Source organism: Trachypithecus francoisi, unplaced genomic scaffold, assembly GCF_009764315.1.
Source record: "Trachypithecus francoisi isolate TF-2019V2 unplaced genomic scaffold, Tfra_2.0 Lachesis_group2, whole genome shotgun sequence".
Classification (NCBI taxonomy): domain Eukaryota; kingdom Metazoa; phylum Chordata; class Mammalia; order Primates; family Cercopithecidae; genus Trachypithecus; species Trachypithecus francoisi.
Window position 1 is genome coordinate 27036626 of NW_022681465.1, and position 576716 is coordinate 27613341.

The window sequence follows — 576716 nt, forward strand, 5'->3', positions numbered from 1 at the left end:
TAGCTTTATAGTAAATTAGATATTATAAGTCTTCTTTCTTTTTCAAAATTTTTGACTATTTTTTTTTTTTTTGAGACGGAGTCTCGCTCTGTCGCCCGGGCTGGAGTGCAGTGGCCGGATCTCAGCTCACTGCAAGCTCCGCCTTCCGGGTTCACGCCATTCTCCTGCCTCAGCCTCCCGAGGAGCTGGGACTACAGGCGCCCGCCACGTCGCCCGGCTAGTTTTTTGTATTTTTTAGTAGAGACGGGGTTTCACCGTGTTAGCCAGGATGGTCTCGATCTCCTGACCTCGTGATCCGCCCGTCTCGGCCTCCCAAAGTACTGGGATTACAGGACTATTTTTGGTCAGTTGCCTTTACACATACATTATAGAATCAACTTGACCATATCTAAAAGTGACCTTCTGGAATTTTGATTGGGATTGCATTGAATCTATGGATCATACGGGGGTAACTGCTATCTTAATCTTGAGTCTTTCAATCTATGACCATGACATCTCTCTTCGTTAATTGCTCTCGGCAACTTGTATGTTTTAGTGTACAGTTCTTACATACGTCTTGTTAAATTTATGCTTAAATATTTCATGTTTTTGATGCAGTTGTAAATGGTTTTTGTGAAATTTGTTTCCAATGTTCATTTCTAGCACATAGAATCAGATTGATTTTGTATGTTGACCTTTCATCCTGCAACCTTGCTTAATTCTCTGAATAGTTCTAGCAGCTTTTTTTTTTTTTTTTGTAATTTCTTAGGATATTTTATATGGGTGATCATTTTAATGCAAATAAAGATGATTTTACTTTTTTTCTTTTCAGAATTTTTTTTTTTTTTTTTTAAGTCAGGGTCTTGATCTGTTGCCCAGGCTGGAATGCAGTGGCACAATCTTGGCTCACTGCAGCCTCAGCCTTCTGGGCTGAAGCGATTGCCCCACCTCAGCCCCCGCAAGTATTAATATCTGGGACTACAGGCACGTGCCACCATGCCTGGCTAATTTTTGTATTTATTGGAGAGATGGGGCTTTCCCATGTTGGCCCAGGCAGGTCTCAAACTCCTGGACTCAAGGAATCTGCCCACCTCGGCCTCCCAAAGTGCTGGGATTACAGGTGTGAGCCACTGTGCCCAGCCTATTTCTTTTTCTTACATTAGTATACTGATTATGACCTCCAGGAAAATTATAAATAAAAATGGTGAGAGTAGACATCCTTGGTTTGTTCTTGATCTTAGGGGAAAATACTTTTTTTAGCATTAATTATTATATTACCTGTAGCCTTTTCATAGATACCCTTTATCAATTGAAGATATTTCTATTCCTAGTTTAAGCATTTTTATCATTAGAGGATATTGAACTTGTCAAATGTTTTTTCCTCAATTAATGAGCTAATCATATGGGTTTTCTTTTTTGGTCTGTTGATGTGGTTAATTCCTTTTTAAAACAAATTTTGTTTTTGTTTGTTGAACCAACCTTGAAGTTCTGGGACAAAATTCATTTGTTCATGATTTATTATCTTTTTTACATATTGGTAGATTTTATATGCTAATAATTTGTTAATTTTATATCTATATTCCTGAGTGATATTGGTCTGCAGTTTTCTTGAAATATCCTTCTATGGTTTTGGTATCTGTGTAATGCTGGCCTCTTAAAATGATTTAAGAAGCATTTCTTCCTTTTCTAGATTCTAGAAGAGTTTGTGTAATAATACTATTTCTTCCTTTAGTGTTTGGTAGATTTCGTCAGTGAAATCATCTGGCCTAGAATTTTCTTGGGGGGAAGATTTTTAACTATAAATTCATTTTATTTAATAAAGAGCTATTTGGGATTATCACTTCTTGACTGAGCTTTTGTAGTTTGTATCTTTTAAGAAATTTGTTACTATGTAAGTTGGCAAATTTATTGGCATCAAGTTATTAATATATTAATATTATATTATTGTTTCCTTATATTCCTTTCAAGCTGTATAGAGTTGGGGGCTTGTCCCATTATTACTGATATTGGTAATCTTTGTTTCCCTCCTTTTCTCCTTGATCAGTCTGGTAGGCCTTTGTTGTTTTCATTGATTCTCTCCCCCAACCAAGGAATGAGCGTTACTTTCATTTATTTTTCTCTTGATTTTCTATTTGTTTTATTGAGTTCTACTCTTATCTTATTTCCTTCCATCTGCTTACTTTGGCTTTAATTCTCTTTGCCTTCTCATTTGTCTAGGTCATTGATTTGAAGCCTTTCTTCTTTTTAGTGTAAGCATTGAATGCTATAAATTTCCCTCTAGGTGCTGCTTTAGCTACATTCCACACATTATTTTATGTTTCCATTTTCATTGAGTTCAAGGATGAAGTCTTTCAGCATTCCTATCCCCACCCTGATGGGAGACCACTTCTCCTTCCCCCTACTCAATGTGGGACTAGCACACAAGGGAGTTTCCTGCCTCAGAGGCAAATTTTTTTTTTTTTTTTTAATCACAGAAATGAATAATGTTTAGGGGATGGCCAAGTTCCTGCCTGTTCTTTAGCAGCAACCGATTATAATCTTGTATTTCCACTGGGTTAAGATTGTAGACGCTCATCATCACTCGCCATCAGAGAAATGCAAATCAAAACCACGATGAGATACCATCTCACACCAGTTAGAATGGCAATCATTAAGAAGTCAGGAAACAACAGGTGTTGGAGAGGATGTGGAGAAATAGGAACACTTTTACACTGTTGGTGGGATTGTAAACTAGTTCAACCATTATGGAAAACAGTATGGCAATTCCTCAAGGATCTAGAACTAGATGTACCATATGACCCAGCCATCCCACTACTGGGCATATACCCAAAGGATTATAAATTATTCTACTACAAAGACACATGCACACGTATGTTTATTGCGGCACTATTCACAATAGCAAAGACTTGGAATCCACCCAAATGTCCATCTGTGACAGACTGGATTAAGAAAATGTGGCACATATACACCATGGAATACTATGCAGCCATAAAAAAGGATGAGTTTGCGTCCTTTGTAGGGACATGGATGCAGCTGGAAACCATCATTCTTAGCAAACTATCACAAGAAGAGAAAACCAAACACCGCATGTTCTCACTCATAGGTGGGAACTGAACAATGAGATCACTTGGACTCGGAAAGGGGAACATCACACACTGGGGCCTATCATGGGGAGGGGGGAGGAGGGAGGGATTGTATTGGGGAGTTATACCTGATATAAATGATGAATTGATGGATGCTGACGAGTTGATGGGTGCAGCACACCAACGTGGCATAAGTATACATATGTAACAAGCCTGTACGTTATGCACATGTACCCTAGAACTTAAAGTATAATAAAATAAATAAAAAGAAAGAAAGAAAGAAAAAAAAAAGATTGTAGACGGCTTTCTCCTAGTACCTCTGTTCTACTCTCAAATCTTGGCAGTCTCTCATGCCACCAAGAAGGGCTTTCTCAGGTCTCCCACTCTCATGAGCACCTGGTGGACACACATGGAAAAGAGATGGCAAGTGGGTGCAGATGCCCTTTGAGGCTGGAGCTCCAAGACTGCCACATAATTTCATACTTTACCTTTAAGTGCTTGTTATTATTTCAGTTGCTTTCTATTTAACTGCAAATATGACTGTCTCTTCTTCCTGTGCTCTGCCAAAAGTGAAATAGTTTGTGTGTCTCATGTCTTCTCCAAGGACGTGTCATTCTTTGCAATTTAATTGACTTGGTTATATTACAACATTAGTTCTCTGAGGGGTCTACAAAAATTTATGCTTTTGTGGATTTTTCAGGTTTTTTTTTCATTGTTTATGGTGAGAGTGACATTTTCTTTTTTTTTTTTTTTTTCATCACCTCCCACCTTTTTATTTATTATTATTTTTGCAATAAGAACACTTAACATAAGATATGCTCTCTCAGCAGATTTCGAGAGTGACATTTTCTTGTGGCTTCTATGTCCTAAGAAAAAGTAGAAGCCTCCAAAATTTTATTTTTGAGATTTATTCATGTTGATTCTGCTAAACACAGCTCATTAATTTTGATTGCTGTACAGTATTTCACCATAAGAATATGTCACACTTTATTTTTCCATTCTCCTGTTAATGACCATTTCAGGTTTTTTGTCTGTTTCTATTTCTTTCTATTTTATTTTCACAGAACAAAGTTACTATGAACTTTTATTTTCTATTTATTTATTTTTTGAGACAGGGTCCTGCTTCGTGGTGTAGGCTGGAGGACAGTGGTGCAAAAATGGTTCCCTGCAGCTTCAACCTCCTGGGCTCAAGCAGTTCTCCCACCTTGGTCTCTCGAAGTTCTGAGATTACAGGTGTGAGACACTACACCCAGCCTGAACTGTGTGTTTAAGTGTCTGTTGAAACACTTGTGCAAGTATTTCTCTCAGGCATATACCTAGGAAAGGATTTTCTGAGTTACAGGCACAACCCATCACTCTCTAAGAATTACTCTTTGTTCCATATCTTCATCTACACGTGATATTACCCACATTTTAAATTTTGCCAACCTTGTAGGAATCAAATTTTATATGCTTGTAGTTTCAATTTGCATTTCCCTGATTACTACAGAGGTTGAGTTTTTTTTTTTTCCCTCATGTGTTTATGGGTCGTTCATCTTTCTGTGAAATGGGTTTCATTTTTCTCTTGGGTGGTTTGTCATTTCTTATTGATCTGTAGGAGTCTTTTATATATTACTGATTATTCTTTGTCAGTTGCATGTATTGTAAATATTGTCTAACAGTTTATGGTTTGTCTTCACCTTTTCATGATTCCTCTGCATTTACATGTTTTATTTTAATGTAATTGTATTCAGCAATCTTTTCCTTTTGTGTCTTAAGAATCATTTCTCTGCTCCAAAGTTGTAAAGATATCTATATTTTCTTCTAAAAGTTTCAATGTTTTGCTTTTTATATTTAAGCTTTTAATCTATTCAGCATTTTTTTTTTAAAGTATGTAGAGTATGAGGTAAGAGTTTAAGCTCATTTCCCCCCCATATGGATAAGCTAATCTCCCTGTACCGTTTTTTCCCACTGATCTGCAGTGCTATCTTTGCAATGTATTAAATGTTTGTATTTGTTTGGGTTTATTTTCGGTTTCTCTATTCTGGTGCATCTTCCTGCTTGTTCATTTCTGTGCTAATACCATACTCTAGCTTTATGATAAGTCTCATCTCTTTAGGAGTCTCATTGCTATTCTTGATCCTTTGTTCTTCCATATAAATTTTAGAATCATCTTGATTTATATAAGGAATTCTAGACATTAAGAATTACATTTTATTTGTAGCCAATTGGAAGAGAATTGATATTTTTAATAAAATCTGGTAAAAATGCACAATATTTTTATAGTATCTGGGTATTCCTAGCCATGAAAAGATACATCTCTCCATTTATCTAATGGTCATCTTTAATGTTTTGAAAACTTTCTCCATAAAGGGCTTACATATCTTTCATTAGTTTATTCCAGAGTGTTTTGTAGCTTTGGTTGCTATTGCAACCAAATTTTAAAATTTTAATTGTAAATAAAAATAGTATCTTAAAAATACCATGTATCTTATCCTTTGGTAAACAGAAAAATATTTTTTTCATGTTGATCTTGTATCTAGAAATTTAGCTAAACTCTTATTCACTCTAATAATGTATTAGCTTTCTGAGGTTCAAAATGTAAGCAATCATATCATTGATGAATAAGAATTTTTCTTTGCAATTATTATACCTTATTCAGAATTTATTTTTCTTGTCATTCTGTACTGGATGGAGTTTCTAATACAAGAGTGGATAGAAATGGTGGTTAATATTCCCTTTTCTTGTCCCTGATTTGTGTGTGTGTGTCGGGGGTGGGGGGGGATGGGGGGTAGAGATGGGATTTCACTATGTTGCCCAGGCTGGTGGTCTCCAACTCGTGGCCTCAAGCAATCCTCCTGCCTCAGCCTCCTGAGTAGCTGGGGTTATAGGAACAAGCGATCATGTGTGGCTCTTGGCCCTAATTTTAAAAGGGATGCTTCTAATGTTTCACTGTCGTGTCCAATGTTTGCTGTAGACTTTTGTAGATCTTTTTATAATTTTAAAGAAGTTACATTTCTCCCCTAGTTTTCTAAGGTTTTTGATTGCCTGGCAGAATTTTATGTGTTTTATTCCTTGTTCTGTTAATGTGCTAATTTATATTAATAACTCATAAAAATCATCCTTTTATTCTTAGAATAAATCTAATTCAAAATTGATATTTTATATATTTTATTCATTTTGAGTTAACTTTGCCTTTACTTTGGGAGAAGTTCTTCTATATTCATGATTGAGATTGGCTTGTAATTTTTTTGTATTTTCCTTGTACTTTGTTTTCAAACTTATCTCTTTAGATAGATTGAAGAGTCATTGTCATCTTTTGTTTTCTTTTTTCTGGAAGAGTTTGCAAGAATTATCCATTCCTGGAAGCATGGTGGATCACCTCCAAATCCTATACCTCTTGGTCTAGTATTGTTTTTGTGGGAAGATTCTTGTTTCTTTATATACTTTTTTAAACTTTTCACTTTGAAATAATTATATATTTGCAAGAGGCTGCAAAGGAATGCACAGGGAAATCTATGTGTTTCTCCTGGCCGCCTCCAAGAATTTGACATGGGTACAACCCATAGAGGTTATTTAAATTTCATTGGTTATACATGTACCCATTGATGTGTTTGTGTGCATGTAGCTCTGTGAAGTTTTATCACATGTAGCCTTGTGAAACCAGCACTGTATTACAATACTGAACTGTACCATCAGCACAAGACTCTTTCATGTTACTCATTTATAGACACTCTCATCCCTTCCCCATTTCTAGCTCCTGGCATTTGCTAATGTGTTTTCTATCTCTGTTGTTATTTCATCAATATTACATAAATTATGCAGTATTTATCCCTTTAAGATTGGCTTTTTTTTTCTTAGCATAGTTTTCTTGAGGTTCGACTTGTGAGTATCAATAGTTTATTGCTTTTTATTACTGAGTAGTATCTCATGGATATGCCACAGTTAATGATTCACCTACTGAAGAACATTTGGGTAGTTTCAAGTTTTTGGCTGTTTTGAAGCATGCTTCTATGAACATTTGTGTACAACTTTATGCATAAAAATAAATCTTGAATTTCCTGAAATAAGTGCTGTGGGAAGATTTTAGACTACTGATTTCAGTTCTTTCATGGTTAAAGAACTACTCTGAATGTCTATCTCTTCTTGAGTTTGCTTTGGTAAACTATATTTTTTCCTAGGAATATGTCAGTTATTTTTAAGTTTTCAGATTTATTAGCATAAAGTTCATAGTATTCATTTATTATCTTTTTAATCACTGTTGTTTCTGTAGTTCTTTATACCTGTTTTTTTTTTTTTAATTCCTAGTATGATTTTTTTTTTCTTGGTAAATCTCATCAGAGGATGGTCTTAAAGAACTAAGTCTTGGTTTTGTTAATCCTCTAGATTGTTTCTCTGTGTAACCAATACATCAAATATGCTAACTTACGGGAAATACATTTTAAAACATTCTGCTTTTTTTCTTCTGCTGTTCCTTTAAAGTTTGTCCAGTTAAAGCCTTCCCCTGCTTCTGGATAGAAATTCTGATAGGCCCCATGACTCAAGGTTTCTCAGTAATGGCACTACTGACATTTTAGGTCAGATAATTCTTTGATGTAGGGTCTGATCTGTGCATTGGAGAATGTTAAGTGGCGTCCCTGTCTTCTGTCTACTAGATGCCAGTAGTACTCCCAGTTGTGACAAGTCGTCAGATGTCCCCTGGGGGACAGAATGGCTCCCAGCTAAGGACCATTGCCATGACTTATGTTCAATCTTAGAAAACATAAGGTCCTAAAATAACTTTTTTTCTGACCTTTTAAGTTAAATGCTTAATTCATTTTTTAGCCTTTCTCATTTTCTAAAATATTCTTTCTTGTTTGTTTTAGTTGTCAAGAGATCCAGTACCATTTATTGCCTAATTGCATTAATTAACAAATTCCAGATACTTTTTTTCCCCTGCTCTTTACAGTTAGACTTTAATTCTAATTCTCCTCTTTTACCTTATGCTTAATCTTGTCAATGATCTCTGGTCTTCCCAATATAGACCAATGATTATATTCACGGAACATCTGCTTTGGGGTAAGAAACTGTGGCGTATACTGATAGAGGATTCATTTCAGACCAGGAGAAAGGGTGTGTCTGAGAGAGAAGAAAAGGAAGAATGGGAGGGAGCTGTGAAGCAAAGAGGAGAAATGATGGTGCTGGAAGTCAGTTGGTCTCCTAGTTTTAAGTTTCTATATGCATTAGACCTGCACAGGGGAGCGGCTGGTATTAGTCTGACATCAAAAGAAATTTAGGGGTTAACCTGGCTGGAGCAGACAGCTGCTCCTTCACTTTACTTGGTCGAGATGAAAAGTAATGCCAAACAGGTAAGATGTCCCCATCGCTGGTATTTCCTGGAAGACTAATGAAGTGTGCAATCCTGGAGGAGAAAATAAAAGCCGGCTTCTTACATTTTTGGTAGGCTGTGACAAGGTCTTCACTATTCTTCACAGGCTGTAAGACTGTGAACCTGGATGGGTCACCAGTGAGCAAATCCTTCACCTGCCCTACTGACTTCCTTTCATCAGCCTCATGCATCCTAAGTACCTTCCTCAGAGACCTGCTGTGCTGCATCGCTGTGTCAGAATCATTCCTTGACATGTGGCAGGAGGACAAGAAGTGAGTGGCAGGCAGAGGGAAGGACTCCAGGGGCTACTTAGGAAATCAGCTTGGGATGAAATATCAACAGGCTTGTTTATTGGCTTTTACTCAGGTTTCGAAGGAAACATTTTGTGAGTTTTTTGTTTTCAGGAGAGGGAAAGGCCCTTCTGAATGTGGAGTAAGAAGACTAAGCCCTGCTGAAAGCTAGGAGACCTTAAGAGAGGAGTTTCTAAGGCTGTCAATATCTCAGCTTCCTATGACATTTGTTTTTCTATTAATTTTTGGCATTTATATTGCTGTGATAGATCAATTAGCCCCTCACAATGTCTAGTCCATTGACCTTATCATTTAACTATCCTATGGTACCACTGGTTACCACAGGGAGACTGCAAAAGAAACATTTATAATTTTGAATTACTTAAGTCCAGAGCTGGGGAAACATTAAAAAGCTTAGTTTGGATAATCAGCAGCACATTAGGTGAGGGAAACTTTAGGGAATTTTCCTTTTTCCCATCACTCTTGAATTTCAACAGCCACGTTGTGTAAGGAAAGGAACAGAACCCACCCCATATAGCGTTGGTGTTTGGATATCTGAAATGACTCAAGAATCTCAAAGCTCGAAGGTGTCTTAGAGATCATCGTATTGGTCCGGCTCCTTGGCTGCAGGAAACAGAAATGAACTATGGATGACTTAGGTTTTTTTTTTTTTTAAAAAGGGAATTTGCTACAAGGCTGTCATGGGCTCCAAAGTCAACAGGGAGGCTAGAGAATGAGGTTTGGGAATGGAAAAAACTAAGGGTGTCCTGGAGAGCTGGGTAGCAGGAATTACAGTGACACTTTCCTAGGGAGAATGGACTCTGCTTCAGTGAATACTCTCAGGCTGTTCTTTCTGTCCTTCAAGTGTCAGCCCTGGGAGAAAGGATCCAATTGGATAAGTTTACAAAGTAGTGACAGTCCAACCAGGAATGAGATCCTGAGTTTCCCACCTTCCAGCTTGGTACTCATTTCAACACTAGACAGCTTTGGAACCCAGTACCATCAGCCTTGGGCATAATCACAAGTTTGACCTAAGTGTGTGGGCCAGTTCACACCGACCACCACCTTTGGGGAGTTTGAAAAAGCATTTCATTTAGACTCAGTTTTTAATTGAAGGGGCAACCATTGATGCTGTTAATAGAAGCTAGTTCTTACATTTATGTATGTGTGTGTGTGTGTGTGTGTGTGTGTGTGTTGTTTTTTTTAAACAAGCAACATCACCATTTGCCTGAAGAAATCGGCTAGAAGGGGGAGTGTGAAAGGAGGTGTAGGACTTCAAACACCAAAAGAACTCCAGGATTTCAGAGATGCTATTCATTCACCTTGGGGAATGGGATTTCAGTCTGATAGCCAACCTTCTTTGGTGATGAATCCCCCTGGTCCTAATTAATTGAAGTCAGTGAAAGCACAGGTTGTCTAGGAGACTGTGCCAGATACCAAACCTGCTGGAGCAGAGGATGCAACTCCAGACAGACAATTAAGAGCTATGGTGAAAATGAATTCACCAAGGGCCCAGAAGCACACACCTCTGGGTAGGGTGCTGTGGAAGCAGGAGGGTCAAGAGGATTGTATGGATTCACTTTGTCTATCCTAAGCAGCTTGTGGCCTACCCCTCAAACAGTGAACACATGTGTTTTTGAGAAGCAGTGGAGGTTGACTCTTCTAATCCAAGCTCAGGGATGAGGAGGGGGCTTGCTTTAATGCAAGGGAAGTGTATGCTGCCCAAAATCCATGTAAACAACAGCAGGCAGTTTCAGGAAGGTTACTGATTTGCCGACTGATGGGTACCTAGAAGTTGAGTGATGGCTCTGTGACCAGCTAGTCCTGTACGGGACGGGCAAGGATACACATCTGAACTGCTCTAGGGTAGCAGGTTTCAGCCTCTGTTTCCAAAGAGCCATCAGCCATCTTTCTCCCTCAACGCCTTGTGTTATGTCAAATCTTGTTATGAAAAGGAAAAAAAAAACACACACAAACCCCCAAAAGTAAAACACACAAATCCAGGCAAACAGCCAATCCACCCAGAGAACCAGGACTTGAGCTACATTACAGTTTTGATTTCTAAACAGGAAGCAGTGATTGGACTGTAAACAACACACACCCATTATCATCAGAACTCATAAGCTTAATTACAGAGAAACTGAAAGATAATAATTTTTATGCACTGTTACATCCCTAGGAGGCCAGTTACCATGGAAATCTTGCCTGCCTTTTCTTCCACTTGGAGCATATTTATATGGACAAGGAAGAGAAATATAAACATGATGGAAAGATTAAATAAGGCAGTTTGCTACAAATATTTTACATTTATTATAAGAATACAATGAAGAGGTTCTGCAGACACGAGTGGTAATTGGTCTATTGGAAAAGAAAAGGCAATTCAAAAATGATCTAAGTTTACAAAAAGATGAAATCATGCTTTAAAAATGTAGAAACAATTAAAAAATATCCTACAATGTTAGCCAAAGTTCAAAGTGTATTTCTTTTGAATGTAAAAACAAATAAATAAGTGTTAAATACAGATCTGAGTTAAAATGATAGACAACCAACTGCTTTATATATTTAGCTTTCATCCATTTTTCAGACTTGTTTATAAAGCCAGATAAACCCGCCAAAGCCTTGTTTGTGTTTTCCACTGACCTTCCCAGAAGAAGCACCCTATTTCCAGTGTTTATCCACTTCACAAATATATTCTCTTAAAACAACAAAAATGATTAAAGGTGCTTTAGCCTGACATTAAATGGACCATAAATTGGCAAACCACAGCAGTGCTTTGCTCAAAATGCTGCTTGCAGGTGGAATGTCTTTACCAGAAGTGCCTTAGGGCCTCACTCCTACGCCATTATCTCAAACTCATCTATCAAAGGGAAAAGGGAGAAACTTAGAAAAATCATATTTCCACAACCAGTCACTATGAGAGCCCTAGACTAGCGGGTCACCCACAGTCAAATGGCATGGGCACCATTTGTACATTTTGTCCTGGCTTTCAGTTTGCTTGGGTTCCAGAAGAAGTCAGGGGTGTTGCTGGCATGTTGACAACCTGATTTTATTCTTCCATGTTTTTCCTCTGGGCTTTCCCATATGGTTCTATGTCTACGACTTTATATAGTGTTCCAATCTTTTAGGGCCCTTGTCAGAAGCAGCTAGACAAAATCAAGAAAAAAACCAAAACCATAACATAAAGCCAGCAGAATCTGCACCACCACCAACCCCCATTCGGATGCTCAATTAGGCCATCTAACTTAATACATTTAAATGTAAATTTATGTAAAATCTATAGGCATCTGACTAAAGAAACTGTTTCAGTGGGAAACCTCAGTGCTCTGTAAAGAATGATGAACAGAAATGGCCCATAAATATGCTCCTGGCCACTGGTCCACACTGACAGTCTGATCACATCACAGGATGGAACTGGGTAGCTGACATTTTGTATAGTCAAAGTGAAATGCTCAGCAGGTGTAAGAGTTTCATGTCTTTGGCCCCTTTGGTCATGGATTTGAAATAAGTGAGACCCCTCTCGACCAGTTCCCCTTTATCTTTGATTTTGATTTGATGCTTAGAATCTATATTGGGGATTGAATTTAGAGTCATAGGATTATAAAATTTACTTGTTATGGGAAATCAGATGAACCCTGTAGAACCAATCTCTTTGACACTAAAGCCAAAAATAGTGAATTCCATTGGAACATGTACATATTCTGTATACTGTACACTGCAGGTACGAGAGGTCTAGAATCTAAGGTGGAATTATGACAAGTTCTCTTCTGTTGGACTGGTCTTCTGATTGTTCTTGGAGCAAAGCAATTCACACTGGCATGGCATGAGACAGACCTCCGTAGCGTCTTATAGTGTAAATACAAGCAACGTACTTTAGGTAAGGAGAAAATATTCAAAGTCCTATCAAGCTTGGCTCTGGGCACCTTTCCCTGTGCATTTGCTTGCAACAGTCTGGCATTTAAGAGCAGGTGGGCAAGTTTATTCCTACCAAGTCAAATTACTTGTAAAAGGGAAATTCCTACATAAAAGGGTGTGTTTCTTTATTTCTTTTGGGTTTAAAAATAAAAGCACGGACTGGTGAGCTGGGAAAGATTGCCAGGCTGGTTCTTTTACCTAGGATATGAGTGATACCAGATTCCCGATTCCCTCTCGGCCTCTAAGGCTTTGAATCCAGGTTAGAGACCTGAACCCCCCTCCCCAAATGGGGGCATTTAGCTGTTTCATGAATATTATCCGGGCAATTCAAAGAAGACCCAAAGGTTATACTATTTGACAAGAGCTATATGAAAAATGACTTTGGACTCTCAGTTTTCTCTCCTGCTCAGTTTTTTGCTGCTCCAATGTATGAATTGAGATTTATTTTTTAAGGCCCTCTTAGATTTATCCTGTGTTGCTCAGAACGCTGACATTTCCCATTGATCTCTGTCCTACGCTTTCAAAAGAAGGTCTGATCTTCTGGGATCAGATGAATTGCTTAAGTGGTTACAGTTTTTGCAAGGGTATTCTAACTGATGACAAGGGGGTAAAGTGATATTTCTATTGTCTACTTTGGTTACAGTTTGAATCTGACTTCTTACTATGTCATTTTAGAATCCGGTTTGGATAGTATTTAGAATGTGCTTATTCTGACTCTTAGCAAATAGGAAAATAGGTGTGGTGTTTGGCTTTTCAGAAAGAATACTGCTTTGGGGAACTGCAGGGTACAGATATTTTCAGGTAATGGTGCTCTGGGGTCTGTATATCTAGGTAGAATGGCTTATTTTGAACTTAAGGCTTCATATTTGCTGCCCTCTTTTCTGAAGCCTTGGAAAAAACCCTTTAACATTACACAATTGAAATACTTTCAGACATTTGCTGACAAGAGGAGTGTGAAGAAAACAACAAAAGGTATTGGCAATAGAACAGTGGGATGGAAGACCTGAGTATCTCCAGGAGTTTCAGATAAAGCAATTATTGGTAGTGTTTACACATTTCTTTAGTGGGTAGAGGAGGCCACCTGATCAGCTTACTTGGTCAATAGGCTGCCTCCAGGATACCTCCACTCACAGAAATCTTGTTGCGTTAGGAAAATCTTTCAGGAGCTTCTACCGACAGTGTTACTCATCTAACAAGTGCCACCTGATCATCATGTCTCCACATCTGGGACTCCAACCAGTCTTTGAATTCTAACCTGCACCTATCATGGGGCTTCCCACATACTGAGTGTGTAGCTGGCCTTGTTAAGCAGGTGCCTGGGAGTTCCTTAGAAGGCTAGAGGCCCCGAAGCACCTGAGGAGAAACTCTTTGGTTGAGGCCAGTTACAGCATTATTCAATATAAGCTGATGATAAAGGCTTTACTATTTTGGTAAAGCAAAATCTTGAAAAGTGAAAGATGAGAAAAGGAAATAGTAATCAGAAGTCAAATACGGGAAAACCTAGCACCTGGTAGTATTCTGTGCCTCTCATATGGTAGATGTTCAAGAAAAACTTTCTGAATGAATACAGCGGAGGGAAAACATAACATTCCACTTCCAGCATCAACACTATCACTTAGAACAGTTTACTTTGCAGAACACTTGCATCTTGCTGGCCTCAATAATAATTGCCTCAATACTATTTGAGAAGATAGTTAGAAATTCAGGATTTGTATCTCTTAGAGTGAATTCCAAACGTTCAGTTGTTTTGAGGTTCTTACAAATTTGCTGACAAGAGGGAAGCTAAATCTGTCTTCATGTCACAAACCTGAGGTAAAGAAAAAGACATTTTTTTCTCTACTAAAATAAAAAACAGGAGGTTTATAGCAATTTTCCTGAATGCTGGCTATCCTAGACATATATGTGCCATTACTTGGCTTGCTACTGCTTAGGGAGGGGGCTGAACCACTGCTATGTCTGAGGCCTCACAGAAAAACAGAGCAAGGGTAATTCTGGTTAAACAGTGGTTACCTCCTGAGATTATAGGGAGCATAGGGAAAATTAAACCAATGTCCAATTCGATGCCCTTGAAACAAGTGTTGTAGAGACTTAAGAGGCATGCACTGTTTAAGGACACATAGCAGGAAGCTCCTCAAACCCTTTGTGAGGGTTAGTTTCCCTCATTGTTGTTGCCTTTATTGTTGGCTTTGGGTCATTTTACATTGGTGCTTTGTTACTGCCCTTCCTTTCCTTTCAACCTTCCTTTCTGGATGTCTCTTTCTTTTTGTGTCTTACCTTAGGCACCATGACTAGCTTTAGGGTTTCTAGATTCCTTTCCCTCAAATGTTATTGAAGACAAGGAGCACTGCTACTTGTATTCTTCCATTTCTCTGTTGAATACTATGTTTCCCCACAGTAGCTCTCATCATAGTAAGCTCCCTCTGTGGATAACTCTAGGAGCCATTTAGTCAACGTTAGTCCAAAGGTGAAATAGGGCTGATCTAAGTGTAGTCTCATTTCGGAGACTTTAGCTTCACTGTAACCAAAGATTTCTAATAATGTGTGGATAATCAGTGATCTTAGCTTAAGAAATATTAAATATAACCAGTGCAAATGTAAAGAGGCTTTGGGTAATGTCTTTGAAAAACTGGAATACATATGACCAAATGCATTAGTTGGGAAAATAATAAGCATTGCCCCGCACACAATCATCTCTGAGCTGGGAATATAACACCGCTCCTCACACAATGAGAGGTATTTGGTTTACTCTCGCTAAGGCCCACACACTGGAGATGACTGCTTTTGTTTTAGTTCTGCTGATCTTTTTTATTTTCCACAGGACAGGATCTGGCCTTGTAGCATGTTCTCCTCAGGCTTCCTAATGCCATTGTCCAAATCTCTGTTTCACTTTAATTTTTCTACACTCTGTGCGGGGGGTGCATCATCCTGCCTTGGAATAACTGGTTCCTCCCTCTTTTGCATTTGAATCTGCTGCCTCAGCACCTTATTAAATATACTGAAGCCTATGCTCATTACTTCTATGCAGTTTAAAGTGACTAAGAATCTAGCATACCAGGATTTTTTCTACCACCCAAGAATCTGAGTCCTTATTAGGTGGCTAAGTGATTCCTAATGCCTACACTAAAAGTTCAGCATATAATCTCTGAATTGGTATGAGGCAGGAGGATGGTTTTTAATGGGGTAGTATTTCATTAAATTGAATTATGACTAAGGTATAGTTTATACACCTTCTATAGGACAGCATTTTTTTAAAAGGGGAATTTTTGGGACTCTAAGAGTGTAGCAAAATCTCCTTCAAGTAGGTCATTCTTGGTATATGAAATCCTGACTTTTAAAATCAGAGTATCTTCATATGTGGTTTTGGATTCTTCCAAAATATACAGTATTCAGACTTGATGTGAAACTAATCAAAACGTAGGAAAATAAATGAAATTAAAACATTTAAGGAACATTCTGATATGTATAAGCAAATCAGAGTCATAAAAGAAGTAACACTATTTTGATGGTAAACTTTCACACTAACAACAGTATAATGGAAATGTAATATAAACTCATTTTCATATAAAATCTGATTCCATTTAATTAAGATATTAATACCTAAAGAAAACATGTCTTTTCCAATTGTCTGTCTCTCCGCTGCTTATTTTGCACTGTTCTGTTTTGTAGGAGGGTCTGGCTTCCGAAATGCAAAAGCAAGTCTTGCCAGGACTCATAGTACTAACCACAGGCAGCCAATTTTGTTAATAAGAAACATCTAAAATATCAATAATAAAGGGAGTATATGTAAAAAGAAGAGGGCTGAGGCAAAGAACCCTTTTTCAGAAAATATCAACCTTGAAAACATGCATGGCCATTAAACAGTGTACACAGAGTATACTAAGTAAGGTTTTCAGGTACATTCTTCCATCTGATGACTCACAAGAATTATAAAGTGTGACTGAAGTGACTTATGATTCAGATATTTGTACTGTTACCTTATAATTTATTTGGATTATTGCATTTTAATTTTTGTTTATCCCACTACAAGGTCCTCAGTGGGTAGTGTATATTGTAACTAAAACACTTGCTTCTTGACATAATCTAACACTAGTATTGTGAAGCCATAGTTATTTTGTGGTACTAGCCAATCTTCAGAAAAGTTCTATGGGAAAACGGAATTGAATATAATATAGATACAAAAACCAAATTATGGTTTAAAGGAAATTAAAACTATTTCAATGACAAAATATTTTGTTTTCTTCTCAAAACAATCCTAAAATGAAAAACAATTGTGAAATGTGCACTGAAAATACCCAAAACAATTAGGCTCCTGGTCTACACTTATCTGCTAATAAGATGTTTCAATAATATTGTATTTGTAATAAAACAGTGAGTTGTGGAAGGAGAATTTTATTGCCTACATTACATTTGGGAGATAAAAGAGAAACAATCACATGAGATCTTTCACTGGTGGTCTCGTGGCAGGATGGGCGGAATAAAGCTTCAGTTTCTGAAAGTTTAAATAAAACCTGTCCATTTTATTTTCCTGGAAGAGAAAGAATATGTTGGCTTTGGCCTTAGATTACATGGGATACAAAATTAATTTTAGGTTTCACATGTTGGTAATAAATGTTAATTTAACAGTGAAAAATGTCTTTCCTTGTAAAATGATGGACAACCTAAACTTTCTCATAAAGGCCCGTTAGTGATTCAAGGTAGAAAGACACCAGCGAGAGACAGACTGCTCGTGTTTACCTCCCCTTATTTTAATAAATTTAAGGACTTAGGAGAGGAATTATGCAGTAGTGATATATAATATATAACTCTTGAATAATCCATTAACACAAAGATTTGTGACTGGACTAATTACATCCAGACCAGAAGAAATTTTGGTTACAACTCTTTTCTTACTAAACAAATCACAGGATTTTGTACATTTCTGAAGCTTCCTTTCCCTACATCAACTTGCACATTCTGAACAGTATGTGTGTGCTTCTTGGGCATGGATTAGCCTCCTAAAGCACATAATTCCAATAATTACCAGTGACAGAAGGGATGAATAAATTATGCTTCAAGCACAACAAAACTAATTGAAAAATTGTTTGCATTAGTTCTTCTTACTGCATGTGCCTATATTAAATTTAATATTCTATATGACTGAGAGACTCCCAATAAGTTATTAATCTTGAACTATACCACTGTCTGTTTTAGGACAAAGAATAAAATGGAATTTAAATGCTACACATGTCACGATGTTTTGAAAAGCTTTTTAAATTTAAGCACAGAGTAATGATGTGAACTGCAAATTGTAACAGCCTGGATGAGTGAAATATCAATGCTGTGCTCCTTCTTTACACCAGAATGCCAGGATTAAGCTTTTGATCTTGTTCATAAAACTAAAGCCAAAAACATCATTTTCTCTTCTTGCTAGGAGCTTAGCATGAAGCCACTATGTGATGGGAGGCTGTTTTCTTTAAACAGACAAAGAATATTACAGAGAGTCACTTAGAAATACTAAAAAGAAAAAAAAAAGGGTAGGAATATCCTATTTTACTCTTACTTTTGAAGGCTGGTAAGCACTTCTGAGTCTGTGCTTTATCATAGTATGTGCCATCAAAAGAAAGTTCCCTTTAGTCTGAATGTACTAATCATTAAATATGTATGAAATTCGCAAGGAGATTGAAATGACAGATACAAGTCACTTTTCTCTTCAGTATTATCTTTCATAATCTAAATTTAAAGTACTGGTGTGAGTTCTGTGCGATGGTACAGGCAGCAAACAGCTGGAGAGGGCAGGAGGAATTTTCTATCCCTAAGCTCTTCCAATGAATGCAGACCAAATAATCACTAAGGTGATGTTTACCAGGACACAGGCCTGAGAACTTATAAAAGGCTTCCAGAACATATTTAGCCCTGAGCATGACCATCTTCTATATATGTATTATTATCCTGAGAGGCGACTATATACACATCGTGCAGTTAGTTCCCTAGATAAGAGTTAAGATACAGAATCCTACTTTCAACTGAGTTAGATTTTATCCACATGAGACATCTTCAGCACTATGCTCGTATACCTGCCAGCTAATGGTAAGAATGTCCAGGGGGCAGTATAAGGGTCATTGAAGGTGGAAGTAGAAATGGGAGGGCTGTCCCTATGTCATCTTTCTCATTAATATTCACCTGACTTCTAGACTGCCTACTTCATTCACACCTGTCTTGCACCTTGGTAGTGTGTGTGCGCACATGTACACACGTGAATGTATTGGTGAACTAGAACCATGAAATTCTGACAGCTCTAAAAACTGGTAGAAATAAAGGAAATTACATTTTGGAATGCCCCCTCTAAGGTGAAGATGCTTGACCGAAAGTATGCTGTTATTTCTGTGGATTTGTGCTTTGCAGTTTCTCTCAAAATTTTTGTTGCCATTAAGAGGACTTTATGAATTCCTGAAACTTTTCTCAGGACCTTTTTGGTAAATTTAGACCATAAAATAGAATACGTATTATGTGTTTTTAGAATAGAATATGTGAGTGTGTGTTTATAAAGCCATAACTCTGATAAGGTGGTTTTATATTTTCACTTTCTTCTTTACTTTTGATAATCATTCTAGCTGCTCTTTTCTCCAGCCCACCCTCCTGTTCAAACCTGTTTCTTGCTTCACAGTTCTCTATAACATCCTTGAAAGGCAACTGCCTCAACTCTAACTTTAACGATGTTTCATGCATTGTGGTGTGTGTGTGTGTTTTTTTAGTAGAGACAGGGTTTCACCATGTAAGCCAGGCTGGTCTTGAACTCCTGACCTCAGGTGATCTGCCCACCTTGGCCTCCCAAAGTAGGGAGGGGGCTGGGCACTGTGGCTCACGCCTGTAATCCCAGACATGTAATCCTCGTGCCTGGGATTACAGGGGTGAGCCACAGTGCCCGGCCGATGTGCATTGTTTTCTGATGCCCAGACAGAGGAGGAGGAAAATGACAACCTTACAAATAATGTAGGAGCATGATGATTCTTACATTGGGCTTATACCTGTCAAGAAAGAAAAGAAAAACCTCAGGAGGTCCAAATAATTCCCAATATAAAAATCTGTTTACAAATATAAGCTTGCTTTGGCAGAGGAGAAAGCCAGCTGTGGTTGGAATATGTACTGCAAACATGGCATTACCAATACTGTTTATAGCACCAACTGAGTAGGGTCTGTGGCATAGGGTGGCAGCCCACAAACTGTGCCTGAAGTAGAAACAAGGTGTGAAAAGGATAGATCTTTTATCCTTCACACACTTAGAAGCCTGTGCTTTTCCACTGGCAATGGCCTGAAATGGTAGGATTGCTATGGTTAGCTAAGAAAGCCCTTGGTAGGACTGCCTATTTCTTTAACAAATTTGCATTTGACTTTTTACAAGTGGAACATACTTTTAAAACACCCAGTTAATAAAAAAAAAAATGGTAGAAGACTGTCAAAGGTAATGTGGTATAAATTCATTGTTAATGAGGACAATAACGTTACTCTGCTGGAGGACAGAGTCCTGAAGGCTGGGTTTGGCGCCATTCTGTCACTATGTGACTTTTTTCTTGATGATAGTGAGCTCTTTCTGAAGTTCACTGAACTTAGGGCGATTTTCAGGTTTATAATCCCAACACTTCATCATGATTTTAGAAATATCCTCTGGGCAGTTCTGGGGAGCTGACATCCGGTATCCTGAAGACCCAAGAGAAGGAGAACAGAGAATTTAGAATGGACATAAGATACAGATGTTCACACAGGGCATTATGCAGTTATTAACTTTTAGTACCTTATGTTGTAGTTATATGGAAACAAAACATCCATTTCTGGGGAAGTTAATTTTTTATTTTCTACAGGTGATGCAGAATTCAGTATTACAGAGTTGTAGACTTCTAATTCAAAGAACATTTTTTATTTGTTCATTTCTCAGAAAGTCTGATGTAAGATACATACAAATGCATATTTTAGTTGCTCTAAGTATTCACTTTCAGAACTAGATGCTGTGAGCAGTTTTAAAAAATCATCTCTACAACCTATGTTTTTCAAGATGAAGAGAAGATGAGGATTTTGTAAATGTGAATTCAATAGGGAAATAAAAACGAATATGAGTCATATCCTTTTACAGTCTGTTGCTTGGCAGTATTTCAGCAGTGCACTGGGTAGTGTGTGAGAGGTAAGAGAAGATAGGAAGTTAGAAAGGCATCTTCCTACACCCACGCCCCTCACTGGGGCCCAGACATTAGGGCATTGTATTTTATCATGAGCTTCTTTTTGTTGAGACTGTACACAACACAAGCGCATGCAAGCATGTCACCATTACTTAGTTATTCCCATCCGCGGTCTAGGAACCCCAAAGGGTTTCTTCAGAAGTGCTACAATGTTGTCACATTCTCAAAAACTTCCTGAAGACTAACTACATTTCAATTTGGAATATTATTTAAAAGGAGGTTTATCTGGCATAGAATACCAGAGTTTGAGAAACACCACCCTATTTCTCTTAACGACAGTGAACAGCACAATCCTGCCAGACAGGGAAAGGGTGGAAGAAAAGCCTATATACCTCTCTCTTGTATTGGAATCCTTTAAAGGGTTTGGATATATAAGTAAAGAGCAGAGATGTTAGATAAATCTGCTTCTGAACCCCAGAGATGGTCTCATAACACAGCCGAACAGTATTTAACACCCCTCTCCTCAAGCAGACACACTGTAAGCACCGCCTACCCCTGGGGCTGGGCATGAACACTAACAATGAATGTATTTGGCTCACCTCTTTCTACTTGCTCTCTTGCTTGTTGATTGGTCATTCCAGGGTACGGACAAACCCCTAAGCTGAAGGTCTCCCAGAGAAGGATGCCAAAGCTCCACACGTCACTCTCTGAACTGTATCTCCCTGGAAGGGGAACAACAACCACAACCCTAGTGAGGCACAGTAGACAAGTAGGCGACCCTTCCTGTTATGTATGTCTGTGTCAGTCACGTACCACATAATGTTTGGTCAATGATGGAGCACATATATTACAATGGTCCTATTATAATGGAGCTGAAAAACTCCTATTGCCTAGTGATGTGGTAACCATGGTAATGTCATATAACACATTACTTTTTCTATGTCTAGATACACAAAAACTTACCATTGTGTTAAAATGACGTGTAGTATTCAATACAGTAACATGCTATACAGGTTTGTAGCCTAGATGTGTAGTAGGCTATATCATCTAGGTTTCTGTAAGTATACCCTATGATCATGGAATGATGAAACTGCCTAATGACGCATTTCTCAGAGTGTATCCCTGTCACTAAGCGATACATGACTGTATTTAAACTTACCAAAGGAGTTCGATATGCAGTCTTCCTATTCTCTTTACTGGTTTTATATTCCAGGTCTAGTAATATTACTAATTAAATAAATATTCTTCAGGCTGCTAGTTTAATCAAACCAGCTTCCAAATCACTCTCCCTCCCCCTAAGAATTAATATTCAGCCAGTGTGCAAGCTTACTTTCCCTGTGGTATCTGAATATCTGAATGAGATAGATGGTTTATATAAAAAAGATATACGCTTTTACATATCAATCCTAGGAGATTAACCAAGTTGGATTCCTGCAATTTTGTCTTACGCTGCCTCGTTTTCTTTCCATTAAAATTACAAACAAACGTAAAGCAATGAGGCAAGTTTCTTCATTTCTCACTCATTGCTGTTTACAGAGGTTCTCACACGCTTAAAGGCCTCATTTTCTCCACTGATAGTTTCATTGACAAAAAATATTTTTGTGTGTTTTAAACAGTGGAAATTAACATAGCTGGCCAATAAAAACGTCTTTAAATTACATGGTGCCTTGTTTTGTTGAAATATCTGGGTGCGCCTGTTTTACTGAGCTACATGAGCTAAGCTCTTAGAATGTTTTTGGTAGTCTCCTAGAGAAGCACAGGGATACAAACCAGCACAAGGTATCTTCTAACCAACGAGGGGAAGTAGATCAGTCTTTGCCAATCTCCAGCCTCTCCAAGAAGCTGAGTTTCCAAGATGTTCCCAACATATTTGTATTTTTCACTTACTTTTACATATACTATCATAACTAAACTCCATTGACAGTGGTGTTAAAGATTTCTTAAATTATTTCATTTTCTATCCTTCAGGTAGTTTCCTGTCTTAACTCTGCCACTGCAGGATTTATAAATGCTCCTCCTCCAAAACTGTCAAGTTACTTTAAAATAGGATGGCCTTTCTTAAAAAAAAAAAAAAAAAAAAAAAAAAAAAAGTACTTAGTGAAAACAAGAGTATGCCTGCCATAATAACTGCTCTGACATCAGAGTGGGGTTGTACTAACTAACTGATTATCAGCTCCAGCTGTGTGAATTAGCTTCCTTCTTCGTAGACAGCAATTATGGACATTCTTGGGAGGAAGATTAATTTTCTTGTCTGCCTATCAACTCATTTCATGCTTGGCATTCAGTAATTTAATACTTTTCATGAAAGTCATTCTATGGCTACAAGTTAAGACTAATTCTTTAAGAAAACGTAGGTTATACAGACTCGTATCTTATTTTGTAAGGTATCTGGGCAGAGATCAATAAAGACATATATTACATATAAATCAAGATCATACTTCAGATGTGAAAGCTTATAACCTAGCTCTTAAACTTGGATCTTTGAACCTGGTTTTGTTGGGTAATTTTAACAGACCAAGAGTAACTTACAATTGTATAGAATTTTGCTACTTTTCTATGTCTCATTTGATCTTCACAATACTCTATAGGGAAAAGGTCCTATCATTCTTATCTTCCAAGTGAGGAAATTACATAGAGTAGTAGATGGCTTGCCAGGGTCATGCAGCTAATGGCATAACTGGTTGGGAAATCTGCTCACCAAAAATTCTGCCTCCCTCCCATTTCACAGTACTTAGTTACATCATGCTAATATAACTAATTAGAGGATATATCAGCTCCAAATACCCAGGTGACAAAAGGAAAATTTCTGTTCAATAATTGATGATAAATAGATGATTTCTTAGTTGGAGATCAGTATTCTATTTTCCCTTTATAAAAACAGTACCTTTGGTGACAACTGTCAATAAGGATGGTAGCAATACATGCCAAACAGGCTTTGAGTATTCTACCATTTTGTATTTTTTTTAAAAAAGTATATGAGAGAGACATATACAAAAAGATTTCTCAGCCGTTTATGAGAAAAGTATGAGACTGTATCAAGAGTATTTTCATCTAGGAAGGAGAATGATCTGGCTAGCAATAGGGCTGGGAAGGCCCTTTAGTATTGCTTTTTTTTTTTTTTAAGCCAAATATACAAAAACAACACTTATGATAAAGCAGTGACAACAGGTTTAATTCTATGTCCCACCCCCCACTTTTCTTGAGACAGGGTCTCACTCTGTTGCCCAGGCTGGAGTATAGTGGCATGATCATGGCTCTATGGCCCTAAGACAGTTTCAGAGAGGTTCCTTGGACTGGAGGTTTCGTTCATCTACCCCAACCCCATACTACATGGGAGACTTGAGTGTTTCACCCATTCTGAGACAAGAGTGAAGAAAGAGTATATACTACTTTCACATATGAAAGAAGTATTGGATTGGGCACGGTGGCTCACGCCTGTAATCCCAGCACCTTGGGAGGCTGAGGCGGGTGGATCACTTGAGGTCAGGAGTTTGAGACCAGCCTGACCAATATAGTGAAACCCTGTCCCTACTAAAAGTACAAAAATTAGCTGGGCGTGGTGGTGGGCACCTGTAGTCCCAGCTACTGGAGAGGCTGAGACAGGAGAATTGCTTGAACCCAGAAGGCAGAGGTTGCAGTGAGCTTAGATAGCACTGCTGCGCTCCAGCCTGGGAGACAGCAAAACCCCATCTCAGAAAAAAAAAAAAAACAAAAAAACAAAAAAACCCACACTAGGATTTAGAGTCAATCTTCAGTAATTTTAGTCTGCGGAAAGTAAACTTCTCTGGGTTGCTAGGAGAAGGCCTGTAGAGTCAGGAACTCTCTCATTGGACTGGGTAATAAATACTACAAACGTCTCCTATATCAAAATCTCTCCTTCCTTGTCATCTAAATTGTTCTATGTTTTATAAAATTTACTAAAGGCTACTAAAAAAAGTCCCTCACTATAGATCAAGGATCTTCAGAGACTGGGTGCAGTGGCTCATGCCTGCAGTCCCAGCTACTCCAGAGGCTGAGGTGGGAGGATCGCTTGAGCCCTAGAGGTTGAGGCTGCAGTGAGCCATGATTATGCCATCGCACTCCAGCCTGGGTGACAAAGTAAGACCCTGTCTCAATTTAAAAAACTCTTTAGACTTGTCCTTATTACTTAAAATGCTTTAGGTCTGGCTGTTAGATATATCCAGAATTGAAACTTTAATTTGTAAATACAACACTTTAGTCAGCTTGAAATTCAAAAAGTACACTGTGATCAAGAGGCAGAATTTTACTTGGCAAAACTGTTTAAGAGTAAGAGGACTTTTAAAGGCTATATAACACAGAAAATCTGGCAAACAGAGTTGACAGCAAATTCTAGAGTTGGATTTTACTGGTAAGACTTTAAGGACTCCCAAACCCAGTTACAGCTTCCTTAGTGCTTGAAAATGTTTTGTCATCTAACAAAAACCTTTGTGTAAATATGAGTATTATAATCTTTTATTCTGTGATCATTCCCCTTAGTAATATAATCTGACCCTAGGGTTAATAATAAAAATCACCGCAGAGAGGAATCACTATGGAAAACAGCAGGTCTGCCAGTTTCTCTAGATTCTAAGGAATAGTGGAACTGGCTTGCAGTCACTAGCAAGCTCGTAAGAACCTCTCTTGCGGACATACTGAAAGACAAACTAAGGGTGAGGGTTAGTATCTGTGGTAGCTGGGTCAGCCCCAATCAACTTCTAAACCAATTCCATTCAAAACTTTATCTGGAAAACATTTGGTGGTTCCTCAAAAAGTTAAAGGTAAAATTACCATGACTTCTAGTAAATACCCAGAATAACTGAAAACTGCCCAAATATACAAAAATGGATAAATAAATGGTTGTATATCCATACAGTGAATTATTCAGTCCTAAAAAGGAACGAAGTACTGATACATGATATGACATGGATGAACCTCAAAAATCTTATGCTAAGTAAAATAAGCCAAGACACAAGATATTACATATTGTATAATTCCACTTGTATGAAATTCCCAGAAGAGGTAAATCCACAGAAATAAAAGGCAGATTGGTGGCTACTAGGGGGCGAGGGGGTGGAAGAATGCGGGGGAGAATGCTTACTGGGGACAGGGTTTTATTTTGGAATGATGAAAATGTTTTGAAACTAGAGGTACTGGTTATACAACATTGTCAATTGTACTAAATGCCAATGATTGTTCACTTTAAAGTAATTAATTTTACGGTATGTGAATTTCACCTCAATTTTTAAAAAAAGCTTTCTCTAATTTACGAATTAAATTAAGGCATTTATAAATGCTTTACAAATTAGTTCCCATAATGAGGTAATATTTCATTTTAAATCAACAAAGAATCATTTTACGTTTTTATTCAAAACATACCATACCCACTCACCAAGCCATGGCTCATATGCTGCTTCCCTTAATGAAAATGTAATTTCTAATTTCACTTAAAGCACACTTTTTTTTTTTCCTCTTAAATTCTTGAGTTGTCATTCATCTTGTTATGGCCCATTTCATCCCAACCACAGATAATGCAAGTTATATTTATTTCCAGTTACAATGACACATAAAAATTCAAGTGAAAAAAATCCCTGCTGTTTTAAAATATAATTCCCATTTCCTTCTTTGCTCAAGATTTATATCAGTTCCACAGACCGAGATGCTAAGAAACCACGTCGATTTCAGAGTGAGAAACTACAGAACTGATTGACTTAATATTTTAGGAACCTAACATTAGATGAGGTTATTGGACCAATTATAAGACATTTGAAAGAAATGGTCTAGAGCCACAGCAACACTTACTCTGTGTATAATCTATTACAAAGTCATTTTTTGGTATTAAAAACCCTCTCAGATGTATAGTCATATTTAAAAGTACTTATATCTACCTTTTTAATATAGCAATGTTACATATAGAAATCTAATCAATAATTTCAACAAATTAAAAGGTATGAAATTCACTCATTTGTGTTGATCCTTAAATCACTCTAACTTGCATTCTGTGCTACCCCTGTAAATTTTGCTTGTGAATGTTTTGTGCTGATGCCGTTCATTTTTACCACCAAGAAAAAAAAAGTGGTCTATTCTTACCGTAATTAAGAGCTTCTGGTGCTGTCCATTTAATGGGAATCTGCTTTAAGCCAGAAGATGAATACACTCCACCATCCTCTTGACGAGACATTCCAAAGTCACTGATTTTCAGAACATTATTTTCACCCACCAGGCAGTTTCTTGCAGCAAGGTCCCTAGGTTACAATAAGACATAGAAAATGCCTATTAAAATAAACTGAAAGCCACTTTCACATTCATGATTTCCGCACTTTGCATTTTTACATTTGCAATGTATTTATAATGAGGTTAAGAATGCTTGTGATTTACCAGTCCTCCTCATCTTTTCTGTCATAGGTAAAAAACATCCATGAGAACATATGCATATGGAATAGGCCACATGCTAGTTTTCTAGGTACCACATATATTTCCATTTAAATAGAAAAACACTGATTCTAGCTTTAAAAGAGAAAATTACAGAGGAGAGGCTAAGCAAACTTGGCATTACTTCTCCTTTGGCTTTCCTAGAGCAGCACGGTCCAATAAAGTAGCCATCTGCCACATGTGCTACTGGACACCTGCAATGTGGTTAGTGTGACCAAGAAACTGAATTTTTCCTTTTATATACTTTTAGTTAGTTACATTTAAATAGCTGCATGTGCCTAGCAGATACTGAGTAGACTCTGGTAGACAATTCTTAGGGCTTCCCAAAGGTTGGAAAGTGGCTGAGGTACCAGAGAGGTTGGCAACTCTTTTTCTGCTGCATCTGGCCCTCTCTCTCACCCACCTCATCTTGTCCAGTCTCCCTATCACTTACTATATCCCAGCCATACTGGGCTTCTTTTTGTCCCCAAATGCAGGACGAGTCCCCTAAATGAGGCAAGCTTGTTTGTACTGTATACCCTTTGCACTCTAGTGTTCCCCTTTGCCTCCAGTGTTCTTCCAGTTTTGCATAGCTGGCTCCTCTTCATTCATTCTTAGCCCAAATATTCTCTCTTCAAAGAGTTCTTTCCTGACCACTCTAATCTTCCAAAGTCTTTCTTTGGGGAGGACATTCAATAACTAAATTCATATACAGCCATCCCTTGGGATCCATGATTGGTTCCAGGACCCCCCTCAGATACCAAAATCCAAGGATGCTCAAATCCCTGATATAAAATGGTGTAGATTTGCCATATGCACATGCTCCTGTATACTTGAAATCTCCTGTATACTTTAGATCATCTCTAGATTACTTATAATACATAATACATTGTAAATGCTATGTAATAGTTGTTGGAAGTCTATATATGTTTAGTACAGACACAACCATCTATTTAAAAAAAAAACTCTCTCTGGACGGTTGAATCCACAGATGTGGAACTTACAGTTACGGTCATATATAAAAAGAATAACATATAACCAAGTGGAGCTTGTCCTAGTAACACAAGGTTGGTTTAATATTTTAAAAGTAATCAATGTTATTCACTAGAGTAACAGAATATTGGAGGGAAAAACTTGATAATTCCAACTGATGCAGAAAAAGCATTGGACAAAAATTCAAACCCAATGATAAAACTCAACAATCTAGAAATATTAAGGAATTTATTTAACCTGACAAAGGGCATATACAAACAGTTAAATCCCTAACATTACACACTTAAATGGTGAAAGGCTAAATTGTTTTCTATTGAGGTCAAAGCAAGGATACCTGTTTTTCACCAATTCTAGTCAAAGGGATCTCTTGGAAATAATTTTACTTCTTTTCTGATACCTGCCTCTCAGTTTTTCGTGTGTTCTCTTATGTCTTTTTCAATTTGAAAATCTGATGTTTTTTACATAGAAAATCTTTGGGAATGTTTATAACAAGAACTAGAATTAATGAATTTTACAAGGTTGCAAAAATACACAAAGTATTCTTGTAAGCAGCAAACAGTTGGAAAATAAATTCCATTTACAGTAGTACCAGTAAGGCAAATACCTAAAAAAAATCTAACAAAAGACAAGTCCTTTATACTTCAAACTACAAAACTTGACTGAAAAAAATCATAAATATGTGAATATTAATATGGCAATTCTTCCCAAATTAATATATAGATTTAATGCACTCACAACCAAAAATTCTGGCTGATGTGCTGTAGAACTAGATAAATGGAGTCTAAAACGTATATGGAAATGAAGGGTTCTACAATAAAGTAATTTTAAGAAAGGTGTACAAAGTTGTAGGACTTACCTAACCTGATTTCAAATTCCACTAGAAAGCTATAGTTCTCAATACAGTTTAGCATTGGTAGAAATGTTTATAGCTCAATTGAATAGAACAGAGAGGATCTACAAACACACCCATATATGTATAATCAACTAATTTTTTTGGCAGAGGTACAATGGCAAGGTAGTATGCACCTCCCAACTCTAGTCAGTGGGCCAAATGCCATCACCCTTGGTCAGAATGAATTTTTAGTCACTGCAATGCTTTAGTCATGTATAGGATTTCATTGTTAGTACTTTCTTTAGAGTAATATCTATGTTTTATAGCTACATACACTTCTGTTGTCATAACTATCTTCATTGCACCACCAGTTTAGAGATCTGTTCTCTGAAATGAAGATTACACTTCTATGAGAGGCCAAACTAAAACTAATTTAGAGATATGTCAATTCAGTGTAAATCAAATTTCAATAACATTTACAGAAAATGCTACTTCCTTTGGGCTGCATTTAGTTCAAAAGAATGGAAATGGGATCTTTTTGAGATAATCTATGCATTAAATAAAACCTTAGGCCTTTATGCCACAAGCATGCACTGCATACTCAGTTTGCCAAATATTCTAATAAGTATTAAAGGAGATAGAAAAAAGGATATGGTGTCTGGGATAAGAAGCCAACAATCTAATTTGGGAGATAAGGTAATCACACACCTTTCTTCCTCCTTTCCTCTCTATTCTCTTCTTTATTAAGCCTACTCTTGCCCAGTACTGAGTCACACTTTGGGAGACACACTAGTACTCCCAGCCTCTTCACACATAAAACTGCTAGAGAACAATCAGTGTGAACCTGTGTGTTACAGACTGCAAATCCTACAGGAATTCAGAGGTGAGAAATCTCATAATAGGCTGGTGTTGTCATTCACCCGAGGTATCAGAGATAGCTATATCTCACCACACGCAGAGGGATATAACAGCAAATGCTGCTCACTGCCAAAAGGAGATGGAAATGTTCCACTTGTGTGTGTTGAGTAATCTTATTTGAAGATTCAAACTTCTGAGTGTGTACCAGAGGTGTCCTCCAAGTCATACATAATATGAGACAGGCTAATTAAGGATTAAATAAGAACAGAGAGCAGTTACAGGAATGCCAAGGCCAGCAGGCAATGGAGATGAGTAAATTTTCTTCACTGTCTAGAAAGCACAGTGGTGCACATCTTGTTCTGTGGCTATGTTCACTCTTAGAGCATGCCCTACAGTAAGCCAGGAATCACCATGAGGCTAAGCCAGTGTTCTCCTTTGCAATGCTATTTTGCCCCAAGCATTGTTTACTCGCCACTATGATTCTACAAAGTCGGGATTTATTCCTCATGTAAAAAACGAGTTAGAGAAATATTTGCTTTTTTTTTGTATAAAAACTATTCCCACTGGGTCTGGATAATACTGAGCCACAAATAACTACTAGCACTTATGAAGAGAAAACCTCTTTAAGGCCCTGGAGTTTCCTGATTCTGGCTGAAACATGGCATAAAACCAACAACCCAGGGAGTGAGGAATAAATGAAGCATACTTCATTTGCTCTACTATATTCTGACAAAAAGGGGAGAATTATCTTATTATACAAAATGCATTTAGATAGTTAGCTGCAAGCATATTTGGGGGACATTGCAATAGTTAAATGCACCAACTTTTAAAAATATATGAATTACATTATTTTCTAATTTTTGTATCACTTATACACAGATACATGTTCTTTAAAAATTTAAACAAAAAAATGTGACCAACCGTTTCCCATCAGACTTTGCCAATGCCATTTGACTCATTGTTATAAATTTAGATACATTCTTATTATATAAACTTTGTACCACATGTATATATTTGTTTACAAACCTGACTAATTGTACATTTCTTTTTCTGACATTTATTCTAATATCATTTGATGTCCTTCAGAAAATGTTAATAATTTCCTCCATACAGGCCAAGTGTACTGCTTGGCAGATTTGTTTACTTTTTTTTGTTGTTGACAATTGCGAGTACATGGTTCTGTTACTTCTTTCCCCTATTATTCTTAGTTGACATATAATAATTGTATATATTTATGGGACAGTGATATTTTGATATATGTAATGATCAAATCCGGGTAATTAGCATATCTACAATCTCAAACATTTATCATTTGTGTCACGAACAGTGAAATCTTCCCTTCTGGCTTCTTGAGAATATAGAATAAATTAACCTTATCCATTCTACACTGCTGCAGAACACCAGAACTCTTTCTATCTAGCTATAATTTTGGTATCTACTAACCCAATCTCTTTCCATCCTCCCCACCTCTCTACCCTTCCCAGTCTCCTGTACCTTACAATTCTACTCTCTTCCTCCACAAGCTTGATTTTTTTTTTTAGCTCCCACATGAGTGAGAACATGCAGTATTTATCTTTCTGTGCCTGACTTATTTTGCTTAACATGATGTACTCCAGGCTCGTCCATGTTGCTGCAAATGACAGGATTTCATTCTTTTAAAACAGGTAAACAGTATTCCATCGTGTATGTATACACACCACATTTTCTTTGTTGATGGATATTTAGGTTGATTCCTTATCTTCACTATTGTGAAGAGTGCTTTAATAAACATACATATCCCTTTGATATACTGAGTCTCTTTCCTTTGGACAAATCTGCTGGATCATATGTTCTACTCTTAGTTTTTTTTAAGAAACTTCCCCACTGTTTTCCATAATATGTATATTAATTTACATTCTCAGCAACAGTGTATAAGAGCTTCCTTTTCTCTGCATCCTTGCCAGCATTTGATATTTGTCTTTTTTTTTTTTTTTTTTGAGATGGAATCTTGCTCTGTCCCTCGGGCTGGAGCGCAGTGGCACGATGTCGGCTCACTGCAGCCTCCATCTCCCACATTCATGTGATTCTCCTGCCTCAGCCTCCCGAAGTGCTGGAATTGCAGGCATGAGATGCTGCACCTGGTGTTATCTGTCTTTTGATGATAGCCATTTTAACTGGGGTGAAATGATATCTCACTGTGGTTTTCATTTGCCTTTCCCTAATGATTAGTGTTGAGCTGTTTGAGTTTCTTGGATATTCTAGATTTTAGTCCCTTGTCAGATGAATAGTTTGCAAATATTTTCTCCCACTCTACAGGTTGTCTCTTCACTATGCTGATTGTTTCCTTTGCTGTGCAGAAGCTTTTTAATTTAATATAGTCCCATTTGTCTATTTTTGTTTTAGTTGCCGGTGCTTTTGAAGTCATGTTAGCTATAAAACCTTTGCCTAGACCAGTGTCCTGAAGCACTTCTCCTATGTTTTCTGAAGTAGTTTTGTAGTTTCAGGTCTTATGTTAAGTCTTCAGTCCATTTTTATACATGGTAAAAGCATCAACTTTAAATATTATATCACTTATTAGCTCTTGGAGGTTTGGAAATTTACTTACTCTTAGCTTTAGTTTTCTCCTTTGTGAAATGGGGATAATAATTGTACCTACAACATGAGGTTTTCGTGAGAATTAAATATGTAAACCACTTAAACAGAAAGTAGTCAGTGTCAATAAATGTTAGTCACACACAGATATAAAACTGTACGTTCATCATAGGAAGACTTGAATTTAGCCTCAGAAACAATGCATCAGGAAATCTGCCTCCTTCCAGTTTCTGATTAGATTCAACTATTTGACAATTTTCTCATCATATGAATATAAAAGACAGTCAGTTTAGTTCTCCTAAAACCAACGTAAATAGTATTTTTACTGTATGCTGGGTACTATTTGAAGCACTTTTCATATGTTAAGTCACTAAGAAATTGCTGTACTTATGATCTCCATTCCTATAGATGATAAAACTGAAGCCCAGGAAGTTAATCAACTTGCCCAAGGTCACAAAGCTAGTAAGTGGAGGAAAGCAGACATTGAATCCCAGCAACACAGCTCCAGAGTTTGTAATTTTAGCCACCTACTATAATGCTTCTCAATATAGCTAATAATTCTCTTTGAGAATGTAATCAAATGACACACACCTTAACCCATGGCCAATGGCCATACTTCTGAATTTTAAGTAAGAGGCAAATGGATGACCTTTAGGAAACGAGGTGACATTTCAAACTCCCTCCCTGTCCCCCCAAAAAACAACAAACAGCCTATATGATACACATATAAAAATCTGTTTTCTAACAAGCAGCCAAATGTCACCAACTGCTTTGAAACAATATATGAGTGTCCTGATGAAGGAGAGTAGGACTGCCTGTTTCTTGCAAAATTTTGCACACAGTAACAGAAGTGGAACCATAAACTGTCTCTTAGAGCACACCAGGAAACTGAGGTTGGGCAAGGTGGGGTGTCTTTGGCAACAGGGGTGGTATGTTGAGTGCTTTTTTAAAAAACAAAAACAAGGCAATACCATAGCCACTATTTAGCTGAAAGTAATGGGATCAGAGATTGACCAAAAAATAAATGGCCACCCAGCTTCTGCGTGTCAGAGGTTGCTTATTTCCATTTCAGAATCTACATTATTTCTTTTGAACAAAATACATATATATGAAATCTCCCTACAATTCTCATTTTCAGTGCACTGCTGATTTCACTCTGTTTTCCATTCATCATACTGTTCCTCATCTCTTCTCTTCTCTTTGCAACCTTCTTTACCACACTTCATCCCTCTCTCTGGTAACTTCTGTGCCCATTACTAATGGGGCACTTATTTCTAAAAGAGGCCCCAAAGGAAGCCTGCAGCTGTAAAACTGTGAAAATTAGTACCATTATTAAAATGTGTCTGTTCTCTTTCTTTGAAGAATTGTTCCAGTGCCACAGACTTCTGGGAGGATGAAAACAGAAGTCCCGCCTCTTTGAATGCAGCTTTCAACTGATGTAGAGTGAGAACATAATTTGTGCTTTTTTGTTCAGGGTTGGTTCAATGCCCTACAGATATTTATTGTGAGAGTAAATGACTGCTTATTCTTGAAGGATCTCTCCTGCTACCTGTCAGGACACTCAGAATACACAGTATTTGAGTCTTCTCATTTACTTAAAGCCACTGTTAAAATGCAAATATGTTCCTTGTGGGGAGTACTCATATTTTAGCATAAATATACCACTTACTCATATTTTAGCATAAATTATTTGAATAGATAATCGAATAGACATCAAAGTCTTAAGGGATTAGGAGGACAGGGCTGATATGTTCTGACAGTGGGAAATAATAAGGGAAAACTGGTTGAGCAGAGTAGGCTTGGGTGAGGCATGAAGCAGGCTTTTAAGGAATAGTCAGTTTGGGCACTGGGTGAATTCTGAAGGGTATGACAGAGCACTGGGTGGGGGCAACAATGCAGACGTAACTAACAAAAAATGTGTATAGGGCTAGGCCCTGATGTATTTATTCTATACCAGGTTATTTCTTCTCAATAGCAGAGGAAGATCCCACTGGTGGCTTGGATGCCTCAACCACTGAGTCCATTTACTATAGTGGAGGAAGGTTTCTCTCTCTGGAGAAACAGAGGCCTGTGGTGATTCCCTTCAATGAGGTTGCTGCCTGATGGCTGGAACACAAAACAACCAAGTTGTTGCCTGATACAGCTGACTGAATGGGAATCAATTATGGAAAATACTGTTAGTCATCTGGCTTTCTTTAAAATGGCCATGCTCAGCACAGAGAAGTGCTTGCCGCTTTTGGATCTTTTATCTCATTTCCTTGGGCGACTTCCCTGTAAGAGAATTCTGGTTGGACACGTACAAGTGCAAATTCCACATATTCTTTTCTTTAGCTTAGAAATCATATTCCTAAATAAAGCAAGGGAACTCATACTAAATATGAATGTTGAAGATAACTCGGAACCAAACACACAGTGATAAAACTTGTCTTAAATTTACCCAAAAAACCCAAGGGGACCTTTCTTTGCATTTGATCATTGTGATTAATCTGGATGGTTTACAGTTTATGAAATAGGTACTAAATTTGTATATTCAGATATAAATCTCTCTCAATGTTGTCCGCTCCCTATCACCTGTGGGGCACATTGTGAAATGAGATATCAAATCTCCAGGCACAAATTTTAAATAAATATTGATCTATTGTTAAACCTCTTAATAAAGATTCTGGTCTAGAGGAACTTGGTGGGGTGCAGATTAAAAACATTTAAGTAAATGTTTTCATCTCTTCAGTTCACAGAAACATATCAAATTTTACTGGGCAATTTAATAACAAAACTGAGCTTTGTCTTAAACAAATTAAAGGCCACTAGCTGTCTGAGGCTACAATAAAATGCACTACAAGGACCTGGCTCAGAAGTTAGCCTTAGTATTGATGGCGATAGCCTCTACTCCTAAAAGACTTCTGGAAGAGAGATTTAAAAAATATACACCCACTCCCATTCTGAGACTATGAAGTGAAAATAGAAGTACTTGCCTGAGTGACAAAAAACATAACTTAAAATGTTATACTTGGATGCAATACGTTACCTGAGCAACAGACAGAAAAAAGTGACAAAACCACTCCTTACTGAATAGTCATCATGATAATGGCTATCATTTATTGAGTGCTTTATATGTGCCAGATACCATTTTAAATGTCTTTCATATATAACCCATGCTCTTTCAATACTCAACTTCATGCATAACAATCTGTACACTACATACTTCCACAGATTTTTTCCATAAGCAATGATGCAAACATTTGCATTGTTGGAAGTTCTGGACTAGGGATTAGTAGAGTTTTCACCCAGTTTTTTCTTAAAGCTATATAAGCTTATATGTTCCACATTTTCCTGGACCTTGGAAATGAGAGCACCAGTTCTTGATTTTCTGAGCATGAGGGCTGCTGAATAATGTCAAACAATTTTATGATCCTTTGCACCACACATCAACCCAGATGTCATGTTTTTAAATGGCTGACAGCAAAAATACAACATGACAAAAAGCTACTAAGAATTTGATAATGTTTTGAAGTGAATTTACACTCTACCAATCATACCAATAAAAGAATAGTGCATATAGATAGATATATGCAGACATTATTCTGTATCAGATGATGCTGGATAGACACTTGGAACACTTGCAGTAATTTGGAGGAACCAGGGGTCCATGGTGCACCAGCTGGTGGCCAGCATATGACCCTTTCAACTCTAACATTCTCTACACTCCAGGTTAAAGGCATTGTCTTTCTGTAAGTAGCCAGATGAATCTAGCCTCACAGAGGTGGTAGATGGCCCTGACAAAGAGCTTTCCATGTTGCCAGTACAACAGTGGGTGTCAGCAGCTAATGAATGCAAGTCACACTCAGAGGGTAAGTTAGAAGAGTTCCACTACCCAGGAGCTCTACTATAACAATGCATGTATCCTCTGGTTTGCCTTTGCTGAATAACTGTGGGTTACAACCAAGAAATCACACTTCCCAACCCTGTAAGAATATTGGCAACCATTGATTGACACCTATTATGTGTTAGGCACAATACTAGGAACTTAACCTATTATCCCTAATCCTAACAATCACACTCACAGGCACAGATGTCTTTGTATATGGTTATAGAAACAGGCTCAGAGATTAAATAACTTGCCCAACATCACATAGCTGGTGAATGAGTATGGAATCTGTCTTGCTCCAAAGCCCTAGTTCTTTGTTTTCCACAGTGTTGAGTGTTCTTTTGGTTTCTTTGAAATACTATTCATTTTATCTTGATAAAAGTTATACTGTTTAATCCCTGAGTAGATAGATTTCTGCCATTTTGTTCCTGGGAACTATTTTCTTTCCCATTTAAGATTAGTGAAATAAAGCCCCTGACTTGGTACTTAGGCTATGGAATAAGAATATATTGGGAGGACTAAAATATGCATTTTTTCTATTCTATTTTCTATAAGGGCATATAACAATTCCTCTATAATCATTTGTTATCGTTTATAATTTCATGAAGTGATATACATAGTCACACTAAGACCTAAATTAAGATATAAAAGGCACATAAAGATACAGAGCAACTGCGTAATCTGTGATGCACAAGGTGCCATAATGAGCCTCAGGAACATTTAAATTTTTATAGTCTGCAAAATGTTCAGCTACTAATGAACAAATACGCCCTAATTATAGTGGAATGCACCTAGATTTAGATACTGAATCATCTGCAGTGGTTAACTCTTTGCAGGATTTTCTTCTTTGTACAAGGGATGCCACTGACTTTGTACTTTAATAAGAGTGTCAATAATGGACTGTGTCCCCTAAATTCTCCCAACCAGACAGCTTTATGGTCAGCTTGCACATTTACCTCTGGTTTGGGGATGTCTGACTCCTAGGCCACACTCCTGGGTGGCAGATGGCAAACTCCTCATCTGGCATATCATCACAAAAAGCATTTTTAGAATAGTTTTGGTCCCTACATACAAGGGGGAAATATATTTATTGTAGCACCAGTATTCTGTTAATGGAAAACAGTTTTCAGTATTTATAGGAATTCAAAAGAAGTAATGACTTTCTTTTATGTATCTCAACAGTTCCTTCTTTGCCTCCCATTTACATTCTTTTAAAATGAAAGTTTCATTATTCCCATTTCAATTTCTAATATTGCTTTCTATGTTTATGAAGTAATATCCCAGGTGACTTTATAATAAATTTCCCTTCAGTCCTATGATTGCTTGCAGTGTACAAAACTGAAATAGAGTCTAAGTTATGAATACAGGTCTATTTTACAATAATTCATTTTTATCTTGAAACAAAGATCTAAAATTCAATTTCTTTTCTGTCTCTGTATATTTTCTTTCCATAGTCAGGAAAGCTTGCTTTCTCTTTGTTCAATTTTAATTCTGCATTATGTTTGATAAGACTTTATGGTATTAAGACTTGATTTCATATGCATAGCTACTTTTCTTGTAGTTCTACAAGATAAAGGTTTTTAAAAATATTTACCTAAAATATTCACCAAATGTCCTTCTATGATGAGTTGTTATTCATTTTGTGATTCTTTGATGTAATTCATAAAAAATGTGCATTGTGCATTCATGAAGGATTACTTGTCTGAGCAAATATTAACTTTGCATATACATGTGTCCTTTTGGTCTCTTAATGAAATTTACTTTTACTAAGTTGCAGACCACAGTTACATAAAAGTGTCTGGTGGACAAAATAATTTATATAAATGTAAAATTTATAATGCCTGAAGGGTTTGGAAGAATTCTGGCAAATTTATAGCAATTTCCAAATTATAAGAAGAAAAATGTGACAGCTGCTTAATGGCATTCGGCAACAGTGTACAGCAATGGAGGCAAGTGGGTATCATAGGATCTTGGTGAAATTCAGTGAATTACTTTTGTAAGAACTAGGACATAGGATTTTAGAATTCTATGAAATATCAAATGGTCATTTTAGTGCTATTAGGTAGTAGGCCTTTTAGATTATTCAAAATATTTTTTAAACATGCCAGTTTATGATAAATAATACAAATGAAGAGGTACGGGGGAAGGGGCTTCCATGCCCTCTCTGGGTGTGCTGCCCTCCAGAACCTGCCTCATCTTTAGCTATCTGGAAGCTCTGGAAACACTGTCCTTTTGGGTTTTTATGCAGGCTTCAATACACAGGCATAATTGATTAAACTACTGGTGACCAATTTACCTTCAGCCCTCCTTCCCTCCCCAGAGATTGGGGGATGGAGACAAAAGTCCCAACCCTCCAGTCATGCCTTGGTCTTTCTGGTGACCAGGCCCCATCCTGAAGCTCCCGAGGGGTTGCCAGCTGTCAGTCAACTCATTAGCATATAAAAATACATCATTTATGCCAGGGAAAGGGGACAAAGACCAAATATATGTTTCACAATATCACAGTCAACTCCCAGTCTTCTAACGGGATCTGTTACATCCAAAGGATATATAACTTAAAAGATACTGGGACATTACTAGAATTCATTTAGTCATTAATACTGTAATTTGTCCAGTTCATCATATTGTTATGAATATACTCCCAGAGTGAGGCCGCTCAGGTTTGCAGGCTTCCAAAGCAGGAGTAGTCTCAGAAAATATACAGGTTCACTCTTTCAGGCATTTGGTATAATTAAGTTAAAAGACAATGTCATCTCTTGCTCTGAGCCTCTTTTAAGGTAATATTGGATTTCTCTCATATAACCCATTTGTTCATTTCTTTACCCTCAGCTACTGTTTTTCCTTCTGTTCATTCATACTGAAACTTTTCTGCCTTTGGAAGGGACATTAGGTTTGGCTATCCTGCTTGTCTAGACTACAGGCAACAATCCTAGTCCAGCAAGTACCTCCCCCTCAGACCACTCCCATTCAGATAGGGTAAGGTTACACTGGGGCAGAACTAGTAGGCTATTTTTACTATCAGGCAATATAGTTGCATTCATTGTTAACTCCAATTCTGGCAGAAGGCCCTCAGGAAATCTGACATAAGGTTTAAGAACTGTAGTTACAAAGTAATTAGGGTCTATATTTGCAACCACTTTTAAGACCTTGTTATTTTGGCACAAATGGTAATGAATCTGACCTTAAATACATGCCAAAGACAAAATGTAACTTGGACTACAAAATGTCCAAAATGTTTGACAATGATGGTGGAGAAAAGAGACAATCATTTCTGGTTATTTGATCTGGGAACTGAATCAGGAAACATTATTAAGTCTCTATTATGCAGATGAATTTGTATGTTCTAGGAACACAGCAATCTATGGTTATTGGCTGACAGATACACAAAAACCCTTACTATTTTAAAATGGAATAGACATACTTCCAGTTTACTTTGGAGTTTTTGCAAAGTACCATTTCTGTTATCTTGTAATCACACAGAATTTAGCCATGTAAAACAGGATATTCATTCATGTATGTACATATCAACCAGCTGGCACACCATTCATTTATTGAGATCTTACTCATAGCAAGTCCTCTGCTATATACTGCAGATACAGATAAACTAATTCCTTTCCTCAAAGAGTTCAATTCCATAAGAAGAGACAGTTATGCAAACCCATAAATTGCAATATTGAAAATTTCAAGTTTGAAGGTAATGCTCAGAGGTAGGCTCTCAGAGACAGTTGTGGTATGAAAAATGAAGCCATAACATTTTGTATTTCTCCACCCTTTTGTATCTAGGCTAACCTAGCAGAATGTGGTGGAACTGATGGTATGAAGTTTGGAGTGTAGGCCACAAGATACCTTGCAGATTCCAACTTTTGTCTTTCTGGAACATTCTTAATACCACGTAAAGAAGCCCAGGTGAAAAACCATGTCAGATAAGAGGGACTCAACCTACAGCCAGCATAAAGACCCCAGACATGTAAGTGTGAGGGCATGTTATACTCTCCAGCACTGGTAAGGTTACTGATGACTGAAGCCACAAAAAAAGATTCCTGGGTAGAACACTGGAAAACCATTCAGCTGAGCCCAGCACAAACTGTTAACCGAAACTGACAGAACAATAAGAAAATAAACAGTTGTGTGTTAAGACATTATACTTTGAGACACTATACTATAAGACAAAATACTTTGGGGTGGTATTTTATGAATCAATAGGTAACTGATACAACAGATTTATTAATAGTGCAAATGATAGCTCAACAGTAAGAATGGGCAGAGTTGGGGTTAGAGATGGAAGAAAAATGATCACTGTTCGGGAGGGAACGAAGCTAATTACCTGCTTCTTTCTCATTCACACCTGATAGAAAGCTGTTGCAGGTGCCTTCTCACTGGTGTAATACTGTCTTCTGTCTTGGCTTCTCCAACTTTGAATTCATTTTAACTGGTTTGTTATGAGTTACAAACCTAAATTTTCCCTCTTCCAAGCTTTGCTGCACCAACATCTGCCAGGCTATTAAGTCATCTCTCTGTTAAAATATACCCCAACAGACAGACAAGATGGAAACCCTGTGGCTAACATGAGAAAATGAAAAAAAAGAAAAAAATCTCATGGCTAGTAGGATGAGGGGTTGGTCCCAATGTTATGCCATAAGTTTTCCTGTAATCAAGCAGAAACCAGCTCCTGAGAAGCATTGCTGAAACAACTATAGCTGGAAATTTTCCCAACCAACCCTGACAGACCGCTGGATGCCAGCTGACAACCCCTTTCCCCTGCCTTGCGGTCCTGCCATTACTCAAATTGGAAGAGGACCTGTTTTATAAACATTGTTTATTGATAGACAGCCAGTTTCAGTCAGCTGAAGGCTGCACACAAATTGTCTTTATGTCAAAAAAGGTGAACTATAGGGCACGAAGAGCCAAGTCCCACCTTACTTTAATACTAAAATGCCACCATAGAGTGAACATGGGATGTATGTTACATATGTTTACCATCCACTATGCAAGTGCCTGATTGCCCTCATGAATAGTCACAGATTTTCTCCAAGTCTGCTCAACATGTACATAACACTGAGTCTGTTGTTCCCTCCTCCCACCTGTGTGGTGTGCACTTTATTTCCCTGAAAGTGGTCCTTCCCTGATCTGAGGATAGTTTCTCCCTCCGAAATTCATGTTGTCTCCTTTTCTTCCTCTATGGATCTGATGGCCTTTTGTTAACATCTTCTAGGCACTGCTTCTTGGAATACCTCTGGTGCCAGCAAATGCCATGCCCCAAGGATTCTATCCTGTCCCAAGTTTCTGTACTACCGCTTTTAGTCTGATATAAAGAGAAGAAAAATTTAAACCTGGCATATTGAAATTATTTAATTTAGAGGTACTCGAATTAGAGCAATATAGAGCTAATGATGACCCTGAGTCATCAATAAAGGTCACATGTAAGTGTGAGGAATATACCTGGTGTCAGAAAGTAGTAACATGTGACAGACAATTTATAATTGTTTCCATAAAAAATTTATTCATTCAAAAAATATATATGTAGCACTTACTACTTGCCAGGCACTGTTCCAGGCAAGGCAGGGAACAACAAAAGACAAGAATTCATGTCCTCATGGAACTTTTATGCTCTTCTGATAGGACCTAGTTAAATAATACATCATCAAATAGTACACATAAAAAAGAATTACTCAAGGATCTATTCCTTACAATGTAAAAAGGGAATCTACAAAAGGGGAAGAAGTGGGGAGCAAAAAACAGAAGCAAAGAAGTAAGACAATTATCACTACATAATTGTTGATTCATCTGTTTAAAAAATGGAGACAACATTTTAGATGGCGTCAACATGCCAAGTGGAAGGAAGGAAGTAAAAAGTAAAAATATGCCAAAGTTGCTCTCCTGTTCACATACATGAAAATAAGGATTAGGATGTAAAAGGCAAGACTGGTAAGATGTATATGCTACCAAACAGAATATGTGACAATATTGCTATCAGGAAATGTAATTTGAGGAAAAGGCATCAATTAGAATAAAAAGAACCGTATTTCTAAAAGGTAGAATTCATGAAAAAGATATGTTAATGATACTAAATGGCAAATGCAGCAAATATAGTGAAAACAAGAATCAAGACACATTGTAAGAGCAAGAATAAAAGAAGCACAATTCAATACAGACATAGACATGATTCAGAAAGGAGCAATATATAAAACATGTAATAGGTGGAATGTCAGCAATATCAGCACAAATGGAGTAGGCAGCATTAGAAGTAAGTATCAAACAGGGACCAGAGGACCTCCTCCTAAGCAAAGAGCAACTTAGTTAACAATAGTAAAGGAAAATGGAGGCCACCTTGGACTATCTCAATACTATCACTAATGGAAGACAGGGTCATTCAAATTCCATCCATGTGAAAACAATCAGTAATTATTGAATAACACACTATACCAGTGTGTGGTCTAACTATTAAATAATTGGCACTGATGTCATTTTGGGGAAGTTGTGTCTGCTTCACTGCTCAGCTTATTTGAAGCAAGGCTGATGAAGGCCTCTGAAAATACCTTACTGTGTCTCTGAGAAAGAATGAGCCAATCTACTACGACTTTCCAGCTATAATCTCAAACATTATTTTTAAATGTTAACTGGTTTAGGTTTTATGCAGCTTAGGTATTTGGGTGACTGACTACTAATTCAACGATACGCAAAACAACCATTAGGCAATAAGGAATTCACTTTATTTTCTGAATGTTTTCATAATCTATTAGCTATAGAATAGACATATAAACCTCATCAAACTGCCATGAAGTTATTGTCTAAAACCCTATCAGACATTCAGAATAGTTTAAGGTTTTCCTTATATTCCAAGTCATATTTATGTTAGATGATCAAAGAATACACTAAGTTGCAGAAATGTTTTTTTAAAAATATGTTTAATATTTTATTCAAAAATTTTTAGGCCGGGTGCAGTAGCTCATGCCTGTAATCCCAGCACTATGGGAAGACGAGGCAGGGAGGATTGAGCACAGGAGTTCAAGACCAGCCTGGGCAACATAGTGGGATCCTGTCTCTAATTTAAAAAAATGTAAACCACAATGAGATATTACTGCATACCCACCAGAATGACAAACTCAAAAGTGTTGACAAAGACATGAAGAAATAGCAGCTGTCGTACATTGTTGGTGAGCACATAAAGTGGAACAACCATTTTGGAAAACAGTTTAGTAGTTTCTTACAAAGCTAAATGCAAATTTTTTCCATAGAACCCAGCCAGTCACCTAGATATTTTCTCAAGAAAAATAACACACTGACACAAAGACTTACATACGACTATTCAGAGCAGCTTTCTTTGTAATGGCCCTAAACTGGAAATAACCCACCTGTTTATCAGCTGGAGATTGGAAAACAAACTAATATATTCATACAATGAAATACTCTGAAATAAAAAAGCATAAACATACGCAATAACATGGATCGATCTGAAAAGCATTATAAGTTAAAAAAAAAAAAGCAAGGACAAAACATACTGCATAGCTCGATCTAAAAGAAATTTTAGAAACATCTAAGCTACAGTGACAGATGAGTGGTTCCCTAGGGCCAGAGATAGGTAAAGGGTACTGACTACAAAACAGTGCAAGGGAACTTTTGGGGATGATGGAAGTGTGGTAATGATTACATGACTATACATATTTGGCAAGACTCATCAAACTGTACCTTAAAATTGGTGCATTTTATATTTATAGAGAAATAAAAGTGATTTAAAAAATAGTAAGGCGACTTAAGATTCTTACAAATATATAATAGTCATAAGCAAGTCTTTGTGTGAATCTGTTATTTTTCCTCAGTAAATATCTATTTGTAACTATATAAAATTATAAAGTTAAGGGTGTTACTAATAAAGAACTTGAGATGGTATGTTACTGTGGATTTCTTTACATGAGATTGCAAAACAGGGGCCACACAGTCAAATTTAAGTTAAACTCCAGAAAATAAATATATTAAAATGCTTCTGAGGATAAGTTTTCTGCTTTCTAAAAATTATTTTGGTGGGATTTTTGTTCAATCATTTCCGTAAGACCAGCACCCTTGTGGACTGTATTTGTGAGAGAGAAAGGCTTGCTGGGGAGTGTGAGGCTCTAATGTAGCCTTTTCCAATACTAAACAGGATCTTGATGGCACTTACACTTTTCATTTTGGCCTTTTTTTTCAGTAAAACAGTACAAGTAAAATTCAATAAGCTATTTTTCTATTTTATTTTAAAGATACTATCCCATGGAAAAAAATGGCGTTTCTATTAATATCCAAATAAAGTAATGATATGACTGTCTTAAGGAATTATATTGACCAAGTCTTTGAAGAGAAAGAACTCTTATGAAACAGATTGAGTTATATTATGTTACTCATTTTTACACCCTATTTGAGTTTTAAAAGCTATTAACAGTAAAAAAATGACTTGAAAGTAAAGCATTCCTGAAAAAGTACATACATATTTTAGACCACTAAAAAACATTTACAAGAAAAAAAAAATCTGTTAAAAAGTAGGTAAAGGACATGAACAGACTTTTCAAAAGACAACATATATATGGCCAACAAGCATATGAAAAACTCAACATCGTTGATAATTAGAGAAACACAAATTAAAACCATAACGAGATACCATCTCATACCAGTCGGAATGGCTATTACTAAAAAGTCGGTAACAGATGCTAGTGAGGTTGTAGAGAGAAAGGAAGGTTTATACACTGTTGGTTGGAGTGTAAATAGTTCAATAATTGTGAAAGACAGTGTGGCGACTCCTCAAAGACCTAGAAACAGAGCTACCATTAGACCCAGCAATCACATTGGGGTCGCATTGGGGTCTAATATATGGGCATATACCCAAAGGAATAACGTCATTCTACCATAAATACACATGTATGCATAGATTCACTGCCTCACTATTCACAATAGCAAAGACATGGAATCAACCTAAATGCCCATTAATGGTAGACTGGATAAAGAAAATGTGGTACATATACATCACAGAATGCAGCTGAAAAAGGAATGAGATCATGTCCTTTGAAGGAACATCCTTAGCAAACTAACGCAGGAAGAGAAAACAAATTCCGCATGTTCTTGCTTATAAGTGGAAGCTAAATGATGAGAACACGTGGACACATAGAGGGGAACAACACACACTGGAGCTTATAAAGGGTGGGAGGAGGGAGAGGGTCAGGAAAAATAACCTACTAAGTCTAGTGAGTACTAGACTTAATACCTGGGTGACAAAATACTCTGTACAATTAAACTCCCATGACACAAGTTTACCAATCTAACAAACCTGCATATGTACCCCTGAACTTAAAATATTTCAAGATTTTTATGGCCTCATAATTTTAAATCTACAAATATTACTTACAAAAGCATCCTACAGACACTATTTGAAAAGGATATTTAAATAATGAACCTTTTATAAACAATGAAGCTGTAAGAGGAATATATTAACAACATTCAGCATCTTACTTTAAGCCATCTCTCCTATTTTTCCTATTTTTAATCTTACATATTACTTCCTCTTGATCTTTGCACTCAGTGTTTATGTATGACAAGTACTCAAAAGCTTTTAGTGCACCTTGGAGAGACAGTATTTGAAAAAGGTCATTATGCTAAGAATGGCAAAGAATAAGATAATATATCAAGGTGTGGCTTTTCCCCAACTCCCACATGTAGCATCCATCAGTCTTTCAGATTCCCAAGGGAAGGTTCAGGTATTAGAGGCCTGTTTTTATCTTAAATTCAGAATTTAGATAGAAAAATTCTCTAGGTGTTCTTATACAGCTACACAATTGGTCTGGTCCCAAAGGTTGGTTTGTTCCTTCTTCTATGACCCAGACAGTTGACATTCTGCTTACTAAAACAGACTCAGAGAAGAGCAGGCAGTGCTTCTCAAGGGCTGCCAAATTATGTCTACTTTGGCATTTTATAATTAGACAAAATTAAAGGCAACAGTAATGAAAACAATATCTAGACATAAGAAGGTTACTTGAACCATGATTGGATGAATTTATTTAGCACAGAGAACCGAAATTTAACAGCTCTAAGAATGAATTCCTAAAGTAGGGAAGACATTTTACGGGATGGGATAGTATTTTGCACAGCAAGCTATGACTGGATGCTTCCAGAACAGGATTTCTCTTCTTATGAAACACACTACCATTTGCAATCATGCGTATAATATTTCTTCAAGAAAAGTTATTGAGATACTAACATAGAAAGGAGTTGAGAGAAAATGAACTGAACCAGTTTGCATTTAGCACACAACAAGGTTTCCTGGTGGACAGGATGCCTCATGAATGTCTTCTCATCCCTGTCATTTGATTCATCACTTCCTATGAAGTCTGCAGACATGCCAATCAGTATCACTGAGTGTGAAATCTGACTGAATCTCTAAGAGTTACCTGTATAGTTCCATAGGCTAACTTTTAATTTTAGGGGAAGAAATCTATTTGGGATGCCTTGTTTTTGTTGTACTACATCTGAATGTAGTAAGCATAAATGACATTCCAATCTATCACTAAATATTTACTTGATTTGAGACAGAAAGATAGCTTTGGTTCACTTCTTTCCTCCCAGTAGATGCTCTTTACAAGGTTTAAGTTGGGATCCCCATCCCCACCAAATGTAGTCTTTCTCTTTGTCACTTTAATAACCATCACTAGGAAAACAAAAAAGGTAGGTAAATTAAAACTAGTCAATGGCTTTTTATCAGTGCAGATCATCTGCTTAGTAGATTACTGCTGCCACAGACTATTTTTGTGCAGAGCCTCTATGAGAGGCCTGGGGAGGGTGGATTGCGACTATTCACAGACTCTAGTCTGTGCCTCTGCATTCATAATTTTGACCTTCAAATGTTCCTGAAGTATATTTCCAAGTAAAACTGCTTCCTTTGGCACCTATCAGCATAATCCTGGAATCTCATTTTGTGAAACAGGATTCTACTGACAGTGTTTAAAGAAGTCCTTTAGTACTGACTGTGCTACACACCCCACATTTATATACTCCTTGACAATTACTGTCTTATAAATTAACATCTATTTTATATTTTTCTTGACATGTATTGTCTCTCTAATAAGGTTTTAAGCCTTTTAAAGAAAATAACTACTTCAAATTGCCATTAGCATGAATTCATTCATTCAACAGAATCATCCCTGTTCACAGTACCAGCTGGTTACTGTGGGAGTTATAGCATGTAATTAAAACATAACATAGAATGAGAGATGCTGCTATAAACACAAAAATATGTGATAGAAAAGGTAAAGATTATTTCTGATTGGTGAATGGCAGGAAAATCTGTGAAGGAAAGACTAAGTTGAGCCGCTTGAAAGAAGAGTAGGGTTTTTAGAACTATTTTAAAAGTTGAAAATAACATCTATTATTTTGTTTTCCTACTGTAAAAGCACAACAAGTTTCCTGATAAAATATAGAAAAGTCAAAAAAGGGGTGGGGGGAATAGCAGCTTTTACCCAAATGGCCAGAGATAATGACTGTTAATACCAGGTTGAATATGCCTAAAGTTTGTTCAGCAGTTAATTTTTTTTAATGTGATTAAACATACCATATTATATCCCTTTTGTTTTATCTAGCAATATGTCTTTTCATAATCCCACAAAATTCTTAATGACTGAATTTAAAATTATTTTAATAATTATTTTAAATGACTTTCATTATTGGTATTCTTGAACATACTAATAAGTATTTCGCTATTTTAGCTTCAAAGAATAGGTATGATTCTAAGATACGGCAGAAAAGGCAGAAAGAAAAGAAGAGCATTCTAGGCCGGGCGCGGTGGCTCAAGCCTGTAATCCCAGCACTTTGGGAGGCCGAGACGGGCGGATCACGAGGTCAGGAGATCGAGACCATCCTGGCTAACACAGTGAAACCCCGTCTCTACTAAAAAAATACAAAAAACTAGCCGGGCGTGGTGGTGGGCGCCTGTAGTCCCAGCTGCTCGGAGGCTGAGGCAGGAGAATGGCGTGAACCCGGGAGGCGGAGCTTGCAGTGAGCTGAGATCCGGCCACTGCACTCCAGCCTGGGGCCACAGAGCGAGACTCCGTCTCAAAAAAAAAAAAAAAAAAAAAAAAAAAAAAAAAAAAAAAAAAAAAGAAGAGCATTCTAAGGAGAAGGTATAACCTGAGCAGAGGTAGAGATGAGAAAGTGAGAAGTGACTTCAGGGAACAATGAGTACTTCTGTTTGTGAGAGGATCAGTAGGTCCTAAATTCATGAAGGCACTCAAGCTAGATTCTGGAGAGTCTCGAATGCTAGCTATCATCCGAAGGCAATGTTGAGTCACGAAAGATTTCTGAAGAGAGGTGTGATGAACAGAGCTGAGATTTAAAAGAATATTGAAGCAAAAGTAAATGGTAGATTTAATGACAAAATGGAGGCTATAATTCTAGGAGAGGACTGATATTCTTAAGTGAAGCATTCTCCCTGCCATCACTTTTTCCTAACTCATCCACAGACTCCCAGCTTCTTTATATAAAATATAGACTAATTTTGATTTTTATTATTTTTTGAGATAGGGTCTCAATCTGTCACCCAGGCGGGAGTGAAGTGGTCTGATTAGTGAAGTGATCACTGCAGCTTTGACTTCCAGGTTCAGGTGATTCATCTGCCTCAACTGCCCTAACCCCGACCTCTGACCCCCAGTATATGGGACCTACAGGCATGTGCCACCAAGCCTGGCTGTTTTTGGTATTTTTTTGTAGAGACAGGGTTTCATCATGTTGCCCAGGCTGGTCTCTAAGTCCTGGGCTCAAGCAGTCTTCCCACCTCGGCCTCCCAAAGTGCTGGGGTTACAGGTATGAGCCACTGTGTCCGGCCTATTTAAAAAACACACGCACACCTTTTTTTCTCTTTTTTTTCTTTTAGCTGTCTCCCTTCTTCATCTAGCTAAATCCTGCATTCTTCAAAACCTAACTCAAGCATTGTTGCTTTTGGAAAGGTTTTTCTGTGTTACCATGGCAATATTCATCATGTTTCTCATTGAACAGTAATCATAGCTTTGTCTGACTCTGTCTCAAATGTCAGCTTCGTGCAGAACTTCTTATGTGAGTTGGAACCTCAATACTGAGGTAGATGCTATACAGTAGTTCTCAATACATGTTTGCTGAATAAATGCATCAAAGTTCCCAAGTCCCCAGTATTCAAAATGCCACTTAAACTGTGAAATTAAATTTCTATCAGAGAAATTCTGGGTAGGTAAACTAAAATCCACACTTTCAGAAATAATGAAAATTCCATAAAAATGGAAAGCCATTAAGGAAAATAAGTCAATTATTTTTTGGAAGCGTGTCCTCACAATAGGAAATCTATCAAAGTTAACAGCACTGGAGCACAGCAGCAGACTCATTAGGGAACAGTTTGAAATGCTCAATATCAGAAAAAAAATAAGAACTCATCGCCAGCGATCAAATAAAACACTAGCAACAGCAATGTACACTCCAGCAGAAAATTCCAACAAGAAGATAATGCTTTACAAAAATTACAGTCCAGGCATGACAGAGCAAAGGGAGTAGTAGAATTTAGAATAGTGGAAATTTTACAGCCTCCCCCATTACTGATCACAGCAGTAAATTGCATTTTAAAGTATTTTCATAGAAATAGTCACTAAGAAAATCTGTGTAACACTGAACTGCCAGCAGATTTAAAAACACAAGTGTCTCTCAGAAGGTAATAAAGATCACTTAATTGTGTATATATTTTTGATTGATTGAAAAATAGTAAGTCCGCAGTTCTGATTGACTTGTGGAGAGAGTAAGGGGCTACACCAAGCTTCATCATGATGTAACAAGCATGAAATCCACATAGCTTAGCCATTTTCAAAAAATACTATGATATTCCTGTGATTTATGGCCTAGGAGAAATAACTGGCTGGGTCTCAGTTTAGCATAATTTCCTTACCAAGTGTGTTCTACCTCCTCTTCTCCATTGACTCCATTAACATCTGAGCATTAAAAAATCTTACCTCTGAGCCCCTCCAGGTATCACCCCATTCTCTGTTTCTATTATTTCACCTCCTTTCCTGGCCCTCCATAATATTAATATGATTTTGCCCCCGTTACTTTACTGAAACTGCTCTAGCTTCATTGTGGCTACACACTATGCATACTCAGGGCCTTATTTTCCTTGACTTTTCAGTAGCACTTTACATTACTGACCACTGCTTCTTTGAAACTATTCCTTTAGTTTCTAAGACACTAGACCACCTTTGACTACCCCTCTTGGTCTCTTCTGCCCATAAATTCCTTAAACATTGATGTTCCCCCAGGTTTGGTCCCAGGTGCTCTTTTCTTTTCAGTCTACAGGGTTTCTCTAGATCATCTCATATCCTTCTATGGCTCTTACTGTCATCTATATACTCATGACTCCTAGAGATCTAGACCTAGTTCTCTGCCCTAAATTACTCCTTTGTTCCAGGGCTTAACTAGGTGCCTCCAGATAGATAGCTCTAGTTTGCTATCTTACAGCTACCTAAAATTTATCATAATCCAAATCTGCTTTCTTTATCAGCCAATGGTACCACTATTCACTAATTTGCTCAAGTCATCTTCCTAAGTGTAGTGTTGGGTATTTCACTCTATTTCCACTCTGACATTCTATTAATGAAAAATCCTGTCCACCTTATGAACTTAAGGTCTTTCAAATCTATCAACCACTAATTATGCTGCAATTCGCTCAATTCCGTCCACTCACCTCTTACCTCCTAGCTTGTCTCTGATATTAGTTTCCTTTAAGCATTATCTACACTGCAGAAAAGTGTTATTTCTATAACGCAAATCTTATTTCTTAGCCTTAGTAACTACAGATTATAATTTTAAAAAGTCTAACTCCCTTAATATTGCTTATAAGGATTTTCATGACTTGGCTCTAGTTTATTTTTCTATTCTTACTTTTTTTTTAAAAAAAACTTTCTCTTATTTGCCACTTGTTACAAATCCACTTAGCTGTATTCTCAATTACAACCCCTTTTCTCATCTGGTCCTCAGAGATATCATGAGAAACTTTGCCAAAAACCTTAGTGAAATCCTGATATAACCACACTGTTTCCCTTATCTACCAGCATATAGGCTCTCTCAGGAAATGAAGAGAAAGAAATGTTTTTGAGTTCATGCTGGCTTCATTTGACCATTACTTTCCCTTCTATGAACTCAATCTATTTTATGATCCATTTTAGAATTGTGTAAGAGAGTATCATCAAGCTCTCTGGTATAAAGGTTTCAGAATCTATGTTTTCTTTTCTTTTCTTTTTTTTTATTATACTTTAAGTTCTAGGGTACATGTGCATAACGTGCAGGTTTGTTACATATGTATACTTGTGCCATGTTGGTGTGCTGCACCCATCAACTCGTCAGCACCCATTAATTCGTCATTTATATCAGGTATAACTCCCAATGCAATCCCTCCCCCCTACCCCCTCCCCATGATAGGCCCCAGTGTGTGATGTTCCCCTTCCCGAGTCCAAGTGATCTCATTGTTCAGTTCCCACCTATGAGTGAGAACATGCGGTGTTTGGTTTTCTCTTCTTGTGATAGTTTGCTAAGAATGATGGTTTCCAGCTGCATCCATGTCCCTACAAAGGATGCAAACTCATCCTTTTTTATGGCTGCATAGTATTCCATGGTGTATATGTGCCACATTTTCTTAATCCAGTCTGTCACAGATGGACATTTGGGTTGATTCCAAGTCTTTGCTATTGTGAATAGTGATGGAATAAACATACGTGTGCATGTGTCTTTACAGCAGCATGATTTGTAATCCTTTGGGTATATACCCAGTAGTGGGATGGCTGGGTCATATGGTCCATCTAGTTCTAGATCCTTGAGGAATCGCCATACTGTTTTCCATAATGGTTGAACTAGTTTACAATCCCACCAACAGTGTAAAAGTGTTCCTATTTCTCCACATCCTCTCCAACACCTGTTGCTTCCTGACTTTTGAATGATTGCCATTCTAACTGGTGTGAGCTGGTATCTCATTGTGGTTTTGATTTGCATTTCTCTGATGGCGAGTGATGATGAGCATTTTTTCATGTGTCTGTTGGCTGTATGAATGTCTTCTTTTGGGAAATGTCTGTTCATATCCTTTGCCCACTTTTTGATGGGGTCGTTTGTTTTTTTCTTGTATGTTTGTTTGAGTTCTTTGTAGATTCTGGATATTAGCCCCTTGTCAGATGAGTAGATTGCAAAAATTTTCTCCCATTCTGTAGGTTGCCTGTTCACTCTGATGGTAGTTTCTTTTGCTGTGCAGAAGCTCTTTAGTTTAATTAGATCCCATTTGTCAATTTTGGCTTTTGCTGCCATTGCTTTTGGTGTTTTAGACATGAAGTCCTTGCCCATGCCTATGTCCTGAATGGTATTACCTAGGTTTTCTTCTAGGGTTTTTATGGTATTAGGTCTAACATTTAAGTCTCTAATCTACATCTTGAGTTAATCTTCATATAAGGGGTAAGGAAAGGATCCAGTTTCAGCTTTCTACTTATGGCTAGCCAATTTTCCCAGCACCATTTATTAAATAGGGAATCCTTTCCCCATTTCTTGTTTCTCTCAGGTTTGTCAAAGATCAGATGGCTGTAGATGTGTGGTATTATTTCTGAGGACTCTGTTCCGTTCCATTGGTCTATAGCTCTGTTGTGGTACCAGTACCATGCTGTTTTGGTTACTGTAGCCTTGTAGTATAGTTTGAAGTCAGGTAGCGTGATGCCTCCAGCTTTGTCCTTTTGACTTAGGATTGTCTTGGCAATGCGGGCTCTTTTTGGTTCCATATGAACTTTAAAGCCATTTTTTCCAATTCTGTGAAGAAATTCATTGGTATCTTGATGGGGATGGCATTGAATCTATAAATCACCTTGGGCAGTATGGCCATTTTCACGATATTGATTCTTCCTATCCATGAGCATGGTATGTTCTTCCATTTGTTTGTGTCCTCTTTGATTTCACTGAGCAGTGGTTTGTAGTTCTCCTTGAAGAGGTCCTTGACATCCCTTGTAAGTTGGATTCCTAGGTATTTTATTCTCTTTGAAGCAATTGTGAATGGAAGTTCATTCCTGATTTGGCTCTCTGTTTGTCTGTTACTGGTGTATAAGAATGCTTGTGATTTTTGCACATTAATTTTGTATCCTGAGACTTTGCTGAAGTTGCTTATCAGCTTAAGGAGATTCTGGGCTGAGACAATGGGGTTTTCTAAATATACAATCATGTCATCTGCAAACAGGGACAATTTGACTTCTTTTCCTAACTGGATACCCTTGATTTCTTTCTCTTGCCTGATTGCCCTAGCCAGAACTTCCAACACTATGTTGAATAGGAGTGGTGAGAGAGGGCATCCCTGTTTTGTGCCAGTTTTCAAAGGGAATTTTTCCAGTTTTTGCCCATTCAGTATGATATTAGCTGTGGGTTTGTCAAAAATAGCTCTTATTATTTTGAGGTACGTTCCATCAATACTGAATTTATTGAGCGTTTTTAGCACGAAGGGCTGTTGAATTTTGTCAAAAGGCTTTTCTGCATCTACTGAGATAATCATGTGGTTCTTGTCTTTGGTTCTGTCTATATGCTGGATTACGTTTATTGATTTGCGAATGTTGAACCAGCCTTGCATCCCAGGGATGAAGCCCACTTGATCATGGTGGATAAGCTTTTTGATGTGCTGCTGAATCCGGTTTGCCAGTATTTTATTGAGGATTTTTGCATCGTTGTTCATCAGGGATATTGGTCTAAAATTCTCTTTTTTTGTTGGGTCTCTGCCAGGCTTTGGTATCAGGATGATGTTGGCCTCATAAAATGAGTTAGGGAGGATTCCCTCTTTTTCTATTGATTGGAATAGTTTCAGAAGGAATGGTACCAGCTCCTCCTTGTACCTCTGGTAGAATTCAGCTGTGAATCCATCTGGTCCTGGACTTTTTTTGGTGGGTAGGCTATTAATTATTGCCTCAATTTCAGAGCCTGCTATTGGTCTATTCAGGGATTCAGCTTCTTCCTGGTTTAGTCTTGGAAGAGTGTAAGTGTCCAGGAAATTATCCATTTCTTCTAGATTTTCTAGTTGATTTGCATAGAGGTGTTTATAGTATTATCTGATGGTAGTTTGTATTTCTGTGGGGTCGGTGGTGATATCCCTTTTGTCATTTTTTATTGCATCTATTTGATTCTTCTCTCTTTTCTTATTAGTCTTGCTAGCGGTCTGTCAATTTTGTTGATCTTTTCAAAAAACCAGCTCCTGGATTCACTGATTTTTTGGAGGGTTTTTTGTGTCTCTATGTCCTTCAGTTCTGCTCTGATCTTAGTCATTTCTTGCCTTCTGCTAGCTTTTGAATGTGTTTGCTCTTGCCTCTCTGTTCTTTTAATTGTGATGTTAGAGTGTCAATTTTAGATCTTTCCTGCTTTCTCTTGTGGGTATTTAGTGCTATAAATTTCCCTCTACACACTGCTTTAAATGTGTCCCAGACAGAATCTATGTTTTCACTCTTGTGAGAAATCAAGACAATATTTGCAGACTTTAGTGTTGTAGTTCCCTTTCTATTTTCCATGAGTGTTGAGATCACTATCAACAGTTTAGTGATCTCACTAGCAGGTTTTCTTTTACTTAGGGCTACGATTAATCTTAACCAGGAAACCCACTCCAAGCAATTAAACTTTTCTAGTCACTCTTGAATTACAAGTACCTCTACGTAATTTCTGTTCTCTCCTGATTCGCCCTATCTCTTGTTAAAATGATCACATCTTTTCTAAGTATTGACTCTATTCTTCCTAGTTTGAACACTAACCCCCAAAACGTTCATCTTACTTTTTAACTTGACTACTCTTCATATTTTTCAATGACCTCAGCTCATTAAAAATTTTGAAACCTGCTCATGCTATTCTCATAGAAAGTTTCTTGCCAGATAGGATCCTAGGCAGTAACACATCAGTTACTTAAGACACATAAATATTTGGTTCTTCATTCCTGAGCACATGGAAGACACTTCCTAGATTCCTTAGAGCTAGGTGGGCCATATCACAAGTGAATGTGAATGTGTCACATGTCACTTTTGAACTAGGGAGTAAAAAGCTTCCATGTAACTGTTTAGGGCTCCTCTTGCCATGGCAAATGTAGAGCACACATTGAGATGATAAGAGTTATAAGATGAACCCACACTAGTTTCTCAGAGTTCCTGCTTGAGATGGAGATGCTCTGCAGTTATAGGACCCATAATAGATCTTCCATGAGCAAGAAATACTGTTTTATACATCAAGCCATTGAGGTGTAGTATTTGTTATTATAGCGTATGTCTAACCTTTCTTAGCCAATATTGGATCTTTCACTATTATTTCAAAATTTCAGTTTTGAAGGGTCCCTATTCCAACTGAGTCATTTTTTCATTTTAAGGTCTTAAGACGATGTTATAGGTTGAATAAAATTTGTGGTAATTTGTTACAGCCACAATAGGAAAAGTGATATAGGTGGCGAATAGTACTTTTCCCTTCTCTGAACATTTTGAAAGTGGCTAAGGTGTAAGTAAATTATGTCTTAAACTAGATTCCTCTTTCCTTCCATCTTTATCTAAATGTTAATGGCTAAGGGCTATAGGATGTGTTTTTCCTTCCTGTATTCTTTAATCCACTCATTCTTCCATGTTCATCTTACAGGCATGGATTTTGTTTCCCTTTTACTTTCTATAAAAAAGTTTCCTACTTCCAGTTCTGAATTATTTATCCTATCTTTCCTAATAAACTGGAACACAGAAATCATTTCATCTTTCACCTTTTACATGGTAAAGATCAGCTTGCATTTAATATTCTCAAAGCTGGTGATACAATTCATCAAGGAAGATAAACATAGCACAGTCTTTGAAGGTTTCTTCCCTGTTCCTTCAGTTTTCATATTTCTGGTAAAGGTTCCTAACTGTTATAGCTATCCCTGACACCTGTTGTGAAGAAGTATAATGATAAAACATCTGTTACACTTGTTTTCTGGTTCCAATTATGAGACTTACCAGAACTAAACTCCTATGTAGGGTGGACCCGTTGTTTGAGCAGCACGGTTTTTTTTTTTTTTTTTTTTTTTGCACAAGTATGCACATTTTCTGGCTAGTTTCTGCAAACCTAGAGACCCTTAAACAAATATAAGACAATGACTTGAGAAAGATCCTGAGAAGAATATGATAATTCATTGCTCCCTGCCACTTGATTCTTTCTGTGTTTCCAGGCAAACTGTCTATAATAAAACATTCTGGAGCCAGTCGCTTTATTTTTGAGATGAGAAAACAGAGCTCTGATAACTGAAGTGACTTTCCCAACATGAGAGACAGCATGCTGCTAATGGTTAAATAGAAGGACTCTGGAGCCTGGGTTCAAATTCAGAGTCTGCCACTTATCACTACCTATATATCATTGGGCCTCATTTTCCTTATCTGTAAACTGGGGATAAAGATATCACTTGCCTCATAGTGAGGATAAAAGTAGTAAAATTTAGAGTAGATCCTGGCAAATAGTAAGCAATACATAAATGCTTACGACTACTGTGTTACGCAGTGAATAAACGATAGAGTTAGTATTAAGAAGTGATTCTGGTGCTCACTCTTCCCACTGCCCCACCCAAGATCTTTCAGTCAAATATGAAATACTGGAATTGTTAGCACGCTTTATTACTGAAAATACAACCATTAAACATTTTTTTCCCTAGTTTTAGAATGAATTTGGTTGCTTTTGTAAAATAAGGCATTTTAAAAATAAAACATCAAGCAATCGTAGAAAAGCACAAAGAAAAACAATCATATCAAATCCTGTCACTTGAAATATCTCCGTATATATATGTACAACCAGAAGATGTAACTATATCAATGGATAATGTTATTGACCATAACATAATGCTGCTTTTTAATAAAACCTCAAATGAGTGTCCAAATTGATTTTTTTTTTTTTTTACCATAAAATTCTGGTTTCATAGTTTGCTTGAAAAATAGCACCACCTTAGTATAATGAAATTTTCTCTGCTTCATGAGATCATAAAAAGGCTTCATGTTCATCTTCATTTTGACTCTGTGGCTAATGAATATATTTTCCTAATTCTAAAGACTAAATCACTTGAGTTTAGCTATATACATATACCACGTCTATAGCTATGGTATCTTCTTCCATAGTCTTTTGTGATACTCTCTAGTTCTGATCTATGTTTTGTTAATCCACTGTTAATCTATTTTTAAAAGACAACACGAATGTTTATTTAAAGTTCAATAAAATATCTCCAAAATGGCTTGTTCTTAACAGCTTATTTTACAATGAAAGTTTTATTATAATGGTGGTAATAAGACAGGTAGGCATAAAACTACAGGTTCCACACTTCCTTCCTTGACACAGTTTGAAAAGTCCCCTGAAAGGGCTTTGCTTTCCTGAACATGATAGCAAAACTGAAAATGTAGCCGTAAGTATAATACAAGCATGCATATACACATAATTTCACAGTGAAGTTATTCTATACTTGGAATTCAGTATGTATCTGATATTTGTTTTATATATTGTGTACCCACACATATAAATCAGACATATGTTGACCTTTTTTTTTCCCTGACAGCAATCATAATTCAATACTTTTCCAGAGGGCTGCACGAGTCCTAAACCTGACATTTATATTTATTAATGATTTATACACGGCCTAATTCTAATGGGTTTATGGTGTTGGCAATACTTCTAGCCTTATGTTGTCTTTTCGAAAATTAAAACTGGTCTCCCCTCTGGGTAGGCAAATGGATTGCAGGCTACATTTACTTCCCATGTACCCCTAATGCAGGGCACAAATTAGATAACTATATGATGAGTCTGGTAGGTTAAAACAAAGATTTGGGCCAGGCGTGGTGACTCATGCCTGTTATCCCAGCACTTTGGGAGGCTGAGGCAGGCGGATCATGAGGTCAGGAGATCGAGACCATCCTGGTTAACACAGTGAAACCCTGTCTCCACTAAAAATACAAAAACATTAGCTGGGTGTGGTGGTGGGTGCCTGTAGTCCCAGCTACTTGGGAGGCTGAGGCAGGAGAATGGCGTGAACCCAGGAGGCGGAGGTTGCAGTGAGCCGAGATTGCGCCACTGCACTCCAGCCTGGGCGACAGAGCGAGATTCCGTCTCAGAAAACAAACAAACAAACAAAACAAACAAAAAGATTTGGGATTAAAAAAAATCTAGACCATCTTAAACTAAGAAGAGAAGGTAGCTGATGATATAGCAGATTTTATAACATTCAGGAACTGACTTTGATTTTACATTTTCAGCAACTATGGCAGAAAGAGAAACATGTAGGGTTACATAGCCTTGTTTCCTCAAGTTCGTATAAATGTACAAAATCGTCTGTATAAATGTACAGGCAAATTTTCTCTGGAATTAAACTCAAATGGAGATATTATTTACCTCCTGGAATAAAATACCTTGACTATCTACAGCTATGGTTGCCTGAAAGTCTCAGAAATGCTGTACAAACTGAAAATTCTTGCATTGATCCTCACTAAGAACAGGAGGCACCACAGTAAACCATAACTCTATAAAGATGCATCTTCATGGAGCTAAAAATAATGTAGTCATTTGCTTTCTGATTTTGCAAGTTATGAGACAAAATGTGGAAAACCTTTTTCAAATTTTGTCTCGTAACTTGTCTGTAAACTTTGTCTCATAACTTGGTCTGTAAAAATGTCCATTGAACTGTTTCTAAAATATGAGAAAGATGAAATGCATTTTCAGTAGGTGTTGGGCTGCTGTCAGATTATGCTTTGACCACAGCTCTTGTGATGTTATTTTCCAGATCACTGTAGTTGTTGCTGTAATGACACCAATCTGTTTCTAAAAGTTTCTTTGCTGGAACAATCTCTTCTGGAGTCAAGTTCTCCGTAATTTCTACTACAGCAAATGCCTTACATGCCATTAGCAAAAGCAAAACAGAAATCACACACCCTGGTCATGTTCTCTAACTTTGTATGTCTGTAGCTTTTGTACCAGTTTGTAAATTTAGTAATCTCTGCATTTTCTTGAGTTTCTTGTTTTATGGCCTTTGGAGTGAAAATTTAATATACTGCATATAAGGCAGAAAACCTAATTTTTCATTTGAATTTAGTAGTCTTGCCACCAATTCAGTTTGTCTGAATTTAACCTTATGATTCCAGTTCTTGTGTCTCAAAGTAATGTGTAGAAAAATATTACCTCTAATACTCAAAAATGGATAAAACAAATACAGAAACAAAATGATATTTTTAAAAATCTGAAACCTCCATCAAAAAAGTATAGCACATCAGGAAGGCATCATTCAGTGAATTACAACAATTTTCTGTTCAGCAAACTCATTTTAGACTATTTTTCCACTTCCAAAGGGAAAGGAAACTAGCCAAAGATACAAATTCTTCAAAATACTTGGTCTATAATTCATTATTTTAGAGCCCATTACTTATTTCCAATACAATTTTGTTAAATGCTACTTTGATGAACTTAACATTATTTAGTCATAATTAAATTACAATGTATTCTGTTTTGATGGCTCACAGTTATATAAGATAAATTTGCAAAGGGCTCTAATCCAAGGTCAAACATTTAGAATGTCATGAATAAGTGACACATTGTTCTGATAACAATAATATAGCAAAGACACACGAAATTTCATTTTCAATAATGGCTCAGTAAATTTCTATGCAAGGAGAATGTTAATCACAGGGGAGAAACATAAACAACTATCACTTTAAAGATATATTGTCTTCTGGAACCCAAGAAGAGATAACTTATTGTTCTATTTCCTCTAGTAAGAGCTAGCCAGGCCAATGCCATGCTATTCTATGGCTGTGTTTGCTGACCACCTAGTTCCTAGTTAAGTTACTATTTTGTATTCCAGAGTAGTCTCAGAAAAGTCTACTGAGGGAGAGAGATAACTATGTAAACAATCATAATTAGTGCAGTAAGTGCTATGAGAGAGTAATAAAAGGGGCAGTTAAAGAAGATTTGGTAGAGAAATGGGGCTTGCTAAGGAAAATGAGGTCTAACTGGAACCTAAAGGAAGTAACAAGGTGAGATGGGTATAGGATGCTCCAGAGAAAGTGAAAGTATGTTTAAAGGTGATGGAGCAAGAGAGGTATACTGGGAAAGGTGGGTTCAAAGGAAGGAAGGAAGACTTAGAGAAAATGAGAGCCAGCTGATTAGACAGATGCTCAGTCTAAGGCAGTGGTCCCCAACGCTTCTGGCACCAGGGAGAGGTTTTGTAGAAGGCAATTTTTCCACGAATGGGGATGGTGATGGGGATATTCTGGGGATGAAACTGTTCCACCTCAGACCATCAGGCATTAGATTTCTGTAAGGAGTATGCAACCTAGATCCCTCACATGTGCAGTTCACAACAGGGTTCACACTCCTTTGAGAATCTAACGCCTTGCTGATTTGACAGGAGGCGGCAGTGATTTGACAGGGAGCTCAGGCGGTAATGCTCCCTGGCTTTCTGCTCACCTCCTGCTGGGCAGTCCAGTTTCTAAGTGGCAAGGAACCTGTACTGGTCTAAAGTAAATATTTTTCACTCCCGAGTTCTGTGAAGAAACGGAACTCAGTTCATGTTTACTACTGTTCCTGGAAATTTTATTCCCAGCCACATGGTTTTGTTGTTTTCCTATTTACCTTATAAGTGTGTTTCCATAGTCTCCTAAAACTAATTACCTACATTACTCCTTTTAAAAGTAATCCTTTAAAAGCTTGGTTTACTAGAATTTCCAACACCTGCCATTGTGAGGTCATACCACTGTGAGTTTCTTGACTGATATTGTTTGTTTCTCTATGGGTGTAGGTATACAAAACTAGATTTGTTGAGGTCCCTTCAGGATAATATGTTCTCTCCAAGCAGCACTTTGTAGTTCGAAATAAAGAAATTGAGAGCTCCTCATAAGATAAGATTTATAAAGACTCAAATAGAGCAGTTTTCTTCCATTAGAGGGGGTTGGGGACTCCTGGTCTAAAGGATAAGAATGTAGGCACTTAGAGAAGTTTAAGAGGTCTCATGCTCCAGATACTCTTTTCTCTCTTCTCCCTCCCATCCCTATTACAAGTGAACTACTCTTTGTCTCGTACTCTTTGTGGTAAGGGGAAGAAGAGAAGAGCCATTTGTCAGAGACCTTTTACATCTAAGAGAGGCCTCAAATTTACACTTTTAAATCATCATCTTTAAATAAGGTTACACATATGGACACAGAAACATTCACATAAGATTAGAGAATAAAAAGACGTCACAATTTTAAAACTTGGTTTTGCATTTTTTTTAATATATCAGAAAAAAGGAAAGTGACTTGACTATGATTTCAACCTTTTAGAGACCCTAATTGAACTAGGTTATGTGACAATTGATAGCAATGGGTAAGACAGATGTAGTTTGGTCATATTTTACTCTCTTAAGTAATATTATAACTTAGGTTGAAATGCAGGTCTCTACAAGATCTTTATTTGATGATCTTTCTAATCCTTAGCATCTCCAAGACCATCTTACACACTCATTGCTACTCTGGTACTTACAATGCCAAGCATCAAAGCCTATTGTTAGCCACTTGCTTGGTGAGAATACATACACACATACCCATACCAAAGCCCCATTTTGACTGTCTTGGTCAAGAAAAAAAGTATTTTACATACGGAAATTATCGAAGTAACTGAGGGGTAACCCTTTGAGGAAAACCTTTAAAAAATTTTAACCACTTGTAGTGAAAAACTTTCTAAAGTGTAGCACATACTTTCTTATACTCTTAAACAGAATGAAAATAGTATCCCACTGTCTCACACAACTCTAGGAAATCATTATGAATAGAATGACTAAACTTTGGTGTAAGAGTGGATATGTCAGACAACTTAAAAGCAGGGTTCGTGGCTCAAGCCTGTAATCCCAGCACTTTGGGAGGCCGAGACGGGTGGATCACGAGGTCAGGAGATTGAGACCATCCTGGCTAACACGGTGAAACCCCGTCTCTACTAAAAATACAAAAAACTAGCCGGGCGAGGTGGCGGGCGCCTGTAGTCCCAGCTACTTGGGAGGCTGAGGCAGGAGAATGGCGTGAACCCGGGAGGCAGAGCTTGCAGTGAGCTGAGATCCGGCCACTGCACCCCAGCCTGGGCGAAAGAGCAAGACTTCGTCTCAAAAAAAAAAAAAAAAGCAGGGTTCTTCTCACATACTATCTGATGCTTTAAGAATCTTGCCCCTTTCCTTTACTGTCTTGCCCATCTTTTTAAAAAGCATCTTTGTTTCTTTTCTCTCTGAACTGCACCTTCCCTGACAGTCTTTTTCTAATTTGCTGATTAAAATCTATGAGAACCTGAAAACCAAATTTATGAGACTTATGCTTAAAGTAAAAATAAAGATGCCTCCAAAGAATCTCCTATATCTAAACTGTCAGAGTTTCAATGCAGGGAACTGTATGGCATATATTTAGGCTTAAGCGATCTTTCATGGATTACTTCCCTTTTTTTTTTTTTTTTTTGAGACGTAGTCTCGCTCTGTCCCCCAGGCCGGAGTGCAGTGGCGCGATCTGGGCTCACTGCAACTTCTGCCTCCCGGGTTCACGCCATTCTCCTGCCTCAGCCTCCTGAGTAGCTGGGACTATAGGCGCCCGCCACCACACCCGGCTAGTTTTTTATATTTTTAGTAGAGACGGGGTTTCACCGTGTTAGCCAGGATGGTCTCAATATCCTGACCTCGTGATCCGCCTGCCTTGGCCTCCCAAAGTGCTGGGATTACAGGCGTGAGCCACCGCGCCCAGCCACTTTCCATTCTTAATTATTCACTGGAGAGTTGGAGTTGCAGGATAGTTATATCCCAGGTAAGTGAACTATTAAACAGATTCTAAAATCTACATGCACCCAGTTAAGACAGATGTCCCTACTACATACTTAACCATCTATATGTATGTACAACATTTAAAAAAACCTATTAAACAAATACTTAATTGAGGAAGGATTGACATGTAATTCAAAAATATTTTTGAGTATGGATGAAAAAAATTAATATTTCTCTAATTACGAAAGTGATTGGTCAATGGAAAAAAGAACAAACTTATTTGGAACCCAACTAAAGATACCACTCAATATTTTGGTGTGTTTCACTAAAATTTCTCTCTCTCTCTCTCTCTATGTGTGTGTGTGTGTTCTCTTTGTATAGAACATACATGTTTGCATGTTTGTGTGCACAGATACTTTTCAAAAAGTGACATCATAGATTCTGACATCTGGTCTGCCTTTTTCAGCTAGAAATATAGTGTGAACATTTTCTACCAACAAATTTTCTTATGGCACAGGATTTATAATGGCAGCATTTGTATTCTACAAATGGGCATACTATTGTTTATAGAACTAATACTTGATTGTTGGATTTTTTTTTTTCAGGTTTTAATTTTTTTCTTTTTTTGAAAACTATCATGAATGATGTTGCATGTCTATAGTCTTTCTGCATGTCTGTAGTTTCACAGAATATATTCCTAGACATAAAACAGCTGGGATAAAGTAAAGGCAAATTTGCATGGTTTTAGAAATATATTTCTAACTTACCGCCCAAAGGGGTTGTGCAAGTTTTACTTCTACTGCTGGCATATGCATGTCTGTTTTCCCACATCCTTATTCACATTGATTCACAGCATTCTTTTAAATTCTTGCCAATTTGCTGTACACAAATATATTTTTATTCTGTATTTCTTTAATGATTACTGAATTTTAGTATTTTTTAATATTAATTTTTTGTATATTAATATGTTAAATTCAATTTATTTTCAATTTTTTTGAGAAGTTTGTATAATCACTTTTCTGTGACTCGCCTTTCCTTTACCTATTTTTCCATTTAGTTGTTTAGTTTTTGTTTATTTATAATCTTTATGAATGGAAGTGGTCACTTATCATATATATTCTGTATTTCCTCAACATTTTTGTCTCAATTTATTAATGCTTTAAAAAATATATTGTCTTTTAAATGTTCCCTTATCACATTACTAAATCTTCTGATAGATTTCTAAGGCTCTTGTCCATTATTATTTTTTTAAATCTTCTTTGGACATTCTCCCAGTCCATCAGCTCTGAAGTAATGATGCATACAACATAGCAAAGTTAAGTCTTGCCAATGCCTTACTTGCCATATGGAGCAACATATTAACCTCTGTGGTTCATTCTGTCAGTACTGCATCTTTGGCATATGGATATTTAAATCATTCAAATCAATGTGTCACTTTGGGGAAGAACTTTGTCTTTGTAAGGCACACATACTTATACAATATATATGATGCCTTATAGGTACTTCATACATGTCATACATGTCATATATGTTCATAATTTAAAAATTTTGCCATACAAGGAAATGTTACTGCATGTAGAAATAAAAAACAAGCCAGCTAGAACAATTATAACAGAGTAAATGTGGCTAAATATGGCTAGAAGCATGTAAAAGATTAGTAGTTAATAATATTACTTAAGTCAGTAACTTTGGAATTTAGATATTTAACCTCTTTAATGCCAGCTGGATCAGGGGATTTCTACTTGTGCTCCCAAAGGAAGAAAGAGCTGGACCTGGTTCTCCACCTCATGGTAAGCAAACTGAAAAACATTAGAAAAGTGCTACCCAAGAGAGAGAAAGATATATATATATATATATTTTTTTTTTATTATACTTTAAGTTCTAGGGTACATGTGCATGACATTTATATCATGTATAACTCCCCCATGCAATCCCTCCCTCCTCCCCCCTCCCCATGATAGGCCCCAGTGTGTGATGTTCCCCTTCCCGAGTCCAAGTGATCTCATTGTTCAGTTCCCACCTATGAGTGAGAACATGCGGTGTTTGGTTTTCTCTTCTTGTGATAGTTTGCTAAGAATGATGGTTTCCAGCTGCATCCATGTCCCTACAAAGGATGCAAACTCATCCTTTTTTATGGCTGCATAGTATTCCATGGTGTATATGTGCCACATTTTCTTAATCCAGTCTGTCACAGATGGACATTTGGGTTGATTCCAAGTCTTTGCTATTGTGAATAGTGCCGCAATAAACATACGTGTGCATGTGTCTTTGTAGTAGAGTAATTTATAATCCTTTGGGTATATACCCAGTAGTGGGATGGCTGGGTCATATGGTACATCTAGTTCTAGATCCTTGAGGAACGCCATACTGTTTTCCATAATGGTTGAACTAGTTTACAATCCCACCAACAGTGTAAAAGTGTTCCTATTTCTCCACATCCTCTCCAACACCTGTTGTTTCCTGACTTCTTAATGATTGCCATTCTAACTGGTGTGAGATGGTATCTCATTGTAGTTTTGATTTGCATTTCTCTGATGGCGAGTGATGACCAGCATTTTTTCATGTGTCTGTTGGCTGTATGGATGTCTTCTTTTGAGAAATGTCTGTTCATATCCTTTCCCCACTTTTTGATGGGGTTGTTTGTTTTTTTCTTGTATATTTGTTTGAGTTCTTTGTAGATTCTGGATATTAGCCCTTTGTCAGATGAGTAGGTTGCAAAAATTTTTCCCATTCTGTAGGTTGCCTGTTCACTCTGATGGTAGTTTCTTTAGCTGTGCAAAAGCTCTTTAGTTTAATTAGATCCCATGTGTCAATTTTGGCTTTTGCTGCCGTTGCTTTTGGTGTTTTAGACATGAAGTCCTTGCCCATGCCTATGTCCTGAATGGTACTACCTAGATTTTCTTCTAGGGTTTTTATGGTATTAGGTCTAACATTTAAGTCTCTAATCCATCTTGAATTAATTTTCGTATAAGGGGTAAGGAAAGGATCCAGTTTCAGCTTTCTACTTATGGCTAGCCAATTTTCCCAGCACCATTTATTAAATAGGGAATCCTTTCCCCATTTCTTGTTTCTCTCAGGTTTGTCAAAGATCAGATGGCTGTAGATGTGTGGTATTATTTCTGAGGACTCTGTTCTGTTCCATTGGTCTATATCTCTGTTGTGGTACCAGTACCATGCTGTTTTGGTTACTGTAGCCTTGTAGTATAGTTTGAAGTCAGGTAGCGTGACGCCTCCAGCTTTGTCCTTTTGACTTAGGATTGTCTTGGCAATGCGGGCTCTTTTTTGGTTCCATATGAACTTTAAAGCAGTTTTTTCCAATTCTGTGAAGAAACTCATTGGTAGCTTGATGGGGATGGCATTAAATCTATAAATAACCTTGGGCAGTATGGCCATTTTCACGATATTGATTCTTCCTATCCATGAGCATGGTATGTTCTTCCATTTGTTTGTGTCCTCTTTGATTTCACTGAGCAGTGGTTTGTAGTTCTCCTTGAAGAGGTCCTTTACATCCCTTGTAAGCTGGATTCCTAGGTATTTTATTCTCTTTGAAGCAATTGTGAATGGAAGTTCATTCCTGATTTGGCTCTCTGCTTGTCTGTTACTGGTGTATAAGAATGCTTGTGATTTTTGCACATTAATTTTGTATCCTGAGACTTTGCTGAAGTTGCTTATCAGCTTAAGGAGATTTTGGGCTGAGACGATGGGGTTTTCTAAATATACAATCATGTCATCTGCAAACAGGGACAATTTGACTTCTTCTTTTCCTAACTGGATACCCTTGATTTCTTTCTCTTGCCTGATTGCCCTAGCCAGAACTTCCAACACTATGTTGAATAGGAGTGGTGAGAGAGGGCATCCCTGTCTTGTGCCAGTTTTCAAAGGGAATTTTTCCAGTTTTTGCCCATTCAGTATGATATTAGCTGTGGGTTTGTCATAAATAGCTCTTATTATTTTGAGGTACGTTCCATCAATACCAAATTTATTGAGCGTTTTTAGCATAAAGGGCTGTTGAATTTTGTCAAAAGCCTTTTCTGCATCTATTGAGATAATTATGTGGTTCTTGTCTTTGGTTCTGTTTATATGCTGGATTACGTTTATTGATTTGCGAATGTTGAACCAGCCTTGCATCCCAGGGATGAAGCCCACTTGATCATGGTGGATAAGCTTTTTGATGTGCTGCTGAATCCGGTTTGCCAGTATTTTATTGAGGATTTTTGCATCGATGTTCATCAGGGATATTGGTCTAAAATTCTCTTTTTTTGTTGTGTCTCTGCCAGGCTTTGGTATCAGGATGATGTTGGCCTCATAAAAAGAGTTAGGGAGGATTCCCTCTTTTTCTATTGATTGAAATAGTTTCAGAAGGAATGGTACCAGCTCCTCCTTGTACCTCTGGTAGAATTCAGCTGTGAATCCATCTGGTCCTGGACTTTTTTTGGTGGGTAGGCTATTAATTGTTGCCTCAATTTCAGAGCCTGCTATTGGTCTATTCAGGGATTCAACTTCTTCCTGGTTTAGTCTTGGGAGAGTGTAAGTGTCCAGGAATTATCCATTTCTTCTAGATTTTCTAGTTGATTTGCGTAGAGGCATTTATAGTATTCTCTGATGGTTGTTTGTATTTCTGTGGGGTCGGTGGTGATATCCCCTTTATCATTTTTTATTGCGTCTATTTGATTCTTCTCTCTTTTCTTCTTTATTAGTCTAGCTAGCGGTCTGTCAATTTTGTTGATCTTTTCAAAAAACCAACTCCTGGATTCATTGATTTTTTGGAGGGTTTTTTGTGTCTCTATCTCCTTCAGTTCTGCTCTGATCTTAGTTATTTCTTGCCTTCTGCTAGCTTTTGAATGTGTTTGCTCTTGCCTCTCTAGTTCTTTTAATTGTGATGTTAGAGTGTCAATTTTAGATCTCTCCTGCTTTCTCTTGTGGGCATTTAGTGCTATAAATTTCCCTCTACACACTGCTTTAAATGTGTCCCAGAGATTCTGGTATGTTGTATCTTTGTTCTCATTGGTTTCAAAGAACATCTTTATTTCTGCTTTCATTTCGTTATGTACCCAGTAGTCATTCAGGAGCAGGTTGTTCAGTTTCCATGTAGTTGAGCGGTTTTGATTGAGTTTCTTAGTCCTGAGTTCTAGTTTGATTGCACTGTGGTCTGAGAGACAGTTTGTTATAATTTCAGTTCTTGTACATTTGCTGAGGAGTGCTTTACTTCCAATTATGTGGTCAATTTTGGAATAAGTGCGATGTGGTGCTGAGAAGAATGTATATTCTGTTGATTTGGGGTGGAGAGTTCTATAGATGTCTATTAGGTCCGCTTGGTGCAGAGATGAGTTCAATTCCTGGATATCCTTGTTAACTTTCTGTCTGGTTGATCTGTCTAATGTTGACAGTGGAGTGTTGAAGTCTCCCATTATTATTGTATGGGAGTCTAAGTCTCTTTGTAGGTCTCTAAGGACTTGCTTTATGAATCTGGGTGCTCCTGTATTGGGTGCATATATATTTAGGAGAGTTAGCTCTTCCTGTTGAATTCATCCCTTTACCATTATGTAATGTCCTTCTTTGTCTCTTTTGATCTTTGATGGTTTAAAGTCTGTTTTATCAGAGACTAGGATTGCAACCCCTGCTTTTTTTTGTTCTCCATTTGCTTGGTAGATCTTCCTCCATCCCTTTATTTTGAGCCTATGTATGTCTCTGCATGTGAGATGGGTCTCCTGAATACAGCAGACTGATGGGTCTTGACTCTTATCCAGTTTGCCAGTCTGTGTCTTTTAATTGGAGCATTTAGTCCATTGACATTTAAGGTTAATATTGTTATGTGTGAACTTGATCCTGTCATTATGATATTAACTGGTTATTTTGCTCGTTAGTTGATGCAGTTTCTTCCTAGCCTCGATGGTCTTTACATTTTGGCATGTTTTTGCAATGGCTGGTACCGGTTGTTCCTTTCCATGTTTAGGGCTTCCTTCAGGGTCTCTTGTAAGGCAGGCCTGGTGGTGACAAAATCTCTAAGCATTTGCTTATCTGTAAAGGATTTTATTTCTCCTTCACTGATGAAGCTTAGTTTGGCTGGATATGAAATTCTGGGTTTAAAATTCTTTTCTTTAAGAACGTTGAATATTGGCCCCCACTCTCTTCTGGCTTGTAGAGTTTCTGCCGAGAGGTCTGCTGTTATTCTGATGGGCTTCCCTTTGTGGGTAACCTGACCTTTCTCTCTGGCTGCCCTTAAGATTTTTTCCTTCATTTCAACTTTGGTGAATCTGGCAATTATGTGTCTTGGAGTTGCTCTTCTGGAGGAGTATCTTTGTGGCGTTCTCTGTATTTCCTGAATTTGAATGTTGGCCTGCCCTACTAGGTTGGGGAAGTTCTCCTGGATGATATCCTGAAGAGTGTTTTCCAACTTGGTTCCATTTTCCCCCTCACTTTCAGGCACCCCAATCAGACGTAGATTTGGTCTTTTTACATAATCCCATACTTCTTGCAGGCTTTGTTCATTTCTTTTTCTTCTTTTTTCTTTTGGTTTCTCTTCTCGCTTCATTTCATTCATTTGATCCTCAATCGCTGATACTCTTTCCTCCAGTTGATCGAGTCGGTACCGAAGCTTGTGCATTTGTCACGTATTTCTCGTGTCATGGTTTTCATCTCTGTCATTTCGTTTATGATCTTCTCTGCATTAATTAGTCTAGCTGTCAATTCTTCCACTTTTTTTTCAAGATTTTTAGTTTCTTTGCGCTGGGTACGTAATTCCTCCTTTAGCTCTGAGAGGTTTGATGGACTGAAGCCTTCTTCTCTCATCTCGTCAAAGTCATTCTCTGACCAGCTTTGATCCGTTGCTGGCGATGGGCTGCGCTCCTTTGCAGGGGGAGATGCGCTCTTATTTTTTGAATTTCCAGCTTTTCTGCCCTGCTTCTTCCCCATCTTTGTGGTTTTATCTGTCTCTGGACTTTGATGATGGTGACGTACTGATGGGGTTTTGGTATAGGTGTCCTTCCTGTTTGATAGTTTTCCGTCTGACAGTCAGAAGGACTGTCTGTTGGTCTGTTAGAGATTGCTTGAGGTCCACTCCAGACCCTGTTTGCCTGGGTATCAGCAGCAGAGGTTGCCGAAGATAGAATATTGCTGAACAGCGAGTGTACCTGTCTGATTCTTTCTTTGGAAGTTTCCTCTCAGGGGTGACGCCACCCTGTGAGGTGTGGGGTATCAGACTGCCCCTAGTGGGGGATGTCTCCCAGCTAGGCTACTCAGGGGTCAGGGACCCACCTGAGCAGGCAGTCTGTCCGTTCTCAGATCTCAACCTCCGCGTTAGGAGATCCACGGCTCTCCCCAAAGCTGTCAGACAGAGTCGTTCGGGTCTGCAGCGGCCCCGCTCTTTCCCCTAATGGACTGCAGCTGTGCGCTGTCCGCAGAGGTAAGAGTCTACAGAGACAGGCAGGCTTCCTTGAGCTGCTGTGAGCTCCACCCAGTTCGAGCTTCCCAGCGGCTTTGTTTACCTACTTAAGCCTCAGCAATGGCGGGCGCCCCTCCCCCAGCCTCGCTGCTGCCTTGCGGATAGATCGCCGCAGACGGCTGTGTTAGCAGTGAGGGAGGCTCCGTGGGCGTGGGACCCTCCCGGCCAGGTGTGGGATATATTCTCCTGGTGTGCCTGTTTCCTTAAAGCGCAGTATTGGGGTGGGAGTTACCCGATTTTCCAGGTGTTGTGTGTCTCAGTTCCCCTGGCTAGGAAAAGGGATTTCCTTCCCCCTTGCGCTTCCAGGTGAGGCGATGCCTCGCCCTGCTTCAGCTCACGCTGGTCAGGCTGCAGCAGCTGACCCGCACCGATTGTCCGGCACTCCCTAGAGAGATGACCCCAGTACCTCAGTTGAAAATGCAGAAATCACCGGTCTTCTGTGTCGCTCGCGCTGGGAGTTGGAGACTGGAGCTGTTCCTATTCGGCCATCTTGCTCCGCCCTCCTTTTTTTTTTTTTTGCTGCAAAATTTTGTAATTCTATCAGTCCCCCTCTCTCTGTTGTTGAAATTCACACAATTAAAATGGAAAACTATATTTTATAAGTTATCTTAATTTTATTGAGAAATCTCTACATTATATTGTTCTTTATTGGTTGCCTGGTATGTCGTCTGTATATATCTTAAAAACTAAATACCACAAGACATAAATCACCTAAGTTTCTATCTCTATATTATTCCTGCAAAATTCTGTGAGATTATTGATTTTTTAAAAATAATAACATACAGCTTATAAATTGTAAGATATATTTTCTAGGCAGCCAAATAGCTTCAATATTCAGCACATCTACTCAAGGCCTTAAAAAAAGCAAGTAGAAACACATTAGCATATATTTCGTGAGAAATGTAACATCAATGTGACAATAATAAAGTTCCAATAATAACATTCTACATGCATACAGCCTCCTTTCCACAAATCTGAAGCTTCCTGAATGATCTCAGAAAATGTTTTACCACACTTGAATAAAGATCTTCTTTTTAAATAACATTTCTTTATTTTTGAATGTTAGATCTTCCTGGCAATCAAGATGCCTCCTAGTCTGCCTCCATCCAAATATACTGCTTGATGCCAAGCAATGCAAAGCACAGAGTAATTTAAACAGAGGGGAGAAAAGCTGCGGGGGTTGGGGGAGCAAATTATTTACAACTCAGGCAAGAAAAAAATTTTAATGAAAATATAAAGCACTGAAGCACATAATATGTAGGCAAATTTAACTTCATAAAATGATATGAGAAAGTGTCTGTAATCATCCTTTTCCTTCCTCGTATTGTTGTAAAGGTCAGCAAAGAAGAGGATTTTGCTATTTTTAAGTTTGGAGATTTCAAAGAGAGCATTTTCTTTGGGAAGAGAGTCACTTTCTCTGTTTTGGCTGTGCAAGTCCAAGTGAGAGTCCCTTGTTCTTCGAGACATACTGGGTGAAGTCAGTGACTTTATGCATGTACAACACTGGAGCTATCAGAAAGTTTACCAGGAAGGGAGAGAGGGAGCTTTGCTAGGCAAAGCTCTCTATAGCTGAGTTTGCCATGCATTATTAGCACAAAGGCATACTCTTAATTTGAAACATAACAATAAAGCTTAATTACATTTTCATAAAAAAAAAAAACTAAAGAAATGAAACAATCCTGGTCAGATTTTTTTGACCCTGAAAAACAGAGAAGGGAGATTTGAAGGAGAAAAGCAGCAGCACATATCTCTTCATAGCTTGAAGATTCTTCATAGATGGGAGGAGAAACTGTAACAAATTAAATACCACATTTATTCTCATGTTCTCCAATTTTCTTGATTTGGAATTAGAATCAATAGAAAAGATATTTGTATTTGTCCTCATATCTGCTATGCTTCCTTTCTTGCTCTGCAGATCCAAAAACCTCTTAAATGCTTTGTGTCCCAGGTCCGTCCAAACAACATTTGGTAACATCTCTCTGGCCCTTAGATACTCCAAGAATGGAGGGAAACTGGCTAGGTCCTGAAAAGGCCCTTGTGTTCTGGTTAGCTAAGTATAGGAAAATCAAACCAAACCAAGCAAAACCCCCAAACAAGCCAAACGCACATTTCAGATATTCTCACTGTTGAAGATAGGAATGAGAATCAGATCTAGGTATATGTAGATAATTGGAAAAGACCATCTAGATATATCTAGATAACTAGAATTAGCATGCTACAGAGTGCAAGGCTCTGAGAGGATGCACTGTAACCTTGATTTCCATAGGAAGACTCAGATCTCAAGGAAGCCAGAACTCCAAAGCTGGCCAGGGACATCACCAGTCCAGAATGCACATTCACTGACTCCCAGTTTGTACTTGTTAAATATCTCCCACACAGCCTCTGAGATATAAAGAGCGTCTCTGATATCCAATTTATAAAATTAATCAATTTCTTGTTTACTTTTAAATAAACCTATCGGCAAAAATGGTAACAGGAAGAATATGAAGGATAAAACAGAGCAGGGAAGTCAGGATTCAGAGTCCAGAGAGCCTCTACCTTCAGCTATCTGAAACACCTTCACCAGGAAAAATGATTCCAAATCATGCTTTTGTGGTGAGTAATGGATTTGACATTTACATTACTGAAACACAGCAATAAACAAAATAAATTCCTTTCCTCATGGAGCTTAGACATTGGTGGTAAGAGCCAGTGTGTTGCTGGCAATCAAGATGCCTCCCAGTCGGCCTTCATCCAAAGATACTGCTTGAAATTGAAAAACACTAGAAAAGTGCCGACCCAAGACAGATAGATAGATAGATAGATAGATGATAGATAGATAGATGATAAGACTTTGTTTTGTTTTGCTGCAAAATTCTGTAATTCTTAGAAATTACATCTCTAGTACCAGCTTGTAGGGAGACTGAGGGGAGGATAGCTTGAGCCTAGGAGTTCGAATCCTGCCTGGGCCACATAGCAAGACCTTTTTTTAAAAAAACAAAAACCAAAAAGATTGGTGGAAGACGCAAAAAATAAACAAGCAGGCCAGGCGCGGTGGCTCAAGCCTGTAATCCCAGCACTTTGGGAGGCCGAGACGGGCGGATCACAAGGTCAGGAGATTGAGACCATCCTGGCTAACATGGTGAAACCCCGTCTCTACTAAAAAATACAAAAAACTAGCCGGGTGAGGTGGCGGGCGCCTGTAGTCCCAGCTACTCGGGAGGCTGAGGCAGGAGAATGGTGTGAATCCGGGAGGCGGAGCTTGCAGTGAGCCGAGATCTGGCCACTGCACTCCAGCCTGGGCGACAGAGTGAGACTCCGTCTCAAAAAAAAAAAAAAAAAAAAAAAAAAAAAGTAAATAAGTAGTATAATTTCTGATAGTTATATCTGTTTTTAGAAAAAATAGAGGAGGTTTGGGGACAGAGTATAAGGGGTGGAGACTATTTTAATGGGGTTCATGGATAATGCCTCTGAGGAAGTGATGTCTGAACAAGGGAGGAGATCTCTGAATTCTGAAATGTAAGTTACAGTTAGGCTGGTAGAAAGGTCTGACATGAAAAACAGGTCGAGTTAAACAAAAACTTACTCACACTGGATCCTAGTTAGGCTTCTGTTTTCTCCCAAATGGTTTTGCTTGTCCTTTCTTTAACTCAATACTCAAAGGCTGATTAGACAATCTATCTCTTAGGTTGGCAAGAAGACAAGTAAATTTATGTGTCTAGAGTCAAGGACTTTATGGTATACAGTAAACTCTTTACTTTGTGTAAGTGGATTGGGCTAGAGTAGTGAAGTATCTTGTTCCCTGATATAACTCTTCCTGATACTCCCAAGATTGCTGCAAATGCTGACTCTGACTGTCCATGTTACTTAAAGGAATGACAGAGCTGCTAGCATTTTTCACTGATCCTGAACTCCTTCTTAATGAAACAGGAACATGTGACTCAACATAGATGGGTCTTTGCCTAAATTAAAGTGGCCAGAAATGGTGCAAGGTTGCTGCTTTTTCCATAAAATAATCACATCCCATCTTCAGTGACAGGATAAAAAAGCAAAGACCCATTTTTCACTGGCTGACCATCAATCTCCCTAACATTGAAGAGGTAAAAATTTTAGGCTTCCTCAGTATCATCTACTAGCTACAATCTACAATTCTAACACTCTGCATGCCTCACATTTTAATATAAAACACAACCTTTCACAGAAGAAGGAGGTCAAGGCTAAAATATATATTGACTTGTCACTGAGAGGTCTGCTGCTTCCATTTTTTCCATTTCTATGTCTTTTTTTCTGTTTTTTTGTTTGTCCTCTTCTGCTAGTCAAATTTGCCTTCGATGGCCTTGGCCAAATCTCCCTCCAGACTTCCTGCAAACCATACCATATGCCGTATATGCTCTCTCTAAATATTTACTTTCCTTTGGATCCGTGTTACCTAGCACAGAGTCTGTCATATAGTGGTTGCTTAATAAATGTTCCTCAAAAGTATGCCTTTCTTTTGCTTTCCCTCAAGCATGGCTCTTGTTATCTTAATTATAAAAATAAGTTTTATAGTCCCTAGAATCCTACCTCTTTGATGAAAATGTTTCAGATCAGAGCCTGCCTGTTTGTATAATTCCCACACCCGATCAGTGGCTCACCATCAAACAATACATCCATCCTTGTCATTTATATAATACAAACATTAGAGAAGGGAGTTAGGGTCAGATTATTAGAATTAAGCAAAGGAAGTGGAACTGAGTTTTCAAATGTTCTAATATTGACAACTTTATTATTATTTTTAAATCTCTTTGTAACTCACATTAAAAGCAATTCTCAGAAAATTCCCATTGTGTAAATAATAGAACACAAACAGGTTTTGATGGCAGTCTCTGTATCCTCCTCCTTCCCACTCTATCTTCACCCTCTTAAATGAGATTATGAATGCGTTTTCTTCCCGAGCCCAAAGTTACTATGTGAAGGGAGTTGATAATGCTCATGGAAAATTCAGTGGTACTAACAAACCAGGAAAAATGGACCTTAGAATTCACACTCTGGTGGCCACACTGGGAAGAACAGGCCATGAAGTCCAAGGCCTCTCCCACTTGATGTGTCTATAGACTTTTATGCTGGTGGTTTGAAAACCACAATAAACCAAGCAAACTGTTCTGAAACCTACACTCTATTGGCATAGCAGATAGAATTGGAAGTTTGGTAGTTATATTATTGGTTATAAATATACAGTACCTCTCTCTGCAGGAGGATTATATATCTCCACCACACTGAACGCAGGCATGACTGTGTAACTTGATTTAGTCAGTGAAATTTGAGCAGAAGTGATGGCTGTTACTTCTAGGAAGTAGCTTTAAGAGCCTGGGCACAGCTTGGCAAGTTCTCTGCCTCTATGATTGTGGAAGTAACTGACTCTCCATCTTCCAATGTCCCTAAGTCACTACTATGCCCAGAGCTCCTTTTCTGACTAATGGTAGCAAGAAATAAACTTTGCTGTGTTTAAGCTCCTAACATTTTAATGTTGTTTTTTTAATATATCTATCCATGTTAGCCTAACTGATAAAGAAGTCAAAACTTTTTTAGCTTCTGTGGTGGCTGGAATATGGGTGCCATTTGTAGTTAGTCTGCAGTACCACCTGTGGCTTTTCAGTTTAGTCAACCATCAATCAAGCCCAATGCAGAGGAAAAACAGAATGATGCCTTTATCTTCAAGTATTTTTTATCATAATTAAAGTTCTTGTGAGCTTTTCCTATTCCTAATATTTCAGATATTCATGATAAAATAAAATATTAACATGGCTTATAAAAAATTGAGACAGGAAGTTGAATTTATATTTTCAAAAAAGGAAATCTGTTTTCTCCTGAAAACGTCCTACCTAGTATTCTGCAGAATTCTTAACATTAGGTATACAAGGTAAGAGGGGCCACCTCTACGCCCTCTGAAGGCGCTGACCCTGGTTAAGCCTCCATTAAGTCTTATACTTGAATAAAGACCTCAGAGCTGCTCACATGTAGTCAACTAGTTCCTACAAGTTTTCTAAGTCTCTGAACATAGTATGCTCAAGATAAGGAAGAATAGGAGCTATTGTGGAATATAGGTCCAGGATTTTACCTTGGAAGACTTCTGAATGGACTCTGGTACTTTGTATATTGGGGGCAATAATGACTTATGAGGGGACTGTTCTTGCAACTTCACTTAGATAAATGATAAAGGATTTTTATGTCTGTCACATAACAATCTCTTCCCTCCCAATTTGTTACGATTTCAATTTACTCCACCCTATTATTAGATGGCTCAGACTATGAAAGGCATTTCTGTGTATTAATAATGTCTCCAGTTATAAGACATAAGGCTTAAAATTTTTCTGTCATTAGCAGCATTAAAGGAAAAAGCATTTGAAGTCCAAGACTTTCATAAGGGTGGCATAAAACACTGAAATCATTTTAACAGGCTTTTGTATTTAGTAATTTTTTTTCTTGCTTGCTTCCTTAAAAGTCATTAATAACTTTCTGATCACAATTTTTAAAAGCCACATTTTCTAGCTACATTGGTCTTTCCTAATGTCGTTTTTCTATTTCATGGGCTCATAGTAACATACCACTGACCATACTCTTGCAAATGATAGCCAAGCTTTTTTTCAATGGAATGTAGCTGAAAAACTTGGTCAATAAGAGCACGAGATGTATTGACCTTATAAGCAATGGCGTGGTTAGATACCAATTCAAGATGCTGTTAATGGTGCTTCAGAAAGGATATGTTTTGTACTGTTTCTTTATTTGTATTTTAAATATGATTTCAGTTTATTACAGGTGAAATTCTGTTATACTGGAATCTATTCTTTTCCATTTAAAGCTCTATTTGAATTAAGAGCCACTCAATCAATTTTTAATATAACAAGCCTATGTTTTTGGTGTGCATAGAATTTTAAAAAGGCTTAATTTGCTAGTAGCAAAAACTAAATACTTTGTTCACTGTAATATTTCACATTATACAAGGCAGAACTATTTGTTTACTAGGCAGTAAAGATATTTGCAATTGGAGCTTTTTTGGGAGTCACAGAAAAATGCTTTGGCCTTTACTTCTGATATAATTCAATCACATACTTGCCAGTCAGTCAGTAATTGATAGCAGTATACTGTGTTTAATTCAATTTTTTATTGCAATCCATCTAGCATGGTGTAGATCCTGTCAGCTAATTGGCTGCCCATCTTCCTAACCAATACTTACTTCAGCCATTGTAAAATTGAGACATTTTCAATCCATTCTTATTCCCAGATTGATTCATCAAAATATTAAGCATTAGAGCATGTCAGCAAAATGTGTGTTCCCATATTAACACATCATATCTGGGAGAAAACTGGGGGGTTTGCTTTCATAACAGGGGATATAGTAGCTACAATTTTTATGCTGACTTACAAGAAAACCTCTAAATCTTAATGGGCAAAAAAGTGAAATAAAAACCAGTCCTGACATCTGAAAAAGAAGTCATAGTCAAACAATATTTTCTTAAAAATACTCTCTTTTAGCATTTTCCTTAAAAAGTACTATAGCAATGTCCCTAGGTTATAAAGAAGGAGAAGTAGCAGGAGAATGGCATGAACCCAGGAGGCGGAGCTTGCAGTGAGCGGAGATCCCGCCACTGCACTCCAGCCTGGGTGATACAGCAAGACTCTCCCTCAAAAAATAAAAAAATAAAAAATAAAAAAAAATAAAGACATAGGCCCTGTCTTTTAGGGGTACAGGGTGGGGGTGGGAATCTTCTGCAGGGTTGACAGCAAGACAGATTCAGGAAGGAGTGTGTGGAAGACAAGGAAGTGATTTTGATAGACAATATTAAAGAAAAGACCTGAGATTCCTGTACACCATCCTTGATCCTTGAATCACTTAGCTCCGCTGTGTTCCTTTTGAGCCTCTCTCAATGTTATACCCTCCACCCCAGTATTTCAACTAGACTCTTCTGGATTTCTCTTCCTAGATGTCCTACAGGTACCTCAAATTCAACAAGTCCAAAAACAAATGTCAAATCTTTGTTCCCCCTGAAACCTGCTCTTAAACCAGTGCCCTATGTCTTATTTCATAGATTGCCATGGGACCTCTACTCCTGTTAGAAATCCACTCTCAATATCTTCTTTGATTCTCCCCTCCCTTTTACCCTGTCATATCAAGAATTTGTATTTATTCTATTTCTGAAAAAGCTTTTGAATTCAACTATTCAACCCCTTCCTTGGCACTCATACTGCACCTGACAGTTCAAACCCTTATCATCTCTTTCTGGAATAGCTGTAATAGTCTCCTAACTGCTTCGAGAGGGTAAGTGACTTCACAGCCCTCAATCTGTGAAATATCAGATGGAAATGCAAGGATAGCTGACTGATATTAAAATGGAGTGAGAGGAACTGGAGAAATCAAGAATTTTTGAGGCAATAACATTTCTTCAAACAAACAAAAAAACCCCAGAAGGGGTTGGGGAGAGTAACTAAGTCTAAGGCCTTTAGCTGACATTAAGGTTTTGAATTTTCCTTCTTTTATATTTTAAACTATTTAATTGACAAGGGTGAATTATTCAAGGTGTATAACATGATGATTAGATATATGTATATACTATGTAATGATTATCACAAATTAACACACACATCACCACCCATGCTATACCTTGGATTCCCAGAACCTGTTCATCTTATAACTCAAAGTTTGTGCCCTTTGACTAACATATTCCCATTTCCCCTACCCCTGAATTTCTCTTCTAGCATCTTTTTACTGTCTTTGATAATTCCTACTACAAGAAACTAAGATAATAATATGAATTATGAAACATCCTGAACACTGGCAAGTATCCCTTGGTAATCTGAAGAAATATTTTCCTTTATTGAATGGAGAGAGAGAGAGAGTAATTGTTCATCCTCTTTCTCGCACCCTTCCTTTCCTGTACATGCTTTGTTCCAGCCCTACTTATGGCATTCTGTCCTATACTTCCTGAAGCAGGAGTCTCTTTAGTTCCTTAGTGACAGAAAGACTTCAGGCTTGAGCTGGAATGCAGGAAACTGGGAAGACCAAACCAGTGCATTAGTTAGGGACTAGAGCTAGACAGTAGGCCCAGTACATCTTGCGTGGGAAAATAGGCCAGGACAGTGTTCCCAAGTTAAATCAAGACACCAGCTAATGGGTCTGGGTAAGTCCATAAGAAAAAGATTAGAATTAACCATGGCAGAAACCTCAAGCTCTGAAGACTGGAGTGGGATTGGAAATTAGTTTTGGTGTCTTTTATTGCTCCTTTTCTCCTTTGCTCATGGGGTTGAAGCCACAGGGGTACTACAAAAAAGTATCCATCGTTTATGGGCCTTTTGTCATATTCAGTCTCTTACTAACACCACACTGCCTGTCTTTCTATCTTTGTTTGTGGCTTCTTTCCATCAGATATGAGTTCTTTCTCTTTCTGGTGCCTGTGCATGGGAGCTTGTTAGATCACTTTGTAATTTATGAGCTAGATTTCACCTTGGACACTATCTTGAGTTTCCCTCTAGGACTTTATAACTGGAAGCCAGTCTTGCCTTACCTCTTATAGTTCCCCAAGTTTCTAAAATCCAGACCAAGATTAGTGCCTTAGCACAGTCTTTGGTGATATGTGAACAGAGAAAAACAGGCCTGTCAGGAAAGCTGGTTAGGAACAAACATGGCAGAACTATACAGCTTTAGTAACCCCTAAGGGAGAGTCAATGACTGCACGGTGTGTGGGCCCTCTGATTAGTACACAGTCTCTTGAGGAAGAGACAGAGCAGCCTCTTGTGCATCCCCTTTGCTTCTAGAAACCGAGGGTAAAGTCTTAAAGTAGGATCTGAGATTTTGTTGTTTAGAAAAAAATCCTTTCATGACTTACTCTAGGTTGGATGTTTCCTTCATCTCTGCTTTCCTTCACAGCCTAATGAACAGATGAGGTAACCAGTTGATAAAAGCCACTGACATCATCAAGAGACAATGAAAAATATTTCTTCAGTAAACTAAGAGACTTTGGGAAATGCTATTTTAAGGCACAGCACTAGTTTATACAGACAAGTTGCATAGCCGTATTATCTGAATATTACATTAGGATAAGGCTTCTTTGCTTCAAATTGATGATATCAAAATTACTTTTAACCCCATAAAAAATACTGCAGGTTACCTGAGTAATTATCACAGAGTTGGGAAGTTACTTGGTTTATTTATACAAATGCTATAGAGGTTAAAGCTTGGACTAGAGACTCATGCGTCCCCAGTATTAGCTAGCATTAATTAAATAAGATTTTGATTTATAAAATTTATAAATGTGAAGACGTTTTTGCATTGTAGTGAAAAAAAAGACTAGACCTGAAGGTAGAAAACCTTGAATGAAGCTCTCAAAACACATGTATCTTCACTAAATCTATGTTATTTAATCTATAAAATGGTGATAATTACCTCACTAGGCTACTGTGAAGATCAAATGAAAATCTGTATATGAAAGTAATTTGTAAGATATAACTAGCTAAAGAAATGTAGTTGCTATCTTTATTCTCAAGATTGTCTAAGGAGTACAGATTAAAGAATAACTGTGAGAAATCTGAAATTATTTTTATATGATATTTATGTGATACCCATACTTGGAGACATTTCTAAAACATAAAACCAGAAAGGACCTAATTAAAGCACTATTTTTTATATATGTATTCTAACTATTTAAAAATTATCTTCTGCTTGAAGTTATCTCTTGTTCAATCCTTTTTTATTGTTTTTATTTTATTTTTATTTTTTATTTTTAGACGGGGTCTAGTTCTGTCACCCAGGCTGGAGTACAGTGGCGTGATCTCAGTTCACTGCAACCTCTGCCTCCTGGCTTCAAGTGATTCTCCCACCTCAGCCTCCCAAGTAGGGTTCAAGTGATTCTCTCATCTCAGACTCCCAAGTGGCTGGGATTTACAGGCAAGTGCCACTACGCCCGACTAATTTTTGTATTTTTAGTAAAAACGGGGTTTCGCCATGTTGACCAGGCTGATCTCAAACTCATGACCTCAAGTGATCCACCTGCCTCAGCCTCCCAAAGTGCTGGGATTACAGGCATGAGCCACTGCGCCTGTTCAATCTTATAGCAATATGCTTTATCAGTAGACCTGGGATGGCCCAGGCCAAGCAGAAGGAAGCAAGGTCATACAGAAAAGCTTTACAAAGAGTTGCTTTGCTTTCTTTTCTATTTTTGAGCGCTGGTTATTAGAACTTCACCTTATAGTAGCAGAAATCACCAGAAACAGAGAGATGAGTGTCAGCCAAAGGCAACTGGACTGGTAAAGCCAAAGGAATAACGTCAAACGGTAAGGAATCAGGCCAATTTACAAAGAAATGGGAATAAGACAGGCTTAGCGTGAGAGTCCTGGATTACTGGAGAATAGTAGTCCTTGTTTTTAGAGAGTTTTGGTGAGTTTGGGAGGCTACAGTCCATTGCCTCCAAAAATCTTGTTTCCCTTGTTCAAATCCCTTCCAGGGTTCCATCTATATTTATAATATCCAAATTCTTCTGCATGACATTAGGTTGAACCATTTCAAATTACCAATATGTAACCATTCTGACTTGCAAAAATGTCAGTTACATATGTCTAATTAAATACAAAAAGCCCCACACTATTAAGAGCATAAACTTGGAGCCAGACTGCCTGGCTTCAAGAACTGGTTCTGCCCTAAGTCGATTATATGATCTGGAGCAAATCACTTAACCTCTCTGTACTTCAGTTTCCTCATCTGTAAAAATGGAATAATAATAATAGTATATCCTTCAAGGATTTTGTGAGCATTAAGTGAATGAATATAAATAAGGTGCCTAAAACTGTGTGGTACAGTAAATGTTGAATAAATATTACCTATCATTATTATCATCCCTCCAGCTTTACCTCCAACCATTTCCCCACCTGTCTTGACTTTGTGTTCCATAGGTACCAACAATGTATCACTTGTTGAACATCTAAAGTAGACAGTAACATTTCTGCTTAGTATGCTCCTTCCTATCTTTCTTTACCTGGGTCATTCAGCAATGCTTTTCTTGAGTATTGATTATTATACTAGGCTTTAAAGAAATAGTGGTGAACAAAATATACATGGTTTCTGCCCTTATGAAGATCACAATCTCATGGGAGAAACATATGCTGTTTAAAGACTGTTGGTTACTACCCATTTGGACAAAGACTCTTTCCCTTAGCCATGTCCCCTACAAAGCTATCCTAGGCAGAGTGAATCATTCTTCCTATGTATTAATCGTGTTTCTAGGAACATACTTTTATAGTATGAGTGTACTTGTTTCAGTGATGCATTTACATGTTGTTTCTCCTTCCAGAGCAGATTGTGAACTCATCCAGGAGAGAGACTATGTATCCCTCTTCTCAGTGGCTTTAGTGTTGAGCAGAGTTCCTTGGCCCAACTGCTCTTAATGGAAGCACCATCAGTCACTAGCTGGTTGTACTGGCCAACCAATTACCCAAGTTAAATCTGTGTGGGAGCCACCTTTCAAATTTAAAAGAACAAAAAATTGCTTGTTTAGGACAGGCCTCTAAGCAGCTGGGTGGAAAGGAGTATAATCATATCAGCATGTTATTTAAAAATAATTTTTAATAAATGACAAAGGAAAAATCTTAAGATTATAAAACCTCTTGATGTTACATTTTTATTTTACCCTTTTAATTTTGATAAATACTGTAAAGGAAATTAAATTTATCTTTAAAATTTGAATCTTTATGTTTTATATAAAACTCTAACATTGACTGGGATATTTCTTGTTCTGTGTTTAGTTTTTAAAGCACAGCAGACTAATCGAGTCACAAAATATTACACAGTATGGAACTTTTCTTTGGGTATTCGAGCTTTCATTATACCAACACAATGAAATATTTTTAATATTCATTTACTTTGTCATGCTTCAACCTCACAGGAAAATGAAATCAATACAGGAAACATTATTTTGTCCTTTCAAATGAGAGAAATGAGACTTAGGAACTAATGTATTTCTTTAAAAATAGAAAAATTATTTATCTATCATCACAACTCAGGAAGACAGAAAAATTATTCCTGATGTCTTAGTCAAACCCTTCAGCTATCATTAATAATTAAGGATACAATTATTAATCAGAGGTAAAAAAATTACATCTGTGATGAAAATGCTGGTCTTTAAGAACAAATTTCAGAGTTGAAATATATTTTTAATAACTATCAGCTACATTTAATGCAATCTTTTATACCAAATTTTGTTTATAGGCTTTACAAGAGTGCTGAAGATGGCAGACACTAAAGAGAAACTAGTTGACTGATGGGAAATATACAGAATACAATTTGTTACATAAATTTGGATTTAGGGAACAATCATCACACAAATGGAGAAGATACAGATAACATCAGTTTTTCTTGACATGGTCTTGCTTCAACTTACAATTTTTCAAATAGTCAAATGTGCTTTCTTTTTTATCTCAGAGATATAGGTAACTGTTTTTAAGACCTTGATAATATGCAGAACCTTATAAAATTTCTGCCATTTAAAACTGTGAATAAAATATTTTTAAAAATATTGTCTTTACTACCCTTTTTTAATTTTTCAAGTAAACCAGCCAAATTCATCATACTATTATCATTTATAAATATTTTGAAATAAGTCTTGAAATAGCTAACAGAGTAATTCTGGCTGTTGCTTTACTTGTTTTTGCTGCTGCTGCAAGTTGAATTTTAATAGTTAAGACAAAACTTCTCTGTTTTTCTGTAAGTCACATTATCAAATTTTCTAGCGTTGTTTGCGTATCTTCATGATTGTGTTTTTCTCCTCTAAAAGAAACACTTTCTGAAATGAAAGCCAGGAAATTATTGACTGATTTATCTCCTACAGTCACTTTCAAACTTATCAATTTATGATACGTGCTTTATCAAGCTAGATAACCCTTTGCCCAAGAACATAGTAATATTTACTTTCCAATAAAAATGAAAGTTACAGTATGACAAAAATCCCAACTTAAATACTATTAACATCTTCTACAATGACTTACACATGTTAGGAATCATTTTGGAAACTACATATGAGGACACATGTTTTGGTTATTTAGCAACAGGCTTCCCTCCACACGGCACCCTTTCTATCTGCCCACAGCTCTTCTCTCAACTGCTGTATATTCAGTCTCTGTTCCTGATTTGTTCTTTAATTCAGTTCTTTACTAAGAGGAGCCTGAAGTCTATCCTCAATTCCCATCAATTGGTTTGGGCTCAGATGACCTGACAGTCCCTTTTCACCAGGTGCTGCCATCTGGGCTATATTTCAAATTGTCAGCATTCTTTTTCAGTAAGTATACCACCCATCCTCCGAACCTCTACCCAGAGATCTGTATTCCCCATAGATTGTCTGAGGCCTCTTGGACATCAACATCAACTTGAAATGGACTAAAGAGTACCTGTTTCCCCAGACACTAGGCATTAGATTTTGGCCTGATGGTCTCCTGTCCTGGGATCTAGGCCTTTTAACAGTCAAAGTAGAGCTGACCTTCTTTCCCTGCCTCCACCTATTTAGCACACTCTTCTCCCACCCTCACAGCAGAACCTGCTGGGGTTAAAGTTATAAGTCTAAATTTCACTAGACAGACTACAATGAAGGAATTTTTGTTCTGTTCACTGATGCATCCTAAGTTCCTAGAATAGCTCCTGCCACATAGTAAGCACTCAATAGCTTAAATGAATAAATAAACTGAATGCCTTAGCTGTATTTTAATTTTAGTTGCCCCTTTTCAGGAATTTCCTCTTTCTTATATCTTTCTTATGGAAAAAGATTGAGAAGTCACAGCCCATAATATCAGATGTGATATTTGGCTTAGTACCAGTTGCCTATTTTGGTTTTATTTTTGGGAACTGGGCAATTTTTAAGTTTGTGAAGATGTCCAGCATTTAGATCCCAATGCTGACAACAAAGTATTTGGTTGTTTCTTTAGAAAAGACAACAATATTGATGATAGTAACTGCTTATTGCATATTTACTGTAGACACATATTTTAGGTATATTTATCTCATATAATTCTTGCAACAACTTTATGAGATGAGTAACATATAGATGAGATTGAGAAGATGCTGGACAAATAGCGAAGCCTGAATTTTAACTGGATCTGTCTGACAGCAAAGCTGTTTTAATTTACATGTCTGGCTACTTTAACAAGGAGTAGGCATGATACTAACATGGCTAAACAATGATTCCTAGGCCCCTAACCTAATAACAAAACTATTAGCTAAGAGCACATCAGAAAACAAATATAGATTATTTTCTGTTCTTAGCAACAAATACCATAATGGCACATGATGGCTAGTCAGTTATTATTACTGACAAACTAAAGGCACTCATCAGTATTATTTATATCATCAGTTATGTGGGGAAAAGATATCTCAAATGCCCAAAAAATAAATACATTATCGATCTCATCTTTCCTATTAGAAGAAAAATTGAAATATCCCATAATGTAAATGTTAAAATTAATGTTCTACATCTTAGATAAAGAACACTGAAGGTAATTATCATAACTAATATTACTAATGCTAAAGCTCATTATATGATTAATGTTAACCAACTATTGTCTGTCTCCACTGAAGATCACAGGGGAAAAAATCTTATGTTACAGTAAAGGATTATTAAGATTGACAGGGAAGAACTCAGTAGCTGTAAAATTTATTCAATACAGAACAAGGTTGTATTATGTAAGGTTGATAAATCTCTAACCCTTAGAGATCTTTAAAAATAAAATCAGCAATCAGCCATATTTGATGGCTTAATCTAAAGCCCAAATAAATGAACAGTTGAGGTATTTCAATTTCTACTGCTAAATCCTACAATTTTGAACTTGTGAGATTTAATGTGAAATATCTCAAGAGATGATTTGCCAGAAAAAAGTTCTTTGAAGTAAAAAATTAGTTTCTCTCTTCTCTAACTTCCTTGTGACAAACATATATTGAGTATCTTCTATGTCACAGATATAAAGCTGAATAAAACATGTTTACTATGCTGAAGAGCACACAATTTAAGAAATGAGCATATAAATGAAAAGTATAAAGCATAAAATAGCAAGTGATAGCACAGTTAGAAATTGCAAATAAACTTTGTTTGGGGAAGCAAATTATTAAATTCCAGGCACTGTATTAGGCGCTGGAGTAAAAAAGATTCCCTTGTCCTCAGAGAGCTTATAGTCTAAGGCTGTGCTGTTTGGTATGGCTGCCACTAGCCACATATGATTGCTGAACACCTGAAACATAGCTAGTCCAAACTGAGATGTGCATACGTAAAAAGTACACACTGGATTTTGAAAATTTCTATGACAAAAGAACGTAAAATATCAACAGGCAGCAGGTGGTCAGAAAAAAAAAACCGTAAAATACCTCATTAACAAATTTCACACTAACTGCGTGTTAAAATAAATTTTTCATGTATCTGTATTGAGTTACTATATTATTTAAACTAATTTCATCTGTTTCTTGTTATATCATTTTATTTTCTGTTCTGTTTGTATTTTTAATGTGGCTACTAAAAATTTTAAGATTACATATGTAGTTCATACTACACATCTTGGACAAGGCTAATAGGAAGTACAGACAAATTAACAGAGGACTATATACACTATGGCATCTTTAATAAGTGTTATGTGTAGTGTAGTAGAGGGGAGAAGGAAAATAGAGAAAAGCCTTCTCAGGGGGAAACTGGTTTCTCTTAAACATCAAAATGTGAGAAAAAAATCAATTAAAACTCAAATTATTATATGTCACATATTAAATGCCAAATTTTCTATTAAGCAGATGTATTTTCACTATAATATTTACTATGGGATAAAATCTCTAATCATTTTTTAAATCATTTTTAAAAAATGGGATAGGTTTTGTAAAACTATAAAGGTATTTCTACTCTGAATCACTTTGAAAGCAAGCATAAGCATAAATGTAAAAAAAACCCTACCCACAATTATTAATACATTGTCCTTCTAAAATATTCATGTATAAATATGAAAATGCAATTTATTTTTATAAAATAGAGCCTACTACAACTATTATTTGGTATTGTGATTATTTCTTAATAGTAAAAGTAAGATCTCATATATGTGAGATGTAGGATATTCCCCAAAATTTGTCATTATAAACAATAATATGATGGGCAAGTAAAAACACACATATTTGATGTTTTGGTTATTGCCTTAAGGCAAATTCTTAGGAGTTGAATTGCTGTGTAAAAGGGTATGCATTTTTAAAGATGTTTGACACATTTTAATAATTCCTATACAAAAACCTTGTACTAATTTATACATCTGCCTAGAGCATATGAGTATGTTCTAAATCAACTTCCTGTTCATGTCCTTTGCTCATTTTTATATTTGCTTTGTTTTGTAAGAGCTTTTTATGTTATGAAATATTAAAATTTAGTTTATCAAATATGTATCAAACCCTTTTATCCAGGTTTCTAGGTCATCATTTAAGAGTGACTGGTTGATTGTTATATGGAAGTAGAAAGCAGTGAAATAAAAGTACAAAGAGTCTTGGAAATTCGAGGAAGTTTTAACAAAATTACCATATGATACAAGACTTTAATATACCATTTTAGGATTCAGAACAAGTCAAAGGTAAACAAGTATATATAGATATGAAAAATTTTGGAATAATTAATGGGAAAATTCAGATGTATATTTGTAACATGAAACTCTTAAAGTATAACAAATCTTCCTTATTCTCCAATAACTATTATTCGAACAGAACAAACTGCTGAAAAAGTGGAATCATTTACTAAGATTTTCCACCTGGAATTCATTTTGTCATAAGATAGGGTATGAGTATCTGACTTTATTCCTCTGCCACCACCCCAGCTCTACCACTAATAGTCACATAATTGTTCCAACACCATTTATTTAAAATAATTGTTTTTCCACTGACTTAAAATATCATTTTTACTGTATTCTAAATCTTTACCTATATATTAGTCTATTCCTTAACAATATACTCTATTTCCACATACACTAAAAATAGTTCTCATTTTTACATATATCCATGTCTACCCACTATTGTTTTAATTACTATAGCTTTATAAAATGTTTTAACATATATGTGGGAAAGTTCTTTTTTTTTTTTCTTTTTTAATTTATTTTTTTTTTTGAGGCAGAGTCTTGCTCTGTCACCCAGGCTTGGAGTGCAGTGGCTGGATCTCAGCTCACTGCAAGCTCCGCCTCCCGGGTTCCCGCCATTCTCCTGCCTCAGCCTCCCAAGTAGCTGGGACTACAAGCGCCCGCCACCTCGCCCGGCTAGATTTTTGTATTTTTAGTAGAGACAGGGTTTCACTGTGTTCGCCAGGATGGTCTCGATCTCCTGACCTTGTGATCTGCCCATCTCAGCCTCCCAAAGTGCTGGGAAAGTTATTTTACATCCCTCTTTATTTTACAATGTTTTCTCAATTTTTGTGGCATATTTATTTTTCCAGACCCACTTTAGAATCATTTTGTAAAGTTTTCACACAAAAACTTTGTTTTGAAAATATATTAAATGTATGATCCATATATTAAAATAATAATTATAACGTTTAAATTGACAAAATATGTATATTTATTATGTTAGGTACATTGACACCTATATACTATAGAAATTTATGCTTGATTAACCTATGGGTATTGCTGAATAGCAGTGGGGACATATTAATACAATCCCCACTCTGCATTGCTACTCTGGGGCTTAAACACATGATGAGAAGTGCATGCTATAAGACAGTAAACACCAGAATGACAACAAGCTATCCTAACTCCTTTTTACTGATTTTTATTAGGTAACTCCCAATATGAAGTAGAAATATCATCATATTATTGAGACTAAAGGTACCCGTCTAAAATCACATATTGATAGTAAAAGTGTTTGTTGTGAACGACTTATTTAGAAGACTTATTTTAGGTTCCCAAAACTTACAATTGAAAGTTGTCATAAATATTTATATTATGCCAAAACTCATTATTACACATACAAATGTGAGAATCTGGGCACTGGAAGAATACTATTTCATGATTAAGAAATAGTTCTCAGTATGTCTCTCATAAAAAAATAACTTGTATATCTCACAAAGGTATGATGCTAATGACTTGTGTGATCAATAATTGGGTAAGGAAGGAGAGAGTGGGAAAATATATTTCTTGTCCACGGCTAGGATAAACTTAACCTTCAACACTGTAGCTGCTCAGTGCCACTTTTACATTTCACATCTCAATTTAAATGCTAAATCAAAGACTTATAAAATTTCTGATTAACAGTTTTCAATGGAACTGGTAAAAGTTAAAATCAAATATGGATAAAGCAGTACTGTAAAAAAAAAAAAAAGATAAAATAGTTGGTCTATAAACAGTGTTTATACTACCCAAACTAGCAAGAACACACATTAGAATTTCAATATTATGAAAAATAACTTTTAATTAGAGAACACATACACTGATTTTCAGGAGCCTACTTCTGAACATATGGCTGATTCTGGGTCCCTAGTAAAATGTAAAAATTAAGTTTGAACGTAAATATATTTTCATTTTTAATGACTCCTAATATAGTTAATTGGTAATATTTTTCTAATTTTTAAAAATAAAAATGGAGGCCAGGCATGGTGGCTCACACTGTAATCCCAGCACTTTGGGAAGCCACGGCAGACGGATCACAAGCTCAGGAGATCGAGACCATCCTGGCCAACATGGTGAAATCCCATCTCTAATAAAAATACAAAAAAAAATTAGCTGAGTGTGGTGGCACGTGCCTGTGATCCCAGCTACTCAGGAGGCTGAGGCAGGAGAATCTCTTGAACCTGGGAGGTGGAGACTGCAGTGAGCCGAGATCACGCCACTGCACTCCAGCCTGGCACTAGAGCGAGACTCTGTCTCAAAAAAATAAAAGTAAAAATGAAAACTAAAAATGGAAACACAGATGAGGTACGTATTATATGAACATTAATATAGTTATTTTAGGTAATACAGAGATACAATACAAACAGAGACACACTCTCAACTCTTTATTATATGTTCTAATGAAATAGTGTAAAAAATCCCCAAAGGTAGATAGTTTTAAAATAATGGATTTTTGTATTGGATATTGTATTGTATTGTACTGGATTCTGTATTGATTGTCACGTATCAATACAGATATGTGACAAAGCCCTTGTGTCCCCAAGGTAACTCTATAATGAAAGATATTCCATGATTAGTTAGATGGAGGTGCACACAATAAATGCCAATACTATTTATAACATGTGAGAAGTAGTCTTGGAACTTTCCCAACACAAGAATGTAGCAGTTAGGTTTCTTTGTATTGGAAATATGTGATTTCATGAAAGGCTAAGATAGAGTCTATTATAGCCTTTTCTGCTGGTTGGTAAATCTCTGAGTAACTTTTGAAACATAGCCTGGAAACTTGTTCTCCCTAATCTTCACATCGCTGACTCCCTCAGTGCTCATCAAAATGTAGACTCCTCAGAAGTCTTTCCTGACTTCCTATACTTCCATATAGTTTATTGTTTACACTTTACCTTGTTTGGTTCTATTACAGCATTTACCAAAGCTAGTGCATAAATACCTAATTATTTGTTTCTTTACCTGCTTTTTATCTGCCTCTCTTACCTAAGATGAGTTATATGATGACAAGGAGCAATTCAACCAGTACCTAGTGTGATGCTTGGCACAAAATAAACAATCCGGTATCTGCTAACTGAATGAAAAAAGAGAACAGACCTGAGAAGGCTTATCTCTATTCACTGTAAGTTCATACCCATGAGAGACAGAATTGACAATAAATTCTTATTCATTAATCAATCCCTTTCTTGAAAATTAAAATTTATTTTTTTAATTTACAAAATTTTCTTGTAACCATGCTTGGATTTTGACGGGCATATGCTTGGATTTTGATGGCCATAGCCCTGAAATCAAGATCCTAAATTCTTTTTCTTCCAAGAACTTTCTGTGTAGTGGCTCCATATATAATGGATAAGATGAATATGTAAACAGAGGAATATGTAAAAGATCCTAAATTCTTTTTCTTCCAAGAACTTTCTGTGTAGTGGCTCCATACATAATGGATAAGATGAATATGTAAACAAGAGTATTGCTCCTGTTGGTCTAGCCCTTTTAAGAGGAATGAAGGCTACAGTGCTTAAAGATACAGCAAGCATGCAAACTGCAGGGTTCTTACCTCCGTGTGCACTTAAAATGGGGCCAAGGAACTAGAAGAACAGGTGCAAGGAAGGGGGAAAGAAAGTGCCCTTTGCGCCTAAGCAGCTATCTCACCCTATACTGTGAGTGTTTAGAGTCTTTTTTCCGTGTTTTACAAGTAAGAACTACAATTATTTCCAAGCACATAATTCTGATTATCCACAGAGAATCCAAAAAAGATCAGGGAGTCTGACAGAAAGTATGGTTTCTGGAACTCAGCCAATTACTGGCTGTATCAGAAAAGAAAAAAAAACAGCTACAGATATGAAGTTCTGAGCACTAAGAAATGAATCAGCCATCTGTGGATATAGCAGTTTCAGCCTTCACTGTTTCATCCTTTCTGACAAAGGAGAAGAACAAAGAGTCCCGAAGAAGTCAGGTGATGCCTAAAAAGAATTTCCAGTTTAGGAAAAAGGATATTAGGAACAACCTGAGAATGTTCTTATTCTAAAACTATCTCTCAAAAGTCTTACATGAGATGATTTACAATATAAAACACTTGGGAATATCACGTTTTTAGAAAGACTATATGAAGAGAGAGAGAGAAAAAAAAATCCAGTTCTGTTACCTTAACATTTCCGAAACAATACTGCTACTACTAAGACCAGCTCACATTTATGGGATGATTAAAATGTTCTAAGCACTGTGCTAAACATATTACATTGAATCTTCGCCAAACTTCTATAAGTGCTATTATTATACTAATTTCATAGACTGTGTTATATGTGAGTTTGAGTAGGAAAAGATGGTCTGAAATTATATTATTTTAAAAATATGACTGCAGTAGGAAGAGACAGTGAACTTAGTCACAGATGTTTACAGGTTTGAATATACGACATTTTAAAGAAAAATTTAGTAAACTTATTTATGTAAAACCATTTACATAGATAAAATGTTTAAATCACAATTTTCACAGTGATTATGATTTTATGGTTATGTAATTATCCACATAATACTTCACAAAACGTTGGAACTTATCATAGTATGTAAAGGGTTCTAATGTATGTATATAAGAGGAAAAAACAGATAAAAATTCTAAATCTTTAATTCATGGGGTGTTAGAATCTTGAGAATAGCAAGTTTAGTGAAAGAATAAAAAGTCACTTGTTTTAAGACTTCTCCTACTGATTAGCAGTCAACTTCTATCTTAAAAGGAATGTTTGTTTCTGCTCTTGTATTTTCTTCCTTTTAAATGTCTTTCTTCTACAAGACGTTAAATAATTGGCCCAGAGTCACAGTTTTGAGATCTTGATTTAAGGCTGCTGTCAATCAGGAAGGGTAGGAAAAAAAACTATTGAAAAATGTCTGTCTTCTAAGAAATGACAAATAATTGTATGGCTGGCAGATGTTATGTTTCAGAGAACAACTGGTACCTTTCTGAATACAAAGGAAGAGAGGAGGTTCCACAAAGTCATTCTGAGCAATTTACATAGGGGTTTAATGAATAACTTCTTCCATCTCACAAGTACACAAAGAGTTCATAAGCCTTAAGAACCACCAGTCTAAGCGCAAGCCACTTAATGGAAATATTGCTAATAATTTCCCACAGCATTTAGTTAATGAAAGCCTTCCTTATAACAAAGGTAAAGAAAACTGCCAAGCACCTAGTTTTTTGTTCCTTTTAATACGTCTTTTTTGAGACAGGGTCTCGCTCTGTTGCCCAGGCTGGTGTGTAATGGCACGATCTTGGCACACTGCAGCCTCAACCTCCCAGGTTCAGTCAATTCTCCCACCTCAGCCTTTTGAAGCTGGGATTACAGGCACACACCATCATGCCCTGCTATTTTTTTTTTGTATTTTCTGTAGAGATAAGGTTTTGCCATGTTGCTCAGGTTAGTCTCAAACTCCTGGACTCGAGTGATCCACCTCGGTCTCCCAAAGTGCTGGGATTACAGACATGAGCCACTGTGCCATGCTCTTTTAATATTTCTTGCAGTATAAATGTAAACATAATGTAAACATACAAATGTAAACACAGAAAAATGTAAGCCCACAGTGTTACCACATACTAAGATGTTCAATAACAGGTTAAAATGTTCTCCAGACAAAAGGAGCAATGATGAAAATGTAAATTCAACTTCTTTTGCACAGCAGTCACTGATCACAGAATTAAATTTCAATCTGATTGATAAGAAGATAGAAATAATAAAAAGCAGGAGAAATGGAATCAAATATAGAATCTTTATTAGTTTCCTCTTGTTAGTTTATATAATCAGTGATAAGTTGACATCAGTTTAAATAAAATAATGAGTTATAAGATATTATTTGGAAGCCTCATAACATCAAATTCAAAAACATACAAAAGATATGCAAAAAATAAAAAAGCAAGAAATTAAAATACAGCACCAGAGAAAATCACCTTCACTTAAAAAAAAAAAAAAAAGACATGAAGGAAATAAGCAAGAGGGGACCACAAAACAACCAACAAGTAACAAATTGGCAGGAGTAAGGCCTTACTTATCAATAACATTGAATGTAAATGGACTAAACTCTCCAGTTAAAACAAATAGAGAGGCTGAATGGATTAAAAAAAAAGACCCAATGATCTATTGCCTACTTCACCTATAAAGACACACATATCTTGAAAATAAATGGATGAAAAAATATATTCCGTGCAAACAGAAACCAAAAACGAGCAAAGGTAGCTATACTTATATCACAACAAATAGGTTTCAAGACAAAAACTAAAACAGAGACAAAGGCCATTATATAATGAAAAAGGGGTCAATTCAGCAAGATATATAACAATTATAAATATATATGCAACCCAACACTTGAGCACTTAGATACATAAAGCAAATATTATTAGAGCTAAACAAAAAGTTAGACCCCAATACAACAACAGCCAGAGCTGTCAACACCCTACTTTCAGCATTGGACATATAATCCATACAGAAAATGAATGAAGACACATTGGACTTAATCGGCACTATATACCAAATGGACCTAATAGATATTTACAGAACGTTTCACCAAAGGCTGCAGAACATGCCTTTTTTTTTTTTTTTTTTCCCTCAGCGCATGGATCATTCTCAAGGACAGGTCACATATTAGGAAGCAAAATAAGTCTTAAGACAGTATTAAAAATTGAAATAAAGTACATCTTCTCTGACAACGCTTGAATAAAACTAGAAATCAAAAACCAAGAATAATTTTGGAAACTATACAAACACATGGAAATTAAACAATATGCTCCCAAATGACCAGTGAATCAATGAAGAAATTTAGAAGGACATTTAAAAATGTCCTGATACAATTGATAATGGAAACACAACATACCAAAACCTGTAAGATGTAGCAAAAGCAGTGCTAAGAGGGAAGTTTAGAGCTATAAGGGCCTATTATCAACAAAGTAGAAAAATTTCAAATAAAAAACTTGATGCATCTTAAAGAACTAGAAAAGAGCAAACTAAATCAAAATAAGAAGAAATATTAATGACCAGGGAAGATAAATGAAATTGAAATAAAGAAAATACAAAAGGCCAACAAAACAAAAAAGTGGTTTATTTAAAAGATAAAATGGATAAACCTTTAGCCAAACTAAGAAAAAAAGAGAAGACCTAAATAAACAAAATCAACAATGAAAAAGGAAACATTATAACTGTTACTGCCAAAATTCAAAGGATCATTAGCAGCTACTATGAGGAACTATAAGCCAATAAATTTAAAAACTTAGAAGAGATGGATAAATTCCTAGACACATAAAACCTACCAAGATTGAACCATGAAGAAATCCAAATTCTGAACAGACCAATAACAAGTAATCAGATTAAAGCCATTATAAAAAGTCTACCAGCAAAGAAAATCCTAGGACCTGACGCCTTCACTGCTGAATTTTGCCAAACATTTAAATAAAAATATTAATCCTACTCAAACTATTCTTGCCCCCCCCACACACCAAAAATACAGGAGTAAGGAATACTTCCAAATTCATTCTATGAGGCCACTATTAATCTGATACCAAAACCAGATAAAGACACATCAAAAAATAAAACTACAGGTCGATATCCCTGATGAACATTGATGCAAAAATCCTCAAAGTGGGGGGCAGAGCAAGATGGACGAATAGGAACAGCTCCAGTCTCCAGCTCCCAGGGTGAACGACACAGAAGACAGGTGATTTCTGCATTTTCAACTGAAGTACCGGGTTCATCTCACTAGGGAGTGCCGGACAATCTGTGCTGGTCAGCTGCTGCAGCCCGACCAGCGAGAGCTGAAGCAGGGCGAGGCATCGCCTCACGTGGTAAGCGCAAGGGGGAAGGGAATCTCTTTTCCTAGCCAGGGGAACTGAGACACCCAACACCTGGAAAATCGGGTAACTCCCACCCAATACTACACTTTACCAAGGGTCTTTGCAAAGGGCACACCAGGAGATTATATCCCACACCTGGCCGGGAGGGTACCATGCCCATGGAGCCTCCCTCATTGCTAGCACAGCAGTCTGTGATCTAACGGGAAGGCGGCAGCAAGGCTGGGGGAGGGGCGCCCACCATTGCTGAGGCTTAAGTAGGTAAACAAAGCCTCTGGGAAGCTTAAACTGGGTGGAGCTCGCCCACCGCAGCTCAAGGAGGCCTGGCTGTCTCTGTAGACACCACCTCTGGGGACAGGGCACAGCTAAACAAACAAACAAAAAGCAGCAGAAACCTCTGCAGACGCAAACGACCCTGTCTGACAGCTTTGAAGAGAGCAGTGGATCTCCCAACACGGAGGTTGAGATCTGAGAACGGACAGACTGCCTACTCGAGTGGGTCCCTGACCCCTGAGTAGCCTAACTCGGAGACATCCTCCACTAGGGGCAGACCGACACCCCACACCTCACACAGTGGGGTACACCCGAGAGGAAGCTTCCAAAGCAAGAATCAGGCAGGTATGCTCGCTGTTCAGCAATATTCTATCTTCTGCAGCCTCTGCTGCTGATACCCAGGCAAAAAGGGTCTGGAGTGGACCTCAAGCAATCTCCAACAGACCTACAGCTGAGGGTCCTGACTGTTAGAAGGAAAACTAACAAACAGGAAGGACACCCACACCAAAACCCGATCAGTACGTCACCATCATCAAAGACCAAAGGCCGATAAAACCACAAAGATGGGGAAAAAGCAGGGCAGAAAAGCTGGAAATTCAAAAAATAAGAGCACATCTCCCCCTCCAAAGGAATGTAGCTCATCACCAGCAATGGATCAAAGCTGGACAGAGAATGACTTTGAAAAGTTGAGAGAAGGCTTCAGTCCATCAAACTTCTCAGAGCTGAAGGAGGAATTACGTACCCAGCACAAAGAAACTAAAAATCTTGAAAAAAGAATGGAAGAATGGATAACTAGAATAATCAATGCAGAGAAGGCCATAAACGAACTGACAGAGATAAAAACCATGACATGAGAAATACGTGACAAATGCACAAGCTTCAGTAACCGACTCGATCAACTGGAAGAAAGAGTATCAGCGAATGAGGATCAAATGAATGAAATGAAGCGAGAAGAGAAGCCTAAAGAAAAAAGAGGAAAAAGAAATGAACAAAGCCTTCAAGAAGTATGGGATTATGTGAAAAGACCAAATCTACTTCTGACTGGGGTGCCTGAAAGTGAGGGGGAAAAATGGAACCAAGTTGGAAAACACTCTTCAGGATATCATCCAGGAGAACTTCCCCAACCTAGTAAGGCAGGCCAACATTCAAATTCAGGAAATACAGAGAACGCCACAAAGATACTACTCGAGAAGAGCAACTCCAACGCACATAATTGTCAGATTCACCAAAGTTGAAAGGAAGGAAAAAATGTTAAGGACAGTGAGATAAAGGTTGGGTTACCCACAAAGGGAAGCCCATCAGACTAACAGCAGATATCTCAACAGAAACTCTACAAGCCAGAAGAGACTGGGGGCCAATATTCAACATTCTTTTTTTTTTTTTTTTTTTTTTTTTTTGAGACGGAGTCTCGCGCTGTTGCTCAGGCTGGAGTGCTGTGGCCGGATCTCAGCTCACTGCAAGCTCCGCCTCCCGGGTTCACGCCATTCTCCTGCCTCAGCCTCCCGAGTAGCTGGGACTACAGGCGCCGCCACCTCGCCCGGCTAGTTTTTTGTAGTTTTTAGTAGAGACGGGGTTTCACCGTGTTAGTCAGGATGGTCTCGATCTCTTGACCTCGTGATCCGCCCGTCTCGGCCTCCCAAAGTGCTAGGATTACAGGCTTGAGCCACCGCGCCCGGCCAACATTCTTAAAGAAAATAATTTTCGGCCGGGCGCGGTGGCTCAAGCCTGTAATCCCAGCACTTTGGGAGGCCGAGATGGGTGGATCGCGAGGTCAGGAGATCGAGACCATCCTGGCTAACACGGCGAAACCCCGTCTCTACTAAAAAATAGAAAAAAAACTAGCCGGGCGAGTTGGCGGGCGCCTGTAGTCCCAGCTACTCGGGAGGCTGAGGCAGGAGAATGGCGTAAACCCGGGAGGCGGAGCTTGCAGTGAGCTGAGATCCGGCCACTGCACTCCAGCCTGGGCGACTGCGAGACTCCGTCTCAAAAAAAAAAAAAAAAAAAAAAAAAAAAAAAAAAAAAAAAGAAAATAATTTTCAACCCAGAATTTCATATCCATCCAAACTCAGTTTCATAAGTGAAGGAGAAATAAAATCCTTGACAGATAAGCAAATGCTTAGAGATTCTGTCACCACCAGGCCTGCCTTACAAGAGACCCTGAAGGAAGCACTAAACATGGAAAGGAACAACCAGTACCAGCCATTGCAAAAACATGCCAAAATGTAAAGACCATCGATGCTAGGAAGAAACTGCACCAACTAACGAGCAAAATAACCACTTAATATTATAATGACAGGATTAAGTTCACACATAACAATATTAACCTTAAATGTAAATGGACTAAATGGTCCAATTAAAAGACACAGAATGGCAAACTGGATAAAGAATCAAGACCCATCAGTTTGCTGTATTCAGGAGACCCATCTCACATGCAGAGACACACATAGGCTCAAAATAAAGGGATAGAGGAAGATCTACCAAGCAAATGGAGAACAAAAAAAGCAGGGGTTGCAATCCTAGTCTCTGATAAAACAGACTTTAAACCATCAAAGATCAAAAGAGACAAAGAAGGCCATTACATAATGGTAAAGGGATCAATTCAACAGGAAGAGCTAACTATCCTAAATATATGTGCACCCAATACAGGAGCACCCAGATTCATAAAGCAAGTCCTTAGAGACTTACAAAGAGACTTAGACTCCCATACAATAATAATGGGAGACTTCAACACTCCACTGTCAACATTAGACAGATCAACGAGACAGAAAGTTCACAAGGATATCCAGGAATTGAACTCATCTCTGCACCAAGCGAACCTAATAGACATCTACAGAACTCTCCACCCCAAATCAACAGAATAAACATTCTTCTCAGCACCACATTGCACTTATTCCAAAATTGACCACATAATTGGAAGTAAAGCACTCCTCAGCAAATGTCAAAGAACAGAAATTATAATAAACTGTCTCTTGGACCACAGTGCAATCAAAGTAGAACTCAGGACTAAGAAACTCAATCAAAACCACTCAACTACATGGAAACTGAACCACCTGCTCCTGAATGACTACTGGGTACATAAAGATATGAAGGCAGAAATAAAGATGTTCTTTGAAACCAATGAGAACAAAGATACAACATACAAGAATCTCTGGGAAACATTTAAAGCAGTGTGTAGAGGGAAATTTATAGCACTAAATGCCCACAAGAGAAAGCTGGAAAGATCTAAAATTGACACTCTAACATCACAATTAAAAGAACTACAGAAGCAAGAGCAAACACATTCAAAAGCTAGCAGAAGGCAAGAAATAACTAAGATCAGAGCAGAACTAAAGGAGATTGAGACACAAAAAACCCTCCAAAAAATCAATGAATCCAGGAGTTGGTTTTTTGAAAAGATCAACAAAATTGACAGACCACTAGCAAGACTAATAAAGAAGAAAAGAGAGAGGAATTAAATAGACGCAATAAAAAATGATAAAGGGGATATCACCACGGACCCCACAGAAATACAAACTATCATCAGAGAATACTATAAACACCTCTATGCAAATCAACTAGAAAATCTAGAAGAAATGGATAACTTCCTGGACACTTACACTCTTCCAAGACTAAACCAGGAAGAAGTTGAATCCCTGAATAGACCAATAGCAGGCTCTGAAATTGAGGCAACAATTAATAGCCTACCAACCAAAAAAAGTCCAGGACTAGATGGATTCACAGCTGAATTCTATCAGAGGTACAAAGAGGAGCTGGTACCATTCCTTCTGAAACTATTCCAATCAATAGAAAAAGAGGGAATCCTCCCTAACTCTTTTTATGAGGCCAACATCATCCTGATACCAAAGCCTGGCAGAGACACAACAAAAAAAGAGAATTTTAGACCAATATCCCTGATGAACACCGATGCAAAAATCCTCAGTCAAATACTGGCAAACCGGATTCAGCAGCACATCAAAAAGCTTATCCACCATGATCAAGTGGGCTTCATCCCTGGGATGCAAGGCTGGTTCAACATTCGCAAATCAATAAACGTAATCCAGCATATAAACAGAACCAAAGACAAGAACCACATGATTATCTCAATAGATGCAGAAAAGCCTTTTGACAAAATTCAACAGCCCTTCATGCTAAAAACGCTCAATAAATTCGGTATTGATGGAACGTACCTCAAAATAATAAGAGCTATTTTTCACAAACCCACAGCCAATATCATACTGAATGGGCAAAAACTGGAAAAATTCCCTTTGAAAACTGGCACAAGACAGGGATGCCCTCTCTCACCACTCCTATTCAACATAGTGTTGGAAGTTCTGGCTAGGGCAATCAGGCAAGAGAAAGAAATCAAGGGTATCCAGTTAGGAAAAGAAGAAGTCAAATTGTCCCTGTTTGCAGATGACATGATTGTATATTTAGAAAACCCCATTGTCTCAGCCCAAAATCTCCTTAAGCTGATAAGCAACTTCAGCAAAGTCTCAGGATACAAAATTAATGTGCAAAAATCACAAGCATTCTTATACACCAGTAATAGACAAACAGAGAGCCAAATCAGGAATGAACTTCCATTCACAATTGCTTCAAAGAGAATAAAATACCTAGGAATCCAACTTACAAGGGATGTCAAGGACCTCTTCGAGGAGAACTACAAACCACTGCTCAGTGAAATCAAAGAGGACACAAACAAATGGAAGAACATACCATGCTCATGGATAGGAAGAATCAATATCGTGAAAATGGCCATACTGCCCAAGGTAATTTATAGATTCAATGCCATCCTCATTAAGCTAACATTGACTTTCTTCACAGAATTGGAAAAAACGGCTTTAAAGTTCATATGGAACCAAAAAAGAGCCCGCATTGCCAAGACAATCCTAAGTCAAAAGGACAAAGCTGGAGGCATCACGCTACCTGACTTCAAACTATACTACAAGGCTACAGTAACCAAAACAGCATGGTACTGGTACCAAAACAGAGATATCGACCAATGGAACAGAACAGAGCCCTCAGAAATAATACTACACATCTACAGTCATCTGATCTTTGACAAACCTGAGAGAAACAAGAAATGGGGAAAGGATTCCCTATTTAATAAATGGTGCTGGGAAAATTGGCTAGCCATAAGTAGAAAGCTGAAACTGGATCCTTTCCTTACTCCTTATATGAAAATTAATTCAAGATGGATTTAGAGACTTAAATGTTAGACCTAATACCATAAAAACCCTAGAAGAAAACCTAGGTAATACCATTCACGACATAGGCATGGGCAAGGACTTCATGTCTAAAACACCAAAAGCAATGGCAACAAAAGCCAAAATCGACACATGGGATCTAATTAAACTAAAGAGTTTCTTTCTGCACAGCAAAAGAAACTACCATCAGAGTGAACAGGCAACCTACACAATGGGAGAACATTTTTGCAATCTACTTATCTGACAAAGGGCTAATATCCAGAATCTACAAAGAACTCAAACAAATTTACAAGAAAAAAACAAACAACCTCATCAAAAAGTGGGCAAGGGATATGAACAGACATTTCTCAAAAGAAGACATGCATACAGCCTACAGACACATGAAAAAATGCTCGTCATCACTGGCCATCAGAGAAATGCAAATCAAAACCACAATGAGATACCATCTCACACATGTTAGAATGGTGATCATTAAAAAGTCAGGAAACAACAGGTGCTGGAGAGGATGTGGAGAAATAGGAACACTTTTACACTGTTGGTGGGATTGTAAACTAGTTCAACCATTATGGAAAACAGTATGGCGATTCCTCAAGTATCTAGAACTAGAAGTACCATATGACCCAGCCATCCCTTTATTGGGTATATACCCAAAGGATTATAAATCATGCTGCTATAAAGACACATGCACGTATGTTCACTGCGGCACTATTCACAATAGCAAAGACTTGGAATCAACCCAAATGTCCATCAGTGACAGACTGGATTAAGAAAATGTGGTACATATACACCATGGAATACTATGCAGCCATAAAAAAGGATGAGTTTGTGTCCTTTGTAGGGACATGGATGCATCTGGAAACCACCATTGTCAGCAAACTATTGCAAGAACAGAAAACCAAACACCGCATGTTCTCACTCATAGGTGGGAACTGAACAGTGAGATCACTTGGACACAGGAAGGAGAACATCACACACTGGGGCCTATTATGGGGAGGGGGAGGGGGTGGGGGGAGGGGGGAGGGGGGAGGGATTGCATTGGGAGTTACACCTGATGTAAATGACAAGATGATGGGTGCTGACAAGTTGATGGGTGCAGCACACCAACATGGCACAAGTATACATATGTAACAAACCTGCACGTTATGCACATGTACCCTAGAACTTAAAGTATATTAATAAAAAAAAGAGAGAGAAAAGGAAAAAAAAAAACCAAAAACCAAAAAACAAAACAAACAAACAAACAAACAAACAAACAAAAAAAACAAGAGAAAACCTCAAAGTAAGAATAAACTAAATTCAACCACACATAAAAAGATCATTCATCATGACCAAGTGGGATTTAGCCCAGGGTGCAAAGATGGCCCAACATACACGCAACTCGATCAATGTGACATATCATATCAACAGAATGGAGGACAAAAACCATATTATCATTTCAATTGATGCTGAAAATGCATTTGACAAAAGTCAACATTTTCATGATAGAAACATACCTCAACATATTAAAAGTAATATGTGACAGACCCACTGCTAATATAATACTGAATGGGGAAAAACTGAAAACCTTTCCTCTAAGATCTAGAACATGACAAGGATGCCCACTTTCATTAGTGTTAGTCAACATAGTATGGAAGTCCTAGCTACCACTATTAGACAGGAGAAACAAAAAGCATCCAAACTGGAAAAGAAAAAGTCAAATTATCCTTGTGTGAAGATGATACACTCTCATATTTGAAAATACCTAAAGACTCCACCAAAAACTATGAGAACAAAACACATTCAGTAAAGTTATAGGATACAAAATCAACATGCACGAATTAGTAGCATTTCCATATGCAAACAGCAAACAAGTTGAAAAGAAATCAAGAAAGTAGTTTCATTTACAATAGCTACAGATAAAATTAAATAGCTAGGAATCAACTAATCAAATAAGCAAAAGACGTCTACAATGAAAACTATAAAACATTGATGAAAGAAATTGAACACAAAAAAATGAAAAAACATTCCATGTTCATGAATTGAAGGAGTCAATATTGTTAAAAAGTCCATACAACCCAAAGCAATCAACAAATTCACTGCAATTCCTATCTAAATACCAATGGCATTCTTCACAGAAATAGAAAAAACAAACCTAAAATTTAGATGGAACCACAAAAAGACCCAGAATAGTCAATGTTTTCCTCAGCAAAAAGAACAGAATTAGAGGAAACATATTACCAGACTTTAAAATATACTTTAAAATATACCATCCCAAAAAGCATGGTATTGGCATTGAAAATAGACATATAGACCAATGTAACAAAATAGAGAACACAGAAACAAATCCATACATCTACAGTGAACTCACTTTTGACAAGGAGAGCATACATTAGGAAAAGGACAGTCTCTTCAATAACTGGTCCTGAGAAAACTGGAGATCCACGTGCAGAAGAATGAAACTAAACTCCAATCTCTTGCCACATACAAAAATAAAATCAAAGTGGATTAAAGACTTAAATCTAAGACTTCAGTCTGTGAAACCACTAAAAGAAAACACTGGGGAAACTCCCCAGGACATTGGGCTGATCAAAGATTTCTTTAGTAATACCTCACAAGCACAGGCAACCAAAGCACAAACATGGATAAATGTGATCACACCAAGTTAAAAAGCTTCTGTACAGCAAAGGAAACAAAGTGAAGAGAACACAGAAGAAAATACTTGCTAACTATCCTTCTGACAAGGGGTTCATAACCAGAATACAGAATGAGCTCAGACAACTCTATAGGAAAGAAAAATCTAATGATCCAATTTAAAAATAGGCAAAAGATCTGAACAGGCATTTCTCAAAAGAAGACATAAAAATAGCAAACAGTCATATGAAAAGGTGCTCAAAGTCACTGAGCATCACAGAAATGCCAATCAAAACTAAAATGAGATATTATCTCACCCAAGTTAAAATGACTTTTATCTAAAAGACAGGCAATCACAAATGCTGGTGAAGATGTGGAGAAAAAGGAACTCTTGGTACACTATTTGTAGGAATGTAAATTAATACAACTACTAAGGAGAACAGTTTGTAGGTTCCTCAAAAAAAAAAAAAAAAAAAAAAAAGCTAAAAATAGAGCTAGTATATGATTCAGCAATCCCACCGCTAGGTATATATCCAAAAGAAAGGAAATCAGCGTAATAAAGAGGTATCCACTCTCCTACGTTTATTGCAGCACTGTTCACAATAGCCAAGATTTGGAAGCAATTTAAATGTCCATCAACAGAAGAACGGATAAAGAAAATGTAATAGAGAGACAGAGAGAGCTAGACAGATAAACAATAGAGTACTATTTAGCCACAAAAAAGAATAACATCCTGTCATTTGCAACAGCATGAATGGAACTAGAGATCACTATGTTAAGTGAAATACGCCAGGCACAAAAAAAACAAACTTCGTATGTTCTCACTTACTTGTGGGATCTAAAAATTAAAACAATTGAGCTCACAGAGAGAGGAGAAGGACGGCTACCAGAGGCTGGGAAGGGTAGTGAGGTGAGGGTTAGTAGGGGGGAAGCAGCAAGGAAGTGCGGATGGTTAACAGGCACAAAAAACAGAATGAATACGATCTCGTATCTGATAGCACAACAACATGACTATAGTCAATAATTTAATTGTACATTATAAAAAAGAATTATCCAAACGTATAATTGGATAGTTTATAAAACAAAAGAGAAGTATTTGAGTGGTAGATAACCCATTTACTCTGATGTGATTTTTTTTTTTTATTTTTTTTCGTTTTTTTTTTTTTTTTGAGGCGCCAAAACAAAAACGGTAATCTTGGGAAGGCTCCTAATCTACCTCCTCAATGGTGGGGCCTGACCCAGACCCTCCCTTCCCTTGGGGCCCTGAGCCCCGAAGCCGCCAGGCCCGGGACCACCCGCACCCTGGTACAGTCCGCTGATGGTGGGGTTACACACCTGCTCCAGCTCCTTCCTCTTGTGCTCAAACTCGTCCTTCTCGGCCAGGGTGTTGGCATCCAGCCACGAGATGACCTCTTGACACTTGTCCAGCACCTTCTTCTTGTCCGCCTCGCTGATCTTGCCCTTGAGCCCCTCATCCTCCACGGCGCTCTTCATGTTGAAGGCGTACGACTCCAGGGCGTTCTTGGCTGACACCCTCTCGCGCTGCACCTCGTCCTCCGCTTTGTACTTCTCTGCCTCCTGCACCATGCGCTCGATCTCCTCCTTGCTCAGGCGGCCCTTGTCGTTGGTGATGGTGATCTTGTTGGCCTTGCCGGTGCTCTTGTCCGTGGCCGTGACGTTGAGGATGCCGTTGGCATCTATGTCAAAGGCCACCTCGATCTGGGGCACGCCCCTGGGGGCCGGAGGGATACCGCTCAGCTCGAAGCGCCCCAAAAGATTGTTGTCCTTCGTCATGGCCCTCTCGCCCTCGTACACCTGGATCAGCACCCCGGGTTGGTTGTCCGAGTAGGTGGTGAAGATCTGCATCTGCTTGGTGGGGATGGTGGAGTTGCGCTTGATCAGGGCAGTCATCACGCCCCCGGCCGTCTCCAGCCCCAGCGACAGCGGAGCCACGTCCAGCAGCAGCAGGTCCTGCACGTTCTCGGACTTGTCCCCCATCAGGATGGCCGCCTGCACAGCCGCCCCGTAGGCCACAGCCTCGTCGGGGTTGATGCTCTTGTTCAGGTCGCGCCCGTTGAAGAAGTCCTGCAACAGCTTCTGCACCTTGGGGATGCGGGTAGAGCCACCGACCAGGACCAGGTCGTGGATTTGGGCCTTGTCCAGCTTGGCGTCGCGCAGAGCCTTCTCCACAGGCTCCAGGGTGCTTCGGAACAGGTCCGAGCACAGCTCCTCGAACCTCGCCCTGGTGATGGACGTGTAGAAGTCGATGCCCTCAAACAGGTAGTCGATCTCCAGGCTGGCCTGGGTGCTGGACGACAGGGTCCTCTTGGCCCTCTCGCAGGCAGTGCGCAGCCGCCTCACGGCTCGCTTGTTCTGGCTGATGTCCTTCTTGTGTTTTCTCTTGAACTCCTCCACGAAATGGTTCACCAGCCTGTTGTCAAAGTCCTCCCCACCCAGGTGGGTGTCCCCGGCCGTGGCTTTCACCTCGAAGATGCCGTCGTCGATCATCAGGATGGACACGTCGAAGGTGCCCCCGCCCAGGTCAAAGATGAGCACGTTGCGCTCCCCCTTGCCCGTTCTGTCCAGGCCGTAGGCGATGGCCGCCGCCGTGGGCTCGTTGATGATCCGCAGCACGTTGAGCCCCGCGATCACCCCTGCATCCTTGGTGGCCTGGCGCTGGGAGTCGTTGAAGTAGGCCGGCACGGTGATCACCCCGTTGGTCACCGGGTAGCCCAGGTAGGCCTTGGCGATCTCCTTCATCTTGGTCAGCACCATGGACGAGATCTCCTCGGGGTAGAATGCCTTGGTCTCCCCCTTGTAGCTGACCTGCACCTTGGGTTTGTCTCCGTCGTTGATCACCTGGAAAGGCCAGTGCTTCATGTCCGACTGCACCACCGGGTCGCCGAACTTGCGGCCGATCAGCCGCTTCGCGTCAAACACGGTGTTCTGCGGGTTCAGCGCCACCTGGTTCTTGGCCGCATCCCCGATGAGCCGCTCGGTGTCTGTGAAAGCCACGTAGCTGGGTGTGGTGCGGCTGCCCTGGTCGTTGGCGATGATCTCCACCTTGCCGTGCTGGAACACCCCCACACAGGAGTAGGTGGTGCCCAGGTCGATGCCGATCGCCGCGGTTTTGGCCATGCCGATGCCCTGCTGTCTGCTCCGCTCCGAGATTCGGGGCTGCGGGCTGGAAACGGCGGACGGGATCCGCAACAAGAGCTCAGTCCTCCGGAACGCAGGAAACTCAACGGCGCTGGTGCTGCAGCCGTACAGGTTTGCTCTGGAAAGGCAGCGATCTCTCGTAGCAGCTCCTGAGGCTGGCCGTTTGTGATGTGATTATTATACATTGTATGCTTGTATCAAAATATCTCACATAACCCATAAATATACATACCTACTATGTACCCACCAAAATTAAAAAGTAAAAAAATATCAGTCTGACATAGGCCAGAAAATAATTTTTCTGTGCTTTTAATTTGAAAGTGAATGTGAGTGCAATGATATTAAGAAAATAAGTAAAAATATGTAAAATATATTTTTCTTTCTTTTTTTTTTGAGACGGAGTCTCGCTCTGTCACCCAGGCTGGAGTGCTGTGGCCGGATCTCAGCTCACTGCAAGCTCCGCCTCCCGGGTTTACACCATTCTCCTGCCTCAGCCTCCCGGGTAGCTGGGACTACAGGCGCCGCCACCTCGCCCGGCTAGTTTTTTGTAGTTTTTAGTAGAGACGGGGTTTCACCGTGTTAGCCAGGATGGTCTCGATCTCCTGACCTCGTGATCCGCCCGTCTCGGCCTCCCAAAGTGCTGGGATTACAGGCTTGAGCCACCGCGCCCGGCCGTAAAATATATTTTTCATGGGTATAAAATCTATGTTAGCTACACTTGAGTATATTAGGATAAATATCTATCCCAGAAGGAGCACATAATTCTTTAATTTTCCATTTTTATTTTAACCAATTAGCTTCTAGATCTGATCCTATACAATTTAAGTAATAATTATTTGTATAGCTCACCATTTATCCATTATTTTTATTTATATTATCACATTATCATTCAGTCAGTAAACATTTGGTATAGTACCTCCTTATGAAAAATCCCTTGCTAAGTGGCTGAGAGGTAGAGCTATCATCAAATTCACTATCCAGGGAAGAGATCAAAATTATATACATGTAGTTATTATAAAAATTTAGGCATCTAAATCTTATTTGCAGAAGTTATTTTACATAAGAATGATATGAATTTATCACAAAATGATAGAAGTACACAACAATGTCCTTATGGTTTATAAGAGCTTGGTATTTCCCTGTTTCACATGAAATAGTGTAATTATACGGTATAGAGAATTACCAACACATGAATTATTATTTTGTAGTCACTATTTCTTCTGACCCACAGATTCTTTTACAATGATTTCATCCAGTGTACAGAGAAATAGACTTTAGTAGGCTAAACATTTAATGGAAAAGGTCATTAAATCTTTCTGGTTTGTCATTCTAGAATGTATTCCTGAAGGAAAAAGAAGCTTTCTGAATTGTAACATTATAAGTATAATGGAGTTAACATACTATATCTGAGAAAGAATATGTAGCGTCAACAAAGTCCCTTAAAATAAAGGTAAAATCTCATATGAAAGATGAAATGGAAAGCTAAAAGCATGGACAAATTGTCTCATGAAACATTCCCTTCCAAGAGTTCCGACATTTATGATGGCAAATAGCAAAATCATAAACTTAAAAATTATTCTGTTCTTTGGCCTTTTTAAAAAGCATAATCACAAAAATATGTATTTATTATTAATTTCACTTTAGTCCTTACTCTGAACTGCTGATAATTTTCATTCATACAGAAAGTGGAAAAAAACATTATGTTTAAAAATACCATTTGTCTTCAAACTATGTGTTTGTTTTTACTTACAAAGAGTGACATCCTGAAGGCAAAATGCAATGCAAATGTTTTATGTGTATGAAGCCAGGCTGCATCAGTAACAATTATCTTGAAATATGGTGGCAGCCTATAATCAATGACATCAGCACAAGCAACATGTAAACAGAATAAGGCAAAATAGCAACATTTTAGATGAATCACTTGATGCAGATTTAGTTTAATTCACCAGGTGGGCTTCAGAACTTAAAGAATCATTGATTCCTTAACATTTCAGATGACACACACATTGTCAAAATATACTTGCAAACAGAAATGAAACAATATATTGACACTGTTATTTTGTTTTGTTTTGTTTTGGATAATCTGACAGAACATTCTGCATAAAAAGGTTAAAGAGAAAATCTATGAAGCAACAGAAGCAAAGTTTTAAACAAAGGCTATAGATAAATAATTCTTTTATAACTGAAGTCTAGAGTCGGTACTACTACATTGCTTGTCAACATCTATCAGTAAAGAAAACTGGCAAAGATCATTCCACAAGTTTCCATCTCCTGGTATAGGTTACACATTTTTGGAAGCCTGATGACCTCTTTAAGACACTGCTACAATTAGACTCAGGTGGCCAAAGGAGGACAGATACTGTAACTCAAAAACCAGCACACTCCCTGTGCGTTCATGTATCCAATCTGTTGAAAGAAGTATTTCCCCAATTCAAGCCACTTTAATTTCTTTGGTATCTCATCATTTCATGTTATTATATATTCTGATAGAAAGTGTATGTCCCACATCTTCTTTTATATGAAAAACTTCTTGATGGAAGAGACATTTTTATTCATTACAGAATTCTCTGTTAGAACTAACATTACACCAACCATAGAGTAGATCAACAAGGCTTGAAAAAGGAAGGAGGGGTAAGAAGAAAAGGAAAGAGTTTACAGTACTATTTGTGTAAGTGATATTTTTATAATTTTGAATTATAAACAGAAAGGCATCTAACTACAAAATTTAAGAATAAAAATAACACAAACCACAAAACAACTGGAAGCTGAAAATTCTGATTTTTCTGAAAGAACAGAGGAATCTCGCCAAACAAACAAACAAAAACTGCACAAATCTGTCTGGCAGAGTACTAGCAGGAAGCATACTTATAGAGATGTCTAAAAATAACTTGAACTATTTACATAATTTTAGGTTGAAATAACTTGAGGATAAGATAACCATTATTATAATTGAACATGAAAAATCTCATAGGTATAGAGATAATTAGTTAAGATAAGGTACCACTTACTTTGCTATGCCCATGCAAGTCCTTTTCCAGTTAGAACTGCCTAGGCTGGTGAATAGGTATGGCAGTATTACTTGGAAAATACCTGGTTTCCATTTGGATCTGAGAAACCTAGGAGTCACCTTCGCCCACCATTGCCAACCTATCAATAAATCATGTTGATTCTACTTCCTAAATAGTCTTTAATTTTATCTCTCTTTTCTATTACTACTATAGTTTAGGCCTTTCTCATCTTTTGCCTAGCAAGTCTCCCTGGTCTTATATGTTTACAAATTTTCATGATAAAAATGTTAAACTCTTCATTAGCAACAAGCATTTAATGACTACTATTGTTGGGGTCTGAGGAATTTAAATAAAATACTTACTTTTATAATATATCCTATGAGGACAGTCAAGAATTAAAATAAATTCATTATTAGCAACAAAATATCTACTGGCTTCTCCATTAAGAACCAATGTGGAGGAGGAAGGGATGGTAGAATGGAGGGAGGAAAGGAGGGAAAGAAGGAAGAAGGCAATCTATACACTCAAATGGCTAACAAAAGTAGTTGGGGTAAAACAAGACCTTCATTTTAGAAGATAACAGGATATAATACAAACAATAGGGACAGAGAGAATGAGGGGAAGCTGACAAGAGGGGGAGTGGGATTTGAGCAGTCTTAAAGGAAAATTAAAGATAGATATGCTGAGAAGAAGGATGCTTTTAGTTCTCATTTTATAGTATGAGTCTGTAAAACATGATCCAAATCCAGTCTGCTGTTTTATTTTGGTAAATAAAATTTTATTGGATTAAGACATGTTTCTTTTACATACTTTCTGTAACTTCTTTCATAACGGCAGAGTTGAGTAGTTGTGATAGAAACCCTATGACCTAGAAAGCCTAAAATATTCAATACGGTATTTGGCCCTGAAGAAAAAGTTATAGAGCAAGGGTTCACCCATTTTTTTTCTCATCCATTTATTATTCTTAAAAGTTCCAAGTTTAAACCCTGCATGATTACAGCTAGCTTCATAAGCAATGAGGTCTTGATATTAGCATATAAAAATGAGAAAAGCAGTACCATTGACTTTAATATCTTTATTAAATATTATTTTAATAAAGTTTACTTCTTTCTACTCAAACATCTGCAGGGTTTCACAATTCAAAAGTGATAAATGAAAAAATAAATAATTGATAGCTACTGGGAAATGAATTACTCATATTAAATTTTAGTCCTGAATATGCTACAATCATCATTTGCATATACAGTAGTTACAAAAGACATGGCTTATTAAATGAAATTAATCAAGTCCTTTTACATTAGAGTGAGGGATTAGTGCAGTGAGTGGGGAAGTAAGTACCCATCACTTCCAATATACAGTTCACTGAGTGGACACACAGACTTTCAATTCTAAGAATGCCACTTTAGCACCAATCATCATTATCACATTTACTTAGAAAGCATAAGGGCAATAGCTTAGAAAAGCCATTCTTATGGCCTTGATTACATATTTTTGTATTTTTTAAATCTTGTTTCATCTGTTCTCTACTTCCCATGGCTTTTCTCTTGCATATTAAATGATTTAACATTAGATAATGTTTTCAGTATAAGCTCTTTGGAGCAAATTAGGGAAATTTAGTTTTTCCACTAAATATCATTATCAATGAGTAAGCATTTATAAAGGTAAAACATACTTTGTGCTGCAAAAAGTTAAGATTTCTTAACACTTAACCTAACTTTAATTCTTTTGTGCATGAGTTACTCAGCTGTACTATGCACCAGGCATTGTGCTAGGCAAGGGGGACAGTACCTCAACATGAATATAGTTCCACCCTTCAAGAGGTTCCTGGCTTGTGCTGTGCATGCATGTACACATAAAGCAACAATATTTAAAGAACTTCAGAAGAACTCAGTTGCTTGAAGAGTTTCCTATGAAAAATGTAAGTACATTTGTTGCTCCAAGAAGTGGAAAGAGAATGTCTTTCCACAGATACTGCTTAAAAGTAGTGGTTCTCAGACATTTTCATCTGGTAATATAAAACAATTCCTGAAATATCCTGTTTCCTTTGCTTCTTACTGTTTAAAACATTAGAAAAAGAAATATATTTGAGTAGGTATATATAGTCCACACCTTTTCTGTATCTTTTCCTGCTGTTTAATTTAGGACTTCTGATGTCCTCAAGTCATAGATATGTAAGCAGAGGTTCCCAGGGTAGATCAAGATCAGGCAGGAAAAACCCAGTTTTCACTTCAGCAAAGACTTAACAAGCCCTCCTCATATTATTAACCTGTTACTATTAACTGAGCAATTGTGGAAGATGAACTTTGTATTATTCTGACATCATCAGGCTGATTCTAGTTTCAGCAGTGATGGGAACCAATTCTTATCTTTTCTCAAAAGCTAGAGGATTGTAGACCATGGCCACATTTTCTTGCATTGAAAAAGACAGCTGGACAGGTAGATGGATTAGGAAAGACAGATGATTCAAGAGGGCATGGATATCTATGAAAATGTCAAAGGTTTCATACTACTGAGAAGAGGCTGTATATTTGATATATTAGATTAGAAAACTGTCTGTCTACTCTTTTTCAGTAGGATGCAGACTAACAGCATCACAAACAGGAAGTTAGAAGATGCACTGCTGGAAACTGCAGTGACCCTTCTGCATTAAACATTCATTTTTAAGCAGTTTTCAAATGTTTCATAATATGGGTTCAACTAAACTCTAAAACAGTGATTTAATAAAGATAACGGGAAAAAAGCTAATTCCCCTCTCTCCTCATAAAGACAAGAAAACTAAGGCCCAAACACACCAGCTAAAACTTTCTTAATGTTGCAGTGTTTTTCTTCCAAGTAAATAAAATGTTAAAGATGGAAATATGAAAAAGAAAGAGAGTGAGCGAGAGAGCTGCAGCCAAAACCTCTGGGCATCGTGATCTCTCTCAGAACCTGCTTTGAAGCAGTGGTCTACACCAGGGAAGGTCCACTGAGATGACCAGCACTGGATGCCAATAGTAAGTTTTACCTCAGCTACATTACAGTTGACACAGGGTTCCTTTGCAGTGGATACACAGAGAGGCTACATTCTTAATTAGAATAACGATCACCATCTGCATTTATCCCATTCAAACCTTTTTTAACTTGCACCTTCTTCAACCCATTTATTTCTTCATCTGTCTTTGTTTTCTTTTCATTTTCTAATATACCTTGGTGTCTAACTCCCTCTTCATCTACAACTGGATAGTAATTTAATACTATTATAATTTGAACACCATTTAGTTTTCTCAAAGGCTTATCTATGTCTTATTTTAATTTAACCTAAAAACAAACAAACAGTGACTGTGAGGTAGGTTACCATTATAACCCTGTTTTAACAGGTGACAGCTGGAAAAAACCTTCGGATATTAATTCATATACTTTTTCACAAGACAATTATTTTTGTTCTTAAATTTGTTTTTATCATAGAAAAGGCAGGAAAACGTCTCTATTTTAGGTGAACCAATATTCATGCCTTGAGATGTAAGAAAAAAAGTGAGAGACACTTTTGTAGTTGCCTTTGTTAAATTCTGGTCACTGGAGAACAGCAGTATCAAGCTGTATTCCCTGTTCACATATTTTACTGTTATATTATTTCAAATGTTACTAGAAGTTCTGTTAATCAGATAACAAGACTCTAAAGAAGAAAAAATCAGTTACTCTCCTGGTTTTCTTCTCTAAGAAAAATTTCCAAAAGAAATAGTCTTCTTTTTATGAACGGTACTTTTACACATTTCTTTTTCCTACTGGTCGTTTATTTGAACAGAACTAGATAAATTTCTGACAATGAAAATACATTTTTCACTTTCATTTTCTAGTTGCTGCTATAATTTGTGGAACTATAAAATTAGCAATGCTGATATAATTTAGAATTTTAAAGGAAACACTTAACCATCAGAGTGGTTACTAAAGTAAGCAAATAAATTAATTAAACATTATTCCAGAGTTACTTTTCTGTCAAACTGGATTAATGGTACTAGAAATAACAAATATTGGGTGTTACTATAATCAATTTTAAAATTTCTTCCTTTTAAAAATCTACAGGCAAAATTGTGAATTTTCAAATATATATGTAGAGTTCAGAAAACCAGATGTATTCTTCCATGTTCTTTTCTTAGCCTGAAATATTTCTTTCATTGATTTACTAATTCATTAAAAGCTTCACTCATCTATTCTTCTTTCATCACATTCACATTGCTATCTGTAGGTCAGTTTGCCTAAGTTCTAGGTCTAAATACTCACCTGTCTACTCAATAGCTTCATAAATATTTTCTAGGTACTTCAGAATCAACATTTCCCAAATTAAATTTTAAACTCATAATTTTCATTCACAGTGCCCCTCCACTCCCTCCACGGCGGGGGGGGGGGGGGAGAGGAAATCCTGCTCCAGTGTTTCCTCAGGTAATCCTCAGGGATTCCTCAGTGAATCCCTATTATCCAGGTGCACAAACCAGATACCTGGAAAATATTTTGATAACATCTCTGAAAATTTCTCTTCCCTGTATCTACTCTTCCATCAGTCTTGTCTCCATACTACAGCCAGAGTGATCTGCATGAAACATGAATCTGATGTCTTCTACTTAAAACCCTACAGTGGCTTCTCACTGCAACCAGAGCAGAGATGAGCCTCCTAAACCTGTTCTATTCTCACAGGGTTTGGTCCCTGCCACCTCCCTGGTTGCAACTCAAGTCAGTATTTAACCCAGTCAGTTTGATTTCCTTTCATGATCTTGAAATTCTCGGCCGGGCGCGGTGGCTCAAGCCTGTAATCCCAGCACTTTGGGAGGCCGAGACGGGCGGATCACGAGGTCAGGAGATCGAGACCATCCTGGCGAACACTGTGAAACTCCGTCTCTACTAAAAAATACAAAAAACTAGCCGGGCGAGGTGGCGGGCGTCTGTAGTCCCAGCTACTCGGGAGGCTGAGGCAGGAGAATGGCGTGAACCCGGGAGGCGGAGCTTGCAGTGAGCTGAGATCCGGCCACTGCACTCCAGCCCCGGCGACAGAGCAAGACTCCGTCTCAAAAAAAAAAAAAAAAATTCTCTCTTCCACCTCCATGCCTAAGTGATTATTTATCTCTTCTCTTCCACTGTCCTGTAGTTACTTCTTAACTTTCAATTCAAATGTCACCTCTTCAGGGATGCCTTCTGTGGCCTCATGATGGCATCAATCTCACTTTTAAATGCTCTCTGGGATGAATACTTGTTAACATGTATCACACATACTAGACTTTTCAGCACCAGAGGACACAGACTCCATCTTAAACGCCCAGCATTTTGTCCCCAGCACCTGTCATGTGCCTGATACATATAGGAAGTGTGCTTTAAGTACATTTTTAATGACTTTGATTGAACTAACATTTAAGAGGCACCGGCATGTGGCTGCTTTTCAACATTCAGATGCCTACAAAGTAAGTAAAGTATTTGTTAATAATTAAATGGGGTGGGGAGAATAACATATTAAGTTCTGCTAAAAGACTAATTAGAAAATCCCTTGGGAATTAAGTTTATTTTGAATGAAGTTGATCATATAAAAGAAATTCAATAAAGTATTCCAATATTTGTTGGTGGCTCTTACAACAAACTGATGTATGCTACTTTTTTCTTTCTACTATAAATGTCTTTCAGAAGTCCCATCATTGTGTCTTATTAACTTCCTTCTCCCAATGCACTGTTTATGAAGTTATCAAAATATCTTTATATCTGTATCTTACTTCTCTCATTTTCCTTGAGAGTAGGGAGCACGTCTAAACAAGGCCTTTTGCAAAGAAGGCATTCAAAACATGGGTCTTGATAGATTTAATCTGTGAGACACAAAGAGGCTTTACAAATTATAAATAAAATGAGAAATTTCACCAGGTGAGATATATCATTAAAGCAAAAATACAGAAATTAACACATAACACTTGTTTCTATTAGGATAGGTACATACGTTTGATATGAAAATCAAACTTTGAAATGAAAAATACTTTCCTTCACATAATAAATGTTTGAGAAAAAGTAAGTCTTAATTTATAATATGGCACCATGTAATTTTTTTAAAAGGGTAAATACCTAAATGACATGCCAAATATGTTTTCATTTGGTTATAAAGAGGTTTATAGATTACTTGTATATCATCTCATATAGTTATGTCCTGCCTGGGGTTTTTAAAGATCTTAAGTAACGAATATAATTATTTTAATGTTATTCCTTCAGTAATTTATATAGGTAAATAGAAGACTAATTTTAAAGAGGCAAATCAGAATTTTATGATCAAAGGGAGAAATATTACTCAGTGGGAATTAAAATTACTTATTGCATGCTTTCTATCTTAAATGTACAGAAACAAGTACCCTGGCACTGTTCTAGCCATGGCATTCACTTTCTTACAAGTTTATATAATGAATAGGCTGAGGGCAGATAAGAGAGAAAGGGGCTAAATGAAATATGTGCCTCCTGAGCACTCTAATAAATAATAATACATCTGTTGTTTACTGTCAATTATTTCAAAGAACACATTAAAAATTAATACTTTCTGGCATGTTATAAACTACTGCTGCTTTCTTAAGCCCTGACCACTGTCTGAGCTAGGGCAGAGTCAATATAATAAATAAATACTGTTAGATGAAAAATGAATTGAAATAGGATAGTATTTACCTTCTCTGACCCTTGGAGAATGACAGTATCCTGAAAAGAGCACTGATGCTGTCACATTATAAGCCTGGATGATCATATGCAAACAATTCAAAAAATGCCCAAAGTATTCCAAAGCCTTCACACTAACTTGTGACAGAAAAAGAACTTTGCACTGTATGCATAACGCGTATGGGTTTGTATGAGATACAATTATTTCTGTTTCCATTTGTGCATTATAAAGAAATCAATTGGTAAAAATTAAAAATGGAAAATTAACATTTATGGATGAAAGAACTTATTAACTACTATTCTATAAAGTCCTTAGTCATCTAACAGCAATCAATCAACACTTCAGAATTATTTGATTTATTCACAGATTTATCGATTCATTATGTTGATGTTTATTAAACCACTACTATATGAAAACTGCCCACTGAAAAACATTCACTGAAAATTTGCACTCCTCCTTTCCCCACAAAAAGCAAATCAAACTGTGTAAGAGAAGTTCAGCATTAAAAGGTTAATTTAAGAGCACATAAGCATATTATAAAACGTTTTTGTTCTATAATAAAAATATCTGTCCATAAGAAGTAAAAATAGGCACATCAGACCACAAACAGTAACCATTCTAAGTTATTTTATACAAGAATTTCTTATGGTATTGCTACGTTTCCCCACCCTAATCTCATGTTGAATTACATAATTCCCAATGTTGTGGGCATGGGGTGGGGGGACCTGGTGGGAGGTGATTGGATCACAGGGTGGTTTTCCCCATGCTGTTCTTGTTATAGTGAGTTCTCAAGAGATTTGATGGTTTAAAAGTATGTCTGTCTCTGTCTCTGTCTCTCTCTCTCCCTCTCCCTCTAAGTTGTAGTCCCCCGGAGATGCTGTGGGGAGTGAACAGCCTTCAGATACTCCTTTGCTACTTTAGTAGCCTTGCCTTCTCTAACTTGAATCAGGGTACTGGAGTGAATACTATCATCCTGATTTTATACTGGAAGAAACGAAGCACAGTAAGTAACTTCATTCACTCATTCAACAAACTTTTGTTGAGCACTGACTAGAAGCTCTGTATTGAGGACTAAGTAATGGACAAAATAAAGTCAATGTCCTCATGGAACTTACACTCTAGTTGGAGGAGAAAAGCAATAAAAAGGAAACCAGTTATTTTATATATGTATCTATATAAATATATGCATATGCATATATACACATGAATATATGTACATACATGTGTATGTTTATATAAATAAAATAAACATCAGGTGATAGTAAGGACTACCACAAAAAATAAAACAGGTTAAGGGTTACAGGGAATTCCCCGGTGGGGAGGAGAAGACGTCTAAAATCACACAGCTAAATTGTTGAAAACCTAGGATTCACGCACAAAGTATTCCAGTTTCAAATCAGTGGTCTTAGCCACTATGCTGAAGCTGCTAACTGCTCTGCAAATGCTTATACTTAATGGATATCAGGGTTGGCAATGTGGATGGAAACAGTCCAGTCTGGCACAGAACACTTTAAAAGAGAAGCCTGGGACTGAAAAGGATTTCTTGTAGTGCTTTTGTATCTAATAAAATGATGAACATACTTTAAAACAATAATTGTGCTAAGAACCCAGTAATTTTTAAAATTGAGAGTCAATGTCCAGCAAATGGTACAGGCTAGAGTTCTCTAGTTCTGCATGTTGACTGCTCCAATCCTGCCTTGGAGGCCAGGGAGTAGAAGACAATTTGCAAGCTAGAAGATCAAACTTGTTTCTGTGACATCTATGTTCTGATGAATTCCCCAGAATTTGATTAAGACTAACTAGGAAAAGTGAGTTACTTTATCATAATCAGGTTTGACTTGAGAACATGAAATTCTCAAATCAATAGCTGAACCAATGGTCTTGTACTGAGATTGATCTCCTGCCTGTTGGATGGACTTGGTATGAGCTATGATTTAAGGAGACTGAATGGACCAACTAGCAGTCCCTATAACATGAAATGTGAGGGAGTGAATCATCCCAGGAAAATACAGAGATAGGACGTATAAAAGATTCTCTTCTCCCTACAACAAGGCTTTCTCTAAATCAGTATTTATTAGTTTTAAGTTTTGCTTCATAAGAGAGATATCCATATGGCTGACCATCTTCACAAAAGGGAAGAAAATGATAAATATATCTAATACATAGTTTAATTCTTTTGCTTTACTTCACAGGTTTTGTCATCAGCTCAGAAGAGGCCTGAATCTTCCTCTTACTAGCTGTGTGACATTAGAAGAGTTACTTACCCTTTTGTGGCTTAATATCTATTCTATTATAAAATGTAGATTAAATAGTACCAATCCCGTAGAAATATAAGGATTAAATGAGAATATGAATATACTTGGCAAATTAGTGAGCACTCCATGAGTGCACAACAGCCATCTTTTGAAGGCTTTTAGTACATGCCCCATCATCTGAGAACTATCCCCTTGCACATAAGAGACTGTCTCCTCTAGCTCTAGGTAACAGTGACCCTGCAAACTCTTTCCTCCAAAACTGGTTTCAGAGCTAAAAATAAAAATACAGCTTAATATATTCAAAATTGTAAATCAAATGTTAGAATAAGAAAATTAGTCATAAATGCTTAGTCAACTGAGATGATCACATCTCTATTTTAATCCTGTGTGTTTAATTAACAGATAAAGCATAAGGGGGCATTCTAAACAACAGTTTATAAAAGTGAAAAAAATTTTCAAGCTTTTATTAAATAGAGAAGCAATAATAAAATGCTCCTGCATTTCAGCAACTGTTTATTAAATGATAAAAACATCTTGGTTTGTCTTTCTAAAATTATATTTCACAGCCTTCAGAACCCTCTTCTGTTTTTGCTCATGATCATTACAGAGTGCAGATGTTGAATATAAGCTTAGCCATTACACCAAATACCATTTGGCCTTCTGCCTTGATTTTCCTAGGTAATCGGAAGATACCTCTGTTGCGCAAGACAGTAGAGTAGATTCAGTGTGTGGGCTTAGAACCAGAGTACTGAGATTCACATTCTGAATCTACCAATTGTTTTTAATATGATCTTGGACACGATACTCAAACTCCCTAACTGTGAGTTTCCTCATGTGTAAAACGGGCCTAAACAATACTACTGCTATTGTTTTGAAGGTTCATTCATTTAGCTTCCATTGCTAGGCACTGTTCCAGGCTTTTGGAATCCAATAGTGAACAATATGAATAAAAACCACTGATCTCAGGAAGCTGACATTCTCAGACACTGCACCTAAAGCCCTTAGAACAGTGTCTAGTACTCAGTGAGCCCTTAATAAATGCCAGCTGTTAGGGTTACTAATACTTGAATGAGACAGAGCAAAAAACTGGAATGACAGGACATGTGTCAGAATGCAGTCAGCACATTTAAGACCTAGCAGTGGCCCGGTCACTAATTGTTTAGGTGACCTTCCTTTAATCTTTTTGGGCCTCCGTTACTTAAAGTGGTCTTACAGTGCCTTCAATTGAGTATATGGTAGATCACGAGTGACAGAAATGATGAAGGGTTCAAAAACGTCACAGAAAACATTTTATTTTTATAGTTATTTGTCTTTATTTTACCACTTAAATGATACGAAGGTGCACCAAAGACAAACTACTTTTTCAGTATATTCACAGTTTAGGAAAAGCTCAGACACTAGGTAATCATTTACAGTTTAAAAATAGAGAAAAAAAAACCCTCAAAGATCATCGGGAAAAATGTAAATGGTCAGCAGCGTACCAAATCTTTTACTTAATAAAATATGAAGTCTCAAACACACACACACACACACACACACACACACACAAATAAAAGCTGGAAGCAGCATCTTACATTTAACTTAAAAAGTACACATAAGTAATCCTTATTAGAAATCACTGGACAAGGCAATCTCTTCTAGAACATATAAATGAAATATAATATTATTCCCTTTCTGGCAATCTTAGCTTTCCTAAATTAGTTTTCCCAATGAAGCTTAAAAATAATATTGGTCTCATATACATTTTCATGAGATTATACATTTTTTAAGGGTTTTGTAAATTTTGTTCAAATTAGTTTTCTTTTTCCAGTTAAAATTCATACTCTTTCAACAAGATGTCCACAATTAAGTCACGCTTTCTCTTACAAAGCATTGTAACTTTGCTTTCAATTTTCCTTCAGCTGGAATCTTCTTTCTCCTTCTATTCAGTGACACACCTATCCACCAAGTCTCACTCAGAGGGTATTATCTGCAAAGTTTCCCTGATTATTCCCATCATAGTCCCCATACTGACAGGTCATATTAGACTCTCTTGATATTACTCCCAAAGAATTCTGTATATTTTATCACAAAATTGACTATCTCTTTGCATTATTGTTAACTTTTGTTATATCCATCTGAGGGCAGTGACTATAATCTTCATTTTGGTAGCCCCTGGCACAGAGTAGGCAACCACCCACATTTGTGAAACACTGGAAAATCAATGTTTTCAATGGATAAGCAAAACTCTGACTGATTAATAAAATAAATGTGGTCGAATATACTCTAATTTGTAAAGTTGTTAGCTTACTCCATGATGAAAAAAAATCACTGTGTTAGAAGAATCAAACATGAAGAGAATCAGTATAGAGCTGAAAATTAGAAAAAGAAATAATATTTTACTTAACCCCTCCAAAATATATCTTTTTTGATATTGACAATGACATATGAAATTAAGAAATGTTCCCCAAACTCCCCATTGATTACGGTCTTTCACTCAAGTATATGGCAATATAAAGTGTATCCTCCTTTTACTTTCTGTAGCTATCAAAGAACAATGGCACAAAGGCAACTTTTAGAAATAAACCCGAATAAAAACAAATCTGCCAGTAGGATTCATCAAGAATAAAACCATAAATGAATGCCATTACCATTTATATCAAGTATGTCAATCCTGAATCCCCTTAACTTCAAAATCAGAATATTCTTTACAGATGACATCTAACGATCTAGTAACATACCTTTGTAAGTAAACATACACAGACCACAAAGTTTATCAGTGTATTTCAAATAGTTAATAAAGTATACGTAGGAAAGAAAATTTCACACTGGCCTATAGAATAGTTTTAAATAAAATGTCATTGATTAAAACTAAACCAAAATTCCAACTATACTACAATCCTCAAGCTGTAAACAGAAACAGTTTCCACTAGAAACCTGTAGCAAGACAACTCTTCTGGAAGTTAAATGGAAATTACAACAAGAACATTTCCAAATGCAGGTCATTTCTTAATGCAGTAACCTCTTTCCATTTCATAGCTGTTGTAATTGTTTTCCTATAATGAAACACTGCTCTGCTCTTCTCATATCAAAACAATAAAACAAAGCTAAAGAAAGAATGTGTGTCCTTCAAAAGTTAAAAACACTATTTTGGGAAGAGACAATTGGAGATATTTTCAAGTGTGTACTGAGTTCCAGTGATCTCCAATCAGTGAACAGGATAAAATTTGTAAATTCATATAAAACTTAAAGCAGGTTTAAAATTTTTGCTTGGATTTGTTGGACACAGGCTTTGTAATTCATATACATGCACTTATTTTTGTTATGTTTTGGCATATCAAAAATGGGACTTAGAACCTTTGCTCATTACCTGAAAAACTAAAGGGAACTTTCAATCATGTGTTACATTATTTTAGTTCATTTTTGAAATACCTCATTAGAAATTTTTTCAGTGAGGAAAAAACTTTTCACTGTAGTAAATCCTATATTTTTTTCTGTCATATTTCTTAGGAGCAAAAACACATAATCTATGTCTTAACTTTACATCAAGTAAAATTATATTGCAACTACTACTATTTCCAAAGAAAGAGCTGCATAGGCTGGCACATAGGAACAGGGTTCTACAGCACAATTTACTATTATAAAAAAATTCAACATAAAGAATAATTTATTTTCTCAATACAATACTATGAATTGGTGAGGTACTAAAATGAAAAAAAATTTTTATCCAAAAGAGCATTTAATGAGTCTGAAGAGGAACAAAGGACCACTAGTTGGGAGATATCATAAAATTCATCTAGCACTAATGATTAACAAAGGAAATAAGAAAGCAAATAGTTTAGAAGAATTCAATGAAAGTGATTAAAGAAAAATATTATATCATTGCTATATTATGGCTAGTAAGGAAAAGTCATAAACATTTTTAAATGTCAGAAAAGTATTTATGAGAATAAAGACAAAAAGAAGATATTCTATGCCAAGGATGACAAATTTGGGTGTGTGTGTTAATACTAGTGAGTACCCTGGTAGATGCGACTAATTGATCACTGGACTCTTTACGGCTGTTCCTGGAATTCTTCTCAACGTATACAGGGAGAGCCCCTACCATTCACTAAAAGTTGGCGCTAGTGCTGAAACCTATTTGTCAAACTCGCTCTCACTGACATTGTTTAAGATGTTCAACTGGGAAACCTTCCCAGTAGGCAAATGGCATAGGTCTATGTACAACCTGCTAGGATATGTGGTCAAGAAAGGGTTGACTTTCAAAAATTTGTGAAGACATGAAAATTCTTAAAAAGCAAAGTGGGGGAAAATAACATTACAGCAGATAATATTATGATTTAGACAGGGAAATGAATTCAAAAAAGCTAACTGCCATCTACAATGTAGAATAGTTTCAATTCTCATGACATAGACATTTACACAGTGATTCATTTTTGAAGAAAATAACCACTATAAAAAGTAGCAAGAGATTGAAACAACGGTCCTCTCAAATGCAGTGTCCCAGAAATTAAAGAATAGTTGTAGTTATTTAAAAAAGTTTAACAAATTAAAAAATTTAACAAATTAAAAAAAGTTTAACAAATTTAAAAAAGTTTCAGGCCAGGCACGGTGGCTCATGCCTGTAATCCCAGCACTTTGGGAGGCCGAGGTGGGCGGATCACGAGGTCAGGAGATCGAGACCACCCTGGCTAACACGGTGAAACCCCATCTCTACTAAAAATACAAAAAATTAGCCGGGCGTGGTGGCGGGCGCCTGTTGTCCCAGCTACTCGGGAGGCTGAAGCAGGAGAATGGAGTGAACCCGGGAGGTGGAGGTTAGAGTGAGCCAAGATTGCGCCACTGCACTCTAGCCTGGGCAACAGAGTGAGACTCTGCCTCAAAAAAACAAAGTTTCAATAATGTGCATTTATTACAGTTTAAAGCCACAGGCAGTCTAATAGTATGAAATAAATCAGAGACAAAAGGAGTAATTACCAAAGAGAATTTGAAACACCTCAATACCTCAGCAATAAAAATTACACATTTTCTCCAAATGAAGAGCAAAACCTTTATGGTTACTTTTAACACAGTGTTGATCACTAGTGAAATTAACGATAGTACAATTTTTATCCAGAATCAAATGCTTTTTAAGTCAACTCTTATCATATGATTCAATCTATAGTCATAGAAAGTAAAACAGAAATACAATTATAATGTCTTATTTTTAGTTAATTTCCAAAAAAATACATCTCCATAGAAATGAATTTTAAAATATATGCAATTGTTGAACCATATTTAAAATACAGGTCGTAATTATAGTTTCAGAATAAAGCTGAACACTAAGTAAAATTTGCGGTGGGGGTGGGGAAATTTAAGTCAAAAATATCTATTGAGATCACATAAATGTATAGTTGAGATGATGGTAACTTTGCTTTCCTTTAATTATACATTATACAACCTCACTAGAGTGTTAAAGCAAAGCCTAGACAATGATATCCCTCAGAGAAAAGCATACTTCAGTAACAAAACCAGTTACATAAAGTGTATAACAGTTCAATCCAGCAATGAACTCTGCTCCACATTAAACAGTATTATGCACAGTTTCTGGTGCATAAAAACTGCATCAGTTCTTCACTTCATTGTGCTTATTTATACTTAGCCATATTTAGGATCTGACATGAATTCTGCAGCAGTTCGTAAGTTGTACTGACATTTAGCACTAAAAAACACTTCCTGCTACAAGCAACTAAAACCACAGTGTATAAAGCATTAAGACCAGGTCACTACATATAATCAGAACAAGTTTCATAAAATCTCCTTTGAAATAACTAGTATTTATTTTCTCAATACAATGCCATGAATTAGTAGGTACTAAAATGAAAAAAAAAATTAATTCGTCCAAAAGAGCATTAAATGAGTCTGAAAATCTTTTACTCTTGACCAAATTCACTGTCATGAATTGCTGTTTTACTATTATGCTTTACCATGACTTCATATGTAATTTCTTTGGAAAATGAGAACAGACAACACATGAAACAATCTTATCTGATTATAAGGCTGTAGTTTCTTACATTACTAAGTTGTAGCACATTCCATGTGACTGTTGTTCATGATTATAATAAAACAAATTCCAACTAGAAGGCAAATTACTATCTACTTAGGTACTCACTTCAAGTAAGAGGAAAAATGAGTGTTTGTATAAACTATATAAACAACAAGCAGAGGACACGTTCACACAAAATACAGAAAACAACAAGAAAAGCTGTAAGTTTCATGAAAGAAAATGACTTCTGTATTGTAGCAAATACATCAGCTTTCCAGCATTCTAGTAATAAAACCAAAAATTGCTTTAAAAATGTTCTCCTTACCTGTGTATACAGTTTTTACTCTCGAGATACAACATACCAGCAGCAGCGTCTAATGAAAATTTCACTAACTGTTTGAGTTTTAGTTCATCCTTCTTCCTTCTCAGAAAGGTGAGGAAATCACCTCCTAGAGGAATTGACAGATGAACAATGAGACAAAGTTACGATGAAAGTAACATTTATCATCTATTTGGATCTATTAGGAATATTTGACAGAGCAAAATGCATTACACATTGGTCATGCTTTTTGCCCAATTTGTTTGAGGTGAGGATAACAGAAAACATGAAAAGAACACATCATATTAGAAAACAGACACCATAATCTCTTCTAGATACAGTTTAAGTACTTTAAGTGTTTCATACTGTACATTATCCAGGTCATAATAACACTCAAAAATCATACTTTTTCCTTTATCACTATTTTTACCAATTTGCTTCATTAGTATCTATGGAATTTGATTTTCTCTAATACCACATGAAAACTATATTATTATGAGTCAAATATGAGTATGTAAAAAGTAAATTATATTGGATTAGCTATTAGATTCAGCAATTGCTTAAAAAATTAGACTATTAACACCAACATAACTGAAAGCAATGTCCAGAGAGAAAAAGAAAAATGCTATGATTTTGGCCTGATTTACTCACTGACCCAGATTGCATTTTTATGCATCAAACTAATTCCAGTGAAGTCTCAGAAAAACTTCTTAAACCTTTATGGTCCAAGACACACATAACATGAGCCAAGTAGTAATTTGAAGTTTACTAGTTGCTATATTTTTTTAAAGTTTTTTTTTTTAATGTGCAAATTATTTTAATAATATAGTTTTCTTGAATCTAACATATCCAAAACATATATAAAAATTATAGTTGAGATATTTTACATTTTAAAATCACAATCTTTGAAATATGATATTTACATTTATGGTACATCTCAGTTTAGATGTAAATTTCATCTGAAATAATTTGATCTATATTTAGATTTCATTACATTTACAGCTGAAAAGTAGATTCACATACCCAAGATGTTCCAAATATGCTTAAAATTTTCCAATAACTGAATCAATATCAGTATTTTAACTTAAATCAATTAAAATGAAATGAAATTTAAAATTCAGTTTTTTAGAAGCACTAGCCACATTTTAAGCACTCAAGAGCCTCATATGGTCAGTGACTACCATACTGAATAATGCAACCATAAAACTTTGTATTCATTCTTAATATAACATTAAAAGCTTAGGCTTATTTTTCTTTTTAGTTACTTTATAGTTTGTTGCACTACTAAAAAAGAGTTAAAGTATATTAAAATACATGTTCTCCAAAAACAATCTTTCCCACTTTCTCTATTAGGCCCCCAGATATTAAGCCAGAATTTTAAAAGAGGGATTAGCATTTTATTCGACATTTCTCGACTATTTTGTTCTTTTACTTTCTTCATCAGGGATCTATGCTTTCTTAACTAGAAAAGCTATAGAGGTGAAGACTTAATGGCTTTTTCCTTAATGAGAATACCTAGAAAATAAACATCTGCCTAACTGTCCTTTAAATATTCTCTTCTCTTCTAACCTTTTCTCTTATTCACAGTTTAAGTATTATACAAATTTAGGTGAGCCATTAACAAAATCAAATAAGCTATATGCTTTAAACATAAACTTAATGGTGTCAGACAATTTCTGTTATTTTTAAGTGAATACCAAATATATTAAATTACCAGGATGATGACTGAAATAGTTTCTATCAAGCTTTACTTAAAAATCAGAACAAAACCTGATTTCAATAGTGAAAAGTAAAATTCCACTAATTTATCAACTTTAATAGATACTAAAATGCTTATTAAAATAGACCTGAAATTAATATTTAGTTCAAGCTATTACTTGAACCAATATTCACATATTAATTATTTTGTTAGATATATGCACCTGTTTTAGAAAACGTGTACTCTTCTGGTTTTGAAACCACATAGTATTCTGTCTGAGCTATAGAATAACTTTTAAATGAAATAATCTTTTCTGCAATTTAATTTAAAAGCAGCATATGACATACATAACTGCAGTGCTGTTCTGTAGAATCCTGATACTTTTTTTCCAGTTAGCACTTTATCATCTGCCTCTTAAAAATGTACTTCTTTGTACTCCCAACCCACATTGGTTATTCCACAAATTATTTGACAAACTATTATTCAACAAATTATCAAACATTGTTTAATGCATACTATATTAATAAACAAAGAAAAACACTACACTTAAATAGCATTAAATAATGAATGAAAAGTGATGTCCAGCAAATAAAGTACTATGAAGGTAGAGCTTTCCAAATACAATACAACTCTTTCCAAATACTGTAACACAGTTAAAAATACAGAAGGGGTTTCTGATTGTTCTGTAGGTAATCCAACAATATTTCTGCCTTAGAACAATTTCTTGCTTAAAGTCATTAAATCTAGGAAAGGAAATTTTCAATTTATTTCCAATTTATAGTTATTTAAGCCACAGGCATAGTAATACATAGTAATATTTAAGCCACAGGCATAGTAATACAGTTTCACCACTCCACAAGCCTAGTCAGCTTCTTGCAGAAAACTAGAGGGAAACAAGGACCTCAATAAAAATTAAATAATTATGAATCATTATTGAAAGCCCAAGCCTTCTGCATGTGCAAGTATTAAGATCCCTGAAGCAAGAAATAAACTCCCCAGGAGGCAGAATATGGGACTAAAGTTAGGACACCCAGAAAATAACTCAGATGGGGCCAGAGATATTCCCTTAACCACAATACTCGATTATTACCATTAAGTGATAAACTGAAGGCTGATAACAGATGACATAGTCTTTAGTGTTCACTGTGAAGTTATTTTAGAGGGCAGAGCCTGTCCCTTTCAACTTGTTCTTTTGTCATTTTCATTAAGTGCCAATATAAAAACCTCTCTTAGAATCTATGATATATGCAATATTTATACATGCAGCACACAGGTATATATGCATATGGATACATATAGCATACAGTATCCTACCTGACCACTGCAATAAGGATCTTGGTTCTCAAAGTGGGCAAAAAAAGATAACTCACATCCCTTTTGTAATTCTGCTTATCAAGACTTTAATGTGGGTGTGCTGCACATTAAACCAAAATGGGATACATTATTTCCTAGAATTCTATAATAATGATAAATTTCTAAGACAATACTTACAATGTTTTTAATAGTCAGCTTATGGTTTACTGGGGAGATAGCATGACTTGCTGAAAAGACATGGACACTTAAGTCAGACTGACCTAGGTCTGATTAACCATGCGGCCTTGGATTAATTGTTTAATCTTTCTAAACTTCTAGAAAACAGATTTAATACCATTTATTTCTCAAGACAGCTTTGAAGACTAAAATGTATCTAAACTATCAAACATGTGCCTAGCACATAGTACACACAATAAACACTATTACTACTTATTATACTATTATACTTTATATATTAATTATATATTTATATTTATATATTACATATTTATATACTGTTATAAATACTATTTACTATTTATACTATTACTATTATTGTTGCTGTTAGTTTGTAAAAAACAAATGAGAAAGGGTTGTAGTAGGGACTCGGTGTTTGCTGTATAACATCGCTTTTCCCTGATTCATCCCAATTTCCCTCATGGGACTGCCCCTCTACCATTTTGGAGGGCATTAACCTGACCCTCAAAAATAAGGGTGGTCCTAGACTGGCCTAGCCCAATCGATGAAATCTCTTCCCCCACTCAAGTGATTGGTTCAGGAATAGGCACTAATGTTAAGAAGATTAAATAACACTGAGAGGCAAAGATGCTTCAAGAGTGAAAGAAAATTTTTTGAGAGAAGCACCAAGAAAGAAGTACAACTAGACATAAACATGACATCACATAATATCGTGAAGACTGGCAGCCTTAGGATGAAAGCATCCTAAGATGCATTCACAGAAAGCAGAAAAGAGTGAAGAAAAGATACTAGCCATTGGTGACATGCCTGAGCCACTGAATCACATACTGCCTGTAGTGTGACTTCCCTCTAAATTTGTCAATTAACTGAATAAAGCCTATAGAGTTTTTTAATACATCTTCTGTACTAGCAATTTGAAGATATCTAATGGATAAGATGACATCTGTATCAGAAGGTCACTTTGAGGATTAAAAAGATAATATATATTAAATGTCTGAAACAAGTAGGGAAAACAATACACAGAAGTGTTTATTGTTTGCAGCCAATCTTTAATGAGAGAATAGCTGGCTATTATTTTCAACAGCTGTTTCTCAAATATTTCTGTTACTCTGTGCTATGAAAATTTGATCTTACCTGTTCTTTCAGTATTTATGGGGCTCAGAGGAACTGATCACACTAAACAAACTCAGTGCGATTATTATGCAACAAGAATATTAATTTATAATTTGTAATTGGAGAAAAGGGATCATCAGGGCAATACCACTAACGACTTTTTGTCATTGAATCACAGGATCTTACTTTATCCTCAACGAACTTCAGAGTTTATTCAATTAAGATATATCAGTTCCCCAGTGATGTATAAAATGTATAATTAATTACCCTTGTTTTTAGGAAACCAATTTGTTTCCTGAGAAGTTTGTTTGGTTTAGCTACTTTAAATTATTCGTTAAAAAAATAGGCTAGTAACAAGGCAAATACTAAATCATAGAGAACTATTTTGGAGCTCCATTTATGTCATTATTCAGAATTCTTATTTTTAAAATGTTTTGCTTTTTAACCAAAAATGATGAGAATTATGGCTGTTAGCCAGCCCATCAGAAATGAGGAGGGTAAACTGATATGCCAAATATAAACAATGAATGCTGATGTAAACTGCACCCCATGAAACACAGAACAGATTTCATACACTAGGATATAAACCCAAATAAGTTCCTGAAAAGAAGAGGACCAATGCAAACACTAAAGCAGAGGATACTGGCTGCTACATATAGGGTATATTTATGAGAGATGGGCTGCACAGAAAGGAAGATTAGCCGGGAGAGGGCTCTAGTTGCTGAGTGGGGTGATGAGGGCTTGTACCAAGAACAAACCATAGTAACAAACTAAAACATTAGGTCTGAAAAGACTCGGTAATAAGCTAGAATTGGGTCAGTTTGTGGGGAAAGATGAGGAAGATTAAATACTAAAAAACAGAAAATGACTCCAAAAACATACTGGCTTTCCTGATTCCTTTTCCTTCTTAAAAAAGTACTTCCTGAACAGCTTGCTACCCGAGTAACAGAATTCAGCTAGACCAAATGCAGAGCTGAATGTGTGGGTTTCCTAATTTGGTCTAATAAATAGCATCAGTCTTTTCAGATGAGGTTCCTTGATGGTCATGTTCTGCTAACACTAGAATAGCACGAACCTTTTGCATTTTTCCTTGGCAGGTGATTTTTGAGAATATAACCCAATAGCAGTTATGGTAACAGTTCTGTAAAATAAAAGAGTACATTTCACTGTATTTTTAATTTGCCTGTTCAAGAAGCAACAGCTATACTCTTGCCAGACATGATGTAAACTGCCAGGAGAGATGCCATAGTCAACTTTGGCAAACACTCAGAATGTTTGCATTAGAAGGGACTTTGGAGATAATCTAATTCAGCCTCTGCATATTATAGATGAGGGAACTGAATTTATTTGACTTATATTTTTAAGGCGGTGATTTTAGCGATATTACTGAAATTCTAAGGCAGATGTCTGCAAACTATGGTCTTGAGCCAAATCCAGCCTATTGCCTGATTCTGTGAATAAAGTTTTATTGGAAAACAACCACACTAACTCCTTTACATATTGTCTATTGCTGCTTTCATGCTATAATGGCAGAGTTGTGATGGCCTGGAGCTGTGGGCCTGCCTGTATGGCCCACAAAACCTAAATATTTTACTATCTGGCCCTTTATCAAAAAAGTTTGTTAACCACTGTTCTAAGGTACAGATAGAGTAGTAACTCTTATATGAAATGACTTGGAACAGAAGTTTTTCAGATTTTGGAATATTTGCATTACAGTGATTGGTCGAGCATTCCAAATGTGAAAATCTGAAATGCTCCAGTGAGCATTTCCTTTGAGAATCATGTTGGCTCTCAAAAAGATTTAGGTTTTGAGGAGCATTTTGAATTTCAGATTTGGGGTGCTAAACCTATATTACTCCAGTATTCCATATAGCTAGCTGTAGTTTCTTTCACTGAAATGATGCTTATGATTGTTTTGTCTATTTTCAACCAATATTTTACTTTTCACTGTTTTTGTAGCACCAGAGTTCAATAGTACTGTTATTTTTTAATTCTCAAAAAAAAAGAAAACAAAGCTGGAAAGGTGGATTTATCAATTAATGTTTTATGTCTGGAGGCTGATACACAAATTTACACACAAATACACATGCACATTGAGACCATAAGTCCTCTGCCACCCTCCCCATCCACAACCCACTGTTTGTCCCCAAGGCAAAGAAGTTCGACTGTCTCTCTCCCTACTTTGATGCTAAATTACTCACTTTTGTATTTTTGGCTTCTTATCCCTCTCAAAGTTGACTTTGTTATACAGTGTAAAAGCAAGAATGAACAAAAAAGGAAAGTCAGATGTGTAAGATGTTGGCTCTAAACCCTCCAGGATACCCTTCAAACACTTACAATGGTATTTTTTTTAAACAAAAAGAAAAATCAATGGAATACTCATTTTGATACCTATCTGCTACAGGAAAACCTGCAGAGAAAAAAAGAAGACATCAATTCAAGCTTCCTTACATTTTTAAAAGAGATGTGAGATAAAATGACATCCACAAAGACATTCACATTTAATAAGGGTAAAATATTTACACATGTCAACAATATTTTCTGAAACTGAATGTATCATAACCTAGATATTTTAGGGATATTAAGGCCCCCAAAACAATGATATCAGTGGATGTCATACAGTCTTATTATTTAAATAATTAAAAACAGAAAATGGCATACAATCTTACTATTTAAATAATTAAAAAATAATTAAAATTTCATATTTATGAGAATTTGTTGGTCACAGTCAGAATTTACATGACGTAAAGGCTTTGATCAGAAATACATTCACCAATTATAAAACTGCTTCTATCAGATTACAAAAATATTACATTAAAATAATACTTGTAAAGAACGCATTGCAGCAAGAGTTGGGAATGTCTGTATTTTTAAAAAGGCTGAAAAAACAAGAGTCTTCTTTCTCACTTTTTTTTTTGGAGATGGAGTCTCGTCACTACCCAGGGAGGAGTGCAGTGGCGCAATCTCGGCTCACTGCAAGCTCCGCCTCCTGGGTTCACGCCATTCTCCAGCCTCAGCCTCCCCAGTAACTGGGACTACAGGTCCCACCACGCCCGGCTAATTTTTTGTATTTTTAGTAGAGATGGGGTTTCACCGTGTTAGCCAGGATGCAGGATGGTCTCGATCTCCAGACCTCATGATCCACCCTCCTCGACCTCCCAAAGTGCTGGGATTACAGGCGTGAGCCACCGCGCCTAGCTTCTTTCTCATTTTTTTTTTATTGTGGCAAAAACCACATAAATTTACAACATAAGTTTACTGTATTAACAATTTTTAAATGTACAGTACAATCTTGTTAACATATTGCATATTGTTATACAACACACCTCTAGAACTTTTGGTTTTACTTGACTGAAACTCTATACTCATTGAACAACAACTGTTTTCCCTTCCTTGCAACCCCCGGTAACTATCATTCTACTTTGTTTCTGTAAGTTTGACTACTTCACTACTTCAGATATCCCACATAAGTGGAATTATACAGTATTTGTCTTTCTGTGGCTGTCTTATTTCACTTAGCATAATGTTTTCAAGGTTTATCTATGTTGTAGCATTTGGCACAAATTTTCTTCTTTAGGGCTGAATAATATTCCATTTTATGTATATACCCCATTTTCTTTATCCATTCATCTGTCCCTGTCTATTACACTGCCTTTACTTCTTGGCTGTTGTGAATCACGCTGAAATGAACAGAAGTGTAAAAGTATCTTTTCAAAATCTTGTTTTCAATTCTTTGGAATATATATCCAGAAATGGGATGGCTGGATTATATGGTAGTTCCAGTTTTAATTTTTTGAGGAAGCTCCATACTGTTTGCCATCACAGTTGTACATTTTTACAATCACAACAATACACAGGATTCTGTTTTCTCCATATCCTCTCCAAAACTTTTTATCTTCTACTTTTTTTCTAGTGGTCATCCTAACACAGGTAAAGTGATACCTTACTGTATAGTTTTGATCACATTGTCCTGATACTTAGTTATATAGAAAATATTTCAATTTGCTTATCTCTGTGTTTATCTTCCTTGGAGAAAATGTCAATATAAGTCCTTTGCTCATTTTTTAATTGGGTTGTTTACTTTTTGTTGTTGAGCTGTTTTTCTTTTTACTCCTTGGATTTGGTAATTTCAAATGACATATCTTTGAGTTTCCCGATTCTTTCCTATATTTAGTCAAGCCTGTTGTTGAATTCCACTACTAAATCTTTCTATTCAGTTATGGTATTCTTTCACTCCAGAACTTCTGCTTAATTCTTTTTTATAGTTTCCCTCTTTGTATTCTCATTTTGTTCATTCATTGCTTTCCTGACTTTTTTATTTGTCTATGTTCCCATACAAAGCACTGAACTTCATATTGAATTGTCACGTAATTAATAAATCCCTGTTTTTTGGGGGTTGGCCTGCAAATTTTGCTCCTTTGATTGGGCCATGTTTCACTGTTTCTTCATGTGTCCAGTGATTTTTTGCTAAGTTTATGCATTTACAAAAACAGCCACCACTACAAATCTTTATGGATTGGCTTCATACAGAGGCATACATATACCATTTAGTCCAGCTAGATATTTGGGGAATCTCTGAACTCTTTGGGGGGATATGACTTGAGATTGTACACCTAGAGAAGTTTGCAGTTGTCTTTTTTAAGAGCTTGTAATCTCTCACTCCATTTGCTGTCTGCTGTACTACCGCAGGTTCTGTGGCATTGCCACAGCAAGTCACTCTGCTCTTCTTGGTTCTCAGTGCCCCCAGTGATCCAAACAATGTTGGCTCCTCACTAGTGGCGAGTAGGCAACACAGATACCAGTCCTTCAGACAGACCTCCAAAAGCCAGAATACTGGATGCACACTCCACTCATCTTCTTCCCTCCTGAAGAAGAAACTACACGTTGGGTGTTTCCTCCCAAAGGCACCAAGCCAAGCCAGACTTTCTCTGCAGCACAGTAGGTCCTTTGGTACCACAGGAAGCCACTTCTACTCTTCCTTGTTTTCAGTGGACTCAGGCATCTAATCTATGCTTGTTTCATCAGTGTTTGGGTTCAGATGAGACAGAAACCAGTTCTCTGGGGGAGATCTCTGAAAAGCTGCAATATTGGCTAAACATTTCATTATCTTCCTCAAACCCAGGAGAAATTGCAAGCTGAGAAATATGCTCCTGGCACTACGCTATGTCGGCTTGGTAAAGTCAAACTGCTTTTTAAACTCATTTCAAGACGGCTATTCCTGGCTTTGTACTTGCCTGGTGTACTGCAACTTCTTATTTGGCTTCTGGAGTTCTCAGGAAGTATTTTAATCCATACATTTCTATTAAGTCAGTGTCTCAGTAGAGGATCAAGGACTAGGACTTTCTACTCTGCCATCTTGCTGATTTTATCTTCTCCTTTCTCACTTTTGACTTACAAAATGTTGGCCAGTATGCTACAAGGTACTAGCACTTCACCATTTTCACATTTCTCACTGAGATGCTGCCCTCCTGAAAGTCAATGGTAAAAACTATTAGTCAGCCCTTTGTACTTCAGCATTTGTTTACAATGCTTCAAAAAATGCTAAAGGGGTAACAATTACATCTTAGTGGTATTTCACTTTTCACTATGTGTTTTCTGTACCAGGGTTCAACAGTACTATTTTAAAAAAATTATCAGAGAGGAAGCTGGAAAGGTGGCTTCACCAATTTCTAAAAAATGTGATGAAGCTGATAAACACATTTATTAACAAATACATACATACAATGAGATCATAGCTCTGCCACCTACCCTATGCACAGCCCACTGTCTGCAACTAAGGCAACAAACTCTCACTGTCTCCCTATTTCCATGCCAAAAACAAACTGCCATTTTCACTCTTCAGGGATTATATTCTACACATTTTAAAATAACTCCTCAGAAGTCTAGGGTAGCTTACTGCAGAATCTCTCTTAACTTTGTGAGTCACTATCCTTAATATCTTTTTCTTTAGATGAACCACATGTCTCAATGCAGGTATCTTCATGTAATAGTTTTCTCTATAAGAGGCTGTTCTTTTTAAGGAGCTCTTGATAACTTCATCCACCTGGGGTTATATGAATTGTCTATAATTCCCCTTGAATGATACTGGCTGACTCAAGGGATAGGGTACTACCTAATAGGTAATCCAGAAATAAACCAATTAGCCCTTTATATAACTTACTCTTAATTTTATAAAAGGATTTATTTAGCTTAATGATTTATGCATATGGAAGAGCATTAATAAGCTCAGAGCAATACAACTTTGACTTCCTCAATCACTGGCTATGTAAGAAAAACAATACTTTTCATCTTTGTATCTTTGCAATTAGCAAGTAATTCTCTTCCGTTTCTCACCTCAACCCCAATGCTCAACCACACCACATTTCTGGAATACTGTTCACCTAAAAATTTTTTGATGCTACTTAGATGATTCTATTTGTACCTAAGAGGGAGGAAAATGCCTACTTAAATATTTCTCATTACTGATTATCAGAAATGACATTCCATCTTTAAAAAATGATTAAATAATTTAGTACCTTAAATACAAAGACAGAGAAAACTACTGTGGAACCAAAAAGCAAACAAGAAAATTAGATTAGCAACTTACTGCCTGGTGCAAATGATAAGCCTAGGAGATATAACTGTTAAGTTCAGCCTAGGTTTTAAAAACAAAAGAATAAACAATGCAAATGGGAACCTACCAATTCAGAATCAAATGCTTTCTCTCTAGATCTGTGGCCATGACCTGTAATCCATAATACTTTTAACTATGATCTCAAGTGCAAATATTCCTGTGTGTATAAAACTGAAGAAATAGTAATAAAGAAAGATTTACTATGGCCAATATATTCTTATGTTTCCTACTGTGTTTGATTTATAAATGCATATGAAAACCACTAAATTAATTCCATTACCTATTAATGGGTAATGAGCCAATTACTAAAAAATATTGCTATAATACTTTATAAAATTAGATTTTGAAATATTCAGGGATTGTCCCTGGGACAGAAATTCAGATAATAGTTACTATATTCTGTAAAATCATGAACACCCTTAAGAACGTGATAAAAAATTATAGATATTCTAATCAAATGCTTACACATACATACAACATGTTGCATGAAATTTTTGAGGTTGATTAATATTTAAAGTCCATATACTGAGGCAAAAAAACCAAATAAATCCCCTCCCACTACCGAAACAAAAAACAAAAAAAAAGTGCACCGAGGATTGGAAATCCTCTTTGGCCTTCAAGCCAGAATTTTACTTAGGGGTTCTGTCATCTGCACTGATATGTGTTCTTTCTAAAACTAGAACAATATTAGTATGACTTCCAACTGTGCATATAGGGGAAGATATTTTATTAATGCTAGGAAAAAAATGAGGAAAAAGCTAAAATTATTATGTTTTACAATTCATTCACTCAGTCAATATGGTCTAATATTGCACCATACTTATGATGAAATAATAAATTCAGTCCACACTTCAGAGCACCAATCTGGAGTTACCAATGTCAAACAAGCCTTCAATTGCTTCCCAGTATCTCCACTTTCCAACACAGAGGAAGGTGTTTTCCCCGCCCCTCCCAATGAACATTGCCCCTTGTGAAAGTTTTCTCTCCACCTTTACGGACAGTTTCTTCTCTCTACCTTTCGCCCCAGGTGGAGCAGTGGTTAGGACACTTCCATAATCATAGCATCTTATAAAGTTGATTTTAACAGGATTTTTCTTTTCAACTAAGATAAAATAGGTCTGGCAAATATCTCTTTGTCTCAGTCTTGGAACATCACCACTAGAAAAAAATAAACAAGGAGAATTTACACAAATTCATCTTTAAATGTCTTCCATAATTCACTCAATCTGATATTCAACTATGTGGTATGGTTGTGGTAAGACTGAGGATCTCAAATATGGTCTGCAGATACTCAAGAACAAATGAAAGTGAATGCAATGTCATATGTTCTCTTCATTCCATCCAAGAGATCAGGTAAGAATTTTGGCAAAAGTATTTACCAGGTAGCTATATATTAAAACCCAATTACTAGTGATCTTCTCTCATGGACCTACTAAGTCATAAGGGGACCAACTCTGACAGTATTCAAAATATTAGAAAATAATGAAGACCTTCTATATAATCTGTTGGCAAATTTTTCAAGATACAAACTCACATAGGGTTTACAGTCCTTTATATTTCCAATGTGTGACTACACCCATCATTTGAGTAACTTGGTCAATATTTACTAAATGTGTAACTAGTTTTTACAACAGTTGTCTATTCTAAAGCAGTTTATCAACTTCTCATTGTGTGGATGACGTGAAAGAGGGAGAGTCAGTAAACAGACCCAATCAGAGGCATATTCCTCTTTCTTGAGGTAAACTCAAGAGAAAAAAAAAAATTAGCACAGCTGGCTCAATTCTCCAGATCTATCCAGGTTGACTGAGAAAGAAAAAGAAACTGGAATGTCTCCTAATTTTAAGACAGATGTAGAGATATCACCCAGAGAGGCGGCTACCTAAATAATGCAATATTAAATTAGGCACGCAGATTTTAATCATCTCATCAGTGGAGAAAATATATTTCTGGCTAGTAATAAACTAAAAAATTACCTGATTCTCCACAGCATTATTTTAAGATTAACACTGCTGTGATAGTTTGTAGATTCCATGGACATATCCTTGAGCCTTTAACTGCTGTATATAGGGAGTACAGAGGGAATGTCACTAGTGGCATATGTGTCTTTCATTTTGCTCCTTTTGTATTCTTATACTGTAGGTGTTCTTCACACAGATGTTGCTGAACCATTATGAAGCACTCCTGGATACTTCTTGGGCCCACCCTTGGACTTTTACAGTCCTTGAGGAACTGGTGATTGCTGACACTAGTACTACTTGATATTAGTTTATTTCAAAAACTTTTTTGATCTGCAAGTTTACAATAATCTTTTTGATCCATAATTTCCTCCTGTGTAAAGTGGAAATTATAATAATACTTAAGTACTATATAAGATGAAACAAATCAAATTATTTATGATTACAAAAAACCTAATCAGATGGGTTTGAAAGTTCTTTATAATGCTCCTTTCTCAAATTTAAAAACATTTTTAAAAAATCAGTAATAATATTAATTGTGTGATATCCACTCCTTTTTCATTGTTCCTTAATATGGTTGGCTGTTGTTAGTGAGACAAGTGATACACTAGCTATGGAAAAAGGAAAGTCAACAGGGCAGGAAACAAGGAGTATTGCCCTGATGGATGGTATCCAATACACGGTCTACTTCTGTTAGGTTTAATGACAGAGTTTACAAATGCAAATGCAATGCAATGCAAATGGACCATAACAAATTGATACAATGCTTTAAAATGAATGGTAACTGGGAAGAATCATTTTAAAAAGCTAAATTCCATAGTCTTCATTTTGTAGTAATTTCCATTAATAAGATATATTATTTTAAAAGATTCTGAATATAGAAATTATTGATATTTATTAACAATTATTTTACCTTAAGGTATTTTTTAAAGTCTTTTTGGTGAATTGTCCAGACCAAACTTGATTTAGCAGTTAATTCATATAATAAGGGAAAAATCAAGACTGATGTAAAAATCTAAGAAAACTTCATTACAGTTGCTCATGTACTCTAAATAGAATTTCTCTTGAAATAGCTCTTGATGACTCCTCACTGTCTGAAAGAGATTCACAAACATTTTTGCCCCACAGTGCCTCAACATTTTTCATTTTAGCTCTACTGTTAAAATTTGGCACTATGCAGTTTCATTATTGCTTTTAATAATATAGCTGATATTAAAGACAGTGTATAAAAGGCAGATGAGGTAGCTGACATTTATGATGGTATATAAAAGGCAGAAAAGTGTAAGAGATGTGAAGAAGATTGGCCTGATTCAGTGGCTCTCTGTGATAAATAACGTAGCGCTGCTTACCAGCTCTGGCCATAGGGCCTCAGGCTTATCATCATCCATAATGACGGCATGAAAATAAACACCTCACAGGGCTGAAGTGAAGATTCAAAAGTGATTAGCACAGTGTCTGAAATACATAAAGCTAAAAACTCAAGATATATTTGCTCTTACTGTTGCTGTTGTTACTATATGTTGTTATCGCTATTACAGGGAACTTAACCCAGACTTCCAGTTTGAAAACAACTTTACAGGCCAGGTGCAGTGGCTCACATCTGTAATCCCAACATTTTGGGAGGTCAAGGCAGGCGGATCGCATGAGCCCAGGAGTTCGAGACCAGCTTGGGCAACATAGCGAAATCCCATCTCTATTAAAAAATACAAAAATTAGGCAGCTGTGGTGGCATGCGCCTGTAGTCACAACTACTTGAGAGGCTGAGGTGGGAAGAATGGAGGATCACTTGAGCCAGGGAGGGAGAGGTTGCGGTGAGCCATGATTACACCACTGCACTCCAAGCCTGGTGACAGAGCAAGACCCTGTCTCAAAAAACAAAAAAAACCACAACAGCAGAATGCTATAAAAAAGTACATGAATCCACTAATTATCCAGTGGGCAAGGCAGTCATTCAGAATGACCACTAAGAGAAAATAATAACAGGGTAAAATTTACTTCAATGAAAGCATACTAATAAAGTTTTCTTTTAGTCTAATATTAATAATGTTGCTACATAATAATTTCTGTCACTGTTTTGTTACATGATAGAAGATAACTTTGAATGTCTTGTTTCTAAATTTTACTGATTTCACTTTCTCCTTATATATAATTTGGTTTTTTTTTTTGATGATATAAATTCTTAGAATAGCCATAAAAATGCTTCACATAATATAAAAACGTAGGTGGGTGTTATAAAGCTCCAACTGGAAAAACATAGACTGATAAAAACTGAGATAGTGTTAAAGAGTATGTGTTTCCTGAAATAGCTTCTAACTGATTTTCTTTTCTGAAGATACATTATAAAAATAATTGGTGTTTATATACTTTATTATGATTATGGATATACATGTCACTCCTATGTGGAGAATCCCAGATAATTATTTTTTAGAAGGGAAGAAACATTTCAAACTGAAAAAAGATAATATTCCTCATTACAAAATACATTTATAGCAAGCTCTAACTATGATTAGCTTCCAACCATGATTAATTTAGGTATGTTTTTAAGTGGCAGACAGGTACATATTAAAAATGCTAAGCAAAAGCCATTCCAAAGGTATTTCTAGCCAAGAAACAATCCAGAAAATAATATTCAAAAGTTATGTGCTTTCATATATTTGGTATTGATTTATAGATCAGTTTTACAACTAGATGTAATTAACATCCCATGCTTAGATAAAAATAGAAAAGTGGTAAACAATGGTATTAATGGAATAACTACATTTTTTACATTAATTTTTTTCTAAGTTGGAATCTTTGGAATTACTCTTTAAGAAAGAACAAGAAGAGAGAGAGGAGCGTAAACAAGAGATGAGAGAAGGGTTGAAGGATTTGCAAGGGGAAGTGTATAGAGGGGACACAAGAAAAGTTAGAAAGCTAATATATATACACACAGAATTTTGATGCTTAAAAACTGATTTTATTAAATTAGCAATACCTGGTTTAGATACAACTTCACCTTTGATATATTCCATACTGATATATAGAATACTATGAACAAGTCACCAATTCATTAGTATTTTTTTCTGTTTTTATTTCCAAAGAATCATTTGCTTTTTAACCACGTTGTATGTTAATATTATGAATACTTAGCACAGCAAACTAACATTTACTCAGGTTTTCACATCACTTACTGCACAACACACTGTATCTGAAAAATGATTCATGCCAAGGTGTATGACCCAAACTCTGCTTTTGCAAAAGTGAGCAAAGCCTTGGTTCCAAAACATGCAACTCTTCAAGTTCTATGAAGATTCTAAATGGTACTTCGATGCTTTTATGAAATCAGGTTTCCTGATCACCCTCTTTAATTTATTTTGAGCTTTGCTCCAAGAGATAGCTGTAAAATTCATTACTGTATTAACAGTACTGCAGAGTGGAACTCCAAGTATATGGAATTTCAGGCTTTAGGGCCAAGGACAGCTATGGGTCCAGGGAAAATTTAAATTAAATTTTGTAGTAACTACGAATGTGGTAGAGTTTATTGAATTTCTATCTTTGATTTACTTCTAAAGATGCTAGAAATTAATTTGAGACTCAACTCTAGCAATCCTGCATGATATTATGATGTGTCTTTTGATACAACAGCTCCACTCTGGTTTCACTATAGGGTTGTGATTCAGAGAACTGGCACTGGATTCTGGCTAGATGTGAATTCTGACAAGTAGCAACTGAAAAGTGTGGAATCTCGGACAGCTAATTACTTAGTCTCTCTTTGCTTCAGTTTCCTTATTTGTAAACTGATGATAATATTTTAAAGAACTATGGTGATATCAAACAAATTCCACATGTTAAGTGCTTAAACCAGTGTTTTGCACACAACATACTCTCTAGATATTATTTTGCCCTGCTAGCTTTTTATTTTTCCTTCACTATGATTTCTATTTTCTTTGCATTTTAGCCAACCTCAAGTTTCAAATTTGCTTTTGATTAAGACAAAATAAGTGTTTATAAAATGTGAAATAAAAAGTGTAAAATATTTGGGTAATGATTCTTTTACTCAATATTTAAAGCTTCATCCAAGTAAATACAAATTAATAAATTTTTTATTATTAAGAGTTTAACAATTTGTTACTTTTCCTTCCTAAGTGTAGTGTAATACAGTTGGCCCTTGAACAACTTCAGTTTGAACTGTGCAGGTACACTTATATGTGGATTTTCTTCGAAGGCCGACTTTTCATATAAGTGGGTTCTGCGGGCCCCACTGCAGGACCTGAGTATACACGAATTTTGGAATATATGGAAGGGGAGAGGGATTGATTTACAAAGGGACAAGTGTAATCATTATTTGGATATGAAAGTATCATATTCATAAAGGTTATGTGCTAAAGTTCACAAGTTCCTTAAATTCACAAACTCTTTACACAGTTTTCCCCATTAGATAATTACATAATGGTGAGATATAAACAACACAAAATAAAGACATGCTAAGGTGTAGATACTGGCCCTTTAGCTAGGATCAATTATGGTATAAATGATTCACAGCCTAACACCAGTCTCAGAGCTCATCTTATCCTTAAATAAATTATGACGGACTATACGGCACAAGCCATGAGGACAGAGATAGTCATCAATGCTCCGACCACCGGCCAAATTCAAGGTGTTTGAGTCCTGTTGGAAGCTGAGATTGGACAGTGTAGCTCCTCAAGTATCTCAAATAATCAGATGTATCATGGATTTAGCAGAACATAAACTATTGTTTTGTAACTATCTTCCAGTATAACATAACCCAATAAAAGACATAGATCTATTAATTAAAACAACTAACTGTGTGCACTAGGTTGAATATCGTGCCCTCGAAATTCATGTCTACCTGGAACTTCAGAATGTTACATTATTTGGGAATAAGATTTTTGCAGATGTAATTACTTATTATGTGGTCATATTAGGGTGGGCCCTTAAACCAATGATGTCTTTATAAAACAAAGAAAAGAGAGATTTGAATATAGAGACACAAAGACACACAGAGGGAAGAAGGTTATGTAACTGCAGACACAGAAACTGAATGATGTACGTGCAAATTAAGAAACACCAAGGATTGCTGGGAATTGCCAGAAGCTAGGAAGAGGCAGGAATAAATTATTCCTCAGAGCTTTTGGCAGAAGCATGGCCCTGGTAACACCTTGATTTTGAACTTTCTAACTTCCAGAATTGTGGGAGAATAAATTTCTGTTGTTTTAAATCACACAGTTTGTGATATTCTGTTACTTCAGTCCTAGCAAATCTCATCTTCGAGCAGATTTCATTATAGACCTTATATTTCCTTTGAGTCTGATAGCTGGATGTGGAAAGGGAAACACAGCTTTAACTCACTAGCACTAAAAAACTGAAATAAAGGGAAACACGACATCCTTGGGCTACTGCTTTTTCTGGGATCACTTGATTAAGGCATATGATTTCATTTATTTTTTGTTGTAACAACAGAAAATACCGCACAATCTGAGTTTTCAAAGTCCTGGGAACAAATCCAGAGGAATTAATGACTCTGAAAAATATCAGGTTGGTGCAGAAGTAGTCGCGGTTGTTGCCAATAAAAGTTTTTATTGTTACTTTTCATGGCAACAACAACTGCGATTACTTCTGCACCAACCTAACACGTTAGATAAGACTATCTTTTGAAATACATGCCAACTCACATCATTTACAGTTTTCATTCACTAGCATAGAATAGAAAGAGGTTTATTTTCTGTTATGTTTTTAATTGCACTCAGGTAGCAAAGGAAAAAATCAAGCCTGCTTGAAAGCAGAAATGTCGTAAGGGTAAACAATTTTCTTAAAAGATCTAATTAGTTATATCTAAATTATATCAAACAGTACAATGTATATACAATCTTGGTCTTATTTATATGAGAAAAATATGAACCTAAAATACCTTTCTGATTTATATTTCTGTATGAAGAATTAGGTTCGTAACATAACTCACATTCAAATTAGATATCCACCAAGACCACTGTCCAAAAATGCCATTATCACTAGCAAATATTCAGGAAGAAAAACTCCCTCATGAGGGCAGAATTATATAAACATTGCCACGTAAAGCTTTTCACAGTTAAAGGGTTTTTTCCAGTTTCTCTACTCATTAATTTGTTGCTTAATAAGAATGTTAGTTAAAAATTTCTGGACATACAACGTCCAGAATGTCGATTATATATGCTTTCTAAAATTATTTTGCATTATCAATGAAACATAATAAAAATTCCTTGTGTCTTCTTCTCACATACTACTTTTTTGAATTGGAACAAGGAAAAAAACCCAAAATTCTGTTAGCTTTTTAAAGATAAGACTGTATACTGTTATAGACTGATTTGTGGGAACACTATATCTTAAAAGGAATTGTCTGATTCCAGGATCTTTGTATATTTTCAAGCATAATAGGAACAATACATGAAAAAGATGATATATACACAGATAAAATTACAAGGCATTTATTTGTCACTATAAAATGGTTTCCTCAAGTGATGCAGGTTTCTATCACCAGTGATGTTATGTGGATATGATGTACCTACTGATATAATATAATGAGAAGGGCATTTTGCCTGTGTGGTATTTTTCCAAAATCCATAAGGTCAGTCTAACTATGCAGAGAAAAAATTCAGACAAACTTCGATTAGCAAAACATTTTCATGGACAGCTAGCTAATATTCTTCAAGACTGTCAAGATGACGAAAAACAAGGATAGACTGAGAAACTCTCATAGACTAGAGGAGACTGAGGAGAGATGACAACTAAATGCAACATAATGCCTTCTATTGTAACCTGGAAGCGAAAGAGGGCATTATAGAAAAACCAGTAAAATTTAATTATAGTGTAATATTTGGCTTAAGAAATGTTTTTACTGATATTCTCATTAATAGAATATAGACATACATAAATTTGGAACATTCACAATTTTAGAAAATACAATATAGAATTCATGGTATATATTATCCATAGCAAAGCTAACATATGATACTTAATATGTACCTGTTGGTTGAAAGATGGATGAATCATTTATTTTTTTAAAATGTCTATTTGCAGCAAAAGATACATGAAATAATGTTTGTATTATAAAACACTGCATTAATTATAATCAAACTATCTCTATTCCATTGCAAATAATCCTGAAATGTTTCTGAATTATGTTATTCGCGTTTCTAAATTTGTCCTTTTTTCTAAATAATATAGAAAAGCCTTATCTATACTGTGACTTATTTTTAACAGTATAGATCTTCTCTACTTTCTTTTCTCAAGTATTGAGTCTAAATTATACCGACTAGAGTCAAGAGTTAAATTCTTTTTCTACAATTTAACAACAGGTGCACCTTGTAATTCACTTAACCACTCAATGCATATTTTTCCATCAGTAAAATGGCATACAGTAAGTGTTATATTATTATGGAGCTAATGTTATTATCTTGCTCATCACAGGGAACACCTAAATTTCATAGGTTTTTCTTTCATTAGTATTACCAAAGTTGATTATCTTCTAAGGAAAGGTAGGTATACGAATCACCAAACATGGTGATGTTTAAAATACTCCCTTTCAAAATATACTGTTCCCTCAAATCAGTCTGTAAGGGTATCATTCCCCAACATATTATACTGAACTGGATAGATCTTAAGTCTAAAAACATGTGGCATGTCTTATGTTCTTTCATTTATATGACCAAGTGAAGTATGTTTTTACCTCCTTTACTCTCAATGTTTTTAATAATATTTTCCCAGCTTTATTTAAAAGCTATTTCTGGACTTACAGGGACATATGGTTGCAGAGCTGAAAAAAAAAAATCAACCTTTATTATTAAAAAGGTTATCATGTAATAATTACCCCCAAAAAAGCACATAAATGGACTGCCAATGAGTTTGATTTACACTCAACAAGGAGAACAGGCAAATCTCAACTTTTAAGATCGCTACTGTAAAAACTGATAAAATTACAATCTTAGAATTGTTCCATAGTCTAAACTTATGTGTGACTGTAGATTATATAAAACAACTTCATTGTCCATTCAACACTAAGAATTACAAACCTATAACTTATGTGTGACTGTAGATTATATAAAACTTATATAAAAATATAAACATGTGTGACTGTAGATTATATAAAACAACTTCATTGTCCATTCAACACTAAGAATTACAAACCTATAACAAATTAAGTAAAACAGACCAAATATTTTACTCATGATCCATTACATTAAGGTTTTTATTTCCTTAGCCACTTAAACAGAAAAAAAAAAATTCTATGGCTCATCCTTCTGAAGTAAATAACACAGGGATGTCAATGCTGAATTGGAAATAGAAGGACATTTTAAACAATCTTTGACATTCATATCTTTTCTTCTTTTGGCAACAACCTTGTCATTTTCTCTAGAATACTACCAGAACCTATCCTCACTAGGATTCAAAAGCTACTCTTCATACCACAATCATTTTCCACCTCAACTATTAAAATTAAACTCTTCATAAATCTATCTTCAATATACTCAGGGAGTGGAGACAATGCACCCAACTTATTTTATCATTTAACCCTGTCTTACATACTCTGGTTTCCTATGTGTCTCAGCACATTTCAGAAATGTTTCTTCTATTCATTCTTATCCATCTCTGACAGTTTTTAAACTCTCTAAAGATTTCTTGTCCTCTCAGCCACCTATTAACTATCCATGTGTTGTCTAACTTTGTCTATCTCTTACTATCTCTGAGTTTGTGATTTTGCTTAGCCAAACTGCCTTCCAAACTCTTGCCTATTACAAATAATCTTTTTTTTTTTAATATCTCACCTCAGAAACACATTCCTTTCTATATTTATGGCTGATTTTTATAACATGTTTGGTCTACTGAAAGCTGCTGTATTGTGTTTGTATGATTTTGCAAATATCAAGAAAAAGTTTACTGATCTACACATTAATAGCATTCTTTCTCTGAAATTAATTTTTTTATAATAGTCTAGTAGGAAGAGAAAAAAATTAAAGGCCCCAGATTCATTTTTTAATTAGTTAGTTAACATTTGGACTAAACAGTCTAAGCCAAAATGGGCGACTACTGCTGTGAAAATACTGAGTTTTCCAAAGACTGGATATCATTTATTCTGAAATATTTAGGCATTACAAGAACATGATAGCTCACTGAACTGAAAATCCAATCTTTACATAATGTTATTTCTCAGCTCAGATTAATTTACCAGCAGGTAATATTTACTAAGAACTCAGAATGAGTTAAGAACTGAGCCACACTCTTTACATATACTATTTCATTTAACCCTTTGAGCATTATATTCTTTCCCCATTTTATAAGTAAAAATGTTGAGGCTTAAAGAGATCAAGTAGCATGCTTAAAGTCACACAGATGATAGTAGAGCAATAATTTAAAATCATATGTGGTTCCAAAGCCACAGTGGTCATGTTTAGACCGGCAAAAGTCACCTCCAGGTATAACAGCATCTAAATAAGAATTACAGTGCATTTTGTACTCCACTGAGCATTTCTTTTTATAAGTGTTAAACTGGGTAATAACAGAGCAACACAAATGATGACTGAGTAGACCCAAACGCTTTGGGAACAGATATGTTTCCCACTGGGCTTTCTCAGTTTTCTAAAGAAATTCTGACTCCACAATCGAGTACTCTGGTATACAGTAAATTTGGTCTGAGGGGAAATTATACAGAGGGACCAGAAAAAAAAACCTTCTGATATTCTTATTCATAGAGAGAAAATTCCTTCTATGATCACGGCTCAATATGGGGTTTGCTTGACTATTTGTAAACTCATCTCCTATACATACCTGCTTTTATATAAAATATTATAAAGGCTTCTGGAAGCACAGGCTCCACCGGGAGCCACTATCTTTTCTAGAAATCTCTTAAGTTCAAATCAAATGCTGCCTAAACTGTGGATCTAGAGGTATAAATTTTTGGGAATGTTCATGAATCTTTCCTATACCATATCTATTTAGATATTCAAGAGAGTAAAATTTAACCCAAAATACGTATCTACAGGAAAGAAAACATAGATGTACAAAATTTTGACTGAAACACTCTGTATTACTATAGTAGCAGATGATTAGAAAACACAATTATCAAGGAGGCACAAACAGATACTACTGAGCCGCTGAAAGAATAAATTAAATCTACATATACTGATGTAAATAACTCCAAGATATTTTATCAAATAAAAAAAATAGGGTAGAACAGTGTACAAGCTATCATTCATGATAAAAAGGATGCATATGCATATATGTCTCCATTTGCATAAAAAAGCCCTGGAAGGATAAAAACAAAACTAAACAAACAAAAATAACAACAATAAAAATCCCACAAAAAGTAAGAGTAACTATCTCTAAGAAGAGAAACTAAGGAGAACAGGGGTCATGGACAGAAAGATGGTTTTGGTGTCCCCTATGTAATCTCTGAAAATTGAAAACAACAACAACAACAACAGCAACAACAACAAACCAGTCACTCCACTCCCTAACACACGATTGACTGTACGGCAAATAAATTCCAGTTGCTTACCCTGACGTGTAAGGTCCTACCTTTCCAATCTTATGCCAGTCTCTCTAAGGCTCACTGAGCTACAGTTACTCTAACCTTCTGTTCCCCAAACACAAAAGCCTTTTCCCACAACAGGTTTTTGCATTTGCTATTATCTGAGCCTTTTCCCAGCCCTTTGCAAAGGTTATTTTTATCTTTCAGATCTTAACACAAATGTCACCTCCAGATGATGTTTCCTAAGGCTGCTAAAACAAATCAGGTTCCACCTGCTACCATTTCTCTGATCACTTTTTTCATATCAAATTTGAAATAAATTTGATGTTAAACATATGTTTCTCCCATTACGCTGTGATTTCTTTGAGAAAAGAGATCACTGATGTGTTTTTGCCAGTGTATTTTGTATGGAACAAAGCTGGTGCTCAGTATTTAACAAATAATGTAATTAATCCAAATATCATAATAACAGGTTTATAAAGAACAGAAAGTCTTAAAGAAAAACAGGTGTATTTCTAAGTTTCAGTCACTTAAATACAGGATGACACATTTGTTTCGAACAAAAAATAAATTAATCATTGCATCTCCTGGGTTTATTTTTATCGGAACTGATGGGTTTCAACTATTTTTGAAATAATAAAGCTCCATCAAATTATAGCCTCATTAGTTTAGAAATTCTACTTAACTTAAAAATAATTTAGAAGTATAAATTTGACTCTTAAAAGCAAATAATTTCAATGGTATAATATTTATAAATTTTGTGCTATGTAATTCCCTATGTACAAACTCTTTTATTTTAAAAAAGCACATATAAACATGTAAAAAATTGTAAAACAATAGATATTTGAGTCTCTCATCCTGTTCAACAAATGGCATGAAATCATGATAGGTGTTAACTATAGAAAGGGTTTATTTCTTAATCTATAGCAGCCAAGATAGAAAATACAGAGATTCAAACACTTGCTGGTAGCAGGTATCACCTTATAAGACAAGACTTCATTTTGAAGTCTTTATCAATGATCTGCTAAAGACTCCTCATACTAACACAGACAAACACAGAAGAAGACGGTCTTAAAAAAACAGATTCTAACCTGAAAATATTTAATATATGTAATCTCTTAAAATAAAAAGTTAAAGACACCATAGAAAGTCACCTCTTTAATGACTCTCACTTTGCTGTATAAAAGCATTCATTTTGAATGTGGATATTGTCAAATGTGATCATGTTTTCTCAAGTTTGACCCAGAAGAATTTAGGCAAATTTACTCTTTCAAACAAAGGTTACATTTTGTAGGTATATTTATTAGGCTCTCAATCATATTATCTCTGGAACTGAAATACACACCTATAAATAGGTACCAATGACATCTAGTTTTACAAAAAAGGACAAATGAAAGCAATAAAGAATTAAAAAGTTCCAGGCCGGGCGCAGTGGCTCAAGCCTGTAATCCCAGCACTTTGGGAGGCCGAGACCGGCGGATCACGTCAGGAGATCAAGACCATCCTGGCTAACATGGTGAAACCCCGTCTCTACGAAAAAATACAAAAAACTAGCCGGGCGAGGTGGCGGGCGCCTGTAGTCCCAGCTACTCAGGAGGCTGAGGCAGGAGAATGGCGTGAACCTGGCAGGCGGAGCTTGCAGTGAGCTGAGATCCGGCCACTGCAGTCCAGCCTGGGAGACAGAGCGAGACTCCGTTTCAAAAAAAAAAAAAAAAGAATTAAAAAGTTTCAAATATACAAAACCTTGTTACGACAGTTTGCAATATTATTTTTACATCTCACTGACAAGAGGCTATACAATGCTTAATATAATATGCAATCCTTCAAAATGAATTTGTGAACCCCTGGGCTCAATGCTCTACCCTCCTTAGGCTCCCAAAGTGCTAGGATTACAGGATGAGCCACCAAGCCCAGCTGATTTACCTTCCTTAATATTAATGCATAAGGTTCATTGCTTCCACAAACTTGAGAAGAGTCCAGATATATTTTATCGTCATCATTTCTGAATACAGAGGCTAACTTATAATTAAAAAGGGATAAAATTTACAAATAAAAGAGTGGCATTACAGTATCTTTGGCTAATGCTGACAAGATCATGGCTTTTATTTGGTTTCTACATAATAGATTCTGAATATATATGGTACATCAGTGCAAGCAGGAAAAAATAAAACCATATTCAATAAATTTTTTTTTTTAATTTTGATTCAAATGATTTTCAGTTGTCTTTTAATCTTGGAAAAACAGTATTGGCTCCAAAGTGTTTTAATGAAATTATAGCTTGCCTTACAATTCTGATAAAATGAAAACTTCACACTGATACACACTGTTAGATTCATATATATTGGATAGGTTATTGGTAAAAATCTATTTGTAAAAACAAGCCATTTTACGTAAAATGTGGTTTTTATTTCAATTGAGTTCACCAGTTACACCAGTCCTGCTCATACTTCTAACATTTGCATCAAATATAAGTAGACTGCCAATAAAGTACATTTTCTTATTATTTAAAATATTACACTAACCTTTGTTCATCTTTTGGAATTTTAAGACTTTTCCATGTATAGTAACAAAAATATATAAATGGTCACCTACAAAGCCAAAAGTGAAACTCACAGTACCTTTAAAGAAATGTTCATTCATAACTCCTACACTTTCAATTGTGAAGGAGCTTCAAATACCAGAAAGTCATTTAAAAAACAGAATCTAAGAGCAAGAGTGATTCAGAACATGCTTTGTCCCGCTCACCATGCCACTTGCCTCTTTGCTGAAGGTACTTACTCATAGGTATAAATGCCATCAGAAGCTCAGAACGTAAAAAGCATATGAGTAATACTACTCAGACATACATAATGCATCTATCGCTCATATGTACCATGAAAACTTAATGTTTCTTAGAACATATCAACATTTCCTCATTAATAGAAAAAAATCGCTTGGCACTCTTTAAAACCACTCAAAGAGTTGACACAGTAATAGTTATAGATATTTTTCCTTTACAGGAGCAATCCTATTACCTGAAATAGTTATATTTTTATTTCATTTCTTATATTCTTCTTCTGGGTTAATGTCTTTATCATTTAGCTCAACCTCTGGGAAAGAATATATACTACTAGAATAGATGCCTACTAAAAAAAGAGTGGCCTACTAAGAGGGTATACCTAAAAAACAATAGGAAAAACGGTCAATATCACACACGTAGAATGCCAATAGGTTACCAACTTATGTCATATGTAAATTAAATAAAGTAACTCCAATTTACAAGGACATTAGTGACTTTAGTATCTGCAGGAATAGCCAGTTTAAACTATTCCATCTGTATTTGCTTTGGGATATTAAGTAGTAAGTGAAACACTAAAGTAATCCAAGGTATCACCGGGGTCAGAAAGAAATATCAATTTAAAGTTGCTATCTTTCTAAACATTGTTTTGAAAATGCATATATCAAACGTATTATGCATGATGTAAAATGACAACCAAGAGCACAATATTTTGACTTTTAGTAATGTAATACTCCTGAATTATAAAATAAAAATGGGAATGTCTAGATTTAGATAATATCAGTTACCATAAGAAAGAAAAAAGTACTCATTTCTCCCAAACTGAAACTTACTGTGCACTAATTTATAATTGCATGCATTTAGGCTCATATCAAAGTTGTTTTAAAGGAATATTCTACCATCATCTTCAAACAACACAAAATAATAAACTCCACAGTATTGGGTTTTCTTTAGTAATGTTTGCAACGTTAAAAAATTCAGCCACTGAGTTGCTATATCTTAAAATTTTTTGAATGAAATATTAATTAGAGAATTACTATGTTGTTCTTTTAATTGGCCTCAAAACTGATTACAGTGAAGTAAAATTGTAGTATAATTGGCAATGGATTAAACTATGTTAGGAAAGGCATCATTTCAGACTTTGAGGACTCTTTTAGTGAGTACAAGCCAGGAGTCACATTCCTTAATCCTTTGTTGGCACAATTTATCCTTTCTACATTTATCAAGAGTGAAAGACACAAATGCCAGGCAAGTATCCAGACTCCAAATGCTGGGATTTGTTACCAAAGCAGCTGAAACTGTCATTGCCAGTAAACTACCATAGTAACCTTCCATAGCTGTGAAGTCACATAACTGAAACTGACTATTAAAATCATGTGACCATATAAAATTTCACAGTAAATGGGAAGGGTGAAATGTTTATTTTTTAAAACAATTTAACTTTTTGGCAAAAATTAGTGAAATGTACTATAGAAATTACAAATGAAAATGAAAAATTGAAAGAAAAGGAATTTTGATAATTGAAAGATTTTTATGTAAATCTTAAAGACATTTATGAGAACAATGTAAATAATCATGTCTAGATTTCTAAGCCTAAAATTTCTAAGCCTAAAATAAACTGAATCAACTCAATTACTTTTTTTAAACCATAAATAAGATGTCATGTTACAGAGGTGAGAAAAATTTTGACAACATCTTAAGTCTGGTGAAAACTCTTCAGAAAAGTTTCAAAGTCATAAGTCATTTTAAAATTAAGATGAGTATGAGGATTGCCAAGGGCCATGCGTCTGTGTGAACTGAGCAATGTACCAGATAATTTAACATTTAATTACTTCCAGGAAGTTCTGAACTTAAAAAGAACATTCAGGTCAAAACGAAGGGGGTAGTTACTAATCCCTAGTGAAAGACAAAGTTGAGATTGACATCTTTTTTCAGGTTTTCTAAAATTAATCAGCTTTACCCAAATAAGCACAGGCATTATTGTACTTGGAGGTTAAGGTGCTAAGTTTCCTATTCATCATGGTATCTTATTGCAGTCTTAATTTTTTTTTTTTTTTTTTGAGACAATGTTTGCTCTCTTGTGGCACATCAGTTGTATGTGATTTTTTTTTTTTTTTTTTTTTTTTTTGAGACAAGGTTTCCCTCTGTTGTGGCACATCTGTTGTGATCAGTGGCACGATCACAGCTCACTGCAGACTCAACCTCCCTGCTTAAATGATACTTCCATCTCAGCCTCCTGAGTAGCTGGGACTACAGGCACATGTCACTGTATCTGGTTAATTAAAAAAAAATTCACAGAGACATGATCTCACTACGTTGCCCAGGCAGTCTGAACTCCTGATCTGGCAATCCTCCTGCCTCAGCCTCCCAAAGTGCTGGGATTATAAGTGTGAGCCACTGCATCCAGCCTCTTCTGCCCATCTTTAAACTGAGTTATTTGTTTTTCTACTATTGAGTTGTATGAGTTCTTTATACATTTTGGATAGTAACCCCTTATCAGGTATATGATTTCCAAGTAGTTTTCGCAATCTGTAGGTTGCTGTTTCATTGTACTGATTGTTTCCTTTGCTGTGCAGAAGCTTTTCAGTTTAATATAGTCCTATTTATTTATTTTTGCTTTTGTGGCCTGAGCTTTTGCTGTAATATCCAAAAAATCATCACCAAGGCCAATGTCCCAGAGTTTTCCCCCACGTTCTCTTCTAGGAGTTTCACAGTTTCTGGTTTTATTTTAGGTCTTTCATCCAATTTGAGATGATTTTTGTGTATGGTATAAATAAGGGTCCCATTTCATTCTTTTGCATGTGAAAATGCAGTTTTCCCAGCACTATCTGTCAGACAGACTATCCTTTCCCCTTTGTGCCTTCTTGTCAAAAATTAGTTGGTTGTATATGTTTGTATTTATTTCTGAGTCAAGACTTATTATAAAGCTACTGTCATCAAGACATTGTGGTATTGGCATGGAGACAAAAGGATTGAGAGAAAAGAACAGAGTCCAAAAATAAAGTCACATATAAGTATGGAAAAATGAATTTTATATGAAGGTAAAAAGTTAAGTCAAGAGAGAAAGAAGAGTCATTTAAAACAAGTGGTGCTGAAACAACTGGATATCTACATGCCAAAAATATAAACTTCTAACCATTTCTCACTCCATATACAAAAATTAACTTGAAATGGGTCCTACACTCAACTATAAATTTTAAAACGTTAAAACTTCTAAAAGTAAAATTAAGAAAAAAACTTTTAGGAACTTGGGTTCAACGAAGTTTTCTTAGATATACCATCAAAAGTATGATCCATACAAGAAAAAAATAGATAAATTAAACTTTATCAAAATAAAGATGTTTTTCAAAAGACACTGTTAAGAGAACGAAAAGACAAGACATAGACTGACGGAAAAAGGATTTGTATCCAGAATATGTAAAGAACCAAGACTCAATTGTAAGAAACCAACCAACTCAGTTTTTAAAATAGGCAAATGATTTGGACACTTGACCAATGAAGATATACAAACATCAAATAAGCACATGAAAACATGCATGACATCATTATTCAGTGGGAAAGGGCAAATTAAAATAACAATAAGGTATAGAAGTATTAGAAAGACTAACAATTAACCAGGCCAAATAAGTGCTGACGAGGATGTGGAGGAACTGAAACTATCACAGACTGCTGTTGAGAATGTAAACTAGAACAAAAACTTTAGAAAGTAATTTGGTAGTTTCTTAAAAAATTTGACATGCAAATGCCATATGATCCATTCATTCCACTACTAGGCAGTTTTCCCAGAGAATGAAAGCATTTGTCCAGATGAAGCTTGTACAGGAATGTTTACAGCAACTTCATTTAGAATAGCCCCAAACTGGAAATCATCCAAAAGTCTATCAACAGCTGAATAGATAAACTGCAGTATATTCATTAAATAGAACTCCACTCAGCAATAAAAAGAATGACCTATTGATACACATTACAATATGGATTAATCTTAAAATAATTATACTTAGTGAAAAAAAGTGCTTACTGCATGATTCCATTTTTTAAGAGTTCTGAGAAATGCTCATAGTGACAGAAAGCAGCTTAGTGGTTGGCTGTGACAGGGTAGTAAAAGGTAGAAGAAGGGAATTACAAAGAGGCATGAGAAAACTTGGGTGCTATAGATTTCTTCAAAACATGTATCTGCCACAATGAGCTTGATAGCCTCCATTACTTGTTTTTGTTTGTTTGTTTGTTTGTTTTGACAGAGTCTCACTCTTTCACTGAGGCTGGAGTGCAGTGACATGATCTTGGCTCACTGCAACCTCTACTTTCCGGGTTCAAGCAATTCTCCTCCTTCAGCCTCCCAAGTAGCTGGGATTACAGGCATGCACTACCACACTTGGCTAATTTTATTTTCAGTAGAGATGGGGTTTCACTATGTTGGCCAGGCTGGTCCGGAATGCCTGACTTCATGATCTAACCCCACTGGCCTCCCAAAGTGCTAAGAATACAGGAGTGAGCCACTGTTCCCAGCCGCCTCCATTACTTTTCTGATGAGACTTGTGACATTAATAAATGTGTGATATTACATAATGAGTTATATCATTATTTGAAATATCTGCATGACTTGGTGATCTGATATTTTCCGAATGACTGAAGCGTAATACTATAAAATCATTCACGGGTAAAAGATGCATTCAAACTGCAAGATCAACGAATGAACTTAATGTAACTGAATATGAAAAGTTCACTAGTAAGGTTTGAGATTGCACATTGCAAACAGCCTTTAGGAGAATTTAGCAAAATCTACTATGGTAGATAGAATTTGAATATGGCCTCCCAAAGATGTCCTACCTCTAATACCTGGATCCCTATGAGTGTAAGTACTACTCATAATATGTTCTATCATGTACAGTTGACCTTAAAATAAGATTATCCAGATGTGCCTGATCTAATCATACAAGCCCTTTTAAAAGTAGAGTATTCTTTACCTAGTAACATAAGAGAAAGTTAGAAAAATTCAAAACACTTGAAGGATTTAGCAGGCCCATGCTGGCTTTGAAGATAGAAAGACCGTGTGAAAAGGAATGTAGGCAACCTCAAGGAGCTAAGAGATGCCCCTCGCAGACAGCAGGCAAAGAAATGGGAACTTTAGACGTATAGCTGCAAGGGACATGATTCTGCCAGCAACTGAATGAGTTTGGTAGCCGATTCTTCCTCAGAGTCTCCAGATAACAGCTCAGCCTGACATCCTGATTTTGGCTTTGTAAGACCCTGAGCAAAGAACACAGTTAAGGCTGCCAGGACTTCTAACCTACAGACCCTGTCAGGTAAAAAAATGGGTGTCACTTTAAGCCCTTAGATTGTGATAATTACTTATGGAGAAATCAAAAGCTAATACATTTACGTAAATCAACATATAGAAATTCGGATCCAACAATCTCACTACTGAATTTTTACCTACAGATACACTTCCAAATGATTCTTACAGTTAGTCCAAGGATATTCATTGAACACTTTGTAAAAACAAATAATAAAAATGACCAAAGTATCCACAAATAAAGTTTGGTTGAATAAATTATATAAATCCACAAAATGGAATATTCTGTAGCCATTACCAGAAAAAGGTAGAATTGTATAGATAACTATGAAACAGTAAAACCACCACACATTATAGTAATAAGAAAAAAAAAGCAAGATCTGAAACACTGTTGGAGTATAATTTGTTTCATAATTTAAAGCATCTGCATTAAACATTTTTCTGGAAAAAAAATTTAAAAACTGTAAGCAGCAATTAGCTTTGAGATAGACTGAGTGGAAGGTTTCATTTTCAATTTTCTACCTTTCATTATATTTTCAATTTTCTAATAAAGTTTATTATTCTTATTCATTTAAAAAATATAAACAGAGGTTACTAGTCAGAGTCTAGATAAACACTTGCTTGGCTCCTGTACAAAACTGTCTTCTTTTGTTTTATTTAATTTGGACTTGCCATCTGGAATTTGCATCTATGGTCCTTTAATAATTACAGTAAGACCAAAATCACCTTTCCTCAAGTCCGTCCCATCTCCCAAATCTAAGTTTTTCAGTGGCATTCCTTATTATTCAGGGGCTTCATTTGCACCCATGTAAATGTTAGTATGTATTTATAATATTTACACATTTAAACTATTAAAACATTACAACGTACCTAACACAGACAATGCCATCCTGATGAGGATAAAGATGATAATGAGCTAGGTATTCTGCAGTTACATGGTAATATTGAGAAATATTTCAATAGCAAACAAAGTAGTATAACAAAACAGGACCAATAATTACAAATCATGAAAAATTAATTTCTGTAAGCAGAAATTAATGAGCTATCTACAATGTTTACTTAATATATTTTAATTAAAATTAGACATGTTTTTCATATTTCTTTAAATTTCTCCTAAAATGAGTAAATAATTTTTAAAAGTAAAGCAAATTCCTTTCACTTATTAAATACTCTATTTGTAAAGTTTATGAGATCAAATTTTACTTCTGATTGTATTTTCTACAACAGGACGTTGGACAATGAAAAAAACTTTAACACATACTATTAATATAGCACTTCAAAGTTTTCTTTGTCAAAAGTTGTTAACATAAAGGTGTTGAAAGTCACCAGAAATAAATACCAAGATATATTCATAGACTGATCACCTTTTTGTTTGTCCACATATGAAAGAAGTTCATAATTCAAAAGTGACTCAAAGCATTGTGAGATTATTACATATGACCATCAAAAAAGAGGTTGTGCAGGGTGCTGTGGCTCATGTCTGTAATCCCAGCACTTTGTGAGGCCAAGGCAGGAGAATCACATGACCCCAGAAGTTCAAGACTAGCCTGAGCAACATAGTGAGACTCCATTTCTACAAAAAAATTATTAAAAATTAATTCAAACATTTAGAAGAGAGGTTGTGTGGAGATGTACTTGGAAAATGATATACAATGAACTAATATAAGATAGTACTGTCACTGTTATAAAGTCTAAGTACACTATCTTTTTCTAGTGTTTTGCACATAAAGATTATATATAACTGACTTCCATATGTAACTATATTCTAATAATAAATTTGTCTTTTTAAAAAAGCAGTCGACATTTTCTAGAAAACAGCAAAGTGTTACAGCCTATAAAAATACTGACTATAGGTACAGACTCTTGTTATCTGGAAATGTAAAACAAAATCCTTGGAAACTTTACAAGGAGAAATCAAAGAGACTGAACATATAAAAACAACAAAACATGACATTAAAATGTCATCATGCAAAATTATCAGATCACATTACCTGAAACCAGTTCCATAATGATGTAGACAGGCTGTCTTTGTGTGCAAACTCCTATAAGTTTGACAATATTGGGATGATCATATTGCTTGAGAATTCTAGATGAGATGAAAATATAAGAATAGTTATCATTTGAATAATAAAGCATTAATTTGTGATCATACATAGTGTTTACAACTAGAATACTCTTGAATCATAATTCAATTTTTAAAATTTCGGTATGACCCTAAATTATGATAAATTAGATGTATACAAATTTATGAGTAAAGTCTTCCCTCAGTATCTGTAGGAGATTGGTTCCAGGACCCCCGTGGATACTGAAATTTATGCATGTTCAAGTCTCTTACACAAAATGGTGCAATATTTGCATATAATCTACACGCATCCTCTTAAGTATTCTAAACCATCTCCAGATTATTTATAAGACCTAATATAACATAAATGTTACATAAATAGTTGTTATACTGTATGGTTTATGGAATAATAAGAAAAAAATTCTGTACATGTTCAGTACAGATACAATCATCAACTTTTTTCCCCCTAATATTTTTGTTCTGTGGCTCATCAAATCCACAGATACAGAACCCACGGACACAGAGGCCCAACCATACTGGTACATATTGGCAACATAATATGGATGCAAATGAGTCAATTATCCTTAATTAAATATTCTTTTAAAAATTATTGTCTACTCTAAATGATTAACAACCATGTTAAATAGAAATGACCTAGTTAATCTAAAACATGTACAACTCCCTTCAAATTATAATATCTGGTTTTAGCCACTACCACAAAAGTATAGCTGAAAAGTACTAGTGGGCCAAAAATTGTGAGCTGCTGGGGCAGCATACATATATTTATTTTTAACACACATACTTTATTTTAAAATACAGAAAATAAGAAATCATTTTATACTGGTAAATGCTACATTTCATTGGATTTTGTAATAGTTAAATACTTTCTTGATCAGGATCAATTTCAAAATGGTAGAAACAAAAGTTCTGAAATAATAGAGTTTCAACAGATACTTCAGCTGAAGCAAAGTTGACTTTGTTTGGATAAGGGCAAAATTTCATCAGTGGGCTATGAAAGTAGGATAGACTTGAAATCATGTCCCTAAAGAGTTAAGAAAAAAATCGCAACACAGTAATGACTAACAAAAATTCTTGAGTTTGCAGGATAGCACATAAAAAAAGAAACAACTTGCTCTATCACTGAAACTCCTGTTGTTTATAAAAGAACTGTTGAAATTGGTTAGAAGAAATAGGGCTAACTGGCATCTATGCAGGAAAAAGCTTGCTAACATCACAGCCTGAATTTCCACTGCATGGTTTAGACTAACTCCCCCTGGATTTGCACATATGAACCATGAGATTGCATGAAGAGATAACCGTGTGTGGCCAAGGACTTTCCAGGCCTCCCATTTCCCCTTCTACCAATCACTTAGTAATTTCAGAATCTACCCCCTCAATCTTTTCTAATAAAAATATTGCTCTGAAATCATTAACAGTTGATGTTTAACAGTAAGTTTTTCTTTTCTCAAAAACCTGGTGTCACGGTATTGGCTTCTAGCACACTGGGCAGTGAGCCCCTTCTACTTGATAATGCACTCACCTATAGGACTCCAAACATGAGCTAAAAATAAACTAAATTCCCTCAGATGCCTGTCTGTCCCAATTATTTCTATTACCAAATCTTATTCTTTATTATCTTATCGACATAGTTATAAATTCACTCATATTTGAAAATTGCTGTATCCTTTCCTAAGAGAATGAAAAAGGTAACTTCGGAGAAAGACAAAAAATTTATGCATGTATTGGACATGTACAACTAAAGCAAGGAGAGCTATAAAAATGTTTTAGACAATATAAAAAGATAGAAATGAAAAGACAGACTGGGAAGAATTCTAAAGGAAATATTCTGCCAATAACTTTGGCCTTGCAACTTCTACTAGAAATTTAAAAGAAAGGTTTAATGATGTTTGACTTTAATACTTTAATTTCGCAGGTTAGAAACTGTTTAAGAAATCTGCACAATACAGCATGAACTCAGATAATATTAAATATCTAAATATATACTTCTAGTGTATACTAGACGACACTTGGAAGTTTCCATGAATGTAAGTTTCGTTTTTAACATAAAACTATAATTTCACCTTAAAAGAAGAAATTAAACTCTGCAATAAAAAAAAGTTAGAAAGCAAGAAATTTAAATATTTTTGAAAACATGTGAGGTGCAGTCTTTTACCTTAATACTTATGAACAACTGTAAAATAACGAGGCTGTGAATTTCAGTTGTGTTCACATGCCTTTTAATTCATCACAATTTCTTTTCTGACTTGCCAACAAGTCATGAAAAAGGTTTACTTCTTTACTCTGCAGATAACATTTCATAAATGCATCCAACTACTTTAGCCATTGCCATTATTCATTTTTAGATGAATTAGTATATATATTAGTATATATACATGGCTCTATGCCATGTAACTTATGAATAGTTCTCTTGTTGCCATGGCAATATTCTCCCATTGCACTTTCCTTTTAATACACAAAAACATATGGATCCATGTATCCTCTTCCTTCCCCATCCATCCATCCATCCATCTGTCCATCAATTCATCCATTTCCCACCCACATGTCCATCCAGGTTACTCTTTCCAAAGTGGCTTCTGGAAAGATGCATTTGTTTTGTGTTTTGTTGTATATACTCAATTTTACCACTAACATAAGAGTTTTAAGTATGTGCAACATAGCTAGCAGGTATTATTTTCTATTATTTAGCTAATAATAGCAAAAAAGAGAATCAATCATCTTAGAAGATTAGAAACAAAAAAATATGCACACTTTAGAAGAAATGCCAGATACTAAGCTGAAGAAATCTGAGGTTTTTCAGAAATGAAACCTAACAGCTGAGAAAAGAGAAGCAGTACTATCTAAGGAGGGTAGGACAGATATAATTATATATTTAAAAGTATATGTAAGCTGTACATTTGAAGAAGAAATCTAAGGTTCTCAGAAATGAAACCTAACGGTTGAGAAAACAGAACCAAGCAGTACTATCTAAGGAGGGTAGGAAAGATTTCATTATCTACTTAAACATATATGTAAGCTGTACAGTTCATGTACATAATAATTTTTTATCATAATAAGCACAGTACTGCATATATACATATATGTATATGTATGTGTGATGAAAGCAAAATAATGTAACATTTTAAGAACTTGAATAATACTGCTTTTTAACACCTGGTTTGACTATGATTGCTGAATTGATCTGCAGACTATCACAAAACGATCGACTTTTGGATTCCACATTGTAAAAGTGCTTACCCCTACTATTTCAGTAAATCACAATTTAAGATGCCTTCAAACTTACATTTTAATAAATCATTTACATAATAAATATATATTTTGATTAATTTAAATAACTCACTTGGCTTCTTGTAAAAATTTTATTTTCAATTCCTGAGGAAGATCTTCTTTACACGTTTTAACAGCAACAGAAGTTTTATCCTTTAATGTGCCCTTATATACTTCACCAAAATTTCCCTGAAAATAGAAATATATTCATTGTCTGGGGTAAATGACAGCATGTAAATCTTTACCAGATACAAGCAAAGGTACCAAGGAGGAGGAAGGTGCTTACCTACATGTCAATATCACCCGAGATTAACTAATTTCTATCAGATATAAGAACTTCTAACTTTACTCTATGGCTAGGACATATTATGGTATAAAATGTCTGATTTGGCTGGGCACGGTGGCTCACTCCTGCAATCCCAGCACTTTCGGAGGCCGAGGCGGGCGGATCACGAGGTCAGGAGATCGAGACCATCCTTGCTAACACAGTGAAACCCCATCTCTACCAAAAAAATTTAAAAAGTTAGCTGAATGTGGTGGCAGGTGCCTGTAGTCCAAGCTACTTGGGAGGCTGAGGCAGGAGAATGGCATGAACCCAGGAGGCAGGGCTTGCAGTGAGCGGAGACTGCACCACTGCACTCCAGCCTGTGCAACACAGTGAGACTCCGTCTTAAAAAAAAAAAAAGCTTGATTTATGGTGCGTTTATTTTAGAAGAGAAGAAATTTTGAAATCTATTTTTAAAAATTAAATTCAAAACATTACAGAGAAGAAAAATAAGGCTAACACACTAGCACAACAGCTATTCTTAAATATTCTCTTAGGTTTTTTTACACTGCATATGTATTTTTTACATAGCTATAATCATACGATGCAAACTTTTTTTTTTTTTTTGAGACAGAGGCTTACTCTGTCACCAGGCTGGAGTACAGCAGCATAGTCTCAGCTCACTGCAACCTCCGCCTTCCAGGTTCAAGCGATTCTCCTGCCTCAGCCTCCCGAGTGGCTGGGACTACAGGCGTGCATGACTATGTCCAGCTAATTTTTGTATTTTTAGTAGAGACAGGGTTTTAGCATATTGGCCAGGATGGTCTCGATCTCTTGACCTCGTGATCTGCCCGCCTCGGCCACCCAAACTGCTGGCATTACAGGCATGAGCCACCGCGCCCGGCGTATGCAAACATTTTATAATAAACTTTAATGCTATTGTTGAGCAAGAAGTAACTAAACTAGAAGTCTGCTATACTTACTGAGTTTTAGAGCACTAAGATGAATGTAACTATTAATGTTTAAAGTTCACAAAATTTATACCTTGAACTATTGCTTATTAATAAATAAAATTAAAATACTTTAAAATATTTTTAACAAGTCATATTCAATTTTTACTATTTAATAGCCAACTCAAATATTTATAAAACAATGGTAAATCATATTTTCATAAAAATAAACATACTTAAACAGTAAACATTCATGATAAATTTAAAAAAGGAAAATTTGAGCTTCGCATCTCTATTATTCTCAAGAGATTGTCTTTTACCCACAATTGTCAGATTACTTATTACATCAGAGGTAGAGCTGAGAGAAGATATTATTAATTTACATGGTTACTGCTGGGCCTCCACTTACCTAAAGCACTTACAATTCAGCTTGTCTAAAACTTACTGTTCTATTAATCAAAAGATTTTTCCTGGCTATATTACTTTTTTCAGTTACTAGAACCATCAATTGCCTTGTAAGCATTCAGACCCTACCTCCATAATACTTTTTGTCTTATCCCTTGCATCTCAGAAAGGTTACACTGATTCATGATCTCAATTCTGTTACCTAAGCTGATCTCATCTTCAGTCCCTCACCTCTCCAATCCACCTAGAACAGCACTGCCAGATTAATCTTTCCAGAGAAAACTTTGATTATACTACTGCTTTGCTCAATATCCATCCTTCAATTACTATCACTTTCTTGGCCTCTATATAGCTCCATATTATAACCCCCAACTGTTATATGTGTTCTGAACTCAAATACATAGTGATCCCTAAATACATGTCATGCCTTTTCTACATTTTTCCCTCTGTGGAAAACTCCCATCTCCAATCAGAAGCTGATACCTCATCTTTAAGTCCATTTCTTATGCCCCTCGTTCATGAACTTTCTTGATTTTCCCAAAATTATGTCTCCTGTCCCTGAATACACATCTCCCCATTGCCCTTTGTGTCTTTCTAATGGTTTCTGCCCTATTTTAAGAGGTACTGGCATGTACAAGGCATTTGAAAAATTTAAACATTAATTTAGCAATCATTATCCAGAGAATGTCAACTCTATCAATGGTGGTCAGGCAGACAATCTTCAGACACTGAGAAACGACTATGCTTTCCCAGACCACCTCTTCTCCATCCAAAGAGGTGAGGAGGAAGCCCAGGACACTCATCACTCTGTACCACTGAATCATTCAACGCAAACCTTTGCTTTAAAGGGGAGGTGGGGGGCTGAATATGAGATCAGCTTAGGTGACAGAATTGAGATCCTGAATCAGGTTAACCTTTCTAAGATGCAAAGGATGAGACGAAAAGTCATGAAGCATGACTTCATCTCTGCTGCTGCCCTTCAGTCCCTGAGGACAAATCTTATGCCCCTTGACTGTGTTTACATCAGTCAACATAAGATGACCGTGGTCCTAGGTTAATCTTCATCTCTCCCTCTCCAGCCCCCTCAGATTCAGCATACTTCTGTTTGATCCTCCTTTCTCATCTATCCCCAACTTGCATAGTGCCTTCTGGAATTCATGGTCCATCATCCTCAAAATTATATTTTCAATCTATTCTTTGATCATTTCCTTTAACTTCCTGTTCTAACAAAATAATGGCTCTTATTAGAGAAGACCCAAATGGTGGATGAACTTCCTTTTGCCATCTAAACTTAAGTAATGACTTATTTTCCCCACATATAATCCTACCATTGCCCTGCAGAAAGAACACAGTGTTCTATTACCTACTTATTATTGGTTTTAAACCATTATCTCTCCCACATTCCTGAAACTCTCAGCTTTGAAAATTTGTCACTCAATTGTATTACCCACTATTCCTCACTCCAGCTGTCATTTACTGAATTTGAAAACATTTTGTTTATTGACAATTTGAGCCCTTGGGTAACTGTCAGTCTACCCAGTGTCCTAATACTTTGTAATTTCAATAGACATTTAAAGGTCCTTCCAACAATTCAAACTTTCAGTTTCTTGATCATCTCTCCTCCAATTATCTTGCACTCCAATCTATTTTCTAGGGTCATATCTTAAACTGTGCCATACCTATAATGCAAATGCTCTATAACATCTATCTCATTTGTCTCATCTTCTGGTTGGTTTATATCTTTCTAGCTTACTTCCTCTTCTTTTTGGAATACTTATCCAGACTTCAAAACTCCTTTGACTTTATAGGAACTGACAGTCTTTAGGTTCTATCACCTTTTACATCACTCTCTTATTATATTCTCCTCCTCCTGTATTCCACCTTAAATTCCATGGTCAATAATTACAACTGCCTTCCCATACATTCTCAATTTATTTGCTCTTCTGTTAATTTGTAAAACTCCCTTGGCAAATCTACAAGTCTGATTAAATCCAAAACTCTGCCTACTCTGCACCTATAAAGCTAATATGGCTGGAGAAAAACCATAATCATGCTGACTGATTTAACTTTAAATTCATGAACACAAACCCTTAGGGGGCCCTTAACGTACTCAATAATCATATTATAATTTTTTAGACCACTCACACTCCCCGTTTTCTGGATGACTGCTTCTCTTCTATTCTCTTCTCAAATCTCCCATCCTCATTCTTTGCTGATGCTTTTGCTTCCTACTTCATTTCAAGAATCAAAGCAATGTAAAGAGAACTTTGGGCTCTTGTTGCTCTACTGACCCACCTACCAATCTTCCTCGCTGTTATAAAAAGTGAACTACTGTGTTTCTATTAAAGTCAATCCTTCATTGTGAACTAAACTGCATCCCCTCTTACCTACTCAAGGATGATGCTGTAGCAATTTCTCTCTCTCTCTCTTAAATGATTAATTTTCACTAGATTATTCCCAACTGCAAACTAGTATGCTATTATTTTTCTCAAGTTAAACAATAACAATTACAAAGCACAAATCATTCTCTTGAAACTATCACCCCACATCTCTGATTTCTTTTGCAGCAAAACTTTAAGGAATTACATCTTTGCTACCTCTAATTCTCTCCTCCCGTTCTTCTCAAATCCATTCCAAATTGGCTTTCACCTAAAGCATCCCAAGGAAACTGCTCAGGCAAGTCACCAGTGATCTTCTCATTGCTAAATCCCATCTCGTTTGGCTTTTCAGCATCATCTAACACAACTGATCACTGTCTTCCTTGGTATACACTTTCTCCTGTTGTCTTCCAAGGCATCATATCTCCTGGTTTTCTGCCTTCTTACTTGGCTGCTCTTTTCAACCTCCTTTGGGGACTGCTTCTCTTATTTCCACCTCTTAATGTTTCAGTGAGCAAGGCTCAATCCTTGATCTTCTTCTCTTCTTCATCTAGACTCACTCCATTGTTGAATTCATTTAATTGTATTAAGTACCAGCTATATACTAACACCTACCAGATTTGTACTTTTGACTCAGACCTCTTTTCTCTAACTCCAGACTTGATACCCAATAGTTTCCATCATCCCCACTTGGAAGTCTAATAGAAAAACTCAATACATCCAAAACTGAACACCTCTTCTCATTCCCTGAAATCTTTTACACTTAGGACTGAAATCTTTCTCTAATACCCCACGTACAGAGTGCATCAGGATATTCAACTGGTTCAATTTCAAAAATACATCCAGAACTCACTACTTCACACCACCTCAATTGCTATCATCTTAATCTAGCATCATCTTTTAGTCAGGTAAGTTCAACTGCCTCCTAACCTTTCCAAGTTGTCAGCCTATTTTCACAACTCCCAGAATAACTTTTTTAAAAAGATCATGCCATTCCTTCTCTCAAAATTGCCCACCAGCTCACCATTTCATTCATAATCAGAGCCAAACTAATTACAATGACTTACAAGGTCAATATAATTTATACCTCCTCACCTTACAGACTTCCTCTCCTATCATATTCCCTTTGCTTACTGTTATAACCAAAATGCCTCCCTTGTTCTTCAAACACAGTTTGCATTGGCTGTTTACTCTGCATAGATCCCTCTTCCCTCAGATGTCCATGTGGCTAAATTTCCCACCTCCTTCAAGTCTTTATTCAAAAGTAAACATAAGATAATAAGGTTTATCTGGATTTCCTACTAAAAACAGCAACTACAACTAGTAACGCTTCCAATCTCTCTATATTTTTCACGGGACTTAGCAGCCTCTGACATTACAAAATTTACCTATTTATTATGCTTATTGCTTATCTTCTCCTTCTAGAGAGATTATTAAGCTCCATAAGAGAAAGGATTTCTGACTACTTGCTCATTGATACTGTAAAATGTGCCCAGAAAAGTGCCTTGCACATAGTAGGCATTCAAAAAACACTGGATGACTGAATATTTACTGTATACCAACTATCGACTATAGCTGCACCTGATACTGTATATCAAGTACAGTCTACTAAAAATACAGTGCTGAATACAAAAAAAACTCAGCATTCCTGCCATTATCTTATATTACAACTTAACTCCAAAGTCTCTAACGACAGGAACCATGGCTAATTGTCTTAATTAGCCATGCACTCTTAAGCAGTATACTGTAAATGATTATTTAAAATAGGCAGTGAAAAATATTAAACAACCATTTTCTTGTACTTAAAAATACTGGATGAAATTAAGCTACACATTGCCTCAAAGTCTCAGTCTTTTATTTAAAATAAATTCATTGAGACTGACATATTACTTGTTGTTGAGAAAATAATTATTCTTTGAAATAGTCTAAGGAGATAAATTCCTCCTAATACTTTATAGCATAAACTAAACACAAAAATAGAAATATTTCTCTTTAACTAAAAATATTTTTTCCATAGTACTAAAAAGTCTGTCCTTCTCAACATATTCTGCTTTTATTTCAGTAAATGCTTTAGTTTTAAAATTTATTATTTAACTGTATCATGGAAATTAATCTTTGTAATATTTTTTGTTCTAGTCACTGCTACTGAGTTACCTAGAGCAAGAGAAATAAGAAATATTTCCTTAAGGACGAGGAAAGAAACCCAGAGGAAATAACATATGAGTCACTGCTTTTAGCTTGAAGTTCTTTAGAATTTACTTACTAAATATGCCAATAAAAATCTGCTTTCCAATAACAATCTGATGCTTCCATTTGGGAAAGGTATTTTAAAATAATAAATGATAAGAATCCTGCAAACTACATTATTTCAACAGACATTTACTTTCTCAGAAATTTTTTAAAAATGGGGAAAATAGTCAATTCATCAAATTTACATTTGAATTAAAAAAGTAATGAATAATCATTTCTTTATCTAAAATGTTGAGCCTTAATTAAGTTCAGTACTGATCACTCATATGTATATTAGCTTTTCCTAAATATATATTTTATACTATTTTTTGTATCACACCATGAAGATAAACTGAATTAGTATTTTTATATATTAATAGAAACATCGCTAATTAAGTCATTGACAAAAAAGTGAGTACTTATTCACTGGAACTCAATTATAAATAAACTATTATTAATAAATTTTCAAATAGTCCATTTGGTTAATTCTCAAGTATCCACCATTATTGTTAAATAACATATACTTGACTATGGCCTATGAGTTCAAAGAAACTTCCAACTATGTTGGAAGAAAAGGAACTTTTATTATATATAGTTGCTTTTTCTGATTAATAGAATTAGTTATAAAATTAATATTTATATTGAAACAAGTATCTTGTCCACATTTTTAGATTCAAATATGCCCAGTGTTCCAGTGTTGTTACATACTGTAATTCTATACACAATCCTGAAATCCCAAGAGGCTGTATGTCATTTTTTCCTGAACTATCACATGTAACCAGAAACAAAAAGAACAAGACTTTTGGGTATTTATTTAAACTTTTATTATCTCACTGTTTCTTTTCAAATCTCAGTTCACTAGTTTTGACTTTACTGCATACTGAAATAAAATCATTATGATTTTTAGTCCTTCCAGGGGAAAACACACACATAATATTCTTAAAAGTTAAGAATCATCCTTAAACCTTTCAAAGACTTTCACACATCTATTTCAGTGAGCATCAAAATATTGATAACAGATACAGTATTGCATTCTAGTTAATGTGTAATGTGCCTCGTGGCAATATAAGAAAAGCTTTGAAGAAAATGAAAAAATCTGCAGTCTTCAGAATCAATATAGAGACTTCTAGTTATTTAGCTCAGTTGATTACATACCTTGCCCAGTAATTCTCCCAATGTGACATCTTCATGACTGAGAATCCATTTCTTGTCCTACAGCAAAGAATAAGAACTGTTGTTTAGTACAAGCAAGGGTACGCTTCTTGAAGTTGCATTTGAGCCAGTGGAAAATAGACCTAAAGGGATATTTCATTCACACCATTCAATCAACAGCACACTAAGAAGTTATAACCCCAAGATGCTATAAAACAGATTTAAGAAACGATACTACACAATAGGATATTAAAGTCTACATTACAGCCAAATTCCATCAGAAATCTCAGGTTTGAAATGATAGTATCCCTGTAACTAGAACACAGCATGCACTTTCCACCAACCATAAAGTTTATGTTATGCTACTATTTGTCATTTCAAAAAGCTGTCATAAGGCCATGAGGGAGTTTGATTTTACAATGCAAAATTTTCAGTTCTCATTTAATCTTAGAAATTATTTTTCTACTCAAATCATATTACTAAGAGCTAATTTTTCCACATATAAATGGGCCATGAGTTATAGCTGTCTCTGACACTTCATACAGTCCCATATCTTCCCCAAGTAATTTCCTGTGGTATAATAAAGCAAGAAACACCAATTACAGTATCACTAGGGTGCATAAGGCCAGTGATGCAAACATATCGTTGGAAGAGAGCATCCCATTATCTGATCTCAAGAACCAATTACTAGAGGATATTTTATCATGTAAAAAAAGCTCAACTACGAAACCCCACAATACCACAAAGTAAGAAAAAATATGTTTTTTAATGGAGGAAGGAAACAGGGAAAAAGTAAGAGAAAAGGAGGGGAGGAATGAAAAGGAAAGAAAGAGAGGAAGGGAACAAAAAAAGGAGGGGAGTAGGAAGGAAGAGGTGGAGGAAGAGTATCCTGGCTGATATATTTTATTTATGAGTTAGGTTTCTTATTAATGTTAGAGTGTAGTTTTCTCCTCATTACAAAGATAGATTGAAATGTAATTATGATCTATGAGTTGTAACAAGTAATCAGACATCTTGAAGTAAAAATTCACCCTAACTATGACTTTAAAATGTCCTGGACAGTTATTTGAAGTGCTTTACCTTCTGAAATACCATGTGGCAAACACTCAACCAACACTCTCTGTTAGGTAAACAAAGGGACAACACTGATTTTTAAAATGCAATAGTTTTCATGCATAGTTTTTCCTCCTAAATATAAAGTTAATGCTATAAAGATCCTGGAAGAAAACTTAGGAGGATAACCTCATGATCAAGTGGGTAAGCAAAGGTTTCTCAGAGAAGCACAAAAAACACTAACTATAAAAAAGAAATGAAAACTGGACCTCATCAAAATTGAAAACATTTATTCAAAAGCATCATTTAAAAAATGAAAAGACAAACTATAACCTGGGAGAACATTTTTGCAATACTGAATTTCTATCTGATAAAGCATTTGTATGAAGAACATATACAAAAATGGTATCTCAACAACAAAACAAAGAACCCAGTTCAAGGAATTGTGTTAAAAAAGTTCAGAAAAGATGATGAACAAACAGCCAGTAAGAACATCAGAGAGACTTAACATCGTTAGTTACCAATGATATACAAATACAAATCACAGTAAGATGGTACTTCATTACTTCATAACCATTAAGACACTAAAATTAAAAAGATTAACAATATCAAGAGATTTTGAGGGTGTGGAGCAACTGTAATCCTTATGTATTGTTGGTGAAAATGCAAAAGCATTATTTTCCCAAACGCAAAAAAAGGATTTTTGCGTTTGGGAAAATAATTTGGAAGTTTCTCATAAAGTTGAACATACACATCCCATGACTCAAATTGCTCTCCTAGGAATTAACCAAAGATAAATGAAAACATACATCCACAAAAATATTCATCAAAAAATGTTGGAAGCAGCTCTATTTGTAATATCCAAAAACTAGAAACAACTCAGATGTCCATCAAAAAGAAAACTGATAAACACATTTTGGTACATTCAGGCAACTGACTACTATTCAGCAATAAAAAGGAACTTACTACGGATGCATATAACAGAGCACTTGCAAATCATTTTTGCTGAGCTAATAAATCTAGACAAACTTTACATACATAGACACTAATTCCATTTACATAAAATTCTAGAGAATGACAATCTATAATGCTAGATATCAGAGAAGTGGTTGCTTGGGGCAGGAGTTGAGAAAGAATGACTGCAAAAGAGAAAAAAGCAACTTTGTGGGGGCGTTATAAAAATGTTCAATTCCTGGCTAATACAGTGAAACCCCATCTCTACTAAAAATACAAAGATTAGCTGGGTGTGGTGGAGCACACCTGTAGTCCTAGCTACTCAGGAGGCTGAGGCAGGAGAATCACTTGAACCCGGGAAGTGGAGGTTGCAGTGAGCTAAGACTGCGCCACTGCAGTACAGCCTGGTGACAGAGCAAGACTCTGTCCAAAAAAAAAAAAAAAAAAAAGTTCAATTTATTGGTATTTCATTGAACTATATATTTAAAACCTGTGGAAAATTTTATTTTATATAAATTACACAACCATAAAGTTCATTTTTAAATAAAAAATAAAAGAGCTGTACTTTCCATTTGAGTAGCAGTTCTGGGGTTTAATTCTCCACCCCATACCCTATATACAGAAGCAAACGTTATTCTTCAAAGAGTGCCATCTGGCAGTCAGGAAAGTTATTTTAAAGTTGCAAATTGATTCTTGGACAGCTTTTCCACCTTAGACGATGATAACCTAGGCAGTTCAGCCCAATCCTTGTAGTGCAAACCACTGAAAAAACAGGATGAAATGTAGAAACAAAAACACAAAAAGAAAAAACCACTAAACAAAGAAAACCCCTAAACATTCATTTAAAGGCGCTGGAGAGCTACTAAAATAGTGAAGGATTGAGAGACTAAAGCTAGGTTAAGAAAAGAAGTCTTGTCAAGGATTTATAGGCTACTTTTACCCTTGAATGCACATGGTCATTGTGAAAGCAGAAGCCAATAGTTTAAAAAATACAGAGGAAGAGTTCACGGCCTGCAAGGAGAAAAGGCTCTGACAAAACACCCCAGGCTTTTAACAGACCCCAAACATACCACACTGTGGTAGAAAAAATAACCTGGAAATGAAAAGAAGTAAGCCTACCTTCTAAACATGTCCATCAGGGATTGAATTAAATTAGGGATTGGCAAACTAAGTCTGCAGACCAAACTGGTTCACTGTCTGTCATACGAAATTTGAATTTCAGTGTCCTTAGATAACTTATCAATAGATCTACAGAAATTATCCAGTCTAAGTTATAGACAGAAAAAAAAAAAAAAGAACAGTAGAGAACAGAATATTGGTCAGCAGAAACAGGAGGTGTGGGGGATTGAGGAATGGAGGTAAGTTGACCAAATGGTACAAAATCTCGGTTAGATGGGAGGAGTAAGTTTCCAAGATCTATTGCACAGCAAAGTGACCATGGTTAATAATAATGTATTTCTATTTCAAAATTGCTACAAAAAACTCCAGATTTTAAATGATCTCACTACCAAAAATAAGTTATGTGAAGTGACAGATATGTTAATTAGCTTGATATAATCATTCCACAATGTATATACAATTATTATTTGTTAATTAAAAGTAAAAATGTAAATAATAAAAAAAGACACGTGACTCAGTCTGTAAGAGGCAGGAATAAATGCCTGAGGAGAATTCAGTGGCTATTTTGATCAGAATTTGGTACCTGCCATTTCTGTGGATATTCTGCAGAAGTGTTGATAGAGGGGCAAACTCCCAATCTGTTAAATTGGATAAAGATGGGGTAGAACTACCAACCCTCTCACCCTTAGTTATTAAATGGAACATTCCTATGGAGGCTGCTAAGTGGTTGAGAAAGACATTCAATTCAGTTATACGATGATGCTAAAGCTTTACTTATGCCTCTGAAATGGTATCAGAGAACAAGTCAAAAGTAAATTAGGGAACATGGACATTGAATAATGCAGAGTTGGAGAATGGAGAGCTGCTGAAGAAGCCTGGAACTCTGCTTTTACCTTCATTTTTACTGACTTTTCTTCTCTCCCCTTCTATCCAAAGGAAAGAAAAGTCACACTCAGAAGACATGGCCAAAGACAGCTGCAGCTCGCTCCTTAACAACTGCCCCACAGCTGGTTTATCCTAAAGTGATTATACTACGTATTTCTGGTCTCTATCTTTGCTCTGTTTTCTGTAAAGGGACAAGGAGACTTTTTGCAATCTTCTCAGATGTAGAGAAAAAACAGAAGAAATGGAAGCAGACTGCCTCTTAGTCTCTTTCAAGAAATAGGAATAGTAGCTTTATCAGTCCACAGGTTAATGAATGAAAATAAAAGTTGTAATTAAGTATAAATCATCAATAGAAATAAGGCAAAGACATAAAAGATGTATTATAATAGGAATGAATAGAGTTGTCAGAGTTATATTTAACATTTCATTTGCTTGCAAGTGATCTGTGACCATACAGAAATATCTACAGAACTATGTTCAAAACTAATGCTTAAATTTCTGTGATCTTGAAGCTACAATAGATTGACTTAGACTCCTGACATGTTAATATTTGGATTCTATTCTTTATGTTAATTCATGAGTATTAATACATCATGATTACAGTAAAAGAAAAAATCCACTTTTCCTATTTATCAATTCTCTTATCTTAGAGATATTGTGGAGATATAAATTATGCGCTTTGGTAATCACTGTAAGATATGGGCCGCATACAAAGATTTTGGTGGCCTTATAAACCCATGAAATTACAGCGTACTTTCTAATTGCCTAAGCAAATAATACTTATTTTTATTAATTGATTTGTGAGTGAGACTGAGAAAAGGAAGAAATGAATGAGATGGACTAACTGCCCTTCTGGGAAGTTGGCTGACGCTACTGAATCTAGTTCTAATAACTTGTGGATGTGAGGTAGCTTACTGTCCCTGTCTTAGTTTGGGTTCTCTCGGAAGCAGACTCTGGGACGAGGATTCAAACGCAAGTAGTAGTTAATTTGAGAAGCGCAAGGAACAGAAGGAAAAAGAGATGTAATACAGGGAAGTGGGGGCAATCAATAAGGTAAGCTATTAAGGTAGCCACTTCACTGTTGCCAACTCTGGAAAATAAGACAAGCCAAAAGCCTCAGAATTAGCCCACCCAACAGGTATTTATTTATATGCAAATTCCTGAGTAGCATTGGTTGAGGGGTGCAGAAAAATAAGTGTTAATCCTTGGCAATTCTTGTGGCAGACATGGGCAGAGGACCCTTCTGTGGACCTACTAAACAGGCCAAAGATGAAAACACCTGCAACTGAAAGTTGTCCAGAGTATAATGAGAGGTATGATGGGTATAAGTAGGGCACTAACAGCATCTAGTCCATCCCCTTTATTATTGATGTATCCTGATCTTCCTGAAGATTTAGAATCCAAGTGGATTCTCCAGGCCTTCCTATAATTCCTGTTCTTACTAAATTCTTTTTCTTTTTTTTAAGAGTGAGGGTCTTGCCATCTTGTTCAAGCTGGTCTTGAACTCCTGGCCTCCAGCAATCCTCCCACCTCAGCCTCTGAGGAGGTGGGATTACAGACATGCACCATCACACCTTGCTCTCTGAAATCCTATCTTTACCGGAGTGCAAATCTCTCTCCTCTTTCTACCCTTATTCTAAGCCTCCTACATACATATTTGTAGGTAGAGTCCAAACTACTCACTGAATATAGAGAAAAATGTGTTTAAATTTCAGTATGTATAAAGTAGTTATACACACTTTAATAAAGAAGCAATGGGTAATTCTAATTTAACAATTAGGTAAGCTAAACAATAACCATGAGTTAGGTCGGTTAAACAAGTATTTAATATAATTTACAGATATTAACATTTGAGTTTTTAAAAATCATAGTTAATATTTGGTGTGAGTTTTCTTATTACTGACTTTGTCCTGAACCTCTTATGTAATATTTTATAGTATATACCTATCTTCCACCACCTCTAGTTATGTGACTTCTGACACATAAGTATGTGTCTGGAACTTACCCTCCCTTTTCATAGAGTTTCACTGCTTGGAAGAAGTACTCCAATATACTCTAGCAGTTACATTATCTTCCTTAATGTTCATATTCTTGAATTAAACTTAATACTACCAGCATAAAATAACTTTCCATTTTTTTCCAAAAATGCATGAGAATGCACCTAATATCTATTTCTAAATAGATACCTAAAGTTTTACCATATACAAAATAGAAATTATAATTATAAATAATGCTAGAAAACTGTTCCAATATCTCATAAAATATCTTCCAAAGGCAGTATTTTTATAAACAACAAATTGTGGAAATACTCAGGACACTTAAAAGTTGCCTACAAAGTGAAACTTATGAAGTAAAATTCAATATTCTAAAGTTATTTCTTAGAAATGATGAAATTTGGGGCCGGGTGTGGTGGCTCACCCTTGTAATCTCAGTATTCTGGGAGGCCTGGGGGGACAGATCGCTTGAGTTCAGGAGTTTGAGACCAGCCTGGGCAATATGGTGAAATCTTGTGTCTACAAAAAATACAAAAAAATTAGCCGGGCATGGTGGTGTGTGCCTGTAGTCTCAGATACTTAGAAGGCTGAGATGGGAGGATCACTTGAGCCTGGGAGGGGGAGGCTGCAGTGAGCCGAGACTGCACCACTGCAATCCAGCCTAGGTGACACAGTGAGACTGCATTTCAAAAAATAAAAAATGTATATATATAAAAAGCAGTATTGATTAATTCACAAAGTGAATTAAAGGAAAAGTATTTCTCAAACACACTTGAGATTAAACTTTGTAACTAAATCATCAGGTAATTTCCAAATTAATTCCTTAGAGTGAATTTTTACGTATCATTCTTCCTTACAGTTAAACACATCACGGTGAGTACCTTCACGGAGAAAGTGTATTTAACTCACAAAAACTGGTTTCATGGAAACTTGAAAGTTTATTCACTACATTCATTATAGCTGACAACTTCAAATTCCTTCCATTCTAGCTCTGGGACTGCAAATAAAATTAATTGACCTGAGATTTATCTCTTTTTTTCCTTTTCTGAAAAGGATGCAAGTCATTAACTGGTAAACAGAAGAATGAAAACTAGAAATACACACCTGAGATACTGTTCAAACTCAGCCTGCTCCTACGATAACAATGACAATGAAATATAATGGTAGTCTTTGGGAAGAAGGAGGACTCCTGAAGAGAACAGGCAAGAGGTTGGGTTCAGTACACATACCATACGCGAATGGGATCTCTATAGTCAAAGAAACTATCAGGAAAAGCTTTTTCCAGGACTCAATTTGAGATGCAATATAACATACAAAAAGATATAAAAAGTAGTCTGGAATATACCAGACAATGCCAACTTACTAAAAGATAGCCAAAACAGTGAAATAGCATGGTAGGCAAAGAATGGAAGCCTACAGATTAGCGCAGAGACTAGCTCCAAATACATTTTACTGTATATATGGTATATGCACATATATCACATGTACATGTGCATATTTCTGCACACTGTGCCAGAAATTTAAAGATATGTGAATTCAAAGTAAGTTAAACATGGTTCCTATTCTCAAGAGCTTTAATATAAGCATACGAAAAATTAAGAGGCTAAGAGAGAAGTATACACAGAATAGAGCTGGAACACTGAGATACAAGTGGTCACTATTATCAAGACGGTTAAAAAAGGCTATACTGAAGAGGTTGAAAGGTTTCCGAAATTTCTCAGAATACTTTTCTTTTGCTTCCTAAAAGCTACTCAACTAAGAAAACTCTAAAGTTCTTCTTTGGGTGTTGAGAAACACAATCTGGTGTCTGTGGAAAGAAAACATCTATTGCCATTCCTTGAGGAACTCGGAAGGAAAAAGAAATGATTAAACAGAAGCTGTGTTGAGTAAAAAAAAATGAGGCGCAGGGAGGAAATGTAAGTGTGGAGAGTGAAGGGTAGGAGTTGGGCAAGCATACCTGTGTAAAAGAAACATAGTTTCTTTTCTAACCTATGATTAGTGGTTGTCCAGGTTCCACCAACATTAACTCTCCTCTCTCTAACATCTCTAAAGAGTTTATTTTTTTGCTTCACTGCCAACAAACTTTCAGTCTACCATGCAGCAGTCTCTCTGGCATAGCCCACAGAAGCCACCACTTCTATGGGACTCACTATTACAATGCTGGTAGAGAAGGGGTGTAAGTCTAGGAATATGAACTTGGAATTTTAAGATAGAACTGTCAGTATATAAGGATATATTCCATTAGACTCATGTAAAATCATAGTTACGCTCCATACATTGGATATGTTATAGATACATTTAAGCATTGCTAGCACTGCTTCTCTAGGAAAGTTCATCTCCAAACAAATGAGTTAAAGATAGACGACACTCTGTTCAAAACGTCATTTCAAGTATCACATGAATAATATAAGTGATGACAAAGGATTTCAGAGGCAAAGGAAGCCATATTGTGCTAGAAAAGTCAGAAGAAGTCTCAAAGAATAGACAGTATTTGAGATAAGTCTTGAACATGGATATGATTCTGATATGCTAAAAGGAGAAAGTAACTCTGGCAAAAGCATAGAAGGAAGTAGAAATCTTCTAGATAGAGTAAATACACAAGAAGAGTGAAGGCAAAGAGTCCTTAAAGGGGAGCAATGCTCGGTGAAAAACTAGAAATGTACTTTCCAACCAGGCCATGGAGAGCAAGGAATCAAGCATACACTTAATCTTACAGACCAGAGGTCTCCAAATACTCTTTATTGTGTAACTCTTTACTTTTTTATAAAATGTGAGCATTTGTTTTACTATACAAATATATAATGTATATTATCCAGCATCCAAACAATTAAAATACTATGGTCATTGGACAAGTTCTAGAAGCATAATTCTCCCTGCTCCTTTCCACAGGAGAGTATTATAGCTATAAATCCTGGACATAATTCAAGAGGCAAACAAGGAACTCTGAAAGATGGTATGAGGAGGGTGAATTGGTTTGAACTCCTGGAATGGGAGAACAGAATAGTGGCAGGATGTCTTCCATCCTGCTGCCACAACAGAAGGCAGTTTGACTCCCAACATAGCCACAGAAGGCAGCTCAGGTAAGGCCTATTCCTCCCCTGGATTATATGAGAGTCCTCAAAACCATCAAATGAGCCCGGTACCACCTGCAAGGGGATTGACTGGGAATCTAGCTAACCCTAAGCAGCTAAGGGAAGACTCCCTTTCCCTGCTGGCCTAAGACTGCTCTGCCTCACCGAGAAATACTGGGATGGCCCAGAAGTAACAGGAAGACAGATCACAGCCCAATGAGCGACCAAGCCTAAGAGGCCTCTTTGTCTCTGTGAGCCTGTTATCTCACTCCCCAACTGAGAAATAACAAGGCAGCTCGGTTGCATTGGCAAGAAAAGCACTGCCACAAAATGAGAGCTATCCTGGGAAGTCTCTTTGTCTCCATGCACCAAGACTCCTATCACCCTTGCCAGAGACGACAGGGCAGCATGCCTAATGGGAGAAAGAATCCCACCATAATAAGGCCCCAGCCCAGGAAGTACTTTGTTTGCCACAGGCAGGAGAATTCTACCAAACAATCCCATAGGCCTAAGATGCCCTTCCCCAGTGAAACACCTGGCAGCCCAGACTTGAGGAATTCCTTATACTCCTAGAGGCAGCACTAAAATCAACAAGTTAGAAGGAAGCCCAGTGGCACCAGATAAACCAACAAAACAAAATAACATCAAAAAAACTCTAAAATTTGCACTGTCATTGAAACCACTGAAAGCAGGTCAGGCCCTACCTGTTAAACCTAAACAAGGTAACTACCTGCAAAAATGAAAGATTTAAATGGGACCCAAGATGTCCTAACATAGATTACATGTCTAGGGTACAATTAAAAATCATCCATCATATCAAGACTCAAGAAAATCATAATCTGAATGAAAAAAGATAAGTCACCCAACACTGGGATGGATCAGATGTTGGAATTATCTGACGAGGATTTTAAAGCTGCCAGAAAAATGCACAACAATCACTCACAAATTCCTTTGAAAAATACGAAAACACATAGATTATCTCAGCTATAGAAACAGAAGTTATTAAAAAAGAATGAAATAGAAAGTATATAACTAAAAATTACAAAGCAAATTTTAAAAACTCACCGAATGGGCTCAATAGTAAAGTGAAGATAAGAGAGGCTGATCACTGAACTTGAGGACAGATCAATAGATTACCCAGTTTGAACAACAAAGAGAAAATAGACTGGGTGAAAAAAAAAAATGAACAGAGCCTTAGGAACCTGTAAGACAAGCATCCCACATTTGTATGATCTGAGATAAAAGGAGAGGAGAAAGAGTAAGGCTGAAAGAGTACTTAAAGAAATAATGCCCGAAACTTCTCAAATTTGGCAAAAGACACAAATCTACAAACAAGAAGCTAACAGGACCTGAAATAGGATAAACACAAATAAATTCAAGCCAAGATTCATCATAATCAACTTCTGACAATGAAAGATAAGGAGTCTTGAAAGCAGCCAGAGAGAAATGACTTTACCTACAGGGGATACCAAATCACAGAAAGCATACTTCTCTTCTGAAACCACACAGTTCAGACAAAAGTAGCACAGTATCTTTCCAGTGTTGAAAGGAAATAACTTTCAACTGTAAATAGTAAATGTGGTAAAACTATCTTTCAAGAATGAATGGAAAATAAGGCTGGGCACAGTGGTTCACCCTAGCACTCTGGGAGGCCGAGGCAGGAGGACTGCTTGGGGCCAGGAGATCAAAACCAGCTTGGGAAACAAAGTGGGACTCTGTCTCTAATTAAAAAAAAAAAAAGAATGAAAAGAAAATAAACAGATTTTCAGATGAAGAAAGCCTAAAAGGATGTAGGTAAAACCAAAACTAAACAGAGTTGTACCTTGTTTAACTTTCACAATAACCCTGTGTGAGGAAAGTTTAACAAAGTAGGTCTGTTTCATTAAGTTTCTGCATATCTCTATACTGTTGACAACCCTTGGTGAAACTGAGAACTAAACTACTGGAATGTTCAAAAGTTACTGAGTAATGTTAGTCCATAATGACTGAAGTCATCACGGTAAAGAAGAACTAGATTGTTAGCATATTTAAAGCAAACATAAATATTCACTCTATATACATGGTGCCTGGTTTGGGGTCCTCACCATGGCTGGTCAAGTAACAGGTATGTGATCAGCCCCTGGTAAGAACTTTGGACTCCAAAACTCAAATGGAATTTCCTGAGCAATGGTATCACACATGGCCTTGCAGTTTGTAGACAGAAAGACTTATCCATAAAATTCCTGCTATAAATAGGGCAAGAAAGCCTCTTTTGACCTAGCTTTTGCTGTTCCTACATGAGTCCTTTGCGACAATAAATCCTAGCCTTGAGTACAACTTTATACTAACTTAGGTGAGCCTTTTTAGTGAATCACTGAACTTGGGGGTGTTAGTGGGACCATCAAGCCAAAACTCTGAGGTTCTGAGAGACAGGCTACTCTGACAGCAAATGGCAGAAACAAGGTTTGAACCCATATATGTCTGAATCTGAAGCTTATGTCCTTTCTAACAAATTACACTGTTACCCAAAATAGAGTAATTTATTTAAAGCAATGCATATGACTCTTTCAAGTTCAGAGATAATGATGCAATCAATTTTAATTAATTGAAACACAGTGGATTATAAATTCTATTTCAAGTTTCAGGTTCTAGTCCTATCAGATTTTTTTAACTTATGATTTACATACTTTGTTTCAAATTATTTCTATGCAAATCAATTATAGATTGCTCTTCATCCACTGCATTTATTAGATTACAATCTAAAGCTTTGCATTTTGCACATTCACAGTTTTTGTGTCAAAAAATAAAATCACAAAAAACTTTACAGTTGTAATCAAGTATGTCTTAACATAACTGGCAGAGTAATGAGTCAATTTTGTATAATCTTTATGTAATCTGTAACCTAAAAAAAAAATAACTGAACTTCGGTCTGTATACCACTTATTTCAACTAGATAAACGACAAATATTCCATTTTCCCACAATAACTCTGTACCAAATTTTCTATAAAATATAAAATCACTTAAAAATAAGGTTTCAACAAAATTAAGTCATTAATATAGTACTTTTAATGAAAACACTATGTTCTTGTAAATCCCACATCTTTATACAAGTAGATATAATAGTAAGCAAAAGCTATAAAAATAACTGAAAATAAAATCAAATTAGTTTTAAAATGTTAAAACCTAAATCTTAGAATTTTGCTTCACAAATGTAGTCATTTTAAATAAAGTGAACAAGTAGCAAATAAGCAACATCTCCTTTGTTCACCTGCTGAAGACAACCAGCAGTCTGCCCAGGCTGCAGGAAACTAATTGTGCTTCTTGATGGACTGCTACAGAGTACAGATGGTCATTATTTATTATGTCAATCAACCCCTGCCAAATCCCTTTGGATGGTTGTACCATTTCTTCCTAAAGTTATCCTTTAAGGGGCACAGGGACGTATTTGAAATTCGATCTCAAGTAGGTAAGTCAGAGTGATTAGAAGTGTGACTTAAATTAACACTTCCCTTTGATTCACAGTTCTCCAGAAAGAATGCCCACCAAAAGAAAATACTAATAGTAAAGAACAATCTTATTCTATTCCTGTATGTCTTCCCAACATTCAAAACTGAAATAGAAGTTCTTGCTTCCACATGACTGAAGTTATATTTTTAATTCAACATTTTCATTTTTAAACCATTGTTTTTGATAAATAATTCTACCTTAAATACAGGCCAATTCACCAATACAGTAATACAATCTATTTCTCAGCAACAGTCAATGTAGTGAAGGTTCAACATGAGGATTTAGTTACCAAAAATATTGGAAATATAAGCTTTGTCCATCCCCTGGTTAAAGGTACAGTAGTAATCATCTAGTGTAATAGTTTGAAAGAAAGGGAAAAAAGGCAAAATTTAAATACAGACTTTAAAAACTATCTCACTACAAAGACTTAATACCTGTAGCAGATGAATTTCTAAACATATTGACAACATGATATTTTGGAGCTAACACACAAAGACCAACATATCATCCCTAGAATAATTAACAAAATGTCACAATACATAAGATGATTCTCAGAGATTTTTCTACTATTCATACTGAAAAATATTTGCTATCTCTATTTTTCTTTTATATGCAAGTTTTCAGTCAGCCTGCTTCATTATCTTCCTAGCTGGCTCAGCACATTTATTTCACTCAAAGTCTCAGCCATAGAACCTTTTATTTTTTTTTTTTTTTATTTTTTTTAAACAGAGAACATGGCGGCCGCGCCTAGAGCCTCCGCCTCACTTTATTTATACTCCATAAATCCCACGTCAGCAAAAATAACACAATGCAAAACAAACTTTCTGCACCCAGATATAACCTTCTGCTTAGTTCCTTGTCTCTAAGTTCTTATTTTGTCTGCCTTCTTGGCGCCTACTAGAGTTCAAATCCAAGAATTATTCCGAATTTGATCAGCTTTGTCATTAAGGTTATCAGGGTTGCTTTAGAGGAAAAAAAAAAAAACTTATTGAAAAGTATGCAAAGTAGTTGCCCATCTGGAATCTATGAGAAGCTTTTAGTAACTGAGTATTTGTTTAAATGTTCTATAAATTCATTCTAAATAATCCAAAAGTACTTTCTTCCCAAATGGTTCCTATTTAGGAAACACATACATTATTACCTTAGAAAATATTTCATTATATTTGCAAGCTACATAAAATAGTTCTTGTATGTACGTAATTTATTTTATCCTATCATCCTAGAAACGATTTTTATTGTTCTTATTTTTAATGTATGTCTATGCAATTTCCCTACTTATGAAATAAACTCGTTTATTATAGGATAGTATTAATTTATTATAGGATAGTATTAATTAAACAAAAGGCTGTATAATTTTCTGTACATATATGAATATTTTCTAACTCATTTTCATTCATCTCAACTTTAGAATGTCTCATTTTTCTTGACTAAAAAACTCTCAGAGCCAACAGTTATGCCCTCCAAAGGAAGCAACTCAGGTGATAATAAGTGAAAAAATGCTGATACGGACCCTTTCCAGGTTCTAGCAACTGAGTGACTAAAAATAGGTAGCTAGAAAATATGTAGATTCAACACAGTCTATCAAATTCCTACAAGAAACATCTTACTATTCACCTCTAAATACTATGTCATAGATTTATCCCTTGTGCTGATGAATTATTTAACAAACATGATGTGAAAGGCACAGGGGCTCATTAAAATGAAAGCGAAATATAGTTTCTGCTCTCAGGAGTTTATTATCCAGCGAGAATAGGAAAAAGAAAGGGGGATTAGACAGTACCTCCACCTTCAAAGAGCAAAAAAGATGAGATTCCTGACTTTTTCCTTTCATTCTTTAGTATCTACCCACCGTCCTCCATACCTCACACACTGGTCATTATGAAGTAAGGGTCTCTATCAGATGGGCTTGGCACTGTCCCCAGTGGCTACTAGAAAAGAGACCTGCCTGTGAGTTAAAGTGAATCAGGATCTTGCTCCCAGGGACCTCTCTCCACTGCTTTCTTTCGTTCTCTTTCCATTCCACTCTGCATAGGGTGGCAGTCTTACGAGGAAGAGAGATGCAAGGAGTGACCCTTGTCCAGGCTTTAAGGAATACATAGTAGTGTCATTTTGTTGGGCTATTGGAACCTGACACTGGCAAGAGGTGTCTGAGGGGTATTATGTACTGTTCCACTGAGTTTATCAGAATCCTCTTCAATAGCATCAAAGGCTAAGGAAACTACAATGATCTACAGCACTGCAGAAATAGTCTTCTGTTCTACGTATTTGTTAAGAGACTAGGCTCTGGAGTCAAACTACTTGGGCTTTAAATATGGCTGTTCTGCACTAGCTGTGTAACTTTCAGCAACATGGCCTCTTTCAGTCTCAGCTTCCTTATCTGCAAAATAAAGATAAAACAAGAAGCTACTATATAAGGTGGCTCCAAATATTAAATGAGATCTTAATAAAGTACTCGGTCAGTGCCTAACATATAATACGTGCTTAATAAACATTAACCATTGTTCCTCTTACTCAAGAACCCTTAAATCTTTGAGGGAAAGGGGAGTTAATCATCTCTCATACTGGTCTACTCCTAGCACCTTGTCTTTCCTTTTAAGTAAACCACAACTGCTCGTTCATTCATCCATTCAACAAGTATTTACTGAATATCTATCAAGTGACAGGCAGTGTGCTAGGCACTGGCTAGATAGGGTGAGTGAAACAATGTCCCTCTTCATGAAGAGAAGAAAAAGCGAAAATGTTTGCAAATTAAAAAAAAAAAAAAAGTTATAGAAAAAAAAAAACCCACAAACAATGCTGAGATAAAGAATAAAAATGGAGATAAGAGAACCATTTAGATAGACTGGTAGTTAAGCTGAGACTGAAACCAGGCAGAGGTAGGAAAGAATACTGCCGACAAAAGGCACAGCTGGAACTAAGGCTCTGAGACATAAGAAGCATGTGGTATGTTCAAGAAACAAAAGGAGAGTCCACATTGTTCCCCCGAGTTCAACTTGGATGTATCCAAGTGCCTACTTGAAATCTCCACTCGATTGTCTAATAGTATCTCAAACTAACCATGTTCACAATAGAACTCTCAATTCCTATCTCCCTAAAAAATTGTGTTTTTCTCAAAGCATTCTCTATTTCAATAAATGTAACTACTATTCACCCAGGTTCTCAACCCAAAAATCTTAATCATTCTTGATTATTTTCCCTGCCTCATTCTCCACACACAATACATCAGGGAAAATGTTAGAACTACTTGCAAAACATCACTCAACACATACACTCTCTGTCTATCTCTACTCCTACAAGTTAAGACCAAGCAAACATCATTTCCTTCCATGGATTGCTATAATAGTCCTTTTACCTGATTTCAGGCTTCCATCCTCCCTTTACATACGTTTTACACATAAGAAAAGAGATGTGGTTTCTTTAAAAAGATGTAATTAAGAACCTGCTATTCTCATTAAATCCTTCCAATAGTGCCCCACTACTCTTAGATTAAAAACCAAGCTATTATCTACAGCATAATAGGGCATAGTCTAGTCCCTGCAGATCTCTATCCTTATGTTATTTCATTCCTTCCTCTGAGAATCTGTTTTGATTCTTTATGCAGATGAAGCATCTGGTTATTGATGATGTTGATCCTCTATACATTTGTATGACATAGTTACTCTAGCTTGAATATCCGCTAGTTAGAACTTACTTGTTTTCCTCTACAAGTTCATGTTTCAGGTCTTGACTCGAATTATATATCCTCAGAGAAACTTTATCTGACCATCCTATCTAAAGTGACCTTCACAAGATAATAATATATTTCTATATATTATGTCATTAGCCTTTGTGGGGCCCAATGTCACATGTCTAAATATGTAAAACTTACATATCAAGTTAACAAATTATTAAACGTGAAATGTTCTATTCCATTACTTTGACAAATATACCTCCCTAATAACCTGGAAAGTCAAATATTCACTTAAAGATTTCTGCACTGGAACATGGCAGTATAGGAGAAGTCTCCCCAGGTCCTACACTGCAAGCCTACTCATCTCTCTTCCCATTCCTGGTTCCTTTATGCTCCTCATGCAGCCTAGTATGTGGTATTTCTAGATTCTCCTTCCTACACGTCCAAGCTGCATCCATGTGTTCCTCAAATCTATCGGCCACCCTTCCTGTGGTCTACCCTTGAGACAATGGACTTGGGTCATTAGCTTGGGCAGGACACGGAAGTGGGCTCAGGGTTGCTGAACAGGAAATATGAAGATCTACAGACTCTGAGGTAGAATGCATGGACTGTGTATGGGCACATATTCTGGGTACTTTAGGGGGTGCAAGTCGTAGACTGCCAAAATGGAGCCAGAGATGTAGCCCTCCTTTTGGATCTAAGGACATTATTACTTTGCTTGTTTCCTTTTAAGCATGATGAACCTATGATTATCTTATAAATTATTTGTTTACCTTTCTCTTCTCCCTCTAAAAGGTAAGCTGCATACCTACAGGGGCTTTATCTGTCAAGAATGCTTAGTATACAGTAGGTATTTTTTAGATTTTACTTCTTATAGTAATGCAACATGAAAAAACAACAACTTTTAGGAACAAAATGCACACATTTCACAAGGTCATGTTTCATAAATACCTGTCAAATCTAAGAAAGCTTGTCTTTTTTGCTTTTCAATTAATCTTATTCATAAAAGACATATAGTTTAGTAGAAAATTACCTTATAGTAATGAGATGGGATATATGTTATTTATCCTAAAGCTTTAGTAATGTTATAAAGTATTAAGCACTAAGAATCCTTCATTATAAACTAAAAGTTAGTAGATAAGAAAAAAATTGGTGAAGAAAGCTTCCTTTTAGGAAAAACACTTTTATTCTAACAGATTCTAGGATTCAGAATATCCCTCTAGCAAATGTTGTTAGAATACTAAAAATGAAAAAAGCAATTCCCACTTGTGAGTTTACGATCCATTAAATGACTTGATAATTAAGTATACTCTTACATAATGCATATGCATTTTTAAAAATAATGTATGTAGAAGTTTGATTTCAACACTAAAAGAAGCATCCAGAAATACTTCACATAGGGAACTCAACATTATAGTCCCTGATCTCACTCTTATTCAGGTCAAATAAATCTTAACAGGCCTACAATTAGTAAAAATTTAAATTTTACTATGCTCCTGCACACCTGCTAAAATCTAAGTTCATTAATTAAAATGGTAGCAAGATAACACTGAGTACAGCAAATATATGTATTATATATATTAGCCTTTTTGGATCTGATCATGAGGTGGGTGTGAAGTTTTTTGGCATTTCTGATAACAGATGTGTAAAGTAGCTACGCTAAAATCACTCTACTTAATATGAAGCAAAACAATTAAAATAACTTGAATTTAAAGGAGAATAAAGGTAAAACGGTTCCTTAACTCCTGGTTATAAGTGTACCAACAACATGCTGGTCTTTATGTTTTGAGTGTTAAAAACAAACAAACAAACAAACAAACATTTCATTCAAATTAGTCACAAATCAAACAGGACCATTTAGAAAATTTCAAAATGATTGAGATAATTATTTCACTACAGTTCTTCAATAATTAAAATAAACAAAAATTCATCAGTACAAGGCCTTTTGTTTGGCAAAGTGGCTGAAAACCTATTTTGAGGTCTTTTGCCTTTTTTACAGTGTTGATAAAAGGCAGAGTGCTTCTGGATATAAAAACAAAGTCATAAGGCAAAGCTCGGCAGCAAAGTGTGTGCCAAAAGTTCACAAGAGGATATTTAATAGCTGGATAAAACATAATTAATCTTTGTCATCCATCAACTTCTCTAACTAGGAAAGATTTCCAACAAGCCAATTTTGTAACCAAAAAATTCCAAGTCATATAGAAGGAAATTGAGATCTAAATGTAGCTATAATAATACTGACTTATTTTCTTCCTCGATCTAACATGTTAATGATCTGAAGGAATATTTCTTTTTATTAAATAACAAAGAATGAAATAGATGTTATTTGTTCAGTTCTAAGTTGATTTTTGGAAGATTTAAAAAAGAGAGAAATTTTGGTCTTATTTCTAGAACTGTGGTAGAGACCAGTGAGATGGGCCAAATTTATGCTTTACTGTATATGACTAAAAAGTAATGTTACTGATTTGTTAAAAGCATAATTTCAAAGTATGCTTATTCTAAAAATGCTGATTTTGCTCAAGGCAAGATGTTTTAAGACTGATTTTAAAATTAATTTCCAAATGCAAGAAATTGGAAATTCATACTTAAAACTACCTTTAAATAATTTAGGAATATTTCTAATGTCTCCAGACTATCAATGTACATACAATTAATTTTCAGAAAGCCGATCATTAAGAGTCAAATCTGGTGGGCGTGTTAGAAGGTCAAACTTGGTGAAAAACAGTTGTACTGCAAAGCAGTAAGACACATTTTACTTTGGATTAAAAGTTACCTTGAAGTAAATTCTAAAAGAAACAAACTGCAATGTACATTAGGAAAAGGCAGCACTGTTACAATTTGTTTTTTTCCCCAAGGCGATTTTGGTGATAATGTTTGTATTGTTACCATCAGCATTTAAAAATCAGTCATAAAACATTTTTATATATAAATATATCTACAGATATATAAAGAAATACAGGTTAAATTTGGAAAGTAAAAGGTTTTCATCAGGTGTGTGATTCACTTCTTCCCTGGGGTTACAGGGAAGAATGCCAGAAGAAATGAATGACCTCCACCAGATCTCTTTATAAAGTTATTAAAATTGTTTTTCAAACTTTAGCCTGCATCAGAATCATCTGGTGAGCTTGTAAAACATGACTGCTGTCTCATTCTCAAAATTTCTGATTCAGTAGGCCTGGCATAGGGCCCAATAATTTGTATTTTTAATAAGTTCCCTCATGATATTGATACACTGGTCTGGTGATCACACTTTGACAATATTAATAATGATACTTTGACCAGATACTGGTTTAGTAATCATACTTAGTGCTAACAATGATACTAACAATGACCACACTTTGACAATACTAACAATGATACTTTTGTATTTACTTGAGAGAAAGTTATTAGGAAGGAGCTATCTATTACATAAAATGTTTTCAGCTGGATATATTAGTGGTCTTCTAGACTGCTATTGTAAATAAACCTACAATTTAAAATTTTATGAGGGCATGGCTAGTTACAGAATATGACATAATCACATAAGAATTTTTCTTTTAATGAAATTAATGGAGTATAAAACTAAAGAGTTCCAAAACCAAAATAGCATACACTGGAGCCCATCTGTTAATCCAAAACCAAAATCTAATCAAATGTGGATAAAGGGACATTTTTGAAGCGGTCTACGATACATTCAAACTTCTCTGGAAAGAAATATTATACTTGTGTCTGGTTTCTGCTTGTATCTTTTCAATTATTAGGACATTATGGTGTTAGATAATATCTATGATTCATATGAATCAGCTTTGACAATTCAATTTTTTTCGTTACATAAGTGAACTGTCAAAGTCATATGGCTCAACAGCAGTACTACCCACAGTAAATACGGTTTCCTATTCTGTTTTACATTTTCCTCTACTATTTGTCCAAACAAGGACTTGGGAAAAAATATCCAGAAAACAATGTGGGTGAAATCCAACTCTACTACTTAAGTCCCTTCTAAAGATTCAAATTTTGCTTACAGAACTTGATGAATTCTTAATGTTGTGGGAAATCATTATTATATCTATGCCATTTTAGATGGTTTTTATATGCCACTGTAATGTTTACATATATACAATTCAAAGGATTACATGATTCCATTAACATCTACACAAACCTATCATACAACCACAACTTACAGATAAGGAAATGGAAGCTCAGATTGATATAGTAATTTAACCATTCTACATATCCACTATTGTGGGACAAGTCTTTGATACTAAAAATCTGTATTCTTCACCACCAAACCATTCAGAAAATTGTGAAAAGGTAAATTAAAATGAAAATAAGGGTGTAAAAACCTTGCTTATCTAAGGTTCTCTACATGTGTAGTCCCAATGGTAGGATATCAATTATTTTAACTTCATATTAAAGCCATATTGAATTACTGATTGGTTATCAGTCATAAATCTTTATATAATCAATTATCAGAAGACAATCTATTTCTAAGTGCACAGGATAAAGCAAAACCACTTAATGACTATCACTGATATTCATACCTTCTAGTCAGTGTTAAGTAATTTTCATGGAAAATTTGTGGACTTTTAAAATTATTTCAGCCTGTTTGTCTCAGTCTCATTTTTTCGTTTTTACGTCTCCAATTCAATGAAAATGTATTAAGTAGAAGTAAAAAATCCAAACTATTAAGTCATTTGACTAGGCATTAAACTAAAACAGAGAGGAGACGATAGGTTGACCATACATACATGATGCTTTCTTTCCCTACTAAGTAAGATATCAGAAAATCGGGTTTTTAAAAAGAGAATCTATAGAGAAAACGAAAACAAAGGGTTACTATAAAGGTCCCAACAGTCAAGTATGTGATCACAGATGGAGGTTGCCAGGGAAAGAAAAGGGTAGTGACTCTCTACAATGCATTAGTTTTTATAGTTGAGGGAAAACTAGCAGGTTTTGTGAATTTCTTGGATAATGGTGATTTAAGTATTCACATTTCTAATCTGAGTTGTTGGATTTGGTCTCAAAGACTTACACTTTACCTTAAAACAAATAAATAAATTAAATAACTATAATAACATTTAAGACCAATGATGATATATATCCTCCAAAACTAGTCAACAAAATAAAAGCAAAATGAATTTTATTTTGGTTTGGACCCAAGCTTAAAGAATTAAAATTTATGATATGCAAGTAAGTTCTCTCTTATGAATTACATTATTTCAAGACAAAGGGTCCAACAATGAATAGCCAAGAGTGTAAATATACAAGACTTATTTATAAGGCATGAAAATCTTACTACGTCATTTGGGTATTTCTGCAGCAATCATGAACAGAGGACATCATATTCAACATTTTGCTTCAAAACAGTCCAAAGTAATTCTTAAAAAAAATATGCTTTGTATTTATAATGTATGAAATAAAATACTTTAAATTCTATAATAACTATCTTGTCTTTTCTAATAAGTTTTGATTTTTAAAATATGTAACATATCTTTTTGAAAAATTTGAACAAAGCTAGGGATATTTTTCTTTCTAAGCCGCTCATTGGCCCTGCAATCCCTCTCAAGCTCACATTTCAAAAGACAACATAAAATAACTGTCTCATTTCAGTAAAAAGCCTGTAATATTAAAATTCCTAAAATAACTATGCAATAGAAATAAGAAAACAGCATGTTTATTACATGGTGTATTGGTCAGCTTAGGCTGCCATAACAAAATATCAGATTGGGTGGCATAAACAACAGAATCTGATGAGGGCTTTCTCACTGGAATGCAAACTACCTTCTTCCCACTGTGTCCTCAATTGTCTTTCCTAGGCATATTCACAGGTAGATAGGTCTCTCTTCCTCTTCTAAGATCACAAAACCTATTAAATTGGGAAGCCATCCTTATAAACGTATTTAACCTTAATTACCTCCTAAAAGCCCTACCTGCAAATAAAGACATGTTGGTGGTTCAACATACAAATCTGGGAGGAACATAATTCTATGCATAGCACATAATAAAAATCTAGAATAATAGTATGGAAAAAACGTATATTCAAATAAAGAAAAGATTCTAAACACTGACTAAGTATACACATACACATTTCAAAGTTGTGCTATTGCTTTGCAACAAAAGCTTTTTGTCTGAGAAGCGACCTATGATTAAGTCATCTGATTTACATTTGCGGTCATGGCTTTACCAGTGATAAGAGAAAGCTGGTCTGATATCATCAGAGACACCAAAAAAGTACACAAGTGTGTAGGGATTACTGTTGTCCTTGGTTAAAGTGAAGCCAGTTTTCTACACACACTGCTTGCAACTTCACTTTGCTTCACAGGAATTGTTCAATCCTCTTGTCTTTATTCATATTCAACAAAAGTCCAAATCAGAGTGGCTGATACACAGTGAATTTTTAATCAACAAAGACAATCTTGAACTATTCAGAAACTAATCCTCCAATGTTCTGTCACCTGGTCTTGTCATCTTCAAGCTTATCATCAGCCTATAGAACTGGGATGGATAAAGTCCAAAATTAACAATGTATTGTATACTCCCCTACACAGGATGCCTGGGAATACACAAAGATCTCATAGAAACACATACTGACAGGGCTATTACATTAGCATGTAATTATCATCTCTGGATACTGAAGAAGTGCACAACTTAGGTCAGATAAAGAGGGAAAAAGTCACCCAGAAAAGGGCATTCTCAGCTCCTGGTGCCTTTATTCTCTTTGTTCACTAATAGTAATCCTTAAACTAAATGTGACCCAGTCCTCCTAGAGGAGCAAAGGAAATGCAAATAATCACCCCCATTCAGGAGCATCCAAAGCCACAGAAGGTAAATCTCAGATGCAATATGACATAGTGATTCAAACATTAAAGACATTCTTGGAAGTATGGAGGGGAACGAGGAGGCGGAAAAAGGCACATGATGCTGACAACACAGAAAAAAAGCCAATTTCTAAATGACAGCAACTCATTCAAAACTAAAATTTAAGTGAAAAAAAGGCTGAATTTATAGTAAGAAAATCATATTTCTGCTTTAAAATATAGGGTTGCTCATGATTCCATTTCATTTTGAATCACTATATATAATGCTGTCTCCTGCTTTCCCCAGGCATGATGTGCTGATACTGCTCTAGTGCTTCCACAGTTCTGTTCATGCTTATGTCACCTGTCAGCTTGGATTATACTGATCCGTTTACCTGTCAGGCTCCACTGGCAGACTAGAAGCTCTTTGAGGGAAAAGACTATGTCTCAGTCACCAGTATAGCTCCAGAGTCTATCAAGAAGCTGTCACATAATGGGCATTCAATTAATGTGGCATGAAGGAAGGAATGAATATATGCTCCCTCCAATTACTATTTTTTTTAAAAGTCAAACATTTGCTTCTCTGCATCTTAACCATTTTTAATTTATCTAAAAGTCAATTTTAAAAGAAAGTATTATTTGAAGTCAAGAACTGGTATTTCAACTTTTACTATAAAAGAAACCGATACAGCACAGTTTTAAAAAGTGCTGAACAGCAAAAACAAAATGGAATGATACCACTATGATAACTGCAAAGGGGCTAGCAGATGTTGCTTTAATAAAAAAGCCATATTACTATGTGCTAGAAACAAGGAGCTTATTAAATCATACGTATACAAAAAAACAAGATGTATGTAACTGTCAAACACAAAAACAACTTTTTTCTATAACTAGATTGAGTCTGAAATTATTTCTGAAGAGACAAATTCCATACTTTCAAATTAACACCTACAGAGACATTTAGAACAAAACAGTCTTTTAAAAAAATCAACGTTAAGAAGATAACTTTAAAAGCAAAGATAACACCAAAGCCAAAATGCATTTAACACTTCATCATTATTCTAGTAACAGGTATTTCCACTCCACATGTTCAGCCAAGGGAGAAATAAGTGAGTTAAAGATACAAGGAGACTCTTTACTTCCAATGTCCCTTGCTTTTGTCATTTTAAGTCTATGAAGTGTGATTTTGGTAGTTTTTAATTTTTATTTCATTATTCATCATATTGTCAGAGTTTTCCAGTATTTATAGTCATTTTTTTTTTCTTTTCCATTTTGGCAAAAGCAAAAGGGAAAAAAGGCACTTCATAATTTAAAGAAACAGTAATTAGCAGTTATTCTGAGCCACACCTCTACATTCACTTAATGTCCTATCAAGACAAAATATTTCTTTGAACAAAACTCTCCAATATCAAGTTCTACAAATACTGCTGATGTAGTGCCATCACAATGACACCACACAGGTCTCAAACTTTTGGAAAGGTTTTATGGAATCATATTATATGAATGAAAGTTATTGATTTAAAAATAAAAGCTTTTACTTTGAAACAAATCAATAAAAAGTGGGAGGGACGCAAGAATAAATGCCTCTTTAAAATGACCAAATCAGTACTGGAATTTCATATTTAGCCTCAAAATAAGTACATAAAACTTTAATTGTGACACATGAAACTTGCCATCAATTGAAGGCAATGTTGCTACCCCTCCCACGAAAAACATACTAAATAAGCAACTCACCAATTCTCCACAACAGCTGCTCTACATTTAATCACTAAACCGGCTGAGTTGTATTGATCTATGTGAACATTATCTCTAGTGTAATCATGATCTTTACTAAATTTGCTAAGCATTTTAAGCAAACCTATAACATGGCTGGCATATGTGAATACATAGTCTACCTGCAAGAAGGTTACAATCACACACCTCTTCACAATAAGTAAAAACAAGAAAGGAACTAAGTGTGGAGCACCAAAGAGTGCGGAGAATGCAGAGAAGAGATGGTTACTGTGATCAAGGACAGAGGGCTAAGGACGGCTGCACGGTAGAGAAGTAGGCTCTGCTGGGGAGAAAAGGGAAGAGCAAGAGGGCAATAGTCCAGGTAAAGAAAACAGCATGAGCAAAGTAACCGAAGCATGAGTGTTCATAGCGGCTATTAGAAAGAGAGGCTAAAGAAGGGATCAATTGGAATTAGGTAAACTAGTTACACTAGATTTCCACAATCAAAGAAAATTGTATCAGCTCGCTATTGTTTTGGAGGTCTTTTGTCCCAAAGGGGAAAAAAGGTGGGGGCGGGGGGGGGGGGGGAAGAGGATGCAGCCCTGAATCTGTGCAGGTCTGTAGATTTACTGGGTTTGATTTAATTTGAAATGAGAGCAAAAAGATGAAATTGCCCTGAATGCATGCAGGCAGAATTATATTCAAAAAAATAAAAGCAAGATAAAGTCCTGCTAAGAATATAAACATGCCAAAAAGGAGAAAACAATGCCTTGTGAGAGGACAATCACGGGAGGTTAGGGGAAAACTCAGAGTCTAGTTCATTAAGTCCAAGAAGTTAAAAAAAAAATCACAAATGGCGTGCTAATAACAAGAAAGGGATAATAAAAAAAAAGAAGTGAGGTAGAAAGGTAACTGGGTGAGACAAGAAACAAATTCCAGTTAATGTACTGAAAACAAAGACAACACCAGAAAGTACCTTATCTCACTAATTCTTTGTCTAAAATTAATTTTCTCCTCTGATGTTAAACATTAGAGGTCCTCCTTTCTTGTGCATACATTTTGCTGTATCCATCTCTAATTTCTAGCCGCTGATATTTACGTCTTCTCATCATCTCACTGAATTTTGTTTTTTGTCCCGCTTTATAAGTCTTAGAATAATTTCTAATACTATGCATCAAAAGAAGCTAATTATATAATTTGGAAAAAAAAACAGATAAAAACAATACTTATAGCATTAACACACTTAAAAAACATGCTTAAAATGTTTTTTAAATGTAAATGTATTTGGACATTAGACATACATATTTAAAAATCTAAAAGAATGTACACAGAAAGCTAAATATTGTACACGTCGGAGTGAGGCTCATGGGTAATTTTTAATTCCTTTTACATTTTTCCATATGTCTGTTCCTCACTTTTTCAAAATAAAATCATTTCACTTTTTCTAATTTCACAAAATAAACGATTTCATTTAACTTTTGCCAAAAATATTCAAAACTCAGAAACACTGTAAATTATTCAAATACTAATATTCAAATACAGAGAATAACGGAAACCCGAATAATGGCTCTGAAGTAGAAAATGAGAGGGCAGATGTGCAAAATTTATAGTCAGCAGCACTTTATCAGCAACTGAATATGGGAGGTAAGAAAAGGTACGAAAATAATCTAGTTTGCATAACTGCAGATAATGCCATGGACTGGAGATCAAGACATAAATTCAGGAAGGGAAGAGAAGGTGTGGGGTGAGAAATGGGGATTATGAATTCTCTTTTGGACTATCTCAATTTGGATCACCCACAGGAGATCCAGATGTTGAACCCTGGAGACAATAATAAATATTGGTGAAAACTTTGTGAAACTGGTAAGAGAATAGGAACACAAAACATTTAAAGAAGGATAAAAAGGCCAGGCGCAGTGGCTCACGCCTGTAATCCCAACACTTTGAGAAGCCAAGGCAGGCAGATCATGAGGTCAGGAGATCGAGACCACCCTGGCTAACACGGTGAAACCCCATCTCTACTAAAAATACAAAAAATTAGCCAGGTGTGGTGGCGGGCGCCTGTAGTCCCAGCTACTCGGGAGGCTAAGGTAGGAGAATGGCGTGAACCCGGGAGGCAGAGCTTGCAGTGAGCTGAGATTGTGCCACTGCACTCCAGTCTGGGCGACAGAGCAAAACTCTGTCTCAAAAAAAAAAAAAAAAAAAGGATAAAAAAGGAAACTAAGAAGAGATAACTAAGAGTCACAAAATAAGAAATACAGTAGACTGTTCAATACCAACACCTTTCCCATCCAAGTACAGCTACTCTTTGAAACGTGATCTTGCTGTTTCTCCTGTCCAGAGGTAGTGTCTCCTTCTCATTCTGACCCTGAGTTAGTCTTGTTACTTACTTTGACCAACAGATTGGGACAGAAGTGACACTGTGCAAATTACAAAATTTAGACCTGAAGAGGCCTTGAAGTTTCCATCTTCACCGTCTTAAAACACTACCCTGAGATCACGACACTGTTAAGCCTGGGCTTAAAAAGACTAGCCATTTCAGCTGTCTCAACTGAGCCCATTCCCTTAATCAGCCTGTCAGCTGAATGCAAATACGTGAGTGAATCCAGGCTAAATCAGCAGAACTTCCATCCAGTCAACCCACAGAACCATGAGAAACATAAAACATTATTTTTTAAGACACTAAATTTTTGGGTGGTGGCTTATACAGGAATAGTAACTGCAACAAGAACAAACGGAATTGTGTCTTGAAAGAAGCAAAACGCAAAGGGAGAAGGTAGATTCTATTAAGAGTAGTGAGACTCTTCCAAAAATAGCAGACATTTCAAACAGGCTGAGGGCTGAGAAGAGATCATTAATGCTAGTAATGAGTTGTCTCCAACATTTGAGAGTTAAATTTAAGTAACGTGGTCAGGGTAGAGGCTTTTGGTGGGTTTCTAATAGGTCGCTGATGAGAAACATCAACAAAGATACATTATGCTTATAAGTCACTTTAAAAGAAAGGAATCATGAGCTATTAAAAAGATGGAAGAGGGCCGAGTGCGGTGGCTCAGGCCTGTAATCCCACCACTTTGGGAGGCTGAGGCGGGCGGTTCACTTGAGGTCAGGAGTTCAAGACCAGCCTGGCCAACATGGTGAAACCCTGTCTCTACTAAAAATACAAAAATTAGCCAGGCATGGTGGTGTGCACCTACTTGGGAGACTGAGGCAGGAGAATCGCTTAAACCCGGGAGGCGGAAGCTGCTGTGAGCCGAGAAGATCACGCCACTGCACTCTAGCCTAGGCAACAGTGAGACTCTGTCTCAAAAAAAAAAAAAAAAGAAAAAGAAAAAGACTGAAGACTAGACTAGTGAAATGAAAGCTTTGGCTATTACTGTTTTTTGTTGTTGTTTTTGTTTTATTGGGATGGAGTTTTGCTCGTTGCCCAGGCTAGAATGCAATGGCACGATCTTGGATCACTGCAACCTCCGCCTCTCAGGTTCAAGCAATTCTCCTGCTTCAGCCTCCCAAGCGCTGGGATTACAGGCATGTGCCACCATGCCCGGCTAATTTTGTATTTTTGGTAGTGACAGGATTTCTCCGTGTTGGTCAGGCTGGTCTCGAACTCCCGACCTCAGGTGATCCACCCGCCTCAGCCTCCCAAAAGGCTGGGATTACAGGCGTGAGCCACTGCGACCGGCCGGCTATTATTGTTTAAGATAAGGATGGAGTGGCTGAGGAAAAAGACTGTAAGGAAATACGCAAAAAAATTTTTTTAAGCAGAGAAAAATGATCAATGAAAGGCCCAGCGAAAGTGAGAAAAAAAGGAACAAGATAGATGAGTTAACCACAGAAAAATGAAAAATCAAAGACCTGGGTAAGGTGACAGGAGCTGCGATAACACAGAGAAAATTAGGACAGGTGAAAACAACTGCTGGTGGAGTGCACACGTGTTTCTTCTTCAGGTTCTTAGTAAAAGAAGGAAGCAAGGTCCCTGACTAATACTGAAGAAACTACAGACAGTTTAAGAACTTGAGAAAAAATGGTAAAGGTTGAAAATAGCTATGGGAAATGGGGAGAGGAATCAATTAGACATGAGAACTATTAGAAACATGGTAAACATCTTTAATGATAGTTGTAGTCAGAAAGAATAATTACCATTATGTCATTTAAATAGATGAAATGATTTTTATCAATTTTATGTACTAATAAACTTAATAAGGTTAAAGAGATACACTTTATTTCCTCCATGAGTACCAGATTATAATTTTAATCCACTAGTTTGTCTTCCTGTGGTTGTCAAAAGTGCACACAAAGAAGACATGCAGATCACAAATAACCACATGAAATGATGCTCAACATCTTCAGTCATTAGGGAAATGCAAATTAAAACTACAATGAGATACCACTATAAATATCTATGAGAGTAGCTAAAAGTAATTATCTAATTTATTTATTTTTAAACTGAAAAAACTAAAAGCTGGTAAAAATGTGGAGTCACTGGAATTCTTAGGCATTGTTGGTAGGAACGCAAAATAGGACAGTCACTTTAGAAAACAATTTCGCAGTTTCTTATAAAGTTAAAGGAACACTTACCGGACAAACCACCAATCTCATTCCTAACTATATACTTGATAAATGAAAAGTTAATGTTGACACAAAACCCTTTAAATGAACATTTATAGTTTTATTCATAATTGTTAAAAACTCAAAAACTTTCCACTGAGGAATGAATAAACAAATAGTGGTACATCACAAGGAAATGTTATTCAGAATAAAAGGAGGAAATTACTGATTTGTGTAACAATACGGATGAATCTCAATTGTATTTCACTAAATAAAAGAAGTCAAATTGAAAAGAGCACATACTGTATGATTCCTTATATATGACATTCTCACTTTCCAAAGGCTGGGTAGCTGGGTTGACTAGAAAGGGGCCTAGAAGAATTTTGGGAGCTGATGGAATTGTTCTATAATTTGACTGTGGTGGTAGTTAAACAACTATATGCATTTGTCTAAACTTATCAGAACTATATGCTAAAAAGAATTAATTTTCACTTCTCTATGTAAAATTTATCCCTTAATAAGTCTGACTAAAACAATATGAAGTGCCTTTTCAAAATGAAAGGACACTGTAAAGACTAATGTCTCCTACTTTGGGTTAAAACACAACAGGATCATAACACTGATATAATGTTAATACCTCATATATCTTAGAATATGAGCTATTCAAAACTGCATTTGGCCAGTATCAATAGACAATGTAATTAAAACTTTTTAAATCATAAATAATTTCTCAATTTTCTGAATAACCCATCTAATAAAAACCTCTGAACAACATCAGAATATGAAAAGCACAGGTTCCACAGCATGTTAATCTTATTCAATACAAAAGTAAACTTTTGAAGCAAAGAACTGAAGACAACCTCTATCAAAGTTGTCCTCTAGAATTGTGCTCTTAGTATCAACATATTGCTATAATAATCTTAATTAAGTGGAGGTGAGGCAGGTAAGATATTTTTTCCCACCATACGAGCATCACATTCACTTTAGGCTAATTTAAGAGGACATTCATAGTAAAATAAAAATAGGCTTGTTCAAAAACTTAAGATTACAATTTTTTACTCATCTTTAGAAATCACATGTAAATAACAATTCTCTACCCCCCTTCCTATTTCTGTTATAGTTCTAAAAACAAAAAGCAAAAAAGCTAAGAGAGCTGGTTTCATCACAGGTATATATTAAACACAAAAAGCAAAACCTTGCTTACTGCTTGTATTAGTCTATTCTCATGCTGCTAATAAAGACTTACCCAAGACTGGGTAATTTATAAAGGAAAGAGGTTTAATGCACTCACGATTCCACATAGCTGAGGAGGCCTCACAATCATGGTGGAAGGCAAAGGAGAAGGAAAGTTTCGTCTCACATGGCGGCAGGCAAGACAGCATGAGCAGAGGAACTCCCCCTTTATAAAATTACCAGCTCTCGTGAGATTTACTCACTATCACAAGAACAGCACAGGAAAGACTCGCCCCCATGATTCATTACCTCCACCAGATACCTCCCACAACAGGTGGAAATTATGGGAGCTACAATTCAAGTAGCTCAATATAACTGCTCAATGAAAACTCCTCACAGCTTTCTTCATTTCACCATCTCATTACAGAAGGGTAGAAAGAAAAAGGAAAACTGTTTAACTTCCCCAAGATTCAATGTCATCATTTATGAAATAGTCTTAATGCTGCTTCTCTCTACATCATGAAGTTATTACAAAAAGCATGTAAGTAGCTGTGCGAAGTACCATAAACAAAATCATATGTTCCTACAGTATATGTGAGTTAATCAATACTGGTTAAAAACAATAAATATTTTAAAAATGTACAGTTCCTTTTCACTCAATTAATTGTTCTAAAAGTGTTCTCCAAGTGAATACAAATTTGTCTTAAGTTATACTCTGGTTGAGTGAAAACAAAATTTAAACGGAATGATTAATTCATTTATTCTTACAACAATGAGACACTTCCTGGGTGTGAAGCACACTGTACAAGAGTTTACAAAGCACAGGAAGGCAGAACACATAGTCCTTGCTGTTAAGGAACTTCAACTAAAGGGAAATTTAAACTCTGTGTTTGGTATGCTTCCATTTGTGTGCAAGAGCATGTGTATCTAAAACAAGTGTTACCTCAAGCTTCCCTAGCTAGTTTTTGGAACTCCTCTGTCTAAACCAGAATTCTTTTCCAACTAGTTCAGTTGTTTTCTATATTTACTAGAATTTAAATGTCTTGTATATGTGCATATGTTTGTATGTGTCTGGGAGTATGCACAAATGTTGAAATCTTCCACAAATAGATGACACATGCTTACGCATATATGTATCATACCTCATGTAAATATAACACCAACCATCAACCGCATATGTGTTGCATAAGTATGTTTGAATAAACACATACAGAGAAATACACACACACGATAGATTTTTTCCATTTGCCAACCTGCCTCGCCCTCTAACACCTATGCTCTTTCCTCCTTGGGTCTATTCCATGCCCAAGGAGGCTGACTCCTCAGACCTCACTTGAGGACTGTGTTGTTGATGGACCTCCAGTTAGATTCCGGCATGAGGTACAAAGGTGGAAGAAAAGAGGCCTGATTTCTTTCCCACTCCTTTCCTCTTGCTGTGTTTAGGGTGGCTGCATCATCTCATCATGGGCAGCCCCACTTGCAAAGTTCCAGCACACACTGGATTCTGGTAACCATTTCTGCCTCTTGTCCCTTTATCCCTAGGGATGGATAGTAGTAAGTTCCCACTGTGGCTAGTTTCTGAGAAATTAGCCATCCTTAGTCAGTTTGTTCCTTAATCCTGGAGTGCTTTTATCAGTAGTTTTTTTTGTTAAAAAACAAAACAAAAATAACAAAAAAACACAACTCTTCATTTGAACCATTTGGTAATATACTTATTAATTAATATATAAATTTGTCAACCACCACAAAATTTCAAATGAAACAAACAACCTAAAATGAACACATTTACTAATGTTTTGTATGGTTAAAAACCAGGTTCCAAACCAACATACTTTTGATTTTTTGTTACTATAACAGTAGTATATTAAGATAGAAAACATTATAAAAAATCATCAACTCTATAATGCTCTGTAAATTTTTAAATATTTTAAAATAAATTTGTAATCATATGGTAAATTTGTGGTCATGCTGTTTTATGGCCTGTCTGTTCAATTAGAAGCATATTTTGTGAGCATATTACCATGACATTAATCCAAACACTTATTTTTAATAGGCTGCATAATATCCTTTCACATAAATTTATAGTCATTTACAGCTCCTGGTTGTGGACATTCGGATTTTTTCCCATTTTTGCTGTTGTTTTCAATGTTTTGGTTAGGATCCTTAAACGGCTAATATTTATTTATAATACATTCCTAGAAATAGGGGTATTTGAAAAAGGATATGAATATTTTGAAACTACTGAGTGATATCCAATAAACTATTCTGTGATTAGTGAAACGTTATCTCTGACGTATGCAATATGTAGTCACAGGCCACATGGGGGCTGTTGAGTTCTTAAAATGTGGTTATTGAAATTGAGGACATAAATGTTTAAGTAGCCAATGTATCTAGTGGCCATTTAGAGCACAGGATAGCTCTAGATTCTTACTGCCCAACAGTCATTCAAAAAAGTTGTAGCAATTTACATTTGCATCAGCAGAGTATGATACAGTGCTCACTTCCTCATACCATTATTAGCAATGACATTTATTATTTTCTATATTTGTCAATTTGACAAAAAAACAGATTGTATAATTGGTTTGTTGTTGTTTGTTTTGTTTTGTTTCTTGAGACAGGGTCTTACACTGTCGCCCAGGTTGAGTGCAGTGGCATGACCACAGCTCAATGCAGCCTCAACCTCCTGGGCTCAATTGATCCTCCCACCTTGGCATCCCAAGTAGTTGGACTACAGGTGTGTGCCACCATGCCCAGCAAATTTTAATTTTTTTTGTAGAGATGGGGTCTATGATGCCTGGGCTGATCTTGAACTTCTGGGTCCAAGCAATTCTCCCACCTCTGCCTCCCAAAGTGCTGGGATTACATGTGTGAGAAACCATGCCTAGCTATTATTTTTTAATTTTTTAAATTTAAATTTTTGAATGCTTGGGATAAATATTTTTAAAATATGTTTTCTATCCATTTGTTTTCCTTCATGAATTGTTCTCTTTCTTTGCCCATTTTTTTTTACTAGAGAATGAGTTTGTTTTTCTTAGAACAAAAGTACTCTATACACTAAATAAATTAATGTCTGCTTATATCTGTGGCAAATAATTTTAAAATTCTGTTTATGATGCTTTTTGATAAAAACAAGCTTTACATTTTAACATAAACTATGGATCTTATATTTGTGTCTTTTTCCTAAGTCAATTTTGTCTCAAATCAACTTACATATATTATATATCATCTTTATGAAAATAAAAGGTCAAGATTAACCAGTGAATATATACATCAAAAGACTATCCCAGCCTCCAACACATAGCAATGCAGATAAAATATAAAGAGAAAGAATCAAAAAAACTCTGTTGGACTCAGAAACAAAATAAATACTTTCAGAGAAGCGAGATGCAGAGTTAATGACCCAAACCAGCTGTACTACTGTGTACTATGTAGTGAAATTAGACAGTTATAGTAAAGGGCTTTCCTCCTACTTATTAAAAGAGACTAAAAATAAATCCATAATCCCAGATTGAAGCAAATTTACAGTAATACATAGAAGTGGAAAACAGAAGAGCTAATACACACAGGAAAAGATGTTAAATAATCTAGTAATCAAGAAATATAATCTAATCTAGTAACATAATTGAAATCATACCTACCAGGATGGCAAAAAAAAAATAGTACGAATGGTAAATGTGTACATAAATGAAAACTCTTTTTGCCATACTGATAGGAGTATAAATTGGTACAAACACATTGGAAAGCAACTTGGCAACATCTAACAAAATTAAAGACATGCAGACCCTTTCTTCTTGGTACTCTACTTCTAGGTATACAAAATAAAAGAAACTCTCACACATACCTCACATCTCTAGAAAGATCTTCTATATGTTCTGTTTGTGTCCGTGAAAATTAAAAGCAAAACAAATAAAAATATCCATTTAAAGAAAAGTGTATGAACTGTGTTACATCCATAAATTCTAAAAATCTATTTAAAAATTAAAAACAGCTGAAACAAATGAACCACAGCCACACTATCCATACAGGTGAATATAATTTTTAAAATGTTGACTACTAAGAACTGAGTTACAGAATAGTAAAATTGTATAAAAAAATTAAAACATGTAACAAATGATAAACATGCAAAGACATATTGTGTATGGCAGTACAAAGAGCACAGTGTAGTAACAGTACAAAAATTCAAGGAAAGAGAAATCAGAGAAGTATTATAGATAACACTAACTGGAAAAAGACATAGAATCAAGGAAGGCTACAAATTTATGCATAATATTTCAATTCTTACTTTTAAAAAATCTAAAGCAAGAACAGTCAAATATTAGAAATTTTTAAAAAAAGTTCATATATGGGTATTTACCATTTTAGTCTCTGTATTTTTTCATGTTGGAAATAATTCATATTATGTATGAAACTAATAAAAATAGAACCTACAAAGAGTTCTCTAGAACCTTTTCTAAAATACAATGTATATAAATCACTTTAACATCGAGGCAAAAATCCTCAATAAAATATTGGCAAACGGAATCCAGCAGTACACCAGAAAGCTTATCCACCACGATCAAGTCAGGCTCACCCCAAGATGCAAGGTTGGTTCAATATATACAAATCAAATAAACATAATTCATTACATAAACAGAACTAAAGACAAAAACCACACATTTATCTCAACAGACCCAGAAAAGGCCTTCAATAAAATGCAACATCCCTTCATGTTAAAAACTCTCAATAAACTCGGTATTGATGGAATATACCTCAAATTAATAAGAGCCATTAATACAGGGACTGCTGGCAAGATGGCCAAATAGGAACAGCTGCAGTTGGCAGCTCCCAGCGAGAAGGCGGGGGATTTCTGCATTTCTAACTGAGGTATCCGGTTCGTCTCACTGGAACTGGTTGGACAGTGGGTGCAGCCCATGGAGGCCGAGCCGAAGCAGGATGGGATGTTGCCTCACCCAGGAAGCACAAGGGGTGTCAGGGAATTTCCCTCCCCTGGCCAACGGAAGTCATGAGGGACTGTGCTGTGAGGAACACTGCACTCTGGCCCAGATACTGCGCTTTTCCCACGGTCTTCACAACCCGCAGACCAGGAGATTCCCGCAGATGGCTAGGCCACGTGGGTCCTGGGTTTCAAGCACAAAACTTGGTGGCTCTTTGGACAGTACCGAGCTAGCTGCAAGAGTTTTTTGTTTGTTTTAGTTTTTGTTGTTGTTTGTTGTTGTTTTCAGACCCCAGTGGTGCCTGGAACACCAGCGAGACAGACCATTCACTCCCCTGGAAAGGGGAGGGAGCCAAGTGTTCCGGTTCAGCGGGTCCCACACCCACGGAGCCCGGCAAGCTAAGATTCACTGGCTTGAAATTCTCACTGCCAGCACAGCAGTCTGAGGTTGACCTGGGATGCTGGAGCTTGGTATGGGGAGAGGTGTCCACCATTGCTGAGGATTGAGTAGGCGGTTTTACCCTGACATTGTAAACAAAGTCAGGGAGAAGTTTGAACTGGGAGGAGCCTACCACAGCTCAGCAAGGCTGCTGGGGCCAGACTGCCTCTCTAGATTCTTCGTCTCTGGGCAGGGCATCTCTGAAAAAAAGGCAGCAGCCACAGTCAGGAACTTATAGATAAAATCCCCATCTCCATGAAACAGAGCACCTAGGGAAAGGGGTGGCTGTGGGAACAGCTTCAGCAGACATAAACGTCCCTGCCTGATGGCTCTGAAGAGAGCAGCGGATCTCCTAGCACAGCACTTGAGCTCTGCTAAGGGTCAGATTGCCTCCTCAAGTGGGTCCCTGACCCCTCTTCTCACCACTCCTATTGAACATAGTATTAGAAGTTCTGGCCAGGGCAATCAGGCACAAGAAAGAAACAAAGGGTATTCAATTAGGAAAAGATGAAGTCAAATTTTCTCTGTTTGCAGATGACATGATTGTATATTTAGAAAACCCCATCGTCTCCGTCCAAAATCTCCTTCAGCTGATAAGCAACTTTAGCAAAGTCTCAGGATACAAAATCAATGTGCAAATTTCACAAGTATTCCTAAACACCGATAACAGACAAAGAGAGAGCCAAATCATGAGTGAACTCCCATTCACAATAGCTACAAAGAGAATAAAATACCCAGGAATCCAACTTACAAGGGATGCGAAGGACCTCTTCAAGAACTACAAACCACTGTTCAAGGAAGTAAAAGAGGACACAAATAAATGAAAAAACATTCCATGCTCATGGATATGAAGAATCAATATCATCAAAATGGCCATACTCCCCAAAGTAATGTACAGATTCAATGCTATCCCCATCAAGTGACCATTGACTTTCTTCACAGAATTGGAAAAAACTACTTTAAATTGCATATGGAACCAAAAAAAGAACCCACATAGTCAAGACAATCCTAGCAAAAATGAACAACACTGGAGGCATCACACTACCTGACTTCAAACTATACTACAAGGCTACAGTAACCAAAACAGCATGGTACTGGTACCAAAACAGATATACAGATCAATGGAACATAACAGAGGCCTCAGAAATAACACCACCCACCTACAACCATCTGATCTTTGACAAACCTGACAAAAACAAGAAATGGGGAAAGGATTCCCTATTTAATAAATGGTGTTGGCTAGCCATATGCAGAAAACTGAAACTGTACCCCTTCCTCACACCTTATACAAAAATTAACTCAAGATGGATTAAATACTTAAATGTAAGACCTAAAACCATAAAAACCCTAGAAGAAAACCTAGGCAATACTATTCAGGACACAGGCATGGGCAAATAAAAAATATCAAAAGCAATGGCAACAAAAGCCACAATTGACAAATGGGATCTAATTAAACTAGAGAGCTTCCACACAGCAAAAGAAACCATCATCAGAGTGAACAGGCAACCTATAGAATGGGAGAAAATTTTTTCAATCTATCCATCTGACAAAGGGCTAATATCCAGAATCTACAAAGAACTAAACAAATTCACAAGCAAAAAACAACCCCTTGAAAAACCCCTTCATGTCAAGGGACATGAACAGATGCTTCTAAAAAAAAGACATTTATGTGGCCAACAAACATATGAAAAAAAGCTCATTATCACTGGTCATTAGAGAAATGCAAATCAAAACCACAATGAGATACCATCTCATGCCAGTTAGAATGGCAATCATTAAAAAGTCAGGAAACAACATGCTGGAGAGGATGTGGAAAAACAGGAATATTTTACACTGTTGGTGGGAGTGTAAATTAGTTCAGCCATTGTGGAAGACAGTGTGGTGATTCCTCAAGGATCTAGAATCAGAAATACCATTTGACCCAGCAATCCCATTACTGGCTACATACCCAAAGGATTATAAATCATTCTACTATAAAGACACATGCACACGTATGTTTTATTGCAGCACTGTTCACAATAGCAAAAACTTAGAACCAACCCAAATGTCCATCAATGATAGACTAGATAAAGAAAATATGGCACACGTACACCATCGAATACTAAGCAGCCATAAAAAAGGATGAGTTCATGTCCTTTGCAGGGACATGGATGAAGCTGGAAACTATCATTCTCAGCAAACTAACACAAGAACAGAAAACCAAACACCACGTTCTCACTCATAAGTGGAATTGAACAATTGAGAACACATTGACACAGGAAGGGGAACATCACACACCAGGGCCTGTTGAGGGGTGAGGGCCTAGGGGAGGGATAGCATTAGGAGAAACAGCTAATGTAGATGACGGGTTGATGGGTGTAGCAAACCATTATGACACGTGTATACCTATGTAACAAGCCTGCATGTTCTGCACATGTACCCCAGAACTTAAAGTATACTAATTAAAAAAAGAAAGGAAAAACCACTTATGACAAAACGACAGTCAATACTGAATGGGCAAAAGCCAGAAGCATTCCCCTTAAAATTGGTACAAGACAAAGATGCCCTCTCTCACTACTCCTATTCAACACAGTATTGGAAGTTCTGGCCAGGGCAATCTGGTAAGAGAAAGAAATAGAGGGTATATGAATAGGAAGAGAGGAAGTCAAATTGCCTCTGTTTCCAGATGACGAGATCCATCTAGAAAATCCAGTAGTCTCAGCCCCAAATCTCCTTAAGCTAGTAAGTAACCTCAGCAAAGTCTCAGGATACAAACTCAATGTGCAAAAATCACAAGCATTCCTATATATCAACAATAAACAAGCAGAGCACCAAATCATGAATGAAGTTCCATTCACAATTGCTACAAAGAGAATAAAATACCTAGGCATACAGCTAACACGGGAAGTGAAGAACCTCTTCAAGGAGAACTACAAACCATATTGCTCAAGGAAATAAGAGAGGACACAAACAAATGGAAAAACATTCCATGCTCATGGATAGGAATAATCAATATCATAAAAAAAGGCCATACTGCCCAAAGCAATTTATAAATTCAATGCTATTCCCATGAAACTACCACTGATATTCTTCACAGAATTAGAAAAAACTACTTTAAAATTCATATAGAACCAAAAAAGGCCTGAAATAGCCAAGATAATCATAAGCAAAAAGAACAAAGCTGGAGGAATCATACTACCCGACTTCAAACTATACCATAAGACTACACTAACCAAAACAGCATGGTGCTGGTACAAAAACAGACACATAGACCAATGGAACAGAATCGAGATCTCAGAAATATGACTGCACATCTACAACCATCTGATCGTCAACAAACCTGGCAAAAACAAGCAATGGGGAAAAGATTCCCTATTTAATAAATGGTGCTGGGAGAACTGGCTAGCCATATGGAGAAAACTGAAACTGGACCCCTTCCTTATACCTTTTACAAAAATTAACTCAAGATGGATTAAAGGCTTAAATACAAAACCCAAAACTATAAAAACTCTAAAAGAAAATTTGGGGCATAGGCACGGGCAAAGTTTTCATGATGAATATATCAAAAGCAATTACAACAAGAGCAAAAACTGACAAATGGGATCTAATTAAAGAGTTTCTACACAGCAAAAGGAACTATCATCAGAGTGAACAGACAACCTACAGAATGGGAGACAAATTTTGCAATCTATCCATTTGACAAAGTATTAATATTGTAGCTTACTACAAGGAACTTAAATTTACAAGAAGAAAACACCATTAAAAAGTGGCCGAAGGGCATGAACAGACACTTCTGAAAAGAAGACATTTAAGTGGCTAATAAACATGAAAAAAAGCTCAACATCACTGATCATTAGAGAAATGCAAATCAAAACCACAAAGATACCATCTCACACCAGTCAGAATGTCGATTATTAAAAGTTAAGACACAACAAATGCTGGCAAGGCTATGGAGAAACAGGGATGCTTTTACACTGTTGGTGGGAATCACACAAGTGATTAATAGCAGAAAAACCATCCTCATCTTGTATTTGAAAACATGAAGAAAAGGAACTAGAATTATTCAGCCAAAGGGAGAGAAAGCTTTGAAATAATTTAATATATTTCTGTGGCTAAGTTGTATCTTGAGAGCTTTAATGTGCTTCAAGAAAATTTTTCCTAAGTAAAATAGCAAGTGCTAAAAAAAAAAAAAAAAAATCAGCACTTAAAAACTTACTGAATAAACGAATGAATGAATAACGAATAAGGAAGGTGATCTTGAAATACAGAAAAATCTGCTTGTGATTATAAATTCTGCACAAATGTGATATAAATGACAATCCTGGAATAAATGTTGAACCCTTAAAAAAGTAAGAGATCAAACTTAGTATACTATCTGAAAAGCTGCTAATTTCTTTTAATGATATATCTTTTCATTAAATTATAAAACTTTACATATGGATAAACAAATTTGTAATTTTCAGTAATTTGAGTGTTAAAAATTTGTCTGTTTTGGGGGGGTCATGATACCTCATTGTCTATAATCACCTAAGATTATAAAATATGCCTACACTTTTTTCTTTTGCCTTAACAACAATTAGAGTAATTAAACTATTCTATAATCCAATTATTTGCATTATCCAGAATCTAGAAGCCAGCTGAAATACACACCCATATATAAATGTGTGTATATATACATATACAAAATGAGACAGACATGCTATATTAATATTGGTATTTAATTTCAATATTGAAACTTTCTCCTTTATACTTATTAATAATTTTCTTACTTTCTGTCTCATTACAAATAAGAGAACCTTTGTTTAAGATATATATTTGTATACGTGTGTGTATATATACATATACATCTAAATATTAAATATGTCAAACTCAGAAGCACAATATGCAAATACATATTCATTCTAATTCTCAACAAAACCTTACTTCTTGCTTCATGAGTTATGCACCTATTTTAATATTAAAAGTAGAGTACTAGGTATTTTAGCAGTATCAGTGTGAAAAATCACGGATGTAAATCTAGAAACATATTTCATTTCTGCACTATATTTGGGTAGAGAATCTCTGTATTGCTTGATTTCATTTAAGCTTCCTTCATTTTAAAGATGTTAATGAAGGTGACTCATCTATTTCACTGAATAATTACTCTTCATTTTCTCACTCATTTCTGGCTTTATAAAGATGTATTTTCTGTGTGTCTCTCTCTTAAGACCATTTCATCTCTTTCAGCTCCCCAAAACAGCATTCCTATTAATACTTCCCAAATATTTATACAGTATTATAATGATTTCTGTTATCCTCTCATCAATTTCCTTCATTTTCTCTTCACCTGTAATTTTTTTTGCAAGTATACTTACCTTTACATTTGTATTTCTTTGAAATGTATTAAGTGGGCAGTTAGATGAGATGTACCTACATATATACACATGCATACACCAACAGAGATACAAGTTTTGTCTAATTTTTTAAGCTGAAAAATTAATATACATAAATCAATATGTAATATACAATATTTTTAGAAAACTCTGAGTTCAGTATTTTTAAACTTATTGTCGACCATATTTTTTAAAGTTTGGTTAAATATCCATCTATAGAAGGAGAATTCAAATGAAAATCACCAAGTTAAAACAAGTTAGCAAAATCATGTTTCCTTCTAATACGATGTAAATACTAGCTTCCTTTCAGTTTCATCAACATTTTAATTCAATGAGTAAACTAATTTAAAATTTGTTTTCGCTTGTACTAATATACACTAATGTTAAGAAGCTGCTTACTTTTATATGACTGTGACAGAAAAAATTAAATGGATTCTATGTGTGACATGGCCCAAATCACCTAATCAATTCTTCAGAAATTTACTGAGTATCTAGTAAGTACAAGGCACTCGGCAGACACAAAAAGTATCATGACATACTCCTTGACTTGAGACTGACTAGAGGGAAAATGTGACTGCTTACAAAAACATTGGTGAATGTAGGACAAACTATCTTCTTCAAATTAAAATAACTGTATTAAATGGCTAGCTATATCATATTATACTATTTCATATTAATGTATTTTCATGCTTACACCACATACGATTTTTATACAGGAAATACTACTAAAATAATAACTATATTTTAATTGCTTTCTTTGGCATTTTTCAAATCTAATACTAATCATCAAGATGCAATGAGAGAGATATAGTTATAAATAAGAGATACAAAAATGTTTAGAAAATCCTAATGTAATCAAATAAAGAAAAAATACACATATATAGTATTAGTTAAGTTCATCTGTTAAAACAAAAATGGAAAGATGGATAACATTTCACACTCAGAAAGAAAGGAATACGCTAAATGATCTAGGATTTTTCAAAGTATCCAGGAAGCTCATAAATAGCCCAATATTTCATTGGATTCATAATAAAATATTTTTTGGAACTTAATATTTCTTAATGATGCTTAACATTTCTTAATATTTATTTCTTAATTATTTTCATTTGATTATTTGTAATGTAAAGCAACTGAAGAATATTGCAGAAAGCAGTTTGGCAAAGGTTGTTGGTCTTTTTAAGAAATCCCGAAAGACCAACAGATCAGCATTATCCATCTTCATGCACTCCCATAATCTTTTTTTCATAATGACTAGTTCTGATTTTTTTCTATTATAATAAAAACAAGATGAGTAACACTCAGCACCCAGATTTTACACATTTGAAGATTATTTCAGTAGGACTGACTCCTGGTAATAAGATTAGAAGGTCAACAGTAAAATAAAATTGGAAATCAACTCCAAAAGGAACCTCAAAATCGTGCAACTAAATAGAAATTAAATAACCTGCTCGTGAATGATTGTTGCAAATGAAATCAAGATGGAAATTTAAAAATTCTTTGAACTGAACAATAATAATGACACAATGTATCAAAACCTTTGGGATATAGCAAAGGTAGTGCTAAGAGGAAAGTTCCCAGCCTTAAATGTCTACATCAAAAAGTCAGAAAGAGTACAAATAGACAATCTAAGGCCACACCTCAAGAAACAAGAACAAACCAAACCCAAACCTATCACAAGAAAAGAAACAAAGATCAGAGCCAAACTAAATGAAACTGAAACAAATAACAACAACAACAAAGATAAATGAAACAAAAAGCTGGTTCTTTGAAAAGATAAATAAAATTGATAGACCATTAGCAACATTAACCCAGAAAATAAGAGAGATGATTCAAATAAGCTCAATTATAATTTAAATGGGAGATATTACAATTGGCACCACGGATATACAAAAGATCATTCAAGGCTACTATGAACACCTTTACGTACATAAATTAGAAAACCTAGAGAAAATGGATAAATTCCTGGAAATATAGAACTCTCCTAGATTAAACCAAGAAGAAACAGAAAGTCTGAGCAGACCAGTAATAAGCAGTGAGATTGAACTGGTAATAAACATTTGCCAACAACAAAAAAGTCCAGGACCAGATGGATTCCCAGTTGAATTCTATCAAACATTCAAAGAAGAAATGGTATCAATCCTAGTGACACTATTTCACAAGGTAAAGAGAAAAAAGAGAAAATGCTCCCTAAATCATTTGATGAAGCTAGTATCATCCTAATATGAAAATCAGAAAAGGACAGAGCAAAAAAAGAAAAACTGCTGACCAATATCCCTGATGAACACAGATGCAAAAATCCTTTAAAAATATGAGCTAATCAAATCCAACAGAATATCAAAAAGATAATCCACCATGACCAAGTGGGTTTCATGCCAGGGATGCAGGGATGGTTCAAAGTACACAAGTCAATAAATGTAATACACCACATAAACAGAATTAAAAACAGAAATCACATCATCTCAAGAAATGCAGAAAAAGCATTTGACAAAATTCAGCATCCCTTTGTGATTAACACCCTCAACAATACTGGCAGAGAAGGGATATACCTTAATGTAATAAAGCCATCTATGACAGACTCACAACCAACATAATATTGAATGGGAAAAAGTTGAAAGCATTCCCTCTGAGAAGTGGAATGAGACAAGGACGCCCACTCTCACCACTTCCATTCAACATAGCACTGGAAGTCCTAGCCAGAGCAATCAGACAAGAGGAAAAAAAATAAAGCACATCCAAATTGGCAAAGAGGATGCTAAACTGTTGCTGTTTGCTAATGATATGATTGTATACCTACAAAACCCTAAATACTCCTCCAAAAAGCTTGTAGAACTGGTAAATGAATTTGGCAAAGTTTCAGGATGCAAAATTAATGTACACAATCAGTAGCTCTTCTACACACCAACAGCAACCAAGCTGAGAATCAAATTAAGAACTCAAACCTCTTTACAATAACTGCAAAAAAATAAAATAAAATTTAGGAATATACCTAACCACTGAGGTGAAAGACCTCTAGCAGGTTTTGGTTTTTGGTTTTTCTGTTTTCTTTTTTTTTGAGATGGAGTTTTGCTCGTATCACCCAGGCTGGAGTGCAATGGCACGATCTCAGCTCACTGCAACCTCCACCTCCTGGGTCCAAGCGATTCTCCTGCCTTAGCCTCCCAAGTAGCTGGGATTACAGGCACCCACCACCATGCCCGGCTAATTGTTTATTTTTAGTAGAGACAGGGTTTCGCCATTTTGGCCAGACTGGTCTCGAAATCCTGACCTCATGTGATCTGCTCGCCTTTGGCTTCCCAAATTGCTGGGATTACAGGTGTGAGCCATGGCGCCTGTACAAAACACTACAAAATACTACACACTACAAAACACTACAACTACAAAACACTAAAACACTGCTGAAAGAAATCACAGAAAAAACAAACAAATGGAAACACATCTCAAGCTCATGGATGGGGTAGAATCAATATTGTGAGAATGACCATGTTACCAAAAGCAATCTACAAATTCAATGCAATTTCCATCAAAATACCACCATCATTCTTGGCAGAACTAGAAAAAAAAGTCCAAAAACTCACATGGAAACAAAAAAAGAGCCCTCATAGGCAAAACAAGAGTAAACAAAAAGAACAAATCTGGAGGCATCTCATTACCTGACTCCAAACTATATTATAAAGCCATAGTCACTAAAACAGCATGGTACTGGTATAAAAATAGGCATAGACCAATGGAACAGAATAGAGAACCCAGAAATAAACCCAAATACTTACAGTCAACTGATCTTCAACAAAGCAAACAAAAATATAAAGTGGGTAAAGGACACCCTATTCAACAAATGTTGCTGGAATAACTGGCAAGTCACATGTAGAAGAATGAAACTGGATCCTCATTTCTCACCTTATACCAAAATCAACTCAGGATGGATCAAGGACTTAAATTTAAGATCTGAAACTATAAAAATTCTAAAAGATAACATTGGAAAAACCATTCTAGACACTGGATTAGTCAAAGACTTCATGACCAAGAACCCAAAAGCAAATGCAACAAAAACAAAGATAAATATATGAGATTTAATTAAACTAAAAAGCTTCGGCACAGAAAAAGAAACAATCAGCAGAGCAAACAGACAACCCACAGAGTGGGAGAAAATCTTCACCTATACATCTGAAAAAGAACTAATATCCAGAATCCACAATAACTCAAACAAGGGAAGGAAAGGGGAGGAGGAGGGGGAAGGGGAGGGGGAGGGGGAGGGGCTGGGGGAGGGGGAGGGGAAGGGAAAGAACCCAGCAAAAAGTGGGCTAAGAACATGAATAGAAAATTCTCAAAAGAAGATATACAATCAGCCAACAAATACTTGATGAAACAGTCAACATCACTAATGATTAGGGAAATGCAAATCAAAACCACAGTGTGATACCACCTTACTCCTACAAGAATGGCCATAATAAAGAAATAAAAAAAAATACATGTTGGCATAGATGTGGTGAAAAGGGAACACTTCTACACTGCTGGTGGGAATGTAAACAAGTACAACCACTAAGGAAAACAGTAGAGAGATTCCTTAAAGAAGTAAAAGTAGAACTACCATTTGATCCAGCAATCCCACTATTGGGTAGCTATCTGGAGGAAAAGAAGTCACTGTACGAAAAAGATATTTGCATTCACATGTTTAAAGCAGCACAATTCGCAATTGCAAAAATATGAAACCAACCCAAATGCCCATCAATCAACGAGTGGATAAAGAAATTGTGGTGTATATATACTACGTCATACTATTCAGCCATAAAACAGAACAAAATAATGGCATTCGCAGCCACCTGGATGCAACTGGGGACCATTATTCTAAGTGAAGTAACAGAGGAATGAAAAACCAAACATAGTATGTTCTCACTCATAAGTGCGAGCTAAGTTATGAGGATGCAAAGACATAAGAATGATACAATGGACTTTGGGGACTCGTGGGAAACGGTGGCAGGGAATGAGGGATAAAAGACTACACACAGGGTACAGTGCACACTGCTCGGATAATGGGTGCACCATAATCTCAGAAATCACAACCTCCATAAAGAACTTACTCATGTAAGCAAACACCACCTGCTCCCCAGAAACCTATTTAAAAGAAAGAAAGAAAAAGAAACTTTCAAAAAGTGGAAAGAAACAAATAGTGACTGTCAGGTTAAATGGACGAAAAAAAAAAAAGATTAAAAGGTCAAAGAGTAGAACAATTTATATTACTATTTACTATAAAGATAATCCTGTTATGGTCCAGCTTTTAAAATTTTGCTAAAAATGTTTCAAAAACTAAAATCTATTCAGAGCTTTATTTGTATATATGGTTACACTGAATTGTCATACTTTGCATTTATTTTTTAAAACAATTTTAGTCACTCTCATGTGACCTGTCAGCCCATGTCCACTCTCCATTTAAACCCTGGATTTTTAGAATGTTTTTCCCTATTTTTATGAGTTATTTGCATGATAAGCACTAGTCTTAATTTGTAATTGTCTTATTATCTTATTCTTTTAATATTTCAGATTAGTATATTATTACATACTCAAAATTGCTAACATTAACCTTTTTTTAATTTCCATGGGTTTTCTAACCTCTAAATGTCTTATCTCCATGTCCAAAAGTTTATAAATATTAAGTTAATTTTATTATTTCTTATAACTTGATTTTATATATAATTCTAATTCATTTTAAAAGTATAGTACTGTGAAAAGCAATGTCTAAACTATTGCCTTACCACATTGCTACCAGTTTACCTCACCACCACGAACTGAGAGACAATTCCCTTTCCAACTGATTTTTGATACATCCTTTGTTATAGTTTCCCCATGTACTTTTAGATAAATGACGATTCGTCATATTTTTGTGTTTTTTAGTGTAATAAAAAGACATGAGCATAATACTCAATGAATATTAAGTACTGTCTTATACTCAATGAAATATAACTCGATGAATAATACAGAATGTAAAAAAAATAACTATTGTGGCATTTAGTTATTCTCCAACGTCATGTTTGGGATAAGAATAATTTCAGTTCCCAGTTAGTTTTCTTCTACAGTATTTTCAAATATGCTTTGATAATCCTTCAAACAAATCTTATACTCTTCAGCTTTATTCCTTAAGGATATTTAAACTCGTATATATAATAACTTGAATTTCGCAGGGCATTTTATACAATTTTTATATTTCTATCTTCTGAGTTATTATTAACTTGACAAATTGAATTGTTTCTGTAGATCTGGTGAACACATTCTCAATTCCTTTTTCTATATTCCTCTAGATCTTTGCCTACAGTAACTTTAACTCCCCATAAAGAGAATTTTAAGAAATAAGAATGGTAAGACAGGATTCTGGGAAAACTTTTAGGGATCTTTTACTTTTGGAAGAATAAAAGGTAAGGCAAGCAAAGGAAAGGACAGAAAACTGCTAGTAGAACTTGTTGACCTAAAATAGTATGTTTGAAAAATTAAATGAGTCCCCAGAGTATACATTTCAAGAAGAGTAGGCACCATGTCTGTTTTGTTTTTTTACTGTATTGTCAGCACCAGAGGCAAAGTAGGTGCTCAATAAATATTTGCTGACTGCATGAAAGAAACCAAGAGAGCAGAGAGAGAGAGGGGATGACAGAGCAAAGAGAGAATGAACGTGTGAGCACAAGTATAAGGGTATGTTAGCTTGCTTTCAGTAGCTGTTTAAGGTATCTCACAATTCTACCCATTTTTAGAAGAATCTGGGTAGTGCATTTTAGCTGACCTAGAAGGACTTGAAATCAGGAGCTGTTTAAATCACCGTATGTTCTCTTGCTCCTCTGTGACCTTGACTCTGCCACTAAAATTGTAAACCGCCTAAAGTCAAATTTCACCCACAGACTTCGGATGAGTAACTCCAGTGTTCCCTCTGTTCTCAACTTAGGAATTCTGTATGGCTTAGAAATATTACTTATCTGCTTAATGTACTGATGAAACTACTAAGAATGACCGTCATGTCAAAAACCTCACTGTCATAAGAGGACAAAAATTAACTTAGTACTTTACATGTATTTCATACCTATAAGAATACTATGAATCAGCTGTCCATATTTCTGCCCAAAATCTACTCAATTCTAAAATATAATTAGATTTCAACATGGTTTAGATCAAAAGCACAAAGGCATTTTAAGGAAGCACACAGTAAAGTAAAAGAATAGGGGTTTTGAGGAAGCAGTAAAGAGCTCAGACTGGGAAAAAGTGTTAAATTATGGTCTAAGTATAAATCTTACTCAGAGATGCTATTGGTTTTGTAATTTTGTGCTACTAATTCCTTTTTCAGAAGTCACATTCAACAGAAATGTTCAATGTGATGCTCAATTATGTCCAAAATTGTTCCTGACCCTGTACATCCTTCCATATTGTCATAGCATCTCATTAAGATTAGAATCATTCAATTTATCTTTTTTTTTTTTTTTTGGCGCCAGAGTTGACTTTTAATTTGTCCTAAAGCTGCTGAAGCAAAAACCATAAAACATTCTGCTTTCTTTTCTTTTACAACCCCACGAACGCAAAAAAACAAAAAAAAACAAAAAAAAAACCAAAAGAAACAACAACAAAACCCAAACTATTTGTAGGAAAAAATGGTTTTATATAAATTCAAAACTTACAGATAAGGGTTAGCTCTATCACTCAACTCTTTAAAAAGTTTATATGAATATCCAGTCAAAACCAACAAGGTATTGCCCTTGAAATGTTAACTAGACGGATTTCCAAGGAGACCACAGGACTGTATACTGTCTTGGAATGTCCTCAGAAGGCTCAGTCATTGATCAGGTAACAGTAAAAACCCCAGAGTCCTTTCTTTCAAATGGAAAAGGGAAAGCAGAGGGACAGAAGCTATTCAAACTTCGTCTTCTTTCCTTGTGGCTTGTGGTCACCTCCTCCTCCTCTGCCGCCTCGGAAGCCGCCTCGCCCTCCAAAGCCTCCCCGGCCTCTGCCACCAAATCCTCCTCGGCCTCCTCTGCCACCACCTCGTCCTCCAAAGCCGCCTCTGCCTCCACCACGACCCCCAAAGCCACCTTCACCCTTAGGTTTGGCCCAGTCCAAGGTAACTTTATTTCCATCAATTTCACCATCTTCCATGGCCTCCTTGGCAGCTTTGGCATCCTCCTCACTGTTGAAGTCTACAAAACCAAACCCTTTGGAGGACCCAGTTTCCCGGTCAGTGACTATCCTTGCCCGAACAGAGCCGTCAAATGACTCCTTTAATGTCTCTTCAGTGGTATCCTCAGACAGGCCTTTGACAAACAGAGTTTTGGATGGCTGGCTTCTGGCATTAGGTGATCCCCTGGGTCCTTGCAACTCCAGCCTGATTGCTCTGCCCTCAATTTCCCTTTTATTACAGGAATTTAAAGCTTCTTTAGCATCTTCGAATGAAGCAAACTCTATAAATGCATACCCTTTAGATTTGCCATTTTGGTTCTGGGGTACTTTGATAAAAGTTGCTTTCTCAAATACTTCCTGAAGAGTTTCTTCTGTTGCACTGTAGGAGAGGTTGCTTAAAACCAGAGTTTTTGGCCGGGCGCGGTGGCTCAAGCCTGTAATCCCAGCACTTTGGGAGGCCGAGACGGGCGGATCACGAGGTCAGGAGATCGAGACCATCCTGGCTAATACAGTGAAACCCTGTCTCTACTTAAAAATACAAAAAACTAGCCGGGCGACGAGGCGGGCGCCTGTAGTCCCAGCTACTCGGGAGGCTGAGGCAGGAGAATGGCGTAAACCCGGGAGGCGGAGCTTGCAGTGAGCTGAGATCCGGCCACTGCACTCCAGCCTGGGTGGCAGAGCAAGACTCCGTCTCAAAAAAAAAAAAAAAAAAAAAAAAAACCAGAGTTTTTGATTCACCACTCCAAGTGCTATTCTTTCCACCTCTATAGTCTTGATTTTGACCTTTCTCTCCAGTATAGTACAGGGAAATAGATCGCCCATCGATCTCTGTTCCCTGCTTTTCCTCAAAGGTTTTCTCTGCATCAGCTTCTGTCTTAAATTCAATATAAGCAATCCCTTTACTTTTCCCATCCTTGCTGACTAATCTGATCTCCGCAGCATCTTCAAACACTTATTTCAATTCATCCTGAGTAACTTTGTAAGGGAGATTTTTAGCCAAAAGCGTTCTCGCATCTCGCTCCTTCTTACTGTCTTTTCCTTTTGGTTTCTCTAGTTTAATTTCATTGCCAAAGACTTTCAAACCAGTGAGTTCCAAAGCTTTCTCCAGGTCTTCAGCAGATTCAAAATCCACATAACCAAATTTCCTAGTCATACCAATTCTGACATCCACAACAGCAAGATCATTTTTAGCAAAAACATCGCTGATACCAGTTTTTAATTCAGGAGCAGATTTGTTAAAGTTTAGGTTTCCAACAAAGAGATTGAAAGCCGTGGTCGGTTCTGTGCCTTCCACTTTCTGTTTCTTGGCTTCAGGAGCTGCTTTCTGTTTGGCCATTTCCTTCTTTCATTTTCCAGGTGCTTCTTTGACAGGCTCTTCCTCCTCCTCTTCTTCCTCCTCATCTTCATCATCATCTTCATCCTCATCGTCTTCATCGTCGTCATCATCCTCGTCCTCATCAGCCTCTTCTTCATCTTCATCCTCAGCCACGTTCTTGGCTTTCACAGGAACAACTTTTGCAGCTTTCTTTCCTTTGGCTGGTGTAGTCTCCATAGCTTCTTCTTCAGAGTCATCTTCTTCGTCGTCATCATCCTCATCCTCATCATCTTCATCATCCTCATCCTCTGAGGCAGGGGCAGCAGCTGCTGCTTTCATCACTGCTGGTTCAATTTCATCTTCATCCTCATCTTCGTCCTCGTCATCCTCATCATCTTCCTCACTGTCATCCTCCTCCTCTTCATCACTGTCTTCCTTCTTGGCATTCTTTGCCCCCTTGGCTGGGATGGCAGCACCCTTCTTACCAGGAGTTGCTACTAACGCTTTGCCTGGTGTGGCTCCCTTCTTGCCAGGTGTGGCAACTGCTTTGGTTGGTGTAACTGTCTTCTTGGCAGGTGTTGCTGCTGCCTTTTTGCCTGGAGTGACAGCTGCTTTCTTGGCAGGTGTGGCAACTGCAACCTTTTTTGTTGGGGAAACTACCCCCTTCTTTGCTGAAGTTGCAGCAGCCTTCTTGCCTTTCTTCTGAGGTATGACAACCTCTTCTCCACTGCTATCATCTTCTTCATCTTCTGACATTTCTTCATCTTCACTATCTTCTTCTACCTCCTTTGGAGGAGGAGCCATTTTCTTGGGGTCACCTTGATTTTTACCTGCCTTCGCGAGCTTCACCATGATGGCGGCTTATGGCGGCGGAGTGTGGAGCGGAGAAGTGGCGCAGATGAATCCAGAGGAAGCCAAGCGACGGCGATGGCGGCCGCGGGTGCTGAAGATCCCGGAGCACGTACACCCGAAGGCCAGCGAGAGCTCGAGACTCTCAATTTATCAATTCACTCATTCAACAAATATTTACTGAATACGTACTAGGTGCTAGGGAACACAATGGCACAAAATATGTACCATCCTTGCCATCATGGGGCTTACTGTGTGTAGTGGTATTAGTATATTAGTAGTAGTAATAAATAACAGAAACAGTTAACATATTTAGTATGCATGCCACTTAAGACAACAGAACCAATGAGGTAAGATTATCACCATTTTATGGATGAGAAAATGAGGCTTAAACAGGTGTATGCTAGTAAATGTATAATTACAAAAAAAAAAAAAAGAAAAAGAAAAATGTTGAGAAGGAAAACTAAAGTGTGTAGGGAATATCTGATAATTGCCTAGGGGTTGGGAACATATTTCTGAAGAAATAATCTTCACAGTAGCTTTCTTGACTCAACCTAAAATATGACAGACCAAACACAGGTTTAAGAATTATAATTCTTACAAAGATGAACTTTACTATTTACTGTTTCAAATCACTTCAGAATGATTACAGTGAATACTGTATTAGAGGAATACTGAAAAAATAGTGTTAATGCAGAATATTATTTTAGATACCTTTCTTCTGAGTTCTATAAGACTGCAAAAATCAATTTTAGAACATCAACTTCTCCAAAAAGCCATAAAATAGGTTTCTGCACCACTGATTCTTGATCATTAGGATGCTTGGAGATCATTAAAGTTTAAAGAGGTCACAGCTTATACCTCAAATAATTACCAGCCCAGTTCCTGATAAATGCAATTTCTTCTCTTATTACTAAAGGTACAATGCACGTGCTTTTACTCCAAATTCCTACTATATTCTCCATCTAAATTACAAAGATAAGGTGATAACGACAGCTTACAGGCTCCAGATCCTTTCTTTCTTTCCATCTAGATTAGTTTATGTTAGAGGTTCTCAAACTTTAGGGAGCATCCAAATCACCTAGAAGCGTCATTAAAACACAGAAAGCTGGGCCCCACTTTCAGAGTTTCTGATTCTGTAGGTGTGGGGCGGAGTCAGAAAATTTGCATTTCTAACAAGTTCCCAGGTGATGTTGACTTTACTAGTCCAGGGCCTGCACCTTCAAAACCACTGGTCTAGGAGGTGAACCACAGGGAGATCTGTGAGTAAAAGTGGGAAAGCACTCATATTTCCCAGTGTCAGTGGTCCTTAATTAGCATCATTGATGGTTATAAGAAACAGTCACAAAAGCTCTATAAACTCTTACTATGAACATGAAATTACAGGCGCTCTCCTCTTATGTGCCACTTGGAGAGGCAGCACAGCATAATGTTGAAGACCAAATACCCTCAAGTCAAATTGTCTGGGTTTGAATCCAAGCTCTGCCACTTAATAGTTATGCAGTCTTGAACAAATTATGTAACTTCTCTGTGCCTCAATTTCCTCATCCGTAAAATTAGGAAAATAATATCCATCTCGTAAGATTTTTACAAAAATTTAATGAGTAAAGCACTTAGAACAATGTCTGATTTATATTACATATAAAATGTTTATTAAAGGCTAGTCTTCTGATTAAAGCCTTACAAAAGCTATCTCTAAGGTCTCAGGACTATGCACAGCTGTTCTCTTCAGTACCTTCCTTTATTTTACACATTTATTGTTTACTCACTCAGAACTGAATGTCTCGCCTATATCAACTTTAGAGGAACCCTGATAAACATTTCTGTATAATATTTAACTTATATAAGGAGGGCATATATATTTATATCCTCCTTAAATATGTATATATGCTTTTTTCTCTTCTCTCCAGTTTCAACATCCCCTCATTTTTAGCCTGTTTTATTTAACACAGCTTTGCAAATGTCTCCTAATCCTTTATTGGAATTAAGCAAGATATATAAATCAATGACCCCCATAAATATGCTCTGACTTTTTCCTATCTTTAAATACTACAGTCATTAAACAATGGAAGTAAACTAAAACACATTATTAAGCTTCAATTATGAACTAAAAAAAAATTTCGGAGATTGTGTATTACCTTTTACATAATAATGAGCTATAATACAAGCATACCTTATTTTATTGTGCTTCACTTTACTGTGATTTGTAGATATTTCTTACAAATTGAAGGTTTGTGGCAACTGTGGGTCAATCAAGTCTATTGATGTCATTTTCCAACAGCATGTGTTCATTCTTCTCTAAAAAATCCTACCAAAAGTTACTCTTTTCCCCTTTTAACAGAAACATGTTTTTCAGTTTTTACTAAAATTTTATCAAATGACAAGAAATCTGAATTATAGGTTGCATGTTACATCTGTCCAACAAAACAGTTGTTTCTTTTGTTTCTTCACATGATTCAGTAATAGGGTCAGACCCATTTTAGAGGATAATCAGCAATCACTCACGGACTATGGCAATCAGGTGACTGTAATGAAAATGCTCAGTCTTCTGAAGGGTATTTGGAAATTCACTCTATTATTGGTCTAAACCTATAAACATTGTTTCTTCACTATGACTTCTAAATGCTTCCTTTGATCTTGCAAAGGGCCTGAAAAAACCAACCAATTTCAAAACAATTTCAAATAGATTAGTCTGTGACATGGGAATTGAAGATGAAATTTCACATTTCTACATAAGTCAGGTGAAATGGCATTGAAGAAATAGTAAGTGCTATTTTGGCTTGGAATATTTGTTAGAGGAATCAAAACAATTACAGGAGTTTATCAAAATAGGAGATACTCTCCTGTATAGATGAATACTGAATATTCAATTTATGCAAACATTTTAGACTTTTGTAAATTTCCCTGGTCTTTACTCTTCTCTATGGCCTTCCTCTTTCTAAGATTTTAGACCTCAAGGATCCCAATGCTTCTTGCTTTTTTACTCTCTCCTGGCCTACCAGTATAAATTTATACATAGAGGCATAGTACCTGGCTGTAATGAATCTCATTCACAGTAAGATATTCCCTGAATCAGGCATTTGTAATTTAGTTCTTTTGATCTCACTCACAGAAAGAAAAAAAATTGGTTTTGTTTCTGATGTTGTTTGTTTTCTTTCAAGGATTTGTTTCTGTTCCTCATCTTCATTGAAACAATTGATTACTTAGTATGGGCTGAACAGAAAAAAAAAACAAAAGTTTTGTAATTCAGAACAGTGCTTCGCAAACCACAGATCACTTTAATGATAATTACCTGGTATCTTTTTCAAAATGCAGATCTCGGTGCCCCATCCCATATCCACTGGATCCTAATCCCATTGTAATGGTCCTAGAACCTCCATATCTCACAAACAGTGCAGATGATCCGCACATATCTAAACACGGAACACTGAGGGTAATTATTCAACTTACATTCATATAAAAGGGCAATGTCACACTAAAGGCATTTTTTCTAAAATAAATTTTTATAAGAAAAAAAGGAACAACAGAAGACAATGCCTTTCATGGCCCTTAGTCAACACAGAAAAATTGGCTCATAAGATGAATTATTTTTCACTATTAATAGAAACTTCTATTGTATTATATCAAGTATGAACAAGATTAGAATTATGCTACTTTTAATGATATACTTAGCAAATGGATATTTTAGTAAGAATTGCTTTTTAATTTTTTAAATTAAGCTTTTCTCTTCACTTAAAAGTAATGCCGTGTAACATTTCTTGAACTCTTGAATCGGACTCAATATTTAAATGCTTAATACATCTACTGTTCAACCTGTAACTTATAAATACTGACTTCCTAATTTCTTTATTTTGGAGTTAATGCTTTCACCACTTTGCCCTTCCAACAACACTGTGAAGTAGGTACAGAAAATGAAATTCAGGGAAAGAGATTAAGCATATTGTCCAATGTCTCACAGGAAAAACAAATAATCTAGCAAGGATACAGTTGGTATAGAAAGTGTCAAGCTGAATGACTTCTGAACAGGCTTTCCTGCCAGATTTCTTTCAGGAAATAATCAGGAAGAACTTTACAGGAAAGAATATTGCTTTAATTGTCTATAACCACAAGCTAGGATTTCTAAGGGTAAATAACAGAAATGCAATTTGCCACCAATCAAAGTGGTAACTCAGGCCTCTCCAAATATCTAAGAAAATAGTTTGATTCACAAGATCTATGATATTGAGAATAATACAAATAAGCTCTGCAGGAATGACACACACAAGAAATCACTGAATCATTAAACAATAATTATTTCCTTACCTATAGGTAGTTGCATAACACTTCCAAGTTAGTAATCCCAATAATTTCTCCAATCTATGTTTTAGTTTCACTGGCTCTTTCCTGAAGGTGACTACTAGAATTACAATCTAAGGGATGCAAGTGCCACTCATGTCCTTGAGTAAGAACCAGACTATTGTCTCTGATTTATTAATTATAATATTCCTATTAATGCCTAGATCATTTTGGGCTTCATGTACACAGTTTGTATCTATGAGTATATATAGTGCTATGTTCTTTAAAACATTCTCTCAACCCATGTTTACTGAGTACCTTTTATGTTCCACCATTAAACCAGGATCAGGGAAGACAAAGATGAATTAATATACTCCCTGACTTCACAAATCCACAACAGAAGTATTTTTAAAAAATAATTTCAATACTACAAAATAAATAATGTAATCATGCTTGTGAATTCTATCTAAGCACAGGGAAAGAAGGACCTAATATGAACTGGTGGAGTTAAGGAAGACTTTAAAGAGAATTGATGCCCAAAATATATTCCCAGGAAAGAAAGCAGTATTACAAAGACAGAAAGGTATGAAATAACAGACCATATTCTGGGAGTGAAAGGGATTTTGGTAAGTTGCAGTTTCAGACATGCAAAGGATTGTCAGGAGAAACAACTGGAAAAACTGAAAACATCTATAAAGGATTTTTGCATGTTAGAATGTATCAACCTGATCAATAGGTAATGTAGATTCATTAGGGTATTTTAAGCATTTAAATAACATAATCGATTATTACTTTAGATATTCGAAACATCTTACTTCTAGAGAAGACTCAGAAAACTTTATTGACCATCTCATGATCCAGTATTATGGACATTAATAAATGATTCCTAAGGTCTCCAACTGAAATGATTCTAGAGTCAAAAAAGGATATAGATTTATTATTTAAAAGAGAATACAGCATTACTAGAAAGTAGTGAGAAAATCATACCTCTTATAGGCCACCATTAGAAGTATCCCTCATAGTAACACCACAAAACAATGAGAGCTATGGTGTGAAGATGAAGGTCCTTGATTACTAACAGACACATAAGAAATTATAACTGATTTTTGTTGGAGTCGGTTCTGTTTCTCATTAATTTAAATAACTATCAATCAAGGTTCAAGGATGCCCACAAGATTGTAATTTCTCTCTATGGGTATTCCTGATACAAAATCTCATTTTCTGATATAGTTTTAATATATACAAATTGTTACATAAATAAAAAAAATTAAAAATAAGTTTCGTTTTTCTGTAAGGCTTATAAATACATAAGAATGAGGTTTCTCGTTTTTTAAAAATCACTTGCAGATATCTTTTTAATGTCTTTGGTTTTTCTAACTTAAATCCTAGTATTCATATGTCATTAAAATTCTTAGCATGCAAACTTAGTCTACATAAAATAGAATGTGGGATAAGCCTTTTGTGGCACAATTAAATCGTTCCCTTGAAGGACAAGGTAGCAGAAGGTGAACACTAATTTAGTTAATATGATAAAGATAAATGGTGTTTTTTAAAGTGAAAACAAGTATACCTGTTCTTGTATATCATTCTCACTTTTCAAATGAGTTAATATAGGGCTTTAATTTTCAAATAAGGAATATTAAATATTATATAAGATTGTGTCACCACTTTAATATCAAAGAGAAATCTCATCAAGGTGTCAAATAAATTTAATGGAAACAATTAGATGTAGTTTGCAGTAGTATAAAATACAGATAAGCTGAATAAGAACGCAATGTTTTCTATGTGTACTCAAAAACATTTATGAAGTTTCCAAAGAGCATTGTAACTACAAGGAAAAGTCACTTGAAATATTAAGTGATTAAAAAATAGAATGTAAATTATTGTACAAATAGAATTGAAACTGGATATATCTTATTTCCAAAGAGATGCCACACATAAATCTAAACAAAGGCCAACTCTGGAATCATTAAAAGCCAAAATGTCTACACTATTCTGAAAAGAGAATATGAAAGTCTTTTGCTTATATTTTTCAAATGTTATATTGGGCACTTATTAGATGTCTAGATTTTTTCAAAAATAATATCAAGTGTTTACTGAATGTATATTATATGTAAGACTCTCAGAGATACAAAAAAGTGAGTAAAAATATCCTTATTGCTCTCAAACAGCTTATTATCTAATGGGCACATCAGATATACAAAACTAACATAGTACAAGACTGAATAAAGTAAGTGCCATAACTACTTCAAAGATCAATGTAAGCTGAGGAGGAAGACATTTTTATGAGATGCTTTATGAGTAGGCATGTCAAATAAAGTAGCCTAATAATGAAAATGGAATAATGAAAATATCATCATGCGAGATGTTCTACCTCAGAAGTGTATGTGAGCTGCAGGTAGGGAAAGAGGGAGGAGACCACTAAGGAAAAGGGGTTATGTGGGTTGAAGAGACCAATCCAAGACAGAGGCTGAGAAGGTACCCTCTTCTTTCTGTCATACTCTTACTTCTCACCAACTCACCATACTCACTCCTTACCACCTCTCATCTGTCCCTCCACTCTGTTAACCACTTTTCTTCTGCATGAACTACAGAAGTACAAACACTAATAATCCTTGCATCAGAGTTCTTCTGTTCTTTTGGGGTTTATAGAATATCAAATGTGTCCTCAATGTCTAAGTTCAAAATCTAAAAAGCAAAATATTAAAAAAAAGATGGTGACACTCCATTAAATTAAGTAATTTGGAACTGATAATTTATAAAATTAAATAAAATATTGGAAACTTATTTTCTAAAGTGCAAAGGCTGAAGGGAAAAAAACTTCAACAATTCATTATATCTTAATGTTTGTTTTCACTCAGCATGTGAATTCTTTACCAACCTGACTAAATATTAAACTGTTCAGGTATATAAATATCATGGGATACTTTTAAATGTCTTATGTATAACGCTTGATATTCTGACAGTTGTTTAAACTTTTTAATGTATTTAATGCTAATTTTTATTAATATTTTAATAAGTCTAGAGTCCTAGAATTTTACTATTTTATTCATGAAAAACTGAAAATAGGGGAAAATGCTGATGTAGAATGTTCTTTATTAAGCTGTATTTTAATATTATACCCTTTGCTACATTTAAAGGATGCTAAAATCAACAACCTATGAAACCTGTTTCTAAACTTTTATGGAAATATTGTTGAGGACACTGTTATCTAAAATCCCAAGAGAGAAATTTCCCTTAGAACTTACTGGCAGGAAAATTTTGCTTTAAACAAATTAAAATCCTTCTTCCTTTCTAATCATGAAATTAGCTAACTCTTTTTCTGTAACAGCTTACAGCTCATTTTTAAGCTCAACAAGGAAATTATACATAGGCCATTAGGAGCCTGTATTTTATTTACTATTTCTGAATTCCTACCATTACTTATTTTTCCCCAGTACTGAGAATTTCTTTCTTTCTTTCGGTTTTGTTTGTTTGTTTGTCTGTTTGAGACAGGCTCAAGTGATCCTTCACCTCAGCCTCCCAAAGTGCTGGGATTACAAGTGTGAGCCACTGAGCCTGGCCACTGTGTTTCTATTTCTATTTTAACATTACTATAATAGGATTTGGTTTTAGTTACACAAGCAGTATTTAAAAAATAGTAAAATGAACACTGATTTTTTTCTGTTAAGTGTGCCAATAAATTCTTTAACTTCTTCCCACAATTAAAAATCTGAATAGCTTCAATATTTTAGTGAGGTATGCATATATCTCACATATGAGGTATGAAGTATGTGGTGTCACCACCATATTTAGGATGTGCTTATATTACATTCATCTTTGCTTATAAACCTTTACCAGAGTGGCATTTTCCATCACAATTCTGGCATTCAGGGCCTTCAAAAATCTGATTTTAATCTAAGCTTTTCAGATTATTCACCTTTCCAAATCACCTGCTTCTGTCAAACTGATCTTGCCTTACTTAAAACAGGTCTAGAAATTTCCCATGTTTAGCTTGTCCTCTTACCAAATAATTTCCCTCTTCCTCCTTCTGCCTATTCTCAAGACCTACTTCAAGTTCATCTTCCTTTTTAAACCATTCCCAGCTGATTTTTTCCTCTCTTCTGAATTCCCGTAACACATATTGTGACTTTAGAAATAGTTTTGTTGATTTTTAAAAATCCTTCACATAAATACTTTTCTTTTTTTTTTTTTTTTTTTTTTTGAGACGGAGTCTCGCTCTGTCGCCCAGGCTGGAGTGCAGTGGCCAGATCTCAGCTCACTGCAAGCTCCGCCTCCCGGGTTCACGCCATTCTCCTGCCTCAGCCTCCCGAGTAGCTGGGACTACAGGCGCCCGCCACCTCGCCCGGCTAGTTTTTTGTATTTTTTAGTAGAGACGGGGTTTCACTGTGTTCGCCAGGATGGTCTCGATCTCCTGACCTCGTGATCCGCCCGTCTCGGCCTCCCAAAGTGCTGGGATTACAGGCTTGAGCCACCGCGCCCGGCCATAAATACTTTTCAAATTGAGGTTCAAGAAACCAACTTATTGGCTGTAAACAGTTTTAAAAATAAAGTATAGGCCAGGCGCAGTGGCTCACGCCTGTAAACCCAGAACTTTGGGAGGCCAAGGTGGGTGTACCACGAGGTCAGGAGATTTGAAACCATTCTGGCTAACACACTGAAACCCTGTCTCTACTAAAAAATACAAAAAAAAAAATAAATTAGCCATGGTGGCAGATGCCTATAGCCCCAGCCACTCGGGAGGCTGAGGCAGGAGAATGGCATGAACCTGGGAGGCAGAGCTTGCAGTGAGCCGAGACTGCGCCACTGCACTCCAGCCTGGGCAACAGAGAGAGACTCCGTCTCAAAAACAAACAAACAAACAAACAAACAAATAAATAAATAAAATAAAATAAAATATAATGCAGCTCATTTAGGAAGCATAAAACAGTGTTTGGAAAACATGTTTTAGTTACACACACATGTAAATATCAATACTCCCAAGTTTGTGTGTCCTAAGTCTTAAACTGAAATGTGATTTCTTCATATAAATTATGGGAAAAACAGTTTTAAAATATTGATCTATAGTATTCTACAAAACATTAGCATGTAATATAATTTTAGAAAATTTACATATTACAAACATAACATGTTCAATGAAAAACATTTTTAAACTGCCCCAAATCACCCATTACTACTCCAATCCAAGGTAATCATAATTAATATCCTGGAATATAGCCTTCCAACTTTTTCCATGTATTTGGATATCTATACTTTATTTAGTAAAAATCAGATAAATACCATAATGCTATTTTATAAACTGCTTTTCCTACTTTAACAATATATAGCATGAATATTTTGTCTTCTTATCAATAATTTCTCAATAAAGCATTGTCCTAAAATTTATAATTGCTTCAGGACAGGTGCCATGTTTTCAATATTTTTTAATCTTACCTTTTTAATAGGTAATACATTCACAGTGTTTAAAAAAATTAAAATGTAAAATATAACAAGTAAAGAGTTTCCCTTAAACCTCTGCTTTCAATTTCAACCACCTCCCCAAACATGTAATCTCTGTTATTGTTTATTGTATTAGTTTTAAGTTTATTTATCACATAAAAGCACATTCAGACTTATAATCATACTCCTACCCTTTTTATATAAAAGGTAACAACATAACCTAAACTGTTTTCAGCTTAGTTCTTGGTATTAACAATGTCTCTTGGAGCTGTCCCCACTCAGTACATCTATAACTCCCTCATTCACAGAACTCCACTGGATAGGGTACTATAATTTATTTAACTAGCCCCTCATGGTGAAAATTTCAACGATTTCCAGTTTCCTAATATTACAAACAATGCTGAAGTGACTAACCTTGCAATGACACCATTTCATACATGCATATAACTAAAGGATAAGTTGTGAAAGTGTTATTGCTGAGTCAACGGTATATACATTTTACAGTTTTGATGGATTCTGCCAAAATGCCTTCTATAGTGGTTTTTCATGTTGTTGCTGAGAATTTATACTCTCGACAGTAAAGCAGCAAAGAGCATTTGTATCCACATCTTTGTCAAGACACTAAGCTATTAAATTTTAAATTTATGCTAATCTAATAGGTGAATAAATATATTTTTATTTTTCCTTTATTTTACTGAGAATGGGGCAAATCATCTTTAATATATTTAAAATCATTTGTGTTTCTATTTTCTAAACTATCCACCCATATCCATTGCCAATATTTTTATTTGGTTGTCCTTATCCATTTCTAGTAGTACACTGTATATTAAAGAGATTCACGCTTTTGTGGTATGTTTGTATTGATTATATTAACAAGTATTTTAATTATTTATTAATTTTCTAAAAGCAACTATTATATACATATTATATTTCCCTTTTCTAATTCATTCCTTTATGCTTTTGTTTTTATTACTTCCATTCTTCCACATTCCTTTGATTTGATTGTGGGTTTGATTTTCCCTAGTTTTTTGGGTGAGATGATGAACTCATTTATTTCATTCTTTTTATTTTATTAATATAAGTACTTAAGGCTCTGAATTTTTCTCCAAGGGCAGTTTTGGCTATATCAATTAACATATCACATAAATTTTTATTTCCTTCATCCCTTTCCCACATCCATTTTTGCAAGCAAAGAATATAGCCTTATAATTTAAGGGTACATTCTTCACTTTCAGCGGGTAATTTTTTTGTTGTTGTTTTTGTTTTTTTTTTGTTTTTTGAGATGGAGTCTTACTTTCTCTATCACCCACTCTAGAGGGCAGTGGCTTGTGGCTCACTGCAACCTCCGCCTCCCAGGTTCAAGCAATTCTCCTGCCTTAGTCTCCCAAATAGCTGGGATAACAGGCGTGCACCACCACGCCCAGCTAATTTTTGTATTTTTAGTAGAAGCAGCATTTTGCCATGTTGGCCAGGCTGGTCTCGAACTCCTGACCTCAGGTGATACACCTGCCTTAGCCTCCCAAAGTGCTGGGATTGCAGGACTGAGCTACTGTGCTTGGCCACTTTCAGCATGTAATTTTTGTTGGAGGTGGTAAAATCCATTGCAGCTTGTTTCCTTGATTACATCTTCTCTTAACTTTATTATTACATGATTTCTCCACAATCTAAGTGATAGCAGCAAGAGGCAGACAAACGCCTAGGCAGATAGGGGCAGGTCCCTAGTGAAACCCCAACTCCAAGCCAAAACCTCCAGGCTTTTTCAGTTTAAAGCCAGAGAGCCAAGCCACAAGTCAAACTATGGACCATATTGAGAACCTGTCTTCCCATTTGGCACAACTTCCTCTGATTGATCCCCACCTTTCACCTATTTTACTTATACCTACCCTTTCCTAATTGGTTTTCTTTTTCTTTCTTTTTTTTTTTTTCTTTTTTTGAGACAGAGTCTCACTCTGTCGCCCAGGCTGGAGTACAGTAACATGATCTTGGCTCACTGAAGCCTCCCGGGAGGTTCAAGCAATTCTCCTGCTTTAGCCTCCGAGGTAGCTGGGATTACAGGTGCCCACCACCACACCTGGCTAATTTTTGTAATTTGAGTAGAGACAGGGTTTCACTATGTTGGCCAAGCTGGTCTCAACCTCCTGACCTTAGGTGATTCATCCACCTCGGCCTCCCAAAGTGCTGGGATTACAGGTGTGAGCCACCGTGCCTGGCCTCATAATTGTTTTTTTACACTGTCATGACCAACTTTCAGTGGGTGCCTTTGTTTTAACCTTTTTTGCATACTCACAAACCAATCAGTACACACTCCCCTATTCTGAGCCCACAGAAGTCCCAGACTCAGCCACACTGGGAGAGAAACCAGCTAACTCAGGGTAGCTGACCACTCTCATGTGCCCTCTCTGCTGAGAGCTGCTTTGTTGCTCAATAAAATTCTTCTCTGCACTCATCACTCTTCAATTGTCAGTGTATTCTTATTCTTCTTAGATGCAGAACAAGAACTTGTAAACAGTTGAATGTGGTACGAACTATAAAACAAGCAGGCTGAGATGGTGCATAAGCCAGGGTTGGCCTGGGCGGGCTGAGTGAGCAGGCCACCCGTTGCAGCAAGTAATGTGGCTGTGTGAGGCCCAGGTGGGGGCGTCGCTGGCTGGAGGTCCGCGGCTTACAAAGTGACTGAGAAAAATAACGTGCCATAAGGTGCTTTGAGCTACCTTATGATATACTTTGAAGTCCCTGTTTCATGAAAAATGCAGCTTATGAATTTTCCAATTTTTGTTGTTTTTGTTCTATGGCTTTGTTTTTTCTATGTTTGTTCCATGTTACTGTGTATGTTACTCTTTGTTACTGTTCTGTGGCTTCCAACAAGAAATGGGGGAGGGGAGAATTATACATTATACATCCCTGTTCGTATCAGAAATATTGTACATTTTGTTGTACATTTCTACAAAAGTACATTTGTAGAAATGCTTTCCAAAGTCAATGCATATGTAAAGTATAATAAATACTTGGCCGGGGGCGGTGGCTCATGCCTGTAATCCCAGCACTTTGGGAGGCTGAGGTGGGTGGATCATGAGGTCAGGAGTTCAAGACCAGCCTGAGCAACATGATGAAAGCCCGTCTCTACTAAAAACACAAAAGCCCGGGGTGGTGGCACATGCCTAGAATCCCAGCTACTCAGGAGGCTGAGGCAGGAGAATTGCTTGAACCCAGGAGGTGGAGATTGCAGTGACCCAAGATCATGCCACTGCACTCCAGCCTGGGTGACAGAGCAAAACTCCATCTCAAAAAAAGAAACAAAAAAAAGAAAGAAAAGAAAAAGAAAGTACAATAAATACTTAAAATGATGAAATGGCACATATCGGGCAATGTTTGTGCTATAAATATCAAATCCTGCCTTTCAATTTGCATTAAAAAGTTCCAATGACTTACTCTTTTAATAGACTTTACCTATTCCCATTTCCCTTCAAATATTTATAAAGTAGGCAAAAAAAAAAAAAAAAAAAGGATACTTTTGAGGTATCATTTATGGAATATCAGTGGTTTCTAAGGTGTATTAATTTTTGATACTAGCATTGCTTTTCCTCAAAATATCTGCTGGTAAAGGATGAGAGTTTTAAAAATCAGTCTGGGTGTTATTAAATATATGTACCATGGTAGGGTTCTTTTATATTATTAAGTAGATCAAGCAGATGCGTAATTAGATGCAATTTAACTTTGCAGACTATACAAAGTAGTGGCTACATATTCAAATATCACCCTGTATTTCCCTTAGCACAACACACTTATAGTCTCTGCTAGACTTTCATGTGGGTTGGGGACATAGCTGTTAAGTTCACTTATATCCTGGTGCTAAAATATTGGCGTATAGAAAAAATGTTTGTTAAGCTATCAACATTAATCAGATAGAGATTATGATTTATGCTAGCTGGAGTTGTAATTAAAAGATGATAAATAGAACAGAATCCCTTTCAAGTAGCAACTCTGAAACTTACAGTAAATTTGATTCAGGGTAAATTATAATGTCTGAGTTTCCTTACCTAATAATGGGGATAATATTAATACTCAAATTCACAGTTGTTGAAAAGATTTAATAAAATAATAGAGGTAGAGTATTCTCAACAGTACTCAAGTGTTTTTTTTTCCTTCGTTCACAATTTAAAATGTTCCAAATTTTCCTTCTATTACTTATCTGTCCTGCAAAACATGCTTTCAAACAAAAACTATATGCTATTTTATAGCTTCCACCATATAACTACAGAGATTGTCACACATGATTTTTACAACAAGTGAGGTTATTGTAGGCCACAGATAAAGTTAGAAGGCTGGCTTGCCTAAGAAGATGTGGCTGATAATAGTGAAAACTGAGATTTAAAAATGGATTATCTGTGCTCAAATCCAAGACCGACATGGAGATTTATATATTCCTGATAAATTTCCCACAAAGAACATTTTGTACTTTTTTTGTGCTCTTCCACTCTCAATAGACCTAATTAATTGATCTAAAAGAGCCAGTTAAATAGAAACCTTAAAAGTGAGAATTCTAGTTCAGAACGTTTTTTTCAAATTGTGAGTTTCCATGACTGGAAATCCAATTTGATATGGTATTTAATTATCTAATTTTAAAGAGCTAAAAATAAAGACCACTCTTATGTCTTTTCAAATTTTCAACACACGGCACTTTCTGAAAAGCCCATACAAGTGACAGCATAAAATGATTAACTGCAAAAGCACAGCTAACAAGATGCTCCAAAAATAATGTTACTGGGGAAAAAGTTCTTAGAAATAAAATCATGGATTTACTGTAATTTATTTGGATGGCCTATTCTACTAAATATACTCCTTTGAAATTCACTACCACTATTAAACGCAAATCTTTTATTTCAAGACATCCACTATGAAAACTTGTAAAATTTTACGCTGAATTTCTACTCAAATGATGTGAATTTCTTAAATTATACAAAGAAAAACCGGCCTTTTAAGATGATATGTATTAGTTATTAAATTAATCCAAATCTGCGCTCGCCTCCCAGCACTCTCCCTTTTGACAACTCTGCTTTTCTTCAGTCACACCAGGAAACACTTCCCCAGACACACAAGGATATACAGTCAGTAAACATCTCTATGGCTCTTCCAATTGTTTACTGCTGGCATCTGTTCTGATAAGTTGGTACACAGGCTGTACTAACTGTTACCCCTTTATACAACCACACAACTCCTTGTTTTGATTTATGTCTGTCCAAAACTCATTAGGAGGCTTTCCTTGACCATGATATTTAAAAAATTAGCCCTCTCTATGCACATACACACACACTACCTAAACACTGTCCTCAACACAGTCTAGTACTTCATTATCTCCTTATCCTACTCCATTTTCATAGCATTTATTCACTCTAACATAATAAAGAACATAGCACAGAGTGAGCACTAAGTAAATATTTACTAAGTGAATACTGAGTCATATCTATTTTTCATTCCTCTCTTTCTTAAAATTTTAAATTTAAAAAATTACACAATAGCTCTTAATGATTTAAAGAACATGGATATAGACTTAAAGAAAAGGAAGACTGATTTCATAAAACGATAAATTGATAAGACATCAACATATCAAAAAGTATATTATAAGCCTCTATAAAATGAAAATCACTAAACAGTAATATTGGAAGAGGCAAGCTATATCAGATATAAGATAAAATAGTCTTTAAATCATCTAAAACAAACAATGTGAATAGTGCACTTAAAGTGCAGTTACTTCTCTTAAAGACTGTTCTTTGCAGTGTCTAATATTCATGAGTGTTGCTGCCATGAACCTGTCTCCTTAGGACAAGTTAGTAGTTTCAGTCACAGAGAGACTTACTCTCCTCTCACAAATCTGACTCTAATATTCTGACAATCTATATGACATTCTGGTAAAAAGCTACAATTACAATTACTTAATTTAAGCTGGTTGTCTAAGGTTCAAACTAATTGCTCACTGCCTATCTAATGTACCTTGTTTTGTTTTGTTTTGAGATGGAGTTTCACTCTATTGCCCAGGGAGGAGTGCAGTGGCGTGATTTCAGCTCACTGCAACCTCTGACTCCCAGCTTCAAGTGATTCTCCTGCCTCAGCCTCCCAAGCAGCTGGGATTACAGGTGCATGCCACCACACCTGGCTAATTTTTGTATTTTTAGTAGAGACGGGGTTTCACTTGTTAGGCAGGCTGGTCTCAAACTCCTTACCTCAAGCAGTCCGCCAACCTCGGCCTCCCAAAGTGCTGGGATTACAGGCACGAGCCACTGCACCTGGCCTAATCTACATTTAATCATAAATGTTTTTGCTTTACTTTCTATTCAGAAAGAGATTTCTTACTTAAAAACATCTTAATATGAAGAAATATTAAACTTAATAAAGCAAATATCTTCCAAAAGTGTCATTTAAATGTTAAACTAGATGTCTTTCTTAAATATATTTGACCAATCCCTATATTTTAGCTCAAATCCTAGCTATCCCTACCCAATATTACTGTTCAGAAATTTTTCTTTTATAGAAACTAATAGTTTTTGATATATTAAAATCTTGTTCAAGTTAATATTTTATAGAATGAAAGAAATTTTGTTTTCCTTAAATTCACATTCATATTAATTAAACAGTTTATTTTAGCCTCTAAAGTCTAGACTCTACAATCTGGAAAAACAGACAGTGGTTAAGAATGTGGGCTCAAACTCCAGATCTGCCTCTTAACCAGTTCTGTTTTCTGTAAATGATTTCCTGAATTCATTTACCATTTTAATCTTTAGCCCTTCATTCATAATATTTTATAGCAATAACAGCAACAATAATACTATATGAGATTAACAATTCTTATTAATATTTTATAGGAATATGTGAGGTTAAATGAGATAATGCATATAAAAAGGTCAGCAATTAGCTGGGCTCCTAGCAATTGCTCAGTGAATTCAATTTTCCAGCAAATATTTATTGCACATTACCATGGGTCAGCACTCTTTGAGACACTGGAAATAACACTACACTAATTGTTAAATACAACAGTAGCCCTATGGAAGTTATTTTACTTGGGGGAGACAAATGATTAAAAATACATCATATAATATAATGTCACTTAAATGTCACCATGATGAAGAGAAATAAAGGCAGAAGAAGGGGGAGCAAAAGGGCTTGATGTGTTATTTTACACATGGTAGTCAGAGAAGGCCTCCCTGATGAAGTGACATTTGAGTAGAAACTGAATTAAGAACAGGTCATATACATGTACAACGTGTTTGCTAATGTAAGAACGATGATAATGGGTGATTAATAACCCCTCTTTACAACAATTTCTTCCATCTTCCGTATGTTTACACAAGCTCTGGAGGTAGTGTAGGAAAAATCAGGGAGAGGAATGAGTGACTCAGGCACTCACTAGTTTTAATAAAGTGGGAAAGTTAAACAATTTAATCCTGTCTAGTTTTCTGTACCTCTGAGTGAATGTGCATAAAAATGTGAAGATAAGAAAGAGATTACTTTAGCCATTCTGTCCTCAAGTTAGGCATTATGATGATAAACTTCTATTTTTATGGGTAGGAGCAGAGATAAATGGGAAGAGACATAAATGGGAAATAGAAATGACAATGAAACTAAAGTGGAATCTTTATGTAGGCTAAAAATGAAGTCTAGCAAGACAAATTAAATATTTTATAGCACATTATATAATCAAAGACCTTCACTTTTCACACAAATAAAATTAAGAAATAGATTCAGTTATAAGAGTACAAATAATTCAAAGGAAGATATGTAATAGATACTACCACCATAACAAATCCATATCAATTTGTTATCTACTCATAATTGAAAATTATCTAACTCAAAGCCTTCTGTTTTGTGATTTTCTTTTAAAAGAGTAAAACGATCCTTTAAATCAAGTGTATAACATTTGCAACAAACTGAGATAATGATTTGTATATTTCAAATACGAGTACTTTAGGTTAATAGCCAGATAAACTTTAAATTTCTACCTCATATAAAAAATCATATATAACCCTTTAAATTTCTACAGCATCCAGTATATATTTATTTTCATAGCTAGTTCTATCAGATGGTGAGATAATCAACTTCAAAGCGTTGGGGGTTGGAGAAACATTAATTAACCATGTAATAGTCCAGAGAATCTCATCTATTAGCAAATTTTATATTGTAAGGGGTATAGCTTTATCTGAAATTTTGTATTCCTAGTCAAACTCATATCTGCATTGTATATTTAGAAAACCCCATCATTTCAGCCCAAAATCTCCTTAAGCTGATAAACAACTTTAGCAAAGTCTCAGGATGCAAAATCAATGTGCAAAAATCACAAGCATTCTTATACACCAATAACAGACAAACAGAGATCCAAGTTTCTTTTTATAGATTTGGTCTTCCAATTTAGACCTGGCGAAGCCTGTAGACAAGGCAAATATTTGGTTGACTTGTGAAATGGGACATCAGTATCGCTGAAATCCTATTTGTATATTTTGTTAACCTAATCTGGATAAAAAATATCTTCCTGTACTGTATTTTATTCATACTGATATATACTAGAATTGGTGTTCATACTTCCACATGAATAATTAAGCATACAAAACACTTTATTTATTTAGAGACAGGGTCTCACTCTGCTGCCTAGGCTGGAGTGCAATGGTACAATCACAGCTCACTACAGCCTCAACCTCCCAGGCTCAAGCAATCCTCCCACCTCAGCCACCCAAGTAGCTGGGACCATAGGCATGTGCCACTACCCCCAGCTAATTTTTGTATTTTTAAGAGATAAATACTTCATTGTAACCTAGAGTGCTTGAGGGAGGGCAGTGATGTAGAAGAAAGAGATGTCAAAGACCCTCAATTTATGACTTGAGAAGCTGGGTATTTGGTGGCATCACTTATTTAAAAAGAAAGCATGCAATGTTCTTCCATTTGTGTCCTCTTTTATTTCATTGAGCAATGGTTTGTAGTTCTCCTTGAAGAGGTCCTTCACATCCCTTGTAAGTTGGATTCCTAGGTATTTTATTCTCTTTGAAGCAATTGTGAATGGGAGTTCACTCATGATTTGGATCTCTGTTTGTCTGTTATTGGTGTATAAGAATGCTTGTGATTTTTGCACATTGATTTTGCATCCTGAGACTTTGCTAAAGTTGTTTATCAGCTTAAGGAGATTTTGGGCTGAAATGATGGGGTTTTCTAAATATACAATCATGTCATCTGCAAACAGGGACAATCTGACTTCTTCTTTTCCTAATTGAGTACCCTTTATTTCTTTCTCATGCCTGATTGCCCTGGCCAGAACTTGCAACGCTATGTTGAATAGGAGTGGTGAGAAAGGGCATCTTTCTCTTGTTCCAGTTTTTAAAGGGAATGCTTGCAGTTTTTGCCCATTCAGTATGATATTGGCTGTGGGTTTGTCATAAAGAGTTCTTATTATTTTGAGATACATTCCAACAATACCGAATTTATTGAGAGTTTTTAGCATGAAGGGCTGTTGAATTTTGTCAAAGGCCTTTTCTGCATCTATTGAGATAATCACGTGATTTTTGTCTTTGGTTCTGTTTATATGCTGGATTACATTTATTGATTTGCATATGTTGAACCAGCCTTGCATCCCAAGGATGAAGCCCACTTGATCGTGGTGGATAAGCTTTTTGATGTGCTGCTGGATTCGGTTTGCCAGTATTTTATTGAGGATTTTTGCATCGATATTCATCAGGGATATTGTCTAAAATTCTCTTTTTTTGTTGTGTCTCTGCCAGGCTTTGGTATCAGGATGATGTTGGCCTCATAAAATGAGTTAGGGAGAATTCCCTCTTTTAAAAACAAGAAATGGGGAAAGGATTCCCTATTTAATAAACAGTGCTGGGAAAATTGGTGAGCCATAAGTAGAAAGCTGAAACTGGATCACTTCCTTACTCCTTATACAAAAATTAATTCAAGATGGATTAGAGACTTAAATGTTAGACCTAAAACCAGAAAAACCCTAGAAGAAAATCTAGGCAATACCATTCAGGACATAGGCATGGGCAAGGACTTCATGTCCAAAACACCAAAAGCAATGGCAACAAAAGCCAAAATCGACAAATGGGACCTAATTAAACTAAACAGCTTCTGCACAGCAAAAGAAACTACCAGCAGAGTGAACAGACAACCTACAGAATGGGAGAAAATTTTTGCAATCTACTCATCTGACAAAGGGCTAATAACCAGAACCTACAAAGAACTCAAACAAATTTACAAGAAAAAACAAACAACCCCATCAAAAAGTGGGCAAACGATATGAACAGACACTTCTCAAAAGAAGACATTTATGCAGCCAACAGACACATGAAAAAATGCTCAGCATTACTGACCATCAGAGAAATGCAAATCAAAACCACAATGAGATAACATCTCACCAGTTAGAACGGCAATCATTCAAAAGTCAGGAAACAACAGGTGCTGGACAGGATGTGGAGAAATACACTGTTGGTGGGACTGTAAACTAGTCCAACCATTGTGGAAGACAGTGTGGCAATTCCTCAAGGATCTAGTACTAGAAATACCATTTGATCCAGCCATCCCAATACTGGGTACATACCCAAAGGATTATAAATCATGCTGCTATAAAGACACATGCACATGTATGTTTATTGTGGCACTATTCACAATAGCAAAGACTTGGAACCAACCCAAATGTCCATCAATGATAGACTGGATTAAGAAAATGTGGCACATCCATGGAATATTATGCAGCCATAAAAAAGGATGAGTTCATGTCCTTTGTAGGGACATGGAGGCAGCTGGAAACCATCGTTCTCAGCAAACTATCGCAAGAACAGAAAATCAAACACCGCACGTTCTCATTCATAGGTGGGAACTGAACAATGAGAACACCTGGACACAGGAAGGGGAACATCACACAACAGGGCCTGTTGTGGGGTGGGGGAGGAGGGAGGGATAGCATTAGGAGATATACCTAATGTAAATGATGAGTTAATGGGTGCAGCACGCCAACATGACACATGTATACATATGTAACAAACCTGCATGTTGTGCACATGTACCCTAGAACATAAAGTATAATTAAAAAAAAAGAAAAAAAATAAAGATGAAGGAGGAAATACTGAAAGATTTATATATATATATATTCGCTATAGAAAAAACGTGACAATCTATTTCAGACTGAAGAAGAATTTTTTATGGTTTTGATAATTAAGGGTAGAAAATAAAAAACTAACAAAGAATGATCCAATTTCATAATTATAGAAAATTGTTCAAGAAAGCCAGTTCCTTAACCAGAGAATTAGAATGTTTAACAAACAACTATCAAAATCTTCCATGAGAGAAATATTAAAGGTCATCCTCTCAGTGAAGACTCAGTAGTACAATGAATGTACAAACATAGATATTATTTCCCAGATTAACAAAAGGAAATAAAATAATTGTTTTTTAAATTTCCAAATTGCTAAATCTAGACTATGTACCAGCACTCTTGGAACTGACACTTACTTCAAATTAAAAGCAATCCCTAAATGTATAACAGTCATATCAACAAATATTAATCTACCAAGTTGTATGGCTTTCCTATTTCTATGCTGTTCTTCATATTAGACAGTCCTGAAAGGAAAGAGCTCTTGCCAATACCAACCCAACTCCTGAAACATCAAAAGTGCTCAGAAACTAAGTCAGCTCCATTGTTCCACTTTGGTTTAAGTCCCAAATATATTATCTTAAAAACACAAAACTTCCACATACCCATTCTTTATTGAACAAATCTTGTAAAGCACACGTAAGTAGTGTTTTCTGCGATAGATCACAGAGGTAAAAATGATCTGAGACAATCTCTTATCCAACCACCTGGCTCCACATAGGTAAGTTCTGATTTACTGCTTCTGTGAAGAGTAGACTAGTTTTTAATAGTTCTAATATCTTATAATACATTGTAAATGTAACATCCCAAATTAAAACCCTAATTTATTCCTAAATTGCCCAACATTTTCTTTGACTTATACAACTTTGAATCTTTTATAACCTGAATCTTTCAAAGTATGAACCTTATAAAGTGAAGAAAAGCCTCAAGTCTGAAGAAAAACTAGGAAAGAAAGGGGAAAAAAAATCCAAGCCATTTGTATACTAGCAAATACTGAATAAAAAGCAGCTCATCTTAATAAAATCAAGGAAATTTCATGTTTCAATTGTATTACTAATAAAAGCTAGAAAAACAAAAACAAAACTTTCTTTTTTTCTGAACGACTAGCATATAATCTAAGAACTTTATTTACTGTTGGAAATGTAAATGCACCAAAAATTCTTTTAAAACAAACAGACAAAAAAGTATATAAGCAACTACCTTAGGAATAGGATTCAGCAGAACTACACCCGATTTCTTAGTGATGACCTGTTTCGTTGTATAGTGATGATCTATAAGTTGAGGAATGTTTGAAAATCCAGTGCCCTCGAATCGATACATGTTCTGGAGAGAGAACAATAAGGTAGAATAAATGTGAAGACATTGCTTTAGAAAATCTACATTCATTGATAAATTAGATTCCATTCTTAAAAAAACTATAATTGCACAACCATGTAAATACACTTAACACTACTGAACTATACCCTTAAAAGTTATTAAGATGATAAAAATATAAATAGATAAAGGAAGCTCTGACATGTTTTAAAATTCTACCTTGTGAGAGATAAATTAATTTTCACAATGTTTAAATCTAATTCAAATTGTTGAAAAATAAAAAATCTAACAAACAGACCTGAAATGCATTTTGCTAAAATGCTAACCAAAGGAAACAAAGCATGGGATACACCTGAGTCAACAGACAAGATATATGTTTACATATGTCTACATATGTGTCCCATTTGATAAAACTTTCAATATCAAAAATAATGTCAAAAATATAAGGAAGGATATCCAGTCTGATGGTAAATATTTTAATACATCTGATCATTTATTTTCTATCTGTTGATACAGTATTAGTTTGCCTTTTATAGTGGAGTATTCATTTATTATTCATTACCAAAAACACTCATTATCTTTGATAAAGAAATAAAATGCACCAGCGACAAAACTGCAGATATCAACATGCTCAAATCTTAGCATTTTTAAATTGCATATCACCAGGTAAGGTGCAATTTTCCCCAAACTCCTCCAAGACCCTTTTTCTCTTGTTTTCATATTTCAAATTGGCCTGTGAGTAGGTTGTCATATGGATAAATTGATAGCAATAAACCTGGCAAATCAAAAATACCCTATTGGCCATATTTTTCAATGCAAGAAGCTTTGCAATGCAATGTAACAAAAGCTTCCAAATGATAGTTCTCACATCCAGGAGATATATACCAATACAGATTTTGGAGTACTCCCATTTTAAGAAAATCCTGTGAAGAAATAAGAACTTTCAAAACCGACTAAATTCTACATTACTTGCATTACTGGAAGATTACTTTCCCAGTTGAAAGTTTAAAAACTCAAAGCTCTTTTTCCATACTATAAAATAAAAAGATTTAATGTATCAAAATTTAATTTATATAAAACTTCTTAAATGAATATTTCTGTTTCATCGAGTAAGGAACAAACTTGCATTAGTTTACTTTAGCACTTAACTATGGAGTATAAATCAACTCAAGGCAGTTAGTGTTTGAGTCAGTTCAAAGCAGTTGTTAATTCATTGCCTAAAGAACTTTTGTACATAGTAGGCATACTTTCTATGATATATTAGCACTGATGCTTGAGAATATTTCAACTGAAAGTACTAATCTATTTATAATAATATATGTTCTAGGTGTACAAAACACCGAGCAAGATCTCTCAGTGTCTCAGCTTATTCCTTAGTGAAACAGAGATAATATTTGTACCTCCTCACAGAGTAAAAGAGTTGAGTAACTATTAACATGCAAACCACTTTACCCAGTATATGGTACATGTACTGGCACACATTCAGTTATCAAGTCATCAGACAAATAATGAATGTTAATGGACACTTAGATTGATTCCTTATTTTTGCTACTGTGAATAGTACTGCAATAAGCATGGGAGTACAGGTATCCCTTTGGTATACTGATTTATTTTCCTTTGAATAAATACCCAGTAGTGCAATTATTGGATCATATGGCAGTTCTATTATACTTTTTTGAGAAATTTCCATAATGAATTTACTAATTTGCATTCCCATCAACAGTGTATAAGAGTTCCCTTTTCTCCACATCCTTGCCTGCATTTATTTTTTGTATTTTTAATAATAGCCATTCTACTGGGATAAAATGATGTTTTATTGTGGTTTTTATTTGTACTTCTCTGATGATCAGTGATACTGAGCATTTTTTCATAATACCTATTGGCCATTTGCACAACTTTTTGGAGAAATGTCTATTTATACTTTGTATTAAATGTTGTATTCAATGTCTTGAATGCATGAATGCATGAGTGCATAAGCTTTCCAGTATCCATTTCTATGCTGCCTTATTGGTTTATTTAATTTCACATCCTGCAAAGTATGTATTCACTTATTGATTCTTGCAAAAACTCTTTAAGATATTAACCCCCTTTATTTCCTAAACCACAGAACAAGTAAAGACAGAGCTGGGATTGAAAGTCAAGTGTTCTAACTCCAAATACAGTGCTCTTTTTATTGATCTACTATTTAATATTTTTAACTCCTTTAAAATCTTGTACTACTTCATAACCTCCTCTCTTGGAACACTTGTTGACTCATTTATTTACAGCTTCTATAATATAAACTCCTTCATTAGAATACAGTAGGCACTCATTAAATATCTGTTAATGAATTTCCCCATTTATTGACCCCTTCTAGTTAATAGGTATAGAAGGAAATGAACAGGATAATTTTAGCTCATGGAAGATTCACCTGCACAAAATGAAAAAGAATTAAAACTCTGTATCACCTTATACTGTTTGCAATTGCTTGAGGAGCTCAACATTATACAGCAAAAACTCACTAGAATAAAATTAGGCAGCAGAAAATCTGAGGCGTTTAGTGAAAAATAAATGTTCTCATTTTTAACAGAGATATTTGAAAAATTTCAATGACAGAAGGAAACCGGATAAAACTATGAAATGTGAACTTGTAACTTCTTATTTTTAGCATATATTATATTGTTCATTTTAGCCACTTAAAACAAAATGGCAATATTAAAAATAAGCAATAATTTGCACACTGACCCTTTCCTTTTTGTTTCTAAGAATGCTAATTTAAATACTTATAGCTACAATTTAAACTAGAAGTGATAAGATAAATATTTCCGTATTACATAATACATATTTCAAAAATAGTTACTTTCAGAGCTTAGAAAATAAAATGAAACATTCATATAAGTTGTGGTTAACGAGTTTATACTTTACCTACAATCTTTCTACAATTCTCATACCATGTAATAAATATTGCCAACATGGTCACAAATTGTAATAGGGTAGGTTATCTAAATTCATAACTTAAAGGCATATATAAATTACAAAAGAGTTTGCCAGGAAATAAAAAATGACACATCATTAGAAACAACATAGTTTCCAAAACAGTAAGTTAGATGTATGAATGTGGGAAAATATGATTATCAAATTGAGGTCTGAATACTATGAAAAATTAACAAATAGTGTGAACATTATGATAGTGGAAATACTTTAATGGATATATTCCTTTTAACCTACTAGAATGGTATCTACTTTCATTTAGCTATAACTACTAGATGTAAATGTACTAAATGCTACTGAATCCTATACTTTAAAATGATTAATTGTATGATATGTGAATGTCAGCTCAAAAAGGTACGTTTCATATAAACTTATTAAGAGGTATATGTGCGTACGTGTGTGTACATACACCTGTTACTAAGCTATCCAAGCCCTCAGGTTCATCTAATGATCATGGTTCAATTTTTGTAAGGCAATTAGTATCACCCTAGTCTCTAGACATAAACTGAAATCCTGTGGATAGCAATCTTGAAAATGCAGGCCATCTGAAATGATGGGAATGGAAAACAAATAGAGGTATCAATTCCTTCATATGCCAAAACCATTAAAATTCCTTAGTGGGTAAAGTTAAATTTTGAAATTACTCTTTATCTGTTTAAGGCTCAATAAAGAAAAGTAACAAACATAGAAAGTAGTTTAGCAATACTTAAATAAATTTCAAAAAATAAATTAGCATTAGAATAATCAATGTAGATAAATTATTTTTAATTCTTCATTAATTTCTATTCATTATTAATGCCAATAAACAATGGCTTATCTATAAAAAGAAAAATCTTAATCTTTAATGTATCAAAAAACCAATTCAACCATCATCCCATTCATTAAGAAATTTCATTATCACTATTCAATAAAGTATTTCTTAAAAATCTTTCACGGCACCATTCTGAAAACAATTCCAAGCTCCAATTTCAAAAGTATAAGTTTCATAAACTTAAGTTGCTCTAGAAAAAAAACTTAAAATAATCACATTGTTTTTAGTTTTAATTTGAAATATCTTTAATGTTCAAATTTAACAACATATTTTAAATAGCTATAGACTTTGATTTTGTAAACACTATTTTTATTTTAAAATATTACTAAATACATCTTTCCTTAAACACACATAAATGTTAGTAAATTTTGAAGCAATGTATTTAAGAAATTTAGAAAAAAATTAAGTGCTAAATTTCAAGTGTTGCAGGCATTTGTCACAAACCATTCATTATTTTAATATAATTGTACCACAATGAACTACATCAAAATATACATATGAACTAAACTGGAAACGTACATCAACATATTGTATGATAAAATGTCTCCTCTGTCCATCAGAATATACAGAAAGGACATATTCACCAGGTTTCCCATGACTCTCTCGCACCAAAAAGTCTCCTTGTTTTTTTAACAGTTCTTGAGCTTCTATTCTGGGAATTGCACCATGGTACCAGTCCTGTTCCGCCAAAGGCTTCTCACTGATGGAGATCATATCAGAAAGCTTAAACAAATATTAAAAAAAAAAAAACAAAAAACTAAATTAGAGAAAATACTGATTATTTTCTAATAAAATTCATAGCAACTATAAAGGCTTCTTACAAATGTTCCTCCCTTTAATTGACCAATTAAAAGTTATACGATGAACCTAAAATATCTTTTGAAGTACTGGTGCTGAAGTTTACCACAAATACATACACTTCAACACATTGTTTTATCTGTCATACAAAGGTAGACACAATATTAGCATTTAGAGTTAGCATTGATAATCTTATTCACCATGTCCTAAAATAAATCTGTATACTAAAATTATCAACCAGAGAAATTCTGAAGAAAAAGAGGGAATTAACAGAAATGTATCATAAAACAACTTAATTTTTATGTAAATGAAAAGCTAAGGTATTTCTTTTTTATGTAATTAACTCTTGATCACAGAGGTTCTGAGCAGTCTCATATGTTCCAGGAGCACTATCTCAGGTTTTATTTGATGCTGCCTTGCTGCTGTGCCTTCCTATCCTTATCTTCACTCACCTGACTTCCTTAACCATTACCTCTCCCACATGGCTGGTCCTGCTTCTACAAAGCAATGGTAGATAAAGCCCTAGGAGAAACAGCATCACTGAAAACCACCAATATGCAATTACAAACACATGGCAAAGATAAGGAATGGTTATAAACCATGAGCATGGTAGAGAAAGCAAATTCTCTGTTATTTTAAGAGGCCAAATGCTAACACCAAGTCAGAGATAATTTAACAGATGACTGTTATTTCCTTGAAATGTGCTAACTGATAGTAGATTAAATCACACATTTTCTGATTACAAGTAAAAATGTTGCTGATGTTATTGTTGTTTTTATGGCACACAGGAACTAAACTCCTCCAGATAGAAAGAGTACTTTGTGGATAAGGTGTAGTAATTTGAACTAACTTTTAAGGTTCTCAAAACACCATATGCACAATGCCTCATGAGAAAGTAATTTATAAATTGGAAAAATCAGAATAATAAATGAAAAGCAAATATTCATATTCATATATGAAGTTTTACAGGCTGATATAAATTCTAGGTAGGACCAAAGTATGGTAATTTTGTAGTAAGTAAAAACTGGTTTTTAACAAAGCCTTCATTGTTTTGTACCACTGAAGAGACCCAAAACTTACTGCTCAAAGTTCTATTTACATTATCCAAAAAGTCTGTTGGTTAAAAGAACAAAACAAAACAACAATAAAAAACTTGAAAAGTCCAAAATAGATCTCAAGGAAGAGTCTACATTCTGATTCTTACTTCTTACACTCATATTAAATAACATTTTAAACTTTTAAAATATATTCAGGTTGTGACTATACATGGAAGTTTTGGTAAACTAAGTCTTTTTAATTTTCATACAAACTATGATAAACACTATTATATCATATTTAACATATAAGAAAAATATTTTATTTCAAAAAACGTTTTAACATATTCCCAAAAATTGTTTTAAAGAACAATTTTATCTAAAGAACCACCCACAACTGTATGAGGTAAAAGAATATTGCTTTTAAAAACAAACATAATCTTCACAAAATTAACTTTTTGTATATACCGATACTAATAATTTATAATTATTAAAGAAAAAATAATCACATGTTTTCTATTTGTATAATCAAAAATTTCATTTTAAAATTTTATCATAGTGCATCTAATTAGAGTAAATACTAAAATTTTTACTGTAACGGACATATTTCTGTCTCACTAATAGCAAAAGTGCTTATTTATTCAAAAGTTATTACTGAATACAAGAAATTCAATGTAACATCTTTGCAAAGGACTTATTTTTATCATTGTCTCTCTAAAAGGTCTACATAACAGGAAAGCATCCCAAACAAGGATGCTACATGTTGATTTCTTGTCCTAGTCAACCTATCCTTCCAAATTTGCATTTATTTCCAACTGAGAGAACGCAGTTTGATGAACTAACTAAGGTGGAAAGGTATATGAAGTACAAAAGCTCAGCCAGCATTCCCAGAAATTCATTTAAGTATATGATGAAGAACATGTATGGGGGAAAAAGTCATCTGGGGAAAGTATCTGAGTTTCGTTTCGTTTTTAAAAAACTAAATAGTAAGGAACTTATATTGCAATCTCATAAAGATCATACTTCAATTCTATAGGTTTCTTAGTTTCTTTGGGGGTAGGGAGGGAAGCTCAAAGATCTGTTATTCTCCATCCCCTATAAAACACTGTTATGAAATATAAGCTGAACTTACTGTGGGTGTATGTGTGAATATACACATGTGTACACACATACACAGGGAAAAGTCACACATATCCCCTGCCTGGGTATATCAGGTCTTTCAAAGACTTCTCTGGAAGCACTGGAAGGAATATTTTTATCAATATGATTTCAATGAAATCCCAACACAATTTTACAAACTTGACAGTAATACATGTAGGATGCGCCAGCAAAAAAAAAAAAAAAAATGCAACATACCAAGAGCCCATCATAATGACATCACAAACGAAACCAAGCTTTTTACCTCAAATATCCCATCTTTCTCAGCCTCAACAGACAGGGTTTTTCGGGTTTTTCTTCGTTAGTAAATTATCTGAGATTTTTGCCAAAGATATGGGGGTAGGAGCAAAGCCTCCTTTTTAAGTTACAGTTAATACAGTACAGTTAATAAGTTATATTTAATAAGTTTTCCTGATTGATTGGGCTAGCTGTTTAATTAGTTATTTTCCCTAGATCTTGTTCCTAAAGAATAGTCCAGCAAAAATATACCGGAATTAGTGAAATTAAAGAGATTATTTTATATAAAAAGGCAATAAGGAGGCAGCACTTGAAAATATCTTTTTCTTGGGGAAAGAAAAAGAGATTAGTTTTTCTCCTTACCCTAGTCCAGGCTAATTCTCAAGTATGTAATGAAGATTTGTATACCTTCACTCAAGCATTTGAGTATCAAGATGAGCTTCTTTTTGGGAGGCAAAAACAAAAGTGTTTTTTAAAAACAGTCTGGTCTAGATTCTATTAAAATTAATTACCCAATAAACCATTTTGAAAAAAGCAACACAAGAATAAAACAGCGTCAAAAATATGCAAGCAAAACCCTTACTGAGCTTGAACAATCTAAATAAAACTTCACCACAAACTTTTTTAAATTCTGAATTTTTAACATAAAAATGACATTTAATTATCTTTTCTATTCTCATGTAAATTTAGTTATTAACATTAATTTAATAGTCTAATTAATAAGTTATTCCAAATCCAGTTTAGTAATATACTGGGGTGACTATGAGTAATTCACAAGATTTTAAACATTTCTCAAAAATTCTGTAAGACTCAGCTGGTAGCATGGCCAAATGATCTAAGGCACTAGATTAAGATTTGGCTGGGCACAGTGGCTCTAGCCTGTAATAGCACTTTGGGAGGCCAAGGTGGGAGGACTGCTTAAGTCATGAGTTCAAGACCAGCCTGGGCAATACAGTGAGACAGTATCTCTATAAATTCTATTTATTTATTTATTTATTTGAGATGGAGTCTTGCTCTGTCACCCAGGCGGGAGTTCAACGGCGTGATATCCGCTCACTGCAATCTCTGCCTCCTGGGTTCAAGTGATTCTCCTGCCTCAGCCTCCCGAGTAGCTGGGATTACAGGTGTGCATCACCCCGCCTGGTTAATTTTTTGTACTTTTAGTGGAGACGGGGTTTCACCATGTTGGCCAGGCTGGTTTCAAACTCCTGACCTCATGAGCCGCCCACCTCGGCTTCCCAAAGTCCTGGGATTACAGGTGTGAGACACCACGCCTGGCCCTATAAATTTAATTTTTTTTAATTTCATAGGACCCCTTTTCTTTTAAAGCTATATATTACTTAGGAATTTTGGGAGGGGATGATAAATCAACTGTTTTTTTTTTTTTTTTTTTTTTTTTTTGAGACGGAGTCTCGCTCTGTCGCCCAGGCTGGAGTGCAGTGGCTGGATCTCAGCTCACTGCAAGCTCCGCCTCCCGGGTTCCCGCCATTCTCCTGCCTCAGCCTCCCAAGTAGCTGGGACTACAGGCGCCCGCCAACGCGCCCGGCTAGTTTTTTGTATTTTTTTTTTTTTTTTTTTAGTAGAGACGGGGTTTCACCGTATTAGCCAGGATGGTCTCGATCTCCTGACCTCGTGATCCGCCCGTCTCGGCCTCCCAAAGTGCTGGGATTACAGGCTTGAGCCACCGCGCCCGGCCCAACTGTTTACAAAAGATGGGAAACACTAGTCTACTGAATGTGCTTGGTGGTAGTAAAAATTATTTTCAGTGAAAGGGAAATGTAATCATAGGTGGGAAAGTGTATTTTATGTCATTTCTAGTTTGATAATTGAATCTAATTTTTTATTTGTACAGATATACTAAATGTTTAATATAAAATGAAAACAAAAAACAGTGTTCTCCCTTCCAGTTTTTTAAAAATTTCTAAATAGTTACGTTTGAATCTACTGAATTAATTTTTAAATAATGAAAAATAAGATATTCTGAATATTTGTACCTCAGGATCACTTGTGTTCAGGCTAGACAAACAGGATGTAAATTAGTTAAAATAGTGGTTCTATCTTTGGCACTAAATGACTATCTTTAATTCTACAAATTCTAATTTTTTAGCAGTAAAGCTGAATTGGCAGTTTTTTCATATTCTGATACTATCAACCAAAAAAAGATACTTCAGCTAATATTTACATTCTATAATGAAACTAGTCGTAAAATTTTTATTCATAAATTTCTTAACAATTTTTTGTACTACAGTATTTGAGAATTTGAATTTGTTTGGTTTTTAGCTAACAATAAAACTGTTCTCTAGCATAGTAACTATACAGAATTACATGCTAACCAGAGATGAGCATTAGTACAGAATTCTTTCTAAAACTTATATTAAACAAAAATAGACAACTAAGCCAAACTCAAGTATCAGGTTACTTCCACAGCTTCCCATTTCCTGGCCTGTCTTTTTGTACCCCTTCTTGTGTCTCTGATAAGGGACACTATGTTTAGCAAAATATAAATTTTATTTTACCTTCCTTTCTTTCTAACAGTTCTGCTTGTTTCAATATCTTCGAGTTTCCTCCAACTTCTTTTTTGCTGGCTTCTTCTGTTCCCTTACTCATTGTTTATTGGTAATAACATGCTTTTCTCTCTTTATTATTTTTACGCAGTTACTTTTACAATTGTGCCAGTGACTCTCACTCATCCTCTCTCATCATTTTACATTTTTGCTATAGTTTCATTTATTCAGTATCAAATGTTCTTTCCTTAAACTCATATATTTTACATATAAAATGTGCCACAATATCAATAAGAACACATTTTCATCAATTAACTATATTCAGTGCTAATATCTTATCACACATCGCAACAAAAACTACTACCAGATAATTGCAATATGTCAATAGGCAACCATATTTCAGTAAATGTAAACATTTATCATCAAGTTGGGATTGCCTGTGTCAACTAAGTATCAGTCTGACATGATCTCTGTTACCTGTTTTAAGCATTTGAGCAAACATATAAACAATAGATTTGCTCTATTACAGTACAAATTACAGAATATCAATCTCAATATCTCAATAAGTCCTTTTAGAAAAATTACATGTAATACTTGTAATTCAAGTAATTCAAACCTTGAAATTAATAGAATATCTAATTTTCCTAAACATGACAGAATTCAGTGTATGAGAGTGATATAATGCAAAAAATCTTTATTTTCCCTTGTTAATGACTCTCTTACATAATAATAAATGGGGGGGAAAAGCAACTTAAGACCTTAAGAATAATCGAAGACAACTGATATTTAAAATGTACACTATTTAACCTGAACTTAACAACATGTCTTGATTAAAGACAATATAAGGCCGATTTTCTAGACTCAAAGGAGAACACTGAAAAATAGAAGCAGTTGATGTCACGCATGAAAATAGCTACATTTCCCTGTGCCACTGGCGGAAGCCAAGCACTGTGACCCTGTATTACAACTGATGTACAACTTAACATAACTGAATGATGTTTCTAAAAAGCAAGCAAGCAAGCAAATCTTACTTACAATATTACTCTATACAAAGGAAGCACATTTCTATTTTCCAATATTTTGATTTTCTAAATTCTAGTACAAAGTAATTCTAAAATTAAAATAGCATCTATGTCAACAGAGTGTAGAAAATATGAATTTTAAGGACTGCTGTCGAATAATTTAATAATTCTTCTGATATCTATATAAAGAACAAACCATTTCGACCAAAATGTCTTTATTTTTGTTTCAAAGAATATTTTTCAAAGAGTGTTACTATCAGAGGGGCATTATTCACTCCATATATCAGTGATACAACTAGTATTCATGAGTGTCTGTAAGATGGAACAAGTGATTTGCTCGGCCACTCATTATAGAAATTCTGCAGTAGATGGATGGCCCTAGAAAAAGGGCAATATTCTTGACATGACTGGAACAGATCTCATGAAATATAATATGGTTTGAAAGACTTTCAATTGGAATGGACCCTTATGATTGCCAGTAGGCTTTTAAAATATGTAATTAATACTGTCTAACATCTCTAGCCTTGGCTTCAGAGGCTTCAGAACTGAAAAATAGTTCTCAATGCAAAATTACAACCTCCTTAAGATGGGTAGATGCTAGATGTGACTATAGCCTCAGTAATCCGAGATATTAATAAAAGGGCTTTTAACACCTTCAGTACACTGGAAAGGAAACACATGCTTGTAGTTGATATAACATATTAAAGTATTATTCTGATATTATATAAAATATATAATATATATTCTATTATATTATATATTATATATAATAAGTATATATTCTGATATATTATCTTATACATTATGTTACAATATTCTATTATTATAACAATAAATATTAAACATCTGATGACATCAAATACAATATTCAGATGAAAAAAATTCCACTATCAGCTAAAGTCTTAAGTTCTTTCTTCTATCAAGACTGTTGATCTAAGCATTCCATTAGACTGTCTTTAAAGGGAGCTCTACATTTTAATGATACTGTTAAAAACAGAGATAAATCGTTATGTCAAGTCCATTGTGATTAATTCTAATTTCATTTTTCTATACATAATGCATTTGCTTTATTTTATCTAAAATTGTGCTTTAACATTCTAATTTTTGTATGTTTACTTGCATAAACAGTGATGCATAGTTGTTGCATTTTAAAGATTTTAAGTTAAATATGCTTCCATATGCAAAAGACTGAATTTGAACTCTTAGGGAGGCCAAGGAGGGAGGATCACTTGAGCTCAGGAATTCAACATCAGCCTGGGTAATACAGTGAAACCTCATCTCAAAAATAAATTAATTAATTAAAATAAATAAAATTTTGATCCTGTACCTCACTCCATATACAAAAATTAACTAATAATAAACAAAGATGTAAGTGGTAGGACTAAAACTATAAAACTCTAAGAAGAAAACAAAGATGAATTATCAGCATAATCTTGGATTAGACGATTTTTTTTTGACACCAAAAGCACACAGAGTCAAGGAAAAAATAAATTACTCTTCAGCAAAATCAAAAACTTAAGTGTGTTAAAGGACATTATCAAGAAAGTGAAAAAAAATCCAAACGGTGACAAAAAACATTTGTAGATTATATGTATAAGGAGCTTATTTTCAGAATATATACTCTTAGAATTCAACAATAAATAAGCAATTTTTAAATGTGCAAAGAATATTACTAAACACATGTCCAAATAACACATATAAGCTGCCAATAAGAACATGAAAAAATGTTCCACATCATTAGTCATTAGGAAAATGGAAATTAAAACTACAGTAAGATACTACTTCATGTCCACTAGAATGCCTATAATATGAAAACATTCAAAATAACAAGTGTTGGCAAGAATGTGGAGAAATAAAAATATTCATATATTGCTGATGGGAATGTAAAATTGTACAATTACTATGAAAAACAGTGTGGCAATTCCTCAAAAGCTTAAATAGAGAATTATTACCATATAACCCAGAAATTCTACTCCTGGGTACACACCCAAGAGAAGTGAAAACATACATACATAAAAACACTTGAAAATGAATGTTCATGCAGCATTATTTATAACAGCCAACAAGCTCAAACAACCAAATGTCCATCAGCTGATGAATAGATACACAATATGTGGTAAATATATACAATGGAGTATTATTCAGTCATAAAAAGGAATGAAGTACTGTCACATTGTATAACACGGATGAACCCTAGAAGAATTATAAATGAAAGAAACCACATGCAAAAGGCCACATATTGTATTATTTTATTTATGTATGTGAAATATCCAGTGTAGGTAAATCCATCAGGACCAGAATTAGACTAGTATTTGTTAGGGGTGTATACACTGGAGTGCCTGTCTATTTGAGGGGGGAAAAACCTTCTTCTCCAAATAAATAGAAGACCTACTGCTTTACAGAAATGCTTCTGTGTGTTTGTTCATGTGTATGAGATGGCCAAACCGCTGTTACTAAAGATAACTAATACTCAAGCACTACTGTGATATGTCAAACCCACATTTCAATGATTATCAAACAGACTTCAATTTTATAATCAAAATGTTCTTTAAAATATAAATATACATATACACTAATATGTTTTTAAAATATATATAGTAATCCCTACTGTAAAAGGGTTATGTTTCACTAGGAAAGAACTGTTTATACTATTCCTCCAGTAAGACCTCAAAGTACGTAAAATGTTCCTCGTAATTATTTGTATATTGTAAAGGAAGCCTATAATTCAAGTTTATTTCTGTATTCCCTATGTCAGTGTTACATGGGATTTTACTATATACATATACAGACATTCATATGCACACAAAAAGTTAAATTATGCACTTATCTTTCCATTTGTAAGTGCAAATTTATATATACATACACACACACACACACACATATATATTCATTAATGCATCAGAAAGAAGTTAGACAATGACTATTTTCAGTAGCACAGAGAGTTAATCCTACTTACTGCTGAAGAGCTCAGTGCGGATTTTGGAGACCTAATTATTCCAGCAATTGAATGACGAATAGATTCAAATTTGGATAGCCTCTCCTTTCTTTCCTGGAGGGATTAAGAAACAAGCCTTCAGCAACAGTAAACTATCCAATATGTATACACATTTATGTGTTTAGGTACTTATCCACAGCTTATACATCATGTCTTCCAACTAAACAAAATACAAACTTCCTCACATTAAAGATAACAAATAACCAAATACACACAAACTCTATAGCATTTTACTTTACTGACCCCTCAACAAATGTCTTGATTTTGCGGAAAGAAATAGAAATTCATATAGCAATTCATATAGAATTCATATAGATAAAAACAAGAAATGTAAAGGAAATTCACAGAAAACCAAGTATTAATTAACACATGGAAAAAAGAACACAAGCTATAAGGAACCTATTTAACATAGACTATTTCAGATAGGACTATAGTTGTGAGGCAATTTCAAATAAGAAAAAATAATCACACACACACAAAAAAGGAAGAAAGTATATGGAATACACTTTTTAAAGGTGAATTTCACTTCAGTACCTAGGAAGTTTCCCCAAGATTCACATGATGATAATGACCATCACGATGATCCTGATGATAAGGAGAAAGGCGGGTGGGAGGAGGATGAAGTAAAACAAGAAGGTAATGGCAGACCTACCTACCACCAATCCTACCAAATCCAGATTGCTATTTGCCATACAATGCATATTTCTGAATATCATATACCATAATGAAGAAAACTTTTCCTAAAATTTCAAATCTTTAGAACCATTTTACAAACATAAGTGAATGAGGTAGGTAAGAGGGCAGAAAAAAAGAGGGAAAAAAGAAAAAAACAAAAACAAAAACAAAACTAGGACATAAGAAGGGCACCAAGAGCAAAGCATGTGTGGTTTTCTAATGGAAGCACTGGTCAATTTTCCAACGATGACTGTATTTCAACTGCTAATCAGCAGCAGACAAAAGAACAAGAGATCCTTTTGTCAAGCACACTATTTCTGTAGGTCTTCCAGCATTAGCGATGCCCAATTTTACTTATGGAAAATAAGTAAGCAGGTCACAAATAACATCTTTTGTTTCTTTTGTCTCCAATATCTAGGGTATATCTCTGTAATAGTAAATGTAGACATTCTTGGCCACATGCTTTCTCCCAAAACCCTTTAGTAATATCAAAAGAAAACATTTTCTAAGTGAGTAATGCTAAAATTACCCAATGGATTAGAATTATCTAATAGAGAGGTCCAGTTAAGGCATAAAGAAAACTTTAAAAATTGCTCCCTTATATTAAGTTACAAAACGTAACATACTGTGTGTTAGATGGATACAATTAGTGAAAACACCTTTTCATATGAAGGTTCTTTTCAGATAGGTTGGCCTAAAAATATATTATCAAAAATAATAATGAGACCTTAAGTTTCACATAGCAGCAATCAAAATGCAAATAGGGTTAATAAAACATTCCAACCAGTGTTGGATCATTTGGTGCCCAGATTTCTACAAATAAAACGAAACTCATTTGCCATGTAGTTCATGTCTATGTAACATCTAGTAACAGCTTTAAATTACAGTCTACCTAATAACACATCGGACTGTGCTGAATTCATTGACAGGTTGATTTTCACATCAAAGAATCAAATGGCTACTTTTAAAAATTAAAATTAAAAAACTTCCCTTCAACTGCCATGAATACAATACCTAAGTTTGCTTTTAGGCCTGCCAGGGCTGGTGATGATACACTCATTTTACTCACCTCAAGTAATGGCAAGATACATTTTCCAGATAAAGGAGTTGTAGGAATTAGTTCTGGCTAAAGGATGGCCCCTCACAAAGGAGGTAGCGGGGGACTAATGAAGGGGTGAAGGGAGAAGCAATGTTATTAAATAATACCTGATATTATAAAATAATATTCTTTTGAGATGCTCAGAAAAAGTGCTGTTAAGTTTAGCTATTACCTTGGCTTGAAAAAAAAGTTATAGGTACAGTATCAGTTTCACATCTCATTTAAGAATAGTTTTTCATTATGTTAAAATTAAGGCCGGGTGCAGTGGCTCAAGCCTTGTAATCCCAGCACTTTGGGAGGCCAAGATGGGCGGATCACGAGGTCAGGAGATCGAGACCATCCTGGCTAACATGGTGAAACCCTGTCTCTACTAAAAAGTACAAAAAACTAGCCGGGCGAGGTGGCGGGCGCCTGTAGTCCCAGCTACTCGGGAGGCTGAGGCAGGAGAATGGCGTAAACCCGGGAGGCGGAGCTTGCAGTGAGCTGAGATCCGGCCACTGCACTCCAGCCTGGGTGACAGAGCGAGACTCCATCTCAAAAAAAAAAAATTAAATGAGACAGTGTATGTGTTTGTGTGTGTGTGTGTATATACACATACACATAATACTAAGAGACTGGTTCATAATAATTACAAGTGTATCTATTATCAATTAAAAGAATGCTATGCCAGGCTTGGTGGTTCATGCCTGTAATCGAAGCACTCTGGGTGACCAAGTAGGGAGTATTGCTCGAACCCAGGAGTTTGAGACCAGACTTGGCAACACAGTGAGACCCCATCTCTACAAATAGTTTTTTTAAAATTAGCCAGATATGGTAACGTGTGCCTCTAGTCCCAGCTGCTCAGGAGGCTGAGGTGAGAGGATGGCTTGAGCCCAAGAGGTTGCAGTGAGGACAGACTGTACCACTGCACTCCAGTCTGGGCAGCAGATCAAGACCTGTCTCAAAACAAACAAATAATAAAAACAAACAGAAAAACTCTATTTAAAAAATACCTAAATTACTTACAGTAAAATCCTACCTAGCAAGTTTTGAAATTATTCTTCATTAGAAAACTGCAGTGAAACAGGCTCTTGCACTGCAATGTTCCATTTAGTGCCCCCATCCCCTGAGCACTAAAGCACAAAGATACAAAGGCAAGAATTAAGGTTCTGCTGATTGGAGTGGCTCTGACAAAGATCCTAAGCTCTAACCAATGACTGCCTATCTGGAGGCTGTACAAAGTGACAACTTCAACCAAAAAGCATCTAACAGTTCTGAAAGTGAGGTTCTGAAAGGAGGCACTAAGATAAAGGAATAACGTTCTTGAAGTCAGAAGCGATGAAGAGTATGAGTCTGAGCAAATTACTCAACTACCCTTGCTCTCAGTTTCCACATCAGAAAAAAGAAAGGCACTAGGCTAGATAAAATCTTCATCTCAAAAATTCTGTGACTTTTGTCCAACTCCCCATCATTTGTGTTGCACTGATCATTAATGAAAACCCAGAGAAGAGTTTCATGGTACCAGGCTGGCAATCAGTACTTTCCTTAGAGCACTTAGTCAGAGTTAGCCTGAGGTACCCTTAGAATATGAACCAATGAGAAGGCTGAACTATCATGAAAGGAAGACTTTTATTGTTGTTGTTAATAACAGGTCTTTAAAACAAAAACTGAATATTATTTTTCACAGACTTATGTAAATAAACCCAATCTAATAACATTCTTGGACAGAACAATGCAAGTGATTATTTGGCCCTGTAGGAACAGCCAGCGACTTATTAAAATCAGGAGGCAATAAGAATCAAGAAAAAGATAATATTCATGCTCAAACTCCAGGCTAAGTGCCAAATATCTTAGGGGCTTCTTATGCAAAGCAGCCATAAAATTCAGAGGGATTTTGTGAGAAATAACTGCAGGGAAACTATAACCCCAGAGAAGACTACCTTCTGAAAAAATTCTACGTTATAGATCACTCATAATATAAATGAAATACTGTAAATATCAGTATGTCCTTCATTTTTTTGAAAAAAATGCATTTAGAAGTAAGTAACCTAAGGTTTTGAAAATGCTGATTTGCTGGGCACAATGCAAGATACATAGTTTCTATTTCCATCAGGATACAGAATTTAAGTATTAAAACCGTTTCTAAATGATTTATTTTAGCAATAGGGTTTCTGACTAAAGGCAAATCATTTTAGAAGTACTCACTCCTTAGTAACTTAGTTTGTCATGTTGTCTTTTCTCTTTGATGTTTGCATATTAAGATTATTTATAAAAAGAAAGAAAACCCCCTTGCTAAATCAAGCATATTCATTTTCTGAAATAATGAAATTAGAAACCAAATACACAAAAGAAACATCTGAATGATTATTAAGATCTTGTTTTAAAACAACAATGCTAAGGAAACCTACAGTAAAACAGAATAGAGTTCAGTGAGATCCAGGTTGTAAAATGTCACAAATCATTATTTTTGCTTTCTTTATTCTGTATCTCTTAAATAAGATGTCTGTAGGTAAATAAGACCCAAGAAGAAGGCTATAATTAGCTCCTGTCCTATTCAATAGCCAGTTCACATTCCATGGTGCTTTTCCCAAATGTGTGACCAAAATGGCTAAACAAATATTTTTTTAAAGACTACTTTTTAGAACAATCTTGGGTTCATAGCATAAGCAGGAGGAAGGAAAAGATTTTCTCATATGTCCTCCACCCCTACACATGCACAGCCTCCACCATTATCAACATTCCCCTCCAGCGTGGCGCCTGGGTTACAGTTGAGAACCTTCACTGACAAATCATGATCACTCAAGAGTCTATAGTTTTCATTAGGGTTTGCTCTTTTTGTTGTACATTCTATGGGTTTGGACAAATGTTTAACAACATGTAGCCCACACTGTCCTAAAAATCCTCTGTGCTCTGCCTATTCATCCATCCCTTCACCAAAATACAATTTTTATAAATTATCCAGTACTACAAGATGCACACCAACTAGTTTCCTGATGACCATCTCATTGATACAACAACTTAAGAAGTGATAAGACTTTGCTCAGTAAACAACTGTGTAATTTGTTTGTATGAAAAATTGTAACTATTATAAATTGAATTATCAAGGTATCTTAATTAAGATTCTGCTTTTGGTACATTTAGGGACATAACGATACAGCAGTAAATTTTTCTACTTGACTTAAAACTAATACATTGTGAGACAAGGAATACCTTATAATGAAAGTATTATTTAATTAAAGACTGATGTTTAGCAATCAAGGCATTTTACCAGCTTCAGTTACACCTTCACAAAGTCCCCAGCTCATTCCTCCATTTAACAAATTATTTTGATAAAGTCAAAATAACCTCTTTACCATTCCCTGCATATACTACATACACCTCCTCACTGCAAGTTCCCTATCTCTTGTCTCCACCTCTCATTGTCCCTTCTTTTCCCTTTCTACCTTATCATAATAAATGCTCATAAATATTAGCTAATTTATTTTTATTTTACTAGCAACGACAAGGACATTGGGCTGTTTTCACCTTCTGGCTACTGTGAATAGTGTTGCTATGGACATGTGTATACATGTACTTGTTTGAATATCTGTTTTATAGGAGTGAAATTGTAATTTCATGTTTAACTTTGAAGAACAGCCAAACTGTTTTCCTGGTGGCTGAACCAGTGAGGGTTCCAGTTTCTCCACATCCTCACCAACACTTATTTTCCATTTTTCTGATGAACAGTGTCTGAAAAGATGAGAAATTTCAGTAGAGATGCTAGCAAATAAATATAAATTCTGGAATTGAAAAATATAGTATCAGAGTTGAAAAACGTATTTGATGGACTTGTTAGTAGATAGACTGGGCACAGAAAAGAAATTGCTGAGTGTGACAAGCTGCTTGTCTTCATTTTTGAATTCACTGGATATTGAATTCAAGGTTGATGTAGCTTTTCTTCTTTTAGTACTTTGTCTTCTGACCACCACTGTTTCTGTTGAGACATTATCTACAATTCATATAATTATTCCCCTATCCATAATGTATCTTTTTCCCCCTGGCCATTTTTATAATTGACTATGATATGAGTAAATGTGATTTTTAAAATATTTCATCCTGCTTATGGTTTGTAAAAATTTCATGGACCTTTGGGCTGAAAGTGTCGGAAAGAATTTGACCATTAAAACCTGGAATTTTTACCCCCATATCTCTCTCCTCTACATTTGATATTATTCCATGACCTCAAACACTCCGTTATGTTTTTTCCTTCTTTTTTCTTTTTGTTTCAATTTGCATACTTTCTATCAACCTGTCTTTACCGCTCACTGATCTCTTTTCTAGTCTATCTAACAAGTCCATTGAATGAAGCTCTCAGTTCTGATACTGTATTTTTCAATTCCAGAATTTCCATTTATTTTACAGTATCCACATCTCTACTGCAATTTCCCAGCTTTTCAGACACATTTTCATCTTCTCCACTACATCCCTAAGCATTTTTGTAACAGCTATATTAACAAATGTCTCATAATTCCAAGATCTGGGCCATCTCTGAGTCCGTCTATTTGCTTGCCTATGGGTCACATTTCTCACTTTTTGGTGTGTTATATAATCTTTGATTGTAGGCCAGACAGTTTGTATAAAACAGTAGAGTCTGAATTCAAGAATATTATCCTCAAGAAAGGGGCATACCCACTCCTTTTTTTGTCAGGCTGTTGGAGAGTTGGAGCTGTAGTTAATAAGTTGGGTCTAGCCTTTGCCACAGTTTTAGTTTAAATCAATTGCCACAGCCTTCAAATACTTTGAGAGAGAGCAGTTTTCCTTCACCTAGAAATAAAGCCGAGCCATGATGAGATTCTAGCATCCTCCCTCGGCTTCAAAGCTGATCCACCAGCTTTAGGAAATACAGGAGATCTCTCCCAGCTTTACAGTCTTTTGAGTGGGGGAGGAAAGTCTCTTTGCTCTCACCCACTATTTTATGTACCTAAGAAGACAACTTTCAGCTCTAATACACATTCCCCAGCCTAGTCTTTGCAGGGCCATTGCCCTAGACTGTGAAGACCCAGAATTCCCTACAGAGAATCAGTGTGGGAAAGTGCTCTTATATTCTTTTGTAAGTGAAAGCCTAGAGTGCTCAGTTCTTCTGCCTGAACTCCTCCCCACTCCCGCACCCCCCACCAGACACACATCCCACACACCACCTTTCTGATGTGTTGAGGATTTCATTTGAAGTATCTCTCTCAAGTCTCCTTCTCTTAGCTCCTCCTTCACTCAGTGAAAACACTTGAGTAAGAGTTGGTGGATAGATAGTGCTTTGCTCTGTGGGTTAGGCTCCTCTAGATTCTAATCTTTCACATCAGCCTACACCTGACGCTACAAATCTCTCAAAAACTTTTAAGGATTCATCTGCTCATACTGTTCCACCAAGGATGAAAGTAATCATGGGTCTGTTTTTTCCTACAAAAGGCCTGTCACTTTCTGGATGTAGGTTCATTTAGGTTTACTTCTGTCCTTAGCTCTCTGATGAGGTTTCTAAAAACTACTATTTTGTAGCTTATTTTGGTTGTTAGGCAGAAATGATGGTCTCTTGTGACTTTCCATATTCAACCTGGATATAAATTTCATACACTTTTCATTAAGGCCAGTAATTTATTTAATACTCGTGATCATTTTACTTTCCTTTATTTATAAAGGAGGAAAACATAAAACACATTTTATGGTTATTCACTAAAAAGTCCATCAAAAAGACCACTAATTTCTCAAAAGCTACAGGTTTGATTTTGACTACCATTTTCTATGACAGTCAATTACTACACAGTTAAAGGCTACATTCCTCAGAAAATAATTTAACAGGTTAAAGACTACTGTTTCAAAAGTTTGATATGTTATTTTGTGGGGTTTTGTTTTCTTTTGTTTTCCTTTATTGATGGGTTTCAGGGGATACGGTGGATGAGTTTTATGGGTTTTGTTGCAGAGGACCTCACAAGGACACGATAAAGACTACTAAGTACATATTTCATTTTTGTAAATGTTTTAAGTTTCCAACTTTATCTAAAAAGTTCCTGAATGGTTTTAATGTTTAGTATTCTTGTACTGCACATGCATCAATAATCCTCTTATCAGAGCTCCTTTTGTTACTGGAACTAGTAACTGGGAACATTTGGAGTTTCAAGTCCTCAGTCAAGATTTTATTTATTAGAATGGAATCAGAAACTTAAGGACCTAAACGAAAATCCTAAGATTTAATAAAAATACAGAAAAATTAAAATTTTTAAATAAAAAAATGGTGGTTATAATATTGTACTTCTTTTATCAGCTAATAAAATCCAACCAGGAGATACAGTTTAGAAAGAAATCAGTCAGATTCTAAGTGCTTGTCCCATCCTCAGCCTCTCTGAGAGAAACTGTCACACTATGGGACATCAGTACATCCTGCCTGAGAATGAAGTCAATATAATAGAAGGTAGAGCTGAGAAATGAAAACAAATTCTTGACGACATGGTTTGAACTTCTGTGTATATCCAATTACGTGACTGGGTAAATAAACTCTTTTATGTTTTAACTAATCCAACTTGGGTAACTATTGTATAGAACTAATATAGTAGGTTTTCCTGGAATATCAATTACTAATTAAAGATTTTCAATAAGCAACTTCAATGTCACAATGATCACTAACAAAACAATATACTAACTTACATTTTTAGGTTTTAGACACATTTAATTTTAATAGGAAAAGAAATCTTTTAATATTGATACATATTAATGTAGATTAAACCTTCTTTATAAACTAAACACGTATGTGTGATAATTATTCTCATTTATTCCCATTAATTTAACAGTTTCAGCACATAACAAACAAAACAACTGCTCAAAAGTATAGGAAAACCCTAGTTTAAATGGCCACTAATAGATGTCATAGTACAAAAGGTTCCGTAGTCCCATAGATTTTAGAAATGCACAGTTAAACAAATTTAAACAGATTCATTAATGCAATATGTCTCAGAGCCTTAATAAAGAATTACTACTTGCATCTTTTGGGAGAGACAATATTCCGCAACATACACCTCAGAAGGTGCTGTCACAAAGCTTTCAATCTGTAGGAGTGGGAGGGGAAACATTTTTATCCTCTCTACATCAGTCATGGCTTTTCCTTGGACACTATCATTACATGGAAGAGCTCTAAATTTAAGCTCCCCTCTTTTTGGCCACAATCTCCTACCCCATCAGTTTGCTTTCAACCAGTCCCACTGTAACCATTTTTCAATCTCACTGGAACTCTTAAGTCTTGTAGTCTCCTACTTTCTCCCAATCAATCATCTTCTCTTCTCTTCTCTCTTTATTTAACTTAGATGCCAGGCTACATCATTTTCAATGATACTCTTGCCAATATTCTAAATTCCCTTGCTATCCCGTCTCTTAGGTGCTCCCTTGTGGCAAAATCCAACCCTGGATGGATCCAACTATATGCTCTCTCTGAGAGAGAGAGCAACTAAACACTGTTACAGAGTATCACATGATTACAAACTTCAAATGGGCCCTAAATATCTGGCCAACTCATTTCTTATTTTCCACTGTCATTGTCAATCATTTCAAACTTTTCTTACTTTTCTATGTCTAAACCTTTTTCCATACCTTCTAGCTTCTATAGAATTAACAAAGGTAGGAACCTCTTCATCTTGCCTTTTCAAAGCTATAAACTTCTCTACCTTTTATAATCTCCTTCCCTTTTTTGAAACATGGGGCAGATAACTCCCATCTAAGGATTATCACTCTACTTCACTTTGGATCTCATTGCTTACTGATCTTCCAAGAACCTTACACCTTACAAGAACCTAACGGATCTCTGAGGTACTGTCAACCATCCCTTCTCAAATGGTTCTTTCCCATCAGTCCATCAGTTTTTACATATATATATATGTCATAGAAAAAAAAAAAGGAGGAAAGAGAGAAGGAAATAAAGGAAGAAAAGAGCAGAAGAAAGGGAAGGATGAACCTCTCCCTTCACCACATATTCTGTTCCAGCTACTGCTTGCTCTTTATTAAAAAAAATTCCTAAAAGAGTTATATATGCTCACTGTCTCAATTTTCCCTACTCCCACTCATTTCTCAATCTACTTTTATTTGGCTATCACCCCATAACTACACCAAAGCACACGATCTTAGGAAACGAACAGACTCCATTTCACCAATCTAACAGACACATTTCCCGCTTCCCTTACTTGATGTCTCAACACAATTCCGCTCTATTGACCATGTATGCCTACGTGAAACATTTATTCCCCTACCACACTCTCCTCCAACCTCTCAGACTACACATTCTCAGTTCCTCAGCAGGCTCACCCTCCTCTTTCAGGTCACTAAATGGTAATATGATTCTAGGCTCTACTGGTTCCAGGTTTCTTCTTTTCTCACTCTGTACTTTCTCCCTAGGTGATCTCTTTTATTTCTCAACTTCAATTACCACCTGAACCAAGTCTACTCACAAAATCTGCAATTTAAACTGCTTTAATTGAGCTCCAAACTTGTATGTTGGAACATCCATGTGACTTCTATTTAGATATCACAAAAGGTAGATAAAAGTCAACATATTACTGAACTCATAATTCCCAATGCTGGCCTTTTATCGGTTTCCTATTTCAATGAATGGTACTAATACCTCTGTTATACAAGCCAGATATCTGGAGGCCCAAGCACACACTCACAATATAATCTAAACTACAAGAGGGCAGGGGAATTTATTGTTTTTTAACTCAAATTATTAAAATATTAAAATAAATGCTATATATATTAATGATGAAGTTAAGCAAGACAGGAGCTATTAGACATCATTTAAATAGCAAATAAAAGGGAATATATTTACTTGAACTATTGTTTTGTGCTAAGAAACCTCAAACGACACATATGAAAAAATGAAATTAAAGTACTCAAATTTAACCCAAGTCATTCCAATTATAGGTAATCTTTTTAACTCAGACTGATTTCAAGAATCTGCAGTTATCCATATTTAAAAAGTAGGAAATTCTCAAAAACAACAGGAGAATACTATCTTGGGAGTTAAAAGATATTTTCCTTTGCATTTTTCAAAAAGATTGATTTTTCTAATTATTTTAATTTGAAAACCAGTTTATTGTACTTATAAATAGCTAAAAGTGTTAATACAGAGAATATTTAATTCTTAATAAAACAAGTTCAAGAAAGGCATAGTACATATCTAGAAATAAAAATGTATTATTTAATCCAGACATTACCAATTACCAAATCTTATAAATAACACCTCTAGGGCTTAATTTTTAACAATATGAATGTAAGTTAGAAATCTTAGGACCAGGTCTCTATTTCTATTTAATAGGCTCTAGTCTGCTTGAGTTAATAAAGTACCCATGAGAACTGTTGCATACTGGGTATTTTCAGAAGTTTATTAACTATTATGTCAACAGGCAATTAAGCATAGGAGAGTCGATATGAAATAAACAACATAATAAACCACTGGCCTAAAGCAGCCATTGTGTAACTTCTAACATCAGACTTACAACCATGAAGATCTCTGATTAAGAGTCATCATCAAAACTACAATTATTCATCTAAAAATTAACAATGGGTACTCACCAAATAACTGTATCAAAGGTTTAGCAAAATTATTAAAGATAAAATAATATCCATTGATATTTAAAATTGTATTTTTTATATTAAGCTGAATTATTTTGCATAAAAAGTTTAAATATTGAGAATTTGAAAATCCCCTCAATCCCTTTGCTCCCAATGAATCCCCAGGTATTTTCCAAATAGTATGAGCCAGGACTGTGAGCCCCAGAAATACTAAGTGATTTGCTGAACATCATGTGGTCAAGCAGCTGAAATTTAAATTCAGCATTAATACAAATTTTTTGCTATTAATCATTATGTTATTTTGCCTGCCTTGAATAGTTCTTACAAGACACAGACCTCTTATTTCCCAAGGACTCTTTTCCAAACCACTCAAAAAGTAATGCCGTTTGAAGTCTGCTCAATAAATGTATATTTAATTGCTCCAATAATATAATAAATAGAGGACTTTCTGGTCTCACAATACAGATGTAAACACTTGATTCAGAATCTATGTTCTAGGTCTGGCTTTGACTCTAACTCGGAGTTGGACCACAAACAAAATATCTGTGCTTCTGGCAAAAGAAAAACATTTTATAGTATCTTTCAGTTCCGAAATACTATGACTCAGAGTAGTACTCAAAAAATTACTTGAATAAAAGGGCAGAAAGAACCAGCTTCTCTCAAGTTAAGGATTTCACCCACAACCAAAGTTTTAATTTTTGAGAACTTTCTTGATAATTAAACAGAAGACAGACACAAACTGTAGGTGACCACCACCTCCCCCCACCCCGCTCAGAAGATATTTCCACTAAGAATCTGTGAACATAACCTTACTTAGAAAAACAAGTTTTACAGATTTAATTAAGTCAAGGGTCTCAACATGAGATCATACAGGATTATCCAGGGGCCCTAAATCTAATGACAAGTTTCCTCATAAGAAGACTTAGAAGAAGAAGAAACACAGAAGATGATGAGAAGAAGGAGACAGATTAGAGTGACGTGTTTATGAACAAAGGAATGATAGGATCTCCAGCAGCCACAAGAAGCTAGGATAGAGGCATGGAACAATTCTCATTCAGAGACTCCTGTAGGCATCAACTCTGGCAAAACCTTCATTTTGGACTTCTGGCCTCCAAAACTGTGAAAGAAGATATTTTTGTTGTTTTCAGCCACCAAATTTGTGGTAATTTTTTTATGGAGGTCCTAGACAACAACACATAGCTGACAAAGAATCACTGCATATTTACCTTATAATCAGCAGCTACCTTAAAAGTCCAAGAAAAGAAAAATCACCCTTATATGTAATATATTAATCAGGAAAATGGGTTAAGAATTGCATGATTCACATAGATTCCATGCAATAAAAATGTGCATATATGCTTTTTTCTTTTTTTCCAATCCTGTTCCTTCTGTAGATATATGCTTTTGTTAATCTTTCATTGCTCATCCAGTTTTTAGAACATTATTATCTTTAACTAAAGTGCCACCTTGCCCCAAAATCCACTGTCAGAAATGTAGCTGTAGTCCCAAAGATGTTTTTTCCCAGCAAGAGCCCTGATAATTCCAGGAAACTGTACAGCAACATTTACAGCTCAGCAGTAGCAAGGTCACTGGATGATCTCCTTCTGGCTATTCACCCACCCACAGTGCAGTAGCTGGAAAACTCGCTAACTTTTTCTTTGCTTTGCTAGCGTCTATTTTCACAGTAATTAGCACATGTGGTTTGAAGTTTCTTCTCATATTTTGGAGTCCAATATAGTTGCTGATAAGACATCAGCAAAGAAAGGACTTTAAAAAGCAACCAACTCCCAAGACAAAAATAAGTTGGTCAATATACAATTATGTAAACAGGGCATTATAAAAAGACTGACATTAAAAATAAGTGTGAAAACTACTGGTTATTCTATCATGTTTTTTACAAAGCTGTCATATAATGAAATGGTCTTAAATAGAATCAGTGGTAGAAGGAACCTTCTGTGTTAAAGATTTTCTATTTCAGCTTTTTCACTTTATAATACATGAGAAAATGAAGGTCAGAGGGGGTGAAGTGACTTGCACTAAGGCACAGAGACGATAACAAAGTAACTCTTTGCTTACTCTCTTGGTACTAAGCCAGGTTGCCTAGATTACATACAGAAAGCCAAGAAAACGCTGGGCATCAGTCATTCATTCAAAATCAAGACAAGTATGCCCTCTCTCACCACTCCTATTCAACACAGTATTGAACAATAATTACAATCAAATTGATAATATTATATATAAAACTATGGTTAATTTATACCTAAGAATTATGCACTATTTTTTTTTTCCCAAGATGGAGTTTCAGTCTTATCTCCTAGGGTGGAGTATAATGGCGCATTCTTGGCTAACTGTAACCTCTGCCTCCCAGGTTCAAGCGTTTCTCCTGCTTCAGCCTCCCAAGTAGCTAGGATTACAGGTCCCCACCACCACGCCCGGCTGATTTTTCTATTTTTAGTAGAGATGGGGTTTCACCATGTTGGCCAGGCTGGTCTCGAATTTCTGACTTCAGGCATGCACTATTTTTAATACCAAATCTCAAGAAAAGAGTCATTTTTGGCCTGGAATGGTAAGAGAATTTAGACATGAATGAAAACTATGAAATACTAATGACGTAAAATGATCAGAAACTTTTTTTCATTAAAGATAAAACAATAAGAGGAGAGGCCCTTGAATATAAACACAGGAAATTTTGGATCCACATTTCAGAAATGCTTCGTTCAGTGACACAAATTTATTAAATTTCAGTGTAGCTCAGTGAGACACCATGATTTTTTTATTGTAAAATACATGGAAAAAACAGAGTAACATCACTATTGCTGAAGTTTTAAGGGCTACATGAAAAATAACAATCACAATATACTATTTGAAGTCTCTGTTGAAAAGAGAATACTAACCTGCTTAGAAAAGGTCTCAAACACTGACAGTAGCACTAACTATGAGCCAAGCACCATTGCCTATTTTAATCCTCTATGAACACTATATAGCAGGCCCTGTTATTATCCTCATTTTAAAGATTAGAAAGCCAAAGCCTAGAGTGGTTAAATAACTTTTCCAAAGATAATAAAAAGTTCTTATGCAGAATAAGAATTCTTACAATCAAAACTACAATGTAATTTAAGTCAAGTCATATTTTTCCTTCCCTACACTGATAGGGGAGCAACAAAATTATTCATAGAACTAATGGGTTGGGCCAGGCCCGTTGGCTCACGCCTGTAATCCCAACACTTTGGGAGGCCAAGGCAGGTGGATCACTTGAAGTTAGGAGTTCAAGACCAGCCTGGGCAATGTGGTGAAACCCTGTCTCTACTAAAAATACAAAAATGAGTAGAGTGTACTGTTGCTCGCCTGTACTCCCAGCTACTCAGAAAGCTAAGGCAGGAGAATCGCTTGAACTCACAAGGCAGACGTTGCAATGAACCTAGATGGCACAACCAGTCTGGGAGACAGAGCGAGACTCTGTCACAAAAAGGAAGGGAAGCAGAGTAAAAAAGGAGAAGAGAGGAGGAGGAGAAGGGGAGGGGAGGGGAAGGGAGGGGAGGGGAGGAGAAAGGACAGGAAGGGGAGGGGAGGGGAGAAAAAGGGGAAGGGAGAGGAGGGGAGGAGAGGAGAGAGGAGGAAAAGGGGAGGGAAGGAGAGGTGAGGGGAGGGAAGAGAAGGAGAAGCAGAAGGAAAGGTAGGGGAGGGGAGGGGAGGGGAGGGGAGGGGAGGGGAGGGAAGGAGAAGGGATGGGGAGAGGAGAAAAGGGGAGGGGAGGAGAGGGGGAGACGAGGGGAAGGAAGGGAGGAGAAGAGGCAGAGAGGGGAGGGGAAGGGGGAAAAAGGGGAGGGGGAGAGGAGAGAGGAAGAAAAGGGGAGGAAAAGGGGCAAAAATGGGGAGGGGAGGAGAGGAGAAGGGGAGGGGAGGGGAGAAGGGAAGGGGAAGGGAGGGGAAAGGAAGGAAGGGGAGGAAAGGGGAAAGGAAGGAAGGGGAGGGGAAGAAAAGGGGGGAAGGGGAGGGGAGGGGAAGAAAAAAGGAGGGGAGAGGGAGGAGAAGGGGAGGGAAGGGGAGAGGAGGGGAGGGGAGGGGAGGGAAAAGGAGGAGAAACAATTAATGGGTAGGGCCAGGCATGGAGGCTTATGCCTGTAATCCTTTTACTTCAGGAGGCCTGGGCAGGAAGACTGCTTGAAGCCTGCAGTTTGAGACAGCCTGGGCAACAAAATAAGACTCTGTCTCCACAAAACATTTTTTTTCAGTTAAAAAAAAAAAAAAAACGGTACTAATGTATTAATATCTGCAACTGCTTCACTGCTTAAGAATTATACATAGATTCAAAAAAAAAAAATCCATAAATTATCTTGAGGGTGTAAAGCTACAAAAAACAAACAGCTAATTATTAGATATCTTAAAACTTCAGAAATTCACAATTTTTAAAACAATAACTTACCTTGGAACTAAAAGGCACTAATGAAATGCCTCATTGAGCCATACCTTTAAAAAGATTATCTTCAAAAATGGATAAATTCGTGGACACATACACTCTCCCAAGACTAAACCAGGAAGAAGTTGAATCCCTGAATAGACCAATAGCAGGCTCTGAAATTGAGGCAATAACTAATAGTCTACCAACAAAAAAAGTCCAGGACCAGATGGATTCACAGCCAATTTCTATCAAAGGTACAAGGAGAAGCTGGTACCATTCCTTCTGAAACGATTCCAATCTATAGAAAAAAAGGAATCCTCCCTAATTCATTTTACAGGCCCAACATCCTCCTGATACCAAAGCCTGGCAGACACACAACAAAAAAGGAGAATTTTACACCAATATCCCTGATCAATATCGATGCAAAAATCCTCAATAAAATACTGGCAAACCGAATCCAGCAGCACATCAAAAAGCTTATCCACCACGATCAAGTGGGCTTCATCCTGGGGATGCAAGGCTGGTTCAACATATGCAAATCAATAAACATAATCCAGCATAAAAACAGAACCAAAGACAAAAACCACATGATTATCTCAATAGATGCAGAAAAGGCCTTTGACAAAATTCAACAGCACTTCATGCTAAAAACTCTCAATAAATTCAGTATTGATGGAACATATCTCAAAATAATAAGAGCTATTTATAACAAACCCACAGCCAATATCATACTGACTGGGCAAAAACTGCAAGCGTTCCCTTTGAAAACTGGCACAAGACAGGGATGTCCTCTCTCACCACTCCTATTCGACATAGTGTTGGAAGTTCTGGCCAGGGCAATCAGGCAAGAGAAAGAAATCAAGGGTATTCAATTAGGAAAAGAAGAAGTCAAATTGTCCCTGTTTGCAGATGACATGATTGTATATTTAGAAAACCTCATCGTTTCAGCCCAAAATCTCCTTAAACTGATAAGCAACTTCAGCAAAGTATCAGGATACAAAATCAATGTGCAAAAATCACAAGCATTCTTACACACCACTAACAGACAAACAGAGAGCCAAATCATGAATGAACTCCCATTCACAATTGCTTCAAAGAGAATAAAATACCTAGGAATTCAACTTACAATGGATGTGAACGACTTCTTCAAGGAGAACTACAAACCACTGCTCAGTGAAATAAAAGAGGACACAAACAAATGGAAGAACATTCCATGCTCATGGATAGGAAGATTCAGTATCATGAAAATGGTCATACTGCCCAAGATAATTTATAGATTCAGTGCCATCCCCATTAAGCTACCAATGACTTTCTTCACAGAATTGGAAAAAACTACTTTAAAGTTCATATGGAACCAAAAAAGAGCCCACATTGCCAAGACAATCCTAAGTCAAAAGAACAAAGCTGGAGGCATCACGCTACCTGACTTCAAACTGTATAGTTTATTACAAGGCTACAGTAACCAAAACAGCATGGTACTGGTACCAAAACAGATAGACTAATGGAACAGAACAGAGCCCTCAGAAATAATATCACACATCTACAACCATCTGACCCTTGACAAACCTGACAAAAACAAGAAATGGGGAAAGGATTCCCTATTTAATAAATGGTGCTGGGAAAATTGGCTAGCCATAAGTAGAAAGCTGAAACTGGATCACTTCCTTACTCCTTATACAAAAATTAATTCAAGATGTATTAGAGACTTAAATGTTAGACCTAAAACCCTAAAAACCCTAGAAGAAAACCTAGGCAATACCATTCAGGACACAGGCATGGGCAAGGACTTCATGTCTAAAGCACCAAAAGCAATGGCATCTAAAGCACCAAAAGCAATGGCATCAAAAGCCAAAATTGACACATGGGATCTAATTAAACTAAAGAGCTTCTCTCTGCACAGCAAAAGAAACTACCATCAGAGTGAACAGGCAACCTACAGAATGGGAGAAAATTTTTGCAATCTACTCATCTGACAAAGGGCTAATAACCAGAACCTACAAAGAACTCAAACAAACTTACAAGAAAAGAATGAACAACCCCAACAAAAAGTGGGCAAACGATATGAATAGACACTTCTCAAAAGGAGACATTTATGTAGCCAACAGACACATGAAAAAATGCTCAGCACCACTGGCCATCAGAGAAATGCAAATCAAAACCACAATGAGATACCATCTCACACCAGTTAGAATGGCAATCATTCAAAAGTCCGGAAACAACAGGTGCTGGAGAGGATGTGGAGAAATAGGAACACTTTTACACTGTTGGTGGGACTGTAAACTAGTTCAACCATTGTGGAAGACAGTGTGGAGATTCCTCAAGGATCTAGAACTGGAAATACCATTTGACCCAGCCATCCCACTACTGGGTATATATTGAAAGGATTTAAATCATGCTGCTATAAAGACACATGCACATGTATGTTTATTGCAGCACTATTCACAATAGCAAAGACTTGGAATCAACCCAAATGTCCATCAGTGACAGAATGGATTAAGAAAATGTGGCACATATACACCATGGAATACTATGCAGCCATAAAAAAAGATGAGTTTGTGTCCTTTTTAGGGACATGCATGCACCTGGAAACCATCATTCTCAGCAAACTATCGCAAGAACAAAAAACCAAACACCACATGTTCTCACTCATAGGTGGGAATTGAACAATGAGAACACCTGGACACAGGAAACAGAACATCACACATGGGGCCTACTGTGGGGTGGGGGGAGGGGGGAGCGATAGCATTAGGAGATATAACCAATGTAAATGACGAGTTAATGAGTGCAGCAAACCAACATAGCACATGTATACATACGTAATAAATCTGCACGTTATGCACATGTACCCTAGAACATAAAGTATAATAAAAGAATAATAAAGCATTTACGGTTGTATCTGTCCATATAATTCTCAAATACCAAATAGATGTAATTAAATGCCAGCCTTTATTGTTGAGTGTTCTAAAAATCAAGCCTAAGTTTTCTACTAACTCTTGATTAAAATGAAAATTATTTTAATAAAGTATAAGGTTTTCAATCTTGGAAAAAAAAAGATTATCTTCAAAAACCAAATTATGTATTTCTGTCTTTTTAAACAGTTCAAAATGTACATGGTTTGACTTTCTCTTGATGACTCAAGGCTACGAGACTGCTTTGTAATTACTTCTATCTGTGTTTTACACCTTTTTCCCCCGATATTTTAAAGTATTTTCGACTTGGAGACAAGGTCATATTTCTGGAACATTTTTTAATCAACCGGCCCTCTTATTCTGTTACTATTTCCCTCATTCATAGAAAACCTAGAGAGTTATTCATTTCTTGATAGTCAGACATTTTTAGTGACTTCCTTTAGAAAAAAGAAAAGAAAAAAAAAGTCACCTCCTTCTTTGTAAGCCCAATTCCTTAAAATGATCATGTACCTTATTTCTGTTAACTTAAATGCAAAGGAAAAGCCAACCTTGCTTTGGGTGAAATAATGCAAGAGATAAACCATATAACCAAGGATTTCTGTGATTCTAGTAAACAGTATCTTAGATGATGTCTAGATTCCAGCTAGCAACATCTGGTGAGATAGGAATTGACTTACAAGATGTAGCTACATCTAATAAAGTATTTATACTTTGTTCTGTTGCCACTTACAATGGATTAGCAATAACACATCCTGGAACAGAGTAATCTATTTTGGTGTGCTTCTTTAATTAAAAAAAAGTATTGGCAAAGAGAGACTTTTAGGCAGCCAACGCTTTTTCACTACCACAAACAAAACAAACAGTCTGTTTCTACTAATTACTGCAGGATACACACCTTTATGACATTAGGAATATAGAAATATCTTACCTGCTGTGATTGAATAAAAAGGCTAAAAACCACTTCATACTTTTCCTCTTTCCCAGTCCCCTCATGGTAACTTACAGTCTGTATCTGGGGGTAAATTTTTATCATGCATTCAGTGTTCTCATATCCCTACAGATACATTTATTCATCAAAATAAAGTTTATACAAGACATTTTAAAATCCATAGTAAAGTATAATAAAAAGCAAACTATAAAGACTCTAAGGATTATTTGGCTAAAATATTAGACACAGATTAAAGCATTCACCTATCATTATCCTTTTGATTTATTTTCTAACTTTGACCATACTTTCTACTGCTCCTCATTCTCTCTCACCCTCTTCTTTAAGAAAAGAGGAAAAACAGTTTATACGTATATAAACTTCATATATACATATATTACATAAACAGTTTATATACATATATATGTATGCATGTATATGCTTTCAAGGGAGATGCTATATAAAAATTATACCGTTCACAGCTAGAATAAACCTTTTGCTAGAAATTAACTAGAAACTGAGCATCCAAAGCAGTACCTAAAGCTAAACAATCAGAAAGGGCAATGTGAAATACAATTACCTTATTTTCTCAATATATTTAACAGCCATTAAAATCAATTCCTTACAATATTTATTTTATTCTTATTAAAAAGTTGAGCCCTATAATACATTTCAAGAACTCATGAATTTATTTTCATAAATACTATTATCACATCACCAAACACTGAAATATATACATAGCTTTAAAATATTTTGTGACATGATTGCCAATCGGCAGCAGTAAAAGCTTTCTAAGAATTCAATCAGAAAGTATGGAGCTGGCAGAAGAGAAAGTACCAGGACTTCAAAACATAGATATTTACAAAAGCAAGGTGTGATGGCCAGATTTTAAAATCCACCAGAACATCTAACTGATGCACTAGAATTCTTCTACCTTCATAAACTTAGTGCCACAAGAAGTTCCTGCGTTTGGGAGCAAGCACCTTCTAAAACAGGAACAAACAAACTACAGTGATGGAACTAGCAGTACTGTGCTAAGTAATATTATCTATTTTTGCCAACATTTTACTTACTCTTTCAGTTAGGGTTGCTTTCAGCTACTGCAGCAGAAATATGTCTAAAATTAACCTAGATAAATAAGGTTTTATGTGTCTCATTAAATGAAATTTGTAAATGAAGTAAGCAGTTCAGAATTGGTGCCAGTTACTCAACAGAAACAAGAAGAACCTAAGAGCTTTCTTCTGTCTTTCTTAGAAAAACGCTCTTGACCTAAATTTGCTTATCAGTTATCATCCCTCAGTCAACACTATTTTTAGATCAATAAATGCAGAAACTAAATTTGAGGTGTGTCTTTCACATGACGGCTAAAGTCATCCCAAAATGACCAAAAGAAGAAAAAGAGACTAAAAAAGAGAGCACATGCATTGATGAAAAAGGAGGAATGAAGAGAAGTTCCAAAGATTTCAACAATGAGCAGGGATACAATGAAGTACAACCAAACTCCATAAGCCTTGAAAACACAAAGACTTTCACATGAGGGCAAAGGAACAATAAAGCCCACATTAATAGCCACTTCTTAACGCTGAATTACATGGGATACGGGAGAATGAGCAGTCTTCTGTTGAACAGGAAGTTTGCTTACCAGAATGAGGTTTCAAAGGCCAAATTTAAAAATTCTTAGAAGATGGAAAATTGTATTATAATAGGTGAGGGAAGTGAAATCCCAATAAAGAATGGATCTACCATACATAATACAGTATCAATATGACACACTACTTGGAGGGAACAGATGACCCAGAAAAGCAGCTTGAGGGGCTATGGCTTACCCGAAAACTAGGTCTAGACTAGTCTCATCTCCAGAGGAATGTCAGTTTCTGATAAAAGAACAACTTCTGCCTAAAATATACTCTTGTGAGTCAGTATGTACCTTATGGTGGTAAGAATTCACTGGAAAAAAACAAAAAAAACATAAAGAATACCAGAAAATAAAAACAAAAGATGTCAAGAACAACTGTATAAAACACAGAGGCTAAATAGTGACTCCATAAGAATACAAAGGCTTCCTATGATCAATTCAGGTATGTGTAACTGAATATGTATGTCTCCAAGTGAGTGTAGTAATATGTATGTCTCCAAGTGAGTGTAGTAATATGTATGTCTCCAAGTGAGTGTAGTAACATCTGACTGAGCAGACTGACAATGAGAAGTACTTAAAAGTATATTTTTAGGTTTATCAAGAGGTCTCATTATACTTACGTCAGTATTAGTTAATAACCAAAGACAAATCATCAAGGCAATGGGTAGAAGTTCATAATTATGAGAGTTCAATTAAGTATTTATTTGTTGAATTGTTTTAAAATTTCAAGAGTCAGTGTGCATCCTTATGTGTAATGTCTTCCTAAGGATGGTGGCTGGTAGCCATCAAAGCAAAAATTCTTATTCTATTTACTCTAAACAGAATTGACATAAATGAGAAAAATAATAAAGTTGTAATCTTTTCTATTTTACTTTGAAGATATGTAGTAGAACTAATATAAAAGAAAAAAGTTAATAAAATTTAAGAGGATTAAGAACTATTTCAAAAATAAGAAAAAGCACAAAATTGTTTTGAAAAGACAATGACGGTATGTATAAAAAATGCATAGAAACATATTAAAGAAGGATAATAAAAAATGTATATCAGAGATTGAAGATTCTAATATAAAAGAAAAAAGTTAATAAAATTTGAGAATTAAGAACAATTTCAAAAACAAGAAATAAAAAGCACAAAATGGTTTTGAAAAGACGATGGTGTTTATAAAAAAACAAAAATATTAAAGAAGAAGCATAAAAGAATATATATCAGAGATTGAAGAGTTACAAGAAAGCAAGACTTTTCTTAAAGTTAAAAAAATTTAAGTTATGCAAGTCACTAGCTAGCCATGTGAGTCATTAATTATCTCAGGCTTCAGAGACATTATTATATATAAAATGATAATTTGGAGAAGACAATCCCAATGGATTCAATATCCTCTAATATTTTTATAAATTTATAAACTAGATAATGCAAAACTTATGCACACAAGTAATGGTCATTATATTTACAAACAGTACTTATCCAATAATATAGGACACATATTTGGAACACCATAACCCAAATACTGGATGTAGTAATATTAAAGTGAGAATCGTGTATGCATTTCAACTATCTTCAAAATAAAGAAAATATATAAACTTTTTGGCATTTACAATTCTTATTTGAAGGCCAGAATTAGGTTTTCCTAATATAGTGAATCTGGAAAAAGAAAGCCTAAAAAAGAAAGGCATTAAATAAGGGACTCAAGAGAATGCAGGCAATTAAGTTTAAATTGTCAAATGACATACAAATATAATTATTTACCAACACAACAGATTGAAAATAGGGCTATATTCCTATTAGTAACAGAAATTATATTTTATACATTAAAAGAGTAAGGAATTAGTGTATTCCAAGTTACTAAATTAAACCATAAACACTAATTATAAAATTAGCATTGAATTATACAGTTACATATCATAATGAAAAGCTTTACCAGTTATTGTCACCAACTATTAAATATCTATCTTCAAGAAAAACATTATTATTTTCCTTTGGTGACAGACATAAATTGAGCTCACCAGCCAGAGTAGACACTGAAATTTGAAACACAGAAATCTTAATACTATCTTTGTTGAATATTCAGTTTAAAATCTGAGCCATGTTTCTCCTCAAATAGTCGATAAAACTGCACTGTCTTTTACCTTCCATGTATTGAAATACTGGAAAGGACATACTTTTCTCATAACTGAGAGGTGAATTAAGGAAACAAATGAAACAAAATACAAATGGAAAAGAAGCCACTTTCATTTTTTTAATGACTTTGGTTTAGCATCAGAGTGACAGCATTGTTCAAAAGAATTTTGTTTACCCCCAGATACAGAAGTCAAGAGAAATTATCCTTCCCATTTGAAGCAGCCGCATAAAATAGATGACCTGCTGGACTCTTAGATAATGTCTGGGCCCTGGGTAAAGTAGGCCTGAGACAGAACTTCCCCTTACCTGATCTCTGTGGACTTCTGATGTGGAAGGCTCAGAGCTGAACATTAAAGCACATGTTTTACAGGACTGGGAGCCGAAACCAGGCTCCAGCTGACCCTTACAATGAGGACATTTCATTTTCTGCTCCATCTCAGAATTTAGCTAAGAGATAGTGACAGTGGGCCCAAGGAAGTCAATTTACCAACAAACCTTCCTGTCTGAGGCAAAAGCAAGATAGAAGAGAGGTGCAAATCTGGATCTCCTATTTCATACTATCTCCCCCTGTTGGCACGGAAGTATACTAGTCAGTTCTGGATTAAAGGTACAGATACAGCCAACAAATGTTGCGTTTTCAAGCAACAAAGAGAAAATCCTTGTACATTAAGTGAATATATACTATCTAAGAAATAAATCTCTGTTCTACTTGATTATTATTATTATTTTTTTTTTTTTTTTTTTGAGACAGAGTTTCACTCTTGTCGCCCAGGCTGGAGTGCAACTTGGCTCTCTGCTACCTTCGCCTCCCAGGTTCAAGTGATTCTCCTGCCTCAGTCTCCTGAGTAACTGGAATTACAGACGCCCGCCACCACGCCTGGCTAATTTTTTTTTTTTTGTATTTTTAGTAGAGATGGGGTTTTACCATGTTAGCCAGGCTAGTCTCGAACTCCTGACCTCAGGTGATCCGCCCACCTCAGCCTCCCAAAGTGCTGGGATTACAGGCGTGAGCCACTGCACCTGGCCTTTGATTTTTTTAATTAGATAAATAAAAATACCTGATTTTATTCCTAAGAAACATATAGAAGTCTTCTTATTTTAAGTTTTTAATCTCAAGGTCTCTCAGAATAGACCAAACTTTCAAGCAGTTCTTGAAACAAAACCTTGCAGATAGCTGTGCTACAAAGCTTTTCTTAATCCAATGTGTTTTAATTTTTTTTATTTTGTATTGAGGTATGTCTCTAATATTTTATAATTCTTCTGTTCAAAGGTAAAGAATATAAAGTATGTGCAAATGATCTCTAAGGTCTAAACAGAAACAAAAATTTTAAATTTCCTTGCCACAAGAATGTACTACACTTAACACACAATGAAGTGGCACGGCTAGAGAGGAAGTAGAGTGGGATACTCAAAACCATAAATGTTTAATCGGAAAGTAAGGCTCCACTTTTGATAACCTATTCTATAATAATTTGTTAATTGTTTTATAAATCTCTGCTTTATTCATTCATTTTTTAAAACAAATATACAACTACTAGATGTTGTACTATACAACTACTAGATGCCAGGTATATTCAGGTATTGTACAGAACATTCTTTCTAATGGACCAAAGTTCAAGAAACTTTATGAAAACAAGTAACAAAAACAGAAAGGAGCAAAAGAGTCAAAAGTCTTACTCAGTAAAACTTCCCCGGGTCACAATTCTAACATAAACATCTCCTTCTTTAAACTCTGGCTCCCTTTATAATTAGATGCAATCAAAAAAAAATTTTTTTTAATTTTCTTGCCTCTTAGGATAATTTCCTGTAGTTTTTTGGGGGGTATTCACTTCTCAAATTTTATTGTCTGCACCAATCATTCTTTATATCATGTCCATCAAAATAAATCTCATTTTGTATACCGAGAATAATTTTATAAAATTTTACATTTAATAAACAATAATAGACAATATAGGGTAAAGAATTTCTTAGGAGCAGGCATTGTTCTCGGCATTTTAGATGGATTATCTCATTTAATTCCCCACATTAACCCTATGAAATAGTTTCTATTACAAGCCCTAGTTTACAGATGAGAAAACTGAGGTAAAGAAAGTTTAACTTGCCCAAACTTACATAGCCAAAAAATGACTGATGCCACATATTCAAATCCAAGCAACTTTGTTCCAGAAACTATGCAATTAACTATTATACTATGTTTCTTAGATTAAGTCCCTGCTCTATTTCACCAAAGGTATTCTTTTGCTAAAAAAAGAGTCTCCAAAGATAAATTAACAATTTATTAATTTTGTTTTTCTACTTAAGTGTTGATACATTCAGTAAACAATATTTACAGTTTCCCAATCATTCCCTGAACTCATTTTTCTCTAACTGTAAACATAATTTGAATTTTATACCAGAATAAGTTTATATTTTCATTAAAATAAAATTATATTTTCCTATATTTTATTCCCTGATTGGTTTCACTTATTTATTTTTTAAATATTCATTAAGCATTCATTAGGTGCCAGGCACTTACCCAGGTTCATAAAATCATAAAACATTAAATCTGGAAGCAATTTTCAACATTAAATGAGTTGAAATCAATGCTTACAGTCAAAGAATATAAACTCTTAAGATGCTGGATTTGTTGCCTGGTCTAGCCCAGAGAGAAGCTAATTTTGGTGTTTCTTTGTTCATCATCTGTACTCAATGGTTTTGCTCTTCACAACTAGAAAACTTTAATATCATCTAGATACCTCAATAGGAAGACCCTCCTCTTTCAGATCATTTATAAAGACAATAATCACAACAGACATTGTATTAATTCCCCAGGGCTGCTGTAACACAGTACGAGAAATCTGGTGACTTAAAACAACAGAAACTTATTATCCTACAGTTCTGGAGGCCAGAAGTCTGAAATCAAGGTGTTAGCAAGGCCATGCTCCCTCCAAAACTTCTAGAGGATAACCCTTCCTTACCTCCTAGAGCTTCTGGTAGCCCCAGGCATTCCTTTGCTTGTGATAGCATAATTCCAGTATCTGCCTCTGTCTTCACATGGTTGTCTTCCCTGTATGTCAGGCTCTCTTCTCTTCTTATAAGGGCACCAGTCACACTGGTTTACAGCTCACCATATTAACTAGTTTACAACTACAGACCCTATTTCCAAATTAGGTCACGTACACAGGTATTGAGTATTACAACTTAAAGATATCTTTCGGGGGCACATAATTCAAACCATAACAGATGTGATAATCAATTGCTGGGGCACCTTGCTCTTTATACTTTTCTAGTCAAACAGACATCTATTCCTACTTTTTGGTTTCTGATTTTAAACCTGTTCTTGGGTCATGCTAAAAGCCTATTTCCCATTTCAGCGGTGATTTAACATTTAGTAACCTTTGGTAAAAAAACACTGTCAATGTATTTTCTGAAACCTAAGTAGCTTATTTTATATACCCTATTACCTTCACTAAAAAAGACTCTAAGAATAATCAGTCAGGTATGATTTCTTCCATTGAAATGTTCCCTATCCCCTAGGAGATTATTTTACATAAATATTTGGTAACTCTATTTGTTGATGAGTTCTAAGAGCTTGTCCAATATTCAAAAAATATTTACTTAGCATTCTCTACATAGCAAGCACTGTACAAGGCAGAGGAAATAGTAGTAAGCATAATGAAAGTGCCTACCTTTTTAGAGCTACAGTCTGAGGAACAAGCAGGGATTATAGCAGAAGACAGATAATAAAAACATACATACATACATACATACCATAATCAAATGAGTTCATACATACCAAAGTACATATATTAGTATTTAATGCATGGAAATATTTAGAACTAACCTTCCACAGAGTAAATTATTAGAACCAACCTACCACAGAGTAAATTCTTAATAATTGTACTAATAGTTGAAATGGTAAAAATACTAAAGTAAGTGCTTTGCAAGAAAAGGAAAAAGGCAATAGGATAAATAATGATGGCAGGGGTCAGATAGGGTCTATTACAGCTGAAGTAGTCAGAGATCTCTCAAAGAAGTATCATTTGACCTGAAATTATCAAAAGAAGGTAGTTGGTCATATGACGATCTGGGGAATAAGTATTAAAAGGAGATAAAACATAAAGGCCCAGAAATAAGAAGAAACTTACTGTACCCTAAGGACAATAGGACCTCAATGGCTGGAGTGTGATGGGTGAGGACTGGTAGGAAATAATGAGGGGAAGTAAGCAGGGATGAGATCATCTAATTGAGTTCATGGTGAGGATTAGAATTTTATTCTAGTTATACAGGAATACCAATGGAGGGTCATAAGCAGGAGAAATATAAGATCTCATTTATACATCAAGCTATTATACAGAAAATAAAATGTACAAAGTGTAAGGGAACAAACAGGTAAACTGGCTGAAGTAGTTCAGACCTTAATTTATGGTGAATTTACTAGGATGATCACAATGGAGATGTTATCAAGAGGTCAGATTTGGGATATATTTTGGAGGTAATATCAAGACAACTTGCTAATAGGATTTGGAAAAAAGTGAACACAAGGGTGATTCCCAAGATTTTGACTTAAGCAATTGACTGAAAATACCCTTTACTAAGAAGACTGTAGGAATGGCAGATTTGAGGGTTTTGTCAAGTTAAATTTAAGATTATCAGTCCAATTATTATATGAAATGATCAAATTCAAAGACAATCCTTATAAATTATGTTCACATTAAAAACGTCTTATTCATGCAAATGAACTGTCATACCTTATGTATGACACCAGATATAGCAAATGATTTAAAATAATTATAACAAAAGCATTCTTTCTACATATTCAAAAACCAAGTTGCAGGGTGATAACTTTTGGTAGGATTAAAAAAGGAAGGCCTTCACATATAAATTTTAAAACTATATGCATTTAATTTTATTTTTAAAACAAGGTGATAAAATACCTCAATTTCAGAAATTTGGTTTTTCTGACACTGAGCTCCACCTGCTGGTAATTTCTTACCTTTCGGTATTACATAACTAAAAAGAAGTAAAATATCTATGCTAAGGGGACTGTTGTCTCCAAAACGAAAATACTGAAAACTCTACTTAGGAGGCATGAAGGAAACATCTTCTTTCTTTATAGCTACCATTTATTGAACTTAGCTATATACCAGGCACTGTACTAAACATTTTTGCAAGTGCTATTTCATTTAACTTTCAAGACAATTCCGTGAGGTTTCTACAACTTGCCACTTTTAACCAGTAAGGAATCTTATCTCAGAGAGGTTATGTGATTTTGCCTGTGGTGATACATTAATAGCACAGAGGATTTGAACTAAGATCCCTCTGATTACACATCTGTTGGCTTAGTAACCACGCAACATTGATTGTATAAAATAGAAACTTCCTGACAGAGAAATTTCCGTCAGGAAGTTTCTATTTGAGTTTGAATCTGCCACACCAATTCTGATAAAGTTCCTTAATCTCTTCAAGCTTCAATGTTCTTATCTGAAGGGCTGGAATAACTCCTTTGCAGGACCGTTTGCCAGTAGTATATAAAGTATGTTATATATATAGCATACTGCTTAGCACACAGTGAAGAGTAATTAAGGATTAGTTCTTTTAGTAATTTTTGTTAAATGGCATGTTAAAATTATTTATGAGGCTTTATTGACAAATGTCAATGAATCAAATTAAGTATCTCTCAAAGAATCTTTTGGAAACTTTAAATTTTTCCATTTTAATAGCTACCAAATAAATTTGTTTAGAAAAACCCTCCCTCCAAAATAGAACATGTTTCATACAACAGCTAAATTTTCTGTACTCTTTACTCATCAATAAAACCTACAGAAATATTGATCATCTATAAAGCTATCAAAAAAACTCTACAAAGTGAAATCAAGATAACCAACTACAACTACAAGATCCAACTCCGACTTAAAAAAACAAAAGTAGAAATAGTAAGATATTGATGAGTAAAATGTAAAATGAAAATTGTTAGCAAAAGTTTAAGTTTAACACTGAAAATTACCCTTCAATTATCAGCAATATTTTTTAATCCTAACAAGGGAAATGACTTGAATAATTTGTGGGTGTTATAATTTCACAAACATAAACATTATTTTTAACATAGAAAATATCTAATTGTTTAAAAATACAGCTTCAAATTTTTGAAACTCAGCTAATGAATTAACTAATAAATCCTACTAATTTTATAGATCTAGCCTCAAGCAAGTATAAAATATCTGCAGTCGAGAGAGAACTCCCCTCAGAATACAATTGAGAACTCCCCACAGAATACAATTATCCATTGCATATCCAAACTTTAGCTGAGAAAAGTGACACTAAGAAAGGATTGTTAAAAACACATCCAGTCCACCACCCATTATTCTAAATCTAGATTATATTATTGGATAAAATCAATTTAGAGACTGTTGCATTCTTAGGCCCCTATAGAACCATTGTGATGTCATGGCCTCCACTTTCACTGATGGATTCTAGATTCTGCAAGAGATGGCCTTATGAATCTCCTTCTTACATTAGCTTTAGTGATATTGTAAAGGGCACTGCCACTACAAAAGTCAGAATTAAAGCCTCCAGTAAGAACTCTATTAGGGCTCAATACAATGAAAAGCTTTGCTTCCCCTGCAATGTGACATGCTTTCTTTTATTTAAGAGTGTTATATGACTTTATCTCCCTTTTCATTTTGGCCTTTGGAAAGCTTAGAGACAAAATAATAGCTCTAGGGTAGTAACTATACATACATCCTATAAACTATTGTCTTGATATCCTGTTACAACTTACATTGTTTCTGGTTCTCATTTTATTTTATATTTATATTTTCCCAAATGTTGTTGTCATTAGCTACCTCAAATACTCTGGGGAGTAAGGCAGGAAATGAATAAATGAGTAAATGAATACAAGCATGTAAATCTTTTACAAAAAGCCCTGCAATGTGAGGTTTACTTATTCAGGGAGCTATAACAGTCTTACCTCTGAACAATTCAAAACAAAAACCTGATTACCAAGAGTTGGTGACATCATACTCCTTGGCATCTTCAGACCCCCAGACATGGTCATCTACTGAGCTACCTTTCTTAGAGGTGATAAACCTGAAGCTTAAAGCATCAGCTTTTTCATACTTCCTGTTAATCATCTGTTTGACTCTAAGGAAAATTAGAAGCAAACAAGAAGCTTCCCTGTGTTCTTTGGTTTTCAGTTATAATCACAAGTTACATCATACACCTACTCAGTAAGAAATCAAAGCTGTCTCTGACTTTGGGAAATGGGAAAGAGGCAACATCCCCCCAAATTGCCCAAGAAAACAATAAGGAAGAGCAGACAAAAATTAAATTATCTCTACTTAAACTGACTTATCTGAAAAAAAGTTAAATTAGACTTTCATATTCCTGTGGAGAACAAAAGACCAGTGTTTCATTGGTCTAGTGTGACTAGTCCATGCTTGTTTTACTTCCCATATACCAAATTATCGTAAGTGTTTGCAATAATTACTCCATCACCTTAAAAGCATGGCTTATCTTAAAAATAGAAACAATTATGATTTAATTCCTCAGCATAATTTTAAAATTATAATGAGCAACCACTAAGTTAAAATTAGGCCTCTAAATTGTATGCTGTCATTAAAAGCTAGAAAGCACATACTTATTAATTTCTGTTGAGTTAAATAGCTAGCAAAAAGTCAGAATCAACATATCTATATATTATCTTTGTATCATAGTCCTTTGGAATAAAAGACAGCCTCGTGGATTGTCATTATTATTTTATAAAGCCTGGCAACGAAATTTTCTGATTAAATTCATGTTTAATACACAAAGACAATTATATGAATAAAAGATGATACAGAATACTGTATCATACTAGAAAATGCTAACTGATCAAAATACAGAATCCTATGTTCAATTAATTTGTATTCGATTTAATACAGGAATTAAATCCTGGAAAACATGATCAAATATAATATGAAATTGATGGCAGTTATCCAAAAAGTCTATATAATTCTATTACACACAAAGGGAGAACAAAAACGAATCTCAGTAACAGTTTTCAAGATTACTTGAATTTCATCTCATGCCATCCAACCCATGAGCGAACATGACAGAGTTATCTGGCAATTTTCTTTTCTAATAACATACCTACACTTGAGCCTAATAAATAGCAAAGACTATGAATATTTTATAAGTAATAAAATTGGAAAAGGCTCACTATATCAAAAAGTACAGCTATCTGTAATAATTATATAACACTGCTAATTAACAATTAATAGAAATTTGAAATAACTATATATATAATGCAAGTCTATACTCATCCAGGTCCCTCCCGATCCAATGCTACAATTAATTACACTTCAGATTTCTGTTTGGTGGGGTGTTGGGGTGCCTAAATTATTAAGGTAAACATCTATATTTCCCATTTCATTTTATCTTATTAAATACCTCCCAATTAAAGCTTTTGGGAATCAACAATTTGGAATGAATCACGTAAGTACAGATAAAAAATTTTCTATTTGTACTAGGCTCCTGACGTAAAACTTGAATCAAGTATAATAATGAATTTTCCTAAGTATCTGAACTACAAATTATATCTATATATTAGATTTTATTAAACTATAAAGGAAGAGTTTTGACACCTTTAAGTAAGATTGGTTCAATAAATATTTTTATTTTAAATTCCAAATATTTTTAATTTGAGAATGCAAATATAATCAATGCCTTTTGTCTATGAATTCTTACCTTGTACAGCTCCAGTTTAAAAAAGAAACAGAGGAAAAGTTCTCAAGTCAGTAGTCAATAACAATGGAAACCTGGAGAGTAAAGCAGGAGAGAAGAGGGAAGTGGGTCATATCATAGTACCCTGAGTCAAGCAGGGGAGTATGGGAAAAGTGAGAGAAGAGGGAATGAAAAGCTTTTCTTACCTCAGGCCCTCTTTTTCATCTCCTTTTTCCTACTCCCTTTTTGTTTGTCCTTTTATCTGCCTCTCATTTCTGTATTTTCTTTCTCTCCTGTTCTTTACCTTTCATCTTCCTCACCTTTCTTTACTGATCTTCCTGCCCTCACCTGTTTCTCTTGCTACCTTTCTTCTGACATGTATCTCCTTTACCTCTTTCTTAATTCTTCCTTAATGGCCTTACCAACAAAAAACTGGAGGAAAGAAAAGAGTTCCCGTCAAAATTAAATTTTAATTAGGACAGAGTAATTTATCCCCTTGCAAAAAAAAACAAAAGTCCTTTATGGAATAAGAACAATGTTCAGGCTCCACAAAAACTGCGCCTTATTATGAAACAAACAAACAAACAAACAAGAGCCATTTAACTACCAGAGTTTTAGAAAGTAGCTATTTGTTTTTTTGTTTTTGTTTTGAGATGAAGTGTCAATCTTGATGGTACGATTTCAGCTCATGCATCCTCGGCCTTCCGGGATCAAGCCATTCTCCTGCCTCAGCCTCTAGGGTAGCTGGGATTACAGGCGCCCACCACCATGCCTGGCTAATTTTTATATTTTTAGTAGAGACAGGATTTCACCACGTTGGCCAGGCTGGTCTTAAACTCCTGACCTCAGGTGATCCAACTGCATCAGCATCCCAAAGTGCTGGGATTACAGGCATGAGCCACTGGGCCAGGCCAAAAATAGTTATTTGTAATGACTAAGGTTCTGGAGACTCTTAGGTTAACTAAATCTCTCAAAAGACAACTAAAGCTTTTTCTTACTAACTGGATTCTATCTCTACCTGACCTTCTTTAGTCCTTTGTTTACTGACTTCTGAAACCAGGTATCTTTCATAATCCACATCCTACTTTACTTCAACTCCTTCCAAGTTACATGCCTAACCCATACCCTCCTTGTCTTTGCTAAACCCATTTGCTTACACCTGTAGCCACCACCATTCCTGGCTATACTACAGAAAAGAAATGTGTTCTTCTTTCCAAAATTTCAAGAACTTTTCCCTAGCCTTCTCCACTATTCTAAATTATTTTTTCCTATATACTTCTCTTAATCTAAATTACTTTTGAAAAGGGAAGAGCTAGGCTTACACAAATTTGTGAAATGAGCTAAATTAATCTTCAGCAAATTTTCACCTTCCGTTCCAGCACTATGCCCCTCACTAGCCTGTCTATCAGAATAAAGACTACCAATCAAAGTATCATTTCACACGCTTGTGCTATCCACTTCCATGCTGACTCCACTGCCCCTGAATTTCCCAAGCCCCTGATTTGAGGTACATATTAATGTCTGATGATGCTTAACATGCTACTTCTCCAAGAGGCATTCAGAATTTAATAAGGATCTTTAAGACAAAAATCCTTTGCCCAATAGTCATTATTTTTCAACCACAAGAGATCTGAAGAATACAACACTTTATTATCAAAAATAATAGCGAACTATTGTTTCTCAGTAAAAGAGAAAGAAGAGGAGGTACATGGTCCATAGAAGAAACGTAATAATAATGGTTAGAGAGTGGGTAACAGAGAAAAGTAAGTATGGCATATATAGTTTAAAAAGCTCCTCCTTCTCTCAGATAATTCTGAAAAGATAGCCATAGAAAGCTCAACACACAAACTAACATACATACGCATACACACACACACACACACACACACACACAGAGAGAGAGAGAGAGAGAGAGAGAGAGAGAGAGAGAGAGAGAGAGACAAGTTAAGCATGCTTTCATTTTGGTCCTATGCTAAGTTAGAACAATTTTTTTCTAAAATTTTTCATTGAAGTACAAGATGAATATAGCGAAGTTTACAAATCAAAAGGGTTATACATTTTTGCAGATTGAAAAAGTCCTTGTAAGCAGAATACAGATCAAGAAACAAGTCACCGTCTATACTCTAGAAGTCTCTTGTGTGGCCCCTTTCAGTCTCTACACTCACCCCATCAAGAGGAACCACCATTCTAACTTCAAATGTCATTGACTACTTTTACCTTTCTTTGAACTCCATATAAATGGAATCACAGAATATGTACTGTTTAGTATCTTTTCACTTAACATTATTTTTGTAAGATTCAGCCATACTGCTGTATGTAGTTGTAATCTGTTTATTTTCATTACTGCAGAGTATCCCATTGGGTAAGTATCCCACAATTTATGTATTCTACTGTTGATCGACATTTGGACAGTTTCTACCTGGGGTCATTATAAATGGTGCTCCTGTGAATATTCTGGTACATGCCTTTTTGAAAGACTATATATGTATTTCTAAGAGGGTATATATCCAGGAGCGGATATACTGAGTCACAGGGTGTGCACATTTCCTTCTTTAGTAGATACTGCCCAATACGCTTTCCAAAGTAGTCGTTGTGGCTAAGAGATTTTAGAGGACATTCTGGCCCTGCTTAAATAACACAGCATACCAAATTTCTACTTTGCCTATCTATAAATGATGTGTTAGTCAAGACTACCACTCTGCATCCTTTCCTTTCTGTGAGAATTACGAGTTTATTACTTTATCACACAAATTCCAGACTAATTTACCCCTATACATTAGCTGAGTGTTTTGGTTTTGTTTGGTATTTATATACAAGGAATATGTGGAGAGAGTCACACATTTAAGTAAAAACTGCTACCTAAATGCTGATGGTTTCATTTTGCAACATTAAGCATGTTCAAAAAATTTTTATTGCGTACCTACTCTTTGCCAGGTACTGTGTTAAGCAGTAAAAGTTTATATAGAAAATAATTATAAGAGATGCAATAGGTATAATAATAGCATAAATGAAACCATTTGTGGACATTTACATTCTCAGTACTCTCATCTACCTCTTGGACACTCCCTTTCATTTACTGAGGTATTTCGCAAGTAGCTTAAGATTATTTTCTTTCCAGCTCAACCCCCAGCATTATCATAAATGATTCTTATACCCAAGGCCTCAAAGTTCCTTGGATGGCTTCACCTCCGAAAGTACTCATCTATGCTCAACTTCAGTAACTCATTCTACCATTTGTAACTTGGAATTTACCAGTCAGAATTTCTTCACTTGTAAGATTTCAAACCACACTTGATAGCTACTTACTCCAATAACACTTGTTCATAACTCAATTGATACAACCAGCCCAGGTAATACCCCCAAAATTTTTCTCCCAGGCCTTCAACCCTTATATCTTCCTTTCTTGTTTTGCTCGTTTCATAGCGTCATGTCTGTGATTATAACCAGTATCCATTCAGATCAGTAAGAGTTCATGGGGCCACACAGAGTGGCACACACCTGTAGTCAATCTCAGCACTTTAGAAGGTTGAGGCAGGTGGATCACCTGAGGTCAGAGTTCAAAACTAGGCTGGCCAACATGGCAAAACCCCGTCTCTACTAAAAATACAAACATTAGCCAGGCTTGGTGGTGGGCGCCTGTAATCCCAGTTACTTGAGAGGCTGAGGTATGAAAATCTCTTGAACCTGGAAGACAGAGGTGGCAGTGAGCCAAGATCATGCCACTGCCCTCCAGCGTGGGCGACAAGAGCGAGACTCTGTCTCAAGAAAAAAAACAAAAAAAGTCCATGGTAGGGGCCAGACAAGGTAAACCCTTTAGGCAGGTCATTTAATGAAATTTGTTGTTTAATCCTAAGCAAAAAGAATAAATCTGGAGGCAACACATTATCTGACTTTAAATTATACTACAGGGCTATAGTAACTTGTATTAGTCTGTTTTCACACTGCTGATAAAGACATACCTGAGACTGGGTAATTTATAAAGAAAAAGAGGCTTTACTCACAGTTCCAAGTGGCTGAGAGGCCTCACAATCATGATGGAAGGCAGAAGGCAAAAGGCACTTCTTACATGGCAGCTGACAAGACAGAATGAGAGCCAAGCAAAAGAGGAGACCCCTTATAAAACCATCAGAACCTGTAAGACTTATTCACTATCACGAGAACAGTATGGGGGAAACTGCCCTCGTGATTCAGTTACCTCCAACCATGTACTTGCCACAACACGTGGGAATTATGGGAGCTACAATTCAAGATGAGATTTGGATGAGGACACGGCCAAACCATATCATAAGTAAAACTGCGTGATACTTGTACAAATATAGACACAGATCAATGAAGCAAAATAAAGAACCCAGAAATAAAACCATCTACCTACAACCAACTGACCTTTGACAAAGTTGACAAAAATAAACAATGAGGAAAGGCTACCCTATCCAATAAATGGTGCTCTGAAAATTGGCTAGCCATATGCAAAAGAAAAAAACTAGACGTCTATCTCTCACCATATATAAAAATTAACTCGAGATGGATTAAAGACTCAAACAGAAACCTGAAACTATAAAAATTCCAGAAGAACACCTAAGAAACACTCTTCCAGACATTGGCCTACACAAAGAATTTATGACAACAACCCCAAAAGCAAATGCAACAAAAACAAACACAGATAAATGGGATTTAATTATACTAAAAAGTTTTATGCATCAAAATAATCAGTGAACAGAACACACAATTTACAGAATGGGAGAAAATATTTGCAAGTTATGACCCTAACAAAGTACTAATATCCAGAATCCATAGGGAACTGAAACACCACAAGAAAAAAATGAACAACTCCACTAAAAAGTAGGCAAAGGAGTCCGGGCGCGGTGGCTCACGCCTGTAATCCCAGCACTTTGGGAGGCCGAGGCAGGTAGGTCACGAGGTCAGGAGATGGAGACCATCCTGGCTAACACGGTGAAACTCCGTCTCTACTAAAAATATAAAAAACTAGCTGGGCGTGGTGGTGAGCGCTTGTAGTCCCAGCTACTGAGGAGGCTGGGGCAGTACAATGGCGTGAACCCACGATGCAGAGCTGGCAGTGAGCCAAGATGGCACCACTGCACTCCAGCCTGGGCAACAGAGCGAGACGCCACCTCAAAAAAAAAAAAAAGTGGGCAAACGACATGAACACACATTTCTCAAAAGAAGACATACACATGACCAAGAAATACACGAAAAAAAAGCTCAGCATCACTAATTATCAGAGAAATGCAAATTAAAACCACAATGAGATATCATTTTACGCCAGTCAGAATGGCTATCTTGAAAAAGTCAAAAAACAACAGATGTTAGTGTGGATGTGGTGAAAAGAAAATGTTATGCACTGTTGATGGGAATGTAAATTAGTTAAACTTCTATGGAAAACAATATGGAGAATTTCTCAAAGAACTAAAAATAGAACTACTACTATTTGACCCAGTAATCCCACTACTAGGTATCTACTCAAAAGAAAAAAAAATCATTTTATCAAAAAGACACCTACACTCATATGTTTATAGTAATACTTTTCACAATCGCAAAGTCATGGAATCAACCTAAATATCCACTAATAGTTGACGGGATAAAGCAAATCTGGTATACATACACTATGGAATATTATGCAGCCATAAAAAAATAATGAAATAATGTCCTTTGCAGCAACTAGATGGAGCTGGAGGCCATGATCCATCATCCTAAGTGAAAAACCTCAGAAATAGAAAATCAAACACCATATGTTCTCACTTATAAGTAGGAGCTAAACAATGGGTATATTGGACACAAAGCTGAAAATAATAGACACTGGGGACTCCTAAAGGGTGAATTTGGAGGAGTGGAGGGGGTTGAAAATTACCTATTTGGTACAATGTTCACTACTTGGGTGATGGGTATACCAGAAGCCCAAACCCCACCATTATACAATATGTTCATGTAACAAACCTGCACATATACCTCCTGAATCTAAAATGGAATTAAATTTTAAACAAACCTTTTTTTTTAAAAAAAAAAAAAAAAAGTAAAAGCCTTCCAAAGAATAGGGAAATTATGCTAAGTGTGGTCAAGAAATTTGGTGTTTCGCCTGAAAGTCTTAAAAAGCCATCGTATCCATTCTTGCTGGGACCACTATAACCAGACTGATTTGAAATTTTAAAAGATAACTTTGGCTAGAGTAGAGAACAGGTTGGAAGAAAGCCACTGTAGATGGTGATAGACAAGTTTAATAGCTCATTATTTTATAACTGCATTTCTTAATCATTCTTTTCATTACTAGTGGGTTGAAAAGTTTTAAAATATTCTTACAAAAATTTATATTTAATCTATTATGAATATCTTACTCATAATCTTTGTCCATTTTTAATTGGTGCATTACTTTTTTCTAAACCAATTTGGATGATCTACTTATACATTTACAAACATTAATACTTTGTAACATCAGCAGCACATATTATTCCCAGTTTTTATCCTGCATTTTAATTCAGTTTAATTTCAATACAGGAAATTTGGAATTAAACTGAATTTAATTTAATTTAATGAAGTTTAATTTCAATATAGGAAAATGCTCACTAATATTTTCTTCTAGTAGTTTTGTGGCTTTTTAAAAATATTTGAGCATTTAATACATCTGAAATTTTCTCTTTATGTAGCACAAGTTTAAAATCAAAACTGATATTTATCCAACATATAAAGTTTTGTTTTCCTCAAAATATTATTTTATTAATATATATAAGTATATATAATACATATATAAATACATATACATAGGCGTTTACTTCAGCAAAGTGTTCTTCTCTATTAGTCTCTCTGAAGATTGTTTCTTAACTATGTGGTACACCCTTCTAGTTGTTCAAATGTTTTTTTTCCTAATATCACCAGTATGACAGCATTAATTCAAGTTTCAAAAAGAAGGCAGATTTAAAAATCTGAATTTGTTTATATTCTTCTTATACTCCTCTGATAACATATACCACATAGTTAAATACAGAATAGAAGTGTAACTGACACTTTTTGAATGAGTTGTTTCTCCTTCCAAGGAACAAATGATTGTTTACACAACCTTGAGAATTTTCAAGAAAACTTAGCCTCTACTCTCAAAGATCTCTATATACATTGTGATAGAGAAAACCTTTCCTTAGTTTCAGATCACATCCTTCATCTGTGATTTGCCAAGTAAACCGATGACTTAAAAAATTAACAGCGGATCCATAAGCTTTTAAATATATATAATGAGAAACAACTTTCTGCATAATACTATAATAAAAATAGGATTTAAAATTCATCTGGTACCAAATGAAGCAATAAATCATAACATTCACATATTCTCTTTATAAAAACTTTCAATTAAAGAAATTAATGTCATAAAATAATTTCAAAATTCAAGACACAAGATTTTGAAGATAAAAACATATAAATCCTTCACTACATACATTGTCAAAAATCTACCCACAATTAAGTCGCCAGATAGCAACACCTTCAAACATAATTTTTGTTTGTCTGTTTTCTAAGACAGGGTCTGGTTCTGTTGCCCAGGACAGGGAACAGTGATGTGATCTTGGCTCACTGCAACCTCTGCCTCCTGGACTCAACCCATACTCCCACCTTAGTCTCCTGAGGACCACAGGCACGTGCCACCACACCCAGCTAATTTTTTATTTTTTGTAGATACAGGGTTTCTCCATGTTGCCCAGGCTAGTCTAGAACTCCTGAGCTCAAGCGATCCACCTACTTCAACCTCCGAAAGTACAGAGATTACAAGCATGAGCCAGTCACCACACCTGGCCTTCAAATATAAATTTTAAAACAAATACTATTCAGTTTAATAGAGAGATTAGCAACCAAATTGTATAGGTTGGAATGACTTTTTTCAGGTTGAAGAAAATTAAATTATTTTAAAAAATCATAACAAAATGACTTGAACATGTTATATGATGGTTTACATGCCAAGCAATTACTTTTTGACTGATTAATTTTTTTAATGAGCACCCAAAAACTATTGTATAGGCAGGAAAAAAGAACTATTAATCTTTCAATAGAAATTTCTTTAGCAATTTCATTCTTAACAGGTATTATTTCATTAGAACAATGTAAGGAAAGAAAAAAGGTTTAAATAAATTTTTTTAAGTTATTACAGCAAATCAGCAATGCATTTAAATATCTTCCTTTTTCAGGTAATTAAATTTCTGTTCAGTTTCTCAAACAATATACCCGCATTAAGCTATATCATCATAGTCCAAAGTTTTTGTTTTTTAATTAACACAAAATGAATGCCAGGTAATACTACCTCTGTCAGGTAAACAGTTAATCTAAAAAAGAAAATCAAAGGAAGAAAATCTAATTGGTATATAAATAATAATGAAATTGTTCTCAATAAACTAAAGTGTTTTACTACATTTAACCTTTTCTGCATGAAATTGTTTAAATCACTTAACTTTCTGCTTTCATTTTTTGTCTTTATCTGGAGTGGTATTCCAGTATTACCAATTTTCTTGAAAATGTACATTTGGGTGTCAATCAATTGATGTCTAAATCATGACAAAAGAAAAAAAAAAATCCACCAATACCTGAATACAAAGAAAACAAAACAAATTGAAGACTGAGTGTTAAATACTGAAGCCTAAGGAATATTAAAGATCAATTTCATCAGAGTACTTAGTTCTATCTGATGTTTTCTTGTTAATCCTCTGTTTACTGCAATTTTCTGCTTGCTGAATGTAGATCTAAGAGTGCAGAGACTCTTGTCTACGACTCCAGGTTATCTACATCCATGGCACATAACAGATACTTCCAGAAGTTGGTTAACTGTGGCCAGGCGCCGGGGCCCACTCCTATAATCCCAGCACTTTGGGAGGCCGAGGTGGGTGGATCCCTAAGTCAGGAGTTCAAGACCAGCCTGGCCAAGACAATGAAACCCACTCTCTACTAAAAATACAAAAAAATTAGCTGGGTGTGGTGGCGGCACCTGTAATCCCAGCTACTCAGAAGGCTGAGCTCGAGAATTGCTTGAACCCAGGAGGCAGAGGTTTCAGTGAGCCGAGACTGTGCCACTGCACTCCAGTCTGGGCGACAGAGTGAGACTCCATCTCAAAAAAAAAAAAAAAAAGAAGTTGGTTAATTGTGTTTTATGAGAAGGCAGGGGAGGGAGGGAAAAGTGTAAGAGACAAAAAAAAGAGGGAAAAAGGAAATGGAGAAAAAGGGGAAAGAATAGGAACAAAAACCAAATGTGCATTAAGCACTTTCCTAATTGTATCTGGGGCTGTATATTGTTTTTACATTCATTCATAAATTCATCCAACAATCCCATGAAGTGTGTATTATTAACTAGATTTTATCAATGAAGATATTGTAGTATTGTAGCAGGTGAAAATCCACCTAAAGGCAATTAAACCCAGGATAATTTGACTCCAATTCTCACATTTTTTTCCACCCTACTCTGACGTTAGAAAGATAGTCTTTGAACAATACTGAGAGAAAGGGACCAAAGGAAACGGAAAAAACAGGTTTCAACTGGTAGAATGAATAAAATAATGGTATTGCATAAGATGGCAGAAAGGAGAACTGTTAAAAGGAAGCAATATGAGTATCAAAAGCTGTTAATTATTTTCCATAGCAGCAAATTTAAATATATAGATATATTATTTTAGTAATGAATAAATAAGATATAATTGTACTTAGGGATTTTTTTTCCTTTCATTCAAATTAAACTATAAAAGAAAACTAACATTAAAATAATGGGATTATGTGCTATGTTTTACAAAAATTTCATCATGTAAAAATTTAAACACAAACTTTAATTATGTATGAGAAAGGAAAAAAGCAGACTTCTAATAGTTAAACTAATAACACTAAAAATTTCTGAAAAAACAGCTGATCAACTCTAATAATGTCATAAAAAGGCACTTATGAAGGTAATGCATAAGTCATAGTTAATTACATGACAGTTTTTAAAAAAATGTTTTCCAATCTATTGTGGCTAAAGGACAACAATATTTCAAGTACAGAGAAGAGTAGATCCCAAACATGCTTACCTATCATCTAAACATTAATAGTTTGAATTTTTAAAAGGAAGGATTTATGCTTAATGAGAAAATAATATCAAGAACAGGGAAAAAAGACCAGCAAAAAAGTAAGCACACACATTAACTTATTATTGCTTCTGTGATGTTTAATCAAATAATCAAATATTAGACAATACTAGTTTATTAAGTGACAAGCATTGTTCTGCATGCTTTAAATGTATAAATTTAACTATTCCTGCCACAAACTCAAGGGTGGGTAACACAGTAATCTCATTTTACACACTGGGAAATGAGGACAAAAAAGTCTCATAACTTGGCTTATACCCTGCACTTACTTAAGTGGTGGGGCAAAGATTCAAACCCAAGAAGTCTGGCTCTACAGCTGGGGCTCATTACTATAGTTGTGAAGGGAAAAAAAAAGAAAGAAATTCATTTTTCACAGTTCTGGGAAGTCCAAGATCAAAGTGCTAGCAGACTTGGCATCTGAAAAGAGCCTAATCCCCAATTCCAAGATGGGTCATTGAACATTGCATCCTCCAAAGGGAAAGAACTCTTTGGTTTCACATGACAGGGGTGGGGAGGTGGGCAAACAGGTAAAGGGGAGCTGAACTCCCTCTTTTATAAAGACATTAATTACATCCACAAAAGTGAAGCCCTCTTGACCTAATCACCTCTCAAAGGTCCCACTCTTAACACTCTTACAATGGCAATTAAATTTCCACATGAGTTTTGGAGAGAACAAACATTCAAACTCTAACAATGAGCTTTAACTCTCATTGACTTAGAGAGCTAAAATAAACATCAATACTTCTAAGAACTTGACTATACAACCCCAACCCTGATTATACACTTGATCATTTGGAACCTTTATAAGAATACCCAATGATGGCACATTTCAAGGGTACAGTTCCTTAAAGCACTCTTCCACAGAAGCATTCACCACCGAAGAGTCGGTATTTTCAGTAACACTGCCATTAACTAAGATCATGGAGAATGTTTGTTCTCTCCAAAACTCATGTGGAAATAATTCATTGTCTCTCCTGCTCTCAATTAATATTTACACAAATTTGCACAATTTTCCATGATACAATAGTTTAATTTTGAGTTCTTTCAATTCTTCCAATATTCAAATAAGTCTCTTATTGAAATTGTATACCATTTATAACAATGGAATTTATAAAGAGAAAATATCAACAGAACTGCTTATGTGAATTCCAGGCTTTTCTTGTAACATTATTCATAAAGCAATGCTTACACAGTTATTTGGGGACAAAATCATTTAAAGCTTTGATTCTTTTTGTTTCCAAGTAAACTGAAAAATAATACTCTAATTATTAATTGAAAAACGGAATTACACAAAGATTCACTGATACATGTAGACATATTCTTAAGTTTTAGGAATTAGGCATTGTAAAGATTTCTAATTTTCCTGAAAAAATGCTGTAAAATCTTATTAATTGGCATTAATTTGTAAAAATGCCCTGTCTTACTTGTAAAATAATAATTTATTGCTTTAAACTACATATATTATAGTATTCTTTTACAAAAAAATCCTTAATGACTAAAAGCACTGCTTCAGCAAATAGGTAAGATCTAACTTATAATTAGTATTTCAACAATTTAAAATAAATTTGATAAAATGAAATATGCAGCACCATCTTGTAAAAATATATAAAGTATTATCACCATTGAATAAATGGACACAAGAGCAGAGATTGAAGGTGCCAGAAAGAAATTCATTCTCTTTTTTTTTTTTTTTTTTTTTGAGGCGGAGTCTCGCTCTGTCGCCCAGGCTGGAGTGCAGTGGCCGGATCTCAGCTCACTGCAAGCTCCGCCTCCCGGGTTCACGCCATTCTCCTGCCTCAGCCTCCCGAGCAGCTGGGACTACAGGCGCCGCCACGTCACCCGGCTAGTTTTTTGTATTTTTTAGTAGAGACGGGGTTTCACCGTGTTAGCCAGGATGGTCTCAATCTCCTGACCTCGTGATCCACCCGTCTCGGCCTCCCAAAGTGCTGGGATTACAGGCTTGAGCCACCGCGCCCGGACAGAAATTCATTCTCTTAAGCTACACTATACACTACCTCGGAAACATTATGTATTCATTAAACAAAACTTCTCTTCAATGATAATGAAATACTAAACTCCAGATGATCCCTTTTTTTTTTTTTTTTTTTTTTTTTGGAGATGGAGTCTTGCACTGTCACCAGGCTGGAGTGCAGTGGCACGATCTCAGCTCACTGCAACCTCCACCTCCTGGGTTCAAACAATTCTCCCACCTCAGCCTCCTGAGTAGCGGGGGGGATTACAGGCATACACCACCACACCCAGCTAATTTTTTTTTTTTTTTTTGTATTTTAGTAGAGATGGGGTTTCACCATGTTGGCCAGGATGGTCTCGATCTCCTGACCCTGTGATCCACCCACCTTGGCCTCCCAAAGTGCTGGGTTATAGGCATGAGCCACTGCGTCTGGCCAAGCCTTTAAATAACCAATTCCACAACCGCACGGTAACAGAAATATTATAAACCACACTCAGTGAACAAAAGATTTACTAGATAAGATATTCAAAAGCCAAACAAAAGGAAAACTTTTCAGAAGTTCCTTTGAAAGAACACATATGTCAGATACTTATCAAGAATCACGAAGCAAGAAAGGGAATTTACAGGGTCCTTGGTATATATGCTAAGATCCTTATAGCTAGGACAGTGAAGGAGAGGAAGGATTCATAATTCACAATTCACAAAGTGATGTGTCGATTAATATGGCTCAATATTAATAACAACCACAATAGTTTAATTTTAATATGTAATAGTAATAACCACAGTTGTTTAAATACTTCATATTCATTTCTACATTTACCATATTCTCAGATACAGTCTTTTTTCTTGGCTATGGAGACATATGAATCCACTTAATCAAATCATACCATTTAGAATCACATAAAGTAAAAATTACTAAAATATCAGCTATAGTATAATTATAATAGTTCTATAAGTTACCCACAGGAAATGCCAAGGATATGGCTCAGACGTTTTTAACCTTGGCACTTTTCATATTTTGATCTGGATAATTTCGTGCTGGTAGTGTGAAGGAAGGGGGCTGTTCTATGCATTCTAAGAGGTTCTGTGTATCACCAATCTCTACCCACTAGATGCCAATAGCACCCATTGATTGTGACAATCAGTGTCTGGAGATACTACCAAATGTCCCAGGTATGTGGGGGGTGGTGCTGGGGAGGGTGTCATGGGTGGGGAATGACCACTTGGTGAGAACCACCAACATAGATAGATAGATCGATCGATCGATCGATCGATCGATCAACAGATAGATAATAGAAAAAAGAAAGAGAAAGAAAGAGGAAGAGAGAAGGAGAAGGAGGAGAAATAAAGAGAAAGAGAAAGAGAGAGAAAGAGAAAGGAAGAAGGAAGGAAGGAAGGGAGGGAGGGAGGGAGGGGAAGAGAAAGAAAGGGGGGAAGAAGGAGAAAGGAGAGAGGAAAGAGGAAGGAAAGGAGAGAAGATAAGAGAAGAAAGAGAAGAGGAGAGGAGAGGAGAGGAGAGGAGAGGAGAGGAAAGGAAAGGAGAGAAGAAAGGCTTTATACTAGGCATTCTTAAACAGTTAATAAAACTATGAAATAAAGTTGAATTTCAAGTTGGTGAATTTGAATGTATTTATTGTAGTTTAAGGATCATATTTATGAGCAGAAAAAAACTTCTTAAACTAAATCAATATTTTGTATTTTAAAAGCAATAAATACACCAGCAATCTCAGATAAGATTCTACTTTACTTAAGACGAAAAAAATTAATAAATAGCTTTCTTCTTATTGTTTACTTCTCTCTTAAGAATAAGACCCTACCTTCCTGCTGTCTCCCAGGAATAAAAACAACTGCAGTCTTTCCTTTCAGTTTTGAAGGCAAGAGAAGAACTTTTTCCTCTGACTCTACAGGTGGTTCCTGAAAGTGCTCTCCAGGTGACCTGAGGTGACTGACAAGTCTATTTTGCATTTACAAACAAGTTTAATAGGACCTGCATATTAACAAGAGTAATAATGTGTTATAGCAAATTGGAGTAATTTTTGTATTCACTTATTACCTAGACACTACTCTTCCAAGTTTCTCATTGGATTATTCTTTAGCTTACCATAGATGTAACTGATCGCGCATCTTCTTCATAATTTACTACTGGAGGTGGCTCTTTCCCATCATTTTCTTGCACTTTTTGCTCTAGTAATTCCTTCTGTGCTGAAAACTTTGCTTCAGTGCATCTCAGCTGCTGGACTGACTGCTTCAGTTCTTCAAGTGCCTGTTTTTGGCTTAGCAGAAGCACAATACTAAAAGAGAATAAATTAAATATAAATGATTTCAACTTCATTAAGAAGACATTAAGGAAACCTCATATATGTAAATTATGCTTTTCTTTGATTTCATTTTTATAAGAGCATTTTAGAATCATAAAAAATATGAAACTAAGCAGATTTTAAGTTATCACAGTATTTATTACATGCTAGCGTTAACAAAATAGAAGGAAGTGTTTGGAGTCAAATCCAAATTTAAGATGCTTTCAAATATATTATGATCTATGATATTCATTTTATTTTAGCTAAACCATATACCTCACAGAGTAGACACTTAGGTTCAGAGATGTAGGGCCTAGAATGAATTAAAATAACAGAAGCAGAATCTTAAATTCACCTTAAGTATCAAAGGCAATATAGCTAGGGTCAGATCTGTGCCGAGGGTAAAATAAATAAAATCAAGGTGACAGTCTGGATACCAAGCTTGTGTATATGTTGTGAGGGATGTGTGTCTGGAGGCAGGTGAAGCTACAATGACAAGGACTAAGGGCTAAGATGTAATTGGGGGAACGAGTAAAACAAAGGGCCCCAAATCTTTCCAACATCTCCAATATAAAGACAGTAGACTTTCTCATCCCTCCTTTAGAGTACAAGGCCACAGGTTGTCTTACTGTGACTTTTTAACCCTTGGAGGCTGCCTTCAATGATAATTTCAAACTCATTCACCCACATTGAAGCCACAGGTAAACAGGTAGTGGTGGTAGATACTTCTGGAAGTAGCCCACACTATATATTACAATAATTTCCAAAAAGGACTGTGCCATGCATGCACTGCTGAAAGTAAGTTATTAGTATGTAAGAGACAATAGATTATAAATTAGAGAAAATGTCAAAATCAGAACATAAGGTCAGAAAATATCTTCTTAAATTGAAACTATAAGGCTCAACATAAACTGAATAAATATTCACAGGCAAAAATAACCACATTAAGAGAGATTTATTTATAAATACGATGCTGATCAATATTTTGAAAACTAAATTCAAATTTAATTGAGCAGGGTGCAACCTCAATGACTGCTATAAAGAAAGCTCTAATCTCCTTATTGTAACAAGTTTCAGGTGAGTGTCCTAACAAACAGAAGAGAAAAAAGTATAAGAAAAGTAAAACTAATGAGTAAGAACATTTAAAAGAGACCTAGTGATATCCAGAAGACAGACCTCTCCAGTGGAATTCAATAAATGGTAATCAGCATTTACATCATTATCATTCAACAGTCTGTGATCTGTGTTCTAAATCCATACAGACTTCGTGATAAATTCATGCTGTTTTATTTATTAGTTGGTAACTTCTTTTTAATAATAAATTGGCATTTCTGATTTCTCAGTAGAAAGTTGATTTTTTAAAAGAATCACTTTTGTGGCAGCATGATTTATAAAGACACATACACACGTATGTTTACTGCAGCACTATTCACAATAGCAAAGACTTGGAACCAACCCAAATGTCCATAGATAATAGAATGGATTAAGAAAATGTGGCACATATATGGCATGGAATATTATGCAGCCATAAAAAAGGATGAGTTCATAGAGACATGGATGAAGCTGAAAACCATCATTCTCAGCAGACTATCGCAAGGACAAAAAACCAAACACTGCATGTTCTCACTCATAGGTGGGAACTGAACAATGAAAACATTTGAACACAGGAAGGGGAACATCACACACCGGGGCCTGTTGGGGGGTGGGAGGAGGGGGAGGAATAGCATTAGGAGATATATCTAATGTAAATGACGAGTTAATGGGTGCAGCACACCAACATGGCACATGTGTACATAAGTAACAAACCTGTACGTTGTGCACATGTACCCTAGAACTTAAAGTATATAAAAATAATAATAATAAAAGAATCACTTTTGTGAACACAAATTTATAAGGACCAGGTCCTGGAAAAGACTGCACCCATTATGTACTTAAAGCTTCCAGAGGATTTCCTCTTTGCATCTCCTAGCTACAAAGAAAAAAAAAAAAAAAAAAGGCTCCAACAATGACAACGATACAAGACATAATTTAAAACATTCAAAGTAAAGTGGAAAAATACATTCTCATGTACATCCAGATTATCAGTCACATAAAGGTGAATGATTTCAAAAATGTGAGCAAAATCAACAGGGAAGTATACTTCAAAATAATAATACTCTAAAGTAATATTGTTACAGTAATTTTACACAAACAAATTTCATAAAGACTACCAGGAAAAATAAAAAAAAAAACTTAAAAGAATAAAAATAAACTTTGCAAAATAAAATCAGAAATGACAAGGCACAAGGCAAGTAAATATTAACTGAACATCTGAATATAATTCAAAAACATGTATTTATGGAAGTAAACAGTATACATTTTACTCTCTTAAACCTATGGTCAGCTGAATAATGTCCCCCAAAAGATAACCACATCCTTATACCCAAAACCTGCAGTGTTTGTCAGCTTACATGGCAAATAAACTTTTCAGATATGATTAAGTTAAGGATGTTGAGATGTCAGATTATCCTATATTATCTAGGTGAGCCTAGTGTAATCATAAGAATACTTACAAGAAGGAGGAAAGATGAACAATGTCAGAAAAGGTGATGTGAAAATAGAAACGATGGAAGAAAAGGCAGTGTAACTTGGGACAGAGTGAAGTAATGAGGATAGCCTTTAGAAACTGGAAAAGGCAAAGGAAGCAAATTCTCCCCTAGAATGTCCAGAAAAACCAGCCCTACAAACACCGTAGTTTTAGGCCAGTAAAACTGATTCTCACTTGTGACCTCCAGAATTATAAGAGAACAAATCTGTGTTGCTTTAAGCTACTGTATATGCGGCAATTTGCTACAGCAGCAAGACAATAGTAATACAAACCCTGATAGACGCCATATCCATTTTATGTTCATTTAAAAGGAAAAGATTAAACCATTTTAAAAAGTTAAAATTTTGAAAAAAGATTTCAAGTCATATATATTCTCAAGTTTAGAGAAACAGCTTAATTTTAACAAATGACTTCTCATGATGTTTCCAATCTCTATGCCTTACTGTTATTTCACCTTTATTTTACCCTGGATAATAAACAGGATCTTCCAAAATGATTCTAAAATATTTGTATAATGTTTAAAAATCACTAAAAACTGATTCTCTAACTACAACAATCCATTTTCTCTAATCCTCACTGGGAACCTGAACAGCCCCTGATATGATTTGGCTGTGTCCCCACCCAAATCTCAAACTGTAGCTCCCATAATTCCCACGTGTCATGAGAGGGACCTGCTGGGAGGTAACTGAATCATGATGGTGGGTCTTTTCTGTGCTGTTCTCGTGGCAGTATATAAGTCTCATGAGATCTGGTGGTTTCATAAGGAGGGATCCCCTGCACATGCTCTCTCTCTTGCCTGCTGCCATGTAAGATGTGTCTTGCTTCCTCTGCACCTTCCACCATGAGTGTGAGGCCTCCCCAGCCATGTGGAACTGTGAGTCTAAACCTCTTTCCTTTCCCCTGCCCTCTTTCCAGTCCATCCCGTGGCACCAGCACCATGCTCTTCTATTCTTTTTTCAAGTCGGTTGTGGAACTCAAGAATGACCTGAGCATCTGTGGAACGCTCCATTCTGTGGATCAGTATCTCAACATCAAACTAACTAATATCAGTGTCACAGACCCTGAGAAATATCCTCACATGTTATCAGTGAAGAACTGCCTCATTCAGGGCTCAGTGGTTCGATACATGCAGTTGCCAGCAGACGAGGTACACAAACAGTTGCTACAGGATGCAGCAAGGAAGGAACCCCTGCCGCAGAAACAGTGATGGCTCCTCCTCCTCTTCCCCTTCCTCTTTCACTGGTGACCCCAAGTCCCAGCCTGAACCCCTAATGCCCAATACTTGAAGAGGTTTTATTTGTTTTTTTACTAATGATGGTTTTGTGCGGTTTTTTAAGGGATGAGTGGATGAGAGGAATAATAGAGAACAGCTATCCTCTGTTGAGAAGGTGAGAAAAAGTAGGCTGGGAAACTTCAAAGCCTTCCAGTGCCCAGTAAGTACCTGCCTTTCTCGCTACTTCCCTGGAGACAGTGGAAGAGTTTCCTAGGTCTTTCCAGGGCAGCATGTGATTCATTTGGTGATGGAAGGAATCTGTCCCACATTGGGAATAAAATTTATGATGCAGGGAAAAACAAAACAAAACAAAACAAAACTCTTTCCTTTATAAATTACCCGGCCTTGGGTATGTCTTTATTAACAATGTGAAAACAGGCCGGGCGCGGTGGCTCAAGCCTGTAATCCCAGCACTTTGGGAGGCCGAGACGGGCGGATCACAAGGTCAAGAGATCGAGACCATCCTGGCTAATACGGTGAAACCCTGTCTCTACTTAAAAATACAAAAAACTAGCCGGGCGACGAGGCGGGCGCCTGTAGTCCCAGCTACTCGGGAGGCTGAGGCAGGAGAATGGCGTAAACCCGGGAGGCGGAGCTTGCAGTGAGCTGAGATCCGGCCACTGCACTCCAGCCTGGGTGGCAGAGCAAGACTCCGTCTCAAAAAAAAAAAAAAAAAAAACAATGTGAAAACAGACTAATACAGCCCCCTGCCAGTTTTATTTATTATTTAAATATGTGTTCGTGGAGTCCTCCACTGCAAGTAAGAACACTTTCCTTAAAAGATGACTATTTGTTTGTTTTTATGCTCTTAGAACCACCCAAGATCAAGTTCTTATGACCATAAGTCCTTTTTTTCCTTTCCCTTTGCTTGTCCCATACAGTTGCCTTTAGTCTTGTTGCTGTTAGTCATTCAGCCGCTCACACAAATATGGGGGGAGACTTATGGGGACACTGTCACCTTGAATGCTGAACATGCAGTCTATGGGATTTTTTGTTTTTATTGTTGTTGTTTCCACGTGGTATCCTCATTACTATGTCTGCTTCTGTGAGACATTTTGGCCACATTATAAAACTACATCACAAGACCTCCTACTTCCACAAAGATAGAATGTACTGACTCTGCAGAAAAGAGTTAACATAGATTTAAATGTAAAATCTCAAACTATTAAACTTTTAGAAAAAAAAAATAAAGAAGAAAATCTTTGAGATCCAGGACTAATAGCATGTACTGACTCTGCAGAAAAGAGTTAACATATAGATTTAAATGTAAAATCTCAAACTATTAAGCTTTTAGAAAAAAACAAACAGAAGAAAACCTTTGAGATCTAGGACTAGGCAAAGACTTCTTAGACTTAACACCAAAGCACCAACCACAAACCTTAAAAGAAATAAAATGGACTTTTTTTTTTAAATGCTAGTCAAGTGCAGTAGTGAGAATGGGAGAAGGAGTAAAATAAGGAGCTCAATCTATAACTGACTGAACAATCAATTGAGTCATCCACTACCTTCAGACCAGCCTAAAATGGACTTCTTTTTTGTTCTATGAAAGACCCTGTCTCTTGAAAAGATGAAAAGACAAGGCACAGATTGGGAGAAATGTCAAAGAAATAGAATATATGAAGAACTAGAATATAAAGGTCTAGAATATATAAAGGGTGCAAGAGTAAACAAAACAAAACAAGCAAACATCCAATTAGAAAATGCGTGAAAGAGTTGAACAGGTATTTCACTAAAACAGGATACACCAATGACAAACCAGCACATTGAAAAGATGTTCCAGAACATCATTCATTAGGGAAATGCATATTAAAACAACAATGAGATATCACCACACATCTTTTAGAATGGCTCAAATATAACATAGTGAAAAAGTGACAATACCAAATGCTGGCAAGGATGAGAAAAAACTGGGATCACTCACACATTGCTGGTGGAAACGTGTAATAATACAAACTAAACTAATGCAATTACCATACAATTAGCAACTGTGATCCTAGGCAGTTACCCCAGAAAAATTATAACTTATGTTCACATAAAAACCTATACATAAATGTTTGGAGACCTTTATTTGTAGTAGCCCCAAACTGGAAACAAACCAGATGTCCTTCAAAGCGTGAATGATTAGACAAATTGTGGTATATCCATACTGTTAGGGGTTGAATTGTATCCCCCAGGAAGATATGCTCAAGTCCTACTGCCTGAAAACTCAGAATGTGACCTCATTTGGAAACAGGGTCATTTCAGATGTAGTTAAGATGAGATCATACAGAAGTAGGATAGGCCATTAATGGAAAAGACTATTGCCCTTATAAGAAGAGGAAAATCTGGATACAGAGAAGAGACACACAGGCAGAGGATCATATGGAGACACAGGCAGAAACTAGAGTAAAGCTTCTACAAACCAAGAATGTCAAGGATTGTCAGCCATCACCAGAAGCTAGGAGACAGGCATGAAACAGATCCTCCTTTGGAGTTCTCAGAAGGAATCAACACTGCCAACACCTCATTACATACTTTTACCCTCCAGAACTGAGAGAGAATAAATTTAATAAATAAAATTATGTTGCTTTAAGCTGCCCACTGTGCAGTATTTTATTACAGCAGCCCTAAGAAACTGATACACATAAAAAATAAAAAAATAAAAAGAAATAAAAAAAAAAGAAACTGATACACATACCATGGAACACTGCACTACTCAACAGTAAAAAGGAATGAAAGTAGCTGGATGGATCTCTGAAGAATTATGCTGAGTAAAAAGCCAATGCCAAAAGGTTACATACAACATGACTCCATTTATATAACATTCTTGAAAAACCAGACTAATGGTTTTTAGGGGTTAGTAAGGAGCTAGATAGACTGAAGGAAGTGTGGCTATGAAAGTACAACATGAGAGATCCTTGCAGTGATGGAAGTGCTCTGTATCTTAACTATCAATGTCAGTATCTGGATTGTGATATTATTTTATGGTTTTACAAGATGCTACCATTGAGGGAAACTGAATATAGGATACACAGGATCTCTCTGTATTATTCCTAACAACTAAATGTCAATCCATAATGATTTCAAAATGAAAAAATTATTTAAAAAACATGTATCACCGCTGCTACATCATGCTTCCTCTGGTGAGATGAGGAAATTTCTTCATTTTTTATTTTTGTAGGTACATAATAGGTATATATATTTATGAAGTACATGAGATATTTTGATAAAAGCACGCGATGTGTTATAATCACATCAGGGTAAAGGGGGTATCCATCACTTCAAGCATTTATCCTTTGTGTTACAAACTATCCTATTATACTCTTCTGGTTATTTTTAAATGTATATTGACTACAGTTACCCTGTTGTGCTATCAAATAGCACAACAATAGAATAGGTCTCATTCATTTGCCCAGCACTTCCCACTACCCTTCCCAGCCTCTGGTAACCAACCTTCTACTCTCTATCTGCAGGAGTTCAAATGTTTTAATTTTTAGCTCCTACAAATAAGCAAGAACATGCAAAGTTTGTCTTTCTGTGCCTGGCTTATTTCACTTCACATAATGCTTCACATAATGACCTCCAGTGCCATCCATGTTGAAAATGACAGGATCTCATTCTTTTTTTAATGGCGGAATAGTAGTCCATTTTGTACAGATACCACATTTCCTTTGTCTGTTGATGGACACTTAGGTTGCTTCCGACTCTTGACTATTGTGAATAGTGCTGCAATAAACATGGGAGTGTAAATATCTCTTAGATATATTGACTTCCCTTCTTTGGAGTATATACCCAGCAGTGAGATTCCTGGATGGCATGGTAGCTCTATTTTTAGTTTTTTCAGGTACCTCCAAATGTTTTCCATAGTGGTTATACTAACTGAGGTGAGACTTTTATCCTCTCATATGTCTTAAGCTCTTAACTAAATAATCTGTTTTGGAGGAAGCTCCTTTTTATTCCCCTTCAGGACTTGAAAGTTTCTACTGTATTGTACCATGTTGGCAATCAGTTAGACAATATCGTAATACCAAGAATAAGATTAAAATGTAAATTCCCTCGTTTTGATTTTTAGTGGTTTTTAAGGATAATGAGTCTTGTAGGGGGTGTATGCCTCTAGTCCTAACATATAAAAATCAACATGTCTGATCATGAAATCAATTAGAAAAATTCACTTCTTCCAATTAATCCCATTTCAGCCTTTATCCATGACATAATCTCTCATATATGAACATGTTCCTTTTGTTCAGTAATTACTGAAAAAAATGTATTGCTGGTCTCACTATGTAAAATATTATACAATTATGTTTATAATACCACTCAGCAAATATGCAATACACACCTCAGTAAGTAGACATTATAGTAAATGTATGATTATTTAGTACAAGATGCATAGGAGGCCATAAATAAATTTAAAACGTGGAAGCTTCCAGGACCCTTGCATGTGCTACTTCCTATCTCTGAACACTCTTTCCATGCATTCTTCACATGCAGGGTATCTTCTGCCCATCTCCTAGGAGACCTCTGATCATCTTACTTAAGTAGCTGTTCCTCCGTTATTCTATCTGAACCCTTATTTCATAGCAATGATCATAACTGGTAATTATTTTAATTTTGTATTGGTTTCCTCCACAAAAGTGTAAGTTTCATGAGCCATGTGACCATATGTGTCTTACCTCTCACTGCAGTCACAGCATCTGGTAGATGCACAATCAACATTGTTGAATGAATTCCCTATTTACATAGCACATTTTTTTTTAAATCACATAATTCAAAAACTCTGAGCCAAAGCAAAAAAAGAAAGGTTCCTGAATTTCAAAACTAGAACACTTTTCTAGATTATTAAGTCCTACCTTTACCAGAAGCTAGATGTGACATTTCGTAAGTCTCTTAAAATTTCTGGACCTCAAAATGTCACATTATTTGAAAGGCAGTGAGGCTAAATCAAATGATCTCTTAAGATTCTGCATGGCTCTATGATTTTATAATATATAAGGTATTTTTAAATACTGAGTGATAATGGTATAAAACAGTTTAAGACAATACAAAATTAAATAATCATTTTACTTTTTGTAAATCAAACCAAGCATTGAAACCAGCAGTAACATCAATAGCTCTTTATGCCACCAAATCATCAATGACATATGCCTGGCATTTTTTCCCATAACTTTTTTCTAATACAAAAGTCAAGGACCACAAAACAGGAAAAGATTGATATTATTTCCATTTGAATAAACAGGCTTTAGAAGTAATGAGTGAAGGTATATATACTAGACTGATATTCTGTGTTGGATTAAAGTATATTTAGTGTATATTATACAATACAAAATTTTAGTGTATTAAATACACTAAATACACCAAGTACACGAAACGTATTTAATTTAGCATATTTAGTGTATTTAATACATTACAATTTTTTTACAAAAATTTCAAATTGTTGGTTTTCCTTTCATTCTATATTTTTTAAATAAAATTCTGTGACAACTACATTTCAACTAAGACCTGCATTACTCACATAAGCTTGAATTCTGTTTTTGCTAATGTGTCAATTTAAAAATCACATAAAAGCCATTCTTGAAGTTTATTTTTCACTTCATATTATTCAATTATAGGAATCAAAGCTATCAAATGATTTATCATATAATTTATTTTTTCACTGTCATTAGACATCTTAGAGACATGGATATATTAAATTCAAATTATAAAAATTTGGTTTTAGTCTCATATTTTGATACGACAAATACTGTTATTTCTATTAAGTAAACACTCAATATAATTCCATTAATTTAAAAATAATTTAAGAATGCAAATATCTAACAGACTATTTTTGACATTTGGGAAGAAATGTAGTCTTTTTTTTTTACTTTCAAGTAACAGAGTACATGAAACTAACAAAGTGTTGAGAAGTAAAGATAACGTAAGTTTATTATTAAAACTAGATAAAAATTGCTTTTAATTATATATGCGTATTTAAACATATGTGTAGATATACACACATATACATAAAAGGAAATGTTCAAGAAATATTAAGAAATTAAAATGTAAACATTTGCCCTGGAATCCCTTTCAGAGTATGTGTTTAACAAAATATGTTAACATATAATTCAAAGGCAAACTTCAACCCTACCGATGTCTGCATTTAATGAAATTTAGCAGTAACTCTTTAGTCATATAAACATACTTAACATTTTCAAGATTATACCTTGATTCTAACAATAAAAACTCCATGCTAACAAAGGTTAACAAGAGTCCGGTTAAACAGGTCTCATCCCCTGAAAAGCTTGGCATACTTACCCCTGCTAACTTATTCTCTAAAGAATGCAGTTAAAATCATAAGATCAAGCAAATGATATGATCAAAAAGACAAAAGCTATGGAGTCAGCAATTCATGTGTTTTCTACCATTTACTATGTATGTGATTGTAGGTAAGTTATCTAAACTCTCAAAGACCTGAACATAAAACACAGGCTACTATACAACAGGCACAGAAAGATAACATTCAATGAGTTAACATACATACATATAATGTACATATAACATACATTATATATATGTTTATATGTGTGTGTATATATAAAATATCCAGCATAATATGTAACACAAAGTAAAACCTCAAGAAATATTACTTTCCATATATCCACTACCCTTCAAGGCTCCTCTCTTATATCCATTCTCATATCCTGATAAATATAAACAGATAGAGGAACACGGATTATACATCCATTATGTAGATAAAAAGAAAGGGAAAGATTTGAGTCAAGAAAATATGTAAAAATTCAAATAATCTCATAACTTCTAGATTAAGGAGCCCTTAAAGATCATCTCCTCCAACAACTTACAGCCAGACATTCTGGTGAGAGGGTTAGCACTTTCAATTTTCTTTCTTTATATCCACTAAATTTTAAATAGGAGTCAATTTATAGCGTGTGCTTTTGCATAATTATAAAAAGTAGAACCACTTGGTCATCTATAAACATGTGAAGAGATTTATCCACAAACACAGAAAAGCAAAAGTTAATTCTTTTGTTTAGTTTTATATGTGCAATGGGTCATCTATAAACATGTGAAGAGATTTAGCCACAAACACAGAAAAGCAAAAGTTAATTCTTTTGTTTAGTTTTATATGTGCAATGGGTGATGTTTTATTTTATCATTCAAATAAAATCTTCTGTTAATGCAATACTAAAAATTTGCAGATTTCATAAAGGAATGATCAGAGTAACTCAAATTTTTCTGTTCTCGCCTTTAAAGGGCTCATTGATTCCCATTTAATGTTTCAATGGACTGAATGTTTGTATGCTGCCAAAATTCAAATGTTGAAAACCCCTAATACAATGGTATTAGGAGGTGGGGGCCTTTGGAAGGTAATTAAGTCATAAAGATAGAGCCCTTATCAATGGGCAGTAACTCTTTAGTCATATAAACATACTTAACATTTTCAAGATTATACCTTGATTCTAACAATAAAAACTCCATGCTAACAAAGGTTAACAAGAGTTCGGTTAAACAGTCAAGACATTATTACAACTTGACTAACTATATAAGAAGTTATTTTTCACCTACTAGGTATTAGGAGGTGGGGGCCTTTGGAAGGTAATTAAGTCATGAAAATAGAGCCCTTATCAATGGGATTAGTGCCATTCTAAAAGAGATCCTGGGGAGCTCTTACCCTCTTTCTGCCATGTGAGGATACAATGAGAAGATAGCAGTCTGCAGTCTGGAAGAGGGTCCTCACAAGAACCCAATCATGCTGGCACCCTGATTTCATACTTACAGCCTCCAGAACTGTGAGAAATAAATTCTGCTCTTTATTAAGTAATCTAGTCTATGGTACATTGTTATAGCAGACCAAACTGACCAAGACAAACAAGTTATAACAGCTATAGTATAAATGAGAAAAGTAGCCCTCTAAAATTTGATGTGGTATAATAGAATAGATGATGTTGCCATTCACTGAAATAAAGAATACTAAGAGTGAACTAGGTTAGGTTGAATGTGGTTGGGTTATATGGAGATTTTTAATTCAGCTTTTGGATATGGGGAATTTAGGATACTTCTAAGACATTCAAAAAGGCATGTCAAGGAGGCAATTGGTTACATGGCCACAGAGTTCAGAAAATAAATCTGAGAGAGAGTAAAAATGGGTCATTTTCAGGAGATCACTTAGGGAAAAAGTTCAGGGAGAGGAGTGAGAGAGCCTAGGGCCATGCCTTCCATAACTCTAAAATGGATTGGCTGAGTGGAGGAGAATGGGTTTGCAATGGAGTGGCCAGAAAGAGAGGAGTAAGATCTGGAATTTTGAGTTCCAAAGGCCAAGGGAAAAGAAAACAAATGAAGTCACTAAATTCAGATACTATTAAGAGGTCAAGTAAGATAGTTTCTAAATTTAGCTAGCAATGTAGACGTCATTGTGATCTTAGAGCTACCCATTTCCATAGCGATAGGGCAAAAAGCCAGACTTTGAAAACTAAGTGGGAACTGAGGAAATGAGTGAGCATAATCACTCTTGGAACAAGTTTGAACTAAGAAAACAGAAAGCAAAGATAGTACTTGGGAAAAAATATGGAGATTTAACAAGGATTATCTGGGGTGGGTAGGGAGGTGGAGATTGCTTTTCGGAGTCACATTTAAGTATATTTAAAAAGTGAGCACAAGGACCCAGTTGGGAAGGAAAGGGGAACATAATACATACATAATGTAAAACCTGTGAAAGTAGAAATAATAAAATACAAAAAACAAAAACAAAAAAAACAGGCATAAGAAATGAACTTAGGACAAAGAACAGTTCCTCTACTGAAGTAAGGAAAGAGAATGAGTACAAATTTGAGTGGGTTTGGCACTCTAATCTCATAAAAGAAGAAAAATGTCATCCAATGTTTCTAATTTCTTTCCGGGATGTGGATGTCCATCTGCTCACTATGATGAGGGAGATAAGTAATCAGAGATCTGAAATAAGTGAAGGATATAAGAAAAGCTGTGCAGAAAGAGCAGGTACAAACCAGAGAACTCCTATATATCACGAATTCCTTGAGAGTCTAGATACATCAAAGAATATGTGAGAGTATAATAGCAAGAAATATGTAAAGTCTAGTCAGGATTAGAGAAACCACACCAGCAACCACTGTTGTAGATGCAATTAATAAAGGCAGATTAGAAACTTGAAGTTTAGATTAAAATTTAAATTCTTAAGCAGTAGAAAGCATAATGAAGTCAGTAAAAGAAGAGTATACCAACACAAGTCAAGTCTGTGGACCTAGGAAGATATTTCCAAATCCAGAAATCAGCAAGACAAAACAGCACAGCTAATCACTGAGTGATTTTTATCTGTTTTCTAATCAGTCTGCTTCCTTTTAACACAGTAGAGCCTATTTATAGGTAATATTGGTCTGCCACTTTCTTAACGGGAATTCGCAATGGGTCTGGTGAAAATGGATGTAAGAAAGTAAAGACAGCTTTAACAATGAATTTTTGAAAAATAGTTCAAACTGTTAAAACATTAAGACATACGATCAGGATGCTACATTTACAAAAACACATAATCATTTTTCCCAAGGACACTATATTTTTTAAAACCACAGAATCATTTTTCCAGAATCCTAGAAATTAACTATACAAAATTTTACACTTAAAATGAAAGTTTCTGTTTCTAGAAATGTTATGTCCATACTGCCATGTAACTAAAATATTTTTGTAAAACTACAATTAAACATTCTTCCTTCAAATTGTTTCTCTTTTACTCACTCAGACTTCTTCTCACAAGTCTCAGAAGATTCTTCAATTCTCTTCTCTAACTCCAAAACAGCCTCCTCCTTGTTTAAAAGCATCTGCTGTGTTTGCATAAGTTCTTCTGCTAAGGTTTTCAACCTAGAATAAACAGTATTCTCAATATCAATCAACAAATTACGTTCACTTTATACATATCAAAAAAGTATTCATACATCTTATGTTGCAATGTCCAAAACAGTAGCCACATATAATTTGATTTAAACTAAAGTAAAATTTCAGCTCATTTCAGATGCTAAACAGAAATGTAGTTACTGGGACCTTACTGGATGGTGGAAAAAAGAATATTTCAATAATCACAGTAAGTACTTGGGCAATACTGGTCTACAGTCTTATTTCACCAAAAAGAAAAAGAGAAGTAGATAAAGAAAAGAGAAGAAAACAACTTGGGTAGACATTGAGTAAATGATAAGTAGTAGTATTTGCAGATGCTATCTCATTTACTCTTCACAACAGTGTTCTGAGATACATATTATTATTTTAAAGAAATGAAAGTGAGGCTCAGTTGTCATTTTAAATTCGTGGTAAGCTATTTCTATTTTCATATCTTGTAATAATACTTTAGGAGTATTTTCTGTATAGAATTAAAGACAATTTAACACATACATTAATATGCACTCACAAACCAGATAATTTATGTTTGCATAAAATGCATTGAGTCCTTAATGGAAATATTTCTACCACAAAAACATACATGGTTATCATATCACTTTAAAATTTTTATCTTCAGCTTTTCAAAGATATGAAACCCAAAAGATAAAACAGAAAATATTAAATAATCTAACTCTATACAAATGTAGATTTATTTGAACTTAAAGAGATCATAAAGTCAAAAGCAAAATTCAGACTGAAGAAATGTATGCAGCGCAAATTACCAGAAAGAGCCCTTTTCGTGCAGTAAAACTCTTAGAAAAAAGACAAACTAATATGAAAATGGACAAAAAAACACAACGGAAGTTCACCATGAAAAAATTAAATGATCAATAAGCATATGACATTATTACAACTTGACTGACTATAATAATAAGTTATTTTTCACCTACTAAAATTGACAAGCATGATAAATACTTGGAATATCCAGTAATAACAATTTTTTTTAAATGGAAACAATTATACAACACTGATGTGAAAAAATTGGCACAAATTTTTCAGGGGTCATCTTGGAACTGTCTCTCAAATTTTAAATTAGAAAATTATTTGACCATCTAAAAATGTGTCGTACCAAAACACTTGTACAATATGCACAAAGTCTGTCCATACAAAAATATTTGTTGCAATATTGATTATAAAGCAAAAAACTACAAAAATCTTTGAATGCCCTAGTATAGCATACAGTCACTAAAAAAGAATTAGGCACACATATATAAGGTTTTTCTAAGATATAATTTTAAATTAAAAGGCAAGATGTAGCAGAATACATATAGTATTGTTCTAATTATATTAAAATACATATACATGCATATGTTCCATGAACTGAATTGTGACCCCAAAATTCATCTGTTGGGGCCCTAACCTCCAATATAATGGTATTTGGAGATGAAGCCTCTAGGAGGTAATTAGGAATAGATGAAGTCATGAAGGTGGGACCTTCATGATGGGATTAGAGCCCTTAGAAGAAACAGCACAGAACTCACTACCTCTCCTCTCTCTCTCCTCACATACGCAAAGAAGAGGTCACCTGAGGACACAGCAAGAATTACCTATCTACAAGTCAGGAAAAGAGCCCTCACAAGTAACCCAAATCAGTTGACATCTTGATCTTGGACTTCCCAGCCTCTATATCTATGAGAAGTAAATTTCTGTTGTTTCAGCCGTCCAGCCTATGGTAATCTGTATGACAGTGTGATGTGGTTTGGCTATGTCCCCACCCAAATCTCATCTCGAATTATAACTCCCACAATTCCCACAAGTTGCCAGAGGAACCCAGTGGGAGGTAACTGAATCATGGGGACAGGTCTTGCTCACGCTCTTCTCACAATAGTGAATAAGTCTTATGAGATCTGATGGTTTTAAAACGAAGAGTTCCCCCGGCAGAAACTCTTTTTGCCTCCTGCCATCCATGTAAAATGTGACTTGCTTCTCCTTGCCTTCTGCTATGATTGTGAGGCCTCTCCAGCTATGTGGAACTGTAAGTCCATTAAACCTCTTTTCCTTCCCAGGCTCAGAAGTCTTTATCGGCAGCATGAAAACAGACTAATACAGTGCAAACAGACTAATACAATATGTATGTATTTATGTGGTATGTGTTTATATGTGAGTATATAGGATAAGAAACAGACAACTACAAACCAAAGTTTTATCCAAACTCTCAGAGGTGTGGGATTGGAGTAGGGAGTGATTTAAGTCCAAAGAAGTCTTTCATAGTTTACTCCATATATATCAACATTGTTTGAATCTCTTATAACAAGAATAGATTTTTTAGAATCATTAAATAATAAGTAATATAAAGAGAGGCAGAAAAACTATCGTACATAATCAGAAGAATGCTAAATACAGCAATAAAGACTGTTTCATTTTTATTTAGAGTGAAACAACATAATAAATGTCAGTAAGTCTCTGACAGCATCTGATATTAAAACAAAATAAAAGCAATAATACTTATAATAATAATCGAGAGTCATCAGGGAAAGGTCAGACTGAATATTTTTCTTTAATCATATATATATATTCATAAAAGATTTGTATCAAATCTAGTAAAATTATGTTTTTGAGTACCATGGAGATACAAGCTTCAGTTGTTGAGAGAATTCGCTTACATGGAATAGTTCATATTCTGACTATCAGAAAAAGAAGAATTACTGTATTAAGATTCAAGATCATTCTCAAGAAAGCTGCATTTCAACCACTGGCTCCAACTTCCTTATTAAATAATTATAAATAAGTAAGTAAATAACACATAATGTTCTGTCATTTATCAAACTCTGCCTTACATATAATCTCATTTAATTCAAATGAAAGTTTAGAACACAGAGCCCTACCTCAGAATCTGTCCCAACCACTTTCTGTCACCCAAGTCTGGAGAGAACAGAAAAAACAAACAGCTTCTTATCACTGCCTTTACCATGCTACATCAAACCTGAATTTAATAAAAAGCCTTTTCTCTCCTTATCACTTTGTTCCGTTCTATCCTTTGCTTCTTTTCCCTGCACACTTCCCTTATTCTCATTCTCTTCCTGGTTAATTTTCCATTCACCTCTCTGCTCAAATCTTCAGTCATTCATTTAAACAAGTGTTTATTAAGCACATTCCTTCTGTCAGATACTCTGCTACACAGCAGGGATACAAAAATAAACAAGTTTGCCCTCAGGAAACTTAACATTCTACTAGACAGACATCAAATAAGAAAAGACAAATGATTTAGAAGAATAAAATTATACAGGGAGGCCAGGAGCAGTAACTCACACCTGGAACCCCAGCACTCTGGGAGGCTGACGGGGGGCGGATCACTTGAGGTCAGGAGTTTGACACCGGCCTGGCCAACATGGTGAAACCTCATCTCTACTACAAATACAAAAATTAGCTGGGTGTGGTGGCAGGCACCTGTAATCCCAGCTACTCAGGAGGCTGAGGCAGGAGAATCGCTTTAACCTGAGAGGTAGAGGTTGCAGTGACCCAAGATCGTGACACCGCACTCCAGCCCAGGTAACAGAGCAAGACTTCATCTCAAATATATAGATATATATATTTTTTATCTCTCTTGCCATATATATATATTATATATATATGGAAAGTATTTACTCTTTCTTACCATTATCCCCTTTAAAAACAAAAAAAAAATCCTGTAGTATGTAAATTAAGTGAAGAGAAAAACATTTCAGTAATTACAGTTCATGTATAGATGACATAATAAATGTAAGAAGAGTTCATAAATTTCAAAGTACAATATTCACCATCATGTTATTACATGTTTCATATACAAATATAATAGTAACAGTTCAAACGAGAACACATAGATACAGGGAGGGGAACAACACACACTGGGGCCTCTTAGGGGAGGGCCGGCAGGGTGAGGGAGAGCATTAGGATACACAGCTAATGCATGCGAGACAATAGCCGGTGATGGGTCCATAGATGTAGCAAACCACCATGGCACACGTTATATATAACAAACCTGCATGTACTGCACATGTATCTGGAACTTAAATAAAACAAAATAACATAAAAAATAGTAACAGTTCAAATGGCTTATTCTTTACATTTTTTAATTAAATTTTATAATATTATAATGCAAAGCAGTTAAAAGTCATAAAATGACTCTGCCTAGAAAAAATTCACAAAACGACATAATACTTAACATTTATTGAGTACCATGCATAGTTTTAAGTACTTTATAAATAAGCACTTAAATTTATATAATTCTTACAACACCCTTATAATCTCCATTTACATATGAAAAACTGAGGCAGAGAGGTTAAGGCTCTTGTCCAAGGTCACAGAGCTGGTAAGTGGGAAAAGCTGATAATAGAGCCCAGGCAGCTTAAATCCTGAATCTACACCCTTAGCAACTAATATCCTGTCTTAATAATTACACATCCTAGAATTTATCCTACATATATGCTTTAGAAAGTGTACAAAGATGTAAATACAAGAATGTTTATTGTATAATCACAATAAACAAAGGTAAATGTATCGTGATGCTAATGATGCTTAATTCTCAGGTGCCTCACTTGCATGATCCCTTCCAAGACTCTATACTTAATTTTATATTTGTTAAGTTTGTATAGATTTTCTTAAAGATGCTCCACACACTCCAATTTTATAAGCTTGGAGTCCCACAAAACCTAGCACCAACTCTGGCAATGGAAAAAACTGGAAATAACCTAAATGCCCATCAAAAAATAACAAAACTAGAGAAATTACATTACATACCAAGTAGTAAAACACTGTACACGTTAAGAAGATTTAATACATGTTAAAAAAGAGGATGACACAAAGGAATATGCATAAAATAATTCCTACTTACACAGAAGAAAACAATTCATACACATGTATATGCTTGTATACACATTCTAGAAAAACACATACACTTTTTTCATGAGTTAAACCTGGAAGGTAGTGATGGTGGTCGACAAAAAGAAGAAAGGAAAATTTTAATTTTTATTGTATATCCTTTTGTAAGATTTTACAGATTTTATCATCTGCATGCTTTAGTTAGGTAATTTTTAAAGATTTAATTGTATTAAACGATACAAAGGCAGCCCAGCACGTTGGCTCACGCCTGTAATCACAGCACTTTGGGAGGCTGCGGCGGGTGGATCACTTGATGTCAGGAGTTTGAGACCAGCCTGGCCAACATGGTGAAACTCCATCTCTACTAAAAACACAAAAAATTAGCCAAGCATGGTGGTGCACGCCCATAGTCCCAACTAGTCAGAAAGCTGAGGCAGGAAAATCACTTGAAACTGGGAGGCAGAGGTTGTGGTGAGCAGAGATTGCGCCACTGCACTCCAGCCTGGGTGACAGAGCAAGACTCCATCTCAAAAAAAAAAAAAAAAAAAAAAGATACAAAGTCCTAAAACCTTTATTATGGATAATAAAAAGTTTCTAATACTTATCCAACACTTTTCATATCATAATCATTGGATGTCATGATCTAAATCTTACAACACTCTTAAAGGGACCAAACTTCCAACTTCCAAAAAAATTATGACTTGACAAACAATTCATCTTAACTTTTATTTCTCACATGAAATTTGCAATGCTGTAACTTTAAGTGTGATATTTGAGTTAATTAAAAAAACGGAATTTATAGTTGCCTAAGGTAACTTTTCTGACATCTCTTTTTCTCTATTGCTGCAACATAAATTGAAAATATAAACTATTTCTTGCCATCTCTTTCTTAAAATATAATTGCAAGAGCATAGGATTTTTATGGATGACATTCTATACCGTGACACAAATCTTTATGAGCTTTCTCAAGAGTAAACAGAAGACGGCTTCTACAACCAAGCAAAAGTTACAAGTTTCTGTTATAGTCACCTCCTAATACCCACTTACTCCATCTCCAATCCAAAAAATCCATCTGCTTTCTTCCCTGCAACTTTGTTTCCCTTAATCAAACAGTCCTTCCAACATGTCACCTGACTTCAATATTTTACATTTTTCCAAATCTTTCCAACTCACTCCTAAAGTATTCCCCTAACACAGCCTGAGAAAATTCTAATATTGTATATGTTCAACCAGAGACCAAACTTGAGCTAATACTGTAAACAAGAACAGCCCAAAACAGATTTGGTAAAAGCAAGGTTCTATGTAAGAGATGAAGGAGTAGTGAAGTATTTGACACCCCATTCAGTACAAGGTTGATTCAGAGAGTTGGATGGGTTAAATTGGTATCATCCTCTACAACAGGAGTCAGCAACCATTTTCTGATAAAAGCACAGAGAGCAAATATTTTAGACTTTGCCACCAAGTGGCAAAATCAAGCATAGTATATAAGTATTTATATAACAAAAGAGAAAACAAATATTCACAAATATTTTGTTGGCAAATCGAAAAATATAGTCATAATTGGGTACATGTTATTGTAAGGTTTTATTTTATTTTGTATATAATTTACCATATATATCTTTAAGTGGTATTATGCCACTTTGTATACATACCATGTATATAGTATGGGAATCTTACAGTAGTATAGTTCTGTTTCTCCTTTTCCTGTCTTTGTGCTATTATTGTGATATGCTTTGTATATTTTACTTTTGCTTATGTTGCAAACTACGCATTGCATTGTTTTTGTTTTGTTTAAATAGTAAATTATCTTCAATAATAAAATATTTCATATATTTATCCATGTACTTATCTTTTCCAGTCTCCTAATGAGAAGAATGAAAATCTTTTGATGGCCATAATACTTCCCCTATCACTGCAGTTCAAAGTTAGTGTTTACAATCAAAATCAACTGTAAATGTTCACCTATTAATGCAGACATTTAATAAGATTTTAAGTCTTTCATATTTGTACAGTACATAGACTGGTTCTGCCAAATACCAGTATCAATCCATGAGCATAAGATTTTAATTAAGTATATTCAATGCTTAGCAGGCATGGTGCAATGGCATAATAAACACAATGTTTCTTTATCTAATTCAATAACAAAATAATCCACACTCTGCTGTGCCTTAAAAGTGTCACATTTTAAATCCATTTCCTCTTCTTCTTTTGACACTACAGGTATGAACTGATAATAAAAATAAGATGCCACAGTACATTGATATGTGTGGCACTCGAAATGCTGTTGAGTTATAACTGTGTCACTGTGATTTGTATAGTGCCAAGCAGCAGTGTGAAGTGATGACTGTGCCACATATGGTCTCTGTCACAATTGCCTGGCTCTGCCACTGTAGCGGGAAATCACTCATAGACAGCAGGTAAATGAATGAGCATGGCTGTGTTCCAATAAAACTTTATTTATGTACTCTGATATTCAAACGTCACATAATTTTTGTTTGTCACAAAATATAATTCTTCCTTTGATTTTTTTCCAACCATTTAAAATGCAAGCAGCATTCTTAGCTCGTGGGCTGCACAAAAATAGGCAACTAGCTGGATTTGCCTCATGGGCTATAGTTTGCTGACTCACGCCCTATAAGAACCAAGAGAATCACTTTTCCACATAGAGAATTGCCATTCTTCAATTAAGAGATCCTATTTATATTCTATTAGAAAAGCTAAATATGTTCTGATTTTAAATTTTTTAAAATGTACTTGAAATCCTAAGGCCTGAGACTAGATTTTGCTTTAGAATATAAGACTATACATTTCACATAATCATGGTATTCAAATATATCTACTACTGATAGGCAATAACAACTTATAATAAAGAGACCTCATTTGAAATCAGAAAACAGAGTCAACAAAATAACTAAACAGGACCTTAATTCTTTACCATTTTATTAAAATTAATCAAAATTCCTTCTTTTGCAGACAAGTTAATGCTTATATTATTTTGGAATAACCTGCTATCTTTAATTTGTCATACTTAGCCTACTGATGTGTTGATTCAAAACTCCATTTAAGTTTGCAATAGGTCACCATTAGATGACTCATCTGTCCACAATGACAAAAAGCACAAAACAGACACTTAAATATATTCTTCTAATGTTCAAAATTGTATAGACTTTAATTTTTCAAGTAATTTGATAAACTAAAATTACTGAGTCCCAAATTATTCATTTAAATAGTAACTAGATGAGATGAAATTTTGCATATATAATTTTAATAAATAGATGATTAAAAATAAATTAAGCGCAAAAACCCTTTCAGCATTTGGCAAAGAAGGTAGATGCAAAAAAAAGAGGCAGATGGGAGACAGGTGTTGGTAGGGAAGGAGAGAGACTATGTTATATATAATAGAAACAAAGAAAGCAACCTCAGATTTAAGTCCAAAAATAATGTAGCCTAAATGCATGTGTGATGGGAAGTGCACAGCCTCAGGTGCTCAGTACTAGAAGTTACCTGGAGCTGAGAAACAGCCTTTGACCACATGGTAAGACACCATCCAAAAATTTTTCCTATAAATAGGAGATAATCCTACGAATAACTGAGTTTAACTCTCCTATGTATTTAGACTTTGATAAATACGGTTGATATATAAATAATGAGATTACAATAAAATGCTTTGTGGTACATATTCAGATGGGTAAAGGTGGTAACTTTATCAGTGTTAGATTTCCATAACAGAGGGGATAAGTAATCTGTCCAGTTTCACAAACATAATTTGCCAAATTATACACCAACTGACATATGTAGAGACATTTTATAAGAGCGCTTATATATCTGTGTTATATAACACTGGGTATTATCGAATTATTTAATCTTTGCTAATCTGGTAAGTGAAATAGCCTAATTCTTTTTAATTTATATTTAATTGCCAATGAAGACTATCTTTTCCAAGTACTATTGGTAATTTGTATTTCTTTTTCCAGGAACTAACTGTTCATTTGTTTCTTTCGCTTCTATTAGAATAATATTACAATACAATCTACAACTAAATTAACAATATTAATGCCTTCAGGAAAGAAAAGATGTTTAACTTAAAGCACTACTAAGTTAAAAAAAAAAAAAGGAAGAAAGATTTTCCTAAGTCTTATATTACATTCAAAAAATATATACAGTTTTAATAGAATTACCTTATATTTATTTGAAAGTGCCAACAGAGACACTGAATAATTCTCTGGGAATAAAATTCTTGAAGAAACCCTAATCTTAAACTCGTATCCTGAATACAGATACTGTTCAATGAAATGTAACTAAAGTTTTATCTCAGTAAAATGTGAGCAATTAAAACTTCTATCACATTATCAAAGATTTATTACCTTTAATTTATTGCATTTTTGTTTACTGCTTCACCACTATAATTAAGAAACAATGATTTATGAGCATAACTAATTTTGCTCTCATTATACCCTAGAAAGCTATAAAACAAATCCTTCTTTGGTCACAAAATCTCTAATTTTACATAAGCTTATAACAGGTAGCTATTTTTAATTTTACCACATTATATTCCAATATCTATCTACTCATTCTTTTTGGTGTTTATTAAAACATATTAATCAATTTCAGTGTAACCTCCTTGAAGGTATTAACCCTTACAACCTTAGATATATAGTAAACATACTGGATGAATAAATTAGTAAGTTATTTGGGAGCAATGTAACACAAAAAAACAGGAATAATCTATGTCATATTCCTTCACCAGCAGCACGTGAATTGAGAAATGGAATGTCGCACTGCACAAGAATTGAGAAACTCTGCTATCTATTTTGTACCATACATTCAACTCTATTGTTTAGAGCAGAGTCTCTCAACTTCAACACTACTGATATTTTCACCAGGTCATTCTTTGTCTGGGAGGCTGTCCTGTGCACTGTAGAATGTTTAGCAGCATCTATAGCTAATGTCTCCAGATACTGTCAAATGTCCCCTGGAGTGTAAAATCACCCAGGGCAAGGCCTACTGGTTTAGAGATAGCTGACATTTTAAATATCAACGGTCAGAAACCTAGTCAAAGTGCGACTCCTGTGTAGGGCATGAAAAACATAGGAACAGCTTCAAAAATCCCAATAAGGCTGCTAGGAAAAATTCTGTAATGCAGGGTACTCCCATGCCTCCACTGCTCTCATCAGCAGTCAGCATACCATAATTATTAAGCCTTCATCTTGTACACATGATTCGCGGACAAATATTTGTTAGTTTCTTCAATCCTATCTAGCCAGCTTTAAAGATTCCAAACACCTGGCTGGGCACAGTGGCTCACGCCTATAATCCCAGGACTCTGGCAGGCCAAGGCAGGTGAATCACTTGAAGTCAGGAATTTGAGATTAGCCTGGCCAGCAGGGCAAACCCCATCTCTACAAAAAACACAAAAATTAGCCAGGCATGGTGGCACATGCCTGTAATCCCAGCTACTGGGGAGGCTGAGGCCTGAGAATTGTTTGAACTGGGAGGCAGAGGTTGCAGTGAGCCAAGATCGCACCACTGCACTCCAGCCTGGGCAACAAAGTGAGACCTCATCTCAAAAATAAAATGAAATAAAATTAAAAAAAAAAAAAGATTCCAAACCCCTTTCCAAGAGCCAGTCCAAGTTCCGCACCTTAGCTAATTACCTGTACCACTACCACGTTACTGAACAATAGAAAGAAGATTGTTTAATTATATTAGGTAGGGACATTTGGCTGAGCCGTTTCAGGTAAACTTCCAACAGGTGATATGATATAACATGTCGTCTAACATTGAGGAGCAATGAGTGCATAATCACTTATAGCTGTGGTTCCAGTATAAAGAAAAACACATGCAATATTTGTTAATAAATATATTTCCTTGTGTTGCTCACGAACAAAATCAGGAGATAGGTTAAATATTTAGAAGTAGAGCACCTTATGTTTTCTAAATTCAAAAATGTACTACTAATTGCTTTTAATGTTTGAAAAGAACTAAAAACGCATTGAGATTTCTCAAAATTCCTTTAATATTTTATACAACAAAAACAACAAAGTGAAGAAGGAACTGATTTAATAGCCTATAACAGAAGACATCCCTGCTTCGAGAGAAAATAATTCAATTAAAAGTCAATTTTTTGTACTAAGCGCTCTGACATCAATAACTCTCTTATCTCTAACAGTAAACAACCTAATTTCCAAAATGGTTCTTCCAATAAATTGTGAGGATGAAATGCGATTTTAAAATATATATAAATTTGGAAAAGCATAAAGCATTATTCTAATGTCAAATACTAGCAACAATTGGGCAAATGAATGTAACATCACACAAAACTTTGATATTCAGAATTACCAAAAGTAGTGATGAAAATGAGTAAAATTAACATATTTCTCAAAACATGTCACTCTGACCCCCAAAATTTACTTTCATTACTTGTAAAAATAATTGAAATTTTAAATCTGATAGAGTACAACTATAAAGCAATAATACTAGTATTTAAGTTATTCATATTTTGTAAATACTTACATTACTTGCAAATTTTCTGCTGTTAAATTATTCCACATGATCTCATTTGCCTGAAGATTTTCATTTTCTTCCAATAAGGAAGTATCAAACTCTATTTCTTGTTCTTTATCAGCCGTTGTTCTAGTAAAGCATGCCAAACAATTTTGATCATTGTAAATACAGTATCATAATACATCTTCATATACACCAAAGGCAGAATATTTGTTTTTATCCAAAATTATGTTAACAAAGTAAACACAGATAGTATAAATCAAACTAAATCCTAGGTTTCAAAATTGTGTAACTTGAGACTTAGTTTCCTTTTTTGCAGAATTCAGATATTAACCTGCTTTATTCCTGCCACAATTGTAGTAAGTATAAAATAAGATGCCATGGAAAAGTATTTGGTGCATCATAAAGTTTAATATCCATATAAAGTCATGGTACTATTATATAAGTGTTAAAAAGAAAATATAATTTCATGGATTGAATATGGATTTAAGCATGGATTAAACATGGATTAACAACTAACATATTTTTACATATAAAACTATACATTATATAGTTATCATTGACAAAGAACTTTTAAAATTAAAAGCAGACAAATTAATCTGAAATATTATATGTCTTAATAAGATCTTAAATATTTCTTATTTTTATCTGCGGTTATTATATGAATGAAAAATAACACTGTCATAAATCCTTAAAGAGGAATAAACATGTCATACCTGTAAACATCTATGAAATTATTGTATTCTGTATTAGGATCTATTTGTTCAACCGACATTTGAATCTCTTTATGGACATTCACTATCTCCTCTGTGACAAGACTGGTTATCTGGCTGTATTCATCAAATATACCTTTGCTGAAAACAAAAATAAAATTTTGCAGCATTTTAAAGTTTTATCAAGAGAAATACCATCTCAAAAAGGATTCAGAACAATAAGCATAAGAAATATAACATCAAAACACACAGATGGTTGTTTCCTGTACCACCTTATTTCACACCTGGAGAGGAAAGTGGGGGGATTATATAAATGTACAGATTAGCAATTTATATTTGTTATCATACAATAATTACAAACGATCTAGAGTAAAGCATTACTTTTTCAAACATGTATGTGATATGTCCAAAATGTAGGGCCAGAGATGATAACTTTCTGTGTCTAAATATTCTCATATAAATTTTGGGTTGTATAACATGGAACTCTGATCAACTCCTGACTCTTTAATGTTCCTTTCCAGTGTCTGCTACTTCCTCACATGCTCTGCCTGTCTGGTTCTTCCCGGCTTCTCTGGGCCTCTGCTCTTTTTTGTATACTTAGTTCAACTGGTTCTATACCTTGAAAGACATCTAAATTTCTTCTCTTGACCTCCAATCAGTAGCAAAAATGTCATCAAAATTATTAGCCTGGTCTAATAAATGCAAAAAGGAAAAAAACTATTCCATCGCAAAGACCAGCTTCCTACTTAAAAATGATATACCGTAAAAATATGCCATAGGTCACTGTCAACAACAAGTGCAGACAGACAAGCTTATCCTGCACATGCTGAAATAAATATAAAGCATGGTTTGATTTTCTTTTCCACAATAATTACTTACAAAAAACTAATCCTTACAAGCTCCCTTATTGTGAGATATTCTCTCAATTACTTTATTTTAAATAGGAAAATATCATTTAGGTTTAAAAAATGAGATTTAAACTGTTTCAGGCAATGCTAGTTTCAAATAATTAGAGAAATCACCTGACAGACACAATTTAAAGAAAAGGGGAGGCAGAAAAATTTGATACAGATTTAGTAAATATCTCTGGGATTATAATCTCATAAGTAAAAGTACTGAATGTTGTTCATGTAAATGAGCCTATCTAAATAACTCTTTAAGCAAGACAGTGGAGATCATAACATTCATCTTTAATACAAATGGGGAGGAAAAATGAAAAAAATCTCCTAATATTACATGAATGGGTATTTGTTCCATGAGATTCAACTGAGGTGATATAATCATGCTTGGAATTTTTAAATTCTAAATCTAAAATAATGTATTACAAAGTACAAATAACATACCATGGGAAACTATTATATGTCTCAAAAAAATATTCCAGTGATGATGAAGATACTATTCTTGAAAATTCATGTGAACAGTTTAAAAATGTCTATTAATAAATGGAAGTAGGAAAGGAAATATTTCTAAATCAATAGTACGTACTTTAGAGATAAGTAAATTTATGAATCAAATATTTAAGTAGACATTTCACTATTTTATCAACACTAAAAAGTTTACATATTCAAATTAACTAAAAACACTTTATCTTATGTGAATATGGAGGATCACCTAAAATTTAGTGTTACCTACACACAAGTATATACTATCTAATTATCTTTATTTTCACACAAAGAGAAGTAAAAGTCAAGCAGAGTCTGGAAGGCAGCAAAGACAAATTTGCTCTTCTAATTTCAGAGGCTGTGGAAGTCAATAGCCCAAGAAATATTATTCCTAACCTGAAATACTTGTATGTGAACAGAATAATCTAACACAGTGATAGCTAGTTGTACTAAATCTGTTATGGCACCAGCGAGCCCTTCAAAGAAAACAATGCCAATCTCTGCCTCTGTCTTCACAAGGCCTTCTGTGTGTCTGTGTCCTTCCTCTCATCTTCTTACAAGGACTCCAGTCATTGGATTTAGGGCCTACTCTAAATCCAGAATGATTTCATCTTGAGATCCTTGACTAATTACATCTGAAAAGACCCTATTTCCAAATAAGGTCACATTCTGAGATTCTGGGTACACAGGAATTTTAAGGGTATATTCTTCAAAACACTACATTCCTCTCACAGAGAGTGCAGGATTAGTCAGAAGACTTCAAGCTTCAAGTTCCAGATCTGCCACCTCTTAGCTTTGTGATTCTGGGTCCATTCTCACTTGTCTGTCAAAGATAAACCGTGGATATAACCTGTACTTCCTCACTCTACAGGATACTGTAAGGAACAAGTGAGCAAATGCACATGAAACTGCTTTGCAAAGTGCAATGTAGTGTATAAACGAAATGCTTTGTTTTAGAAGTTACCATTTTACCTTTAACAGTTACTTTGGAATCTATTAACCCATTTATGACTAGTGTTCCGTTGTTGGAACGCTAAGCTTATGGGAGTTATTTATATCCTACTGCTCAAGGTTATTGCTAAGGTCTGATTTTTCACACACAAAAAATGTTCACACAAAAAAATTTGCAACCTCTGGCATAAATGGGTTAATTTATGTAATATACAGGCTTCCTCTTGTACCATAACCTGAAAAATGCTCATAATAATTTTTCATATCAATTTACATTTCAAAATATGCTAAACCTAAGAGCTTATATGCTAATTTATGTAATTACAGATAAAGTAACTACAATGCAAGAACCTGCATTAAACTGGCCCAAGTTCCTTTTCTCATACTTCACTACTCATTTGTGAACTTTATCTCCACCTGAGAGATAACCAACCATTTACTTCTTTTCTAACTCTCTTTCATTACTACACCATTCTTCAACCCTCCACATAGTTCACAGCAACTCTAACATTGAAGAATTCCCCTATGCAATTTTCAGTGAAAGAAAATTGAATTTAGTCATTTGGAAGGCACTAAAACAACTAAGCAAGGAGATAGGGTCTACCAAAGGATGACTTTTTTTTTCTGTCATTTTGTATCACTGTGTATGATAAACATGTGTACATTTGACTTACTAATCAAAGTATGTTGTTAGATCGGGAAGGCAAGAACTGTGGTCTGCTCATCTCTATATCCCTAAGCATCAGGTAATGTGTTTTGCATATGTAAAACTTCAATAAACGTTTGTTGATTTTAATCTTTTACAGAAGAAAGAACAAGAAGCTGACAAATAAACCTTCAAAAAAATCTCTTCCTTGAGCCTTTTCAGTTGTTCCAGATTTAAATACCCGACTCTCTGGAGGCAGATACTCACTTCCAAACACTTTTCAACTTATAATTTTTTTTTTCATTTAAATTTCCAGCTAAGGGAACAAAACAAAAACATACAAAAGAAGGACCATTTTGGAAGCTAGCTAGAAGGTTTAGGGGATAAGCACAAACTGAAGGGACATCAAAAGTGAAAATCAAGAAGAATCAAGGTCTGAAATACCCATTGGACTGGGTCAATAATAAAACTTATGAAGCAACACCTAAACTAGAGAGAAAATATGTTGAAATCATTTTGTGAAGGCATTTTATGATAAAAAGAAAATGTATCTTACAGTGCTTTTATCATTTCTTCTTGCATCTTTTGTAAGGAGTCCAGAAGCAGGGGAAGTGTGATATCATAATACTGATTCTGATGGAGCTGTGCCCCTTTCAACGCCAATACATACTGATTGTGCAACATATGAAGTTTCATTGTTGCTTTGTCGTATCGTTCCTTGGCCTTTTCAGTTTCCTTCCCTAAAAAAAAAATTGAAGAACGTTAGTAAAAGAAATAAATTTTATCTTCACTACATGAAAACTGAATTACTACTGTTTTGTTATTTCACACATTTTATAAATAACAAAATTTTATTGAACACATACTATGTGCTTAGCTTTATGCAAGGTACTGTTGATTTGCCCATCCTTAACACAAAGGTTGCCAAGAAGGAGGCATGTAGGATACTAAATGGTGAACAAAGGTCAAAGTAAAACACAAAAAAGTATAAATACATGATCCTTTTCATCTTCAAGAAGCTTATACCAAATTGAAACAACAATGCACATAAAACTGTAAAACCAAGAAACCAAGAAAGTTTATAAATAATGTCAAATTTTTAGGTCTATGTTTGAGATATCAATAAAGACAAGGGTACTCAGAGGAGGCTTTGTGGAGAAGACAAACCTTAAAATATGGGACATGTCTGGAGAAGTATAAGAAAGATAAGAACAGATAGTTCCTTCCTCTCACCTTCCTTTTTTCCCTTCATTCCTTCCTTCCTTTCATTCAATGAATATTATTAGCTGAACACTACTAGGCACTGTGCTACACACTGGGAATTCAGTATTTGGCCAAACAGAGTCCTTGACATAGAGCCTTGAGAACTGGAATACTGAGTAAATACATGGAAAGAACAAAGTTACATAGAGATAAGCTAGTCTAAAGACAGCAAGTTTTGAGAAAGTTAAAGAAATAGGTCTGCTTAGGTAGGGCACTTCTAGGTGCTGAATGACTTGAAAATCAAGCAGAGAAATTTAGACTTCATGTAGAAGAAGTCTGAGAGATACTGATAATGTTATAAGTTAAAACATTTTATGGTTCCTCCGCTAGTCATTTAGAAAACATTTACAGATTGCCAATATAAGCGAATGAATATATAAATAAATGAAAATTTTAAGCAGATCTTAAACTTCTGATGCAAATTACGCAAATATTTCTTGTCAATGTAGATTCAGAAAATAAACTGTTCAAGATATTTACTAATTTCTGCCCTTTCTAAAGAGGTCCTCCAAATAAATCCCCTCCCCAGAAACAGATCTTAAGTTGAGAATTTTTGACGGCTGGCTCCCTTTTGTTGCCGTTCTGCGTAGGCTCAGCAACCACCTGAGTATTCCTCATTTAAGAATCTCAGTACCCCAGAGCAAAGAGCAGAGAAAAGGTGAGGCTTTTGCAAAGAGGGACAATGTCAGACCTCAGACCACTGCTAGGAAGAACAACAGAATGAGAAATAGAATTCCTTTGCTTTCTCATCATCCCTCCAATTCTGATGCTCAGGAACTACATCCACATCACATAAACAGAAACAAACCTTCTGGCAGACTTGTATGTCTCTACTATCAATACATTCTAGTGTTCACAAACACTAGAATCACCACTGACTTCTAGGGAGTAACACACAATTATATTAAAGAGTTTAATTCTGTACCCATAGTCCATTCACTGGCTCTTGCACATGGGGATATTAATAACTGTCCAAGTTATTAATAAAATGTTACCCAGATAATCTATTTCACTTTATAACATAAAGAACTTCTCAATAAGAAAATAATATTTTCACCTGAGTATCTCTAACCCCTGTCACTGCTGACCAGAAACATGTTCTAAAACTAGAGTGGCAGGAGGGAAGCAAGTACATTAATTCAGTTCTCACCTGAAGAAAATCAGAAAGAAAAAAAAAAAAAAAACTTTAATCACTAAAGTAGTAGTTTTTCAAACTTTTTGACTACCACCTACAAGATAATATATTTTATGTCATGAACTAGTAAATAATCATATGTGTTTATATAACTTTAATATAAAATGATTATACTCCTTACTATAAGGTATGCCCAGTGATTTTTTCAAAAATTCTAATCTATTTGAATTTTTTTAATGTTTATCAGAAATCAGTAAACTTTTGCCTCAGTTAAAATAAATCCCTAGAGATTTATTTCACTCTGCATGACACTTGGCACAACTTTTTAACTTAGCAATTAATAAAATGACTTCGGTAATACTAACCATGAATGATTCTTAATGTTCTAAGGAACATATCCTCCCACATGATCAGTTACTATAATAATTTTTCATAGAATAATATAATAGCATTTTTATTCATGAATATTACTACTTAGCATTCTTCTTACATAATATATTTCATTAAAAGTCCCCAAAAGTCAATGCAATTGCCTGGGTACAATGGCTCATGTGTAATCCCAACACTTTCAGAGGCTGAGGCGGGCAGATTACTTGAGGTCAGGAGTTCGAGGCCGGCCTGGCCAGCACAGTGAAACATTGTCTCTACTAAAAATACAAAAAAATTAGCTGGGTGTGGTGGTGCGTGCCTGTGGTACCAGGCATTGGGGAGGCTGAGGCAGGAGTATGACTTTAACCCAGGAGGCCGAGGTTGCAGTGAACCAAGATCAAGCCACTTCACTCCAGCCTGGGCAACAGAGTGAGACTCCATCAAAAAAAAAAAAAAAAAAGGTCAATGCAACTGACATACCTATGGCCAGCCCACAGCCTTCCGTCTAAAAATGAGCACCCTTTTCCTCTCCACCCACACAAGTTAGGAGGAGGCTTCTATATGAAGCTGACACTCAAGATCTAAGGTATATAACTGCCCATATAGGAACCAATATTTTGGTTAGAAGCGAAGTCATATTAATTCCTGAATCAGAGTAAAAGTTCACTAACTCCTGCTACAGAAGCTGCCCTTTTTAAGGCCCATTTCAAGGTTTTTGGTCTTTTTTTTTTTTTTTAACTCACCATTTTTAAGCTAGTTTAAGTTTCTTTTATTACTTGAAATTGAATAAATTAATTCTGACAACAGCTCAAAAGGTCAGGTACAATTAACCAGATAAGTTAATTCCAAGTAATAAAGACACTTTCTACAGTCCACATGTTCATAATAGGAAAACAAAATAGGCAGTTACCATGCAAGTGTATTTGAGTATTGTGTTCTAAGATGTTACGTTTTACTGTCAGTTCAAAAGGTATAATCAATTCACTGAATTCCACATTTTGCCCTATTTAAAAATTTTATTGTTATATAAACTATTATTCCTAATTCCCTAAATTTTTTAGTCTAACTTCAGAAGACAATCTCTCTACACATTTTCATTAAGACATTTAAACCATTTAAACCACCCATCTGTCCTTCCATTTGCACAGATATTTAAACTGCACACTGCCCATCTGTCTTTCTAGCTGGTGTAAAATGATTCACTAAATACACAACACTCAACTCAACTAAGATTTTATGCTCCAAGATAACATTAGAAAAGTTAAGAATTTCCCAGATACCTTTTTCTTTATTAAATATAGTATATGACAAACAACCTGAAGCTATTAGAGCCAAAATTTAATCACCAACAGCTTACGAATGGTCATTAATAACAATTACAAAAATACTTAATGCATCCAATGCGGAATCCATTGTATTAAAATAATAATAATAAATTCTCAAAACCACTTTCAGGTTTAAAACCAGATTTCAGGTTATGTTTTAACAGATTTTGGGGAGGAGTACTCCACAGCTCACATACACTTCTACATTTGGTTATAAGGCATACTTATGTATGCACATTATCAATCAATCTTTTATCTCCCTCCCTTGAAGGTATAAACAAAGAGTTTTAAAAACATGCTCACTTACCATGATTTGGAAAGGGATTCTATGCTACTTTTTACTGATTTGTTTTAAAATAAATGTTTACGGTGCTATACAGGATATATAAGTCAATTTCAGAAATGTTAATACCATATAAAAACCAATGTTACAAATAAAAACCTTAAAATTCCTTTTACTTAACAAAATTGTTGCAAAAAATAACCTAATATAATTCTATTTACTTCAAAATATCTCAGATCACTAATATACTTTCTTAACTTTTAAATAAATGCAAATGATCTTAAAATTATGTGAAGTATATAGAATAAAACAATTCTTATTTTTCATTCAACAGACACAGAATCCTATATTTGTTCTCTGTGCTTTTTTCCTTTTTTTCTTTAAATGATGACAGGCATTGGAGCAGGGCATGGAGTGTTCTACGTGTCAATCAACAAGGAGGAAAACATCCAATTTTTCCTCCTCCACATAATAAAATTCACAAAGAGATTAAATTATAATTCGTTTGCCACAACTTGTTGACAAATCTATTTAATGTTTTGTAATAACAGAATGTATAAACAACATGTCACGCCATAAACAATATAATGAAGCTAGCAAAACTCAATTATGTAAGTTTGACATTTACAAGAGAAAGGCTAGACTACTCATTATGCTAGTCTAAAAAGTCACCTTTTTTATTATAAATTTCTGAAGTGTTTGCCATTTGTGAAATATTATGGTAGAAAGCCTGTGATAATAAATTTAAGAAGTGATTATTTTCTAAAAATAAAGTGCCCACAAGTAGACCCTGCTTTGATTTGGATAACTAAACTTTCTACCACCTTACAATTTTCCTTTATTTCAGAACATTCCTTGTTAATATGGTTTGGCTCTGTGTCCCCACCCAAATCTCATCTGGAATTATAATCCTTGTAATTCCCATGTGTCAAGGGAGGGACCAGGTGGAAGGTGACTGAATCATGAACGGGTTTTTTTCCCCCATGCTGTTCTCGTGATAGTGAGTTCTCAGAAGATCTGATGGTTTTATAAGGCAGTTTTCCCTGCTCTTGCTCAGTCTCTCACCTGCCGCCGTGAAGTCATGTCTCTTCCTCTTCCACCATGATTGTAAGTTTCCTGAGGCCTCCCCAGCAATGTGGAACTGTGAGCCAATTAAATCTCTTTTCTTTATAAATTGCCCAGTAAGTATATGTCTTCATAGCAGTGTGAAAAGAGATTAATATGCTCCTCAACTTCACAATTTTACTTATTACTCTACAATCACTATCCTAGGCACACTAAGTATGAAGAAAATGCACAGGAATTCATCTTAACTTATAGTTACTTGGGTCAAATGTATACACAAGTTTTTTTCACATGGAAGTTAAATTCAAGTGTGATATGTAGAAACAATGAAGGAGCTACCTTTTTTACTCAGTGTGGTTCTGACAAGAACAATGTTAAAAGTCAATTCTAGTCTTAGCTTTTCCTTTGATTAGCTGTGCAGCCCCAAGCAAACCATTTAATCTAAATTTCAGTTTCTAATTTTTAAACATAGTTAAATTATCTGCCCTTTCTAATTCACTGGGTTGTAATAGACTAAATGGCAGAAAACTGACAAAATGCAGTTAATAGCAAAGGCTAAATAAAGCACAGAATTTGGAAAGACAAAAAGAAAAAAAACTTTTGTGTTTATACGCTCCTATAAAGCATTAAAAAAAATAATAGGTATGGCCAGGCACGGTGGCTCACACTTGTAATTCCAACATTATGGGGGACAGAGGCGGAAGGATCATGAGGTCAGGAGTTCAAGATCAGCCTGGCCAATATGGTGAAACCTTATCTCTATTTAAAAATACAAAAATTAGCTGGGTGGTGGTGCACACTCCCAGCTACTCGGGAGGCTGAGGCAGGACAATCACTGGAATCAGGAGGTGGAGCTTACAGTGAGCCGAGATCGTGCCACTGCACTCCAGCCTGGGCGACAGAGTAAGATTCCGTCTCAAAATAATAATAATAATAATAAATAATAATAATAATAAATAAGTATATATATATTGCTACTTTTAATAAATTTCCTGGCATAAGAAAATTTGATTTATCAAGAAACATTTATTAAACATTTTATGGGTTTTGAACTGTTCAGAGAACTGAAAGTGATACTTTATTTAAAAATTCAATATAAAACACCTTTAAAGAGCAAGTTCTCAAACTCTGTGTAATATAATTTCCTTGCATATATGGTGATTCTTACATTTGATTGACCCACAGTCTTCTAACAACCTGTAAAGTGAATGATGTACCATGTCCAAATCTACATTCCATAATTTTACAATACTGTGAATGAGGGAATTCTGGGTAGCTGGGATGTGGCAGCAGCATAATTCTGAATCTCCCACATGTTACCCAAAACTATAATAAAGAAAAAAATGAAAAATATAACTCATATCCTCAGCATAACAGGCAGACAGAGTCCAAATTTTAAATTGGCTATGAGTAGAAAAGTAAACACCAAATCTCTACAAATGATCTCTCCCCCTCCCATAGCAAGCCTTTATGAAGACCAAAGGCTGTTGGGTGGGTTATTTGGGGGTGGGTGTAGGGGGGTGAGGTAGGGGTGGGGGTGAAGAGAAGAAACAGCAGCATGCTTAAGACTGATCTAAAAACAACCATCAGAAAAAGAAGGTCTGCTCTACATGTGAAAATACTGAAAAACTGTAGTGGTAGATCACAGCAGTGACAGTAATGTAAGAGTTAAAGAAGGAGGAACTAAGATACTATTTCTCATCTACCAAATTGAGAAACTCTGTTGGTGAGGATGTGGAGAAAAAAAATTCATACACTTCTAGTAGAAATGCAAATTGGTATAATCCTTATAGAAGGAAATTTGGCAGTATCTAACAAAATAACATGTAAGTATACCTTTTAACCCAGCAATCACACTTCTTGGAATTTATATCACACTTCTGGGAATTCATTCCTCCAATCACACACACAAACACACACACATACAAAACACATATATAAGGTTATTTTAAGCTATATGTCCATATGTAGGAAAGGGCTTAAATAATCTTAAAGTGGCATGCAGTTGTTGAAAAGAATGAAAAACTAGCAAGAGACTGTGATGACAGAAAAAAAAAAAGAATGAAAAAACTGTCTACCAACTTGGATGTTGTCATTTTCAGGATGCATTATCAATGGAGAAGCAAAGGAAAAAGAATATTATATAATCGTAGTTTTGTGTAAGAAAGAAAGGGAAATAAAAACGATTGAGTTTTCTATATGGTTTTGAACAGTGTTAACTTTTAGAATCACTAAAGTTTCACATAGAAATAAACAAAATTAACAAGGATGGGGGGGCGAAATTAAAATGAAATACGACAGAAACAAATGAACCAAACTGTATTTCCAGTGAATAACACTAACCACACTAAAAGGAGTAGGGAAGTAATTTTGTAAAAAACTAAGTAACTTTGGAAAACAGTATATGATTACAAATAGAAGGCTAATGACAAGAAAAGATTTAAACAAATACCAAACTATAATTTTTAAGTTTCATTTTTCAGAAGCACAAGTTAGCAATATTGAAATTACTTTCTGTGTATTCTAGCATTTGAGCAAGTAAGTAAAATATTGTGAATGACAGAAGCTAGGTTTCTCACTGCCAGAAAAAGCAGTTGCAAATATATAAATAGGAAGAGAAGGAATAAACTCTGTGGTATTAGATTTGAATTTGAAGTATCAATGTGAACCCCTCAGTGTATCCCTAGATAGACCAATAAATAACAGAAAAAAAGCACAGGTGTACATGGGTGTGTACATGTTGCTTATTTCCTGTCTCTGTCAATTAACAGGACCTCGAACAAGATACTCCACTAGAAATGAGCACACCAACGGCCAGATATTGTTTTCTAAATACAGTTCTCCAATAAAAGGAACTAGGGTTTCCTAGAGAAATGGAACCTGAAGTAGGAAAAGTGTAAGATGAGCCAGAAAATACGTACTCAATGAACGACAGGAATGTGTCAAAAGGACAGAGGAGCCAGTTTGAAGTGGCTCCCACTGCCCAAATCTGAGCATGATAGTATATAATTATTATGGTAGAAAATTATAATCCATGAATAAAAATCTGAATCTGTGAGTTCATTCTAATACATTAAATTAATACATAAATTTAAAAAATAAACTGGAGAGAGGGAAAAGCCCTTCCATATATTAAAAACAAATTAATAAATATAAAAGGAATAACGGAATTAGAAAATTACCATTTCACAATTGCCATGATAATAAATAATTTCGGCAAGGATCATTGATAGACAGAAAAACTAGTGGGTGAAAATCTGAAGAGTAACACCATATTTACACAGTGTCAATGTTTTCCCTACAATACTTATTAACAAAGAAAAATGAAAATGTAACTTTAGTGTGGAGAAATCAAGTATATATCACCTTATTCCAATGATCAAATTAATATCCAATAATGGGATGAACTGACATCATGAACCTGATATAAAGCACCGACAACAGAACATCATTTCTATGGTATTCCTATGAAAAATAAATAACAAATATTATGCAGAAAAACAAATCAAGGAATACTGCACAAAATAACCGCCCTATACTGCTCAAAAATGTCAACATTTTGCGAACCATGAAGACTATTAACTGTTCCAGCGTAAAGGCAACCAAAAAGATATGACAACTTAATAAATATACATTTACGTTTTTATATTTACACATACACACACACACATACATATATACGCACCACATACAGAGAGAGAAAAATATAAAGCAAATGTGGTAAAATGTGAACATTCGGGAAATGTGAGTGAACGGTATATGGGAATTCTTTTTACTATTCTTTCAACATTTCTGTAGGACTGAAATGACGTTAAAATATAGTTAAAAGACAGCTGTGAAAACTGGATCAAACTTTTAAAGTAACAGAATAATCATTATATCTAAAGAACTGGTGTTATTCAGCCTACAGATAAGAAGCCTCAACGATTTGTTCTTTAAATATCAAAGCACTGATTTCCTAGTTCAGAAAAGAAAATTTAGTTTTAATTTGTATGTCTCCTAGCAGGTATGTTTCCACTGCATGTAATATTAATACAAAAAGAAGCCACACTATGGAAAAAAAAAAAAAAAGATTTAACTCTACTTTAGAAGACTAGTCAAATACGTGGAAAAACAACATTTACAGAAAATTTAGGGCATTCATCCTTTAAATGTTTATCTACAATCCATGGTGTTCTAGGTTATATGAGGGATGCACAGTTATAGTCTCTTCCTAAAAGATATTTGATAAGAAAAAATTAAAATGGGCCGGGCGCGGTGGCTCAAGCCTGTAATCCCAGCACTTTGGGAGGCCGAGACGGGCGGATCACGAGGTCAGGAGATCGAGACCATCCTGGCTAACACTGTGAAACCCCGTCTCTACTAAAAAATAGAAAAAAATAGCCGGGCGAGGTGGCGGGCGCCTGTAGTCCCAGCTACTCGGGAGGCTGAGGCAGGAGAATGGCGGTAAACCCGGGAGGCGGAGCTTGCAGTGAGCTGAGATCCGGCCACTGCACTCCAGGCCGGGCAACAGAGCGAGACGCCGTCTCAAAAAAAAAAAAAAAAAAAAAAAAAAAAAAAAAAAATAAAATGAAGGCTCACCAAATAGTCATCATGTTAAGATATAACTGTACCAGAAGTGCAGAGATCATCATTAACTTAGCATAAACAACCACACACTAACCTCCAACTCCTAATATGTACTATGATATGAAATGTATCTAATAAGTTGATGAACACTTAATAAACTGGCTTAAAAGCTACATGTTATGCATAAAATATCTCTAGAAAAAGCAGATAATATCTGTTGCCTCTGGAGGAAAAAAATGAATAATGACTGGGAAAAAAAACACTTTTCATTGTATACTTAATAGTTTGTACCTTATGATTTTGAAATCTGAGCCATATTACTGTGAAGAGGGAGTCCATGAACCCCATTTTTAGAAATTACTCTGAAGAGAACTTCCATAAGCTTTCACCAGCATATCTAACCTTTTCATCTGAATCCATATCTCTCCATCTCTCCTAAACTATTACTATGAATAAACTGTCCTTGTTCAAAGTAAAGACTAATCTATTTATTTGGGTACTAGATGTATCCTCTCTCACCTACTCAGGGACATTTCTCCAGCAATTCTTCCTTCATTCCTGCTGCCTCAACTGTGTTTCCTTCCCTAGAAGTCCAGTTTCATCAGCAAACAAGTCGTAATAGCTCCCAATCTTGAAAAACAAAAAAACCCTCCCTTTACTACACTTCTTCCAGTTACTTCCATATTTCTCTCCTCCCCTTTACTGCAGAACTGATACTAGTTATCTCCAGTTTCTTTTCTCTCCTTCTTTCTTAAACCCAGTCCATTTAGGGTTTTCCCTGTACCACTCCACTGAAATTTCTCTTGTCAAAATCACCAATAACGTACACTTTGCTAACTCCAAATCTTAGTCCTCACTTTATGTTTCAGCAGTATTTAACCTAGTTAATCACTTGCTCTTCCTTGAAACCTGTCTTCCCATATTGTCTTCCAGAATAGTACATTCACTTAGTTTTCCTATTGGTCTTTTGTATTATTTTTATCTCTTTATTTCCCTGACTTCATGTTGGGCTCTTTGTTAAGAGTCTTTGTTAAGACTCCTCTTTTTTATCTTCATTCATACTACTGGTAATGTCATAAAATCTCATGGCTTTAAAATGACAATTAACATTTCATATTTACAGTTCTACTCCAGACCTCTCCCTGGAACTGCTGAACTAGAGATTTAATTCAACATCTCCACTTAAGTATCTAATAAGACTCTAAAAACCAGTCTTCCCACATTTTTCCCACCTCAGTTACTAACAATGCCATTCTTCCAGTTGCTCAGGCCAAAAATTTTGGAATCAGTCTTTTCCTCTTTCTCTCACAAACTACATCCAATTCAATGGCAAATCCTCTAGGCTTTTTTTTTTTTTTTTTTTTGACAGGGTCTTGCTGCTCTGTCACCCAGGTTAGAGTGCAGTGGGGGCAATCTTGGCTCACTGTAACCTCCGCCTCCTGGGTCAGGCAATTCTGGTGCCTCAGCCTCCCTAGTAGCTGGGACTACAGGTGTTTGCCACACCAGGACTGGTTAATTTTTTGTATATTTAGTACAGACAGGGTTTCACCATGATGGCCAGTGGCCAGGTTGGTCTTGAACTCCTGGCCTCAAGTGATCTATCTGCCTCAGCCTCTCAAAGTGCTGGGATTACAGGCGTGAGCGACCGCGTCCAGCCAGTTCTACTTTCAATAGATAGTAGATTTTCATTATTTGTGAAAGTTGTATTCCTGAATCTACCTACTGGGTAAAATTTCTTTAAAACCCCCAAAACAATACATGCACTGCATTCCAGGTCAATTATGGGTATGCCATGTGCACAGCGCAAAAAATTTGAGTAAAGGCACAGGTTCTGAGCTGAGATTGAACAAAATTAGGCTCTGCTCTGTTTCAGCTTTCACAACTGTAAACAATTTGCAGTCTATGTGGTGCATTTTTCACATTTTTGTGAATTTTGTTAGTGATTTCACTGTTTGAAATGGCCCTAGTGCTAAAGTCTGTCTAATGGTCCTACACTCAAAAAGGCAGTGATGACCCTTAAAGAGAAGATACCTGTCTTAGGTAAGTTTCATTTAGCCATGAGTTATAGTACCACTGATTGTGAGTTCAATGTTACATAAGGTGTCTTTAAATGAAAACATACATAAAACAAAGTTATGTATTCATCAGTTGCTGAAAATGTTGTCATTGCTTGCAGGAAACAAACCTTTATGTCCCTAGGTGAAACAAGTCAGCACTAACTAATTTAATGTACACAGTGACTTTGTCAAACTACCCTGAATAACAAGGATTCATTGTTTATACAGAATTTGAGCACTTCTCAGCACTTCTTTTGCTACCAACCAGGTCCAAATCATCATGACCCCCTGCCTAAACTACTGCAACAGCCTGGAAGTAACTGTCTCCTTACTTCTGTCCTCCCTCTCTCATTTCAGACTATTCTCAAAAAGGTTACAACAATTATCCTGTTAAAATGTAAGTTCATTCACGTCACTCCTCTGCTCAAAACACCCCAATGGCTTCCTATCTTACTTGAGTAAAAGTCAGTGTTTTAAAAGAACTACCAAGATCCTACATAATCTATGTGTTGCCTGTCAACTACCATCATTCTTCATCTCTGACCTCATGTCATACCTCCATGCCTCTCTCTTATCAATTAACTCAGTTACAGACAAAAAGGCATCTGCACTGATCTTCAAATATGCCAGAAATGATAAAATCTCAATGACTTTGTTTGGCTGTTCCCTCTACCTGGAGTACTCTTTGCTACAGATGATCACATGGTTCATTTTCTGACTTCCTTCACTCTTTATTTAAATGTTTCTTTCTCCATGAGGAATACACAATCATCTTCTCAATACCCAATCTCCCTACCTTGTTTCATTTTTCTCCGTGGTATTTATTTATCACCATTTTACATGCTATGTTTCACTTATTTCTTTTACAAATCAGCTATCTTCTGCTCTAAAATGTAAGCCTCAAGGAGGCTGGGATTTTTGTATGTATTGTTATCTACAATATCCCAAATTAAGACAGCAGTGACTAACATATAGCAAGAACTCAACAAACAGTTCTTAAATGCATAAATTGATATAGTTCTTATTTGAAAAAAAGAAATTTAAACAAATCAATTTTTTAAAAGTTATTGAAAGATTATAATTTTACCATGTGCTGTTTAGATCACACTGTTTATATTATCAATACTATCTTCTGACATTATATCATCTTTTTAGTAATAAAGTCCAGAACTAATTGCTAAGAAGCTTACCTATAAAATATAGAAGATAGAACTTCTCTTAATTTTTTCATGTGTAGAAGTTAGCTTTGTTTCCTTAACAAAACTAAGCAAAATAAGGACAAATTTAGGAAGTAATATAAAGAATATAAATGAATCATATAGCATATTCCATCCTATATATTTCGGCATTTAATGAGATTATTATAACTGTCATTCCAATTTCTGCACAGCTTTAACCCAATGCAAATTTCATTAAAGCTAAGAGTGCCATTACTTTTAATTACCTTGTAAAGTTCCTATCATAATTAAGGAAATTTCACTTCATACTTTATACAGCAAAAAGCATTCATTCCATAAGTTAGCTGCTGATATATATTAATCACTAAATCCAAAAATAAGTGGAAACCTCTCATTTTCAGGTCAATTCAACATAACTCATGACCAACCACTGTAGCTTCAACTCTTCTTTGGCAACTACCATGTCCAATATGAATTTTTCCATATGTTCAACTGAGAGAGAAATTTGAGTTCCAGAATATAAGGACCTCCATATAACACCCACACATGATTTTGATATTTACATATCGCCAAAATATACAGGTACTGAATAAGAAGGCTAGTTGCCATTCTTGGTGAACTCAAATTGAGGAAATTAACTAAAATAGCTTTTAAAAAGTCGTATCCATTTTTTAAAATGTGGACTTATTTAAACATAAATTTAACCATCTGTCTAAAGGCTGGACTCATTTCAAACTGGTTTTCATAATTAAAGTACTCTACAAAGACAACTCAACAGATGTAATCAATTTTAATTGGCTATAAAATATCACAAACTATTCATAATGCATGAAGAGGCAATTTAAGAAAATCTACTTCCCAATTACAGAAAAATTTACTTTTGAATGAGACTTGCAGCTACTCCCCACAGTTCTAGCAGTAGGTATCCTCTCACTCTGTCTGCTTAGGGTAAATGACAGCTTACAAATTACCAGAGGGTTTACCAATCCCTTAGCACTCTTTTATTTATCAGAGAGAAAGGATAATTAGGAAGATAGATTGTTTCCCCACTCGTGTGATAAAAGAGGGTGAAGATAACTCCTTTCAAGTGCCTCTAGACTGATTGACATGGGCATGTGTAATGTGGAGTAGCTATCCTGTTTTCTTTTTTTTCCCTGAACATGATGTGTGATAAAGCAGAAGCATTCAGACTCCTACTCATGTAAGAAAAGGCCTCATAAATACTATGATCAGTATTTTGAGGTTTGGTAAACATAAAACCCTAGCATAATTCTAGACCTACAGAATCAAGTAAGTAGGCTATATCTGAATATATAATTAGAAGGTAGTTATTTTTAACATCTTTTCTGATACTTCAGAATATCTTTAAGTAAACTATAAAATTTCAAAGAAAAATCACATTTGAAATTATTAAATTCAATACCATACAATTCAATATGGTTTTGCTTACATATTATAAAATTGGCATGCATTATATTTACTCTTTAATTTTTTTTTTTTTTTTTTACTTTGAACAAAGTACTACATGGCATCTGCACAAGAACCTGCATGTATATATATATAGGTGAAGATGATTGATATGGTTTGGCTGTGTCCCCACCCAAATCTCATGTTGAATTCCCACATGTTGTGGGAGGGACCCAGTGGGAGGTAACTGAATCATGGAGGCAGGTCTTTCCCATGCTGTTCTCATGACAGTAAATAAGTCTCACGAGATCTCACGGCTTTATAATGCAGAATTTCCCTGCCCAATCTCTCTCTTTGCCTGTTGCCATCCATGTAAGACACGACTTGCTCCTCCTTGCTTTCTGCTATGATTGTGAGGCCTCCCTAGTCATGTGGAAATGTAAGCCCATTAAATCCTTCTTTTGTAAACTGCCCGGTCTTTACCAGCAGCATAAAAACAGATTAATACAATGATGTATATTATCTACAACATGAACAATTTCAGGAAATTGTGAGCCCAAAATATCTGGGAATAAATAAACTCATATAACTCTCAGAACAAATTAGGAAGGATGATAAAGTCCACTAAGACTCTAAAACTTAGGTTAATGTGTTTTGGTCTTTCATTATCACAACAAAGTTTAATTTAGTTCATGTTCTTCATAGGAAGAAACAAAACCAACAAAGGCCATGGACACTGAAATCAGACAGATTTGGTTTCAACTATTTCTTTATTCTCCCCATCATGTACTTAAAAACTGTTTGTCTATGAGAAATTTCCAGGGAAACTATCTAACATTGTAAGTGACCATTATTAATTTCTCTGACTACTGTAAAATAAGTGTAGTAAAATCAATATGATCTGCCCTAAATAAACAGAAAATTATGGTAATAAACAGAATACAGATATTCTTTGCAGCATTTTTTCAGAAATCCCTTGACAAGAAAAAAAGAATAAAAAGTAAATCTTAAAAGTTTAATGTCTTCTAATAGAAAAACAAATAGTATTCCAACTAAAAAAAATAGATAAAACATTTTCCTTCAAGTTTTATATAAAAATTTTTCTCATTTCACATGAGATCAAAAGACAAATCAAACACAAAGACAAAATACTTAAATGTGTACAGTGATAAATCTAAACTTATGGAATTCCTTGAAAAATCAAACACTATAAAAGGATTATCTAAAGTACACAAAAACTTCAATTATTTAACTTATGCAAAAGAAAAATCAGAAACACCTTAACTGTAATCCTCAGATTAATTTATGAAACAAAACAAACACATGGAAAAGTATATTATAGATATCACATAGAAACACAGTAGAGAATCATTATAAATTCCAAGAGGAAAAATAAGCTCAAAAAAGGCACCAAAAATATTATCTATTTTCTTTTTTCGAGACAGAGACTTGCTCTGTCACCAGGCTAGAGTACAGTGGCACAATCTTGGCTCACTGCAACCTCCAACTCCCAGGTTGAAGTGATTCTCCTGCCTCAGCCTCCCAAGTACCTAGGACTACAGGTGCGCACCACCCTGCCCAGCTAACTTTTTTTGTATTTTTTAGTAGAGATGGGGTTTCACCATGTTGGCCAAGTTGGTCTTGATCTCTCTCTTTTTTTTTTTTTTTTTTTTTTTTTTTTGAGACAGAGTCTCGCTCTGTCGCCCAGGCTGGAGTGCAGTGGCCGGATCTCAGCTCACTGCAAGCTCTGCCTCCCGGGTTCATGCCATTCTTCTGCCTCAGCCTCCCGAGTAGCTGGGACTACAGGCGCCCGCCACCTTGCCCGGCTAGTTTTTTGTATTTTTAGTAGAGACGGGGTTTCACCGTGTTAGCCAGGATGGTCTCGATCTCCTGACCTCGTGATCCGCCCGTCTCGGCCTCCCAAAGTGCTGGGATTACAGGCTTGAGCCACCGCGCCTGGCCGGTCTTGATCTCTTGACCTCGTGATTCACCCGCCTCGGCCTCCCAAAATGCTAGGATTGCAGGCATGAGCCACTGCATCCAGCCCTAATAATATGATTTTTAAACTTCCATCATTTCACAAACAAAATGTTATTATTCTCTCTATCATGAATCTAGACAATGTTCTACATTTTCTCCTTGGACTAAAAGTCTTATAGTTTTATTAAAAGTGTTAATTAGACCCAGTCTGATAAGTTTAAAATTCACAATGTATAGCGTCTCATCAAAAGTTATCAGGCATTCAAAGAAGCAAAAATATCTACCCAAAATGAGGGAACAAATCAATCAACTGAAAGTGACTGACACAGAAGTTAGAAATGGGTGACAAGGATTTCAAAACAGTTATTATAGTGGTATTCAGTATGTTCAAAAAGCTAAGTAGATATATAAAAGGTTTCAGAAAAGACCTAAATCATTCTTAAGGAGGCAAAACCTATATGCCTGAGTTAACACCACCACCAAAAAAAAAAAAAAAAAAAAAAAAAAAAACCACCAGATGGAATTAAAGGCAATTAGGCACTGCAGAGGAAAAGATTACTAAACTTTTAGACATAGTCACAGAAACTAACCAGTATGAAACAGAAAAAAAAGACAAGGAGGAAAAAAATTAACAGAGCATTACGAGTCTGTAAGAGAACTACAAGCAGCCTAATATATGTATAACTGGCGTCTCTGAAAGAAAGCAAAAAGAGAGGGGGAGACAAAATATATGTGAAGAAATAATGGCTGAAAGTTTTCCAAATTTGATGAAAATTAAAAACTCAGATACAGGCCGGGCGCGGTGGCTCAAGCCTGTAATCCCAGCACTTTGGGAGGCCGAGACGGGCGGATCACCAGGTCAGGAGATCGAGACCATCCTGGCTAACACGGTGAAACCCCGTCTCTACTAAAAAGTACAAAAAACTAGTGGGGCGAGATGGCGGGCGCCTGTAGTCCCAGCTATTCAGGAGGCTGAGGCAGGGGAATGGCGTGAACCCGGGAGGCGGAGCTTGCAGTGAGCTGAGATGCGGCCACTGCACTCCAGCTTGGGTGACAGAGCGAGACTCCGTCTCAAAAAAAAAAAAAAAAAAAAAACTCAGATACAAGAAGTTCAAAAAACACAAACATAAATTAAAACTTCAATAAAAAACTTACAACAAAGTAAATCATGATCAAATTGCTTAAAACCAATGATAAAAGAAAAATCTTAAAAGCTACCAAAGGAAAATGAAATGTTCAGAGCAACCAAGATAAGGATTATAGCAGATTTCTCCATGACAAGGCACTGGAGAAACATCTTTAAAAACATGAAGGGGTAAAAATCTGTTTAAAAAAAATTCTGTACCCCCAAAAAATATATTTTAAAAATGAAACTGAAATAAATGTTTTTTCAGACATGCATAAAGAATTCATTATTTGCAGACCTACATTACAAGAAATTTTAAAAGTAAGCCATTCAGGCAAAAGTAAAATGATACCAAATAGAAATAGAGACATATATAAATAAAGAATGCTGGAAAAGGTAAGTACATGGATAAATATATGAAATATTTTATTATTGAAGATAATTTACTATTTAAACAAAACAAAAACAATGCAATGTGTAGTTTGCAACATAAGCAAAAGTAAAATATACAAAACATATCACAATAATAGCACAAAGACAGGAAAAGGAGAAACAGAACTATACTACTGTAAGATTTCCATACTATATACATGGTATGTATACAAAGTGGCATAATACCACTTAAAGATATATTATGGTAAATTATATACAAAATAAAATAAAACCTTAGAGCTAACAAATCAGCAAAAGAGATAAGAATCTTCAGAAAAATGTTCAATTAATCCAGATAAAGGTAGAATAAAGGCAAAGTGAAATACAGAATACATGGAACAAAGAGAAAATAAACTGCAAAATGACAGATTAAACTTAACAGGATAAAAAGTTACATTTAAATATTGGTCTAAATGCCACTAATTAAAAGGTGGAGATTATCAGGAAACAAAAGCAAGAGATAACTATATGCTGTTTACAAGAGATGCATTTCAGAAATAAAGATGGAAACTGGTGAAAGTATGAAAAAAGAATATAGATAGGTCAGATATGGTGGCTCATACCTGTACTCTCAACACTTTGGGAGGCCCAGGGAGACAGGTAACTTGAGCTCAGGAGTTTGAGACTGGCCTAGAGAACATGGTGAAACCCCATCTCTATAAAAAGTTAGCTGGGCATGGCACTACATGCTCATATTTCTAGCTACACAGTTGGCTGAGACAGGAGGATTACTTGAGCCCAGGAGTTTGAGGGTGCAGCAAGCTATAAGCACACCACCACTGCACTCCAACCTGAGCAACAGAGTGAGACCCTGCTGTAAAAAATAAAATATAAAGGAAAAAAGGAAAAAGAAAAATATATTATGTAAACACTAATCAAAAGAAAGCTGGAATGGCTACATTAATATCAAACAGGATGAATAACAGAGCAAAGAATATTATTGCCAGGCATAATAAAAGTCATTTCATAATAATAAAGTAGTCAGGTCATCAAAAGAATACTCATAAATGCTTACATACCAATAATAGTTTTAAAACACATAAAGTAAAAACTGATAGAATTACAAGAAAAAATAGACAAATCCACAGTTATAGTTGGAGATTGCAATATCCTTCCATCAATAACTGATACAACACGTAGACAAAAAAATTGCTAAGAACATAATGAATTTGAATAATACTATTAAACAACTGGACCAAGCTGACAATGTAGATCCCTCTAAAGAACAATAGCAGAATACACATTCTTATCAAGTGCACATAAAACATTTACCAAAACAGACATTTACTGGCCATAATAAAGTATTACATAAATGTAAAAGAAACAAAGTCATAAAAACATTCTCAGACCACAATGAAAATAAATTTTAAAATATTAAAAAACTCTAGAAAAATGATAAAACATTAGGAAACTAGACAACATTCTTCTAAATAACCTATGAATCAAAGAAAAACAAACACAAAAAAAAAAATCAAAAAGGAAATTAGAAAGCATTTTGGCCAGAATAAAAATGAAAACATAATATATAAAATTGAGGGGATATTGCAAAAACAATAGTATTTAAGGAACTTTAGAGTGCTAAATGTTTACATTTGAAAAGAAGATAGTTCTCAAATCAATGACCTCAGCTTCCACATTAAGAAAAATAGAAAAAGTGCAAACTAAGCCTAAAGCAAGCAGAAGGAAGGAAATAAGGACCAGAGCAGAAATTGTTAAAGTAGAAATCACAAAAACAGAAGAAAAAAAGACCAAAAGCTGGTCTTTGAGAAGATTAATAAAACTGATAAACCTCTAGTCACAATGATCAGGAAACAAGAGAAAAAGTACTAATAAAGGAAATGTCACTACACATTCTATAAATATAAAAAGGTGAATAAAGGACTATTATGAACAAATTACTATCAATACATTCTATAACTTATATGAAATGGACAAATTCCTGAAAAGACAACCTACCAAACCTAAAATAAAAAGAAACAAACTAAGTAGCCCCAATTTTCTTTTTTTTTCCAGAGACAAGGTCTCACTTTGTCACCCAGTCTGGAGTGCAATGGCATGTAACTTCGAACTCCTGGGCTCAAGCGATCCTCCTCCTTCTCAGTCTCCCAAGTAGTTGGGACAACAAACACACGCCACCATACCTGGCTAAAATAGCCCTATATTGATTATAGAAAGTGAATTTATACTTTAAAAACTTAACCAAAAAGGAAACATAAAAACAAGCAGATCCAGATGGTTTCACAAGTGAATTCTACCAATATTTAAGAAAGAAATAATACTAACTCAACACAAATCTTCCTAGAAAATTGCTGAGAAGGTAACCAGTCTGAGGCCAGCATTATCCTCATATGAATATGAGACAAAGACATTACAAGAAACATAGACATAGGTGATAAATTATAAACAAAAACTTAGCAAATCACATCCAACAATATAAAAAGTAATAATACATCATGACTAAGAAAATTGTATCCTTAGTCATGACTAGGGAGATTTTATGCAAGGTTGGTGTAATATTTGAAATGTGAAAATCAATCAAAATAACCATATTAACAAACAAAATATGCATGTATTTATCTCAATAGATGCAGAAAGAGCATTTGACAAGATGCAACATCCATTCTAACACAGGAAATTTACTTCAGTACAATTTTTTTTTAAGTCTTTAAAAAACTACAGCAAACGTCATACTTGAAGGTGAAAGACTAAATAAATGCTTTACACCTAAGTTCAGGAACAAGGCAAGCCAACACTGTTTGCTCCTCTCACTTCTACTCAATATTATACTGGAGGATCTAGCCAGGGCAATCAGGCAAGAAAAAGAAAAAGAAGAAGAAGAAAAAAGTCACCTAGATTGAAAAGGTAAAAGTAAAACTACCTTTATATGTAGATAACATGATCCTATAAGTATAAAATCCTAAGAAATTCATTTTTAAAAACTAGAGGCCAGGCACGGTGGCTCATGTCTGTAACCCCAGCATTTTGGGAGGCCGAGGCAGGCATATCACTTGAGGTCAGGAGTTTGAGATCAGCCTGACCAACATGGTGAAACCCCATTTCTACTGGAAAAAAACATATATACAAAAATTAGCTGGGAGTGGTAGCAGGCACCTGTAGTCCCAGTTACTCGGGAGGCTGAGCCAGGAGAATTGCTTGAACCTGAGAGACAGAGGTTGCAGTGAGCCAAGATGGTGCCACTGTACTCCAGCCTGGGCGACAGAGCAAGACACCATGTAAACAAAACAAAACAAAATAAAAGCCTACTAGAATTAATAAACAAGTTCAGTAAGTCCACAGGATAAAAGTTAATATTCAAAAATCAATTGTATTTATATATATACACCAGCAATGAACAATCCAAAAATAAAATTAACAATACTATCCACAATAGCACCAAAAATAAAGAAATAACTTCAATAAAAGAAACGTAAGATTTGCATGGAGAAACATTCCATGTAAATTGATTAGGAGACTCAACATGGTTAAGAAGTCAACTCTCCCCTACTTGATCTATTAAGTTCAATACAATCCCTATCAAAACCCCAGCAGGCTATTTTACAGAAATTATCCACAGATCCAAAAAAGTATATGGAAATGCAAAGGATCTAGAATATCCAAAACAACTTCAAAGAAGAACAAAGTTGAACAGCTAACACTATCTGATTTTAAGAATTATAAAGCTATAGTGCTATGGTCTGAATGTGTGTGCCCCTCCTACAATTCATATATTGAAATACTAACACCTGCAAGGTGTTAGGGGGTGGGGTGTTTAGTGGGGTGACTGGATCATAAAGGTACAGCCCTCATGGATGGGATTAGTACCTTTATAAAGCAGGCCTAAGGAAGCTCATTTGCCCCTTCTACCATGTGAGAACACATGGAGAAGGTACCATCTATGAAACAGAAAATAGGCCTTTACCAAACATCAAATCTACCAGTGCTTTGATCTTAGGTTTTCCAGTCTCCAGAACTGTGAGGTAAAAATTTCTGTTGTTTTTAAGCACCCAGGTTATGGTATTTTGGTACAGCAGCCCAAATTGACTAAGACATAATGGTAATCAAGATAGTGTAGTAGTGACATAAAGATAGACAAATAGGTCGGTGGGAAATAGACTCGCACATATATGGTCAATTGATTTTTGACAAGGATGTCAAAGCAGTCCAGTAAGGAAAGGACAGTCTTTTCAACAAATGGAGCCGAGAAAACTGAATATTCACATGCAAAAAGATAAATTTAAACCTTTACCTCACATCATGCACAAAAATTAAGCCAAAAGAGATCACAGACCTAAATGTAAAAGCTAAAACTATAAAAATTTTAGAAGAAAAGAAAGTGGAAAATCATAGTGACCTTAAGTTAGGCAAATATTTGTTAGATTCAACACCAAAAGACAATCCATATAAGAAACAATAAGTGAATCAGACTTCTTCAAAACTACAAATATTTGTACTTAAGTCAACATTAAAAAATATAAGCCCCAAACTACAAGAAAATATTTATAAATCATATTTCTAATGAACAACTTATATGCAGAAAATATAAAGAACTCTCAAACCTCAGTAATAAGAAATCAACCCAATTTAAACATAGGCAACAGGTTTGAACAGGTACGTCACTAAAGAAGATATGAATAGCAAACAAGCACATGAAAAGATGTTCAACATCATCGGTGACTAGGAAAATGAAAAGTAAAACTGGAATGAGATACCACAGCTAAGATCAAAGGCTGGTCATACCAAGTACTACCAATACATGGAGGAAACATACCAAGTACTACCAACATGTGGAGGAAACTCATACACTACTAGAAAGAATGCAAAATAGTACAGATACTTTGGGAAAATGATTGGTAGGCTCCTCAAAACTTAAACATATCTCAATATATGATTTAGTCATTCCCCCTCTAGGTATTAATGTAAGGAAAATAAAACCACATATCCATACAAAGATTTGTACATAAATGTTCAGTCATTTTATTTGTAATGGCCCAATACTGGAAACAACTCAAATGCCTATTAACAGGAAAATGGATAAGCAAACTGTAGTAGATCCATATAATAGAGTCCTAATGAGCAATTTTAAAAAGTGAATTACTGGTACATGCAACAACATGGATAGATTTCAAAATAACTATTCTGAACAAATGAAGGCAGACAAAACAGAATGTGTACTGTATGGTTCCTTTTTAAATATTCTAAGAAATGAAAACCAAACTATATACTGACAGAAGGCAGTTTAGTAGTTGCCTGGAGATAGAAGATGGAAGATCACAGAGAGGTGGAAGACAGGGATTACAAAAAGGCACTAGGAATTTTTCAGGGGTGAAAGACATGTTCATTATCTTGATTGTAGTGATAATTTCACAGGTGTATACATATATCAAAATTTATCAAAATAAATATTTTAAATAAGTGCTGTCTGTTGTATGTTAATTGTATCAAAATAAACCTATTTAAAAATAAAGAGAGTAAGGGAAATTCTTCTACATGGCAATTAAACACAATACATAATCCTTTATTTGGACCCTGGATCCAAAACAAACAAGGTTATAAAGGACATGTTTGTAATAAATTTGAAAACACAGTATGTATTTAATTTTATTAGTGTATCAAAGTTTAATTCCTTGGGCATGCTAAATTGGTGTTGTGTTGGAAAATATAGTTCTTAGAAAATATATGCTTAGATATTTAAAAGGAAATGTTATGATGTTACAATATGCTTTCAAGTGCTTCATCAAAAGAAAACTTTATATAAATATGTTCATACATATACACATAGAAAGACAGAGCCAGAAATAGAGACAGCAGAAGCCCAGTCATGACAAAATTTTGGCAATTTGTGAATCCAGGTAAAAAGTATACAGAAGTTCATTATGTTATCATTTCAACTTTGATACAGGCTTGAAAATTTTTTTAATTGAGTAAAAATTTGATTTTATAAAAATTTCAACTTTCAGCCAGGCGTGGTGGCTCATGCCTGTAATCTCAGCACTTTGGGAGGCCAAGGCGGGTAGATTACGAGGTCAAGAGATAGGACTATCCTGGCCAGCGTGGTGAAACCCCGTCTCTACTAAAAATACAAAAATTAGCTGGGCATGGTGGCGGGCACCTGTAGTCCCAGCTACTCAGAAGGCTGAGGAGGAGAATCACTTGAACCCAGGAGGGGGAGGCTGCAGTGACCCAAGATCCTGCCACTGCCCTCCAGCATGGTGACAGAGCGAGACTCCATCTCAAAAAAAGAAAATTCAACTTTCAATGGCTTGAAGGTAGAGTCCACATCCTTTTCATTTTTATATCTCTGTCATTTACCAAACAGAAGAAATTCTTCTTAAATGAGTGATTAAATGAAGGAATTAATACATAAATGTATTAGCATATAAATATAAAATGATAAGGAATAGGTTCAGAATAATTTGATATTGAAATATCTGAGACCTTTCTTTGATTTCTTTCTTTGTTTTCCATATATATATATGTGGAAAACATATATATATTGCAGTGACCTGGATGAGACTGGAGACTATTATTCTAAGTGAAGTAATTCAGGAATGGAAAATCTGAGTTACGTCCTCACTGATATGTGGGAGCTAAGCTCTGACGACCCAAAGGCATAAGAATAATACCATGGACTTTGGGGATTTGAGGGGAAGAGATTTTGAGGGGAAGAGTGCAAGGCAGGTGCACTCTTTATATACTCTTCTACAGTTTATTTATCCATTTGTTTATTGATGGACATTTGGGTTGGTTCCATAATTTTGCAATTGTGAATTGTGCTGCTATAAACATGCGTGTGCAAGTATCTTTTTCGTATGACTTCTTTTCCTCTGGGTGGATACCCAGTAGTGGGATTGCTGAATCAAATGGTAGGTCTACTTTTAGTTCTTTAAGGAATCTCCACACTGCTTTCCATAGTGGCTGGACTAGTTTACATTCCCACCAGCAGGGTAGAAGCATTCCCTGAGCTCCATATCCATGCCAACATCTACTGCTTTTTTTTCAATTTTTTATTTTATTTTTTGATTATGGCCATTCTTGCAGGAGTAAGGAGGTATCACATTGTGGTTTTGATTTGCATTTCCCTGAAAATTAGTGATGTTGAGCATTTTTTCATAGGGTTGTTAGCTATTTATATATCTTCTTTTGCGAGCTGTCTATTCATGCCTATTCATATGCTTAGCCCACATTTTGACGAGATTGTTAATTTTTTTCTTACTGATTTGTTGTAGATTCTGGATTTTAGTCCTTTGTTAGATGTATCAATTTTGAAGATTTCCTCCCACTCTGTGGGTTGTCTGTTTACCCTGCTGACTGTTCCTTTTGCTGTGCAAAACCTCTTTAGTTTAATTAGGTCCCAGCTATTTGTTTTTATTGCATTTGCTTTTAGGTTTTTGGTCATGAAATCCTTGCCTATGCCAATGTCTAGTTTTCCTTCATTTCTTATAGTGACATTCTTTATTTTTATATAATTTTTGTGGAAAAATTCAAACTTATACAAAAGTAGAAAGAATTGTTCAATATTTCCATGTACCTATCACCTGGTTTGAAGGATCATCAACTCATGACCAATCACGTTTCATCTACACTTCTATCTACCTACTCCCTATTCTTTAGGTAATTTTGAAGCAAACCTCAGATATCACATCATTTCAGCTGTGTATATTTCTGCATTTACCTCAAAAATAAAGAGAACCTCAAAAAAAAATCACAATCTCATTATCAAACCTATAATATAACAAGATTTCCTTAATATCAAATATCCTGTCTGGGTAAAATTTCTCAGATTATCTCATAATTTCAATAGTTGATTTTCAAAAAAGGACCTAAACAGCATCTATACAAATACATACTAAAATACTAATCCTTACTAATCCCAGGTACTTACAACATAATTTATTCCCACAATCATCCATCACTTCTTCACTGGTAAGACACAGGAAAAACAGAAAGGAAGGCTGAGTATTTTGCACACCATTGGTCCAGAAAGACCTCCCACTCGGCTCTCACTCTCACCTGATGGTATAAAACAGACTGCAGGTTCAGCAGCTTAAATACTACTTTGTTACTCCTGACACAAACCTTCACTATTCATGATTTTTTAAATTAATTAAAGACTAAAACCCATATTAGAATTATTTCCCACGAACAACAACAGCATTGATGATAGTCAAAGGGAGTTGTTAAGGCACATGATGGCAAACAGTACCTGAATTCCCCATGTTTGCCAGAACCCCCAACAAACTTCTGGATGTCTCCTAAGAGATAAATCTCAGAGCATTATTTATTTCCTAATATATACAATTAAAAAGATTTTTTAAATATATTATTTCCTTTATACTACTTAGTGCAGACACAAAGCTTTATGGACTCACAAAACTGTTTTATGGCTAAACCTAACCATGTGTTTAACCAACTAAAGGTATTCAGAATTTAACCTGCAATAGGAAGGTAAAATCTGTGTATTTTGCATTTAAGTACCTGTTATTTTATGCTGCTGTCAAGAAACACTTCTAACTGAAATGCATTCAACTCTTACTAGAGTGACAGCCCTGAGCAAGAGGCTTTCTTTGCTCACTGCTTCAAGCCTGTATTACCTTAAAGAGTTCATGACTTTGGAAAGAGTTAAACGTAAAAAGATAAGGGTATCAACAAAGCTTTTGGAATTGTTTTCCCATTTCCAGCTTTTTATTCCCTCTTTGCACTGTTCTCTGTTTCTTCCCTCAACCCTCCTTTCTCTTCCCAGTCATCTGCTAGGCATTTTACAAATGATAGGATGTTAATGTAATATTGCTACTGGCAAGGATGATCAATGGATGCCAAGTCACTGGACAGAAGGTTGTTGGAGGATAGGTTATCCACACATGCCAATGTATCTCTCTGCAGTTACTTACCAGTTACATGGGGTAAAGGTACCTTCACAATGGAGAGATCTAGCAGTCACTACTTGACTTAAGTAATCAAACTTGACTGAGCACTGAGAGTAAGACAAGCCAACTTAATGTGCCTCCCGGTAGGACGCAACATAAAGTATACATATTCATCTATGAAGCAGTCCTGTCAAAAATGTTTGATCTGAATCTAATCGAGCCTCTAGAACTATCCTTAAATTTACAAGAAATATAGGGGATAGATTAGGGACAAGTTAAATAGTAGTCATGAGAATGCAATCAGACAATCCAGCATATGAGAAATTTTACAAGAAAACTGGACTCTTGGGGAAAAAAAAAAAACTTCAGTAAAAAGTAGGAGGACTGTTCTAGATGAAAAGATTAAGAGTCTACCGACACAACAATCAAATGCAGTATTTTTACACTGATCAGATCCTGGTTCAAAGCAACAACAATGAAGGAAATGATGGACAGAAAAAAAAAAAAAAACTATTAGGTTGGTGCAAAAGTAATTGTGGTTTTTGACATTATTTTCTATGGTAATAGTAAGAATAAAAATCACCTAAGTAAACAATTTTTAAAATTTTGCCTTACCTTTAGCTAAAGCTTCTTTATATTTCTCTTTGGCAGAATTCATTTCTTTTATTAACTGTCTATAGCTGGATTTTAACTTCTCCAATTCTGTTTTTGTAACCTGTCAAAGAAACAAAATGCATAAATGTTTTAAAATGTTTAAATTTAAATTGCTCAAGAACTTAAATTCCAAAGTATTAACTGATGTGTACTTTACTACTTACAGGTCAGAGTTGTTCTTTAATATACAATTATAGAAAATAAACTACAAATATGTTTTAAAACTCAGTACTAAATTCAATAGCACGTGAAAACAAATAAACAAAAGAATAGCAAATCAGGCCAGGCACAGTGGCTCACGCCTGTAATTCCAGCATTTTGGGAGGCTAAAACAGGCGGATCACCTGAGGTCAGGAGTTCAAGACCAGCCTAGCCAACACAGCAAAACTCTGTCTCTACGAAAAATACAAAAAATGAGCCAGGCTGTGGTGGCACACGCATATAATCCCAGCTACTCGGGAGAATGGGGCATGAGAATTGCTTGAACCCAGGAGGCAGTTGCAGTGAGCCAAGATAACGCCACTGCACTCCAGCCTGGCTGAAACTTGACTCGCAAAAAAAAAGGCAGCAGGGAAAGGGGGTGGCAAATACAGAATAACACTGCCATTATCTAAAATTTTTTTAAAAAAAAATTAACTTGGTAAGTGCAGAAATATGTTCTGTAATTTAAAAAACAAGATATTATTTCTATGGAGCAATGACACAAATGCAAGTCCTTGACTGTAGTCAAAAAGCCATTTAAATGCAATTTAAGGAAAAAATACGTGTACCAGATATTGTCTACAGATCTTCAAATTTGCCATTTGAGAAGACTAAGAAAGAGAAAGCATCAAAACGTTGCAAAAGGGGTTATCAGCAACTTGGAAGATAATCTCAAACCCCTTTTAAAGAAATTCTGTATCACCAATGTTCTCGATGAGACAGATGATGACACTGTGTGAATAAACAAAAATAACTACAATATAAATATAAATGAGTTCAAATCATTCTCCATTCAAGAAAATACTCACTGATTAACTTTGTAAAACTATTTTGGTAAAAGAATGATACAAAACCTTTTTTTTTTTTTTTTTTTTTTTTTTGGAGACAGAATCTCGCTATGTTGCCCTAGTGGCATGATCTAGGCTCACTGCAGCCTCTGACTCCAATGTTCAAGCAATTCTCATGCCTCAGCCTCCCAAGTGGCTGGGTTTACAGACATGCACCACCACACCTGACTAGTTTTTGTATTTTTAGTAGAGACGTGTTGCCCAGGCTGATCTTGAACTCCTGACCTCAGGCGATCTGCCCACCGTGCCTCCCAAAGTGCTGGGATTACAGGCATAAGCCAGAAAACTTTTTGAATCGATTGATCAGGTTGACAACACTGGAACCAATCAGTCAAGTTTCACATAATAAAAAGATAAATAGATATTATATACCTCCCGATATAAAACTGCAGGAAGTGTATACCACCACCTATGATGTATTCTTGCCCAAAATACCCAGCCAGACCCAATCTTATCAAGTCTCTAGATTTAAATTCCAATTTACAGAAAAGATTAAAGATGAAGGAATATGTAAACCACGTCGTAAGATGCTAACAGAAAAACCCAAAATGAAGGAAATTCAATTATATACAGCAAATTATCTAGTTTCTTCCACAAATAAATAGCATTTTATTAAAAACTGGGCAGGAAGGAGAACCTACTTTTTTTTAAAGTATCATTCAAATGCAAGGTATAGATGGTATCTGGATCCTGACTGAAACCAACTATAAATACAAGCTTAAACAACAACCATTTCAACAAAGAATATTCAATAACATGAAGGAATTATTATTTTAGGCAAATTAATGATATTTTAGTTACATTTTAACAAGAACACTGATTTTAGCTATACATTCTAAAATATTTATGGATAAAATGATATCTTTAAAATGATCCAATGTAAAAAAAAAAGGTGGGTGGGAGAATAGAAAAAACAGAGACTATTCAGGTGATGGGTAGGTGGAAGTTCATTTTACTATTCTCTCTTCTTTTATACATTTACAAATTTCTTCAATAAAAATAATTTGAAAAATGTCATTCAGAGAGACAGACTCTGAATGTAGGGAAAATTAGGGATATGTAAATTTAAGAATACCAAAAGTAATTTTGCCTATATTTTCTTTTTTATTTATGCAAAGTATTAGATAAGACAAATTTAGTTTTAAAAGACTCAGAGAATGATTTCAGTAAATAAAAACTAAAATGCCTAAGTGATAAAGCTTTGTGTCATAGTTTAATTGGGAGCCTCTTTTTTCTTTCATAAGAGTATATATAGTAACAGTATATCCTATAATCAGTGTTTTATGTTCAATAAGATTACTTATTAGAGACCATAAACCTATTTCTTGTTGGGAAATGACAAATAAATAATTTTTAAAGTCAAGGTAAAATATTTCAGTGAATTTGAAAAACAATTTCAAGAAAGAACTTCAATATGGAAAAACGAACCTTGATCATCTCTGCCTCTATCTGCTGATGAACACCTAAGTAACTTTTCTTCACCTGCTGCTTGTCCTTAATCATCATGGTGAGCCTGTGTAAAGGTCCAGAGTTCAAGTCCTCTGCATGTGTCTTCATTATCCTACTAAGTTGTTCTGTCTGCTGAATCATAAGTAGCCAAGACTAAAAAAAAAGAAAGAAACAAAAATAGCATTTGTATTAAAGGTTTCCATTTAGCTGTGCTTTAAGAGTTCAAAACTTTAAATATTTAGCTTTACATAAATTATTACATTAATATAAAAAATAGATTTCTGGCAACTGTGCAAAGATCTATGAATGGTTTATATTTAACGTCTTCAACTTCAACTACGTTTCAAAATTCTATAACCAAAGACTACACAGAAAACTAAGAAAAAGATTAGGGGACTCTTTAAGAGTCCACACTTGCAGTCTTCATTTTATCAATTCTCATTTGTTTTCCAGCACACTGAAATATTGCTCTGCCACACCATTCTAATGCCCCACTATGGTCTTCAGTTCCTAATGGTCAAATGCAACAGACATTGTCCCATCTTCATCTTAACCTGCCTCTCTCTGTGGCATCTGATCCTGCTGGCTCAACTTCATTCTGAAACTGTCTTTTGTGGAGGCTCGCTTAGTTTCCTATTTTCAACATTCCTGGCTTGTTTTCCTCCCTTTCTAAAATTTCCTTTTCAATCTTTGATACCTGTTCTTTTGTTGCCTGTGAGAACACTGGTATTTAATGGATTTCTATCTATAGCCCTGTTCTTTTCCTAACAAATATCTTTACATCTCAATAGTTCTTCCAGCACAATACACCAAACGGCACAACACACTGCCTCAATAGCAAGAGGCACATAATTGTAGGTTTGGGATCAGTGGGCATATGGAAACTGCTAGAAGAACAAATCATTATTAGTTAGACTTCCTGACATATATACACTAAAAAAACAAAAACAAAAAAAGGAACAGAGGAATGCTCTTCACTATAGGTATTCAACATTCTATTCAGAAACAATATTGAAGACCTATGATAGGGTGGATCCAAGATATTTTTTAAATGAGCAAAGTTTGGTTTCAGATACTGACAAGAATAATTTTCTACTCTATCATTTTTGATCTGTGAATGAACAGAATTATTTTCTTTCTGTTAATATTCCAATGTAATCAAAAATCAAAATTTCATAAGCATCTGAAACAAAATTACAGCCTAAAGAAAGTAAATTCTTAGTCATAATACATACTTGCCAGGATCTGACTTGTCAATCTTGTTTTTGACACACTGCATTCATTGCATGTTTTTAAAAAAACAACAATCTTTGAGAACAGTTATTTAGGGACGGGACTCATTTTTAGTTGTGAAATGATATGAACATGGAACATATGTGTGTGGCCTATAAACCCATCATATTTACTTTTAAATATGAAAATATAATCACTAACTTGCTCTTAACACCACAAAGCAATTTAAAACTAATGTAGTCCTTACTTCAAAATCTAAAATTTAAGAAAGATGCAAACAGTATAAAACTACACAAACATGGATTAAAAACATAAACGAAATGGCTATAATATATGTAGCTTTGCCTTTTTCATCTAGTATTTTCACTTCAAACTATGCAGTGTTGGAGAAACATTCTATGGCATGTGCAGAATATTAATGCTACAAAAAAAAAAGTGAGGGGAGACAGTCTTCTTGCTTTATCTTTAAAAAATAAATATTATTTAAGTGCTTTGTAGCAGTAACTTTTTGTAATTCTATGTAGGAGTCCTTGCAGCCTAGGGAAGATTTCTTGGAAGCCAAAAGACCACACAATTGGGTCAGATTGCCCTCCTCTCCCAGAAGGGTACATCCCAACCTGCCTAAAAGCCCTGTTCACTGTAGTCACTACAGGAAGTCCAAGGTCTCAAAGTATATACTGCCACTCTGTCAACCCCATATTGCCCTCAGTATCTCCTAATCCAACCCAAGCCACTATCTATAGAATCCTGTATCATCAAGAACTCTTGCTCTATAATTAGAAAATTCTTCATACCTCTTCTCAGAACTTTCCCGTCATCTTCTAGTTTTAACAAAAGCCTGGCTCTATTTCACTCCCAACACCCCAATGCTGCTAATAAACATTCCCTGTGTTTCTGCAGAAGTCCCCTGCTCCTTTGAATCTCAGGACATCCTTCTCCATGAACAATCCATCAGCAAGTCTTTCAGATTCTGTCTCCAAAGTCAATCACAAATCCATGTCTTCTCTCTATCTCCACTGCCACTCCTTTGAAGTAGTTATGATTATCTCTGGCTTAGACTATTACAACATCTCCCAAATGGTACACTCTCATGCTCCTTTCCAATCCATTCTCTTTAAAGTAGCAATAGTAATAATGATAAATCAAAAATTAATGTAACTGTCTTCCTTAAAACACTACATTGGCTTTCCTTTTCATTTAAAGAAAAATCCAAACTCCTTTCTTTTATGTTGAGATGGAGTCTTGCTCCATCACCCAGGCTGGAGTGCAGTGGCACAATCTCTGCTCACTACAACCTCTACCTCCTGGGTTCAAGTGATTCTCGTGCCTCAGCCTCCCAAGTAGCTAAGACTACATGTATAAGCCACTACGTCCAGCTAATTTTCATATTTTTAGTAGAGATGGGGTTTTGCCATTTTGCCCAGGCTGGTCTCGAACTCCTGGCCTCAAGTGATCCACCCACTTTGGCCTCCCAAAGTTCTGGGATTGCAGACGTATATTTAAATATGAAAATATAATCACTAACTTGGCTTAGAAGGAGTGTGGGCTGGGAGCCACCACACCCAGCCCACACTCCTTCTAAGACTTACAATGTCTCCCATTATCTGTCCTCTAATCTATCCTTGCAACTTCATGTTTTGCTGTTCTCTACCAAGCTAAATAAATGCTAGAAATGTTCTTTCTTCAGTTTGCTAAACATATCAAGCTCCAATCTCTCCCTGAAAGTTTTTACCTCTACCTAGAAGCTCTTCCTCACCTTCACCTGGCAAGATCCATATCTTCCTTTAGTAATCAGCTAAATATCCTGTAAGTCTAATCCTTGCTATTCTGTCTTACTTTTTCTCAGCATTTAAAACAATTATTTATCTATATGTATAATTGGTGGTTTGGTTTTTAATAATGTCTCCTCGGCCGGGCGCGGTGGCTCAAGCCTGTAATCCCAGCACTTTGGGAGGCCGAGACGGGCGGATCACGAGGTCAGGAGATCGAGACCATCCTGGCTAACATGGTGAAACCCCGTCTCTACTAAAAATACAAAAAACTAGCCGGGCGACGTGGCGGGCGCCTGTAGTCCCAGCTACTCGGGAGGCTGAGGCAGGAGAATGGCGTGAACCCGGGAGGCGGAGCTTGCAGTGAGCTGAGATCCGGCCACTGCACTCCAGCCTGGGCGGCAGAGCGAGACTCCGTCTCAAAAAAAAAAAAAAAATGTCTCCTCAACTGAAATGGAAGCTCCATGAAGACGGGATCGTGTTTAATATTTTGAGTATTTACTGTGATGTTTGAGACAAGAGGGAAGGAAAGAGGGAAGAAGCAGGAAAAAAGAAAGAAAAAAAGGAAGGAGGAATGTAGAATAAAACCATGAATTAAATGCATGCCATAAAAGTGGCTGTAAAGAGTTTTTTTGAGACAGGGTCTCACCCCGTCACCCAGGCTGGAGTGCAACGGCACGATCATGGCTCGCTGCAGACTCAACCTTCCAGGCTCAAGAGATTCTCCCACTTCAGCTTTCCAAGGATTTGTGACTACAGGTATGCTCCACTACGTCCAGCTAATTATTTTGATTTTTAGTAGAGACAAGGTCTTACTATGCTGTCCAGGCTTGTCTTGAACTCCTGAGTTTGAGTGATCTTCCCACCTCAGCCTCCCAAAGTGCTGGGATTATGGGTGTGAGCCACCATGCCCAGTCATAAATATTTTTTTAACATTGAATTAGGTAATATAACCTGATAGTGAAGAAAAAATAAACAGCTCTATCTTCAACTGAAAAAATAACAGAAATAGCAGAGTAGCATGTAATGCAAATGAAACACTGACCTAAACGGAATGGTTAAAAGTCACACACAAAAAGATGTTTGGATGATCTAATTCCTTGAATTAGCTGGGTGGGTGGGATATTTGTTAAAAGAGAGGAGAGTAAAATGTTAATAGATGCTTAACAAAGAAACAAAAGTAAAGATACATTTCAACATTTGCAGTACAACTGGAATAGCACCTTGCAGATATAGCTCTTTGGTTACAGTATAGCAATGATCAGGGCACAGATAAATTGTTATTTAGGATAATCTGTGGAAGATAATTCTTTTCCTTTTAAAAAAAAAAATAGAGACAGGGTCTCACCATGTTGCACAGGCTGGTCTCAAACTCCTGGCCTCAAGTGATCCTCCTGCCAGTCTCCCAAAGTGCTAAGATTACAGGCATAAGCTACTGCACCCAGCTGCAAGCTAATTCTTTGTAACTTAATAAACAAAATATTGTCAGCCACTTGAAGACATTAAAATTGCTTCATCATACAGAAATGATGGCTATCAGTGTTCCTTACAATTGAATTTTACCAGTAGGAAGTCACTGATGCTAAAAGTTATAGACAGGTTAAAAAATATTTAAAAAGTAAAAATATCTGAATTTTAATTTTAGAAAAATTTAATCATGGGCAAATAATAATACAATCAGAAGAAAACATGGTTAAAATTTGCAAATCAGAATATAAATATCATCATTATTGAAAGAAGAGCTACAAAACTTTAAAGTGATGATAATTTAATTTTACTAGACTAGACAAAAATCCCACAGGATACCAACAAAAATCAAGAATGAGAGACTGATGGAAAGAAGTTTAAGTAACTTTTCAAATAGAAGAGTCAGAAGACAGCTTTAGTTTTGAAGTTTGTATATCAAGAAGTATAAATCTGAGTTTATAATTCTTAAGTTTCTGAAGTTATCCAAGTGAAGGTTTTAAATAAGCAGGCTATTTATACCTTCTGAATTATCAAAAGTGCTTTTTAAGGAAAGTTAACACGATCCATTAAAAAAAAAAGGACAAAAAGTAAATAATAATTGAAAGTGAGTACAAAATAAAAATGAGGCCGGGAGCAGTGGTTCATATCTGTAATCCCAGTGTTTGGGGAGGCCAAGGTGGGAGGACTGTTTGAGGCCAGGAGTTTGAAACTAGCCTGGGCAATGTAGCAAGACAGTGTCTCTACAAAAAAAAAAAAAATTTTTTAAATCAAAAATGTGAAAAGCTTTGCTTTTAAATTTCAACATTAGCTGGATATGGTGGCTTGTTTCTGTAGCCCTAGCTACTCAAGAGGTTGAAGTTGGAAGATTCCCTTAAATGCAGGAGTTTGAGGTTACAGTGAGCTATGACTGTGCCACTGCACTCCAGTCCGGGTGACAGAGCGAGAGGCTGTCTTGAAAAAAAATAAAAATAAAAAAGATACTAACTCTATCTGTTAAATATTATATGAAAATGGGATAAACACCTATGAAAAGGAAAACATTATCAAATCAGAGAGGGGACAAAACTCCACTACATGCAATATATATGAAACAGAAATAAAATACAGCACAACAACAAAAAGACAAGTGAAAACACCCCAGAAAAAATATGAACCACAAGACCCTGTAGTCACTATATTCAAATAATACAAAGTCGAATTCTAGGACAAAATATAAAACAAAGAAGAGCTTACTTAATTACAGAAAAAAGGAAATAAAGTCTCTAGGGTTGAGGAATAGGAAGAAGGCTGGCAGGGTCTCACTCTTGCACTCTCTCTCCCTCTCCTGTTTCCTTTTAGCTCTTCCAAAACTTTTGAAGATTTTCCCAAAATTAAACCCTGTCTGTTGAACTCCATGATGTAAGTTCTACTTTCCTGTTTGAATCCCAACTTTTACAAGTATGAAATTCAAAGAGATCAATAACCATGGAGTCCATGGTTGTCATAAACCAATTATGTATAACTTGCCTCTAATAAAGTGCAAAGCTCAAATGTTTCGCTATTGAATATCTAAATTATTTGAATCAGTAAACTTTGGTGCTACTTAAATTGTCTCTAAGAATTGAGAATGAAAAAAAGTTTCTAAAACCACCATAACATTGAGAAACTGAGGCAGAACCCTGTGGAATCCCTGAATTGAGGAGACAGAGCAGGGAATCTGCAAAGAACAAGGTGCCATGGAATAAAAACAAATACAACCTACCAAGACTGAATCATGAAGAAACAGAAATTCTGACTAGACTAAAACAAGTAGGGAGACTGAATCAGTAATCAAGCACTTCCCATCAAAAAGCCCAGACCCTTATTTGACTCATTGGTGAATTCTACAAAACATTTATAGAAGAATTAACATCAATACTTTTCAAACTATTCTAGAAAACTAAAAAGGAGGGAACACTTCCAAATTCATTCTATGAATTCAGTATTACCCTGACAGCAAGGCCAGACAAAGACATTACAAGAAACAAGAACTGTCCAGGTGCAGAGGCTCATGCCTATAATCCCAGCACTTCGGGAGGTTGAGGAAAGCAGACCGCTTCAGCCCAGGAATTCAAGACCAGCCTGGGTAACAGGAAGACACCATGTCTACAAAAAATAAAAATAAACTGAAAAAAAAGGAAAGAAAAATTACAAGCCAATATCCCTAATGAACATAGAGGTACAAATCCTCAATAAAATTCTAGAGAACAAAATTAAAAGGATCCTACACCATGACCAAGTGGGCAAGTTGGATTTATCCCTGGGATGCAAGGATGGTTTAACATACACGAATCAATAAATTTGACACATTATATTAACAGAATAATAAATAACTTTATATGATCATGTCAATACATGCACAAAGAGTATTGGACAAAATGCAACATCATTTCATGATAAAAACTCTCAAGGGATCAAGCATAGAATCAATGTATCTCAACATAATAAAGGCTAGATAGGGCAAGCTCACAGCTAACATATTCAATGGTAAAAAACTGATAGCTTTTCCTCTAAAATTGGAAAAAAGAAAAGGATGCTCACTCTCACAACTTCTATTCAATGGCACACGAAAAGTACTAGCCAGAGCAATTAGGCAATAAAAAGAAATTTTAAAAATCCAAATCAGAAAGAAAGAAAAGAAAATTATGACTGTCTACAATAGACAAGATCTTGTATGTAGAAAACTGACTCTCCAATTTAAAAAAAACTGTCAGAATTAGTAAGTGAATTCTGTAAAATTGTAGGATAAAAAAACAACATATAAAGATCAGTAACATTTCTTTTTGTTTTTTCTTTTTTAAAATTTATTTCTTTTCCTGCCACGAATACAAAAACAATCAGTAACATTCCTACACAGTAACAACAAACTAGCCAAAAAAGAAATAAGGAAAACACTCCCAAATTAGCATCAAAAATAATACAATACATAGGAATAAATTTAAACAAGGAAGTGAAAGATCTTTGCACTGAAAACTATAAGATATTGATGAAAGAAGTTGAAGAAGGCACAGATAAATGGAAAATATGCTTATGTTCATGAATTGAAAGAATGATCATTATTAAAATATCCATACCACCCAAAACAATCTACAGATTGAAAGCAATTTCTATCAAAATTCCTAATTAAAATTTCAATGATAAAAAATGACATTAGAATTCTGAAATAGAAAAAAAAATTCTAAGCTTCTTATGGAGCCATAAAATATCCTGAAAGCTAAAGCAATCTTTACAAAGAACAAAGCTAGAAGCATCATACTTCCTTGTTCCAAATTATATTTCCAAAGATATGTTAATCAAAATAATATAATACTAGCATAAAAACAGATACATGGGCCAATGGAAGAATAGAGGGAGCACAGAAAAATAAACTCAGACATACACAATCAACTCATCTTTGACAAGGGCACCAAGAATACACAATAGCGAAAGGACAGTCTCTTCAATAAACAGTTTTGGGAAAACTGGATATCCACATGTAAGAAAATGAAACTGGATCCCTATCTTACTCCATACACAAAAATCAACTCAAAAAGAATTAAAGACTTAAATGTAAGACCTGAATCCATAAGAAAAAGTTCCTAGAAGAAAAATAAAGGAAAAGTTCCTAGACATTGTTGTTGGCAATGATTTTTTGAAGATGACACCAAAAGCACAAGCAATAAAAGCAAAATTAAACAAGTGAGACTACACCAAACTAAAAAGCTTCTACACAGCAAAGGAAATAATCAACCAAATAAAAAAGCAATCTAAAGAATGGGAAAAAATATTTGCAAATTATATGTCTAATGAGGGAACTAATACAAATATGTAAGGAACTAACACAACTCAATAGCACACACAAAAAATAGCTCAATTTTCAAGATCTGCAAAGGACCTGAGCAGATATTTTTCCAAAGATACACGAATGACCAAAATAAATACAAAAAGGTACTCAACATCACTAGTCATAAGGTAACTACAAATCAAAACCACAATGACATATCACTTCACACCTATTAAGATGGCTATTATAAAAAAGACAAAAGATAAGTGTTGGCAAGGATGTGAAGAAAAAGAACACTATACACTATTGGTGGAAATGTAAATTAGGACACCCATTATGTAAAACATATGGAGGTTCCTCAAAAAATCAAAAACAGAACTGTTATATGATCTAACAAGTCCTCTTCTGGTTACACAGCCAAAGAAAACAAAACCAATATGACCAAAAGATACCTGTACTCTCATGTTCATTGTAACATTGCTACGGCTTGCAGATTGTCTCCCCCAAAACTTACGTTAAAGTTTGATCCCCAGGCCAGGCATAGTGGTTCATGCCTATAATCCCAGCACTTTGGGAGGCCAAGGGGGGCAGATCACTTAAGGTCAGAAGTTTGAGACCAGCATGGCCAACATGGTGAAACCCTGTCTCTACTAAAAATACAAAAATTAGCTGGCCATGGTGGCATGTCACCTGTAATCCCAGCTACTCAGGAGGCTGAGGCAGAAGAATTACTTGAACCCAAGAGGCAGAGGCTGCAGTGAGCCGAGATGGTGCCACTGCACTACAGCCTGGCGACAGGGTGAGAATCTGTCTCAAAAATAAAATAAAATAAAATAAAAATTGATCCCCAGTGTGGTGGTATTGGTAGGTGAGGCCTAATGGAAGGTGTTTGGGTCATGAGGGCTCCTCCCATGTGGGTGGCTTGGTGCCATTCTCACAATAGTGAGTTCTCACTCTGGCAAGACTAGATTAGCTCCTGTAGCAATGGATTACTTCCCACAAAAGTGGATTGCTATAAAGTCCCTGGATTTTCTCTCTTTGCATATGTCCACTTCCCTTTATTTTTCTCCTTGTGTTATGACACTGCATAAAAATTCTCACCAGAAGCCAGGGTGATGACCTTGAACTTCTCAGCCTACAGAACTATAAGCTAAATAAATCTTTTTCTTTATAAAATGCTCGATATCAGGAATTCTGTTATAGCAACAGAACTAGGACTAGGACAGGCATTATTCATAATAGGCAAGATATAGGAACAACCCTCAACAGATGAATGGATAAAGAAATTATAGTAAATAAAATGTGTGTGTGTGTATATATACACATATATACACACATATATACACGTATATATACACACACATATATATACATGCATATATATATATATACACACACACACACACACATATAATGGAATATTATTCAACCATAAAAAAGAAGGAAATCCTGCCATTTTTGAGAACAGGGATTAATTTAGAGGGCATTATGCTAAGTGAAAAAGCCAGGCATAAAAAGACAAATATTGCATGATCTCGCCCATATGTGGAATTTTAAAAAGCCAAACTCAGAAAAAGAGAATAGAATGATGATTGCCAGGGGCTAGGGGTGAAGAAAATGGGGAGATTTTGGTTAAAGGGAACAAAGTTTCAGTTATGCAGGATTAATAAGTCCTGAAGATCTAATGTACACCATGATAACTAGAGTTAATAATAACTTACTATATACTTTGAATTTGATAAAAGAGTATGTATCTTAAGTGTTTTCTTCATGAAAAGAAATAGTAACTACGTGAGGTAACAGATAAGTTAATTAACTTGATTCTGGTAATCATTATACAATATATATCAAAATATAACAAGGTATACCATACATACATATAATTTTTGTAAAAAATAATTATATTATAGAATTTAATTTAAAAAAATGTGTGGAAACCTCTAAAGAGACAGAGGGAGAGACAAGGAAAGTATTCAAAAAATAATGGCTAAATTTTTTCAAAATTGGATGAAAAATAAATACAGATCAAAGAAGTTCAATGAACCCAAGCACAAGAAGCATGAAAAAGGCAACACAACCACTACCATATTTGTGTCAGCCTTGGGATATTAACATTTTCAAAATGATAATATAATAATTTTCAAAAACTGGTTATATATATGAAACTCTTTCAATGGTATAACTCATCGTAATGAGTTCCTGGATATCTTCATTTTTCTTACAACATTTAAAATTTTTCCCCTATAAATACAGCAGGAATTGACTAGTCTCTTTCCCTGCATCATTTATGTCTTGGTGTCCACATTTATAAGCATGTTCCTATCTGGTGAAGGTTTTTAAAGAACCAAAGGACTAAGGTTACTTGATAAGTCAGAGGAAGGTGAATCATCTGAGTTAAGTATGACTTTCAATGTCAGCAGAATTTCACTTTCTCTTGACTTTCTAACAATAGAAAGGTTGAAACTTTTAAGACCCTGCTATTTTTTTGAGATAGAGTCTCACTCTTATCACCCAAGCTGGAGTACAGTGGCACGATCTTGGCTCACTGCACCCTCCACCTCCCGGGTTCAAACGATTCTCTTGCCCCAGCCTCCCAAGTAGCTGGGATTACAGGCATGTGCCACCAAGCTTGGCTAATTTTTGTATTTTTAGTAGAGACAGGGTTTCACCATGTTGGCCAGGCTGGTCCCAAGTGATTCGCCCACCTTGGCCTCCCAAATGCTTGGATTACAGGCGTGAGCCACCGCACCTGGCCTAAGACCGTGTTATTTCAAGTATTGCAGATTCTCAGATCATATGTCCACTTCCCTTTATTTTTCTCCCTGTGTTATGACACAGCACAAAAGTTCTCTCCAGAAGCCAGGGTGATGACCTTGAACTTCCCAGCCTACAGAACTATAAGCTAAATAAACCTTTTTCTTTAAAAAATGCTCGATATCAGGAATTCTGTTATAGCAACAGAACTAGGACTAGGACAGGCATTATTCATAATAGGCAAGGAACAACCCTCAACAGATGAATGGATAAAGAAATTATAGTAAATAAAGTGTGTGTGTGTGTGTGCATGTATACACACCTATAATAGAATATATGAATCTAAATAAATGAAAAAATAATATGTGGACAAAGATTAAATATTTTTAAATAAAATCAATATAATCAAATTAAATAACTGGTTTCCAATGACTGGTACTAAAGATGCTGAGCTGCATTAGCTCAGTCACTATCCAGTCTCAAAAGTTAGAGAGCCACATGACTACCAGGATATTACCTACTACTATTAAAAAAGTAAATCTAAGTATCTAAACACAGATCAGGCCAGAAAAGAAATAAAGAAAGTATATTACCTTTTCTTTCCCAATACTTTTCCAGCTTCTTGGTGCTCCTCAATTGCTTTTATTCCTCTTGGACTTAAGGGCCACCTTTCTTGTTCTTCTTCTGAAGAACAGTATAACCAGAAAAATAACTGGCCATAGTCACCTTTATTCTTCAGAAGTAAATAGCCTAACCTCAGCAGTTTTCTCCCATCAAAAATTAAGCATTGAATAAAAAACCTTCACAGTCCCTTTCAGTTCCAGCATCCTGTGATCTTTTCCTATTTATTAATAGCTACTTCCTTATTTAGTACCATTCTCACAAACTCCTTGAGTTTTACAGCTCACGTCCAGAGAAGATTCCTTTGTTGATCCAGCTCTAGTAGAGCACTGTTAAAACAACAATGGCCTATTTGGAAATTTTAACGAGAAGAATGAACTATAGTTAGGATTCTGGGAGATTTTTATCTCTTCTTTAGCTTCTTTTTTATATATCCCTGCTCTCCACTCTTTCCCATTCCCTTTCCATGTCCTAGACAAGTTCTGTTATTTCCTATTTCCTGTAGTTCCAGATTATCCTTCATTGGCCCCCTCAGCTCAACATTCTTTTAAAAAAACAAAGTCCACTCTTTCCTCCTCCAGCCAGTCAGTCTTTTCATCTACTGCCTTATCTATCTTTTTTCAAACTTCTCAAATAGACTTCTGGGGGAAAAAAAATTAAAACTCAGTACTTACTCTCAGAAGGTATAAACTAATCTATATACTCAAGACACTTTCTTCTTCCGAATCTCCATTTAAAAAAATGCTTTTTTTCCCTCTCTCACATAGAACGGACAGGTGGAATTGATGGTCTCCACTAGTTCTTTCCAACCCCACTCCTATTAAAGCTAACTTTGCTTATCTAAATGAGAGACAGGATCTCTGCCTCTTTTCCTTACTGGGGCTTCACTCATTAATATTACCAACCTCTTGCACACTCACAGGCCTTCTCTTATTTACTCCTTTTATCAACACAAATATCTTCATCTTCTAAATGTGGAGTTTGAATGTCAGATAAATTAATCTGCCTAAAGTCACACACCTAAATAATGGAAGAGCTCACATTCAAATACAAAACTAATTCTTAATGTGCTAGACCTGACACAACCTGATGCTTGGAGGGAGGAGTGTGGGAACCTAAAGGTCTTAATATCTTAAAACTACTTTAAAAAAAACTACCTAGCCAGGTGCAGTGGGATATGCCTATGATTCCAGCACTTTGGGATTACAGGATGAGGCAGGAGGATCACTTGAGCCCAAAAGTTCAAGACGAGCATGGGCAAAACAGATCCTGGCTCTAAAAATAAAAAAAAAAAGAAAAGAAAAAAGAAAAATAGCTGGGCATGGTGGTACATGCCTGCAGTCCCTGCTACTCAGGAGGCTGAGGTAAGAAGATCACTTAAGCCCAGGAGTTAAAGGCTACAGTGAGCTATGAGCACACCACTGCACTCCAGCCTAAGCGACAGAGCTAGACCCCGTTACTAAAAATAAAAAAGAATAACTAACTAGATTAAACTAAGGAGAATATTTTTAAACTGGTTACAAATCACATAGTAATCTTTAATCTGTATTTAGTACTTAATCATTAAATTAGAAGTGAAGAGCCATAAGGAAAAGCTATCTACTCCTTTAGGCTACCTACTTTGTTGTATGAGTACATCTAAAGAGAAGTCCTTTGAGGGCAAGATTAGTGAGTCACTCTTGATGTGACATGCTCTATGAGAAGCTACGGATATGAAAATGAAAGAGGCCTCTCATTGTAACTGCCTTTCTAACTAAAATAATGACCCGTCCCTCATATCTCCCTCAATGGAACAATTAAATAAAATCATCACTTTATCTAACCAGCCCCAATATCTCACTGGATAATTAGAAACAGGACAACTTTAACACAGTGAAAAAGACAGCACACATTTTCCAATGCCCCAGGAAAACAAATTATTAATTTGAGATTTTTAAATTTTAGAACATTTTTCAGAATTCTTAGTTGTATATTAATATTATTAAAAACATTGCTTTTACCTGAAATGTAAAATGTGATTTCAAAAGATTTATTCTTTTTCTTTATCTTTTTTTTTTGGAAACAGTCTTGCTCTGTCACCCAGGCTAGAATGCAGTGGCACAATCATGGCTCACAGAGGCCTTCACCTCCCAGACTCAGGTGATTCTCCCACCTCAGCATCCCAAGTAGCTGGAACCACAGGCACACACCGCACACCACCATGCCCAGTTAATTTTCTTTTTGTATTTTTTTTGTAGAGACGGGGTTTCACCATGATGCCCAGGCTGGTCTAGAACTCCTGGGCTCAAGCAATCCATCCACCTTGGCCTCCCAAAGTGCTAATATTACAGGCAGAAGCTAACGCATATGGCCAATTTTCTGAATTCTTAAATGTGATTCTTTGGCAGTGTTGTTTTGTGACCAAAAATAAAATGGTTCCTAGAAATAAACACATCACCTATTTCATAATAAAAAGGAGGAATAATTCAATTTACAGAAATTTTATTCTCATCTACCCCAAAAAAGAGATCAGTTGCATACATTAAATAGCATCTCAGGCTTCTAAAATAATTAACATAAACTCTACAATGCCTATTTTATGCTTAGGAAGCCGACAGAGGTAAACAGTACCAGTTATACTAAGATTAATACATGATATAAAGAAAGAAAACTCTGCATGCAACTTTTGAAAGAGAGAAAACTACACATAAGGGGAAAATATGTATCTTTTAGAAATGCATATTAGTCCTTTCTTGCCCTCTAAATTTGAACTAACAGCTGTGTAGTGAGGTAAATCAGTATTCCATAAACAGGTAGTAATTTAAGTGTTCTGAGTTTATTATACCAAAAGTATTTATTCTACAACACTGGATTAAAGAACAAACCACTACTGGAGCTATAATTATACTAAAACATTGAAAATAAATCAACAAGATGACTCAAGCTTGAAAAATACCTAAATAATAGTTGTTATAAATAGCTTTTCACTGCAGACTACACCTCCAACTACTTGCTCCATTCCTTCTTGCTTTAATTTTTTAAAAATGCAACATAAAAATTCCATGAAGAATGCATAGTTTGTACACTACACAATAACTCAAAATAAATGGTTCTGTGAAACAACAGTTTTTATTGTGAGTTTGCCCATTACATAAGAAGAATGTTTTTGGAGTCTCTGTGTCTTTATGGAATACAGAAATCCAGAAGACAACTCCTTAAATTCTCCTAAAGTTGAAGTTTTCAAAGATTCAATTGCAAGTTCAAAGGAAATTTTAGATACTTCCCACTCATAAGAGTTTCTCTTCATTTTCTTCAAAGCTTCACGGTTTCCCTGGACTAGCAGTTCACAACTCTAGCTGCAAGAAGAAGCAACTGCAAGCTTTTTCCTTTTTTTCTTTTTCTTTTGAGACAGTGTCTTGCTCTGTTGCCCAGGATGCAGTGCAGTGGCACAATCTCTGCTAACTGGAGAGATCCTCCTAACCTCTGCCTCCTGGGCTAAAGTGATCCTCTCACCTCAGCTTCCCAAGTAGCTGGGACTACAGGACCAGGCCACCATGCTCAGCTAATTTTATCTTATTTTTGGTAGAGATGAGATTTTGCCACGTTGCCCAGGCTGATCTTGAACTCCTGCGTTCAAGTGATCTGCCCACCTCAGCCTCCCAGAGGCCTGATATTACAGGAGTGAGCCATCGTGCCCTGCCCAACAACTGCAAGCTTTTTAAAAATACCAATTCTTGGCTCTTATTTAACAGGCTTTGGATGGGGTCTATACATCAGTACTTTAAAGCTCCACAACTAATTCTAATGTATAAGTTGTACCATAATAAAATATTTTTATGCCTGATAACCATGAGATTGTACAAAAATTACAAAATAAAAACCACAGGGCTTATGGACAAATGGGGTTAAAGGCATAATACTCAAGAAACTAATCAGGGACACATTTTTAAAAAACAGAAACCTAATAGAAAAAACTTTGCATAGTTTTACAGATATTAAATGTTAAGAAGCACATGACTACTATATTAACATGGCACTTCATTTTGAAAAGACCTGAAGTTTGCTTGTCAAAGGAGATTTCAGAAAGGTTGCAACTTGTGAATTCTGTAAAGGGAAGAATTATCCAAAATTTGACAGAAAGTTGAAATGCCACATGTGGATGAGTGTGGCTCACAACAAAAAGGTAAACGAAGGTAGCCAGTAAAGGACTGAAGTGTGTGTCTACTATGTATTCCTCTGCAGCATCGTTCAACTAGTTACAGTTTTCTGCATTTACCTAGTGCTTCTTCAGGTTTCAGACATAAACAAATGCAAAATTAGTGTTAAGCTCAAATCGTTCTTAATATGTCAACTGTGTGGGAACAAACTCATGTTTTTTTTAATAGATTAAAGCATGTGTGTATATATCTGTGGTGTGTGTGTGTGTGTGTGTGTGTGTGTGTGGTTAGTTAATTAGTTACGATAGGGTCTTGCTATGTTACCCAGGCTGGTCTTGAATTTGTGGCCTCAAGTGATCCTCTCATTAACCAAGTTTTTAAATGTTGAAATGATTTCAACCAAGATTTCAATGTTTTCAAATCTGGTGGTATAGCAGAAGTAGCTCTATAGCCAGGCTTAAACATTACTACTTTAAAAATATATATAGTTGAAACCCTAGTTGTACCGGCTCAAGTTACATTATATACGTATTATGTGACTACTAAATAATAAGACTGATTCATCAAAAAGCATGTTTCATTACTTCTTATTCCTATATGGTATATGTAACATCACCAATATTTCAATTCACTTCATGTTTAAAAGGTAAGGCAATACTTCCTTTTAAAATACCTTGCATCATTTGAAGATTATATTTATCATTGTACTATTTCAGAAGTTGACTGTATGCAGACAGATATAATTTTACATAAATAAGAAGACACAAAGTAAAATTCATCTTCAGCACAGAAAACAGTTCCTAACAATATGATAGCTGTTAAACATATGAAAGATGTTTAATGTCACTCTTTTTAGAGAAATATAAAATAAAAGCACCCTAGATATAATGTCTTACCTATCAAAATAACAAAAATACAAAAGTCTGAGAACAAACTCTGTTACCCAGATTAAGTAGAAGCTGACATCCTCCTGTGTTTCTGCTGGATATGCAAAATGATACAAGATCCACAGAGGAAATTTATAGAGATTTATATTGGTAATATACAACAAAAATATATGATGCAACAGGTACATTTACATTTTGGCCTGGAAATCTCATTTCCAAAAATTCACCATGAAGACATCCATGTTACAAAAATACATCTATTCAAAGTTATCCATTGCAGCATTATTTGTAATTGTAAATACTGTGAAACCTAAAATTCCACACATAGTAAATTGGTTGAATGTTCAGTTATTTTCTACACTAAAAGAAACCAGGACTCCTAGGAAAAAGGGTTTATTCTAGGAATGTAGAAAGCAACATTCAAGATGAGATTGGAATATCTTATTATGTCAAAAAGTAAACAAGTGCTCAAAGAATGATGAAAAAATAGACACCAGGTAGTAGGGGGAAAAAGACAGTTACCCAGGTCTCCATCTCCTAATATTTCCTCCAATAGGAACACAAACGAACAAAAAAAAGAAAAGAAAAACCACACAAGAAACATGCCCTCAGGATTAAAGACAGAATGTAAAAACTTCAAAATAACTATAAATAACAGAGGCATTCGAACCAGAGTGACTCCATCTTGAGTGATGGCTAGGAAAAATGAGGCTGCGACTTGCTGAGCTGCATTCCCAGAAAGTTAGGTATTGCTAGCCTCTAGATGTTTATGGTTAAGGGAACAGATTAATAATGTTTACTAAACAGATCCAGACTTAGGAGTGCCCTGATACCCCGATGATATCTTGAGAACAGAAGCATTCCTAATTTTGCTTTAAAGATATAACATCAATTCTTGCAAAATATAGTAATTAAGTAATCCTTTATCACAAACCCTTGTAGCAGAGCACATCTCCCCATGATCTTTTTTTATCGTGTATATAAACAAGTATTGTACCTAGGGTGAACACATTTCTCCTCTTACTTTCAGAAATGCCCTACTCTGTCTATGGAGTAGCTGTACTTTTACCACTTTACTTTCTTAATAAACCTGCTTTCGCTTTGCACTGTGGACCTGTCCTGAATTATTTCTTGCGTGAGATCCAATAACCCTCCCTTGGGGTCTGAACTGGGGACCCCTTTCCTGAATATATTGCATATATTCAGAAAACCAGAGGAAAGAATAAATATATGAAGTCAAGAAATACAAGGTATAAAAGTGATTCAAATCCAACAACTAGAGATATTTATGACTTGTTCATTTTTAACATGGAAATGACCCAACTACTTGATTTCTGTTTATTCTCTCCAATTGTTCCACCCTAAAGTATGGGTGTGGAGCGAAAGGAAGAATTGGGTTTTGGCAGGTACAAGAAGATGAAGGAATGGTACACAGGCGTAATTTAAATTTAAATACTGGCAAGAAAGGAAGTATTGTTGCCAGAAAAGGAGGAGTGAGGGAAGAAGAGACACTGCTGAAAATAAGTGGTCAGGGAAAGAATCAAAGTTAACCTCATTAATAGGGTTACTAAAGGAAGTTGGAAATAAAAGTATCTGAGCTGAAAAAAACAGTGGATAAAATTAACAGATTAGACATTGAATAAAAGTAAGATGAGTGAAGTAGAAGACAATAATAAAAACTAACCACAATGAAACAAGAGAAGAAAAAAAATACAGCATAGTAAACTGTAGGACAATTTTAAACAGCCAAATCCATATGTAATCAGGGTCCTCAAAGAAGATAAAAGGAAGACGGAGAACTAAAAAACAATTTTTAAAAATAATGCCTGAAAATTTTCCAAAGTTGATGAACACTGGAGTAGCCCACGGGTTTTAAAAGGTCAATAAGCCCCTAGCACAATTAATGTAGGGAAAACTACATAAAGGCACATAACGAATTGCCTAACATCAGTAACAGAGGGAAAACCTTAAGTGCAGCCAGAGGAAAAAAAAATTAGGCACAAATTTTTCATCAGAAACAACTCAAGTTAGATGATAATACAGCAACATCTTTAAAATATGTAAAGAAATTGCCAAACAGGAATTTTATACATGTAAAAACTGCTTTCAAAAACAAAGGACAACATAAAGATATTTTTACACTTTCAAACCTAAAAAAAAAAATTTTTTTAATAGACTTGCACTATAAAAAATGTGAAAGGAAGTTCTTCAAGCAGAAAGAAAATGATACAAGCTAGAAACCTGAATCTACATAAAGAAATGAAGAGTACCATACACTGTAACTCAATGAGCAAATATAAAGACTTATGTACTTATTATTTAAATTATTCAAAAGATAATCAGCAAAAATAATAATGTATTGTGGGATTTGTAACTCACATATAATTAAAAGTTGTAACAATAATAACACAAGGGAACAGGTGGGAGAAACTAAAGTATACTCTTGCAAGAATATTATTATAGATGAGGTTCTACATTTCACTAAAATATATACTTACAGTAAGTTATAGATGTATACTACAGACCTTAATGCAACCACTAAAATAACACAATGAACATTTATAGGTAATAATTCAATAAAGGAGATAAAAAAGACACATTTTAAAAATGCTCAATCCAAAAGAAAGAGGGGAAAGGAAAATAAGAACATAAAAAGAGCAGACAGGATAAGGAGAAAACAAATGGTAAGATGATAAATTTACACCTAATCATGTCAATAATCACATTACATGAAAGAGTACAAACACACAAACTAAACAGCAGAGATTGTCACATTAGGAAACAAAGCAAGACTCTACTATATGTTACTTACAAAAACCCACTTCAGATATACCAAATACATGATGAAAAAAGGCATACCACGCTAACATTAGCCAAATGAAACCCAGAGTGGTTATATTAGTATCAGACAGATTAGATTTCATAACAAAGAATATTACCAGAGTTAAGGTAATTTCTCAATGATAAAGGGCCTAATTAATAAGGAGAACATAAAAATCCCCAACATTTCCCACCCAATAAACAAGTTAATTTATTTGTCAAGAAGATATAACAATTCTAAACATTTATGCATCTAATAATAGAGATTCAAATATAAGAAAAATGGTTTAATAAATTGCAAGGAGAAACAGGCAAGTTCACAGTTACAGTGGGAGTTTTCAGCATCCCTCTCTCAACTGATGGGACAGGTAGACAAAAATGAGTAAAGAAAATGTGATGTTTAATTTTATGCGTCAGCTTGACTGGCTCAAGGGAACTGCAGGTAGCTAGTGAAACACATCTGTGTGTGTCTTTGAGGGTGTTTCCAGAAGAGACTAGCATTTGAATCAGACAATTGACTAAAGAAGACCCACCAGAAGATTGGATGACAAGCATCATCTAATCTATTGACAGCCTAATAGAACAAAAAGGAGGAGGAAGGGCAAATTCACTCTCTCTCTTCTGGAATAGATATTCATCTCCTCCTGCCCTCAAGTATCAGAACTCAAGGTTTTTGGGCCTTCTTACTCTGGGATTTACACAGGAGGCATCTCTGGTTTTTGGGCCTTTAGATTCAGACTGAATTACAGCGCTGTCTTTCCTGTTTGTCCAGCTTGCAGACAAGATATCGTGTGTCTTCAAGACTTCCATGATGAATCATATATATATATATAAATCTCCTATTGGTTCTGTTTCTCTGGAAAACCCTGACTAACACAGAAATAGAAGACTTAAGCACCACTATCAACCATCTTCACTTTGCTGTCATCTACAGAACACTCTAACCAATAACAGCAGAATATATACTTCTTAGCGACTGCACATGCAATATTTACCAAGACAAACAATTTTCTGGGCCATGAAACAGGTATTCATAAATTTTTAAACATTCAACTGATACAGAATAGGTTCTTGAAAAACAATGAAATTAAATGTAAAATCAGTAACAAAAAGATCCATGGCAATATATATATATATATTTATATTTATATATTTGAAAATTAAGTAACAGACTTTGAAAGAACACACGGATCAAAAAAAAATCAAAAGGGAAATTTAAATGTATTCTGAACTGAAAATAAAATTAATATAAGCCTATAAAAATTTCTGGAATGCAGCTAAAATAATACTCAGGGAAAATTTAGAATAGTATAAGCTTGTATTACAAAAGAAGAAAGGTCTTAAATCAATGATCTCAGCTTTCATCTTAATAAACTAGGGAGAAAAAAGAGCAAATAAAACCCAAATTAAGTGGGAGAAATACCAATATTTTTAAAACAGAAATCAATGCAATAGAAAACACATAGAAAAAAATCAAGGATATCAACAGACAGTTCTCAGATAATATCAGTAAAACTGATAAACCTCTAGTGAGACTGATCAGGAAAAAAAGAGAGAAAATACAAATAGTATCAGAAATGAGAGCTATAACATCCCTACAGATTCCCCACATATAGGATAATAAGGCAAAACAACCATAGCCTGCTAATACATTTGATGACTTAAACAAAAACAGACAAATCCTTTAAAAGGTATACTCCACTAAGGTTTACTCAAGAAGATAAAAAGCCTGAATAGCCCTACGTTGACTTTAAAAATTAACAGATAAAAACCTTCTTAGAAAAATTACTCTAGGCCCAGATGGCTTCACTGATGAATTCTACTGATCTTACTAAGTAAGAGATAACACCAATTCTACACAAAATTCTCCAGAAAGTTAAAAGCAAATACTTCACAGCTCACTCTATGAGACAAATACTACTCTAATACCAAAACCAGAACACATTACAAGAAAAGGAAGCTGCAGACCAGTATCTCTTAGGAACACTGATGCAAAAATTATCAAAAAAAAAATGTAGCAAATTATTAGTAAATCAAATATAAGAAAATTGTAATACATAAAGACTAAGTGAAGTTTATCCCAGGAAACCATAATTCTTCCAACATTTGAAAAATTAATAAATGCAATTCCACATACTCAATTGAAAAAAGAAAAACAATCATCTCAGCAAAGACAAACCACTTGAAAAAAATCCAATGTCTACTCATTAAAAAAAACTCTTAGCTAAATAAGAATAGAAAGGAATTTCTACAAGCTTATAAAGGTATTAAAAACCCATAGCTACCATTATACAAAATCACGAAAAACTAAATGCATTTCTCATAAAATTAGGAACAAGAGAGGGATATCTGCTGTCAGTATTTCTATTCTACTTTGTGTTGTAAGTTCAAGCCTATTTTGAAAAAAGGCAAGAATGAAAGGTATCCAGATTACAAAAAAAGAAGCAAAACTGTCTTTGTTTACAGACAACATGATTATCTATGTAGACAATAGAACAAAATCTATAAAAAGCTACAAATAGATGTTTTCCTCAAAGTTTAGGATACAAGGTTAACATATAATAGCAATGGATAATTCAAAACTGAAATTTAGAAAAAATATCATTTACAAGAGCATCAAAAATATTAAGTGCCTATACATAAATCTGAAAGACCTATATACTGAAAACTATAAAACACTGTTCAAAAAAACTTAAAGACTTTTTATGCTTCCAAGATGGTGGATTAGAGACTTTTAGTATGTCTCAGTCACTTGGAAATAGCAAAACAGTACATAAAAATCAACTCTGTGAGTTTTAATTCAAGAAGGAAAATGAAAATCCACTGGAATCATGAAGGAGACCCCAGATCCCATGGAGACGAAGGCAGGCAAACAGTCCTGTGACAACATTCAGTTGATAAAATGAGTGAAGCCCCAGTACGTAAAAGAGGCAGAGAGCCTCTCTCTGTGACTCACCTTTCCACTGGTGATCTGAGCAACCCAAGACAAGGGAGAACACTGTTTCTCCCAAGCTCTGGGGCTAACTTGGAGAGAGGGTTGGAGATGCTGAGAGGGAAAGACACCAGGAAAAGGTGTAGGCATTGTCCGAGAAGGAGGACTAAGAGCAGGATGCCATTTTAATGCAGATGCATACAATGACAGTTATTCTTTGGTGATCCAGCAGCATGACCAAACAGGAATTTTACTCTTGGGCCAGAGACTGGAGTGCTTGCTTTGGAGCAGGGTAGCAGCCGCCAGAGCCAGAATTATGGAAAGCACCTCAGCAATAGGTACTGAAACTATGCTCTCCCCATCACAAGCCTGGGGCAGGAAGAAAGCTGTTATAAGCTGCAGTTTCTCCCAAACTGTTAAGACTTGCAAGCAGGTCCTGCTTAGTTACATGGAAGCAGTCTGAGTGCCATTACTGAGTGTCCCAGTCAGCTCCCCTGAGACTGTAGCACAGCAGGGCCTTCTCCAACTCAACCCCAAGCAGACCTCTAGGCATTCGAAGCACCCACTTGCCTGGACCAGCATCCTAAGCCACCCCAACTTTCCTGAGCATAGAACATGGTGCAGCAGGGCCTTCTCCAATCCATGCCCCACCATATCTCCAGGCATTCAGAGCACCCACTTGCCTGGTTCCACAGCCTGAGCTGGCCCACCTTTCCTGGGCATACAACATGGTATTTTGGGGCCCAGTCCACTCCATACCCAGGCAGATCTCTAGGCATCTGGAACATCCACTCACTTGGATCAGCAGTGTGACCTGCCCCACCCTTCCCATTCAGAGATCTTGGTGCAGGGAGGCCCTCTCCACTTCACACCTAGGCAGATCTCCAGGCATTCAGAGCACCCACTTGCCTGGTTCAGCAGCCTAGGATGCCCTACCCGTCCTGGACATAGATCGTGGGGCAGAAGGGCCCTCTCCATTCCATGGCCAGGCAGATCTCCAGGCACCTGGAGCACCTGCTCACCTGGAAAAGCAGCCTGACCCACCCACCCTTCCTGTGCACAGATCATGGGGCAACAGGGCCCTCTCTGCTCCTTACCAGGGCAGGTCTCCAGGCAAAGAACCTGCAAGCCCGGATTGGAAGCATGAGCCACTCTACCCTTTCTGTGCAAAGATATACGTAAAGGAGGGCCCTCTCTTCTTCACCCCCAGGCAGATCTCCAGACAGCTGAAACACCTGCTCACCTAGGTCAGCAACCTGAGTATCCAACCCTTCCTATGAAGAGACCGTGTTGCAGCTAGGCCCTCTCTGCTCGACACCAATAAAGATCTCCATTGGCAGCACCTACTCTTCTGAATCAGAAACCTGACCTGCCCCACCATTCCTGTGCAGAAACTGTGGTGCTGCAGTACACTCCATGTCCAGGCATCTGGAGTATCCACTCTCCTGGATTAGGCGTTTGGCCAACTCTCCCTCCACAGGCAAAGAACTTGGGGCTGAGGAGGTTTCCTAGGCACACCTCTGAGCACTTGGTGGATACCCATTGGATTCTCCCTCAGTGCTGGTGCTTTTGCCTGCCATTGGGGACTTGTAGCAGGCCTGGCCAGTCCAGCCCCATACATCTTGCTCACCAGCCCGGAGAGCTGAGCAGGGAACTCAGACCACTGTGCACTCCACGGATCAATCAATTGCCTGAGGCAACAAAGAGCTTCTATCAGTAAGCAAGGATCAAGTATACACACCCAGCTGTGTTAGCCACAGTCACTTCTTACCTATAAGCACTATGTACTGGCTTATATATAAAGAAAGCCCAATACAAAAGCCCAGTATAAAACCCGCCAACAGAAGTCCATACAGCAGAGCCAAAAAGACATTAATGAACATTCTCTACAGTCACACTACCTAGGTAGGAGGGGAAAGGAAAAGAGAAATAAAAAAATAATAATAATATCACAAGAAAAGAAAGACAAAAGAAAAATTCCTACCTGAACAAAAATAATTACAAAAATTAGCAGTGCCAGCACCTCCAGATAAGAAGGAACCAGCACAAGAATTCTGGCACCACGAAAAATCCGAATGTAGTGACGCCACCAAAGGATCATACCAGCTCTCCAGCAATGGTCTATAACCAAACTAGAAACTCAGAAATGACAGATAACGAATTTAAAGCACAGGCTTGGCATGGTGGCTCACACCTGTAATCGTAGCATTTTGGGATGCCAAGGCAGGAGGATCACTTGAGCCCAGAAGTTTGAGAACAGCATGGGCAACATGGCAATATCTCATCTCTACAAAATATACAAAAATTAGCTAGGCATGGTGGTCCACACTTGTAGTCCCAGCTACTCAGGAGGCTAAGGTAGGAGGATTACTGAAGCCCAGAAGATCAAGGCTGCAGAGAGCTGTGATCATGCCACTGCACACCAGCCTGGGCGACAGAGCAAGAATCTGTCTAAAAAACAAAACACAACAAAAAATTCAAAGCATGGAAGAGCATGTATTACAAGAATGATTAACAAGATCCAAGACAAGGATGAAATTAAATACAAAGAAACTTGAAAAGCAACCCAGGCAATGAAGGAATATATAAGCATCTTAAAGAGAAATCAATCAGAGCTTACGGAGTCAAAAAACTCACTTAAGGAGTTTCAAAAGACAACTGAAAGCTTCAGAGGAAACTTCAGAGCCTAAATACATATCTTCAGAACTAACATAGTCAGACAAAAATAAATAAAAAAGAATTTTTTTAAATAAAAAAACTCTCTGAGGAATACGGGATTAGGTAAAGCAACCAAACCTACAAGTTACTCTCATTCCTGAGAAAGGAGAAGAAAAAGTAAACAACCTGGAAAACATATTTGAAGGAATAATTCAAAAAAAGTTTCCCTAATCTTGCTGAAGAGATAGATATCCACATACAAAAAATCCAGGTAACACCTGTGAGATGCTATACAAAATGAACAGCAATAAGATATATTGTCACAAGTCTGTCCAAGGTCAAAACTAAAGAAAAAAATCTTAAAGGCAGCTGAGAAAATGGTCAGATCATATGTGCAAAGGGAACTCTGTTAGGCTAACAGTGGACTTCTCAGCAGAAATCTTATAAGCCAGGAGAGGTTAGGGGCATATTTTCAGCCATCTTTAAGAAAAGAAATTCTAGTCAAGAATTTCACATCTCACCAGACTAAGTATCATAAGTGAAGGAGGAATAAAATATTTTCCGGACAAGCAAGTGCTAAGGGAATTCAATACCACCAGACCAGCCTCACAAGAGATCCTTAAGGGAGTTTTAAACAAGGAAACAACAACAACGAAAATAACTGCTACCACAAAAACATGCACACAGGTCCTATAAAGGAACCACACAAAAGAAAGTACAAAGCCATCATCTAATGACTTCACAATCGATCAAAATCTCACATATTAATATTAATATTGAATGTAAATTGTCTAACTACCTCACTTAAAAGGCACAGAGTTGGCCGGGCGCGGTGGCTCAAGCCTGTAATCCCAGCACTTTGGGAGGCCGAGACGGGTGGATCACTAGGTCAGGAGATCGAGACCATCCTGGCTAACACAGTGAAACCCCGTCTCTACTAAAAAATACAAAAATCTAGCCGGGCAAGGTGGCGGGTGCCTGTAGTCCCAGCTACTCGGGAGGCTGAGGCAGGAGAATGGCGTAAACCCGGGGGCGGAGCTTGCAGTGAGCTGAGATCCTGCCACTGCACTCCAGCCTGGGCGACAAAGCGAGACTCCGTCTCAAAAAAAAAAAAAAAAAAAAAAAAGGCACAGAGTTGCAAGTTGGATTAAAAAAAGAAACCCAGGCCGGGCGCGGTGGCTCAAGCCTGTAATCCCAGCACTTTGGGAGGCCGAGACGGGCGGATCACGAGGTCAGGAGATCGAGACCATCCTGGCTAACACGGTGAAACCCCGTCTCTACTAAAAAAAATACAAAAACTAGCCGGGCGAGATGGCGGGCGCCTGTAGTCCCAGCTACTCGGGAGGCTGAGGCAGGAGAATGGCGTGAACCCGGGAGGCGGAGCTTGCAGTGAGCTGAGATCCGGCCACTGCACTCCAGTCCGGGCAACAGAGCGAGACTCCGCCTCAAAAAAAAAAAAAAAAAAAAAAAAAAAAAGAAACCCACCATCTGCTGTCTTCAAGAAACCCATTCTTACACATTGACACCCATAGGCACAGAGTAAAGGGTGAGAGAAAGATCACACAAACAGAAAACAGAAAGAATAGTGAAGCTATTCTTATATCAGATAAAACAAATGTTGGACCAACAAAAAAAAAATGGACAAAGAAGTAATAATGATAATAATGACAAAGAATTTAAATCAACAAGACTTAACTTATACTTAATATATGCACCCAACACTGAAGCACCTAGATTCACAAAACAAGTACATCTAGACCTACAAAAAGAAACAGACAGTCACACAACACTCCACTGATAGTATCAGACAGATTGCTGAGACAGAAAACTAACAAAGAAATTCTGACCTGAAATTCAACACTTGACCAACTGGATCTAATAGAAATCTACAAAATATTCCATGTATCATACATAGAATACACATTATTCTCATCTGACATGGAACATAATCTAACATCAACCACATGTTTGGCCATGAAACAAGTCCCAGTAAATTAAAAAAAAAAATCTAAATCATACCAACAACACTCCTGGACCACAGTGAAATAAAAGGAGACATCAATACCAAGAAGATCTCTCAAAACCACACAATTACATGGAAATTATACAACTTGCTCCAGAATGACTTGTTGGTAAACAATGAAATTAAAGCAGAAATCAAAAAGTTATTTGAAATAAATAAAAATAGAGAAATAGCACACCAGAATCTCTGGGATGCAACAAGAGCAGTGTTCAGACAAAAGTATATAGCACTAAACACCACCCCAAAAAGGTAGAAGATCTCAGATTCAGGATCCAACACTATACCTAGAAGATCAAGAAAAACAAGAAAAAACTAACCCTAAAGATAGCAAAAGAAGTAACTAAAACCAAATAATAACTAAATGAAATTGATATTCAATCATCCATACAAACAACAAAACAAAAACTTTGATCTTTGAAAGGATAAACAAGGTTGATAGACCACTAGCTAGACCAACAAAGAAAAAGACAAAAGATGCAAAATAAGCACAATAAGAAATCACCAAGGTGATGTCAACCGATCCACAGAAAAACAAAAGATCCTCAGAGACTATTATGAACACCTCTATGCAAACAAACTAGAAAATCTACAGGAAAGGGACAAATTCCTGGAAACACACAACTTCTCAAGATTGAATCAGGAATGTATTAGTCTATTTTCACACTGCCGATAAAGATGTACCCGAGACAGGCCAATTTACAAAATAAAGAGGTTTAACTGGACTTACAGTTTCACGTGGCTGGGGAGGCCTCACAAACATAGTGGAAAGCAAGGAGAAGCAAATCACATCTTATGTGGATGGCAACAAGCAAAAAGAAAGCTTGCGCAGGAAAATTCCCGTTTTTAAAACCATCAGATCTTATGAGACTCATTCACTATCACTTGACCAATTGGATCTAATAGAAATCTACAAAATATTCCATGTATCATATATAGAATACACATTATTCTCATCTGACATAGAACATAATCTATGGCACAGGAAAGACCTGCCCTCATAATTCAATCACCTCCCACGGGGTTCCTCCCACAACACATGGGAATTGTGGGAGTTACAATTCAATATGAGATTTTGGTTGGGACACAAGTAAACCATATACATTCCACCCTGGACCCCTCCCAAATCTCATGTCCTCACATTTCAAAACCAATCATGCCTTCCCAACAATCCGCCAAAGTCTTAACTCATTTCAGCATTAACTCAAAAGTTCACAATCCAATGTCTCATCTGAGACAAGGCAAATCCCTTCCGCCTATGAGCCTGTAAAATCAAAAGCAGCTTAGTTACTTCCTAGATACAATGGGAGTACTGGTATTAAGTAACTATAGCCATTCCAAAAGGGAGACACTGGCCAAAACAAAGAGGCTAAGGGTCCCATCAAGTCTGAAATCCAGTGGGGCAGTCAAATCTCAAAGCTCCAAAATGATCTCCTTTGACTCCATGTCTTGCATCCAGGTCACGCTGGTGAAAGAGGTGGGTTCCCATGGTCTTGGGCAGCTCTGCCCCTGTGGCTTTGCAGGGTACAGCCTCCCTTTCAGCTGCTTTCACAGGCTGTTGTTGAGTGTCTGCAGCTTTTCCAGGTACACAGTGCAGGTTGTCGGTGGTTCTACCCTTCTGGGGTCTGGAAGACAGTGGCCCTCTTCTCACAGCTCCACCAGGCGGTGCCCCAGTAGGGACTCTGTGTAGGGGCTCTGACCCCACCTTTCCCTTCCACATTGCACTAGCAGAGGTTCTCCAGGAGAGCCCCACCCCTGTGGCAAAGTTCTGCTGGGACATCCAGATATTTCCATACATCCTCAGCAATCTAGAAGGAGGTTCCCAAACCTCAATTCTTGACTTCTATGCACTGTACCTTGGCCCCTTTTAGTCATGACTGGAGTGGCTAGGATACAGGGCACCAAGTCCTTAGACTGCACATAACACAGGGACCCTGAGCCTGGCCCACAATACCATGTTTTCTTCCTAGGCCTCCAGGCCTGTGATGGGAGGGGCTGCCATGAAGACCTCTGACATTCCCTGGAGACATTTCACCATTGTCTTAGAGATTAACATTTAATTCCTTGTTACTTATGCAAATTTCTTGAATTTCTTTCAGAAAATGGGATTTTCTTTTCTATCACATTGTCAGGCTGCAAATTTTCCACACTTTTATGCTCTGCTTCCCTTATAGAACTGAATGCCTTTAACAGTACCCAAGTCACTTCTTGAATGCTTTGCTTCTTAGAAATTTCTTCTGCCAGATACCCTAAATCATCTCTCTCAAGTTCAAATTTCAATAAATCTCTAGGGTAGTGGCAAAATTCCACCAGTCTCTTTGCTGCAACATAACAAGAGTCACCTTTGCTCCGGTTCACAAGTTCCTCATCTCCATCTGAGACCACCTTAGCCTGGACCTTATTGTTCAATCACTAACAGTATTTTTGTCAAAGCCATTCAACAAGTCTCTAGGAAGTTCCAAACTTTCCCACATTTTCCTATCTTCTTCTGAGCCTTCCAAACTGTTTCAACCTCTGCCTGTTACCCAGTTCCAAAGTCATTACCACATTTTCAGGTATCTTTTTAGCAATGCCCCACTCTACTGGTACCAATTTACTGTATTAGTCTGTTTTCATGTTGCTGATACCTGAGACTGGCCAATTTACACAAGAAAGAGATTTAACTGGACTTACAGTTCCACATGGGTGGGAAGGCCTCACAAACATGGTGGAAGGCAAGGAGAAGCAAATCACATCTTATGTGGATGGTGGCAGGCAAAAGAGAGCTTGTGCAGGAAAATTCCCATTTTTAAAATCATCGGATCTCATGAGACTCATTCACTATCACGAGAACAGCACAGGAAAGACCCACTCTCATTATCAATCACCACCCACAACACATGGGAAATTTGGAAGTTACAATTCAAGATGAGATTTAGGTGGGGACACAGCCAAACCACATCAAGGAAGAAACTGAAACCCTGAAAAGACCAATATCCAGCTCCAAATTGAATCAGTAATAAAAACCTACTAAATTAAAAAAAAAAAAAAGAAAACCAGACTAAATGGATTCACAGCCAAATTCTACTAGATGTACAAAGAGGTAGTACCAATTCTACAGAAACTATTCCAAAAAATCAAGTAGCAGGGAATTCTACCTAATTCATTCTAAAAAGCCAGCATCACACTGATACCAAAACTTGGCAAAGGCACAACAAAGCAGAAAACTACAGGTCAATATCCATGATGAACATAAACACAAAAATCCTCAATGAAATACTATTAATAGCAAACCGAATCAAGTAGCACATCAAAAAATTAATTCACCATGATCCAATAGGCTTCATTCCTGTGATGCAAGGTTGGTTCAACATATACAAATCAATAACTGTAATTTGTCACATGAACACAATTAGAAACAAAACCATATAATAATCTCAATTGCTGCAGAAAAAGTGTTTGATAAAATCCATCATTGCTTCACAATAAAAATCCTCAATAAACTAGGCATGGAAGGAATATAACTCAAAATAGTAAGAGCCATCTACGACAAACACACAGCCCACATCATATTGAAGGACAAATGCTTGAGCTATTCCCCTTGAGAACTGGAACAAGACAAGGATGCACACTCTCACCACTCCAATGCAATACAGTACTGGAAGTCCTAGCCACAACAATCAGGCAAGAGAAAAAAATAAAAGACACCCAAATAGGAAAAGAAGTCAAACTATCTCTCTTCGTGGATGACATGCATCTATACTTACAAAACCCTAAGTACTTCACCAAAAGGCTCCTGAAACTGATAAATGACTTCAGTGAAGAATCAGAATACACAATCAATTAGAAAAATCAGTACCAATTCTATACACCAATAACATTCAAGCTGATAGCCAAATCAAGAATGCAATGCCATTTACAATAGAAACAAAAAAAAAAAATAAAACACCTAGGGATACATTTAGAAAGTAAAAGATCCCTACAAGAAGCACTACATGACACTGCTGAAAGAAATCATAGATGACACAAAAAAATCGAAAAACATTCTGTGCTCATGGTCTGAAAGAATCGATATCATTAAATGCCCATAATGCCCAAAGTAATCCACAGATTCAACACTATTCCTATCAAACTACTGTCATTTCTCATAGAACTTGAAAAACATATTATAAAATTCATATGCAACCAAAAAGTCACCCAAAGAGCCAAAGCAGTCCTAAGTAATGAGAACAAAGCCAGTGGCTTGACATTACGCAAGTTCAAATTATACTCTAAAGCTACAATAACCAAAACAACATGGTAGTGGTATAAAACCAGACACATAGACCAATGGAGCAGATTAGAAAACACAGAAAAAAAAAAAAAAACGCACACCTACAGCCATCTGATCTTTCATCAAAAATAAGCAACAGGAAAAGAACTCTCTATTCAATAAATGGTGCTGAGATAGTGGGCTAGCTTTATATGCAGAAGAATGAAACGTGTCCCCTACCTTTCACCCTGTACAAAAATTAATTCAGAATGGATTAAAGATTTAAATGTAAGACCTCAAACTAAAGAATCCTAGAAGAAAACCCGGGAAACACCATTGTAAGTATCAGCTGTGGGAAGAAATTTATGACTAAATTCTCAAAAGCAATTGCAATGAAAATGAAAATTGACAAGTGGGACTCAATCAAACTAAAGAGCTTCTATATAACAAAAGCAACTATCAACAGAGTAAACAGACAACCTACAGAATGGGAGAAAATAATCATAAACCATGCATCCAACAAAGGACTAATGTTCTATACAGAACTTAAACAAATCATCAAGAAAAAAAAATTAAAAAGTGGGCATAGGACATTAACAGATACTTCTCAAAGGAAAACATACAAGTGGCCAACAAACACACGATAAAATGCTCAACATCATTAATTATCAGATAAATGAAAATCAAGACCACAATGAGATACCATCTCACACCAGTAAGAATGGCTATAATTAAAGTCAAAAAAACAACACATGCTCATGAGGTTGTGGAGAGATGGGAACATTTATACACTGTTGGTGGAAATGTAAATTAGTTCAGCCACTAGAGAAAGCACTTGGAGATTTCTCAAAGAAATTAAAACAGAACTACCATTAGACCTAGCAGTCCCATTAGTGAGTATATAGCCAAAAGAAAATAAATAGTTCTACCAAACAGACACCTACATTTGTATGTTCATCATAGCACTATTTACAGTAGCAAAGACACGGAATCAACCTCATTGCCTATCAATGGTGGATTAGATGAAGAAAATGCAGTATATATGCACCATAGAATACTACATGGTCATAAAAAAGAATGAAATCATGCCCTTTGCAGCAACATGTACGCAGCTGGAAGCCATTATCCTAAGCAAATTAACACAGGAACAAAAAAAAATTAATACTCCATGTTCTCACTTATAAGTGGCAGCTAAACATTGGGTACACAAAGATATAAAGATGGAAACAATGGGCAGTGCAGAATATTAGGGGGGAGAGGGAAGGATGGGGGGAAAGGCTGAAAAACTATTGGGTATTATGCTCACTACTTTGGTAATGGGGTCGGTCATTCATATCATAAACCTCAGCATCACACAATAACCTAGGTAACGAAACTGCATGTGTATCCCCAGAATCTAAAATAAAAGTTGAATTATTTTTTAACAATTTATAATGAGTACCATTTTTACTTACTGAAAGACCCAATACTGTTAAGATATATATTTTCCCCAAATTTATCTGTACTTTCAATATAACTCCAGACAAAATCCCAGTAGTCTTTAAAAAAAAATAAATATTGGTAAGATGCTCCTAAAATTCATAAGGAGATGCACAGGATTTAGAAAAGCCAAAATAATTATGAAAAAAAATAAGTTCAATAGTACCCCTTAATCTGTTATTTTGCTTCCTGCAGTTTCGATTGCACGTAGTCCAACAATGGAAAATTCTAGAAATAAACAATTCGTAAGTTTTAAGGTGACACCGCTCTGAGTAGTATGATGAAATACCTAGCCTCCCCACTCTGTCCTGCCCAGGATATGAATCATCCCTTTGTCTAGTGTATCCATGCTCTATATGCTACTTGAATATTACTCACTTAGTAGCCATCTCAGTTATCAGATCAACTGTCTTGCTATAGCAGTGCTTGTGTTTAAGAAACCTTTATTTAACTTAGTAATGGCCCCAAACTGCAAGGATAGTGATGCTGATAATTTGGATATGCCAAAAAGAAGCCAGAAAGTGTCTCCTTTGGGTGAAGGGATGAAAGTTCTCAATTTAAGGAAAGAAAAAAAACATATGCTGAGGTTACTAAGAGCTACAGTAAGAATGAATCCTCTATCCATGCAACTGTGAAAAAGAAGAAAAAGGAAATTTGTGACTTTGAATTTGTGATGTTGCATTTCAAACTGCACAAGTTATATGCATAGTGCATGATAAGTGCTTAGTTAAGATGGAAAAGCAATTAAATGTGTGGGTGGAAGGCATGAACAGAAACATATTCTGATTGACAACAACAGACGTTCAGTACTCTCCACAGCTTCAGACATGTACTGGGGATATTAGAACATATCTCTCATGAATAAGGGATGACTACTTTGATGTTATTATCAAGGACCAAATAATTAAATGTGTTATTGGTGTCATGATAGACAAAAATATGAATGGAACAGAATAAAGAGTACAAAAATAGACTCGCATTATGGTCAACTGATTTTAAACAAAGATGAAAGGCAATCCAATGGAGAAAGCTTAGTATTTTCTTTTCTTTTTTTTTTTTTTTTTTGAGACCGAGTCTCGCTGTCGCCCAGGCTGGAGTGCAGTGGCCGGATCTCAGCTCACTGCAAGCTCCGCCTCCCGGGTTCACGCCAGTCTCCTGCCTCAGCCTCCCGAGTAGCTGGGACTACAGGCGCCAGCCACCTCGCCCGGCTAGCTTTTTGTATTTTTTAGTAGAGACGGGGTTTCACCGTGTTAGCCAGGATGGTCTCGAACTCCTGACCTCGTGATCCGCCCGTCTCGGCCTCCCAAAGTGCTGGGATTACAGGCTTGAGCCACCGCACCCGGCGAAAGCTTAGTATTTTCAACAAATGATGTTAGAACAAATGGATATCCAGAAACAAAAAAAAAAAAAAAAAAAAAAACCTTCAATCCATAGCTTGCCACATATACAAAACAAATCATAGACCTACACACAAAACTTAAAACTATAAAATTTCCAGATGATAACACAGGCAAAACTCTAATTTTGCATCAGGCAAAGATTTTTTTAAGATATAATATGAAAAGCACAATCCTCTTAAAAAAAGGTAGACTTTACTTATAGGTAGAATAAATCATAGTATTTCTGTGTTAAGATGAAAGAATGGCTGGTCACAGTGGCTCATGCTTATAATCCCAGAGTTTTGGAAGGCCAAGGTGGGAGGATTGCTTGAGCCCAGAAGTTCAAGGTCAGCCTGGGAAACATACTGAGACCCCATTTCTATACAATAAAAAATAAAAGTAGCCAGTTACGGTGGCACAAGCCTATAATCTCAGCTCCCCAGAAAGCTGAGGTGGAAAGATTGCTTGAGCCTGGGAGGTCAAGGCTGCAATAAGCACAGATGACTGTGTCTGCACTCCAGCCGAGATGACAGAGCAAGATCCTAAAAGAAAAAAAAAGGAGGAAAGGTTGACATACTCCTTGATTTTCTGTGAGTTCTCCACCATTGTTCAACTGTTAATTTAACGTATAAATTAGCAATAACAAAGAAAATAGAAACTACGTGACAACGGCAAGTAAGACACGTCAACAGAATGGAAGAAAATGAAAAGCAGGTAAGTGGTAACTAATTAGCATACGAGGAAAAGTTAAAACCTAAGTGTCCTGCAAAAGGGAGGTCAAGATTAATGAGGTCAGATGACTCTGGTAAAGCTCAGGAGACCGAGGCAGGTAGATCATTTGAGCTCAGGAGTTCAAGATCAGCCTAGCCAACACAGTGAAACTCCGTCTGCACTAAAAATACAAAACTTAGCCAGGTGTAGTAGTACGCACCTGTAATCCCAGCTACTCATGAGGCTGCGATACAAGAATCACCTGAACCCAGGAGGCAGCAGTTGTAGTGAGCCAACATTGCACCACTGTACTCCAGCCTGGGCAAGAAAGTGAGACTGCATCTCAAAAAAAGAAAAAAGAAAAAAAAGAAAAGAAAACAAGAGGTATAAATGAAGCAGAAAGCCTTTGGACTCAGAGATATCAGGTAGCTTACCAAAAACAAGAATTAAATAAAATGTGACTCTTAAAATGCCAAAAGTACTTTTCCTATCAATTTCCCTATCTATTCCCATTAACATAATAGCAGGCTTATACCCACAGACGAAATTGTCAAATAAAAAAAAGGATATCCAGTTAAATTTGAATTTCAGATAAATAACGAATAATTTTTAATGTATGTTCATCCTAAATACTGCATGCAAATTCAGATGATGTCCTGTATTGTTTGTGGCCATCTCTGGCAGCTCTACCTTCAGACTAGATACTGGCCCAGAAAGGAAGTTAAAGATATTAACATTAGAGGACTTGACAAAATCACAAATCTTTACTTGATCAAACACACTATATACAGTCTCCACAGGTAACAGAGTTTTCCTCTAAAATTTACTCAAATTCTAACACCCAAAAGTGAAAGAAGATTAATTTTTTTTAACAATCTAAAGTTAAAAAGATTTATTTTTAACTTTGAATAAATATAGTGAAATATGATATTTAAATAAGACATTGGAAGTAACAGAGCAAGAATCCAAGAACTATTAGAGTTTAACATTTCTTCTTCAATGTTTTCAAAGAAAAATTAACAGTACAATTCTGGCCCTTATTTTTATATGACAGAATAATCTTGGATTTAAAAAATACATTATTCATCCAATGGATGTTTTAAGAGTGACTAACTCAACAATATACTAATATTTTTGTACTGAAATGATAGCAAATAACAGCTACATGCTAAAAATATTCCATATGATTCACAACACTAATGATTCACAGAAGAATTCAGGGAGTGGTTTATAACTAAAGTTTGTTCTAAAGGGAAAAATAGCAGGGTTCAAACGACCCAAAGCCAGAAGAGTTAATAAAAGAAACCAAATTTGTAACAATGGTTCTCAAACCTGACCCATCAAGTCAGAATATCAGAGAGGTATAGCTCCCCAATTTTTTGCTCTGTTTTTTTGAGACAGGCTCTCACTGTCACCCACGGCTCACTGCAGCCTTGATCTAACAGGCTCAAGCAATCCTCCCACCTCAAACTCCCAAGGAGCTAGGATGACAGTCACATGCTACCATGCCCAGCTAATTTTCATATTTTTTGTAGAGACAGGGTTTCACCACTTTCCCCAGGCTGGTCTCAAACACCTAGGCTAAAGTGATGCTCCCGCCTCAGGCTTCCAAAGTGCTAGGATTACAGGCGTAAGCCACCATGCCCAGCCACTCCAAAATGTATAATTTTGAAAAACTTCTCCATGAGATTCTCATACTCTGTAAAATTGTGGAATCACTGCTTAAGAATGCTGACTTGAGTATGATCATTCAACAGTATGAGCTATTGCATTTTAAGGACAATTATAATGCTATAAATAGCAAATAATGAAATTATTCTTCTTACCTTGGATACGTTGCTGACATAATTCATTTGGACAGTACTTTCCTTATCAACTTGATTACAAAGGTTCTGTAAAGTAGATGCATATTCTTTATCACTTTTTATTCTCAGGGCCATAAATTTCTTTACTGTTTCCAGTAACCGTAATTCCCAGTCTTGCAATTTTAACACTGCTTCATGTGAATTCTTCAGGTCACTCCCAAACCCCATTTTGTAAGGCACTGGTTATCCTCCACACTGCACAATTGAGCCTTCTAATCAGCACATATCTGTGTATGTAAACAAAAGAGAAAAACTCTTAAATAAAAAGGAAATTAGTCTTCAAAAAAAAAAAAGTTATGACAGATTCTTCTTTGGGGTAAAAAAAAAAAAAATCACAACTGAATACTTTCTTCCAAAGATCAGAAATAAGATGAAGAGGTCCACTCTACTGTTGGCTTCAACATTACACCAGAGGTCTTAGCCAATACAATGAAATAAATGAAATAAAAGGGGCATTCAGATAGGACAGAAAGAAGTAAAACAATCTTAATTTGCAAATTACATCATCTCGTATGTAGAAAATCCTATGTAATGCAACAAAAACTATTAAAATAAATGACTAGAAGCCTCTACCAATTGTGCCCCCCTGGCCCCCTGCCAGCAGGGACACCACATTTAACAACTATTTACACACACAAAAATCACCTTCATAAGAACCAAAAATCAAGTGAGCAATCACAGTACCCAGTTTTAACTTCCTATCACTGAAAGAGGTACTGAAAAGGGTAGAAAACACAGTCTTGAATCATCAAGACCAGTCCTCTCCCATCCCCCGGCAGTGGCCACATGGTACACAGAGTATGCTTGGAGGAGAAAAAGAGCACTGTGATTGTGGTACTTTGCAGTAAACTCACTGCTGCCCTGTCACAGCAGAAAGCAAAACCAGGATGAACTCAGCCAATGTCCACCCAGGAAGGGAGCATTTAGACCAGTCACAGCCAGAGGGGAATTGCCCATTCCAGCAGTCAGAACTTGAGTTTCAGCAACCTAGAGAGACATGAAAGAGGGAGGCTACGGGAGTGCTTGCAACACCCCTTCTGCACCCTAGCCAGGACAGCTTGCAGCAACAAAAGTGACTCCATCCTTCTGCTTGAGGAGAGGAGACAGACGGTAAAGAGAACATTGTCTTGCCTCTTGGATACCAGTTCAGCCACAGTAGGATAGAGCACTGGGCAGTCATTAGACCCCTATTATAGGCCCTACCTCCTGAATGACATTTCTAAACACAACCTGGGCCAAAAAAACAAACCCACTGCCTTGAAAGGGCGGACCCAGTCCTGGCAGGCTTCATTACCTGCTGACTTAAGAGCCTATGGTCCCTGAATAACCAGCAGTGATACCCAGGTAGTACGCTGTGGGCCCTGGGTCAGATTCAGACATGCTAACCTCAGGTGAGACCTAGCACATTTCCAGTTGTAGTGGTGGCTATGGGGAGAGACTCCTTCTGCTTGAGAAAAACAAAGAGAAAGTTAAGGGGACTTTGTCTTACACCTTAGGTATCATCTCAAACACAGTGGGGTAGAGCACTAAGCACATTCTTACAGCTCCCAATGCCAGGTCTTGCCTCTTGGATGGCACTTCTAGACCTGCTGTGGGCCAGAGAGGAGCCCACTGCCCTGCAGGGTAAGTCCCAGGCCTGGCAGCATTCACCACAATCTGACTGAAGGAAACCTGGGATTTCCGCCAACATCAGCAGTAGCCCGACAGTCCTTCCTGTGGGCCTGTGGTAGTGGTGGCCAGGGAGAGAGGCTCTTTACCTGTGGAAAGGAGAGGGAAGAGCGGGGAAGACTTCGTCTCGTGGCTTGAGTGCCAGTTTAGCTGTAGAATAGGGCACCAGGTAGATTTCTAAGGTTTTGACTCCACTCCTTGGTTAACAGACATCTTTGGACCCACTTAGAGCCCTTGAGGAAAGGACACAAGCTTGGCTGGCTTCACCACCTGCTGATTATAAAGCTCAGGTGCCTTGAGCAAACAGGCAGGAGTCAGGCAGCAATTACAGTGGGCCTTGGGCATGACCCAGTGCTGTGCTGGCTTCAGGTCTCACCCAGTGCAGTTCCAGTACTGGTAGCAACATGGTGACTGTGTCACCCCATCCCCTGCTCCAGGTGACTCAAAACAGAGAGAGACCCCATTTGTTTGGGAGAAAGGAATGAAAGGGAACAAGAGTTTTTGCCTGGTAATGTAGAGAATGCTTCCAGATATTATCCAAGACCACAAAGGCAGTGCCCCTACAAGTCTGCATAAATCACAGTGTTACTGGGCTTGAAGTGGCCCCTAATACAGATACAGCTTGGATCACAACACCCAAGTACCTTGTATTACCTGGAAAGCCTTCCCAAGGACGACAGGTACAAACAAAGCACAGAAGTGAAGACTACAATAAATACCTAACTCTTGAATGTACAGACTCTGTCGAACATCCACAGGATTCCAAACCATTCAGGAAAACAGGACCTCCATACACAAACTAAATTTAGGCACCAGGAACCAATCCTGGCCTGAAAGATATGGGACCTTTAACACAGAGAACTCAAAATTGCTGAAGAAACTCAGAAAACTTCAAGATAACCGAGAGACCGAATTTAGAAATCTATCTAGATCAACTTAACAAGGAGATTGAAATCAATAAAAAGAATGAAGCACAAATTCTAGAGCAGAAAAATGCAACTGACATACTGAAGAATGCATCAGTGTCTCTTAATATCAGAATCGATGAAGCAAAAGAAAGAATTAGTGAGCTTGAAGACACCCTATTTAAAAATAGAGGGAACAACAACAACAAAAAGAATGAAAGAGAATAAACCATGCCTACAAGAACTAGAAAATAGCCTCAAAGGGGGAAATTTTTTTCTTTTTTTCCAGATAGGGTCTCCCTCTGTTGCCCAGGCTGGAGTACAGTGGCACAAAAAACAGTCAGAGGGAACAACAACAAAAAAAGAATGAAAGAGAATAAACCATGCCTACAAGAACTAGAAAACAGTCTCAAAAGGGGAAAGTTTTTCTTTTTTTCCAGACAGAGTCTCCCTCTGTCACCCAGGCTAGAGTATAAGTGGCACAATCAGAGCTTACTGCAGCCTCAACCTCCTGGGCTCAAGAGATCCTCCTGTCTCAGCCTCCTGAGTAGCTGGGACTATAAGCATGTGTCACCATGCCCAGCTAATTTTAATTTTTTTTGTAAAGAAGGGGTCACACTTTGTTGCCCAGGCTGCTGTCAAACTCCTATGTGCAAGCAATCTTCCCATCTCGGCCTTCCAAAGTACTGGGATTACAGGCATGAGCCACCATGCCCAGGCATAAACGGGCAAATGTAAGAGTAATGAAGAATTCAAAAGGAGGTACAGAAAGAGATAAGGGTAGAAAGTTTATTCAAAGAGATAATAACAGAGATCTTTCCAAACCTGGAGAAAGATATAAATATTCATGTACAAGAAGGTTCTTGAACAACAACAAGCAGATTTAACCTAAAGACTACCACAAGGCATTTATAATCAGACTCCCAAAGGTCAAGAATAAAGAAAGGATCCTAAAAGCAGCAAGAGAAAAGAAACAAATAACATCCAATGGAGATCCCGTATGTGTGGCAGCAGCCTTTTCAATGGAAATCTTACATGGCAGGAGAGAGTAGCATGAAATATTTAAAGTGCTGAAGGAAAAAAAAAAAAAAGTTTACCCTAGAATAGCATGTCTGGTGAAAATATCCTTTAAGCATAAAGGAGAAATAAAGATATTCCCAGACAAACAAAAGCTGAAGGATTTCATCAACACCACACTTGTTCTATAAGAAATGTTAAGCGGGGGGCAAGCACAGTGACTCACACCTGTAATCCCAGCACTTTGGGAGGCCAAGGTGGGTGGATCACCTGAGGTCAGGAGCTCGAGACCAGCCTGGCCAACATGGCGAAATCCCATCTCTACTAAAAATACAAAAATTAGCTGGGCATGGTGGTTGGCACCTATAATCCCAGCTAGTTGGGAGGCTGAGACAGGAGAATTGCTTGAACCCAGGAGGCAGAGGTTGCAGTAAGCCAAGATTGCGCCATTGTACTCCAGCCTGGGCGACAAGAGTGAAACTCAAGAAAGAAAAAGAAGGGAGCCGGGCACAGTGGCTCACACTTGTAATCCCAGCACTTTGGGAGGCTGAGGCAGGTGGATCGCCTGAGGTCAGGAGTTCGAGACCAGCTTGGCCAACATGGTGAAACCCCGTCTCTACTAAAAACACAAAAAATTAGCTGGGCATGGTGGCGGGCACATGTAATCCCAGCTACTAGGGAAGCTGAGGCAGGAGAATCACTTGAACCCAGGAGGTGGAGGTTGCAGGGAGCCGAAATCACGCCATTGCACTCCAGCCTGGGCAAAAAGAGTGAAACTCCGTCTCAAAAAAAAAAAAAAAGAAAAGAAAAAAAAGGAAATGCTAAGGGGGATTAATCAACCAGAAAGAAAAGGACACTAATGAGCAATAACAAATCATCTGAAGGTACAAAACTCACTGATAAAAGTAAGTACACAAAGCATATTATCACATTATAATAATAATGTATAACTGTGGTATGTAAACTACTCTGGTCTTAAGAAAAAAGACAAGATGAACCAATCAAAAATAATAACTACAGCTTTGCAAGACACAGTACAACGAGTTATGAACAGAAACAACAATAAGTTAAAAAGCGGAGGGGGTGTCAAAGTTAAAGTATAGAGTTTTCTTCATTAGTTTTCTTTTTGCTTGTTTGTTTACACAATCATGTTAACTTGTCACTAGTTTAAAATAATGGGTTATAAAATAGTATTTGCAAGCTTCATGGTAATCTCAAATCAAAAAACACAATGAATACAAAAAAAGTAAAATTAAGTCATACCACCAAAGAAAATTACCTTCCCTAAAAGAAAGACAGGAAGACAGGAAAGGAAAAAGACTAGAAAACAAAGAGTAAGGATGTAGAAAAGAGAGAACCCTGAAACACTGCTGATGGTGGGAATGTGAATTAGTACAACCACTACTATGGACAACAGTTTGGAGGTTCCTCAAAACACTAAAAACTGAGCTACCATATAATCCAGCAATCCTGCTGCTGGGTATATAACCTCCCTCAGAAAAAAAAAAAAAAAAAAAAAAAAAAAAACCCAAAAAAATGGAAATCTGTATACCAAAGAGATATCTGCACTCTGTTTATTGCACTACTGTTTACAATAGCCAATATTTGGAAGCAACCTAAGTGTCCATCAACAGATGAATGAATAAAGAGATGTGGTACAAAGAGTGAGATCTTGTTATCTGCAACAACATGGATAGAACTGGTGGTCATTATATTAAGTGAAATAAGCCAGACAGAAAGACAACCTTGAACTCATAGAGACAGAGAGTAGAAGGATGGTTACAATAGGCTATAAAGGGTAGTGGGAAGCAGGGGGAAATTTGGGATGGTTAATGGGTACAAAAAATATATAAAGAATAGGACCTAGTACCTGATAGCACAACAGGGTGACTATAGTCAATAATAATTTAATTGTACATTATCAAATAACTAAAGCTGTATAATTGAATTGTTTGTAATACAAAGAATAAATGCTTGAGGTGATGGATACCCCAATTTACCCTGCTGTGATTATTACACATTGCATGTCTGTATCAAAATATTTCATGTACCCTATAAATAGATATACCTACTATATATCCACAAAAATTAAAATATAAACAAATAAAAAACAGTTAAGTAATGTTACAGGGTACAAGGTCAATATACAAAAATAAATTATATTTCTATATACCATCATTGAACAATCCAAAACTGAAATTAGAAAACAATTATATTTACAAAAGCACCAAAAAAGAATAAAATATATAGGAATAAATTTTACCAAAAAAAGCAAAACCTGTATGCTTAAAACTATAAGACACTGTTGAAAGTAATTTTAGGGTCAGGTGCAGTGGCTCAAACCTGTAATCCCAGCACTTTGGGAGGCTGAGGCAGGCGGATCACCTGAGGTCTGGAGTTTGAGACCAGCCTGACCAACCTGGAGAAACCCCGTCTCTACTAAAAATACAAAATTAGCCATGTGTGGTGGTACATGCCTGTAATTCCAGCTACTCAGGAGGCTGAGGCAGGAGAATCGCTTAAACCAGGAAGTGGAGGTTGCAGTGAGCCAGGATCATACCCACTGCACTCCAGCCTGGGTAACAAGGGCAAAACTCCGTCTCAAAAAAGAAAGTAATTTTAAAAGACCTAAGTAAATTGATATATTCACATTCACAGATCAAAAGATTTAATATTGTTAAGAAAGATCCTCCAATTTGATCAAGAAATATAACATAATCCATATTAATATCTCAGCTAGCTTTCTTATAGAAATTGACAAGCTATCCTAAAATCTATATAGAAAAGTAAGGGAGCCAAAATAACACGCAATAACTTGAAAAGAGGCACAAAGTTGGAAGATTCACACTTTCTGATTTCAAACCTACTAAAAAGCTACAGTGATAAGACACTATGGTAATGGCATATGGACAAACAGAAATCAATGGAATAGACTAGAGGGGCCAAATATAAATCTTCACATTTACGGTAAAGTGATTTTCTACCAAGAAAAGTCTTTTCAATAACTGGTTCTGGGACAACTGAATTTCCACATGCAAAACAATGAAGCAGGATGTCTTCCTTAGACCGCACACAAAACATTAACTGTTAATGGATGACACACCTAAATATCAGAGCTAAAACTATAAAACTCTCAGAATAAAACATACAAGTAAGTTTTTGTGACCTTGGCTTCAGCAATGGTTTCTTAGATACAACAACAAAAGTACAAATGACAAAAATAAAAATACATTAGTTGGATTTCATCAAAATTTAAAACTTCCATGCTTCAAAAGACACCATCAAGAAAGTGAAAAGACAACCTACAGAATGGGAGAAAATATTTACAAATCATGATAAGGAACTTCTGGATGGAGGACATAAAGAATTTTTACAACTCAATAATAAGAAAAACCAACAAAAGAAATGGACAAAGGATTTGAATGGACAATTCTCTAAGAAAAATGTAGAAATGTCCAATAGGCTCATGAAAAGGTGTTCAATATCATTAGCTATCAGGAAAATTCAGATCAGAACTATAATGAGATAACTATTTCACACCACTAGAATGTCTCTAATCAAAAAAGACAGACATATAGTTTAGCACTGAAGAGAATGGAATCTTCATCCCTTGCTAGCTGAAACATTAAATGCTGCAACCACTGTGGAAAAGAGTTTGGCAGTTCCTCAAAAGGTAAAACATAGAGTTAGCATATGACCCAGAAATTCACCTCCCAGGTATATACCCGACAGAAATGAAAACATATGTCTATGCAAAAACTTGCATATGAATGTTTGAAGCAACATTATTCACATTAGCTACAAAGTAGAACCAACCCAAATATACATCAACAGGTGACCAGATAAATAAAATGGGATAACATTCATACAATGCAATATTACTTGGCAATAAAAGGAAGTATTGATACAGGCTACAACATGCATGAACCTTGAAAATGTTTTACTAGGTCAAAGAAACCAGACCCAAAAGATCACACGGTATGATTTCATTAATATGAAATTCTCAAAATAGGCAAATCTATAAAGTAGATTACTGGTTGACCAGGGCTGGCAAACGTGGGGTGAAATTAGGAATGACCATTAGTGGATACTGGATTTCTTTCTGTGGTGATGAAAATGTTCTAACATTGATTGTAGTAGTGCCTGCATAACTGTAAATGTACTAAAAACAATTAAATTGTACGGTTTTAATGGCTGAATTCTTTGGTTGTAAATACAGCTCAAAAAAGTTGTTTAAAAAATAACTACAGCATAACTTATAATCGCCTAAAGATCAGTTGGCATAAGCTTCCTCAAAATACCCTGTTTATTATAAATCCTGAAAATGATGGTAGAATTTATTTTGCCCACCCCCCGCCGTTTCCTAGAATTTCAGGCAGTAAAATCTTTCAGAGTCAGTAAGAAGAAATGAAAAAAAATAAATCTTTTATTTTTCATTCTAGTTCATCCATACCAGAGGTGAATTTCTTAATTCAGCTGATATCCTCTAAGCTACACAGAAAAGCAAGGGCTCTGGCTCTCTAACTTCAATAATCTTATTTGAAGACATGGTAAAAATTAGGGTTTTCCAAATAGAGAAAAAAAATCACATATGTATATGTATGTAAGAGTGTGTGTGTGTGTGTATGCATATATGTACACATAGTTTTTTAAGATGGGATCTTCCTGTGTTGTCCAGGCTGGAGTGCAGTGGCTATTCACAGGCACAATAATAGCACATTGTCGCCTCAAACTCTTGGCCTCAAGCAATCCTCCCACCTTGGCCTTCCAAGTAGCTGAAACTACAGGCACAAGCCATTGCACCCAACGAATATTTTACATTTTTTAAAAAAACTGTATCTGATATTGTGGTTCATTTTATTCTGCAACTTGGAAAAATATCACTTCTGCTACTAAATGCACTGTGATAACAATGTTTACCTTTCTCTCATCAAAAATTCCTGCTGGTGGTCAGATGTGGTGCTTCACACCTGTAATCCCAGCACTTTGGGAGGCTGAGGCAAGTGGATCACTTGAGGTCAGGAGCTCAAGACCAGCCTGTCCAACATGGCAAAACCTCATCTCTATTAAAAATACAAAAATTGGCTGGGTATGGTGGCACACACCTGTAGTCCTAGCTACTTGGGAGTCTGAGACATAAGAATCACTTGAACCTGGGAAGTGGAGGTTGCAGTGAGCCAAGACTGTGCCACTACACTCCAGCCAGGGCAACAAAATGAGACACTGTCTTTAAAAAAAAAAAAAAAAAAGAAGAAAAAAAAGAAAATTCCTGTTGGTAGATATTTCAGATATCTCCTAGGTTTTTGTTGTTGTACTGCAAATATTACTGCAAGTTAATTAAAGCTGGAATCACCCAGAAAATTTCTTAGAAATGGCAAGATATGAATTAGAACTGAAATAATGACCATGATTTAGACTATAAAAAGTCAAATGGGAAATGTATTTCAGGAAATAGGGAAGCATAGAGCCAAAAAAAAAAAAAAAGTGAGTATGAAATACAGTTAAAATAGCAAATGTCCCCAAAATTAAACTCTATGTGACAAGCAGTGGGAGATGACATGCCAATTTATCTTCTGCTAGTCCTCTGCTCAAGAAACTAATAAAGCCCAAACTCCTTAAATTAATTTTTGTTAACACAAGATTACAATTTTTGAAAACCAAGATCATGAACACAATAGTTTAAAAAGATTAATTTAATTTGTTGGTGCTAGTTGCACAAGTATGTTCAGTTTGTGAAAAGTCATCAAGCTGAGCACTTATGATTTGTATACTTTTCTGTGTGTATGTTATAGTTCAATTAAAAGAAGGACAAAGAGACATAAAGACAGATTTTGATTTGGCAGCTAATAAGACAGAAGAACCCATTATAGCAATATAGCTTGAGAAATGAAGACCTAGAATTGACAATGTCAATGAGAATTAAAATGGAAGATTCTTGACCTAGTGAATGGATTTAGTGAACAAAAAAGAGACAATTCAATGAAATTTTTAAGGCTTTAGAAATAAATAATCATGACAGTATCAATAGATATGAAAGAACAAGAATATGGAGCTACTTCGAGTAAACTATAATCATTTCAGCTGGAAATTTTACCTTTAGCTAAAATATTAAGGTTAAAAATCCAAATTTGAGAGTCAATTACTTAAAGGTGACAGATGAAACCAACACACTGAATGTTGACAGAAAAGCAGAGAGTGAAGGATAAAATCCATGAGAACCTGTCAATCCAAGATTGAAAGGAGGAGAAACCAACCAAAGGATACAAATTAAGTAACCAAAAAGATAACAGGGGCCTGGAAGAGTCACAGATGTCAGGAGGAAAAGAAAAAAAAAAAGGTATTAATGTCGCAGGATCCTTAGGGTGTCGCTCTGCCAGCCAGAAACCTCTGTGGCCAGTGGTGCCCCTGCTTGGGTTTTGCTTGTGCCTGCTGAAGTCATTCCATCCACTCAGCCTGGCAGGCTGCACTGGCTAACACTACTGGCCTGGATTCCACACCTGCCAAGGGTGAGCCAGGTGCGGAGCAGCAAGGGGTGTGTGAGTGAGCAAGTGTGGGATCTGTCTACTGCGCACAGCCAGGCACACCAGCTGCGGCAGGACAGGCAGCTCCAGGCACCAGCACAGGCGCTGGCTCTGTTCAAGGCTACAGTTGGACCAGACATACCACATGTAGCTTCAGTAGCATCTGGACAGGGGGAACACGATGGCACCAGAAAGCTCAGAGACAGCAGGAACCACAGAGTCCCAAAGAGGGTGTTATAGGGTGTCACAGACCTGGCTCAGGGAGCCCCAAGGTCTGGGCTCCCAGAGGGGCCACAGATCTTCTCTCTCTCTCGTCGCACGCAACGTGGCAACCGGAGGGCATGTTTCCACTGTGTTTGTGTTACAGTTCTTTTAGTCCCACCATTCGGTGGGTCCCAAGCACTTGTCCCACGTCCAGAAAGAATGAGGTATGCAGACAACAGGAGGATGAGCAAGGCAGAGAGGAGCTTCACTAAGCGACAGAATAGCTCTCAGGAGATCCGAAGTGGGTAGGTCCTTTCTGCAGGCAGGTTGTCCCAATGTGTGTTGAACTCAGAAGGGAGGTAGCTCCTTTCCGCAAGCAGGTCATCTGGATGAATGTGTGTCTAGCTGAGCCTGGATTTTATGTGCTCAGAATCAAGGAACTGCATACTGATTCATCCATGGGCAGCCACGGTGTGCCTGGAAAAAGCACCATCAAATATGCCAAATGGTCATCAATGAGGTTCTCACTCTGGGCCACGGACTTCACCTGGAACTGGCAGCCCAGCCCGCAGGCTTCAGGCCATCCCTGGCCTGAGGTAAGGTTTCACCAGGGACCCACCCCTTTCTGCCTAAGAACCCGTCTGCCTTTAACATGCCATCCACGGCACCCAAACTGACTGTGCCAAGAGGCGTCTGCAGGCCAGTGCCAAGCTGCCTTCAGCCCCTGCAGCTCCTCCTCCCATCCTTATTGTTACCCAAAGTCCAGAGGGGACCACGGTGGCAAGGGGCTGGCAGGTCAGCACCACTCTGAGCACACACATACCCGGCCGGGTTGCAAAAGTGCCTGGGCTTGGCCACAACTTTGCTTCCCCCTGGAGCAGGCGCCAGGACCAGGGAGAGGCCAGGGAGCGAGAGCAGGCACTTTCAAACCTGCAGGGGCAGGGGGCTTCCTGGGACCCAAGCTGCAGCTGGGCAGCTGCAGCTGCACCCAGGAGCACAAAGCTCCCGCCTGTTCTCAGCCCCTGCCGGCTCTGCGGAGTGCACAGCCCTGGCCACATCTCCCCAGTCACAGCTAGCGTCTCCACAGCAGCTGCTCCAGATAGGCTGCCACCACCATCATTAGCAATGTCAAAAGTCAGAGGAAGATGTAAAAACTGCAAAAATCTCATCACCAAGCAGTACTTCAAAAGCTCCGACTGACTAATAGTGGAAAAAAAAAGTGTTTAAGAAAAAACAAAAATTTGGCCGGGTACGGTGGCTCACGCCTGTAATCCCAGCACTTTGGGAGGCCGAGGTGGGTGGATCACAAGGTCAGGAGATCGAGATCATCCTGGCTAACACGGTGAAACCTCATCTCCACTAAACATACAAAAAATTAGCCGGGCATGGTAGCAGGCGCCTATAGTCCCAGCTGCTTGGGAGGCTGAGACAGGAGAATTACGTGAACCCGGGAGGCAGAGCTTGCAGTGAGCCCAGATCACACCACTGCACTCCAGTCTGGGTGACAGAGCGAGATTCCGTCTCAAAAGAAAAAACAAAAACCAAAAATTTAAACATATCACCAACAAATAAAGAAGTACAACCTTATTCCATAAGTTTCACAGCATGGTTTTTAGTGAGTCCAGTACTACCCCAACCAGTCCAGAAGATATTCTGGCAAAGAAAAGTTAACAAAATCCTGAGATTTCACACTGGATACTCCAATATGAAAAGAAGCAGGCAGAGAATGAATAGACCAAACTAGGGAAAGTCAAGAAAATATCTAAAGAGAAAAGTCCCTCTGTATCAGCATAGGGCTTTAGAAAACATAGGGAGGACAGCACTGGCTTACAATTTTCCAGAGCTCTGTGATGAACTGGTGAATGAAATTTAAGTCCAGGCATACAGGATGTTTAAGGAACTCTTTAAAAGTAAGTAAATCTCAGGGCCTCCAACAAAGCCAAACTCAACCCCAGCCAGTATCTCTCCACTCATTTACCTCCACACTCACATGCCACAGAAACTGAAATGAGAAGGAAAACCCAGCTTGTGGTCCAGACAAGATGGCACAGACCATTTTTCCCAGTTAATCCCCAATAAGCACAAATATAAATAAATAATACAAGGGATAACTAAAGAACTCTGGAAGGTGGAAAGAAGAAGGTAGACTCCTTTGAAACCCTACAACTAGAAGAACAGCACAGAGGCAGGATGTCTTACGCCTACCTCACCCAAGTGAAGAAAGCCACCCAAACCTGGTTTTTCCCAGGCACAGCCTAGTAGCAGAAGGCAGCCCATGTAGGCCAGTTCCTCCCAGAACAGAACAGGTGTCCCTCTGACAAATATCAAGGAAGCCAGACACCACCAGCAAGACAGATTAATCAGGAACCTCAACAAAAACAAATAGCCAGGGGAAACACTCTCCTTCACCATGAGGCCTGAGACTCCCCTCCTTTTTTTTTCCAGTTTGCTCGTTTTTTAATTTCTAAAGCTCCGTCATAAACTTCTAGCAGGTGCCCATGTCACCTGCCACACTCACACCAGGTTGTCTGTGTAGCCAGCAAACAAATGACCATCAACAGACCAGGCCAGGAGGTATACTGGGACAGTTCTGCCTTGCTGCCACTACTGATAACTTCTTGCTTCAGTTCATCTATGATGATATTTACCCCTAAGTCCCAGATCTTGATGCCGGGGCCCATGACAACACAGAGCCAGTAGCAGTTGGTGCTGAAGCACAAGGTGTTGATAATGCCCCCACCATCTAGCATATAAAGGTGTTTGCCTTCATTGAGATCCCATAGCATGGCCTGGCCATCCTTGCCTCCAGATGCACAGAGGGATGCATCTGGAGAGAGAGTCACAGTGTTCAGATAACCTGTGTGGCCAATGTGGTTGGTCTTCAGCTTGCAGTTAGCCAGAGTCCATACCTTGACCAGCTTGTCCCAACTACAGGAGACAGTGATAGGGTTGCTGCTGTTAGGCAAGAAGCGAACACAAGACACCCACTCTGTGACTCTCATACTAGACAGTGTATCTGCACATACCCAGGTGTTGGGAACAGGCCCCCAAATCTGGCCATAAACTGGCCCCAAAACTGGCCATAAACAAAATCTCTGCAGCACTGTGACGTGTTCATGGTGGCCACAAAGCCCTGGAAGGCTGTCGGTTTACTGGAATGAGTGCAAGGAACGCCTGGCCCACCCAGGATGGAAAACCGCTTCAGGTGTTCCTAAGCCACAAACAATAGCATGAGCGATCTGTGCCTTAGGGACTTGTTCCTGCTACAGATAACTAGCCAGAGCCCATCCCTTTGTTTCAGCCCATTCCTTTGTTTCCCATAAGGAATACTTTTAGTAAATCTATAATCTATAGAAACAATGCTTATCACTGGCTTGCTGTCAATAAATATGTGGGTAAATCTCCGTTCAGGGCTCTCAGCTCTGAAGGCTGTGAGACCCCTGATTTCCCACTCCACATGCTATATTTCTGTGTGTGTGTCTTTAATTCCTCTAGCGCCAATGGGTTAGGGTCTCCATGACCAAGCTGGTCTTGGCACCCAAGGTATTCTATAACTTGATGGTTTTATCTCATGAGCCACAGGCAATCTGCTGGTTGTCAGGGGAGACCACATTCAGCACGTCCTTGGTATGGCCCACAAACTATCTCATGGTAATGTCCATTGTGAAATCCCAGAGGCAAGGGGTTCCATCCAAGGAGCCTGACAGGACAATCTGACCATCTGTGGAGATGACCAAGTCACTAAGAAAGTGGGAGTGACCACACATAGCATGTTGTGGGATGCCACAGTTGGTATCTTCCCTGCTCAGTTTCTACATAATGATGCTCTTGTCTTGAGAGGTAGACAGGATCATGTCCAGGAACTGTGGAGTAGCAGTGATCTGGGTTACCCAGCAGTTGGGGCCCTGAGGGTGACACAAAGGGTCGGTCATCTGCTCAGTCACAGTGACGGCAATTCGAGATTCCTCTTTTCCATCAAGAGAAACAAAGGCAGGCATGAAGAACCAGAAGAGAGGGGGCCTGCTCAGGAACTTCTTTCTCTACAAGCAGCCCAGTTAAGAACCTTGGTCTTCACAGGTCTGAGGATCTCCTTCTCTATCCAGAGACATCAGAACAGGCAGTCGGAACTGGCAAGCAAAACCCAGTTTTGCTAGATATCCAATCTCAGGAAGCCTCTTGTTCTTCATAGGTCCAAGACTCTCTTCCCCTGTCCAGAGACATCAGGGTAGCAGGGAGCATGGTAAGGAAATTCCAGCCCATCCCTTCCCCAGCAATAGATATACACTAACTCAGCCTAAGAATGAATCTCCTGCTCCCTCAGGCAGCACCACCAGAGACCAGTGAGAGCCCTAGTGCCACCAGATACAAGAAGCCAACCAAAACAGTGCAGACTCAAAATTAAACTATCATTGGAACCACAACCCACAAAAATATAGGCTAAGACCTGCATGATAAACCTAAACAGGATGATTGCTTGTGAAAATAAAAGGCTGAACTAGTCCTCAGAATCTCCTAACATATTAGACAAAATATTTAAGTTTCAAATGGAAATCACCTGTCACACCAAAAACCAAGAAAAACTATAACTTGAATGAGAAAAGACAATCAACCAATGCAAACACCTAGATGAATCAGCTGTTGAAATTATCTGACAAGAATTTTAAAACAACCATCATAAAAATGCTTCGACAATCAATTACAAATTCTCTTAAAACAAATGTAAAAATAGAAGATCTAAGCAAGGAAATACAAGTTATAAAAGCAACCAGATGAAAATTATGTAACTAAGAAATGCAATAACAAAAGACAAGCTAGATAGGCTCAGTAGCAGAGTGAAGATGACACAGGATACAATCAATGAGCTTATGGACAGAACAACAGAATTCACCCAATCCAAACAACCCAGAAAAAAATAGACAGAAAAAAATTAAGAAAGCCTCACAGACCTGTGGGACAACAACAAAAGATCCAACATTTGTATCATCAGAGTGCAAGGAGAAGAGAGAGCCAGATTGAAAGATAATTCAAAGAAATATGGTCCCGCCTACTGTATAGCTACAGAAATCAAGACAGTGTGCTATTAGTCGAAGACAGACAATAGATCAATGAAACAGAGAATCCAGAAATAACCAACAGAAATATGTTCAACTGATTTTTGACAAAGGGCTAATAGTAATCCAATAGAAGAAGAATAGCCTTTTCAACAAACAGTACAGGGGCAATTAGGCATCTATTGGCATAAAAGAAAAAAGAACCTTGACTGACAACTGTCACAAAATTTAACTCAGCCCTGGCACAGTGGCTCACACCTGTAATCCCAGCACTTTGGGAGGCCAAAGCAGGCATATTGCTTGAGCCCAGGAGTTCAAGATCAGCCTGGGCAACAAAGCGCAACCCCATCTCTACCAAAAAAATAAAAAGAAAACAAAAATTTAACTCAAAAGGATTATGGACTTAAATGTAAACATAAAGCTGCTTAAACCTGCTAACATTTAGAGAAAAAAATACAGGAGGAAATCTTTAAGATCTAAAGCTAAGCAGAGTTCTTAGATTTGACACCAAAACCACAATCCAAAAAAGAAAAAAATGAATAAAATAGACCTCATCAAAAGTAAAATATTTTGCTCATGTGAACAAGATGAAAACAAGTTGCAACTTCTGGCTTCTAGTGGGCATGTAAGAAAATTGGTCTATGCAGGAGGTTGAGGGGGGAGGACTACTTAAGGCCAGGAGTTCAAGTCCAGCTTGGGCAACACAGCAAGAGCTCATCTCTAAAAAAAAAAAAAGAAAAGAAAAGAAAAAAAAATACTTGGAAGTCACTAGGCCATCCTACCAACAAGAAAAGCTAAACAAACTGAAAAATCTACAACTCTTCTCAGATCAGTAAGAGAAATGAAGTCACGTGGCAAACCCCTGCCCCACAAATTGGAGAAACAGGTGACTGCAAAGAATCCCATCATACTGAAGCAGAAAACTCAGCAGGAACCAGTGCAGGGTAGGAAAAACTGAACTGCAACCGACAAACTGCTGAAGGCTCAGTGCCAACAAGTGGGAAACTTAAAAATGCCAGGGGGACTCAGTCATAGAAGAGCCTTCATACTCTTACTAGTTTCATCTCCAGTAAATCAATATGGTTCTCACAGTATGTATTACAGGGTGGAGAAAAAAAAAGAGAGAAAAAAAAACCCTATTACTTCTGACAGGGGGGGAAAACAAAATCATTTTTAAATAAGCTAGAACATTCTGTTCTTAATAAGGTCTTTCCCTCAGGAGAAACTATTTAGTCAGAGCCTGCTGGGGTTTTATCAGAGCCTAACTAACTTACAGGAAGGGAAATAGGAAATACCAATTGCAGCCCATACTAGCCATGCTGTCTTACCTTGGGAGATGGGGGATAGTTCTAACAAACATTTGTGAAAGTCACACCCAGAGACACAGAGACTCATTAAAAGACTGAGATCTAATCATTGGACTGTAGAATGCTTCCTATCGCCCAACACCTTACTGCCACATTACTAAAGGCCTATTTACAAAGCAGCTCCTTTTACCCAAGACATCAGCTTCAGCTATCCAGAAAAATTTATATGGCATACTAAAAGGCAAAAAAACACAGTCTAGGCTGGGCATGGTGGCTCATGCCTATAATCCCAGCACTTTGGGAGGCCAAGGCAGGTGGATCACCTGAGGTCAGGAGTTCAAGACCAGCCTGGCCAACATGGTGAAACACCATCTCTACTAAAAATACAAAAATTGGCCGGGCGTGGTAGCAGGCACCTGTAATCCCAGCTACTTGGGAGGCTGAGGCAGGACAATCGCTTGAACCCAAGAAGCAGAGGTTGCTGTATGCCAAGATCACACCACTGCACTCCAACCTGGGTGACAAAGTGAGACAAAAAAAAAAAAAAAAAAAACACAGTCTGAAGAAAGAGAGCTAGTATAAGAACCAGACTCAGACATGGCAAACGATGTGAGAATTATCAGATCGATTACAAAAACAACTATGATTAATATGCTAAGGGTTCTAATGGATAAAATAGACTGCATAAAAGAACAGATGGGCAATGTAAGCAGAGAAATGGAAATTATAAGACAGAACCAAAAAGAAACACTAGAGATCAAAAACACTGTAACAGAAATGAAGAATGCCTATGTTGGGTTCAATTAAATTGATAGGCTCAGTCTAGTAGACTGGACACAGCTGAGGAAAGAAAATCTAGAGGATATCCCAACAGACACCTAAAAAAAACTACAAAGCAAACAGAAAAAAGACTGAAAAAATACAGAGCAGAATACACAAAAACTGTGGGATAAGTATAAAAGGTATAACATACATGTAATGGGAATGCCAAAAGAAGAATGAGAGAAAGGAACAGAAAAAATATTTGAAACAATAATAAATGACAATTTCACCAAATCAATGTCAAGCACTAAACAATCAATCCAAAAAGCTCAGAAAACTCCAAGCAGGATAATGATTAAAAAACAAACAAACAATAACAAAAAAAAACCCTACATCTAGGCATATCACAATTCAAACTACAGAAAATAAAAGATAAAGAAAAAATCCTGAAAGAAGCCAGTGGAAAAAAGACATTACCTACCAAAAAGCAAAGAGAATAATTACATTGACGTTACCTCCAAAACCATATAAGTAAGAAGGGAGTGAAGTGAATTATTTAAAATCTTAACATAGAAAGTAAAAAATTTTTTTAAAAAACCAACCTAGAATTATGTATCTTGCAGAATTATCCTTCAAAAGTGAAAGAGAAATAGTTTCTCAAACATAAAAATTGAGGGAATTTGTTGCCAGTAGACCCAACTTGCAAGAAATGTCCAAAAGAAAAGTTCTTCAGGGGGAAGAAAAATGATAGAGGTCAGAAACTGACATCTATATAAAGAAAAGCACTGGAGATGAGCAAGTGAAGGTAAGATTTAAAGAATACTTGTTTTTCTTACTCTCAATTGATCTAACACAGAAGCATTTGTTCAAAATAGCAGCAACAATATATTCGATTATGTATGCTCGTGTGTGTATATAGATATATGCTTATGTACGTTTATCTATAAGTGTAATAAATAACAGCAATGGTACAAAGGATGGAGATGGTAACTAGTATTTTATTATTTTGATCCTACTAAAATCCGGAACAAGGTAAGGCTGTCCCCTGTCACCTCTCCTTCTCAACATCTTACTGGAAGTCCTACTAATGCAATAAGATAGGAAGGAGACATTAAAAGTGTACTGATCGGGAAAAATAAAATAAAACTGTGTTTGTTCACAGATGACAAGATTGTCTGTGTAGAAAACCTGAAAGAATTGACCCAAAGAACTCCCTGAACTAATAAGCAATTACAGCAATGGCAGGCTTCAAGGCTAATACACAAAAGTCAATTGCTTTCCTATATACCAGCAATGAATAAGTACAATTTGAAAGTAAAAATACAATACCATTTATATTTGTAGCCTCCAAAATGACATACTTACATTTACATATAAATCTAACAAAATGTGTTCAAGACAAACACACGAAAAACACATTTCCGATTAAAGAAATCAAAGAACTAAATAAATGAAGAGATACTCCATGTGCATGGACAAGAAGAGTCAATATTGTGAAAATGTCAATTCTTACCAATTTCATTTACAGATTCAATTTAATCCCAATCAAAATCTTATCAAGTTATTTTGTGGATATCAATAAATAGATTCTGGCAAAAGACCCAGAATAGCCAACAGAGCATTAAAGGAGAAGAATCAAGTTGGAGGACTGACACTGCCCAATTTCAAGACTTACAATAAAGTTATAGTAATCAAGGCAAGTGTGGTATGAGCAAAAGAACAGACAAATAGATCAATAAAAGAGAACAGAGAGTACAGAAATAGACCAACAAAAAATGCAGTCAACTGTTCTTTGACAAAGAAAGCAATATAACCAAGAAAAGATAGTCTTTTCAACATAACAGTGCTAGAACAACTGGACATCCACTTGCAAAAAAAAAAAAAAAAGAGCCTAGACACATATCTTACACACTTCACAAAAATTAACTCAAAATTAATCATAGGCCACAATGTAAAATGCAAAAGTAAAACTCCTAGAGGACAACATGGAGAAAATTTAGATTCCCTTGAGTTTGAGTATGACTTTTGAGATTTAACACCAAAGGCACAATCCATGAAGGAAAGAATAAGCCGAACTTCATTAAAATTATATTCTCTGCTCTTTGAAACACACTGTCAAGAGAATGAAAAGACAGAGCACAAACTGGTAAAATATATTTATAATAGATATCTCCGATAAAGGACTGTTATCCAAAATATACAAAGAATAATAAGAAAACAACCCAATTTAAAAATGGGCCACAGACCTTAACAGACAACTCACCAAAGAATATACACGGACTTGGCCAGGCGCAGTGGCTCACGTCTATAATCCCAGCACTTTGGGAGGCTGAGGCGGGCGGATCACGAGGTCAGGAGTTCGAGACCAGCCTGACCAACATAGTGAAACCCCATCTCTACTAGAAAAAAAATAGAAAAATTAGCCGGGCATGGTGGTGTGTGCCTGTAATCTCAGCTACTCAGGAGGCTGAGGCAGGAGAATGGCATGAACCCGGGAGATGGAGCTTACAGTGAGCCGAGATCCTGCCACTGCACTCCAGCCTGGGTGAAGATAGAGCGAGACTCCATCTGAAAAAATATATATATATACACGGACAGAAAATAAGCATATGAAAAGATGCTCCACACCACATGACTTCCAGGAAATGCACATTAAAACAACATTGAGATACCACCTCACATTTATCAGAACAGCCAAAATCCAGGACACTGTTAACACTAAATGCTGGTGAGGACGTCAAGCAACAGGAACTCTCATTTATTGCTGGTAAGAATGCAAAATGGTATAGCCATTTTGGAAGACAGTTTGGACACTTTGGAAGACATTTTGGCAGTTTCTTACAAAACTAAACGTACTCTTACCATACAAAATGCAATCGTATTAACTATGATTAAATTAAATGCCCCATAAGTCCTTGGTATGGAAAGGGTTGAAATTTTATATCCACACAAAAATCTGAACATTGAACATCAATGTTTACAGCGGATTTATTTATAATTGCCAAAACTTGGAAGCAATCAAGATGTCTTTCAATAGGTGAATAGATGAACTGTGGTAAATACAAAAAATGGAATATTATTCAGCACTAAAAAGAACTGAACTATCAAACCATGAAAAGACATGTAGAAATTTAAATGCACCTTGCTAAATGAAGGAAGTCTATCAGGAAAGGCTATATATGGCACGATTATAACTATATGACATTCTGAAAAAAGCCTTACTATGAAGACAGTTGATATGATTTGGCTCTGTTTCCCCACCCAAATCTCATCTTGTAGCTCCCAGAATTCCCACGTGTTGTGGGAGGGACCCTGTGGGAGATGACTGAATCATGGGGGTGGGTCTTTACCTTGCTATTCTCGTGATAATGAATGGGTCTCACGAGATCTGATGGTTTTAAAAACGGGAGTTTCTCTACACAAGTTCTCTCTTTGCCTGCTGCCATCCATGTAAGATGTGACTTGCTCCTCTTTGCCTTCCACCACGATTGTGAGGCCTCCCCAGTCATGTAGAACTGTAAGTCCAATAAATCTCTTTCTTTTGTAAAATTCCCAGTCTCGGGTGTGTCTTTATCAGCAGTGTGAAAATGGACTAATACAACAGTAAAAAGATCAGTGGTTGCCAGGGTTTAGAGGGAAGAGAGAAATGAATAGTTGGAGCACAGAGGATTTTTAGGACAGAGAAACTACCCTCTATGATGCTATAATGGTGGATACATGTCACTGTATATTTTTTTAAACCCATAAAATGTACAATGCCAAGTGAATCTTAATGTAAACTATAGTCTTTGGGGGATAATGACATATCAGTGTAGGTTCATCAATTGTAAACGAATATACCACTCTGGTGAGAAATATTGCTAACAGAGGATGTGTAAGGGGTGGAAGTATGTGGGAAATCTATACCTTCCTCCAAATTTTGCTGTGAACTTAAACCTGCTCTAAAAAAATTCTATTACATAAAGATAAAAATAAGAATAAGACCAGCTACAGATTGGGAGCAAAAATCTGCAAGCCATATCTGCAAGCCACATCTGCAAGCCATATATCTGACAAAGAACTACTATTTAGAATTATAAAGATCTTTCCAAATTCACCAGTTAAAACAACAACAACAACAACAACAATCCCAGGCTGGTCTCCAGCTCCTGGCCTCAAGCAATCCTCCCACCTTGGCCTCCCAAAGTGTTGGGATTACAGGCATAGGCCAATATGCCCAGCATGAAGAGGTCAATAAAATGAGATTTTTAAACAATAGTTTCTATAATTTCCTGGATAGTAAGTATAAATCAGGCAGAAAGAGAATATTACACAAAAGTGCATGCATGTTATTAGCAACAGTATCTACTTTTAAAAAGTATATTTTTAGAAAGTAAAACTAGTAAAAATCCTACTAAAATATCGACTATTTAGATTTATTTAAATCTATCTTATTTAATGTTATTTAATTTGGTATTTAGGATTAAGTGAGTGCTTACGTGATGAGTTTTCCATTCACATAAATAGTGATTTAAAACTTTTTTAAAAAACCATTAAAATTGCTATTTTCTAAAATCAGAAGTTTAATTTACATAAATCTATAAATACATAGTTTTTAAACAGAAATGGAAGTTATTAAATAGCAAAATGTAAAACAGATAACTAGTTTCCCTGGAAGGATAATAGCATTCCCACAGTATTTCTTATGAATATAAGGGTATATGCAAGTATCTGTATAAAATGTCTCCTGTTTTTCAACTTCTGCCTCCACAACTGGCAACTTTTACATTCTCCAAGTACAAAGATAGAAATATTGTTTTTACATAACATGAAAATTAATTAGTTTTAAATATTTGCTTTTTTGTAATTTGTAATAAATTGCCTAAATTGTGAGGGCAATTTATTTTTTAACAGGGTTATGTTTTATGGTTGAAAATATTCACTTATTTCCTTTATTTTAACATTGATATGGAGATTCAACTATACTACTGGAAGTATGCTAATTTATAAAAATCAGAAATACATGAATAAAAACTATGTAATAGAAATAGGAAATCCTTCATTCTTCCCCCAACATATATTCTTATGAACTACAAGGAAATTCAATACAGCTTGAATTTATAATCCTTAGCTAATAAAAATCTACCAAAATTAGTTTATGGTTCAAGTTATATTATCAGAATATGTGTGTAGAGTAATAAAGACTATAAAATAATTAATCAGTTAAAGTACAAGATGAATTATCATAAGGTATTTCCTACTTTTTACATGCTTCAATACTGACAGTTATAAGTCACAAATAAAGTGACTGTGTTTGAATAAAATATTAAGCTGCCACAGCAAGACAGAAACAAAGTCACAAAAAGCCACTAAGCATGCAAGTACAAACCAAAAAATTGACTTCACATGAATACAAAGTGAGGTCTTTTTTCAGAAGCACTTAAACGCAGAAAGGAACAGTCACCAAAGCTTAGCTACCAAAACAAGATCATTCATTATCAATTAATATATGCTGACCTTCACTACCTATGGACATAATATTTAAAATTTCTCCTATGCTTTCTTTATTTGAAAGGGTTGGTTCTAACTCAGTTTAAGATAAAAGTTATATGCAAGTGAAACAGCACCTGACTGGCCAGCCTATTGGAACAACATTAACGGATGATGATCTCCCACTGAGAGAAAACAATTAATAAAAACTTTGAAAGTCTATAAACAAATGAACAACATGTTTGCTTTTAAATCAACTATTATATTTTTATTTTTAAACTACATTTGAAGTACTGATATTTAAAATTATTTAAGGAGAGCAGAATTATTAACAGAAATGTTTTCTTTACGGTATTGATATAAATCAACAAGCATTTATTAGGAAATCATGTGAAAGATAATTGTAAAGTATACAAAGATAAATGAAATCTAGATTACTGCCTTCAAACAATTTGCAGTGTAGTAAAAATAACTAGACAAGTTCACAGGTAATGAGGATACAATTAATTCATTAAAAACTCATTCATGGTACTGGTACCAAAACAGACATACAGGCAAATGGAACAGGACAGGGACCTCAGAAATAACACCACACATCTACAACTAACTGATCCTTGACAAACCTGACCAAAACAAGCAATGGGGAAAGGATCTACTATTCAATAAATGATGCTGGGAAAACTGGCTAGCCATATACAGAAAACTGAAACTGGACCACTTCCTTATACCTTATACAAAAATTAACACAGATGGATTAAAGACTTAAAGTTAAAACCAAAACCCGTAAAAATTCTAGAAGAAAACCTAAACAAAATTATTCAGGACATAGGCATGAGCAACGACTTCATGAAGAAAACGCCAAAAGCAATTGCAACAAAAGCCAAAATTGATACATGGGATCTAGTTAAACTAAAGAGCTTCTGCACAGCAAAAGAAACTATCATCAGAGTGAACAGGCAACCTACAGAATGGGAGGAAATTTTTGCAATCTACCCATCTGACAAAGGTCTAATATCCAAATTAACAAGCAACTAAAACAAATTTACAAGAAAAAGAAAACCCCATTTAAAAGTGGGCAAAGGATATGAACCGACACATCTCAAAAAAAGACATTTATGTAGCCAACAAACATGAAAAAAAAGCTCCACTGATTGTTAAACAAACGCAAATCAAAACCACAATGAGATACCCTCTCATGCCAGTCAGAATGATGATTATCAAAAAGTCAAGAAAAAATAGATGCTGGCGAGGTTGTGGAGAAATAGGAATGCTTTCACACTGTTGATGAGAATGTAAATTAGTTCAACCATTGTGGAAGACAGTATGGCGAATCCTCAAGGATCTAGAACCAGAAATACGATTTGAACCAGCAATCCCATTATCGGGTCTACACCCAAAGGACATATATCATTCTACTATAAAGACACACACACACGTATGTTTATTGCAGCACTATTTAAAATAGCAGAGTCACAGAACCAACTCAAGGGTCCATCAATGATAGACTGGACAAAGAAAATGTGGTAGATAAACACCATGAAATACTATGCAGCCATAAAAAGGAATGAGATCATATCTTTTGCAGGGACATGGATGAAGTTGTAAGCCATCATCTTCATCAAACCAACACAGGAACAGAAAACCAAACACCACATGTTCTCACTCATAAGTTGAAGGTGAACAATCAGAACACACAGACACAGGGAGGGGAACAACACACCAGGGCCTGTTGCGGGGTGAGGAGGTGAGGGGAGGGAACTTAGAGGATGGGTCAATAGATGCAGCAAACCACCATGGCACACACATACCTATGTAATAAACCTGAATGTTCTGCACATGTGTCCCAGAACTTAAAGTAAAACAAACAAACAAACAAACAAAAACCACAATGAGATACTATCTCACACCACTCAGAATGGCTATAATTAAAAGTCAAAAACCAACAGATGCTGGTGAGGCTGTGGAGAAAAATGAATGCTTTTACATTGTTGGTGGTAGTGTAAATTAGTTCAACCATTGTGGAAGACAGTGTGGCAATTCCTCAAAGACCTAGAGAAAGAAATACCATTTGACCCAGCAATCCCATTACTGGGTATATACCCAATGAAATATAAATCATTCTATTATAAAGATACATGCATGTATATGTTCACTGCCTCACTATCACAATAGCAAAGACATGGAATTAACCTAAATGGCCATGAATGATGGAATGGATAAAGAAAATGTGTACATACACACCACGGAATACTATGCAGCCATAAAAAGGAATGAGATTATGCCCTTTGAAAGGACATGGATGGAGTTGGAAGCCATAATTCTCAGCAAAGTAACATAGGAACAGAAAACCAAATACTGCATATTCTTACTTATAAGTGGGAGCTGAACAATGAGAACACATGTACACAAGGGAGGGGAACAATACCCACTGGGGCCTATGGGACAGCAGGGGCGCGGGGAAAGGGAGAGCATCAGGAAGAATAACTAATGAATGCTGGGCTTAATATGTAGGTGATGGGATGATCTGTGCAGCGAACCACCATGGTACATGTTTATCTATATAATAAACCTGCACATCCTGCACATTTAACTGTAAGTTTAAGGTAACAGTTAAGGAAAAACTTAATAAATAAAAGTAAATATCCTACTTAAAAGTTACCCCTACCTCCTCCTAAAAAAGCTACACTTGTTCCAAATTTCATATACACTTCTCAAAGAAAACCTACCAAATCTGTAAAACGCAAAAGCAAGGAAAGAAGGTAAAACAAGCGGGGCGGTGGGGGAGGGGGGTCCAAAATGGCCGAACAGGAACAGCTCCACTCTACAACTCCTACCGTGAGCGACGCAGAAGATGGGTGATTTCTGCATTTCCAAGGGAGATACCAGGTTCATCTCACTGTGGCTTGTTGGACGGTGGCTGCAGGACACAGAGTGCAGCCCACCAAGCATGAGCCAAAGCAGGGCAAGGCATCGCCTCACCCACAAAGCGCAAGGGGTCAGGGTATTCCCTTTCCTAGCTAAGGGAAGCTGTGACAGATTGCCCCTGGAAAATTGATCACTCCCACCCTACTACTACACTTTTCCAATGATCTTAGCAAACACACCAGGAGATTATATCCCGCGACTGGCTTGGAGGGTCCCACGCCCATGGAGCCTTGCTCATTGCTAGCACAGCAGTCTGAGATCCAACTGCTAGGTGGCAGCGAGGCTGGGGGAGGGTCACCCACCATGGCTGAGGCTTGAGTAGGTAAACAAAGCGGCCTGGAAGCTCGAAATGGGTGGAGCCCACCGCAGCTCAAGGAGGCCTGCCTGCCTCTGTAGACTCCACCTCTGGGGGTAGGGTATAGCCCAACAAAAGGCAGCAGAAATCTCTACAGACTTATATGTCCCTATCTGACAGCTTTGAAGAGAGTAGTGGTTCTCCCAGCACAGAGTTTGAGATCTGAGAATGAACAGACTGCCTCATCAAGTGGGTCCCTGACCCCGAGTAGCCTAACTGGGAGGCACCTCCCAGTAGGGGCAGACCGACACCTCACACAGCCGGGTACCCCTCTGAGACGAAGCTTCCAGAGGAACCATCAGGCAGCAACATTTGCTGTTCAGCAATATTCACTCTTCTGCAGCCTCCGCTGCTGATACCCAGGCAAACGGGGTCTGGAGTGGACCTCCAGCAAACTCCAACAGACCTGCAGCTGAGGGTCTTGACCGTTAGAAGGAAAACTAACAAACAGAAAGGACATCCACACCAAAACCCCAACTGCAGGTCACCATCATCAAAGACCAAAGGGAGATAAAACCACAAAGATGGGGAAAAAACAGAGCAGAAAAGCTGAAAATTCTAAAACTCAGAGCGCCTCTCCCCATCCAAAGGAATGCAGCTCCTTGCCAGCAACTGAACAAAGCTGGATAGAGAATGACTTTGATGAGTTGAGAGAACAAGGTTTCAGACGATCAAACCTCTCTGAGCTAAAGGAGGAAGTTCGAACCCATCACAAAGAAGCTAAAAGTCTTGAAACAAGATTAGACGAATGGCTAACCAGAATAACCAGTGTAGAGAAGTCCTTAAATGACCTGATGGAGCTGAAAATCATGGCACGAGAACTACATGAAGAATGCACAAGTTTCAGCAGTCGATTCGATCAACTGGAAGAAAGGGTATCAGTGATTGAAGATCAAATGAATGAAATGAAGTGAGAAATTTAGAGAAAAAAGAGAAAAAGAAACAAAGCCTCCAAGAAATATAGGTCTACGTGAAAAGACCAAATCTACGTCTGATTGGTGTACCTGAAAGTGACGGGGAGAATGGAACCAAGTTGGAAAACACTCTGCAGGATATTATCCAGGAGAACTTCCCGACCTAGCAAGGCAGGCCAGCATTCAAATTCAGGAAATACAGAGAACGCAACAAAGATACCCCTCGAGAAGAGCAACTTCAAGACACATACTTGTCTGATTCACCAAAGTTGAAATGAAGGAAACAATGTTAAGGGCAGCCAGAGAAAAAGGTCAGATTACCCACAAAGGGAAGCCCATCAGACTAACAGCAGATCTCTCGGCAGAAACTCTACAAGCCAGAAGAGAATGGGGGCCAATATTCAACATTCTTAAAGAAAAGAATTTTTAACACAGAATTTCATATCCAGCGAAACTAAGCTTAATAAGTGAAGGATAAATAAAATCCTTTACAGACAAGCAAATGCTGAGAGATTTTGTCACCACCAGGCCTGCCCTACAAGAGCTTCGGAAGGAAGCACTAAACATGGAAAGCAACAACCGGTACCAGCCATTGCAAAAACATGCCAAATTGTAAAGACCATCGATGCTAGGAAGAAACTGCATCAACTAAGGAGTAAAATAACCAGCTAACATCATAATGACAGGATCAAATTCACACATAACAATATTTACCTTAAATGTAAATGGGCTAAATGCTCCAATTAAAAGACACAGACTGGCAAATTGGATAAAGAGTCAAGACCTCAGTCTGCTGTAGTCAGGAGACCCATCTCACATGCAGAGACACACATAGGCTCAAAATAAAGGGATGGAGGAAGATCTGCCAAGCAAATGGAAAACAAAAAAAGGCAGGGGTTGCAATCCTAGTCTCTGATAAAACAGACTTTAAACCAACAAAGAACGAAAGAGACAAGGCCATTACATAATGGTAAAGGGATCAATACAACAAGAAGAGCCAACTATCCTAAATATATATGCACCCAATACAGGAGCACCCAGATTCATAAAGCAAGTCCTTAGAGACCTACAAAGAGACTTATATTCCCACACAATAATAATGGGAGACTTTAACACACCACTGTCAACTTTAGACAGATCAACAAGACAGAAAGTCAAGAAAGATATCCAGGAATTGAACTCAGCTCTGCACCAAGCAGACCTAATAGACATCTACAGAACCCTCCACCCCAAATCAACAGAATATACATTCTGCTCAGCACCACATCGCACTTATTCCAAAATTGACCACACAGTTGGAAGTAAAGCACTCCTCAGCAAATGTAAAAGAACAGAAATTATAACAAACTGTCTATCAGACCACAGTGCAATCAAACTAGAACTCAGGATTAAGAAACTCACTCAAAACCGCTAAACTACATGGAAACTGAACAACCTGCTCTTGAAAGACTACTGGGTACATACCTAAATGAAGGCAGAAATAAAGATGTTCTTTGAAACCAATGAGAACAAAGACACAACATACCAGAATCTGTGGGACACATTTAAACCAGTGTGTAAAGGGAAATTTACAGCACTATATGCCCACAAGAGAAAGCAGGAAAGATCTAAAATTAACACCTTAACATCACAATTAAAAGAACTAGAGAAGCAAGAGCAAATAAATTCAAAAGCTAGCAGATGGCAATAACTAACTAAGATCAGAGCAGAAATGAAGGAGATAGAGACACAAAAATCCCTTCAAAAAATCAATGAAACCAGGAGCTGGTTTTTTGAAAAGATCAACAAAATTGACAGACCGCTAGCAAGACTAATAAAAAACAAAACAGAGAAGAATCAAATAGACACAATAAAAAAATGATAAAGGGGGTATCACCACCAATCCCACAGAATTACAAACTACCATCACAGAATACTATAAACACCTCTACACAAATAAACTAGAAAATCTAGAAGAAATGGATAAATTCCTGGACACATACACCCACCCAAGACTAAACCAGGAAGAAGTTGAATTCCTGAATAGACCAATAGCAGGCTCTGAAATTGAGGCAACAATTCATAGCCTACCAACCAAAAAAAGGACAGGAACAGATGGATTCACAGCTGAATTCTACCAGAGATACAAGGAGGAGCTGGTACCATTCCTTCTGAAATTATTCCAATCAATAGAAAAAGAGGGAATCCTCCCAAACTCATTTTATGAGGCCAACATCATCCTGATACCAAAGCCTGGCAGAGACACAATTAAAAAAAAGAGAATTTTAGACCAGTATCCCTGATGAACATCGATGCAAAACTCCTCTATAAAATACTGGCAAACCGGATTCAGCAGCACATCAAAAAGCTTATCCACCATGATCAAGTGGGCTTCATCCCTGGGATGCAAGGCTGGTTCAACATATGCAAATCAATAAACGTAATCCAGCATATAAACAGAACCAAAGACAAAAACCACATGATTATCTCAATAGATGCAAAAAAGGCCTTTGACAAAATTCAACAGCCCTTCATGCTAAAAACTCTCGATAAATTCGCTATTGACGGCACGTATCTCAAAATACTAAGAGCTATTTATGACAAACCAACAGCCAATATCATACTGAATGGGTAAAAACTGCAAGCACTCCCTTTGAAAACTGGCACAAGACAGGGATGCCCTCCCTCACCAATCTTATTCAATATAGAGTTGAAAGTTCTGGGCAGGGCAATCAAGCAGGAGAAAGAAATAAAGGGTAGTCAACTAGGAAAAAAGGAAGTTAAATTGTCCCTGTTTGCAGATGACATGATTGTATACTTAGAAAACCCTATCATCTCAGCCCAAAATCTTCTTCAGCTGATAAGCAACTTCAGCAAAGTCTCAGGATACAAAATTAATGTGCAAAAATCACAAGCATTCTTATACACCAATAACAGACAAACAGAGATCCAAATCATGAGTGAACTCCCACTCCCAATAGCTTCAAAGAGAATAAAATACCTAGGAATCCAACTTACAAGGGATGTGAAAGACCTCTTCAAGGAGAACTACAAACCACTGCTCAATGAATAAAAGAGCACACAAACAAATGGAAGAACATTCCATGCTCATGGATAGGAAGAATCAACATCGTGAAAATGGTCATATTGCCCAAAGTAATTTAGAGATTCAATGCCATCCCCATCAAGCTACCAATGAGTTTCTTCACAGAATTGGAAAAAAGTACTTTAAAGTTCACATGGAACCAAAGAAGAGCCCACATTGCCAAGACAATCCTAAGCCGAAAGAACAAAGCTTGGAGACATCACGCTACCTGACTTCAAACTATACTACAAGGCTACAATAACCAAAACAGCATGATACCGGTACCAAAACAGCGATATAGACCAGTGGAACAGAACAGAACCCGCAGAAATAACACCACACATCTACCACCATGTGATCTTTGACAAACCTGACAAAAACAAGAAATGGGGAAAGGATTCCCTATTTAATAAATGGTGCTGGGAAAACTGGCTAGCCATATGTAGAAAGCTGAAACTGCAACCCTTCCTTACACTTTATACAAAAATTAATTCAAGATAGATTAAAGACTTAAATATTAGACCTGAAACCATAAAAATCCTAGAAGAAAACCTAGGCAATACCATTCAGGACACAGGCATGGGAAAGGACTTCATGTCTAAAACACCAAAAGCAATGGCAACAAAAGCCAAAATTGACACATGGGATTTAATTAAACTAAAGAGCTTCTGCACAGCAAAAGAAACTACCATCAGAGAGAACAGGCAACCTACAGAATGGGAGAAAATTTTTGCATTCTACTCATCTGACAAAGGGCTAATATCCAGAATCCACAAATAACTCAAACAAATTTACAAGAAAAAAACAACCCTATCAAAAAGTGGGAGAATGATACAAACAGACACTTGTCAAAGAAGACATTATGCAGCCAACAGACACATGAAAAAATGTTCATCATCACTGGCCATCAGAGAAATGCAAATAAAAACCACAATGAGATACCATCTCACACCAGTTAGAATGGCGATCATTAAAAAGTTAGGAAACAACAGGTGCTGGACAGGATGTGGAGAAATAGGAACACTTTTACACTGTTGGTGGGACTGTAAACTAGTTCAACCATTGTGGAAGACAGTGTAGCGATTCCTCAAGGATCTAGAACTAGAAATACCATTTGACCCAGCCATCCCATTACTGGGTATATACCCAAAGGATTATAAATCATGCTGCCATAAAGACACATGCACACGTATGTTTACTGCGGCACTATTCACAATAGCAAAGATTGGGAACCAACCCAAATGCCCATCAATGATACAATGGATTAAGAAAATGTGACACATATATGTCATGGAATACTATGCAGCCATAAAAATGGATGAGTTCGGCTAGGCGTGGTGGCTCACGCCTGTAATCCCAGCACTTTGGGAGGCTGAGGCGGGCGGATCAAAAGGTCAGGAGATCAAGACCATCCTGGCTAACACGGTGAAACCCCGTCTCTACTAAAAAATACAAAAAATTAGCCGGGTGTGGTGGTAGGTGCCTGTAGTCCCAGCTACTCAGGAGGTTGAGGCAGGAGAATGGTGTGAACCCGGGAGGCAGAGCTTGCAGTGAGCGGAGATCGCACCACTGCACTCCAGCCTGGGCGACAGAGCGAGACTCCATCTCAACAACAACAACAAAAAAAAATGGATGACTTCATGTCCTTTGTAGGGACATGGAAGAAGCTAGAAACCATCATTTTCAGCCAACTATCACAAGGACAAAAAACCAAACACTGCATGTTCTCACTCATAGGTGGGAATTGGACAATGAGAACACTTGGACACAGGAAGGGGAACATCACACATCGGGGCCTGTCGTGGGGTGGGGGGCGTGAGGAGGGATAGCATTAGGAGACATACCTAATGTAAATGACAAGTTTATGGGTACAGCACATCAACATGGCAAATGTATACATATGTAACAAACCTGCAGGTTGTGCATATGTACCCTAGAACTTAAAAGTGTAATAAAAAAAATAATAATAAGGGAGAACCAAGGAAATACTTGAAATCACAAAAAAAAAAGAAGGTAAAAGAGAACACTCACTGAGTGACAGTTATACACAAGTACCAGAGCAAAGGTATTTAATTAAATCTTTTCTTATTGTGCTTAGCTCTGAGTGTCTCTGTGTACTTGCTTACACATCGTTTGCATTTGAATCTACTTCTGACTTGAAAGTATGCATTTTTGAAAGACTAGACTGCTACTGCTTTATAATGTCCAAAACTACTATTAATAGATACATATTCCTAGATAGAATTCCTGGTTAGAAGGTTAGTATAGGCAATGGAGGGTGGAGGAGGAACTCCTTGAATTTCAATTGCTGACTAGTGCCAGCAGATCAAGTCCAACATATATCTCCCAGTTTTCTTATCTTTAACTTAATGTAACCAAATGTAAAAACCGCAGCTGATGTCATGTATATTTAAAGTTGAAATTACGTTTTGGGAAAAAAAAAAAGCTTAGAAATGACAATGTTGCCTCCAGCTATCTCAGAGAATTTAAACAAAAAGGCAAACTGCAAATAAATTTTGGACAAACAGTATTCTAAGAAACCAGGCAATTCTCAGAAGAGATGTTAAGTACATACAAATTTTATCTTTTAAAAGAAAATACAGATCATGAAAAAAAAAGCAAGCAGCTGTTTGAAAATAAAAAAGAATAAAGAGGCATAAGAAGCAAATGCAATCCATGAAACCTGCTTGAATCCTACAGCAACAACAACAACAGCAGCAAATATGTGTATATATATATATATATATTAAAGTTCATATGGAACCAAAGAAGAGCCCGCATTGCCAAGACAATCCTAAGCCAAAAGAACAAAGCTGGAGGCATCACGCTACCTGACTTCAAACTATACTACAAGGCTAATGCCTAATATATATATTAGGCATAACAGGGGAGATCTTAATATGAACCACTGCATTAAACACTACGACTTGAATATATGTGTCCCTCCAAAATTCAACTTAACCCCCTAAGGTGACAGTATTAAGAGTAGGGGTCCTCAGGAGATGACTAGGCCATGAATGATCTGCACTCATAGACAGAATGATGCCCTATAAAAGAGGCTGCAGAGAACTGCATTCCCTTCGCAGTTCCATCCCTCCTGTCATATGAGGTCACCAAAAAGGCACCATCTATGAAGAACAGGCCTTCTCCAGACACTAAACCTGCTGGCGTCTTGATGTTGGACTTCCTAGACTCCATAACTATGGGAAATAAATTTCTGTTGTTTATAAATTACCCGGTCTCAGGTATCTTGTCATAGCAGCCAAAATGAACAAAAAGACAAATATATTCTTAATGTTATGGTTATTTTCTTATATATGATGCTGGTACTCTGATTATGTAGGAAATTATCCATGTCCTTAGGATCTGCACACTAAAAGTTTTAAGTTATCATGATGTCTTTAATATTGTTTCAAATGATTTTTTAAATATATAAACATGTAAAGAAAGAAAACGTGGCAAAATGTTAACGGTAAGTCCAGGTAAAAGGTAACAGAGGTGTTCATTGTCCTATATACTCAATTTTGATGTGGCACTGAACATTTTCAATAAATGTTGAAATGAGAGAAATACAGAAAGCATGAGAGGAGGCCAGTTTGAAGCATGATGAGTGAAATCAGCACTAGCCTCAACAATTGTGACAGCCAGCTACATGATCTTGGGCAGGTCACAGAACCTCTCTAGGTCCCAGCTAAAGGAGAAGGAAGTAGAAAAATCTCCAAGGCATTTTTCAGTTATAAAATCCTACTACTACTAAAATTCTACTACTACCTCTCAGCTCTAGAACTCAAAAGATAACCGTATGCAAAGTAGAAAAAATAGAACTGTTGTACGGATAAAAATAAAATAGTTAAAACAGATAACCAAATGCCTTTTATAGAGAGCACAGACAACTACTAACTCTTTTTTGAGAAAACATCTTAAAAATTCTTCAGAGGAGCGGGGCACAGTGGCTCAAGCCTGTAATCCCAGCACTTTGGGAGGCCGAGGCAGGTGGATCACAAGGTCAGGAGTTCAACACCAGCATGGCCAACATGGTGAAACTCTGTCTCTACTAAAAACACAAAAATTAGCCAGGCATGGTGGTGGGTGCCTGTAATCCCAGCTACTCGGGAGGCTGAGGCAGAGAATTGCTTGAACCCGGGAGGCAGACGTTGCAGTGAGCTGAGATCATGCCACTGCATTCCAAGCTAGGTGACAGAGTGAGACTCCATCTCAAAAAAAAATAAAAAAAATTTTTTTCAGAGAAAAAAGTGAAAGATAAGACTACTGATGAATTTAGAAAAAACAAATAATACATCGATTTATTTTAAGGTTTATTCCATTTTACTTTGCACCTAAAATATCAATCCTAAGAAGTTGAATATAAATATCCTCTGATGAAGCTGTAAAACCAAAAAGATAATAAATGAACCTCCTAGGAATTTAGACAAGCTAGATGCTTTCAAGTGAGGTTAGTATGATATACATCTAAGGGTGGGATGGTTGAAAATCTCCAAATAGGCGGGGGCGGAGCAAGATGGCCGAATAGGACCAGCTCCAGTCTCCAACTCCCAGCGCGAGCGACACAGAAGACCGGTGATTTCTGCATTTTCAACTGAGGTACTGGGGTCATCTCTCTAGGGAGTGCCGGACAATCGGTGCTGGTCAGCTGCTGCAGCCTGACCAGCGTGAGCTGAAGCAGGGCGAGGTATCCCCTCACCTGGAAGCGCAAGGGGGAAGGAAATCCGTTTTCCTAGCCAGGGAAACTGAGACACACAACACCTGGAAAATCGGGTAACTCCCACCCCAATACTGCGCTTTAAGGAAACAGGCACACCAGGAGAATATATCCCACCCCTGGCCGGGAGGGTCCCACGCCCATGAAGCCTCCCTCACTGCTAACACAGCAGTCTGCCGCGATCGATCCGCAAGGCAGCAGCGAGGCTGGGGGAGGGGCGCCCGCCATTGCTGAGGCTTAAGTAGGTAAACAAAGCCGCTGGGAAGCTCGAACTGGGTGGAGCTCACAGCAGCTCAAGGAAGCCTGCCTGTCTCTGTAGACTCTACCTCTGCGGACAGTGCACAGCTGCAGTCCAATAGGGAAAGCAGCGGGGGCCGGTGCAGACGCGAACGACTCTGTCTGACAGCTTTGGGGAGAGCCGTGGATCTCCTAACGCGGAGGTTGAGATCTGAGAACGGACAGACTGCCTGCTCGGGTGGGTCCCTGAGCCCTGAGTAGCCTAGCTGGGAGACATCCCCCACTAGGGGCAGTCTGACACCCCACACCTCACAGGGTGGAGTCACCCCTGAGAGGAAACTTCCAAAGGAAGAACCAGACAGGTACACTCGCTGTTCAGCAATATTCTATCTTCGGCAACCTCTGCTGCTGATACCCAGGCAAACAGGGTCTGGAGTGGACCTCAAGCAATCTCCAACAGACCAACAGACAGTCCTTCTGACTGTCAGACGGAAAACTATCAAACAGGAAGGACACCTATACCAAAACCCCATCAGTACGTCACCATCATCAAAGACCAGAGACAGATAAAACCACAAAGATGGGGAAGAAGCAGGGCAGAAAAGCTGGAAATTCAAAAAATAAGAGCGCATCTCCCCCTGCAAAGGAGCGCAGCCCATCGCCAGCAACGGATCAAAGCTGGTCAGAGAATGACTATGATGAGATGAGAGAAGAAGGCTTCAGTCCATCAAACCTCTCAGAGCTAAAGGAGGAATTACGTACCCAGCGCAAAGAAACTAAAAATCTTGAAAAAAGAGTGGAAGAATTGACAGCTAGACTAATAATGCAGAGAAGATCATAAACGAAATGACAGAGATGAAAACCATGACACGAGAAATACGTGACAAATGCACAAGCTTCAGTAACCGACTCGATCAACTGGAAGAAAGAGTATCAGCGATTGAGGATCAAATGAATGAAATGAAGCGAGAAGAGAAGCCAAAAGAAAAAAGAAGAAAAAGAAATGAACAAAGCCTGCAAGAAGTATGGGATTATGTAAAAAGACCAAATCTACGTCTGATTGGGGTGCCTGAAAGTGAGGGGGAAAATGGAACCAAGTTGGAAAACACTCTTCAGGATATCATCCAGGAGAACTTCCCCAACCTAGGAGGGCAGGTCAACATTCAAATTCAGGAAATACAGAGAACGCCACAAAGATACTCCTCCAGAAGAGCAACTCCAAGACACATAATTGTCAGATTCACCAACGTTGAAATGAAGGAAAAAATCTTAAGGGCAGCCAGAGAGAAAGGTCGGGTTACCCACAAAGGGAAGCCCATCAGACTAACAGCAGATCTCTCGGCAGAAACTCTACAAGCCAGAAGAGAGTGGGGACCAATATTCAACGTTCTTAAAGAAAAGAATTTTAAACCCAGAATTTCATATCCAGCCAAACTAAGTTTCATCAGTGAAGGAGAAATAAAATCCTTTACAGACAAGCAAATGCTTAGAGATTCTGTCACCACCAGGCCTGCCTTACAAGAGACCCTGAAGGAAGCACTAAACATGGAAAGGAACAACCGGTACCAGCCATTGCAAAAACATGCCAAAATGTAAAGACCATCGAGGCTAGGAAGAAACTGCACCAACTAACGAGCAAAATAACCAGTTAATATCATAATGACAGGATCAAGTTCACACATAACAATATAACCTTAAATGTCAATGGACTAAATGCTCCAATTAAAAGACACAGACTGGCAAACTGGATAAAGAGTCAAGACCCATCAGTCTGCTGTATTCAGGAGACCCATCTCACATGCAGAGACATACATAGGCTCAAAATAAAGGGATGGAGGAAGATCTACCAAGCAAATAGAGAACAAAAAAAAAGCAGGGGTTGCAATCCTAGTCTCTGATAAAACAGACTTTAAACCATCAAAGATCAAAAGAGACAAAGAAGGCCATTACATAATGGTAAAGGGATCAATTCAACAGGAAGAGCTAACTCTCCTAAATATATATGCACCCAATACAGGAGCACCCAGATTCATAAAGCAAGTCCTTAGAGACCTACAAAGAGACTTAGACTCCCATACAATAATAATGGGAGACTTCAACACTCCACTGTCAACATTAGACAGACCAACGAGACAGAAAGTTCACAAGGATATCCAGGAATTGAACTCAGCTCTGCACCAGCAGACCTAATAGACATCTATAGAACTCTCCACCCCAAATCAACAGAATAGACATTCTTCTCAGCACCACATCACACTTATTCCAAAATTGACCACACATAATTGGAAGTAAAGCACTCCTCAGCAAATGTACAAGAACAGAAATTATAACAAACTGTCTCTCAGACCACAGTGCAATCAAACTAGAACTCAGGACTAAGAACTCAATCAAAACCGCTCAACTACATGGAAACTGAACAACCTGCTCCTGAATGACTACTGGGTACATAATGAAATGAAAGCAGAAATAAAGATGTTCTTTGAAACCAATGAGAACAAAGATACAACATACCAGAATCTCTGGTACACATTTAAAGCAGTGTGTAGAGGGAAATTTATAGCACTAAATGCCCACAAGAGAAAGCAGGAAAGATCTAGAATTAACACTCTAACATCACAATTAAAAGAACTAGAGAGGCAAGAGCAAACACATTCAAAAGCTAGCAGAAGGCAAGAAATAACTAAGATCAGAGCAGAACTGAAGGAGATAGAGACACAAAAAACACTCCAAAAAATCAATGAATCCAGGAGTTGGTTTTTTGAAAAGATCAACAAAATTGACAGACCGCTAGCTAGACTAATAAGAAGAAAAGAGAGAGGAATCAAATAGACACAATAAAAATGATAAAGGGGATATCACCACCGACCCCACAGAAATACAAACAACCATCAGAGAATACTATAAATGCCTCTACGCAAGTCAACTAGAAAATCTAGAAGAAATGGAATTTCCTGGACACTTACACTCTTCCAAGACTAAACCAGGAAGAAGTTGAATCCCTGAATAGACCAATAGCAGGCTCTGAAATTGAGGCAACAATTAATAGCCTACCCACCAAAAAAAGTCCAGGACCAGATGGATTCACAGCTGAATTCTACCAGAGGTACAAGGAGGAGCTGGTACCATTCCTTCTGAAACTATTCCAATCAATAGAAAAAGAGGGAATCCTCCCTAACTCATTTTATGAGGCCAACATCATCCTGATACCAAAGCCTGGCAGAGACAACAAAAAAAGAGAATTTTAGACCAATATCCCTGATGAACATCGATGCAAAAATTCTCAATAAAATACTGGCAAACCAGATTCAGCAGCACATCAAAAAGCTTATCCACCATGATCAAGTGGGCTTCATCCCTGGGATGCAAGGCTGGTTCAACATTCGCAAATCAATAAACGTAATCCAGCATATAAACAGAACCAAAGACAAGAACCACATGATTATCTCAATAGATGCAGAAAAGGCTTTTGACAAAATTCAACAGCCCTTCATGCTAAAAACGCTCAATAAATTCGGTATTGATGGAACGTACCTCAAAAAATAAGAGCTATTTTTCACAAACCACAGCTAATATCATACTGAATGGGCAAAAACTGGAAAAATTCCCTTTGAAAACTGGCACAAGACAGGGATGCCCTCTCTCACCACTCCTATTCAACATAGTGTTGGAAGTTCTGGCTAGGGCAATCAGGCAAGAGAAAGAAATCAAGGGTATCCAGTTAGGAAAAGAAGAAGTCAAATTGTCCCTGTTTGCAGATGACATGATGGTATATTTAGAAAACCCCATCGTCTGAGCCCAAAATCTCCTTAAGCTGATAAGCAACTTCAGCAAAGTCTCAGGATACAAAATTAATGTGCAAAAATCACAAGCATTCTTATACACCAGTAACAGACAAGCAGAGAACCAAATCAGGAATGAACTTCCATTCACAATTGCTTCAAAGAGAATAAAATACCTAGGAATCCAGCTTACAAGGGATGTAAAGGACCTCTTCAAGGAGAACTACAAACCACTGCTCAGTGAAATCAAAGAGGACACAAACAAATGGAAGAACATACCATTCTCATGGATAGGAAGAATCAATATCGTGAAAATGGCCATACTGCCCAAGGTTATTTATAGATTCAATGCCATCCCCATCAAGCTACCAATGACTTTCTTCACAGAATTGGAAAAAACTGCTTTAAAGTTCATATGGAACCAAAAAAGAGCCTGCATTGCCAAGACAATCCTAAGTCAAAAGGACAAAGCTGGAGGCGTCACGCTACCTGACTTCAAACTATACTACAAGGCTACAGTAACCAAAACAGCATGGTACTGGTACCACAACAGAGATATAGACCAATGGAACAGAACAGAGTCCTCAGAAATAATACCACACATCTACAGCCATCTGATCTTTGACAAACCTGAGAGAAACAAGAAATGGGGAAAGGATTCCCTATTTAATAAATGGTGCTGGGAAAATCGGCTAGCCATAAGTAGAAAGCTGAAACTGGATCCTTTCCTTACCCCTTATACGAAAATAATTCAAGATGGATTAGAGACTTAAATGTTAGACCTAATACCATAAAAACCCTAGAAGAAAATCTAGGTAGTACCATTCAGGACATAGGCATGGGCAAGGACTTCATGTCTAAAACACCAAAAGCAACGGCAGCAAAAGCCAAAATTGACAAATGGGATCTCATTAAACTAAAGAGCTTCTGCACAGCAAAAGAAACTACCATCAGAGTGAACAGGCAACCTACAGAATGGGAGAAAATTTTTGCAACCTACTCATCTGACAAAGGGCTAATATCCAGAATCTACAAAGAACTCAAACAAATATACAAGAAAACAACAAACAATCCCATCAAAAAGTGGGGAAAGGATATGAACAGACATTTCTCAAAAGAAGACATCCATACAGCCAACAGACACATGAAAAAATGCTCATCATCACTCGCCATCAGAGAAATGCAAATCAAAACCACAATGAGATACCATCACACCAGTTAGAATAGCAATCATTAAGAAGTCAGGAAACAACAGGTGTTGGAGAGGATGTGGAGAAATAGGAACACTTTTACACTGTTGGTGGGACTGTAAACTAGTTCAACCATTATGGAAATCAGTATGGCAATTCCTCAAGGATCTAGAACTAGATGTACCATATGACCCAGCCATCCCACTACTGGGTATATACCCAAAGGATTATAAAATTCTACTACAAAGACACATGCACACGTATGTTTATTGCGGCACTATTCACAATAGCAAAGACTTGGAATCAACCCAAATGTCCATCTGTGACAGACTGGATTAGAAAATGTGGCACATATACACCATGGAATACTATGCAGCCATCAAAAAGGATGAGTTTGCGTCCTTTGTAGGGACATGGATGCAGCTGGAAACCATCATTCTTAGCAAACTATCACAAGAAGAGAAAACCAAACACCGCATGTTCTCACTCATAGGTGGGAACTGAACAATGAGATCACTTGGACTCGGGAAGGGGAACATCACACACTGGGGCCCATCATGGGGAGGGGGGAGGAGGGAGGGATTGCATTGGGGAGTTATACATGATATAAACGTTATGCACATGTACCCTAGAACTTAAAGTATAATTAATAAATAAATAAATAAATAAATAAATAGAAAATCTCCAAATAGGCCAGGCACTGTAGCTCACAGCTGTAATCCCAACACTTTGGGAGGCTGAGGTGGGAGGATGGCTTGTGCTCAGGAGACCAGCCTGGGCAATATAACAAAACTCTGTCTCTGTTTCCAGGCTGCAATGAGTTGTGATTGTGCAACTGCACTCCAGTCTGGGCAGTACAGCGAGACTCTGTCCCGCAAAGAAAGAAAAAAGGAAATCTTCAAAATAAAATAACAATAAAATTACATATTAGAACTTTGAGTTAACAGTCTGGGAAGATTTCAGACTGGCCAAAAACCTTAAAAGAATTATCTTTTTTAAAAGAATGCAAGGGAGAGTAGACTTAAAACTCAGTATAAAAGTATAGGCCGGGCGCGGTGGCTCAAGCCTGTAATCCCAGCACTTTGGGAGGCCGAGGCGGGCGGATCACAAGGTCAGGAGATCGAGACCATCCTGGCTAACATGGTGAAACCCCGTCTCTACTAAAAAATACAAAAAACTAGCCGGGCGAGGTGGCGGGCGCCTGTAGTCCCAGCTACTCGGGAGGCTGAGGCAGGAGAATGGCGTGAACCCGGGAGGCGGAGCTTGCAGTGAGCTGAGATCTGGCCAGTGCACTCCAGCTTGGGTGACAGAGCAAGACTCTGTCTCAAAAAAAAAAAAAAAAAAAAGTATAGACCAATTACTGTCACTTCCAGAAAGACTCTGAAATCAGATAAAATTCAACTCACAATTAATTAAAAATCATACAAGGCCAGGCGCAGTGGCTCACGCCTGTAATCCCAGCACTTTGAGAGGCCAAAGCGGGAGGATCACCTGAGGCCGGGAGTTCGAGACCAGCCTGACCAACATGGAGAAACCCCGTCTCTACTAAAAATACAAAATTAGCCAGGCATGGTGGCACATGCCTGTAATCCCAGCTACTTGGGAGGCCGAGGCAAGAGAATCACTTGAACTCAGGGAGGCAGAGGTTGCCATGAGCCGAGATTGTGCCATTGCACTCCAACCTGGGCAACAAGAGCGAAACCCCATCTCAAAAAATAATAATAATACTAATAATAATTATCAGTGGAAAAAAAGCAAAGTAAAGTATTAACTATATATATTACAAATTTGCCAGATGCTTTATTTCCAGCACTAATGTTGTTTCTAGCACTACAGTTAATTGCCTTTTGGTAAAATAAGCAATCCATCAGTTAACAGGAAGGATAGTTTTCTAAAAGGTTTCTGTACATGATACCAGCTTCTTTTTTTTTTTTTTTTTTTGAGGCGGAGTCTCGCTCTGTCGCCCAGACTGGAGTGCAGTGGCGGGATCTCAGCTCACTGCAAGCTCCGCCTCCTGGGTTTAGGCCATTCTCCTGCCTCAGCCTCCCAAGTAGCTGGGACTACAGGCGCCCGCCACCTTGCCCGGCTAGTTTTTTGTATTTTTAGTAGAGACGGGGTTTCACCGTGTTAGCCAGGATGGTCTCGATCTCCTGACCTCGTGATCCGCCCGTCTCGGCCTCCCAAAGTGCTGGGATTACAGGCTTGAGCCACCGCGCCCGGCCCATGATACCAGCTTCTAATCAGCTGCTCAAAAACCAAAATTCTTGAAGTCATCCTTGAGTATGTTTTCCCTCTTTCCACGTCCAAACAATATAGAAGTCCTATGAGTTCTGTCTCAAAAAAAAAAAAAAATGAAAATGCATCTCAAATTCATCCATCTCTCCCTTATTGCTACAACCCCATCATGCAGGCCACCACTATCTTATCTCAGCTCCTTAAGGCTAGCTTTCACTTTCATTTCAATCAGTCCCTGTCTCCCACAGCAGTTAAAATGATATAAGATGCAAACTTCGGGCCAAACCCTTCAAAGCCCTAAAAAGTTCTATAATCTCTTCCTACTCAAATCTGCCTCTTTCACTATGTCAACCGCACTGGTATTCTTTGGTTCCTCAAATTCACCAAGCTCTTTCCTCATGCAGGGTCTCTGCACACAGTATTCCTTCTAATGAGAATGCTCTTCCAATCAAAAACAACTCCCTTCCCCTGCCCTAACACACACACAATACTCACTCTTTAAATAGCTCCTTCTCATAGAATAGGTCTCATCTTAAATATCAGCCCCTCAGAGGAGTCTTATATGACCCTATCTAAAGTAGATTCCACCTCCTCATCTCCATATTATCTGTTTTTCTGCTTTCCTTAAAAAATTGTATTATAAGGCCAGGCACAGTGGCTCACGCCTGTAATCCCAGCACTTTAGGCGGCCGAGGCAGGAAGATCATCTGAGGCCGAGGCGGGAAGATCATCTGAGGTCAGGAGTTTGAGAACAGCCTGGCCAACATGGCAAAACTCCGTCTCTACTAAAAAAATACAAAAATTAGCCAGGCGTGGTGGTGAGCACCTGTAATCCCAGCTACTTGGGAGGCTGAGGCAGGAGAATCACTTGAACCCAGGAGGCGGAGGTTGCAGTGAGCTGAGATGGTGCCACTGCACTCCAGCCTGGGTGACAGAGCCAGACTCTGTCTCAAAAAAAAAAAAAAAATTGTATTACAATTGTTTTGTCAATTTATTTTTAACCTGTCCCCTCCCTCAGAATATAAGGATGGAAATAAGGATGGAACATCCAGCATAGTCATCATTACATGCTCAGAAGCAGCACACCGTATGATACTTAGAATATCAATGTACCTCTCAAATGAATTAATGAAATAGTCAATGAATATATGATTATATTAGACAATGAGATTAATAATGCTATTAATGGAAATACAGAAATGTAGAACAAAGTGCAAGTATTTGAGAAGAAATATGTGGTATGTTCACTTTGGTGCCAAGTGGTTAAAAAAATAGGACTCGTGGGCGCACAGGTTGAGGAAGAGATACAGATTGGGATTCTGCTAATTATAAGTGTTAGTTGAGAAAAATAATTATGTCACAAATGAGATCAAGTAATTGGGATAGATGACAAGCAAAAGATAAATAAACATGAATATAAAACGATAATAGCCCACATAGGAGAATAATCTAGGATAAAGAATACTACAAAATCAAGACAAGTCGCAATTTCAGAGACCCAAAATAAAAACTGTTTTAGTGTCTTACCAAGAAGAATAAAGTAATCCTACCTTACTGCTGTTCATTGCTGGCCATGCCTTAGCTAAAGCAGCATGTCCATGATGAGGTGTCACACATTAGGGACGAAGGAGATACTGAGAAAGCGTGCAGTGAAGTCCAGCGAAAATGATCACAGGTCTAGCCAAAAACCATGAGCTGCAAGAAGAAATTCAAGGAGTCAGAACTGTTTACTACGGAGAAAGAGATAAAAATGCATACTTTCAGTATACTTGGCTATTCCTGGAAATTAACTGCGACAGCTTATGACAATAGCGATGTTAAAAATAAGAATGCTACACTTACCTGCCTTATCTTCCACTGTTTACTCCCTCCCCTATCTTTCTCTAACTTTCCGAAAGAGTAATATATTTTTACCTTCTCCTCCAATCTATTCCCTCAGTTTTCAAGAGGTAAGTCATGTTTTTCTCCATTTTTACATCATAAAACTAACTTCAAATTTGAAACACACCAAGCACAGTGGCTCACACCTGTAATCCCAACACTGTGGAAGGTCAAAGCAGGAGGATGGCCTGAGTCCAGGAGTCCGAGGCCAGCCTGGGCAACATAGTGAAACCTAGTCTCCACAAAAGTTAAAAAATTAGTCAGGCATGGTGGCACACACCTGTAATCTCAGCTATTTGGGAAGATGAGGTGGGAAGATTGCTTAAACCCAGGAGATGAGGCTGCAGTGAGCCATGATCAGGCCACTGCACTTCAGCTTGGGTGACAGAGCAAGACTTTGTCTCAAAAACCAAAAAAGTTTGAAAGGCATCAGAAGCAGCCAGAGATTATGCTTGTCAAAATATTACTACAGCCTATTAATTAAGTACACAAGAAAAACTTTTTCAAAGGCTGGGGAAGGTTTGGGAAGGATTCCCCCAGCAAACACATATTTTCTCTGCCTCATAAATATGCCTCATATTTATTTATTTGCTTGTTTGTTTGTTTGTTTGAGATGAAGTCTCACTCTGTCGCCCAGGCTGGAGTGCTATGGCATGATCTTGACTCACTCAGCCTCCACCTCCTGGGTTCAAGTAATTCTCATGCCTCAGCCTCCTGAGTATCTGGGATTACAGGCATGTGCCACCACGCCCAGTTGATTTTTGCATTTTTAGTACAAACAGGGTTTCACCATGTTGGTCAGGCTGGTCTCGAACTCCTGACCTCAGATGATCCACCCACCTCGGCCTCCCAAAATGCTGGAATTATAGGCATGGGCCACCGCGCCTGGCCTCTGCCTCATATGCTTTAGTATGCCAAAGTATGATCCTTGAATTGGCTGTTCTCCCTTCAGTCCTTGAAAACTGTAAACTTTTCTGAGAGGTTTTTTGGTCACTAGCTCTCTCCTTTATCACTGATGTCAACATATATAGTTTATACCCCTGTTACAATATCTCACTTTTTGCCTGTGCCATACTATTTTTAATCCCAACTTCCTGGTTTATCATAAGCTCCCTCCTTCTTCCAAGTTCTTCTTTTTTGTTTGCCTACTCCGTTTCCTATCATTTCCCCTACTGCCTTGACTTTCACATGAATCAGATGACATTCCATAAATGTTACCAACAAGATTATTTCTTTCCTTCTGCTCAGGAAACAGACCAAACACAGTATGTCAGGCATATTCTCCAAGTCTACTTTTCTAATCTTTTAACCATTTCCAAAGGGTGCCTTCACCCCTAGGAAAGCATGTTATTCCCTTTTAGATATAGCAAAGCTCCTAAAGCTAGAACTGGTTGGATATCTAATCTACATGTAATTAAAGTGTTAATACATTTCTCGTCTTCCATAAAACTGTGACATGACTGAGACAGGGATTTCTATTTTAACATAGCCACTTGCACAGTACTTGGAACACAGTAGCCAGCAAACAGGTAACAACCAAATGAATGAAATTCCAAAATGAATTATAGTTTCCTCTGATTTGTACACTTTGGTGTAAAGTAAGGCTTCAATAAGAGTTGTTATATAAAATGATAAAATTCATGACGAAATTATTTTTAAATATAAAAATTTTAATGATGGCCAGATGAGGTGGCTCGTGCCAGTAATGTCAGCACTTTGGGAGGCCAAGGCAGGAGGATCGCTTGAGTCCAGGAGTTCCAAACCCTCCTGGACAACATAGTGAGAGTTCATCTCTACAAAAAAATACATAAATTAGCCAGGTGTGGTGGCATGTGCTGTAGTCCCTGCTACTTGAGAGGTTAAGGTGGGAGGATCACCTGAGCCCAGGAATTGGAGGCTGCAGTGAACAATGATTGTGCCACTGCACTCCAGCCCAGGTAACAGAGTGAGACCCTGCCTCAAAAAAAAAGAAAAAATTCAGTCATGACTTCACTTTTATGCAGATTTCAATATATCATCTTTAATTAAACCCCCAGGGTATAGTTCAGTAAACAGTATTACTCATACAGCTTTCTGAGGAACAAAACACATTATATATGTATCCAATTCCCACTCCAAAGACAAAGCCAAAAATTACTGGATTATCCAATTAATATTAAAAATTTTTAAACTCTCTTTTCTATCAGCAAAGACAGTTGCATTATTTAGGATTCCCTGTTCTGGTCGCTCACTTTGCTATGGAAATGGTTTCCACAGACCTAAGTTCAAGAAAGACAACTATTCAACTGAGATTTCAGGCCCAATATTGAGCAGTGTCAAGTATCTTGCTCAGGAAAGCTAGTCAACTTTAGTCCTAGCTACTCAGGAGGTTGAGGCAGAAGGATCACTTGAGCCTAGGAGGTCAAGGCTGCAACAAGCTGTGATCACACCACTGTATTCAAGCCTGGGTAAGAGAGCAATGCCCTGTCAAGAAAAAAAAAAAAGAGAGAGAAAAGAAAGCAAGCTAGTCAAAGGACCCATGTATTATGTCTCAATCACCAACTCAGTCTTTTCTATAATTTTTATGTTTCAATGAAACAAAAAGCATTTTTCTTTGATAGTGAAAAGATTTGGGTTAAAAGTGACAACCGTTTTTGGTGGCATCTCTAAATGGAACTTTTTTTTTTTTTTTTGAGACAGGGTCTTCCTCTGTCGCCCAGGCTGGAGTGCAGTGGCACCATCTCAGCTCACTGCAAGCTCCACCTCCCGAGTTCATGCCATTCTCCTGCCTCAGCCTCCTGAGTAGCTGGGACTACAGGTGCCCACCACCACGCCCAGCTAATTTTTTGCATTTGTAGTAGAGACGGGTTTCACCATGTTAGCTAGGATGGTCTCAATCTCCTGACCTCGTGATCCACCTGCCTCAGCCTCCCAAAGTGCTGGGATTACAGGCGTGAGCCACCGCGCCCAGCCTCTAAATGGAACTTTTAAAATTCAAACCACTATAAACCTATGAATCAAAAAAATTATATTCCTTGTGTTACTTCAAAGGTATTATCATGCTTACCAGACTCAGTAAAGGTTTCCATACATAACAGTTGAAAACACATAACGACTGCTTTCTAATGCACCTTAATCTTCCCCACCAACTTCCTCAATTACACACACTTTCATCTCTAACTCACATACATAGCCAAAACATAGTTCCTATTCCCTGAAATATGCTTCTCTTCACAAATGGGACTAGGGTGATGCAAGAGAAATACCTGGGGTGCAAAATTTAAGGAGATACTCTCAGGATCATGCAAGTGCCACCCTGCAGTTGCATGACCCTAAAAGTGATTATGTCTCATATTTTGTGTCCTAGGCAACTCTCTTGCCTTACCCTGGTCCTGGCTCTACTTTTCTTTCCCATCTCTACTCTCCCCACTTCTCTAATAAATATCCCCTTAATTTTTCAAAATCCAATTCTGATAAACTAAGTATTTATTTTAAACAATGAATTTAAGTATAATTTTACAACCACTCAAAATTATGTTTTCACGACCGGGTACAGTGGCTCATGCCTGTAATCCCAGCACTTTGGGAGGTCAAGGCAGGTGGATCACCTGAGGTTGGGAGTTCAAGACCAACCCGACCAACATGGAGAAACCCCCATGTCTACTAAAAATACAAAATTAGCCAGGCGTGCTGGCACATGAATCCCAGCTACTTGGGAGGCTGAGGCAGGAGAATCACTTGAACCTGGGAGGTGGAGGTTGCAATGAGCCAAGATGGCACCACCACACTCCAGCCTGGGCAACAAGAATGAAACTTCATCTCAAAAATAAATAAATAAATAATAAAATAAAATTTAAAAATAAAATAAAATTATTTTCAAAGAAAATTTCTTGTTCATGATATGTGGTAGATGAAAAACAGATGAAGTAGTTATACCTATATACAATAAGATTCTATTTTTAAAAATGACTGTGAGTTGCTTGTGCATGTCAGTAATAGACTCACGTTGTTTTTTTTACTCTGAAGCATCTATCTCCCCTTCTGTTGGTAGCAGCATCTTAATTTTCTTTTCCCGAACTTTCCTTCTCTTATCATCAATCCACGTGGTTTGGGTGGCATTGATCACCAGCACTCATTAGTTTCTGGGGTAGGAATATAACCCAGGTCTGGGAAATCAGCATTTCCTTCTCGCAAGCAGTAGTTCAGGAATAGGTATGTTATCCAAATTGTACAGATAATACTGAATCCCAACATTTCTGCAGAAGCTAATCAGGAAGGAAAGTTATCTTTCAGCCAAGGTTGCTAAACTGAAAGATGATGATAAGCACCTACTAGACAATCAAGCAACCCAATCAAAGAACCAAGAGAAGAGAAATGGAGAAATGTCTGAAAATATTTTCTCCCTAAATCTGAGTTCAGATGTAAACAGATACAGCTGCTGGAATTCAGAATTACTGCTGGGAAACAATTCACTCTGCATTTCTCATTCTCCTGCACAGAATCTTCTGACCAAAATGTACCACAAATGGGTATTTGCATAACAGACAGTCTTGGAAGCTAGAGATAGCAACTCCCTAAAGATAGAAAACTCCAAAGAGCTTTGGAGAAATTAAGCCCTCTCCTTCCCCTCCCTGGAAACATTTACTTATATTCTAGGGTAAGAAACCTAAAGATACCTTCTCCCTCTTCTCTGGAAGAGATGTGCTTAATGAGTAATCTTTCTCGCTCTGCAGGGGAGGATAGCAGATGTGCCAACACCCTACACAAGCTTGGAGTCTCCTCATTGCAAGGCTCCTCTCCTGTGATGTAAATCTGCTGCATGTGTAGGTAAACATCTAGCCCTCATCACATTGCTTTGTCACAGAGATGGGGCAGGGAGAATCAGCACGAAGATATTTCTCTGGCCACTGCTTTTGCTGTAATAAACCCCCCGAGTCTCTGACCCAGAGCTCTTCTATTAATGTACGTATATAAGTGTGGCAAGGTAACTTGCTTGTTTGCAAACAGGGTATTCTCAGTCCCTTCAGAGTTTCAGAGTTAATGGTTACATGAGGCAACATATTTTTTTTTCTTATTTATTAATTCATTCAACAAATATTTGCTGAAAGCCTACTATGCTATCTGTGTGCCATGAGTTTTCCTATATAACAGGTAAAAATTCTTGCCCTCATGGAAGCTGTATTCTAGACAGAGGAAACAAACAAAATACAAAATAAGTAAATAAAATATACGGTGTTAGGTAGTAATAAGCACTATTTTTTAAAGCAGAAAAAGGTAAGTATGAAGTAGTAGATTTCAAATATATGTTGAGTGATTAAAGACTTTACAGATAAGTAACATTTACCAAAGACCTGAAGCAGATAAGGAAGTTAGTCATATGGTTAGCTGAAGGAACCGCTATCTGGAAGAAGAGCATTCTAAGCAGACAGAACAGAACAGAAAGTATGAAATATCTATCTAAGGAAAAACAAGGAGGCTTGTGTGCAGTGAATGGTGGAGAAAATAGTAAAAAGATCCCGCATGAGGGAGGGAGAACAGAACCACAAAACTATGGCCCATTTTAAACTATAGTTCAGAGAAGAACTAGTTCGGAGAAAGATCCTGCATGAAGGAAGGAAAGCAGGACCTTGAAACTATAGCTCATTTTAAGGACTTGAGCTTTTATGTGGGAAACCCCTGAAAGATTCTGAGCAAGGAAGAGACATGATCTCTTATGTCTAAAAAGGGTAACAAAGGCTATTTTTTTAGAGCAACAGTAGTAGCAGGGAGACTTTTTAGGAATCACGTAGAAGGAGAAAGAGGATGTTGCTGAACCAGGATGACAGAAGTAGGGACGGTGAGAGCCAGTCAGATTATAGGTATTTCTTTGAAGAAAACAGAGTATGCTGAAAGTCTGAGTTGAGGAATGAAAGAAAAAGAATCAAGGATAACTTTGCTGACACTCGGGTCAGGGCAAAAACAAAGATGGAACTGCCATTTATAAAGACGGGAAGGACTAAATTTTTAAATAAGTGTCTGTCACTAGCATCCAAAAGAAGCCTAACAAATACAAAAATTTATACCACAAGGCAGGCAGATTGCCTGAGGTAAGGAGTCGAGACCAGACTGACCAACATGGTAAAACCCTGTCTCCATTAAAAATACCAAAAAAAAAATTAGCCAGGTGTGGAGGCACACACCTGTAGTCCCAGTTACTCAGGAAGCTGAGGCAGGAGAATCACTTGAACCCAGGAGGCCAAGGTTGCAGTGAGCTGAGATCATGCCACTGCACTTCAGCCTGGGTGGCAAAGTGAGACTCTGTCTTAAAAAAAAAAAAAATGAAATGAAATGATTACACTAGAAATAAGGTAACACAAGTTACACTTCTAAAATGTGAAACTGAGTCAATAATAGAAAATGAAGCAAAGTTGGTAACCCTCTACTGTAGGGTAAGAAGTCAGCAATCCTTAATAAGCAAAATAGCTGGTAAATTGCTGTCCTCATAAATTAGACAAGTACACCTTGTTTTACTGCACTTCGACTTTCTGCACTTTATAAATATTCCCTTTTTTACAAATTGAAGTTCTATTATAATCCTGCGCTGAGCAACTCTATTGGCACCGTTTTTCCAAAGCATATACACATTTCATGTCTCTGTGTTACATTTGGTGATACTTACAATATTTCAAACTTTTTCATTATTATTATATATTTTATGGTCATCTGTGATTAGTGATCTTTGATGCTACTATCTTAACTGTTTTGGGGCACCAAGAACCACACTCATATATGACGGTAAACTTAACTGATAAGTGTTATGTGTGTTTTGACTGCTGTATTAACCAGCCATTCTCTACTCCCTCTCCTTCTTCTTGGACTTCCCTGTTCCATGAGACACAACAATTTGATATTAGGCCAATTAATAACCCTTCAAAGGCCTGTAAGTGTTCAAATAAAAGGAACAGTTGCACATCCCTCATTTTAAATTAAAAGCTAAATTAAGCTTAGTGAGGAAGGCATGTTGAAAGCTAAAATAAGCTGAACCTCTTGAACCAAACACCCAAATTGTAAAAGCAAAGGAAAAGTTATTGAAGAAAATGAAAAGTGCTCCTCCAGTGAACACACAAATGACAAGAAAGCAAAACAGCCTTATTGCTGATACAAAGAAAGTTTTAGCAGTCTAGATAGATTAAACCAGTCACAACATTCCCTTAAGCCAAGGCCTAACCCACAACAAGGCCTTAACTCTATTCAATTCTATGAAGCCTGGGTGAGGTGAGGAAGCTTCAGAAAACAACTCTGAAACTAGCAGAGTTTGATTCATGAGGCTGAAGGAAAGAGGCTACCTCAACATAAAAGTGCAAGGTGAAGCAGCAAGTGCTGATGGAGAAGTTGCAGTAAGTTATCCAAAATTCTAGCCACGATCACTGATGAAGCTGGCTACACTAAACAACAGATTTTCAGTGTATATGAAACAGCCTTATATAGGAAGAAAATGTCATCTAGGACTTTCATAGCTACAGAAAAAAAGTTAATGCGTGACTTCAAAGCTTCAAAGGACAGACTGACTCTTCTTATGGGCTAATGCAGCTGGTGACTTTAAGCTGAACCCAATGCTCAGTGACCATTCTAAATATGCACAGTCCATAAGAATGATACTAAATCTACTCTGCCCATGCTCTAGGAATGAAAACACAAAGCCTGTATAATAGCACATCTGTTTACAGCACAGCTTACTGAATATTTTAAGCCCATTGTTCAGACCTACTGCTCAGAAGAAAAAAAAAATAAAAGATTGCTTTCAAAATAGTATTGATCATCAACAATGCACCTGGTCACCCAAAAACTCTGATGGAGATGTACAAGAGTAATGTTGTTTTTGTGACTGCTAATGCAACATCCATTATGCCATATTGGCTAAGCAAAAATCTTATTCCACTGCCAGGGCAAAAAATCCTCATCATATCTATCCAGTGAAATATACCTGTATTATGGACAAGTTATCTCTGTGGGCTGTTTCCCCTTTTTCTCTCTTCCAGTTGCTATAGTTTGAATGTGTGCTCTCCATAATTCATGTATTGAAAACTTCCCCAGTGTTACAGTATTGGAAGGTGTGGCCTTTGGAAGGTGTTTAGGTCTCAAACCTAAACCTAAACCATGATGGTGGAGTCCTAGTGAATGGATTAATGCTGGTACAAAAAGAGCTTGCAGGAATGTGTTTTCTTCTCTTCTCTTCTGCCATGTGAGGACACACAGTTCATCCCTCTCTTGCCCTTCAGCTTTCTGCCATGTGAGAACACAGCAAGAAGGCCCTCATGAGATGTCTACACCTTGACTCTGAAATTTCCAGCCTCCAGAACTGTGAGAGAATAAATTTCTATTATTTTTAAATTACCCAGTCTGTGGTATTCTGTTATAGAAGCACAAAATGGACTAAGACAGAAATTGGTACCAGAGAAGTGGCATGTTGCTATAACAAATACCGAAAAATGTGGAAGCAGCTCTGGAATTTGGTAATGGGTAGAAGCTCTGGAATTTGGTAATGGGTAGAAGCTAGAACAGTTCTGAAGATGAATGCTAGAAAAAGACTGTGTTGCCATGAACAGAATATTGGCAGAAATATGAACAGTAAAGGCCATTCTGATGAGGTCTCAGACAGAAATGAGAACAAAGTATTGGAAACTGGGGGAAAGGTCATCCTTTTTAAAAAGTGGTTAAGCACTTGCCTGAATTATGTCCATGTTCAGGACTTTACAGCAGGCAGAACTTAATAGTGATGAAGTAGGATATCAATTAACGGTTTTTGCTGTCCACATGCTATTTTCCTTCTATCACTGAATACTGGCCTTATTACAATTAATTATACTGGTCAACTGCAAGTTGCTAGACCCTGAGACAGTCTGTTCAAACAGAGCTAAAGAAATTATCCAGAGATCCTAGTCTTAAAGCTAGATGCAGTACTTAAATCTTTTAGTTGTCTTCTTTTATTAAGGGACAGGTGGCAAATGCATCGAAAGTTAATAAGCAAAAAATTTACACAACAGGTGAGGGCATTTTTTTCAAGGGCATGTATACAAGGGAGGACATGTACGCACACTAGAGGACTACAGTAAATGTGTTTTGCTCACCCAGCATCTACTCCCTCTTTCCAGGGTCACAGTATCTTCTCTTTTCTCCAGTGAGTCTAACCATTGTGATTCTCAGGCCAAAGGGTTTAGACATAGCTGAACCACACTTTCTGTTTCTAGTTCCAGTAGTTAGCATCTAATCCAGATACAGCCTATCATCATACATCATCTCTGTGACCACGGGATCAGGAATGGGGAAACGATTGGAATCATTCAACGAGACACAATCCTGGAACTTTTGCTAGAACTAAGGATAACATGTTTGGCTTCCTGAACCCAAGTGAAAGAAATGTCACAGAGCTCCACATGGAGAAGGCCTACATGAGAGTATATATGTACCTAAAGAGAATATACTTCCAGTTTCAGTGCCTTAAGTATGAGTGGAGTTTCGGTCTCATGCAACCGAAGAATAGTGAAAATTCTAGTATTGTCATCCTTAGTTTGAACTTGAAAAATTCCAAAGTTATAATTAAATTATTTGTCTAAATTCACACAGCTATTACTAGGAGCACAGATTCAACACTAGGTAGGTCTGCTCTTTTCACCACACCATACTGTCTCTCAAGAAAACAGTCCAAAACCTCTCTATGCTTTATAATTATCTGTAGCTATAAGATAAATCCTCACATGGGATGAGTATTCTAGTAACATCTGTAGAAAGATCGAAAATGGAAGAATCACATGCCTTCCTGCTTTCTGTCCCATTCCTGCAACAGTTTGCCTCTTGTCTAGCACAGAACATTTCTACATTATTTTTTATAATGTAGATTGAAGGGCATGCCTATCTGTTCACCATCTTCATCCTCTTTCAAATTCCATGATATTATTGTATGTAATAGCAAGCTAAGACATTCAGATTTTAAAATGCCAGTTCCAGACACAGGGTAAACCAGGCTCCAAAATACAGAAAAGAAATCAGAAACTTAAAACAGGCAACCACCAAAGTCTAGCTACTATATTGTTATGATTAATTGTGAAATAGTCACAAAAGCAAACCCCTATTATCCCAGAAGTTAGGACACTGTTGTTTATGTTAACATTTTAGGATATTTGTCAGAACTATATTAACTTCTAGAAAGTAGTAGCTGTTAATAAACAAATTCCTTTCAAATATTATTGTTGAGGGTAGGACAGAAGGGATGGAGGACAGGATTTATGAACGTAAGATTCCTGACATTTTCAAGAAGTCTGTCTAAAGACCATAAGAATTTTTGACAGAGCTGGAACACTCAATGAAAATGTTTCACAAATTAACTTTTTTTTACCTCTAAGGCATGGTGGATTGATTCGCATCAAGATCAAAGACTCACTAAATTCAACATTCCATTGTTAAACTTATTCAAAAATGTCTGTTTTCTAGCTAAGATCCACCACCTTCTCAGGCCTCTTTATTCTCTCTCCACTTCTAGCAGCTGGCTTTCTTTATCAGGAAATTATTTTACAAAGAAACATTTTATAACTTCACATAATTTATAGTATAGGACAATCTCAAACAGAACAAAGCCAAAGCAAAATATAGACACAAGACAGCCAGGAGCATGAATATGTTAGGGTCTTGCTTCTAATAAGAGGAAGTAATCTCAGCAAAACTGCAAATATTTCAACATAGACCTTTAGAGTCGCTCCCAAATAGCGGAAACTTCTATTAAATCCAGGACCATTAATAGTTTACTATATTTAGACTTTTACCATTCACATTTATTTCAGGTTTAAAGTATGAAACACCCAAGTTCAAATCTCAGTATCATTTTATAACTGGGTCTCCTTGAATAAATGATATGACCTAAAATTGGTTCCAGATCACAAAAAGAACATGCAAGCCATCAAATTCATAAATTCAAAAGAAATGTACAAAAGTGCATCGCACTTTTAGCAGGCACTAAAGAAATGTTGGTGCCACCACCATTATATCTGAAGCCATATAATTTACTAAAAGACTTAAGACTTATATTGACAGAAACTATCTCTACCTGAGAGGTTAAAATGTTGAGGAGGGGAGAAAAAAGAACTATACAAAAACAAAACAAAAAGTGTGTGTGTGTGTAGGAGAAAGAAATTGGCTTCTTCCTTTGTAAAAAGTTTCTATTGTATATAAATCTACCTAGGCCGGGCGCGGTGGCTCAAGCCTGTAATCCCAGCACTTTGGGAGGCCGATACGGGCGGATCACGAGGTCAGGAGATCAAGACCATCCTGGCTAACACGGTGAAACCCCGTCTCTACGAAAAAAAATACAAAAAACTAGCCGGGCGAGGTGGCTGGCGCCTGTAGTCCCAGCTACTCGGGAGGCTGAGGCAGGAGAATGGCGTGAACCCGGGAGGCGGAGCTTGCAGTGAGCTGAGATCCGGCCACTACACTCCAGCCTGGGCGACAGAGCAAGACTCCGTCTCAAAAAAAAATAAAAAATAAAAAATAAATAAATAAATAAATCTACCTAAAGATTCTTATACATCATCCCCAACATAAATGCTTATAATTGAAATACTGATCTATCATTAACTAGATAATTATATAGTATCATATTAATTAGTTATATTGACCTATAATTACCTATCGCCATTTTTTATCATTAATAATTATCTGAAACAACATTGTTTAGTTCCCCTTAATTACGCCACTATAGCAAATTTATTAAATATATAAAAAGTAAACAGGCATCACAAAGTAATGGTACTTAGCCAAATATATACATTTGGAGTAGATTCAGAATGGATGGCAAATGTGATAGTGACTGGATTTTCCATATTAGGAAGTCCATTACACACTTCTATATTGAAACAAAGAAAAAAGGTGATACCTGAAAATGTTTCCTTTGCTCCTAGTAAATCAAAGTTTGTAAAATCTTAGTGAAAATTTAAATAATGGTTAACCTATATAAGAAAGTACATAGAAAGCATGTAATTCTAAAAAAAATTCAAGAGAAAGTCAAGACACTGTATATTTTCTTTTTTTTAATTTATTATTATTATTATTATTTTTTGAGATGGAGTTTCTCGCTCTTGTTGCCCAGGATGGAGTGCAATGGCACGGTCTCATCTCACTGCAACCTCCACCTCCCAGGTTCAAGCAATTCTCCCACCTCAGCCTCCCAAGTAGCTAGGATTACAGGTGCGCGCCACCACACCCAGCTAATATTTGTATTTTTTTAGTACAGACAGGGTTGCACCGCGTTGGCCAGGCTGGTCTCAAACTCCTGACCTCAAATGATCCCCCCACCTCGGCCTCCCAAAGTGCTGGGATTACAGGCGTAAGCCACAGTGCCCAGCTGATACCATGTATTTTCATAAAACAAGATGTGGTATAGCTGCTAGGGTGGCTACTGACACATTTGTTATCAAAACTGAACACTGCAGTCAGCCACTGTGGCTCATGCCTGTAATCCCAGCACTTTGGGAGGCCGAGGCGGGTGGATTACCTGAGGTCAGGAGTTCGTGACAAGCCTGACTAACATGGTGAAACCCCATCTCTACTAATTACAAAAAAATGAGCCAGGCATGGTGGCGCATGCCCGTAATCCTAGTCACTCAGGAGGCTGAGGCAGGAGAATCGCTTGAACCCAGGAGGTGGAGGTTGCAGCGAGCTGAGATTGCGCCATTGCACTCCAGCCTGGGCAACAAGAGTAAAACTCTGTCTCAAAAAACAACAACAACAAAAAAAAACCCTGAACACTGCCAGAAGAGTCAAATGCACTTTTCTTTGTATAATGTGAAATTAACAAGAGAGCCCCATCAATCCACAGAAGCTTGGGAAATTCTCCCAAGCTGAAGACATCCAGAGAGTAGAAAGGACACATGCTACAGAAGTGTTCAACTCCACGGAGAAAACATCCAAGAAACAGCAGCATACAGAAAAGCCTTAGAGCGACCAAGGACTAAACCTTGTGACAATGCAGGAAGCTTTGTGATTAAGCCAGAAATGCTCTTCTATTCCGCAAACTATAGGACACAAGGGGCAAGAATAAGAACCTTGCCTGTAAACAAATAATGTAATGCAAAGTTGTCTGGTCTTCATTTTAGAAGTAAAACAATTAATAGCTTTAAAGACTCGAGTCCTACTTACAGGATTGTACGAGTCTGAAGGGATCACTTAAACTTTTCCACTAAATCTGACTAAATTTTACGGAGGTGGCTGTACCCTAGATTCACAAAGGTTTCAATAAATACCACTTGCAAATATCAAAGGTCTACTGAACATAGTTTTTCTAAGTCTTCACTTAGAACTGTATATTATATGTGGTACTTCCACAAAGGATGACTGATTTAAAAGTAAGCCCTATTCATAGTAATGCAAAGATACTTTTCTGACTGAGCCAATGCAAAGAGCATTTTTATATTCTAAGTGCCTAGAAAATAAAAATTCTAGTACTGTTTCCACTTTTCCTAAATCCTTAAGTCCCAATATAGAAATAGCTTTTTTGCAAGTAAAATGATTTATACTAGAAAACTAATTTCCTGTTTTCTACAATTAGTGTTATTTCAGTCACAATAAAGACTGAGGTACTGTTACCCAAATATTTTAAAATATTCATTAAGTTATTCTAACTTTTAAATGTAGGACTCTTATTAATTACATAAAATTAGTGTAAAAGTATTTTCATCTGTAGCATTATAAGAATGATAAGAAAAACTAGTGGGGCATTCACTTCAGGAAAATGTGGAAATAACTTGGGTCCCAACTATAGAATTGTAAAGTATGTCTTCAGTATTTGTTACTACCAATACTTAGACACTTTTTTTTTTTTTTTTTTTGAGACAAGGAATCACTGTGCTGCCCAGGCCAAAGCACAGTGCTGCAATCATAGCTCAATGCAGTCTTGAACTCCTGGGCTCAAGGAATCCTCCTGCCTTAGCCTCCTTAGTAGTAGTATAAGCACATGCCATCATATCTGGCTAATTTTTTTTATTTTTTTTGTAGAGTGGCGTCTCGTTATATTATCTAGGCTGTTCTCAAACTTCTAGGCTCAAGTGATCCTCTCGTTTCAGCCTCCCAAAGTACTGTGATTACAGGCATGAGCCACTGCACCCAGCCCACATTTTTTAATGACTCACTTTCTCCAATAAATCAGAGTAGATTCAAGTTTATACCCATAATGATGTCACTCTCAATCATCTGCATTCTAATATGCTTTCTTGAATAGGAGAGAGACTGAATTAGAGCTTGCATGCTAGAAAACTGCACAGTGGAATATGTCACACATGTAAATATCTTGTACCTGGATGGGGAAAAATATGAGAAACACTGACTTGAATCACAAAAATCTGTTTTACTGCTAGATGAGACCATATGGACTCTAGTTCAACTCCTAACTCAGTTCAGTGCTTGCTTCTCTACACAGAATAACTATAGGCTGGTCTGCCCATTTAAACTGTATGTTCTTTAAGAATCGGAACCCTATATTTAGAGAACACACAATCTAAAATAGGGATATCTGTAAAATACTGCTCCTTAAAAAATAACCATATGTTTCAGTAGGAGGTGGAAAAGACACAACTAATATACAAATAAGGGTATTATTAAATTTAAAAATAAAGTTTAAATTTTAAACAGATTGAGAAAATGTGCTTGCAGGCGCACTACTTAAGAGATTTAAGACAGTAACATGTAGCTAATACCTGTGGTTTAAATGAAAGGAATTTAGGGCAACCATTCAAAAACACATGATCATCTAGGGAAAAAGAAAAATAAATCAGGAATCCAGACAAACTGGAGATATTTTGGGGTTAAAAATCATTTAAAGTAAATTTATAATTATCTCTACTGAGATACAATAATATAAGATTTATAAAAAGAACAGCTAATCTGAGATATTTCTAATTGTTTTATCTGTATAAATGCCAATGTCATTCAACTTAAGTAAATTTAATGTACATTATATTTTAATTTCTTATGTCTGAAACAAGGACTTTGTGGATGGTATAATAAACACATTAATACGAGAAGAGATAAAATCAATGTTATCATGTAAAGAACTGAATACAGAAGTTGAATACTTCCTAAAGTCAGTTGAATACTTCCTAAATCTTACCTACGTTGTCTCATTTCTTCTTTTTTTTTTTTTTTTTTTTTTTTTTTTTTTTTTTTTTTGAGGCGGAGTCTCGCTCTGTCGCCCGGACTGGAGTGCAGTGGCCGGATCTCAGCTCACTGCAAGCTCCGTCTCCCGGGTTTACGCCATTCTCCTGCCTCAGCCTCCCGAGGAGCTGGGACTACAGGCGCCCGCCACTTCGCCCGGCTAGTTTTTGTATTTTTAGTAGAGACGGGGTTTCACCATGTTAGCCAGGATGGTCTCGATCTCCTGACCCCGTGATCCGCCCATCTCGGCCTCCCAAAGTGCTGGGATTACAGGCTTGAGCCACCGCGCCCGGCCATCATTTCTTCTATGTAACAAGCTAGTGCAGCAATTTTACTATCCCTATTGAATAGATGAGAAAATTATAACTTAAAGAGATAAAATAACTTGTCCAAGATCCCACAGAAGAGATTATCTGACTCTAAAATAAATGGCTCTTCTTTTCCCAGATTATCTGACTCTAAAATAAATGGCTCTTCTTTTCACCACACTTTGCAACCCAGCAAGGAATACCTACATAAAATGTCCAGTCTTTTAATACCTACTAAAAAAAGTGACAATATCAAGTTTATAATGAATGGTGGTGATGAATAGACTAAAAATTAGTAATTGTCTGATATGAATATTTTAAAAATAATTACAAATCATGCATGACATTAAATTTTTTAAAACTGAATTATGTAATATCCTCCAAAAATGGAGAAATCTGAAATATTTATTGAAAAGAACCAAGAAAACTTCGTTTTACCTAGATATTTTGAATTCCAAAGAAAAAATACGGCCCCATATTTTGTCAGCCATACAGCAGTTTTATATGGTAAACTAAAATATTTATACTTACAGAATAAGAAACAGTAACTGCTTGGGTCTAATTCCTTTGTTCTGACTCTAATCTGTCCTCTATTTATTCTTTTCCATTTTTTTCCCCCAGATCTAGGAGCCCTCTACTAATTTAAGGTAACAGCCTCAAGTTCAAGAACTCTTACAAATTTTGATGTGAATGCAGATACACTGAAATGAAAACCATAAAGTCTCAATAATTGGTAGAGTGTTACAGAAGAAATCCAAGTTTCTGTTAGTTTCCAAATCATTAACTATGGTAGAATGATGAGTGACTTCATTTTCTTCTCCATACTTTTCTGAATCGATTGTAAGGCATTTAACATTTATAATCAAATAAAAATAGGAAAGAAAAGGAGTAAAAAAAGGAAGGAGGTAGGGAGGGAAGGGAAAATTGGAGCCTTGATTTTAAAAAATCCAATTGTTTCTGAATTTACTGAATCTACAACTAAAGTTCTAAAACTGTGACCTAATTTTTTTTTTAGTCTATCAATAGCATGATAGGTTAACCATACATAAGCATAACAAAGACAAACGAAATCTGGAAAAACAGTATAAAGCAATCCAGAGATCTATAAATTCTGAGACATAGCCCTTAATATTTAAGAAATTACTATATGAATGAAGGAAGTATGAAAAACAGATTTAGGGTATGCAAAAACTAAAAAGCAAGATTCAAATACTTAAAGAGGTGTGCAGGAATTTCCCAGGTATAGAAAAATCACAGATATACAAATGTGTGAATTTATACCCATTTCCACTTACTCTTTTACTATAAATTGAGGTTTTGTATCAAAATATTCCTCAGAACCATGAGACAACACCCAAGATAGTTGAGTCCTATTGAAATACTGACTTAAATCTAATTACTTCAGTCTCCATGAAGCAGTTCTACTAAAACAAATTCACATTTGTAAGCTTTTTCTATTACAAAAATACATTCTTATTCCAAATGAACAGACATAAGATTGACCCAATTTATCAAGTTTGTTACCAAACTTTACATAACTGATAGTCCCTTAGGCTTCCCTCCAAAAGATGCTTATAAATCAAGTACAAAACTATAATCTGTTTACACAGGAGTCCAATTTTGAAGCAAAACTTTTATTTGTGTAACAAGTTCATCAGATTTCCTTTTGTCTGATTACCAAAATGCAGTTTACTCATTTGGGCCTTAATTACAAAGATGATGACTTCCTACCTCACTCACAAGATTGCTTTGAATAGTCTCATGTAATTAAGTTAGTATAGTTTTAGTAAGTACAATTCCCACTTACAAAAATAAGCACCTTATAATTTGGTGGTGTGTATATACACATATACTATATACTACATACACATGTATATACATATGCTGGGCTTTTTGTGGTTTTTTGTTCGTTTGTTTTTTTGTCTTTTTGAGACGGAGTTTCGCTCTTGTTGCCTAGGCTGGAGTGCAGTGGTGCGATCTCCACTCATGGCAAACTCCACCTCCCAGTTTCAAGCGATTCTCCTGCCTCAGCCTCCCGATTAGCTGGGATTACAGCTATGAGCCACCATACCTGGCTAATTTTGTATTTCTATTAGAGACCGGGTTTCTCCATTTTGGTCAGACTGGTCTCCAACTCCCGACCTCAAGTGATCTGCCCACCTTGGCCTCCCAAAGTGCTGGGATTACAGGCGTGAGCCACTGAGCCCGGCCACATATGCTGCTTTTTAAGCTTGATCATTTCAGTTCCTCTATTCCTTAATGTTTACTGTATAACAGTAGCCTTGAAATCGCTATTGCTAAATACATAGGTGGTGGGTTCAACCCGACTCTTCTGCATTGTTTGAAATTTTTCATAGTAAAATAGGTGAGAAAAAACTGGTAAATTTGAAATGTTCACAGTCCAGAGTTACCGTAACACCTAGACTGAAGATGAAATGTAAGTGATTTGTCTACCAAAGCCCGAATTCTTTCTTCTGAACTAATGACATCAACCTTTGAAGTAGTGCAGAAGCTGCATCAACTTGACACTATATAGTTTTAGATGATGTATATTTAATGCTATCAACAATCAATGCAGAAGAGAAACAGATCTTCACCAAAGGTCTTTCAAAGATGAAAACAGAAGTATGCCTATGTACTCTCTTAATATATTGCCAGCATCTTTGGAAGCATAATTCTCTTGGCTCAAAAGTACCAGCAGAAAAGCTTTCCTGGACTACAAAAAGATACACTCTGCCTTCCTGACTGACAAACCTGCAGCTATTCACAAATGTCTTCTTAAAGGCAACATAGGTATATATACCAGGACTACAAATACTGCACTATAGATTTTGCAATAGTTTTTTTTAATCCTATTCTCATTCCACATATGAATTGAAAAGTATTTTCTAATCTTTAATCATTAAAATAGTTTTGATCTATTCTCTTAATTATTTTTCCATTACACTTCTATATATGGTGACTTAATCTGAGAAATTTATTATCTTCAAATATCTGGATAAAAGGAAAATGGCAGTACACCTTTACAGCAGTTTATGTCAAAGTGATAGTGAGACCACCATTAATATACGCAACTTCTGAATTAAAAAGGTTAAAAAGTTTCTTTTTTTTTTTTAACCATAAGGCGAAGGAAAAATGTAAGGCTAACAGCCTTAACAAATTATTAGATTTTGGATTGCACTACGGTGGATGGCAAAATCACAAACGTACAAAGTGCCCACCTCACAGTAAAGTCCTCAATTTATGCAAGAAGTACCCTGCCCCTACCAACACAACCCAATGAGCGTATTCAGAAAGTCGATGCTAAGGGAAACTGTAAGGCAAAAAGATGACCCCTGAAGGTGCCTCCAAACATCTCCCCAATTCTAATCGGCAAAGAGACCACAGAGCAGAAATTACCAACGACAACACTAGTTTCACATTTAAGATCTCTTAAGTAGACTCTTGGAGGACGCCTCTGGCCAAGACCGGAGGAGAAAGATGAGGTAGGGGATAAAAGCGGGAGAAAGTGACAGGCGGAGAGCTGGGGAGGACCCAGCGGGTCAAGGGAGACTGCGGGGCTCCAGAGGCAGGAAGGGATTGGGGGAACACCAGGGGTTGAGGGTGCCACCCCAGCGGGAGGGCGGCGCCCAGGAGATGAGTGCCGCCGAGAAAAGGGGTGCGGGTACAGGCAAGATTGGGCGTTGCCCACAGTCCCTCCCAACCCCGCCTCAGCCTAGCAGCCCCCAGACTCCGCGACGGGGCGGAGCCACTGCGCCCGCCACAGCCCGTTCGCGCGGGCACCCGCCCCCTCAGCCTTCGGGTCCCGGGATGGTGGTGGGAGGGGCAGGCCTCGTGGGGCTGGGTGTGTAGCCCGGCCCAAGCCCCAACGAAGAATGCTGCGCTGCAGGCGGGAGGATGGGCGGATGACCCCGCAGCCAGGGACGGGGCTTGGCGGGGGCGCTGGCTGAGGGCGGAGGAAGAGCCTCGGCACAGCCCCCAACGCCCGGGCCGAATCCCGGGCGCCCCTCTGCTGGCAGGGATTGTTGCCCCCGCTCTAGGCTTGCCTTCCCTCCTCTTACCCCCTTCCCCCGCGTTGCCCCGGGCAACAGCGCCTACCGCCGGCGGCGCGAAACGCACCTACCTAGAACCTGACAAGCCGGAGCCCCTCAGACTCCAGAGCCAGTCACCACCCCGCGTCACGGGGGCTGCCACAGCCAATAGGAGCCACTGTCCCGAACCTCTGCAACCAATCCCGCTGCACTCCGGTCTCCGGGCACCCTCGAGGCCTCAGCCAATGGGCAAGAGCGGAAGGCGGGCGCAGCCGCCCGGCCCTCAGTCCCCTCCTCCACTACCTCCCAGGAGGCGGGGAGCGGCCGATTGGCCCGGGCCCCGAAGGGGCAGGACTTGGGCCCTAGGCTGGGTGGGCGCACGCTTAATCCGGGCTGCGGGCCCTGGGAGTGGAGGCGCGGAGCTGCAGCCGCAGCCTTCTGGGCTCGCTCACCAGCCCGCGTGGAGTCCCGAAGTGTGTGCGTTTGTGCCCCGCTCTCCCCGCCTCGGTAACCTGCTCCTCCCTAGCCAGTGTCCTGGGCTGCCGGGGTGAGATGGGGCCGGAGGCGGACGACGGCGTCACAGGAAACTTTGGGAGGCTCGCCTGGCCGTGGCCGGGAAGTGGCCGGATCAGGGATGATAAGCTGAGGCCGCCTGGAAGGGACTACTCGGCGGGTCGGCAGCCGGAAAGGAATTCGGAGAGTGGGGGCGGAGGCGTGATTAAAATGTTAAGTGTGCCCGCAGGGCGCTGGACTGTCCGCGGAGCCGAAATCTCCAGGAAGGGAAGCCGCTTTAGGGCCGCGAGGCCCCTACCCCTAAAATAGGCACTTTTCAGCCTCAGAATTGGTCACTTTTTCCTGCACGTTCCCACATTTTACTTGCATCTGTTATTAACGTGGATTGCTTTAGAATGGTTTTCAACAACTCCAGTTTACTCTTGAGTCCCTTAAGGGCAGGAACGGTCTTTCAATCCTGTACTCCCAGTGCCTGAGCCTGCCTAAAAATGTTAGAAACTCAATGCTGGAATTGTAATGGATGTTTAAAAGCATACAGCAGGTCCTGGGAGTAGCCCCCTATAATAATTCTTACCTCTTCGGGAGTCTAGAATGCGTGGAGAACCCAAACGGGTCTGCTCTTCAGTGATGGCCGTTTCTGAAGCGTCCTTCACCAAAAGAATTTGGTGAAAAATGAGTAATGTGAACTACAAGATTATTACTAGGTGATCAGTAACAGTAGGATAGGTATTCGTCATTATTCAGGGTGTGACCCTCCCATGTTCCTGTAGTAGGCTTTTTAAGGCGGTGTATCTTTTGCATTGGTTAAACCACATAGCGTCAATGCCGTATTTCCCCTCCCTCTCAAAAACTGAGTTATGTAGGAGCCAAAGAAGAGTGGTGAATATTTTCTCTAAGCAGGGTTATTTATTTAACCACAGAGAACAGCCCTACACATAGGAACACATAAATCTTTAGTCGGACTTTTTTGTAAGTCTACTGTTTTAAAGCTAAAGAAACAAAAACCAATATAAAAATTTTAAATAAGATGTTTAATTCTCCCTATTGAAAATAGGGGATGAGATTTCCTGTCCCTTTTTCTCCGAGCATTTGTCTTAGAAAACTAAAGTACTTTCTTAATTGTTAAGTACTTTCTCAACTCTTTGAAATGTGTATAAATCCATTTGAGGACTAGATAGGTCTTGTCAACTTTAGGATCAGGAATGTCTCTGGAACCTGGAAGCTTTTTTTCTTTACTTCTTTTTTTTTTCTTTCTTTTTCTTTTCTTTTTCTTTCTTTTTTTTTTTTTTTTTTTTTTTTTGAAATACTGCACATATCAAGGGAGTAGCATGCCTCCCTATCTCCCAGTTTCCGTGAGAGCGTTGGAGCCTAACTTCGGTGAGCAACTTGCTCCATGTTGCAAAATTACCTTCCGTCATAAAGACAGGAGAAGTTTGTTTTTCCTCTAGATAAAACCAATTAACTAACACAGACGGTCACCCCAATTACTAAGTAAAGATGAATTATATCTGACACAAATGTCAGGTCCTCTTCCTTGAGGACTAGTTATTGCTCATCTTGAAAACGTGTATGTAATGGGTTGTATATACTTGGCTATATAAAAGGGCGAGATTTCTGTCTTTGCAATCTCTTAGCAAGTTGCCTGTGATGTGCATCACAGTCTGGTTTAATGCTTATTCAATAATAAAAGGGTTTTGTCTACTAACGTTTGTGGAGAGGATTTCTGGGTTGGAAGATTTTGGTTTGTATATTTTTCCAACAATGCCTCTACCCAGAATGTTGGTATGACAAAGTTAAGGAAAGTAATTACTTCAGAGTTTTTAAATTGTTCTCTAAAATGATGGTTAATGTTTGATATATATTTCATAGTGACTGTTAATGCACAAACTATGGTTCTGTGAGTAAACTTCTTAAAAGTTACTTTTCTGTGAACATTAAATGTTATAGTATACGTAATATCAATAAGAATGAAATGAATGAAAATTTGTGCATTAGTTAGGTAATGCCAAAATACAACTTTGGAGATTGCTTCATGACTGAATACCTTTCCCAAGAACCTTAGGATTTCTCCATCTCTATACAAAGGGAATCAAAATGTCGAAAGATGTGGATGATGAATAAGTTATTATATAATTGCAGAAAGTAGCTTTCAATAAAGGTATGGTAGAAATAGAGCTGTTTGATACACAACGTGTGTGTTTGTGTTTTTAAGGAACCCAAATCTAGAAAAACAGTAAGAATCTTTCCATATCTACAATTGTTCTCTGAGTTCTTACCTATTCATTCCAAAACCTTAAAAGTTGTCTACCATATGCCAGTCATTGTGCTAGGAAATGCAATTGTGAAAGAATGTACTTGAAGTAAATGAATGTGACAAAAATCTATGCTGCATTTTTGAAGCAAACAAAAATATATAGCAAATCCAGTTTCACGTTTTTGCCTCTGTTGGAATTATCACATTGCATTGCAACACATTTAATAAACACTTTGTGTCACCTTAGTATATATTCCATGTTCTCAAATACCAAACTTTGTTCCAATAGCATTACTTACTGGACAAATGAAAATAATAATGTTGACATCAAACCTAGGTTGGTAATAAAAAATGATTGAAAAGCTTTTTTTTGTGATTAGCACCATCCATGCCCCACCCCATCTCTCCACCTCCCTTTTTTCATGTTTAAAAGTATGGACTGCAAGAGGAATCTTGGTTGTGTGCCATCTTAGTTCAGTAGTTCCCATACTTACCCCTCCCTCTTTTTCTTCATCTGTGTCTCTTTTCTGCCATCTCCTTTGATTTGTGACTCTGCTTTCTAATCCACAATTCATACCTATCCACAATTCATAACTAACCATACACACATACTGCTCCTAAAATAGAGATCATGGTGAGGTATGCAATATGGAAACCATATCTATCCTTATTCTATACATGCTGCTGTGTTTGTTTTCAGTAGATATAATTTTTTTTTTTTTTTTTTTGAAAATTGTTCTCTTGAATGAATACTGTTCCTCAAGGTCACATTTGTGTGAAATTTTCGTTAGGACTCTTGGCTTTCCAAATTTCAGATTTCCAAAATGGCTTAATAGTTTCCTTTATGTTCTGAATCTGTGTCAGGAAAATAGCAGGGTAGTCGGCGGGGGAGGGAAGAAAAGAAGATGAAGTAGAGTTGAAGTAAGAAAACATCTATTCTGTCTTCAAACTAGATGTCAAATGTATTAACACCATCTCCCAACCATCTTTCCTAGCCAGCAGGTGGCCATCCTAGTACCCTAATTAATATCGGTTCTCCCGTTTCCCTGACCTGCTCGCCATTAAGAAATCCACCAACATTCATAATCAAGACATGCCCTCTCCAAAATGCCCCTGGATCACTAAAGGCCTGTCCTTTTTTTTTTGGCATAATGACTTTTCTTTTTTTTTTTTTTTTAATTATTATTGGCCTGTCCCTTTTTAAGCCATCCTTTTCTCAGACTTTTTTTTTTTTTTAATTTCTTTTTTAAAACAGAGTCTCACTGTTGCCCAGGTTGCAGTGCAGTGCTGTGGTCTCAGTTCACTGCAAACTCCGCCTTCCAGGTTCAGGCTATTCTCCTGCCTCAGTCTCCTGAGCAGCTGGGATTATAGGCATGTGCCACCACGCTCAGCTAATTTTTCTATTTTTATTAGAGATGGAGTTTCACCAAGTTGGCCAGGCTGGTTTCAAACTCCTGACCTCAAGTGATCCACCTCTCTCGGCCTCCCAAAGTTCTGGGATTATAGGCATGAGCCACCATGCCCGGCCTTTTCTCAGAATTGACCTGTCCTTTTCCTCATCCCCTTATCCCTGTTTCATTGTGGCTTCAGAGTTAAATGTAAAATGTGTATGCCTGTGTGACAGTGCTGTAATAATAAATTTATATGTGTGATGTCAGAATCACATGAGGATATTTTCAAAAATAGACTCCCACATTAACTCCCAAAGATTCTCACTTGGAAAGGCAAAAAAGTCTGTATATTTGGCATGAGACCAGTGAATTGTTCAACATGGTATATTGAACTCAGGCATTTATCTCTGCTCTGTCCTGAAAATCCTTGATACAGCATAAACACAGGTCCAGGTGACTCAGCCTCCTGAGCAGCTGAGATTACAGGCATGTGCCACCACACTCAGCTAATTTTTGTATTTTTATTAGAAACGGGGTTTCACCAAGTTGGCCAGGCTAGTTTTGAACTCCTGACCTCAAGTGATCCACCTCTCTTGGCCTCCCAAAGTGCCTAGGTCCAGGCCTAGGGATATCTCTGAGGGGGCATGGTTGAGAAAAGAGGCTGTAAACAACAGGATTGCTTGAAAGTCTATAAAAGGAGTAGGGATACCCTACTTCCCCCACCAAGCAGCTAGGTAACACACTACTCTACCACAATCCAGAGACAACAAGGTTTACTCCTTGGAGTCATTAGAGAAGTTCTGATCTTGAAGATACAGAGACAGCTGAATATTACCTAGGAGAAAAGTGCCTTCTGCACACTGGGGTAAAGGGAATACGTGAAAGTCTACATACTAAACTATGAGACTTCTCCTCTAAGCTCCCATAATGACTGTATTCAGGTTCCCGTCCCTCAGAGAAGATCTTAGAGGATTCCTTTTAGGGAAATAGACTTGCCTGAGGAAAAGTATTTTTATAACTAGTGAGTACTGAGGGTGGGGGGGATTTTCCAAAATGGACAGATTCCCTGCCCAGTCACGTCAAAAATAAGGTCTGCCAATCCTTAAAGAAGTAACAACAGGATGCTGTTTTTCTAAAGAAGAATTCAGAGAGAGAAACGAACTTTGAAAGTTAAAAAAAAAAATTAAAATTCAATACCAGATGATAAAATGAAAACGAGAAGTCTCAAAAGAAAAACAAAAAGACAAGCAGTTGAAAAATATGAGAAAAAAATGTAGGATCAATTCAGGAGATCAAACATCTAATCTATAGAAAGAAAAAAGGAGATGGGGGAGGGGGCAAAATTATCAAAGAAAGACATTTGCCCAGTACTGAAGGACCTGAGTTTCCAGATTGAAAAGGATCTGATGAGTGGCTTGCAAAATAATGAAAAAGACTCACACAAAAGCACTTAATCCTAAAATGTCAGAACAACTGAGATTTTTTAAATTCCCTAAATGCTTCAGATAAAATAACAGAATGCAGACAAAACAGCAGACATGAGAACAGAGAAAGGCATTGGACTTCTTAACAATGATACTGAAAGCTAGAAGAAAATGGAGCAATATCCTAAATTCCAAGGAGAGATGATTTACAATCTAGGATTCCCAATAAAACCAACCAATCAATGAAGTCTAAGAGTAGAATAAAAGTATTTTCAGACATGCAAGATCTCAAAAAGTTTTCTTTCTATGAAATATTTTCTCATGAAGATACTTAAGGGTGTTTTCCACCAAAAAGAGGGCTTAAAATGAGAAAGACTGTGGCAGGCCAGGTCTCACTAGCATAGGCCTCCATAACAACTGTTTTAGTACTGACTACGTGGTTAAGTTAAATATTAAAAGCCAGTGCCCTTATACAAAGGCTGAAATGGAACAAAAGTCCACCAAGAGTTTTGCCTAGGCCTTTCCTGGGCCTTAAAACATGACAAAAATAACAAAATTCTTAACAGGATTCATTTAGGATTAGTTAAGTTTTATTGGAGATCTGAAGAAACTCTCCAGGCTTCCACAAATAAGTTTATTGGAGGTCTGAAGGAACTCCCCAAACCTCCATGATTTAGCAAGAGACAAGAAGGGGTAGTCACCCCAGTACCTGGACCCATTTACATTAAGAAAATTTACTGAGGCGCCAGAGAAAGGTCTTCAGGACTCAGACCTTAGTTATAGATTAAAAGAAGTTAATCACTGATATCTTTAGATGAATGTACACTTACACATAGACATATAGCTTAGAAGGTATATAAGCTCAGGAAAACTTTGTAATTTTGAGTTGGTCTGGCGATAACTTCCGGGCCTTCTTCCTTTAACCGATTACAGAAATAAAAACTCTCTTCCTCCCCAGTTCATCTGCATGTCATTATTGGGCGAAGAGAAATAGCAGTCCGACCCTCAACTTGGTCCAGGAAGAAGATGAAGACATGGAATAAACATTGGAGAAAGGAAAGAGGAATATCCAGGATGATATCAGAAGAAATTTCTAGGATAACAGTCGTATCACAGGCCTAAAAGGCAGCCAGTATAGATTGAAGCAAGAGAATGGATATCTCTGGAACTGATGTCTCCAAGAAAAAAAAACACAGTGGGGTCAATAGAATTTCTGATGTATTTCATCATATGGAGAGATGTATTCCCATTCTGACCAAATTTGTAGATGACTTATGGGTAGGCATATAAGAAATGAAACAAATGGAAAATAAAGCAATTATTAACCACAGGAGGAAAAATTTATTTTAAAAACAGAAGCTTTATAAATGTAATCATAGTATTTCATGTAGGTTAGTCTTAAAATTTATTGCCTAATTATCTTAATCTAAGCACCAAAATTGACTAAATCAAAAATTATAATATTGTAGTTTATATAATATTATAGAACAAGGATAAAGGAAACTGAGTGGAAGTAATGTGAGGGAGCTAAGTCCTCTTCTTCCATAGTAGGAAGTCAGCAGATAATTTCCAATATTGAAAAATCAAGAAACAGTATTGTGAGCATGCTTCATGGTAGAAAGGTTAAACACCAGTGTTAAGAGTAGAGTTCAACTGTCAGATGGTGATGGGGACTGAAGAGTAACAGTGATTAGGGCTGGGGGCTGCTTTTTAGTGTTATAAATGAAGATGTTATTTCACTTGTATTGCTTTGATAAAAACAGACTTAAAAAAAAAAAAGATCTGTAGATGAGTCTGTTGCACGGCCAGGTTTGAAAGCTACTGAGAGGAAAAATAGAGCAAGGAACATCTGTCCCCATCACTGCAGATAGAATACACATTAAAAAGAATATGCTTCTTCTATGTAACTGACATTCTAGAGGGAAGAAAAAGGGCCAGGCATGGTGGCTTATGCCTATAATCCCAACGCTTTGGGAGGTCCAGGTGGGCAGATCACTTGAGGCCAGGAGTTGGAGACCAGCCTGGCCAACATGGTGAAACCCCATCTCTACTAAAAATACAAAAATGAGCTGGGCGTGGTGGCGGGAGCCTATAATCCCACCTACAGAAGCTGAGGCAGGAGAATCGCTTGACCCTGGGAGGTAGACGTTGCAGTGAGCCGAGATTGCACCATTTGCACTCCAGCCTGGGTGACAAAGTAAGACTCTGTCTCTAATAAAATAAGATAAAAAGAAAAAAAGGATATGTCAATTATAATAATGTTTTATCTTTGCTTTCTAACTTAGTTCTTCACTCAATGAATATTTCTTGAGCACTATTATGTACCAAAGGCACTGTTGAGACGCTCTGAAGATACAACAGAGAGCTGCTGCGGGGACAGGGTTCCTTCCCTGAAGTCAAATGGGACATACAGACCATACGCAAGAAAAAGGATTAACAGACAACCTACAGATTGTGATAAATGCTAGGAAGGAAGTGAATAGAATGACATGAGAGAGAATAAAAAGAACTAGAAAGAAGGAAACAACTAAGCTACAAGTCAGAATCACAGTCATGTATTGGGAACTTAGGCAAATCGCTTAGCCTTTCTGAGCTTCAATTTTTGCATTATTAATTGCAGGTAATAATTCCAACCTCACTGGTTCTTATGAAGATTTATTAAGATGGAGTAAACGAGGCAGGGCATGGTGGCTTACGCCTGTGATCCTAGCACTTTGGGAGACTGAGGCAGACAGATCATGAGGTCAGGAGATGGAGACCATCCTGGCTAACATGGTGAAACCCTGTCTCTACTAAAATACAAAAAATTAGCCGGGCATGGTGGCGTGGGCCTGTAGTCCCAGCTACTCCAGAGGCTGAGGCACAGGAATCGCTTGAACCCAGGAGGCGGAGGCAGAGGTTGCAGTGAGCCAAGATCGCGCCACTGCACTACAGCCTGGCTACTATATCTTTAAAAAAAAAAAAAAAAAAAAAAAGATATAGTAAACGAAAGAAACCGAAAGAATTTTCAATGGATAGATTCCTTTTCAGATATAAGGTATTTACCCTTAGGGAGCCATTGTCACCTCTTAATTGGTTTCCCTGCCTGCCACGCTAGGGCTCTGTGGTGCACATTGTCAACAGTCAAGTCACCTAACTATTATTTTCATTTTGACATTCCGATCTTCAAATGCTTTGGCTTAGAGGTATGTCTAGTTTCTTAACCTTGGCTTCAGAGACTTTTACAAACCTACAAGCAATTTATCCAGACTTATCTCCCACGGCGCAGTTACCTCTCCCTCTTCCTCTCCAGCAATAGAATACTTTATGCCTCCGCTTTTATTTATTTTCTAATTTACATACAGTAAAATTCACTTTTTGCGTGTACAGTTCTATGAATTTTGACCAATGCATAGCTGTGTAAATATCACCATGATCAAAATGTAGAACAGCTCCAACTCCCCGCCCCACAAAATTCCCTCATGCTATTCCTTCATAGTCAACCCTATCCCCACACAACCCCTGATAACCAGTGATCTGTTCTTTGTCACTATAGTTTTGCCTTTTCAAAATGTCATATACATGGAATCATACAGTATACAGCCTTTTAAGCCTGGCTTCTTTCACTTACCATAACATATCTGAGATTTGTCTGTTATTGTATTTGTCATTTTTTTTTCATTTTATCGAAGTGTAGTGTTTCATTGTTTGTTTATCCATATCTCAGTTGAGGGATGTTTGGTGTTTTCTGTGTTTGGGCAATCATAAATAAAGTTGCTATAAACATTCACACACAGGTTTTATTGTATGAACACAAATTTTCAGTTCACTTGGCCAAATACCTAGGAGTGAAATTGCCAAACCCATGGTAAGTGCGTATTCAGCTTTATAACTGTTGTATTATTGTTTTCTTTCTTTCTTTTTTTTTTTTTTGAGACAGAGTCTCACCCTGTTGCCCAGGCTGGAGTGCAGTGGCGCGATCTCGACTCACTGCAAGCTCTGCCTCCTGGGTTCAGTGATTCTCCTGCCTCAGCCTGCTGAGTAGCTGGGATTACAGGTGTGCGCCACCACACCTGGCTAATTTTTTGTATCTTTAGTAGAGACGGGGTTTCACCGTGTTCAAGACGGGCTGGTCTTGAATGCCTGTCCTCATGATCCGCCTGCCTCAGCTGCCAAAGTGCTGGGATTACAGGTGTGAGCCACTGTGCCCCACTGCTAAGTATATTTTAAAACTATAATTTGTCATTTGGATTGATGAAAAACTTCATAGAAGAGAGCAGGCAAGGCCAGGCGTGGTGGTTCATGCCTGTAATCCCAGAATTTGGAAGACTGAGGCAGAGTCGAGAACAGTTTGAGGTCACCTGAGGTCAGAAGTTGGAGACCAGTGTGGCCAACATGGCAAAACCCTGTCTCTACTAAAAATACAAAAGTTAGACAAGTGTGGTGGTGGGCGCCTGTAATCTCAGCTACGAGAATCGCTTGAACCAGGGAGGCAGAGGTTGCAGTTAGCTGAGATGGTGCCACTGCACTCCAGCTTGGGAGACAGAACAAGACTCTGTCTCAAAAAAAAAAAGAGAGAGAGAGGAGGCAAAATATGTATGTCAGTAGTTTGTATCTGACATGGTTTGGCTCTGTGCTCCCCCTGCCCCACCATTCTCATTACGAATCGTAGTCCCCATAATCCCCACGAGTCCAGGGTGGGACCTGGTGGGAGGTGATTGGATCACGGGTGTGGTTTCCCTCATGCTGTTCTCGTGATAGTGAGTTCTGACAAGATCTGATGGTTTCACAGTGTTTAACAGTTCCTCATATGCATACTTTCTCTCTCTCTCTCACCTACTGCCAGCTAAGACAGAGCTGCGCCCCCTTCTACCATGACTGTAAGTTTCCTGAGGCCTCCCAAGCCACGCAGAACTGTGAGTGAATTCAACCTCTTTTCTTTACACATTATCCAGTCTCAGGTATTTCTTTATAGCAGTGTGAAAATCCACTAGCAGCATATCTGATTGCATTTCCAATTCTAAGTTTAAAAGAAATAAATTAAGATTATATTTATATAATATTATTTACTTTATTTATTCACTCTGGTTTTTACTTCATTTTATTTCTATGGTCACTTTCAAGAAAAACAATTTAACTTGTTCTTACCTGAAACTGATAGTCTACTTTGAAACATCATGATTGTCAATGAGAAGAAATTGAACAAGTGAAGGTCCCTAAACTCTTTATATTAAAAAACAAAATTAGTTCATCATAAAGTATTAACCTGGGAGATTTTCTGCAAATAAGAGAGATAGAAATTATGTTCTGCCGGTCTTCCCTTTCCATCATTATAATTTCATTGTTATTTAGGAATTATGTTTCATTTACACAAGTAAGAATTACTTTCTAATTGGATTTAATGGGCTTTTGTTTTTAAGTAAATACGTTGAAATCTATATTGCATTGTACCTTTGTTCATTTTCTAAGTAGCACTTTAATATTAAATGTCTAACATGTATCAGCAGTAACTTTTCCATTTCAGCAGGGAAAGAGATATTAAACAATTAAGTTAGGAGGGCCAATTCAGTGCTAAATTCTATGTAGCAAAGTAATGTGGGAAAGATTGTGTGTTGCTAGGTGCAGGGAGGGCCCTTGCTAACATCGGATGAGGAGTCTGAGAGAAGCCCTCTCTTCAGAAGGTGACAATTGAAAGAAGACTTGAAGGAAAAGACAGAGCCGATCTGGGGGCAAAGTGTTCTAGATAGCAGTTACGGATTACAGTCCATGTATGCCCTGAGTTGGGAATGATTCAGAATGTTCCAGGCACAGAAAGATCAGCATGACTGGAGTTAATGAACCAACCGGAAAGGAAACAGGCAGATAAGCTGGCAATTGATCAGGGCTTTATGTGGTAAGAGAAAGATTCTGTGTTGTATTCTGACTGCAAGGAGAAGCCAGCGCAGTTGTAAGCAGGCGAATAACATGCTCAATTTTACTTTTTAAACAAAGATAATTTATGCTGCTGCATGGAAAATAAACTGTAGGATAGCAAGAGGGGAAAAATCAGGAGGCTGCTGAAGTGCTCGAGAAGGAGGTAATAGTGATTCCTGTCACGGTAACAATGGGATCTAGAGAAGAGAAGAAACTCAGGATATGTTAAAGAATGTTTTCATAATTACCTTGCTATTGGAAAATAATAGATTCTATTACAAATGAACATAATTTTACCAAAAATATTGTAGATTTAATTCGACTCAATCCAACAATGATTGATTACATAATATATCCCAGGTTTTCTGCCTGGTGTATTACTCATACAGTATCCCTGCCCTCCAGAAATGCAGTATTATATTTGTGAAAATATCTGTGGTAATGAAATAATCTCCAATAAAGAATAATTTTAAAAATGTATTTTTAATAATGAAACTCTAGGAAAAGGGATCTGTACTTGACTCGCTCTTTTTCTCCAATTGGTTAGCACTGGAAGAGATTCAGATACCTTTTCTTTTTTGTATATTGAAAATTCAGAGTTATAAATAATCATTGGGAACTCTGGAATCCAATGTATAAAATTAAAACACAATATTTCTTAAGCAATCTTTAGAAAGAGGCTCTGCAGCATGCTGTGGAAAGAATGGAAACCTGGCATTACAATATGCTCCCCATCCCCAAAATGTTATGCTGTTGTGTGCTAAATTGTGCCCCCCCGCCCCAATTCATATGTTGAATCCCTAATTTCTCTACCTTACAATGTGACTATATTTGGATATAGGACATTTGAAAAAGTGGTTAAGTTAAAATGAGATGGTTAGCATGTGACTGATTTCCTTGTCAGAACAGGAAATTGAGACACATAGACTCTAGGGATGCTCACATACAGAAGAAAGATGATGTGAGGACACAGAGAAGGTGCCCATATGCAAGCCCAGAGGCCTCAGGGAAAACCAATCATGCCAACACCCTGATCTTGGACTTCTGGTTTCCAGAACTATGAGAAAATAAATTTCTGTTATTTAAGTCACCCAGTCTGTGCTACTTCATTACAGCAGCCTCAGCTAACTAATACATATACCAAGGCATTTATTCATACTCATAATGTCAGCTCAATAATATTTTTAATATAAAAGAAACATAATCTTTTAAGATTGGAAACAAATGAAAACAAAGCAAAACAGAAAAATTAAGAAATGAATGTAATAGATGTGTCCAGCAGTATTAGACCAAGCATCCCACCCATAGTAGCATGATGCTTGCAAGGGGCAATGTCAAGGGATGATAACATGCCACTGAAGGAAAGTTATCACATACAAGCTAAAATCAGACAATGTTAGACGCTTAGTGTATTAGAGGCCACTCTAACAGTCTCAGTTTAATTTATTCACCTTTTTAAAAGCCCTATCTCCAAATACAGTCACATTCTGAGGCACTTGGCTTCCATATATGAATTTCTGGAGGACACAATTCAGTCCATAACACTTACACCTTGGGAGCTGAAGTACCTTTTTCTGTTTTTTTAATGTTCATGGAAGAATATGCTTTTCTTTTACAAAACTTGTCCTATTTTTCTTCCCTGAATTCGTAATATTTGCTGCATAGCCTATTACCACAAACTTAGTGGCTTAGAATAATACTCACTTATTATCCCATATTTCTGTAGGTCAACAGTTCGGGTGACACATAATTGGGCCCTCTGCATCGGTCTCACAAGGCTGCCATCACGGGTTCCACTCAGGCTATGATCTCACCCAAGCTCCAGGTCTTCCATACTCACTCAGGCTGTTGGCAAATTCAGTCCCATGCAGCTATGGAACTCATGGTGGCCTTCATCTTCTGCAAATCAAGCAGATGAGCAATTCTCTGCTTTTGAATCTTTGTCATACAAAGTAATGTAATCATGGGAGTGAAATCCCATCATATTCACAAGCTGTGCCCATATTCAAGTGGGGGAGATTATACCAAGTGTGTGTGTCAATGGGCAGGAATTTTGGGAGCTGTCTTACATGCGTGGTGTGGTTTTTTTGTTTGTTGTTTGAGGTAGGAGTCTTGCTATGTTGCCCAGGCTGGTCTTGAACTCCTGGGCTTAAGCGATCCTCCTGCCTCAGCCTCCTGAGTAGCTGGGATTATAAGTATAGTGCCACCCTGCTGGGTCTCTTGGGGGCCATCTTAAAATTCTACCTATCACAATAAGATAATAGAACAGTAATTATAATTATAGTCTAATACATAATTTCATAATTGAGATTACATAAGTAATTTCAATGTGATGAGTTTAAAAGTGTGTGTTAGGAATTTTCTAGTGGCAAATGTCAGAAACCCAACTTAAGCACCTTTAGGCAAACAGGGCAAAGTATTTGAAAGATGTCATTTATTTGGAAGAAGTGTGAATAACCACAGTGCTAGAATGAGACTTAGGGACGCAGAAACAACCAAACCAAGGCCTAGCCAGTAGCCATGACTCACTTTCTCTCTCCCCAATTTTTTTTCTTATCCCTCATTTTTACTCTTTTGTATTCATCCTGTTACATGGCATGTACACATAAGCATGCTAACAAACTCTGTAGAACAGTTTCTTCTATGTGGCACTGACAGCATTCAAGTTTCATAATTCATAGCTGCTACTATGGAAGAGGGAAAAAATCTTATAAATTCCAGTTTGAAAAGTTCAAGAGAAGGACTCCAATTGGCTCCTCTTTCATATATCAAATATCAAGATCAGGCCCAGCGCTGTGCCTCACAGCTATAATCCCAGCACTTTGGGAGACTGACGGGGGTGGATTGCTTGAGCCCAAAAATTCACTACCAGCCTGGGCAACATGGTGAAATCTGTCTGTACTAAAAATACAAAAATGAGCAGGGAGTGGTGGGGCACCCCTGTGGTCCCAGCTAATCAGGAGGCTGAGGCCAAAAGGACTGCTTGAGCCCGGGAAGTCGCAGCTGCAGTGAACTATGATCACCAGTCACTTCAGCCTGGGTGACAGAATAAGACCCTGTTTAAAGGGAAGGGGAGGGGAGGGGAGGGGAGGGAAGGGAGGGAAGGAAGGGAAGGAAGGGTAGGAAGGGTAGGAAGGGAAGGAAGGGAAGGAATAAAGGAAGGAAGGAAATTGAGATCAGTCAAGTGTCAACAGTTGGCAGAATCATGCAAAATCATGACAGAATCATGATAGCTTCCACTGAAACTACATAGTTGAAGTGGCACAAAAGCACTTCTCAAGGGGTGGGTGCTAATTTCTACCACTGATTTCTGCTACAAGCAGCTACAGGGCTGCTTATGGCTTACTAACATAGGGCAGGTAGTGTGGGGATTCTATACAGAGTTTTCTTTTTCTTTTTCTTTTCCTTTTTTTTTTTTTTTTTTTTTTGAGACAGAGTCTCGCTCTGTCACCCAGGCTGGAGTACAGTGGCGCAATCTCCCCTCACTGCAACCTCCACCTCCTGGGTTCAAGTGATTCTCCTGTTTCAGCCTCCTGAGTAGCTGGGACTGCAGATGTGCAGCACGACACCCTGTTATTTTTTTTTTTCTTTGTATTTTCAGTAGAGATGGGGTTTCACCATGTTGGCCAGGCTGGTCTCTACTAAAAATACAAAAATTAGCAGGGCATGGTCAAATCAGGAGATCAAACTCCTGATCTCAAGTGATCTGCTCACCTTGGCCTCCCAAAGTGCTGGGATTACAGGCATGAACCACCGCACCCGGCCTCTATGCAAAGTTTTGTATTTCAAGACTTTAGTACCCTTCTATTATTAATCGTTTTTCTAAAAGATTGCTTACGTTATATTTTCATAATTAAGATATACTAAATGTACTATAAGTACTCACTATCTGTAGCAGGTCATCATAGAGTTTACAGTTGGATTTAAGGGAATCTATGTGCCTCAAAACCGTATGGGAAATTGGACAATTATATGATACAGATGCACATAACAAGGCACAGTTTTCTCGGGGAAATGGTTAAGACTCAAAGTTCTGGCTCTAAAGCAACCCTGCTTGGATTAAGTCGTAACTCAGTCACTTGCTACCTGGATAATCCTACTCAGGTCACATAACCTGTATACTTCAGCTATCCTCATCAGTAAAATGAGGATAATAATACAAACAACTCTGAAGGTTTGTCTTGAAAATAAGTACACTAATATGTATAAAGGGTTTAAAATGGTAAGAGTTTAATAAACATGAGCAATTGTTATTTCAACAGCATTCTTTTGATTCCTAGTAGAATCCAAATGCCAAAAAGGTTAAAAATAACAGATTTGAAGAACTCCTTTTGTAAATCCTTTTTAAAATAAACTTTGACTAATCACATCCACATGTATCTGTTTTCTGACTCTGGATGTTCATATACTAGGCTTTAAAACCACAATGAAGCAATAATGACTGTGAAGATTATCTGTGTGAGAAAGACCTACCCAAAACTCTTATAAGCAAGGTTTGATTATAAAGAAGCCAAGGCATTCTTTACAAATTCTTTTCCTTGTAGAGTGAGTCTGAGCTTCTGCTGCCTATTTAATAATGACAATCGATGTCCTCATTCAGAAACACCTCTTCAGTACTTAGCCATCATCAATGGTATGAAATACACAGAGATTACTTTCTTGATAGCATTCATAGATTGCATTTAGTCACTAATAATCTTTTACTTCATCTCCTTTTCCCCAACTCTGGGGGAATGACTCAAAAGGTCCAAAAGGGTCTATGGGCCAGTGTTTCACTTCCTTGTAAACAAATGCCAGCTGGGCTTCTGCTTCTTCACAGGCTTTTGTTAGAGAATGTTATCATATGCACTACTGCTTCCTAAAAAACAAAAACTAATATATACTGAGCACTTATTTTATGCTCAGATATATAACAACTGCTTTGACACACACCATCTCATTTAAGTCTTATAAAAAACCTGTGGGGTTGGCACTGCTATCCCTATTTATACACGTAAAAAATGAGGCAGATAGAGAGGTCAAATCCATGATTCACAGTCTCACAGCTTTTTAGTGTAGGTATTGTGATTTGAATGCAGGTAATCAAATGCAATGGCCACATTCCTTAACCATTAACTATGCTGCCTTGCCAGTTAGGTCTGTTAATTCAGAAGGAGAAGAGTGATTGTGAGCGTAAGGAAGGATGACCAACATCCATGCAAAATGACAAAACGGTAGAGAAGATCAGATCTTTTAAAGTAAAAAATAACTTGGCTGATAGACAAACCCAAGTTTGAAAACTTGCTCCACAACTTTCCAGCTACATGACCTTGAGGAAATTACTTAACTAAGTCTTAGTAATCTAGTTTGTAAAACAAGGGCAATGACAGCAACAGCTTCACAAGGTGGTTGTGAGGATTAAATGGTATAATGCCTGTAAAATGTTTATCAAGGTGACTGGCATTTAATAAACACTGCATAAGTGTTGCTTACTATTGTTATTCTTTTCAGTATTTTATTCTTCCTGGGCTTTCAGCTTCAGATACCCTTTTTCTTTCTGTCTTTGTGGTCCAAGTACAGAGCTGTGTTGAACTAGAGTTGAATCTTACTAATACAAGCTCCAGGCAACCAGATTTTCACTTTCTTCCTGCAATTCTACTTGCCACCCACTATATCACTACTGATTTAGTGCCAGATTATAGATTTTCATCCACACATTTTAATTTAGAACCTTCCCTTTTATCTGGTTTTCAAGCATATTGTGTTAAAATTCCCAAATGACACCTTCAGAATTTGCTACAAAGTCCTTATGATAGCTTTCACAAAACTTAAAGTTGTTCTTAGGGGAACAATCATTGCTTTCCATTTTGTTACTGAATAGAAAATCCAGAAGAACAATATCAACTTTCAAATGAAATTATATGCCTGGAAGGAGAGTATAGATATAAAAAAAGGAGAGCACCTCATTATCACTCTTTCAAGCTGCTGGAGTGAAACTTGAGTCATTGCAAATTCCAACATCAAAAACTCTCTTGGATATACTAAAGAACATCATTATGCACATAGCAATAAAATAAGGACGTTATTAGAGGGAGCCACTAAGAATAAAAGATGGTCAAATCAGATTTCTAAAATGAATAATACAATAAGCTCGTTAATAAGTATTGCGAAATAGCTCTAAAATTTTCCAACTGAAACTGAATTCCTTGGGGTTTTTCACCAGTCAGGGGCATCAACTTTTTTTTTTTTTTTTCTGCTTAAATTACCCATACCTCTTTGTTGGCTCATGCGAGAATTTTCTACCTATAACTGTCTAAACACAATGAAACATTTGACTTCAGTATTGATTTTTATCAGAGTACTCTTCAAAATAAGTGAAATTAGGCTTCTTTTTAAGTTGGGGAACTTGCAAACAGTTTTTGAATGAAGAATAAGCATATGAAGAAGTCATGCTTCACCATTTTGCTGTAATCTTCTAAACTGCCTTCATGACGTAGAAACTTCTAATTGCAGAACATTTAAGAATTATTGCTTGTCACCTCAATAAACCTAATCATTGAAGTTTCCTTTTTTAGTTGATAGTAGTACATTTAGAAATATACATACCGGTCAGTTCATTTTCTCTTGCAATTTCCATTTACCTCATATAGGTGTTTCAAGTGGGATCTGTTGCACTCACATTCAGAGATTTCGGCCCTAAGAACTGCTCATGTTTAATATTTGTAGTTCCAACGGTTTAACTTTTTCTTTTCTCTCGCTCTCTCTTTTTGCTGTGTAATTATAAATTTGTGAATTAATCAGTTGAGTAGGCTACATGGTAGATAATAGAGCTAGTGTTAGATCCTTTTTAAAGGTTTTTAAGTCTGTATGGAGGAGCACAAAAAAGGAGACGGGGAGACCCCACACTCTGCCCAAAGGTTAGGAAATTGGGGTCAGGGGTTCCTTTCCTTGGCTTCCACCATCTGAAGGCGTCTATAGCAATAATGAGAATCAAAATCAAGGAAACAAGAAACAGCTGAAAATAAAACACGAACTAAGAAATGGTAGTTTATTTTCTTTTTGCCATGCAGCAAAGGAGGGTCGATTTTAAAGCTGATAGAGTTGCTGGCTGAGCTTTTCCCGCGGCATCCAGTGCCTGCTTCCTCCCATTCTTCGAGACTTCTCTCTACTCCCGCTCCTGCTCCAGCTCCCAGGCTGAAGATTCAGGCAGGGGCTGCGCCTCGCCCAGACTTCTGCCAGGCCCGGCCCAGCCCAAAGGTGGGCGGCTCCGGGTGGGGGGCGGCGCAGCCCCAACCACTGAGAGGAGGACCTCCGGAGCCCTAGAGCGGCCACAGGCCGCGGCGTCTGGTAGCAGAACTCGGAGTGTCTGGAGGCGCTTTGCTGGTCCCGCGCCGTCTCCTGCGTTCCAGTAGCGGACACCTGACTCCCCACGCCCGAGTACTGTCCTTAGGCGGAACGGCGTCTGCAGCGAGCAGCGAGGTTCCAGCCGGCTGGGCTGATGCGGTCCCTGGCATTTCCCGTGCTGGCCCTGGGTCGCCCTGGATGCTGCTTCCCGCCGGGAGCCTGCTTCTGACGGCCGAAAGGAGCTTCACCTGGGGCGGCCGACGGGGAACTGAGAAGAATCCACCGGGGAAGTGGACGGGGCGGGCTCCCAGGCCTGGCGCTGAGACTCTCGGGCAGCCAGACCTCCCGCTTGGTTGCGTCACTTTCCTCGGTTTTCTAGACAGCAGTTGTGGGGTTGAATCCTTCCCGTGGTTTTGTAAGAATTAAATGAGATAATGAACGCGAACACCAATCATTGCTGTTTGTTGGGTGCTTCCTGTGGGCCTGGCAATATTAATAACATGAGTTCATTCATGCATTCATTCGCTACTCAGTGACTTTCCTATCAATACTGCAAGGTGCTGGAGATGAGCCCCCACCCTTTGGTGAAGACATTGGAGGACGGGAGATTGGTTGGAGTCTGGACGTGGAGACAGACTCTAAATAGTTAATTACAAGACACATTATTTAACTGCAACTTTGAGAGCTTATAGCGGGAGGCCCCTTTGGGAAGGGGGTGGAGATGGGGAAGAGGAGGAAAGGAAGGGCTTCCCTGAGGAAGTAATATTGCAGCTGTGACCTGACAGATGAGGCCGAACCAGCTAGACTCGTGTTTCAGGCCTAGAGAATAGCATAAGGACTCCAGCTGGTTCCTTCCAGTTTAAGTCCTTATGCTCAAATCGGCATTTGGCACACACCAGTAGTAGAACGCCACTCAATGCCTTAATTCTCTTCCCCTTCTCTCAGCTCTGTCCCCTCCACATAGTAGGACAATGAAGCCGGTAACTATTTTTGGTCCGAATAGTCCTATTATTATTATCTGTTATAGTCCACCATGCAGGTTCTTCCTAACTCCTTTTAATCAAAATGAAAATGTGAAGAAAGCAGTATCGTATCTTGTATGGTTTCTCATTGCCTTCTAAATCAGATATAAACAACGAACTTGCTTCTCATTGCCTTCTAAATCAGATACAAACAACGAACTTGCTTGAAATGTTCTCTATTATACCAAAGACCCATATTTAATTCCAACTTAAACTCTGCTGCACCCTTTCGCTAAATTCTTCAGTTGATGTTAACTCCATTTGGAACCCTGTATTCAGCGTTGAAAGCATTGCACATTCTGAAGCAATTGTGGTCTTACTCAGCACGCTCATTTCTGGTATCCCAAGTATCTCCCTGCCTCCAGAATATGTTTACTCTTTAACCACTTCCTGATAGTACAGTAGGCTACCATTACTCTAAATAGTTGCAATTATTGAATATAGGCGCATTTTTGAATTATAAGAATCCTATCCCAATCCAAGGTATAATTTGCTGATCGTATACTGATTCATTTTCCTCCCACTCCGGGTCCTTTCATCGGCTGTTCCCCCAGTCCAGATGCCAGCCAAGCATTTGAGAACCATCTTGATGGTAATAGGACGGAGGCTGACTCAACTTCACTCCACCACCTGCCTTCCTGCCTTCAGGGAGATTTTGTACACAGCTTATCCTTTACGTTCTTCTGCTTGTTACTGCTCACAGCACTGTGATTCTACTTTAGGCACCTTCTATACATTCATATTCATTACTTTTTTCCTGCTCTTTCCTGTTTATGATTAGAAAGGTGCTTCACCAATCTGTTTATTTCAGAACCAGAGATCAAATTTTAATAACATGAGCATAGTATTATACTATAGGCTACTAGTAAGACACTCAGTTCCTCCTCTTTGTTCCCATAATATTTTGTGAATATGTCTATGATAGTATTTAATACATTGCATTATAACTGGTTGTTTGTGTCATTCTCCACTTATTAATTAGACTTCTTTGAGGATAGAGATTGAGTTTTTAAATTTTTTTCTTCATTTGCTCTTTTGCTTAGCTCAATGCCTGGCAAAAAAACAAATCATTGTTCAATCAGTTTTTAAGTGAAATAGAGATAAATGGGAGGCTAACTTCTCCAGTCTTTGAAAATGCCTAGAGACCCCCTTCAGAATCCTCACACATCTTCATCAATCTTCTTACCCTCTAAATAAATATACTTTCCTCACACATTAAAGATATTTGTAAAATAAATTTATTCAGTTTATTTTTTTCTATTGCAGTGTTACGTATGTGTGTATACATGTATATAGTTGTATTTAAACTAAACAGGAGAAAAGAAGCAAGCCTGTGAAGTATTACTTCCCCATTTACCAACAAAACAATTATCTTGGAAGATTAAAATGTGAGAGACACAACTAGTGTTCAAACCCTGCTCTTTCTGATGCCACAGTCAATGTTCTTTCTTTGGCAGAAACCATTGTATTTTTCTTATTGTTCAAGCAATGAAATTAACTATAGAAAAATAAGAAATTACAGATTAACAAAATAAAGCAAAAGTAAATAAAATTCATCCATGATTTGATCATTCTGAGCCAACAATTGTTAACATTTTTGTGAATACATATACTTACACACACATTACATATGCACAGTTGTTTGAGGATTTTACAAAAAGGGAATCACTAATTTTAATCTTTTATAATCTACTTTTTTGCTTAACAATATGTGATAACTCCTTGATTCATTTATTCATTTATTCTAGGGTTTTTCATCCTGGGCACTATTTACATATTAGGCCAGGTACTTCCTTGTTTTGGAGGGTGATAAAAATTCTTTGCTTGACCAAACTTTATTCAGGCTCCTGAACTTTCTCCTAGGCCCATCTGTATACTTGTAAAATCAGGTTTAGCAACAAACCTGTTTAGTTAGTTTAGCAAACTGCCCCCTATCACCCGCATCCTTGATACATGATCACCATCAATATGTTCCTCATCTTCCAACATCCCTTAGATGAAATCTAATAACCCTAGCCTGTCATTAGCAAGAATCCTGTTAGGTTGTGTTAGTCAGAATCCTCCTTACCCTTTGTGCTTCCTCTTAGCAGTTTTTCATTCACTTATCCTACCCTGCTCCTTCTCTATCAATTCCCACTTGCCCCATGCTGTATACAGAGTTGAGCACAATCTCTCTCCCCAACTGCAAAATCTTATTGCAATAGTCCCTATACCTATGGCAATGATCTTGAGTAAAATTCTCCTTGCCATGCTTTAACAAATGTCATTGATTTCTTTTACAGGGCCTGTCCTATGCAATGTACAATGTTTAACAGCATCCCTGGCCTTTATCCACTATATGCCACTAGTACTACCCCTTCTTCATTGTGGCAAACATAATGTCTCCAGACATTGCCAAATGTCTCCTGGAGGACAAAATTGTCCCTGGTTGAGGACACGGATTTATTCTAATATTAATCATTTTTCTTTTCTTGACACTTGCTTACCCAATGACTATTAGCAACTCAATAGTAAATGCTTTGCTTTTTGCATTTTGTTCTAGAAATAGCTGATATCAAATTAATAGAAGTTTTACAAAAGTGGATGTTTTAAACTCTTTATTAAACTCTGAAATAATGCCACCAGACTCTGGAATGTTTTCTCATCTTAGAATGTGCCCTCTTTTTTGACCTATGGATCTGTTGTTTAAAATTTAAAAGTTAGCTTTGAGTGAATGAAGCATAAATTATCTTGAAGCAAAGATATAATAACATTATGAAAAAGAGTATTAAGACTGATAGCCTTTGGGAGAAGTGAATTTGCTAAATGATTGACTTTGATCACATTTTCATGCACAGATATATGTACTTGGTAGTTGTTTATCATTGCAATGTATTTTGTAGCTTTGATTTTCAAAAGATTTCTTAAAAAAGGACATTCTTACACAAAAAATTCTTGAACTTCTTTCGAAGTTTAAAAAGTCAGGCCGGGCACGGTGGCTCAAGCCTGTAATCCCAGCACTTTGGGAGGCCGAGACGGGCGGATCTCGAGGTCAGGAGATCGAGACCATCCTGGCTAACACGGTGAAACCCCGTCTCTACTAAAAAATACAAAAAAACTAGCCGGGCTTGGTGGCGGCGCCTGTAGTCCCAGCTACTCGGGAGGCTGAGGCAGGAGAATGGCGTGAACCCGAGAGGCGGAGCTTGCAGTGAGCTGAGATCCGGCCACTGCACTCCAGCCCTGGCGACAGAACGAGACTCCGTCTCAAAAATAAATAAATAAATAAACAAATAAATACATAAATAAAAAGTCAGAAGTTTTTAGAAGCTGTTATATTTTACTTTTTTAAAAAACGTTTTTATTGTTAAGTGAAAACACATTAAAATAATTGCATAAAAACCTAAGTATGCAGTTTAATGAATTACTATAATAGGAACATTGTATAAATACCAATCAAGGTCAAGAAGTAGAATACTGGTAGGGCTCAGAAGCACCCCTACCTGCATGCCCATCCCCAGCCACAGCTTCCTCTCTCTTCCTAAGTGCAGTCCCTTCCTGACATTTATGGGTAATATGTAGTCACTTTTTTTCTTCTGTTTATTCTCTATTTTTTATTTTTATTTTAATTTAATTTTTTTTTTTGAGATGAAGTCTCGCTGTCTCCCAGGCTGGTGTGCAGTGGCTGGATTTCGGCTCACTGCAAGCTCTGCCTCCCAGGTTCACGCCATTCTCCTGCCTCAGCCTCCCGAGTAGCTGGGACTACAGGCACCCGCCACCATGTCTGGCTAATTTTTTGTATTTTTAGTAGAGACGGGGTTTCACCGTGTTAGCCAGGATGGTCTCGATCTCCTGACCTCGTGATCCACCCACCTCGGCCTCCCAAAGTGCTGGGATACTTTTATTTTTATTTTAGGGACAGGGTCTCAATCCGTCACCCAGCCTGGAGTGCACTGGCACCATCATAGCTCACTGCTGCCTCAAACTCCTGGGCTCAAGTGACTCTCCATCTCAGCCTCCCAAGTAGCTGGGATTACAGACGTGAGCCACATGCCTGGTCCTTTTTTATCTTTTACCACAAAAATGTGCATCTGTTTACAGTGGAGTTTAGTTTTCCTTATTTTTGAAGTTTATATAAATGAAATTATACAGTGTGTGGTCTTTTCTCTCTAGCTCAAAATTATGTTTATGAGATTCATCTGTGTCATTGCATACATTACATTTTATTTATTTGCACTGTTATATTGTTTTACATTCTGTGAATATATTGCTATCCTTGATGAACATTTGTTTGTTTCTGGTTTTGGCCAATGACAATGCCTGTTGATACACATGTGCATACATCTTTGTTGCCTATATATCTGGAATTAAACTGGTGCATTAAAGAGAACACATTCTACAAATTTATAGCAAAATACCAAACTATTTCCCAAAGTGGCTCTTCGCTTATATCTCCACCAGCAGTTTATGAGAGTTCTTGAATTTTCATATTCTTGGCAACACTTGGGATTTTTAGTCTTTTTTTATATAACCATTCTGGTGGGTTTGTAGTGGCTTTAATTTGTATTTTCCTGATTCATAATGAGGTACAGCACCTTTTCATGTATTTATGAAAGTATATCCTCTTCTTCTTTGACATCTGGTCAAAATGTGTCCTAAGTATCTGGTCAAGTTTCTTGACCATTTTTCTATTGAACTTACCTTTGATCTTTTTCTTAATATTTTGTAGTAAATATTTTCTCACTATGAGTTAGCTGTGTTTCGTTTCACTTCATGACTTGCTTCCTTACTTTTTAGTTTTCAACTTTTCTAAGTACTCTGTGTTAGGAGTATCTCTTATGCATAACATTTAATTAGATTTTGTGGCATAATTCTTCTGAGAGTGGTTTTGTTTTCACAAGCAAATTTATTGATATAATAGACATCCCTTTTATGTTTCTTAGTTTTTATCTTTTATTATATGACTGATATCTTTTTATGTTTGTATTTTATATTTACATGTGCTCCTTCCAAAAATGTAAAGAATTGCATTCAACATTGTTTTTAGCCTAATGTTCCATAACTTTCTTTCTCTTTTTTCTCGCTTTCTTTTTTGTTGTTGTTGAGACAGCATCTCCCTCTGTCACCCAGGCTGGCGTGCAGAGGAGTGATCATGACTCACTGCAGCCTCAACCTTCTGGGCTTAAGTGATCCTCCCACCTCAGCCTCCCGAGCAGCTGTGACTACAGGTGGGTGCCACCACACCTAGCTAATTTTGTTTTCTTTCATTTTTCGTAGAGACGAGGTTTCACCATGTTGGCCAGACTGGTGTCAAACCCCTGACCTCAAGTGATCCATTTGCCTCAGCCTTCCAAAGGGCTGGGATTATAGGTGTGAGCCACCATGCCTGGCCCATAATTTTCTATAAAATATTTTATTCTCTATTTCTCTTAAATTTGCATACTATACATATAAATAGATATATATGTATTTCCCCACTATGAGCAATAGGTCCTTTTTATTTCTACTCTCTGCCCTCTAAAACCTGAGTTTAAACTGTATTTTTTATATTCTTCTAATGTTTACTTCTATATCTTGAAATGTGGTTCTATATTTATCACTTGATCTGTCAGCTTTAAAACCTAACTTTGTAACCTCAGCTATCACATAGAGAAAATCAACATGTTACATACACTTCCACCTTTTCAACCTTTTTTCCTCTCCTCTTTTGTGAATTATATATATTTCTATATTTATTATAGCCCTCCTGGCTGTTTTATTTTCAGTTTTAAGTTAAATGGAAGCACTGCTTTCCACTGGTACTGTTGGAAATAATATTAGCGTCCCACTGTTGTTAGGAGGATCAAATCAAAAAGAATCAGCATTCATTAAATTTTCCTGAGAATTTAGTGTATTGCAGGTCCTGTGCCAGGTATCTGGGAATACAGAGTGCAACAACATTGTCTCTGCTTTTAGGGAGCTCCCGTGCTCATGGAAGTGACAAAGAATTTCAGTCCAGTGTGATAAGAGGTGTGATAGAGATAAGTACCATGTGCTCCACACGAAAGAAGGTGTTCCTAACTCAAACTTGGGGATGGGGCAATGATCGGATTCCTGGAGGAGGTGCTACTGATTTGTGTCTTGAAGCATGAATAAGATATGGTGGACTGATAAAGGGATGAAAGGAATTCTTGATCTAGACAACAGCAACGGCAGAGGCATGAGAGAGAATCATGTTCGGAAATTTGTAGTAATCCTGAATGTTTGGACTTAAGCTAAGGTGTGAATGGGGAAAAGAGAAGTGAGGGAACTGAAGAAATAGGCAAGGGGGCATTCATGAAGGCTGTATGGGACCACTGTGGGGTCTTAAGTATAAAAGTGAATGACTGGATTTGTATTTCTGACGAACATTGGCCCAGCAAAGGTGTGGACTAAATGAAGCCAGACTGGAGGAAGAAGATGAGTTGGAAAGTCACCACTCTCATAACGAGGTGATTCTTTGTGAGACTGACACCAAGACTTTAAACCCTTCATGAGGAGAGACTGAAAATGGAATAGAATGAGATTGGTTCAGGTCAACTTCCACTGAGCTACTGATGTCCCGTAAAAGAGGGTATTTAACATGAAATTACCCAGACTTTAGGAAAGGAACTAATAGTGGCCAATGTATTCTGATGTGATTATCATCACGTCATATCCCTATTTGGGTGGGGGTGAGGAGAGGAATGGGGGATTGAGGTTTTTGTCTACCAGAAATGTCAGTCACACTGAAAATGAAAATGGCAGGTTTCAACTGGGTAAGGGGAAAATTTCCTCCTGCTTCTGGTGCCAGAGTCAGTTTGGAATAAAGTCAAAGGCATGGAGAGTCCTGGGGCATTTCCAGAAGGGAAGCCACCCCTGGACAGGTAGATATTGGCTAAGAATAAGATCTCTGGGACCTTTGCCTGGGTCTGGGCCTGTGTAGGTTGTAAGTAACTACCTCACTCTGCTTCCTTTCTTTTATTCCTAAACCTGCAGTGAAGTTGTGTCAAAAGTTACAGTCTGGACTCATACTGTGGGGAATTCAGGAAGGGCCTATCCCATTCTTTGGAAAGAAATGCAAAGGAGAGAGCAGTAAACTTCCTCCTTGAGACCAGGGTGTTGGTAGCAGATGTTGGAAAGCCACACTCACTTGAGCCATCACTGTGATCTTACAGAAAGATATGGCAGCCTTAGAGCCTTGGAGGGCACATGGCTCCTGGAGACCTGCTAAAGAGACCATATGGTGGAATCCTGAGAGTTCTCAGAAGCAGCTGGTGAGTCATCTGATGAGAGCTGATTTCCAGAAATTAGTCAGAATTAAAGTCATTATACTTTGTGCAGTAAGAAAAAGTGTTTCCTTATTTTATAACCACAGGAAGTGTGATCTTGCAAAATGGGGTCACACAATCATCCATGAAAACAAGGATGAGGGCCAAATAATGCAGAGGGAGTGATGGAGGAATACCGAAGACAGAAAATCAGCAGGGTATGGTAATGCTGAAATCTGGGCTAGAGGTAAACATCTGAAAATCAAAATCATAGCGATGAAAGTCGAGGCTATAGACATAGATAATATTGCCAGGGTATTCAGAAAGTACTCCATAAACAGTAGAACATTTTCTAAATGTTAGCAATTAATTTCACAGGCTAACAAAGTAGTCACATTATTTTATAAGCACATCTCATACATTTTTATTTAGCATGAATATATATGTATAGATATACGTGTGTGTATGTACATGCTGTTTCTATCTTATCTTTTTAAATCCTAACCTTTTAAAGACAAAAACCTTTAGTAAGTCCATTAAAGCTGTTGATAAATTACGTTTCATTAAGCTGTGCTGCTCTAGGAACATCACTTTATCTTTCATCTTCTTATTTACTTTATTTAAAACACTATAGTATTAGTATTGACTTCATTCTCTAACGTGCTGTGAATAATATATCATTCTTTCAATGTATTGTAGGCTGTTTAGAGGCATCCCTGGCTTCTCTACCCATTAAATGCTGGTGCCTCTACTCCAACTCTTCCCTGGCCCAGTTAGTGTGACAAATTAAAATGTCTCCAGACATTGCCAAATGTCCCATAGAGGGCAACATCAACCCAGCTTGAGAACCATTAGTGGACTATACATTGCCATTAAACAGTGCCAAATATGAAATTAATTTGGTTTTTTTTTTTGAGACGGAGTTTCGCTCTTTTGCCCAGGCTGGAGTGCAGTGACGCAATCTCAGTTCACTGCAACCTCTTCCTTTCGGGTTCAGGCGATTCTCCTGCCTCAGCCTCATGAGTAGCTGGGACTACTGGCTCGTGCCACCATACCCGGCTAATTTTTGTATTTTTAGTAGAGACGGGGTTTCACCATGCTGGCCAGGCTGGTCTCGAATTCCTGACCTCGTGATCTGCCTGCCTCAGCCTCCCAAAGTGCTGGGATTACAGGCATGAGCCACCACGCCCAGCTGAGATTAAAGTATTTTAAAACAATAAATTTTATAATGGGAACATCCATTCAACATTGCTGTAATCATTTCTCATTTCATCTGTTCTGTATACAATGCATTCATAAGTTTCAAGCTGAAAGTCCTAAGGAGCGTATTAAAGGTAGTATCAGCAGAACAATTAATTTGCCTCAAACTGATTTGAAAATTTGTCGGTATTCAGAGGAACCCTAAGTTGAAGTGTGATAATGCTTACTTGGTAAGCCTTTCCTTTTTCAGCAAGTTAAGAGTTTAAACAAGTGACAAGAAGATTATTTTTATTTCTTAACAAAATAAATGTTTAAAATATCTGTAAGCACTTTTGAATTACCATTTAGAGTTTAGTAACCGATATATTAAGCAGAAATCATTCTGTACCATTCATTTATAGGTGGACCACAAAATCAACTCACTTGTAGCTTGATTGAATAATTCTGAATTACGTTTGAAAATAAGACATTTTGTCAAACATATCACATAACTCAGAATTTATTTATTTATAATTTATTCTGTACTTCTCACAATTACCTTGATTTAGAGAGAAGTTATCATAACAAACAGGTGTTAGGAAAAAAATGGCCTCCTGCTGTGTGAGTCTGTTTGTATTTATTATTTTCTTTTCTTCTAGTTTAACCTCACTTCCAGTTTCCTGCCATTATCCAGAAAAGGAACACCACTAATTAAGAGGTAAATGGCAGTTTTATATTTTCATAGTTAAATAACACAGACTTTTAGTGCTTAAAGGAACTATTGTTACACCCTTCATTATGAACACAAGAAACTGAGTTCTGGAATAAGCAACTTATTCCATGTCCATAGCTTCAGTGCCACATATTAATAGGGAGTCAGAAAGCCTCCTCAGATAACACGTGAAAGAAGTGTGCCCAAACACTACAGAAGAGTGGAGAACAGGACTGTCTTGTAACATGACAGAAAGCATGCCAAGTTGGGAGGCAGAAGGATTGCAATTCAAATGGCTCTATGCCTATTAGCTGGCTCTACCCCTAAATGGCTGGATTATTGGAGGCAAGTTGGTTAACTTACCAGGTTCTCAGTTTTTACATTTGAAAAATGAGGATAGTGACATCTGACTTTTAGTTTTTGGAGAATTAGAAATAATATATCAATAATGTATATTGTAAATCCAAACACTAATCACAGCTGAGTTGTGTAGTAAATGCTGATTAATTTTAAATAGTATTCCTAAGTATAAAAAAAGTACTATATAATATAGATAAAGCTATATTTATATATAAAGGTTTATATATATTTTGAGATATAGTATATTTTAATTTTAATGTAATTGATCAGTATTCTCCTTTAAAGTAATATACACATTTTTTGTGTGTGTAAATTAAATATATTGTTTTCCCATTTCCCTTTTCTCTATGGTTTTTGAATTTAAGAAATGGGTTTGAATGCATTTATTTAAGTGGGTTGATGGTATATCACATGTAAACTTATTTAATAAAGAGAGAATGTACGGTTTTCATTCTTTTTTAAATTGTGAAATATATATATACACATAAGAAAGTATGAAATGTATACACACTATATAATAGAAATAACAAAGTGAACATTAAGTGTCTACTGTTTCTGGTACAAAGTAAAACACTACCAATAACTGGAAGCTCCTTTTGTGCTTTTCCTGAACAGGGCTCCTTCCCATTTCCCTCCTCCGAAGGAAACAGCTACACTTACTCTAATGATAATCATTTTCTTGCTTCATTTTAATATTTACTCAACCTGTGTATGCATCCCTAAATGACCAATTGTATCTGTTTTTGAACTGTGTATAATCGAACCATAATGTATACCTTCTGTTTTTATTAACTTTTGTCACAATATTTTGTGAGATTCACACATGTGGCTAGATGTCCATTTTGCTTTCTGTATGGGGTCCCAATGTATGAGTATGTCATTACCCTTTCTACTGTAATGCATATCTCAGTTATCTCCAGCTTTTCCATATGACAAACCAGGTTGCCATGAATGTTCCAATGTGTGATTCTTAGTGTACATGCACAACAATCCTTCTAGAGCACATACCCAGGAGGATGAATGAGGGTAAAAGTATGAGTGTATTCAGTTCTACTAAGTATTGCTAACCTCTTTTCCAATGAAATTGTACCAATTAATACTTCTACCAATATGGTAGTTGATTTTAATTCACCTAAAATTGATTTTAGGTGAATTAAATTATACTGTGAGGTAGGGAGTCAAAAAATTTTCCCCCACATGGATAATCTATTTTTTCTGCATCATTTATTAAATTCCATCTTCTACCCATTGATCTATGATGTGACCTCTATTATATATTAGGTTTCCATATACATGTGAATTTATGGGGGCTTTTTGTTCTGATTCTTTGGTAATGTCTTAATTATCATAGATTTATAATAAGACTTGATAATTCTAGGCTAAGGATCTTGTACTTTGTTCTTCAAAATTGTCTTGGCATTGTTCATTTGTTTTGTTTGGTTTTTCATTATATAATTTAGAATCAGCTTATAAAGTCCTCTGAAATACTCTTGGTATTTTAAAAAACTGCATTGAATTTATAGATGAATTTGTGGGAAATTGACATTATAAGAATATTGAAACTACTTACCCATAAACATGGTATTGCTCTTTGTTTAGAAAATTTTATATTTTTTCATAAAGATCTTACACATTGTTATAAATGAACATTGCATCCCCTAACCCTCCAAATTCATATATCAAAACCTAACTTCCAATGTGATGCTATTTGGAAGTGGGGCCTTGGGGAGGTGATTAGGTTATAGGGGTGGAACTTTCATGACTGGGATTAGGGCCCTTATAAGGAGAGACATGCTGTCTCTTGGCCATGTGAGGATAAAAGGAGACAGCTGTCCACAAACCAGAAAGAGGCCCCTCCCCAAATAGCAAATCTATCAGCACCCTGATCTTAGACTTCCCAGCCCTTCAAACGGTGAGAAATAAATATCTGTTGTTGAAGCCACACAGTCCAGGGTATCTTGTTAGAACAGTCTTAGTGGATGAAGACACACATGTTCTGTAGATTCATTTCTATATGCCCATGTCAGACACCTTCTATTTGCCTCTCCATGTCTAGTTGCCACTCCACTCTGCTTTCTCATCTCTGCTTTTTTCTTTATTCTGGGAGGAGCCTGACTTGTAAGGACTATATCCATGGGCTCCTGTCCTCTCTGGCTGTGATTGTATTCATCCAAAATGGAGCTTCAGCAGTAAATCAGAGAATGAATAGGAGGAGAGCGAGGTCGGCCTATCACTGGTTACTGCCTCTCTCACAAGTTTACCTTGGGTTGGCTATGTCCCTACACTGAGGGTTACTTCTCCTCTGAAAGCAGTATAACTCTTTTTTTTGCTGGGTTCTTCTCTTCATCCCTATGGGCAGAGTGATAACAGCTTCTTATAGGATAAAGAATAGAAGTCCAAGGATTGGACATTAAGGGTTATTTAAGGTTTTGTCCCAGAAGAATAAAAAAAAATTTTCTTAAGTATGAGATGATGACATATTTCACATGATATAGAAATGTAGGAGAAATAAACACATGTGAAAAGCCTTTTAAAATAATAAGAATAATCACCGAGCACGAACTATGTGCCTTGTTTTGTGCTAGGTGCTTTACATATTTTATCTCAGTCAACCTTTATGATAATCTTATTAGGTAGGTTTTATCGTCCCTTTTCACAAGTGAGGTTTTAAAAATGATTTCTCAAGGTCACCAAAGCTAATTAGTAAATAATAGAAGCAGGAGTTTAACTTAGGTCTGCCTAATTCCAAATCCATTCTATTAATTTTCTTGCTGTTCTGCATACATTATACCATTAAATTAATACTCAAAGAATTATGTTCTTTTAGGATGTTTCAGTTAAGTGATCAGGATGTAGTTTCAGAGGAGTGATCTGGCTGGATGATCCTAAGAGATTAAATAATGAAGTGGCAAGGAAAAAAGACAGTAGTGGCATACCAGTTATTTGATAAATCTAATAATAAAAGGTTGGGGCTAAATAGCATGATTTGCTATTCATCTCATTTTTTCCACAAATTCTATGCCACACAAAGTCTAACTTTTCTCACCCTGGTAAATGCTTACTGACCCTCCCTGAGGAGTATTCTACATTGTTCTAATAGCGATGCCCCAGTTTTACAGGCATTTCTTATCCTCATAGGGAAAAAGAAGCCAGACAGTGAGCTTCTTGTGGAGAGAGCATCTCATTCATCTCTGTATTCCAATCACAGAGCCTGGTATGCTTCGAACTAAACATTATGATTTGGGCTCTACTATTTGAGTCTTGCTGCAGGGCTTGTTTATACTCATTAACATTAATACAGTGACTGTCTTCCAGGTCACCTTGTCCCAGGAACACAGAAAAAGATATTTATGTCTGCCATCCTTCTGGCTTTCCTTCCTAATAGCTCTCCTACCTAATATTTAAGCACAGACAGGTGCCATTTAACAAAAACCATTGAAGAAGGTTGGGAAAATAATCAGCTTTAACCTTGGATCACAACTCTCAAAAGAGAGCAATCATTGTTATCACAAGAAACAGAGAAATTCTCTGAGGATAGTAGTCAAAATGTAGAATGAAAACTAGTGCCCAGATTCATGGTGAGCAGGTAATGAAACAGGTAACATTTTCTCCTCTCCATCTCAGATGAACAAAGACCAAGAAGAATTTAGGTCAGCCTATCTCTTACTCATGGCAGGCCTTATAAGAAAGGTATGGAACATCCTAAAGAAGAGAACACAGTTCAGCTAACTAAACTTTGCTTATTTCTTTTCATATATTTTTCTTGTTTTTATAGTATTTAATTTTTTTAATTTTAATTTTTGTAGGTATATAGTAGGTGTAAATATTTTTAGGTATAGCATTCTTCCTTCAGCTCACATACTTTACGTTTTTAACATGTTTCTTAAAAATATCTTTACTGTAGAAAGTCACAATAATAACAGTTTAACAGCAATTATTAAATCATGGTACACAAGAAGTGTTATTCAAATAATTGGGAAAAGTAAACATGGAAAATAAGAACCGTGAAGACTATAAAAAAAGTCTACTCGCAAAAGATCACATCTATCCAACTAACAAGAGGGGAAAGGAATCAGCAGAATATAAGTTGTACTTATGAAAGATTAATAATGGTAATAATAATGACAATTACAGGTCAACACTCCTACTTTGAGAATTGAGATAAGTGGGAAGCCATGAAAGATTGCTAAGTATAGGACAAAAATCTCCTATTTCTGATTTAAACTTTGGAAAGTGAATTAAAAAGATTAAAAAAAAAAAAAAAGAGTGATTTACCATAGCATGGCTGAGAGAAAGTGATGCTTTGAACAAGAACTCTGGCTGCTCACTTTAGTCTCCATAATTGAATGGCATGATAAAGCATAGTACATGAAGAAAATATCTGATCTAAGTGATGTTACAGAGGCCTTTGCAAGATTTAGAAGCCCAAAACTATAAGGTAAAAGACAGTTCAGGGTGAAGTTAGATGTCTTATGTGCTTAATAACACAGAGAATATGAGCTATTTTTAAGTTTAGGAGAAAGTTTTCCAAGGCTAAGAATGTCTCATCTTTCATTTGGCATGTCAGCTAGATGGATTTCCAAATAAGTAAAATGCTAGATATTTTGTAATCTGTTTCCTTACTCCAGGCATTTTTTTTCTCTTGAAGGTAGCCTGTTAAATTTGGGTGAAAAGATATTTATTCCTAAATAAAAGAGAAGAAAAGTTTAAAATTAATTCCATCTTACAGAAAAAAAAACTATCAGTTGGTAAAAATTTGCTTGCAAAATATTGTAAAACTTAGTGTAAATAGTTATAAGGTCTAGTTTAATATAAATTCTAAAACATTTTTCTTTGCTATTCATCTGGTTCATCTAAATGTTACTCCATTGACAACATAGTTTTGAATTATAATAGTAGCACAATAATAAAATCATAACAAAATGGAGATGAAAAGTGAATTCACGCTTTATAATATTTTACATTGACTTGACCTGACATGATTCTCAATTTTTATAGAGAAAAGTTAAAATTAGATCTCTAGTCCAGGACTGGACAGAAAACAGAAGATCATTAGCCAGTCTAAAATGAAAATATATCTGACATATAATGTCTCAATGAAAACAAATGACTATTATTCCAAGCTTGGTAAAATAAAAACACTCCTATTTATATATTTATGCTTCCCTTCTCAGGCATTGCAGCCTTTAGCATCTCATAAATCCTAGCTAATTACACATCAAAAGGAAAGGTTAATTATAAATTTAATATGCTTCCCTTTTCTATCTAATGAATCAATATCACACAATGGAGAATGCTAGGGGACTAGAAGAGAAAGGAAAATACTTTAAAATAACTGCTTTAGGTTCCATTTGTGAAGAACTTCCTAAACAATGATGCTGCCCCTTAATGGAAAAGGCTGCCTCGCTTGGCGGGCTATTTATTCAACAACCATTTATTGAGCGCCAACTGTGTTCCAGGCATAATACGGTAGGATTTGGGTTGTATAAGGAACAAATATGCCTAAGACAATATTTGTGCTCTCAAGGAACTCACAACCCTGGAGTAATGAATGCCTGTATTTGGAGCTCTTGTTCCTGCAGTTCCCTAAGAAGCCTGTATGATACATGACCCCTTAACTGCTGTCAAAGCAGTCCCTTACTGGAATGACTGGTTGGGCTGCAGACCTTGGGAGTTCCTTCTTGCCAAAGAGTTTTTGGTTTACTTCCAAAAAGAACTGTTAGACTTTTCTAAATACCATAGAATTTTGTAAATTTAAAGCAACATGTAATCACTTAAATATATCAAATATGTTTAATATAACAGGATTATAATTTCTTTTTACAATTTGAAAGAGAATAACCTGTCTTTATTGATGTTCTCTAACTCAACAGACGATCACTATGTTGTCAAAATTATCAGCATCATAATTTTGGCTGGTGATGCTAATATATTATGCTTCATTAAGCTGTGCTGCTCTAGGAACATCAATTTATCTTTCATCTTCTTATTTACTTTATTTAAAAGACTATAGTATTAGTATTGACTTCATTCTCTAACATGCTGTGAATAATATATCATTCTTTCAATGTATTTAAGTATAGATCTACCTTCACTGTAGACTCCATGATTGTGTCTCACTCCAGGGAGTTTGGAGAAGGAGAATATACATTCCCATAGGGAAATCTTTCACCAAAGATTTAACTGTTTGGCATTGTTGATGCAAAACAAACATTAGCATGAAAGCTTCACATGACACCACTAGTGGAACTTAATGGCATCTAACTAATGAACCAGGTGCCGAGGCAGCCTCTCCACTGCCTAATTCTTTGTGGATAACATGTTGTATAAAGTAATTGTGCAATAGTTTTTACATGCCCTATCTCATCTTCATAACAACTGTCTAAAATAAACTTTATAATCTTTGTTTGACAGAATAAGACATTTAATCTCCAAGGTAGGTTAATTGTCCAGTGCCACAGAAAACAAGACAGTCAGAGGCAGCATTTGAATACAGATCACTCTAAATTCATATTTCCCCTTTCCACCTAGCACTGCCTCTCCAGCAAATCTGTTTTCTTGCTTGAAACGGTAGTTCGACATTCAGATTAACCACCTGAATATTGAGAATGGCAGTCCTTAATAAACAATGAAAATCCAACTCAGCTGAATGACCAGTCTCTTCATAAAGCAACACAATTAATATTAATAAAATATTCACCAAGATGTCAGAAATCTCTCAGTTCTACTTTGCTGGGCTTTGAACACAGACCTAATGCAAACTTGTAGCCAGGTAAATATGCCAGAATATTGTGTAGACATGATAGAATATTATGGAGCTATTAAAAATGTCTGTGAATAAGAGTTTTTAATAACATAAGAAAATGCTTATGAGACTTGTAGTGGGTCAAATGGTGGATCCCAAAAGGGTATGTTCTCGGCTTCTAATCCCCGGAACCTGTGAATTTGACCTTATTTGGACAAAGAATCTTTTCAGATGTAATTAAGATCTTAAGGATCTTGAGATACTGTATTACCTGGGTGGGCCCCAAATCCAATGGCAAATGTCCTTATGACACATATGATAGAAGAGAAGACATAGACACAGAGAAGAAGTCAATGTGAAGACCAGGCAGAGATTAGAATGACATGACTTCAGACTGAGGATGCTGGCGATCACCAGAAGCTGGAAGAGGTAAACAATGGATTCTCCCCAGATCTTCTAGTGGGAGGGCTATGGCCCTGCCCACACCTTCATCTCAGACCTGTGGCCTCCAGAACTTTGAAAGAATAAATTTCTTTTGTTTTAAGCCACAGAGTTCGTGCTAATTTTTTTCAGCAACCACAGGGAACCAATACAATATGCTAAGTGAATAAAGTAGGATACGAAAAAGTATTTCCACTACAATTTCAACTACATGAAAAGATGTATGGGAAATTTTAAAATAAACTCATCAATATGTTGGCAGTGACTGCCTGTAGGTGATAAAATTGTAATAGCCTTGTTATTTGCTTGTTTTTAATTTCTGTACTTTTCAAATTTTCTAGAATGACTGTTATGTAAGGAAAAGTCTTAGGACAACAGGGAGACAACATAGCTTAAAGGTTAAGACTGTGGGTGCTGGAACCAGATGAACTACTTTTAAAAAGATCTGCTTCTTAATAACTATGCATCTTGATGATCTCTCTGTTTCTCACTTTTCTCATGTGAGGAATAATAAAATTGACTTAAAGATTATTTGAGGATTTAGTGAAAAATACTGTATTTTATCTATTCTGAAGAGAATATTTTTTCACACTTTAACTGATATTGGGCCATGACTTACAATTGATGGTCCTACAATCACAGAATTGCTGTTGCTTACACATGTAAACTTGGCTGTACTTTTCTTGCAGCTGTTTCATCAATTGAATTATGTACATTGTGGTACTACACAATTTGAATTTAATTACCATTTAAAATGCCTTAAAAATTACATTGATTCACCACGGAAACAAACATTACTATGTATGGACAATGGCACTGAAGTAGAGCAGGAGGGTTTAAATTTGATATTTAGTAAAACAAGTATTTGTCCCCGAAGGAAAGACTACAATTCCACTTATTCATACAAAACAACCCAAAGAGGAAACTGTGTTATATTTTGTGACTGAGATATGAGCCTATCATATACCAGCCAATAGTAAAGAAACTGTGTAATCTTCAGACTAGATAAAAAAAATTTCAAAGTAATGAGAGGCTAGTATGATCAATTCATGCCTTGTGCAGAACCATCATTGAAATGTCAAGCACCAATATGTCAGAAGTTTCCTGTTTACTTTAGAAGTTGCTTAACTTTCAACGACATGTGGCTCCATTGGAGAAAAAAATTATGTCTTGTTTGTGTTATAGTTTAGTGAGCAGTTTTTCAAAAAAAGTTATTTCTTAATGACACATAGGGAAATAGTGCATCTTACAATCAATAACATCTCAATTTCAATGAAACATGATTCAAGGAAATACTTTATCACCACGCCCAAAACATAGTAAGTACTTCCTAAATTTTAGTTATATATAGTAAGCAGGAAAAAAAGCAAATTACAAAGTTGTATGTGTAGCTATCTCACTTAAAAAAAAAAATCACCCAAGATTTAGAGGGAATATGTAAAAACACAAATGATATTTGTTAGATTGGTTGGTTGGTGGATTTTTTTCTTTCTGTTTTCAAATTGTTAGAGACTTGTCATTTTCTCGTAATTAAAAAAATTAATCAAAAAATGTATTTTGTAAACATGGTAAAAAAATCAAAAAAGTTTAAATTGTACATAAAGAAAATGTAAATCTTTCTCCCATCCCAGACCCCATTTTTATTTTCCTAAAAGCAATTACTGATTTCATTTTCTTATATAACCTTCTTGAATTTTTCTATGTATGAACAAGCATATGTGTGTATGTATGTATGTTCATAAACACCCTTTATTCTAATACAAATGAAAGTATACTTTACATACTCTTCTCTATTTTTATTTGAACTGTAATGTTATAAATAGTATATTGTTCCATAGCCCATATAAATCTTAATTCTTTTTGATATCCACATAGTATTAGTATCCATCAGGATTTAGTACAGGAAACAGAAATCACTCTAGGTATTTCAGATAGAAAGGGATTTAAAACAGGAAATTGGGTACTCACAAAATTTTTGGATGGGTTCATGTAGCAGAAGACAGGGGTCTGCTACTGGATACTGATTTTAAGGGCACACGGCTACAATCCACAGGTCAGCAAATTGCTGCTGCTTCCACTGCTTAGCCCCACAATTGCCTCAGTTCCTCTGAAGCTGGTGACTAGATACTAACTGCTACATCTGGGCAGATGCCTCTAGGTTAAGACAAAGCTGATAACTAGACACTGGAATGCTGATTCTAGCTGCCAACACTAATGAGCTGGCAGCTCATACAAAGGAGGCCTCCATTTACTTCCAACTTCTAAATATCACACATGTTTTCCACTAGTGGCAGCAAATTCTCACCCAGAACTCTAGCTGCAAGAGAATTTGAGAAAACTGTTTCTTCCTGTGGGCAGGAACATAGAAAGGTGTAGATATATGCTCAGTGCCAATTCACCATCAACAGCATAGTGCCCCACAGCACCAATGCACTATAAATGACTTAACCGGCCCCCAACTGTGGGAGTGGGGGTGTGTGATACGTAGAGCTATTATAGAACTTTGCTATTACAAACCATGTGCCAATAAGTATCAGTCTAAATATGCCTTTGAGCATGTGTCATAATACAATACATTCTAAGAAGTAAAATTGGTGGTGTTATACTTCGCAGACATCTTTACATATTAAGTAGTAAACTTATTATGAAGTAAAACTGGTGGCATTATAAGTTAGTTGTAGACATCTTTACATAAAAAATAATAAACAAAAACTCACCCCACACTAGCTGAAACACAAAATGGCATTAGTAGCTCAATGATCTCATCAAGGATATATTTAAAAATTTTTTAATGTTTAATCATGTAATGTTTTAAATCATACAGAAGAGTGCCCCGCATCCCTATTTGCTCTCCTATCTCTGTGACATACAGAAATGTTTTAGAAATACCTTTATTCCTCTATCTTAAAACCTAAACGAAAGCCAGGTTTATAGTTTTATGCCTCCTACCAAAATCTTTGCCCCACTGTGGCTTCACTGTTTACCTGGCCTGTAGTGAGGACAGAACAAGAAGGGGTGTGGCCCACAGTTCAGAGCCCTGGGCCACCAGGGGACAGCATTGATGAGCTCAGTAGCGCAGCATTCCTACCACCTGCACCACCCAAAGCAGGCGTAACAATAATTAGCGTTCTTGGAGTGCTTGCCAGAGGCCAAGCTTCGTTACTTCATTTAATCCTCAGGATGACTCTCTGAGAACAGGGACCATTATGATCCACATGTGCGAATAAGGAGAGTAATGCTTAGAGAGGTGTTGAATGTGCTCAAGGTCACAGGGCTTGTTTGTGCAGGAGCCTGGATTTGAATCTCAATCATCTGTCTCCAGAGGCTGTCCTTGCCATTCTCCTAGAGTGCGGATTTGTTCTTTCTTTCAGGACTAAGCAATAATTCATGAAACATGGATCTGTCTGAGGCAAGGGAACTCAGATATTTGGTGTAGTCAAAAAAGATGGAATCTCAGCCTTAGGAAAACCCACAACATGTTATATAGTCACAGACTCTGCCTCATGTCAATGTGTTCTCATTATGATAACAAGCAGGAAAGTGACTGCAGATTAGAATAAATCTACTACTGGAAAAGCAATGCATAGTGCATGTATATATTCATTTAGTCAGCTAGCCAGTCAGCCAGCCATTCATTCATTAACTGACTGCTACTCTCAGAATACTGTAGGTCTGTGGGGACTAAGAAAATAATACAAGTTATAGTCTCCCTTACACCCTAAAGGAATTTACAATCACATTAGAAAGAATAGATAAATACATATCAAAAATTTAGGCAATTACAGTACAAGACAGAACAGTGTATTTGTAATGTCCTTGTGAAATTTAAAATTTTAAATTTAAGTTTTACATAATTTGTTCCTATCATACTCATAATCCACAGTTGTAGCTACAACTGTGGTTGTGAATATATATATATATATATATATATTTTTTTTTTTTTTTTTGAGACAGAGTCTCGCACTGCTGCCCAGGCTGGAGTGCTGTGGCCGGATCTCAGCTCACTGCAAGCTCCGCCTCCCGGGTTCACGCCATTCTCCTGCCTCAGCCTCCCGTGTAGCTGGGACTACAGGCGACCGCCACCTCGCCCGGCTAATTTTTTTGTACTTTTTTTTAGTAGAGACGGGGTTTCACCGTGTTAGCCAGGATGGTCTCGATCTCCTGACCTCGTGATCCGCCCGTCTCGGCCTCCCAAAGTGCTGGGATTACAGGCTTGAGCCACCGCGACCGGCGTGAATATATTAAGGTTTTAAAACAATTAGAGTAACTTTCACAATCTATCATTACATACTCAGTTCAGCCTTCAACTCCATGAAAATTACATATACCTTTAATCCTAGTTCTAATTTCTACTAAAGACAATGATTTTTTTCAAAAAGTTTCCATTAAAATTATTTTTTAAAAAATAGGCTGGGCACTGTGGCTCACGCCTGTGAACCCAGCACTTTGGGAGGCCAACGCGGGTGGATCACGAGGTCAGGAGTTCAAGACCAGCCTGGCCAAGATGGTGAAACCCCGTCTCTACTAAAAATACAAAAATCAGCCAGGCATGGTGGTGGGTGCCTATAATCCCAGCTCCGGGAGGTGGAGGTTGCAGTGAGCCAAGATCATGCCACTGAGCTCCAGCCTGGGCGACAGAGCAAGACTCCATCTCCAAAAAAAAAAAAAAAAAAAAAAAAAGAAAGAAAGAAGAAAAAGAAAAACAATGAAGGCCTTGCATCCCTCGATTGAAACTGAAGGCAAATATTCCCTCTCCCAGCAGCCAGTGCACTCAGGTGGGTTGAAGGTAGAGTAGAGTGAATATGACCCAGTTTTGGTGGACTGGATGTCCCTATGTGAGATGAGGTTCAGAGGATGGCTCAGGCTTGTTGTGGCCAGTGCCCAGGATTGTAGAGTCTCACAGGGTGGCAGTGAGTGTCTAGTGGTCGCATCCTAAGCAGACCATTACTGTGATGTGATTGTGACTGTAGCTTGACCCTGTTGGTTCCTATCCCCCTTTTCAGCCTCGTTTCAGCAGGCCTACCAGCTCAGCTCCAATAACTTTACAATAAATTCGTTTTGTTTTTAGCCTAAGTTAGCCAGAATCAGTAGCTGTTTGATACCAAGAATCCAGAGGAATAGGAGTTTCAGGAACCTTGGGACAGGCATTCAAGGGTGTTGAGTGCAGTGGATCCCTAGTGGCAGTGGTGGCTGCAGCAGAAAGAACTGTGTAGGGTCTCCACTACAGACAATAGTAACAAGAGCAGGGGCTCTATGCTGCCTTGAGCAGGTCCTTGAGTGCCACCTGCTTTATGCGGAAGTGCTACGCTGACATATAAAGAACACTGAATTGCTTAATGATAGGGATTTAAAAAGAACACTGAAGGCCAGGAGTGGTGGCTCATGCCTATAATCCAAGCACTTTGGGAGGCCAAGGCAGGTGGATCACCTGAGGTCAGGAGTTCAAGACCAGCCTGGCCAAGGCAAATCCCCATCTCTATTAAAAATACAAAAAATTAGCTGAGCGTGGTGGTGCACACCTGTAAGTAATCCCAGCTACTTGGGAGACTGAGTCAGGAAAATCGCTTGAACCTGGGTGACAGAGGCTGCAATGAGCAGAGATCGTACTGCTGTACTTTAGCCTGGGCAACAGAGCAAGAATCTGTCTCAAAAAAAAAAAAAAATCAAACAAAAAAAAGGACACTGAAGCCTCAATTATAATTCAAGCATTGCCGCATTGCCTTTTAGGCCTCAGTGTCCTTTTAGGCCTGAGTGTTTCATTCATACCCTGCAGTGATGAGGACAGAGCACTGATAAGAGCTCTCCCTGTGTTAGGGTTCTGTAAGTCTCCTCTATCATTCCAGACAACTAAGGTTGGGATTTTCTTTTCTTTTCTTTCTTTCTCATTTTTTTTGAAACAGGGTCTCGCTCTGTCATCTAGATTGGAGTGCAGTGGCAGGAACACAGCTCACTGTAGCCTCAACCTCCTGGACTCAAGCAATCCTGTTGTCTTAGCCTACCACGTAGCTGGGACCACAGATGTATGTCACCACACCCAGCTAAGTTTTTTATTTTTTTCGTACATATGGGGTATCACAATCCTGGGCTCAAGTGATCCTCCCATCTTAGCCTCCCAAATGCTGGGATTACAGGTGTGAGGCACTGTGCCTGGCCCAAGGTTGTGATTTTTAATTTATTTAGTTTATTTTTTGTGCAATAAATATCTATAGGCTGCATGTTCCTAGTAATAAACAATGAAGTTTTAAATTGCTGACATAATTTGCCTTCCTAACCCTGAGATATTTACTTTCATCAAAAGATCTGAAGAAAAAATAATTTCTATGCTACTGTGTAATATTATCTTAAATATTTGTTTTATTAAATTAAAATTAATTTTTAACTAAGTAATAGTAAATACTAGCAAATATGTTCTTCAATGCCATCTAAAGATTATTTCTATTATACTAAGAAAATAATACAAGTTACAGTCTTCCTTACACCTTAAAGGAATTTACAATCACTTTAGAAAGAACAGATAAATACATATCAAAAATTTAAATTGCAATTAGAGTACAAGACAGAACAATATCTAAAAATTCCTAAAACAGTGATTTTGAACATGTATGAAAAATGTATGAAGAATGTATTAGTCAGGGCTCCAGAGAAATAGAATATGTGTGTGCATATGTGTGTTTATGTGTGTGATATATATATATGATATATATGGGATATATATGACATATATGTGATATATATAGAGAGAGAGACAGGGAGAAATAGAGAGAGAGATTGATTTTAAAGAACTGGCTGACATGATTGTGGAGTTTTGAAGACTGGCAAGCCCAAAATCTGGAGGGTAGCCTGGCAGACTGGACACCCAGAAAAGAGTTGCAATTGGAGTCAGAAGACATTCTGCTGGTAAAATTCCCTCTCCTTCAGGGCAGGTCAGTCTTTTTTCTCTTAAGGTTTTCAACTGATTGGATGAGGGTGACCCACATTTTGGAGGATAATCTGCTTTACTGGAAGTCTAGGCCGGGCGCGGTGGCTCAAGCCTGTAATCCCAGCACTTTGGGAGGCCGAGACGGGCGGATCACGAGGTCAGGAGATCGAGACCATCCTGGCTAACACGGTGAAACCCCGTCTCTACTAAAAAATACAAAAAAATAGCCGGACGAGGTGGCAGGCGCCTGTAGTCCCAGCTACTCGGAGGCTGAGGCAGGAGAATGGCGTAAACCCGGGAGGAGGAGCTTGCAGTGAGCTGAGATCCGGCCACTGCACTCCAGCCGGGCGACAGAGCGAGACTCCGGCTCAAAAAAAAAAAAAAAAAAAAAAAAAAAAAAAAAAAAAAAAAAGGAAGTCTGCCATTTACATATTAATTTCATCCAAAAGTACTTTCATAGAAGCATCTAGAATAATATTTGACCAAATATGTGGGTACCATAGCCTAGCCAAATTGACACATAAAATTAATCATCACAAAGATCTCACATATGGTTAAGTGTGAAAATGCGTAGTGTGGAGAGTAAATGCCATCTATCATTGACAGAAAGGAAGTGGGAGGGTGTCATGGAAACGGTGTGGCTTATGCTGTGCCTAGGGATAGGTGATGATGACAAGAACATCTGTCTTTCTCACCATTCAGGTAGTGAATGACAGGGTTGTAGGTAAGTGTGCTGCTAGCAAGGAAGATTATTCCAGCTCTTTCTTCCCACATCATTCTCAGTGAGTGGCAACTTACCTTCCCTATGAGCCCATCTGAAACCTAATTAATTACTTTAGATGAACTTAGACCTATTACAGATCTTTTAGAGCAAAACAAGATGTTATTGAGCCAAGGTAATCACAGCTAACATTTATTGAGTACTTCTTATACGTATAGCCACTGAGCTAAGGGTATTATCAAATGAACACAAGACACAAAAGTGTAAAATAGATGCTACTGTTACCCCCACTTTACTGATGCAGAAGACTGAAGCTCAGAGAGGTTAAGTCATTTGCCTTAAATTACACAGCTAATTCCAGGAGAAGCCAGGATTTAAATCTAGGCCTGCTTGATGTAAGAACTCATGATTTTCACAACCAAACTGGATGTAAAAAAAAGAAAAAAAGTGCTACTGAGGTAAGAAATTGCCAATGGTTTAAATTTATCTTTCTTTGGATTCTCCCCAAAGCAAACTTGAGATAATCTTTTGAATGTATGTAAACTCATCTGAGAGGTTATTCTGGGAAACACAGTGAGGGTGTAAGGAGGTAGACAGAGAAGGGAGGGCAGCTGACAAAAGGAGTATGAACCAACACATCACTGTGTAAGCTCAGTGCCCTGGAACTCTCCAAGAGACTGCAGAACATGGCTCAGAACTGACCTACCAAGGGCAAGGAAGCTGGCATTTTAATCCACTAGTTTTCATCCTTCACTAGGTAACCGTTGTTCCTAAAGATGTTCATTCCACACTTTTACACTGTTGGTGGGAATGTAAATTAGTTCAACCATTGCGGAAGATAGTGCGGTGATTCTTCAAGGATCTAGAACCAGAAATACCATTTGACTCAGCAATCCCATTATTGGGTATATACCCAAAGGAATATAAGTCATTCTACTATAAAGACACATGCACACTTAGGTTTATTGCAGTATTGTTTACAATAGCAAAGACATGAAACCAACCCAAATGCCCATCAATGATAGACTGGATAAAGAAAATTCCATATACACTATGGAATACTATGCACATAAAAAGAAATGAGATTACGTTCTTTGCAGGGACATAGATGAAGCTGGAAGCCATTATCCTCAGCAAACACATACAGGAACAGAAAAGCAAACACTGCATGTTCTCACTCATAAGTGGGAGATGAACAATGAGAACATGTGGACACAGGGAGGGGAACATCACACACCGGGCCTGTTGGGGAGTGGGGGATGAGAGGAGGACACCTAGACGATGGGTCAACAGGTGCAGCAAACTACCATGGTACATGTACACCTGTGCAACAAACCTGCACGTTCTGCACATGTATCCTCCAACTTAAAGTAAAATAAAAATTAAAATAATAATTTTACAAAATGTTTGTTCCCTGGCACTTCTGACCTGTAGCGCACATGGGCTGAGCAGGAGGTACAAGTACTTCAGGAAACCCTTGGTGTTTACAAGAAGAGGTCCCTGAAATTACAAATGACCCATGAGTTGGGCCCATGGATATGGGTGAGACTATAACTGATAACAAGATACAAATTAATTAAAACAATTAATAACCAGAAACTTTTCCTTGTTGTGTTAGAACAGTTTATTTCATAAATAAATAGATTTCTGCTTCAGTGAAATTGTATCATAAAATAAATTCGTTTTCGTTCTTTAGGAATGCTTGTAATATTACAAAAAGAAAAAACCTAAAATGATATCCATTTCTAAGAATATGACAGAATTGATAAAAAATCACATATTAAAAAAATATTCGCGATGTTAGCCAGGCCAACCCAGCATTTCTCTGGAGAATCACCAACCGTTGTCACATAAATAATTGTTGCTGTTCCTCGTGCTGGAGACACAGCTGTGTGTGTGCAAGTCATTGGGCCGCCCCTGCAAGTCTGAAAGCTGCTGCTCTTCTGGAGCATAGGATACTTCCCGTCTTTTGGAAGCGCCACCCCAACGACTTTTCAAAATGAATTGTGTGTGTGCCCTTATGACCTAAGCTTTTTTTTTTTTTTTTTTTAACGCATCAGGCCTTCCCAAACATACTCCACAATCCGTTCAGCTCTACTTTTGTGATAAAGTGATAAACAAGCAAATACTCCATTTTATTTATATAGGTAACAAACTGGATTTCAGAACTGAAATAAACTAAAGTAGTAAACAGCCAAACCACAATTTCCCCAAAGGACAAGGTTTAGAGCTGTTTTAAAATTGTTTATTTGTGTTCTTATCATGTGACTACATGTTCTAATTGATTCTAAGTCATGAGTTCTAATACATGTTTTCCACGCACTGCTTGTAGTGAAGGAGGAGGAGGCCCAAGCCCCTTCCTTTTAATTTCTTTTTTTTTTTTTTTGAGACAGGGTCTTGCTCTCTTGCCCAGGCTGGAGTGCAATGGCGTGCTCTCAGCTCACTGCAACTGCTGCCTCTCAGATTTGGGCGATTCTCCTGTCTCAGCCTCGTGAGTAGCTGGGATTACAGGCACCTGCCACTATGCCCAGCTAATTTTTTTTTTCTCTTTTTTTTGAGATGGAGTCACGCTTTGTTGCCTAGGCTGTAGTATAGTAGCGTGATCTCGGCTCACTGCAACATCTGCCTCCTGGGTTCAAGTAATTCTCTTACCTCAGCCTCCTGAGTAACTGGGATTACAGGCATGTGACACCATGCCTAGCTAATTTTTTGTATTTTTAAAATAGATACGGGGTTTCACTGTGCTGGCCAGGCTGGTCTTGAACTCCTGACCTCGTGATCTGCCCGCCTCGGCCTCCCAAAGTACTGGGATTACAGGCGTGAGCTACTGCGCCCGGGTTAATTTTTGTATTTTCAGTAGAGACAGTGTTTCTACTAAACTAACTCCTGATCTCAGGTGATCCGTCCCCCAGTCGGCCTCCCAAAGTGCTGAGATCACAGGCATGAGCCACTGCGCTCGGCCTCCTTCTTTTTAATTTATGAGTGCTGTGTTATGACTTCATAGTTAGTGAGTTCAACAGAGAGTTTGGATTGACTTTTTTTTTTTTTTTTTTTAATTCTTTATGGAGAAAATGAGAAACTTGTCAGAGACGTTTTAGAACCATCTTCCGGAAATATGGAGTTCGTAAAGAGGATCTTGAAGAAAATGGAAAAGTAGCGAGAGATGCCAGTTCAGTATAACTGAGTTAACCTGAGGGTTTACTCCTGGAAATACTCTAATAAAATTATATCCTAGGCTAAAAAACCCTTTAGCTTTTTAGCCTTGAGTTTATTTCCTATAAATACCACAGCCCCTAAGTTTATTTAGTAGAGATTACAGTTACTGCCTCATAAAAAGAAAACACCTACAATTTATCTCCTTAAGGAGAAAGATTGATATTTAATCCAGAGGTGAGTTTTAAAGGACTAAAAAGACCAGTCTGGAAAGTTGAAAACTACACTCATAGATGGGAAATATATATTCATGCTATAGAATTTTTTTAACCTTCTTATAAACTTGAACAAAATATCTTAATGTGCTTTAGGATGTTAATTTTTATTTAACAGATAGTTGCCACCATGGATATTTTCTTTAATCTAGAAAAATGCCTCAAAGGATAATTAGACTGAATAAGAAATTAAGACTAAATAATAAAATACTATATCCGTTTCCATCATAATCAAAGTCAAAACCATAGTTCTAATTTAACATTCAGTATTTGAACCCATCTAGGTGGATGATCTTTTGGGAATTTACATAATTTTTTTAAAATTATGTAACTGAAAAAAACCTGAAAGTTCATTAAGCAAAAACTTAAACTAAAACTGCCAGACTTTGCACCCCATGACTATCAGGTCATTCTTGAGAAATTCTCTTCCTCTCCTCTTTGTCTGCATTGATTTCTTGGGTCTCAGCGGCAACTTTGTTTTTTCTTTCCATGTGAGCTTGAGAAGAAGCAGTTTATGTTAATAGTCTGTTTCTGTTAGGACACTGGGAATGTAAAATATATTCTACCTGCCCTTTGCAACTGATATCCCCTGTCTCACCATCAGAATTATTACACAGAATTATTTTGCCTGTAGTATATGCTTAAAGAGAGAACTAAATATTTGAGATTTAAAAAAAAAACACTCCGGCCGGGCGCGGTGGCTCAAGCCTGTAATCCCAGCACTTTGGGAGGCCGAGACGGGCGGATCATGAGGTCAGGAGATCGAGACCATCCTGGCTAACACGGTGAAACCCCGTCTCTACTAAAAAAATACAAAAAATTAGCCGGGCGAGATGGCGGGCGCCTGTAGTCCCAGCTACTCGGGAGGCTGAGGCGAGAGAATGGCGTAAACCCGGGAGGCGGAGCTTGCAGTGAGCTGAGATCCGGCCACTGCACTCCAGCCTGGGCGACAGAGCAAGACTCCGTCTCAACAACAACAAAAATAAATAAATAAATAAATAAAAATTAAAAAAAAAAAAAAAAAACCACTCCACTAGAAAGAATAAAATATAACCATTCCTCAATTTTAATGTAAAAGTTTTAAATCCTACTTAGGGGGTGGTAAAACAGTCAACTTCAGAGTCTATCTTATTTATTTCCAAAGCTAAACAAAAACAAAAACGAAAACTAACTGTTTTGGAATGAGTAGGAATGCAGGACTTAATTTCTTATCAGGCTGTACCTATATTAATGGAAAAATAAGTTCAGCGTATTGCGTTTTCATTGTGCTACCTTTCATAAACACAAGCACAAATGAATTTCATATAATGTCAGTTATGACTGCTTATTTATAGATAACAAAGCTATTGCATTTCTGTCCTCTATTATCTTTCTTCAGTTTCCATTTTTAGTGTATTTTTGTTGTTGTGTTTTAACCCAGACATTCTCTCTGAATTAATCTTCTTCTATCTTTGGCAACATCCTTCTCTCTTCCAAGGATTTCAATACTTTTATAAAGTTCTGCACATCCCAGTAGCTGCTGGAAGAAGCCTTCTGTATCTGCTGCCGTATAATCCAATTATAATCACACGGTGCTATTTTCTGGAGGTGTTTATAGTTGGAGATACTTAGTTTACAAGTTAAATAAGACAAAAATTTGTGAGTGTTTCTGAATGTTTGGTTGTCCTTTTTAAGGGTCAAGACACATCAGCTCTGTGAAGCTCAGCTTCCTCATATGTGGAGAGAAAGGGTTAGAATACATAATCTCTAAGGTTTCTTTTTTTTTTTTTTTTGAGACGGAGTCTGGCTCTGTTGCCCAGGCTGGAGTGCAGTGGCCGGATCTCAGCTCACTGCAAGCTCCACCTCCCGGGTTCACACCATTCTCCTGGCTCAGCCTCCCGAGTATCTGGGACTACAGGCACCCGCCACCTCGCCCGGCTAGCTTTTTTTTTTTTTTTTTGTATTTTGTATTTTTTAGTTGAGACGGGGTTTCACCATGTTAGCCAGGATGGTCTCGATCTCCTGATCTCGTGATCCACCCGTCTCGGCCTCCCAAAGTGCTGGGATTACAGGCTTGAGCCACCGCGCCCGGCCATCTCTAAGGTTTCTTTCAACTGAGATTCTAGATCTTAGGCTCTGCATCAGAATGCCTAGGTTTAAATCTTGATTATTTCTTTACCACTTTGAAAAACTTGCTTCACCTTCCAGTTTATAAGGATAACAAATAATACCTACCTACCTAATAGGGTTGCTATCAATATTAAATAAATTAATGCATGTAAAGCACATTGGCTAGGGCTAGGCATATAAGTATGCTTTAATAAATGTCAGCTCCTATTATTACTATTTTATAATATCTTCATTTTGTAAGTAGATATTTATTTAACCTTTCATTTATTTACTTAACAAATATTTATTAAACATCTATTTGGTATAGTTCTGTATTGGGGATACCAAAAAAAAAAAAGCCAAATAAGATATTATTCCTGATCTCAAGGTTGTTAGGTCTCATGGAGAAGAAAAAAAAGTAAATAAATGATTATAATTCCATGGAGTAAGTGCTTTAATAGTAGAAAGAATCTTGGGCACGGGTGGGATGGAGTGAAGGAAGGCTTATGGTGAATGAGAGTATGTCTAAGTTGAATCTTAAATTTGAGCTGGAGTTAACCAGAGTTAGCAAGACAAAAAATGTGTAAGGGGCAGGGCAGTAGAGGGGTGGGGATTGGGATATGGAAGGAGTGAGGAGGTCCAAGTAGAGGGAATATCATGGGCCAAGACTCAGACGCATGAAAGAGCATGAAGTATTAAGAACTGTAGATGTTCTGTTTGTCTGGAGAGGAGGATGCAAGCAGCAAGTGACAGGCAAGCTAGTGAGGTAGAGAGAGTGCCAGCATTTAAGAGAGGGGCAGGCGAAGGGGGATCTGGAAAGGAGACAGAGAGAGAGTAGCTTGGTGGGGAGAAGGAAATGAAGGTTGAGTCACAGAAGACAAGGGAAGAGAGGGCTCCAGTGGACACTCAATGGCATGGGATGCAGCAGGGAGCTTAAGTGTTACTTTTTTCTGCTTCTTCTGTTTTCCTTTGGATTAATTGAGCGTTTTTTAATGTTTCCGTTTTTCTCCACTATTGACTTACTACCTATACTTCTTTGTTTCATTGATATTTTCAGTGGTTGTTCTAAGGCAGGGATGGCAAGCTTTTCTGTAAAGGGCCAGAGAGTAAATATTTTAGCTCTGTGGGTCCTGCAAATATGAAAACAAATGAGCTTGGCTGTGTTCCAATAAAACTTTATTTACAAAACACTGGGCAGACCAAATTTGGCTGGCAGGCTATAGTTTGCCAACTTCTTCTCTAGGGTTTACAATATACGTCTTTTAAGTTATCACGGTATACCTTTAAAAAATATTTTACCACTTTAAAGTATATTTTAAGAACTATGCTACAGTATACTTCCTTTTTCTTCCTCTCCTACTTTGCACTGTTATTGCCGTATTGTCATAATTTTACTTCTACACGTTATAAACTCTACAATAAATACCCTGCTATTATTTTTACTTAAGCAATGATCTCTTTTAAAAGATTTTTTTAATGAGAAAAAAATAATTATTTTTTATGTATGCACTGATTCACCATTTCTGGTGCTGCTCATTTATCTGTCTAGATCCAAGTTTCCATCTGACGTAATTTTCTTCCGCCTCAGTTGGGATTGGGAATGGCTGCAATTGCTAGGGGCAGGTCAGGAATCCTTTTTCCACATGCCCCTGTCATATGGATAGCTTGGGCTTCCTCATGACATGGCAGTCTCATGGTCGTCATTATTTATTTATTTATTTATTTAACCTGATGGCTGGCTTTCCCCAGAGCAAAGGTTCTAAGAGTAAGTGCTTTCAGAGACCCAGAAGGAAACTAATAGGTTTTTCTTATTACCTAGCTTTGGAAGTTGTACAGTTTTATTTCCATTACATTCATTTAGTAAAAAAGTGAGTTACAGGGTTAGCCCAGATGAGGGCTACTCAAGGGTTTGAATATCATGAGTATGGTTCATGGGGGAGTGAGGATATTCTTAAAGACAAACATGCTCCCCAATGACAATAAGGATTTTTAGGAGGAAGAAATTATTATGTATAGGATCATCGATGAAGACATTTCACTGACAGGATGATAATATGAGACAGTAAGGCTTTGAAGGATGTGTGCATTCCCCCTAAGGTACAAGAAGAAAAACGTTGACAGTGAAATGGGTACATCCTCTTAGGAGGATCTGGATTTGAATCCTGCCTGTTCCATTTATGAACCCTGTGTCTGGATTCAAAACCCCACTGATTAGTTGGTGGAGGTGGGGGGATGTCAGAAATACCAGTATACTCAAAAAGCCTGGATTCAATCAGGAGCTTATTTTTTAAAAGGAGCTATTATTACTCATAAAATGATGACATTCCAAGCTGTGTAATAATGGAACCTGTAGGACATATTGAGGGCACAGTGAGTGAACTACAACCTTAAGACAGTAGTGGTAAAAATGGATTTTTTCTTTATGCATAATGCACATCACTCTCACTCCTCTTCTTTTTTTCTAGGGCTGCTTTTTTTTTTTTTTTTTTTTTTTTCCCCCTTGAGACAGGATTTTGCTTTGTTACCCAGGCTGCTGGAGTGCAGTGGCACAATCAGGACTCACTGCATCATCGACCTCCCAGGCTCAAGCCATCCTCCCACCTCAGCCTCCCAAATAGCTGGGACTGTAGGCATGTGCCGTCATGCCTGTCAAAACTTTTGTAATTTTTGAGACAAGATTTCACCATGTTGCCTAGCCGTCTGACTGCTTTTAAGACTTTCTCTTTATCACTTATTTTCATCAATTTGACTATGATGTCCTTTGGTGTTTGCATTAATTTGCTACTGCTGTGGTAACAAATTACTATAAACTTAGTTTATCTTATGGTTCTTGATATGAGATGCCCAAAAATGTACCCTAAAGAGTTAAACTCAAGGTGTTGGCAGGGCTACCTTCCTTCTGGAGGCTCTAGGGGAGACTCCATACCTTGTCTTTTTCAGCTTCTAGAGGCTGCCTGTATTCCTTGATTCATGGCTTATTCCTTGCTCACTCCATCCTCCGCTTCCATTGCCACATCTTTTCCGATTCTCTCTTGCCTCCTTATTATAAGAACACTTGTGATTACATTGGGCCTGCCCACATAATTCAAGTTAATCTCCCCATGACAAAATCTTTAAATTAATCTCATTTGCAAAGAGTTATAAGGTAACATTCACAGGTTCCAAGAATTAGGACATGGACATCTAGGGCGACCATTAATCTGCCTACTATAGTGTTTTTGTTTTGTTTCATGTTTCTTCACTTGAAGTTTGCTGAGCTTCTTGTATCTGTGGATTTATTGTTTTCATTAAACTTGGCAAAGTATTTCATTTTTTTTTTTCCATTTTGTCCTGCCCTTCCTTCTGTGACTTCAATTAATGTTTGTTAGACTGCCTGATAATGGTCCCACAAGTCATTGCTTCAGCATTCATTTTTTCTCCAGTCTTTTTTCTCTCTGAGGATAGTGTCCATTCCAATGTCTTTAAGTCCAATGATCTAATTTGCTGTTAATTTCATCCAATACATTTTTCATTTTAGGTATTATCACCTCTAGATGTCTTATCTAGATCTTTCTTCTATCTTCAATTTCTCTTCTCATTACGTTCAATGTTTTCTTCTACCTTCTTGAACATATGAAATATATTTATAATAAATGTTTTAATACTTTTGTTGGTTGATTCTAACATATATGTGATTGATTTTTTCTTTGCTGACAATCATATTATCCTGCTTTTTGCATGCCTGCTAGTTTTGATTGGATAACAGACATTTTGAATTTCGGGTTGCTGCGTGTTGTGTTTTGCTGTTTTTCATTAATTCGTCTTGAGCTTTGTTTTGGGATGTAGTTAAGTAATTTTGAATTAGCTTTGATAATTTTGAAGCTTGCTTTTAAGATTTGTTTGGTTTGGATCAGAATAGCCATTAGTTTAGAGCTAATTTGTGATTGCCACTAAAATCATACCCTTTGGAAGGTCTGCCCAATGACCCATGTATGAGGAGGTCTTCCCATTTGGACTGTTATGAACATGAATCATTCCTAGATATGCATGAATTCTGGTAATTCCTACGCCTATTCATTCCCGTTGGTTCAGTCATTGGCCTTGGGTAGTTTCCTTACAAACATGCTTACTCAGATCAATACTCAGCTAAAGATCTGAGGAAAGTCCTGCGCAGACCTCTCTCTTTGCAGCTCTTTCTCTTCTTTACTTTGCCCCACAAATTCTAAACATATTGGCCTTTATGCACTTTAAAATCAGTGAGAATGCCAGGCCCTACCTATGTTGTGGTCTCCTCAGGCAATAAATTGAGATAATTATAGGATTCTTCGCTTGTGGATTATAGTTCTGTACTACCTGTTATCTAATGTAGCATACATTAGATATACTAACACTTGTTTCATATACTTGTCTGGTTTTCTAACTGTTTAAGGTGGGAGGGTAAATCCAGTCCTTATTACTCCATCATGGCCAAAAGCTTTTAGTATTTCTTAAAGTATAAAAACAAACATACATTAAATATGTATATCTATATAACAGAATGATTTATTAGCATTTTTACAGCCATTTCTTCAGAAGCCTTTCTTAAAATAGGAACTGTCAGTACCAGCTTCTACTGTCCTCAATTCCACAAAATCTGGGTCCCTAGATCAAAGACTAATCACAGTATGAAGCAGGCAGTATATTAACTATCCCCCTCTCTGATACGGTTTGACTGTGTCCCCACCCCAATCTCACCTATCTTACCTTGAGTTGTAAGAATCCCCGTGTGTCAAGGGTGGGGCCAGGTGGAGATAATTGAACCATGGGGCCAGTTTCCCCCATACTGTTCTTGCGGTAGTGAATAAGTCTCACAAGATCTGATGGTTTTATAAATGGGAGTTCCCCTGCACAAGCTCTTTTGCCTGCTGCCATGTAAGATGTGACTTTGCTCCTCATTCTCCTTCTGCTATGATTGTGAGGCCTCCTCATTCATGTGGAACCATGAGTCAATTAAACCTCTTTCCTTTATAAATTACCCAGTCTCAGGTATGTCTTTATTAGCAGTGTGAGAACAGAGACTAATACACACTCCATCTTCCATCTAATGAGATTCAGAATTTATTTGGGTAGATGGCTTACAACAACACCCTTAATTGCCTCTCCTGCTCACCTTTTAGTCACTCTAATTCTCAAATATGATAGTTAATTTTATGTGTCAATTTGACTGGGCCACAGGATGCCCACACACCTGGTTAAACATTTTCTAGGTGTGTCCATGAGGATATTTTTGGAAGAGATTAGCATTTGAATCGGGAGACTGGGCAAAGCAGATGGCCCTCCCCAGTGTAGATAGGTGCCATCCAATCAATCCATCGAAGGCTTGAAAAGAAGAAAATGGTGGAAGAAGGCTGAAATCTCTGCATGTCTGAGCTAACATACTGATTTTCTCCTGCCCTCAGTGCTTCTGATTCTCAGGACTTTGAACTCAGACTGCAATATAAACCATTCATTCTCCAGCTCTCAGACCTTTCAACGCCACCATCAGCTTTCCTAGGACTCTAGCTTGCAGATGGTAGATTACAAGACTTCTCAGCCTCCATAATCATGTGAGTCAATTCCTTACATAAATCTTATTCTCTCTCTCTCTCTCTCTCTCTCTCTCTCTCTTTCTCTCTCTCTCTCCTACTGGTTCTGTTTTGCTTGAGAATCCTAACATATCAGGGATGGGTTTCCATGGTCCTATCTCTTCACTGTGACCCTACCTGCCATGAATACAGGTGATCGTACTAGAGCTGGGCCAATCATTAAATACAATTTGTGACTAGATAGAGGTTGCAAGAGTCTGTATGGTTGAACTATACCGTATGAACTCAGGAGCTAGAAGCTGCCACAATCAGTGTGGACTGAAGTGAGCTATCCAACAGATGCAGAGACAGAAAAATGTAGCATATGTCCAATGAGAAGCAGAGAGGGTAAAATATGGCCTGCTTTCCTGGTGATTTTCCTATTCCCAATTCCAGTTGCTTCCTGAATTCCTGACCTTGGCTCTTACGATAACCCTATCCTTCTCTTTGGCTAAAACTAGTTTGCAGAGATTCGTTACCAGCCTGGATTTTGAGTTGCCCAGAGCAAACTGCTGGGTTTCCACATTCCACATTGAGTCTCCTTCGCAGCCGGTCAAATTTGGGGAAAGCTCATTGTTCTCTGACTTACAACTCTTTCCACCACTGTGTGCTCCAGTTTCCAAGATTTGCTTTTTTTTCTCTGGTCTTGGTAACTTATCTCTCCCCCTTGCCAGATCTTCCCAGGCATCTAAAGTCTTGCCCCAGTCCTCAGTGACTGCAGCCTCTCTGCTTGATCTGCAGACTGATTTTTAGCATAAAGTCCACCTGACTCAAGGGCCATTCATCCAGGGTTCCTGGCTCCTGCACTACTGCCTGAGAGGGATGGATTGACCACATAGAGGAGGCTGCCATGCTTTACATACAAGGCCAGGTGACACAAAGGTGACACAGGTTTTTCTTCTGCCACGATAACTTCTGAGACAAAGCAGGCTGCTGCACTTTCTAATATTCTTTCCAATCCAGTCAAAATTGTGGGAGGAGGTTGGGCAGTAACAGAGTGAAGCACTGTTCATCATGTCTCCCCTTTTCTCTCAAGAGAGCACCACACTCACGCCAATCTATATAAAAATGTGTAATTGAACACATTCATAATGAAGACTGAATTATGCTATTTTCCTAGATTGCAAACACAATGAAAACCTGCACTTTTAGAATAAAAATGGACACGTATTGTCTCCTATATCTTGAGCATGTATTATTATTAGAGTCCATTTTTTACTTTACACGCCCACATTTCTCTCCAACTGATCATAAATTTGCTAAGCCCTGACATAAAACAATTTTTAGCAAGAGGGTATATGAGGAAAGTCATAGTGGGTTATTAAGGCAGTGCAGAGAAACCTAAATATTACTCAATAGGTCATAAATGAATCTTTAAAATGAGCGGTTACATAACCTAAGAACACCGATTATTGAAATCAAAGTTATGAGGTTCCATGTGAATTTAGACTATGATTGTTAAATTATTAAATTCTTTCATGAATTTACCCAAACTCAACAGATATGAACATGTTTCAAAGAAGAGGTTTTTGTGCCTCTAATGATTTTCAGCGGTTTTTTTTTTCCATTTTATGACCTGACCTAAAAAGCCAATGTCAATTTCTGTCCTGTAATAATAAGCCTTTCTATCCAAGCCAGAGATATTAAAATAAAGAGTATATTATATTCAACTTTAAAAAATGACTACCTAGCCTCAAATTCTACTTAACAAAACTAAGAAAAATCAGCCAAGGATATGAATAGAAAATGTAAAGATGACTAAATACAAATGACTAATATACTATTTATAAGAATATGTTCAACCCTCTTAACAAAAATTCAAACTTATATCACAACATGGTACTATTATTTCTTTATCATAACAATAAAACGTTTTAAGAAGATAATACTTGACGCTGGTAAAGATACATTGAAATGGTCCCGCATATACTGTTCATGGGAATGTAAATTGATGCAGGCTTTCTCAGAATAAATTGGCAATAAATATAAAGAACATTGGTCAGGCACAGTGGCTCATGCCTGTAATCCCAGCCCTCTGGGAGACCATGGTGAGAGGGTCGCTTGAGCCCGGGAAGTCAAGACCAGCCTGGGCAATGTACTGAGACCCCATATCTCAAGAAAAATGTATTAACAAAAGAACATTAAACATGTTCATAGTCTTTGACCCTGAACTTTTTCTTCAGAGATTCTATCTTAGGAAATAATCAGAGATATAAACAAAGATTTATGCATGAAAATTGTTGTAAGAGTAAAATTAGAAAAAAAAAATTGTGTCAGAACAATTTTACCTGCAAGTATCTGAAACCCTGATACAAGATGACTTAAATAAAAAGCAAATTTATCTCACATAACAAGAAGTACAGAGGAGGAGGTGAACTTCAAGGCTGCAATTCAGTGATTCATCAATGTCGTGAAAGAACTAAGTTTCATTCATTTCTTCTGTGATTTTTCAGAGGTAAGATGGCTGACCACTCAGAATTCACAATGTCTAGAGGAAGAGACAATATTTTCTAATGACTCTGTCTTAGATGTGAGAAAACGTTCCCCAATCTTTCTAACCAAACTTCCCTTCATATATTATTGGCTAGAAATAGTCATATGCCATTTCTTAACCAATCATTGGATTGGTCTATTATTCTTAGACCAGTCAGGTGCACTCCTAGAACTTATAGTGAAATCATCTCTTTAAGATGTATGGCTACTTGGAGGAAGACTGTATTACCGGAAAAAAATTACTATTTTTGGAAAACAGGGCAACCCAAAGTGTGCATTATATATCTAAAATAATTAAAATAGTGGTATGTTAAATTATAGTACATTCATGTTTTATGGTGGATGATTATCTGATCATTATAAATGTTGGGTCTGAAGAATGTTTAAAACGAAAAAAAACTATAAATGCTGTCTTAGCTCATGTTACCATAATGGAATACCATAGAATAGGTGGCTTAAACGAAAACTTATTTATCGCAGTTTGGTAGGCTAGAAAATCTAAGATCAAGGTGCTGGGTAATTCAGTTCTTGGTGAAGGCTCTATTCCTGTTCTCACTGTGTCCTCATATGGCAGAGAGAGAGAGCGAAAATGCAAACTCTCTGGTAGCTTTTTTTATGAGGGCACTAATCTCATCATGAAGGCCCCACTTGTTTGACCTCATTTAATCCTAATGACCTCCCAAACACCCCGTCTCCAAATACCATTATATGAGGGTTAGGGATTCAAAATATGATTTTGGGGTGGGAGGAAATAACACAAACATTCAGTCAATAACAAATATTATATCAAAAAAAAAGAATATTCTTGATCTCTCAGGCATGAGAAAAAGAAAAAAGAATAGAAAAATGTATATACATTATACCTATGTGATATATATATATATATATATGCTAGCATGTATGGAGATAAATCATGAAGAAATGATAAAAAGTTAGCTATGCATATCTCTGTGTAATAAGATTATTGTTGATTTTTTTTGAGACAGAGTCTCACTCTGTGGCGCAGGCTGAATTGCAGTGGCACAGTCCCAACTCACGGCAACTTCCTATCTCAGCCTCCCAAGTAGCTGGGATTACAGGAGCCTGCCACCACGCCCAGCTAATTTTTGTATTTTTTAGTAGAGATGGGGTTTCGCCATGTTGGGTAGGCTGCTTTGGAACTCCTGACCTCAGGTGATCAGCCCGCCTTGGCCTCCCAAAGTGCTGGGATTACGGGCATGAGCTGCTGCACTTGGCCTATTGTTTTTATTGTCTTTTTTTTCTATATATTTTTATTTTTTCTACATGGGTATATATAAAAAAGAATAAAAGTTATTTATAAAAATTGGACTCATATTTGAGGCTAATGACAACTCTAATTTTAGGAATGTCAATTCTTCACCTTTAGTTACTGTGTGGTCCATACTTTTTGGATCTACAGAAGACCAAATTTGCTGGTTTGGTCAGAAGTCTTTAAAGGTACTTCCCCTTGACTGTTTATACAGTACTCAACTATAGCTGTTGTTTTACTACCCAAAGATCCAGGCTACCTTTGATACCAGCACCTGCAATACTTGTGATAAACTTTTTGAGGAGTGCATGGTAGTGGCAGCAGCTGTCTGTTGGGGCTTGATGGCATCTGTCTCTAAGACTACTGATTGAGGACTAGTGTGAAATGCTTTTTTATAAGTCCATGGCTCAGTGGCCCTTTGACTAGCTATAGCCACGTGAATATATTTGAATAAGTGGGATCCTTCTATTCTCAGGTTGAGACAGGTCCATTCAATCTTATCACCTTCAGTCTAAAGGGATACTGGAAGAGTTGGATAGGAAAAAATTCAAGGACTGGAAAAGAGGGATTTTTAGGGTGTTTGTTTTAACAGTCAGGTAGGGTGACCAACTGTCCCAGTCTGTTTGTTAGGGACTAACATTTTCCCAGGATGAGAGACTTTCAATGCTAAAACCAGAAAGTCTTGGGAAAGTTGGGATGGGTTTGTCTACCTAGTCACAGTTCCAGAAATTGCTAGAGCCAAAAGAGCCACACCTTGGTGTCACTGAAAAAATGATTTGGGGAGCTGAAAAATATTCATGTCGTATTTTGTTTTCTTCTATTTTCTTATTAACATCTCTCGGAACATTCCAAGCTGTTTCTGTTGCACTACTAAGGAATGGAATTTTTTTGCTTTTTTCAGCCAGCAGCCAAGGGAAGCAGAAAGACTCCATGGGCTGGGCTAGGTGTCAGTATCAGGAAACCATTAGAAGGCAAAGGGGGAAGTAAAACCCAAGGGGAGAGGCCCTTCTTGTCCAGAGGGATCTCCTACAGAAACCTTGCCTAGTGGAAAAATTTCTTTTTTAAAAATTAAAGATTTGATCCTTTTACAAGGTATGCAACCTAAATTTTTGTTCATCTTCAGCCTTACTTTCAGTTTTCAAGCTCTGTTTTCATGACAACATCATGAACTGAGTAGTTCCACCTCCTTAATTTTTGTTGGTGTTTGCTATGTTATTTAAAACCGCAAAGTTTTCTTAAAAAAAAACAAAACGATATTTTATCTCTCAATTGCTTCAGAAATTCTATGGACTTATGATGCTTTTTTTTGACGTGAACACCAGAGCCATATTCAACACATAAGTAATCTCAAGAATTTTATCATAGGCCTTATCCTCATATATAGAGGTTATGTGCAAACTGTACCATGTTTTCACAAGGTTGTACAGATGAATGCATTCTGTGCAGTATGTTATATACTGCCTTACCTTTTTTCACTGGTGTAATTATTAGAAAGGTCAAGAAAAAAATCTTAAAACGTGAAAAGTGCTTATACCGTTAACAACAACACGCAATCAGAAACTTAAGAACATGAGAGGCTCAGTGCAGTGGCTCAAGCCTGTAATCCCAGCAATTTGGGAGGTTGAGGCGGGAGGATCACTTGAGCCCAGGAGTTCAACACTAGTCTGGGAAACGTAGGGAGACCTCCTCTCCACAAAAAATAAACAAAATTAACCACATGCCTGTAGCCCCAGCTACTTGTGGAACTGAGGTGGAAGGAGTGCTTGGGCCAGGGAAGTCAAGGCTGCAGTGAGCCATGCACTCGAACCTGGGCAACAGACCCTGTCTCACACACACACACACACACACACACATATACAAAAGAACATGAGAGATAAAAGCACACTTAAGAGATTAATGATTAGTGTAGTTTCCAACATTGGGTGTTACTGAGGAAAAAAATATATTTAATACTTGAATTGCAATTCAGACAGGTTTCTTGAATACTATACTAGCTATACTGAATGAATGGCTAAACTCAGGCTCCAATGCCTTTAGGCTAATGAGATGCATTTTTTTCTTTCTGGAATTAGCATGTGAATGCACATGCTTTAGCATCTGAATGCTTTTGTGTTTGTTGAATGAATCAGATTATTCTTTAGAATGTTTGGAAGAAAATATGCTTGAGAAATTAACCAATATTATTTTTTTCTTTTTATTTCTTCTACTTCTCTCTTCCTTCAGGCTATGTGTTGGCTAGACCATATAAAAAATGTGGCAGAAAGAGAACTATCCTACGTATGTAGGTAGACTTTTTCATAGGCCACCTGGAAATAAGATTCCTATGCCCCAAATATGGCACAGAAGTTGCAGAGTTGTGCTAAGCAGCACAATGGAACACTCTGCTATAAAACCAGATGGGTGGACAATTGATATCCAGAGGGGCCCACCTTGGTCCTGGGTGCTGAAATTTTGGCCCAACTGGTGAGAGGTAGGAGTTGGAATGGGTCCTAGACTTAGGAAGCAAAACTCCCCCCCAAAACTATATTTGATTGCTGGCAAGATGGCCGAATAGGAACAGCTCTGGTCGTAGCTCCCAGTGAGATCAATGCAGAAGGTGGGTAATTTTTGCATTTCCAACTGAGGTACCCTGTTCATCTCACTAGGACTGGTTGGACAGTGGGTACAGCCCACGGAGGGTGAGCCAAAGCAGGGTGGGGCGTTGTCTCACCCGGGAAGCACAAGGGGTTGGGGGATTTCCTGTTCCTAGCCAAGGGAAGCCGTGAGAGACTGTACCAGGAGGAACAGTGAACTCTGACCCAGATACTGCACTTTTCCCATGGTCTTCACAACTGGCAAACCAGGAGATTCCCTCCTGTGCCTGCTTGGTGGGTCCCACCTCCATGGAGCCCAGCAAGCTAAGATCCACTGGCTTGAAATTCTCCCGGCTAGCACCACAGTCTGAGGTCGACCCGGGATGCTGGAGCTTGGTGGGGGGAGGGGCATCTGCCATTGCTGAGCCCTGAGTAGGCAGTTTTACCTTGGCAGTGTAAACGAAGCCATGGGGAAGTTTGAACCTCAGCTCAGCAAGGCTGTTGTGGCCAGACTGCCTCTCTAGGCAGGGCATCTCTAAAAAAATGGCAGCAGCCCCAGTCAGGGACTTACAGATAAAACCCCATCTCCCTGGGACAGAGCACCTGGGGCAAGGGGCAGCTGTGGGCATAGCTTCAGCAGACTTAAGCTCCCTGCCTGACAGCTCTTAAGAGAGCAGCGAATCTCCTAGCACGGCATTCAAGCTCTGATAAGGGACAGGCTGCCTCCTCAAAAGGATCCCTGACCTCTGTGTATCCTGACTGAGAGACACCTCCCAGTAGGGGCCGATGGACACCTCATACAGGAGAGCTTTTGCTGACATCTGGCAGGTGCCCCTCTGGGACCAAGCTTCCAGAGGAAGGAACAGGCAGCAATCTTTGTTGCTCTGCAGCTCCGCTGGTGATACCCAAGAAAACAGGGTTTGGAGTGGACCTCCAGCAAATTCCAGCAGACCTGCAGAAGAGGAGCCTGTTAGAAGGAAAACTAACAAACAGAAAGAAATAGCAGCAATGTCAACAAAAAGGACGTCCACTCAGAAATCCTATCCAAATGTCACCAACATCAAAGACCAAAGCTAGAACAATCCACAAAGATGGTGAGAAACCGGCACAAAAAGGCTGAAAACTCCAAAAATCAGAATGCCTCTTCTCCTCCAAAGGATCACAACTCCTCATCAGCAAGGGAACAAAACTGGTGGAGAACGAGTTTGAGGAACTGACAGAAGTAGGCTTCAGAAGGCGGGTAATAACAAACTCCTCCGAGCTAAAGGAGCATGTTCTAATCCAATGCAAGGCAGCTAAGAACCTTGAAAAAAGGTTAGAGGAATTGCTAACTAGAATAACCAGTTTAGAGAAGAACATAAATGAGCTGATGGAGCTGAAAAACACAGCCAAGAACTTCGGAAAGCACACACAAGTATCAATAGCTGAATCGATCAAGCAGAAGAAAGTATATTGGAGATTGATGATCAACTCAATGAAATAAAGCGAGAAGGCAAGATTAGAGAAAAAAGAGTGAAAAGAAACAAACAAAGCTGCCAAGAAATATGGGACTATATGTGAAAGGATCAAATTTACGTTTGATTGGTGTACCTAAAAGTGACGGGGAGAATGGAACCAAGGTGGAAAACACACTTCAGAGTATTATCCAGGAGAACTTCCCCAACCTAACAAGGCAGGCCAACATTCAAATTCTGGAAATACAGAGACCACCACAAAGATATTCTTCAAGAAGAGCAACCCTAAAACACACAATCATCAGATTCACCAAGGCTGAAATGAAGGAAAACATGTTAAATGCATCCAGAGAGAAAGGTTGGTTCATAACTCTTAAAGATAGAAACATTTCCCCTCTGTAGGTGGCTTCTAAAACCCTGGACATTTTACATACTGGAGTCAGATTCAAAAATAAACGATTTCCTTATATACCTGCCTCCTTTTTGAAATAACTTTCCTTATTTTTCTTATCACCAGATATGGTTGCTGTTTTTTTTCCCCTCAATTTGATCATTTGCTTTCCCTCTGGGCCATAAAGGTTGTTGTGAGGACTGGAGGTGGGATCTGTAAGCTGACTAGCACAGAGCCTGGCCCTTGGCATCCATTCAGTCAGTGCAAAGACAGCTGCATTCTTTCATCAAAAGACCAATACATTTCTATAGTCCATAAGCAAAGAAAGCATAGTTTTAACTTTTAAGCCTTTTTTTCCACAGCTTGAGAAGACAATATACATTTTCTTTTTTAACTATAAATAAGAGAAGAACTATAGCTTAAACAGTAAAGACTTTTAGAATCTCACATAAGAAGAATGGTATTGTAAATAATTATCATGAACACAGTTCTGTGGGTCAAGAGTCTGGGCACAGCAATTGCTCAACTGGATCTTCTACTCAAGGCTTAGCAGAGCTGAAACCAAGGCATCAGCAGGACAGGGCTCTCATCCAGAGGCTCTTGAGGAGATTCTGCTTTCCAGCTCATTCAGTTTGTTGGCAGAATTCAGTTTCTTGAGGTTATAGGACTGAGGTTGCCATTTCCTTGACATGGTTACCTTCATCTTCAAGTTAACAACAGCACTTTTAATCCTTTTAATCTTGGAATATCTGACTTTATCTTCTGCTACTAGCTGGAAAAATATCTCTGCTTTTAAGAGCTCACATGATTCCATTGGGCCTACTTGGATAAGCCAATATAACCTTCCATTTTAGGTCAGCTGATTAGTAACCTTAATTACACCTGTCAAGTCCATTCTGCCACGTAAAGTAACATATTCACAGGAGTGACTCCAGAGGGAGAAGGTCATGAGGCCCAATATTCTGCCTACCACAGATGGGTTTGGAATATATTTCACAGGTGGAAGTAGAAAGATTTGCTTCAAAAAGTATTTAACATCTTATCTAATGAGACATTCACACCTTACCTAGAAACTTCTTCTTTTTTATTTTCTGTTTTTCTTTTCCTTTTTTTTTTTTTTTTTTTGAGACAGGATCTCACTCTGTTGCCAGGCTGGAGTAGGATCATGATCACGGCTCACTGCAGCCTCAACCTGCTTGGCTCAAGCAATTCTCCCACCTCAGTATCCCAAGTTGCTGGGACCACAGGTACCCATCACCATGCCTGGCCATTAAAAAAAATTTTTTGGTGGAAATAGGGCCTCCTTCTTTTGCCCAGGCTGGTATTGAATTCCTGGGCTCAAGCAATCCTCCCACTTCAGCCTCTCAGAGTATTGGGGTTACAGGCATGAGCCACTACACCTGGCCTAGAAGCTTCTTTGAGGCCCCAGCCATTTCCTTGAGTTCTCCCCTTCATCAGTCTGTAAATATCCTACTTGAGATTTTTGGGTGTGCAGAAAGAAGAGAAAGAAAACTATCACTTTCAAAAAATTCAAAAAAAAATTGAATTTGGGAATAAGAATTGTGGTTTGTGAGGCAAAAAACATGATGAAATGAAGCAGGAATTTGTGAGTGTGGAAGTCACTTTTCCTGTGGCTCTCCTTCTGCCTGGGTATGCTGGCATGAAGGAAGCAGAATAAATGAGTAAAGAGGAAAATAATCTGGGACTTGGGGTCATATATGATATGTGAGGAGGGGAAATCAGAAGCATTTCATATTAAAAAAGGTAAAACAGCAAAGAAGATCCAGAAAGCCCTAAGCAGGAAGGGAACAAATAAAGGCAGAGACAATGTCAAAGCCATACAATATCATTGACTAACTTCTTTGGGAAAAAAAATTATTAATATGTGTACATTTTAAAAAGAAACCATTTTCATAGAAGACATAATCTCACTACTTAGAATTAACTCTGTAATTTTCTAATGATAGTCAAGCATTTACCAAGTTCCTTGTCAAGTATATTATATACATACATACAAACATTGGAGGGGGGGGCTGTTATTATTTTTTATTTTGTTTTATTTGTTTTTGAGACGGAGTTTTGCTCTTGTAGCCCAGGCTGGAATGCAGTGGCATGATCTTGGCTCACTGCAAGCTCTGCCTCCCATGTTCAGGTGTTTCTCCTGCCTCAGCCTCCCAAGTAGCTGGGATTACAGGTGCCTGCCACCACGCCGGGCTAATTTTTTTTTTTTTGTATTTTTAGTAGAGACGGGGTTTCACCATGTTGGGCAGGCTGGTCTCAAACACCTGACCTCAGGTGATCCTCCCGCCTTCAGCTTCCAAAGTGCTGGGATTACAAGCATGAGCCACCACGCCCAGCTGGGGCTGTTATTTTTAGGAGGAAAAGACCACATTGAAAACTGAGTGAACAGCTTGATAAATCTAAGATAGGAAAATTTTGCTGAACCAAAGGACCTTTTGGAGTGTTCTATTTTTTCTCACAAGCCCAGGACGTCTGCAAAAAACATCCAAAACAACTATAGAAAATGTACCTTTTATTCTACTGTTTCTTCCAACAGATTTGGATTTTTAGCGAGGAGCAATAACACATTCTTGGTCCAAATTGTCAAACTGCTAGGTCACTGTGTAAGAAACAGATGACTAGATTTTGCTTTCCATTGCCTTGGATCAGCTAAAACAATTGTGCCCTCTAGCCTATGAAGTCTGTACTGCAAAGGCCATTTCAACAATGTTTGCTTCAGGTTTAGCCTCAATTTTGGTTCTTGAAATCAAAAGTCATAAAAAATGTGGTAGAGATTCACAAAGATCTCTCCAGTTTTCCCTTTCAGTTATAAATAACAGAATAACTAAAATGAAACACCTTGAACAGTGAAGACTTTTAAAATCCTACATAACAAGAATTGTGTAATAATGTAAAGGTGTAAGTAAAGCAATTAATCTCATTTGGGTCCATAAACTGATCACTGTGAGGTTCATTTACTTCCTTAGCTCTACCAGAAAAACAAATTAGTTATGCTACACTTTTGTCCTCATATTTTAAAAACCTTACCTATTACAGAAAAATATTCCCTAAAATATTGCTAAGTAGGAAGTTACTGATCATTTCCTAAGAAAGGCACATGACTAAACTTATACTGATAAAGTCCGGAAGTTGCCTGCTTGATCTTTATTAACCACCTGGCATTTAGGATACTGATTTTTTTAAAGCTACATTTTAGTGAGTTAAAGCCACCTCAGCATCTTTAAAGAATGCTCTGATTTGATCTATTTCTACTTTTTCTTTGAGGAAATCAAGCTGGGAGTTCTGAGAGCACATTCTGTTTGTTTATTTGTTCCTTTTATCCCTTTCTGTCCTCTCTGCATGCTAGAGCACACCTCACTTTGAAAAGAACTCATCAGCGGCTCTCAAAATGGGAATTGCAATGCCTTCATCTTGAGCCAACTTTAACAGAGTTTCATTTTTTTCTGCTTTGATTTTGAATAGTGCATATGTTTGAACACACTAAACACATTTTGGCCAAGTTTCCTTCATAGAGTTGGAATTCCGATTGGTTGTCAGTTATTTAAAATAACTTTCTATCTGGATTGGATCACTACTAATTGCTCTGATCCACTGCAGGACACGGTTAAGGTGAAAAAAACATATTGAGAAGAGACCCTAGTCAATCTGATCTTATTTCATAGACAAAGACAAATGACCAATTTATTTTAGTTAGGGAGACCAAGGAAGGAAGAGGAGATATCATTAAAGAGTAAATGTTTCCAGCAATTAGTTTCCGGGTCATTAAGCCCTAATGATTGATCTTATTTGGTTATTTTAAAGGCTACTTGAAAATAAAATGGAAACAGTTTGGAATACTTCCTTTGTATACGGAAGATTTGGTTCATGGCAGCAGCTATGTGTGCCTGAACATTTGTGTCGCACAAACTCCTGCATTTGACATTTCTATCAGAGAGAACAAATACAAATCATCCTCCAGCTTTCAATCACTCGAGCCATCTTGGGGCTTTGAAAGACCTTGTCATTTCCGAAGTGAAGAAATGGGGATGCTCTTAAGAGCGAGGGCAGCTTAATGGATTCCCCCAAAGCCCCAAAAGCACCTTCTCATGACTTAATTACTCTAAACATTTCTATTTTTTACATTGCCTAAAATTTTCATCAATAAGAAATTTATTCGATTTATTAATATCAAAACCTCATATGAAGATAGTAAACACCTTTGGGATGGTTAAGTTAATCTCGCCATTCACAAATGTATGTATATTATCAGGTGAGATTGATTTAATGCATCTTTGGGACAATAAAGGATTTTTTCTTAATTAAAAAATACGATGGAAAATTCAGTATCAGTCATGTTTAGGAGTTCTTCCTCTTCTATGTAAGAGTCCCAAGCAGCCTGTGCTATCCAAAAACCTGGGGAGGAGAGCCTGGTATGAGTTCATGATAGTTGCACTGAGATCCTCATTATTTGTGCTTATTACATGGCACTCTGCTGATGGTGGCACCTGCCTCTCTGCACCGAAGTCAGCCACTGGGCCCTCCGAGGAGGCTCTAAAGGCTGAGCCACTCTGTGCTCAGCAAACAGACATTCTTGTACCAGTCCCATCAGACATCCTTCTGACTTTCTGTGCAGGGGAGGGCACGAGTGTCAACTACAAGAACCTACCACCCCTTTACTTTTTCTAGGCTCTGGAAGGCATCCATACTTAGAACTGGGTTCTCCCCTCTCTTTCAGTCAACAGAACCTTCCCTATCCATACAATCCTGCTGTGTGTGTGAGAGAGAGAGAGAGAGAAGGAGAGAGAGACAGAGAGACAGAGACAGAGACAGAGAGAGGGAGAGAAGCTTTCGAAAACAAAGACTCAACCTTCCGAGCAAAGACAGCTTCAGACCTCCAGGATACTTGCCCTTTTGAGAAAGGAAAGATAAAAGCCCTTATTATGGAGAGCTGTTCTGTTCAAGTTATCTACTGCTATGCAGTGAAAGGTGGCTGGGCCTGGGGTCATCTCGAAGGCGCTTCCACTCATTTATAGCTGGTAGCTGTACTCCAACAGCTAGGGCTGGAACAGTTGAGTTCCTTGGGCACCTCTCCCTCTATCTTGCCCCCTCACATGGTCTCAAGGAAGCCTCAGGGCAGCTGGACTTCTTACTGAGTGGCCAAAGGCTCCCAGAGTAAGTAGAGTGAGTATCCCAGGGGTACCAGCAGAGGCTGCCTGGTCTTTTCTAACCTAGCCGATAAGGGACTCAGTGTCACTTCCAGTGTACTCTATTCATTGAGGCAGTCATGAAGATCCACTCAGGTTCAAGAGGAGGGGCCATGAACTTCACCTCTTGGTGGGAGAAGTGTGAAAGAATTTGTGGGAACGTTTTAAAACCACCACAAGAGCATATAAGAAAGAAGAAGGAGGCCGGGCGCGGTGGCTCAAGCCTGTAATCCCAGCACTTTGGGAGGCCGAGACGGGCGGATCACGAGGTCAGGAGATCGAGACCATCCTGGCTAACACGGTGAAACCCCGTCTCTACTAAAAATAATACAAAAAACTATCCGGGCGAGGTGGCGGGCGCCTGTAGTCCCAGCTACATGGGAGGCTGAGGCAGGAGAATGGCGTAAACCCGGCAGGCGGAGCTTGCAGTGAGCTGAGATGCAGCCACTGCACTGCAGCCCGGGTGACAGAGCGAGACTCCATCTCAAAAAAAAAGAAAGAAGAAGGAGGAGGAGGAGGAGGAAGAAGAGGAGGAGGAGAAGAAATTACTTGTTTTTCAGTTAGATTCTGTTTCTCCCCTATGTCCACCCATGACCACCAGGCTGCTGCGAACTATCTCCCTTGCTTGGAAATCCTCTGTAAAGCTCTCCTGCTCTCACTTTTGGTCCCACTGTCCCAAATCCTGATCATCACTCTCCGCCATGCCCCTTTAGACTAAAGGCAGGTTGGGTTATGCTTCTGATCACTCTCTGCAGTTCTGTGTACCAGAACCTATGGGTAAGTGATACTATTTCAGTCCGGGCCAGACCATGAGGGAAACAGGTCCCAGCCAGGGGCAAGAAACAGCTCCAGTTTTCTGGGAGGAAGACTGGGAGGTCTGAAAAAGAAAGCTGTGCATATGCAAATGGCATTCTTGTTCACTGGGCTTCCTACTCTGTGGCCAAGAGTTGGAAAAATGTCTCTGTGCTTCATGTCTTTCCTCTTAGAATCCCATGGTTTCCCTCACAGGACACAGAGCACAGTGTCTCTGTTGGTGCTGATGGTAGCTCCATATGGATTGCCTGTGAGCCTCCACTCTCACTTATAAAATGGGCAGCCTTGCAGTGTTAGGCATCTAAAACTCCTACTTGATATGGGTCTGGCCCATATCGATTCTGTAGCACTACTTTTTCTTTAGCAAGATGTATCCTAAGCTCTGACCTACCCACTTACCAAAGAAATGGAATCATAAACCCATTGTATATTGGATTTTACTTGGAATAAGTGAGGGTCTCACCACATTAACAGTGATTCCGAATCAACTTACAGAACAGATTCTTTCTGACACTTCTCGTGAACTGTTTTGTTTTTTTTTTTAACAATTCACAAAATTTTGGCAGATTTGATTCATTTTGGATTTAAAAATATTATTTTAGGCCGGGCACGGTGGCTCAAGCCTGTAATCCCAGCACTTTGGGAGGCCGAGACGGGCGGATCACGAGGTCAGGAGATCGGGACCATCCTGGCTAACCCGGTGAAACCCCGACTCTACTAAAAAAATACCAAAAAAAACTAGCCGGGCGAGGTGGTGGGCGCCTGTAGTCCCAGCTACTCGGGAGGCTGAGGCAGGAGAATGGTGTCAACCCGGGAGGCGGGGCTTGCAGTGAGCTGAGATCCGGCCACTGCACTCCAGCCTGGGCGACAGAGCGAGACTCCGTCTCAAAAAACAACAACAACAACAAAAATTTTAATAAAATTCCTCCTCAAAGAAGTGCTTATTCTTTACACATAATTCAGTGAACTACTTCTTTCAGCCTCAACAGGAAAAAATCAGGAAATCAATTCCATTTCTTCTGCATATAATGAATCTTTTCACATTTCTTGTAGTTAATGTCTTAAAAAATAAAAATGAATGACAGCCTGAAACATGCTTCTCATATTCATCTGTGATGTTGTGTGGTTAATAGTCCAGCCTCACATTTGCGTGGGACCAGCTGTCAAAGATGGCACTGCAGGGAATCCACTATAATTTTAAAACATGTTGCAGAGTCACATATGTCCATAAATCTAAATTCACTAGAATGCTTATGGGGACATATTATCATCAGATTCGAAAATAAATCCTTTATTGCTTTCATTTTGAACTTCACCCTTTACTTGACTCAAATTATCTTTATCAGATAATGAATGAGGGGCTTCATCATGAGTGAAGAAGTTCCCAGGAGCAACCTCATTTGCAAAACTTCTTAAAATTCTTGTCAGAGCCCATTTTGGACATAGGGCAATTTTCTCTGTCCCTTTTAAGAAAAATCTCTTTGACTTAGCTAATATCTCTGATATGTTACAGTTAACATGTGATAAGAACAATATCGGCCGGGTGCGGTGGCTCAAGCCTGTAATCCCGGAACTTTGGGAGGCCGAGACGGGCAGATCACGAGGTCAGGAGATCGGACCGTCCTGGCTAACACGGTGAAACCCCGTCTCTACTAAAAAATACAAAAAACTAGCCGGGCGAGGTGGCGGGCGCCTGTAGTCCCAGCTACTAGGAGGCTGAGGCAGGAGAATGGCGTGAACCCGGGAGGCGGAGCTTGCAGTGAGCTGAGATCCGGCCACTGCACTCCAGCCCGGGCGACAGAGTGAGACTCCGTCTCAAAAAAAAAAAAAAAAGAACAATATCAAAACCATAAATTCATTTAATAAGTGCAGATTAAGAAATTTGAAGGCCGGGCGCGGTGGCTCAAGCCTGTAATCCCAGCACTTTGGGAGGCCGAGACGGGCGGATCACGAGGTCAGGAGATCGAGACCATCCTGGCTAACACGGTGAAACCCCGTCTCTACTAAAAAATAATAAAAAAAAAAATTAGCCGGGCGAGGTGGCGGGCGCCTGTAGTCCCAGCTACTCGGGAGGCTGAGGCAGGAGAATGGCGTGAACCCGGGAGGCGGAGCTTGCAGTGAGCTGAGGTCCGGCCACTGCACTCCAGCCTGGGTGACAGAGCGAGACTCCGTCTCAAAAAAAAAAAAAAGAAATTTGAAATCCACATATTGCCAACCATAAAAATATAGTGTCCTCATCACACACACTGTAAAGATTGACATACCCTACCAAGCTGTCTCTATCTGCTTGATAAAAAATCTCTTTTACTTGTACGTAAAACACAGTCCTGAACTTTGTTAAAAGGGAAGAAATGGAATTCAAGTCAAATATTTTCTCATTAGTTACTAAAAAGTCAATGCAGTTACTATTAATTTATTTAATGATTTAAGATTAGAACAATATAAGTCATAGCCTTTATTCTTGCATATTCCTAAGAATAGGTATAAATTCTTAAATAAGTATTCATTCTCAAAAGTAAGTATAAAATAATATTTAGATGGGATTTAAGCCTTCCTACAGCACCCCCACCCCCATTCCAAACCTTAGAAGTTTCCCAATATACAAAAGATGAGGTGACTAAAATTTTCAAACCTCTCTGCAAAATCATCACACTAAATTCAATAGCTGTGTGTGTAGGGCAACATAATATTTCATATTTCTCCACAAACATATCCAATACTAAAATGAAAGCTAAATCCCAGCAAGGCATATAATTATCTGTATCAGACACAGCGAAGTGTAACATCCCATTAAAATAAAGAGATCTTTTTATTCTGAAGTTAGTTGTGGCTCCTTATGTTAAACTTTCATCATGTATCTGTGGAAGTAAATATATGAATACATATATAATTATAAATAATTTCTTCACATGCAAATATCATTTATCTTAAAAAGTGCAAATAAGTTTCTTTTTGTAGTTGAAAAAAAAAAGGTAAGCTAAGGAAACCTGAGTATGTTCCTTAAACCTCTCTGAGCCTCCATCACCTCGTCTGCAAAGTGGGCAGAAAAATACTTTCATGTGGGAGAATGAGACAAGATGCAGGAGTAAGTGGTCGGTTTATTATTTCTTTACCTGGGATAGGTGGGTCTTTTTCTCCAGTCCTGACCTCAGTGAATTTCTGTGTAGAATAAGTTACGAGCACCCTCTTCTCACTTGCTATTGTTCACCCCAGATCCCCCTCAGAGCCTGCCATTCCCCTACCCTGTACCTCAGTGTTGTCTAACTTGTCCAGTTCTGCCAAGGGGCCCCTAAGGGATGTTAAAGAAAACTCTGTCTGGAATTGCAGATGTGTGGTTCCAGCCTCAGAGGAGTCCCACCTCAGCCTTAAAGATGGCTCAGCATGCTACTGAGTTCACTCACTATCAGGGATGATTTCACTCACACCCCTCTAGATTTCTGGTATCCTCACTCCCCATCTCTTTCTCAGCAGATGATCTTGCCTCTTGTGACACTAGGAAAATGGAGACCTGGCTGGGTGTGGTAGCTCACTCCTGTAATCCCAGCACTTTGGGGAGGCCAAGGCGGGTGGATCATGAGGTCAGAAGTTCAAGACCAGCCTGGCCAAGATGGTAGAACCCCATCTCTACTAAAATTAGCTGGGTGTGGTGGCAGGCACCTGTAATCCCAGCTACTCAGGAGGCTGAGGCAGAGAATTGCTTGAACGCAGGAGGCGGATGTTGCAGTGAGCCGAGATCACATCACTGCACTCCAGCCTGGGCAACAGAGCAAGACTCCATCAAAAAAAAAAAAAAAAGAAAGAAAGAAAAAGACAAGAAAAATGGAAACCTAAAGGCAGGTGTTCAACTTCTCACTTCCTTCTTGGCTCCCATCTTAGCTCTGTTCCTCATTTCTTTGATTTTATCCATTCTCTAATCAGTGTTTGATCTTTTCTTCTTCATTGATTTCTCATCAGCTTGTAAATGTAGCCAAGCCCAGCCAGTCCAAAAAGAATTCCCATCAACCCTGCTTTCTTCTCTAGCCACCTTCAACTCTCAATCTTTTTCCTCTTTCACTGTCAGTATTCTTGAGTGTCCTGGACAATCTTCATTTCTATCCACTATGGGTTCCATTCCAACTATGTTTTGGTGCTGCTGTGATTAACAATGAGTGCACTGATGAATTCAGTTTCTAGGAATGGAACTAGGCACTGTGGATACAGTGGTGAACAAGGCAGACATGATTCCTGTCTTCATGGAACATAAAATATAGTGGGGTGTCAGTTGTAATCCTTTGAGAAACAGTTCCCAAGACAGAATTAGGTGTGTAAGAGATGTATACAGGAAAATGCCTGTGAAGAATAAAGGAACTGGAGTAGGCAAGGAGAGCCCTTAGATCACAGTACAGGTGGGGTACCTGTGAAGAGAGAGAAGGAAGGAAGGGTTGGATGGGAAGGGCCACAGGCCACAGTTCAGCTCTAAGAAAATCTCATCTGTGCTGATAGGGCATCCTAGAGCAAAAGTTGCTTGTTACTGTTGCTATAGAATGAATGTTTGTCTGCCCTAAGTGCATATGTTGAAATCCTAACCCCCAAGGTGATGGTGTTGGAAGGTGGGGACTTTGGTAGGTGCTTAGGCCATGAGGATAGAGCCCTAATCAATAGGCTTAATGATCTTATAAAAGAGACTCTGGAGAATTCCCTTGCCCCTCTGCCACGTGGGGACACACTGAAAAGAGAGTCATCTATGTGCCAAAAAGTGGGCCTCGCCAGACACCAAATTTGCTGGAGGCTTGATCTTGGACTCCCAGCTGTCAGAACTGTGAGAAATAACTTTCTGTTGTTGAGAAGCCACCCAGTCTATGGTATTTTGTTATGGAAGCCCAAACAGACTAAGGGAGAAAACTGGCACTGAGAAGTGAGTGTGTTGTTGTAATAAATACCTAAAACTGTGGAAGTGGCTTTGGAATTGGATACTGAGTAGAGGCAGGAAGAGTATTGAGCTGTGTGCTAGACAAAGCCTACATTTCAATGAACAGATATTTAAAGGCAATTCTGATGATGGCTCAGAAAGAGAGGAGAGCTGCAGAGAAGGCCTCAATCTTCTGAGAAGATTGACCTAAGTGGTCATGAACAGAATGTTGTTAGAAATATGGACAGTAAAGCCCATTCTGATAAAGTCTCAGGTGGAAAAAAAGGAACATGTGATTGAACAATGGAGGAAAGGCCATCCTTGTTATAAAGTGCCAAATAACATGGAGACATGTTCATGTCCTAGTGTTTTGTGTTTTGTAGAAGGTACAGCTGGTCCTAAGGGGCTGCACATATGGGCATCCATGCGATCTGGGTGAGGGATCCTGGAGCACCTGCAATGAAGATCTAAACCACTTGCCTGTGCAGTTTACTTCTGCCCTCTGGTCTTGCGTCTGGTTGCAGATTTTAAGCAACACTGGCCAGTTTTGCCCCATGGGATGCCATGCTCTATTAATTTTCTCTACAATTCCCGGAAGTCAACCATTCTTGACTGCCCCTTTGTCCTTGTTGGTCAATACAATAATTGTGGGCTTCTGGCTTTTAGTGGCTAAGCACCACTTCCTGGCTCTATTCTTTCATTTCTTCATTATGAGTCTAACTCTATGAACGCCTCTTTTACCATCATCCCTGGCCTGCAGAGGAGGCCACCACTGAATATTCGAGCATTGCTGCTGCCCTTCTCACCAGGGTATTCCTGATTGCCATAGCGAATGGCATATTCTCTGGGCCTCTCAATGGAATATCATCCTGTGGCAGGTCTTCTGGTTTCATATACTATACCCACTCCAGCATCCCACTTTCTACAGCTTTTTTGTTCCCTCCTCCATCATCTACAGGGCAACTCAGTCATTTCCATTTTGCCTAGCATAGGATATTATTTTTTCCAGGCTTCTAAGAGCCACCTTAGCTAAAAGTTTGTCCTATTCTTTGGAGTCCTTGCCAGGGTGGTGAATCTCATGTCCTGAGGAAGTGTCGCAAATTACTGAATTTCTACTTATCCGGTTTTATGTTCTATAATAACTCCCTTTATCAAGCACTCTTGAAATTCACTCCCAAGGGTATTGTATACTCCCAGCTCTTGTTTACACATGCTGGTTCATTTTTGCAACTCCTTCAACAGAAATCTCCTTCCTTCATTTTCAGGTTCAGCATATTCCCAGCTGGATTGTTATCCTGACAGTCAGGATGTAAGCAGAATTAACCCCTGAAGAGGGTACCTATTACTTTATGGGGGAAAGACCTTTGCAGTATCTTTCCTCTGAGGCTGCTAGCTCTTCCTCTGGAGAGGTAGGCCCCCCTCTCCAATCTCAGAGGTTTCAGGGCCTCTGCAGAGGTAAAACTTATAGAAGCATTTCCTAGATGTCCTCATTTCGTTTCAGAAACCAGGCTTTCCCAACCTCAGCCGTTACCTTAACAAATAGACCTGCTTTGGCTGAGCATTTAAGTATCTCTGGAGTTTGGCAGCCTCAACTCTCAGACCTTAATTTTGCTGCTCAGCTGTGATTGCTCTACCACAGCGGGAGATAAGGGTCCCTTCGTAAACCACTTAAACTCACACTTAGCCTTTAACTGTTTGTTAACTCTCATTTCTCATTCTCCCCCTGTGGGGCTTCAATACAGCTTAGTAATAACCAGTCATTAACCAAAGTAGGCTTTCTTTGCCCCATATTTTTCAATTGCTTAAATCATCTCACTGACAAGGGCATTTTCCTTCACTGGATTTTCCTATGTCATCACCTTCCCAATGTCATCCCAAACCACCTTCCCAACCTCATCTCCTGCCACCTGCCTTCTCTCAGAAGCACTTTAGACTCACTGTTCTGTAAGCATTTTTTTGGGCTGCATCTAGCCTACATGGCTGTAGGGTTGTCTTGGCCTACAGTTTTTCATTGTTCTTCACTTCCTATAGTCCATCATTGTTCAATGATCAGCCCAGGCATTGTTTACCGGAAGAGTCACAGAGAAAACATGCATTTGCTTTACCAGCTCTACCACTTACTGCTGCAAGAATCCATCAGCTTTCTCAGGATGTAAACCCCTTTGTGAATGCTCGAACTGCAGGCACTGTGAGTTTCCAGGTAAGCCCCAGAGTGCAGATCCAGGCTATGGTAAGGGTGTATTCAGGTGCCCAGACTGGGTACAAATGGGAGCTGGATTGGGGTTGGGGCTTTTAAACATGCATCCAAGGATTTTAAAGGCCAAACTACCTCTGTAGGCTTTGGGAAGCCTCAATCAGTCAGAAGCGGTGTGATAGTGACTGCTGGAGTGGTGAGATGTGAAGCGGATGAATCAGTTCACAAAGCAGGTCTGTTGTTAAGGTAAGGGCTGAGGTTGGGAAAACCTTATTTCTAAAATGAAATGGGGACATCTGGGAAATGCTTCTGTGAGTTTTACCTCTACAGAGGTAAAGTCTTAACAGTGGTTGAGAGCCAGAATGGATCTAGATTCAAATCCTGACTCTGCTACTCACCTGAATGACTGTGCGCAGTTTACTTAAGCTCTCTGAACTTCAGTTTCTTCATGGGAAACCTGGAAACTAAGCCTATCTGACACATGGTAGTGAGGGCTGACTGACAGAATGCATAGAAATTACCTGGCACTCTGTTCGTAACATCCTGGAAAAAAGGGAAGAAATAACACTGACCAGTCCACATTCCTGTGCCAGGTGAGGGGCTCTCTTTAGGACAGAGAACCTGCCATATGTGGCAAAAGGGATCTCCTGAGTGGATTCTAGGCCTGATGAGCCCAGCTGGCCTTCTTCATCTCTAAAGCTCCTTGCTCTTTCTTTTTTCCTGACCCTTGATCTCCCTTTGTGCACTGGGAGCTCCATTTCTGCCCAGGATGCTGAGCACAGTTCTACCCAACTTGTGCTCAATGCATGATCTCATTTATTCCCTTACTTCATCAACATTACTGCTCTGCCTCCCCTTGAATAGGGCCTTGCTGGGCATCCACCTAATTAATCTGGTGAAGCAATTTGGACAGGGCATTAACGGCTGATAATGCTGCATTCCTTTTAGGGAATCTGCTATACTTTCATAAAAGTCTCCTTAACTTGATGCAAAGAAGTGACTAATGGGTTAATTTCAGGACCCTTTCAAGGGGTCAACACTAGGACAACAACCTACATACCATCCAACTGGATGATCAAACAGGAGGGTGAGCAGCAGAAGTGTGGCTGAGAACAGGACTACTGACCCTTAAATCTGGTCCATGTTGCAGAGGCAACAGAGCTCCTTCAAGGAGCATACCAAGCTGAACTGTGCAGGGGAGAGGGCCCAGACAAGTGCATTTTTGAGCCACTGCTTTGATCCAGGACTCAGAGTGTCTCGCCTGGCCTAGCACAGAAGGCTCTTCTCTGGTCTCCCTGCCTCCTTGATAGGTCTGTCTCTCTCTAGTCTCTCTTCCATACCATTGCTGGGGGACCTTTAGAAGACCCATTCTGGAGATGTCATCCCCTCGCTCAAAATCTTTTCTTGGGTTCCCATTACCTTTGTGGTACAGCCTGAATTCCTCAGCCTGACACACAAACCCCTCCTGCCTGGCTCCCTTCTCCAGGCTCATCTCCTGCCACCCATGGCACACACCCACACTCCAGACTGATCAAATGACTTACTGTTCCTGAAAGTCCTGAAGACCTAGCATTTGCAGTTCCCAGCATCTAGACTATCTTCCTCCTCACCCTGTGCCCTGACACCACCTAGCACCCCGCCTGTCATGTCCTCATTCTCCCTCCCTTTGATTGTCCTATGGACTCCTGTCCATTTTCCAAGATTCATCTCTTATCACATGCTAGTGACAGTGCCACTCTCCTTTCACTCTTATTGCACTCTGGCAAAGTGAGCCGTTTTCTCTTTTGCCTACCAAGCGTACCTCTGTTATAAAATTTACACTTTAAAAAATATGTTTTACCCTACATTGGGTAAAAGTTTCTTTGAGCATTTGGAACCTGCCCTGTTTGTTCGAATCCTCAGCTTCACAGATTCAAGACAAACAATAAATATATTCTGAACAAAATGAATATGGCCATGAATAATCAGAATTAAATTTTCATTTTGTATCCATCACACATAATTTATTTAATCTTTTAGCTCTCTCTCTGGAGAGCTAAATATCTCCATTTCCTTTTTTGGTAAAAGAAAATCAAATACCTACCTCTGAGGATGGAAGTGAGATTTTACATATGTGAAGTGTCCTGTCTCAGGCTGCACATGGAACTGGCTGTCACATTGGGCTGCTGCTGCCACCTTTACCCACTTTGGTGTATATCTGGATTGAGTTGCAGTACCTTTGAAGATACACCTCAAGAGTCAAAGGAGAAATCAAGAAACTCGGGGAAAACCAGAATTCACCAGTGTCTTCTGTGTGCCTAGCCTTATGCCTTGGCATTTTACACACTGTTCCCAACGCCCTTTCTGGGTGTACGATTTGCTATCTTGCCTCACTGCATAGAGTTGGAGGGTAATAGTGGTTGCTCAATAAATATTTTAATTTAAATGAATGGAGTAGAATCTTTCCTGTATTGATTAGCAGTTTACAGAGGACCCTTTTCTTCTGCTGTACCTTCTCAGTAATTAAGTTACAGATTTTCCTTGAACAACTACTATTATGCTGACAGATTTATATGCTGTTACTGTTGATTGTTTGAAGACTAGTCCTTCAGACTGGGATAAATGAGTTCAGCTCCCAGTTTTTGTCAGCTTTGTGAGTAAAGAGTTCAAAGAAATAAATCTCTACTGCAGTTGACATTTTCTCGATTAACAAGTAGAGGGAGTGAAAGAGACAGAGAGGGAGATTCCCATATGTGTACAGATACATACGGAGATAAATATCCCTCCCATTTGATAGCTATTCAAAGCACACTTCTAGCCTGGTGTCCTGGAATAGCCTATTTGTTAAATGCTAGAAGAATCAAGTTACTCTACAAGATTCAAATTGCTACTGAACGTCAGTCTTTGAAATATATTGTCTGTTCAAATAAACTGACAAGCAAATCTTTCAGAAGCCAGGAGAAGACCTTCTGGATGTAAAAGGAAAAATCTAATAGAGAGCACTTGGTTAAGAAATACTTCTAAAACAAAGGGAGGTGACAATAAAATATCATTTCCTTGGCTTTGTACAAATTCAGTCTGTCAGTACCTGGGCACGACTATTTCTGTCCTTCACTACCAGATCTGAATTGTAATATATGCTGTTATTTACTGCTTAGAGAATGTTGTCTCTTAAGAAATGTTTCCACAAAAGGGTACTTATATAATGGCATTTTCCTGATGTCTAATTTGCATACATTTATTTATGATTAAGCAATTATTTATAGCATGCCTAGTGTGGACCAGGTTTGCTTTAGATACTGGGGATGTCACAGAGAATAAGACAGTGTTTACTCTCACGGAGTTTACATTCTGAAGGCTGGGGCTGGGGAGATGAAGAAAACATGGTTGTTAAATTGATGAACAAGAAAAATATTAGCGAGTAAAAAATGTTATGCACAGGGAACATAAAAGCCTCTACAGTGAGAATGGGCTTGGTATGTTGAAGGATCAGAAGTCAGGTCAACGTAGTTGGAGTGAAGTGACAAATGTAGCAGTAGGAGATAAGGTGGAGCATTAGATGTGGAAAGTCTAGTTACTGAATTTGGATTTTATTGACAGTGCAATGGGAAGTTGTTGGAGGGATTTTTAACCTCAGTAGTGACAAAATCTGAAGAACATTTAGAAATGTGGATAGAGAACAGATTCCAGTGAGTCAAGAGTGGAAACAAGATTTGCACTTAGAAGGTAAAGTTCTGGGTCAGGAAAGACATGATGGTGGCATAGACTAGGGAAATGCTAGTGAAGATGAAACCAGTGGGAAGATGCTGCATGTGAGTCACGTATGGCTTCTGTTAACTGATTGCTCATGATGCTTTTCTAAACAAAATTTTAAGCATGGGAACAAACTCCCCTGTGAAACAATTCCAAACCTGCCAAAGAGGTGGCAAAAAATAGAATATGTTTTCTTTTTGGACATTCAAATGCTAAATCTGAGCCAAGTACCACAACTTACACTTTATCTAGTTCAATCATCATTACAACCTTATGAAGGAGATGTTATCATTATTCCTATTACACTAAGGATAATTGATGAGGAAACTGAGACTTAGGACTGACATCACACAGCTAATAAAGGGTATAATGAGGACTTGCAATACAGGCCAATTTCTACCAAAACCAGTGAATTTAACTACCAACCTAAACCACTCTCCAAGAATGAAATATACAAGTGATTCGCTGTAAACATCTTCCCTTACCATCATAGTTTTACTAAGGACTCTAGGTTCTATTGTTGACTAGTATCGGGGCAGGAAGTCTATGGCTGTGACTTTGGAATGGAATATAACAAAGAGGACCAAAGAGTTGCCAGATGGATTGTACATTTCTCTTAAGCTTCAGCCTGGGTGCAAGCATCTGGCCAAGCATTTATAGGGCAGTTTTCATGAGTCAAAAGCAGCTTAACAGTGTTCTATTTTGAAAATCTTGTTGACTCTCTTCAGTGCCTCATAATCTTACAGTTCTTTTTCCATAGCCTCTTTTCATATCCTAGTCTAGGCCCTTATCATCTGGTGCCTAATGAAAGTAATATCAGTAGTGCCTTATAATTTACTGCCAGAAGCGGTCTACAAATTCAACACATTCCCCATCAAAATACCACCACCATTCTTCATAGAATTAGAAAAAAATTCTAAAATTCATATGGAACCAAAAAGGAGCCCACATAGCCAACGCAAGACTAAGTATAAAGAACAAATCTACGGGCATCACACTATCTGGTTTCAAACTATACTATAAGGTCATAGTCACCAAAATAGCATGGTACTGGTATAAAAATACGCACATAGACCAACAGAACAGAATAGAGAACCCAGAAACAAACCCAAATACTTACAGCCAACTGATCTTTGACAAAGCAAACAAAAACATACAGTAGGAAAGGATACCTTTTTCAACAAATGACGCTGGGATAATTAGCTAGCCACATGTAGAAGAATGAAACTGGATCCTCATCTCTTACCTTATACAAAAATCAACTCAAGATGGATTAAGGACTTAAATCTAGGACCTGAAACTATACAAATCCTAGAAGATAACATTGGAAAACCCCTTCTAGACATTGACCTAGGTAAGGATTTCATGACTAAGAACCCAAAAGCAAATGCAATAAAACCAAAACTAAATAGCTAGAACTTAATTAGACTAAAGAGCTTTTGCACAGCAAAAGGAACAGTCAGCAGAGTAAACAGACAACCCACAGAGTGGGAGAAAATCCTCACAATCTATACATCTGATGAAGGACTAACATCCAGAATCTACAAAGAACTCAAACAAATCAGTAAGAAAAAAATGAACACTCAGGGTGTGGTGGCTCACGCCTATAATCCCAGCAATTTGGGAGGCCGAGGTGGGTGGATCACCTGAGGTCAGGAGTTCGAAACCAGCCTGCCCAACATGGTGAAACCCCATCTCTACTAAAACACAAAAATTAGCCGGGCATGGTGGTGGGTGCCTGTAATCCCAGCTACTTGGGAGGCGGAGGCAGGAGAATTGCTTGAACCTGGGAAGAGGAAGTTGCAGTGAGCTGAGATCGCGCCGCTGCACTCCAACCTGGGAGAGACAGTGAGACTCCCTCTCAAAAACAAACAAACAAACCCACCAAAAAGTGGACTAAGAGCATGAATAGACAGTTCTGGAAAGAAGATATACAAATGGCCAACAAACATATGAAAAAATACTCAACATCACTAATGATCAGTGAAATGCAAATCAAAACCACAGTGTGATACCATCTCACTACTGCAAGAATGGCCATAAACAAAAAAATCAAAAACCAGTAGATATTGTCATGGATGTGGTGATCAGAGAACACTTTTACACTGCTGGTGGGACTGTAAACTAGTACAACCACTATGGAAAACAGTGTAGAGTTTCCTTAAATAACTAAAAGCAGAGCTACCATTTGATCCAGCAATCGCACTACTAGGTATCCACCCAGAGGAAAATAAGTCATTATTTGAAAAAGATACTTGCACACGCATGTTTATAGCAGCACAATTTGCAATTGCAAAATCGTGGTACCAACCCAGATGCCCATTAACCAACAAGTGGATAAAACAAGTGGTATATACATATGATGGAATGCTACTCAGCCATAAAAAGGAATGAATTAACGGCATTCGCAGCAACCTGGATGAGATTGGAGACTACTGTTCTAAGTGAAGTAACTCAGGAATGGAAAACCAGACATCCTATGTTCTCACTGATATGTGGAGCTAAGCTACGAGAATACAAAGGCATAAGAATGATACAATGGACTTTGGGGACTTGGAGGGGAGAGTGAGAGGGGATTGAGGGATAAAAGACTTCAAATAGGGTGCAGTGTATATTGCTCGGGTGATGAGTGCACCAAAATCTCACAAATCACCACTAAAGAACTTACTCATTTCACATACCACCTGTACCCCAATAATTTAAGGAAAACTTAAAAAAAATTGTCCCACAAAAACAACCCCCCCAAAACCAAAACCCTTTCACAGATATTACGTCAACTCTCACAACATTATGAAATAGATATCACTGCATTTTGTTGGTTTGTTGATAGATATATATTTTTTTCATACTTCAACATATTTAAAATTGGAATGGGGTATACTCAATGGCAATTTACAATTGCTATTGGCTTGAAGGCAGTTGTGGTGTATTTGTTATTGCCTCTATGAGCTCAGTCTGATGTATTTTTCCTGCTAGTATGAATGGAACTTAGTGTTCTCAACTTCTAGATTTCAATAGACTGTTCTGGTTATTGCCTAAAAATGAGTTCTAAGTACAAGTTCTCGTTATTGCCTAAAAACTTTTCACGAACACCTTTGAATGTTTTCCAACAACAAAACTTCCAAAATGAATGGAGCTTGAAAAAATATATTGCAAGGACAATAGTGGAGCACTCTTAAAAAACAGTGCATTGCCAATGCATCTATGGCACAGGCATAATGCTGTACACATCGAACATGGATGTAGACTACTGTGAATTAAAGAGTGATCCAGAAGAATTGCAGTATGGATGTCAAAAAGTTTTAGGAATACTTTAACCCTCAAACTTTCTTGGTTGATGACACTTCTAGTTTCTTGGTACCTTTTTCACAGCACCCCTAGGCCAAAAGAAGTATCTAACATTTCCATTTATTAAATAGGTCCAACAACTTAGTAGCCATTTGAAAAAATATTTTCATTGTATCCTTAAATAACTAGAATTACCTACTTATGGAATGGGTGTGCTTCTTGAGCACTGCACAACATCCCAAATCTTGGGATCAAATTGGACATTACCATCTTCATTTCCTATTCCATTTTGTTTTTGCAGTATTCACTTTTTAAAAAATCACAGCAATTGCCATCAACCCAAGCCTCACAAAATATAATGTCATCAAAAGGAATGTAGCCTGATCTAATGTTGAAATTGTCACTAACGTTGAGCTAGAAGTTGATGCCATATCTGAACAGATGTCAAGAGTCATTATGTTAAAAATGGTATATCCCAGAGCACCCCAGTAAATGCCCAGTAGCTCCTTGGGGTGCTGTGGTGCATGGTTTGGGAACCATGGCCTTGAGCAATCTATTTTGCTCATAGTTTACTTTTATGAATGTGTAAGAGAAATATATGATAAAAAGCAATGTTTAAATAAGTATAAAAGAGCAATTCAGTAAGCATGAAATAAAAATTCCAAAGTGATAAGGAATCATTATGCCATAGTTCTATTAAAATTTTTCTTTCTTTGGAGTATATTTAAGTGCTTCTAATAACTGATGGCACTTTAGATTCTATTTTATAGATCATGCTAATTAGGCATTGGATTCTAAATTCATCTCTCTGCCTCTAGGCACTTACGCTATATTTTGTTACCAGATCAGCTGTCCTAACTCATAATTTTCACTATGTCACTTCCTCTTATCGAATTATTCAATAATTTGCTATGGCCTATAAGATAAAATTCAGATTTCTCAATGTGACAAGTAATGGTCTCTGCAATCTAAGATATCTACCTTGTTGCCTTACTCTGTCTCTACCTTTCAGAAACAGGAGACTCCCAGCCTACATCTTCCGTTAATGGGTAAATCAATTATCCACTCTAGGCCTCAGTTTCCCCATTTATAAAATGAGAAGTTGGACTCTATCACTGGTTCCTAGCTTTTTTGAAAGAAATAATTGGAGACTGACATAGTGTTACCAGGTTTTAGCCTATGATTAAATCTAATGCTTACCTAGATACAGTTGGCCCTCCATATTCATAGGCTTCACATCTTTTGAGTCAACCAGTCACAGATAAAAAATATTTGAAAAAATGGATGGTTGGGTATGTACTGAACATGCACAGGCTTTTTTTCTTGTCATTATTTCCTAAACAATATGGTATAGCAACTATTTACATAGCATTTACATTGTATTAGGTATTATAAGTAATCTAGAGATGAATTAATGTATACCAGAGGATGTGCATAGATAATATGCAATTACTACACCTTTTTATACAAGGGACTTGAGCACTTGTGGATTTTGGTATCTGCAGGGGTCCTGGAGCCAATCCCCCACAGATACTGAGGGATGACTGTAGTTTATTTTAATCATCTTGTGTTGCAAATACAATGAATTATATCTCAACATAAATAAGAAAAAACTAAATAAAGTTACCTGTAAAAAAACTTCAGTCTATTGTCTTACTGTTTTCATTTAACTATAGACTTCTTTATAGACTGTTAAGCACTGGTTCTTAGAACAGCATTTGGGACCAAAGGGCTAGACCTTTATTACTCAAATTGTAGCCTTAGATCAGGGACATCACATCACCTGTAAGCTTGTCAGAAATGCTTCATCTCAGGTCCTGTCCTGGACCAGCTGAATCACAGTATGCATTTTAACATGATTCCCAAGTTATTCGTATCCATATTAGAGTCTGAGTAGCCTTTAGCTAGAGGCCATTCGGCACATGCATTCTCTATTATTTGTGATTCTCTTGTACAAACAACATAGCTACCTAACCATGGCTTGCACTGTGACTTGTATACAACTAATCTTGTATTATTCCTCCGAGTTTTCTATTGCTGGCCTACCTCTGTGACTTCCTCCTATCTCTTCTTCAATAGTTGCCTCAGGTTTCATCTTTGTTTCTCTTTGTTCCAGCTCTGTGTGATCTTAGAAAACTTGATTTTTCAGTAAGTCAATTTCTTCAACCATAAAATGGGGATCATAATATCTACTTCATAACACTTTTGAAAAGATGAAATGAGTTAATAAATGTAAACTTTGCACCACAGTGCTTGATGTAATAGCCCCTCCATAAGGGGTAGCTGCTATTGTTATTGTCCTTGTTCCCATTACAACAGTAATAATACAGAAGTGTACCAAACAGACAAAATCTTCTGCCCTATGAAGATTACTTTCCAGTGCGTACTGCTAACTAAATGCTTGTCGGATACTGTAGTCATGCCTTAATTTGCCACGCAGTCACTTGTAGGCTCAGTGGGTTTTAGAGATTGTTGGAAAGCTAGTTGTGAGATTTTGTATGCCTTGCTTATGATATTTACCATATTATGCTTTGTATTATGGCTATTTAGGAGAGTATTTTCTCACTCATCAAACTCTAAGTGTATTGTTTCTATGTACAGTCCCATGGCACTTGACAAACAGTAAGTACGCTTAGTGAATGAAAGCATTGAGGAAGGCTTTATCCTTTCATCATGAGACACCTGTGGCAAAGGCTGCCTGAACAGCCATTGTGGATGAAGGTATTCTCAGTTCCAATTAGATGCTATTCTCTCTGACTTACTCTGTTTGCCCCAGCTGTTTAATGTGGACACCAGTATAGCCTTACTATCTTATTTTTTCTTTTAGAGACAGAGTCTCACTCTGTTGCCCAGGCTGGAGTGCAGTGGTGCTATCATGGCTCACTGCAACAGCAGACTCCTGGGCTCAAGCAGTCCTCCTTTTCAGCCTCCCAAGTAGCTGGGACCACACGCATGTGCCATCATGCCCGGCTCATTCATTTTTTGTAAAGACGGAGGTCTCCCTATGTTGGCCAGGCTGGTCTCAAACTACCAGCCTCAAGCAGTCCTCCCATGTCAGCCTCTCAAAGGGCTAGGATTACAGGTGTCAGTCACCTTGCCAGTCCCTCACTATCTTTAAGTTGTCTTGTCACAGCTGCTAATGACTTTAGGGAAAGCTTCTAGCTGGAAAAAACAATGCCAACCACAGGCTGGTACAGAGTGCACAGACTTTTGATCTATTACAGTACACAGTACATCCATTCTCTCTGATTTTCCAATGTGGCCCTTCCTGTAGTGTTAGATGACAAATCTAAGGTAAATACAACTTGTCCTCTCCCTATCAACCCCTTAGTAAGGTAAAGGCTATGTGCTTGTGTGAATCCATTTCCTGAAACTAGCTCAATATGAGCAGAGAAGGCTTGGAAATCAAGGTTGTCTGGTCCACAAAAACAGCTTAAAAATCACCCTCCAACTGGGGTCACCCTCCTTACTGGAGTCTCATCGCCAATTTGCTCATTAGTTTCTCTTTCTATAACAAGCTCCAATAAAGCTGCATCTCTTATTGGAAACACTCATGTCCCCTGCATCCTCAAATCTACTATCTAAATCCAAGATGCTTGGGGACATCATTAATTCAGACATTTGACTGAACAGAGCCCTTTATCCCTTTTTCCCCCAAGTAGCAAGTTATGCTAAAGGCAGGGTAGGAAAACTCAATCACTCATAGAAAAGTCATTCATTTTACTTTCAAATTTCAATCACCAGGGTGAAAGGTCAGAAAAGGCCATGACAGAAATTCTTGCAGAAGAAAATCCCCCTGTTGCCCTGCAGCCAGTCATCTTCCTGCTGCATAAATCACTGCATTCTGTGGAATGTCAGTGCCAGCTGTAATCAGACTGCCAAAGAGAAGGGCTTTCTTCAGGGCTTCTGACTGAGACAGTTGTATTTATTTGGGCTTGGACTGACAGCTGAACGGCCCTTTCAAAATAGCAAGATTCATGAAAGAGTTGTTCCTATGCATGAACTTGGCACTGGCCTGGTCCCACTGTGGCAATGTGGAATCCACATTGCTGTGCATGGTCTCTGCCTGCAGCACACTCAGACCCCCTGCTTCCCTTTAAGGTCACTTGAGGTGGCTGTCCGTGTCCTCCTGCTTCACTCCTTTTGGTAGAATACCACAATATTTAAAAGACAAGGAGGATCCAGACTCTTGACTCTAATCTATGGCAAAAGAACAAAGTAGGAAGTCCAGAAAAGTGGATTTTTCTCAACCAGATATTCTTGGACTTCTTGAAGCCTTTCCATTCTTTTCTGCTCTCTGCAGAGTCGGGAATGAGATTTATAGGCAGGCTGGAGGCTGGCCTCAGACCTGTAGGGAAGGATATACATTTGGCTTTGACTATCCTGTCCTGCATTTTGCCTCCCTCCCAGAGGGCACCAATTCCTTCTTCCCACCTGTTTTCTCAGCTCACTCACACATGCTCATATTCCCCTCCCCCAGTGCTCCAAGACTTGATGTCTTCCTGTTATGGCCAGGCTGTCTCCCATCTTGGTTGGAATGAATGCTAAAATAGTGTTCTGCTTTATTCAGGAAGGCTGCGGGGAGGAGAGTGCAGCTCATGGGTTTAAGAGTTCCTGCTAATCTCTGCTTGCTGGATACCCAGAGCCCAGTGAAGGTCATCACCCTGTTGGGATCAATTCTGTCTACAGGAGTCTCAAACTGAATTTTTCCATGTGATTCTTGCAGGATGAGACAATGTGTGCCCACATTTCCACAAAGAATGAAGTTAAAGCACAAAGTGGGACCTCATTTTGCCAAAGATTATCTAATACTATGTGTATTGGACCCCCTGGGGATCCCACAGGTGATTAAGAAGGAAGGAACCTCACTCTCATGGTGCCTCTACTTATGGAGGAATGAGGTTTCTTTTATCTGCTTTTCAACCATGTTTCATATTTCCATGAAGCATCAGACCTTTGGCACCAGCAGGCATCCGTTTCTTGCCTATGTTGTAGGACCTGAGTGCTGCAAGGCAAGGACTTCCCTCTGGCTCAAAGCAGCCACCCGCACATCCCTGAGAGAGCGTTTATTTCAGGTCAGTGATTCTCAAATTTAACCATACACCAGATTCACTTGGAGGGCTTGTTCAAACACAGACTACTGGTACTAACCTGTGGAGGTACTGATTTAGTAGGTCTAAGGTAGAGCCCAAGAATATGCATTTCTCATAAGTTTCCCAGTGGTGCTGATGCTGCTTTTGCTGGGACTACACTTTGAAAACCACGATTTTATCTAAACTGAATTGTGTTAGTGTAGCAGAAGTTAGTGATTAACCAACAGCGAGGTCCCAGGAAAGGGTAGCCTTGAACAGGTGAAAAAGTCAGATGTTGGCCTTGGGTGTGACACTGTCTTTCTCTAACCTCAACATTAGCATAGACATTTCTTCTGCTCCTGATAAAGGGCAGCAAAACACATGGAGCCAACTTACTTGTTCCTGGCTCCCTCCCTCTTCCCATTCTTCCTTTCTTTTCCTTTTTTCTCTCCTTTTCTTTCTTCCTTTTGAAGGTCACTTTATCTGAGATACCTTGTATAAGAGGTATCTCAAAATTAGATTTACAAGTAAACCAGAATCCCACTTAGCAACAGATTTCAACTAAGGTTGGAAATGGAGGAGAGTCCTATGGTATGGAGGAGAGTCCTATGAAGAGTGAAGTGAGAAATTCAAGGACAGAAAGATTAAATCCTTCTCCAGCTTCAAACTCCTCGCTTGCAAATTATTTTTTTCACTAAGAGTCACAATAAGGCAAGTCAAACACAAAAATATTGCTTTTGCACTATATGTATTTCACTTAATCTTTACAACCATACGAAGTAGTGTGGTTACTTAGCCTTTTTTCAGAAGAGGAAATCAAGGTTTCGAAAAGCTAATAACATGACCACAATCATACAGTGACTCTGCTCCTGAGGAAAGATCTTAGTCCCAGGTCTGGGATGACTTCTTTCACAAGAGGCACCGTAATGAACGTGACAATAAAGGTGTTGTGGGTGGGGGGGCAAGGGGGATGATAATTCACAGAGGAACTATTTTGACAAGTAACTAGAGACTGGAGAATGGAAAGACTTGTGCAGACTGGCTAACAAACTTAGAGGATTAGAATATGCATGAGGAATAAAAAGTAAGAAAATAGAAGGAATAAATGAAAACTTTCAATTGCTAGGGGAGAGGTCAAGAAAGAATAAGTCAGTTACACAAATAACCGGTCCAGTACTCTTTCCTTATCTCTGTTACTATCCATAGTGGCCACCTGGGCAAAGCCTCAGGTCCTCGATTGCTCTTTAGTACCTGTAGGGACCCCACATACAATTGCTGGGTGTGAACGGAGAAACCCTCCAGACAAGCCACTCTCTGCTCCAATGGCTCTTGCCCTCATCCTGGCTTTCTGCCTCCTGGGATTACCTTGGTGTTTACTGCTATTATCTTTTTGGACCTGGCTCTGCTTCTGGATTTTATTCCAACTTCATTTCCCAGCTGACTGATGAAAATCTCTACCGGGAGTACCACCTATGCTCAAACTCAGCACTTCCAAGCTAAACAGCTTCCTCCCTAAACAACTCCTCCTGACTCCCCCGTTTCTCCTGTCAACCAGACTTGAAAACAGCAATCATATTTGGTGCCTCATTTTCTCTTCCACAGAATTCAGCCAATAACCAAGTTGATACAAACTTCTAAAATGTCTCCTTAATCCGTTGCCTTTCAAATATCAAGGCCACAATTCTAGTTCAGACCCTCATTTTCTTTTCTTTCTTTCTTTTTCTTTTCTTTTTTTTTTTGAGACAGAGTCTCACTCTGTCACCCAGGCTGGATTGCAGTGGTGTGTGATCATGGCTCACTGCAGCCTCAACTTCGTGGACTCCAGTGATCCTCTCACCTCAGTCTCCTGAGTAGCGGGGACTACAGGCTTACGCTACCATGCCTAGCTAATTTTTGTACTTTTGGTGGAGATGGGGTTTTGCTATGTTGCCCAGGCTGGTCTTGAACTCTTGAGCTTAAGCGATCCAACTGCCTCAGCCTACCAAAGTGCTAGAATTACAGGCGTGAGCCAACGCACCAGGCCAAGACCGTCATTTTCTTTTTAAAACATTGTTACCGAATCATCTTTTCTCTCACAGGCACTTTCAATCCCTCTCAACTCTTATCTGTTCTCCACCTTAGGACCAGATCATTCTGGAACTACTCTAATCATGCTGCTTCTTTGCCTAAAATTTTTCAGTGGCTCAAGTGCATTTTCTTCAGATTGGTTTCAGAGCCTGGTGGGGACACCTGGTGTTTTTTCGGCAGTTATTTATTTGGTAGGGCTTTAAGTTTCTTGACAGGTACCCATTCCTTCATCCGAGTTTGGCTGGCAGTGATCCTTCTTCTTGGCTCTAGGAGTGAACACATGAGGAATCCTCCGAGACCCAGTAATTGGGTCAGGGATAGGCATAAATTAGTTAAGTCAGATAAATGAATCTCTATTCTGAGACTTTTGTCTGAGCAGTTGAGAAAGTGCAGCTCATTTTCTGTTGAGGCTGCTAGAAATCACTATGATAAAAGACAAAATTTGCCAGGAATTACCAACTATAATACGAAGTCAACAGAAAAAAAAAAAGGTGAAGTTTATTGAGCAAAGTGAGACTCCCTGGATCCAGCTATGAGTGAAGCCAGAGCACCTTCTTGACTTTGTGTTTTTTGTTTTTGTTTACAGACAGGATACTTGCTATACTGCCCAGGCTAGTCTTGAACTTCTGAGCTCAGAGGATCCTCCTGTCTCAGCCTCTTCAGTAGCTGCGATTACAGTCGCGTGCCACCACACTCAGCATTCTTGACTTTCCAGTTAAATAGGCCAATACCTGCCTTTCTGAGCTTAGTTCTATTTTAGTTATGTTGCAGTCACCTTTAGCCTAAAGAATCCTATAACTTTCTTCTCTTTTTAAACAACTCTTTCAACCCCTCTGTCATTTGCTAAACCATTCATTCTTGTCTCAGAGCATAATTATTTTATATATCCGTGCTTTGCTTGTGTTGTTCTTTCTATCTGGGACACATCTAGGAGATGAAGGCATCTCCATCAGCCCAATCTTCTAAGATCTATTTCGGATGTTATTCTCACATACGATGTCTTTTCTGCCTTTCAGCCACATAAAGTCTTATCCCTATTTGAATTCCCCCTATACCCTGCTGAGTCTTCTTTGCCACTAAATATTTAACATCTTTCACCAGTGGTCCATATTAGATGCTCAATAAACTAGTGTGAATTGAATCAGAGAAAAGGAAAATGAAGCTAATGCTTGTCAGATTGAGTTGACTTAAGGTTCTGAGGAAAATAACAGGAAATAGCTGATTATCCTTTCTATAGCATACCTAGCTTTTGTTTCTTCCGGTAGACAGGTAGACATTTTCACTGCTACTTCTTTAATCACATACGATGCTGTAAACTATAATTTTGCAGAAAAGCACTTTCATTTGAACCCGTGGAACATAGCAGTAAGTCTGGTTATAGGAAGATATTTTATTTACTTTAATATTGGTTGCTTCTCTTTGTACATAAACTTGGTTGTTTTTGTTGCTTTTATTGCTGTTTTGGTGTTTGTTTTTTCCAAAGTCAATTTTGTAGATTTGTTTTACTAGTAATTTCAGTATTTCTGAGGCTGCTATATATTGCTTTCTTCTTTGGAATATTGCAAAATTCTTTGAGTCTTGTTCAAGTTTTAATGTGACATTATTTGAAAGGGATGTTTAGTTGTATTCGGTGTTTATGTAACACCTGCCGGTTTATCCTCTGAGTAATTTACAGTTCCTCTAGGGAATAGGAAAGTAACCCCAAGGTAATCTGGCAGAAGAGAGGTTCTTCTATAAATGCCAACCTGAGTGGTTAAACATGAAAAATTTGATCAAACACTTTGAGCTCTTGTCTATGTGATGCCAAAGACACACTTTTTACCCCTAAGTTAAAATAGTTACTTTGATGTCACATAAACACAACTGATGGAATCAACATTGAATTTAAAAGGCATCGTAGGACTGAGATCCAGACCTTTTCCCCTTACTGCCACAGGCTGCATACACTTAAAGGGCTGCTTTATAGTGTAGCAGAAAAAAAATCTAGGAGTTCATGTTTGTCTTAGTAAGTGGCTTAGAAAAGGAGCTCTAAATTATGCTTTTTCCCATATTCAGCTCATATACCACTGAGTTTTTTTTTTTTTTTTTTTTTTTTTACCAGAACTGAAGGGTGGGGGAACTTGTAAGTTTCGATTTTGTATGTACGTGTATGTGAGTTTCTGAATCAAGGTATTTCTGTTTCCACCTGCTTTTTTAGCTGGCTTTATAAGTAATACTTACACTGTTTCTACCTGATTTTTCAAGTAATACATATTCACTTACAAAAAAAAAACAGACTACAAGCCAGGCATGTTGGCTCATGCCTGTAATCCCAGCACTTTGGGAGGCCAAGGCAGAAGGATTGCTTGAAGCCAGGAGTTTGAGACCAGCCCGGGTAACAAAGGAAGGCCCCACCCCCAACCTGTCTCTACAAAATAATAATAATAATAATAATAATAATTAAAAATATTCACGTTAGGCCGAGACGGGCGGATCACGAGGTCAGGAGATCGAGACCATCCTGGCTAATATGGTGAAACCCTGTCTCTACTAAAAATACAAAAAACTAGCCGGGCGAGGTGGCAGGCGCCTGTAGTCCCAGCTACTCGGGAGGCTGAGGCAGGAGAATGGCGTAAACCCGGGAGGCGGAGCTTGCAGTGAGCTGAGATCCGGCCACTGCACTCCAGCCTGGGCGACAGAGCGAGACTCCGTCTCAATAAAAAAAAAAAAAAAAAAAAAAAAAAAAAAAAATATTCACGTTGTAGCATGTATCAGTACTTCATTTCTTTTAAAAAAGACTACAATAAAATATTATTTTATAGCCACTTTATTGATAAAATTAAAAGATTTGGCATTCCAAGTATTGGAGAGGATATAAATCAACAGCGTCTTTTATATGTCAAGAGTTTAATTGGTTCAACTACACTGAAAAATAACTTGGTATTATCTTGAAGAGTTGAGAATTCATAAACCCTATGGCACAACAATTGTACTCCTTAGAATATGCCCAAAGGAACACGTACCAGGAGTTATGTACAAGAATGTTTACAGCAACCTTGTAACAGCAATAAGTAAACCAACCAACCAACAAGAACTGGAAACAATCGAAATGCCCAGCAACTAGGAAATGTATAAATTAACCATTGAATAATTAAGTATCAGTGAAAATGAATGAATTATAACTACATGCAACAGGCTGTATGAATCCAAGTAACATCCTGCTGAATAAGAAAAGCAAGCCTCAGAAGACTACATACAACATGATGTCCTTTAGTAAAGTTCAAAAGCAATCAATACTAAACAGGATTTCGTTTAAGCATACACACATATAATAAAAAAGAAAACTCAGAGAATGATAAACCCCAGTTTAGGAAAATCATTATTTATGGCAGGAAAGCAAAAGCATGCAATAGGGAAGAGTATACGAGAGGGTTAAATCATTGTTATTGTTCTAATTATTGGATTGTGTGGTAATTTGTGGGTGTTCATCATGTTACCAAGAAATAAAATGAGACCATGCTATGAATGGGCCAATGATGGTAGCATGCCATTAACCAAGAATGAAGATAAATCCAATTCTGTGTACCTGAAGTCCAGAGTTTAAAAATAAAGGACAATAAATGCATACAAGTAAGATAAGAAAAACCCATATTACCTGAAAGTATGTTTTTCAGTTTTAGGTAAACAAGAACCACCTTCCTTATCTCTTCTTGGACTGCCATTCTTAGTAGGACTTCCATTCTCAGGAAGGCTAAAGCCAAAAGAACATGCTGACCAAGGCATCCTCTTTTAAAAGGATCCCCAAAGTCCCATTTAGCTTCTATGAGGCTTTTTAAAATCTCTGCCTTCATTAATCCTGCTGGTTCCCACCAACTTCTCTCTACTTCTCTCTTTCATATTGCTTCTGTTTATTATCTTTCATTGCTTCTGACTATTCATGACCTCAGTATCTTACCGTCTCTCTTTGTTATTTGGCTTTGTTCCCAAAACAAATGATTCATTCCAATGCCTTAAATTCAGAACTCCTTGGGAGAGATCTATCTGGGCAAAGCTCACATATCAACAACCTAAAATGTCTCTAACCAGTAGATCAATTGCCTGCCCTGATTCATTCACTTGGGACCACAGGTAACAGCAAGGCAACTTTTGGGAAAATCTCTTTTGAGAAGGGCTGTGGGCATGGTGGACATTCCTAAGCGTGGCCCATCCAGGACAAGCCAGCTCATAATGTACAGCAACATAGACAGGAAGAGCATAAAGTGATTAGGAAGAGGGAGGATTTCTATCTCCTTATGGTTTCAGGGAACATTAGCAACTCATTTTAAACTAATGTGTAAAGGATTCTTGGAGGAGGTTTTTTTTGTGTTTTGTTTTTTAAAGGAAAAGGAAGGAGTTTCACATTGACTTGGGAAAGGCTTAAACAAAGAATTGAGGAGAAAGGAATGAGCCTGCAATGAACAGCAGTGGGTTGAAATATTAGGATGTCTGACATGGTAAGAGAAGAGAGAGAGAGTCTGGTGTAAGTGGTAGAGAGAGATTGGTGACAATATTGATCAATCCATTCATTCAACAAACATTTATTTTTGAATAGATACATGTATATGAATTAAAATATGTTAACCACTGAGAATAGTGCCAGGTTTTCTTCCAGGTCTTGGTATATACCAGTAAATAAAACCACAAAAATCTCTGCCGTGTGGAATTTATATTCTATTATTATTTAAGTGAGGTGTTTAAATAACTTGACTCATTTTATCTTCATGAGAGTACTCTGAAGTAGAGTCAACTATGTGAGCTTGAGTGATCTACTCTCTGCCAGGCTCCACTCCAAAAATTTTACACATTTTACTTCAGATACTCCTTACAACAACCCTATGAGTCAAGGTAATGTTATCACCCTCATTTTATAGGTGGGACAATTGAAGCATGTGGATAGGTTAAGTCACACAAGCAATAGGTGATAGAGCTGGGATTTAACTACTGGATCTAACTTCAGAGTCTGTGATTCCTGTTATTTTGTGATGCTGCTTTTCTGCTGTGCTGTAATATAATTCAAGACACAGAGGTAGGTATTAAAACTCAGGTCTGACTCCACACAGTAGGTATTCTGGCTACAGTCATACACCATACAATTGAGATTTTGAACTTCATCCACAGAACCATCAGAAGTTGTTAAGGAGCTTCGTGAAGGAGGTACAATGGCCCAAACAGAGAGAAGTAGAAAAAGAGAAAGAATGAAGGTGGTAGATTCAAGTAGGAAGTTGCAGACATCTAGGTGAGGGTGAAGAGTGTACAGATCAATGGCGAACATGGGAATAAAGAGGTCAGAATGAATTGAGTCAATATTAGTTGCCAGTCTGCAGGAAAGTATCATCAACATTTGGGAAATGGCCTGATTTCAGATATTCTGAAAGAAGTAGAATGGGCCAGGCGCGGTACCGGGCTCACACCTGTAATCCCAGCACTTTGGGAAGCTGAGGCGGGTAGATCACGAGGTCAGGAGTTTGACAGCAGCCTGACCAACACGACCCCGTTTCTACTAAAAAATACAAAAATTAGCTGTGCATGGTGGCACACGCTTGTAATCCCAGCTACTCAGGAGGCTGAGGCAGGAGAATTGCTTGAACCCAGGAGGCAGAGGTTGCAGTGAACCGAGATCCTGCCACTGCACTCCAGCCTGGGCAACAGAGCAAGACTCTGTGTAAAAAAAAAAAAAAAAAAAAAGTAGAATGAGATAAGCACAAGCTTTAACAATATTATATAAATACTGTATTATGAACTTTATGGACATGGCAAACAACACTTAAAAGAGGAGATTATATGAAATAAAAAGTGAATTTATCCTTTCTCTTTCTCCCTCAATGCTAGTTTTTTAAAAATACAACTGATGATTACGATATAATTCTAAATAATTAATTTCTGCATACATCAATTTAACAGTATCTGTTGATGCCTAATAATATTAAATGAGCAAATTAGTGCTCCCACACTATTTCTGCAGTTCTGCTTTCTTCCCAAATTCTTAGTTTTATCATGGTTTTTACACTGTTGTTGACATTTACATTCTGCTTTATAACTATAGTTGTCTTTCATGCTTTACATAAAGGACAGTTTTTTATTCAAAAATTAGAAGCCAAAACACAAAATGATAAATACTATGATAATATTAATATTATTCCCTGTATAACTGACTAATGTGACTGGAGCCACAGGAAAGAAATGTAGTTTATGTTATAGACTTGTGCTATTCAGAAAATACATTTTCAGATACAAGGCAGAAGTGGATTTTCTTTTCTTATACTCTGTACCAATTATTTAAGATAATATGTCTAAGTTTGCTTCACATTCATACTGTCATTTTCTGGTACAGTTTTCTGTTTTTCCTGACATTTTTAGTTGCCTTCCATCATTCTGGTTCAATGAAGAAATATGACTTTTTCTATCACGCCATTAAGCTTTCTGACTTCTTGGTTATTCCTCTTAAAATAGGAGTCTGCTCACACCCAGTTCTGATTTTGTATGATTGCTTTCTAGGATTGCTGCTCAGCTATCTTTCTGATACTACTTTCCTCTTGCATTCTTAGCTTAGTCTGTTCTATTGGATTCCATGTTGCCCTCTTCAATGAATTCTTACATTTGTTTTTCTGCAGTATATCCTCAAATATTTTTGGAAACGTAAATGGAAGTAAATCTTTTCAGTCTTCCAGTGCCTAGAAAAGTTTTTATTTTGCTTATACCTTCTTCTTTTAATAAATATTCTAGATGAGCCTAGGTTAAAAATAATTATCCTTCAGAATCTAAAGGTATAGTTTCATTGTCTTTTTGTAACCTGTATTGCTATTGAGGAGTCTGATGCCAATCAACTTTGAATTCCTTTGTAAAGGACCATTTTTTCCTCTCTAAACTTTTAGAATATTTTTGAAAAATCATGCGGATGTGACTAAATATGTTTTTCTTTATTAGTCATACTTACAGGTTGTTATGAGAGTGAATGAGACGATCCACGGAACGCACTTAGTGGATGGTGTCAACAATGTTATTCATGCTAGCTGTAGTCATCCTGCTCAGTGGTGAACAAGCCTTTCAATCCGAAGACTTGTGTCTTTCATTAAGGAAAATGTTATTCAGCTATTTCCTCAATAATTTCCCCCATGGCATGTTTTCCTCATTATGCATGCCTTATTAGACAGATTTTAGAGTGCTCAGCTGTATTCTCTGTATCTCTGAACTTTTAAAAAATTTTCATATTTCCATGCTTTTATATATTTGTCCTACTTCTGAAATATTTCTTTTACTTTATCTTTGCTATTTTATTATGTATTTTATTTTGGCAATCATGTTTTGGATTTTTTCTTGTATTATTCCTTTTTATAGCAGCTATTCCTGTTTTATAGAAGCTATATCTCACTGGATTGATACTAATTAGAATTCTCAAAAAATTCCTTCTTCCTCTACCCACCCACCCCTGCTTTTCCCTTCAGTTGTTGATATCCTCAGCTGTTTATTCCTCTGGGTAACTTTTTATTCTATTTGTTTCTCTCATGCCATGAATGAGCTTTGGTTTTCTAGTCAGCTTTGTGAATTAAGGACAAGGTTGGTTAATAATGATGGCTGATACAGGTTTCTCTGCTGCTGTATGGGTTTTTCCCTCACTCCAGGATTGCACTGTGATTTCTAGGTGTGTGGCTCGCATTGTCCCCCAGATGTGGGGACAGGGCACAGGTAGGATTACTCCCAGCCACACTCCTTTTGGTACCAAAATTTTCAGTGCTTTACTCTGGAGCCATTTTTTCTTTAGAGACCAGCCCTACAGTTTGTCCCAATGACAAAAATAATGGCAACCACTTCCAGTTTCAGCAGGGAGCAGAATTGAGGGACAGACCAGCAGAACTGTTCTGGATACTTCTCCAGGTTCCATCCTGATTGCTACTCCTGTTCTTGCTTGTCTCTCCTTCTGACTTTTAGCTGGGAGCCTTTCCACACTGGGAAGAGAAGCTCCCTTCTGTGCTTCATCCCTCTTGTGCACATTCTTGGCTACTGTTCTTTTAGTTTTAACTTCTCCATCAGTATAATCTACAATTCCATCTTCTAAAAGTCTATCAAAAATCTCTGGTCTGCTCATAGCTGCTCTTTTCTGCTTTCAGTATTATTATGGACTTATCCCCCTTCAGCTATTTTTACTGTCATTTCTGCGGGACATGGGGGAAGATAAATAAATACAGGTTTTCAATCAATTTCCTGAATCAGAACTACAGCTTCTACATTTTGATGGGCTTTCGTTCACTCTCACTTGCATCCTTAAAAGCTATATATCTTCACAAAATAAACCTCCTGTTCTGGTGTCATAGCAGCATCACAGTGAGCCACAAATTTTAGAAGAGGTGAATTTTGGGAAAGGCAAAGTTCAGCCACTTAAACAGGAAACTGGGCCAGTGAACTAATTTGTGGCCTCACTATCTGGGGAAGGACTCATCCCCTAGAAACTTAGCTAAATGACTGACCATCAGTGGATGTTTTCTGATATGCTTTGTGCCTGGGAAGAAATGAAGAGCCCTCTAATTCCTAGAGGGCTGAGTAATCTTTTTAGGATTGGTTAAAGTTGGGAAGAAAAATCTAGAAGCTCAGCTCAGACAGACCCGCAAATAGCATTTGTTGACTACTTTATTGTTGTCTCTTTTTTTTTTTTTGACTCAGCAGGTAGTATTTATGGCATCATAACACAACCATGGAACAAGAAACAGAATGCCTGTTATGCAATGCACTTAGTATGCAGTAAAATATTTTATTTTGTGGTGAGGATTGTAAGCTCCAGTGCTTGTTTCTCAACACTGGCAGCACATTAAAAATCATCTGATGGACTTTGAAGTCTTCGCACCCAGCTCAATAACATCAGACGTTCTAGGGATGGGACAAAGCCATCAGTATCTCTTGAAGCTCTCTGCAGTTGAGAACCATATCCCCAGAGCAAGGAAAGGGAAATAATGTCTGGTATGCAAAGAAGGGAATAGGATGTTTTTGGCACAAAAGAAGGAGGAAGACTTTAGAGCGAGAACACGGGCAAAAGTCCGGCGCTGGAACACAGGCTGAGAGGATTCAGTAAGAACACAAGCTGGACAACAGTAGGATGCTCTTGTCTGAGAAAGGTACAAGCACATTTGGAAAGACAAATTTGAAAGAGATATTTAAAAGTCAGTCTGCACACTATTAGAATGGCAAAAATCCAAAACACTGGTAACACCAAATGCTGGTATGGATGTGGAGCAAGAGGGTGTCTCATTCACTGCTAGTGGGAATGCACAATGGAACAGCTACTTCAGAAGACAGTTCAGCAGTTCCCCATAAATCTAAATTCTTACCATACAATTCAGCAATCTCACTCCTTGGGATTTGCCCAAATGAATTGAAAAAACTTGCATATGGAGGTGTATTAGTCCATTCTTACATTGTTATAAAGAAATACCTGAGACTGGGTCATTTATAAATTGGCTCATGGCTCTGCAGATTATACAGAAAGCATGGCAACATTTGTTTTTGAGGAGGCCTCTGGGAGCTTTTACTCCGTGGTGGAAGACAAAGCAGGAGCAGGCACCTTACGAGGCAGGAGCAGGCACCTTATGTGGCAACAGCAGGATTGGGAGAGAGAAGGGAGGTGCTTCACACTTTTAAACAACCAGATCTCATGAGAACTCACTCACTATTACAAGAACAGCACCAGGAAGGATGATTTTAAACCATTCATGAGAAACTGCCTCCATGATCCAACCACTGCCCAGCAGGTCTCACCTCCAACACTGGGGATTACAATTTGACATGAGATTTGAAGGATAGGGGACACAGATCCAAACCATATCCTTCTGCCTATGGCCTCTCCCAAATCTCATGTCCTTTTCACATTGCAAAATCCAATCATGCCTTTCCAACAGTCCCCCAAAGTCTTAACTCATTCCAGCATCAACTCAAAAGTCCACAATCCAAAGTCTCATCTGAGACAAGGCGAGTCCCTTCTGCCTATGAGCCTGTAAGATCAAAAAACAAGTTAATTACTTCCAAGATACAATGGGGGTTTAGGCATTGTATAAATACTCCCATTCCAAAAGGGAGAAATCAGCCAAAAGAAAAATACTATAGGCCCCACGCAAGTCTGAAACTTAGCAAGGCAATCATTAAATCTTAAAGCTCCAAAATAATCTCCTTTGACTTCATGTCTCATATCCAGTGCACACTGGGGCTCCAAAGGCCTAGGGCAGCTCTGCCCTCATGGCTTTGCAGGGTTCAGCCCCTAGGGCTTCTCTTAAGGGCTGGTGTTGAGTGCTTGTGGCTTTTCCAGGTGCACAGTGCAAGCTTTCAGTGGATCTTCCATTCTGGGGTCTGAAGGACAGTGGCTCTCTTCTCACAGCTCCACCAGGCAGTGCCCCAGTGGGGACCCAGTGTGGGGGCTCCAAAGTTTTCCTCTGCACTACCCTAGTAGAGATTCTCCATGAGGGCTCTGCCTCTGTAGTAGGCTTCTGCTTGGACGTCCAGGCTTTTCCACATATCCTCTGAAATCTAGGCAGATGCTCCCAAGCCTCAACTCTTGCACTCTGTGCCCCTGCAGGCTCAACATCATGTGTAAACCACAAAGGCTTATAGCTTGCACCCTCTGGAGCAGTGACCTGAGCTGTACCTGAGCCCCTTTTAGCCATGGCTAAAGCTGGAATCACTGGGATGCAGGGAGCAGTGTCCTGAGGCTGCTCAGGGAAGCAGGGCCCTGGGCCTGGCCCACAAAACCATTCTTCCCTCCTAGGCTTCTGGGCCTGTGATAGGAGGGGCTGCCACAAAATCTCTGAAATGCCTTCAGGGTCTTTTCCCCATTATCTTGGCTATCAGAACTTGCCTTCCTTTTGGTTAGGCAAACCTCTGCAGTCTGCATGAATTCCTCCCAAAAAGTAGGCTTTTCTTTTCTACCATATGGCCAGGCTGCAAATTTTCCAAACTTTTATGCTCTGTTTCCCTTTTAAATATAAGTTCCAGTTTTAGATAATTTCTTTACTCATAGATATGAGCTATGTTGTTAGAAGCAGCCATGCTGATTCTTGAATGCTTTGCTGCTTAGAAATTTCTTCTGCCAAATATTTTAAATCATCATTCTCAAGCACAAAGTTCCACAGATTCCTAGAACAGGGTACAATCCAACCAAGCTTGCTAAAGCATAGCAAAAGTAACCTTTATTCCAGTTCCAAATAAGTTTCTCATTTCCATCTGAAACCTCCTCAGCCTGGACATCATTATCCATATCACTGTCAGTATTTTTGTCATAACCATTCAACAAGTTTCTAGGACATTCCAAACTTTCACTCATCTTCCTGTCTTCCTTTCACCCCTCCAAACTCTTCCAACCTTTGCCCATTTAGTACCAATTTCCTGTATTAGTCCATTCTCACATTGCTATGAAGAAATACGTCAGACTGGGTAATTTATAAAGAAAATAAGTTTAATTGGTCCATAGTTACACAGGCTGTACAAGGAGGCATAGCAGTAACTGCTTCTGGGGAGGCATCAAGGAGCTTTTACTTATGGTGGGAGGCAAAGTGGGAGCAGGCATCTTACATGGCAAGAGCAGGACCAAGAGAGAGATGGGAGGTGCTTCACACTGTTAAACAACTGGATCTCATGAGAACTCATTCACTATTACAAGAACAGCACCAAGGGGGGATGGTATTAAATGACTCATGATAAACTGCCCCCATGATCCAATCACCTCCCACCAGACCCCACCTCCAATACTGGGGATTACAATTCAGCATGAGATTTGGGTGGGGGACATATCAGGATGTTATTGCAGCTTTGTTCATTTCTGCTAAAATTTGGAAGCAACCAAGATTCCCTTCATTAGGTGAATAAATAAACTGTGGTATATCTATACATGAATTAAGATTCAGTGATAAAAAGAGAAATGAACTACCAAGCTAGAAAAAAAAAAACATGGAGGAACCAAATGCATATTACTAAGTCTAAAAAGCCAATTTGAAAAGGCTACATACTGTATGATTCCAACTATATAACATTGTGGAAAAGGCAAAACTAGGGAGACAGTAAAAACATCAATGGTTGTGGGAGGGAGAAGAATAGATATAGCACAGAAGATTTTTAGGCAATGAAATTATTCTGTATGATAATCATGAACACACGTCATTATACATTTGTCAAAACCCACAGAATGCACATCAAGAACAAACTCTACGCAAACTATGGATTTGGGATGACAATGATGTGTAAATCTATGTTCATTGATTGCAATAAATGCACCTAGTAAAAGATCGTCTAGTAAAAGATGATGACAGTGAGGGAGGCTGTATGTGTGGGAGGGGAGGGTATACAGGAACTCTCTATACTTTCTGTTCAATTTGGCTGTGATCCTAAAACTACCCTAAAAAGTAAAGTCTATTTAAACAAATTTTAAAAAACAAGTCAGGATAAGGAGTTGAAAGTTTAGACTGGAGCTAGTAGATGGCTCTTATCATTTCTTAAACAGGGAATAACATGGGTAAGAGGAATGTTTGAAGAATGATACCTTCCACAATGTACAGAGTGGATCACAACATCAGGAGACTGTGGCAACAACACAGATTGCAAGGTGATGAGAGAGGGAATGAAGGTTTGGTGATGACCTGAGATTTGGCAATTATGAAAGAAGACTTGATGATTGACAACTCCTCATTGCAAGCCCTTTGGTTTTTTTTTTTTAATTATTCCAATAAATGAAAGTAGTAGTGAATTAATCTAAAAGGAAAGTCAGAAGTATGAATTAGGAGTTGAAATGTGCATTCGGTTCTGAAAAATCTGTCCTTCAGAACAAGGCTGGAAGGCTGTGCATGGGAGGCACTTGAGTACATAAAAAAGCTGCTATGTGAATTATTTTAAAAATCTAATTTGCAAAGGCCACTGGCATTGCTTGGGTGCATTTGTAAATCAGGCACTCGCTTAAGTCATCTTCAACAGCTAAAGCTATAATTTCCATGCAAAGGCTCAAAATATTAAAACATTAATTGAAAAAGAGTACTTTGAAAATCCTGTTTGCAGAGTTCATTCAGCTGGGCAGGATAGGGTCAGGCCAGTTTTTCATCTGCAGAATAGGCTAAGCCTTTTTGCATGATTGCCCTGGAAAACAAATCCTTCATATGGCAAATGAATGACTCTTTGGTCTGTTTGCTTTATTAAAGGCTATCGTGGGCCTCATTATTTATTATGCTCTCAGTTTCTGCTAAACTCACAAACTTGAATATAAAACGTCCTGCATTATTTAATCTGCTAGCTATTGTTTATCCCTCCTCTTATGAAGTCAGGGCTGGCAGACTCAGCTTTTATTACAATGGCTGTAAAGTGTCTGTGGCATCTGTGACAAGGATCATTCTGGCAGGGCAGGGGTCTGCTGCTCTGTGCTCTTCTGCTGCGGGCTGGCAACTTGGGGTAGTGGGCACAGATGCTCCCCAAGCTCTCCCTCCTACCCCCAAACTGCTCCTGCTAAGCCTTAGATCACCTTTATGGAACAGAGGGTAACTCAATGTCAGCATCTCACACAAGCTAATCTTTCCTCTGAGGCAGCTGACAAAAGCTGCTGAGAACAGGAGAGTGATTCTGGGTTCCCTCTCTGAAGGTCTTTGCTGATTTCAAGGTCAGGTAGGTAATGCACATGGTATTTTAATTAGAGCAGATGCCATAGAGTCTGGAATGAAATAGAAAACAGGGAAGAAGAGAATTCACATGCCTCATCTGGTCCTGATACTTTCCCTACATTATCACATTTTATCCCTCTCCCATCTTATGAGATAAGAAACATTATTTTCCCTCTCCTTATAGGTGAAAAAAAATGAAAGCATAGGGATATAAAAGAACCTGCAGGCAGGCATTCTGATAAGCAGTGATTAGTAAGTGCAGAACTTGGGGGGCTAAGTCAGGCCTGCCTAACTTCAGAGCCCAGGGCTTTTCCCACCACTGATTCTTGCCTTGGAGTTTTACAGGCCCACTTGGGCCCCCAGTGCCTGTGCCTCCCCTACCTGTACCTCCATTACTACATTACTTCCCAGTCCTTACCTGAATGGCAGAACCCAAGGGCTCACCCATAAAGTTACTTCTCTGTCTCTCCCACAGACTGCAGGTCAGTTGGGAAATTTTCATTCTTATCACACACATCAATTTTTGTCAGTGGTAGGATTAATTTAGCCCATTAAGTACTTTCCCATTAGGCTTGTGGCTTAACTGAGGTGTCAAAATTTGATGCCTAATATTTTATGAATTACACTGATATGCTACTTCTTTGATTCCTTTTCATAGTCTGTGTTGTGACCATCTGGACACCTCCTTCTCTTGGAGTTTTTGAGAGAGCAGCCAAAGCAAGTACAGAATACTGAACAGATCAATATAGTTAAGCACATTACCATAATTCACAGGCATTAAAACATCAATACTTCATTCCCCTGACAAAGCTTATATTAAACAGAAGGCTCCATGGCACAAGAGATAGATTCATTAGGCTTTCACCTCTGGGAATGAGTTTCAACAAGTTTAGGTCACTTACAAAGATGAGTTTCATGGTCTTAACTTTGCCAAACTTTGTTTATTAGTATTTGGGCTCCAATTATAATCCAATCAAGCCAACAGCTTTTCCTTACGAAAGGGACATTCCCCACATGCATCCCATCAAATGCATAATGTCAACATGAGAATTTATTTGAGCTGTGGGTGACCAGTCTCCTGTTCTACTAAAAATACCTGCAAACAATTAGACTGAGAAGCTTTGCATATAATCACATCAGTATGTTAATCCAAGACATGACGAATCATCATTATTTTATTTTTTTTAGAGACAGGGTCTTGTTCTGTTGCTCAGACTGGAGTCCAGTGGCACAATCATAGCTCACTGCAGTCTCAAACTCCCCGGCTCAAGCAATCCTCCTGGTTCAGCCTCCCAAATAGCTGGCACTACAGGCACAAGACACCATACCTGGCTAATTGTTAATAATTTTTTTAGAGACGGAGTCTCACTATGTTGCCTTGATCTTGAACTCCTGGCCTCAAGCCATCCTCCTGCCTCAGCCTCCCAAAGCACTGAGATTACAGCCACCACACCTGGCCTCTTAAAGAATTTTAAAACTCGGCAAATATTTCTTGGGCACCTACTGTGTGCCTGGCACTGTTCAGGACACTGGAGACATAGTGGGGTGCACAAAAGACTAGGAGTTTATATTGTAGTTGAGGAGACAGATAAGGAAACATGCACATAAAGTCACCTCACATAACTAACTATAGATGCTGGGAAGAAAACAGACATGATAGTGTGATGTCGGGGCACACGAGGTAGGGTGGTGAGAGAACTTTCTGAGGAGTTGGATCCACTGTGTAAAGAAAGTGGCCATGCAGGAAGTTAAGGGAAAGGTGCCTTAGATAGAAAGAATAGCAAGTGTGACTGCCTTGAGGTGAGAATGAGCTTTGTTTATATGAGGAATAGAAATCAGGCCATGGGGGCCTTAAAGTCAGAGAGGTTGGCAGGAACCAGATCATGCAGAGCCTTCCTGGCCACGGTAAGAGACTTGGGGAGTCACTGGAGGGTTTAAATGAGAGAAGTGACATTACTATTATTGCTATTTTATTTTATTTTACTACTTACCATTATCATTAATTATGACTCATTTTTTACAAGTAAAAATTGTTCATGCTATGGCAGGGATTCTCAACAGGGGGTGATTTTTGCCTCCTGGGGACATTTGTCCATGCCTGGAGACAGCTTCAGTTGTCACACTGGGGAGTGCTACTGACATCTAGTGGGCAAAGACCAAAGATGCTGCTAAACATCCTACCATGTCTGGACTACCCCTACAACAAAGAAATCGGCAGCCTAAACTGTCAATCGTGACGTGGTTGAGAAGCCCTGAGCTATGGCAGGGAGAATGGATAACTGGAGAAGGGGAAAGACTGGAAGCAGGAGGCTGGAGCAGAAACTCAGGATAAATGTTGGTTATTTGGACTGAAATGGTAGCAGCAGCGCTGGAGAGAGTGACTCAGGATACGTTTTGGAGATAAAGCTGATAGGACCTGTCAATCAGTTAGCTGTGGAAAGTAAAGGAAAATGAGTCAAGGGTTACTCCCATATTTTCAGTCAGCAACTGGGTAGACAGTGAGGTCATTTACCAAGATGGGGCACAATATGTGAGGAATAGGTTGAGAGGGGTAAGATCAAGAATATTAGGGCCGGGCGCGGTGGCTCAAGCCTGTAATCCCAGCACTTTGGGAGGCCGAGACGGGTGGATCACGAGGTCAGGAGATCGAGACCATCCTGGCTAACACGGTGAAACCCCGTCTCTACTAAAAAATACAAAAAAACTAGCCGGGCGAGGTGGCGGGCGCCTGTAGTCCCAGCTACAGGGGAGGCTGAGGCAGGAGAATAGCGTGAACCCGGGAGGCGGAGCTTGCAGTGAGCTGAGATCCGGCCACTGCACTCCAGCCTGGGCGACAGAGCAAGACTCCGTCTCAAAAAAAAAAAAAAAAAAAAGATCAAGAATATTGTTTTGGACACATTAAATATGAGCTCTGTTAAACTTCCCTGTGGAGATATCAAATAAGGGCTGAATATATGGGTCTGAAACTAAGGGTAAGGGCCAGTTATCAGCATGTAGATTAGGGGACAAAGTGAGGAAGAAGATCCTCACTTTGTGTTGGGGACGGGGAGAGAGAGGTTAGGAAACCAGGAAAGTGCCCTGGAAGTTATGGGGGAAAGGATTTGAAGAATGGTGTTGTTATCTGTGTTGGATGTTTCTGAGCAGCCACTGAGGTAAGAGCAAAAAATAACCCCAGAATTTGGGTGTCCTGGGTGGCTTTGGACAAGGCAGTCATGACACAGACTATCGCAGCTTTGCTGGAGTGTACAGGATTGAGTTCTGATTGAAGTGGGCTTCAGAGAGCAAGGGGGTGTAGGAAATGTAATCAAAGAATATTACTTCTTTCAGTAAATAGTGATGAAAAAAGAAGCAGAGAAATAGGGCAGTAACAGAATTCCAATTATAGAACAACACAAAAAGTGTTACTTTAAAAAATAGAGTTCTTTTTTGTAAGTCTCCAATTTGTGACATTTACTTATGAAATTAACCAATAGAATTTAAACGAATATTTTCATGTTGTTGCAGGTGTTGGTAAATAACACATGCATTTCATTCAAATTAGAATTCCATTTTATAAATGAAATTCAAATAAAATTTTCTAGAACCACTGAAAAACCACTAAAACTTTAGAATGGTAATTTTTTGGAAGAATGCATTTGGAAAACCACTATACAAAATTAGTTTTAACAGCAGAATTTCATACATCAATCAGTCAGTAGGGCAATAAACTTATACTCACAATAGGCCTTTCTCTTGACCCTGAAATTATAGCAAGATTTTAATCCTGCTTTTTTTTTTAATCCTGTTTTGATTGTTCGTTTTTGAACATGGAGTTTCACTCTTGTAGCCCAGGCTGGAGTGCAATCTCGGCTCACCGCAACCTCCGCCTCCCAGATTCAAGCAATTCTCTTGCCTCAGCCTCCCAAGTAGCTGGGATTACAGGCATGCGCCATCACGCCTGGCTAATTTTTGTATTTTTAGTAGAGACGGAGGTTTCTCATTTTGGTCAGGCTGGTCTTGAACTCCCGATCTCAGGTGATCTGCCCGCCTCGGCCTCCCAAAGTGTTGGGATTACAGGCGTGAGTCACTGAGCCTAGCCAAGATTTTAATCCTGTTGCTGTCACTTCTTAGCTCTTTGACCTTGAGCAAGTTATTTAATCTTTTGACATGTAAGATTCTCCATTTATAAACCAGTCAAAGTGAGTGTGAAGACTAAATGAAATAATATATGCAAACATGTATCCGGCATGGGGTCTACCTTCTCCCTTCTTTCTGGCACCTCCACTTTAGAACTCTCTGACCAAAGTTAGCCTTGCAATGACTCTGTGTGGAACATTACATACAGCAAAGCTGACCATCATGTGAGGCTCTGGCTTTGTTTCAGCTCACCTGTGATATCTTTGTACCTCACCTAGCATACATCCAGACCCAGAATGACTTTGCAAACACTGGATGCCTATTACCTTGAAGCATCTAAATGATGTAAAACCAAGGAAAGATGTGTTTTTGTGGTTTCTGGATTTTGGTATATGAGATATGGATGTTAAAACCAAGGAAAGATGTGTTTTTGTGGTTTCTGGATTTTGGTGTATGAGATATTATAGAAAACTAAATATGTAAGCTGTAACAACATCAATGAGAGAATGCCACCAAATTTTTAGATTAGGTTTAGACACAGCCAGGACCATAAAGTAGTTACTCTTCCCCAATCTTTCAACCACAAACAGAAGGTTTTTCAAAGCAAGGAAGATAAAAAAGACCAATAATAATAATAATAACTCTTGGATTATTTACACTAGTAGAAGTGAAAAAAAGTACTTTCAAATTAAAAAAATTGCTACTGACCTAATATTGAGATTGTTGAAGAGAAAAGAACTTATTTGTTGATTTGTATTCTCTTTTCAGTAATGGGGACTGCTAAAAGAAATCCATACAGGAGACAAGGAAATTGTAGTAATGAAATCCTTGTATAATTTAAGCTAAGCAATCATCTCCAGTACACCAAACCACAGACTTCCCGTACTCATCAGTCCAGATGAATGACATGTTCACAAATGTATCATTAGAGTGAGCAAAAGCTTTCTTGTTTTGTTTTTTTATTTTTAGACATTGCTAGGGAATATTTATTTCTGTGCAATTCCTAAATTCTGTTAAGTCTTCAATTGATTTAAATGAACAAAAGACATCACTAAGTCATAGCTTAGAATTGAAAGGAAGTTTAAAAAAGCCAGAGGCCCATCTACTCCTCAGCGATGTTCATAACCACTGGTCATCCAGGCCTCCAATTTGACTCTCTAGAGATTTAGAAGTGACTGTCCAACTAGGCAGCCCATGTTGATTCCAATCTCCTCAGATGTCTATAAATTCCATCCTTTAAAGCCACACAGAAACAGGCTACTGTCTTTTACCAGGTAGGCATTGCCTGTAACACAACTTAACTCCACCTAGTAAAGAGTGATGGCTATAGGAGGGAGGGGATGATTAGGAACTGGTTGCTGTGGGTAGGTCACCAGGCACTGCAGGGCTCTTGCTTCTTGTGAGAGGAGTATTGGTGAGTGAGAGTGGACAATGCTCTCTGTTGACACTGACCATGTTTCAAGACATAGTTTGAGCCTTATGGATAGACTGAAGGATGTATGCTATTTCAGCCCCAATTATAGCTGTCAACAAGTGAGTTTCACATATTTTTCCCTTGCAGTTCCAATTTCTCCAAAACCACTCTGCATTTCTTAGGTTGGAAAATGAACATTCCAGAAGTCATCTATGTAAATATTCTGGGATGTACTAATGGCAGGGAGATAATATGCCTGGATTAGGGTAGAGGACTGTCTTTGAGATTTTTACCTATGTCCAGCACCCTTCCTGGGCAGCTTCCATGATGACTGAATTCTGTTTTCAAACATGGAGTGCACTTGGGCTTTCAAAAATATGAACATCTCTTACTGTTACACGGAGTCAGTGGCAATGAGAATTAATTAGGATCTGATGGTCATTTCTGCCATGCAAACCTCCTTTATGTAAACAAAGAGAGCTTCCAAATTTCTTCAGGCTCAAAATAGGGTACAAAAACTCCACAGTCCTCCCATGTTACCAGCATCCTTAGTGTAAGGTTTCTAATACAGACAATCTTCAAAGGTTCCATTTTCAGGGAATGTTTCTTCATTTTGATCATGCTTTACTTTTCCTCAGTGTCATTTTTATCTGTCTTGGATTCATTTTACTTTCTTAAAAACAATTTTTTTTTGAAGGTGAGGTCTCACTCTGTTGCCCAGGCTGGAGTCCAGTGGCACAATCATAGCTCACTGTAGCCTCAAACTCCTGAATTCAAACAATCCTCCACTCTCAGCCTCCTGAGTAGCTGGGACCACAGGTATGTGCCACCATGTCCTGTTCATTTCTTTTATTTTTTTGTAGAGACAGGGGTCTCACTATGTTGCCCAGACTGGTCTCAAAGTTCTGGCCTCAAACAATCCTTCCACTTTAACCTTCCAAAGTGCTGAGATTACAGGTGTGAGCTACTGCTCTTGGCCAATTTTTTTTTTTTTTAATTTTAGGTTACGTGGGTTACTTTACAGCCCTGAGACAAAGTCAATTAATAACAATTAAACTGTATCTAGATTTAATGATTTTCAGAATTTTTATACTTAAAACCCTTTAAAAGTTAAAAATATGTCCCGCTTCCCACATTATAGTAGTAAAACATTTAGTAGCCATTGATTGAGAAATTAATGACTGAAGCAGAAGCTTTTGAACACATCCCAGTAGCAACTGAACAAGTCTACAGGTTTGAAAAATTTAACAGAAGTGAGTCACATTAATCCTTTTAGGTAGTGCTTAGTATGCATACTCTAACTCAGTGTCCACTCAGAAGTTTGCACCCACCTTTTCCCCATGTTCCCTCCTTCACCCCTACAGACTTCCATGAAGAACCGACATCTTTCTTTAGCATCTTCTTAATTCATAATACTTAGTGGTTTTGCCCAGAATGCAAGTTAAATCTTCTAGCTTGACCTAATTAGATTTTACCTTAAAACCACAGAAATTTGGAGCTGGAAGGAATAATAGAGGTCATCTAGTTTTACCTCCTTAATTCCCAAGTAAGAAAGCTAAGACCCCCAAGGCTTACAAGTGGCTGCCCTGGGGCACAGAGAGTAGGACAGAACCAGGTCCTCCTGGTAGCATTCTGGTCCCAGTCTCTGGGTCTGGTACACAGAGCTACTAGGCCTGCGTCTGGAGCACTGGCCACTCCAAATGGCTAGAAGATTCTCCAGTATCAGGCTGTGTCCTGCTACTAGTATGTTATTCGTGTAACTCCTCTTGTCCAGAATCGATTTCTCCCCACAATTACTTGGCAACAATTTAGTTCACCGTCCAGACTCAGAGTAAAACCTTTCCATGAAGCATCTTTAGACCCTCAAATAAGACACCCCATCTCTTCTGTGCTTCTATTGTAGAAATAATAATAATGGCTAACATTTACTGAGCACTTACTACGTGCCAGCAACATTACATGTTACATCTCAATCCTTATACCATACTATGCCATAGGAAGTATTATTTGCCTCTAGTTTAAAAAGAAGGAAATGGAAGCTTAGGGATATTGAGTAATTTGTATAAGTGTCAGAAGCGAGATCCTCCCTCCCACAGTGTCAGGTATCACACATTTAACCACTCTGTTATGTTGCTGTGTGTCGCACAACAGTTGTAGCACAGCATCCATAACATCTGAGCACACTTAGGTTTTGATATATGTCTTTCTTTCCCATTAGACTATAAGCCCCTCAGAGGAAGGAATAATATTTTATCTGTCTTTTTCCTCCCTATACCTAGTAGTTTCTGTCACAGAGTATGTTCTCAATATATATTTGCTAAATGAATGAATGCATGAATGAAATGATCACTGCATAGGCAGTTTTTAAAGTGCAGTTCTAAAACAGTTCATGCATAATGATCATTTATAAGTGAGAGGGCAGAACTAATGATTTATCTGCATGAATGATGACTTCCCAAAATAGATACAAATTGTGGCAAAAGTGTCAGATAATAGAAGGCTTTATATATTAGCAGAAGCAAATATTGCTATAGGCCAGTATGGAAACTTCAGATTTCTTTCTCTCTCAATCCCTTTCTCTCTCCCTAGACCCCTCCTTGTTAAGGAAGAACACAGAGGAAGCAGAGAACATGGAAGTAGCATTAGAGTGGAATCAGGAGAGTTGGACCCAAACCCTGCAGTCACTTAGCTTCTGGTGAGACTCTGGCATGTGAGATGGCCTGGGAAAACATCTCTTTCCATTTCTTCTAAGCAGGGATATGCTTCTAAATGCTCTCTAAGGCCTTTTAGATGCAAACATTCTGGAATTCTAAAATTCACCAGGTGGTCTGTGGGCGGATCCAAAATGAAAGTCATTTGAAAAAAAGTCTGTTATTTTGGGCTTCCCCAAAGCATATATTTTCTATATTGCAGATTTGAAGCCGCATTTTAAAAGACAGAAAACAAAGATTTTAAAAATTGAAACTAAACCTGCACTTCTTTTGCAGGGGCAAGGCCCCCAAAGATTTTGCATTTGTGGTGGTGAAAAGAATTAGAGGAGGCTAGGCACAGTGGCTCATGGCTGTAATCCCAGCACATTGGGAGGCCAAAGCAAGAGGGTCGCTTGAGTCCAGGAGTTTCCTGGGCAGCAAAGCAAGATCCTGTCTCTACAAATAAATAAAAAATTACCTGGGCATGGTGGCATGTGCCTGTAGTCCTGGCTGAAGTGAGAGGATCATTTGTTTGGGCCAGGGAAGTTAAGGCTGCAGTGAGCCATGATTATACCACTGCACTCAGCCTGGATGACAGAGTGAGATCCTGTCTCCAAAAAGAAAAAAAAGAAAAAATTAGAGGAGCTGTCACATATAGGAGGGTTTTAGCCAGAAAAAGCAGGAAAGATGCTTATGACCCTGAGCTAATCCCCTAGCCCATCTTGGTTTACCTGTCTGTCAGATGGAAAAGTAGGAGCTCATCAAAGCTCTCTTCTAGAGCAAACACTCCATGCTTTCATGTGCTCCTCAAGGGGATGAGTCCCCATTTGGAAGCCCCTGCCACTGTGTTCCTTCTTCCACTGCCTTTCTACTGATGCTGTGGCTTTGGTCATGTCCATCATTGCTCTATGACCATTTTAAGGTCAAATTCAATTGCTTCTGTTTTTGTTTGTTTGTTTACTTTAATCCCTATCTATATTTTTGGGGGGATGCTTGTGAATTATCTTAGGAAAGGCAAATGCTCATGTATGTCATATTCTAGTCATAAATCAAGGGGTCTGCCCCTGTCTCTTACAATAAGAAAAATACAATATGTATGCATTTAACACGGGATTTTAGCCAGGCATGGTGGTGTGAATCTGTAGTACCAGCTACTTGTGAGGCTGAGGCAGGAGGATCACTCGAGCCCAGGAGTTCAAGACCAGCCTGGGCAACATAGCAAGACTTCATCTCTAAATAAATAAATAAAAAGGAAAACATAAATAAACTGGGATTACCCTTGGAATGAGTATTCTTAGTTTTATAAACAAATGATTTGGTTTGACACTTGAAATTATCTTCATTTTTAATTTTCATGATTTTTCTCATGAAATATATTTTGCTTTAAAAGAATAATAATTTAGCATTTGAAATTAGCCACAAATGTCCAAGATTTAATTAATATAAGGTGCTGTGACATTGTTAGTGATAAACTATGAAAATCACAGCACACAGTTTCCCATAGATATTTTTGGATAAATTATGTCAGCTGTTCTTATAAAGCTTCCTTTTATCCTTTACCACTTTCCTCTCTAAACTTGCTATATATATTTACAGAACAGCAAAATTTCCCCACAAGATGTTTTAGTTTGCATTTCTCTCAATGACTAATCTGACATACCAGATAGGAGATTCTTATTTTTTCCATCACAGTAAATGCTAACCAAGTATTTTGTTTTTCTGAATTGAGAAATCTAGCAATA

General features: G+C 37.0%; 4 protein-coding genes and 1 pseudogene across 9 annotated transcripts; 1 reads left to right on the forward strand and 4 right to left on the reverse strand.

The window, feature by feature from the left end:
• Positions 1 to 10985: 10985 nt before the first annotated feature.
• On the reverse strand, positions 10986 to 462688 carry FER (FER tyrosine kinase). Of its 5 annotated transcripts, XM_033178962.1 has the most exons (20): positions 462539 to 462675; positions 442624 to 442768; positions 398712 to 398977; positions 361987 to 362160; positions 359471 to 359570; positions 332359 to 332542; positions 328827 to 328964; positions 328120 to 328239; positions 316615 to 316737; positions 302842 to 303031; positions 256638 to 256730; positions 247448 to 247651; positions 243034 to 243156; positions 169526 to 169582; positions 162217 to 162332; positions 158788 to 158882; positions 125362 to 125485; positions 26846 to 27000; positions 21358 to 21480; positions 10986 to 20285 (listed from the first exon to the last, which is right to left on the reverse strand). In XM_033178962.1, exons 3-20 carry the CDS (start codon positions 398916 to 398918, stop codon positions 20143 to 20145), a joined length of 2469 nt encoding a protein of 822 aa, XP_033034853.1. In that variant the 5' UTR covers positions 398919 to 398977; positions 442624 to 442768; positions 462539 to 462675; the 3' UTR covers positions 10986 to 20142. The 5 variants fall into 5 exon arrangements, 4 of the variants coding, with proteins under 4 accessions (XP_033034853.1, XP_033034854.1, XP_033034856.1 ...); XM_033178963.1 differs by lacking the exon at positions 247448 to 247651 and having other exon boundaries at positions 462539 to 462676; XR_004429709.1 differs by lacking the exons at positions 10986 to 20285; positions 21358 to 21480; positions 26846 to 27000; positions 125362 to 125485; positions 158788 to 158882 and having other exon boundaries at positions 162262 to 162332; positions 247513 to 247651; positions 462539 to 462688.
• On the reverse strand, positions 105139 to 107287 carry LOC117064844 (annotated as a pseudogene). The gene has a single exon (XR_004429710.1). The product of XR_004429710.1 is annotated as a heat shock 70 kDa protein 1A-like (transcript).
• On the reverse strand, positions 218146 to 221152 carry LOC117064843 (nucleolin-like). The gene is given in 2 exon segments (XM_033178966.1): positions 218146 to 219229; positions 219549 to 221152. Coding segments are annotated over 2 exon segments (2115 nt in total). The 5' UTR covers positions 220995 to 221152; the 3' UTR covers positions 218146 to 218560.
• Positions 306562 to 306831, forward strand: LOC117064845 (U6 snRNA-associated Sm-like protein LSm2). Its single transcript, XM_033178968.1, has one exon. It carries the CDS (start codon positions 306562 to 306564, stop codon positions 306829 to 306831), a length of 270 nt encoding a protein of 89 aa, XP_033034859.1.
• LOC117066025 (receptor of activated protein C kinase 1-like) lies at positions 411567 to 412231 on the reverse strand. Its single transcript, XM_033181535.1, has one exon. The coding sequence runs from the start codon at positions 412065 to 412067 to the stop codon at positions 411567 to 411569; it is 501 nt and encodes a 166-aa protein (XP_033037426.1). The 5' UTR covers positions 412068 to 412231.
• Positions 462689 to 576716: the final 114028 nt, after the last annotated feature.

Coding starts and splice junctions, on each gene's coding strand:
- LOC117064845 (XM_033178968.1), top strand. CDS start 306,562: ATGCTCTTCTATTCTTTTTTCAAGTCGGTTGTGGAACTCAAGAATGAC.
- FER (XM_033178962.1), bottom strand. CDS start 398,918: ATGGGGTTTGGGAGTGACCTGAAGAATTCACATGAAGCAGTGTTAAAA. Junction 328,965..332,358: donor GAAGAAATGATAAAAGCACT/GTAAGATACATT, acceptor TTTTGTTTTCAG/CAAAGGTATATTTGATGAAT. Junction 316,738..328,119: donor GCAGAAAATTTGCAAGTAAT/GTAAGTATTTAC, acceptor TGTTTATTCTAG/GTTGAAAACCTTAGCAGAAG.
- LOC117066025 (XM_033181535.1), bottom strand. CDS start 412,067: ATGAGAGTCACAGAGTGGGTGTCTTGTGTTCGCTTCTTGCCTAACAGC.